The sequence below is a fragment of the Lissotriton vulgaris genome, unplaced genomic scaffold (assembly GCF_964263255.1).
Source record: "Lissotriton vulgaris unplaced genomic scaffold, aLisVul1.2 SCAFFOLD_1701, whole genome shotgun sequence".
NCBI lineage: Eukaryota > Metazoa > Chordata > Amphibia > Caudata > Salamandridae > Lissotriton > Lissotriton vulgaris.
The window spans coordinates 1-546415 of record NW_028254376.1 but is presented as its reverse complement, the minus strand read 5'-3'; the positions used below and the strand labels follow the sequence as shown (position 1 = coordinate 546415).

The 546415-nt window shown below is 45.3% G+C and overlaps 1 protein-coding gene and 1 pseudogene across 1 annotated transcript; one reads left to right on the top strand and one right to left on the bottom strand.

The window, feature by feature from the left end:
- Window positions 1–135173: 135173 nt before the first annotated feature.
- Window positions 135174–519612, top strand: LOC147659558 (E3 ubiquitin-protein ligase SH3RF3-like; the record flags this gene model as incomplete). Its single annotated transcript, XM_086951650.1, has 5 exons — window positions 135174–135227; window positions 140980–141075; window positions 302901–303254; window positions 426731–426840; window positions 519442–519612. Coding segments are annotated over exons 1-5 (785 nt in total), but the record flags the coding sequence as incomplete, so codon positions are not given.
- Window positions 305238–305554, bottom strand: LOC147659559 (large ribosomal subunit protein eL36 pseudogene; annotated as a pseudogene).
- Window positions 519613–546415: the final 26803 nt, after the last annotated feature.

Sequence of the window (546415 nt, the reverse complement as noted above, 5' to 3'; positions counted from 1 at the left end):
AGTCAGTCAGTCAGTGTGTCAGTGTCAGACAATCAGTGTCAGTCAGTGTCAGTCGGTCAGTGTCAGCCAATCAGTGTCAGTCAGTCAGTGAGTGTCAATCAATGTCAGTCAGGGTCAGTCAGTCAGTGTCAGCTAGAGCAGCTCTGCTGACCTGGTTCTCTGGCTCTAAAGCAACTCTGCTGACCTGGGTCGCTGGTTCTAAAGCAGCTCTGCTGACCTGGTTCTCTGGCTCTAAAGCAGCTCTGCTGCCCTGGTTCTCTCCCTCTAAAGCAGCTCTGCTGACCTGGTTTCTCTGGCTCTACAGCAGGTCTGCTGACCTGCTTGTCTGGCTCTAGAGCAGCTCTGCTGACCTAGTTCTTAGACTATAGAGCAGCTGTGCTGATCTGGTTCTCTGGCTCTACAACAGCTCTGCTGGCCTGGTTCTCTGGCTCTAAAGCACCTCTGCTAACTCGGTTCTATGGCTCTAAAGCAGTTCTGCTGACATGGTTCGCTGGCTCTAGAGCAGCTCTGCTGACCTGGTTCTCTCCTTCTAAAGAAGCTCTACTGACCTGGTTTCTCCGACTCTACAACAGCTCTGCTAACCTGGTTCTCTGGCTCTAGAGCAGCTCTGCTGACCTGGTTTTTAGGCTCTAGAGCAGTTCTGCTGACCTGGTTCTCTGGCTCTAAAGCAGCTCTGCTGACCTGGTTCTATGGCTCTAAAGCAGCTCTGCTGACTTGGTTCTCTGGCTCTACAGCAGCTCTGCCGACCTGGTTCTCTACCTCTAGAGCAGCTCTGCTGACCTAGTTCTTAGGCTCTAAAGCAGCTCTGCTGTCCTGGTTCTATGGCTCTAAAGCAGCTCTGCTGACTTGGTTCTCTGACTCTAGAACAGCCCTGTTGACCTGGTTCTCTGGCTCTAAAGCAGCTCTGCTGACCTGGTTCTCTCCCTCTAAAGAAGCTCTACTGACCTGGTTTCTCTGACTCTACAACAGCTCTGCTGACCTGGTTCTCTGGCTCTAGAGCAGCTCTGCTGACCTGGTTTTTAGGCTCTAGAGCAGCTCTGCTGGCCTGGTTCTCTGGCTTTAACACCTTGGCTGCTAGGTGTTTTCCCCCCCTGTGCTGGAAATTGCTCTGAGGCTGTATTCATGACGAGCTCAGCTCGTCATCAGCACAGCTCAACTGTGCATCATGACGAGCTGAGCTCGTCATCAGCATCGAAAGGGTTAAAGCAGCTCTACTGACCTGGTTCTCTCCCTCTAAAGCAGCTCTGCTGACCTGGTTTATCTGGCTCTACAGCAGCTCTGCCGACCTGGTTCTCTACCTGTAGAGCTGCTCTGCTGACCTAGTTCTTAGGCTCTAGAGCAGCTCTGCTAACCTGGTTCTCTGGTTCTTCAACAGCTCTGCTGACCTGGTTATCTGGCTCTAAAGCAACTCTGCTGACCCGGTTCTATGGCTCTGAAGCAGTTCTGCTCACCTGGTTCTCTGGCTCTAGAGCAACTCTGCTGACCTAGTCCCTTGGCTCAAAAGAAGCTCTGCTGACCTGGTTCTCTCCCTCTAAAGCAGCTCTGCTGACCTGGTTCTCTTGCTCTAAAGCAGCTCTACTGGCCTGGTTTCTCTGGCTCTACAGCAGCTCTGCTGACCAGGTTCTCTGGCTCTAGGGCAGCTCTGCTGACCTGGTTCTTAGGCTCTAGAGCAGCTCTGCTGATCTGGTTCTCTGGCTCCTCTAAAGCAGCTCTTCTGACTTGGTTCTATGGTTCTAAAGCAGCTCTGCTGACCTGGTTCTCTGGCTCTAGAGCAGCTCTGATGACCTGGTTCAATGGCTCCAAAGCAGCTCTGCTGACCAGGTTCTCTGGCTCTAGAGTAGCTCTGCTGTCCTGGTTCTCTCCCTCTAAAGCAGCTCTGCTGACTTGGTTCTCTCCCTCTACAGCAGCTCTGCTTACCTGATTCTCTGGCTCTAAAGCAGTTTTGCTGACCTGGTTCTCTCCCTCTAAAGCAGCTCTGCTAACCTGGTTTCTCTGGCTCTGGAGCAGCTCTGCTGACCTGGTTCTCGGCCTCTAGAGCAGCTTTGCTGACCTAGTTCTTAGGCTCTAGAGCAGCTCTGCTAACCTGGTTCTCTGGTTCTTCAACAGCTCTGCTGGCCTGGTTATCTGGCTCTAAAGCAACTCTGCTGATCCGGTTCTATGGCTCTGAAGCAGTTCTGCTGACCTGGTTCTCTGGCTCTAGAGCAACTCTGCTGACCTAGTCCCTTGGCTCAAAAGAAGCTCTGCTGACCTGGTTCTCTCCCTCTAAAGCAGCTCTGCTGACCTGGTTCTCTTGCTCTAAAGCAGCTCTACTGGCCTGGTTTCTCTGGCTCTACAGCAGCTCTGCTGACCAGGTTCTCTGGCTCTAGGGCAGCTCTGCTGACCTGGTTCTTAGGCTCTAGAGCAGCTCTGCTGATCTGATTCTCTGGCTCCTCTAAAGCAGCTCTGCTGACCTGGTTCTATGGTTCTAAAGCAGCTCTGCTGACCTGGTTCTCTGGCTGTAGAGCAGCTCCGATGACCTGGTTCAATGGCTCCAAAGCAGCTCTGCTGACCAGGTTCTCTGGCTCTACAGTAGCTCTGCTGTCCTGGTTCTCTCCCTCTAAAGCAGCTCTGCTGACCTGGTTCTCTCCCTCTACAGCAGCTCTGCTGACCTGGTTCTCTGGCTCTAAAGCAGTTTTGCGGACCTGGTTCTCTCCCTCTAAAGCAGCTCTGCTAACCTGGTTTCTCTGGCTCTGGAGCAGCTCTGCTGACCTGGTTCTCGGCCTCTAGAGCAGCTTTGCTGACCTGGGTCCCTGGCTCTAGAGCAGCTCCACTGACCTGGGTCTCTGGTTCTAGAGCAGCTCTGCTGACCTGCTTCTTAGGCTCTAGAGCAGCTCTGCTGACCTGGTTCTCTGGCTCTACAACAGCTCTGCTGACCTGGTTCTCTGGCTCTAAAGTAGCTCTGCTGACCTGGTTCTCTGGCTCTACAGCAGCTCTGCTGACCTGGGTCTCTGGCTCTACAACAGCTCTGCTGACCTGGTTTCTCTGGCTCTACAGCAGCTCTGCCGACCTGGTTCTCTACCTCTAGAGCTGCTCTGCTGACCTAGTTCTTAGGCTCTAGAGCAGCTCTGCTAACCTGGTTCTCTGGTTCTTCAACAGCTCTGCTGACCTGGTTATCTGGCTCTAAAGCAACTCTACTGACCCGGTTCTATGGCTCTGAAGCAGTTCTGCCGACCTGGTTCTCTGGCTCTAGAGCAAATATGCTGACCTAGTCCCTTGGCTCATAAGAAGCTCTGCTGACCTGGTTCTCTCCCTCTAAAGCAGCTCTGCTGACCTGGTTCTCTTGCTCTAAAGCAGCTCTACTGGCCTGGTTTCTCTGGCTCTACAGCAGCTCTGCTGACCAGGTTCTCTGGCTCTAGGGCATATCTGCTGACCTGGTTCTTAGGCTCTAGAGCAGCTCTGCTGATCTGGTTCTCTGGCTCCTCTAAAGCAGCTCTGCTGACCTGGTTCTATGGTTCTAAAGCAGCTCTGCTGACCTGGTTCTCGGGCTCTAGAGCAGCTCTGATGACCTGGTTCAATGGCTCCAAAGCAGCTCTGCTGACCAGGTTCTCTGGCTCTAGAGTAGCTCTGCTGTCCTGGTTCTCTCCCTCTAAAGCAGCTCTGCTGACCTGGTTCTCTCCCTCTACAGCAGCTCTGCTGACCTGGTTCTCTGGCTCTAAAGCAGTTTTGCTGACCTGGTTCTCTCCCTCTAAAGCAGCTCTGCTAACCTGGTTTCTCTGGCTCTGGAGCAGCTCTGCTGACCTGGTTCTCGGCCTCTAGAGCAGCTTTGCTGACCTAGTTCTTAGGCTCTAGAGCAGCTCTGCTAACCTGGTTCTCTGGTTCTTCAACAGCTCTGCTGACCTGGTTATCTGGCTCTAAAGCAACTCTGCTGACCCGGTTCTATGGCTCTGAAGCAGTTCTGCTGACCTGGTTCTCTGGCTCTAGAGCAACTCTTCTGACCTAGTCCCTTGGCTCAAAAGAAGCTCTGCTGTCCCGGTTCTCTCCCTCTAAAGCAGCTCTGCTGACCTGGTTCTCTTGCTCTAAAGCAGCTCTACTGGCCTGGTTTCTCTGGCTCTACAGCAGCTCTGCTGACCAGGTTCTCTGGCTCTAGGGCAGCTCTGCTGACCTGGTTCTTAGGCTCTAGAGCAGCTCTGCTGATCTGGTTCTCTGGCTCCTCTAAAGCAGCTCTGCTGACCTGGTTCTATGGTTCTAAAGCAGCTCTGCTGACCTGGTTCTCTGGCTCTAGAGCAGCTCTGATGACCTGGTTCAATGGCTCCAAAGCAGCTCTGCTGACCAGGTTCTCTGGCTCTAGAGTAGCTCTGCTGTCCTGGTTCTCTCCCTCTAAAGCAGCTCTGCTGACCTGGTTCTCTCCCTCTACAGCAGCTCTGCTGACCTGGTTCTCTGGCTCTAAAGCAGTTTTGCTGACCTGGTTCTCTCCCTCTAAAGCAGCTCTGCTAACCTGGTTTCTCTGGCTCTGGAGCAGCTCTGCTGACCTGGTTCTCGGCCTCTAGAGCAGCTTTGCTGACCTGGGTCCCTGGCTCTAGAGCAGCTCCACTGACCTGGGTCTCTGGTTCTAGAGCAGCTCTGCTGACCTGCTTCTTAGGCTCTAGAGCAGCTCTGCTGACCTGGTTCTCTGGCTCTACAACAGCTCTGCTGACCTGGTTCTCTGGCTCTAAAGTAGCTCTGCTGACCTGGTTTCTCTGGCTTTACAGCAGCTCTGCTGACCTGGTTCTCTGGCTCTAAAGCAGCTCTGCTGACCTGTTCTATGGCTCTAAAGCAGCTCTGTCCACTCCTACAGTCATCCTGACAGAAGCATGTCCTTATCTAATCACTCTGCTGAAACATAAGTGCTTATAAACATACCATGCTGTCAACTACTAGCACTCTAGGAACCCAGTCACTATCTATGCATGTGCAGAACGACTCAGGCGTTGAGACAAGCAGTGGTACAGTCAAATGTGCACAATATATGCGGCCCCTTAACCCCTTGCAGACTACTGAGTCAGTCCTGCAAAAGTCCAGTTAATAGTCATGCATGTGTGGAATCACACTGTGAGTCTGTGCCCACTCCTACAATCATCCTGACAGAAGTATGTCCTTATCTAATCCCTCTGCTGAAACATAAGTCCTTATAATCTTATCCTGCTGTCAACTACTAGCACTCTAGGAACCCAGTCACTGTCTATGTAAATGTGTTTGTATTTATATAGCACCTTCTACCCAGAGGTCTCATAGCGCTGTATTCATACTGCTGTGGAACCTTTCCTGGCTTTCCTGTGAGATGTCCACTCCTGGGCACCCCCAAGGTGAAGCCAGGCATTCAAGCGCTGCTGGGGCCATTGTGGAGATTAAGCAAGCTATTGCCCAGAGTCACAGAGTGGGACCCATGATTAGACTAGGCACCGAGGCGAGAATTATCAGGTCCAGGGGAGATTGAGTCCAAGAGCCGCCGAGGCGGGAATCGAACCCTGGTCCCGGGCCAGACCTCTGCATCAGGGTCTGCCGCTCTAACCATTGAGCCACGCTTCTCCACTATGCACTTGCAGAATGACTCAGGCATTGAGACAAGCAGTGGTACAGTCAAATGTACACAATATATGCGGTCCCTTAACCCCTTGCAGACTACTGAATCAGTCCTGCAAAAGTCCAGGTAATAGTCATGCTTGTCTGGAATCACATTGTGAGTCAGTTTGTGTGCTAGTGCAATGGGAGCACAGAATTGCGTCATATCTATGTAAATATGTCACATCCCTGTGCTTCAGAAGTGCCGCAGCGCGGTGCAGCTAAAGGGCTTGCAGTGTCACGCTGCAGCACTTCCTCATAGATCTGCCCCTATAAAATCACCATACAGAACTAATGCGTTCTTTCAGTCAATCAAGCTCTACACATACATTCAACCAAACTTTCAGATATTACCATGCAATTATAGTTCTTTTTTTAAACCTGAGAAGTTAGTTCTGAACTTTTCTTTTTCTTCTGTTTTTTGTTTTCTATTGTTTTGTGGTTTTTTAACAATGTTGTACTTTTTTTGATGTCTTTTAAAAATTGAACAAAAAAGGAACTAAGTTAACAGTTAGGTTTTGGAATTCAACATTATTCCAAAAACAAAAAAACAAAAAAAAATTGCATTTGTGGTTCCACTGAGCTGTGCAAATAGTGTCCACTGACTGTTCACCATAACAGATTATGGTTTTGCACTTACTGCAGTGCTGCTGCAGAAAAGCAAATTCTGGGTGAATGCCTGGTGGTGGATTTTTTGCTGCATGCCTCATTTCTTCTCGTGTCAGATTCTTCGGGTGAATGGTCCGCAGATGTTTATACATACTCGCTGTTCCACAGGAGTATTTCTTGTCACTGCCTCGCGACAGGACCCTGTCACACAGCAAGCATGTGACTTTTCTTGCATTGACCTATTTTTTTCCGGCAGGAAAGGTGAAAAATTTCCGTACCACTGATTCAGGCCTCTGCTTAGGTGGATCTTCCTCCAAGATATCTTCATCTGAAGAATGATGAGGAGCTTGCGAACCAGATGCCATTTCTCCAATGTAATTTTTTTTAAAACACCAAAAAGAATCCAAAACCAGCTCTGGAAGAAGAAGAGATGTCTCTCATCAACTGCTCCAAACAGAATAATTAAAATGGGTGGGGTCCTTCAATAGTTACAGTGGGAAATGTTATGAACCAATCAAATCTTTTTTTTTAGGTCACATGGGATCCCCGCGCCGTGTGCTCACGAAACGCGCACCGACTCGACTTTACGAAAATATATTTAAAAATAATATAAGTTTATTACAAGTAGAAATATATTATTTTTATGAATACCTTAGAAAATATTTTGCCCTAATATGTACATTAAAGAATCGTACATATCATTTTAGAACATAAAAAACTTCACGGGTTTCGCGCACCCAGCGCACCCCAGTACGTACATGACGTCACTTGGGGCCAGCCACCGCGCAGGCGTCGTGTACCGTAATACGCATGTGTCGCGAATGCGCGGGAGCTGGAGTCATGGACCGGTCGCATACCGGTCACGCACACCACGTAACATTGTACGTATATGACTTAGCTGAAAAAAAAAAAGCACTCGTCGCTCACCATGGGCAGATCCTTCACGACTTTTCCAAAATGACAGCTAGAATACGCGGACCCGCCGCAGTAGGGACGCTTTGGGTGTGCAACTCCCTAAAAAATTTGGAAAAAAATTTAAAAAGAAAATTATATAAATATATTAAAATACAAAAAAACAAAATAATTAAAAATATTTCAGTTTTAAATTTATTTTAATTTTTTGCAATTTTCAGAAAAATATATAATGTTGTTTAATAAATAAAATATTTATAAATAAACAGTTAAAAAAGTGTAGAAATTAAGTTAAAAAAATAGGTATAACTACTATTGCACTTAAAAATTAGCATTTAAAAAACCTTTGAAATTCACTGAAAAAACAATAGGTTTCAGAGACGTTATAGTTAGAAATGAGCATTTAAAAAACCTTTGAAATTCTCTGAAAAAAAACATACGTTTCAGAGACGTTATAGTTAGGAATTAGCATTTAAAAAACCTTTGAAATTCACTGAAAAACCATAGGTTTCATGAGTGTTATAGTTAGCTGGACATTTCACTCATACAAAACCATAGAAATTCCTCCTTTATAGTTAGTTGTCCTAACTATAACTCGCACGCCCGCAATGCACTGCTGATGATCTCACATATTACATCATTCATAACTTGGTCAGTAACATCACTGATGACATCAGTGATGATATCACTCATCAGTGATGTCATCAGATATGCACCTATATGTACATTGAAGGAACAGTTTTGACATCTCTGATATACATATGTATCTTGTATTGTAATACACATTTTTCCCTTTATATAAATGTATCTGCTTATAACAGGATGCATAGTTCAATATACAGTGGTACATGTATAACGCCTAAGCATGGGCGGAATTTGCAAATTCACGATACGCGAATTCGCTCGAATTCGTAAATGCGATTTGCAAAACTCCACCAAATTCCGCGAGCTTGCGATTTTTTTTGGCGAGTTTGTGAGATTTTTTACTAGTTTGGGAACGAGAACTTGCGCATGCGGTCGCAATGGTAGCGAACATGTTGTTTCCACTTAACCAGCCTGCTCGCGATGCCTTTTTCGTGTTTTGGGTCGCAATGACGTGTTCGCATTTACAATTTCCTGTTTCGGGTCGCAATGACGTGTTCACATTCACAATTTCCTGTTTTGGGTCACAATGACGTGTTCGCGAACGCGGCATCGCTCGGCCAGCTAGCAAAATCTGGCAGAGCATGCGAACAGGGAGGAAAACTCATTAGCGAACGCAGAATCATGGTAAGTCAATGCCGCCTGCGCAAGATTGTAATATTGAAGCGCAAACAAGAAAAAAAATTTGCCAACTCGTGAATTGCGGATTTTTGGGCAATTTCGTGTGAATCGCGGATTGCGAAATTGCCAAAAATTCGCAAATTCCACGAGCGGAACAAATTTTCCGTCCATACTTAATAACGCCATCCTCATCTCTGTACCGTAAGAAGCATAGTTTGTCCTGCCTGAGTATACTGTTCTGGTACATTGTTGTGCTGAAAGAATAGTTGTAATGTGGGGAAGAGCCAGCTTTTGACTAATCTTCTGAAACTGAATTGGTTGTCAGACGATCTTATGTTTGTGGGTAGCAAATTCCATAGTGAAAGATGTTCCAATCATGTTTTTTTTTCTTGTAGGCAGGAATTGTGAGGCAGGGATCCATTCTCAAGCATAGGTTCCTTTGTTGTACATATTTATTAATTCCTGATGAAGAGTGGTCCTTTGCCATGTATTGCTTTGTGTGTGATACAAAGAAGTTGAAGATGGATCTTCTGGCAGCTGGTAACCAGTGTAGTATTCTCAAGGCAGGAGAGATGTGTGCTTGTGGCTTTACATGTTGGATGAGTGTAGCAGCAGTGTTCTGAACTCTCTGTTAAGTTCTGATAGCAGAGCTGTGACATAGACCATTAGCGTAAACCAGTTTTGATAGAACGAGAGAGATGGTAGTTTGAACCTTGTGGGGGAATTCTAGTTGCGGTAAGATGCATCACATTGTTTTCATTGTGAGTAATCTTGCTTTGGCTCCCTTATCCACTTGTGCAATCTTTGACAGCTTGGCGTCAATGGTAATTCAGAAGTTTCTTACCTCCTTAGATATTTCTGGCAGTGGTCCTAGGTCGTCAGCCCAGGCACAGAGGTCTTAAGTTTTCTAGTCAACACAGGAGGGTGGCAGTTTTGGATAAGCCTGGGTAATGAACTCTGTTCTTTTAGTAGAGTTTGCAGAGTTTTCTGCACATCGTGCTCTGTGGAGCACACACTTTTTTTCCTCACTAACGCTCCCCAAAATCAAGTTGGTGAACATAAGTGAAGAAAATTCACCTTTTGGTGAGATTTTTCCTTGCTCGCGTTCCCGCAACAGCAAGTTTCTCAAGCATGAGCAAGAAAAATCTCCCGTCAAGATTTCTCAGTGTGGGCGGTCACATTTCTCAATGCAGCCGGTCAGGCAGTCGTGAACGCTCGCATTGAGAAACCTTCCGTTCGCTTTGAGAAAGTTGCTGCTTGAGTAGAAAATCTACTTGAGCGGCAGAAAAGAAGCAGTGGCCTCTTGCCCTGCGCATGGTGCCATTCGTGTTAATTTTCCAGCACAGGGTAAACGCCTAGTGCTGAAAATCAACACAAACAGGCATGACCAAGTGCACTCCGCCGCTTGCGGAATCCCACATATCGCAGTGGAGTTTTTTTGTCACTTCACGGAGGCCCAGGCTTAGTTTTGAAGGAATTCAATTTGAAGTGGCTCCATGGTATTCATTGGGCAATGGCACAGAGCAACTGAAGAATGTTGATGTTCCACTGTCAGAGCAACTGAAGAATTTTGATGTTCTAATGTCCTTTGGGCTTTCCAATTTCAGAAGTATCTGTATGCCATCTTCATAATTATAGCAGGTGAAGTCACAAGCATTGATCAGATCTGGAAATTATTTCATGGCGATGTTGAAAAGCATGGATGAGATGACTGAGCTTTGAGGCACTCCTGCTTTAATGCTGTATGGTTTAGAAGAGAATACCGGAGTATGTATGAATTTATTCTACTGCGTAGGTAGGATGTGATCCGAGCAAGAGCTGTGCCCTCTATTCCAGCTTTCTCAAGTCTTGGATTAGTGTGTCATGATCCACTGTATCAAGGGCTACTGAAAGGTCAAAGAGATGAAGGGCAGCAAACCTGTTTTGTCTACTGTATTTATAAGGTAATCCAAGATAGAGATTAGGGCCAATTCAGTGCCTTTTCCTGGACAGAATCCAGTTTGGAAGTTGGAAAGTATGGAATTGACTTCAATGAATTGTGACATTGGGGTAAACGCTGCTCTGTCTATACGTTTTCCCAGAAATGGAAAGTTTTCTATGGGTCTGTAGTTGTTAAGGTCTTGATTGCCCAGGTTAGGTTAGGTTTTTAATAATGGGAATATCTATAGCTTGTCTATGCCTTCCGGGAAAACTCCTGTTGTTAAGGAGTTGTCAATGAGTGTCCTGACTGGGATGGCCAGGGAAGTTGATAGTAGAATGTTTCTGAAGATTTGAAGTGGACAAGGGTCAGGGGTAACTGGCTGGCTTGCTCACTTTGACAAGATCCAGAAATTCAGTTGCTGCTAGCTCTTTGAAGGTGCCTAGAAGAAGCTGTGTTTGCGTTTCCCTTGAAAGTTTGTTGCAAAACAGTTTGGGACTGTTTTTTTTATTGTTTAAGTTAAGTATCCAACATGTTTGCTTCGGTTGTGTAATGATTTGAAAGTTTGTCACAAGATTCTTGAGGAAAGGGAGTGGTAGCTTCTGTGCATTTCGACTTACAGAATTCTATAAGTATTTGATCAAATTCTTTATTGGCACACTTTGGCACACTTTGCATTGTGGATTCATCTGGAATAGTATAGTTTGTTTGCTTTTTTGATTGTTGACTTGTATGTACTGTTGTGTCTGTGAAGGCATAGCTTGTCTTGAGGGTTGTTTGTTCTGAGCATGTTGCGTTTAAGCTTCACAATTTGTTTTTTTAGTTTTTTTAATTTTGCATTCCCGCAAGGGCAAATGTGTAGATGTTTATGAAGGAATTAAAAGATCAAAAGCTTTCTGGAGCCATTTATAGAGTGTAAATTGATAGTAATCTGATCTGTGTTGGAGATAAGCAGGTTTTCTAGTTCTTCCATATTCAGCTTGTTCCAAAGACAATATGTATTTGAGGGTAAGATGATTTTATTTGAGATGAGTTGTAGTGTCTTGTGGTGGAATGCAATGAAGTAGTAATCTATGCAATGCTAGATGGTAGTCTGTAGAGAAGAAGAAAGTAACAGGAAAAGTTTGGAATCGAGCTGCATCTGAAAAGGAGGGCCTCACAACCTTGAAAAGAAACATTCCCAGCTTTGGTGAGATTAGTTGTTTCTTTAAAATGATTGTTTTTGTGCAGGAAGGGACTCCCTCCCTTGTCATTGGTCAATGTAAGCCTGTACCTGAGAATTCTGGACAGGGTTGGCTAGGAAGGAAAGCATACGGAGCCACCAGATTCATGCTGACACCATTGTTTTTTTATGAGATTATTTCTTAAAACATGTTTATTTGAGTTTGCCACCTGCATAAAAGCTCCATCGGTGAGCGCAACGTCAGAAGGATTTTTCCTGAGGACAAGGAATGCAGAAAGTCGTTACGAGCTTTTTTGATTAGTTTTAAAATAAACTCTTTTGTTTGTCCCCTTCTAACCATCCAAGAGAGGGTAGCTGGTGACATCTTGAGATTGCATCGTATCTGGCGTCATCAAGTGCTGCCTTGGCAGAAGCAGTTGCGGCAAAAACTCTTTGACTCAGTCCTGACCAGCCTGGAGTTGTTGACACCCAGAAGCATTTCCTGCTGGGGTACCCACTGGAAACCCGGCTGTTTTTAACACCTACACAAAATAGAATGAATAAACATGTATTTTTATACTGATGTCATTGAACGAACCATAAGGTGATAGAATAGTGATGTTTGCACACCACTGAAATTAAATTGTTTTCTTTGGGTCTGAAAGTCCATTTTCACACTGTTTCAACATTCGCTGAGGGCGGGGGTGTAGTTTTCATTCGTGCAGCAGATGCAGTGGCACAGGGCCCAGGGGCGTGAGGGGGTCCCTGCACCCAGTTTCAGCTGTCTGCCACTAACCAGCAGAAGGCATGGTGGCCATTTTCCTTTCTTGCATTAGGCCCAGGGGGCACTTTTTACGTCACTGGATGACACGTCAGGACCTGTGGCCCATACCTGAGTCTGTCCTCCTTCACCCCCCCTCCCCCCTCACTCCCCCCCACCATGATATTCTCTGTTTCGAACACTGGTGAATGTAAAGTCCGCAGCTCATCATCAGGACAATAATAAACTAGAGGCCACCTGTGAGATAAAAACAATTATAAGGAAAGGCAATGAATCTAAGAAAAAGCACTGATGGCAGAATGGTGCCAGATGAACTGGTGTATGTTTGCAGGGAAAGTACAGTTGCGAAGTAGTGTAAGACAGGCAGCGGAGCAGCGAGGTGCAGGAACTTAAAACCTTGGGGCATATTATCAAGGGGGTTTATCTCCGCTTTTTTGGCTTTAAAAGCCAAGAAAGCGGAGATAAAATTATCTCCCTATTACCTAGCTGTTGCTAACACCAGTTAGCGACAGCTAGTAGGAGATAGTGACCATCTTGGGCCCCACTTTGCATGTCAGTGATATTTATCACTAATGACATGCAAAGTGGGCGTGCCAAGATGCTAGCGACTGAAAACAGTTGCTAACATCGCTATCTCCTATTACCAACTTTTGGAGGTATTCGCGCTAAGCGCGAATATCTCCAAAAGCTAACACCTGCCCTGAGCAGTTCCTAGCCATGTTATCCAATGGGAGGTGGATAACATGGCTAAGAGCATTAGCTCGGTAATGCATGAATATCGCTGACTTTTCAGCGATATTCATGCATTGCGGCCGATTTTTATCGCATTTGCGATAAACCTTGGTAATACCAAGGTTTATTTGCGATAAAAATCGCCGCAGCGCAGCGGTAAATTTTTGTCTCTAACCTAGCAATAGCGATAATTATCGCTATTGCTTGGTAATATGCCCCCTTGTTTGCTAAAGCGAAAGCGATTTACAAACTTTATTGTAGAAATTATATACTGTTTCATACCCCTGACAAGGAAACTCTGGGGCAGATTTACAAGAAAGTGACGCATCTGTAGAGATGCGTCACTTTCCCTGCACCAACCTGAGAAACACTTGCGCCACCATGGATGCGCCTTATTTACAATACGGCGCACCATGGCTCAGTGATTGACAGATGTGTCAGAAATTCTGATGCATCTGTTGGGGCAAAAGACATGCATTGCTGGAGTCATGTCATGTCGCAAGCACAACGCTACTCCAGCAATGCATTTTGATGTCTATTCTCACTAAACTGCGTCACTCCTTATGCCAGCTTCAAGCAGGCGTAAGTAGGGCCAGACTGGGAACTTAAAACAGTCCTGGGAAAAATTCTAACTCCAGCCCCCTTGTGCAGGCGTGCTATGATGTGCTAGAACCAGATCAACTTTTTAAAGTTGCTGCTGGAATCGTGTAAAGTGCACCACCACTCCTGGAGGCCGAAACCGGCCTCCAAGTGTCAAAACCAGCCTCCTGGGGATCCAGCCTCCCGGGGAATTTCCCGCTTGCCCGGCTGGTCAGTCCAGCCATGGGTGTAAGGTTTTGAAGCAGTGGCGTCCTAGAAGTGACGCAGTGAAATCTTGTAGATTTCACTGCTTCACTTTTGCAAGGCTTTCCTGCGTGGGAGTGCCGACCATGCATACATTATACCTTATGCAAGTATAATGAGACGCAGGGCTTTACAACGTGATGTATCTCCCTAGATGCCTCACGTTGTGTAAGTTGGTTGCATTTTTTACGCCACCGCTGCGTCACAAAAGTGACGCAACGGCGGTGCAAAAGTGTTGCAAGGGGCTTGTGAATCTGCCCAAAAGAACTCAAATTCATATTGGATTTATATCAAGCCTTACAGAGTGCGTAGTTGGTAGGGCTTTGGTTGCAGTTTAGCCTAAAAGGGGTGCTAGGTGGGATCCGTGTTAGGGCGTAGCTACAGGGAGGTGTTTGGGGTGTGACACCCCCTAATAAATGGACTCTGTTGTGTGTAGTTGGGTCCTGGAGCCTCCAGTAAGAGTAGCAGTATCTGTGGTCGGGGTTCTAGATGGATTAGCAGCCCTCATAGCACAGAGACACATCTCTACTAAACGTTTCAGAGTTTACATACAACCACCCCTTCTCTTCTCTCTCGCACAAAATAGACCAAGAAGACGCAAAGGACTAGTTGGCTCTTATCTAGTGCAGAGAAGCTTTTTAAATGTAAGGCTGTTGTCATCCATGTTGGTTGGGAAATCTCTGTTCCACCCCCCCCCCCCCCCCGCCCCCGAATCTAACAGACTTACATGCTGGATCCGTGAGGTTGATCTCAGTTGTTTGTCCTTCATGTACAGCTGTGGTCTCCTTATCAGATAGTGTCCTCCTGCTGTCCATCTCATATCATCCTATTCCAAAGCGAGCTTTGCCTCTTCTCTCAATGTGGATGCAGCTTCTCCAGCACAGCTGCAACCCAATTCCATTGCACAGCTTCTTAGTGACTGCGAACCTGGTCTTAGGACTCGACAAGGCAGGCTTCTCTTCCGGTGGATTCCATCCAGCAATACCTTTGCTCCGCTGGCAGCTCCTACTTTTAACATTCATCCAACAGCTCTCCTTCCACAGATCTTGCCCATGTTGTCCCCCCTAGTAATGAAGCTAGCAATCAAAGAACCTAGATCTGGCGCTGAAGCATCTCCCACCAATCCTACTGAGTGTACCCTGTCACTGGTCCTAAAGAATCCTAGCACACTGGCCTGGGTTTCAACCCAGAAGTTATCCTGGTTGACAGCAAAGTGGATTCCAGAGATCCATCCCTGAAACTGGTTCAGGCAGTACCTGACATTTTTATATATCATCTTGATTCTGATCAGGCTAAAGTTAAGCAGGAAGAGGGTAGTTTCCTGTCATTGAAACCCAAAACAAATGTGAAAGAGGCAGTGGACTTCCCACTCCGCCTCTACATAACACATTCTGAAGTTACACCTGTGTGGAAATAAAAATCAGAAAGGGACGGGAATGTCCCTGAAGTTCAAAGAAACATGTGAGTCCCTCCTTCCTTTCACCAGAGCCAGGTCCCTTTCCAAATATGTCAGGAATTTCTAAAATCTACATCCCTCTCTGGCAAGCTCCCTCCACACTCAATTTTATGCCCATCCCCACGCAGAGGATTCAAAATACATTCAAGTCGCCCTAGAGTGAAATGCAACACATACCAAGCCCACCATAATCCACACACACAACAAGTATAGTTCCCTGCAACCTACTGGAAGCCCATTACTCTGATAGCCCACAGATATCTGGTCTTACATTGAAAGGTGGGCTTACTGGCTGTAGCTCATATTCACAGTTTATAGTGTGTGAGACTCAATTCAAGAAAGGTTCAAACACCAGAGGTTAAAAAAGTAAAAAACCAGGAACTTTCAAGAGTTAGAACCCATTTTGCTAACAGCCTCTTTACAGAGATTCAACAAACTTGGGTAATGATTGTCAATATTTTTAGGTCTCACCTGGCATTAGCAGCGCGCATGTGCTGCTCTCTCCATGCGAGGGCCTCTAGCAATCAATAGGAATTCCGAAAGGGACTTGAAGCCCTGCCCCTTCTTTCCACTGGCTTGCATCATAGCTTATGCTAAAAGCAACCTTTCTATTGTGAAGGAGGCTTTTTAATCCCTTCTTTTTGCCGTTCTGTCTGCTTTTAGCCTCGTCCACCGGGACTGGATCTTTCACTTGCAGCGGTAGACAGTCTCTTTAAATTATTGGGTAAGCACTTTTTTTAACATTCGTGAGTGGCTGTTTAACATTGTGGTAGCTTCATTACTATGGCGTCCACTTTACAGGTAGCTAGCACATCGCTTTTAAGTACGCGGTGCTGTGCTTTGTTTCAGCACGGCACCCGCTTTCAAGTAACAAAAACACGTTCTATTTAAAAACGCCTGCCGGCAGACCTAAGATAGAGGAAATACTTTTTGCGCGCTTTAATTTATCACCCAGAACTTTAACCCTTCTCCATGTGTGGTGCCCTCCCTCACAACACCAAAAGCTACACTCCTTAACCCGCTTCCGGGTTAAGGAGACTGAACCTTCGCCATGGGCTGCCCAGGCTCAGCTTATCCAGGATTACCTCGAGAGCCACAGGGGCACGGTGATCAGCAACTGAGCCGAGCTCAGTACTGCCGGGCCACCGCCTCTACTCCCCTGCAACAGCTGATCTACTGTTATGTGAACCGCAGGAGAATCCGAGTGTACTCCTGATTGCGGACACGAGCAGCCACAATCAAACGCCATGATTGATTGCCCGTTCATCTTTCGAATCTCCTCCCCCGTTCATCTTTCGGGTGTCCTCCCCATTCATCTTTCGACTCTCCTCCCCCTTCATCTTTCGGCTCTCCTCCCCATTCATCTTTCGGCTCTCCTCCCTCGTTCCTCTTTCGGCTCTCCTCCCCGGTTCATCTTTTGGCTCTCCTGTTCCTGTTTCTCCTCGTCCCCGTTCAACCTCTCCCTCCATTCATCTTTCACCTCCCTGTTCCTCTTTCACCTCTCTCCCACATTCCTCTTTCACCTCTCTCCCGTTCCTCTTTCACCTCTCTCCCCGTTCTTCTTTCATCTCTCTCCCCTTCCTCTTTCACCTCTCCCCATTCTTTTTTCACCTCTCCCCGTTCCTCTTTCACCTCTCCCCGTTCCTGTTTCACCTCTCTCCATGTTCTTTTTCACCTCTCTCCCCGTTCCTCTTTCACCTCTCTCCCCGTTCCTCTTTCACCTCTCTCCCCTGCTCCTCTTTCACCTCTCTCCCCGTTCCTCTTTCACCTCTTTCCCAGTTCCTCTTTCACCTCTCTCCCCCACTTCTATTTCTCATCGCTACCCCACTTCTATTTCTCATTGCTTACCCCACTTCTATTTATCGCTTACCCCACTTCTCTTTCATCACTTACCCCGCTTCACTTTCATCGCTTACCCCAATTTTCTTTCATCGCTTACACCACTTCTCTTTCATCTCTTACCCCACTTCTCTTTCATCTCCCTCACTCCTCTTTTAAACCCTGCTCTAATTCCTCTCCTCCCTCCCATCTCTCCCTTGGGCGTGATTTTGTCATTAATGTTAGGGAGTATAGGCCTGAGATTTCCCGTATAGAGTGATGGTGATTCTAGCTACAAAACATAGGGGCATGCTGTGGCAGTGTGGTAGTACTAAGGGGGTGTTAAGGCGTTAGTGTTGAGTTATTTGGCACGTGAAGATATTCGTAATGTTATTCATTTATACATTAAGCCATAAGCAGTCACACAAGTTACCCTACTACTTAGACTTCTTTTAACTGTTAACAAAATGTGGTATACTATGTCATGGTGGTGCCAGGGGTCCTGTCTAAATAGTAATGTGTGAGAATAGCTTGATATGAATGCATCTTAGAGTAACAACTGCTAAGCCTGCTGGCAGCTTGTAGATATTTCTGTAATTGATGATACCAGGAGTGGGGTTTCAAGCGCGCTGTTGCTACAGGCTTTGTCCAAGAAGTTGGGTGTCGGAATGCCTTGTGACAGAGTAGCATAAAGAGAGAAAATTCAACATCATAAGTGCGTAGATGCAACATCAGGCATTTAGTTAGACTGAAGACATTAGCAAAGACTACGTAAAAATTCAATAGGTCTCGCCTTTCATTAAGTTAAAGCCATTTGCTTTACTATACAATACCATTAGCAAAGCAAATGACTTTAACTTAATCAAAGGCGAGACCTAATGCATTGTCAATGCTTGTTTTTCATTCTACTGTACTTCATAATATTTACATTGTGCCACAGCTAATTTCTCTAAGGAGTTTGTGTGTTGTCAGCTATACAGGGTTTATCTATAGACCCAGAACGTGGAACAACATCAGCGTATCCATCAGAACTGGTCCAACATGGCTCCATTTTAGGAAAGAGTTGAAGACTCGCCTCTTCAAAGGAAACTACTTCAGAATGCATTAACTCGCTTTAATCCAGCTCCATCTCCTCATGCTCATTGACTGTATGTTTGTCTTTGGCCATATCCACCACTCCGCTTCCTTCTGGCTAGCTTCACATTAAAGAGATGGCATATATATACATATATACCATGTTTAAGTTATCCTGTATGTTTTTTTCAATTCTGTAGCACCTACTTTGGCTGGGACTGTTTCTGTTGTTGTTTTGCATTTGATTAATCTAAAGCTGATTCTTCTGGTATTTCATCAATTTGTAGGTTTCTGTGCATAGAACAGAGTAAACACAGGGGCTGAGAAGGCTGTAATTATAGTCATATGTGCTAGTTTCTGTTTTACAACTCTGGTTTCCTGGCAACAAGCATTTTTATTGGTTGGATTTGGGATGTTCCATATTGTTATACCACATCTTTGTTTTCAATAATTATGGAAAGGCAAGGAGCCCAATTTCTTGCCTGTTAATGCAATCTGGTAATAATTACATAATTTGCAGTGGATGAAACAAGCTAATTTGTCATGTCTGCATGTGTAGACGTTTTCTGTCATAAGGTTCGAATCTCATTCTCGGTGCTTAAATCGACATCGTGTGACTCTGGGAAAATCACTTAATCTCCCTGTGCCTTAAAGTGTGAATAGCATTTTTTAAATGTCCCACTTGATGTATACGATCATGTAGCTAGTATCCAACTCCCTATCTAATGTACAGTGCTCCGTTGTTTCCTAGCTAGGTTTGTGCTATACAAATCCCAGTACATACATACAAAGATACATACATAAACATTTGACATCCTCACCCCGTATGTGGGACTTTTCCAATTCTGTATGTCAAAACTAGTGAATATGCTGTAAATTGTTGCCCAGGGCAGCTCCTCCGTAATGGCGAAGGCGCGTTGCCCAACCGCCCGCGTAAGCAGTGGATGAATAAAATGATAATAACACACTGTTATTATCATTTTATTTATGCTGTCTGAGTCCAGCAATAAGTATAGGATGAAACGGGATCTGACATGTCAGGGAGTTGGAGTAGTGTGCACTTATACATGTGCATGTGTGTGTCCAAGGCCGGCCAAACACACATGCACACTTATATTTCTCCAACCCAGCTGTGTTACAAGTGGATAAAAGCCACAGGCTCCAATGCACTGTCTGAACTCAGACCAATCCTGGCGCTGCTTTCATGCTATGAGAGCAACGTCTGGATTGGGTGTGGAGCCTGTGCCCTGAGGGCCCATCCCCTTCAGGCCTGACGAGAGTAGCAGTGAGGCGGCCGTCAGTGGGAGCTGAGCGGAGCGAAAGATAAGTCTTTTTTTTTACTTTTATATTATTTCTTCCCCCCCCTCACCGACCTTCCGTCCTCCCCCCGTGGCCACCCTACCACTTTAGACAGGCGGTGGCCTCCACTGCTGTTAATATTTATGTGTAATGACATTCTTGGCATCCTTTATTAGTCTTTCTTAAATCGGTTGTTCTCTGCTTGCCACTTGCTGGTCTATTCCTGGTCATCACGGTTTCCTTGCATATTCCACTGTACTGGTATAAATTCCATTTAAAATTAATTTTATATTCCTCCAATGTTTTGAGTAGTTGCTTTTCCTTTGTGGCTGCTTGTGTTCTCTGTTTTACATCTAGGATTGTAGGGCATGTAGGCATCAAAACACATAGTGTGTAATAGATTCTTTATTGTAGCACTTAATTACAGCATTATAGAACATCACAGTTAAAGAAAAGGGGGATAGCACCTCAAACAAGAAAGCATGAATGCAATTATGTGTGAGGATATGATATATTGCAGCTTAAATCTAAGCAAGGCCACTGTGCTGGCCCTTAGATACAGGAGAAGCAAAAATGTTAATCATGGTTTAAATAGAACTTCCAGCATAATTACCATTAAAAATTAGTAATATGAAGTTTGAGAGCAGTAAAATGTTATTGCCAGGCAAAAGGGCTGCATCAGACTTTTCCTTATTTTACGACACAAGATCATACTGCAAATCTTCTTATCAGATTAAAAATGGCTTGAATCACCCTAATTACAAAAACATTAATATCAGAAGTTGGAATTTAATACATCCTGTACAAGTAAAACGCCATTAGAATGGGCCTAGGAGTTATTTTACTAGAGAGCCCAGGGTACACAGGAGCAAGAGAACTATTTAACATCTTTAATTAGATTGATAACGCCCGCATGTGATTGAAAGGTTACTACAACTTATGAGATGCAAGTCAATTACTGTTTGGAAGATAGGTTATTCAAACGCTAAAAAGAGAATTTTAGGCATAAATGACTCTCAAAAGACAAAAGAAAGAAACATTTCCACGTTGAATGGAGTTGTAGTTCTAATGCCAATCTAATATCGGCAAGATAGAACCTAGAGTGGCTATGGTGGTAGGCCCCAAGTACATTGAATTTCAGAAAAATTGTTAGTCACCTCTTCTGATTGCACTAAAGAGGCCTTTTAAACTATGATTGCAGATTATTTAATATCTAAAGAGCAATCTGCGGAACAAAGTGCGTGCTGTGAATAGCTCATTTTTTATTTATTTATTTATTTATTTGAGTTTTATATAGTGCTGGCTAGACCCGGAGGTATCAGAGCGCTTGAAATAAGGCAACAGAGAGTAACAAGTTACAAAAATAATTACAATAATTACAGAAAGGCTACAAATTCAATGCAGGAGTTATTAGCGAACATGAAAAACAAGCTCAACAGAAAAGAAAAAAAAGAAAAAGGCCAGGGAGAGCAGGGATTCAGCAGCGGAGAAAGAGACGAGACATAAGTCTGAGGTCCGGCTGGGTAGGTGACAGCCAAAGCGGTGTGTCAGAGCCTGTCTCCCCTTTAGCTGTTGGAGCAGCTCCACCTAGTATCGGTCATACATTTCGGACTCCGCCGGATAAAAATGAGGATCAGGAAGGGACCAAAAGTCTAAAGTCCAGAGACAGGCTTGTGGAGCTAGCAAGGGTGGCAGTGTAGGAAGGGGAGTGTACCTTGGAAGCCATCTTAGAGTCCGGCAAATCTAGTCTGTTGATCTCCAAGACTCTGTAGGTGGTATTGTCTCTGGATTTTAGGAATTGTTTCCTCAGCTAAGCCCATTGTCATAGTGGAACATCTAGACCCCCTTGTCAGATGGGACATCTTCCCATACCTGTGAAGATACATTGGTGGGCGCCATTTTAGAGTCGGGTTCCGTCTAGAAAGTAAGTGCTGAGTTCAGAGGGGGTCCAAACTAGGCGCCAGCAGGATCCCAAAACCCAAGCTCAGGTTGAGGAGGGCTGCCCCACGCATCCCCACCTACCGCCTCAGGAGAGCGCCTGCTGAGAATCTCGGAGGACACCGCAGATAGAGTTCAAGTGCTCCTCCCTCTTCAGCTGCAGGCGTGCGATGTTGGCAGAGCAGGAACGCGAGATGGGTCAAAGTGGCAGGCAGTAGCCCCTTTGAGGTGAGAGTAGAGGGGTGGTTGGGCGGTAGATTGCTGGTTGGAGAGGTGGTCGATGTCATTACGGTGCACTTCATTCAGCCTCTGGTGCTTGTTCGCAGCTCCCCTTCAGGCAACAAATTAAATGCTTATACGCCCTATACTATAATATTTTTATTTTGCTCTTTATACTTACTTACCCAAGACTCCAAGGTACCTTGAGACCGTACTATTTTTTTTTATCTATAAGCGCACATTTTCCTGAAGGCGTTGTGGCACTAAGTGCTACAGCAAACACAAGAAATTTAAGTCAGATTACAAGGTGGAAAATAGGTTTTCAAAACTTTAGGAAATTGAAGTTGATTGGATTGCAAATTCAATTTAAAAGGAAGACTGTTCTAGGTAGAGTCCGCAAGTATAGATACAGCTCTTCTGTGGAAACAATACAACTGGAAACTGGATTAACTGGGCTTTACCCAGCTTTCTTATGACTTGATTCAAACTGTGTTTTTTTAAATTCACAAAACAGACCAAAACAGAGCAAAGACTTTGTGAAGAGGCTCAGAAGTGAATCCGTCTAGCATACATTATACGTTTTGAAATCTGTGACGTCTTTGCGCAGTAACCCCAGGACACATGCAATACATGCCAACATTTTAGAAGAGAAAATTGGGAGATTTTCCCCCCAAACAAATGGGAGAATGCATTTTGTACACTGACTTCTATTGTACCAGAGGTTATTTTATGCGGGAGACAGCAAAAATAAAGCCCATTTTTTGCTTCAAACATTATGAGTCTTCCATCTTTTTCGGATCTGTTGCCATGAATGATATCTGTACTTAAATATTTAAACATGTAAGGTTTTCAGCACCCTGGACAGTTTCGGAACTAACCGTGGTGCTGAATTATCTTATGTTAAGACTGGCCCAGTGTTTGTTATGAGTGGTGTTCTACTGAAACATACTGCAAAACAGTACATGAACTGGTCCACGAACTACAAGATTACAGGTCCTGGTTTAAATGTTTTTTGTTTTTTTTTACTTTGCAATAGTATCCTTGCCATGACTAAACTCGCCATTCCTTGGCCCTCTGACTCAAAAATAGATTATATTTTCCTCATTCTGCTAACTTTCTTGCTAGGTTATACTCTAATCCCTCTAGGTCTTTCAAGGGGAAACCAGACCGGAGACCAGAAGAAAAGGAAGAGTAATGTCCTACAACTATACTGCTGTTCCCTGTTCCATCTCCTTCACAAACCGAAACCACACAAGGATAGGAGATACCATGGCTGACAACATGATTGGCTTAATCATTGGGCTCATGTTTCCTTCTCTCTCCACCTTACTAACAGAACAATAGTTGACCTTTTTCTGCTTCGGCCAGGTGCCCTGCCACTGAGTAGCATGGGTAGGGCGGGTGTGGATAGAAAAATACATTTTAAAAGTTACTTACCTTGCTTCCGGAACGCCGCATTACGCCGTCCTCTTCTGTTCCTGCTTGACTTAGGATGCACAAACAGGCTCTCCTAGCCAATCACAATGCTGCAATGCAGCATTGTGATTGGTCTGAGCGCCATGGTTCGGCACTTAGACAGGCTGTGGGAGTCTGTGCATGTTCCCCACTAGGCTGCGTATTACAGCCTGGTGGGGAACATGCAAAGTGCGCATGACTGTTTGGCCGGCCAGCTTGGTCCGGCCAAACAGTCATGCGCACTTAAGCGCCCACCACTCCTCCCCTTGTTGGCTGTGACATAGCCAAGCCCCGCCCTGCGCCGTAAACCAGAAAAATAAAATGATGATAACATAATGTTATTATCATTTTATTTTTCCTTTATCCACTGCTCAAAATGCAGGGGGGCGACACTCCTCCGCCTTAGAGGAAGAGCCGCCACTGTCCATGCTCATGTTTCTCCCCACCACACAACTGTGCACTTGTATCCTTTCTCTTTCTGCTGTAGAAATATTTTTTCTTTCTCTGCCACAGTGATGTCTTTCTCATGCTGCTGTTGGCCGCTTCTTTCTGTTTTTGCTCCCCGGTAAAGGACAGGAGTTTCAGGACTCCCAGTCACTACTCCGTCGTTCAGACCCTTTATTCTGATCATGTTTTCTGGAGCAACTGCTCTGGTCTTCTTGTCTTGGTTGTGAGCTTCCTCCTGGACAGCAGTTTCACAGGGGAAAATAAGGAGGCACCCATTACAGTAATAATACAAACTGGTGGTAGTGTCCTCCCCTATTTATTTATTATTTTATTTAAAACATTTATATAGCGCGTCTGTCACCTGGCAGGTATCCTGGCGCTGAGAGATTACTCCTAAGATGGAAAGAGACAGGAGACTGGGGAGGGGTTGTGAGGGATTTAGGGGAAGAGCCAAGTTTTAATCCTATGAGGAGAAATGTCCGCACATAAAGTAACACAATTCCAAATCACAAAAGTATACGTGTAGTTAAAACTTAGATATTAGTCAGAGTTCTTAGGTGCTTCTACAGCCTGATGCACACCCACCACCACGAGTGTTAAATGGCACAAAAATGTACCTGACAAAATAGTTAAGGAACAGGCTGATATGAGGTATGGTCCAAGTCTAGAGGATGCAGACATCACAGTCCACACTGCTCGCTTTAAGTGTAGTTCCTGAAATTGACAAAATGGAGTCTCAGCTTGCTTCCTTAGTTTGTGTTAGTAGGGCCATCAACCTTTTGCCAGCCACATTAAAATAAGGTTTCAAACACTTTGCAGGAAGAATTCAGCTCAGGCTGACTGTATTTTGGCGGTGTCTTCCCACACCTGGAGAGGCCGGGTGTGTATATGGTCAAAGCCCAGACATCCAAAATGCAAGTATTCTATTGGCTGACAGGGGAGGTGTGCGCTACTTCTCAGTATGCTGTTCAAACTCGTAAAGGAGCATTTGCTGGGTGAGTTTCACCGATTCCCTTTCAGGGACATTGCTTGAATACCTCCCAGATGTGAGGAGGAAGAAGGAAGTGAGTGAGTGGAGCAGACCATGATGGCTGTGCTGACAATGTCACATCCCCTTTTAAAGGCACAAAGGCCCGCTCTAAAGGATACAGTATAACACACATCCACAGATTGCCACATGGTCTTATTCAGAGAGTGCTGCTGGACTTTACCCGGGGGCCAGCAGGCCTAACCTATGGAGTACCGTTTCAATGTACCTGCAAAAATTCAAAATCGTTGCCACCACCAGTATTTCAGTAAGCAGGGGCGGCTCTAGGCTCATGGTGGCCCTGGGCAGGGAGCGTAGGTAGGGGGCCCCAGAAGAGGGGGTCCGGGTGGGGCAGAGTGCGGAGGCCAGAGAAGAGGGGGGTCAGGGTGTTTCGAAGTGGAACAGAGCCGGAGGCCGACAAATCCCTGCCTGGGGCCGCCATGCAAATATGTATCCATTCTCAGAGGATTATTATATTAAGGATATATATTGGTGTGGTGGCCCCTGGAGTTTGGTGGCCCTGTGCAGGTGCTCAGCTTGCACATGCATAAGGCCGCCCCTGCAGTAAGGGATTAAAGGTGAAAGGGCCTCTCAGAAAATTAAAGCCCATTTTCCCAGCAACAGCCCAAGTCTGCTAGGGGCTCAAGTGAATACGCCAGAAAAACATTGGTACACTCTCGGGCACAACCAATCAGTGTGGATGGATGAGGCAGCTCGCACGGATAATATGTGCACTTTGTCCCAAAAGAATTTCAAAGGTGCATTACAACACCTTATCAACGTCTGACATATTCTTACTTTCTTATGAGTATTTCTACTGTTCTACCACTAGATACCACAGTTCTCATGGCAACACATCTCTGCCTGTCAAGAAGATGCTGCTTGGCACACAATAACGCTGAACACTTCTAGTGTCGCGAAACACGCACTTACCCTCGTCACATTTATTGGGATAGGCATCTTCCTTTCCTTTATTTTTAAGACCTGGGTAACCCTGTCCCTACCTAATCCTGTCTGACCTGGTATTCTATCACTCGAGAGAATCCTATATAGGGCGTGTATAGTTATTATCTTCTTTAGTCATTTCACCCTAGTTTTGATAACCACTTCTTGATTCAGAGCTACTTATGCCTGACTGATTTTCTCACCCAACTCTAAAATGTCCTGGCTCCTAAAATACCAACTCTGGATGAAATGCAGTCAGTATAACGTCCTTTTATAACAAGCATTGGCAAAGCCAATAGGTCTCACCTATGTGACCTATTGTATTGGGCAATGATTTTAGCCATCTGGTAGAGCAGCCTGCCTGCTGTGCGGCATGGCTGAAAATAATGTAAAAAAAAAGGGGATATGACAAGGTCGTCACCTCATTTTGTAGGCGAGAACCAACATGGATATGGGCGCATACAAAATGAGGCAAACATTTTTTTCTTTTTATTTACAAGATGGATTAGAAAAGAAAAGGTTGTGTGAAATGTGCTTTTTTGATATAGCGTTCTGCATTAAAAAAATGGGAAAGTGGGTTGGGTGTGGTCTGTAGGGCAGGGATGAGGGGGAGAGGGCTGGCGAGAACGATGCGGGTGGGTGAGAGTAGGACAAACTAGAGACAACAATGGGGAAGCACATGGACAGCGAAGGGCAGGGAATTGGGAAGTGCACAGAGGAAAATGGGCAGGCAGGCAGCAATGGGAAAGCACATGAACAATGGAGGTCTTGCGTGCAGAGATGTAGAAGTAAATGGACAAAGGAGGGTTCGCAGGGATTGGAAAGTACATGGACAACGGAGGATGGGAGGCAGAGGTGGGGAAGTACACAGACAACGGAGGAGTTGTGGGGAAGCAAAAACTGCAATCAAAGATGGGTGTATAGGATGGAACCAAATACTGCAACTCAGGGAAGGAGGCCGAGGCAAAGAGCACACAGGGGTGAATGAGGAACATGATGAAGAGAACTTGAAAACACATGATTTCTCGTAGAATGCTTAACCAAAAAGAAACAAGCATTTACAATGCAATGGTTTTGCCTTTGTTAAAGTTAGAGCTATTGGCATTGCTCTTGACATTATTTTTATTTGTTTTTTTTTTAACATAAATAAATGGCATTGTCATTTACAATAGCAAATTCAACCACTCATCTAAACACCCAGCCACTGATCCACCCGCTCATCTATCTACGCATGCACTTGCCAATCTCTTCATTCACCCACCCAGCTGCCCACTTGTCCATTCTGGTACCCACTCATCTATCAAATCAGGCGCCCGCCGACCTCATCATACATCCGCTCCCTCGTCCCTCCCTCCAGCTGCCCACCTACTCATCCATCCACTCATCCTTCCACCTATTCATCCATCCGCTCACACATCCATCCGCCCACTCATCAATCTGCTCATCCTTCCACCCGCTCATCCATCCTCTCACTCATCCGCCTGCTCATCCTTCCACCTACTCATACACCCACTCATCCTGCCACCTACTCATCCACCCACTCATCCTTCCACCTACTCATCCATCCATCCGCCCACTCATCCATCCGCACACTCATCCATCCGCCCACTCATCCATCCACCCACTCATCCATCCGCCCACTCATCCATCCGCCCACTCATCCATCCGCCCACTCATCCATCCGCCCACTCATCCTTCCGCCCACTCATCCTTCCGCCCACTCATCCTTCCACCCACTCATCCTTCCACCCACTCATCCTTCCACCCACTCATCCTTCCACCCACTCATCCTTTCACCCACTCATCCTTCCACCCACTCATCCTTTCACCCACTCATCCATCCGTTCATCCTTCCACCTACTCATCCTTCCACCCACTCATCCATCCGTTCTTCCTTCCACCCACTTATTCATCCGCTTATCCTCCCACCCGCTTATTCATCCGCTCATCCTCCCACCCACTCACCCATCCGCCCATTCTTCCCGCCACTCATCTATCAAATCATGCGCCGTTCATCCATCCATTCATCAGCTCACGTGTCCATCCCTCCATCCTTCCGCTGCCTGCCTGTGGGAAGAGTCCAAGCCCGCACGCATGTCCCCCTCCCCGTTCCATTGAGTGGGGGATTCAAATTTTCTGACACTCTTGCCGTTATAAAACTTTTAAATAAATTATATGACAAAAAGTGAGAGGCGTCCAAGGGGTAAGGGAGAGGAATGCGATTTGGTAGGAGTACTAGGAAAGAGAACACAATATTTTGAAAATAAAAAAAACATTTTTGAAGACTTTCAAAACTGGAGTGCCTATGCGTTTTTGTCTGTGGGTATGTAGAAATTCCTGCTGAAATCCAACTGGCATCTCATTCTCAACCTACCCGACTGAAAGCACCCCTACCATTCTATTAGGAGATACATATATTAGGGAGGGTGTAACCCCCCGCTTGCACATGCCTAAGGCCGCCCCTGAGCACACACACACAGGCGTCCCACTAATGTTCTCGACGCACAATGCCTGACCCTACTCCATATCATGCATTGTCTGGACAGGAGCCCATGGAATGCCACACATGAGCGCTCCCACAATCACAAATGAAAGATGTCAGGTTGGCGACCGCCCTCTCCCTCCTGCAGGCCTCACTCCGGCCAGCAGCACAGTGGTGTGTCACCTGACTCTACAGCACACTGCACGGTGTCTTATGCCCTCAGTTCAGTGCCAAGAATGGTGAACACAGGCGCACATTAAAGGTGTCATGTCTACCGCCCACCACAGCACCCGTGCCAGGCCTCCAACCACAGTGCACATCACACACAGCATCTGCTAATGCAGAGGATAATAAACACACGGGCTGTCAGTGTCCTGCCTAGCACCCTCGTGACGCCACTGCACCCCTATGCGCACACGTCTCCATACCACGCTGCACAGTGTCTGCAGCCGGCATCAGTGCCAATAAAGACCCTCGGCCGGATCCCAACCAAGTATGCAGGACAGTCAGCAGCCATCAAAGAAGCACAGATGTAGCTGCACACAGATGCACAGGCACACAACCTAAAACAGACACACGCCTCATGGATGGCATGTGAGACCCTCTTCCAATGCGAACTAACACCTGCTGTTGCAGTGCACTCATGTTCTTGGGCACAGATAAGTGCACACAAGAGCAGCGCGTGCCGAAGATGCAGTGTCAGCCCACCTCCCTGGCCTCCAGTGCAGCAGGTGGGGGGGATCTGTTGATGCACGCCGGTCAGAGATGCATCATTAAAGCAGGAGGGGGGGGCGCGGGGGCTCGCGCAAGCTGCAGGAGGCGTCAGTCATACACAGCAACAAGTGTCTTCCACCAGGCGGGCAGAGCAGCATGAGCCCATGCAACCTTCAGCACCACTGCCCTGCTCTCTGCCCACCCATTCTCACTTGCCCATAAATACGTCACAACATCACCTGCCCGTGCAAGCTTCAGTACCAATACCTGGCGCTGCCTGCCCTGCTCTCTGCCCACCCGTCTTCCTCACCCGCCCTGTCTATGAATGCATCACAGCAGCACAAGTCTGTGCAAGCTTCAGCAACACTGCCCTGATCTGCCCGCTCTATGCCCACCCGTGCTCTCCTGCCTTTGTATCTGTCACAGCAGCACGATCCCGTGCAAGCTTCAGCACCACTCCTGGATCTGTCTGCTCATCCATGCTCTCTTGCTCATGAGTGCGTCATGCAGCACGAGCGCGTGCAATCTTCAGCAACACTGCCCCGCTCTGCCTGCTCTGTGCTCACCGCGCTCTCCGGTCCGCCCCCCCGCCGCCGGGGGGCTCCTTGCGACGGCGGCAATCTGTTGACTTCTCCGGTCTCCCTCTTCAGCATGGGAGACCGGCAACGTCCTCCGCTTCTTCCGGGGCTCCCTCCAGGCAGGCCACGGGAGCCCCGCGTGGGCCGCCATACTTCTTCTGGGCCGCCGTCTTCCTTCTTCCCCCGGGCGGCGGGGGGGCGGGCACTTCCGGCCGGCCGCGCTAGGATTGGCCGGCCGGCTGAAGAAACCCCCGGGCGGGGATCGAGCAGGAAGGGAGGAAGGGAGGGAGGGAGGGGGAGGAAGGGAGGGAGGGGGAAGGTCACTCACCTCCAGACCTGGGCATAATAAGGAGACCCGTCCCGAGCAGCAAGGGAGGTGCCGGCAATGCCGGACCAGATTCGGGGGCGTTCCCGGCTTTCGGCTGACGTCGCGTGACGTCGGCAAAAGCCAAAGAATCTCGGGAACGCCCCCGAATCTGGTCCGGCATTGACGGACAGGCCCCTCGTCCAATGGCTAGGCTCCATTTATGGAGCCAGCCAATAAATGACGAGGGCCGACCCAAACCCACACTACAGTTCTCATTAGGTTTTCGCCAGGCAAAACCTAAAAAGTAGCACTAGAAAAAGGAGCAGTGGAATGACACAAGAAATGGGTCCATGCTCCAGGGGAGGGACGAGCATGAGAAGAGGAAGCTGACAAATAAGAAGCAAGCAAATAGGAGTGGCAATAAAGCCAACCAAGGGTATGCAGGAAGCGGGATCTAAGCTCACAGTAAGCTAACGTCTCACAACCAGACCTAAAAAGTACTATCCCTCTTGTGCCAACATATCACACTCTTGTCATTTTGGATTACTTCACTCTTTTATTTGTAAACAGACTCAATCATGGACTATTTCACCAAAAAGCCTTTTCAAACATCAAGAGAGATACGATTCCATACCAATGACCTCTAGGCTCCAACCAGTCTTCCTTTTAGCCTTATTCATTACCAAAATGTGTGTTGCAATGGACCAGGCTCATATTTTACAGGATGAAGAGTAGCCTGCTCCAATGCAACACACATTATGGTGCTGATTAAGGCTAAAAGAAACACTGTACCACATGCCTTGGTAATACCACTCGTGCCCTGAGTGAGATGAGTAAAATATAACTGAGACCAATACTTTAGAGAGCAAGATCCAGCAAGTCCAAAAGTTCTGTGCTTGAAAAACTCATCCAGCTTGTTCTGTTTGGATTTTGTTTTTTTTATTTATCTCTGCCCCATTATTGCTTTTCTTTGAAAAAAAATGCCAATATTATATTAGGAGATCATGGTATTTTGTGGAGTACAATCTTCATGGTCAGCCATAGTCGATTGTGTGTTGACCATGGCCTTGACGATGCTTTCATTCAGGGAAAATTTGTAGGGGAATTACTTTGTCGCCTTGAGCAAAGTGTTACCCCGGGCAACATGGTGGATCTGTTTTTTGGATTTATCTCCTTGTGCGAAATTTTTCCTCATATTGCCCAACATATGATTTCAGAGGTCAAAGAAGGAAGCTGAATTTAAGTACAAAGAATGTTCAGAGAGGCATGACTGGCTGGGGAAGACAATTGACGGGGCTTCCTGTAGATAACAGGTTTTTTTGTTGAAAAACGTACATATGAGCATAAGGCAAAGGAGGTAAAAAAAAATACTGACTTGACTAAATCCATGACAGGGCGCCATATTGATTTGGCTCAATTCTTTGGAAAACGAATCTCTAACAGTTAAAGCAGCATTTATCTTAAAAATAAACCTATGCCAGTAAATAGGTGGAGAAATAGCATGAAAAGTATATGTCTTTTTGTCTTGATTTCCCCATGGCCAGCGATGGGATAATGTACTCTTTCAGTTTCATACGAGTCGTTCATGTTTTTTATGCATCCTCCCTAAAAGAGCATTATGTTACAGCACCATGGGTCTAGATTTATAGAGAGCCGCCTGCTTTCCTCTGAGTAAGAGCTATTCTGCAGTTGCTGCCCATTATTCCGAGATTGTTTTCAATTATGTTCTCCATTATCTTTTACAAAGACATTGGTATGATTCATGCCGAAAACTGTACTTCTCGCTGTGGCTCGTTTGATTCCGGCAGGGTGATGAGCAAAAGTGCTCTTTCTGGCTACACTGATGCTGTAATGCGGAGGCATTTCCCAGACGACTATTTAGGTCTGGAATGACTGTGCAGATCTCTGCTAAACCTTATTTACCAATTCTTTAAATATACATTAGAGTGTATTTGGCTCCACCTAGATATTTATTCAACTCTTACAACATGTTTTTGGCTTTTTGATGCATCATTCTACCTTTTGTAAAGTACACTGAATCATCATAAATTCAATTCCTTATCTTATAGATGCATTCTCTACAGAATGCGATCTTTGTGTTTTTATTCAGGGAAGCAGGCTTTTAAAATACGATTTTAATCAGTATTTAAAATGTCAATCCAGACCTATTGACTTTGTCAATGCTTTTTTGATGTGCACCTAATATCCCAAAAGGGAAACAGCGTTTACAACGCTGCTGTTACCACGCAGGTATGTAACAATGTGGTTGTTACAACGACCTCGTTGTTACCACGCGTGGCTTTACATCGCTAGTCGTTTCTTCGACTTGTGCTAGGTGGCGTGCAACACCAGGGAATGTGTTGGATTTTAAGTCCAACACAGTTCCTGCTATTGCGCTAACTGGAGTAGGAATATTAATTTAGACTATTCCTAAGTCCAGAGCACCATCTAGCGCAATTCATAGAAACGACTTGAGATGAAAAGCCACACGTGGTAACAACGCGGTCGTTGTAACAACTGCGTTGTAACCTACCGCATGGTATTTGCTTGCATTGTAACGCCATAGATTCATCACAAAATGATGAGTTTTTAACCCCTTCGAAGCTCATGACGAGCTCAGCTCGTCATGAGTTACGCCTTACGTACGCTCATGACGAGCTGAGCTCGTCATGAACCGCAGGTTTTAGAAAAATGCAGCGCACAGCGGGAAAACCGCTAGCGCGCATGCGGTTAATGGAAACACCTCAGCTTGAACACACTCTTTAAATAGTTCTGCCTGCTTCACCAGCTCTTTTACATTTTCTTGTTGGTTCCCGCTCTTCCTTATTTAACTGTAGGAGGCACCAGGAAACACTGGCCACGTTGATTTCTTCTGGTCTATTTCAGATCTCTTTTGGTGTGCTATGTTTCTCTGCTGATAGCCGGGCACCTCGTGCCCTAGATGATTCTTGCTTTGACAACACTTCTCATAAATAAATAAATAGCTTAAATCTAGGCGCTTTCCTATTTTGGTATCTTATGCTATGTTGGGTGTATTTGTATAGCGTATTTAAACTGCTTGTAATGCATGGAAGCTCATTTGGAATCTGGGCACCATTTATGGATCAGTGATATTGGGTGACCAGAGTCAAAGTGGACTGTTATTGATGGAATACAATCCATAGCGTCCAGTTTGATCCTGTTGTCGAACTGTGTGGCATATTATGTGCCTAGATATCATGCCCCAGACGGCCCCTGGGTCCATTGTACCAATCTCTAACCCTGCATACCCCAGAAACAGGCAGGTTCCTGTCTGCGGCCACCATTCATCTCCTGGAGAGTCGGGGACCCATTGACGTAACGAGGTAGGACTCACACTCAGAGTATGCGGGTTGTTGGAGGCCAGTGCAGATACTAAGATGCCCCAGAAGGTGAAGCGAAACAGCAAGGTGTAAAAATGGCTGTTCCCAGCCTGCCCTAATCCTCACACCACAGCCTCAACTGCTTTACGGTAGGATGCCGAAAGCAGATTTCAGAGGCCTACTCAATGAGGATGCTCAATTACAGTGCGACTAGATTTGTTGCTGAAGAGCTGTTCTGACTTCTCCTGAAGACAGTGTGTACTTTGGTTATTTCATGTTTGATCTGCTTCCCAGAACTTTAGTTGTCTATTGAAATCCTTGGCTACAGGACCTACTTTAGCAATGGAAGTCTAAACCGAGAACATGGCTGGGCTTTTTTTCTTGAACCTTTGTTTGGCTGCAGGAAGCCCTTTTTGGATGTTGGAAACTTTTTGGCTTTTGGAGACTTGATCCTCAGGCTCTTGACTACACAAGCCAAAGCAAATAATGGCAACATGACACAATGTCAACTGGATTTATACCTAGAAAATATAAAAAGTGTAAAGTTGAAAAATATGATCCGTGTCAGATTTAATGTGGTAGAATTAAGTGAGCTACTTTTATGGGTAAATTATATGGCTCACTTTCTTAGAGATTAGAGCAGAAGAATGGTAGAAGGGGTTGGTGGGAGCCGATGAAACTGGTAATGAAGTTAGAGGATCAGATGGGGAGGGGCTGCAGCTACAGGTTATGACATAGAGTTTAGTCAAGCAAGGGTGACGTTAAAAGACTAGGGGTGGCAGGCCAGGAAAATCTGATGTTCAGTGAAGGGGAACCTGACATAGAGAGGTGGCTGAGGGGCAAAACGCCAAGGAGGGGAAGGTGGCAGAAACTGACATTTGAGTAGTGTCAGTTAGATTGACCAATATATGAGGTAGGAGCGAAAGGAAACTGGGATTGTTTCACTGGCTACTGTTAAGAGCCAAATGCAAATGCAGAAGAAAGGACAGTGGCGGCTGCAACAAAACTCCAGAGGGGTGGTAGGGTCCCTCCGGCGCTTCCGACGATCCTCCGACGTCGGAAGCGCCGGAGGGACGCGGCTTAAATTGGCTCGAGATTGGTCGAGCCGGTTGCGGACACGTGATCATTTGACACGAAGTCCAGACGCCTGCTGGTATGCAAAGACTTGGCAGGCTCAAGGTGCTTCAACTAAGTGAAGACTGAGAATAGTGACCCCATATTTTGCCCTGAAGAAATTGCTCACACAGGAGCAATGAAACATGTCGGTCCATTTCCAAATCGTGTATAATGGTAAACATTTAACCATTTTTAATGAGAAGTTTTGCAGCACGGAATAAAATGCATACAGCCAGTACAACTTCTCTGATTTTATATAATTTTATTTTTCATTTTTTGGTGGGGTTTTTTGGTGTATGTTTATACACTAATATACACCGGAGTACTTATTTATGTACACTGTTTGTTTTGTTTTTTCTATTCTCACTTATTGCACTGTCATACTTTGCTGTGTTTTGTTCTTCACATACAGAGAGAGTTGCCTATGATGATAAGTGGGTATACCGGCAATCACTAGTCGGGAACCCCCTCGGGTGTTACGTCCGTGAGGTTCTCTCTCTGTTTTCTCACACTTTTCATTTGTGTACTGTGTGGGGGTGACCTGTGCAACCTTTCTTTGGTTTAAACATCGTGACCTTGGGATAGAATGTGCAAATTGCAGTAAGGGTATTAATAAAGTTTAATAGAACCCTGATGTCCCATATAGTCAACCTATTGATGTTGGAGGACTAGGTGGGGCTTTTTTGTAACAGAGTATTGAGTGGGGGGCTGCCCTATCGTCCTATTCCCCCTATACCCCTTTAGAGTGTTGTAGGTGCAACAAACAAATATAATCATTGAAGCAATTTTTCACTTCGCGGCCAAGCTTGGTCACAGTGTAGTGTAGTTCCTAAATTCCCAATAGGCTCTGCGCATGGAAATAATATATCCTATAGATTTGACGTAGGTCTTAGGTCGACTAGGTCTCTATCGAATACATTAGACTTGATTGTGAGTGCCAGCTAGCTCAGAGGTCACTAGAAACTTTCTCGAATAAACAAGAAGGGATTAGTTTCTGAAAACCGCATAAACATGACAACTTTGTTTCCCCAAGAATAAAACTGATCTTCAGAGTCGTGGAAACAAAAGATAGATATTTTACTCAGTCAATCGTGCATGCTTCATTTCATCAGAGGTGCAGAGAAATAGAGAGACGGGCGTTTTCAATTAAAGGATTTATTGAACAGTCTTCTTTCTCATGCAAGTAAAGTGAACTGCTACAATCGTAATACTGGTTGTAAATTATAATGCGTACAGTAAGAAGAGTATTATAAAATAATACTGTAAAAGCATTGTATGGTTCCTAGACAATAGATAATACATATATAAATAACAAAGGCTAAAAGTACTCAAATGGTGCTTCTAAAATACGCCTACCCCAATGTACCTAACCTAAGTCTAGTACGAGGGAAGAAGTAAGTGAGGTGTAGCATAGGTTTTGTCTGTTTTTCCCAAGAATCTAACCAAGATTTCTCTTGGGGTCTAATCAGCTCCGTACCTTGGTTTTAGAATGAAGGAGGTCTGGTATCTCTGTCTCGGGACTCGATTTCTCAACACCCCGCGAGGGGAGCTTGGAAACACTGGAGCTGGATTCACGGCGAGAGAAAGGACAGCTTCTCTGTCAGTGCGCCAGCTGGAGGGTCGGCTTCCTTCAGCACTTGCTGTAGCGAGCTGCGTCGGGCAAGTAGATAGTCGAGCTGCTCCGAACCACCGTATGTTTGCTAGGGCAAGTGAAGGCATATTTATACCTTGAAGGTGCCTTGTTTGATGTAAAGTCAGACATAATAACGCCACCAAAGAATCCCAAGGGAATGGTAGTTCTTTGAAAACGCCATGATTTCAAGGACAAATCAATATTCAAGTAAGGGAATGTCCCTGACTGCTGAAGCTGAGTTTTCCAAGAAATCATTGTGAGTTTTTGGAACTAGTGGAAGTAGCCAAGCCTGTATTTGGACTGGATGGATTATGTCTAACTATGGGTATGATTTCTATGTCTATATATGGGCAATGTGAATTATACCTATATAAGGGCATGAATCGGTAAATTTTGCTCAGATCCTAAAACGCCATACAACAACAGACCAGTGAGGGAATTGAATTGATTACTTTATATAAAGCTAAGTGCTTCTCAATTGCAACATATGGGCTAGAGTGTGTGGGTCCAGTGATTGCTCTAGACTTCAAATGGCAGAGAACCGCGTCCTTCGAAGACTTTTGATGGTTCTGCAGGGAGTTCCAACCATCTCTTGTCATTTAGAAGTGAGACTACATTTTGCAAGTGACATCCTGGGGTTGGCACCATTAATATTATGGTTACACATTTGGCAAACACTGGAATTAGAATTTTCCAAATACATTCTCCAAGATTGTCTGACCCTGGATAATGCTGAATCCATACCTTGGCTTAGGTACGTTGAGGGTGCTTTTAGTAGGTTGGGAGCCATAGAGCTTTTCAACGACCCTGCTCGAATTTCCTGCTCTGCTAGCATCCAGATAAAGTTGGCCTTCTTTGAACAGATGCTTCTTAAGCGTAGTCAACTAGCCGTCCAACTTACCTCTCTGGCAAATTATCACGATATAGCACTTAGCCATCAGATTAAATTTGACCTTTCTTATACAGAAAACACCCAATATCGGTTTTATCTAATGAGGCTCCTTTTGGGGACACTGCATTTTCTTTTAGCCTTTCCATGTCAAGGGGAATGGTTTGAGCAACACCACTCCTGCCCTTGTGACGACCTTTCTAGACAAAGCTCATTGAACTTTTTTATTTTTTGTGCACTTTACAAATCAGTAGGATTGAGTTTTTTTACTTCCACCCCTGCATTAGCACAGTTTTAATTCACATCATGAAGGTTTTAGATTTTATTGAATCTTGATTCCCCAGAGATTTCCCATGCTGTTGTTAGTTTTATTATTTATTACCATCAGGAAGAGATACTGCTAATTGGGTTGGATTGCGGGACTGGCTTTGGGTATTTTAACTCTGTGGATGCACTTTTTTAATTAATTATTTTAGTTTGTTTATCGTATGAAATGAATTGCAAATGTTTGTGCTCTGTCTTTTTATGGCTTTTTAAGGTGAATAAAGTATTATGACTGACTACTAAATAGACAAATTGAAAAGACATAACAATTTCTCTGTGGGTTGAAACTGTCTACAGCAGGAGGTCTGTTGATCCTCTGTCTTCTGGCCAAGTGATAACAGTCAATGAACAGTATTTTGTTTCAGTGGTAGGGGGAATGATACCTCCTTTGCCTGCTCCACACCTTTTCTGTATTGAGAGCTACTTATGTTCAATGAAACGCATTGACAGCTACTAATATTGTTAGTGCTGTATCATTTCAGTTTTTTATATGTATAATAATTCAACCAAGCAAAAGCTTTCTAATTTAATTAGCTGGGCTGCACAAAGGTAAGCTATTCAGAGGTAGCTGGAGATCTACAGTAGCTCATGAGCTACTGTTTGGAGACCCCTTGGTTACTCAATAGGTGCTTATTGAATGATCACAGCACTCAAAGAGACGTCTTTTATATTTTGCCACCCGGAGATTGGAGTCCAAATTATTTATCAAATAAAGAGAGGTGTAGCAGGAAATAATTTTGTTTTAAAATGGTTTCTTTTAGCCACACAGCAACTTCAGTTTTGTCCCTCTTCTCTTTCTGGTGTCCTCAGCCAATGAGGTTTATGGAGAGGGCCAGGGCCCCATGATCCATGCTTATATGTTTGATCTCTAATTATGATTTTCAAGCCAACAAGCTATGTAGGTTTGCTTTGTTGGATCCACTGCTGAAACCAACTATAGCTTGTACTTCGTTCCCATTGTTTCCACATAGGTTAGTGCTCTCAGGATCAATGGGTGGTCTTTGGGTGAACTCAACCTTATGCAGACACTTAGAATGACCGTACCCTCCATGGGCACAATATGAGGACAAAGAGAGTCAAAAGTGTTGACCTGGTCACAAAGCAAAGCCAATTTTATAGCTTAGATGATATGCAAGAGTTGATTTATGAACATATCTACTGGAGAGCTAGGCCTGCTGAGATGGCCTCATAGTTATGGAGTAAGACAAGGCAGCACAATTTGCTTTTGTTGCATTACTCTGCACTCTGGAGGTGTTCCATGGGCATTGCAGTGGGGTCTCCCACGCAACATCCATGGATTTTGATGCTGCCTCAGATTTACAAGATCATGTAAACCTGGTGAATACCCAAATCCGTACTGCTCCAGAGGTGAGGCGTAAGGGGGTATCTTTAGCTCTCCTAGTTTTTTTCCTGTTTCTATTCTGCAGGACACATAGAAAGAGGAAAATGCCGCTTAGGGTTGTTTCTGTGCAGGGAGGTGCCCAGAAAAAATCCTGCCGACAATACGGGCACCCTTGCACCATGCTTTGGCACCAGGCTGCAGAAACAGCGCCAGTGCAGGGAGAAAGGACAGTAATGCACCGTATTACATAAATACAGTGCACTCCTGCCCTTTCACTTTGGCATTGGGTAGCGCAGGAAGGTGACTTGCTGCACTACCCTACACCAAATCTCTATAAATTAGGGCCTTACTGTTCAGGCTTGGATAAAGGTATATAAAACAAAACATTGTGCTTAGTGTTCAATAGAGTGTTAAGGACGTGCTTAGCAATGGTACACATGTTGCTCTTTGTTTTAAGTAGTTGTTGAATGAACCTTTAGGTGCAATGTAGGTTTCTATGCCATTGTGCTGAGGTCGGATCATAGAATTAGATGTATTGGGCTATATAGATTATTGAAGAAATCATTGTATAAACCACTATTTGCATCTGGCGAGGACATTCCATGAGGCCTGATGAGTACGCACCAGAAATATTTAGGTGTTGTCTAAAATGATTTTGTAAACCAAGAACAGACCTGTAAATAAATTTACAATGTCTGACCAGGAATCTTTATTTGTATAGAAATTGTAAATTAACTAGGGGTAGACTTGTAATGTGTTTACAATGTCAGAGCAGGAACCTTCAGTTTTATTGAAGTGATATATGAACTAGGGTAGGCTTGTGATTTGTTTACAATGTCTGACCGGGAATCTTTAGTTGTATCGAAGTGAAATGTGAACTAGGGGACAGGCCTGTGATTTGTTTACAATGACTGACCAGGAATCTTCAGTTGTATAGAAGTGATATGTGAACTAGGGGCAGGTTTGGAATTTGTTTACGATGTCTGCCCAGGAATCATTAGTTGTATAGAAGTGATATGTGAACTAGGGGCAGGCTTTTAATTTGTTTACAAAGTCAGATCAGGAATCTTCAGTTGTATAAAAGTGATAAGTGAACTAGGAGCAGGACTGTAATGTGTTTAAAATGTCAGACCAGGAATCTTCAGTTGTATAGAAATGATAGATGAACTAGGGGTAGGCCTGTAATTTGTTTACAATGTCTGACCTTGAAAATGTATTTTATGCAAATTATATCATAAACATTTATTTGCGATGTCTGATCAGGAACATTTAGGAAATGTTTAGAAGTGATATGATAAACCAGTAGCAGTCTTGTAATTTGTTTACGATGTCTGACATGGGATTTTAGGAGGTGTGTAGCAGTGAGATTATAAACTAACAGCTGGATTCTAATCCATTTACCATGCAAGACCAGGATTTTTTAGGAAGTGTGTAGAAGGGATGAGATAAGCTTGGAGCAGGCTAGTAATTCCTTCATGATGTAAGACCAGGAATCTTTAGGAGTTGTATAGAAGTGATATCATAAACTAGGAGCAGACTAGTAACTCATTTGTTTCTGTCTGACCAGGAAGAAGTAGGAGGTATATAGAAATGAACTCATAAAGAAGAAACAGTCTTACAATGTCTGACCAGGAGGCTGTAGGAAGTGTACGGACATGATAGTATAAACTACATACATGCCTATAGACCCAATTTTTTAAAACCCAAAAATGGTTTTATTTTGGCTGTCTCCCTCAAGAAATTGCCTTTGCTTCAATAGAAAATTGGAGAAATACATTCTCCTTCTTCTAAAATGTTGGCATGTATGAAACGAGGAGAAAACTTGTAATTGTGCTATGGTGTCTGATCAAGCTTTAGGAGTTGTACAGGAATGACATCATAAACCAGGTAGGAGCAGACTGACAATTCCTTTTAGGTGTCTAAAATGGCGGCTGCTGTAAGTGAAAGGAAATGGGAGGGCGTGATGGCTCTGCTTCTTTTCATGTATTGCTTAATGTGCATAATGCCAGCTTTACTGCTTTTTAATTGTTGAACTTGAGCTCTCCTTGGCTAAATACTAGAAAGAAATATGCAAAGTCGCGCTCCAGTGACTGTCTGAATTCCCCCGCGGTGGCCTGTGTGAGGAGTAAGTCCTTGCGAAAAATGAATTCGAGGCAACAAAGAAAGGAAGCAATAAATACTGCAGGATAAAGCTCGCCCTGCCCCTGGGGTTTACCTTGATCATATGAAAGCCCTTCCAGGCATGAAAATACACACATATATGAAATTTCGCTTCCGTCAATGCCTTGGGCTGTGGGATCTTGGGGGAAAGGCCGCCTTGCTTTTGCTGTGATGATTGTAATACTCCCCCTCTAGAAATCTCATTTGCCCATTGTAAAACTTTATCCGCATTGTTTCGTATAAACAGCTTCTTAACTGATAGCAGAGTTGTGAGCTGTGTTTTTCATCAGTTCTTAATTTGAGCCGGTGGTTTCCGGTGCTCGACACCGGCGCTTATGACAGTCTACCGCATGGTGGCACTATCTGTTTAATTTAGAGATGAGTGCAACAACATTTGTTTATTAATACAGTATACATTAAAAATGACAAATACCTACCGCCCAAGCCACCCTTCGAGCTTTGAGGACCTGAATAGTCACACTTCTGGGAGCCTGATGGTTAGTAGTTGTGTAAGTTCTGTCATTGGCAGAGATGTCAGGGGCAATGGGTGGAGGAAGCTGCAGTGGCCTCCTAACGAGGGCCCCGGCCCTTATTGTGTTACAAATTAAGCATGGGTTTTCATATTGTGTTGGCGCCTTGGGAAGATAATACAACCAGAGGAGTCCCTTTCAAGCCACTGGATTTCTCTATTCAGGGTAGAGTTCATTTTTTTATAATAGTGAAATGTTAACCACTTGCTTGTTTTGGTTTCGATCTTAGGGCCTCATTTATCGAAAGTGTTGCATCGCTGGGGTAAAACAGCGATGCAACACTTTTCACTACGCCCTCCTTGCGACTCCATGGAAGTGCCGTATTGACGGTATGGCACTCCATGTCGTAAGGAATGACAGATGCGCCAGGAATCCTGACATATCTGTTGGCGCAAAACTCACGCATTGCCGGAATTGTGTCATAAGCATGATGCAACTCTAGCAGTGCATGGGGAGACCTATACCCATTGCACTGCATCATCCTAATGACTGCTATGAGGCAGGCATAAGGTTTTGAAGCAGGGGTGTCCTAGAACTTGCTCAGTAAAATCTGAAGGATTTCACTACACCACTTCTATGAGGTTTTCTTGCGGAGGAATGCCCACCCTGCATACATTATGCCTGATGCAGGTATAATGTGGCGCATGGGGTTTACAAAGTGGCACGTCTGCTTAGATGCTTCACTTTGTAAATATGGTGCAACCTGGCGCATTCTTTTTTTTTTTTTGTAAAACATTGCCATTTTATATTATTACATACATCACATCTTTTTCATTGCCGACGGTTCCGGCATACGAGTGATCCCGCACGGGGACTTAGTACTGTGACAAACTAGCACATAGGTTGAAGGTTTTTGAACCCTGTCACTCAGTCTATTAATAGACTGAGTGACAGGTCTGTGTTCATATAAAGGTTGCCTTCCCATATGTTGCTCTCCGCGTCGCGCTGTGGATGTGAGGTGCATTGTCTCCCCGCACATGAGCTCGCAGGGGCTTTGAAATTTCAGCCTTATTCTAACCATGAATAAACTTGGGGTAGAAAAACTGGGGTGCACTGTGTCGTGTGCTGAGGTTACATGTGTGTTAACGCCTGAGAGCTACACTATTATGAGATATCGTGAAGTCATTGCGCCGAAGCAGATAGGAGGAGGGGGAGGGACATCGGTATGAGCTGTCTGCACAGGAGTGGGGTGATGGGTCGTTGGCAGCCATTATGTCTGACCCGTTAGGTGTTTGGGCTCTTTGCATACCCTCCCGAGCATTCTCTGGGGTCATTGGGGGCCTAGGGGAACCACCCCTCTGCGTTTCCGCCACTGTCGCCGCTTCATGTGTAAAAAGTGAAGTAGCTTGGCCCATGGCAAGGATATTGGCTGCTTGCGAATTCCCTGAGCTTCCTCCCCTCGCAGTATTCTCTCTTCCGCTGGCCCCCATTTCTTGACTGCACCCACGCAGGCCGCCAGAGGGGGACCGTCAGGTGCCTTCCAATGCATTGTTATGCACCGTTTGGCCAGGAGGATCACTAAGAAGGCAAAGCGCGTTTTGACTTTCATGTTCTTGTGACACTTACCGATACCAAGGGCACTCGCCTCCCACGTGCAGAGGTCCCGGAGTCCCGTGATCGCTCCAAGGGTAGCATGGACAGTCCACCAGTAGCTATGAAGGGGCAGGCAGTCCCACATCATATGGAAAAAGGAGGCAGCGGGCTCCTGACATCTAGGGCAGGCGAAGGTACCATTGGGGAAATACTTCTGGAGCTTTGCAGGAGTGAGATATGCCCGATGCAGGATATGCAATTGTATGTTTTTGAAGCGGTAGTTACGGGATACCTTCTTGGTGTATGCTAGTGCTTTGTCCCATTCCCTATCATGCAAAGGCTTGCGAAAGTCGGCTTCCCATTGTTCCCCCTAGAGATGCAAGTGTGGGTTACTTAAGAGCTAGTATGGCTTTATATATCCAAGTAACTAGGTGTCGCCCTGGGCCCATCTGTATGATTGCGTGGAGGACCGGCTGTGTAGGGGGTTCTTCCTCAATAATGCGCCATTGTTTATGACAGTCATTTCAGAGCTGCCTGTGTAGCAAGAACTGTCCCCTTGCTACAGTCATTCACGAGTGCCTCAAACGTCCGCAATTGTCCGTCTAAATACAACGGCCCAACCTCCGTCAGGGCGTGTTCCATCCATATGTGTAGCATTCTCTCCGTGTAGTGTATGCGGCCCTTGGGTAGCCCCACCAGTGGTCGGAGAGGGGAGTACAGGGGCACCGCACTATTCATTCTGTAGATGCGTGCGAGAAAGGCGCGCACCGCCATCAGTTGGAGTGGCTTGGTCGGGGGAGGCGCAGCTCCTGGTAGCAACATGCGATGGATGGCGGGGGTTTGAAGCTGTCCAGCCATGGTGGCCAGTTCTCTTTGCACCCGGCCCGCTGTCCAGCGGGATACCCATTGTAATTGGGCAGTCAGGAAAAAAGCCTCAAAGAATGGCGCAGCCAGTCCTCCTTGGTCGAGAGGTAACTGCAACTTTGCAATGGCGATACGCCTGCAGCCAGAGACCCAGACAAGGGTCCCCAGCAGGGCATCTAGCTCGCTGAAAATGAGCGAGGGGGAACCACTGGGAAATTGGAAAAGAGATATAGTAATCTTGGGACTAGGATCATTTTGGCGATCGCTATCTTGCCCGTGACTGCGAGTGATAGATCCTTCCAGAAGTGTATGGATGATCGAATGCCCGCCATCAGTTTTCAATAATTACCTTCGTAGATGTCCTGAGGCGTATGATACAGGCGAACTCCCAAGTAGAGTACCGCCTGGGGGCTCCACGAGAGGTCAACGTTACCCAGCCTCAGCTGGCATTAGGGCAACACCTGTACCAGAGGATACACTGTGGACTTGGAACTGTTAACTCGCAGTCCTGCCACTTCCTCAAAGTCCTCCAAAATGGGTAGTATAGGGGTGAGGTCTGCTGTAATATCACGGACATATATGAGAACGTAATTGGCATATAATGACACAGAATGGATGGAATTGGCAATAGGATTCCCCCACTCCTCCCCCCCGGCACGAAGACAGTCCGCCAAGGGCTCCATTGCCATGGCGAAAAGTATGGGAGAGAGCGGGCAACCCTGCCGGGTACCACGACGGACCGATAAGGAGGCGGAAATGAGGGGGCCTATTCTGACTCTGGAGGTGGGCGTGGTGTATATGAGCATAGAATATGCTTGGAGGCAAGGTCCTATTCCCATGTGCTGCAAGACCCGAAATAAGTATGCCCATGAGAGAGTATCAAAGGCTTTTTCCAGATCCAGGACCAGTTACGCCGCACGAGGGAAATGGTCACGGATCTGGTCCTGTACGTGGAACAGCCACCGGATATGGTAGGAAGTATTCCTGCCCGGCACAAATCCATTTTGATCCGGATGGATCAATTGCAGGAGGACAGTGGCATATCTATCCGCCAGGATTTTCCCATAGAGTTTATAGTCCGCAGGCAGTAGAGCTATGGGACGGTAAGAGTCCAGCTGCTGAGGGTCCCTATCCGATTTAAGAAGAGACACTATAACCGATTCACACATGGACTGGGGTAAAACACCCTCATCCAGGGCCGCTCGGAACTGCCTCTCTAGTTGTGGGACCAGTTGGGATGCGAAGGTACGGTAAAATTCTAGAGGAAAGCCATCCAATCCGTGGGCCTTGTGAGTAGCTAATGCCTTCATAGTGTGTCTGATTTCCGTCACTCGGATGGGGTCCTCCAGATCTCGATGGGTGTCACGATCTATCTGGGGCAGCTGGTGTCGAGCGAGGAATTGAAAGAGGACCTCCTCAGATATCGGAGTAGGGCTAGCGTACAATGATGCATAATGCTCTTGAAAGGCACTCAGGATTAAATCTTTGGAGTACAGTAGGATACCTCTAGCATTGCGAATGGCTGAGATGGGTCTGAGGGTCGAATCCTGCTTGGCAAGCCACGCCAGTAACTTACCCGCCCTATCACCCTCTTTGTGAGCACCTGCTGCATATGCCGCAAAATTATACCTGCGCAAGCTTACTAAGGCCTCTTCATATGCTGTTTTTGCGGTAGCAATTTGGGCCGTCGTGGCTTTGACTGGGTCAGTCTCCTTTGTTAGAACAGCCAAGGCTAGCTCTGCTCTTTTTTTGTCTCGCTCCAAGACCTGACGGACTTCTGCGACTTGTCGAATACATGTGCCCCGTATAACAACTTTAAAGGCGTCCCATTCCGTCGCACACGTGGTGGCAGTGCCAGTATTCTCTTGGAAGTACTGGCTAATATTGTCCGCCTACGTCTGCTTGAAAACCGGGTCATCAAGACATTCCCTGGGGAGACGCCATATAGGGACAGGGGGGTGCGGCGGTCGCCAGCGCAACGTGAGTGTGTGAGCGTCATGGTCTGATATGGTTCTGCCCTGATAGTCCGTGCCAGAAATGAGAGGCAAGATAGCTGGGGAACAGAGGAAACTGTCCCAGCGCACTCTGAGGTCATGTGGCACTGAGTGGAATGAGAAAAGTCTAGTAGTGGGGTTCCAAGCGCGCCAGGCATCCGCGAGGGACCAGTGATTCGCCAATGTCGCGAATCACTTTGCCTGCACCACTATGGAAGACGTCGGGTGGGGGGGTGGGACCTATCCAGTGTTATGTTTTGTATGCAGTTGTAGTCCCCCCCTAGGATCCAGAGGACCTGTGTGTGTGTGCTCAATGGGGTAGAAAGTGTGTCCCAGAATTTACTTTGGATAACATTAGGCCCATATATACTCCCCAATAGTACTGCTTGACCATCCATTCGTCCATGCAAGAGAATGTATCGGCCATCTGGGTCAATGGTATGGGACTTTTCCTCGAATGGAACGCCGGGGCGTACCCATATAAGGGTGCCTCGAGCAAAGGCCGAATACGTAGTTGCGCATATGATTCCACTCCAACGCCTACCCAGCTTTGTCACCTCCCCTGCCGTTAGGTGCGTCTCCTGCAGGAACGCTATTTGCGCATGATGGTGCTTGATGTAAGCATAGACTGCGTACCGTTTATGCGCGGTGTGAATCCCACTCACGTTCAGTGTAAGGATGGTGATTGTGCCAGTTTGTGCCATCGGTGTGTGTATATGGTACATAGGGCTGCAGTGACACCAGGACTCTCCTGAAGATCTCGAGCTCTAAGCTGTCCCTCCAATTTCCACGTCGTATGGCATCTGTGTTGCTACTCAGCGGCATGTTAACGGGGACATAGTACAGTGCGGGTGTGCTCAGTGGGGGGGGGGGGGGGAACTGGGGTGGGGAAAAACGGTGCCCCAATTCGAAGGACCCATCTACAAAAGCGATAAGTCGAAACTAGCTGTCTGCTGACGTGAGAGCATCAACATGTTAGGGGGGTGGCGGCTAGTGCCTGCGAGGTATCTCAGCTTGCGGGCTATGTACGCAAGTTAGTGGCTGCTCGCTGGTCTGCTTGAGTGGATGAACGGATAACCGTGCCTAAGGCAGCATGTGGGCACACGTGCAATGAGATTGCTTGCGCCGGGGCTGAAGAGGCATCCCCTCCCCCAAGCCCTTTTTTTCAGGTGACGAACGTTCATTTATATCAAGCCATCAGCGGATCTCGGGGTGACCATGGGCAGGGCCACTGAGTCTACTCCAGACTGCGTTTGTTTCCCTATCCCCTTCTTCCTTAGAGGTGAAGATGTGGGGGGCCCATTCAATGTACGTTGCAGGAAACGCGGGGCGGAGGCTCGCCACCGCCTTCAGGACTTTATGTTTTTCCTGAACTATTTGTTTCAGGTTTGGGGACCCCAAAGTGCGTGGGAGCGAGTTGGAGGTGCCCTGCCGGTTGCGTTGCCGCGAGCATTGTCTTCTGGGTCCTGGCGTTCCTGTGTGTTGCTCGTGGGTGCGCTCTATACAAGGACCTGCAGCATCGCAATGGTCCATCCAGTACTGCGACTCTTCCGGGGTCACGAAGAAGTGAGTGGTACCGTCATGCATGACTTTAAGGCGGGCGGGGAATAACAGGGAGTATTGCATCTTTTCAGTTCTCAGATGCCGCTTCACTTCCAGGAAGGACGACCTCTGGCGCTGGACCGCTCGGGAATAGTCAAGAAAGATCATGATGGTTCTGTTCTCCACCCGAAGCGGCCCTTAACACTGCATCACGATCTCTAAAGTGCAGGAATTTTGCCAGCATGGGGTGCGGCGGGGCCCCCGGCTGGGGGCCCGCGTGCCGGGACCCGATAGGCCCGCTCGATGGAGAAGAACACTGACCGCTCTGCATCTGGCATGAATGACTTAGTCCAGGTCTCCATGTACTCCACCGCATCCGCCTTTTCAAATCCTTCCGGCTGGCCAAGAACGCGTATATTGCATCATCTCGAACGCCCCTCCAAGTCGTCTATTTGTTCTTCCATGGTAGACATGCGGCCTATCAACTTTTGTATAGTGTCTTGGTGAGTCTGTATCATGGGCTGGATGGAAGTGACAGCTTTTTTATTATCCTGGACCTTGTCGGACAGTTTTCGGTGATCATCGCGGAGGAGGCTAATGTCGTCCGGGTGCCCAGTTGTTGCTTCATCAAGAGTCTGGATTGCTCTATTGCCAGTAAAACCCTGTCCAGTTTAGCCAAGAGTGAGACATCTGCTGTTGCGGCATCATCTTTAGGGGGCCCCGCGGAGTTATTGTTGGCAGCGTCTGAGGTAGCCCCTTGGGCTGTCGCATTTGCCCTTGGTTTGCCCATTCTTTCAGCTGGGATCGCGCAAGCACGTCGGGTGTTGGCGCCCTGGTGGAGCGCCGTGACCAGTCAGTGCCCCCTGCCAGCGGAAGTACTTCAGGAAGGTGACGGGATGCAGGTAAGTCTGCGGATGCCAGTAGGTAGCCAGAGCAGGTACTCAACAGTCTGCTATGGCGGACCTTCGTGGTAGGTAGTGTCACAGGATCTAACTCAACGCAACCGATTCTTCTGGGCGCCTCACATTGGACTACCACCGCCCTGACAGTTGAACAGTTCACAGCGCTCCCGCACAGTGCCCCTGCACCTGAGCGTCAACTTGGTAAGTGGCTTCTCCTGACGTCTGTGCCGGTGATGCAGTCCCTGGGGACAGGGACGCTCTGTGGCGCCCGCAAGGCCTCTGCCCCCACCGGGATGTGGTTGCAGCGTTTCCCCCGGCAACAGCAGGTAAGCAGGGAGGCTTCACCGCTTTTCAGGCGGGAACTGGGCAGGGACCGGGTGGTGGGCGGCGGGCACTCCGGACTCACAGTGTTGATGGATGGCGGGCGGGCGGCGCCCCTGCTCTCACCCAGCAGTCAATTCCCCCTCTTGTGATTGCTATTATGGTGCCCGAATTCCTCGTTGGGGCCACAGGATTACTACAGGCTCTCAGCTGCTCAGGCACCACTGCGGGGGTTAGCTGGGAGGACCGTCGCCATTTTGTGTTCTGCGCCGCTCCCCCGTCTCATAGTAGGAATCCATCGGCTACACTGCGTCATGGCCATCACAGGTGTTGTTCATGGATGCCTGGTGTGCTCCGGTGCTGCTGGACATCGTTGGCGACCAGCTGGGCTATTTGGTAGGGGGCGAGGTGGAAGCCCTCTCACAGATCCTCAGCTGCCCTCTCACAGATCCTCAGCTGAGCACGTCCGTCATGGTGGCCATTTTGGCCACAACCCCAACCTGGCACATTCTTTATGCCGCTGCTGCGTTACGAAAAGTGACACAACAATGGTGCAAAAGTGGCGCAAGGGCCTCAGAAATAAGCCCCTTAGTGTGGTAAATGTTTCTCTGAGAAAATATCTTCCCAGTCCATTAGTATTAGTATTAGGAAGGGATTTTTTCATAAACATAAAATCTGAACGTCTTATGAATGTTGAATAGGGATCTTCCGTCACAAGTTTCTGTTTTTGCATTGCATGCACCAGGTTTCTGCATCTTAGCAGTCTGGGTGGCATGCAGCTCTTCGCCAAAAAATATTGTCAATTTGCGCCAGATCCCTTGTTACCTGTCCTTCAATGTTACTTAAGTCACGTCATCTTATGTTTTGCTTTGGTATGACTTGCTACGACTATTGCTTATAGCGCATCTTCAACTTGCATGGCATCGTATTGCTCCCAGAATTCCGCTTTTCCCCTTGGTGCTGATGCTCTTTGTTGACCAGAGCTGTGTTCATCTGGCTTTTTCTAGGCCTGGGTGAAATTTTAATTACACTGGAGTAATTGGCGTAATTTTAGCAATTTCATGTAACAAAATATGCCTGAAATTACAGAGATTACACAATTACACCACATCACATAATTTCTGGGAGAAATTTAAAGTTGGCTGTACAGTTTGGGTAATTTTTCAATGCAAACAGCATTTCAGGTCGCTTTTTCGCTCGCTTAATTTTTGAGTGTGAATCTTCATATTTGAACGCAAACAAAAGTGTTTTGAACGTGAGCAGTAGTTCCTCTAGCATGGATAGTCCACAAACATTTCAGGTAGATTTCATATTTCAGCGGACTGCTCAGGAGATTTTCGAGCGCAAAACTACAACAAATCTGAAAGCGAGTGGCAGTGGTTTGAACACAAGCAACACAAAAACATCTCAAATCATTTTTGCAAGTTGAATTTCAACTGAACAAACTGTTCAGGTAATTTGTTGACTGTAAAAAGCATTTTACGTAATTAAGTGTAATTTCACATAATTGTGTGGTAATTTCGAGTAATTATGTGACACTAAATTATGCGAGTTAAGCCAATCCCTACATTTTTCATGCTTATTTATTTATAATTGATCTTTTATCCTTAAAGTGCTAACACGTCTTTATATTCTTAAGCGTGTAAAGGTGGGTCTCTGCCTCCCCAAATTTCTTGACCATGGCAGTCGTCCTGTGCCCTCCTGTCTCCTCTATAAATCTTATCTCTGTCAAAAGATGCATTATTTAATCCACCATCTTCCAGAATGCATTCTGATTTTCGTAAAGAATTACTAGTCTACCAACTTCCAAGGTATCCCCTTTTTTTTTTTTACATAGATCCTTCATGTTCCCTATCTCATTCCCCTCTCCAATTGTTCTCATATCCTCATAATTTGCCTCTTAAGACTTTTATTGCTTCCTCCTGGATGTCCCAGAGTCATACAGACTGGGCACTTTCCCAAATTGTGACTGGAGAATGCTGAGCACTTTAACCTGGTCCCAATTGAGTATTTGCCTTTTCATTGTAGTTAGTAAGTGACTGAGGTGGTGCATGTTTCTACCGATGAGATGAGAATAGATGAGATCTGCAAATAAGCGGGTGAGTGTCATCTCCAGTATGTTCACGTGCAGTGATGGGAAGCATTGCAGGCACTACCTCAAGGTCACATGCAATAAGCAGGGATTTTAATGACTGTGGGCTAAAGCACAGAAGGAATCAGTGACTCAGAAAGTTTGCCAATTCAGGATTATTTAGGAGTCTTACTGTTAGCTTCATCCTGAATTCCCACACTATTAAATTGTGATCTTTTTGTTTTTAATTTTAAACGCTATTCTAGAATAGTTAAAATAATTTAGCTTTCTTCTTACTTTTGCAAATTTGGCAACAAGCTGTTTAACTGATGACTCATAGGCAATGCCTTTTTAGGGCTCGCCTGTTGTGCGCAGCACAGCTGGCAAGCTATATAGGGGCTTATCCAGTCTTTATCCACACACCACTGGCTGGCGATTCCTTGCAGTGCATGAAGCGCGTGCACAATGCCACCAGCCGCCTGCCTGCCTGCCTCGCATTCCCACATCAAAGGCAGCCCTCCCAGCGCATTTCTCACCCCCTAATTATTCACGGCCGGAGGCCGTATCTACTTTTAAAACGTGCACACCCCTCACCCCCCAGTCACTTCATCCGCGCCCACTTCACACGTGCTCTGCAGGTCATAAACAGGACCATCTGCTCCACTCCCAGCACTGCATGACCATCTTCAAAGCAAGCTTGTAACACGAGCTGCCCTCAGACGTTCCAAGACACACACTTTTAATGCTTCTGAGGTCGATAACATGAGCCCCGTTGCATTGACACACACTGCCCTCACACACACAAGTTACTGTGACACACACACCCTCAACCCCTCACCCTCCCTCACCCTCACCCTCACTCACCCTCAACACCTCACCCTCACTCACCCTCAACCCCTCACTCACCCTCACTCTCACTCATCCTCACTCACCCTCAACCCCTCACCCTCACTCACCCTCAACCCCTCACCCTCACTCACCCTCAACCCCACACCCTCAACCCCTCACCCTCAACCCCTCACCCTCACTCACCCTCGACCCCTCCCCCTCGACCCCTCCCCCTCAACCCCTCACCCTCCCTCACTCACCCTCACTCACCCTCACCCCCTCACTCACCCTCAACCCCTCACCCTCACTCACCCTCAACCCCTCACCCTCAACCCCTCACCCTCAACCCCTCACCCTCACTCACCCTCACCCTCACTCACCCTCAACCCCTCACCCTCACTCACCCTCAACCCCTCACCCTCAACCCCTCACCCTCACCCTCACTCACCCTCACTCACCCTCACTCACCCTCAACCCCTCACCCTCACTCACCCTCAACCCCTCACCCTCAACCCCTCACCCTCAACCCCTCACCCTCAACCCCTCACTCACCCTCACTCTCTCTCACCCTCAACCCCTCACCCTCACTCACCCTCACCCCCTCACCCTCACTCACCCTCACTCACCCTCAACCCCTCACCCTCACTCACCCTCACCCCCTCACCCTCACTCACCCTCACTCACCCTCAACCCCTCACCCTCACTCACCCTCACTCACCCTCACCCCCTCACTCACCCTCACTCACCCTCACTCACCCTCAACCCCTCACCCTCACTCACCCTCAACCCCTCACCCTCACTCACCCTCACTCACCCTCAACCCCTCACCCTCACTCACCCTCAACCCCTTACCCTCACCCACCCTCAACCCCTCACCCTCACTCACCCTCAACCCCTCACCCTCACTCACCCTCAACCCTCACCCTCACTCACCCTCAACCCCTCACCCTCAACCCCTCACCCTCAACCCCTCTCCCTCACTCACCATCAACCACTCACCCTCAACCCCTCACCCTCACTCACCCTCACCCACCCTCACTCACTCACCTCAACCCCCCACCCTCACTCACCCTCACTCACCCTCACCCTCACTCACCTTAAACCCCTCACCCTCACTCACCCTCACCCTCACCCCCTCACCCTCACTCACCCTCACTCACCCTCAACCCCTCACCCTCACCCTCACTCACCCTCAACCCCTCACCCTCAACCCCTCACCCTCACCCTCACCCACCCTCACTCACCCTCAACCCCTCACCCTCACTCACCCTCAACCCCTCACCCTCAACCCCTCACCCTCACTCACCCTCAACCCCCCACCCTCACTCACCCTCACTCACCCTCACCCTCACTCACCTTAAACCCCTCACCCTCACTCACCCTCACCCTCACTCACCCTCACTCACCTTAAACCCCTCACTCACCCTCAACCCCTCACCCTCACTCACCCTCAACCCCTCACCCTCACCCTCACTCACCCTCAACCCCCCACCCTCACTCACCCTCACTCACCCTCACTCACCTTAAACCCCTCACCCTCACTCACCCTCACTCACCCTCACTCACCTTAAACCCCTCACTCACCCTCAACCCCTCACTCATCCTCACTCACCTTAAACCCCTCACCCTCACTCACCCTCAACCCCTCACTCACCCTCACTCACCCTCAACCCCTCACTCATCCTCACTCACCTTAAACCCCTCACCCTCACTCACCCTCAACCCCTCACTCATCCTCACTCACCCTCAACCCCTCACCCTCACTCACCCTCACCCACCCTCAACCCCTCACCCTCACTCACCCTCAAACCCTCACCCTCACTCACCCTCACTCACCCTCAACTCCTCACCCTCACTCACCCTCACTCACCCTCACCCACCCTCAACACCTCACCCTCCCTCACTCACCCTCACTCACCCTCACCCCCTCACTCACCCTCACTCACCCTCAACCCCTCACCCTCACCCTCACTCACCCTCAACCCCTCACCCTCAACCCCTCACCCTCAACCCCTCACCCTCACTCTCACTCACCCTCACCCTCACTCACCCTCAACCCCTCACCCTCAACCCCTCACCCTCACTCACCCTCACTCACCCTCACTCACCCTCACTCACCCTCACTCACCCTCAACCCCTCACCCTCACTCACCCTCAACCCCTCACCCTCAACCCCTCACCCTCAACCCCTCACTCACCCTCACTCTCTCTCACCCTCAACCCCTCACCCTCACTCACCCTCACCCCCTCACCCTCACTCACCCTCACTCACCCTCACCCTCACTCACCCTCACTCACCCTCACCCCCTCACTCACCCTCACTCACCCTCACCCTCACTCACCCTCAACCCCTCACCCTCACTCACCCTCAACCCCTCACCCTCACTCACCCTCAACCCCTCACCCTCACTCACCCTCAACCCCTTACCCTCACCCACCCTCAACCCCTCACCCTCACTCACCCTCAACCCCTCACCCTCACTCTCCCTCAACCCCTCACCCTCACTCATCCTCAACCCCTCACCCTCAACCCCTCTCCCTCACTCACCATCAACCACTCACCCTCACTCACCCTCACCCACCCTCACTCACCCTCAACCCCCCACCCTCACTCACCCTCACTCACCCTCACTCACCTTAAACCCCTCACCCTCACTCACCCTCACCCCCTCACTCACCCTCACTCACCCTCAACCCCTCACCCTCACCCTCACTCACCCTCACCCTCACTCACCCTCAACCCCTCACCCTCAACCCCTCACCCTCACTCTCACTCACCCTCACTCACCCTCAACCCCTCACCCTCACTCACCCTCAACCCCTCACCCTCACCCTCACTCACCCTCAACCCCCCACCCTCACTCACCCTCACCCTCACTCACCTTAAACCCCTCACCCTCACTCACCCTCACCCTCACTCACCCTCACTCACCCTCAACCCCTCACCCTCACTCACCCTCAACCCCTCACCCTCAACCCCTCACCCTCACTCACCCTCAACCCCCCACACTCACTCACCCTCACCCTCACTCACCTTAAACCCCTCACCCTCACTCACCCTCACCCTCACTCACCCTCACTCACCCTAAACCCCTCACTCACCCTCAACCCCTCACTCATCCTCACTCACCTTAAACCCCTCACCCTCACTCACCCTCAACCTCACTCACCCTCAACCCCTCACTCATCCTCACTCACCTTAAACCCCTCACCCTCACTCACCTCAACCCCTCACTCATCCTCACTCACCCTCAACCCCTCACCCTCACTCACCCTCACCCTCCCTCAACCCCTCACCCTCACTCACCCTCAAACCCTCACCCTCACTCACCCTCACTCACCCTCAACTCCTCACCCTCACTCACCCTCACTCACCCTCACCCACCCTCAACACCTCATCCTCACTCACCCTCACCCTCACACCCCCTCAACCACTCACCCTCACTCACCCTCACCGACCCTCAACACCTCATCCTCACTCACCCTCACTCCCCCTCAACCACTCACACTCACTCACCCTCACTCACCCTCAACCCCTCACCCTCAACCCCTCACCCTCAACCCCTCACCCTCAACCCCTCACCCTCAACCCCTCACTCATCCTCACTCACCCTCAACCCCTCACCCTCACTCACCCCCTCACCCTCACCCCCTCACCCACCCTCACCCCCTCACCCACCCTCACCCCCTCACCCTCCACCCTCACTCACCCTCAACACCTCACTCACCCTCTACACCTCACCCTCACTCACTCTCAACCCCTCACCCTCACCCTCCCTCACCCTCACTCACCCTCAACCCCTCACCCTCACTCACCCTCAACCCCTCACTCACCCTCAACCCCTCACCCTCACTCACCCTCAACCCCTCACCCTCAACCCCTCACCCTCACCCTCAACCCCTCACCCTCACTCACCCTCAACCCCTCACCCTCAACCCCTCACCCTCACTCACCCTCAACCCCTCACCCTCACTCACCCTCACTCACCCTCAACCCCTCACCCTCACTCACCCTCAACCCCTCACCCTCACTCACCCTCAACCCCTCACCCTCACTCACCCTCACTCACCCTCACCCTCACTCACCCTCAACCACTCACCCTCAACCACTCACCCTCAACCACTCACCCTCAACCACTCACCCTCAACCACTCACCCTCAACCACTCACCCTCAACCACTCACCCTCACCCTCACCCTCCCTCACCCTCCCTCACCCTCACCCTCCCTCACCCTCACTCACCCTCAACCCCTCACCCTCACTCACACTCAACCCCTCACCCTCACTCACACTCAACCCCTCACCCTCACTCACCCTCCCTCACCCTCAACCCCTCAACCCCTCACCCTCACTCACACTCAACCCCTCACCCTCACTCACACTCAACCCCTCACCCTCACTCACCCTCACTCACCCTCAACCCCTCACCCTCACACAGTGCAATAGGTCTCAGACCATTTCAGTTACAGCTTTAAGAAATGTTTATGGCTTTTTTTTATTTGTAATTCTTTAGCATTGGCTACAGGAAACAAAAATGCTAAACATTTACAAAAAAAACCCATAAACAATTCTAAAAGCACTAACTCTAATGGTGCGAGACCTATTGCATTTCCAATGCTTGTTGATGTCAGGTTTGCAGGCACAAAAAACCCTTGAATAAATTAATCAATACTCTGGGATCAATATACAAATATAAAATTGGTCACAAATATAAGTATCTGACTAAATTTACTATCTTTATGACCGCTCGTAATCCAAAAAGAGATCCTTGGCAGGAATAATCCCATTTACATGTCCAGAGATCTCCGCCACATTTGTGGGGTGCTGATTGGCCTTGGCGGTTTGTGAACGCCCACACACATGGATGTTTCAGAAACTACACAATTTCCCTTTCCACTGTGAAGTTGATGAGATTTTTACTCCAATAAGATGGAAAGAAATTGTCTCGAGGAATGAATCACCACTACATTTGGTGGGTGTGGTGGGGGAAGTGTTTCTCCACAAGAAAAAAAATTCTGCATGGAGAAAAAGAAAATGTGCATTTACACAGGGGATTCGAATCCCCTTGTGCCAAGTTCTCCATTATGGCGAAATCAGCACAGCAGGAATAGGATCCTGCTAGAAATGTCCTATGCCCTTCTCAATAAACGTATTGAAACCTGCGCCTGGTCCAGCTTTCCTTGCGGATTCCTGGGAATGTTTGTGAATCCCAGAAAGTAGTAAGGGCAGGCAGTGTGCTGGCCCATATTTACAAGCCCACGCAAAGCCACCCTAGGTGACTTTTTTATGGCGTGTAAATACAGCCCCTTTTCACTCATCACTTTGCTGAAAGGGGTGTGCTATGAGTGTTGGTATGAGTGTTCCCACGCAAAACCCATGGATTCTGCCACATTCGCAGATTCGTAAGGAGGCGCAACGAGGAAAAATACTTTTATTTATCCTGGTTTTCCCTCTATTTTTTAACATTCTGCAGCACACATAGAAAGAGGAAAACAACATCATTGATTGTTTTTGTGCAGGAAGATGTCCCTTCCTGCATGAAAACAATCATCCCCTTGCATCATTGCAATATGACGCAAGGGCGCCTGCGCTGGAGAGAACACAGGGATGCATCATATTGTTGTAAATATGACGCATCCCTTTGCTTTGGAAATCACACAGCTCGGCGCAGCAAAATGGCGGTGCCATGCGCCGTCATTTTGTTGTAAATGAGGCCCTGAAACTACACTCATATTTTAGTGCAAATCTGTGAGTATAGATAAACTGCTTTCTTTGTGAATAGGAAGCCAGCGTAATTGCTTTGTATGAAGGAAATGTTGAGAGTGTAGATCTAGATATAAATCAACGCATGGCTCTAGAATTAAAACCATGATGTAAACTGAGGGGAAGATGTAGGAATAGTAGCAGAACGCAAAAGCTAAAAGGTGGGCGGGATAGTTCAGTGCGGTGATAGGTTGATATGGAGTAATAGGTCTCCTGATCTGTACACACCACTGAGAGGTGATATAGCATAAATAATCATTTCTGCATATTCTAAGGGCCCGATTCACAGAGCTAACTTAAGACAAAATCCTACATTTACTACCATTTTGGTATTCACAGAAGGCACTTACTCATTTTGGATTTACAGAAGGCACTTACTCATTTTGGTATTCACAGAAGGCACTTACTCATTTCGCTATTCACAGAAGTTAGAAGTCCTAACTTTAGGACACCTAAATGCCTTCTGTGAATACTGAAAGTCTTAAAGTTAGGATTTTTCTCAGTTTAGGAGTAGTAAAGTTAAGACTTCTAACTTTAGGACTCCTAAATGCCTTCTGTGAATACCGAAAGTCTTAAAGTTAGGATTTTTCTCAATTTAGTAGTAGTAAAGTTAGGACTCCTAACTTTAGGACTCCTAAATGCCTTCTGTGAATACCAAAAGTCTTAAAATTAGGATTTTTCTCAATTTAGGAGTAGTAAAGTTAGGACTCCTTACTTTAGGAATCCTAAATGCCTACTATGAATACCGAAAGTCTCAAAGTAAGGATTTTTCACAGTTTAGGAGTAGTAAAGTTAGGACTCCTAACTTTAGGACTCCTAAACTGAGAAAATCCTAGCTTTAAGACTTTCGGTATTCACAGAATGCATTTAGAAGTCGTAAAGTTAAGACTCCTAACTTCAGTGAATAGCGAAATGAGTATGTGCCTTCTGTGAATACCAAAATGAGTAAGTGCCTTCTGTGAATACCAAAATGGTAGTAAGTTTAGGATGTTGTCTTAAGTTAGTTCTGTGAATCGGGCCCAATATCTTTTCATATGAGCCAGGATCTACGTGAGCAGAGCTGTAGCAGTCTTGAGAATTAGAGAAAACAGTTTATCCCGATAGAAAGAGTAAGATATTGCTGCTATTATATATTTGTTCCCCAATGTCGATCCTGTAGGGGCGGATCCATGCCAGATTTTTAGCATAATTATAGTTATCTTAAAATCTGTCATGGATCCGGCCCTCCAGGACCGATATTGGAGAACCCTGCACTAGAGCGACCATTAGCTGTCGACAGCATCCAGGACAATTCTGGCCCCGCGTAGTCCAAAAAAGGGTATCCTATGTAAATGCCACACATGCATCTCTGAAGGCACGTGAATCATATTGAAACTTTTCTTTAAAAAACAAGCAGTCTGTGATCAGAATTTATGCAAATTTTATACATCAGTGCTGCCATAAAAATAATCATATTCAGACTTTTGTGCCCTGTAAACTTAAATAGTAAATTCATGCTAATTCAATGAGTCTGTTTTCAAACATATGGACATCAGAGCTGCTGGGAAAGGGAAATCTGAGCAGCACAATGCAGACTTTAGCAGGTGGGACACCATTCAAACTTAACCTTAGAGGCAGTTGTGGCTCAGGGGCACATATAGTAGCACATATTATTTTTGTGCTGAATGTTGCCAATTGCGCCTCGATGTGCTTTCTGATTGAATTAATAAGGAAATATGCAGATTGCCCCAAGCTGGTTTATTAGGCATATGGTTAAGGAGAACAGTCACCAATCTGTTCTTTTGCAATTCAGATTTTTATATATTTGGTATCAATCCTGTGTCATATTTTTATCTAGAACTTATACAAAATTCAAACAGAGCAATCTGGTACCAGCTCTATTGAAAGTGCAACAGAATATTGATTTTAGGAGTTTTGAGGAGATCTGATTTATTTTCACTGTAGGACAATTGATTCAAATCTCTTTTCAATATGTTGGCTTACTTCCCAGTTGTTGTGTAGACAGTATAGACTATCCAGAATCATTGGGAGGTTGATACAAAGACAATGTGAGGCATGGACAAAGTAGGCAATTGCCCAGGGTCCCCTTTTTCCAAGGGGTCCCTGACGAGAAAGTGAAGTTTCTCTATCTCACCTCTATATCAATCTCTCTCCTCTCTGCCTACCTCTAACCCTGCCTCTCTTTGCCCAGTGTCTTCTTAAGGGTTTTTGGGATCCCCAGAAAGACATATGTCAACAGTTTTTGTGGGACCTCATTCCTGACTTCGTTTGGCATCATTTAGTCTTCAATTAACAGAAAATAAGTAATGAAATGCAAAGTTGTTACAAACAGGGGCCCCCAAAATATATCTTGCCCAGGGACCTGAAAAACCTCAATATTAATCTCTGGACTGTGATATTCCATACAGTACACTGTGAGTTTGCCTGTGTTTTACTGGCAGGTAGACTACTTTCTTGCAACTTTGAACATTATACATTGATGGGATGGGACAGTTGAATGGGTGGCTTGGCGTGTTTTGAATGTTTTTTATCGGCAGGTAGACTACTTTTTTGTACTGTTTAACATAACCCACATGCTGAACAATCACCCTTAACTCATACACCTTCCACCTTAAACAGAAGCAAACAAAATAAGCTACATGCCACTCTTCACAACTTCTCATTTCCATGTCTACTGCACAACAAAGCTACTCTACAAAAACAACACAGCTCACCAACTCACTCTCAAACACCAGATCCACTACCTCTAGACTCAGACCCATCAAAAGACGAGAAATACGATACAGAACAGCTACATTATTGCTATCCTCATACAGCTAATACCCCCACTACAAGCTCACAGAATACTGCTCTCTCGTCTACAAAGCAAAGTCACACTATCACCAAAGCACATTCTCTAGACTGCCTATTAATAAATGCTCAATCACTCTCTAAAAAGAAGCATCACATCTACAGTTTTCTCACTGACACACAACTTGACTTACTCTTCATAACTGAATCATGGTTGGGAGATGACGTCTCCAATGCTGCATAAAGCCATTTCTCTAGGCTATCAAACTATCACACAAAATGTTATAGGTAAAAGAGGAGGTTGCCTAGCTTGTGTATTCAAGCAACATTAAATATCACTAAAACGGACAATGTCTCCATACAAGATAGTGAGGCCCTCTTCACCAGATGCAACCATACACCATCTTCCCCCTGTTACTTCCTGCTCCTTTACATATCTCCACCTATCAATGCAGCATTCCCAGACACACTTCTAGACACTGTTTCAAACCATATAACACTACACTCCAACCTATGCATTCTGGGTGACCTAAACATTTGGTTTGACAAACCCAATGTGCCACATCCGAAAACAATCACCACTGGCCTAGACGAAATGAACCTACATCAGATCATCCACAAACCCACACACATCATTAGACACATCCTTGATGTCATTTTTTCAAATACAGAACTAGTTACCTTTCAAACAATGACTCGAGTCATATGGTCAAACCACCATTTTCTTGCTTTCCAACATAAAACAACACAAAGCAATACACCTAAAACCCCCTTACATGCATCCACCAATCGACCGTGGAACAAATTCAATTCTGAACACTCGGAAACACAACTAACATCCAGCACAGATCTAGGCACAATAAATTCCATTGAAAAACTATATGAGTGGCTACAGGAAGCTTTTGATATCCTAATACCACTAAGAACAACACAACAGAACAAAAGCATACAGGCACTGTAGAGAATTACAGAGATAAAATAGATAAAACAATAAATTAGAAAGCTGCAACGTACCTGGCTCAAAACAAACACCAATCAAGACACACTTCACCTACAGAAACGTAACAGATTATACAAATCAGCGATCAAAAAAGCTAAGAAAAAATGCTCTCCATACAGAATTCAACATGCTAAATGTACAAATAAAGAATTCTTTAAAATTCTCACTGAATTTCGTAAACCAAATTGCCGATAAGGAGCTCATCCCATTACTCAAGATTTCACAGACAAACTGGCAATTTATTACATGACCAAAGCAGACACGTTTGACTCTTATTTGAAACAAAGAAAAACCTGGACCCGCTTAACGCTGACAACTACAGACCAATTACAAATGGACTTTTCCTGAGCAAACTAATAGAAAGAGCTGCATTCGCCCAGATGTCACAATTCATTGAAGATGATTCCATACTTTCAGACTTCCAGACAGGATTCAGTCCAGGAAGAGGCACAGAATCTTCCCTTGTTGCCATCTAGGATGGACTTGAGAACACAGTGGACTGGAACGGGGTTGCTGCAATACTTCTCTTGGACCTCTTAGCTGCCTTTGAAATGGTTGGCCTGGCATGACGATCTGGTAACACAGCTTTAAGTATCTAAGGATGTAAGAAACCTCAGAAATACTGTGGACTCCAAGCTATCAACGAATGCCCAAGTGGGCAAGATCAAGCGTCATTACTATAAAAATTATGCAAAGCATCTTCCACCACCTGGGATTCCCACAAGGTCCAGGCTACTATCTCTCTTGTTCTGTCTAAACTCAATTACGCCAATGCCTCTACCACAGATCATCTTTGAGAACAATGAAAAGACTGTAATGGATTCAGAACTCTTCTGCCAAACTAGTCTTACATACAAAGCCACAAGCCCACATCTCCCCTGCGTTGAAGGCTCTACATTGGTTACCAGTTGCCAGAAGATCCACATTCAAGCTGTTTTGTATCACCCACAAAGCGATACTTGGAACAGGACCGCTAGTCATCAGGAAGAAAATCACCAAATACATTCAACAAAGGAACCTCCGCTCTGGATTGGCACCTTGCCTCAAACTACGGCCATACAAGAAAAAAGCTATAGGTGGCCCTCCTTCTCTGGTCAAGGAGCCAAACTATGCAACTCTTTACCCCCAAACATAACATCCACAGATAACTACCTTCTCTTCAGAAGATTACTCAAAGAGTTGGCTTTTCCCCACATAACTACCACACTCAAACAGATATATACAGCGTACCCCCCCTCTGTGTATAAACATTATTTTGGACTATAAATGTGTACCTACATATGTGTGTTGCTTTGTATAAACATGTCTAATAATTATGTTTATAAATATATACATATTTGTTAGTTCTGCTTAACAATTGTACATATTACTTATGGTTATATATATTTATATGCTTAACATGTATATAGGTGGCTGCATAATTAAGTAAATATTTTATCATAACTATTTATCGATAATTGCTTCACTATTGAATTACAATTTTTTGAAACAAATCAATTAAATTTAAATACAGTAATGCTTGAAAGCCTGAGTTTATGAAAGAGAACTTAAATCTACATATATTTCTTTCCTTATACACATATAGCTTTCGTGTACTTATGTATATTTATATTTATTACTTTACTTCCAATTCAGCATCTCCAATGCACTACCCTATATCTCATTCTATACCTCTCCCAATATATCCTCTACCTCCACTCTCCGACTCATCCAAACCTCATCATACTTCTCTCTCCAATGCACTACCCTATTTCTCACTCTATACCTCTCTCAATATATCCTATACCTCCACTCTCTCACTCATTCCAAACCCCATTCTACTATGATCCACAAAATAACCCTTTCTAGACTCTGCCCTTCTCTACCCCTCCTTGCATCATCTCATACCTCTTTTATTATTCAGATCTCTCAAACAAGCCTTACTAAACCTTTCCCTCTGAGAATCTTCCCCCTCCACCTCCCCTTTTACTCATCCCAAACCTCCTCCTACTGCTGTGAGCCCCCCCCCCCAAAAAAAATATAGACCTTTCCCTCCTCTATCACGCCACTATCCTTTTCAATCCAACTAAGAGACTACCATGGCCACTGCTAAAATTAATTTAATATTTCCCTATACTAATTCCCTACTAATACTTATTGGGTTCTGGAGTAGCATGCTACCTGTCGAAAAGCGCACTGGCACCTCATCAGGGGTAGCAAACACTACACAAATGCAAACCCTTCCCTTTTCTACCCCTCCACTATCCTTTTTTCAATCCAAATAACAAACTCACATGTCCACCACTGATATTAATTTAATATCTCCATTTACTAATTTACCACTAATCCTTTTTGGGTTCCGGAGTAGCATGCTACTCTCTGAAACAGTGCTTCAACGCCTCATAAAGGGTAGTAAGCGCTATACAAATGCAATTACAATTATACACGGATTGGACAGAACAGATGAATTAGTGGCTTCAGGTGTGTGCGTGTGTTGTAACTGGTAGATTATCTTGGACTGTGGAGCATTATAAGTGATAGGGTCAGGATTATCAAAGAGTGGCTTGGTGTGTTGTAGAAGTGTTGTACCTGCAGGCAGACTAACTTCTTGGCCTTTTGAACATTATGAACTGATAGGATGGGCTCTTCTTAGTGGATGGCCTGAAGTGTGTTCTATGTGGTGTAGCTGCAGGTAGACTCACTTCTCACTATTCTGAACTGATAGGGCAGAATGGATGAATGATTAGCTTGAAGTGTGCTGCATGTGCTGTATCTGCAGGCTGAATAACTTCTTTGACTGGCAAACATTACATAATATCAGGTCGGAGGCTACAGAATAGATGGCTTGAGGTATGGTGCAGGTATTGTATTTATAAGGGAAATAATTTCTTGGATTGATGAACATTATTAACTGACAGGGGAGTGTAGCGTCCAGCTACAATAAAGGACAGACACTTGGGATGGTTCTTCAATAGCTCTTTATTTACCGTGTCCTCTTGGTCCCCTGTCCCTACTCTAACTAACCATATCCTGCCTCTACCCCTCCTCTTCCTCTCGCCCCCTAGCTCCTCCCACTCCCAACTAGTGTGCTAACATCATAACATCTCCCCCTTTTGTAACAGAAACAAACAGAACATACTGACTTCTTAGTCCATCTCCGCAATCAGTCTCTTGGGTGGACGTATGTCCCGATGAGGTCGTGGCGACCTGGCTCTCAGATCATCAGTGTTCACAGCATCAGTGATTGGAGCAATGTTCTCTTGACCATTTGGTTGGGGCTCTCCAACTCGGGGATTGTTTATGTCACTCATCTTGGTCTTCGAGGTGTCTATTGGCAGTTTCTTGAAGTGCGAGATATTTCTTGTGACTCGCCGCTGCTCCGACTCCGCAGTTACCATAGTCCCTTTTCTTCGGGTGACCACTAGCGGTTCATCCTTGAATGGACAATCGGTCTTTCTCTGCGTCTCTTGCTTGACGATGACATTGTCCCCTTCACTTAGTGATAATGACCGGGCTCTCCTCCTGTTGTCGGCATAGGCCTTCATTTTCTTTTTGTTGCGCTCATCAGTGGCTCTCATCTCCCGCGAGTCCATCTCAGATAGTGATGCTTCCAGGGCTCCATCCCACGTGGGAATGCGATTCCTCATGGGACGTCCCAGCATGAGGGTTGCCGGGCATTGGCCAGTCGTGGCATGAGGAGTTGTACGATAAGCTCGAAGAACTTCATTGAGTGCTGTTTGTAAGTCTTTCCCTTCCACGGTGGCATGTTGGAAGGTCTTTTTGAGAGTGGCCATGAACCTCTCAATTGTCCCATTTGCCTGTGGCCAGAGAGGCGTGATCCTGCGGTGATGAAAGTCAAGGTGCTTCGCAAAAGCGGCAAAGTCGTTTCCATTGAAAGGGGGCCCGTTGTCTGATTTGACGACCTTGGGAACCCCCCATGCTGCGAAGACTTCGTCAAGAATTTTGAGAGTGTTAGCAGTGTTCGTGGACGACACAAAACAGGCAATGGGATACCTGGAATACTCATCAATGATGGCTAGTACATATTTGCCAGACGATAAAGGTCCGTAAAAGTCTATGGCGATTTCTTGCCATACGCCACCAGGCAAGTTGGTCATGTGTAGAGGAGCAGGAGGATCACCCTTGCTGGTGAGTTGGCAGAGATGACAATCTTTCAAGGTGGCTTCCACTAGTTGATCAAGGAACGGAAACCACACTCGTTCCCTCAGTGCTCGTTTGGTCGATACTATTCCTCGATGTCCTTCATGTGCAAGAGCGACCACTCCCTGTCTCAGTTGAGTGGGAATCACGACTCTCTGATCACGCAGCACTATGCCATCGGTCGTGACGGAGAGCTCACCACTCACATGTCTGAAGGCTTGTAGTTCACGTTGGGTCGATGAATCAGTTTCACCGTCCTGAGGATCATGTCTCCATCGATTGTTGCGGATCTTGTGAATGACTTTCTGCAACATGACGTCTTGAGCTGTAGTCTCCCGAATGGTCTCCATAGGGATAGCTGGAGGAAGAGCTTGATCTGTTACAAAGTGAATGTACTCTTCCGCAATGGAGGATCTTGAAGCTGAGGATGGGAGAGGATGCCGGGACATGTAATCCGCAGGATTTTCAGACTTCCCTGGTTTGTGAAGTATAGTGAAGGTATATTCCTGTAATCGTAAACCCCACCTTTCAATCCTTGGGGGCATTTTGGACCTTGGATTTCCGTAGATGGTGATGAGGGCTTGATGATCTGTGATTAAAGTGAAATGTTTCCCGTAGATAAAAACATGAAAATGTTCACATGCCCATACTACGGCTAAGCTTTCTTTTTCAGGTTGGGAGTAGGCTCATTCCGGCTCAGTCAGACTACGACTCGCGTAGGCAATGATGCGGCGCTGATCTGAGTCATTTTCATATTGGGCCAGGATCGCTCCCAGTCCCACCGGACTCGCATCGACAGTTATTTCAGTTTTCCGTTTCGGGTTGAAATATGACAAGTGATTTGCTGATTCAACCGCCTTCTTGATTTCTTTGAATGCCTGCTCACATTGGGGAGTCCATTCAAACAATTGCCCCTGCTTGGTTAGCATGCGGAGGGGGTGGCTGATGGTGGCGTAGTCCTTAATGTACCGAGCACAATAGCTGGCCATTCCCAGGAACGATCTGAGATCGCTGACATCTTGGGGACTCTTTGTGTTGTTTAGGGTTATGATTTTGTCAGGATCAGGTTTCATGCCAGCACCCGAGAAGATGTGACCGAAAAACTTTAGTGTAGCCTGGTGGAACTCGCATTTCTCTTTGTTTAGAGTCAAGTTAGCTGCTACTAAGGCATGGCAGACACGATTCAGTGCAATGTCGTGTTCTCTGACATCAGAACCATAGACAAGAATGTCGTCGCTATAATTAAGCGTGTTTGGAATATTTTGTATGACTTGCCGGATTATTTCCTGAAAGATCTCAGCAGCCGAGGACACACCGAAGCTCAGTCTTTTATATCTGAACAACCCCATGTGAGTTGCAAAAGTAGTGATATACCTAGACCCCACTTCCAATTCCAGTTGATGATAGCCTTTGTTCAAGTCCAATTTGGAGAACACAGTGGCTCCGTTCAGTGCTGCGATCATGTCGCTCAAATGTGGCCCCGGGTGCCGCTCTCGTTCTATCGCAGTGTTGGGCAACCGCATGTCCACACAGAGTCTGACTTTGTTAGCCGTGCCCTTTTTGGGAACAATGACGACCGGTGAAACCCATGGAGTCGGGCCATCAGTGCGTTCGATGATGTCCGCCGCTAATAGATCTTGGAGTTCTTCCTCCACGGCGGCCTGTAGGTGAAATGGTACTCGCCGAGGGTGTTGGGCGACAGGCCTGACTCGTTCGTTGATGTGTAGTCGTACTTGACAGTCTCTCAACTTGCCCAGACCTTGAAACAACCTGGGAAATAGGCGGGTCACGTCTCGGATGTCGCTGACTTTGAAGAGAATTTCCACTAAGTGGAGTCGTTCGGCAGTTGGTAGACTCAGAAGGCAGTCTGCTTCCGGGCCCTTGATGACATGGATGACTGCCGATATGGTTGTGCCGTCGTGTGTTAGTGTCGTAGAGAATTTTCCTAGACAAGGAAGGGGCTTCTTAGCCATCCACGTGTAGACTCTCACAGGTGCAAATGTCAAGGGGGGTCGTGGACTCATTCGTTCGTATTCAGTAACTGGAATGTAATTTAGGGAAGCACCAGAGTCTAGTACAAACTTTGAGTCGTGATTTCCGACTTTGATGTCCAGTCGAGGGTATCTCTTAAGTTGGTCCGGGTCTGCTGCTAAATTCAGGTATTCAATGGTGTAAACAGAGTCTCGGGACGAAGGTCTAGATTCTCTGGACGGCGACCTCCTCTCCCACCGAGATCGACGTGACTCTCTGCTGGAGTGTGACGATTCAGGGGACCGCTCCATCTGCTCTTGGACGGCTCGCGCATGATGTCTTCGGGTGTCAGACCGCGACACTCTTGGAGCTCTGCTTCGGGTGTCAGATCGTGTAGCACCTGAGTGGCCACTCCTTTGCTCTTTGTGGTACTCCCCGCACATCACCTCGAAATGGTTGGTGCGACCACACTTTCGACATCTCTGGCCCGAGGCCGGGCAGTTGCCCGCATGAGGGAAATCATACCCACATCGGTAGCACTTTCTCACTCTTTCCTGTCGTCTCTCCTTCTTCCATGGTTCTTGACGTTGATAGCCTGATTGCTCTTGACGTGAGGATGTGTGCGACCTCCATTGTTTGTCTTTGGAGTGTCTTCGACTGTCATTCCGGGCGTGTACACGTCGTGCCTGTTCATGACTCCCTTTGTTTTCCGTTTCCATGACAGCGGCATACTTCTCTGCCTGGTCATAAGCTCGTGTCATCTCCTCTATTTCGTCCAATCCATGTGGTTTCCTCAGTAGTCTCCTCCTAAGTTGATCCGAATGGCATCCATCTATTATTTGGGATTTGATAGCGTCGTCAGTGGAGAAGGAATCAAATTCACAGTACTTGGCTAGTCTCCGCAGACGCACCATGAAGGCACTCATGGGCTCATCCTTCCCTTGCCTGGCGGAGTGAAAGGTGTGTCGCTCATAGTCAACATTTCTTTTGTGAAGAAACTTTTTGTTCAGGACCTCACACGCTTTAGCATAGGTGTTTACGTCGGCCGCAGGCAGGTCTTTGAGTATCTTGACTACCTCTCGCCCTGCCAAATTGCGCAGGATAACCAGTTTCTTTGGCTCATCAGTGACGTCTGAACCTACAATATAGTCTTCAAACTCTTCCAGCCACTCTTGCCATTTGGGGCCCATGCTTCCCTCTGTAGTTACCTTGAGAGGGGCGGGAGCTCGCAAAAGCGATCCACTGGGTGGAAGTTGAGCATCTTCGTCTGCCATTCTGCAGCTATCTCACTTGTTGTTTTGCCAAAGCTGAGTTCCTGTGGTCGCTAATGCTTGTTTGCTTTATTGCTGCTTGGTTCTTGTAGTCGCCAATGCTTGATTGTTTGCCAAGGCTTGTTTCTTGTAGTCGCTAATAGCCAGTGTTTGTTTCTCGTAGTCGCTGGCGCTTGTTTGTATTTGCCAATGCTTGTCTCTTGTAGTCGCCAGTGCTTCTTTATTTGTCAAGGTTTGTCTCTTGTAGTCGCTAATGCTTGTTTGTTTTGCCAATGCTTGTTTCTTATAGTCGCCAGTGCTTGTTTGATTTGCCAATGCTTGTTTCTTGTAGTCGCCAGTGCTTGTTTGCTTTGCCAATGCTTGTTTCTTGTAGTCGCCAGTGCTTGTTTGTTTTGCCAATGCTTGTTTCGTGTAGTCGCCAATGCTTGTTTGCTTTGCCAATGCTTGTTTCTTGTAGTCGCTAGTGCTTGTTTGTTTTGCCAATGCTTGTTTCGGGTAGTCGCCAATGCTTGTTTTCTCACCAGCGCCTGACTTCAAAATGGCCGCCGTTGATTTTCACAGGGTTGTCCTTACTAGGCGCCTGACTTCAAGATGGCCGCCGTTCTTGCAGGCACACACGAGGTTGGCTCTCCGGACTCAATCACTCCAGGGCACACAGCACTCACCGGCGGTCGGCTTCTGGGGCAGCTCACGCTAGGATTCTTTCTTCCACCATCACCACGGACATCAGGTGAGATCGGGGTGGGCTCTCGACTTGCCTCAGCAGTTCCGCGTTTTTCCCGCCGATGGTCTCCTGAACTCGGCGACAGCGCGCCAAAGCTTCCCCTGTGCAGCGCTCTTCTCCAGGGCTATTCTCACCACGACAGGGCTCTAGGCAGAGTCGGAGTAGGCTCCTGACTTCTGTTCCTTCAGGGCACGCCGATTCCCACGCATTACGCGTGATGCGCGTTTTGGCGCCAACGAGCGCTTTACTTCTTAAGCGCTCCGGAGCTTGTTGCTTCGGTTTCTCTTGGGGCTTCGACAGTCTCCAGTAGATCCCCTTGCCGCTGGCCTCTCACTTCAGGCGGCAGCTTTACTCCTTGCAGCAGCACCTTTCTTTTCTTGCTGCTGCTCGGGACAGGACGCTCCTGCAGGCTTGCAGGATTCAGTGGGTGGCAGGCATACCAATCCCACCCTCGTCGCCAGTTGTAGCGTCCAGCTACAATAAAGGACAGACACTTGGGATGGTTCTTCAATAGCTCTTTATTTACCGTGTCCTCTTGGTCCCCTGTCCCTACTCTAACTAACCATATCCTGCCTCTACCCCTCCTCTTCCTCTCGCCCCCTAGCTCCTCCCACTCCCAACTAGTGTGCTAACATCATAACAGGGAGGGGCAGTTGAAAGGGTATCTTGAAATGTGCTGTATGTGTTGTTTTTGCAAGGAGACTAGTTTATTGGACTATTGAACATTGCAAACGTTAGGTGTCAACGATTCAATGGATAGCTTGAACTGTGTTACATGTATTGTACCTGAAGGTGGTCCTGAAGGTGGACTAAATTTTTGGACTGTTAAAAATTGCAAAGTGAGTGTGACAGGACAGGGGCTACATAATTGATAGACGTAGGTGTGTTGTATGTGTTGTACCTGCAGGCAGAACTATTTTTGGACTGTTGAACATTATGAGCTGATAGGACAGGGATGGCTAAATGGGTGGCTTTAGGTGTGATAAAGTAAATACTCATGCTCTATTTGATTCATTTTATTTATTTATTTATTTATTCTTTTAAAAGGTTTTATATAGCGCTGGCTGGACCCAGGAGTATCAGAGCGCTTTACAAGTTATATTGAAGATTCAGATTGAAATACAGCATAGGTACTTATGAGACAATAAGATAAACAATTTGCACATTTGGTGCATAAATTATATGGAGCAGAACGTGGAAGATCAAGGATTAAACAACAGATCAAAGAAGATAGAGTGGGATAGATAGGATGGGATAGAGCTGCATAAGGCAGAGTGACCAGTGACCAAGTACTTAAGAGCTCCAGTATTTGTTAAGAAGAAGCAGCTTGAGCTCTTTTTTGAAGCAGGGGTATGAGGGATTACAGCATAGTTCTTTAGGGAGAGCATTCCAGACAGAGGGTGCATTTGCAGAGAAAGATCAAGATTGTGTAGTTTTCTTTTTTAGTAGAGGAGGGACAAGGGTAAGAGCATTGGTGCTCCTGAGTGCTCTGGTGCATCCCGCTTTGTGGAGTTTTTCAGTGAGGTAAGATGGGGTATTTCGATGGTGGGCTTTGTAGGTGATGCAGGCAGTTTTATAGGCGGATCTGCCTTCAATCGGGAGCCATTTGAGGTCCTTGAGGACGGGGGAGATGTGGTCGAATAGTTTGCAGCAAGTGATCAGCCTGGCAGTAAGGGTAAGAATGGTATTAATAGGGGCAAGGTGGACTTTAGGAGTACCTGTGAGGGTGGCATTACCGTAGTCAATTCTTTGTAGGACCAGCGATTGCACAACCGATTTAAAGTCATCGGTTGGAATGAAGGGTTTGATTTTTTTGAGGTGCTGGAGTACGAAGAGAGCACCTTTGGCTGAGTTTTTTATGTGGGGGTGAGGCTGAGGTTCTGATCGATGCTGATGCTGAGGGATTTGACCGAGTTAGAGATGGAGAGAGAGCAGTTAAGGGCTTTGATGTCAGAGATCCAGTGATGAATGGGCAGAGGGTTGTTTTTGGGAGAGAATAGAATGATTTCAGTTTTTTTAGGGTTAAGTTTGAGGTGGTTTTTATGGAACTATTATTGGATCTTAGTCAAGGCATCATTGAGATGTAGGATGTCAGCATGTGATTTGATACTACAGTAAAGTTGGGTGTCGTCGGCATAGAGATGGTAACCAATTTTAGCTTGTTTGAGGATGAGGGTGAAGGGTTCCATTAAGAGGTTGAATAAGGTGGGAGAGAGAATGGAGCCCTGGGGGACGGCCATGGTGACAGGTAGAGGTTTGGAAAGGCAATTGCTGATTTTAATTTGTTGTGTTCTGTGTAGGAAAAAGGAAGTGAACCACTTTAGAACAGTTCCGTCAAAGTCAAAACTTTTTTTGAGTATGTTGAGTAGGGCAGCATGGTTAACAGTATCGAAGGCAGCGGAGAGGTCAAGAAGAATGAGCAGGGAGGCTTCACCTTTGTCTAGGGAGCGATGGATGTCGTCAGTGATGTAGAGCATGGCTGTTTCAGTGCTACAGCCCTTCCGAAAACCTGATTGGGAGGCGTCTAAGCGGTTGAAGGAGTTGATGTGATAGTCCAGCTGGCGCATGGCGCATTTTTAAAGGGCCTTACATAAGAACGGAAGGTTAGAGATAAGGCGCAGGTTATTTAAGTCAGTTGGGTCAGCTGTAGCGTTTTTCATGATGGGGGTAATTTGGCCTAGTTGGATGGATGCAGGAACCATACCGGAGGAGAGGGAGGAGTTGATGATGGAGGTTCAAAACGGGGCGATGATGTGTTTTAGATCTTGAACTAGATGGGCCGGGATGGGATCTCTGGTATGTGAGGATGGTTTCAACTTGGAGATGATGCTAAGGATATCCCTTTCTGAGATGGGACTAATGTTAATCCAGGAAGCATTGTTCTTTCGCTGGGGGACAGTGTAAATGTAAATGTATTTGAGCTTGTAAAGCGCACTGCTACCCGTAGGTTTCCTGGCGCTGTATAATGCTGGGAAACCCGTCCTGGCTTTCCCTGTGAGATGGTCCCTATTGGGCACCCCAAGGTGAAGCCAGGCATCCCCGTCGTTGATGGGGCCGTTTGTGGAGATTAAGCAAGCTATTGCCCAGAGTTGCTGAGTGGGACCCATGGTTAGAGTGGCACCAAAGGCGAGATTTATCGAGCCCGCTGACATTGGCCCAACACCGTGCCGCGTCAGGAATTGAACCCTGGTCCCGGGCTGACCTCTGCTTCTGGGTCTGCCGCCTCTAACCAGTGAGCCACACTACTCCACCAGTGTGGTGGGGTCCCACGTGGGTGACAATGTTGGAGAGTTGAGACGCGTCCGAGGGGGGGAGAGGAAAGGCAGGAGGTACGAGGAGAAAGTTAGGGAGGGGAGGTAGGTTCTGTGGGGGGGGGTGGAACGGCGAAAGATAGGTCAGTCTTTGTGATTTTGTCTAAGAAGAAGCTAGCGATTTCCTCACATCTTTCAACCGAAGCTGGAAAATTAGGGGGGGGCAGAAGAAGTTTGGTTTTTAATAATGTTAAATAGTTCTCTCGGTCGATTTTTTGCCCGGTCAAGTTGTGAACGGAAGAAGGATGCTTTTTCATTAAAAATATGTTTTTTATAGCTGGCCCTAGCGGCTTTGAGAAGGGTAAGATTAGAGGAGGAGGGCTGTTGCCTCCAAGTGCGTTCGGTTTGTCTAAGGGCTCATCTTTCATTGTTAAGGTTGGCATTGAACCAGGATTTAGAAGGTTTGCTTTTTTGTAGTTTGAGCTTGGCTGGGGCAATTCAGTCAAGGACCTCAGCGATGGATCTGTTGTAATGATCTGTAAGGTCATTAGTGCTGTGGGGGAGAGGAGTAGGCCGTAGGAGGGCTTTTATTTTAGTCTCCAGCTCGCCTGGGGGGTTAAGGTAAAGATCTCTGGTTAGTTTCATTTGTTTCGTTGTATTAGAGGAGGGGAGGGGCATGGAGCTGTTGATCGTGAAGAGGATAAAGTGGTGATCGGACCAGTCAATGGGTATAATGTTGGTGAGGATAGCCAGGTCTTTGCTGGTGAAAGAGTGGCACCTTTGTCGTGTATTGGAGAATTGCAAAGTTGCTTCAAGTTGCTGATATCAAGTAGGTCGTTAATAAGGTTGATCGAGGGGTCGCCAGTTTTATTCCAGTGGAGGTTGAAGTCCCCAAGGAAGAGATTACTAGAGTTGTTAACCGCTGATTGAATAAGAAGATCGGAAAATTCTTCGACAAAGGAGAGAGGGTCACCAGGAGGATGGTAAATATTATGTAAACAAATCGGGGGGAGCCCTGAACAGTGAGTTCAGCACTCAGATATTCAAAAGTAGTCAGGTCAGAGTGTGGGACGGGTGTGAGTAGAAGTTCATCTTTATAGATTATGGCGAGGCTCCCACCAATTTTGATAAGCCTGTCTTTTCTGAGGATGGTGTAACCTGGGGGTGGTCATTGAGCCATGTTTTCGTCAGAAAGGCGATGTCAATGCTTTCAATGAGAATGGTTCCAGTGATTTCCGTAGCATGGCAGGAAGCTGAACAGCAGTTGACCAACATGCAGTTGAGGGGTTTGGGGTTGGTCCTTTTAGTGGGGGATCAGGAGTGGATAGTGGTGAGTTGTTGTGGAGGTCTGGGCGATGAAGGGGAGAACGGGGTCCTACTTGTTCCTAGGATCACAGGGATAGAAGAATGAGGTGGGAGAGAGAATTTGTGGTTGGCGAGGAGGTGAGGTGGTTTAGATTGAAGCCAGGAAGAACAGTGGGGGGAGATGATTCGAAAGTGGGGTGGTAAGCTAGGGCATTTACTTCAGGGCGGCTCAGGTGAGTAGCTTTCGAAAGGGGGAGTAGTCCCTCGGATGCGGGGAGCAAGGTATGTAGGAAAGTTGTCCAGGGGATAGGTGTGACTGGAAGGATTCTTTGAGGCGAAGTCAGTTGCGTGGCAGGAAGCTGATCGACAGTTGACCAGCATGCAGTTGAGGGATTTGGGGTCAATCATTTTTGTGGGGGAACAGGAGTGGGCAGTGGTGAGTTGTGGAGGTCTGGGCAAAGCAGGGGAGGATGGGGTCCTACTAGTTCCAAGGATCACAGGGATAGATGAGTGAGGTGGGAGAGACGTTGTGGTCGGCGTGAAGGTGAGGTGGTTTAAATTGTGGATAGGTAGGGCGGGGGTGAGATAGTTCGAAATGAGGGGTGGTATGTTAGAGCATTTACTGCTGGGAGGATCAGGTGAGGTGGTTTCAAAAGGGGGGAGTAGCCCCTTGACAGTGGGGTCAAGGGTTTGTATTTAAGAGGTCCTGGGGGTATGTTTGACTGGAAAGATTCTTTGAGGCGAGGGAGAGAAAACCATTTTTGAGGGAGGAGAGTTCTAACACGATGGTTGAGAGGTGGAGTTCTATATTTAGGAGCGACTGAGTAAGAAGAGCGATGGGGAGGGAGGATGGGAGATCTAGTGGGGGGAGAATGGTCCCAATTGGTCAGCAGCATTGGATTGGGGCGTGAGATCGGTGGGAAACCAGGTGGAGGGAAGGGAGGGGAGTTAAGGTTGCAAGGAGGCAGTGGTGTAGGAGGGTGTGAGGTGGTCATCCCAGGAGTCAATTGGCATAAATGAGAGGAGAGGGGGGCATGAGGGGGTGCTGGGGGCTGTTAGCTGGGTAAAGGGTCGGATGTGTGGCAGGAGACAGGATTGGAGTAATTGATGGAGCTGTTGAGGAGTCAAAGGTGTGAGTTATATGCCGCTGGGGGAGTATTAAGGTGATTGGGGGAGAAGTAATAAGGCTGCTAGGAGAGAGGGTGAAGGGGGTAATTTGAGCAGTTGTTGGTGTCCCAAGGGGCAAGGGAGCCAGACGAGAGAGGGTTTGGGAGGCAGAGGGTGTTGCAGGAAGAACAAAAGGGGGGGAGGTTGTTGATGCAGTTGTGGGAAGATATGCTTGTGATACAGGAGTTTCAATGTCTATTAGTGAGTCCGGGACCAGCTGGGTTGGGGTCAAAGAGCGAGGGGGCAAGGGGGTCACTTGCGTTTGGGGGGGAGAAAGGTTAGAGGATGAAGTAGCTGAAGTGGTGTTCAAAAATGGTGAGGTGGTTTTCGGAAGCTTGGATGAGGATATTTCCTGATTTGAAAATAGAGATGTCAACTTCACCAGGGAATGTGGGGGAAGGAGGGAGTGGTGGAGAGTTTCAGACCGTAAGGGATTTTATGGGAATTCGTGATAGGAAGGTGGCGGAGAAAAATACTTTTCCACATAGAGGGGCGTTTAGTGAAGAAGATGTAGTTAGTTTTAATGATGGAGATAAGGCTAAGATAGTCGTCCACAAATAAGATTTCTTGATGGTGAATAAGAAGTTTGTGTTTGAAGTTTTTCTTGCCATTTTCGGAAAGGTTAGAGGGGTAAAGGATAGACCAAGAGTTGGGCCCATGCTTCGTGATATGTGAGTCTTGTAACAAGTGGGTAGTGTTGAGGGATGGCATGATGGGTCAATGTTAGTGGCTAGGGGGAGAGGGGAGGACTGAGGGCAGGTGGATAGGGGAAGACCACGATGTGGGCAGGGAATGTGAGAGATGGGGGAATTTGGGGGAAATGACGGTGTAGAGGTAGTATAATCAGGGGTGTGTTGTGAACTGTGGTATGTAAAGGGTCGAGAGGGAGGCGATGTGGGACAAACAGCTATCTGCATTTTCGATAACCTTTTTTAGGCACCACTGCTGCAAAAACTTCTGAACGGAATTACACCAATTTTGGCAAGAAACTAGATCTTGGATTACATATTAGGCTTTTTGTGATTTGGTGTAAATCTGTTCAGAAGTTTCTGAGAAATTAAGGTTCAAGTATATTTCTATATCTGGACGTTTGGGTTCGAGGAACTCTTGAGAGGAACTGAACCTTTTATCCATCTGTGCTACCGAAGAATATGAATATGCTCAATGATCATTGTATTATTGAATATTATATGTATTATATAACTAAAATCATCACAATTTGTTTTGCTATGTTGGTTAGTCTATATATGTATGTACCAAAATACTCTTGTTTGGTCTTGCTTCCCCAGGGACTCTCAAGACCTCTCTTCACCGTCTCTGTCCTCTTTAGTGTTTTTCAAATCCGGCTTCTTTACCCCTTCTAGTTTTCTGTTCACACCCTGCTCAGACTCATGTCTTCCAGAGGTCGCTTCTCGAACACTGCGTACCTCTTCCACTTCTCTGGAAGTGGCCCTCTCTCAATTATAGGTCAGCCTCTCCCGTGGTACACACCACTGATCGTGTTTACTACTCTCCCCTTTTTAGGTCTCAGCTACCGTAGGCTGCGCACATGCGCAGTCTTGCTGGTGAGATTTTATGTTTCTGAGTACGTTTCACTAGCAAGGTTAAGCCCCACCCCTCTTTTCCATTGGCTGGTGTCACCGTTCATGCTAAACGGTGGCCAGCCATTGGAAAAGAGGTCACAGTGACGTACTCTTTTCTCTTTTGAAGCCGTCCCACTTGGACTGGCTTCCTTGACTTACGTTTGTGGTAAAAGGTTTCTTATCTTCTTTATGGGGCCATCTGTTTCGCCCCATAAAGAAGATAAGAAACCTTTTACGCCAGCAAGGCAGTCCGTCCAAGTTGGATGGCTCTAAAACAGAAATTTCTTTCATTTTAGTATAATCACGGCACCCACACTTTACTTTTAAAATGTTACAAGTAAAGCGCGATTGACGTGAATATACCAAAATGAAAGAAATAGAAAAAACATCTATTTCTTTCATTGTGGTATAATCGAGGCAATCGCGCTTTATTTATAACATTTTAAAAGTAAAGCGCCGGTGTCGTGATTACCAAAATGAAAGAAATAGATGCTTTTTAAATTTCTTTCATTTTGGTATAATCACAGCACCCACGCTTTACTTTTAAAATGTTACAAGTAAGGCGCGGGTGCTGCGACTATACCAAAATGAAAGAAATAGAAAAAACATCTATTTCTTTCATTTGGGTATAATAGCAGCACCCGCGCTTTAATTATAACATTTTAAAAGTAAAGCGCGGGTGCCGCGATTATATCAAAATGAAAGAAATAGATTTTTTTTCTAATTCCTTCATTTTGGTTGAACGGGCGGATAGGCACAGAAAGGGGAGGCGGATCAGCTGATGTTCGGTTGCAGTCTTTCTTTTGTGTTAGTGATGACAGTTTTTCTGTATTTTGTTCTGAATATAACCGTACAACGACCCCTTCCTTAAGTCTGTCTTCTATTGTATGACAGTTAAAACCCTTGCCCATTATTCCCAGTATATGTAGTTCACCAGATTTGCCACAAGGGGGTGGGGGGCTCATTTCCTTGTCATTGGTTAGGTCTCCTGTTTGTCGGTGCTGAGAGGGCGGGAGGAATTTTCCAAAGGGTTAATGGGGCATGTGTAGGTTGTGCTGCACCACGGTGCAGAGGGACAAATTATTAAAGGGACTAAAAAAATCTAGCCGTGATTAATAAAGGGGAGTGGAGAATGTGCCGCAGCTGAAGGGAGAGCCCAGTACCCACGGAGGCAGCTGCTCGGTCATCCGGGAATGGGGAGAATATGAAGTGAGGTATTATTATTATCTTGAAAGGGCTGCAAAAAAGGAGGGGATTGAAGGCCAGCAGGGAGGACACACACAACATGCACAAAAGATCACAGTTTATTTCAGACTCAGAATGATAGCTCTGCTCTGTGTGGAGAGCCAATGTCTTTCTCCAGGAATGCCTTTGCTGGCTCTAGTAGCCCATCCACAGTCTATGCCAACCGGCTCCATGGGAACGTCTGCACTCCATGCACTTCTTGGGCGCTCATTCAACGGCTGATGCCCTTCCAGACTCTGTGAGGAGATCCCATGTCCTTCCCTGGGTATGTCATAGCTGGTTATCCACATTCTGTGCACCCGGCTTTATGGGCACATGTATAATCCCTGCGTTTCCTAAGCGCTCGTCCGTATGCCGCCCGACCGACAAGGCTCTGTTAACATAACCCTCTAGTCGCTTAAGAGAGCAGCGCAGCCCATCCCATGTCCCAAATCTGGGTAACTACATACAGAGCCCATGTACTCTCCCAGAAGCATTTACTTATCTAAAGTCTTTGCCTTCCAATGCCCCCCATACTCTCTGTGGCTCTATAGTCTGACCCCATCCTCAAGATGTGTGCAGTCTCTGTCCCAACTCCGGTAAGCTCTGGTGCGCACACTGCCTAGTAACACTCTATGTTCTCGACTTTATATGTACCCCCCCACATTTTTGTAATTTCTGCATATTTTATGCCAGCCCAAAGTGTATGTTCTGTGAAAGAGGAGTGCATAACCCAGTCTGTGCCTCCCCAGGCTCCCTGTGCACATCCATCCACCTATAATTGCCATCTGCGGGCTCAGTGAGAACAACCGCAGTTCATGTCCTCTAATAGGTTTGTGTTCACAACCACAGTCTCTGCATCTGATTGAAATGATTAGCAGCTTGTATAGCGCACGACTACCCATAGGCATCTCGGCGCTTGTACGAATACCGCCGAGGAACCCTTCCTGGCCTTTCCCTGTGAGGAGCCCGCTCCTGGGCACTCCCAAGGTGAAGTCAGGCATCCTCAGCGTTGTTGGGGCCTTTGTAGAGATTAAGCAAGATATTGCCCAGAGGTGCAGGGTGGGACTCATGATTAGAATAGGCACTGAAGCGCAAATTATCAGGTCCGAGGAAATTGAGCCCGAGACCCGCTGAGGCAGGAATTGAACCCTGGTCCCGGCCAGACTACTGCATCAGGGTCTGCCGCTCTAACCATTGAGCCACACTTCTCTACTATCTGCAGACTCCGTGTGCACACCCACAGCGCACAATCTCCTGTTGTTGCGTTCATATGCACAGTCCCTGTTCTCTATGCCCTACCCTGTTTATGCTGGCTCAGCAAATAACTCTATAGTCTCAGGGAGAATTGGATACACTTGCACAGCCACCCCCCTTCCTGGTCTAGTGTACTCATCCACAGCTGTGCTACTCCAAGCACAAATGACTTGCTCTACCCGTACATCCACTGCTAATATCCTTCTCAGGCTGTATCCGCAGACCATGCCCTCCCCATGCAAGATACACAACCATGTGCCCATGCACACACAGACTCACTTTTTGTGTGTTCAGATCGAGAGTCCATGCTATTTTCCCTTTTTCTGCTGTTGCCATCCAACCAACTTCATGAGGCAGGGCGGAAGATCATTTATCATATACCGGTTGCCATTCACTTAATACGCAGAGGTTGGCAGAATTTACAGCTGGTAAAACATGCATAGTTATGACCTGCAGAGGCTCGTGTGATTAGCATAGATGTGAGTGGCATCTCTCCTCATACCATATCTGAGCAATTTGGAACAGAAATTACATCGGAGATGGTGCTGCGCCACAGACAACCATGAACTGAACGAAGAAGGTAGTGGGTTCTCATGTCGCTATCTTATTACATTTTAACTCGGTCTGGTGAGATGGGCGGATATTGCTGGCAGAGAAAAAAACAAAGGGGCATATTTACAATAACTGGCGCATCCCTGCAAATCAGCAGGGATGCGCCAGTTATTGTGCGCCACAGGTCCGCCATCATGGATGCGCCGCATTTACAATGCGGCGCACCATGGGGCAAAAACGGCACAGATGCGTGACGCATCTGTGTCGTAAAAGTGACGCATTGCTGGAGTTGCGTTGCAAGCGCGACGCAGCTCCAGCAATGCTCTGGGGGCCCTATCTAGTTAATGCTGCGTCAATCCTCATGCCTGCTTCAGACAGGCGCAGGGTTTTTACGCAGCATGGGCCTAAAAGTGACTGAGTGAAATCTTGTAGATTTCACTCAGCCACTTTTAGGAGGCGTTCCTGCACCGGAACGCCCCCCCCCCCTGCACAAGAAAGCCTACATGTGGCGCAGGGCTTTACAACGTGACGCATCTCCCAGATGCGTCACGTTGTAAGTACCCCTGCACCATGGAGCTGGATTTGCGCCACCGCTGCATCACAAAAGCGACGTAACGGCGGCGTAAATGAGGCGCAAGAGGCTTGTAAATCTGCCCCATAGAGCCCTGGTACAAATTCCTATGCCCGTAAAAAAAAAATGTAAAAACACATTCACACATACTTTGGAACCTTCCTTCTATACGTGCAGTCGAAATAACCACATACTGACCATCACGAGTGTTGTAATATTCAAAAAACCTGTACCTACCGGTATATTAGCATCTCGAAATGAGGCTTTGTTAATCAGGCCAGTGGCGTAACGAAACTTGAGGGGGCCCCCCTGCAAAGCACATGGAGGGGGCCCCCCTCGCCCCCGGTGTGCCAGCCCACCACCTACCACTTTGTCCTACCACAGGTCAAAATTCAGGACAGGAGGTCAAAATTCAGGGTAACTTCGGGACAAAAGGTACGTTTTACAGATACATCAGAAGAGGTTGTGCAATAGTATATAAGTAAGCACATCCATATCCAAACATATTCAACCATTTGCAAACCTGTCCATCATGTATCCTTCCATCTATCATTTCATTCATCCATCCCTCTATCCACCCTTTCACTCATCCATTCATTATCCATCCATCCACCCTTTCACCCTATCCATCATTACACTCATCTACTCTTCCATCCATCCACTCATCCATCAAGCAATTTACCCTTTCACCCATCCAGCCACCCTTTCACTTAATCATATATCCTCCCAGTCCCTCATCCTTCCACCAGTTCAGCCTTTCAGTCATGCATCCATCCTCCCTTCCTCTCTCCATCGACCCTGTCACTTAGCCATCCTTCCTTCCACTCATCCACCCACCCATCCATCTACTCATCCACTCATGCATCCATCCATTGACCCTATCACTCGTCCATCCTTTCTCTCATCCCTTTATCCTTTCACTATTTCACTCATCTATCCATCCTTTTGCCCATCTACCCTCCCTTTACTTACTCATCCATCCTTACATCCACCCTTTCAATCATCCATCTATCCATTCACCCTTTCACATATCAAATCATCAATCCATCATTTCACTCATCCATCCACCCACTCGCTTATCATCCACCCTTTCACTCATCCATCCACCCTTTCACTCATCCATCCATCCTTTCACTCATCCATCCACCCTTTTATCCATCTATCTACCCTTCCACCCGTACATTCATCTATTTACCTTTTCGCTAATCCATCCTTCCACTCACTCACTCATCCATCCATCATCCTCTCTCATTATCCATCTATTCAACCTTTCATTTAACCATTCACCCTTTCTCAAATCCATCCAGCCATCCATCCATCCCTTCACCTACTCACGTGTCCAGTTTTTCATATTAATTATGAGCTGAGCCTTTGTCTGCAGAGTTGCAGACAGAAGAGGCCCATCAAGGACTTCACCATAGTTTCTAAAGCAAGGGGTGGGGTTCGGTGGGGGAGGGTTCACTATGCCTCTGCACATAGGCAATCTGGAAACTTGTCATGAGTCATGCATGATGCAAAGTGCCAGGCCATTAGGTGACTGTGACATGGTGTTGTTTCTGGTGCTTTAAGTGGGATGAAAGATATTGGGGGTCTCTCCAAAGTGTGTGTTAGATGTTTTTAGCCAGGTCCGTAATTACATCGAAGCTAAAAATCTGTGCTTAGTATAGTGTACCACCCACCTCCCCTGGTGCTCTGCAGCTAAATTGAGTGCTGGTCCGACATGTTCACTTCTTCCTCTGACAGCCTTCTTGAGCGTGAGATGTTTGAGGCCGGAATTTCTTCTCAAAATGTTGACCTCCTTCACCAAAGCAGGGGTAGGCTAAATTGGGACCTTTTAGGATAGTGCACATTCTGCTGAAGATTGTCAATCGTGATTGCTCTCCCACTTATTTCCTCACTCAGGAGGTTGTATCTGTAGAGTACTTGAAAGCATTCCTCCTCTTACAAAGATGGACAGATACTGCTTATGTCCCCAATTTCTTTTCTGACCCATGTGGCACAGTTTTACTGATTTGGAACCATCTCTCTGTTTACCCCTGTTTTTGTCTACACACACAAAGCACCTCACTGCTTCTCCCTGTAGGTTTATGCTGTGTAACTGCCTAAATATGTTAGTTTCCCTACCCCCCCCCCCCTGACTGGACTACACATGACTTTAATGTAGACCATGCAGGTAAAGCTCTACCTTTTCCCCCTGACACTTTCCACTTTCCACTTTCCTTCTCCCCACACTCTTCCCAGACTTACAAACCTTTATAGCAGCAGTGGCTGCTCCACAGGGGGCGCCAAGGTGTTGGCCCACCACTCTGGCACGGTTTGCTTAGAATGTACATATTTTACATGAAAACAAATGATCTCATGGATCGTTTATTTGAATGTAAAAGCTATAATATCACATTGCCAGCACCTGTGGCTCCACTGGCTGCATTGCGCATGTGTCAGGCGGGGGCTGATACAGTCCAGCCTCACACATTCACAATTCATATCTGACAGGCTGCACTGGCATAAGGCAATGAAGCAAGCCAGAGAACAGTTTTTCAGGGCTTGCCTATCATGCCCCTTCCTACCCTATCAGAAGTCGGAATAGAGGAATAAAGTGCACCTCGTTACCTGCTAAGAAGCTTTTGAGCCTGCCTCTGTAGTGCTGTTACTAGAAGCATCTGCAGGAGAGGCTTAAAAAACAAGCAGATGGAAAACAACTTTTAGCACAATGCATGCGATCAGCTCATTTGTCCTACGAATCTAAAACAGTGTTTTAAATGTAGTCAGTGTTCTCATCTCCCGGTTCGCTTTATCATACGCAGATTGTGTGTCAGCTTAAAACGTCATCAAACATGATGTTTTCCATGGTTTATAGTAACTATCAGAATATGCATCACCCAGAACATATCCCTCTATTAACGTAGCCAGAGATTATAACAGGTCTAAAACACCCTGTTTTCATGTTCCATAAACATTCACAGGGAAACATTGAAAATTGTACTAACTCCCAATTTATTAGAACGATCCAGCAAACCGTAAACCATGAAGATGGCATGAATTTGATTTCAGTTTCGCGTGTGGAAGTAAATGTCATACAAAACATGTTCTTGTATTAACATGAGCAGGACACACAACACACATACTCGTCGCTCCTCACCTCCTTAGGCCTGGGCTGTCCTGCAGCTTTGAAGGAGAGTGGGGCGGGCTGCGGGCAGCAGAAGACAGGGCGACACTGGGGCCTGGCTGGGCGAGGCTAGCCACCACGGCAGTGCCAGGCAGGGGCTAATACTCTTTGTACCCTTGTAGTAAAGTCACGCGCACTTTACAATGCGCATGACAAAATTGTAGCATTTGTCACCAGCCCCGCCCCACACTGAAGACCGCGGGACAGCGGCGCGCAGACTCATAGACAACAACTGCGCGCCGCCACGCCCACGGACCATTATGAAGACAAGAGAGCTGTACTGCGCAGTGCCCACCAAATATTTAATTAATGAAAAAAGGCTCAGGCAGGCTGGCAGGGCGTGAGCACAGCGCACGGCACCATAATTCATTTTTTTAATAGAGGCCCCTGTGCCGAGCCCGAGCAAGGTCACACCTTCCGTGGTGTGTGCTCACTGTTTATAGGCTTGCTTGCCTCTGCTTCTGCTGAGACTAGTGAGGGGGCCCCTGGAGCGTGGGGGCCCCTCCAGGGGCCTGTGTTAATAACCCCTAAAATTAAAGGTGAAATAGAGAAGCGTCACGTCACCGTCCGTGGTGTAGGCGCGCACAGATTATAGACTTGGCTCTGCCGAGAGTGAAGTGGGGGGCTGGAGCGTGGGGCCTCGTGAGGGGGCCCCTGGAGCGTGGGGGCCCCCATGGGGGCCTGTGTTATTATGCCCCTGTTATGTAATGTTTAAATAGAGGCTGTCGCCGTTCCCTGCCATGTGCGCACTGTTTAATTTAGACTTGCTGCCTTGCTTGCAGCAGTCTTCCTCTGCAGGGAGTGAGGGGGGCCCTAGAGCGGGGGGGCCCCCATGGAGTGTTGGCCCCCCCCGCACTGCAGGGGCTGCGTGGGCCTGTGTTACGCCCCTGCCCCCCCCCCCCCGCACTGCAGGGGCTGCGTGGGCCTGTGTTACGCCCCTGAATCAGGCTACAACTCTTCTAGTTAAGCATGACCACACAATGGATTTTTTGAGAATGCCGGACTCAACAATGCTTGATAAATGTCCACACTATGCTGGAAATGAATATGCAGCCGTCAGCCCCTCTTAGGGAAATCCTTCAAGATGTTCGTAGCTCAGTACTCCTTTGTTTTGCCTTAGAAGCTGTTTTTTTTATAAGACAACCTTTCATAAAGAAATAGAAATGTAATTTTGATTTTGGACGTCAGTTGTTTGTGGACATTTGTGATATATATTCTCCGTAAAATTCGACCTTAATAGTGGCAAGCTGTAAGTTCAGTAGGAATGTATGAGAAAACCATGGATTTCCAGAGAAGGCTCACATTGCAGAACATCAGACACTCCCACACATCTTACTTATGGGACAATCGGCAGGGCCCTGCCACATCATTCCATGCAGTTTGTTACTCAGACTTCCCCCTACTGACGGAATCTCACCTCGGGGTCCTTTTAGGCCCTGGCTAATCAATAAAACAGTACAAAAGGGGGTGGTGATGGACGGAGCATCTGAACCAATCAAACACTCACACCCAGCCAACAGATCTGGGTTTAATCCATCACCGTGCTTTAGCCCACTCTGCCACCCCAGTTCAGAACAGTTTCCATGAGGCACAGGGTCAGACTGATTTGCAAATAGCCATGTCTGAACTGGGTTGGCAGAGTGGGCTAAAGAACGGTGATGGATTAAACCCAGATCTGTTGACTGGGTGTGAGTGTTTGATTGGTTCAGATGCTCCGTCCATCACCACTCCCTTTTGTACTGCTTTTTTCACCATAAGTTGGCAGGGTATAATCAGACATGAGTCCCTTGATCACTTTGCCACTGATTCAAGCACGCCGGGCTAAAGATGGCTGGAATGCCAGAAACCGGTCCTAGGAAGCTTGTTTCCAGTCCAGGGAAGGTATGGTTTGGCAGTTCGGGCTGGACTGTTCCCATGAGGCGCAGGGTCAGACTGATTTGCATATGGCCATGTCTGAACTGGGGCGGCAGAGTGGGCTAAAGATTTCAGTTATTAAACAAGTCAAATAGGGTGTTCATTTATTTTCTATTTTGAAAGTGCCATTAAGAATTCCTTAGCAACCCCCATCATGTTAGCTAGGAAAGCTAGGGGTTTTGTTGTATTTATTGAGATCCGTTTTTATTCTTCGGGGAATCTGTGTACTAGTCTTAGTAATGTATCATTTGTGCTCGAGATTAAAAAAAGACAAAGCAAAACAATGGCCTTTATAGAATGATTATTTTGCAACACTCTATTTTTATTAATGGTAATGCAACCTTACAATACATGTCCAATATTGGAAATGTTAAACTAAAATGAATGTTTCCCGATTTCATTCTGTTTATGAACCTGTAGACTGTACCCAGTCCACCAGGTGCCATACTGACTTGGATGTTGAAGATTTGAGATTTGCCATGCAAGAGAATTTCAGTGATCCTCTGTAGACTTGTTCTCTGTTAGTTCAAAAAGCAGTCTTATAAAATAGCATCCTGTGTATCTTGTAATGGGACAACATGTTTGCATCAGTTCTATTTGAAAGCAGGTTCACCCTTTAATCATTATGCCCACATTTTGTATCTTTTGTGTATTTTGATTTCCTGGTATGGGAAAGTTTGTTTGCTTATGCTGTTTCTTTGCGTATAGTATTTAATTTGCTCTGGTGCATAATAATTTCAAGTGTCATTCAATAAATTAGCTTGTCATCGCCCGGAAGTGACCCAAAAAAAATCACAGATGCTTATGTGTAATGTCACATGTACTACCCTCTGGAGTTGGTATAGTGGTGACTGTAATAAGCCTATGGAGTTGGACACAAGTGAGTGTTCATGGTAAAAGAGCCCAAGATCATTTCGTTAAGTTCTTGTTGACAGTAAGCATCTTTATGTTGCATAAGTCTCTGGTTGCCAGCACCTTCAAGTATAATAACAGAATATAATGTGTACATTTTAAAAGGCAGCCAATCTAAAACAAATAATTTTGTCGCTTGTTACGTTATGACATTTTAAAAGCACATCATTTATAGTTATTTACAGTTTCAGATAGGTCGTGCACATAGCTGTAGTGAATCCAACAGAGTTATGATTGGATAATATGCTTTATTCTGGTAGAAATGCCCCAACGCGGAGCAATTCCAAATCGGCCTGTTCCCTCCAGCCGGTTCTCTCGTTCTCCTCAATTGATTCCTTCCATTACACCCTTCTCACTCCAAATATTCACTGAGGAAACAATAGAGGGACTATGCAAGGTTACACATAGATATTAATATATAAGTACCCGATTCGATTCAATATGCTTTATTCGATTTTTGTTTAAAATCATAAAAGCGTACAGTTAAAAAATACAATCATAGTTAAAAAGTACATACATGTGAGGCACAGATTATCTACAGGTTAAAAAAAAAACATTTGCTCACCCTGTGAATGTAACTTTCATGATAATAACATACTTTACAGGGTTCATGATAACAGTTCTTCCGTTTCATCAAAAGGGAAGGTGCAAGGGGTTGCAGTGGTTAAAACATTTTATACAGTATTTCAAATCTGTTTGGGGCGGGAATACTACAATAAAGCGGTAAGCAAACTCCTCTAACCAGCCTGGTACAATCCTCAGTCATTGGCCTGGAGGCAGGGATATATGATGTGCTTGGATAGAAGTCATGTAGATCCCAGAAGGATATGGGGCCATCGCCTTCTTTAGGTTGCCAAGTTCGGAGGTATGGAACAATGTTTCTACTCCTGAATCTTATTAATACCAAGTCACCAATAATGTCTTTCGGAAGGGGGCCTAGCCAACCCACTCTCCTCACGATCACAATCCCGCCGTCAAGATCATGGGGCAGGGGTCTATTTTTAGATAGCCAAAACTGGACCTTATTTAACAAGTCATGTTGTCTCTCTGGTTTTCCCTTTTTCAGTTGCGGGACTCCCGAGAGGACGCATACGAATGGAGCTGCCTCTGGAGGTAGATGAATTTGAGAAACCCTGTTGCGCTCTACTCTGGGGACAAAATGATGCGGTGTAGTGGGGTTAGGAGGGGCTTTAGGAATATTTGAGGGCAGAGTGGTGGGAACTGGTGCTCGAGTTTGGGCAACTTTGTTGTGAATGGCTGGTTTAGGCTTTTTTGGAGTAGCAATTGACAAGGGATGGGTAGATATAGAAGCGTGGGTAGAGGTTAACAAATTAAATTTGATTTTTTTCCTCAATCCCTGTCAGTCTATCCCCCAAGGTGTTGATTTTGTCAATTAGGGGGTGTATAATGGATTTGATCAGTTGTTCGATCATTGACAATAGGGCCATCTGGGAAGAGGGAGCTAGGTCGTGTAATTTTTCAGCCACCTCTACAGTTGGGGGGAAATTGGTAGGGGGCGGAGTTAAGATTGGGGATTCATTTTTTATTTTTTGTATTTTAAATTGGCTCTCATTATATTTATGACCGTCATGCTTCCTTTTGTTAGCTGTAGCCCGGACAGGCACTATACGTTGGGTGTTTTTGTAAATATAGAAAAGGGTTCCAGCACTCTCTCATTTGGAGTTAACGGATTAATGTTATTTGGTAGGGATGGTAATCCTGCAGGGGCATAGCTAGTCTTACACAGACTATTTAATTCCTCAAACAATGAGAATCTACAAGCTGTATTGTTTTTTTTTGAGGAGAGGAATGATTACAAGTTGGGCTGTCTATAGGCTGATGGGAATTATTTTTAACAGCGTCTCTACGCGAAGGTAACAGTGTGTTATTTATGTACTTATCTTGCATCCTCAAACAAGAATCCAACCGAAGCGCTAGTTTTGTGGCAACCCCTTTCTGGGTCATGATATGACTTGGATGAGAATGAAGTGATTGAGTTTATTAGGCAAATACTACTGTCCAGTACAAAATGTCAATTAGTAGCTTTACCTCCTCCTGGAAGACAAAGTGGTGTGGCCCATCCCGTCCTCCTCAGGCCTCTGAGGGCCACAGAGGGCCCGCCCTTCGCCCGGGCTTAGCCCGGCGCAGTACCGCGCGCGGTCCCGCGACGCGGGGGCTGACCTCCTTTTAATGCGCCTCCTGGCGCGCAGATAGCGGTGGATGCGGCTTCCGCTGTGGGGCGTCTTGGAAATGTAGTCCCTGGTGCCCTCTTAGCCCCCTCCTCTCTGCGGCCACTGGCGGAAAGTAGCAGCGGCGGGAGGGAGGCAGAGAGCTGCTTGCCGGGTGGAGAGATGCCAGCAGGTGAGGCTCCGAACATGCAAAGGTCCCCCCGCTCCACCGGGGCTGACCTCCTTTTAATGCGCCTCCTGGCGCGGCAGATAGCGGTGGGTGCGGCTTCCGCTGTGGGGCATCTGGGAAATGTAGTCCCTGGTGCCCTCTCAGCCCCCTCCTCTCTGCGGCCGCTGGCGGAAAGTAGCAGCGGCGGGAGGGAGGCAGAGAGCTGCTTGCCGGGTGGAGAGATGCCAGCAGGTGAGGCTCCGAACACGCAAAGGTCCCCCCGCTCCACCGGGGCTGAACCCCTTTTAATGCGCCTCCTGGCGCGGCAGATAGCGGTGGGTGCGGCTTAATGTGTGGGGAGTCTGGGAAATGTAGTCCCTGGTGCCCTCTCAGCCCCCTCCTCTCTGCGGCCGCTGGCGGAAAGTAGTGGCGGCGGGAGGGAGGCAGCGAGCTGCTTGCCGGGTGGAGAGATACCAGCAGGTGAGGCTCCAAACACGCAAAGGTCCCATTACAACAACAGCAACTTCCCTTTTAGTGCTGTGTTTCCTAAAGTGTCTGTACTGGTGTGCCGGCTTATACTCAGTGATGCTGACAACTGAGGGAAGTTGCGGAGGATTTGCTAAATCTGGTTTGAAATGTATTCCAACTGTCATGTTGCAGATGGTTTCGAATGAATCCAGTGCTGGCGCATTGTCTGATCCCTTGCACTACCATGGAATGGAAGGAGTGCGGTAAATGGCCATCGATTGGGACAATGCCCTACCTCCTCACGGTCAGAACAAACTTTGAAAAGAAGCATCGAAAATGCAATAGGCCTCGCCTTTTATTAAGTTAAAGCCATATGCTTTGCTATACAATACCATTAGCAAAGCAAATGGCTTTAACTTCATCAAAGGCGAGACCTATTGCATTTTCAATGCTTGTTTTATTAATGCCCTCTGCTCTCCGCTTATGGTTTAGTTTCATTACCGGACGTACACTCATCTACGCCGGATCTGTCCAGAAGACGTTGCCTCCCTCGCTTGAGGACGATTTGGACCACAGACGGCTCCAAACGCACGCCCAATCCTACTTTCCGAAAGGGTCAGTCCACCTTTTACTTAGTGCTATTACCCCTGACAGGTTGGGGACTCAGCTCCCCATCCATGCACTTGCAAGGCTAAGTTACACTGCCGGCAGCGCAATCGTTTTATAACACCACATTGTTGTCTGCTGCTAAATGGAGTCCAACAAAAGTTTCACTTCACCTCGGTTTAGTGCCTGCCACTACATGGCCCCCGAGTGCTTTTTCAGATTCACTCCCAAGTACACGTACTCCCATGCCCACTACTCCCCCTGTTACCTCCCTCATTTGTGCTTTTGAAGCCCTGTTTTCAGAATCCCCCCAACACATTAATTGGACTACTGCCTATTGCTCAGGATTCATTGCTCTCCCACTCTGGGCATATTACCTTGGCGGAACATTTCGATCACTTAGCCTACCACACTCCAGGTAATTTATCCTCTCTCCGTTCCTTTGAATACCCATGCCGGATCAAAATACTATTCATATTCTAACCCCTTTTATTTCTCCTTGTACAGCACCAAACAATTGTTGTAACCTTGTCCTGAAGATGCCCTGAATTGAACACAGGTCGAAACGCCGTTGACCATTCAGCGCAACTCCTTGCCTTGGCGCAATTATGGCTGTTTAATTCATTAATGACTTTGGAATTTCCAAAAGAAATTGCATTGCAAATTGCCAAAAAGCAGTGGTTGTTTAAGTGTCTGTATACCAATTATTTATTTGCGCTGTTTCATCACTGTTTCTCTTTACCACACTTGTCACTTGCGCCGTTCACACAATTGCACAAGCACTGCTGTACAAAGCTCTTATGGGTTACTTCTAATGTAAATAGTGCTGATATTATTTTTTGGTTCTTTGTCCCTTTTTTGCTTGAAAGACTGCTCCTTAAAACTTTCTAATAATCATTGACGTTTCCCTGTTTCTTTCCTTCTGCAATTGCCATGCATGCATAGAACTGTCTATGAATATTATCTGTTGAGACACTGTTTTGTGCTACGTTACATCACTCATGACATCTTCTATGACATGATTGATAATATCACTGCAACATTTGCAGTTAAACTATTGATGAGAAAACTGTCCCTGGCGGAGGTGCAAGTTTCACCTAAATATAATGTTACTATAACCTTTGGTTTTTATATATATATATATATATATATATATATATATATATATATATATATATATATATATATATATATATATATATATATATATATATATATATATATTTTTTTTTTATACTCATCTTGAGTAGTAGATGACTGAAATTCTGAACTTTAAGTGAGACTAGAATCCACTCTGTTTGCTAATCTTACTTATATCCCAACAAGTCCTGTGAATTCCCACAACTACAGACCACATTGATCGGACCCCAGTGGAGTGGTGTGGCTCACTGGTTAGAGGTGGCAGACCCGAGAGCAGAGAATGGTCCGGGACCAGGGTTCGATTCCCGACGCGGCAGGGTCTTGGACCAGGATCAGCGGACTCGATAATTCTCGCATCGGTGCCTACTCCAACCAGAGATCACAATCGGCAACTCTGGGCATTAGCTTGCCTCATCTCCACAACGGCCCCTCACAAACGCTGGGGATGCCTGGTTTCACCTTGGAGACTCCCAGGAGGGACTATCTCACAAGGAAAGCCAGGACGGGTTCCCCAGCGGTCTAAAGCGCTACGAGGCCTGCGGTGCGGGTAGCAGTGCGCTTTACAAGACACACACAATTTACAAGACACACACAATTACATGGAGGGTTGCACACATGCCCACTTACACAAGACCTTATTAGGGGAAATCAACAGACAATACTGTTCACACCCATGAAAGGTTAGGTGGAAGGTTGCAAGTTCCACCTACTATAGACAGGCTTCCCCACTTGGAAAAACCTCAACCCATACACTACCGCAATAATAATAACATTAAAAGAGAAAAAATGAACTTGTATTTCATCTGATTGTATGTCAGAAAATCGATAACAAAAATATCTTCAGACATAAATATTGTAGCATAAACATCATTTACATAAATATCACTCCTTAGGTATATTTCATGTTATTAACTCCAATGGGCTGATATTTTTGTAAACAATATTAATGGCGGTATATTTTTGTCAGACGAAATTTAGTCTGCAAAATTCTGGGACTATCCACTTGGATGCAAATAACAGAAAGACAGAGAGGATGGCAGGGGGGTGGCCATTACCCACAGAGAGACCTTACAATGGAAGACTTTTACTTTACATGGCCTAAAGGGAGCAGAAAATATGGGCCTCTGTTGTGCCATAAATGATTCCTCCTCCTTTTCTGGGGTTTTAATTTACCGCCCCCCCCAGGCAATAGTAATATTTGTTTGGATTCAATAGGGGAGTCGCTCAGCCAAGCACTGCTTAGATATTCAAATTTCGCACTGCTCGGAGACATTAACTTACATCTAGAATGCAGTAATAGCCTGGGGTCACTAATTTTTTGGAAACTGTTACCACGCTGGGCATTAACCAAGTTGTTCAGGGGCCAACACATAGAGCAGGACACACGTTGAATGCTGTTTTCACCAACCTTACCTCACTTCAGATAGAAGCCCCAATCCTGCAGGCCTGGTCAGACCACTGCTTTATTCCTCTGGCTATTCCAATACCCAATATGGACCATGCAGCTACGAATAGTAATATGGGGGCACCAAGGCTTACATGGCATCTATTAGCCACTAATCCCTCCCTACCTATAATTACCCAAGACATGGTTCCAACATTAACTGGCAAACCAGGTGAGGATTCTCACCGCTTTCGTAGCTGGATGATGTCCATAGGTGAGGAATTAGCTCCCTTAAGGTGTTCTGCCAGAAGAAGCAAAAGAAAATTTCATAACGATCCATGGTTTACGAAAGAGTTAGAGGGACTTTACTTACACTGTAAACAACTTAAACGTAGATGGAGAAGGGGATATGAAGTATCTAACTTACAGATCTTAAAACTTTTAGGAAGCAATATTATTCAGCCATTGAATTAGCCAAAAAAGAGTACTTTAATAATAGAATGACCATGGCAAAGCATACTAGAATGAAATCTGTGAAATTGTAATATCCTTCACAGATACAAAAGCCCTACATTCAGAAATTCTCCCCTCCCAAAAGCTTTGCAATTAGATCGCATTATATTTCAAAGATAAGATTAGGAACATCCAAAAAGATTTTGGGACCGATAGTCCAGTGGAACCTACGAATGAATATGAGCCAGATCATAGGATGGGCAGACCTGTCCTTCAAGCCTTCCAAACCGCCATGTTATCTCATAATCAGGAGGCCATACTGGCCTGTAAATCAGGCTCGCATTGGACGCTTGCCCCCCAATAATATTACATCATATTATTGACATAGCGAATCCTGTGATCAACAATATCGTGAATTTCTCTTTATCCACTGGCATGGTGCGGGATAAATGGAAATTCGCCATTGTGAAGGCACTTAAGAAAAAAACAAAAAGTAGATTCATCTAATGTCTCTAACTACAGGCCCATATCCCTGTTACCAATTCTAGGTAAGATTATAGAGAGAATGGTTTATATAGAACTTTCCAGTTTCTCGGAGTCAGCTCTGATCTTTCACCCCCTCCAATCTGGGTTTGCCCAAAAACATTCTACTGAATCGGCGTTATTGGAGATATTGGATACCCTGAAATTCATACAAGACAATGGCAAGAAGGCAGTTCTGATCCTTTTGGATCTGTCTGCTTCATTTGATCCCATCTCTCACAACATCTTGCTAGCTAGATTGAGAGCCTGTAGCATTTCCAATTCTGCCCTGGCATGGATCACATCCTTCCTGTCGAATAGGAAGCAAGTTTTCTCGCTGGGATCCTTGCTCTCATCAGAACGCACCGTCACCATGGGTGTCGCACAGAGGGCCTCCCTCAGTCCACTCCTCTTTAATATATATATGGCCCTACTTATCTTGCTTATTTCGGCTTTTGTGATCGAGACTACGTCTTACGCTGATGATACCCAGCTGATCCTGTCCTTGGAAAAGAACTCCACAGAAGCCTAGGAAAACTTCAAAGTCTGTCTTACGGCAGTCATCAAATGGATGAAGAATAACCATCTCCGCTGTAATACTGATAAGACCAAAATCTTACTGATTGGGAAAAATACTCCCTTCCAACCTAAGGACTGATGGCCAGAGGATACTGTAGCCCCCTCATCTACGGTGTAGGTGGATGCAAATCTGGGAGTGTGGTTTGATTCCTCCCTCTCTTTCAAACCACATGTTTTAAAGATAGCAGGGACATGTTTTGGCTTTATTAAAACTCTTGAAAAATTAATTGACTTGATTCCACTTGCCGCAAGGAAAACAGTAGCAGTGGCTCTAATACTCTCGCGGCTAGACTACCTTAATAGCCTTCTGGCAGAAACTAATATAGCAACCCTGAGGAGACTACAGGCATTACAGCATGCAGCAGCCAGACTGGTCCAAGGGCTCCCCCGTAGAACATCTGCCTCTGCCGCCCTGAAAACCCTTCACTGGCTCCCGGTTCATAAAATAATTTTGTGTAAACTATTGTTGACGACCTTCAGAGCAATTTGCCGGTTGGGTCCTGTATACCTTTTGTTAGACCCGTCTGCTTCTAGGAGTTCCCTCACCACTATGATTTCTTTTGTTCCCCTGTAACTCCCAAAATTTGTCGCTTTTCTTTGTCTACCAGGACCTTTTGTGTGCTGTTTCATGGGGCTAGATGTTCCTTGACGCCCAGTTGTTCACAAGGTTTTTGGCACCTATTTACAAGGACCCTGTGACATTATAGACTGGGATTGGCAACCTGTATGAATGACCTCAAAATGGTTGCCATCCATTTTCCTCATGTGAGTGACTCCCCTTGGAGCCTCCATGAACCTTGATCTTTCAAGGTTTTGGCGCTCTTTTACTTGGCGCGCATTCCTGACAGGAATTACTTTATTTCCCTCAGGTACACAAAATGGCTGCTCTAGAACCCCAGTATGGTGGCTGTTAGAGACCCAAATACCCCAGAAGTGCCATGTCATTGGCCTAGCCCAAAGAAGGTTCTAGAACATACTGGCACGAGCCAGCACCTCAGGGCACTGGCTATATAAGGTCCAGTCCCTGGCGGCCATTTTAGATGACCTGAAGACTAGATAGGATAATGATGTTCCAGATCTAGGTGAAGAAGGAGATTCCAGACTTGACACCAGATTGACACCTGCCCTGTTGACCCCCCTGAGGCAGCGGTAGCGCGGGCAGTAGAGCAAGCAAGAGTCACTGGTGTGGATCCTGCTTGGCGTTCCAGTCAGCCGTGTATGCGGTGACCTCGCGCCTACAGCGCCTGCCCAGCGAGTGCCTCGTCACCCCCAAAAGACTGTGGCCGTTTTCGCGTGCCTTCCCCCCCCCCGCCCCCACCCCCCCGGTGGTGAAATTCGACCGACTTGGGTCGCGAGGCGAGAGCAAGTTAGCCGCGACCGCGAGCGTCCTCTGTGCCCCTTGTGTGACCGACGCCTCCAGCGAGGAGCTCGGACGTCTCGGAGCTCCACAGGCGTAGAGTGCTTCCTGCGCAGATTGAGGTGAGGTGGTGCGCCGGGGCGGGGAAAGGCCGGCCTACGTTGGGCGGGACTACTGTCTCTGCCCCTCCTCAGTGAATCGGCGGCTGTAGCTGTGGGCGGGAACCATCCCTGTTTGAGGAAGTCGGAGGGAGGTCCGTGGAGCCCCTGAGAACCCGTCGCTGAGAGAGAAGTGCTGAACCCGACTGAATCGCTTTTCGATTGCAGCCGATGTGAGGTGGGCCCGTCTCTTCAGGTGGGAAGCGCTGTTAAAAAGGAACTGTGAACCGGCATTTACTTGACTGAGCGCAAAGATTGTGTGACCTCTTCGGCAGCCCCGTTCGTCAGTCTAAAGACTTTGAACTGGTACCGCCTGAGTGCTAGTGGTAACAAAGCCCCTAGGCGCGCTTAGACCCCACCGGCAAACAGAGAACACAACCCGGTGGCAGCCGAGTGTAAACGAAGTGCTCACTGTGTTTCCTTGCTTTGCAGATATATGCGCTTATCCCCCGAGTGATTCTCAAAGAGTCCCAACACCCTCTTGTGCCCAGAGAAGCCTGTATTCGTTAGCAGTGAAGTCTTCATAAACTGTAAGAGTAATCTATCTATCCTGAAACGTTTTGCAAGTCAATGTTCCTGACATATTTAATTGGTGGCAGCGATACCAGAATGAACATGTGTTTGTTTATTTAAATGAACCAGTATTAATTCTGCTGAACTAAAATGATATTTATTCTATTTATTGACAATATTTATTCCTGATATATTTATTCTATTTATTGATGATATTTATTCCTGATATATTTACTGTATTCAACCCGGAATCAAAACCCAGCAAATTGTGGCCAAAAGAAATATGTATGTACTTTCCTAACTGATCCCCATTCAAACAGAGAACTTTTTATATAAAGAAATCGTATTTTTCTACAACAGTGGTGTGGTGTCCTTCTTTTTGGTGGTTGTTCAAGGAGATATTATTGGGTCAAAGCCGGCTTAACACGACAACCTTCACTTGCCTTGACACTTGAGCCAAGCTACCCCCTTTGTGCTGGGCTTGCCCATCGCAGGTCCAACATAAAATTGGTGCTCAGCGGGTGGGATTACGAGCTGTGCTTGTTTTGGACCCCATAATGATTCTGTGTGCGCCACAGGTACACACCCGGAGTTTTCTCCCAGCGGCCCTCCAATTCAATATTTTGTTTTTTTCAAATTCTCTTCTGGAGGTGGGTGGAGGTGACCCTCAGAGTTCCTATCCTTGTAACCTACTTCGAGGTGGTTGTCCACACTTTTCACTGACAAGATGGAATTCGATATGTCAGAGCTGGAGACCTATACCGTGGCGCAGCTCAAAGAGTTCTGTCAGGAAAGGGGAGTGTTCGTTAGGCGAGGGGCCAAAAGAGAGGAGCTCCGCATTAGTCTGAGAGCCTGGGTGGAGGCGCATCCGGAGGGTATGGTAGAGGAGGAGGAGTCAGACAGGGGTACTGTTGTTGAGAGAGCTGCGGAATGTCCCCTGGGGGTGGGTGAGATGATAATCAGCCCCAAGGTAACCTCACGGGAGGGCAGCAGTGCATCAACAGGAGGGTTGTCAGAGACCGAGTTAGCTGATAAAAGAGAGGAAAGACAATTGAGGTGGGAGTTAGCTAAGCTGGAGATGGAGGGGAAGAGGATGGAATACAAGTTCAAGCTACGAGAACTTGACCTCAGAGCCAATAACATCACTCCGGAGGGTGTCGAGTCTAAGGAATTTGCCAGGGAGCTCAGGCCTCACTTACCCAAGGACGTGGTCGCTAGCTATACTGTTGGAGATGACATAGCTAAGTGGCTGGCAGCCTATGAGGTCTCCTTAAGAGCCCATGGGATCCATGAGAAGCATTGGGGTGGTGGATTATATCGCTACATGCCTCCAACAGGTAGGGATGCCCAATTGGCCCTAGACCGGGAGGATCAGGTAGACTACCCCGCCATGAAGGTGGCACTCATTAGAAAGTTTGGGTTGGCCCCCGAGAAATACCGGCAGAGGTTTAGGGGCAGCCATAAACTGAGGTCACAGTATTGGGTTGACTTCCTGGATTATGCCAAGAAAGCCCTGGATGGGTGGGTCCAAGATAGTGAGGTGGAAGACTATCGAGGGTTGTACAATCTCATACTCAAGGAACATCTACTCGAGAAATGTCTTCCCGAGCTGAGGCAGCACCTGGTAGACAGCAAACTTACTTGCCCCTGTAAGCTTGCTGAGGAGGCGGACATTTGGGTAAGTACCCGAGTGTCCACGAAGGGGACGGGAGGAGATTCTCAGAAGTCCGGACAGGGCGCTCCCCAGAAGAAAGAGGGGGAGATAATTAGAAACAGGAGTTCTCCAAAGGCCCCCAAAATAACTTTAAGGGGAAAAGTTTCTTCTCCAACTCTAAGGCTAGCCCGCAAAAGAACCCTAATCCTGGCCAGAGTCAGCAGCCAAGGGTTGTCCATTGCTTTGAGTGCGGTGGTATTGGACATTATAAGGGAGACGCGAAATGCCCAAAGAGACCACCCCCTCCCACTGGAGGAAAGGCCCCGGGAGTTGCTAGTGTAGCGCTCGGGGAGGAGATGCTCTTAGTTAAGGGGAGGGAGTGGGCGGGTGTCACCTTAGTGTCCCTGGGTGATCGGGAGATGGTTCCAAAGATCCAGGTGCCCCCAAATACTACTAAGTATGGGCAATGGGTCACCATCAATGGCCATAGAGGGGAAGCTCTGAGAGATACAGGAGCCAGTATGACTATAGTCAGGAGTCATCTGGTGTCCTCAGAGCAGGTGATTCCAGGCGTACTTCATCCAGCCGCGATGGCTGACGGCAGAATGAGCCACTATCCCGTGGCTGAGGTTCCCTTTGAGTGGGGAGGGGTTGCAGGTTCACTTCGAGTTGCCGTAAGCCTCGCCGTGCCAGTCGATTGTCTGCTGGGCAATGATATGGAGCACAATGCTTGGAAGGAGGTGGAATACCGGACTCATTCTGAGATGCTAGGTACACCTGATTGGGCCTGTGTGAGTACCAGGTCGGCGGCTGCTCGGGAGGAGAAGTCGCATGGGTTGAAGCCTGGAACAATGGCCCACCCAGCTGCCGATGAGGGAGCATCTCGAGGATAGGAAGAGCCTGCCTCGATGTCCGTGCCCCGTGAGACGGATAGGCCATCGGAGGAGATGGACCCTGAGTCCGCGGAGGAGGACATGGTTCCGTTGGAGGATCTGCCTATCTCCGCTGAGTGGCGAGTGGAGGGAGGACCATCCAGGGAGGTACTGAGCAAGGGACAGAGGGAATGTCCCACCCTCGAGGGTCTGAGGCAACAGGCTGAAGCCCAGGCAGCAGGTAACGAGTCTGGGAACTATTGTGTTTACTGGGAGGATGGTCTCCTCTACAGTGAGCCCAGGGCGCCAGTGCACGGACTGTCACGGGCCCTGGTAGTCCCACAGTGTTACCGAGCCTTCCTATTAGAGTTGGCTCACGAGATTCCCTTGGCAGGACACCTGGGACAGGACAAGACCTTTGCACCGCTTGTCCCCCACTTTTATTGGCCTCGAATGAGGGTGGCGTCCGATACATACTGTCGGTCGTGTGTGTCATGCCAAGCCAGTGGGAAAACAGGGATGAAGCTGAAGGCTCCCCTGGAACCACTTCCCGTCGTTGGCACCCCCTTTGAAAGGGTGGGCATCGACATTGCTGGGCCCTTAGATCCGCCGACAACCTCCGGTCACAGGTTCATCCTGGTACTGGTGGATCATGCCACAAAGTATCCGGAGGCAATACCTCTGAGAACCATTACTGCACCGGTAGTGGCGAAGGCCCTGATGGGGATCTTTACCCGAGTGGGATTCCCCAAGGAGTTGTGTCTGACAGGGGAACCAACTTCATGTCAGCGTACATGCGGGCAATGTGGAAGGAGTGTGGGGTGACCTACAGGTTTACCAATCCTTATCACCCACAGGCCAATGGCCTTGTGGAAAGGTTCAACAAAACCTTAAAGGGTATGATCAGAAGTCTACCCGAAAGCCTGCGGAGGAAATGGGACGTCCTCCTACCCTGTTTGCTCTTTTCTTACAGGGAAGTGCCGCAGAAGAGAGTGGGTTTCAGCCCCTTTGAGCTTTTGTACGGGCACCCTGTACGTGGACCTCTCAGCCTGGTGAGGGACTCCTGGGAAAGGTCTCCTCGGAAAGTTCCCCAGGACGTAGTGAGCTACATGCTGGCCTTTCGGAGCCAAATGGCTAAGTTGTGGAAGCAAGCTTCTGGAAACTTGGAAGCCAGCCAGTCTGTGATGAAAGCGTGGTATGACCACAATGCTCACCCAGTGGAGCTGGAGCCTGGTCAGAAGGTGTGGGTGATGGAGCCTGGAGAGCTGAGTGCCATCCAGGACCGTTAGACAGGCCCCTATGAGGTGTTGGAGAAGATGGGCAAGGCTACCTACTTGGTGGACGTGAAGACCCCTCGGCACCCACATCGGGTGTTACATGCCAACCGCCTCAAGCCCCACTACGAGAGGCCCCAAGTCATGTTGGTTATGGTGACTGATGGATCAGAGGAAGAGGACACAGAGCCTCTCCCTGACCTTTTTGCGTCTCAAGAAAAGGATGGGTCGGTGGAGGGAGTGAAACTCTCGCCATCCCTGACTCCTGAGTAGCAGGAGGAATGTCGCCAGGTCTTGGGGTCATTCGCTCCTCTGTTCTCCCTTGTCCCGGGTAAGACCCACCTGTGTACCCATGATGTGGACACAGGAGACAGCCCACCTGTGAAGTCCAAGTCTTACCAGCTGTCTGACAAGGTGAAGGCCAGCATTCGAAGTGAAGTAGCTAAGATGCTGGAGCTAGGGGTCATTGAACCTTCGAGTAGCCCTTGGTCTAGCCCGGTGGTTTTGGTGCCCAAAGCGGCTCCACCTGGCGCCACACCAGAATTACGATTCTGTGTGGATTACCGAGGACTAAATTCGGTAACCAAAACGGATGCTCATCCGATCCCACGGGCGGATGAACTGATTGACCGGTTGGGAGCTGCCCAATATCTCAGTACCATTGACCTCACTGCAGGGTACTGGCAGATTCCCATGACTGATGGAGCCAAGGAAAGGTCAGCCTTCTCTACACCTGATGGACACTACCAGTTCTGTGTCATGCCCTTCGGGCTCAAGAACGCTCCTGCCACTTTTCAGCGGTTGGTGAGCACGATCCTCACTGGGATGGAGTCCTACTCTGCTGCCTACTTAGATGACATTGCTGTCTTCAGTAGCAGATGGGAGGATCACTTGCAGCACTTGCATGCCGTTCTCCAGACCCTGGAAAGGGCTGGCTTGACGATCAAGGCCAGCAAATGTCAGATTGGACAGGGGTCGGTAGTGTACTTAGGTCACTTGGTGGGCAGGGGAAAGGTGCAGCCCCTTCAGGTGAAGATTGAGGCAATCATGGCCTGGAAACCTCCAAGCCCCAGACTGAGGTCCGAGCCTTCCTGGGCCTCACAGGCTACTACAGACGGTTTGTGAAGGGGTATGGCACTATCGTGGCACCCCTTACTGAACTCACGGCCAAGAAGCAACCCAGGAGAGTCATCTGGACGGAGGCTTGTCAGCGAGCCTTCGATACTCTGAAACAAGCATTGTGTAACGCTCCCATCTTGAAGGCTCCAGACTTCACAAAGGAATTCATTGTCCAGACAGATGCATCCGACATTGGCATTGGGGCGGTGTTATCGCAACTCAATGAGGAGGGTCTGGATCAACCCGTGGTCTTTCTGTCACGGAGACTGCTTCCCCGGGAACAGAGGTGGAGTACCATTGAGCGGGAAGCCTTTGCGGTGGTCTGGGCACTGAAGAAGCTGCAACCATACTTGTTTGGTTCGCACTTCCTTGTTCAGACAGACCACCGACCCCTTCGCTGGCTCATGCAGATGAAGGGGGAAAACCCCAAACTGTTGAGGTGGTCTATCTCCCTACAGGGGATGGACTTTCGGGTGGAGCACCGACCCGGAGTTGACCACGCCAATGCAGACGGTCTCTCCAGGTATTTCCGCCTTAGTGTTGAGAACTCCCAAGGGGTTGGGTAGCTCTCCCCACTTTCAGCTGGGGGGGACGCGTGTTAGACCCGTCTGCTTCTAGGAGTTCCCTCACCACTATGATTTCTTTTGTTCCCCTGTACCTCCCAAAATTTGTCGCTTTTCTTTGTCTACCAGGACCTTTTGTGTGCTGTTTCATGGGGCTAGATGTTCCTTGACGCCCAGTTGTTCACAAGGTTTTTGGCACCTATTTACAAGGACCCTGTGACATTATAGACTGGGATTGGCAACCTGTATGAATGACCTCAAAATGGTGGCCATCCATTTTCCTCATGTGAGTGACTCCCCTTGGAGCCTCCATGAACCTTGACCTTTCACGGTTTTGGCGCTCTTTTACTTGGCGCGCATTCCTGACAGGAATTACTTTATTTCCCTCAGGTACACAAAATGGCTGCTCTAGAACCCCAGTATGGTGGCTGATAGAGACCCAAATACCCCAGAAGTGCCATGTCATTGGCCTAGCCCAAAGAAGGTTCTAGAACATACTGGCACGAGCCAGCACCTCAGGGCACTGGCTATATAAGGGCCAGTCCCTGGCGGCCATTTTAGATGACCTGAAGACTAGATAGGATAATGATGTTCCAGATCTAGGTGAAGAAGGAGATTCCAGACTTGACACCAGATTGACACCTGCCCTGTTGACCCCCCTGAGGCAGCTGGTAGCGCGGGCAGTAGAGCAAGCAAGAGTCACTGGCTTGTATCCTGATTGGCGTTCCAGTCAGCCGTGTATGCGGTGACCTCGGGCCTACAGCGCCTGCCCAGCGAGTGCCTCGTCACCCCCAAAAGACTGTGGCCGTTTTCGTGTGCCTTCCCCGCCCCCCCCCCCCCGGTGGTGAAATTCGACCGACGAGGCGAGAGCAAGTTCGCCGCGACCGCGAGCGTCCTCTGTGCCCCTTGTGTGTGTAGGCGTAGAGTGCTTCCTGCGCAGATTGAGGTGAGGTGGTGCGCCGGGGCGGGGAAAGGCCGGCCTACGTTGGGCGGGACTACTGTCTCTGCCCCTCCTCAGTGAATCGGCGGCTGTAGCTGTGGGCGGGAACCATCCCTGTTTGAGGAAGTCGGAGGGAGGTGGGCCCGTCTCTTCAGGTGGGAAGCGCTGTTAAAAAGGAACTGTGAACCGGCATTTACTTGACTGAGCACAAAGATTGTGTGACCTCTACGGAAGCCCCGTTCGTCAGTCTAAAGACTTTGAACTGGCGCCGCCTGAGTGCTAGTGGTAACAAAGCCCCTAGGCGCGCTTAGACCCCACCGGCAAACAGAGAACTCAACCCGGTGGCAGCCGAGTGTAAACGAAGTGCTCACTGTGTTTCCTTGCTTTGTAGATATATGCGCTTATCCCCCGAGTGATTCTCAAAGAGTCCCAACACCCTCTTGTGCCCAGAGAAGCCTGTATTCGTTAGCAGTGAAGTCTTCATAAACTGTAAGAGTAATCTATCTATCCTGAAACGTTTTGCAAGTCAATGTTCCTGACATATTTAATTGGTGGCAGCGATATCAGAATGAACATGTGTTTGTTTATTTAAATGAACCAGTATTTATTCTGCTGAACAAAAGTGATATTTATTCTATTTATTGACAATATTTATTCCTGATATATTTATTCTATTTATTGATGATATTTATTCCTGATATATTTACTGTTTTCAACCCGGAATCAAAACCCAGCAAATTGTGGCCAAAAGAAATATGTATGTACTTTCCTAACTGATCCCCATTCAAACAGAGAACTTTTTATATAAAGGAATCGTATTTTTCTACAACAGTGGTGTGGTGTCCTTCTTTTTGGTGGTTGTTCAAGGAGATATTATTGGGTCAAAGCCGGCTTAACACGACAACCTTCACTTGCCTTGACACTTGAGCCAAGCTACCCCCTTTCTGCTGGGCTTGCCCATCGCAGGTCCAACACCTTTCGACACAATTTAAGTCACACACGACAATGAGGACACTTAGATCCAGCTCAGCAAAGCTGCTCTAATGGCCAGATTTCAAACTGAAAAGCAGAGGAGGGAAATCTGCCACGGTTTTAGAAGCAAAGGCTTAGAATTTCATGCCAAATAAACTCAGAGCAATGGAACATGAAGAGCAGTTCAGAAAAGCATTAAAGACGTGGATTTTTGGAACATCGGATGTCTCATGCCCTTATCCAGACTCTAATCTGTTACAGCTGATTTTCGTTATTGGATAGCGCCAGGACACTCCGGTGGGAGTGGCAGTTTGCGCTCTATAAGCAACACATTTCATTTCATTTTATTTCATTTAATTTCTTTGTCTGCTGCCCACCCATAACTTATTGAGTGGTTAATGGTCTGGTGGCATTTATCAAGGCATTTGTTGTCTCGTGGACGCAAACTGTGATAAAATGTCTACCCTTGAATAACTACAATAACCCAGCGGCGTAGTTAGGTGAGGCCGGGGGGGAGTCTGCCCAGTGCACTTTTTTGAGGGCGGCGGTAAGCCAAGGTAAGTTTTTACGTCTCGCTGAACCAATGCGCATGCGTTGTTCTGCGAGATTATAGTGGGCAAAACAGTTCTTGAAACCAGCAAGGATTTGCCACAATGCATGTGAGTTACTCAAGCGCGACGCTTCCCCAGCCCACGCTTGAGCTCACTTCTTAATCACACCCCATATGATGTTCCCTCCCACTCGCTCGCACATCAAAGGCTGCTGCTCCCGCGCCAATGCGCTCCCGCCCCGCCCCCCCCACAGCAATGCCAAGAGCTTGTTTTTTTTTATTGCCGTGCGGCGCCAATGCTTGTTTTTTATTCACGGTCAGCCTGCAGTTTCGTTTTTAATGCCCCATGTCCATCTCGTGAAGCACAGAAACTATTTAGGTTGAAGTGGGCATACAATACCAACCAGGCTGCTGCTCCCTCGCCAATGCGCTCCTGCCCCTTCCCCCCCCCCGCAGCACTGCCAGGAGCTTTTTTTTAATTTATTTTTTTATTGCCGCGCAGCGCCAATGCTTGTTTTTTATTCACGGTCAGCCTGTAGTTTCGTTTTCAACGCCCCATGTCCATCTCGTGAAGCACAGAAACTACTTAGATTGAAGTGGGCATACGATACCAACTAGCACAACAGATGTACTGAGCCGCGGCCACGTACAAACACACACACAAACTGTCAGAGCAGCACATTCCAGACTCATGTCTACAATGGCGATGAGAACAGGTTGGAGCAGCTTGAGCGTCGAAACCAGTTACCAAAGGTGCACTCTGCAAGGAGGCAAAGTAAGTAGGAGCAGGCATCTGCACAAAAGACAGTCTTTCACAAACGTGTCAAAAGCTACACACCCTGCTTAGCGCAGATTACTGACCAATATAACTTTATGCACAAGACAATAACAGACATCAAGTCTCCAACCGGGCGATGCCACCTACATAGACAAACAGACGAAATGCAGGAGCAGGGAAGAAGCTAAAAAGCTGACGTCATTTATATTTTTCTCCATTGTTGGGAGTCAATCACGCAACGGTCCCTTCTCTTTAGGGCGAGTGGTAGTGCCTCTTAAGAGTTCAGATGGTCACATGTCTTCAGAGACACCAGTCTGACTTCAATAGAAATCTGGAGGATTCAAGACCATCACATCAACTCGGGTCCCACATAGTTTAAAACAGATGACAAATGAAATCATTTGGCAAATCCGATCTCAATTTTAGTTGAACTAACTCCTTACAAAAGTAGGCATTACATTATGGTAAAAGCAGACCACCACATAACGATCTGTATTCGCATTAGACCTGCCACAGCAATGCCGAGAGGTTCACACTTCAAAGGAATGCTCTCCCCCGCCCCCATGCCTCTTCTCTCACCCTTTCGCTATCTCCCCTGCCCTCCCACCTTCAGCCTCTTCCTCTGCAGTCTCCGCTGAACCTGCCCTCCCTTGCCATTTGTATGCACAGCGCACTCTCTCCCCCCTCCCTCCTCCTCACAGCGCTACACGAAGGTTGGCACCCCGGCTTGTTGGAGAAGGGTGCTTTACACTGGCATCTCCAAACTTAAGTTAAGCGTCGCTAGACTGTAGTTCCCATGCTGCGGATGTTTATATTGATTTGTTTGTACTTTGTAAAGTAAGCACTTGTCTTTCTATATGTAAGAAAACCTCTTGAATACCAGGGACTTCTTCAATCTGCACCCGACCAAGAGTTTTGTAAGTTAATATTAAAAAAATAAACTCCAGAGTGTTGTAAGAGGAAGGAATTGCAGGCACAGCTAAACATTTTAAAATATTTAGCAGCACTTTATCAAACGAAGTTGGCTGTCGTGAAACATTTTGTAGTTGAACGCATAGTAAATGTGCTTCAGGACAAAAAAATTAAGGTGTTTTCATTATTAATTTTACATCTGAACGCCATCAAGGATTTATAGGGGTGGGGGCTGCAGCACCTCCTACTTTCAGTGCATCTGCTTTCAGACCCACAATCCCTTCATGGAATGTAGACATGCACACAATTTTTTTAAAAAAAAGTCTCTGACTCTTCGACAGCTGATAGCGACCTTTGATACAGCGCATTGCAGACTCCCACTCATCTCCAGGTGCGCCAAACAGGTGTCTGTGTTACCCGACTCAATGGTTCTCAATTCTTTGAAAGATGTGACACTAGTTTTAGTCTACAAGTCCCAGGCAAATGTCTTGGGTAATCGCTTTAGTCCACTCAGCTATCCTAGAATATATTTATCTCTCTCTCACGCTCTTTGTCACTCCCATATCATTCTCCTCTTGTATGCCCCCTTACTTAGTTTCACTTCCTTTCTAACAATACTATAAAATCTCCTCTCCTCTATCTCCTGACTCTCCCCTCCCCTCCCCTCAGTCCCTCCACTCTCCTCTCTCCCCTCCTTTCTCCTCTCTTCTCCTCTCTCCTTTCTCCCCTCTCCCCTGTCCTCACTCTCCCCACTCTCCCCTCTTTACTACTCTCCCCTCCCTCTCTCACCTCCCTCTCACTTCAATCTCCCCTCTCCTCACTATCCTCACTCTCCCCACTCTCTCCTCTCACACCACTCTCTCCTCTCTCTCGACTCTTCCTCTTTTTCTGTCTCACTCTCTCCTGCCCCTTCACTGTCTTGGCGTCTCCACTTTTCCTCTATTTCTGTCTCACTCTCTCCTGACCCTTCACTGTCTTGGCCTCTCCACTCTTCTTCTATTTCTGTCTCACTCTCTCCTGCCCCTTCACTGTCTTGGCCTCTCCACTCTTCCTCTGTTTCTCTCCTGCCCCTTCACTGTCTTGGGCTCCACTCTTCCTCAGTTTCCGTTTCACTCTCTCCTGCCCCTTCACTGTTCTGGCCTCTCCACTCTTCCTCTATTTCTGTCTCACTCTCTCCTGTCCCTTCACAGTCTTGGCCTCTCCACTCTTCCTCTATTTCTGTCTCACTCTCTCCTGCCCATTCACTGTCTTGGCCTCTCCACCCTTCCTCTATTTCCGTCTCACTCTCTCCTGCCCCTTCACTGTCTTGGCCTCGCCACTCTTCCTCTGTTTCCGTTTCACTCTCTCATGCCCCTTCACTGTCTTGGCCTCTCCACTATTCCTCAGTTTCTGTTTCACTCTCTCATGGCCCTCATCTGTCTTGGCCTCTCCAGTCTTCCTCTATTTCTGTCTCACTCGCTCCTGCCCCTTTACTGTCTTGGCCTCTCCACTCTTCCTCAGTTTCCGTTTCACTCTCTCCTCCCCCTTCACTCTCCTGGCCTCTCCACTCTTCCTCTATTTCTGTCTCACTCTCTCCTGCCCCTTCACTGTCTTGTCCTCTCCACTCTTCCTCAGTTTCCGTTTCACTCTCTCCTGCCCCTTCACTGTCTTGGCCTCTCCACTCTTCCTCTGTTTCTCTCCTGCCCCTTCACTGTCTTGGGCTCTCCACTCTTCCTCAGTTTCCGTTTCACTCTCTCCTGCCCCTTCACTGTCCTGGCCTCTCCACTCTTCCTCTATTTCTGTCTAACTCTCTCCTGCCCCTTCACTGTCTTGGCCTCTCCACTCTTCCTCTATTTCTGTCTCACTCTCTCCTGCCCCTTCACTGTCTTGGCCTCGCCACTCTTCCTCATTTTCCGCCTCACTATCTCCTGCCTCTTCACTGTCTTGGCCTCTCCACTCTTCCTCTATTTCTGTCTCACTCTCTCCTGCCCCTTCACTGTCTTGGCCTCTCCACCTTTCCTCAGTTTCCGTTTCACTCTCTCCTGCCCCTTCACTGTCTTGGCCTCTCCACTCTTCCTCTGTTTCTGTTTCACTCTCTCCTGCCCCTTCACTGTCTTGGCCTCTCCACTCTTCCTCAGTTCCACCTCACTCTCTCCTGCCCCTTCACTGTCTTGGCCTCTCCACTCTTCCTCAGTTTCCGCCTCACTCTCTCCTGCCCCTTCACTGTCTTGGCCTCTCCACTCTTCCTCAGTTTCCGTCTCACTCTCTCCTGCCCCTTCACTGTCTTGGCCTCTCCACTCTTCCTCTATTTCCGTCTCACTCTCTCCTGCCGCTTCACTGTCTTGGCCTCTCCACTCTTCCTCTATTTCTGTCTCACTCTCTCCTGACCCTTCACTGTCTTGCTTCTTTTTATTGTATTTGCACAAATCTAATATCTTGGTCTATTCCTTTTCAATAATCAGGCATTTTTGTTTATTAGGTGTTTATGTTTTTGATTGGTTTATTTATAGGCACTTTCTATCTATCTATCTATCGCCCTCACTCTATCAATCTATCGCCCTCACTCTATCTATCTATCGCCCTCACTCTATTTATCTTTCACACTCACTCTATCTATCGCCCTCACTCGATCTATCGCCCTCACTCTCTCTATCGCACTCATTCAGCACCACCACTCAGGGGCACCACAGCATCAATCTGTGCAACCATTCAACAACAACTGGTTCAAATATGTTCTCTCAATGTCTCAAACTTTATTACAAATGTCACAAAAAGATGTTAATATTTAACTTCTGTTCTTGGATTTTGGTCACAATAACATACACTTAACACAATCGTCACAAAAGTTATTTACAAAAGTTTAAGCTATTGCAGTAACTTTTATTTAAGTATTAATTATTTAAAAAATTTTAAAAACATTTTTATTTGTAATAGTAATACATTTAAGTCACGTAAATACAACACATATTGCATTACAAATGCTATAGGTGTCACATTTGCGAAAGTTATAACTATTGGCATTGTAAATGACAAAGCTATTAATTTAGCTATTTTCAAAACCAACACAGAAATAAAAAAATTGTCATTTACAAAACCAATAGCTCATGATTTCCTAAGGCGAGACCTATTGCATTGCAAATGCTTGTTTTTTTAATTCTCCCTCATCATTTTGTAGCCTCCTCCTTGCTCATCGACGTCTGTCTCCAGCAACACCACGCCTCCGCTCTTTGTCGTCTGTCGACAGTCCCTCCCCCGCCCTTACCTGCTTCCACCGTCAGTGGACGGCGAACTCAGGAATCGCCCCGGGCGGCAAATGCTCTAGCTATGCCACTGCAATAAAAATAATTCACTAAGAATTCAGACTTACAGCTTTTGAAGCATGCAGTTATGCTGCAAATCGATGAAATGCGAAATATGCAGATGCAGTTGCGTGGTCCACACCTCAAAGTGAGACCGGAAAGAGAAAAAAGACTTCTCTGCGAGGTACACACCCTACTGTCATTGATGCTGGGTGCTCTGAGGGCAGCCACAACACAAGTTTGGGATTTGAGCAGATGACTTATGCGTCTATTAAATTCAATAAAACCCCCCTTTTCACGCGGCATCAGATAAGTACCTACTTGCTGTACAGCATTTAGAAGAGACAGGAAAAGAGAATTGCATACTAAACCTGATATACAGGCCTATAAAAGCGGATGCTGTGCTTGCGCGCCCCGCCATCGCTCTGCAGAATTGCTATGTGTTGCAGGCAGACATTTTCCTGCGATACCAATAAGTAATGGTTGTTAGAAATGAGACATTGCTGTCTGCTGGGTAGTGCCTGCTGCCAGAAGTGGTTATAATCACTTCCACAAGATCCCCTCCACCGCAGAGACAGCTGAGTGATGTGCTGGGAGTGGCAGTGGGAAATCACCCTTTGTTAATTTACTTTTTATGTAGCTTCCTTTGGCGCAGCCTTTCATCTGCTTGTTGTTACAGCGCCAGTCCCTTCAGTTCTCTAGTTCTGCCACGTATAAATTGCATCAGCTTGACACCTTTCCCCTTAGTCCCAGGGCAATTATTTCCCAGGTGAACCTAGAGCCGCTCCCTCTGGGGCTTAATTAAGATATGGTTTAAAGGGACAGAATCACCAGCTCTAAAAAATTGTCATGCTTGTTGCGAGAAATAGGTCTGCTTGAGAAAATATTTTGGTTTTGCAGAAGTACTCTTCGGAAGGATGCATATGATTCATTCGCGATTGAATTGCAGCTGCTACATAGCACGCTTAGTAGCAATGCTTAATTTGAGCCAGTGGTTTCCGCTGATTTTCACAGGCATCAGTTAAGGACACATTTACATTCATTCATGGTAGACACAGGGTGATTAAGTGGTTTAACCAGAATCACAGGATGTAGAGTTGCACTGCTGCTAAAGCGGCAGCTCTGAGCATTACGCCACATTCTCTCCCCACTTTTATGGTAGTAGGTGGTTCTGTTTTAGGTGGAACTAACAGGAGAAATAGGCTGGTGCAAGCTGCCTCCTGATGAGAGCCCCAGCACTTTTATGTTTTTTTGTACAAATTAACCATTGGCCAGTAAAAATATGAAAAACAATGTTTGAATTAATCTCAGCCATGGTGGACCCAGGACCAACCGTGTGCAAATCAAATAATACCTGTCAATGGTGCAGTAGTGTAGTAGGTGCAGTGCATTGGGGCCCAGGGATGTAAAGAGTCCACTGGACTCCAGATGTAGCAGTTTTGTTTATTTAAAAATGGGTATTGGGTGCCATTTTGTCGCTTGCATTCGGGCATGAGGCACCGTTTGCTACACCACTGGTGCAAATCCTCCATATTTCTTGGTCCTGCTCTAATAGTAACAGTTCAGCCTGAGACTGGCCACCTTCCATCTGAATTGGAATACAATAAACCTAGACACGTTTCGGCATTGTTGAACCTCATTGGTGAGGTGTAACTTTATTTCTAAGGGACATGAAGCAGAAAATATCTGTTAGGCCATGCTCAATTGATTGCAATACAGCCTAACATAATTACCAGTGGCTGAGAATAATTCAAACATTCCACAAATCTTTATTATTTTTTTCCAAAATGTTCCTATCTTGGTTTTTGTGAAGAATAACAAAAGAGGGACTGAGAGGTACTCCCATGAAACATATAAACATGGCGGTATGCCAACAATACATTGAAGTTCCGACATCAGTGAGCGACCCAACGGGAGAGGATACATCAACAGGATCGTAATCATCACAAAATAATTGATTATCGTGAATTGGGCAATACAATTACAAAGAAGGCACTTCATCATCATCATTTTCATTAGTTAGTCCATGTTAGTGTATCCATCTCGCCCGTATTTTACACAATTTGGGTGGGCACCCCCTACCTTTATAAATTGCTCTTTCCGCAGCCATAAATAAATCCATACCCTTCCTCCATTCTGCAAGATTGGGCACCTCAGAAGCCCCACTGTACTTGGCTCATTCTCGTACGGCCACCACCAATCCCAAATTACACAACATCAATTTTATCCACGATATATCATCAACATTAGGACATATTTAGGATCTTCAAGGATTTGCACCTCCAGTATTGCGCTAAGTTCCGACAGTACTCTGCGCCAGTATGCTGTATGGCCGTGCATGACCATAGTGTTTGGATGAAGTCTCCCCGATTCCTCCCACAACGCTAACAGTCCACTGAGGCTGCTCTGCCTATTTTAGAAAGGTCAGCCCTTTCATAAGAAATCCAGTGCAAGATTTTAAATTGAATGAGGCGTAACCGGGCTCTGATTGCCACTTCTCATGAGAACATCAGTGCAGCTTCCCAGTCAATATCTTCAAATGTGCCAACATCGACTTCCCACACTATCCGCAACTTTAGGAGGGTATCAGGCCTATTATTGTTAATAGTTTTATAAGTGTAAGATACTGCCTTCTCTCGTAATGTGTCCATTAATAGCCTGCCCTCTAAGGGAAAGTATTCTGGGAGGTCCAGGGAGACATTTCAGCTTTCCCTGCATGCGCAAGTGGTAGATATTCATAAAAAACTAAGGATTTAGGCCCAGATCTCTGTACTGAGGTGAATGTATGACATTGTTCTGCATTCTGTCCATCAATTGTTCTTTTTGCATTTGTCACCCAGAGTGGGACGAGTATGCCCAGGAGTGGGTCCTGTGCTCTCCATGCCACTGGAGTCAAGCTATCCTGGCTGATGAGGGGTGAAACCCCGAAGCCGGTCCTAGGATGCTTGATTCCTGTCCAGGGAGGATCTGGCCTGGCAGATCGGGCTGAACTGTTCCATTTGGGCACAGGGTCAAGACTGATTTGCATATGGCTGGGTTCAAACTGGAAAGCATGGGGAGCAAAAAAACGATGGATTTAGGCCCTGATCTCTGAATTGGGGTGAATGTATGACATTGTTTTTCATTCTGTCCAGCAATTGTTATTTTTGCATTTGATATTTATAATACTGGCAGTTGTGGAGTTGGAATTCTCCTTGGAGAGAGGAAAAGAACATTAAAGTGCCGTCTTCTAGTAAGTCGCTGACCTTGGAAATGCCTATTCGATCCCAGGGTATAAACCATTCGAGTTGATTAATTTCCTTAAAGTTTCTGCCCATCAATAGTAGAGTTTCCCATGTGACTTTCTGTTTCCGTCCCATGGAGGAATTCACCCTATCCCATGCCTCTAAAGTTATGTGAGTAGCTAGTAAAAGGACACATATTCCCTTACCACCATAGAATAAATGTTGGTATAGGAGTGTCTGAAATTGGGTCCTTTCTAGGACGTATGTGGGATGGTCTCTGTCCATGTATCCCCTGTCATTGATGGCTATTAAATGGGATGGCCAGTAATTGTCCTGAAGGTCGGGTAGACCTACACCTCTATTGTAGAGGTTACATTGTAGTGTACAAAGTGCTATTATTGAATGGCCGTCATTCCACTTTAGTTTCCTGAGTTTGCCCTCAATTTGAGTGAAAATATCATTGGCGGCCTATAATATGTGTTCTGCAGAGAGTATATGAACTTTGGGAGGATGATTAATTTAAAACATGCCGCTCTTCCCTAGGGTGTTAAAGGAAATCTTCTTCCAGCGAGTTGCATCTCTTTAAAAGTCAACTGTAATTGTTTTAACATTTTGGTCGACACATTGCTCAGGGTCGGTCATGGCATAGATCTCTCAATATTGGAATCCCTCCCTAGTCATTTTAAGTTGTTGGGGGAGGTTGGTCGGGTCAAAGTAGCCACCAATGTGAAAAAGTACAGATTTTTACAAAGTTAATCGTCCTCCTGCTCCCAACTGAAAGTTATTACTTATTAAATGTAATAAAGTAATCCAATCTTATCTTATGGGAGAGGTAGGCCTTGCAGTAGTGAAAAACAAAGTGTTTTTCATTACCAGGACATGTAAAACTTACAGATACATGTCCAACCTTTTAAATACAACACACCCTGCCCTTTGGGCTGTCCAGGGCCTACACTAGGGGTGACTTATATGTATTAACAAGCATTTGCAATGCAATAGGTCTTGCATTTACGCAAGTTTAAGCTATTGGCATTGTAAATGACAGTGCCTTTTATTTATGTTTTGAAAACGAAAAAAAAATAATAGACATTGTCCTTTGTAATGTCAATAGCTCAAACTTGAGTAAATGCGACAACTATTGCATTGCAAATGCTTGTTTTTTGCTTAAAAAATAAATACAGACAGGAAATAGATTGTTTTCTGTCTGCATATATCTGTAAAAAATCAGTAAAATCAGACAACTGGAAGCCTTACCCATGGCATACCCATGCACGGAGGCACAAACAAGACTCACGGCACATGCATCACAACACTGGTCTGTTTAGAAGATACAACATTGGCAGCCCTATATGCGTCTTCACTTTGCGCTTTCATGCATTCAGAAACAAGGATTGGCAAAGCCCAGACATATCGGATTTGCCAGTGCTTGCACTTTTAAATCTTTCTTTTGGACTGCTGCATTCCGTTATGTTTTTAGTACTTTGGTGATTGTGGAAGGGTGAATAGTTTAGCTCTCTTTTCTGTTACCTGTTTCTCTTCATGGCTTTCATTGTTTTTCTCGCGTTTTAACGTTTATTAGTGATGCAAGCCATGCATTTATTTATTATTCTTTCTGTGCCTTTGGACCAGGGTCACACTTTATCAAATGGATAAAATCACATAAAAACATAAAATATTAGTTTGAAATGGGCAATGTGTCTGCTCACCGTCAATAGCAGGTCCCCAGGTTTAGACTTCTAGCCCATCTGTTTGCAGATAATGACGCTTGTGCCGGGTTGGAGTAGGATAATTAGTTTTTATTAGCCAAAGACCAAAAAACACATGTTGTAAGACTGGTCAGATTTAAAAGTCTTGCATTTACTTCGGTTCAGGTAAGTTAACGCACCTGAGCTTCGAGTCACCAGAGACGATAACCTTGACAGGAAAACGCAATCAGATAAATAAGTACAAGGCCTCTTGTCCGGAGAGAACAAACCTGATGGCGAACCCACGGAGAGTAACGGCCGGTGCATATTAAGAGCACAGCATGAAGCAGCAGTCCACATCCGACAGAAAGTGTTTTAGTTTTCTGATATTTGAGATTTGTTTTGGTGGCAGTATCATTTAGTAAAGGTAGTTTTGTATTTTGCACAGCTCCAGTACTGTCTGTTTACACCAATAATTGCAATTATTTATACAGGCGGATATGATTCATCCCAAGGGATGGCCACTTTTTATTTGCATAGTAAGTGTCGAGAATATCAACATGTGAATATGGTCTGAACTGCACAGTTTTTTGTAAGTAAGATCTCCATCAAGCCACTGTCGGGTAGCCCTCTGTAGTATACAATAGCCGGACTCAAGTAGTTGATAAAACTGCCTTTAAAAGGTATTGTTTTGCACAACTATGCTCGCCTCCCGCCAAAAGGCAGAGTTACCAGCTGAGAAGTATCGATCAGGGAAAAAGATTGCTTGCCTGTTCGATTGTAGACTAAAAATGGTGCCACTTTTGTTTGTAAGAAGCATTTGCTATTTCATCAACTAACACATGGTGCGCACACGCCACAGCGAGACATCTGGTTTCAATTATTGCACCCGTGTCTGGATGTGATAATTGAAACCACATGGCAGCCGTGCGGGTAACCAACACCAATAGGCCATGGGCGGAGCATCACTGCGCCCGCCTTTGGCCAGTTGCGTGCTGTCTTTGTTAAAAAGAGGCACACAAAGGCCATTAGAGCGGGCCAAAACAAAAAGCACACGCACAAGCGTGTGCGATTCTTAGGTTAGTTTTCGAAAGCCCCTACATGAAGTCTTCGTCAGAACAGCGCATGCGCGCTGATACAGTCTCGACCAAATAAAAAGGAGGGTTTGGGCTTGGCAAAATGTTTATTCTGCCAGGTGGAAATGGCAGTTTAAAACTGCACACAGAGGCTGTAATGGCTGGCCTGAGACATGTTTAGAGGGCTACTTACATGGGTGGTGCAATCAGTGCTGTAGGCCTACTAGTAGCATTCAATTTGCATGCCCTAGGTGCATGTAGTACCACTTTACCAGGGGTTTACAAGTAAATGAAATATGCCAATAGGGTAAAAGTCAAGTATACTATGTTTAGAAGAGAGCGCCAAGCACTTTAGCACTGGTTAGCAGTGTCTAAGTGCTCAAAAATGGGTTCAGAACACAGGAAGGTGAAAACAAAAAGTTAGGGTGTGACCCTGCAGAGAGGACCAAGATCACAATACACAGCACACATATTACTGTGTTGTTTACTTAATATTAATAAAGATTGGTTAATAATTAAATAATCTAGGGTATTAATCCAGCTAAGTGAACGTGTCAGCTATCTAACTAAGCCTTGCTGCTGGAAAAAACAGCTTTAGAATTGTATTTTTTCCCCCCTCTGTTCAGGCTTCTCACATTTACAAATATCTATTTTTCTCTTTATCTACTCGTCCCAAAAGCAAGATTGAACTGTTATGGGAAACAGATTTGCAACACACTTTCTCTATACACACTTGGGATTCCATCTGGGCTCGTATACACCACACTTCATGCAATGTCAGTACTACTCAAACATTTTTATCAGAGACTGTTTTTAACTTCTTTAGCTGTTTCCAAATTCAGTCCTACCCTATCCCCTAACTGTTGGTCTTGTAAAAATACTCCTGGTACATATCTTCATTCATTTTTTCTTTGCCCCAATATTTTAATTTTTTGGAAAAAAAAGTATGCAAGACTATTGTCTCTATTTGTTCAACCACTTTCCCTTTGATATCCCTTCTATATTTTTCGGTAGTTACTCCATGCACTGGTTGGGAGCTTGAAAACTAGGCTCATTTATAGATTTATCTATAGCATTGCCCTTCAGGTTATAACTTCGAATTCCCCGCCTGGTGGAATCTTCTATGTCATCATCACAGGCTAGATAGAGCCTTTGTAACCACTTCTCAACAGCTTATTCGTAAAGAGGCCTTTTGGTCTCCTCTCACTAATTACATTTCTTCCTCCGCACTACAGGCCAAGTACAGTAACTTTGTTTTTCAACTGCCATGATTGCTTTGTTTATCCCTTTATATAATGTACTTATTACAGGATTGTCTATTGATTATTGCGTTTTTATATTATAATGTCATTGGAAAGCTTTACCTGTTTATACCATATGTTTGTGGATATCTTTTTCTTGTTTATCTTCTTTCTTTCTTTCTTTTCTTTTCCTCTCTTTTCTTTTCTCTTTCCTTTTCTCGCTTCTTTCCCACTCTTTTTCTTTCTTCCGTCTTTCTTTTCTCACCTTTTTTCTGTCTTTCAATCTCAATAAGCAAAAATAAAAAGGCTAGTTTGATTATGGTACTCTATGACTTTGTTTTCGTCTTATATTGGTTTTATTCTTGCAATTTATGACGTATCAGATTTTTTTTACCAATGTTTTTTAATTTGTATTCTCTGTTACTCTTGGGATTTGTATTCCATTCTCTTTATTATATTTCTGTACCATGTTTTCTCTATCTATTTTAATAAAGCTTTCTATACTAAAAAAAGGAATAAAACGAATTGTCTTCTTCCCCAACCAGTAATATCTAGTTCTTTTCTAGTTCTTGCCTGTGTTTTGCCAAATTCTGAAAGTATCAAGGGGTCTAAAAAACGACTTTTTCCACTGGGTAGTCAAATATTTTTTAAGTCATTTCTGTGTAAAAAGATTTTTTAAACTGTGTAATCGTGAGTTTTTATTAGACTTTAAAATGGCTACCATATCGTTCAGCTTGATGCTGATGTTGAGGAGCCCTGCAATTTGCATTGATGTCTGGTTTTCCGCAGTCACATGCAGCACAGTCTCTCTATGCTCATTCTACTGTACACGTATACTACGCACCTGCAATAATGTCATCCATGTCCCACAAGAAGGGAGTGAAGAACCTGGTTGTACGAAACTGACAGGCCAATTTACAACAATTACCCCTTGCATGCGGGGGTAAATCCCCCGCTGTGCTGGGGGGCGGGGGGTGCGCACAGCTCGTCATGAGGCACAGTGCTCAGGTGCTCATGACAAGCTGAGCTCGTCACGGCCACGCCCGTTTCAATAGAACGTTCAGCACAGCAGGGGAATTATCCCCGCGTGTGAGCGTTCCACGGGCCATGACGAGCTCAGCTCGTCATGAGCACCTGAGCACTATGCCTCATGACGAGCTGAGCTCGTCATGAGCACCGAACGGGTCAAAAAGGCCACAGACATCTTTTCCCCACAGGTAACAGATAAAAAGCCAAGTAGTTACACTAGAATTTAGTCTTCTCCAGACTGGCGAGTTGAAGGTAGTCACACTCACAAAAAGAAGAATGCACTTAGTGCGCCCCTCCGGACCACAGAGTCCCACTGTTCGTTTTATTTTGTGTCACAAAATCTCTTAGCACATAAGCATGATTGTTGTGTGCTCCGAAGTGAAAATCAAAAAACATAGGAGCTCACTATGGGAAATACGAGCCAGAGTCACATGTCCTCCTGGGCCATGCATGAGACCTTTTACATTCCAACACACGCATGTGATACAGATGCTGCACAGAGAATACTCTAGAAAACCCATCTCCTTCTTTCTGGGTCTACATACTGCTACTTGCTGAAATTGGGAATAACAATCCAGAGGACGTTATCCCCACAGAAACAAATTAGCCAGGCAGCCAGGTTTACCAGCCATTGGTGGCCTTATCTCTGACTTTCTTTCCCTGTCTGCCCTGTGCAGACCATATAACATAAGCGCCTGTCGTGGTTGGCATGGCTCGCAGGTGGGGTGGAGAGCATGGGGGTCGCGCTGGGAGGTGGGTCACGGGTGAGGTTGCGCGGGGGTTACTTTAATAATAAAAAAAAAAACATTTAAACTTACCTTTCCGCCGGCCAGGTCCCACATCTTCTCTGCTCTTGCTCTCCTGCCTCCGGTAGGAACAGGAACCAGGCAGCCAGGCTGCCTCCCCTAAACCAGCTTTGTGAATGAACGGGACGGCACCTAGCCAGGCGTTTATGTAGAGGCCATGTTCTCCATGCAGTCTGCATTGCAGCTTGCATGGAGAAGGGCAGAGTGTGCATGACTGGTTTGGGCGGCCCCAGAGGACCGACCAAACAGTCTTTGCGTACTCAGTGCAGGAGTGGGCACACCACTCCTCCCCTGCTCGCAGAGCCGACCTGCCCACCGGCCTGCCCACAACCAAACATAAAATGGTAATAACTGAAACGCAGTTCCCTGGCGATGGTGCAGCGTGCAGGGACTATGCACTATCCAGATGGTGCTCCTGTGGCATTGCAATGCATATTATAAGTTTCAGGACAGTCAGCAGTTTCATGGAGGTCTTTCTTCCATGGAAGGCTGGTGGTGCTGTAACAAAGGGCCCCCTATGCCCCATCAGCCTGGAGGTGCATGCAGGGTGGCACAACATGTGCCCCGCTGTGTGCATGCACCCAGGTTCCTGCACAGCAAGGGCTTTCGACTTTATGCCATGCAGGAACACTGTATGTCTTTCAACCCGGCCGCCTTTGAAAGACGCACTTCAGCAGGACCACCACACCGCCCTCCCGCCAGAACCCAAACATGGTCCTAATTTGGCGGGTGGGCGACAGTGACCTTTGGCAGAACGCTGGTGCGGCGGTTAAAACCACATCACCACCTCTCTGCCAAAAGTCGTAAATAGGCCCATAGTGTCCTAGACAAAACCCTTATGACACATATGCTAAAACACATTAACAAAAGCAAATGCACTAAATGCCATATTTTACACATTTTCTCCAGTATGCACCATCATGAATGCTGTAAATTTAATAATTCTCATTCCATTTCAGCCCTCTCGTTATTTGTTACAACTCAGTGTTAAAAAAGCAGCTTCTGCTGTGGTAAGTATATATTTCACTTAACACAGCAACAATGTTTGAGTGAATGGTAAAGAAATATGTGAATTCAAATAGTGTTTCAATTTTACCTTCATTTAACCACTCTTCTCTTCTCAAGAACCAATGAAAAATATAAAAGAGATAAAAGCAAGGTGAAACTGTCTCAAGCTTCTCCTCAATCCCTAGATATGTCTGGCTTCAAAAAATGCAGAACATACATTAGATCAGACAGCTGTTCAGTACCAAGATACATAACTGGGTCTCTCATAATCGTCCGTTATCGTGTAGGGCTGGACTGGCCTTAGGGGGCATCAGTAGTTTCACCGGGAGGCTGGAAGGGTGGGGCCGGTTCTTACAGTGGCGCGCGCCGGTTTTGCAGCAGTCATGACATATCAGGCCCAGTAACAAAAGCAGCAGTGCTTCAAACTTGCAGATACTCCTCCAAGAGCTGGTCCGACACAATTGCCAGGGACACTTTTGATTCATAGTTCCGTTCTGGGAATGTGCACCCAAGATGCTGCTTTGCAGCATATATCTTCCACTTCATAAGTCAGACCTCGCCCAAAAAGAATCAGAACTAAAACTGTGAATGTACAGACGGTATTCCTCCTTTTTGACCTACTGTGCGAAGTTTTAAAGAGCAAACTTCCTGAAAGACCTTGCATCAAAAAGCCGGAGCAAATCAACATTTTTAGTAAGCTGAGATTGCCTCAACATTTACCACGGTCCCCTAAAATCAGGACAGTATCCTGGGGAGGCGCCTCCTCGGGAGCGGAGGAGTATCGGCCCGCCTGCTGTGAGCACAGCAGGCAAACACAAATAAATAACATGTCGGATTGGCCAGCCGTTTTGCAATGGCCAGTCCGACATGTGCACTGTAGATCCAGCTGGGGATTGCTGGCACAGGCCCCCAGCCTCAAAATGAACGCTGGGTGAGTCTTCTCCCACAAATCCTGCAGCTGCTTTCACTGTATGAAAGCAGCTCCATGTTTATGGTGAGGAGCGCTTTCGAACTCATACCATTTTTATTGGCGCTAGCCGCCACTGGACCAGTAACTTACTTCAATAGTGCCAGAAATCCATAATTTCCTCTTTACAGGCTTCATGTTTAATTTCTTTTTAATAGAAGTCCATATCATATCAGGTCTTTATTTCCAGTGTCAGTTCGGAAACTAGAGGAAGAGAATTGTAGCTTCCAAATCACTAAGCAATCGAAAGATTTACTGCAGCACAGATGCCCTTTTTTAGGTCGAGGTACTATCCGGTTCGTCAGAACTGGAAGTAGCGAGATCTTATGTTTCTTAGAGGGGCTCTTCATCCCGCCTCTAATTTTGGCTCTCTCCCATTGGCTGGCTTCCTAAATGGAGGCCAGCTACTGGAGGAGAGAGCCGTCACTCCAAATAGGCTCCGTCCTTTTCGGATTTGGAGGTGTGTTCGGTGTTCTTCTTTCCACTTTTTAGCCACGCCCACCGAACACGCCCCCAAATCCGAAAAATTTGGAACCTTCCGTCGGCCATTATTTGGTTTCTCTTCCTATGAGGATGGTCTCGCTGTTCGTGGCTCCCGCTGTCCCCCCTCCCGCCCCCTCCCGCTGTTCGTGGCTCCCGCTGTCCCCCCTCCCGCCCCCTCCCGCTGTTCGTGGCTCCCGCTGTCCTCCCTCTCGCCCGCTCCCGCTGTTCCCGCCCCCTCCCGCTGTTCGTGTCTGTCCGCTAGTAGGGTACATGGTGACGCTGCCGCCTTCCACCCACACTGGAGCCGCTTCCTCTGCTCTGACGCGGACACGGGCAGTCAGGTAACTTTTTTTTTTTAAATGTATTTTCTAACCCCCGCTCCAGTCCCGCCCCCCGCGCCAGTCCCATTCCCCCCCGCGCCAGTCCCGCCCGCGCCAGTCCCATCCCCCCGCGCCAGTCCCGTCCCCCCTGCGAGTTGTAAGGAGAGAGGATCCACCGGCGGAGACGCGTCCACCACGGCCGCTCCATCCAACGAGCGACCCCAGGCGACAAGATGCAGTGGGTCGCTCTCTGGCTGTGTCTCCTCTCGGGCTTCGTCCATGGCACGCCGCTGCTGGAACCCGGTAAGCAAAATAAAACACAGACAGTAACACTAACCTACACGCCTTCTGGTGAGATGGGGCAGGCGGGGGTAGTTTCTGTCGCTGCTCATCTACCGAGCTGCCCAGCAGTCTCCTTAGAGAGGCCGAGCACTTATGTGGAGTCATTTTTACAAGCGACCTTTTCCGTCAGCCCCTTTCCACACAACCGTGTATAGTACATTAATCATTAATTGTCAGAGTACTTTGGTACATAGGAGGCGCTTCAAGGTTTAAGACATCAAAGTGTACAAACAGATTGGAACTGGTTGAAAGAGCGCTTGCCCTCTTTCAATGCTTTAAAAACATTAGAGACACTCTTTTTTCATGGAAACTTTTGAAGCACAGGCAGCGTTTGAAGACAACTTTTGATCAGTTACCTAGAAATAAAAATGTTGGTGTTGAAAATTTCATGGTTTGGAGCATATCGGAGTTGCACTAGCGGTCCCGGTATGTATATATGCACGGGATCTACGCATTATCAAGGAGCTGGCTTAATTTGATCTGCTTAGGCGCAGCGCATGATATTGTTGCATGGCGCTCATTTGATCCTTATTTGTTTTATTTTAATATATGCACGGGCGCTGTACAAAAGCCACAACAATCTCATCTACTTGCCTGAATGTTCCCTGATTTAAGTCAGCCTGCCGGAAAATGACTACCACCAAACACCGCACTATTATCGACTGTAGGTTGGCATAATGCACTCTAATCCTCTGCTCAGTCTCTCCCACGTGCCAAAGCCAGTCTTCTCTACATGACATTCACCCTCTTCATCATAGCCACTCTCGAGACATGCCTCTTGCGAGGTACACTTCATACACCATGCCAACACTGTCAGTCTGCCGGACACCACCACCTTCACCTCCTCCCATTCTGCTCATAACTTACCCTACTTTATAGCCACTCAGCCAGACCCAACCTTAGTGTACTAAAAACAGCACCCAATCTGATCCAGCCTGGCTGCAAACATATACTTTGTTATATTTGCTGGGAAGCTGGTTAATAAACCTCTGAATGTTATGATTGCTATCTACTCCACAGGATGTCTTTCTATGGTGACACATGGAGCAAGATTAAGCTATTAAGCTATTGGCATTGTAAATGACAAAGCCATTTATTTAACGATTAAGGTATTGGCAATGCAAATGACAATGCTATTTATTTATGATATAAAAATAAGAAATAAAATAAATTGTCATAAGCAATGCCAATAGCTCTACCTTTAATAATGCCGAGACCATTGCATTGTAAATGCTTGTGTAACCTTCTACAGAAAATAGTACAACGAAAATGCACACACAATTAGATATTTAATTATACCAAAAATACTAGTTGTCAGATTTATAAGAGCGTAATTAGCTTAAGTTGAGAGCACCCTGTGGCCTGTGTCGGATCAGGAGATACTACCCCTGTTAAATAACTACCTGCTTGTGACCACCTCCTCAGATAATATTGTGGAAATGTGCTTTTAGAATGATTGCCTTGCTATAGAAGTGTCATAGGAGACTTGCTTTCTTTTCATCCAGTGTTACTGTGGAAACCGAATGAAACCCTGGTGTGTGCCTAATCACCAAAAACAATGCAGTATAATTATTCTTCTAATAACCTTCCACCTAAAATAGTACAAGGAAGTAAACACGGCTTCCAAAAACACTGTGAGTTGCAGCTAACAAGTTCAGAGTTTGATCCCCAATAGCGACATTATCCATGCTGGAGCAGACCTCTGAGTATTATTTATATTAGTATAAACTGAGCAACTGGGTTATGTTTTATGTTATGTATATTCCGATCAATAAAGGAGGCCCTTGTCCTTGTGTATTATTGCTTAAAAAGGATAGGTTGCTGATTGGCGCTTAATATCTCACATCAGGAAGTGTGAGAAGGGTTTAGCTGTGAAAATATGTCTGGAGTCACCTTGTTCTTAGCAAGAAGCAGAAGATGTGTTAAGGTGTAAGAGCAAAGAAGCAGAATTTCGAAATCTCATCATTAGAGATGTAAATGGTGGAATCTAAAAACAAAGGCGCAGAAGAGGGTGTCTGGTGGCTCCATTCACAATTGCCACATTACCTTTGTTCACTAATGTTTATATGTCAGAACTTCAAGAGTAAACATATCGAGCTGCAAAAGTAGTGTGGCCGAAACATCCACAGCCAGAATATTTTAAAGGGAAGTATACCTGGCAAGTATAGATTTACTATTCTATTTTATAATTCTTTGAATTGAATTTTTATTAAATATACCAAACAGAGGCAAGGCAGAGAGTTTTTCGACTTGTCTATATCGTCGGCACAATTTGACGAATCTTAATGAACTTTTCCCTAAAAAGTGCCCACCTGGTTCTAGTTCTTCATGGAAAGTTTTGGGGTGATCCGTCAAGTGAGGACAGAGAAAAAGGGGGTTTCCATGTTAATTTCTATAGGAATTTTACACACGACCACAACCCGAACCGGAACGGAATTACACCAAATTCGGCAGAAAGCTAGATCCTGATCCAGAAAGCAACCTGGTGATTTGGTGTAAATCCGTTCAGTAGTTTTTTTCAGATATTGAAGGGTAAACAAATTTGTATTTGTAGTGCTGCACAACCCTTTCCCCTTCAGAGCCCCATGGACCGCCACCTCCATGGAGCTTTATGAAAAATCTAGGGGGCTCCGCGTGAACCCCCCTCCTTTAGCCGGTAGGGCCCCAGGGACCAGTACCACAATGAACATTCAATAGGGAAGGGGGGCTGAGGCTGACACTTGAAAAAAGGAGTGGGGCCACGCTTCCCCTCTTCAGGAGCCATTAATGGCCCTGGGAATGGCCACTCTCCAGGGTCGGCTCCCTATGTCCCGAGGTGCCCACCCTCGGGACAAAGTAGTTTGTTGTCACTTAGGAGGAGCTTTGATATGTATGCAGGAGCAATGTCGGCCCCTAAAGGAGGCAGGGACCGACAGGGACCGCAGGGGAATTGGGGCTCCCCATGCAGTCCCCAACAGTGTACACTGGGTGCCCTCAGTGGGCTCCAGGGCACCCAGCATCAAGTGGCCAGGGGCCCCCGGGGCCAAAATTGCTGGCAGTGAATCACACTGGTTCAACAAGCATTGTTTATGTGATTCAGTGTCAACGCTAAAGCTGTAAAAATATAATACGTAGGCGGTTGGGGCTGTAGTCCTGTCTAAAATCTGTATTGGAATTAACATGGGAAACGCACATTTTTGGATTCATCAAATGGCGCCAAAGTTATAGACAAGTCAAAAAACGATTTCCCGATGTAAACTAGGTCTTACTGCTTAACAATACACACACACACACACACTCTCTCACACACACACACGCACACGCACGCACACACACACACAAACACACCCACACACACACACACACTCATATATGTTAAGTATACCGCCCTCACCTATACATACTGACCTTCACAATATTCTAGTTGTCAATGTTATGGCCACAATATTTATGGTAAGGTGATATCTTAATGTCACATTTGTAAATCTGATACGAAATTATCAGACTTTTCTTTAATATTAAGGTTTTTAAACATGAGAAAATGAACTGAGAGAGATGAGTGTCTGGACATTGCCCAGCTGCGAATGTTAGGGCAGTACACTTGCAAACGTGTAGGTTTGTGGGCATTCATGAAATCTTTGCAGGTAGTTTCTTACCCTGAAAACAATCTGAGATTTTTTCCTTCCAAGGGTAGGAGTAAATCCATATTCAGGCTCGTTATGGAGCAAGAGCACTCCAAAACTAAAGTGTGAATGGGGAGGAGAGTGGGGTGTTCTGCACTGCAGGTGAAAATGCACCAACTCAAGTTTCTGTTTGCATCAACAGAAGCACATGAAGCAAACTGCGAGAGTGAGAGTTGCAACTCTCTAGTAGTTGTCTTGACAGCCTTAAAAAATGCAATAGAAGCCAACAGTGTCCTCAAACTCTAGACACAGGGCTACCTGAGTAAATGTTCCATTTTCACTTGTTGTGACTTATGCCCAAGATGCTGCAACTGGTAGGGCGATGTGTTAGTTAGATGGGCATGGGTGTTTCTTTCTACTTTGGCTTGATTTGACTCTCTGTAAGTCAGCATTGTATTTGACTATGCTAAGATGCTCCAATGTCCTCCAGTGAACCCACTGCACTGGGCTGCGTGCTTTATAGCACCCTCCCTGAAAAATGCCCTATGACTGAGACATATGAATTGGAGAAAGCTAACATCTTGCAGTCATCTGACCCTGAGACAGCTGCCAACTCTGTACAGTGACAGCCAGGCAGCCGCCATGTATGCTCCAGCTATGCTGCATTCATTGGAAGAAAACCTACAACCATGTTACTTTTTTGGTTTTAACCAATGATCTCACAGAGTGCTTGAAATAATAAATAGAAAAGATAGAATCTGTAGTAAAATGTTGGTGCAAGTTACCAAATAAAGGGTTGATTTTAACCTATTGCCAGCAATCTGTATGTCAAGGTGACAGAGCAGCAAGGGAGTAGCCAGATTATCAAAATACCCCCCAGTTTGAACCAAAGCTCTTATGGTACCAAGCAAGCAAAGCAAGTCATTGTGACCCTCTCCAGAAGTGCTTTCTTGTCTCTTCCATCAGAGCATCTATCCATGCATCCTTTCATCCTTTATTCCACCTGCTTATATCCAACATTTCACCTACACATTCTGTCATCTGTTTAGTCCTGTCCCTTGCAAGCAACTCACCATCTTCCCAAATCTAGATTCTGTGTCTTTAACACTACTGACAAAACTGACAAATCGCACCAAATCGGGCTCCCCTGCAGACTCCTGCCCCATGAAGATTTTCCGAATGGCCCTCCCTGGGCTGGAAAGGCAGACGGCAGACCTTGGCTCTGCATAACAAACATTTGGAGACTGGCTACCTACTCTCCAACTTGAAGGAGGCCAGAGTCACCCCCATATTAAAGAAACCTGGAGCAGATGCCGCTAATCTTAAAAATTATAGGACAATCTCCCAGCTCCCCTTCCTGGTGAAAGTTATCGAACAACAGGTCCTTAAGACACTTTCGTCTTTCTTGGAGGAACACCAATTACTGCAAGCCAGACTGGCGGGTTTTAGAGCCCATCATAGTACTGAGCTAGTGATGCTGTCTGTACTTGATGAACTCAGAACTATGGCTGACAATAAAAAAACGAGCGCCCTGATTTTACTCGATTTATCAGAGGCATTCGAAACGGTCAGCCATACACAGCTGCCAGCCAGAACCACTGACCTTGGCATTCATGGGCAGGCACACCAGTGGCTAGAATCCTTCTCCTCAGGTTGATCCCAGAGGGTCCAATTGGGTGAGGAGGTATTTGACAGGGGCACCTTACCTGCAGCGTCCCCCAGGGCTCCGCGTTGTCTCCACTCCTCTTCAACATATACCTACAGCCTCTGGTGACGGCTCTAGCCTGTATGGACTGCTGAGTCTTCAACTACGCGGACGACATGCAGCTCGTCCTCCGGATTGATAATTCGGCCCAAGAGCTCACACAAAACATCCTCAGATTGACAATAAACTGACTGACGGCCAATGCACAAAAAATTACCCCTTAGAAAACAGAAGTCCTTGTCATCCCCACGAAAAACAATCCCTGGAGTGACCGCTTCTGGCCCCAAGAGCTGGATACTACCCCCACTCCAGTACCTGTTGTGAAAAGCCTGGACATAAAGATCGACTCTGAGCTCTCCATGGCCAATCAAATCACCACAGTGGTCGGAACATGTATAGGTTTCCTGAGACAGCTGCAGAAACTCATCCCCCTCCTTTCAACTGCCTCACGACAGATGATTGTATCAGCAACAATTGTGTCTAGATTAGGCTACGACAATGCCTTATACATCGGCCTCCCCCAGAAACGTACTAATTAATTACAGGTGGTACTGAACGACACAGCTAGATTTATCTTCAGGCAGCCCAGAAGGACCCACGCCACCCCTCTGCTGTGCAAGTAGCACTGGCTCCCCATCAAGCAAAGAGCAAAATTTAAGGGTCTCTGCATTGCCCATAAAGCTATCTACGGCCAAGCCCCAGTTTACATTAAAGAACGCCTGGAGAATTATGTACCCAGTTGCATACTGCGATCATCCGATGCCTGCTGCCTGGTCCTTCCACTGTATAATACTGCATTCAAAGGGGGCAGAGCATTCTCCATATTACTCCCACACCTATGGAACCAATTGCCTGATTACCTTTGCAAGGAACGTGCACTCCTTCCCATCAGGAAACAGCTCAAAACGGTCCTGTTTAGGGAGGCTTTGGACACAGTTTTAACCCCCTTGCCCTGTGATGTTGTGTAACCGTCGCTAATGACCTTTGGCCCTCTCTCTAAAAAGCGCTAAGAGACCTGTTGGTGATTACGCGATGTACAAAACTCAACTAACATAACATAGCTTAGTCTTTCATCCAACATTCAGTCTATCACCATTCTGTCCATTCATATCTGCCTGCCCATCCATATCCAAACCTATCCATCCATCTTCAAATATATCCATCAAACACATCCATCTATCCATCCTTTCACTCAGTCGTCCATTCTTTCACATATTCATCCCCCTTTCATCCATCCATCCATCCATCCATCCATCAATCCATCCATTCATCCATCCATCTTTTCAATCATCCATTCTTCCACTCATCCACCCACACTTTCACTCCTTCATCCATCCATCCATCCTTTCACTCCATCCATCCTCCCTTTCACTTATTCATTTATCCACCCTTTCATTCAGCTGTACATCTTTTCATTCACCAATCTGCTCATCAACCCACCCACCCACTTATCCATCCACCTAGTCACCCTTTCACTCACCCTCCGCCCTTTCATCCATCCATCCATCTGCCCTTCCTTTCACTCATCCATCTATGCTTTCACTCATCAATCCAGTCTTCCATTCATCCATCAATCCATCCATCCACCCTTTCACTCATTCCTCTTCCTTTCACTCCGTCCATATATCCACCATTTCACTCCATCATTTTATCTAGACTTTCACTTCATCCATCCATCCACTTATCGAGCCTTGCACTCATGTATCCATTCACCCTTTCACTCATCCATCCGTTCATCCATCTGTCCATCCAACCATCAGTCCATTTGTCGTCTATCCATCTGTTGTCCGTCCATCCGTCTGTCCATCCATCCATTCATCCATCCTCCCTTTCACGCATCCTTCCTTATATCCATCCTTTCACTCATTCATCCATGCATGTATCCTTCCACCCTTTGACTCACATTCAGTATTCCATTTCACTCACACATCTATCTATCCATCCATCCACCTACCCATTCACTGATCCATCCATCCTTTCACTCTTTCATTCATCCATCCATCCACTCTTTCATCCACCCACCCATCTACCCTCCCTTTCACTTATCCATCCATTCTTTCACTCATCCTTCTTTACATCCATCCTTTGACTCATCTATCTGTCCATAAATCCTTTCACTCATCCATCCATACTTTCACTCTGTCCATACAGACACCATTTCACTCCGTCCATCCATCCATCCATTAGCTGATCCATCCATCCACCCACCTTCCCTTTCACTGATCTACCCTTACACTCATTCACTCAAGCATCTATCCATCACCCTTTCACTCACCCATCCATCCACCATGTTACTCCCACAATCATCTATCCATCCATCCATCCATCCATCCACCCTTTCACTCATCCATCCATTCTTTCACATGCTCACTCACCCATTCATCCACCCAGTCATCTACCCTTTCAATCATCCATCCACCCATTCACCCTTTCACTCATCCATCAATCCACCCTTTCATCAAGCCATCCATCTACCCTCCATTTCGCTCATCTCTACATTCTTTCACTCATCCATCCGTACATCTATCCTTTCATTCACTCATCCATCCATTCATTCAGCCATCCATCCTTCCACTTATCCATTTTCAACCCATCCATCCACCCAGCTTTTCTCTTCATCCATCCACTCATCCATCCATGCATTTACCCTTTAATCATCATCCATCCTGTGACTCACTCATGTATAAATCCTTTCATCACCCACCCACCCTTTTGCTCGTCCATTTATCTTTTTTCTCATCTGTCCATCCATTCATCCATCCTTCCTCCCTTTCACTCATCCATCCTTACATCAATCCTTTCACTCATTCATCCATCCATCCTTCCACTGTAATTATGAGTCTTTGTTTGCGGAATTGCAGACAGACGAGACCCATCAAGAGCTCCGCCCCGGCTGTAGCGGCTAAAGTGGGGGTTGATGAAGCTCCTGCAGCGCTGACTACTCCCCCTCAAATTATGGGATCGCCGGTGGCCTTAAAGTGATCTTTGAGCCTTCAGAGGAGCCAATGTCACAGGGGCTCCTCAGAAGGCTTTGAAAGTTTGTTATGCAGTGGCCATCTTTTAAGCAGCCACTACCAAACTTTTGTTTTTCACAAATAAACTCCCAAAGTGAGAGTTTGTTTCTGGAAAAAAAAATAATGAATCACTCCCACACCCTGGGAGTCATTATTTGTTTATCTCTTTGATGGACAGAAAAAAACAACATCAAACCATCTGCCCTACATGGGGTGAACAATCTGCTATTCTTACTCTGACAGTCCCTACTGCGCCGGGCTATCAGAGTTAAGTTTTCCAACTGCAGAGCCAGAGGGGATGGGGGCACCACTTTCTGAAAACTGATGATCCTCTCGGCAGCCGCGGCCCGTGCAGGTAAGAGCGGTGGGGCCGGGTGGGGGGAATTGGATGGACTATGTCGTGGGAAAATTAAATAAATAACTAATTTCCCATCGTCATGGTCCGTCGAAAGCCCCGCCCCCACCCAGCCCCACCACGGCTCCGAATGTAGCAGTTGGGCTGAGGGATTTGTAGGCATTGTACTCTGTCCGCCAAACTCTACATCAGGCCCTAAGCCTTCACTGAACGTTTGCCCCAAGTATTTTTTCAGAGCCAGAAAGGGTTGCATGATGTTACAACGCGATCTTTTAGATCGCGGTACATCACAACACAGGTTTTACAACACAAGTCGTTACCATGACTTGCGCTGTAGGGTGCTGGACTTAGGAATAGTTAGATTTACTATTCCAACACCAGCCTACGTACAGTAGGGAAGGTGTTGGAATAGTAAATCTACTATTCCTTAGTCTAGAGCGCCCTCCAGCGCAAGTCGTGGTAACGCCTTGCGTTGTAAAAGATGCGTCGTAATGGCAGCGCAGTGTTTTGACCGCGTTGTCATGGATGTTCCCCCCAGAAAGACATCAGTTGAATCTTAGTACTAGAGGGCGATGCTGCTTGCACTGACCCTGTCTGCTCATCGGGCTTCACGTGTAAACTTGCCTCTGACACCAAGAATATGATATTGCCAAATATGACAGCCTTGTTCCGCTGATAAATAACAAATCTGCAACCATGAACTGTTGACTCAAGAAGCTGTCGGGGGAATTTGCTCCACTACTAGAGGATTAAATGGATTTTATACCTTTTGCTTTCGTTAAAAGTCTCTTTATATGGTTTTGTTTGGGGATATTACCTATAAGATCATTTACCCACAAATGGAATCATGCACAGCCAGTACTGACCTGCCCAATGTGTGTAATCACATTTGCTATTTTTCTGTCCGGAGTACTCCTCCCCTCGTAGAAGGTGGATTATTCCAATTTGTCGCAAACTGGGAATTGCACAGTATCAAATAGCACTAAGGATTCTAAAAACTGACCTCTCCCCTAGAACTGTTGTAGCTGTTAGCAAATTTTTAGAGGCAGTTTGGTACAGGCGCAATGCAATTTTAAAAATTAGACCAGTGTAAAGACCATGAGTTATCATGATCATGATCATGAGTTATCCATATCAATGAACTGTTTTTTCCTCTTGTATTGTTCTATTTGGTGTGATTTTATTGTACTGTTTGCAGCCTAATTTATATACAGTTTTAAAGCACCCAACACTTTACATCAGGGTCTTTTACTTATGAGAGTAGATATTATACATTGCTGCTATTATTGTATCTAATTCTGAAGCATTCTGCATTTTAAATATGGACATATTGCTGCTACTATTGTATACATATCTGTGTATTTTTAATGGGTATTTAATGTTTGGGCTGTCGGTTGAAACTTTGAAGGTTGTAATAACCGGTATATATATCTATATATGTATATTACCTACTGGCGGTCGCCAGTAGGTATATATAGTTAGGACCTAGTTACAATAGGAAATTCCGAACATTCTATTGGGAATAACCTTTAAATTGCCTCGCTGCGCTCCGCTCCTTCCCTGAAAGTTTCGGGGGGATTCGTCAAGCGGGGGCCAAGAAAAAAGGGGGGTCCCAAAACGTGTTTTCCCCATGTTAATTTCCATAGGGACATTCTGACAAGGCTACAGCTCGAACGGCTGAACGGAATTACACCAGATGTGGCAAAATGGTAGGGACTGGTATGCAGCAGTGCCTTTTGTATGTTTGGTGTAAATCCCTCCCGTAGTTCTTGAGAAAATTGAATTTGAAATTTTTCAAATGGCATTTTCTATGGGACCTTTAGACATGGCTACAGCCCGAACGGCTGAACGGAATTACACCAAACTTGGCAAAATGGTAGGGACAGGTATGCAGTAGTGACTTTTCTATATTTGGTGAAAATCCCTCCAGTAGTTGTTGAGAAAATTGATTTGAGCAAATTATATATCTATATGCACTTAACATTCTATTGGGAATAACTTTGGCGCTGATTGAGGAATCTGTGCGTAATTTTCCAGAATTTTGGCCAGCTCCGCTCCGCTCCTTCCCTGAAAGTTTTGGGGGGATTCGGTAAGCGGGGGCCGAAAGGGGGGTCCCAAAACGTGGTTTCCCCATGTTAATTTCCATAGGGACCTTTAGACACGGCTACAGCCCGAACGGCTGAATGGAATTACACCAAACTTGGCAAAATGGTAGGGGCTGGTATGCAGATGTGCCTTTGCTAGGTTTGGTAAAAATCCCTCCAATAGTTCTTGAGAAAATTTAATTTGAAATTTTTCAAATGGCATTTTCTATGGGACCTTTAGACACGGCTACAGCCCGAACGGCTGAACGGAATTACACCAAACTTGGCAAAATGGTAGGGACAGGTATGCAGCAGTGCCTTTTCTATATTTGGTGAAAATCCCTCCAGTAGTTGTTGAGAAAATTGAATTTGAGCAAATTATATATCTATATGCGCTCACCGTACGCGTACGGTATGCGTACCGTACGCGTACGTGCGCGTACCCTTACGTGCGCGAGTGAGTTTCGGATTGGCTGGCAGTCCTCTGTCAACATTCCAAACTGTCCAAACCAGGAAGCGTTGGCCACCATCTTGTTTTTCAGGAGAACTGAGGCACAAGAGAGCCCAAAACAATAGTGGAAAACACGAAAAAGGAGCAGGGTAGAGACCCCCCAACCCTCTAGCCCTTCTCAGGGGGTCCCAAAAGGACCCGCAAGGGCAAAAAAAAAAAATTATAATTAAAAAAAATTGCGCGGTACGCGCACCGTTCGCATACGGTACGCGTACCCCACGATTTAAAAAAAAAAATTTGCACTTGGTGGTCCTTCTGGGACCCCCAGAGAAGGGCTAGGGGGTCAGGGGGTCTCAACCCTGCCTCCTTTTCGCTTCTTCCACTCTTGTTTTGTGCTCTCTTGTGCCTCACTTCTCCTGAGAAACAAGATGGCTGCTCAGGTGGTCCCAGAAGGATAATAACATATATAAACATTATCCGCTAATAGAATTAGCATTTACAAAACCTTTGAAATTCATTGAAAAAATATAGGTTTCACGCCTGATATAGTTAGGAATTAGCATTTAAAAAACCTTGCAAATTCACTGAAAAAAACATAGGTTTCAGGCCTTATATAGTTAGGAATTAGCATTTAAAAAACCATTGAAATTGCTCCTATATAGTTAGTTGTACTAACTATATTTCGCGCACCCGCAATCCACTGCTGATGATGTCACATATTACATAATTTATGACATGGTCAGTGACATCACTGATGACATCTCTAATGACATCACTGATGACATCACTGATGACACCTCATTTGACATCACTGATCACATCACTGATGATATCATTCATGTGATAATACGATGCACCTCCTCACACTCTAATATAACCTTTGATACACCCAGTGTTAAATACAGACTACCCTTCTTGAAACCATTGACACACCAATACCAGTTACTACATACGCACTCACTGATTCCTAGGTCTACACACACATTCACTCATTCACCCATAGAATCACTCATACATGCAGTCACTCAACAATACAACACTATCATATGCACTCATACACCTACACAGACACTCACACACTGCCACTCATCCTTGGAGTTACTCACACACCTAGTCAGTCATGCAAAGAATCAATCACACTTCAATTTCCTCAACTATACATTTATACACATAACATCTTACTTATTCAAACATATACTAACACATACTTACTCTCTTATACAATCACTGATACAAGTACAGAATGATCCTTACAGCCACTCGCACATTCACTGGCTCTCATGTATAGTCATTTATATATGCCAACTCTCACATGCAATGTGTTTTACATATGTACTTACTTGGACATGTAGCACTGTGATATCCATTCACTCACCAACACACTCATGCACACAGTCAACCGCCCATATAGCTGTTTCCACATGCACTCTTGAACTCATATACCTAGTGAATCAACTGCTCACACATCTATGCACAGAGTCACACACCTCCCAGCCACCCACACACACACTCAGTCTCCCATTCAAATACTTGGGCAACCAATCAATAACCTATATAGCAACTCGTATAGCTACTGATCAACACATGCAGCAGCTTACACAACAACAGACATACTGATGCACACATTCAGACAGTTTAGGGCCAGATGTAGGTAATTCATATTTACCGACTCTTAAATACCGAGTTTTACCGATTCGGTATTTAAGAGTCGGTAAATATGAAGGGGGGAGATGTAGGTCATTCCAAATTGAGAATTACCGAATCGGTAGGATTCAGTAGTTACCAATTCGGTAAATACCGAATCGGTATTGCCCATTGATTCCTATGGGATTCATGGCCCATAGGAATCAATGGGCAATACCGATTCGGTATTTACCGAATCGGTAAATACCGAATCCTGCAAGGGTGCAGGGGGTGTCACTTTGACACCCTCTAGCACCCCAATTCCGGACTTGTGTGCCATGTGGCACACAGACATGCCCTAAGGGCATGTCTGTGTGTCACATTGCACAGGTGTGCATGCACACATGTGCATGCACACCAGGATTCGGTATTTCACCACCCAATTGGATTGGGTGGTAAAATACCGAATCTGAAAGGCCTTTGGGACTCAGAAGAGTCCCACCTACATCTGGGTTTTACCGTATCGGTAAAATTACCGATTCGGTATTTTACAAAATCGGTAAATTTACCGAATCTGTAAAATGATGTCCCTACATCCCAATCACCAAATATCGGTCGGTAACAGCCGAATTCGGCCGTTACCGACCGGTATTTGGGCTCCTACATCTGGCCCTTAGTCACTAACCCATGCATTTAGTAAGACACATTTAATCACTCACTCATACAGTCAGTCACGCACCTACTAAATCCTTCATCCAGACACTTATACATCCACTCATTCTTCAATATGTAAAACATATTTAAACTTTACAGAAACACACAGTCACTGGATGATGTCATCAGTCATGTCATCAGTGATGTCAAATGAGATGTCATCAGTGATTTCATTTGAGATGTCATCAGTGATGTCATCAGTGATGTCACTGACCATGTCATGAATAATGTAATATGTGACATCATCAGCAGTGGATTGCAGGTGTGCGAAATATATTTAGTACAACTAACTATATAGGAGCAATTTCAATGGTTTTTTAAATGCTAATTCCTAACTATACATGGCCTGAAACCTATGGTTTTTTAAGTGAATATATATATATATATATGAATGATAAATAATGTAATGTGGAAGAGTGATGATTGTTAGAGATGTAAAATATTCTCTCATCATTTAAATGGGAGTTTTTCATGGACGCCGAATGGTGCATCAAATAGCCAATAGCATGAGGTGAGTAATAGTCCTCTGAGTGGAGAAAAATCCCACTCTATATATATTTTTAAGAGTTTTTAACAGTATGTCAAGCAGACAGCTGCTCAGTTTAGCCAGATCTAAAACGTGTATAGGCTACAAACCTTCTCCTTTCATTTATGCTTTCCATGGTGGATGTATTCTATGGGCCCGATCCACAGAACTAACTTAAGACAAAATCCTAAACTTACTACCATTTTGGTATTCAAAGAATGCACTTACTCATTTTGGTATTCACAGAAGGCACTTACTCATTTCGGTATTCACAGAAGTTAGGAGTCCTAACTTTAGGACTCCTAAATGCCTTCTGTGAATACCGAAAGTCTTAAAGTTAGGATTTTTCTCAGTTTAGGTGTCCTAACTTTACTACTCCTAAACTGAGAAAATCCTAACTTTAAGACTTTCGGTATTCACAGAAGGCATTTAGGAGTCCTAAAGTTAGGACTCCTAACTTCTGTGAATAGCAAAATGAGTAAGTGTCTTCTGTGAATACCAAAATGGTAGTAAGTTTAGGATTTTGTCTTAAGTTAGTTCTGTGAATCGGGCCCTATGAGTCTGACAAGGAATACAAGACCATGTCCCTGCCTCCCTTTTTAGGTCGCAGCATAGCTTTCTGGCTAAAGACATCTTGTGGACATTCATAAAGTTGACAAAGGAATGCATTCTGCCTGTTGCTTACCATTGACTTTGTTACTCACATTTTCTGGCATTCTATTTGCTGACTTTCTTTGCTTTAGGCTGTCCAGCTCGAGTTCACCCTTCCCGTTGCCCAAACCTTGTTTCTGCATTCTTCCACAAACTTGCTTTCAGTAAACATGCCTTTAAATCTTGTTCTTATCTTATCATATTTGCTGTGCATTCCAAGACATATATTAAAATGTCTGTAAATTAACTGTGCTGACAATCCAATCAATACATTGGATGATGAAATGTCCATACATTATCGTTTGTGCGCTGAACACTTTTATCTGTAAACATGTTTGAAAATGTAATGGTCAATCGAATTGAAGATGTGTTGACTGTAATGGCAGTATGCTACCATACCATGCATACTCAACGTTACCCCACTGCACTCCACTCTGCACCACTCCACACTACTCCTCTTCACTCCATCGCTGCACTCTTTTCTGCACCATTCCACTCTACGCCACTGTACTCTAAGCCAATGCACTCTTGCCCACACTACTCTAATACTCACCACTGCACTCTTCGCCACTGCACTCAACACCAATCGGCGCCATTCCATTCTATGCCACTCCACTGTCCAACACTGCACTATATGCCACTATACTCTACTCTGTGCCACTGCACTCTATGACAATGTACTCCACTCTGCACCATTCTACTGCACCCCAGTGAACTCTATGCCAATCCCCTCCATGCCACTCTAATCTACTCTGCACCACTGCAATCTACTCTGAAACAATCTACTCTACACCACTGCACTTGACACGACTGCATTCAGCACCACTCCACTCTACTCTGCACTACACTATGCCACTGCACTCTTTGCCAATGCACTCTACATCACTGCACTCAAAACCAATGTACTCTATGGCAATCTACTCTGCACCACTGCACCCTCTGCTACTATACTCTATGCCACTGCACTCTATGTCATAGTACTCTTTCACTGCACTCTACACCATTCTATTCTACTCTAAGTCACTCCACTATATGCCACTCTATTGTACTGTGCATGCCACTCTACTCTGAGCCACTGCACTCTACAGCACTCTACTATGCGCCACTGCACCCCACACCAATGTACTCCACGCCACTCTACTATACACCACTGCATTCTACGGTAGTATACTCTCAACACTACACTCTACTTTATGCCCCTCTACTCCACTGCACTCTACGCCAATGCACTCTAAGCCACTCTAATTTACTCTGAACCACTGCACTCTACGACACTCTATACTACTGCACTCTAGGCCACTCTATTCTACGCTGCACTTCTCCACTCTACTCTATGCCTCTGCACTCTATACCACTTTACTCTATGCCACTGCACTCTATGCCTCTTCTCTCTGCGCTAATGCACTCTACATCACTTTACTCAAAACGAATCCACGCTACACCACTGCACTGTATGTCCAACTACTCTGCACCACTGCACTGTATGCCACTAAACTCTACTCTATGCCACTGCACTCTACGTCACTTTACACTATTGCACTTTAGGTCACTTTACTCTGCACCACTGTACGCCACTGCACTCTACACCACTCTACTTTACACCACTACCCTCTACGACACTCTACTCTGCAGCACTGTACTGTCTACCACTGAACTCTATGCCACTCTACTCTGCACCACTTTATTCTGCACCACTTTACTCTACGCTACTCTACTCCACTCTACTCTGTGCCACTCTACTCTGCAGTACTGCACTCTACTCTGTACCACTCTACACCAACTCTACTGCACTCTACGCCAATAGATTATATGCCACTCTAATCTACTGTGCACCACTGCACTCTGACACTGCACTCTACACCACTTCACTCTATGCCTCTCCACTCTGCACCACTCTATTCTATGCCAGTGCAAACTACCCTATTCTACTATGCACCACAGCACTCTTGGCCAGTGTACTCTACACCACTTTACTCAAAACCAATGTACCCTACGCCACTACCCTGCACCACTGCACTCTATTCTATGACATACTCCTCCACTGTACTCCACCCCACTCTGTGCCACTTCCCTCTATGATAATCCACTCCATTCTATACCACTTTTCTCTACAACACTCTACTCCACTGTACGCAACACCCTCTATGCCTCTCCACTCCACTCTGTCCTATACCACTCCACGATATTCTATGCCACTCCACTCTATGACACTCTACTCAACTCTGCAACTGTAGTTCACTCTACGCCACACAACTGTAAGCCCCTCCACTCTACGGCACTCCACTCCCTCCATGCTACTCCAGTTCACTCCTCTCCAAGCCACTCACTTCTACAGTACGCCACTTCATACCACACTACGCCACTTAGTAACACTCCTCTCTACTACACTCAATGACACTCTACTCCATGTCAATCTCCTTTACTCCACTAACTTTTAGCCATTCTGAACAGCACCCACTCTGATGTACAACATTGCTAAAAAAAATTGGCAAAGCGAATAGCTCTTCGATAGGCGCGAAGTATTGACTTTGCCAATGCTTTCTAGATTGAAGCCTACCAGACAGCGCAGCTGTCTGGTTTGCTAACAACTTCTTGGGGACATTTGGAAAGCTTCCCTGGGAATGCGTTCTACCACTGCTTACCATCTGCTGTGCGGTTTGTAATTCACATTTGCTCGCTTTCTATTTGCTGGCTTTATTTGTTATAGGCTGTCCAGATTGAGTATGTCCCTTCCCTTAACCAAACCCTATTTACTATATTCTTCCACCAGTATAGAATTTCTGTAAATAGGCCATTTTAATCTTCTTCTTATCTTGTCACATTTTCTGTGCATTCAAAGACAGAGTTCAAATGTCCGGCTCTGTCTTCCAGGGAGCTTGGTGTTTACTTTTCTTTCACTGACTACAAAGAGAGAGGATTTATGTGACAATCATGGTTGCTACTTTGAGTGTGATGTATGATTTTTTTTTTCAAGCACAATACAAAAATGTTATGTCTGTAAATTAACTGTGCAGATATTTCAAAATATTTAAAGCACTAATGAAGCACTTTTTTTGTTAATTTTGAAGTGTGGTGGAAACAAATATTTTAACATGATCAAAGCAAATCAATAACCTGGGTGATGAAATTTCCAAACGGCTTTGGTGCTGTAAACCTTATTAGTAAAACTGTATGTCTGGGCAAATGTTTAAATTGAAGATATGTTATCTGTAATAGCAGTGCACTGCCACACCATGTATACTCCACTTTACCCCACTCCACGTTACTCTGCACCACTGCACTCTAGTCTGCACCTCTGCACACTATATCACACCACGCCACTCCACACTGCATCACTGCGCTCTACTCTGCACCACTCCACTCTACGCCACTTCACGTGACACCTCTCTACTCTACACCACTCTACTCTATGCCAATGAACTCTACCCCACACTACTCTATTATGCACCACTGCACTCTTCGCCACTGCACTCTGCTCCAATCCATTCTAATCTAATCTGCAACACTGCACTCTACTCTATGCCACTGCACTCTATGCCACTCTATTCCACTCTGTGCCATTCCACTCTATGACACTACAATCTACCCTGCACCACTGCACACCACTCTACCCCACTGCGCTCTACACCAGTCTATTAAACTACACTGCACTCTAAGCTTCTGTACTCTATGCCACTGCACTCTATGCCAATGCACTCTACACCACTTAACTGAAAGCAAATACACTCTATGCCACTGCACTCTATGTCAATCTATTCTGCACCGCTGCACTATATGCCACTGTACTCTACTCTGCAAGACTCTACTCTACGCTATTCCACTTCATTGCACTCTGTGTCACTTTACTCTGCACCGTTCTACACCACTGCACTCTACACTTATGAAATCTACGCCACTCTATTGTTTGCCACTGCACTCTCTGTCATTGAAATCTATGCCACTCTACTCTGCTGCACTGTACTCTGTACCATTGCACTCTACTCTGCACCACTCTATACCACTCTACACCTTTCTATCCCACTCTACTGCACTGTATGCCAATGCACTCTAAGCCAGTACACGCTATGGCAATCTACTCTTCTTTGCACCACTGCATTCTATGGCATTTCACTCTATGCCTCTCTACTCTGCTCTATTCCACAGATCTAATTATTTGGGAGTAATCATGGGTGGCAGCTGCACCCTCTAGCTTGCTCCCTGCTACTCCTGGCACTTAATTTGTGACCCCTGGCCTCAGATGTAGCAAAACCGTTATCTCTTCTGAGGCCAGGTGTCTCAAAGTAAGTTCTAGGAGTAGCAGGGAGCAGTCTACAGGTCACAGCTGCGACCCCTGACTACTCCCAAATGATGTCCATGCTCTACTCTGCACCACTCTACTCTATGTCCACTCTAATCTGCACCACTCTACTCTACGCCAGTGCACTCTATGCCCCTACACTCTATGGCACTCTACTCTGCACTAGTGCACTCTGTGCCACTCCACTCACTTCAATGCCTTTCTACAGCACTCCATGCGAATGCACTGTACGCCACTCTACCCTGCATCACTCCACTCTGCGCCCCTCAAATCTATTCTGCACCACTGTACTCCATGCTACTGACTCTAGACCACTCTACTCTGTCCCACCACACTCTGCACCCCTCTACACCTCTGCACTTTACCCTGCAACTCACCACTCTAACCTGCACCACTCCACTATATGCCACTTCACTCCACCCAAACGATCTTCTCTATACTACTTCACTCTAAGCCACTCAACTTCACTATGTCCCACTCCACTCCTCTATGCCACTGCAATCTACTCTAAACCTCTCTACTCTACATCACTGCACTCTACGTCAATGGACTTTACACCACCTTACTCAAAACCAATGTACTCTACACCAATCTACTCTGCACCATTGTACTTTACACCACTTCATTCTAGTCCACTCTACTCTTCTCCACGACACTCCACTCTATGAAACTGCACTCTACGACACTACACTTCACTCATGATACTACACTCTATGAGTCTCTGCTTCATTAAACTCTACTCCACTCTATGCCACTACAATCTACAACACTTTATGACACTCTACGCAACTCTCTCTATGCCGTCCATGCAACTTTAATCCACTGTATTCTACTACACACTACTCAACTCTATTGCTCCAGTCTACTCCACCCTATGCCACTCCACTCTACAACACTCTACACTACTCTATCCCATTCCACTCTCCTACCCTACTCCACTCTATGCCACTCCAGCCTATGGCAATCTGCTCTGCGTTACTCTACTCTGTAACACTTTACTCCACCCTGACAATCTACACAGCTGAACTCGACTCCACTCTATGCACTTCCACTCTACTCCCTCCATGACACTCCACAACACTCTACGCCACTCCACTCTATACCACTCAATGACACTCCACTTTACTCCATGCCACTAAACTCTACTCACCACCAGTGTACGACTCTACGCCACTCCATGAATCTCCACTCTACTCCTCTTTACAACACTCACCTCACCTCACAAACTTCTAGCCATGCTGAACAGCAGCCACGCTGGTGTACAACCAGTTACAACGTATTTACAAAGCCAATAGTTCTTTCATAGGCGAGAACTATTGGATTTGCAGTGCTTGTTTATTAACCATGGGACTCACACAGAGTGAATGCCCACAGAATCCCCCAACTTCACTTCGATTTCTTTTGACTATGTTGTACCACCACCTTACTTACCAGGAAGGAGAAGCGTTCCAGATCTCCCCTCAAAATGGAGTTAACTCAGAATGTAAGATGGCTGCTGATCCCACCACTCCAAAATGGCAATTGCTGCTTGCATTATGAAAGTAGTTCGTTTTTGTATAGATTCTCCTTACCTACAACTCATGCTGCTTTTATGAATGCGTAAAGCTTGCACACAGTTTGCACAATTAGAAGAAATGATTCAGATATTTTAGGCCGCATGCTAACTCTTGTCCAAAATAATACACAATAATATATTTCTGTATTAGTTAAGACATATAGTAATAGGTAGCTCTGGTGTTAGTTGTAAATGAACCTTTTAGCTGGGAGATATGCATAGTCTGGTGTGAAAAACATAACATTTTAATTTTAATACTAAATATGTTTTCTTTGTTTAATACAGGATGATATCCTGACTGTGATCCGACGAGTGGATGACAACTGGGCCGAAGGAATGTTGGGCGAGAAGATAGGGATTTTCCCCATTCTTTACGTTGAGGTAAGATTCATGCTTATAGTTCCAAAAGAAAAGCAGATACTAAGCGCTTGTCTTTAGTAGTGTGGTAGCGTTAGTCGTGAAACGGGATCCTTTTGTCCACGTAACAAATAAATTGAATGGTATTCAACAGACCCAGGTGTTTGTAGCCGGTCAAATGTAGACCTCCTTTGCTCTTAAAAGGTAACACAAATCAGTATTGTTTGTACTGGTTACTCATGTGTCGCATCCAAAAGTATATGTCAAGAGTGCTGCCCAACAAAAAACACTACACCCAACCCTCCGGTGTTCCTTAGCCCCTGTATGGACTTAGGGAGTACAGCACTTCATCGCCATGCTCACCTCACACCACATCAAAATGACTTAAGTGAATTTTAAGGTCTGCCATAGGCCAAGACTTTTTGATTTCACTAAATTTGCATGTATAATATACTTATAAGGGCTTTAACCTAACCCTCTTCAACCATAGGTCTGTTGTCATTCACATTTTCTCCTGGCCACTACCTCATTAATACTGCATGTGGCAGTGGGTCAGCAGACGTCCCCATTGGCTAACTTCACTGTGAGTGACAACATTCTGCCAATTCAGAAGGAGCACATCCACACACAAAGCAGTTCCCTTCAGTGCCAGGAACGACTTAAGAAATAGGTGCTTTAGAGACAAAATACGTTTGCTTTTAGGCTTTTTTTATATATTTATCTGGACGAGGGCCTGTCATCTTTCCCAAAAATAAACTTTTGGAAAAACCATGACGAAATAAAACAATCATTGACAAAGATACAAGGCTGGAATCTAACACCAGACCTATTGACTTTAACCATGCTTGGGTAAAACTAGAACTGCCTGTCAGATCAACCCACAGGAGTGTGGCCAATTTTCTACTATCACTTTGCGAGATACCATTAGCACGTGGAGCAACTGGAAGGTGCTTTTTGAAGGGGGAATATGAGTCACAGAGAGCACTTTTAGGGATAAACTCTGTATGAACCTCCTCCATATCAGATCCTCAGCCTCTTTGAAAGGTCTAGATCTGCTTGAGTGTATCAGTGTGTTTATGGTGTTGCACTGAATCTGAGCTGCAATCCCTCTACCATTTCCAGGGGTAAACCTTGAATTCTCACTACCACTACTCTTGGAGAGTCAAATGTACACAAGGAAGAAACTTGGAATTCAGTAGTACTTAAACCGTGTGACAGCAATGGTAAACAACAGTATGGATCATGGATACAGGCCAGTAACCACCCCGACGAAATAGCATATTTTAAAACACCTTTGAAGAAAAACTTGCATTTTAAAAGGTTCCACAGGAATAGCCGAAGACTTCCCTTTATATCTCAATGTTTCTGAGAGTCATTATTCTTGAACACCAGGAAATACGCGTACACAATCAAAGCAGACATTTATGTGAGCAAAACCAGTGATATTACTCAGATAAATCAAATATAGTATGTTTAAATTGGCCGTCATAAACACAAGTTGTGAGGCTGTAGAAGATGTGCTTCTTAGTGAATTGTGCCCTAAAGAACAATATCTGCCGCACTGCCTACTTCCGGTTTACCATGTACACTCTCAACTTTTTGTTTGTCCTCTTTCTCTTCATGAGGTAATGGAGCATGAGGTGATGTGAAAGAGGAGAAAGTGCAGGGGCGTAGTCACAAAGGCATTTAAAATAGTAGCCTTGCAGTACTTTTTGGCATACTCTTAGATGCCTTTGCGACTTGTCCCCAACATATCTAAAATGAGTGCAAAATGGGAATAATCAGGGAAAATATTTGTATACAGTTACCACAAATTGAATCGAGGTGGCCTTTGTGCACTTTTGCTTATAAGTAATAGGGGACCAGAAGTACTAAGCATTTTTGCTATGAAAAAGCCCAGAATTGGATATTTGCCACGGCAAAAATGCCTTTTCAAATGTACAAAATATGGATTCTGTAACTTGGTACCGAAACGCAATTTAGCATTTGCGATTCGGTATTTGGAAGGGGCGTGTTTTGGGCATTCCTTCCAAATAATCAATCAGTATGGTATGTAGTACTGTTTTGTGACCGAATTCTGGTTGAAAAACAATAATACTTTGCCACCAGTTTAAAAGTGGTGGTAACACATTTGTAAAGGGAAAGGGGTCACCTGGGGACCCTTCCAATTTGAGAATGTTGAAAACATATATTTTTAAGAGCAGGCAGGGGTCCTGTAGACCACTGCTCGCTCTTTAAAAAAGAAGCATTTGCAATGGAATAGGTCTCACATTTGCTCGACCTAAAGCTATTGCTTTTTTTATACATAAAACCGGGCACCGTGCTAAGACATAAAGCGTGGAGCCCGTGCACAGTATTTAGAAAATAATGATGAACGTGGGTGCCTTGCTAAAAGATAATGCACCGCACTCATGCATATATAACTTATGTGCATGTGCATGGCGGCCGGTGTAGCGGGCACTATGGTCATAAAAAATGTACTCCCTGCTTGGCTCCGTGGTGTCAGAATAACAGTAGCACAAAATAAAAAAAGTAGTCCATAAACACAACACATGAACACTCACAGCTTAATAAAACTGTAATTGGTCGGTACTTCTTCCGATAAAACAGAAGTGATGTATTGGGAGCACCAACCAATAACGATCCAGGAAAGAAGACCAACGCAGGAGTTCACCAATGGCAAGCAGCAGGCGGGATTACGCTCGTAATAATGCTTACAACAGGTCTTGCAGACAACACATGTGGCTCGACCTAATTAAACTCCAACTTTCCTTTTTTCTTTATAAGCGCATCCTGTTTTCCTTTGAAGAAAACTGGCTGCATTAAAAAAAAGATTGCTTTATTAAAAAGCAATCACAGACATGGTGGTCTGCTGACTTCAACATGCCACCATACTGGTGATGGCTGCGATTGCTAATGGGTCTCAAATTCTGAACTACCCCAATAATATTCATGCGGTAGGACGATTTTCAATCTACTAGGAATCACTATTTGGAAATAAAAGTACTTCATACATTAGGAATACCGTTTTCCTAATTATAATCCAGAGATAATCGCAATTAAGAAACCAGGAACACGGCAACCGGCAACGCGCATCCCTGCATTAACTCTACCACTTCGGATTCCCCTAACAGGGGCTTCAACACTTCAGGAGTTGACTCGCTCCCCGAACTATTTCCACTGACCTTCTGTCCTGCGGGACCGCGGGTCCTCTTTTACAGACCAAACGGTCCATCAGACATCTGTGCCACGCGGAATACGAGCTAAGCCAGTATCACCTTTAACTCATATCCGAGTTTTCCTTTCCGTAAGTTCGATTTTAAGACGTGTGTCCTGCAACTGGGGCCACAACATCTACCAGGTCCAGAGCCCAGCCGGGTCGGAATTATCACCTGCTTAGCAACCTTACAGGGGGCCCAGAATATATATAAGCACTGAGGAGTCGCGGAAATTACATCCCTTTGCGACGAAACACGTGTCGGCTGGCCACTAAGAATATTAAACGAAGATTTACTTTAGAGACATTGTCATTTTCTCTAGCAACTGTGACTGTAATTGCTCTGGTGTCCACAAGGACACACCTTGTGCTATACTATATCTTAGAGTGCAGTGGGCATTTTGTTTTCTTATTGGTTATACTTCTGGCCCTGTATGTTTCAAGACGATTCAAAAAGACATGTTTAAGGATACTCCTATAGTACTTCTTCCTGTACTGCATAAACACTTTTATTGGTTATATAGAAAATGTCAGCATCAGGAGATCAGTGTTTTAATCGTAGCTATTTGTCCAGGGCTTTAAGTGGGTTGGGTCACTTCGGGTCTCAGACCTGGTAGTTGTTAAAAACCTATATTGAAATGGGTCCCTATCGGTAACCATATTCATATCCTTAACCTTACTGGCTAAAATGCTGGTCGAGTTCTGAACAATCAATGTAAAAAAATTACGATAATCCATGTCACCGATTTAGTTCCTGTTTATATTTTATGCTCTACTTAATCTTAAATTCCCTAATCAGTATTAGCTATTTCCAGGATGTTGTGTTTCTGAATTTTTTCGTATAGTATATTACTTATGTATTGTACATACTTCAAACTGAGTCGCCTTCAGGTGTTTATAACAGGCCTGGATTGAGAGCTCTGGGGTTGAGGCTGAAGGCAATGCAAATCTCTCACAGTGCCTATCAGTGGGTCAAAAAGGTGTTAAAATACATGGTCATCCATTCCTTGGCCCTTCTGCAGAGTGGAGAAAGCAACTGTCACACATTCCATTTGTAATTGTGATTCTGTGCAAATGTGCATCCAGGAGGTACACAATTGTCAAAATATATACAAGGCGAAAGTAAAAGGAAATGTAGGGCCTACAGGTGAGTAGGGCAAAAACAACAATTGATGAACAGAATGCAAAACAATTTCATACATTCACGCCAGTCCAGATATCTGGGCCTAAATACATCGTTTTTTGCTAACCACACCACCCCAGTTCAGACATGGCCATATGCAAATCAGCCTTGGCCCTGTGCCTCATGGGAACAGTCCAGCCCAAACTGCCAAGCCATATTTTCCCTGGACCGGAATTAAGCATCCTAGGACCGGTTTCTGGCTATCTTCCGCCTGTGGCGTGGAGAGCACAGGACTCACGGCAGAGCATACCCGTCCCACTCGGGGTGACAAATGCAAAAAACAACAGTTGATGGACAGAATGCAGCATACATTCACCCCAGTACAGAGATCTGGGCCTAAATCCATTGGTTTTTTGCTCACCACACCACCCCAGTTCAGACATGGCCATATGCAAATCAGCCTTGACCTTATGCCTCATGGGAACAGTCCAGCCCGAACTGCCAAGCCATGTCTTCCCTGGACCGGAATCAAGCATCCTCGGACTAGTTTCTGGCTATCAGCCGTCTTCAGCCAGGATAGCTTGACTCCAGTGGCGTGGAGAGCACGGGACTCACGTCTGTTCATACCCGTCCCACTTGGGATGACAAATGCAAAAACAACAGCAAAATAACAATGGATTTAACCCAGATCTGTGACTGGGGGTGAATGTTTTGCCATTGTGCAACATTCCGTCCATCAGTTGTTGTTTTTGCATTTGTCACCCCGAGTGTGACAGGTATGCTCAGACGTGAGTCCCGTGCTCTCCATGCCACTGGAATCAAGCTATCCTGGCTGATGACGGCTGATAGCCAGAAACCTGTCCTAGGATGCTTGATTCCCGTCCAGGGAAGACATGACTTGGCAGTTTGGGCTGGCTGGTCCCATGAGGCACAGGGTCAAGACTGTTTTGCATATGGCCATGTCTGAACTTGGGTGGTGTGGTGAGCAAAAAAATGATGGATTTAACCCAGATCTGTGACTGGGGGTGAATGTTTTTGCCATTGTGCAACATTCTGTCCATCAATTGTTGTTTTCACAGGTGAGTAGGTGCATAGTGTGTTTGGGGGTGGTAAAGTGAAGAAGATGAGAGGAAGTAAATTCAGGAGAAAGTGAAAAGAGGATGCTGAAGATGAAAGAGATGAGTTTTGGGATATGCAGATGGACAAGATGTTGAGAGAAAAAGGGTACACATGTCTAACATGGAGTGAACATAACAGAAGTTATTGAGACTATTTGAAGACCAGTAACCCTTCCACTGCCCTTAGTAGTGTTTAATTCACAGTCTCACAATTTTAGAATTTCGAACATTTTCAGTATTTTTACAAAATCATTGTTGTTATTCTTTTATCTTAAACAGCTAACAACCATTGGCAAAACCAAAATTCCTGACTGGTTTTATGTGTGTCAGTTTTTGTGATATATATGTGGATGCAATAACCGAATGTTCAGAGAGGAACAAAAATGCCAGACGGGAGGCACACTATGGGAATCACAGAAATTTAGATTGCATGTGTATGCTCTTAATTAAATAGACCACACTTGTTTTAGAGACCCTCAATTTTTTCAGATCACCTAAAGCCCCGGCGTTGCCTCCTTGCAACTGAGTTACTCGGGTGAATAAACTTATAGCCGAAGAGAAGGCACAAGAACATGTTCAAGAAGGACGCCCTTACAACACATTAGTGAATGGCTCAAATTATCTTGCTACATTACCGGTCTTGTCTTGACAGTGCTACTGTGTTAACTTGAGTGGATTATTTTCAGAGTATATGAGGGTGGCAGCGAGAATGAAAATATCAATGGTTTTGTAGTTTTAAAATTTAATAATCCAGAGCCTAATTAGGATGTCAGGCGGAAAGCCGCACAAGCTTCCATTGACAAATGGAGGTTTGCGACCGCCCTGTGGGAGGTCGCATCATAATTCTGCGTCGGAACCGCCGACCTAAGTTCGGGCAGTTCCTTTCTACAACAGTTACGTCTGCCCGACGTTGTAATTACGCAAACAAATGATGGACGGAATGATGAATAAATCATACATTCACTCCCAGTCAAGAGATCTGGGTTAGATCCATTGTTCTTTTGCTCACCATGCCACCCAGTTTAGACCCAGCCATATGCAAATCAGTCTTGACCCTGTGCCTCATTTGAACTGTCCAGACCGAACTGCCAAGCCAGCTCCTCCCTGGACCGGAAACAAGCTTCCTGGGACCGATTTCTGGGTATTACCCTTCATCAGCCAGGCTAGCTTGAATCCAGTGGCACAGTGAGCAAGGGACCCACGTCTGGGCATACCCATCCCACTTAGGGTGAAAAGTGCTACGCAAACAAATGATGGACGGAATGATGAATAAATCATACATTCACCCCCCCAGTCATCGTTATTAAGCCCATAGTGCATCACTGGCCACTAGTGAGCTCAAAGTGGCTCATACTTGGTTGAGAATATGGGGACATGACTTTATTGCTCTGCCTCATTAGTTGCTGTTGGTGTATTTGTCCGCAAATAAAGTTCATGTTCCCACAGAGGGTAAGGGTGCAAATTCATGTACTAACCGATTAAAGAATTAACTGGCGTTCCATGGTTTTACATCTAAATGCTGCATTTAGGCTGCATTTCCTGCCGATTTATCCGATAATAAATGTTTGGCACATATCAAAGATCTTTGCCTCCTCGTTGCTTATTTCAGTCTGCATGCTGCCAGTTACATTATGTGTTCAGTCTACAACAGCCTGAGAGGGCCACTGACAAATGATAAATAGTGTGAAATCCTGTCATGTCTCCAGTATTGGGAGCTCTTTCAGAGACACCATTCAGTTGGAGACAAGAAACTGAAATCTGAGACTGTTTCTGACAAACAGGGACTAATGGTGGCAGGCATAGACAGTCACTCACTTTGCGCAAAAGATCTTCGTTCAGTTATCCATTTTGAGAATGGCAATAATTGTTTCCATTCCTGTACAGACACTGTGGACTCTCTCTCTCTCTCTCTCTCTCTCTCTCTCTCTCTCTCTCTCTGTCTCCCTTTTTTGATCTCTCTCACTATACCTCAGTCTTTATCTTTCTCTCTCTCTCTCTTCTTGTGCTTTTTTATTGTAGGTCATAGTGCTGTCCAGCTGTACCTTTATATTTTCTGCAAGTAACATATATAGTTCTGTGTGTTTAGATGTATGTAGAACTGTGTTGTCTGACTGTTCTTGGGTGCCTGTGTGTGTAGGGTTTCCTGAAGACCCATGGGGTCTCTGGGCACCTGTGTGGATGGGTGCCAGTATATGTGATGGTCTTTAATTATGAGTTATTATAAGTCTGCGTGCAGGTGTGACTCTATGTATTTTGATTTGTGTGCATGGCCAACCGGTTCGTGTGCATGGGTATCTATATGCGATTAATCTGAGACAGATTTGTGTCTAAATATAAGAGGGTTTGTATTCATTGGCACTTGTATTTATATTGGGCTCTGCGCACTAGGGCCTTTATGTCTCTGGGTCTATTTGCATTGGAAGCTGTTTGACTTTTCGTACCTGTGCTTTGGTGCCTGTATGTTTGTTGGTATGTCCACCTGTGTGCATGGCTGACCATATGTCTTTTAGTTTGTGTAAATGACAAGTGCATGTCTGTTTGTGTATGTGGGAAAGTGCCTGTATGTTGCTATATATGTATTTCTTCCTGTAGATGTATTTCTTTGTGTGTGCATCAATGCCTGGAAGTGTGTTATCTCTCTGCCCATCCGTCCCCATGCCACTCTGCTCATCCATGTGCGCCTACTTTTATGTTGTCTGACTGTGTGAATAGTGTGTGATAGTATATGGGAGTAAATTAATGTGTGTGTGTATGTTGTTGGTGCTTGGGTCTGGTGTGCTCCATGCACAGGGAACAGCAGGAATGCTGGTCTATGTGCACAGATTTCTGTACACCGGTTAATGTGTGTGTGTGTGTGTGCGTGTGTGCATCGATGCCTATCCGTACTCATGCTACTCTGCTCTTCCATGTGTGATTACTTTTATTAAGTCTCTGCCTGCGATGGCTGCGCAGACATGCGCAGTCGAGCTGGCAAGATTTAATGACTTAGAGTACGTTTCAATAGCGAGGTTAAGCCCCGCCCCTCTTTTCCATTGGCTGGCGTCACCGTTCATGCTAAACGGTGGCCAGCCATTGGAAAAGAGGTACCAGTGCCGTACTTCTTTCTCTTTTAGCCCCGTCCCTTTCAGACTGGCTTCCTTGACTTTCTGCTGTGGTAAAAGGTTTCTTATCTTCTTTATGGGGCGAAACAGATGGCCCCATAAAGAAGAGGATAAACCTTTTACCACAGCAGTAAGTCAGGCTGAGGCCATCCGAACGGGACTGATACTGAAGGGCTTCTCGGCCATGTAAATTCTACATTGTACCATTTAAATTTTCGGGTGTTTTAAAATTCAAGCGCTTTTATTACTTGCTTCTTTTTTTGATTTAGTGCGCATTGTTGAATATCAGTGCTTTTTAAGCGATCCCATTTCCCCACATAACTGACGGTGCATAAAATACTCTAAAGTGGGTAACTGCAACTATTCTCAGTTTGATCCACAACACTCCTGTGAACCTTGTAGCCGTGAAGCATGTCCCCGGGAATCTAGTGTCTGCTGGCGGTGTCTGCCCGGCAGCCTGCAGTGCCTGACCCCGGCAGCGGCTGTGTGCGGCTGCCGCCCTCTAGCGGCCATTGCATGCAGAGCAGCGGCTGCTGCAGAGACCCGAGTCGCGCATGGAGGGAGCCAGGTGTATTTTACAGTTTCATTTGAAAGTGGCGATGTTCTTAATAGCACTTTAGAACGGTCAGGTCCTTAAGAACGCCTTTAGTTTATAGCGGATAAAGGCCTAAGGGACAAAGAGAAAAGTGATTTGCCCAAGATCACACAGTACTGTCTTGTGTTGAATCTGGAAATATAATACTCGTTTTGTCGGAGCAGCGCTGACACTAAATAGAAAGGGCGCAGAGACAGCATGCGATCACCCCAAAAAGCACGAGACTCATTTGTCGTACTTAGATGACGGCTGCGATGAGTTGTTGGTGGGGAAACCTCGAAAGTTATTTACTGCTCTGTAACACAATATGTTAATTATCTTGGAGGCGGAGCAGCACATATCCCGGCTGCCACCGACCTCCCTAGGAGCAGCTGCGAACATTTTCCCTGGCGCTGAGAGGCTATGCTCCCGGGCAGAGCTGGCTCGGGGTGGGGCCTTATTTACACACACCCGCCTGACTGAAGGAGTGCAGAGCTCCTGTGCCCTGGTCTCCCCACGCACGCTAACCTCGTGAGCTTTGAGCTTCTTTTGTGTGAGGGCTTGTCCATCCCATTTGTGGTTCTTTTTTACGTGTGCTGTGTGCGTGTGTGTGCAGCTTGTGGAGATTACATTCCTGTTTCGGGTGTATCTTTTGTCGGTGCGTGGCAGTATTTATTACAGTGTACTTTATGTGCAGCATTTTATTTTAAAAGGATTCCATACATGCCCTCCTGCGTGGACTCTCCCCCACCCTCGCCGATGTCCAGCGACTCAATGCCCTCTCTCTTACTGCGGCTTTCTTGGGAGAACTTGGCGAGGCCTCAGCGAGCAACATCCCGACTTTGCCCTCTTCCCTACCGGGCAGACTCTACTCTACCTGCAGCTCACATGACCCGAGCATTTTTTTTTAAAGGGTTCCAAACATGCCCTTCTACGTGGACTCTTCCCCATGCCCTCTCTCTTACGAGTATGTGCGATTTCCCACACCCCTGCCCTTCACTCTTGCGTCTCGCATTCGAGGAGAGGTGTTGGGTGGGGGCTTGTATTCATGTCTGGGCTGCGGCCCCCAGTTGCTCGCACCGAGGGCTGCCTGGCGGTGCTGCGGGGGAGGGAGGGGGGCTGGCAGTGAAGGAAGGCGGAGCAGGCTGGCACCGGGCAGCAAGAGATCTGGGGAGGAGGCAAGGTTGGAGACTGGGCAAGGTAGCAACAGAAGGTATAAGGGGGTGGGGGACAAGAGCGGAGAGTCGTGTGTGAGACACTGTGTGTGTGTGTGTGTCAGACACTGTGTGTGTGTGAGGCACTGTGTGTGAGACACTGTGTGTGAGACACTGACACACTGTGTGTGAGACAATGTGTGTGGGAGACACTGTGTGTGTGTGTGTGTGAGATTCTCTACTCACTCTCTACTACTCACTAATACTCACTCTCTACTACTAACTCTATACTACTCACTCTCTACTCTCACTCTTTACTACTCTACTCTCTACTACTCCACTCTCGACTCATTCTCTACTACTCTCTACTACTCATTCTCTACTACTCACTCTCTACTACTCTCTACTCTTTCTCTACTACTCACTCTCTACTAATCACTTACTACTCACTCTCTACTCACTCTACCAACCCTCTACTACTCACTTTCTACTACTCACTCTACTACTCTCTACCTACTACTCATTCGATTACTCACTCTCTAATACTCTCTCTCTACTACTCACTCTCTACTACTCACTCTCTACTACTCACTTACTACTCACTCTCTACTCACTCTACTCCTCTCTACTACTCACTCTACTACTCACTCTCTACTACTCACTCTCTACTCACTCTCTACTACTCACTCTCCTACTCACTCTCTACTACTCGCCCTCTATTACTCATTCTACTACTCACTCTACTACTCTCTACAACACTTTCTACTCACTCTCTACTACTCTCTACTACTCTACTCTCTACTCACTCTCTACTACTTATAATCCACACACACTCAATGCCCTCCCTCTCATTGATTCTAAAATACTTTCAGAACTCCTCTCCCGTGTCAAATCCTGGTCACCTAACGATAGATGCCCACCACACATTTTGAAGGAGGTCTGCTCAGCTCTCCCACTCAACATCCTTCCATTCCTAAATGATTCACTCTCACAAGACAAGGTTCCCTGTACCTTCAAAAATGCCACGGTGGTCCCACTCGTGAAGAAACCCGAAGCAGACCCATTGGACCCGGCCAATTATAGGCCCATCTCTCTTCTCCCTTTCTTGTCTAAACTACTCGAGGCTCACATGTCTAGATGCCTGTCTAACTTTATCGAAAACTCTGATTATCTAGAGCCGAACCAAGCAGGTTTCCGCCCATCTCACTCAACAGAAACTGTGATTCTGGCAGTTCAGGATACTTTGAGATCTAACATGGACAAGGGCATTCACCAGGCCCTGGTGCTTCTTGATTTGTCGGCCGCGTTCGACAAGGTTGATTATAACATACTGTTGAATCGTGTCGAGCAGGCCGGCCTCAGGGGCCCCGCCCTAAGTTGGATAACTTCCTTTATCACAAACCGTACACAGTCAGTGAGATTAGGGACATTCACAGCCCCTAGGACACCCTCTACCTGTGGGGTACCCCAAGGTTCGTCACTTTCACCTCTATTATTCAACCTGTACCTCCGCCCGTTGTTACACTCCTTAAAAAAACGCAAAATCACTATTTTTAACTATGCTGACGACCTTCAGTTAATCATCCCCCTAAACTCCCCGGACTCTGTTGTCGAATTCCAGGCAACCATGTCACACATACAGAGATGGATGAACCATAACCATCTCAAACTCAACCCAGGCAAGACAGAACTCGTCCTGCCTGGGAAGAGCGAGTTGTGCTGGGGTCGACATTTCTGGCCACTCGACATGGGACCTCCTCCCACTGCGTCCCACTCGGTTACAAGCTTAGAAGTTACTCTCAGCGCGGATGGATCACTTAAAGGACAGGTGGGTGCTGTCGTATCTTCTAGCTTTTTCCAACTTAGAAAAATTAGGAAAATAGCACACCTACTGATCCACTCAGCACTCGTACAAGTAGTTATAGCCCTTGTACTCTCCCGTTTGGACTTTTCGAATGGCCTTTATCTGGGCCTTCCAGTAGGTCTCCTAAAACGTCTCCAGATGGTCCAGAACCAAGCGGCCAGACTTATTTGGAAACAACCCAAATGGCAATCAGTTAGGTCTGGTCTGGAAAAACTCCACTGGTTGCCAGTGGCCTTAAAGAATCGCCTTTAAAACGGGATGCACTACTTTTAAAGCATTGCACTGCAATGGCCCCAAATGTATCAGAAACCTGATCACCAACTACAAACCACCGCGCAATCTACGCTCTGCTCACCTCGGCCTAGTAACCATTCCCTTGTTGAAAAAGAAAAGACACCGAGGAAGCTGTTTCTACTATCTGGCGGCCACCTTTTGGAACTCGCTTCCTCCACCACTCAGGCACTGCAATAACCTCCTGGCATTTAGGAAGTCCCTGAAAACGTGGCTATTGAAGCAGTCCTACGCTTAGGATTTGTACTTCGTTCCCCTCACAAATAGTGCCATGAAACCCACGGGTGTATGAGCACTCTATAAATAGTTATTAACATAACAAAACATAACATACTACTCACTCTATATTACTCTCTACTACTAATCACTCTCTACTACTCACTCTCTACTACTCACTCTCTACTACTCTACCATTCACTCTCTACTATTCTCTACCTACTACTCTCCACTACTCTCTACCTACTACTCTCCACTACTCTCTACCTACTACTCTACTACTCTAGTCTCTACTCACTCTCTACTAATCACTCTCTACTACTCACACTAAAAAAACAGCGTGACCTTACTCCAACCCTTTACTCTTTGCCTAAAGGCGCTAGTGAAAAAACATTCAAAATGCAACAGGTCTCATCTTTATTACACTTAAAGCAATTCTGTTTGTAATCAGGTGGCTTTTTAGCTTTACTTTTATTAGTGTTTGTAAAACGTTTGTGTACATAACATGCATATATATGCATATATATATATATGCATATGTATAAATATATATATATATATATACATACACACATACAGATATAAACATCTTCATATCTATATAAATACCAGTATTAATGCAGCCATACATATACATACATATGCATGGTATGTACATAAACGTTTAAAAAAACACTAATAAAAGCAAAGCTAAAAGCTACCTTATTACAAACAGAATTGCTTAAGCTTAACTAGAGCCGAGACCGTTGCATTGCAAATGCTTGTGCTGTCTGACTGTGGGAATAGTGTATGGTAGTGTATGTGAATGTGGGAATGTGTGCCTGTGTGTGTGTTGGTGCTTGTGTCTTGTTTGCTCCATGCATAGGGACCAGCAGGCATGCTGGTCTATGTGCACACATTTCTGTATGTCAGTTATCTCCTGTGTGTATGTGCCTGTAGCTATCGTGCTCTGTGTGTGCATTCATGTTTGCAGTTGTGGTGGTCTAAATTCATGCATAGGTCAACAATGCATGACGGTGTGCTTCTGTGTTGTGTGTCTCCGAGTGCATGCACTTAAGTTGTCTATTTACTTTGCAGATGGGTAACATCTTGAAGGTACATTCCCCCATCAGTCACTCTTTAGCAAGATAAAGGTTGTTTTCTTGAATTATCCCACCAACAGCTCACATTTTACTTTCTATCTCCCCAAGAATCTATTTGTGTCTCCAGAGTGAATCCACTGATTAAGCGTAACCCCTCTAAAAGATTCAGATTATTGCACATAATTCACACTTGTGCAACACAATTCCCACAAACATTTGTACCCAATGACTGTACAAACACAATAATTTCTGTGAATGACCAATGCAAGAATAATGTTTTTGCCTGAGTGGAAAGGTGCAAAGTTGGTTTGGACCACGCGATGTAATTTGGCAGGACCTTTGATCGCCATGAAGAATTTACCTTGTTCAATCTTCTTCTCAATATCTTTTGTATAATTTTTCTCCAAGTATTATGGTGCTGTACTTTATCCCTAACAGGCACATGCATCAACGGTTAATTGCGATTTCATTTAAGGAATCGCAATTTGCGATTCCTTAAATGCAATGCATGTACCCCTTAGAAATAGTGAATTCGCTATTTGGGGCCGCAAAATACAGAGAAATTACTCAGGCCTGTATTTTGCATAAACCTTGAAAAATGCACTAAAGTGCATTTTTCAAGGTTTCAGGTTACACACACATACAAGCCTTTGGGGCATGTGTGTGCGCAACATGGGTGCACGTCACAATTTCAGGGGTGCAACAGGGTGTCATTTTGACACCTTTGCACCCTTGAAATTGCATGCTCAATTTGCGAGTACCTATTGGTACTCTCAAAAAATGCGCAGGCAATTTCCCATTCATTCCTATGGGCCTGTAGGCCCATAGGAATGAATGGGAAGCCATTCCTTAATTGCGACTCGCAATTTGTGAGTCGCAATTAAGTAATGTTTAGAAATCGCTATTTTAATAGCGATTTCTACATGCATAGGCTTTTCAGAGTCCATAATTCCGATTACTTAATAATCGCAATTAAGGACTCGAAAAAGCATTTCTTGATGCATGGACCCCTGCGTGTTTTCTCTGTGATAGATATGCTCTTTCATCTAGGACAGCTGGCATCAGGTTAGTGTCCCTCTTTTGTATCTCTAAGCCTCTAGGTCATTCATCTTCTCCTGTCAAGGAGTTTCCCTTCCTGAACTCCAACATGACATTCAGTATCCTTCCACAAATTCCACCGCTCTTTACTATATATTTTTCACTTCCTCTTGTCTTCATCCATCCCAGTTCCACCCACAGTACTCTTCTCACTTGTATGGCATTTTCATGGTCCAACTTTAGACTGTACTAGTTCTGCTAGTTCTCCATCAGAAGTTAAGTCAATGCCACTGGGCTGGCGTGTCCACATGGTCAACGTTAGGGACCATCTTTCTCCTCATTGTTGAGAACTTAACTCTTGACTCAGTGAGAAAACTGCATTAAATCCTTCTTCTTTTATTTTTGTCGGTGGGCAACTCGGTGAGTAGGCCATTAGGTTGACGATGCTTGGCACTGATTCTTTGCTTGGCTTCATCCTGTCCCTCTCTGGTCCAGGGTTTCAAAACTTGTCTCACTCTACAAACTGACAATGATTTAACTATAATGTTGAGAACTGTCTAGGAGGTCTCCCATAGATTTCAGTATAACGCTTGTAGTGACTTAGGGCCTGATTTTGATCTCTGTGAATGGGTTACTCCGTCTCAGTGGAGACGGATATCCCGTCTTCCGAAATATAAATCCCATAGGATATAATGGGATTTATATTTCGCCGGATGGGATATTCATTACCGTTGTGATGGAGTAACCCGTCCGCCAAGATCTAAATCAGGCCTTTAGTCAATAAAGCTAACTGCACATTGACTGATTGATGAACCTCGCCGCTCACTCTAGCCGAAAGGTGTCCTAGTGGAGCCTTTCTCACTAATGGGTCATTCAATGACAGTGCACCTGAAAGGTGTGGTACCAGAATATCATAGTCAGATTATCTTCTTTGAAAATATAACCCTATTGGGCGTAATAATAGAAAAACTCTGACCAATGGGAATATATATCTTTAACCGCTTCGCTGCTGATGACGAGCTCAGCATCAGCCACGGTAGTCGTGTGCGGATGACGAGCTGAGCTCGTCATCTAACGCGGCTTTTCGCAAATTGCCGCACACAGCGGGAAAAGCCGCCGCAGCGATGCGGATAAGCTATGTTTAGGAGGCGATATTGATGTCAGACTGTGTTTCTATTTAAGAAATTGTGGCAAACAACCACTTAAAAACACAGCAGCCCCAGTTCTAACAAAGAGCCTCATACCAAGTTCTAACATAGAAAAAATAATTTACAACATTATGTTTCTGTTTCACCTATTATCTGAACAGTAATTGTTCATTAAGATGCCCGAAAACTGGTTGCTCAGTTAAGTATGAATAATGACTTCCTAAAAAATGTAATGTGATTTTATCAACCTCAGAAGAATGAGGGTGGAATCTGTCCTGCCAAGGTTTACATCTGTGACCTTTAAATTACACACAGATCTCAACAGCTGGCAGGCAACTTACCGAATTAGTGTAACATCTAATGCAATTCCGTATTCTGAGTGAAGCAGAAGGGTGCCATACTTCTCGAATATGTAGCAGCTGTGGTCTCAGGACATTCAATTTGGAATTAAGACCCTTTTAAAGAGACACCCACACCACGGAACAATAAACACAGCGGAACCATATGTACAAATGATATGTTAGAATTGTGACAGTCCATTGGGTATTATAATGGTTTAGTCCAACTGATTGATTTTTAGTGACCCCCGTGCAAAACTTATTGTTTGTATGTGGGTCAGGTGATCTTCACACTAATAGAGTGGGAATTGTAAAAATAAAATTAGCTGTAGTGTAACTACCGGGCTCTGTATCCTCATCCCTGCTGCAGCAGGCACATGAAAAACAACTGTCTATTTAAAAACGTTATTGGAAGTGACCCTAGTGCCTCCATATGATCACCGACTTCCTTGGAGGCTCCCAATATCCTTATGGTATACAACTAGGGCTACATTATTCCATATGTATATTGGCACCTGCGTTTGTTTTATAGGGTGTTCATTATATTCATAAAACAAGGAAGAAAATGAGACATTCTTCAAGTGTATACATCCTTCTAATCATCAAAAACATTGAAAGTGCCTCTTAAAGGGCTGTTTTTCCACTAGTATGCGATTTGTGTTCTAACACATGTTTTTATGGATTTTTAGTGGAGTGAGTTTGGATTTTACACATTCTTTCTGTCTTTTTTCAATCAATACTATCTAATATAGCTTGCATTACACATTCAACATCATATCACAAACAAAATAACCCTTTATAAAACTGGTGGTGTTTTATCCATCTGAAAGATACTCGTTTTATGAAACTCGGACGTTGACAAATTATGAGTCATGTTTTGAAGTGCCCTACATGTTACAAAGTAATTTCTAGTACAGGCACTCAGCCGACTGAGCTTTCTTACCAGCTCTCATGAGGATATAAAGAACAAAGGAAGCACCCAATGTCAGCTAAAGAGTCACTTTTGTACAGTATTTTAAAAGATCAAATGCTATCTATGAAGCGAATGTTGCCCACCGAGGTTACTTTATGGTTATACAGTTTAGTGCAATGCATATACGTAAATTGTAGCACTTAATTTTTTTAGTTGAAGGTATGTTTACATACATTGGCCTGCTTGAAGACCATACCAAGATGGCTGCTATGTGAATACATGCATGTGAATCCATTGCAGCACATGCGTATTGACATAAAATGGCTGATTATGATGTCGGTCGGAGTTGCCTCTGACCGACATCATCGTGGAACCTCCGGTTGGCAGTCCCAACTGCCTAATTACGATGCGACCGCGCATTGGGCGGTCGTATACTCACATTTCCCGATGGGAGCTTGTGCTATGGCCGTAAACTGGCCGTAGCACAAGCTCCTACAGGGAAATGGGAGGTTGTGTTCATCCCTGTACCGATTGGCAGGCACCTCAGGGTGCCTGCCACACAGTGCAGGAGTCAACATGAGGCACCATAGGTGCCTCCGCGGCCACCAACCGAGACCTCAGGGAGAAGGGGGCCCTGTTAGGTGCCCCCAAGATCGCTTTCCAACAGGCATTCCATGTTGGAAAGCCCGGCATGGAAAGCCTGTCAGAAACCGCGTATCGCAATCCCAACGGCGGAGACGCAGTCCATTGGGATTATGGGCTGGCCTCCTACTAGTCGGAATCCAGCCGGAATGACCGTCCAGTTTCAATTCCGACCGCCTTGGTTGTAATTAGGCAGTCGGAATTGAAAGGCTTTCCGACCGAGATCGTAATAGCCCCCTATATGCCATAATGACATAAAGCAAACGGCCTAATGGCAGTTACCAAGCCATGTATAGTAAATCATTTTAAAAAACATGCTTTTGAGAGGACGTTTGTTCGAGGGGACATCAGAAGCATCACTGAGGGGTTGTATGTCAAACCTTTGCAAAAATAGAACACTTTTCAAAATAGAAATGATTTAATACTGCTGTTCTCTAGATAAAAGCACCCTCCAGCCTTAGGCAGTACTCTTCAGCACTGATACTGCTGACGTGAAAAAACATAAAAGGGAGGTGGGGTAAAGTAATAATCAGACCGGCCCTTGCCTGCAGTTTCATTACAATTATTATAATTCATGTTCTTTTACTGTCTGGGTTATTTATGCCTCACCTTTAATGAAAGTGCTTCAGAAGCAGGTGACACACTGAGATTTCCTTCACCAGGCGGTGATGAAAAGCTGCGTTGACCTTATTGTATTTATGGCACCCCGAAGGGGGTTCAAAAGTAATGAGCTATAAAAAATCTGGAAAATGTGACTGGGAAACAGAAAAAAATAAATAAAGTCCCAAGGACACACAGAAAGAATGAAGTAGGCAAGTCCAGCCAAAAACAAAGACATCAGGAGCCTTGGTAGTGGCAGGAGTTCAAGCCCTGCAGGAGTGGGGCCTTCTCTCAGGGTCCACGTTTCTCCTTTTTACATGAATTCACAAAGGATCCTGGGAGGGCATCTGAAAAAATATCGAAAAATTCTGCATGTTGCACTTTTACGAAAACACGCATTTTCACTATGCATACATGGCTATCCTCGACTCAGGGGAGAACATCCAGATATTTGAAACAAAGATTGGCTTCATTTTAACTGTCTACCGCCTGAAATTGCCTCTGCGTCAATGGGGAAAACACATTCCACCGATTTATTTCAAAATCTCCCACTTTCCTGTACTAAAATGTTGGCATCTATGGCAGTTACCTTATTTGTTGTTTATCCACTAAGAAAATACTTTTTTCCCACTAAAGAACTCTTACTCTGGACCTCAATTACATTTGAAGGTCTATCCTTCCCATTCCCCAAATTAGGAGCACAATTACTCCTGCTCTTGAAGGAGTAAATCACCTATATTTGTGGGTAGACCAAACTAGTGGCGGCTGGCACAGGTAAGCTCATTGGGGTGGTGCAGAGCAGGGCGCGGCGGGGAGGAAGCCGACATGCGAGGGAATAGATATTATTTATTTATTTAATTATACCAATTCCGTCGTCAGTCAACTTCCCCCCTCCCGCCCCGCTCCTCCCCGCCCTGCCTCACCGCGGTGACCTGTGCCGGCCGCCAACCAGAAACTCCCAAGCATACCCCAAAGCCTACTTTTGCGATTGTGGAAAATTTCACTATACCACCAGAACTTTTCTTACACAAATGGCATTTGCAAGGACAAAACAAAAGTCCTGATTCAGTGAATAAAAATGTAATCAGGATTGGCAACTTATCCTCAGAAACTGAATTTTTGTACCTCGGAGTCAGGTGCACAAAAGGTTAATGAAGAGGGACAGAATTGTTGAGGCACCAGGATGTAATGACACAGCAAAGACACAGTGATGAGTTAGGCTTCCGACACAGCATTGCTTCAAGTTAGGTCAACTGATTTCCAAATTTTGTAAAATATGGGAAGAGTACTTGAGGCTAACCATGACCACCTCCAAAGGTCAAAATACTTGACCATTGTTAAGGCTTCAAGCAAGAATGTAATGTGGTTATTGAGGGCCTTGTCAAGCATTCGTCTATTGAAATCATGCGATACGAATTAAGATCTTTTGAATGAGTTGTGTAACAATGTGCGAAAATAAAATGTTTCCTTCTATCGAGTTTAGTATCATGCTCAAGAAAGGGGTTAGGTGTCTTGTGCATGGTTGGTAGCCAATTTTGAACTATTTAACCATTTACTATTTGGCTGTGGGGAGTCAACTGAGTTACGGCACCTGGGATCGGATGGTGCCAATTTACATCAAGGTGCTGTATATATTTTGTAAGCACATGCTATTTTGCCACCGCAATCAATGCTCAGATTTCTTTTACGTACAAAATGTGAACATTGTTTTTGCTGTTTAATTTCAGAACTGGTTGTGCCACCTTTCGAGCAAAATACAACATCCTTAAATCATATAATAGGGTGCTAAGTAGCGCCTTGCTGCTTATTGGTACCAGCATGGACATAACATTATCGCAGCCAGATATGTGATTTCAGTGGTGTTGTATTATGGTGCAGGGGAGCGACTAATATTGCTGCTGCTGTTCATGCAGGCATAGAACTGTTGGTTTTCACCAATGAAAACCCCTTGGCTTGTTGGTCATCAGAGGTTGCCAGTGACCTTTGTGGTTCTTCTTGCTTCTTTAGGACAACCTTCTGGATTTTGCAGTTTGGCATACATTGACTTAACATGATGTTTTTTGCCACAGAAACATGTATAATGAGGCCCAATGGAACAATGGGTGCTTGATTCACAAAGACTTGGAGGTGACTAACTCTTGTAGTACTCCTGGATTCCTCCTGTAAATCACTATTGAGTCAAACGCACTCTAGGAGTAAGCCGCACCTACTCATAGCAACATATTTATGAACTTAGGGGAGAGGATGTGGCCTAACGACTAGAGCGGTTGACCTCGAAGCTGGGGAACCGGGTTTGAGTCTCAACAGGGACGCTCAACATCCTGTGATTCTAGGCAAAACACTTAATCTTTCCGTGCCTTACAAAATGAATGTGTCCGTCTGTGACGCAACTGTTGCTCATGTAAAGTGCTCTGATACCTTCGGGTTGAGTTTACGCTATTTAAAACAAAAACACACAAAAAGAAAACTAGGCCCTATGTGTGTCTTTGTCAAGATCCGCGTACACTTAGCAACAAATGTTCATGCATGCACAGATGCAGTAAAACGCTGTCTCTGCTCCACCTTTTTCTGCGACAGCAGCTCTGTGATTTGCCCAGTCCACCTGACTGACTGCATGAGATGGATTTGCAAACTCATATTTTTTTATTTTTAAGAACTTATTTGTAGGTATCAAATGAGGATTGCAACAATAGCAATATAAATGAAGTTTTGCAGTGGCGTTAAGTCTCACAATCCTTTGGCCTCTCCGACTCAACATGTTCACATCAGCATTGACAGTTGTAATACTTTAATAATTCTAATAACAACTCACCAGCTAGGGATTAACACTTCCCATTGCAATGACTCCATGCACTTTTTTCAGTTGGCTTTCGTCAATCACTGCATCAGGCATTATGCCCATGAAAGGAGACTATTCCATAGTTATACACTTTTTAACATAGGTATTGGTGTAAAACCTTTAGAAGGAGGGTCACTGTTGTGTTGTTAAGGTTATTATTAAACATAAACTGGGTATATATACAAGAGGAGTCAGTATATGATTGTATTCAACAATGAATAGGACAAAAATGGTGTGGGTTAAATTACACAATTATTGCATTTAAGCAGAATGGAACAGCATAGGTGTAGTTAGCAAAGTAGAAAGACTAGACTTTTCAGTGAAAATGTGAGTACCTGTGTGCACAATGTATATCGATGTAAGGATGAAAGTCCACAAAACACTGTTCAGCTGTGCCATCCTCTCAATTTGTTCTTAATTCCTGAAGTTCCTCCAAAATCTTTGTTTTCTGGCAAATCTTTAAGAGGCCACTTATCTACAGGGACTTCCTAAACTGCAGTCTAGGGTTCTTCAGGATCATAACCTTATTGAAACTCAAATGAGAGACCTTCTATTGAACTTCCCATCCTTAGTGGTATGGGCATTGCCCCCTTCACACCTTACAACTGAGACCTGATTTGTCACAGTTGATTACTGTTAGGATATTCTGTTTTAGGTTTAACCAAATAATAACTGATGAAACCTCACTGAAAGGAGAACAGCCCTCATCGGTGTAAACATATAAACTCTGATGAACACCTGCACAACCACAAACTAAAATACCATTCAAGTAAAGGAAAGTGAGAGAGAATTAATAATTTGTATTTCTTCTTTAGTGGCCAAAACAATGTAATTTAGTTATGCAAGGTAGCAACTCGGAAGACTGGTCTAAGATTATTCTGCCTCATTTTTGTTCTTTAGGGAGGTCACTAAAATATGGTTTCTTCTTCCTTTTGTTTCCTTAACCCGTTCGGTGCGTCGCACGGCCCCGGCCGTCCAATGTCACAGTGGGCGTGTGCGGAGGACGGCCGGGGGCTGTCCGAAACACGCCCACTCCATAAATCACCCGCTGCGGAATTAGCTCAGCGGTCAAAGGGTTAAGTCTTGTGTGCTGAATTAAAAGTGCATCTTTTAGAAACATGTTTTAAAACTGGTCTAATTATTTTATACACTGTAGAGAATCAGGGTATATTAAAATCATATTTGACCTTTTGGCCATGTTTAAGTATTGCACTGATTAATAAAATGGCTGGCTCATAAGAATCTTGCCCAATATGTATTATGACATTCACCCACAGACACTGAATTGATAAAATCCTTTAATGCAGCAGCCCACTTTTCTAACGAGTCAGTATTGATAGCAAGCCAACTGCCAAACACCCTAAGCTTTAAACATTCAATGCAAGGTGTAGTTACATGTACCTGTGAAAAGAGTGTTGTCACCATGCACATGGGATAAAGGTAGAAATATGACACAAGACTTTTCACATACCAATAAACTTCAGAGCTGCAAGGTGTCCCATTGTTATGTGTGATACCGTCGGCTAAACCTGGGTTTTTACCCAACTGCACATTACTTCCGGGTTTTTAGCCCACTGTTACAATGTTGTCAGCAACATTTCAAGTCCCAGAACATAATGTGATCCTGTTAAAAGGTCAGTACTGACTTAAAGTGAGACATTAGCCATGGGGATTCTTCGCATCTATGAATGTCCACACAACCGCGGCACCACCTTTAGTTGGGCTAAGACTGCAGAAAAGCACGGTGAGCATGCTTAAAGCATTACGTTTCAGGTGCCTTAGACTGCAGGGCCACTAATTAATCTGGTATAATTCAAAATGTTCAAGATTTCACTAGGTATTATGTTGTTGGCAGAGGTGACACCCCCTACGATGTCATAATGTTCTGTAAGGAGTAGGTGAATGACCCCCAAAGGTGCCCAGGAATTTGTTTGTTAAAATATTTGACTCTTGCTTTTTTAGTCCATTAATAAGCCCTGTAAACTAGACAGAGGGATTGTGAGAGGTAATTGGATGGGAGAGAGGGCAATTATGGTATTTAAGCAGGAGAGTGTAAATGAGAGTGCACTGCACAGACTTTCTCTGCTTAAAACACTCCAATATAAGACTATTTGGGTACATGTTAAGACACTGCATAACCTGCATTACTTTTTCTTTCAATTTAAATATGTGCTTTATAGCAATCACTGCAAGTAATAGTTTTTGTAAACACTGTACAAACAAAGTTGTTATCTTTTTCAGGGGTTAGGCTGCTGATAAACACAGGTAAGCACTGATCTCAAAAGGTTTGTAAAACAGAGAGGAAACAGCACTGAAATCCACAAAAAATAAAGACTCAAAACAGACAGCCTAATTATAGTTTTTTTTGGGGGGGAGGGGGGGGGGGCAGACATTGAGGTCCAAAGACACTGGCCAACATGAACGCCATTGGATTTTTTTTCAATAAATGTAATGTTTGCGGACTATGCATTTCATTACATGCAGACATTACTGGTATAACCATTTCTGAACATTGGGGTGTGTAGAGAATGATAAGACTGCACAAACCTTACAAACACACCTATGTTAAGGCTCCCTGTAAATGTTCGCAAACATGTATCTTTCTCGAAGAATGGAGATTAAGTGCTGCCCACAAGGCACAGTTCTGCCCCTCACTTTTTCTCCCCGCAGCGACCTTTGTTAGACGACTGTATGTAGTGAACCCACACAGTCTCATACCAGAGCATCTCCTAACAGGAGGCACCTGAGCTACTGCTCAAAGGCAGAAACTCTGCCTTCCCAGAATCCTCAAAGAGGAGGGAAGACCAACACAGTCGGGTTGGCTGTATCTTTGAAATTGCAAGATTCATTGGATTTTGACTGGCAGTGGGCATCAGGCCAACTGCTCAGCTTTGTGCAGTCAACTTGGAGCTGACCCACAGCTCACTGAACATTGTTTGGATGGATAACCTCCAGAGCGCATGTAGACTGTGCAGCTGGCCCACTTCCTCTTTGCTAGCAGTAAGCTTGATAGAACTGCTTGAGCCCTGCTGCTGCTCTTGATCTTGTTTCTCATGAAAGCTCTTCAGACACCCCAAGCAAACTTGAGATAGAGGAGAGTGCCTGAGCCTGCTCTACTCCTCACCACCTGACAGAGATTTTTGGCCAGATATACAAAGCATTTCACTGGTCGCAAACGGCCCATCGGCATGTACCAACCCTGTTTTGCGAGTCGTAACCTATTGTCGACTTGCAAAATAGGGTTTATGAGTTGCTATTAGAACGGGTGTGTTAAGGGCATCCCTGCCTCCTAGTGTGTCTCACTGGTATGTAGGAATGTTTTGTGACCAGGAATACGGTCGCAAAACATGCGCAGTTACCACAAACTTCAAAGACGTGGTAAGCCATTAGCAAATAGGGAAGTGGTCCCCAAGGGACCCCTCCCCCTTGGTGAATGGGGGAGCCAGCATTTTTTCAGCACAGGTAGTTATCCCACAGACCACTATCTGCCCTTGAAAATGATGAGACTAACTTTTCATTTTTTTCTTATAAATGCATCATGCTTTCCTTTAAGGAAAACGGGTTGCATTTGAAAACAAAAGTTGCTTTATTTAAAAAGCAAACACAGACATGGTGGTCTGCTATCCCCAGCAGGCCAACATCCGTGTGTTTTTGCATATTCCCAATGGTTTGCAAATTGCGAGCTGCCTCCTGAATATTGATGAGGCAGGTCCCTTGCGACCCATTTGGGAATCGATAATGTGTCTGAGACACATTAGTACATTTCATTTTGCTTGTTTCTAATTGCGAGTCGGAAAAAAAATCGCTATTAGAGACTCGCAAAATGGAAAGTTCGTACATCTGTTCCGAACTGCTGAAACTTTGACCTTGATGACTGCTGTAAGTGAACATCTGCCGAGCCCCTCAAACCCTGCCCCGTCGACAGAGGTGACCCCCTTCAGGGAGCGACTGCTTCATATGCAGGTGAGATGGTGGTGACTCTGGCTAGGGAGCACATACCTGATCGCCCCAACCTTTATTTTTTAAATTAATTTCTTTTCACTGCATTCTGCACCCGGTTGGCTAGCTAGCTGGATCCAGAGACCTGTGGGGCTATTGTGAGCCACATAGTCGGTGTGGTAGTATACTTCACCATACACGTACGTGCATTCATGAATTTTGAGATTACGCCTTTTCTGCCAGGTAGTATTGACACTATACTTGTCATCGTGTTTTACTTTGGTTGGCATTATCGTTGACGTTTTCTAACATCTAATTGTGAAAGTTAAGTAATGTCATATCCTTTGGGTTCTTGTTCGCGCTATATAAAACTTTATAAATAAATAAATAAATAACTCATTTTGGGAGGAAGGTTCTGATCCTCTGTTTTTGTTACAGTAGTAGTAGTAACTGAGCTTATAAAGCGCCTGGTTACACTAGCCAGTGTGTCCCCGCGCTGTACCAGTTACATAAAGTTTTGCGAGCAAGAATTCTTTGCTAATCTTATGTTTGCTTATCCGTTGTGCATTGGATCTTGTTCTGAGCCATTCCATTCCAGTTTTCCTGAAAATGAAACCTTTAAAATATTACAGAGCGCCCTTAGTCAGAGGCGTTGGCTTCATTGCTGCATAATGTGTTTTACCATCTGCTTTAACTGCTTGCTTGTACTCATAACATTATGTTTCTCATTAGAGATTAGCAGTTCATTGCATCAAAACTGAGCTACCCTGGTGTTTCATGTTTTGTATTATGTTTAGCATTTGCCATTAATTAGATTATTGTTTAAAATGCAAATATATGTTAAATATATATGAGATGTTACGAACAGGGGTTTGGACACACACAATGTTGTCTGGGCATTCCTACTTTTTGATCCTTGCGATAGTCGTGTTACACTTTGCCCAGACTTCCTTCTGACACCTTCAGGCACCAAACAGGCCTTGGCAAAGCCCATCCTCTCCCCCTGCGTAGAGGCCAATGAGCCCTGCTATCTCTGGAATACGTCGGCATGTGTTTGGGCCTTGAGCATACAATTTGAGAAATAGACCTTCACCAGTAGAAACATTTGAAGTGTAAATTAACGAAAATAATGGCTAAGGTGAGTTAACGAAGTGTAGTTTGCTGCCTATGTCTTCTTTCTGTAACTTTGGATGGAGCACATGCCCTCAATTGCTTCTCTGTGGTAGTGTTAACAAAGGAAGAGCGTCTTCTCATTTTGTGGCATATTTTCAAAAAAATGGAGCGTGGAGCTGCACCATAATCAGCAGCGTCGCTCTCCGACATTTTTGAAACGCAAGGATACGCAGTCTTCACAAGAATATGGCGCACTCCTGTGTTTCCCATAATGCTGGCGCAAAAAACGCAGCCTAGTGCCAATGCAGGCACCCTGCCGCCATGTTGACAGGGTGCCAGGGCTGCAGGGGCAATTGTTTATGTGCAGGAAGGGCCCCCTCCCGCACATAAACAATCATTCATGGCGATTTGCTCTTTCTATGTGTGCTGCAGAAGGCAGCAAACATGGAAATAGCAAAATATAAGGAGAAATTAATGATTTCTCCTTGTATCGCCATTCTAATGCCTGGTAATCCATGGCGATAGAATGGCCATGTTTTTGGCGCTGCCGCATCCTTGTGAATCTGGGGCAGCGCCAAAAAGCAATGGGTGTTGCGGTGGAACACCCACAGCAACACCCATTGCATGCCCTTTTGCCACAAAGGACTGCGACGGAAAGGGACATATTGACAAGGTGGCGTCACCTTGTAAATATGGAAAATGGTGGTATGCCACCCAAGTGTAAGAAAATGGATGCTCCGGTGGCGTTTGGGGCTTGTAAATATGCCCGACTGTCTCTTTTGTCTCAAGGATCCATTTATTTTTAATATTATTTGTCATATCCCTAATAGGTCTCAACATTCAGTAGTTGGTAGAATTAGATACATTAACGCCTAATTATTTACTATGTGTGTTTTGATTACCGTAACCCAAAGAAAATTGCATTTTTTGTTATCAAAAATATCTCTAAGAATACCATTTTCAGTGACAAACACAAACCTTTGTTGTTGTTGTTCCAGATTTGAAAAAAACAATAAGTCAGTATAATAAGGTACCACCAAATTTTTCATGAGTCTGCTCAATGTTAGCAAGTATACTTAGTGCCATCAACTTCCACTGAAGACATACATTTATAAAATCATATAGTATATTCAATTATGAAAAGCAGAGCTCTGAAATGTAATTTTGAGTCCAACCACTTGAATGGCACACAAGCTGTTGGTTATCTTCCAGCATATTTAACTTTCAGCTGTAAATTGACACCAACGTAATGCTGCGATAAAGCAATCACGTAGCCAGCTGTGCCTATGGATAATATAGCACTTTTGCTAAGTACAAATTTCCATAATGCACTGATTCAAGCATTACGTCTTTCTGTAATCAACCGCTGCTCAGCACAGCACCTGTGAGTGCATAAGAAATACTAGGAGCAGAGGGCGCAGAACAAAGAGGTCGAAGTAAAGTCAATTCCAACATACATTGTGCAGCTTAGCTTTTGCCAGTGGTTACAGATGATAGGCACTGACAATCTTTTTTCAGACTGGCACTTATATTCGTTTATAAGACTATGACGAAGAACAAGAGACAACATAGGTGGAAAAGGGACAAAGTAGAAGGAAAGAAAAAGGGAGAGATATATAAGAGTAAAGTGACAAAGGGAGAAAGCAGGGCTGCAATAGAAGCGGCAAGAGTGAGATGGAGAGGCCAGAAGTGTATGGTGATGGAAGAAAAAGGCATTAAGCAGTGTCGGCTCCTCTGCTTAGGCGGAGTAGCATCGCCCCACTGCTCGTTGAGCAGTGGAAAATAAAAATAAAAGATAATAACAAGAAGTTATTATCTTTATATTTTCTTTGTAATTTCTGGAGGGGTGGGACAGGCCTGGCTGACGCAGAGGGAGCAGGAGTGGTTTGCACTACTCATTGATTGTCTGTGTATCAGGTACACATCAGATACTTGTTGCGTATTGTTGCTAAACCCCTACTAGATCCCATAGTACTCAGAGGCACACAGAACACTTCCATTGGACAACAGGTCTTTTGGCCTGCAAAAACGGGACATCCGATAATTTTTGCACTCCCTCCCTACATGCGTAAGACGCTTTGACCGGCCCTCTAGGGACGGCCTAACAGGCATGCGTAGTTGGCATGTTCTCCATTGGGCTATGTTGCACAGCCTTATGGAGAACATGCCCAGTCTCCTGAGGCACTACCTGAGCAGCCAAACCAATCACGATGCTGCTGCTGCAGCGTCGTAATTGGCTGGCAGAGTCGGAAGCCTGGGTTCTTCTGGTGCAGGCTGCAAGCAGAAGCCGGAAAGAAGAAAAGAAGACGTAAAGAGACGTGCAGCGGAAGCGACGGCAAAGCAGGTATGTTTATTTTTATTTCTTTTCATCATCTGCTCTGAGACAGAAAGCTTAACTCCGGAGAAGGCCTAAATGAAGAGACAACATGAGAACAACATCAAACCTCAAACTGAACATTCACTCAAACAACGGAAAGTGAAAACAAGACAAGTCAGGTCCAACTCGTAGGCAGTCTGGCATAGACACGCAGAGAGACAACAGCCAAGAAAAAAACATATTCAGGACTAGGGTAAGCTCAACCTGATGTCCAAAGAGGGAAGAACTATCCCACGATAGACACCACTATAACACCCAACATAGTTGAAGGGTTCCAACTAAGCAAGACAGCAACACCAGTGCATCAATATGAAAATGTTACCAAATTTCCAAATAAAACTACATTATTTTCAGTAGAACACACATGGATAGACCAAGACATGGTGATTTCACAAGAACACAGAGGTAAGAAACCCTAAACTGCACCAAAGCTGAGCCAGAAGACCCCTCAGCAAAGCACAGAATGAACCTTCCAAATTAGTGGTATCAACCTGATGCCCAGTAAAGCAAGAAGAATACAAAGGGAACATCAGTATCAATTAACCCATCACTGTGCCCTCCATCCACCCAAAAAAGAGAAGGCCAGCCTCAAGGTAAGAGAAAAAGATGGGACAGGAAGTCTCCATCTACACCTTCCAAGTCTCCATCTACCACCTCTCTCAGTCCATCTCTAAAGATGAGGATGAACAAAAGAGAAACTCAACAAGTGCAAGGAATAGCATAAAATGGAGCACTGAACTATTCAAGCCCACAACTGATAGAAAGCCCCATGGCCACGACTACAAGCCCCAGGGCTGCAGGGAAAAACCGGCAACAGCATAAACACAAGACCCCTCTTTCCAAACTAAACCAATGGAAGGAGAAGGCCAGAGAAGCTAGGACAATAGAGATAACACACAGACAGAAGCTGAAGCACAAACTGTTGGGAGAAAGACACAGAAGGTTGCCTAAACCAAAACCTAATGTATTCAAAATCTAGAAAGTTAAAGCCGGGACCTAACACCCAAACCCCAAGACCTGCAGGGAGCAAAACGGATCCTGAATATTCAGGGTCACCACATCCCTGCAAGCCTAGCATGGGCACTCAGGGAAGTCAGAGTGGCAATGCCCTAACACAGCAAGAAGACATACCACCACTTGCTTCCAAGCTGAGCAGAGAGCACAAGAGGAAGCAGAGTGGCCAGGGACAAAGATCATAAGCTCCAGTCCCTTCAGGGAACAAAAGGGAAAGCCAGAGTAATCAAAATCTAACCTCACAAACTCTGAAACAAGCTGGGTGCACCAGAGGAAGCCAGAGTAACTATGACATATCATCTCATCTTCTATGTTCATCAAGTTCATGGCAACACCCCCACATAGGACCCAGGCTAAGGCAAATCCAAGCCACTGCTGAAGGTAACCAAGGCTCCATAATTGACCATGATCCACAGCAGAAAACACTAAGAAAATGAGAGGACCCTATCCCTGATCCCAACACTCCCTTGGTGACAAAAAACAACTCAGCAGCAGCTCAGGTTCCATGGCCTAAGCCTAGGCCATGGAACCTGGTGGGAAAAAATGAGGAAAAAAGAAGACAGAGCTGCACTTAACACACCACAGTGACAACTAAAAAGGCACTTAATTGGCCAGAAGAGAGCCAGGGGCAAGAGATAGATAGCCGACTGAAGAGCCACAAGTTCCCATACCCAAGACCAGGATGGCCCATGTAAGAAGATCGAAGGTAAAAAGATACGGAAGGTGAAAGACTTGGCCCTAAGCTTGGCGGTAATTTAGGTATGGCTCAGAAAAAATACACGAACAACTGGAAGGTAGAGAAAAAGATTTGGGGGCACATGCATCAACATAAGGAATTGCGATTCCTTAATAGCAATTTTTTAGAAATCGCTATTTAGGAATCGCAATTCCTCATGCATGTAGAAACTGCAAAAAAAAATGTGATTCCTACATATTCCTTTATTGCGAACTGCAAATTGTGATTCACAATTAAGAAATAGCTTCTCATTCATTCCCATGGGCCCAGAGGCCCATTGGAATGGATGGGAATTGCATGCGCAAATTGCGAGTACCAAATAGGCACTCGCAAATTGCACATGCAATTTCAAGGGGGCAAGGGTGCCAAAAGGACACCATGATACACCCCTGAAATTGCCATGTGACCACATGTTGTGCATAACATTGAACTTTGAAAAATGCACTGTAGTGCAAGTTGTCGCAAATTACCATCAGCTTTAAATTGATGGTAATTTGCGATCCCTAACTGCGAAATCGCAATCTAAAATCGCAATTTTGATTCCCTCAATGCATTCGCAATTTAAGTAATCGCAATTTTTGCGATTACTTAATTTACGAATTTGCATTTGGGTTGATGCATCCCAAATGCAAAAATATCAGTCGAAAAGGGGCAGATTCGCAGAATCTGCCTCTTTGCGACCAGTATTTAGAATGATGCATGTGCCTCATAGAGTAGAAGACATCCCGTGCACCCAAAAGAAGGGGATGTGGTCTTAAGTGACCAGGCATCAACAACACTGTACCCACTGTGGAAAAATAGCCACAAGAGAGGAGGGTATTCCAAAATAACCTGTATCATCTCCAAAATCCCATAGGGATACCAAAGTATGTGAGGGCTCACACAAAGACTACAACAAGCAGCCTACAGGGAGCCTGCAAGGCCAACCTCAGGAATAATAGGACCAAAGGGAAATGCAAAGAAAAAACACAGACATCCCCACCTGATGTTTGTAAGGACCACAACCCCATCACCCAACACGTGTTCACTAACTTAATTGAGAAAGAGAATCTGTTGAGAAGATCAGAAGCATCAAGGTAAAAGAAGGTGCTGCCTAGGCCATTCAACCACAAGTTAGTCATCCTCAATCTAACCTGCTCTGAAATATTCCATGAAAGAAACGAAGATATGTCAAACAAGATGTGGCTGACATAAAAGAGAAAGCTGATGGCTGCCTCAAGCTCAGGAAAAAATATTCTTGGAGTAAGTGCCCCATTTCCCGGTGTGTGACTACAGAGAAAGGCAGAATATAAGTGTTCATAGAACTCCCAATTGCCACAGGGGGCGTGACTTTGCCGAGCAAGATGGTGGGCACATGAACGGGGAGCTCCTGGCCCACCGCAATAATCCTGCTTGACAATCGTTGCCCATGATAGCCATTGGCAACTGTAAGTGGGTGCCCATATCATGCTCATAGCAAAAAGCATTTCAGAGGTGTACCCGGGAGGAATGGCCCAGAGCTGGCAGCGGCCACCGGTGGGGCCTATGAAAAATTGTGAAGCCCGGGTGCAGGGTGGGAGCTATGCAGCTCGCTTCTACAGCAGTGGAACTTTTAGCTTGCCGCTGATTACCCCACTCCTGGTGCCTGGCGGGTAGCCGCCAGCCACCTCCCGCTCGCCCATCCAGGCCCCAGAAGAAACACACGGAGTGAGGCCTTCTGGCCTGTGGATGTCCAAACACATGCCGGCTTCTGACTATGGTGGCCCCTGGAGCCTTGCTCCCCATGGTGGGAGACTGTTTTGTGAGAGGGTGAAGGATGCCCCTTCTACACTGACATCACTCCCCAGAGCATCCATCCCCTGGGCGAGGCCTATAAAACAAGAGGCTCTCATGGTCATAAAAACGAGAAGAGCCAGAGAGGATTGCACCCCATTCATCCCACATGGCCGCTTGTACTCTCGAGGACTGGGAGCATAGTGGCTAGGTGGTCGCTGGAGCCGAAGGATAAACAAGAAAGCATATGGATCCTCTCGGTGTGCACCCCAGAGGAAAGTAAATGAGATGCACGAGGTAGAGGAGACCCGGGCAGTAGTGAAGTGGCTGCCAATTGGTGTTGTGACTGGGTGGAGGTGGCTGTGAACCTCCCTCGAGGTGCAACCATAAACACCCCAACAGCAATGGCAAAGCAACACAAAAGACTACACGCACCACAGGGAGACACAGTGACTGGGACATCCAAATTCCAACTATTTGCTATTTCTCAACACTCTGTCCCCTCACCTCACCAGAACCATTGATATATATATAAGATATGAGGCGCTGACTAAAAACTAGTAATGGACTGCGTTCTGGATCGTTCCTTACTACCCCTACAGTCAGCCAGTACTGTATTGATGACTCATGGCTTTGGGCAGTGGATAGCAATTTTGAGACTGGCAGAACTCTGGCGAGAAACCCACCCTGTGACTTGAGAATGCTCTTACTATTGGGGGGTGGGGGGCGCTAGAGAGCCCAACGCAAGATGGCCACAGATTAGTGCTGCTCTGCGGACAGCGGAGCTATATCCGACCATAATCCTTACTACCGGCACAAGCAATCGCCAAGAATCAGTGCCACTGATGTGGAGAACCGGAGGAGCTGGGTGGCGAGGTTTAGCTACAGCAATTTAGAGGTGCACTGTTGCAGGGCTTACGGGCCTCCGGGCCGGAACATTGTCACAAAATGGCAGCCGCCATCAGCTCTGCACGGTAACTTGGAAAATGTAACGGTGCCATTGCCCTGGACTCCTGGCGGACCATGCCTTGCTGGCCCCTGCCACTGAGACCGCAGAGTGAGGTGCGTGTTGGACCCCGCAGGCTGCTTGATGGGAGCTGGAGGCACGACGCGGCACAAACTCGCTGCGGAGTTGGGCGTGAGGTGTGTTGGGAGCCATGGGCCAGCCGTGATGCCAGGAACCATCCTGTCATTGGGCGCACCGAACCAGGCATGAAGATCTAGCCTGTGATGTGACTGCCACGTATTCCCCATGGGTAGTGCGAGGATGCTAATTGCGCAGCTTAGTAAGTGGACTCCGGCAGCCGGCCGGTGGAGCTGGAGGGCCCACCCTCCCGGTCGCTGTGATTAAGACCAAGACTGGCTGATTTGAGCCACGGGGTCGGATGACCTGGCCTCGCTGGAGCCTGCTTTTATAATAATAAGCCCCTTGTGACAGCCCGGCTAGGGCAGGGACAGCGGGGGCAGGTCTAGCCCCAGAGAACACATGCAGAACTGCCCCAGCATGTGCAGCTCCATGAAGAACCGGTGAGTGCCTTGCAGCCTAAGTGGCCATTCTCCCTACAGCAAGTACATTGGTACACCCATACAAATGAGCTGCGCATTCACAGGAATCATCAGTCTATACCAGCAAGGCACGGGCAAAATCGACAAACAGCAGTCCCGTCTCACTTTTGAGGCCAAGAGAGCGGCCAAACCCAGCAGAGATGCGATGTCAGTCTCAGAATAAGATGCTCAGGTCCATGGCTCTACGTGAGAGGAGAGCGTTCCTAATGGGGGACCCCCAGGAAAACCAAGATGATCTAGTCCTGCCTGTTCAGAGTCAAAGTCCACATAGAAGGGAAAGACGGAAATCAGAAAGGGTAACATTTACACAAATGAGAAAACGGTCCTCAGATAGTTCACAAAGGACGAGGAGTCCAACTCCCTCTACTCATAAAGAAACAGCAGTCAAAAACTGCCACAGCGGAGTCCGGATATGCCAACCGAGATGCGTCACAAGGATGCAGGAGGCCATGAGGCCCAGCAGCCTCAGTTACACCTAAATCCAGGATAGAGGCTGAGACATCAGTATTGTCACCTGAATGTCCTAGACTTTCCATTCAGGTGGATAGGCCTGAAATGTGTCCAGAACAGCTCTGAAGAAAGGGATCCTTAGAGAGGTGTAATTTTGGCATGTTGATAGTGAACACCAGCGAATGCAGAGGGTGTGCCATAGTCTGGAGCACGACTTGGGCGAGTCTGCCTTCAACAGCCACCCATCAAGCTAGGGGAAGACTGGCACTCTGATTTCTGCAGGTAAGCTGCAACCACCGCCATCACCTTGGTAAACACCCATGGGGCGCTGGTGAGGCCAAAGATGGGCACAGCAAACTAAAAGTGCGTGTGGCCCACCATGACCCACAGGTAACGCTTGTAGGCAGGCAGGATGGGAATGTGGAAATATTTGTCCTGCAAGTCCAGCACTACCATCCAGTCTCCTGGGTCCAGTGTAGACATGACCTGAGCAAGAGTGAGCATTTTGAGCTTCTCCTCCTTGAGGTGGTTGAGGAAAGGATGAAGGCCTCCATTCTTCTTGGGGACCAGAAAGTAGCAGGAATAGAAACCACAATCCACTTCTGGCATCTTCACTCTCTCTATGGCTTCTTTGGCCAAAAGGGTCATCACTTATTGGCGAAGAAGGGATAGGTGGTCCTCCGTCAGCCTCTCATAAGTAGGTGGCATGGAGGCAGGGGCAGTCTTGAAAGGGAAGGAGTAGCCCCTTTGGTCAATCTGCAAAACTCACCTGTCCGAAGTTATGGACTGCCCATGAGGCAGGTGATGGTGAGTCCTGCCACCCACTGGGTCCCCATGATGGTAAGCAGGCAGATTAGGAGTGTTTGGAGGCTGCAGCTGCCAAGGGGTGGTGGGCTGATACAACCGCTGGCTAGCTGATCCACAGGGCCGGTAGCTACTGCATCCTTGGCCACCCAGAGGATGGGAAGCTTGCACACCGTGGGGGCTGGGCGGGTAAAGATGCGGCTGAAAGCTCTTTCTGTGGCAAAGGAGTGAAAGGCAGATTGAGGGTAAAAAGGGGCCATGGAAAGACCTAAGGACCTGGCCATTGCGCAGCTATCCTTAAAGCGCTCCAGTTCCAAATCTGCCTTGTCTCCGAAGAATCTGCCTTGTCTTCGAAGAGACAGGCGCCATCAAAGACCATGTCCATAAGTAAAGGAGGTGACTTGCTGCACCCAGCACGCCAGATTCGGACCTTTGCGCCGAGAGCGCCAACAGTCAGTGAATCAGTGAACTGTCGGGTTAGAAACAGAGTCTTTCCTCAAGAGGTCTCTTACTTGTATAGAGCTTCTTGCCTCGCCCGTTTCGAGCTCTCCATGTAAACAGCTTTTTTGGGAGCTGACAGGCTTTGTAAATAATTCCCAGCATCCCGGTAGCTGAGGAATTAGAACTTCACTCGCTTGGCAGGACCAAGTTTGAGATATACCTGTGCTCCTTCTTTCATTATGTCATGATCAGACCTATAATCTAAAGGCAGAAACTCGCCGACACCCCATCTCTGAAGTCTCTGGAAGGCCTTGACTGTCTAAATGTATTAAATACACTGTGTGTTTCATTAAGATCTATGAGTCTTTCTCTATTAATGCACACAGACCCCAGAGACTATCGCTTAGATGATTGTACATGAAATTTATTCACAGCCTTCCACAAATAGGTATGTGGAAGATAGGAGTTTTCTTTGTAATGAGTTTTGTAATGTTTTGTCATAATTTATGTATATAGTGAAACTATGTTTTATGTATCACGATTTGTAGCTACTTTACTTCAGTTTGGATATAATATGAATACTGGAGAAATTCAATAAAAGAAAGATCTCAAAATGTTCGATCTGTGTCTATGAATAATTAATGTAATCATCAGAATGAATAATAACTGTATTTTTTCCTGCTTCTCAATTTGTTCCTACTTTTCAGTACATAAGTAAAGTATGGACATTCCTAGAAAAGCCAGTATTCCTAAACCAAGCATGGCGCCACAGGGTCACTGTCGACAAAACCGCTCTGCTTAGTGAGTCATTTGTGGTCAGTCCACATCTAATTCTGAACTTAGCTACATCCCTCCCATCTCCAACAGCCTGGGAGATCACGGCCCAGACCTCCTCTGGAAGCATTAGCAGCACCTGTGCAACTGTATCCCACAGAGCATGGGACTAGTAGCCCAAAAGGCATGCAGTGTTCACAAGCAAAATGCCAGGCTGGTGGACGAAAACATTTTCTTGCCTACGTTGTCCAGCCTCTTCAATTATTGATCCGGTGGTGCGGTTGGGAATGCACCAAGATTTACGTGGAAAGTGGAGGCTCAGACCACCAAGCTATCTGGGGTAGGGTTTCTGTGAGGGATTTGGGACCCCTGGAGCGGGCGGGGTGGCGGATAATTGTTCTGTTCACAGAAGCCCCTGTGTTGGGCTTGGACCAAGTCCCAAGCTGGACATCCGTGAGTGCTGATAAGCGTGGCTCAAATCCACCCGAGTGACTTACCGCACTCACCTATAGTAATTCTGTAAGAAGTCAGCCGGACAGTGGAGAAGAATGAACAATATATTTTATTAGGCCACAAACTCCCATATGAGAGGGCCCTGTCCGACCATCACCCCAAAGAGTGCGTCGAGAGGACTGACTCTCTTCATCACAGCAGTACATTATAATGCAACACAGTTCATTAGGGTACGCCCCTTCTGGAAAATTACTGAAACCCAGACAGTGGAACAATGTCCTCATACAGTAGGCATCTGCACCTGCAAGGGATACATCGCTATCTTTACTCAAGGCCGCGGAGCTAGGCTTCAGCGTCTCTGGGGCATGGGAGTATTACTGATAAAGAGACTTGTTAGTTTCGGCCACAGTAAGCTGAGAAACGAAAACTGCTGTCTTAGTGAAATTCTCTATTCCTACGGGAGGGGCAGATGAGCGAGTGCGACTCGCAGGCACAGTGAGATACACAAAATGGAGGCACACAAGCTAAGCTAAGAAACTAATATTGTCACACATATATTTGAATAATAAAGTAATAAGCAGGGAAAATGCAAAACGTGTATATATACGTACTCCATCAGTTAGTCATATGATGCTAACTCACATATGAAAATAGGGATGATTGGGGCATTGAAAAGTGAATTCTATCAGACCCTCCTTTTAGCATCATTGGCTAACTGCAGCCATACATTTATTTGCCAAAAGGTAGCGCCTATACATCCATTCTAAGGGCAGGGCATCATTTTTATTCAAAAACATCATCTGCAATAAACATCATCCAATTTGCATCAGGAGTATCAGTAATGATAGAGGCAATATATTGACCTGATACCTTCTTTCGTGGTCGTAAATTCGAAGCACACATTGAGCAACATGGGGGAAGGCAGTATACAAAAAGGCAACATGTCAATATTACGCTCACCACACCAGCTAAACCCATCAATATTTTCCAACCCCAAGAGGAGAAAGCGCCCCAGAGCCACCCTTGTAAGGACCATGTTCCATTATCCTGATGGAGTTCAGTCGCTAATCTATGAAGTTTCTGCACTGCCAATTTAACCGTCGGAGCTGAATCTGGAATATATACACAACAAGACGTCCCGATGACGCGACAGGCCCCGCCCCTATCTGCCAGGATGACGTCAAGCACCATTCTATTCGGTATCGTGCATAATCTCATAGCCTGAATCTCAACGGACATGTTAGTCGCAATGTCAGCTTCAGTAAGGACTACCTTTTCCATCACCCTGGACAGTCGTCGAATGGCCCTACTATTAAATATCGGACCCCAGAAAGGCAGAAGGCCCTTAGAAAAATCTGTCCATTGCTGTAGAGAGGTGTCCGTCTGGTCAACGTCATCTACCTGGAGTTCCCTCCTTTTACGCTGCCCTTGTGGACTGGGAAACCTGCGATGAGTCTTGTGATAGTCGGAGGGTGCCACATATACAGGAGGAATCATATAGGCCAAGTAACATACCCCACCCCAACCTTCAGGCAACCATAAGTATCCATTATCTCCACACACAAAATAGATACTGGGGGGAGTAACCAAAGAGGGGCTAAGAGGCAAACGTATTAATGCTGTCACGTTACAAGAACTATTCCCAACCTTAATGGGGCCCCTACCCTCTATACAAAAGAATGGTGTCGGACCCACGACAGCTAGGGGTATCAGAGACTTAACACTGTCATTTCCCTTTGGTGGGTGTCTGTAAGACAAGGAGGAATTCAGTTGTAGAAAACTTTCCCTAACTTTGTCAGTGTCATTTGGAATTAAAAACCGGCCCACCTTTTTCTCACACGTCTCTATAAATGTCTGATCAAAACGTCCGTCAGTATATATCCGTCAAAGGGAAGAGGGAGGCAGAGGACGTACTCGCATTGTCATTGTCGATCCCCTATTCTGCAGTCGAGGAGTCAGAAAATCTGGCTGCTGAAAATATTTGACAAGACCAATGAGCGTATACCACCCTACACAACTATTCACAGGTGTCAAAGGAAACGCTAGAAATCTATCCTTTTTGTAGGCAGCAGAAGGTAGGAGTCCACACACCCAACAATCCGTAATGTTGGTGGTGGCATGAGCATGGTGCAAAGTCTTTATAAAAACATTTTCTTTGTAACCTCTTCTAAGCATTCGTTCACCATAATCTACAGTAAGCATGTTATGTTCAGGAACAGCAGTAGGTGTTGGTGCAAACACATGAACGGGATAGGCTTTATCCAAGAAAAACAATATACCAAGAGTCACTAGAAAGGCAATAAGTACTATAATAAGGAGTACTATTTTCCTTTTCGGGAAAGGGCCAACCAGGGGGAAGCAGGCAAGGGTCTTCGAGGAGCCGCGAAGGGCTGCTCCTCATCAGGGATGGGGCGACCAAAAGGGTACATATTTGAATTTGCAAAAATATATCAAAAAATGAAAAAAACACTTCTAAAAAATAGTCCCAGACTATCCGCCGAAACCGGCCAGAGGGGTTCTTCAACCCTAAAAAGGGATCTTCTCCCTGTGTCCTTCAAAGCCTCACAGGCAGGCTTTTACCGTCCATACCTTAATTCCCACGTCGCTTGATGCACAGCAATTGAAACAGAGGAGCACGTAATCTGGGCCCCTCACCACTCTATAGTCTCATAGAACACAATCTTCGGCTAAACACCAGGGCTCTTACAAGTCCATCCCTAACACTAAATCTTCTTTGTATCAGAATGTCCACTAAGCCCTTCTTCCAGTGTTTAGTCCAGTACACTGTCACTTTTTCCAGGGCCTCAAATTATAGCGAGTTCTCCCTCGCACTTCGGGGTCAGTAAACAAAACAGGTGTATCTATGGCAGGTACTGAACTCTCTGACGCCTTTTCACTAGTAGCAAGAGGAGTAACAGAGCTCTTTGAAGCACTTTGTTCTGCACGTGACTTTGAATTTTCCTTGTCACTATTCTCCTCTCCCCTCAGTGAAGCATCCGAGAAGGGAACATATCTGGGTATTTGCTCATGTTCCTCATCAGCAATGCCTTCTCTCACCCATTGATCATCGGGTAATGGCAGCGGAACTTTCTTAACATGCGATGCGTGCGTCCACGCCTTCCTGCCTTCCACTCGAAGTGCTGTACGTGTGGTGAGGAGTACCTGTCGAGGCTCCGACCACCTGGGCTCCAAACAGGATTTTCGTTGATATTTTCGTACGACGACCCAGTCCCCTGGGTGGATGGAATGTCCAGGCCCCTCCGGCAACGGCTTCAGGGTGTCTGCTACCTGCTGATGAATAGAACGAAGATCTTTAGTCAAAGCATACAAGTAGTCTATCAACAGAGGGTACTGTATTTCAGAGAAACATTTAGGCCTGGGTACTCCCCAAACGTTGGCCGGACGGCCAAATATCACCTCATGGGGAGAGATGCCCGTTTTGGAGTTAACAGTTACTCTCGTAGAAAGCAAGGCTAAAGGAAGGGCATCTGGCCAACGGAGTCCTGTACTCTCCTGTATTTTGGCCATCTTTAATTTTAGCGTTCCGTTAAATCGTTCCACCAGTCCTGCAGCCTGAGGGTATTGGGCAGCGTGGAACTTCTGGGAAATCTGTAAGCCCTTACATATCTGCTTCATCAATTCAGCATTAAAGGACGTGCCATTATCACTCCAGATCACCCTGGGCAATCCGTAGTGAGAAAAGTACTCCTTAATCAACATTTTTGCAGTAGAAATGGCTGTACAATCTTTTGTTGGAAATGCCTCCACCCATCTGCTGAAAGCGCATACAACCACCAAGACGTATTTGAGATTGTTGACCCTTTCCATCTCAATATAATCCATCTGAATCACTTCAAAAGGGAAAGAGGGAGGTGCAAAATTCCCCACTGGGACAGGAGTACCCTTTCCTGGATCGGACCAAATGAGTCGCCACTTTAGAGATATTTTTATTACTCCACACTGGGTCCAACAGCTTGCATATACCTTTGGCGCTAATATGTGCAGGCCCATGAGCCATCGTCACCACTGGAAGGACATATGTGTTCGGAAGTAACCATCGTCTCTTATCGGTCACATCCGTCCAACATTCATCAGCATCCAATCGCCCCCCACCATCCTTCCATGTTCTCAATTCGTCTTCAGTCACTTTCTCTTGTATATTTTTCACACTCTGTACACTATCTGCAAACATGTTAACATCTGGCACCCATCTAGCTGGGCCTGCCACGAACATCCGTGGTAATTTCGTCCGAGCAGTCTCTTTTGCCGTTTCGTCTGCGAAGGCATTGCCTCGTCCCACATCATCCACTATTGTCTTGTGTGCGCTACACTTTATCACAGCCAGTCGCTTGGGTAACGTCAATGCTGCTAACAGTCGTAATATCAGCGGACCATGTTGTATGCGTTGTCCATGTGAAGTCAGAAATCCCCGTTCTGCCCACAGTCGCCCATAATTATGAGCCACGCCAAAGGCGTATTGGCTGTCAGTATAAATGTTCACGTCCAGTCCCTCACTCAATTCACATGCTCTCAGTAAAGCTATAATTTCTGCCGCTTGGGCCGAATTGTAAGGTATCCTAGATGTCTCCACTACCATCTGTAATGTCGTTATTGCATATGATGCTGTCGATGTACCATCTGCAAGCTTGAAACAAGACCCATCCACATACAACTCCCCATCCGGTTCGTCTAAGGGCTTGTCCGTCAGATCCACCCTCCCCTTTGTCTCCTCTTCGGTCCGAAACAAACAGTCATGTATGTCATCGTCCTTTGTATCCGTGGGGATAGGTAACAATGTGGCAGGATTCAGTGTAGCACACCTTTTTATCGTCACATGGGGTGCAAAGAGGGTCATCTCATAACCGGTAAGACGAGCACTCGTTAAATGCTGCGTCTGCGTTCTGTTTAGTAAAATGTCCACAGCATGCGGTACCATTACTGTGAGGTCTGAACCCAATACGAGCCCTGCCGACTGTCTTATAGAGACCGCAGCAGCCGCCGTGGCTCTCAGACAACTCTGCAGCGCTCTTGCCACATTGTCGAGCATCGCAGAAAAGTAAGCGCAGGGTCTCTGTTTCCCTCCGAAACATTGTGTTAAGACAGACAACGCGCAACCTTCCGCCTCGTGTACATAAAGAACAAAAGGCTTCTGGTAATCAGGTGTTCCCAGAACGGGCGCAGAACATAAAGCAGTTTTTAGTGACTCGAACGCTTCCTGACATGCAGGGGTCCAGGGTAGGGGTTCGCGCACTTCTTTGGTAGTCAGATACAATAGGGGTTTTGTTAGTAACGCATAATTAGGTATCCACTGGCGACAATACGATGTTATGCCCAAGAATGCGCACACCTCTCGCTGCGTGTTAGGTACCTTCATGCTAGTTATCGCTTTTATGCGCTCTGGCGTCAATCTCCTCCCCACTTTCGAAAGGAGGTGACCTAGGTAGGTAACCTCCGTTCGACAATATTGAAACTTTGGAAGGGACACCTTATGTCCCCTTTTTGCCAAATGATGCAGTAATTTAATTGTAGCATCCCGACAACCCTTCTCGTCGTCCGATGCAATCAGGATATCATCCACATACTGCAACATAACGTTGCCAGGTGGAAGTTCCAGTTCATCCAATTGTGCCTTCAGTGCTTGACTATATATGCTCGGACTTTCTGTGTAACCTTGGGGAATTCTCTTAAACCTGAAGCTTCGGCCAGCCAATGAGAATCCGAAGAGATAACGGCTGTTTTCATGTACTGGGATACTGAAGAAAGCATTCTTCAGATCCAGAACAGAAAAATATTTAGCAGATGGGGGAATCATCGTCAATATCGTAGTGATGTCCGAGACCACTGGGTATTGTGGCTCCACTACTCTATTCACATGGCGTAAATCAATCACAAACCTATAGACATCAGGAGTATTATCTGCAGCATCAGGCGACCGTCTTTTAAGGATCGGCAATATGGGGCTGTTACATATATTCGAATCCGTCTCTTCCACTACACCTGACCGAATCAAGTCTTGTATTATTTGCAACAGGGCTTTCTCTCCCTCCCTAGGAATTCTGTACTGTGGTACCCTGGGTAGTTTCGCTCCCACCTTTACCCTTATTGTCACCGGGGCAATATCCATTTTACCCACATCTGTATCATTGACAGCCCACAAACTGTCGGGTATCCCTTCAAATTCAGGTGGCAATGGGTCATCTTTAGAAAAGCATTGTAGTGGGCGAGCAACAGTCGGGCCTAACGTGATGTACACGCCGTCCGGGGAACAGTAAATGGTGGCGTGCAACCTCTTCAACAAGTCTAAGCCCAGTAAATTTTCTCCACAATTCGATGTCAATGAAAACGGTGAATCAACAGTGAAAGGACCAATCGTTAATGTAAGGGGTTTAGAAATGGGGCTAATCACCGGGGTACCTGAAAAACCCACAGAGATATTTTTCTTGCCAGACAGAGCCGCCCCTGGGACCCGAGAATGAGCCACTGAACTTTTCGTTGCACCCGTATCCACTAGAAATTTCTGCTGAGACCCCAATAAGTCTGCCTCGACATAGGGTCCCCTTTGATCAACTTCCACAGGCACTGGTCCCTCGCTCTGTCCTACGCTGTCCTAGTCATGGGAGAACCCAGTCAGATCGTCCACGGAGTAATCATCATTATAGTACTGACCATCGCCCCTTTGCAACTGTTGCCTGTCTGCCCCATTGTCGAAGTAATTACCTCCTGGCCTCCCGCCTCCATCTGACCGCATTTTTTTTCTCCCGGAGTCACCACTACCTCTTCCTCGTCCTTGACCGGCATTCGACTGAAACTGAGGGCAATCCCTCCACCAATGCCCCTCTTGCTTACACTTCGCACACTGATTCGGACCCAGTCTTTCCCTACTGTCACCCCTGCCATAGCCGCCACCTCCACGCCCTGGCGACGCACCTCTTCCTCGACCCCTCGACACTTGCTGTAACAAAACTCTAGTCTTCAGATCCTTAGCCTTCTTTTCCTGCTTGTCCTTACTCTCATTTTCTCTATGTTCATAATACTGAGCCATGCTAAGAATACCAGAGGGAGAGGGCGTCGTCCACGTGCTCTCCGACGCTTGCAATCTTGCTGAAATCTCAGGCAACAAGTTCATGACAAACCTATTAACAAAAAGTCACAACCCTCCATCCTGTGACACATCCTGCCCACTAAAATCCATGAACGTCTTTTCAAACCTCGTAAAGAAGTCAGAGACTGCCTCATCCTTTTTCTGCTTACAGGCCGTCAACTTGTCCCAGTCTACCTTCTTCGGGGGAATGAGAGCGTGCATGTATTTTATTATGCGCCCCGGCAACGCCAAAATCTCGGCTTTCGGCTTTTCTCCTGGCTTACGTTCCTTATCCCAATCCTGCAACTCCTGCCACGTACCACCTAGTTCTTCCGAATGATCTGTACCCTTTACCTGGCTCCAGACGTCGACCGGGACCAGAAGTCCAAAAAACAGTTCAACATCAGCTAAAGTCATTACAGTGGAAGACGCAGCTTCCGTCAATTCTTTATAGTATGCAGTCGGATTCTTTCTGGAATCCGGCAACTGGGCCTTTAAAGCTAATACCTCACTTCTCTTCCATGGTGTATACACCCACTGCTCCTGGAAATGTGCATCTATTCTATTCCTGGTGACAGCCTTCGTGACTGGGTCTACCATCTCGGGAATCTCGGGGTGAAAGATGGGGTGCACTTCACGCATTGGATGTATACCTGGAAAATGGGGCGTACCTGCAGAGGGCAATTCATTTCTATACTGCAATAAGGCACGTAAACTGCGCATCACCTCCTTCACCCCAGTATTCGTTCTATAGGCTCCGTTCTGTATATCTCGTAAAGTCGCCGGAGCCACACCTCCATACCCCTGCTCTCATAACGTTATTAATACATTCGACATGTGCCACAAAGCGTGCTGTTGCATCAAAGGCTCAAAATCTTTCATTGTAGACCAAATGTCTTCAAACGAATAAATGTTATTCCTAGCCCACTGGCACGCCTGGTTGGCCACTATACTTTTCTCATCCAAACCAACCGTAGAACGCGTAAGCAACTTCCGTACCTGTGAGAGCAGTCCACTACCTGCGCCTCGACTCGGCGTTGACATCTCCTGACTAGGGGTGGTGCTAGCTGAAACAGTGGGGAGTGCTAAAGAGAATTGGGAGGGAGCGGGTGAAGTGGTCTGGAGCAAAGAAACGAGCGGTGTTGAGGGCGGGGAAACAGAAATCGCTGCGCCATGTTGGTGCGGGGCACTTGCCAATGGATCCAGAACCCCGCTAGTAGAGGCGGGAGCTGGCAGAGAGGGATACAATGACTGCGGAGCATAAGGGGGAGGGGGCCGGGTACTCAAAATATCTTCCATCTCATCCTGTTCATCCTCTCGTACTACATAACTTTTATTTTCTTTCAACCTGCAAAGCCTATCTGCGCGCTCCAACCGCTGCTCATTCTCATTCTTGGTATGTTCTCTCGCTTTCTGCGCCATTGTCTGCGCGGACTTTTTAAAAGCCTCTTTCTCCTCTCTCAACTTACGTTTCCTGGCTTCCTTTTGCCACACTCTTAAAGAATCAAACATGCTTTGACGGCTACGCCTAGCAAACAATTTGTCCTGCAAGTAATCCAATTTAGCTTCTTCAAAAGAGCCCGTCAAGGGCCACTGCAAATCCACATTGTCAGCGGTGTATCGATGCCATAGAGTGCCAAATAAAATTGGGGGCAATCCATGCTTGATATACATATCAAAGCTTGGAGTGCCCTCAGGGGGTGCGGGCTGGCTCTCAGCCAACCTGGTATCTGAGGGGCGACAACAACATCCAAAACATCGTAACTTACTAAAACACGGCATCTCTGCTTTGGTGTAAAATAAAAACGCTTCTCCTCAAATTCGTCACCTTGAATCACTAGCTCGAGCTCATTTACACACACATAATATGCATTAGGACACACATACACATATAAAATTCTTCCGAACACGTGTTACCAATGGGACAAGGCCCGTCGACCAAGTCCTGGGGAACCTGGACCCTACCGCAGACCGAACAGTACACTAATTGTTCTGAGGATGGAGAACACATCCGCTCCCCGTGCGGCACTATGGATCGCTGCACACTTTACCACAGGAGACCCAGGGCTCACCTCCACTGAACCACCACTCTAGGAGTTCAGGGTGAGTTCCGGAGTCCACCCATAGTGAGCCACGCCTTCACCACAGTACCACCCGGTCGGATGACTACAAACAATATATCCAAATATTCTCCCAACCTCGTCAAGTCTGTCAGAGCGCCTGCTCGCACTCTGAGTTCCCCGGAGCACACTAGCCCCAGGAGCACACCGGCTCCTCAAACCACCGGAGACACCCTAGTCTCCCGGAACACTCCAGTTCCTTAAACAATCACAGGTGGACCACTCACCTTCCGTAGGCGGTACCGACCTCTACCGTTCTCCACCTCCGGCTGCCAGGACCAACACGGTCAGCTTCGAGTTCCGCCTTCTGGACCCGGGCGTAAGATCCGAACCGGGACCTCTCCCGATCAGCAGGGTGGGGCAGCGCTGCGAGAACCAAGCTCGGCATCAGATGGGTACCCGAGCCCACCGTGCCGACCAGCGGGTCCCCGGTCTTCTGCTACCCACCTACGGGTGAGAAAGATCTTTATCGCGGGGTTCCTATTCGGGCACCATCTGATAAGCGTGGCTCAAATCCACCCGAGTGACTTACCGCACTCACCTATAGTAATTCTGTAAGAAGTCAGCCGGACAGTGGAGAAGAATGAACAATATATTTTATTAGGCCACAAACTCCCATATGAGAGGGCCCTGTCCGACCATCACCCCAAAGAGTGCTTCGAGAGGACTGACTCTCTTCATCACAGCAGTACATTATAATTAGGCTGTTCGGAATTCGGTTAAAACCGACTCTACTCGAAAGTACACTACTGGATGAAAATCAGCTGACCCGGTTTAAACCGAGTGTCACTGATTTTCATAGTTGCCGGGGGAGAGGAACTGTTGTGGTCTGCTGTCTGTCTCACTGCGGCCGCACCGAGTACTTCACAGGTCTTCAAAAAAGACCATTTACATAACGAGGCTTTGTTGTTCTTTCACCCATCTCAGAGCCCCTGGGGGCAGGGCTGAGCGCAGAAACAGTCTTCGTTGCTTGCTGTTTTGGCACGTCTGGCAGCCGACTCTGCACCAGGGAGCTGTTAATTTTCCCCGTCCATAACTTGTATGTACACAGGTGCCGGCTTCGTTTTAGCAAGGCACTCACTTTAATGTTTCTTTGCGTACACGTTAAAGGTAGCATAGGCGTTGCGCTTTATATTTAGCAGAGTACCCCTTTTTATTTTTAATTACCATGGCGCCACCCACATACATTTTAAGTACCCCGCTTTGTTTCAGCACGCCATCCGCCTATTGTATTTTGCGTGTATTATTTCCCTAGTCAGAGGCTGTGCACGGTAAAACACCGCCCCTGACCTCTGACCTAGGAACAGCAAGAGTACACGAGGCTGGCCTGCATTGTGTCGAATGACTTCTAACTCTCACCTCGGACCCCGCCGGTTGCTGCTCTTCTAAACGGACTCATTTCTGCTGTGGTGCTGGTACTGCTAGTGCTGCATGAAAAGAGGAACCGTGGGTAACGAGACGCTGTGTGCGCGGGGCAGCTTGGCAGGATATGTTTGCCCAAGGTGCCCCCACCTCCGGGCCACTCTGGACCCCCCTCCCCCCTCCGCTGCTCACTCTGGAAATTCGGGACCCAGGACAGGCTTCAGTGACGCCCTGACCTAGGAGAGACACCCGAGTCCGGGCTCAGAGTCAGGTGAGCGCTTCAAACAGCCATGAACATCACCGGGGCCTCTGGGTTGCTCCTCATAAAATATTATTCATAATCGGTTTTACTGTTTCTATTAAATGCTGTCGTTGGTAATTCGCTTCCTATTGGGCCCCGGCAAGATGACTTGCATTATCTGTTTACTTCTCACATTCCAATCACATTGTGCGCAGAAAAAACATAGCGCTGCGGTGGGTGATTGTCAATGTCTCACTTAAGGCCACGTGTGAATGGGGGTACAGGCAGTTGTGCTCAACTCTGAACCCCAATCCCAACTACTAGCCTGTTTCATATTCGAGGGGCACCTTTGTGCATGTGACGTCACTCGTGGTGTGTCCTGTTATTAGCACTAGGAGAAACCGCACTTGTGAACGGCTCACCAGGGCACATGGTGTGCACAGCTGTTTAACAACACTCCGGATGCAGGGTTATTTTTATTTAATATTTGGCTTCTCTGCTCCCAATGACGGGGTTATATAGCGGATTTACCCTTTTAGTTTCACTGCTAGTTTAACAAATTAATCATTTCCTGCTTGCGCATCCAAGGCTGCCTGGCTGCATTCACCAAAGTGCCCAGTGCGAAGCTTAACTTGTAGCGCTGAGCTGCTCTCTGGGGCACCTTGCAGCGCTAGGCTGCTGCAGAGCCTCTCTTTCAAACTCTGTCACACTTGACCCTGTCTGGCTGGAAGGACAGTAGGTTACTGACCTTTCATTTTAGGAGTTCTGACACATTTAAAAATCTTTATAGAGCTTTTCATTGCTCAAAAGGTAGTCTGTTTCCAGTTACTTCATAGCTTGGTTTTACTTGGGAGAAAGTGTCACTATAAGTGTCACTCATTTGATTGTTGAATGTCACTCATTTGTACACAGAAATCATGGGAGTGTCACACAAGTCATCAAAATTCAAACAGAATCTGTGCAATCTAAAAACTTGACACCTCTGCTTTAGCCGTGCCTTTTCTCTTCCCTAGTGCAGGCTGCTCGAGTCCAGCAGAGAAGTTCGTCAAAGGACTAACTTTGTGCTGCCCATGACAAACCGAATGCCTATGTGTGCTGTTCTCCCACTAGCGCATGGCTTTCATAGTGCATGAGCTCGGAGTTCAAAAGTATCAGCTGAGCTCAGTTAATTAATGCCCTTTCATTGTGTGCAGGACACCAGTTCGGGTCAACGAAGTCGAGGTGGGTGATCTACAGTTTGTTATTTCATTTTGCTGTTCCTTTATTTTAGCCGTTTTTCCTATGACTAGAGTTGTGATTCTTGCACCAAACCTAAATCTGCTATGCTTTATCACTGCTGCATATCAGTTTGTTTTACCTGTTTTTTCTTTTCTGGATACTTGCACACGGACAGTAATGGTGCTTCAGCACAGGAGCTACTAAAAGTGCTTTACCGTTCGTAATTTAAATAAAAGTGCTGTCCTATATAGATTTTTTAGGTCTCGGCTAGAAGCGAGCGAAGCTCGCTCTCGCCAGAGACCTTATTGTTAGCGGCTCAGCTTCCCAGGATGACAGCACTGGCCGCGCGCAAGGCGATTTGCGCCGGCCACGCGCACGCGAACGCGCTGTCCTCCTCGGAAGCTGAGACGCTAGCAATACCTCCCGCTGCTTGCGCATGCGCCGTGCCCAATGGAAGGTTTCGGGCTTACCCATGCGCCGTGCCCATTATTTTTGTTTGTGAACGTTTCAAACCTTTAAATTGAACTACTGTTATTATTATTTTGATGTACTGTAAATGATATTTTGATAGAAGGGTAATTCAATCTTGTACTCTTATTGTATTCGATTTCAAGTTATCTAAACAATAAAATTAAATACGACGACTACTATTACGATGGTGGTTGAACTCAGACTGCCACAACCAAAGCTTCCAGTCGAAGACGAGCCAGATATGTGACTGACTTTTTACCAGCCATCCATGTTTTTGACCACACCATGACACATGGCTGGCTGCCACGGCCCTGACATACAACGACTAACACTGAACTGTTCACCGGAAAACAGGCCACTGAGTCTATCGACGTCATTCGGGACTTACTTTCACCGTGAAGCCTGCACGCGTGACTGACCTCTCTCCTCACGGCTTTCAGAACGTGACGTGACTAATTACTAGGACATTCGGTGACCGCTCTACAGGTACTTAACTACTACTGTGCTGCGTGCCCGCAGACCCGAGAGAGAGCGACATGTCTCCAAAGTTACCCTGCTATTCCTACTAATATTGCCCGTGCCCCGCCAGTCACTGGCGACTCAGACACGACACTGCGTCTGCCCGAGGCTCCTCGGCCTCTTGAGACGTCTCCAGATTTCCGCAGCAACCAGCCCACCCCTGGCAGGTAGGAACCCCTAGTCACATCAGTCAGGCCCACGCTGCCCTCTTCCATCCTGGGGCGGAGGCGGAAACTCGACAGGTGCGTCATAAAGTCAAACCTTACACAACCAAAGAAAACTGCAGCATTCCACCCAGAAACCTTCGAGTCACCCTGCAGGGGGCGGTACGCGCTAGGCTCAGGTGAGCAGGACGCGCACACGAGCACTATAAAAGAAAGAAAACCGCGCGCGCTGCACGTGCTCCCCAGCAGGACAAGGAGCAGGAATGTGCGGAATGAAGCCCGAACCGGGTCTGCCTAATACCAGGAGGCAAGACAAGATTCCTGACATTACCCAGCGCCGGGCGGACAGACATTTGTAAGATTCCAAGATTGCAGTCTGAAAAGTAATCCAATATGCTTTCCAAGGATTTACATACTGGCAGATTGCGCAATGAAGAAAAGAGAGAGTACGTGATTAGCCCAAGACCACACCATTTTCTAGAGCGGCGAAGGGCAGATTCTAACTTGAGGCAGACCGTTTATCAGCAGCAGACGTGAATTGACTAGGACAGTGACTAGGTAAACTCGACAGGGCTGATAAGGCACCGCGCCCCAGCTGTATCAGCCTTCCGAGGGACCAGACAGTGAACAAAACTTTCACTTTTGAAAAAGGCCAATTTACCGCTGCTCACACCTCTGCCCACCGTCTCTTTTTTTTCGACGGCATACTGCCCTACATCCACGGGCACAGCAGGACCACAGGGTTCAGGGATTTTAAAAAACGAGGCGCTGTGGAAATCGCTTCAGTTGGACTAGAAGCCGAAGCCTTGTACAGGACCATGCCCTACACTTGAAAACTAGGGGCCTAAATAAAAGAATGATTGTTCAGTGACAACTTTCCATTAATGCAAAAAAATTACGTTTGGTGGATCCGGGATTAGGATAGGCAAAGATCAGACGCAATCACATGCACCTTTGTTTACCTGCGTAAACACCCCACGCCCCCAACTGCCCCATACAAAGCCGAAGATCGAGCATCTCCACCCATCGCAGACGGACACTTCCCTTGTAGTGCCTGCACTTATCTCCGGAATCCTGCCCCCCCTCATCCACCAGCGACCCAAGATGGCTGTCCCTCCTTCTGTACACTGCATATACCAGGAGCTGGCCACTACCTCAACACCGCAGGCGTGATTCTATAGTATACAGCAGTGAGCCGTCATGCCATCACGTCCATCTGTTGTTGCCTCGAGGCGGGCACGCCCCAGGGCATGGGCAGCGCCGGGAAAGCTGACCTCCACAGATTTCCTGTTCGGATTCTGTCTGGCTCTGCCAGTTACTCTAGTGGAAAGTTCTCACAGTCGGACCCTGGCGAGCAGGAAGGGATGGGCAGGCCGACCAGCGGTGCCCGCCACTAGCCCAGACCAAAAGCATCGGAAAATATTTAAAAATAAATATACCAACAGGGAATCAGCGACTGTGACTACAAATTACAAGGGATGCCACCTGTGAAAAATGCTGGCTGGTTAAGGGGCCAGTATGTGGACATCTCCTTGGCAAGCAATGGTGTATTTGATCAGTGTTATGTCTCGGCTAGACAGAGCATGCATCCACCTGTGGGCTTACAGGACACCCATCTCCTAACATTGGTAACATTTAGCGTCACTCATTTTGTTGATGCCATTTGTCATGACATGCAGGTGTCATGCCCTCTTCTTGTGTTTGCCTTCTCTTAGCGCATGTCCCAAGTACATGTCACCCTACACTGCTCCCAGTTTGTGGGGTTATTTTTTCTTTGTTTTCAAGCACTCCATATGAGTACTTGAGTTTTCAGGCCATCTCCCTTGTGCACATACACACAGACCACAAAAATGCAAATGCATGTACATATATGCACTTCTTAAATAAATGTAATACACGACCACCACTTTTTTTGGGGGCACGATCCAATGGTATTGGAGCACATCTTCCGTCCACCATCTTGCCATAGTGCTAACACCAGCCGATGGTATTGAAGCGCTTTAAGTGCTCACCAGTTACATTACACAATGATACGTTTCCTTGTCGCAAGCAGGGGGCAGCATAAGTGATTTGCCCAGAATCACAAATTGTTCTGTCGACCCAGAGATTCGAGCCTGGTTTCCCACTTCCCCTGTCGGCAGCACTGGCTGTTAGGCCACATCCTCGCTTCACTCAAAGCTCAACTTTTCTCACTGTCATTTCCACATTTGTTCAGCAAGACCCAGTCAACACAGAGTAGTGAGTAGTGAGTGCAGAGTAGTGAGTAGTGAGTGCAGAGTAGTGAGTGCAGGGTAGTGAGTAGTGAGTGCAGAGTAGTGAGTAGTGAGTGCAGAGTAGTGAGTGCAGAGTGCAGAGTAGTGAGTGCAGAATGCAGAGTAGTGAGTGCAGAGTAGTGAGTGCAGAGTAGTGAGTGCAGAGTAGTGAGTAGAGAGTGCAGAGTAGTGAGTGCAGAGTAGTGAGTAGTGAGTGCAGAGTAGTGAGTAGTGAGTGCAGAGTGCAGAGTAGTGAGTGCAGAGTGAGTGTGCAGAATGCAGAGTAGTGAGTGCAGAGTAGTGAGTGCAGAGTAGTGAGTGCAGAGTAGTGAGTGCAGAGCAGTGAGTGCAGGTGCAGAGTGGTGTGTATTGGCAATGTAAATGACAATGCCATTTATTTATGATTTAAAGAAAAAAAAAGAAATGTCATGAGCAATGCCAATAGCTCTACCTTTAATGATGCCGAGACCATTGCATTGCAAATGCTTGTTTTCTGTTGCAAGGTTATATGTTGCTTTCAATATGTGTATGTCGTAGACAACATTGGCCCTTGTGACGTGCACTAATCTGGCTTCATTCCCTTTTTTTCCACACAGTCTCCAAGTAGTGGTGTTATTCCCATTTGACTCCTCCCTACATGAGTGGCAATGAGCTGTCCCCATGGTTGTCTTTACGGTCCCCTAACATTCTTTTACAAGTATCTGGCATGTCTCCTACACACTCTGGAGTTGGATTGTATATGATATGCGGAGCCGAAAACTCCGTGTCTGTGTCACAATAAGTGGCAAGGCAACAGAAACCCCATGACCTGGATGCCGGTAAACCCCAAAGAGAAGCAAACTTTGTTTGTTTAGAAAGTTAAAAGAAACCCATAAAACTTCACCTAGTTGAAAAGAGTTGCATTTTATACACAGGCAAAGGAAAAGAAAACAATTCCTCTTTGAAACGAAAAGACTGTCTGCGATAGATTTACTAGACTAAAATGACCGTGACATTTCATTAAGAAATAAGACAACATATTTTCTCCCTCTCCCGTCATTTTCTTTTGACCACAGACGCCTCTCCAAATAAAGAACCCAGAGCCAATATTAGCCAATTAAAAGTCCCTACACGAAAATGTCCGCTTAACTGTTAATAACATACTCAGCCAAATCCAAATGCTATAGTATCTTTGTCACCAACTGTATTATTAAAATGATTGTGGTTCTGGGTAAATCACATAATCTACCCGTCACTAACAAAAATGAATGTGCCCTTGTGTAACGCAACAGGTGCACATGTGAAGCGCTTCAATACCTTCAGGTCGAGTTAGCATTATATAAATCTCAGAGGGGAAAAAAAACAGCAGTGAAAACCAGCCTAGCTTTACACATAGCCGTGCCATCATGCTACGTGATTTGTGAGAGGTGCCCAAAACCATGAACATGTCACCCAGCTCTCACTTTCTTCAAATGACAACACGTTGATTCTAAATGAACTATGCGAGCTGCCTGCCTTGCCTACAACGCCCAACACCCCCAGAAATCTCTCATTTTCCAAAAGTTATCTCTGTACCACGAGGTTCAAGAGGTGTGCCTTGCACAGTCACCCTTTTCAGGCAAATTTCAGAAAGTGCTGACTTAACCTTCGATTTGTAAAAATGTATTCGGACCTCATATACACTGTACGTACACGGTCTATATACCATGCATCAATGAAGAAATGACGCAATAATAAAAGCAAAGCGTTCCATAAACACCGGTAAAACATCGTTTCAGTTGTTTATTATTGCGCGAAAATGAGTAACCACCTAAAAGCACTGTTTTTTTGAGGTATTGAAATCACTGGAAACCACTGAAAAAACACCACCAGAATTCACCAAAAATAGAAACTGCAAACAGGAAAGCCTAATTATAATGCAACACAGTTCATTAGGGTACGCCCCTTCTGGAAAATTACTGAAACCCAGACAGTGGAACAATGTCCTCATACAGTAGGCATCTGCACCTGCAAGGGATACATCGCTATCTTTACTCAAGGCCGCGGAGCTAGGCTTCAGCGTCTCTGGGGCATGGGAGTATTACTGATAAAGAGACTTGTTAGTTTCGGCCACAGTAAGCTGAGAAACGAAAACTGCTGTCTTAGTGAAATTCTCTATTCCTACGGGAGGGGCAGATGAGCGAGTGCGACTCGCAGGCACAGTGAGATACACAAAATGGAGGCACACAAGCTAAGCTAAGAAACTAATATCGTCACACATATATTTGAATAATAAAGTAATAAGCAGGGAAAATGCAAAACGTGTATATATACGTACTCCATCAGTTAGTCATATGATGCTAACTCACATATGAAAATAGGGATGATTGGGGCATTGAAAAGTGAATTCTATCAGTGCTTCGTTAAATGGGAGTAGTAGTTGTGAAGGGGACACTCCTGGCTGAAGCACTTCTGTCAAGACATTAGTCTTGACTTTCACCAGGGGCAAGTTAAGGACCAGGACCTCAGCTTCTCTCAACACCACCATTGCAAATGAAGCTCCCTCCTCCATAGTCACGTTGGAAAGAAAGAGCATGCCAGTATCTGGAGAGGTGTGCAGTCCGCTGACATCCGCCAAATCCTCACACCAGGCCATATTGGTATGATTAGGCTGTTATTCTTCAGGGTCCAGAAACCCCTCCCATTCCTCCCCGAGTCCTAGCCCATAAGAATCAGCCTCTGGCTCAGGCCTGGAAGGCATGGCTCCAGTCAACGCCGGGGTCAGCATCAGGTAGTGCCCCTCCAGCTCTCTGTTGGAGTCAGGGATGTAAATGGGGAAGGTGCCGCCAGCAGCTTCGAGAGCGTTGGCCTCAGGACCGGCATTGGAGAAGGATGACATAGTATGACCGGTGGCGATCCAAATTCATCTGTGGATCCCTGGAGTACAACTAGTGCTGGAACCACCAGCGTGGATCCAGTCAGGCCCCTCCCAAACCCATGGGGCACGAAGGCGCACCAGAGGGAACGGGCCACCCAAATATGAGGTGCATAGCCTCATAAAATTCTCTCAATTGAGCGGGGTCACTCTGACTCCTGGAAACATGGGGAGGTGTGGAGTTGGCCAAGGCGCTGGTTCAACCGCAGAGCCCGGGCTTAAGTGACGCTCCCTTGTCTCGTCAGCCAACGGATGAGGTGAAATCGGAGCACACTTTGACTTCTTCTTGCGGTAGGACTTCCAGAATGGCCTGATGACTTTAAATGCGGCGAGCATCTCAGAAACCACGACTGCTCCTGCGACGCTCCTCTCACACGACAAGCCGCTAGGAGCTTGAGGAATTGCTCCTTCAAGGTCTTCGGGTGTATGGCATGGCAATGATAGCGGGCCTTTTGAGTTGTGGTCTCGCTTGAGGCACCAGTGGCATCCAAGGTGCTGATCCGTCACTGACCTTGAGCGGTGACCGGCACTGCAGGGCTTGAAGCCAGCCTTTTTAGATGACATACTTGCCACACTAGGAGAAAAAACCTCAAAACACTATGTCAAAAAAAGTTAGTAAAACATTGACTAGTGGTAGCTCTTTCCGAATGAGTGCCGACTGCCATGGAAAGAATATAAGTAACATCAGCCTGCTGGGGTGGCACCTATATAGGAACTGCACTCGTCACTTCCGGCGCGGATGGTGCCACGTGGAGCCAAGCGATGGCACCTACCAACTAGCAGGAGTACTCCTCAAGAAAAGCTCTGGATCCCTTCTGATGCCTGGGATAGTTCTAAGGTAGGGAATGTGCGGCTGGAAGTCTCTATTAGATAAGAAATTTGATACAAGAAGAACATTTAAAAAACACTAAGAGGACCCACCCCAGCCAGGTCCACACACAAATGTCAGTGAGGGGAGACATATAAAACAGAAACTACTGCCGAAGTCCACTCTTTATGGACCCACACTAGAGAAGAAGCCTAACTGTGGAGAGGAAGTGGAAGAAGGGATTTTTTTTTAGAGAACTTGTGTGGATTCTGGGGGAGGTGGAAACATGTCAAACAGTAAGGCCCGGTATGAGGAAGCGCTAAGGATGTAACAAACAAGTTGTGTTTTTGTCCACTCAGCCGCCAGCGATGAGTGCTGTGGTGCAAAACCTGCATACTTACCACAAGTACTCCATTTTTTCAAAATGTGATATGTTATGGGGGATAGGTAGTGTACATCCATTTTGGATGGGTTTTTATAGATAATTGTAAATCTCAACAGCAGAGGTTTTCAACATTTCCAGACTTCCATCTCTCTACTCAAGAAGGACGCATATAATTGGGTCACCGGCTTCTCATTTATAACCGAGCCAAAGGCATTGTATGACGTGCCTATGATTTAATTGCAGTCCTACAGCCACTTATAATGAAAAAGTGGTCGTTTTGCTTTGACTGAAGAGCTGCCCTAAGGGCATTGCTCAAGGAATAATATGAAGAATGCATGAGGAACACAGCAACGGGAGCAGAATGGAAAGCTAGTGGGCAAGGTCAAGTCTATTTAAGCCAGTGCATCTTTCTGCTCAGCCTCTGCTTTACCAATGAGTGGTCATGATAGTTTTTTTGCTGAAGTAAAATGGAAGGTAGACAATGGCCAAATTCAGTTATGGTGGTAACCTCTCCACGTATTTAATTTAAGCATCTGGTGGTTAGGGGTGTCTACATCACATGGTATCCATCCCACCTTGTTTAGTCTCCCAAAATTAACTACATCATACGTATATTCCCAAGAGTAAATATTAGCTAAATCTGTATTATTTACTGCTATGAGAAAGTGGGTTATAAGTGGCGAAGGATGTGGGCCTTTCTAGAGTAATAAGTCTGCAACCTTCCATCTACTGGGAAACAAGTACCACGTTGTAGCCCTTGGCTTTCTCGGGTAAATGAGGAGTGCAGTCCAAGGCATACTCAGGAAAGGTTGTTTGGGCTAGTACGCCAGTCTTCGGGCATGCAATCAACAACCCCATGTAAATCATTGTCCAGTTAGTGCTTTTACTTGTAAGTAAAAGTACTTCTTTTAACATAATCAGTACTCAATGCCACGCATAAATGTACAAATATGAATAAAATGGCAGGTGAAAATATCTATGGTGACACACGCCTAACAGGTCACAGCCAGAGGGAACCCTCAACCCTAAAACCACTATACCCCCCACATGTACTATACACCATTTAATGGGCAGTGGGGTAGCGAAAAATTATGTCCCCGCTCCGCAGATTGTGATAATGGGCCCCCAAGTCTCCAATATCTTGCAAATCTTCAAAGGCTTTGGGCTGAATGGTTCCCCCTGAAGGGGTGGTGGCCCCTGGGGTGTTGGGACCCCCCTGCGCCACAGGGTCTGCCGGGGCCTGTGTTATGCCTCTGATAATGGGGTGTAATTAGCACAAGGCAAGCCTACTTGCTTTGTCAGGGTGTCACCACATTAATAAAGAAGAAATATGTCAGAATCACCCAATACAACACCAATAAAATCACTAAGGATGGTACCATCTTACAAAGACTTTCATCAACATTTATAAGACTCACTGTTTACTTTGTGATTGCCAATAAAACATTCAAGGTGAATAAACGCAGAGCACAGGCCTTTCTTTTACTTTCAACATTTTGTAAGCACAGTCTTAGGACCCACCGACATGAGTCCCCACATTCCAAAACCTAATCCACTGCACTAGTAGTGATTATAACAAACAAAAACCTCTCCGGGGTCATCAATCAATCTCTGAGGAGACATGGAGTGCTGCCTTGAATTTGTAGGATTCAAAGGGAGGGTCTCACTGCTGCTCTTGGGTGGCCCCCCAACAGCACCACATTTGTGTTGTGGGGCCCCTGCTCTTTTGGGTACTGCACATCTATTTTGCAAAGTAGGCGGCCAAATGCCTTCTGGGGTGTACCTTTACCATCCATTTCTAAACAAAGGGTTCATGCCACAACACAGCCATTCCTTTTTATCAGGTGGTTCCATGCCACAACTTTTACTTTTGTAAGGGGAACAGGGTGCCCTTGCTCCTCCACTGAGCATCTGGGTCATGGAAGGCACTTGGCCATGGGGAGAGATCAAGACTGCTTGGTCTAGCTAGCTCCCTGCCTGACCGTGACTGTTGTGAGCTGGCGCAGGACTGGTGTCTCTTCATTTCCCACTCGTGTCTCAGTAGGGCAGGGTGGTGCTGGCGTTATGCTTTCTGCTCCCCCAGACATTGGGTCAAGGGGAGACATGCAGTTGGGTTCCCAGGGCCTTGCCTCCTCCGGTAACAGATGTGGATGGGGTGCAGCAGCCCTATTATGGTTTTCTTTGTCTTTGGAGAGATTGGGTGTCCTTAGGACAATGCCTCTGAGTGCGATGTTGCTTGTTATTTGGCTGTGTCAGTCCCTGGGAAGAAGGGGACCCCAATGGACTTAAAATAAGAAAATGAGGATCCTGCGTGCCTCCTCCCTGAAGAGAGTTTCTTCCGTAACCCTCTCCAGAGAGTCTTTAAGGAGTCTGGTCTGGTTCTGAGCAAACTCTTTTTCTGATGTTTTTACTGTTTCAGATATGTTTTGTGTCATTTTACTCCTAGTGGCCAGCTATGGCCAGTGGGACATTTAGATTTTGGCCTCTTGGCTGCTGAATTTCTTATTTTCTTTAAAGTGCTAGACTATTCACTGTTCTGCCTTAGAGGGAGAACTCAGGCCTACCCTCCTGCCCTGTAGCTCTTTTCCTGGGACCCATCTCCTCTCTGGGCACCTGGCCCCTCTCCCGGCTGGGGGCCTTACTCAGTAGCATCCCCGGGCCTCTATGGCAGGGTGCCTTCCTTGTGTGCATTCCTTGGTCCTACTGTGTTGGCAAGAGTCAGGGTCCTCCTCCATCTATATGTAGCACGCCTGCAGAACCATTCTCAGATGATCCAAGGGATCCCTGTAGGGTTCCCCAGCAGATGCACCCCTTTACTGTCCTCCAGAGGGTGTAGGGGGGGGCAGCGCCACTGGTCCTGTAGAAACCAACACTAGTCCCTGGGTGACAACTGAAGTCAAATGTCCTTGAATTCAACTTTGCAGTAGGAATCTGCCTCTCCCAGCTCCAGAATATTCTCCAAAGTCTCTCCCTTGTGCAAGGATTGTAATTGGGGGTGGAAAGTTCCAGAAGTTAGGCACATATGCCCAATCATAGGGTGACACATCATCACTCCACCTCTGCCCCATCCCAGCTGCACAGAGATTTGAGAATTTCAAAGATGGCATCACAAAGTGGCCTATTGGAAGACCTTCTCTGGAACTCTAACCCCTGCCCCTCCTTGCCCTCACAGCTAAATTGTCCCTTAATCGCAAAACTTTAAAGGGAAACCCTTCCTGTGGCTGGCTCCCGAGGCCTGCCTATCGTCATTTGTTTCTATGGGATTGGGTTTTCCCAGGTCAGGTGCAGTGTGATAAGTAATTAGCACATGCAGATTGTGTCCCATCCTCTTCTCTCCTCTGATCAGGCCTAATAACTGGCTAATGGCCCTGTTTTGTGGGGAGGCCTTTGTCCCTCCATCTGGCCAGCAGAGTAATTAACTTGGAGCAGCTGGGTGATCCAAAAGCCCAAATCTACTCAGGAGCTGAGTTAGAGTCAAATGATAAATCCTGAAGTGCCCCGGGGAGCGCAGATATGCCACATTAATGTCCAATCTGCATTCGGGATGGTGATTTATTATAATAATGGTGCCTCAGCTGAGCATCTAGGCCTACTAAGGCAATACTGTAGTTGGGTGTAGATTTTGCCCACAGTATTTATTACAGTGAGGCACAAAGACTTTTCAATAATCACTAATGTACATAATAATACTATTAATGCCCACTCATATCATGAGGCTCGCCCAGTTCAGCGCCAATCCCTTCAGGGTCCCTTCTGCGACAGGCTACCTGTGCGCAGATACCAGGCTGATCCAGACAGTACTCTCAATACTCTCACAAGTACTCCCACAATTTCTGCTCACACGTGTGTACACACATGTGAATATGTGTTCTAATGAAACCAGACGGCAGTTATATCACAGTGCTTAGTGATTGAGACTCACTCATTGCAAAAGTCCATAAAACCAGTTAGTTTAAAAATCTAAAAATCCAGGGTGATTAAATGAGCAAAACCTTCTTCTTACAACTACCTTGTGATTTGACCTACGTGTATATTTCATGCAGCCAAGGACTTTTTTAAACTGTTGTAGTATAATAAACCCTCTTTGAGCTGCCTGTGCTGACTTTTCTTTTAAACATGACCAGGTATTAACGTGCAACATATCAAAACCTTTGCCATATTACCAAGGTGAAGTTTCGCTGCTTTTTCGGCGAATTGTGCTGAGAAAGCGGCGATACTTCTAGCGCCCTATTAACAAGGGCATGCTAACGCCTGCCTCAAGCCCACTTTGCATGTCAGCGAGAAACATCTCTAATGACATGCAAAGTGGGCGTTCCCACGTCCAACCACATGTAAAATGTGGTTGGAGGTGGTAACACCCTATTACCAAGGCAGGCGTTGGGAGAAGGAGACCTGCGATAAACTCGTTTATCGCAGGTCTCCCAACGCCTGCTCTGATCAGGTGTTAGGCATTGATAACATGGGGGTGTGGATCATAAAGCTGAATCCACCCCCCCATATTATCAAGGCACACATTAGCGCGTGACAACAACGCTTGTTTTCACGTGCTAATGTTCCCTATCGCCACCTATTCCCGGATTTAATTTTGCCTACGTGCTGCGCGTTGATAATGATGCGCTAACACAGCGATAAAATCCGGCGATAGCCGCCGATAGGGAAATGTGCGATGTGATTTTTTAACGCACATCTTGGTAATATGGCTCCTAGAGTTTTGTAAAAAAAGATGATCAAAGATGATCAAATCAAAACCTACTGTAAATTTCAGTTATGGGAACCCATTCAATAAACCATTATCAATTACCACTTTTTAGCATCTTTCCTAACATACACAGGAACATTTTTATCTTGCAGTTTTCCAAAATGTTATAGGACTGTAGTTAGAATAGTAAATGTGTCCACCGCAGCCAGTACTGCCATGACAGGGCAACTCAAGTCCCTTGCGTCACCCGGGGTAAAACCCTATGAAGCCCTAAAAAAGTGGCATGAGACAGGAAAGCACACAACCTCTGGAATGACAGTCCTGCAGTCTTAAAGGGATGTATGTCGTTACAACGCATACTTTTACAACATATACCTTTACAACGCATTTTTTACACCGCAACATCCATTACAACGCATTCCATTACAACGCATACCATTACATTGCATGTATGGTAAGTATTGGATAGTGTAGGGGTAAAAATTACTATTCTAACTCCAGGGGGTGCAACAGTAGGGTAAGTATTGGATAGTGTAGGGGTAAAAATTACTATTCTAACTCCAGAGGGTGCAACAGTAGGGTAAGTGTTGGATAGTGTAGGTATGCGTTGTAATGGTATACGTTGTAATGACTGCGTTGTAATGACATGCGTTGTAGTGGTATGCGTTGTAGTGACATGCGTTGTAATGGTTGCGTTGTAATGGCATGCTTTGTAATGGATGTTGCGTTGTAAAAGTTTTGTTGTAAAGGTAGTGCGTTGTAAAAGTTGCGTTGTAAGTGTTGTTTCCCGTCTTAAAGCCAGCTTTAACTGTCGCCGCTATGGATGCTCGGGTCATTCGAACAAAGGAATCCAAATCTCACTCCACTGGTTCACAATTTGATTTATTTAAACACACAGCAAATGGTTAGTTACTGTCTTTAAAGACAAACACAAGTTAGTTTAAATCAATGTCAATGAAGATACAGTGGTTCAGATTGTTTCAAACTTTTCCATCTATCACTTTTGAGCTAAGTGACCCATTGCAGTTATGCATATCATATTTTTAGTGTGCTTATTTTAACCATTTGGTTTTGTGTGCTGGTTGGGCGATCTTACTTCTGTTCTGTATTGACCGCATTTTGTGTTCTTTCTTGTAGTGATTGTAGTTTTTATTTTTTGCCTCGCTGTGTCAGTGCTGAATTAAGTCACCCTGTTGTGTCTTTCCACACTAATTGTGAGCCACTGGTGGAGGAGAAACCAACTTAGTTTCCAAAGGGTGCTACAGAGAGAGAGAGAGTGTACTGTATTGTGTTATAACATACATGCTTACTACTCGAATGTGGGGTGCTGAAGTGTTTACTTACATGGATACCATTTTACATTGTGTAGGGTGCATGGGTGGAAGGGTGTTTGTCTTTACTTTGTGAGAAGTGTTTCCATGTCATGCATGATGTCCTTGAGGTGCAGTTATCATGTTATGGAAGCAGTCCGATGGATGAAGAAGTGTAGGAAACAGTCATGTAGTTTGTGGTTTTCTGTAAGCTGGCCTGGCAGCTTGGAAAAGCTCTGCAAGTCCCTTTATGGTATTTCTTTTGACATAGTTCACCAAGCTCTTTACCACACAAGTTTGACGATTCAGAGATTTTTATTTATGTTAATGGTTCTGAGGGGACTTAGGAGCAAATTTACTAGGAAATGTCGGAACGTGGAGCGGTGGCAACATTTGCAGCGCCGCACTCCGCCATTTCCAAAATGCAGGGATGAGCCTTATTTACAACAATATGGTGCACTCCTGCGTTTTCCCTAGCACTGGCGCTAAAAATAGCTGCCTACCACTAATGCAAGCACAAGGCACCCTTGCAGCATCGGCAAGGGTGCCTGCGTGGCAGGGAATGATTGTTTATATGCTGGAGGGTGTCCCTTCCTGCACATAAACAATCAATAATGACGGCACACATAGAAGTAATAAATCGTCATTATTTAACGATTGTTTATGTGCAGGAAGGGACACCTGCAGCACACATAGATAAAGCAAAAACGAGGAGAAATAAACGTTTTTCTCCTCACTGCACCATTCTAATGCTTGCTATTGCATGGCATTTGTTTGTGGTGCTGCCTAAGATTTACACATCCTTATAAATCTGGGGCAGCGTCAAAAACAATGGTTGTTGAGGTGGTATGCCCACAGCAACACCCATTGCATGTCACTTTCACACAGAAAACTGTGTGAAAGGGTGCCATCATTTCAAAGCAGCTTTAAGCCACAAAAAGTGGCTTAACACCACTTTGTAAATATGGAGCAGGACATTGCGCTGTGAGAACATCTATAAAAGTGAAGTTTCTGTGGCGCAAACCTCTTGTAAATATGCCTCTTAGTTTGGATTGAGAGATGGTCAGGAAATGTGCCAGGATGGAGTTCATGACAATCATCCCCTATATAATTGCAAATGTCAAGAATCGCTAATAACGAGTAGTTAGTTGGGACCTGCAGTGGTACCTGCAGTGGTAAAATCAATTAGTGTCCTCCAGTGGCCAGCAGAATGTGTCAGATCTCTTCAGTTATTCCATGCCCATTCCAATGATGATGGGTGGTTTGCGTCTGTGGACTGGTACAGTACTGAGTGAGAGACATCACCTCTAGAGGTTCTGCCTCGTGTGAATGTAGAGGATGTAGCCTTACAGCTAGGACAGTCGACCTCGAAGCTGGGGAACTGGATTCGAGTCTCGGCAGGGACGTTCAACACCCTGTAAATCTGGGCAAATCACTTAATCTCCCCGTGCCTAACAAAAATGAATGTGTCCATCTGTAACGAAACTGGTGCTTGGGTAAAGCACTCAGATACCTGATATCTTCGGGTCGAGTTTGCGCTATATAAAACTCTAAGAAAAAAAAAATGAGGGAATTATTACCTGCCTGTTCGAATCATCTTCACAAGTGCTGAGTGGCAGTGTGTTAGTACTACTGAGGGTTAGGAGGGTTGTGTAAGAATTTACATGACTATATAACTCCCAGGCTACCTACTCTAAAAACTCAAACCTAGCTATAAAGCAATAGAACCTACACTATAGAAGGCTGTGTAACATATCATCGTCTGACATGTGCATACAGGCAGTGCTTATGACACCATGATTACCACTGCACCGGGTAATCAGTCTGTGGACATCTTTCGTCCAGGAGATACTACCACTAAACATCTCCATCTAGTGTTGCCTCAACACTAGTAGCTTACTGCCCGGGCAGATAATTTCATAACTAAACACATAGTAGAACATTTGAATGTCGGGAGCTCCGTTATAGACAATGGAGTTCTGCGGCTACTACTGGCTGGTAGAAGCCAGGAAAGCAACATTCCAGTGTTCTTTTGTTTTCACAGCTGTTGCTGTGAACAAAGGCCTCTCAGAGCCCGAGGGGAAATAAACCCCCTCCCGCTCTGAGAGGCCTTTGTTTTACAAATTAGTACATTCTGCCCTCTAGGGGCAGAATGTTCTAATAGCCTTAGAGCCCTCCGTAGTGGGCTCTACTGGCCATTAAAGTCCAGCTCCCTTCTTAAAGGCTCTTACGGAGCGGGCCTGTAATGGCTGTTAGAGCCCGCTACCTCAGGCTCTAGGGCTATATTAGAAAATTAGAATATTGTGAGCTCCATTGAAAACAATGGAGTGCGCCAGGCTTCTAATGGCCAGTAGAAGCCCGGAGCTCCAACATTCCAATGTTTGCTCACAGCTGTTGCTGTGAACAAAAGGCCTCACGGAGCCCGAGGGGATTTCACCCAGAAAACATCTCTCCCTAATAGGCCTACACATGTACGCACTGAGGAAAAACAGTTCCAAAGGTATAAGGGTGTTTATAATAAACCAGGGAGTGAATTGATAGGAAATGACATACTCCACCTGCCCCTGGAAGCAACACCTTATACGATAGGTCTAGCCAATGTCCTCAAATTGCCCCCGGGAGCGTCGGAACATTGGTCTAGTCTGAAAAATAAATCCTTATATGAGTTAAACATGAGGACAAGGATAAGAAACCCGCTTTATTCAAAATTTTAAATGGTGAGACGGTTGGCTGGGTGGGGAATTCGAATAAGTCTTGATAAGGTGACTGCATAGTAATTTCCTTCGGATCACCCGACTTAGTTCATGCAATATTAGAAAGGGCAGGCAAGTGGTCAATGGCACAAACGGGGATTAGCATCCTACCTCTTAGACACTTTTATAAACATCACCGTATGACACAGGTACCATTTGGGGTATTTGTAACAGGGGCAGAGGCAGGCCAGATATCCTATCCCAGTCAACAACCAGTTTGATGTTTTTAACCCTTTAGATAAAAATGATTGACTGACCCTGTTGATCCCACTGGACGGAGGAAGATCCGAGAATACAGTCCTGGTAAGGGGTAGCTTGCCCTAAGTTCAATCTAATACCTGTGGGGAAGATATGGGACCTCCGATTCTAGAGAGACGGCAAGGGATTTATTTGTGAAACCTATTGCTGGTATCCCACATATGGAGTTAAGGCATATTTTGAACATACACACTAATGTATCTTCCATAGATTCTCTGAGCCTTGATAGTGTTCCAACCCACGAGCCTCAAGACTCTAATCTTTTTATTGAACCGGTAGTCTGGAATTTTCCAACTGTAGCTATTGAGGAGATAATTGATAATATAACTGACGGAGCTGCATCTTTATAGCAGGCACAGCGTCCACTTGCCCAAACTAATGATAATACTCTACAAAATAGTACAGATGTTTTTGGGGGTGTCCCTGTCGACAGACACACTGTAAATAACAGCTTAACTTTAATATCCTGGAACTAAGCAGGGATACACTCTAAACTCCTAGATCCTGAATGGTGTACTGCTATAGGAAATGCTGATATTTGTGCATTCCAAGAAACCGGGGCCGTAGATAAGGTGTATATTAATGGCTACACCTCATATTGTGTGGATGCTCTTCCTTCAAAAGCGACAGGTAGGGCCAATGGAGGATTGTTAATATTGGTTAAAACCACCGTAGCCTGTAGGTACAAGCAACTATTAATAAATTCACTTGACATTATGGGCATTCAGCTTACATTTCCGTCTGGCCTAATCCTGACCTTGCTAAATGTTTATGCTAAGTCAGAACCTTTTAGCAGCGAATCTGTGGTACTTTCACTATTGGACGATTTAGTGGGAGGTTATCAAGTGAATTCTAAAATTATAGTTGCATGGGATTTTAACGCTGCCTTTGAACCCTCCGCTCTATTAAGTGCTTCACTTGAAGAGGACGTCGAGATATGGGGAATCCCAAATTTGGTTGCTGGTAAACACGGCCAACGTCATTCAAACTTTTCATTACAGATTGCTTCCGCTGGTAGGAGTCTGAGGGCTTGTAACTGGAGAACTCCTTCAGATATAGGAAGACAGGCCACTTTCAAGAGGGGTACTTATTCAAGTATCATAGATTATATTTTTGCTGATGTTAGAATATGGTTATTAGTGGAAGATATGATCATTGAACCAAGGACAGACAGCGATCATAACTCTTTGCTTTTAAAACTGAAGGGTAAGGATCTGGACAGGGATGCTCATTGCCATATTTCCAAATTAATAGAGCTGTGCCCAACCAACAATTGCAGAAGAGTCACATGCCCTAAAATTCAAGCTGACCAGGACCTTTACGCTAGAATATATAAGTTCTTAGTGGCCTCCTTAACCAATCTGGATAGCCATAAGGACAGTGCTGATTTGTCGGATGTTTTGTATGTTATTGCGGCACATAAAGAGCTTTTCAAAGCTCTACAGACTTCTCAAAACAGTCTTGCTGGAAGGCCTGCAAGTGTAAGGGATCGTAACTGGTTTAATGATGACTGCAAGAGGGCTAAGAAGGCATTACAAATAGCACTTAGAGAGCGCTCTAGATCAGACATAATTTATCCTCGTAACATTTATAGTGTAGCACTTAGTAAAGCCAAGCGCGAATACGCTGACACAAATTGGAAGGATCTGGTTTTAGCAGCCCAAGCTAGAGATAACTGCATTTTTTGGCTTATTGTAGCTAAGGACAGCGAGGAGAATTTTACTTCTAATAACCATCATATCCAGCCGGAGGTTTTGGTGGACCATTTTGTGAGCTTATATTCTGATGATGTGGTTATCGTAGGCCCACACACCGGCCAGGATGCCCCAACCTTACATATTACTGTTCCCGATGTGACCACAAATAACACATCGCTAGTCTTTAGCTTAGAGGATAATGTGTCAGCAATCAGTAAACTGAAAGCAGGTAAAGCACCCGGACCCGATTTGATACCGTGGGCTCTATATAAATCAGAACGCAAAATATGGGCACCATATAAACCTTCTGTCTAATTGCATACTGGCTGGTGGGAATATTTCGGAAACATGGAGGGGAGCAGAGGTAATAACTATCTTCAAAAAGGGCGATCCTGCTATCCCCTCCAATTATAGACCTATCAGTCTAATAGACAATTTACAGAAGGTTTTAGCCAGGCAAGTTTTAGATAAACTCCAAGCATGGATGAATGATAATATGGTATTGTCTCCAGCCCAGGTGGGTTTTCGTGCTAAAATTAGCACGTGCAACCAAGTTTTCAGATTTTCCCTGCTAGCATGGAAGTACGTGCTACTTAGGAAACAGTGGCTCTATGTAGCTTTCATGGCCCTGCGAGCTGCATTTGATTTGGTTCCGCGCAATTTGTTGTGGAAGACCATGCTTGACCAAGGTGCCCCAGAAGACTTGGTGACCGTGATTGCCAAACTGCATAAGGATAATTATGCCCAGGTCAGGTGTGGAAAAAACGGGGAATTGACAGAGAGGATTTCGATTCAACGTTGGGTGCGTCAAGGGTGCATTCTTGCCCCCACATTGCTTTCCCTGTTCATTAACGATCTGGTGAGCTGTTTAATGGGCTGTAAGAATGATGCCAAAGTCCCAATCTCGCTCTTTGCAGACTATTCTTTATTAATATTCACAACCCCTATGGGCTTGCAGGCCCAATTGGATACATTTCTGAGCTTCTGTAAGGAGAGGAAATTGGAACTGAACACCTCAAAAACAAAATGTATAGTATTCGGCTAAATATGGGATGGCATACAGGAGATTACGATCTTACATGGACCTATAGAACGGGTAAAAAGTTTTGATTACTTAGGTATAGGCTTGAATGAGACACTTAGTTGGGAATATCAACTGAGGAAGAGCTTCCTAACACTATGCCAAAGATCCAAATCAGTACTAAGATTTTTTAAGCAATCTCATACCCAACCCCTCTCTCCGGCCCTTGAAATTTATCGTGCAAAAGCCCAAAATGGAGCTCTGTACGGAGCAGAGATATGGGAATTTACTCCTGTAAATAAACAAACGATTTGTGAGAATAGTTTTGCTAGGGCTCTCATCTCGCTACCAGTTACAACACCACTAACCCCACTTTTTTGTGATCTTGGGATAAAGAGAATTGGCGATTTGACTGCCCTGAGGCCCCTAACTTATTGGTTGCATTTATGGACTTCTTCCCAATTAATTGACTATCGTAATTCCCTACGGGAGGTCCTGGCGATCAATGGCGCAAAACTTCTTCCTTGGTTTAAACATATTACTAAATGGTTTAAACTACTGAACTTGATGGGGTTATGGGAGTACCCAGAAAGGGCCACTAGACGTGACATCTTAACCCTTAAAGCTATATATTGGAAGGTAGTAGGGGAGAATCACACTAATAATCAAACAAGCAGCCAGTTAACATCCAACTTTTTAAATATAAAATCATGCTCCTTATTTGAACCTTTTCTTGACCTGATTTCACCCCCCTTGCTAAAAGTCTGTATATTAGGTTTAGATATGGTAACTTGCTATTGAAATTCCCGGGGAAAGAGGCGGTTGGCCTAGTTCTAGACACTTTTCCTGCCTGCTGTGAAGTTGATGAAACTGTAGAACACATTTTGTGTTTTTGACCCAAATATCGGCAGTTACGTAGGAGATGGATTAGACCAATATGCCTCAACTTGGGTGTTAAGCAGTATCAGATTGCGTTCAGAATTTTAAAAACAGATACTACTGGGCCAATAATTTTTGCTCTTGGCTGTTTTTTATTCTCTTTTTGGCTAATTCGCAAAATATTCTTATTATAGTTGTGTTGCCATATTTAACCCCTTTTCTTTTTATGCACACGTATTTTAAATATTAAGCTTGGTAGATACGGTTTTGTATCCCTTATGCTTGGTGGTTGTGTAGTACTTGTTTTTAAGCATGACTAGGTCGATTGTATTTATGTATGTTGTACCTATGTCTGCTTAACCTGATTCGGGATTGTCATTTGTACTTGTGTTTGTATAGGTTTAATACTATTTCAATTGTTAATATGTACTTATGTTTTATTTTTGAATACTTTGATGGCTTTTTGTACAAATGACCAAATAAAGATCTATATGATGATGATGATTTCAGTCCCCTTGAGCTCCGTGAGGCCTTTGTTTTACAAATTAGAACATTCTGCTCTGTAGGGGTGGAATGTTCAAAATATCCTTAGAGCCCTCCACAGCGGGCTTCATCAGCCCACTCCCTTATGAAACGCCCTTGCAGAGCGGGCCTTTAATGGCCAGTAGAGCCCACAATCGCGGGCTCTAAGGCTATAATAAGAATACTTTAAAATGGATCCCTAACACTCCACCAGAGATGTTTGATTTAAAGAGTCATAAAAAAATCCCATCTGAAATAAGCATTATTCAGTGCAGTTTTTTCTAGTTGATTGCTTTAGCTAGAATGAGGCAATTAGAACTGCTGAAACCCTATTATTATCTTAAGCAGCTAGCTACAGCCTTTTTTGTAATGCTACTATTGTATTCAGAAATGCAATCAGAAGGCATGGTGGGGGCGAGACAACAACCAGCAAATACGGAATGTTCTCCCAAGCTTCTGCGAAGTTGCTGGAAATTAAAAGAACCATTATATCACTTCCGCTTAATACCACAACAGTAAATGCTTGAATCAGAAATGATTCTGGAATCGAAGGCGGTAAACAATAAGACAATGGCAGCTAATGAAGGGATGGAAATAAATTAAAATAAAATATAGAAACATGGATATTATTGCGTTCTGCAGCACCAGACCCACAGAGATGAGTTCCACAAAGTGAAAGATGAGTCAAGCAGCAGAACAAATGAAATGATCGAAATTGTAAAAAAATGTCTGAAACACCTTTTTATGGTGAGTCAAGCTCAATCCATGAGTAGGGCATGGACCTCGATGTACCAAAGTACCTTGGCTAGGGAAGGGGGCAACAATGCCTCCTCATCTGCCTTGATCTTGGTGCACACATAACTTTAATCCTCACAATGTACGGTTACTGCGTCTCATCAAGTTGTTAAAGGGCAGCACTATCCAGAACCTGCCTCCAGCTCATAATAAGAAACAAAGGTAGAGTAAAACTTCCACGGAACATCAGCAGATGTCCTGCAAAGTGGCACCCTTAGCTTCCACCCAGGAGGCAGGTATTGTCTTAGTGGACTGACCCAGAATGGCCATGGGATCAGTGTGGACAGATGGGACATAGGCCATGAAGATGACAAACTGGATCCAGCAATTGAAAGTGGCCATGAACAACATGAAAACATTCCAAGGCGACCTGAAATTTAGAAACAGTTTATCGCTCTTATGAATGGTGGCGGTGTGGTCCAAGTAGAGGACATCAGCCCAGTGAACATAAGGGTATGTAGACACACTTCCTCAGGAGAAGAGGCATTAGGAAAAAACACAGGCAGGACAATCTCCTACAAGCTACGGAAGGAGTATCAAATTCAGGGTGCGAGCCACAGACCATGGCAGAGACATCAGGGCTCCCAGCTCCTCTAACTGGAAAGTTGAGGTGTTCGCCCCCTCACCTTAAAGGACGAGAGATGGAGGGAACACATTTCCACACACTCAAAAAGGAGTCTGCAGGGCGGACACCATAGGGGTCAGGCCCCGCACAGGTGCTGGAGGCTTACGTGGATACCATGATCAGGAGTACCCATTCAGGAGATGCACATCCAGGGTCCAAACCCACCCAAGGTTCACAAATGGTGTGAATGGAAGCAAACTGCACAGAAACTGAAAATAGTCAGCGGGCGCCGTCTCAAGCACAAATGCAGTGCTAGACTCATTAACCAGTAAACAAAGGCCATGATGGTCATAAGATTCAAGGAGGCAGTATGTCAGTCACAGCTCCACCTGGAGACAAGATCTTAGACAATCACAAGCAGGGAGCACTGTCCTACATAGAAGGAGCTGGTGATGAGTGTACAACTTGTTCGCAGAAACTTGACCAGACACAAAGCACTGAAGCCCAGAAATCTGTCCAGAACTTTGCATCTATGTACTGAATATTCTCTGAGGGGTTTAGGTAGGATTTGATGAAATTGGTGAGTAATCTGGATTGCCTCAGCTGAAAGCATATGCTCAATGTAGCAGTCTGAACCAGACAGGCAGACCCCATATGAATCATCCAGTCACTCAGACATTGCCTCAACATGGACCATCCCCACCAAAGGTCCTAACACCTTGTAAAGACCAGGGGTGCACACTTCAAGCCAAAAGAAAGGATGTGAAACTGAAATCAAGATCCCCCACAACAAGCTGGAGGTACTGAAACTGATCGAGATGGATGGACACATTGAGGTAGGCCTGCTAAAGACCCAGTGAAGCCATCAACTTCCTGATGGGATGAGGCACTGTGAGGCACTCATTCTGAAATTGATTGCAGAAACTCAAATCCTTTCATGACTCATGCTGGTGTGCCTCGTCCATATTTATAGATTTTATTACATTGCCTTCACCTCTGCCTGAGATTGCAGTTTGTAATAGTGATGTATCCTAAGGGATATGTCTATTATTTGTACATTTAACATTTGTGAAACTAGAGCTTTAGCATTGCTGACTGATTTACTAGTTCAGTTTTGAAAAGCGGCAAAGAAGACAACCGTAATTGCGCTTTTTCAAAGCATAGCCGAAAATATGTCTCCTCCTAAATAAACGTAGGATGATGTTTTGAACGGATTAATGGAAATTGGTTTTGCCCATCGCCACAGAAGAAATAATTAAAAGTAGCCCATGAATGTGATGAGCTCTGGAATACACACCCATCAACCACGATTTATATCAGTTAGGATTTATAAAGCGCAGCCAATCACCGATAGGGTATCCGGGTGCTTGCAGGGCCCGCAGGCTATTTGATCAGCCAGGTCTTGAGGGCCATTAGGAATTCCGGAAGTGAGGTGATGGTCTGGAGGTGCGCGAGGAGAGTCGGTGGGCCAGTCCCTATTAATTTGCTCAATGTATACCAAACAGAATCAAATTTGGAGGTAAATCATTAAAATACATAGGTTCGCCTCTGGAATATCCTGTGACCTGCAGTAAAAAGCCAAGAGAACTGTTCTCAGATCTTTCAACCCATCTTGTGAGTGCAAGACCAGTGTTTAACCCCTTCCACGCTCATGACGAGCTGGGCTTGTCATGGCGTAGCCTCCTCGCACGCTGATGACGAGCCCAGCTCGTCACGTAAAGTGCGGTTTTAAAAAACTCAGCACAGGAGCGGAATTGGTGCAGCAGTGATGGTGTTAATGACTCTCTTGATCAGTGGCGGAGAAGCGCCGACCCACTACATTTTTTGCAGTGGAAAAAGTAAAAATAAAATGATAATAACACTACTATATTATCATTGTATTTTCCCTTTGTAATGCAGCTATACGGGGCGGGGCAGTGGAGGGCTTGGCTGTCGTCACAGCCAGCAAGGGAAGAGATGGTTGGCACTTAAGTGAGCATGACTGTTTGGTTCAGCGCTCTTGGGTCGGCCAAACAGTCCTGTGGACTTTGCATGTACCTCACCAGGCTGCATTACGTAGCCTGGTGAGGAACATGTACAGGCTCCCATTCCCTGTCTTAGAGCCGATCCGAGGGCGCTCAGACCAATCACAATGCTGCATTGGGGGGAGCTTGTACATCCTGCTTCAGAGGACGATGGGACTCGAGGTGAGGCAGCGGTCTGCAGCAAGGTAAGTTTATTCTAATTTATTTTTCTATCTCCCCCCTCCCCCGCTCCACCTGTGTTACTCAGTGGCAGCCACCACTGCTCCCGATCTTCTTCTTTTTTTGAGCTATGTAGCATTCTCTTCCCCCTTAAACTTAATCCTCCCTGCCATCTACCTTCATTTCTCCTTGTTTGCACTCTTTTAGTGATGTGAACTGGCCAATGTGACAACACCTAAGGGCTTCACAAAACTCCCTAAATTAAATAAAATCACTGTGTAAATCATCATAACAATTTTCTCTAGTATATGACAGCCTATCTTACATTCCTATTTTAACTAACTTGATTTTTTGGCCTTCAGGTTCTGCACTTCTTAAATATACTTTGGTATGGTCATCTGTTGCACACATGCCACACAATTTCTATGTAGATGCCTGGTTGCTTAGTCTGGGTTACCAAGGATCAACCTGTGTATTTCCTGCAAAAGGGAGTTTAGCTGTTGGGGTTGGGTTGCTAAGTTTGTTGGGAGTTTAGCCACAGCTCACATAAAGACTGCCCCTCATAGCGCAGTTTAACATTCAGGTCCTCTAACATTTATGTTCCTGCCTTCGCAATATTAAGTAGATTCTTAATCATATTACAAGAGTGAGAATCAACGTCGAAGGGGTAGATGGGTAGCTAGAAGGAGGTGGATGGTAGACATATACACCCCATCAATGGTAGCAAGCGCTATATAAATGCACCCTTTTTCCCTCTTCTGTCCCTTCACTATCCTTCCCAATCCAAATTACTGACTAATCTATCCACCACTCAAATAACTTTCATATGTCACTATACTAATGCAACACTAATCCTTTATGTCTTCTGGAGTAGTGCGCTACTCGCCGAAAAAGTGATATGACGCCTCTTCAGGGGTAGTAAGCGCTATATAAATGCAATACACTAAAGAAAGGAGCTACATAGATTTTGAAAAGTGATAGGATGCCATATGCCTACCCATATTACTAGAAATGCTTAAAAAACCTAAGGCTTTCAAGACAATTTTAGCAAAATTTTATTTTGCCCATATTTTTTCTAAAGTTTTCTTTGGTGGAGGACGAGCCTCGCAAACATCCGGGGGATGATCTGGCTTGCTAAAACACATCAGAGAACGGAAAGTACTCTTTCATAACTGCCTGTAACACCAACCTTTGTACTATATTATTTGGTAAAAAAAATAATAAGAATTATTCCCTAGGGGCTATCTTAGAGAAACTCTCTTGAAGAGGTGGGGGAGCTTTTCTCGCTTGGACAGTGCAATTGGTGCAGTATTTCACTGAGGTACTGGTGGCGTCCTCTGGTGGACGGGATGGAACTGCATTTTCTTTGCCACCATTAGAGCCCACGGCAAGACTGATTCCCCACTGACATTCTTTACTGTACTTTTATCATTTTCAATTTGGTTGGAATTCATTCACATTGAACTCACCACTGCACTGAACTCCTCAAGTGAGCTGGAGAGATCACAGAATCGTATGTACCTACAAAAATGATAAGGGTGCCATATATGTTGGCAATACCACATCAGACCATACAATAGGAATTTAAATCATTCGACACATGGGTGAAGATTTACAAAGATTGCGTGTCATGTTTGCCTTTTTAAGACAGACCTGATACAAACTCCAGGTTCGCATTTAGATAATTAACTTGAGATTTGCGTTGGCTTATGACTAAAAGTAACACTAGGCAGTGCAATGCTTACATTACTTGGCATCAAGGGGGCATTCCAAAAATAAATGCCAGCAACATTTATAAGCGATGCAAAAGGGGGTGGTGATGGACTCAGATACTCCGTCCATTACCACCCCTTTTTGTACCGCTTTTGGCCGCCATAAGTGTGGCAGGGTATACTCAGATGTGAGTCCCTTGCTCACTTTGCCAGTGGATTTAAGCAAGCCGGGCTGAAGAGGGCTGGAATGCCAGAAACCGGTCCTCTGAAGCTTGTTTCCGGTCCAGGGAAGACATGGCTTGACAGTTCGGGCTGGATTGTTCCCATGAGGCACAGGGTCAGACTGATTTGCATATAGCCATGTCTGAACTGGGGTGGCAGAGTGGGCTAAAGAACGGTGATGGATTAAACCCATATCTTTTGACTGGGTGTGAGTGTTTGATTGATTCAGATACTCCGTCCATTACCACCCCCTTTTGTACAGCAACATTTATAAAGCACATGAGGATAGGTGAAAACATTCAATTGTAAATATACCAAATAGAAACCTGAATTTTCTGTCATATTCATTACTTTAATATTCAATTATCTGGATCGTTATTATTCTGGGAACATAGGTATAGATAGATAGACAGACAGACGGACGGACGGACGACGGAGGGAGGGAGGGAGAGACGGATGGACCTACAGATAGATAGATACTTATGAAAATGCTATGACATAAACCACAAAGGTGGATGCACAGAATGCAATATGTTATTTATTACCATTTGTTATTACGTTAATAAATAATGTTACACCCTACGCATCTGTGGCAAATTATACGGCAAATGGGATAAATCCATAATTTTGTGGTAAATTCTGCAGCCTCACATATCCTGTACTTCGGTACATGGTTCCACTGCCATTTGGGGAAAAGATTGCATTTCATAAAAACCACCAATGTAATAAAAAAAGCCATCATATATTCGAGCAATTGTTAGGGATGCTCTTGTTCGCGGATATATTTCGCGCGTGCGTTGAGGTAAGTCAGTTGTGAGTAGGTATTTTCAAAACCCTCCAAACAAAGCGAATAAATATTGAGCGATCTCCTTCTGTCATGCCACAGGGTGTAAAAACGTAACTGTAATCAAAACAACACGCTATGCTCTGATGACATTTCCAAATTCACACCTGCACCTGAATGACAGTAATTAAGATCGCACATAAACTTGAGAGAGTGAAATAAAGTGAAATCAAGCTGACCTCTTGAAATGAAATATGATGTACTGTGGCTCCTCATTAATGAAAAGTGTCAGATGAAATGCCGCGGCATTCAGAGAATAATGCCAAGTCTATCACAATATTGCAGGAAACCTTAAGGGAGCCAGTGGCGTAGCAAGGTCAGGTGGTACCCGGTGCAGAAAATGTAGTCTCACCCCCGGCTTGACAAAATGCAGAAAATATGTGATTAAAATACATATTTTTACAATTTTGTCACCCCCCTCAGTGATGACACTTGTCACCCCTGGCTTGACAAAATGGCAAAAAAAATTCTTTAAAACACATATTTTTGCCATTTTGTCACCCCCACTCAGTGATGATACCCAGGGTGGCCCGCACCCACCGCACCCCTCTTCCTACGCCACTGAAGGGAGCTCGAGGCTGAACTGATACTGCCCTGCCTTCTATTAGCTATACATATTAGGTAACAACGAGTAAGGCTACAAAATGTGCCTTTTAATCATACTTTGGTACTACACCCCCCTATAGTTGGTTTAAAAAAATCAGGAAAAAAAATACAGCTGTCTGCCTGCCCAAATGTTGGCTTAAAAGCAATGTGGTCAGGACACTGAACTTTTGCCGTTTTTTTTATAAAGCTCGAACTCGACCCGAAGGTATTGTAGCGCTTTACATGAGCACCAGTTACATTACAAATTCATTTTTTGGTAGGCACGTGGAGCTCAAGGCGCCGATTATAATGTTGGTTGAATAGGCCCCGACCACTAGTTGGAAGCTTTCCGACTGCGTTCAGAGGCTTTCCAAATGACACGGTCAGTTTGCGGTCCAACCGCCGAATTACGATGTCGGCGGTCGGAGCTTGAACCAGTTGGTCATTCCGACGCTATTCTGACCGTCTCTCAGAGTCTTCTGGCCGGTTGGAACCGCACCGAAATCCCCTATGGACGGCGTTTTTGCCATCGGGATTACGATGTCCATTTTCCAGAGCCTTTCCGTGCCAGCCTTTCTGACATGGAAAGGCTGTCGGAGAGCAACTTTGGGGGCCCCTAGCAGGGCCCCCTACACCCTGCAGCCTATGGTTGGTGGCCAAGGGGGTACCCAGGGTGCCCCCCTGTAAATCCATGCACTGTGTGGCAGGCACCGTGGGGTTGGCTGCCACAGAGTGCAGGTTTTTAGCACCCCCCATTTGTTTATGGGAGCCTGTATTAAGGCCAGTTTACGGCCGTGGCACAGGATCCCATAGGGAAATGTGAGTATCTGACCAAACAGTTTTTGTCGCATCATAATCAGACGGTCGGAATCGCCAACCGGAGGTCGGTTCCGAGACCAAGACGATGTCGTTCGGAGGCAACTCCGACCGACATCGTAATAAGCCCCTAAGTGATTTGCCCAGAATCATAGAATGTTGAGCCGACACCAAGACTCAAAACTGGTTCTCCAGTTACAAAGTCCAAGACTCAAACCTGGTTCTCCAGCTCCAATGTCCGAGACTTGAATTTCGTTCCCCAGCTCCAAAGTCAGCATCTCTGGCCGCTAGGCCAAATCCAGCCTGGTTTTCAAATGGCCAGCAAATATGCAAATAATCTAGACTGACATTCAGCATAAGTAATCCTTTCTCATACATATCCATTGGAGATAATCTGAAAACTTGACTCAATGTTCCTGTTAGGTGGTGGTTGGATGGGCCCAGCTCTACACTTAAACTCATCTACTGAGCAAATACTTTGAAAGGGTTGAGAGATTTATTTACAACATTTTGAAAGAAATACTAATATAGCGCTGAACATTGGTAACAGTGTTACTTCTCCTCCGTAAAGGCAAATTGTATAGAGTGGGTATCCTCTGCACTTTTGACAACTTGAGTAGTTGAAAGAGTTCTTGTCCTCATTGTTCCTAATAATGACAAGGTCCAGTATGTCACAGTCTCTTGTTCCTTCGAGGACTTGTCTGCTAATATTGATAGGTCACACAGATTTTTTTTTGTTTTGTTTTCATTTTCTAATTTATTTGGACACAGATGAAAATGCCCGTTGGTAGAGATATTACCTACACCGGAGCGGCCCGTGAAGGTAATAGTGGTGGGGTGGTGAGGCCAGGTGTAGAGGAGGGGATTTCAACAGACCACAAAAAGGGAAAATTAATTATTTTTTACATTGTCACTCGTGGTCATCTGTAAAATCCCTCCCCCCCCCCAAAATCGGCCCCCCGCTCTTACCTACACGGGCCGCTCCTGAACCTACACTTAGACAGCGTCAATGAAATGAACGTCATTGTGCTAGTAGTTAGACATCTCTGGTTCTCACGAGGAGGCAAGTTTTGGTGTATATTGTAGTTGTACCATTTTGCGCGGGCTCTCTTACACTACCTTGTGAATCCAGCACATCAAATAATACTACCCATTTTCCTTTCACCCGAAACTTCGTCCCCAAATGCAGAAACTATGTTTTTTCCAGAATCCTTTCATTGATTGATACCCACCCATTAAGTTGTAATATTTGATATATCCATAGCTTTTTCATCTCTGTTTCCCAACGGATACCAAATGCACCTCATAAAACAAGCTCAAAACTATCTGCGTTCACGGGATCCAGATTATTGCAGTTTCATTGGATTAGCTCAGGATGATTGAAACAACATGAAATTCCTGTTAGGCACCTCAATCAATCCTCAGAACTGGATTGATTAAATTGGATCTTTCCAGCAGAAGTAATCTTCGCATAGTAACATCTGACAGTGTAGCCAACTTTCCCAAACATTTTCAATGGAATCTTACGGTGTGGTATGGGTACTGCTATTGGCGCATCAGCAGGATATGATAATAGATCACAATGGACAAGCTGTACGGCCGTTTCCTGTACAACCTATTAGCGACTCACAAAATATGGTTAGCGACTCACTATTAGGAAGGGCCGTGCCATTGGCGTTCCTTCCTAATAGCAAGTGCAATTGCCATGTACCACTGTTTGGTCGCAAAACAGTCGCAGTTTACCACCCTTGTCAAAAGGGTGGTAAGACACTCGCAAATGGGAAGAGATCCCCAGGGGACCCCTTTTCCCTTTGTAAATGGGTTTGCAAATATTTTTTAAGAGCAGGCATTGGTCCCAAGGACCATTGCCTGCCCTTAAAAAATGAAACTGAAAAGTTTCATTTTTATTTTTTAAATGCATCCCGTTTTCCTTTAAGGAAAATGAGCAAAAATCTGCTTTATTTAAAAAGCAAAAACAAGCCTGGCTGAAGACGGCTGGAATGCCAGAAACCGGTCCTAGGAAGCTTGTTTCTGGTCCAGGGAAGGCATGGCTTGGAAGTTCGGGCTGAACTGTTCCCATGAGGCACAGGGTCAGACTGATTTGCATATGGCCATGTCTGAACTGGAGTGGCAGAGTGGGCTAAAGAACGGTGATGGATTAAACCCAGATCTGTTGACTGGGTGTGAGTGTTTGATTGGTTCAGATGCTCCGTCCATCACCACCCCCTTTTGTACCGCTTTGTTCGCCATAAATTGGCAGGGTATGCTCAGACGTGAGTCCCTTGCTCACTTTGCCACTGGATTCAAGCAAGCCGGCTGAAGACGGCTGGAATGCCAGAAACCGGTCCTAGGAAGGTTGTTTCCGGTCCAGGGAAGGCATGGCTTGGCAGTTCGGGCTGGACTGTTCCCATGAGGCACAGGGTCAGACTGATTTGCATATGGCCATGTCTGAACTGGGATGGCGGAGTGGGCTAAAGAACTGTGATGGATTAAACCCAGATCTGTTGACTGGGTGTGAGTGTTTGATTGGTTCAGATGCTCCATCCATCACCACCCCATTTTGTACCGCTTCATTTAAAAAGCAGTCACAGACACGGTGGCCTGCTATCCCCAGCAGGCCACCATCCCTGGGAGTGCTAACCATTTCCAATGGGGTCGCAAACTGCAGCAGCCTCATTAATTTTCATGGGGCATGCAATTTGCGACCCCATTGGGAATCACAAACAGTTTTTGAGACTTTGTTGTACATTAAATTTAGCGAGTCGCAATTTTGTGCAATTTACGACTCGCTAAACTTAATGGCCGTACATCTGGCCCAATATTCCATATCCTTGTCACACAACATCTTTTTGCCAAACACCCAACCTGAGGTAATTCCAAATCATCATGGTCTCTGGAGAGCATCTATCTGACTCCTGATTAGTGTCATGGTGCTGTTGTTTCTGTGTCTGTGTGTTAGATGCTGGTTTATTTTTCATGTGCATTAAATACTCCCAGAATTTGATAACCACAAAGATATTTCTTATTTGAGACTTTCTTTTGATGCTTCACACATTTAGTTCTGGGTATTGGTTATACAAAAAAGCAACTAGAAATTCACAAGTTAAAATTCAGCTATTGTTGTTGAAAAAATTATTGATTTGCAAAAAAACAACTTACAGCTAGGCTAGAAAGCAGAGAGACCAAGATTACATAATTAGCTTTTTCTACAATCTGTCTGCAAGGCTAAAACGATCAAAAAGAGAACTGGGGCATAACATATCTCATTAATTCTTCCTTTAATGGGTCCAAAGAGCGAAAACGTCTGCGCTGTAAAAGTATCAGAGAGAGAATTTCCACTGATGCAGAAACAGATTAGATTTTTAAGGGACGTGCGCGGCTTATAAAATATAAGAATTATGTGTATGATCTGTAGGCAGATTTTATTTAAGGAAATTGACCAGAAAATTCCAACATATCTCTATTGCCTACACAGGCATACTTATTTAGGACAGTGAGTAGGATGGCATCAGAATACTGGAATACAAGTGATTGTGATAGAGAGACTTCCATTCACGCCCTCATGACAAGCGTCTCATTATTTCTGATTGGAGGTAGGAGGAGTTTTCAGGACCATCTGAGTGTTATGTTGAATTATTTGAGATAGAGATAGAATTCTGGGTTAAACACCAGGGAAATTACGTCTAATGGCGGAAATGACCAATGTCTGCATGTTATCGCATATAATCTTGCACTCCCCTACTATTTCATTGGCCCTGGATTTACCCAGACCCCAGTAACGTTACTTCCGGGGAGAGGGAATTTATGAGGCTAACTCCGCCCACTCGCAATGAGGGTGTTAGACTGTGGGAGAGCTGAGCTAACAAGGGCTGGATGGAAGAGCACAAGATATTGCTGTTGTAACACAATCACAGATAACCCAACGATATTATACAATTAAAATATAGCAGTGGCCCATGCAGGTAAGAGCGGAGGGGGCCGGGTTGGGGGGGATTTCAACAGATGACAGCGAGGGCAAATTAATTGTTTATTTAATTTTCTCTCATGGACGTCTGTCGAGGGGCGTGGCTTGGGCGCCGATGGCGATGGTCGCCTGAGAGCTCGGCTCCGGGACTGAGCCCGTGATTTTCCTGTGAATCGGAGGCTGCGGGGCACCCCAGACCCCGCACTCTGCTGAACGGACCGACGAAGACCTGCCAGGGCCCTTGGCGTGGCTCGGACGAGTGGTGATCCGGCGTAAAACCGAAGTTTGCGGAGTTGCGGGGTGCGACCCAACATGGCGCCCGGACTCCATTGTCCCCCTGGCCGGATCCATTGAATTGGAGGGGCATCGCAGGCAGCGTCTCGCCCCCGGCTTTGCCATCCCCTGCTGATCTGTGTACTAGATATCGGTCAGATCGGACTTTCTACAACGAGAATGCACTCGGTTGGGTGATTGGGCGGATGTCCACGTTATAGTGGATCCCGTGAGCGGACGTCTGGTGAACCAGGCGGTGGCCCCACTCACGACACCGCACCTAGCTACATTTTCCTGGCCAGTCCACTTCCATGGGAGGCGCGACACTCTGGCGCCACAACTCGTCCGGTGGAGTTGGTGACCCTCACCCCGGGACTTTAGCGGCTGAGCGGGCCTGCCCGACCTGGCGGCGGTTGTCTCCGCCCCCTCATCGGTGCCCTCGGACGCCGTGGTGGTGGCGCGAGCCGAAGCGGAGAGGTTCCCACAGGCCCTGGAGAAGGAGGTCTCCGACACTCGATTTGAGGTCCAGTAACCGGGAGGGTCGTGGTCGGAATCTGCACCCGGAGACGCCTGCTCCTGGACCGTCACGGAGTGCCCCCGGCGACATGGGGAAACCTAGAGGAGCCAAGGGGACTACCCCAGCCGCCTCAGACTCGGAGACCCAGGACAAAGAGGAACATGGGGACCCGGAGAGTTCTGGTGGTGCATCGATGCAACAGCAGTTCGACCGCGTCCTAGAGGCGATAGCGACCACGCGATCGGCCCTCCAACAGGACATTGCCCAGGTGGCGACGAGCCTAGGTCTCCTTAGAGCGGACCACGGCAAACTTTCGGACCGGGTCAAGGAAGTGGAGAGCTCGATGAAAACCTTGGAGCCGGCGCAGCGAACCTTGGCTGCGACTATGAAGGATGCCTTATCCCGGATTGCGACCCTGGAGCAGAGAGCGGAGGATGCGGAAGGCCGCAACAGGAGGAACAACATCCGTGTGGTGGGCCTTCCGGAAAAGATCGAGGATGGCGACATGGTGGCATACTTGGAGGCCTGGCTCCGTGACACGGTGGCCCCGGAGGGGCTATCCTCCTTCTACACCTTGGAGCGTGCCCACAGAGTCCCGGCGCGGCCACCGCAGCAGGGACGTGCCCCGAGACCAGTGGTGGCGCGGTTATTGCACTTTCGGGACAGAGACTCAATCCTCAATGCCGCCAGACATAATGGTCCATTCAAAGTGGCGAACAGTCAGGTGAACATCTTCCCGGATTACACCTACGAAACTCAACACAGGCGGTTCTCCTTCCTGGCGGTCAAGCGCGAGCTCAGGAGCGAGGGCATCCAGTACTCGCTCCTCTATCCTGCAAGGCTCCGCATCATTGTCGATGACAAGACTCAATTCTTCGACACCCCGGAGGATGTCTGTGCCTGGCTTGAGCTTTACAGAGCAGGGAAAGATGGCTTCGGCTCCTCATCCCAACAGGCGGAGGAGCCGGAACAGAGACGGCGATCCAGGAGGATTAGGAATCGCCGCGGCCGCTCGGGGGGGCCCTCAACTGCAGAGACGTCGACGGAGCGGAGGGGAGTGCTGGAGGTGTTATCTGAGTTGTCTGGCGCACGAGACGATGCCATTGAAGAGGAAGCAGACCCGGGTGACGAGGGGGCACCTTCGGACTCCGAGGACTCAGTGACTGATAGCGCCCATACACCGGTGATCACACCGAAATCGGTGGAAGACCTTCTGGATGGACAGGGGTAACGGGGTGAGCTACCTCATTTTGGGAGGGGGCCCGGCAGGGGGGAGGCGGTTGTCGTCAATTGATGCTGACAACGAGGGCGGGGAGGGTGGGGTGCCCCTGTTTTTGCCCCGAGGGTCTTCGGCACTGTTTTGGGCTTGTTTTAGTCCTGGTAGCCTGAGCGTCGAGGGCCCACTGCCTCCGCCCGGCCCGCACCTGGCCCTTAAGGCCTTCCTACGGTGGCGACCGCAGGATTAGTAGGGGTTATTGGGTTGTTGGAGGGCATGGTTTGGATGGGATCTGGATGGTGCTGTTTGGGTCCTGTTCTGGGGAGGGTGGGTGGGGGTCTGGTTCGTTCTTGGGTTGTTTGGTTTTGGTTGGGGAAAATGGCCGCCATCAGTGCTGGGAGGAATGATGTCCCTTTTTTGTGGGGACCCGGATGGGGAGACTGTACGAGAACAATATGGGACAATGGCTGATTTTGCTAACTTGAAATGTGTTACTTGGAACGTGAGGGGGCTTCATACTATGTCCAGGCGCCACAAAGTCCACGCTTATTTAGTGCGTAGGGGAGTGCAAATGGCGCTGCTGCAGGAAACTCATCTGAACAGGGCGGAAGGGGCGGCGCTACAGCGTAGATGGAGGGGGCAGGTCTTTTACACATCGTACTCCGCGTATGCCAGAGGGGCGCTAATATGGGTTAGAGCTGGGGTCCCCTTCCAGGTCACGAAAACAGTGATAGATCCAGAGGGGCGTTACGTGGCCATTTCGGGCACTTTAGGAGGGAGGGACTTGAACGTTTGTTGTGTGTACGCTCCTAATATAGACCAGACTGCCTTCCTTTCCAGGTTATCGGGCTCGTTGGCCCACTTCTTCTCCGGGCCCCTTTTGCTCGGGGGAGATTTCAACTCAGTAGTGGACGTGGACACTGACCGCTCGCATCCACCCCTTCCCGATTCTCCGGTTCGTCGCATGGCTAAGGGTCATAAGGACTGGCAGACCCACTGGGGTCTGACGGATATCTGGAGGGCGCACCACCCCACATCTAGGGACTATTCATACTTCTCGAGTCTCCATGAGTTGCATGTCAGACTGGATGGATTTCTTGGCTCGCCCGAACTGGTTTCGGCAGCGGTCCGATCTGAGTACTTGTCCAGAACTATTTCAGACCATAACCCCCTCCTGCTGGACCTTCGCTGGTTCCCCGGGGCGCCGGCGGTGCCCACCTGGAAGTTGCGGCCCGAGATTCTTGAGGGCAGTGTTTTCAGGGCGGACCTGGGTGATAAGGTATCGGAATATTTTGCGTCCAACGGCGGCACCGCGAGCACAAGAGCGTTAGAGTGGGACGCTTTTAAGGTAGTGGTGAGGGGTTACTGCATTTCTAAAAAGGTGGGCATGAGGCGAGTTATCCTAGCTGACCTAGATGCAGCGGACCGGAAACTCCGCGAGCTGGAAATTCGCCGCCCCGGGCGCCCGGAATTACAGGTACGCACGGCGGAGGCGAGGGAGAAGGTGGCGGCGGAGGTCGAATGGCTTCGCTGTTTTGACTACAAGGCCTATACGGTCCGGTCCATCGCGGAGGGGGACAGATCGAGCGCGTTGCTGGCATGGCTGGCCAACCCTACGCGTCAGTCCTCATTGACGACAAGTATGCGTAAGGCAGACGGAACCGAGGTATACACTCAACCGGAGATTCTCAGCTGCTTCCGGCATTATTACGAACGTTTGTACCGCAGTCGCTCCGCCCGAGACCCTGACCGGCTCGATAATTATTTACGCCCACTGGAGCTCCGAACAGTGGAGCAAGAAGTGGCGAAAGCCCTGGGGTCCGACATAGAATTGGGGGAGATCCGCGGTGCCATTAAACGGATGGCGAGGAATAAGACCCCGGGCCTGGACGGCCTGCCCGTGGAGTTTTATGCAGCTTATGCTGACCTCCTGGCCCCTAGGTTACTGGTGGTCTACAGAGAGGCGAAGAGGCTGGGGCGGCTCCCGAGCTTGATGTGTGAGGCGTTGGTGGTTCCTCTCCTCAAACCAGGAAGGGACTCGTCCGACCCGGGATCTTACCGTCCCTTATCGATGCTGACGGTGGACTATAAAATACTGAGCAGTATCTTGGCCTCGAGGCTGCTGGGACACATGAGTTCCCTGGTGCATGAGGACCAAGCAGGTTTTATCCCAAGGCGTAACACGACTATGAACATTCGCAGGTTGTTCCGTTTGCTAGGGGAACCGTTTGTGGATGCCCCGTCCCCGGTTGTTTTATCGGTGGACCTAGAGAAGGCTTTTGATAGCCTGGAGTGGGACTACCTTTGCACGGTGCTGCGGAGATTCGGCCTCGGTGAGGGCTTCATCAGATGGACCGCGGTTCTCTATGCCTCTGCATCGGCCAGGGTCCGGGCGGGACCACTGATTTCCTCACAATATCCGGTAGAACGAGGCACGAGGCAGGGGTGTTCGTTGTCCCCACTTCTCTTTGCGCTGGCGGTGGAACCACTCGCGCTGCATCTTCGATCGGGAGCCCACTATATGGGCCTGTGGACGCCTTCGGGCCCGCACTACGTTTCGCTGTATGCAGACGACCTGTTGCTCTTCCTAGAGGACCCGCTCGACGCTTTACATGGAGCGGCGACGGCGCTCACGGAGTTTGGGGAGGTTTCGGGCCTCCGGGTGAATTGGTCCAAGACCTGTCTTTTCCCGGTTCGCAAGGGTGCCCCCGCCCCTACTCTAAGTAGGGAGATTAGATGGGAACCCGACTGCTTTAAGTACCTGGGGGTATTCGTCTATCACGACCCATCCGACCTCCTGGATGGGAACATTGCCCGCAGCACTCGAGCACTTCGAGGCTGCATGGACTTCTGGGCCACGCTGCCGCTCTCGGTGGCGGGACGGATCCCTCTGCTTAAAATGGTGGCGCTTCCCCGGCTGTTATATTATTTCCGGACACTACCGATCTGGGTCCCACCGGCCACGTTTCGACTATTACGATCTATGATGCTCGGATTCCTCTGGGGCTCGGGCCGCCGTCGGGTGGCCCTCAAGACCCTGATGAGGCCGAAAGATGAGGGGGGGCTTGCGGTGCCGGACTTTGAAAAGTACTATCTGGCGGCGCAGCTCCAGACCTTCACCCAGGAGATCGCCCGGGAATTCCGGGGCCCGGAAGACAGAAGGGGGACGGGCATGGCCAGGCATGTTCTCTCCTTCATAGCGCTGCGACAACGTTTGGCCCTGCGGGATTTGTCGCTGGAGGAGCGGACCGTCCGCCTGTGTTGGAATCGGGCTCACGCCCGAGGCCATCTGAGAACACCGTATGCGCCCGAAATACCTTTGGGGATGCTGACGGCCCTCCCCCATGGAGGCGATTGGTCACGATTGGCGGCCTGGGAAGACGCCGGCTTACAGCTAGTTGGGGATCTGTATGAGGACGGGGCGCTCTTGCCCTTCCAGGATCTTACTGACCGCTTCGAGATCCCCCGTGGTGACTTTTTGTTGCACTCGGCCATTGTCCGAGCGATCCAAGCACACTGGAAGAGCGGGCAGGAGGAACCCGCCTTATCTCCGGTGTGCCAATACGTGATGATGTCTGCGGGCACGGTGAAGGCGGTCACTTGCCTTTACGGTAGATTGATCAACGAAGGGTTGGCTCCTCTCACTACTTTGAGAAATCGCTGGGAGGAGGACATTGGCAGGGAGATCCCGGAGACGACCTGGTCCCAGTTGGTGCGGCGAGCCTGGAAGGGCACACGCCACGCCCGTTTTCAGCTGGTCCACTATTACGTTCTCCATAGAGCATATCTGACCCCAGTGAAAATTAAGCGATATTTTGCCACGAATTCGGCGGATTGCCCTAGGTGCCCAGCTCAGGAGGCGGACCTCCTCCACATGCTATGGGCCTGCCCGGGATTATCATCCTACTGGGTGGAAGTGGGGAAGACCCTGGAGGAGGTGACGGGGAGATCCTTATCATTCGATGCGGCGGTGGGACTCCTACACTGGTTCCCTCATACCCCCAAGAATAAAATTTCCAGCAAATTTATCGACCTAGGGCTCCTCCTTGCTAAGCGAGAGGTGACCAGGAACTGGAAGGCACGAGTTGGTCCGACAGGAAGCCGATGGCACAGCGAGCTCTTGAAGTGGGCGGCGGGGGAGAGCACACTGAGATACCAACTGGCTTGGAGGCAGCGTAATGAGAAGGCGCAGGAGGCAGCGTTGGAGTGGGAAATGTTAGTGCAGGCCCTCAGGGATTATTGCGCCCCCAGCGACTCTGAAGGTGAAGAAGCGACTCGCCCCGAGTCCCGATAAACATTTGCACTATTAGTCCTGTTGCTTTCCCCGTGGGTCCCATAGCAGATCCTGTTGCGGTGGTTCCCTGGCGCTGATGGCGGGGTTGGGTGGGGTTTACTTTGGTTAGTAGTATTTTGAGGGTGGGGGTTTTTCTTTTGGGTTTATAGGCTTGTTTGGAAAAGCAGATGACGGACAGTGGATCATCCGGACCAGCTCTGACATCCTTTTGAGCCCCCATTGAATTTCGCCGCCCGACCCCAGGGTTGTGGGCCGGATGGCTGTGTACGGAACTTACGGTGCGGGGACAGAGGGTTGTATTTCGCTGATATTGCTTGTGATATAATGCTGGTCGATTTTGTAACGATTTACTAATTCCTGCAATAAAAATATATTTAAAAAAAAAAAAAATGGACGTCTGTCGAATTCCCCCCACCCAACTCGGCCCCACCCCCCAGCCACTGTTACCTGCACAGGCCCTGGCTGATAAGATGCCAAACGGATCCTCCATCCCCACCACAATAATAGCAGAGGGCAAAGATAGGCCCAGGTGCATTAGGGCAAACACACACACTCCATGACACTGCTATACAGAGCACAAAAGGGGACCTGCAACCTAGGAGCCAAAACTGCAGAAGATCCTGTAAGAAGGTAGCCAATCAAGGAACCAAGTGATGGTGACATCAGCACAACGTGTACCACTCAACGCCGCGTTCTCACCCAGGCTGGCGATAAATCACTACCCCAACTGGCCTGTGAGTCTTCTATGATGAAAACTATTACTAAAACCTAGAATTTAGGGGCGGAGATCACATAGAAAATGACAATGACGGCACACAAGTAGCATAAAGCGGCAAGCAAAAGACGCAAGAAATACAGCTGCCTAATAGGGGAAACGTCTAATGGGATTAGGCACAACAATTGAACTGTCAGTACGAAGACATGGGTTGTGGCTGAGGGTTCCAATACGATGTATGTTAAATGAGCACGCTCCAGTTGGGTCAAACCTTCTTGAGTGTTGTACACACCAAACAGCATATTAGAGCTCTTGAAAATAGTGAGCCTTGCTTTATAGAAAAATGTCATAGCATAAAATATGTTTTAAGTTAATATCCATAATCTAATTCTAAGGGGTTATTTAGCGTTTGGTGGAAGTGGAATGTACGCCAAAAAATGGCGGATGTCTGCCCATCCCATTTAATGTTTGAGTACGGCTTGTGGGACATGCACAATTTTTAGCCGATGTTCAGCATCCGCCAAAATAAATAGCTCCACTAATCTCTACACTAAAATAGTTTGCACACAAAGTGTTGTCAGATTAAGAAATGTTTTTCTTCTTAACAAGAAGCTTGGAAGATGTCAAGCAGCTTGTTTCCTAGTTCTAAGCCTAAGCAAAGTGCCGTCTAAAATATTGGCATTTTTCCTTGTGAAATTAGGGGGATTTTACGGCCAAGCATAGCAGCCTAAATATCTCTTAAAAATACAAAGGGCTGAAATGATGACAGAGAGGGGAGCCGAAGAAGATGCGTGAGGAGGAAAAGAAGGGGTCTGAAAGGTGCAGAGGCAGCAAAGCCAGAAAAGGCGGGATAGACAGCATAGCGCTTTTACTATTGAAATAACTCATCTCTCGTTGGGTAAGGCGGGGAAGGATATCCTTTTATCCTCCAGGAGTTTAAATCAGTAACATTGATTCAGGCAATAGTAATAGCCATGTCAGTGTCAAGAGGTAATCATGTTTCCAACAAATTGAAATCTGTGACCTGTCTTTACCCATAAATCTCTGCAGTGGGTGCTTATAATACTAGGCTATTCAAACCGTATTATTTTGCCTGAGGAAATTACACTCCTCACATATAGTTTGATTTCTTGCTTCTTGCAACAGTTCTATTCCAAGTTAATCTGAAGCTGAAATATATTTTTACTATGAATAGCTCCAGGCAGAATCTCTTCTGACCAATGCCAGTGTGGTTTACTCAAGTGTTCACTTAGTCTGAGTTCATCGAATTCCATAAAAGTCCTAATGCAGGCAAGTACAGCCACTTTGCCTGTCATCCGGGATCTTCTAAATACCTCTATATCCGCATCAGCGCTTGGACGCTTTCGGGCAGCAACGCGCTCTACAAGTATTTTTACAATTTTTTTTTACAATAATCCAAATCTTCTTAAAAGTTTGAGGATGTTGACAAACTCAGAAAAGCATTAAAATACAGATAATTTTGCATAATTTCACATTATCACTGCAAGGTACCTTGCGTACACTCCAATAATATGGCTGCTACAGGAATAAGAAATATGGATGATTTTGAAAAGGTTTATTGTTTCTATTGGGACAGGAATGCCCCCTGGTTGGTAAACTGTTGGACACTCCTGCCCTGAGTAACCTGATTGAATGTTAAACTGATATCCTCATTTTTTTGTCTCCCACATACATGAAATCCTGTGTACATGCTGCGACCACATTCTGAAATTGACTAATAGAACCAGGGCCTAGCAATTATGGAAATCCGTGTGTAATAGTGGGACCCAAACTCTTCCACTTTATTCCAGTTCCAAGCTTAAGCCCTGACTCTGGACAGGGATCTTTACGGGTACTTGAAGCCAGTGGCGGCTGCCACAATACTGAAGTGGGGGGCGGGGCGCGGGAATAATAAAAATAATTTAAACGTAACTGAGTATGTGGGCCTTGGTACTCTTCTCCGGCTCTTCTTGAGTCCCAGCAAGCACTGGGGCACAGGCTCCCCACCCAATCCAGACGCTGCTCTCATGCTATGAGAGCAGTGCCAGGATGATTGAGCGGTGTAGTTTGCCGCTCAGACAACGCCTAAGCTCCTGTGACATTTCTCCAAGACAGCTGGGTAGGAGAAACCTAAGTGCACATTTCTGTTTGGCCAGCCTGAGACAGCAAGCCAAACAGGCATGTGTACTTGCAGTGCACCTACCACGCCTCCCTGCTATGCCCGCCCATGCCCCTCTCTACACTGCTGGCATCAGCTCAATCAGTCAGCGGTCATTTTATTTTTTGCTAGACCGCTGACCGCCTGACCAGTGGGGCATTGCTCCTCCGCCATCATGGAGGAGCACCTCTGCTTGAAGAGATGCTGCAATCCACGACTGGTGTCACTGATGGCCAGTCTCCTGGAGGTGTAGGGACGTCACTTCAAGTTTAAACATCAGACAAAAGAGCTGTGGGTCTGCCTGAGACCGGGAGAGCCTGACTGCCTGATCAGAGGAGAGAAGGAGTGTCTATTCCAGCAGGAGCTGTCTGCCCAAACAGGAGCCCAGCTGTAAAGTCCAGAGAAAGGAGCGAGGAAATGGACTACTGTGGCAGTGTGCCTATAGTTGACCCATATGTGCCCCTTGGTCTCCCAGTCTCCCTGCATGCCCAAAATAAGCCAACATGAACCTGGGGCTTGCCAGTGGGCCTGCTCCAGGAACCCCGACAGAAAAGAGATGACTCTGCTTTTGCTGCACCCCTAGGACTGTGTCCCTGTGCCCCGAAAGAAAGGAAGCAACCCCCAGCTGTTAGTGCCCCTGATATTTCAGAGGGGGATATTTACAACAAAGGGGGATATTTACAACAAAATGTCGGAGCGCAGTATTACAGCAAAATCGTTAATGCTGTGGTCTGACATTTTTACAACGCAGGGATGTGCCTGATTTACAAAAATACGGGGCACCCCTGTGTTTCCCCTACCGCTAAAAAAGCTGCCTAGCACCAGCATAGGCTCCTTTGCGCGATGTTGCAAGGAGCAATTGTTTATGTGCAGAAAGGAACACCTTCCTGCACATAAAAAATCTTGAAAGGCGATTTGCTGTTTCTATGTGTGCTGTAGAATGCATCACACATGGAAAGAGAAAACAACGAGGAGAAATCAATGCTTTCTCCACGTATCACCAGTCTAAGACCAGGTTTTCTCTGGTCTTAGTTTTTGCCGCTGCCCCAGTCTCTTAAATATGGGGCAGCATCCAAAAGCAATGGTTGTTGCGGTGGACGCTCACAGCAAAACGCATTGCCCGCCCCTTTCACACTAAGTGAAGCATGAAAAGGGGCCGTATTTCCAAGGAGGCGTTAACCGACATTAAGAGGTGTAACACCACCACTTTGTAAATAAGATGGAGATATTGTCAACAGAATGTCGCTAAAAGTGACATTCTGGTGGCGATATCCCCTTGTGAATATGCCCCAGAGTGCCTTGACCTGTGCTGCTGCAGACTCCCTTTGCTTGACATGGAGGAAAGGAGGCAAGCTAACAAAACGAGCACTTGCAACCACAAGCACGATTGCTCACACCATGCAGTTGTACATTACACACCTGTGTTTGGAGATCAGGAGTGCAATTCATCTCAGAAAATGCTGAGGCCTGAAAAGAACATTGACTAAGAGCCTGACTAACAGACTTTGCTGGGACTTTGTTGAGATTATTGTAACTCTCTTGAGAGAATTGCCTAGTCAAAGCATATGGTCTGACCTTCAGGCCTCAGGGAAGCTGCTCCATTTCACCATAGTCAGCCTGCACCTGTGCTTATGTGTAAAGATTTTGTGTGCCTTTTTGGCAACCTGCACAGCATCAGTAGAATATCTCCCCACTCCTGCTGCATATTCTTAATCTCTAGCATTGGGCTGTGGTGTGATTAAAGTACTTTCCTTTTGCTTAAAAGAAAAGATCTGGGCTAGATATTCACTAATTGTGCCTTTTGGTTGTTTGGTTGTGGTATGAGTCTCTACCACCCCCTCTTTCTTCCCTAAGACACCCCTATGATCCACATAGGAAACCCAAACCCAACGGTGCCTCTGGATTTAAGGCATCCCTGGAGGCACCATGAAATTCGGAGTGCTCATGCAAGTGCACATACGCCCTAGGGGCATATGTGTGCTCAGGGTCGGACTGGGAACAGAAACCGGCCCTGGCAAACTGCTCACCTGCCCCCCCCCCTTCCTTGGGTTGAGGGGGAGTGCAGCTGAGCAGTTTGCGACGGCCGGTTTCAGCCTATTTTGTTACAGGGGGCCGATATTGCTGACCCCCGGTAACAAAAACGGCCCTCAGGGGGCCCATAACAAGCCCCCACCCTAGCGGACTACCGGGGAAACTCCAGGTGCCTGCTATGACCAGTCCGGCCCTGTGTGCGCTTTATGTCACATTAAAAAAATTGTTTTTATGTGCATTTTTTAATTTTGCTCATGGTTACTATTGACTTTGAGACAATGGTAATATCATTTCCAAAATCCCCAATTTGCAATTAGTAAATGCTTTTTACATGAGCTTTAGGAATCCCAAATAGGTAATCCCTATTTGCGTTTCCAAAATCACTGTCGCAATTTGCAATTGTAATTTGCAATTTGGTCACGTACGCAGACGACACACAACTTGTCGTCTCACTTAAACAGGCAGACCAATCCCCAGGAAACCTATGCCCCTGCCTCAAAGAAATCTCCAGCTGGATGAGCAAGTCCCTCCTCAAACTTAACGGAGACAAATCCGAAATCCTAGTGCTAGGCAGTCAACCCAAACTCACCCCCAAACTGATGTGGCCAACCTGCATGGGACAAGCCCCCTCTCTGAAGAAATAAATAAAAAGTCTAGGTATTTGGACCTCACTTTCCAAACTCAAGCCAGAAAAACCGCTGGAATCTGCTTTGGCCTCCTTCGCACCACATGCAAAATCCTTTCTCTCTTTCCCTCACAATCCAAAAAACTATTAATCCAGGGCCTTATCCTCTCCAGACTAGATTACGGGAACGCCCTCTATCTTGGCGCCCCGAAATCAGTCATAAACAAACTCCAACTTGTCCAGAACTCTGCAGATAGACTGCTAACAGGCACAAAAAGCAGAAGCTCGGCCAAGCCTGCCCTAAACTCACTACACTGGCTTCCGATCCAAGAGAGAATTAATTTCAAATCTCTCTGCATAACACATAAAATTCTCCAGGATAAGAGCCCCCGATTCTGAAAACCCTGATTAAACCTCACAAAGCGAACAGGAATCTAAGATCTGACCACCTCCTCTTGGCCCACGTCCCTAGAATCAAGAAGGCGCAATCAGAAGGACACCTCTTCTCCTATAACGCCTCTAAGCTGTGGAACTCGCTCCCCCTGAACATTCGGAGGGAATCCAACCTGTCAAAATTCCGGAAGCCCTTGAAAACCTGGCTCTTCCCCTAGGTTACCTACGTTTCCTAGCTACACCCTTCGAGTTCAGCGCTAGGACGCAGTTGGGTAACCACGCGCTCTACAAATCCTATTCCAATTCCAATTCCAATTTCTACCAGGTAGATATCGCAAATTGCAAACGTTTTTTGGTCTTTGTACACGGGCCGAAATTGCGATTTGGCCCACTAAAAAATTCACAAAAGCTTTCTGCATCTGGCCGTATCACTAGTCTCACTACCCTGAGAGTTGTGTGTGAAAAGGGTGCACTGGCCCTGTTTGCAGCTCCAAAGTAGGAAGGGCCAGAGGCAAAAGACCCGAAACCACACAACTGTGGAACAATAGCCCATGCCTGACCTTTGCCCCTGCCACTTTCTCAACCGGGTCTGACAGCTGTATAACGACATCAGGTAGAGTTTTGATTGAGAGATGCCATCTTGAAATATGAACATTTCCGCATTAACAGAGGGCTAATTTGGAAAACATCTGCACATTTTTACTTACAGGATTTAAAAATCTCAAGTGGCATGTTTGGAAACCTATGAAAATCATAGGTTTGTCTGTGACTGCTCCTGGTGCACACAATCTAACGGTTAGGGTTGGGGTTAAGTTCTATATTAAGTTTTTTTGCTTAATGAGGAAAACAGTTTAGGGGCACTTTCCACTCAAAATTAATACTTACGCCAGCCCTTTTAGGAGTCATTTATTTGTGTATTTAATGTTAAAAAAAAATGACTTTACTTATTTATTCCTAAGTGCGTTGTGCAGCCCTTCTGTCATTTCTGAGCACTGTAAATGCGTACATGAAAGATGCAATTATTACCTAATGAAATGTTACTCTCTTTACCAAACTTGGAAGGGTGAATGGCTGAGTCAGCTTTGTCAGGAGTCAAACCTGTGACTAGCAGTAGACCTCATCAGTGAGCATTTAACTCACAGATCCATCTAATTTTGTCAACACTTTGGGCCCTTTACGATGTCGATCAGATAGCGTTGTACAGACATCGTAGCGGGAATGGAACTGCCCGACTATTAGTTGTGGGTTCCACCCACAGTATTAGGATGCGACCTCCCCATGGACGGATGGAAATATCAATTTTCTATTGCCGCTTGTGTGGGGGCCGGAAAAGGGTCGCAGCACAAGCTGCAATAGAAAACAAGCATTTACAATGCAATGGTCTCGGCACTGTTAAAGTTAGAGCTATTGGCATTGCTCATTACATTATTTTTATTTATGTTTTTGTTTTTAAAACATAAATAAATGCCATTGTCATTTACAATGCCAAAAGCTTAATCGCTCGCAAATGCCAAACCTATTGCATTTGCACCCACACAGAGCCGCCCACACAAAGCCACCCACACACACATACAGAGCCACCTACACAGAGTCATTCACATAGAGCCACCTACACACACACAGTGCCACCCACAGAGAGCCACCCACAAACACACAAAGCCACCCACACAGAGCCACCTACACACACACAAAGCCACCCATACACGCACAGAGCCACCCACCCAGAGCCACCTACACACACACAGAGCCAACCACACACACAGAGCTAACCACACAGAGCCACACACACAGAGAGCCACACACACACACCTTCAGTGCCATCACAAGGAAAACCCCTGTGCAGCAGGGATGTTGATTATCCAAAGTAGATTCACCTAAATGCCAGAAATACAGCAAGTGACGTTACTGTACCTTTTACCTTCAGTGCCATCACAAGGAAAACTCCTCTGTAGCCCCCTTTGCTACTCATCAGCCTCCAGTTTGTTCTGTTCCTGCAGTTGCCTTAATTACACATGACACCAAGGTAACAAGGGCAGTGCTAGAGAATAGATACCATAGACCAAGCCAAGGTTAGACACTCATACCTCTCAGTTGGCGCCACACTGTGCAGATGGAGGTGGATGTGTGCATGTGTGCCGAACAAGGTCGTAGTAACCGTTTTGGGACTGCTGTGTTCCTGATTAGAGTCTTGGTCAAATAATTACAGCTGGGCTGATTCTACTGAACCAAGTCTGATTCGCATGACTGATCTCTGCTTGGAGTAGCACAGTAGGCAAAAAAGAAAAACCCGGTATGCAGTGCTGCGTAATTATAAATAGTGGACATTAATTCAAACATTCTACCCATCACTTTTCTGTGTTTCAAGGACCGCATGCAAAGTTCCGGGTAACAGGAGAGGTATCATTAACCACCCTTTGGGTCTGAATGACATCACAAAGATGACCCCTTTCCCCATCTTTAATCCCCCAAGGGCCTCCTATTCCCTAAAGATTGCCTTTGAGAATGGCAGGGATTGGAATCTAGTGAACAGGGTTCTTCCATTCCTGCTTTCTTCCCATCCGAGGGTTACCCTAATGAAACAAAGACTGTAGATAGCAACACAGTACCAGAGATATCAAAGAGCAAAGCAGTGCTAGCAGTTGCTTACCCTGGCTCCATTTCTTGACGACCACAGACTCTCCTGCTATAATATCCTGCATCCCACTGCTTAATTACATTAAGATTGCATAGATAGCCATGCCGTGGTCCTATTTCCTATGCTGCGCCAGAGAAAATGGGATCTGTGCATTTCTTTTTTGGCATCTTGAGCGCATACATTAACTGAAGACTATCTGAATTAATGCATGTTTTGCTGAGATCAGAGCTTGGGAAAACAAAGAAGCAATTATTGCCCTGTGTCTCTGAGCTTTGTTGTTACAAAAACATTCATTAACTCCGAGATATCTCAAGTTAATATATGCACAAGACCCCAGGAAGAAACACCCAGAAAACTCGGGCAGGAGGTCTTCTCACCAGGTGAAGAAAAATCGCTCTTTTGGAATACAAACACGGAAAGATATTGTGGAACTTTGCATTCACTCTCTCGCCATGCTGAGACTTGGAACGCAGAGTTAAACCACTGTTAGAAATACACCAGCCTTGAAATACGGCTGTGATGTTTGGTCGGCGACAAATAGAGCGTCCATCTTTAAAGTTCCTAAATCTCGCTCTTTACTGCAATAACTTCATCATACACTACAAAAAAAAAAATTCTTACAAAATTACAAAAACAAGTGTTACCCAGAAACAAATTCTATTATATGAGTACACAAATAAAAGAATTGATCTCTACATTTAATCTCATATATGTATTTTATTAGTTGATACGATGGGGTAAATATCTGGTACTTCGGATCAGTTTCCGAATAGTAACATTCTATAAATTCCATTGTTGAAAGGGTTGTTTGTCATGCTAATTGTGCAGAAAGATAGGGGAAAAGCAATTCAGGAAAGCTGTTATTATGGAGTACATCACGGAGGCGTGATCTTTAGCCTGATCTTACTATGGCCAGCGCCGGGACACTGCTTTGCCCATGCGTATTGTAGATTAAGGAAATGTTTCTGTGTGGCGCTTCCACGAATACGACCATAGAGAACTGAGACAGTTCTGTTCCATCCCTTCCCTCCCCTCTATCGTTTCGAAGTTCTGACGTCACGCAGTCAGGCAGCGCTCCGGTCTGTCCCAGCCCGGTAGAGACTCCTTCCGAGTTGTAACATCACGCAGGGACACCAACCTTAGGTGGTTGGCTGGCAGGAGGGAGAACATGGCGGAGGTGGTTGCAGCGGCTGGGGTGTCAGTGTCTCAGCACCGATTTTTCTGTCATTGTTGCAAGGGAGAGGTCAGCCCGAAGCTGCCGGTAAGAATAAGGGATACTTGTATGATATTTTTAGAATGCTCTACGTTTAGAGATACTCACTCATCGGCTTTAGAACCATTCATGCTCAATCTATTCAGAACCTACGGTTTACCAAATTAATAGTTTCTCATCCAAAATTCCCTACTCTTATAGTCCTTCACCCCCATTTAGCAATTTACATGGTCAGTCGTTAGTTCACAAAGACTTAGTTGCACTATGACCTTATCCAAGAGATACTTGGCCGCCTATCTACTTCCGTCGATGGCATTCGTTCATTGTACTCCTTACTTGTTCTTCTTACTCTTTGGGGGGAGAGGAGGCGATGTGTCTGCTCACGCTGCCTGCATGCCCAAGTCGGCCCTCTGATTGGTTAATAAGTAACATCAATCAGAGAGCTGACTTGGGCGTGCAGGCAGCGTGATGGGGGGCTGCTCTCTCCCGATGAAGGAAGCCAGCCAATGGAGAAGAGGGGCGGGTTCAAGCCCCACTCTTGGAAAAACATAAAATCTCGGCTGCGCTACACTGCTGCGTAGTGTACGCTAGGCCGAGACCTAAAAATTATGTTTTCAAACATCCCTGCACCGTGTGGCATGCACCACGCATTGCCTGCCACACAGTGCAGGGATGTTAAGGGGTGCCCCCCATAGCGGAGTACTTAGGAGGAAGGGGGCCCTTCTAGGGACCCCCAAAGTCACTTTCCGCCTGCCTTTTCATGGTGGGGAGACAGCAATGAAAGGGCAAGCGGAAAGGGACATCGTAATCCCGAAGGCGTAGTCGAGGCTGGCTTCGCTGTTGTTTATGATTATAATTCCACCTGCCGCCCGATGGGCTCCGTGCTGATCTGAAGCGGAGTGGAATTCCCCCATGGGGTTCCCATCTGACCCCCAGTATCATAATACGGCAGTCGGACGGAAACCTATGATGTCGGGCGGAAAGCCATGATGTCGGGCGGAAAGCCTCCGACGTGCTGTCGAATCGCTATCCATCTGACATCATAATAAGAGCCTTTATATCTATGTAAGTATGGATAAATGGAAAGTACCACCCTAGCTACAAATAAATAAAATGGTGTATATGAATAGAGATACATTTACAGAGGGAGGGGGAGGGGCTCTTCAGTTACTGATCAACATTCAGTGTTGTTAGTGCTTCTTATATGAGTGATTCGTTCCTTCAAGAAGTGCAGGCGAGAGGGAGAATGCTGCACCCGCGCTGGAATGATATTTCATGTCCTTTGTTTATATCACAAGAAGGCCCGTCATCTTGTCTTCTTCTTGGTCTCACAGGAACTCCCTGTTTCCCAAGTTTTATCATACTTACAGTACAAAATCCATCCATCTGGTGGATTTTTCCACACTTTGCCATCTTTCCAGTAAATACTCACAGATTGGCATCCGTAGGCACAGATGTCACTTATGTCACTTAATTGCGCAATCAAGTCCTGAGGTTTTGGGTCACTGACCAATGCAAAATTCACCAGTGACTTTGGGCCCCATTTCCTTATAAATCATGACATTTGCAGCATTGTGTCTCAAGTACTTACTACCAGTGGATCCTTGAAAACATGGGACTTCAAGCCAGATTTAAGATTGACTGCATTATTTATGCTGGGCAGAGAATTCAGACAAAAAATAGAGATAGGCGGAGGGTCTGAATTAGTCTCAGCCACTGGTAATTGCTCAGAGCTGCATTCCGATCCATCGTTTTTTTTTAAGACCATGCCCCTTTGGACAGGAACAGGTCCCATGGGCACAGTCCACCTCGAACTGCCACGGCAAGGCAGAGAATTTAGCTATACAAAAGCAAATTCAATATAGGACGGTACCTAAAAAAATAGTTAATTTGTAAGGCAATCAGGGATATCAAATTGGCCAATAGGAAGCAAGTCTGCAGGAGGGTGTGGGAGTTGGGAAGAGATGATGTGACGTGCCTATTTGGAGTTTCCCATACTTCAGGGAGCTTACAGAATAGTTATTCAGCTTTGCTAGACTTCTGCTCTGGAACGTAATCTTCCTAAGAGCAGCTGTCTTTTTCTGTTACGCCCTATTACCGTAAGTAAGGCTCTGCTTCGCCCACAGATTGTTTTGATTGGATTGGAATGTTCCAGAAAGGAAGCTGCTGTAAAACCTCAGTTGTTCTTAGGTTTATGACATACGCACCTCGTGCATTAGCGGTATCAGCAGGGGAATATTAAATAGCGATCATTCCTTCCCTTCAGGCCCCAGCATTGTATCAGTTGTCGCAATATATGAGATGCTGGTTTAATAGCGCACGCGCTGATTTAGTCATCGTCTCATCTGACAGACAACATCTGCTGACAGATATTAAATAGCACAATGGCCCCCGCCCTCCCCACCACTAGAGTCAGTGACAGACAGGGCAGACAGGACCCCCCAGGGTGGTGATGTTTTAATCAGCAGTGCTGACAGCGCTCGTGGTGTGCAGGGGTAAAGTCAAAAAGTGTTAAAAACACAGAGATGTGTGCTGCAAAGAGTCTTAGGAGAAAGGGGTCCATTTCAAACTGGTGTGTGGGGGCCCTGCCTCTACCTGGCACTGCCAATACCTTACAATAGCAAATTTCAAGCAAATACAGCCAGCAAATGACATGATAAATGAACCCATTATTACAAGCACAGTGTGAGCGCCTGGGCAGTGAGCACAGTGTAGATTGAATGCTGTCGGCTACAGCAGCAGACTACAACTATAACAACCGTGTGGGAGGGGGGGGGCACAGGAGCAGGGCCCCAGATTTTGGGGAAGTGATATAATGCCCAAACTCCAGCCCCAGCCTTGTTCACTGCTGTACTTATTGTTAAGAATTTAGTATTTGCTTTCTCAACCCCCTTGGGCACCCCTATGGAGTGAGCAGAGTGGAGTGATTGGCTTAACTGAATCAGTTGTAAGTTGTCAGCTCTCCAGAAGTCTACAGCCATCAAACCTGGACCAAGCCTCTATGCAACCAATCAGATGCAAGGGATTTAGAAACCGATCTCTACAAACATCTGATCCTTATTTCACCTTACCTTTTGAACTAATGCCTGAAAATGGCTTCCTCAAATTTAGAAGGAACTGCAAAACACACCTAATCATTGGGGCTCAGAGCAGAACTGCTCTCTTATATTCTGGGTCGCGAGGCGTTTGCTGATTGACTCATGTATCCTGCTGGCTACTTGCCTAAGGGTCACATTCCAACATATGTTCCATGGCAAGCACTAGGAATTTGTGAATTTATCATCCAATTTCAGCTCTTTCATGCTTTCTTTGGCCAGGTCACTCACAATGCACAAGCAGATTGTCAAAATTATAAAAGTGTTTACATCTAATACTCAGGGATAGTGAGATGGATTTTCAATTTTATAATATAGCAGCAGCTAACTAATATTAATTGCAAATAATATTTGTGACCACTTCCATTTCTCATATGTGGGATGCTTTTTTGATCTAAAAGATTTTGTGATAGATATTGCATGGTGTTGAAACACATAAGCATTTCTATGTGCACAATATCTGCAATAGACTCCGCTACATCACCCACATTAAAATATATTAAAGTAAAACCGCATTCAAACCAATCTGTTTAACAATTGCTCAATGTCATTAGGGCAAGACTCACTGCAGAACAGGGCTGGCTCTATCTATGGCCCCCCCTGAAAGGCTGGGGCCCTCGGCCACAGCCCACTTTGCCCATGCCTTAAAACGTCTCTGATTCCTATTACGACCAAATTCCATCACTGTATAGTTCTGACATCTTCCTTGTGTATGTAACGCAATTCACACATTAAGACTCTCAGGCACTGACGCCTCATGAAACCCCTATCCAATTATCACAAAGCGTTCAAAGGTAACATGTTTCTTTGAAATAACCAACTTTATTGGAAGTTTTACTGCAAAGACAGTTGTTATTGCATACATATGGAACTGTGCATAGAATAAAGGTAACATGTTTCAAGGTATGTGGTTATCTCATCACTGAGATTCCACTGCCAGTGAACACCTTCTCTCCTACTATGCCACAAAGATAGCATTAGAGGCTAGGTGGAATATTAGGGATCCCCAAAGTTTTGATCTATTGCACTGTCAATCAAATTTGAATGAGATTGCTCCAGAATATCAATACGTATAGATAACATTCCACTAATTCCGTTAAAGCTCAAGTTGATTTTCCCTTCTACTAGATTTCACTTGAGTATCTGAATTTAATATAAACCTCAATCTACAAATAGATTCCTGTGTATTTACTTGTGTGTATTTTATATACAACTTTCCGCAATAGGTGAGCACAAACTCATTGATGTGTGTGTTTGCCCCATTTACTTCAAGCCCTATGCATTTTGATTGCCATGCCTTTCGTTTGGTGCCAACATTTTGAAAAAATCATGTAAAATAGAACACAAAGAAACTATTTGAAACTCTTAGAATATCATTATCTAGAAATCAATCTCTAACACAGGAAACATTAAAAATTTCAGAACCAAATCAAATACTCAGTACTTTCTTAAAGCACCCACATCAGTTTGCTCCCTGTTCAAACAGTGCATGTTCAATGAACTGTCGCCATGTTTCACAGCACCCTTAAGTTCCACATCCACTATGGAAGACACCATCAAATTAAAATTCACGATGAAAGCCAATCTTTTCTGTTCGTCGTCTTTCTGCTTGTCTTCCATCTAACATACTGGCGCCAATCCAAGAAACGTAGTACATGCAGACTACTGTAAAACTGTTTACATAAAACAAAAATACATTTCTGCACATTAGTTTCACTCAACATTATAAAAGTATGATAAAGGAAGCATGCAAATTCTACACATTCGTTAAGCCCAGTTGGTGCTACCCATCCCAAGAAAGCAATCCACCAAATCTCGTGTTGCTGTATCACATTATCCACATTGCCACTAATTCATTGATCCATCACTGTCTCAAGTAAATGAAAAAGTAATTGATTTACTTGACGTTCTGCATCTTTAAAATATCCTTAAGTCTTGCTAGAATGGGCGTTTCGCTCTCTGTCCTCAAGGTACTTTTATGCTCAATTATTCTACTTTTCGCCATTCTGTTCATCTTACCTAGATAAAATCCACATGGACATTTAATTGTATCAATGCACAGTTCGTGCACATTTGTTTAAATGTAATATTTTGAAGTTGAAAGGTAGCTCTCAAACTTTGACATGATCGCATTGTGACAGTGTGCATAACTTAACAATTGACATGTTCCTTTTTTGCACGTAATATTGTTTATTTCCGTCCTTTATTTGCTGACAAATACTTTTATGTAATTTGTACTTTGAGGTCCAAAAGCATCACTTACTGCCCTACACACTGCGATGCCCTTTAACCAGCAAGATTAGGGACCCCCTTGAGGGATTTCTCCAAATTACAGTGGCATAAAATGAAATAAGACCATATGTTCTTTCTATGCTGCCTTTTTTATATTGCTAAACCAGAAATTGTCCATTATAATCACGTTTACGCCCTGTTTCCAGTGGCTACTTTGCTGTTTTATGGATTTCTAGCTGCTCGCTTGTTTTCAATAACCACATTGAGTTTTTTATGCCCCTTAAAGCTGATTTATGTGCCTCCCATCACATAACAATGAATGTATATATTTTTCTTTATCAATGGTGAAAAAGACTAATTTCCCTATGTCAATGCAGTTTATTTACCTTATTCCCCTCTAAACCTAACAACATTTCCATCTCCTGTTGCTTGCTTGCTGACCTCTTTCCAATATTGTGTGTAACAATGAAAGATTGAACACTGACCTTGCCTGATATTCTGGAGAATTGATTTTGGAGGCTGATGCATCAGCAGTGAAATATCATTAATATGTGTCAACATGCTTAGAGATGCAGGACAATCCTTACAGACTGGAGCCTGGGACTTTAAGATGTCAGCTAAATTTAATCTTGTATCTTTGCTTTTGTGAAAGTAATCCTTTACCATCTGATAATTTGGTTGAATGATCTTGCTAGTAATAGGTCATAAGCGCTCTCTAGTTTTCAGCACCCTATAGACGTTTATTAAGGTGGGGGAAATTGCAGGTTTGTTTTTTTATTAAAAAAATAAGAGTAATATTTGTAAAAAAAATCACAAAATTATGCATAGGACATGAACTGTATTTCTGCTATATCTCATTTGTTAACTGAACACATACCTCCAGTGCTTAATTTGAGACGGTGGTTGTTGGTGCTGAGCACCGGCACTTAATCATCAACACAGGTGTTTTTTACGAGCACCAGTTAAGGACACATTAATTTACAGGCAGATTAAGTGATTTGCCCAGAATCATCAGATGTTGAGCTGACACCAAGATTCGAACCTGGTTCCCCAGCTCTGAAATAAGCAGCTCTAGCCATTATAGCACATCCTCTTTCCACTTTCATGGTTAGTAGACTGATTTAGGTGGCGCTAACAGGAGAAATATCTCTCAGTTGTGGCAGGCATCCTTTTAACAAAGCCAGCAAGACATTACCTGTTCGGACAGTTTCTCCTGGGTGGAAATTTCTGAAAATAGTGCTACTTTTAAATGGAAAAAACAAATAAACGTATGACTCGGAAATGTGTGAATTTCGCAAGGTTTTGCCTACATAATTTGCAAAAGTCTAGTATTTATGTTAACTTGTGGCTATTGTAAACCACAGTAAAATTGATTTTTTTTCCTGCAACATTCTAGAGGTCTATTGAAAACGAAGCACATCTGTATAGTATTTAAAGTTGAAGACTTTAGGAAAATAGCATGCAAATAAAGAATTTTGGGCCATATGTATCAAGCCTTTTTTGAATCGCAAAGGCCGAAATTCGCAGAATTTCGGCCTTTGCGACTCGCAAACGGCCGTTTTGCACGTTTTGGAATGTATGAAACATTCCCAAAATAAGAATTGCAAACTTGTGCGATTCCTTATTTTTCCATAGCATTTACGGAATTGCAAATTTGCGATTTCTTAAATGCTATGTATGTAGCAATTTTAGCTTGCGAATTTTGTTTAAGAATTCGCAAATTACCACCAACTTTCAGTTGATGGTAACTTGCGAATTCTTCCAGAAATGCACAAATTGGCATTTTTAAAGGTGGCATATGATGCACACACATGCCCATAGGGCATGTATGTGCGCCATATGCACACACATGTTCTTTTCAGGGGTGCAGCAGGGTGTCTTTGAGACACCCCTGCACCCTTGCAATAATTCTCAAATTGCGATTAGCAAATTGCGAATTCGCAATTTAAGAATTATTTTGCATTCATTCCTATGGGCCTCCTGGCCCATAGGAATGCATTAGAAATTATTCCCTAATTGCGAATTCGCAAAATGCGAATTCGCAAATAAGGAAGCTTAAGGAATCGCAAATAAAAAGCTATTTTGTTCATACATACCATTTTGCATTTCCTAAATAGCGATTCCTTAAAATTCGCTATTTAGGAAATGCAAAATAGTTTAATGATACATATGGCCCTAGGTAACATTTTATTTGCATTGTGAACCTTACATTTATGTCTGTTATGCTGGGACAGGCTATAGGAACCTTGTATTTTCAATGGGCATCATTAATCTTACGCTTTGCGAATGTTTTGGCAGATACGTTAATTATCAAACCTTCTGCGTTCACCTTCTTCACTGTCTTTGCTTTCATCATCTCTTGAACAACATCTCTCAGTTTGCTGGGATTTGTCCATAGTGTTGCGTGACTCAAAATCTTGTCCATTAAATCCTTTAAAGTAAGAGAGACTAGAAGTTTTCCTGCCAAGAGTTTTGTTCTGGTGCCATTCATTTGGCTAGACGACCTGTGGAACTTGTTTCCCATGAATCAAAGCTCAAGGGTCTTCCGGGAAATGAGATTGACACTAGGGAAAGAAACTACACACGTGGATTCTTTGTTCTGAAGATCTTATTGGTGTTTTAGTACAACCAAGTTTCCCTGTAGCCTTCTTCACCTGATGTTTCTCAGCGCACCTCAACCACTGCCTCAACTTCTACCAATCCACCAGATACTTTCGATCTGTTTCCCAGGCAAGAGAACACCACCCTCGCATCGAGAAGACCGGAAGCGGAGGACGCTCCTTCTCATACCTCACAGCCAAGACCTGAAACGACCTCCCAAAACACTTCAGAACCTCCCCTTACCTCATGAACTTTTGAAGGAACCTCAAGACAAGGCTCTTCCAGATGAAACAGGCATGGTCTCCTCCTCAGGCCTGCCGTACTCAGGGCCTGAATACCCTCACAGGTGATTCGCCGCGCTCCACAAATGTTCATAACAACGCAAATTCGATGTTTGGCAGTCTTGGGATCATATGCCTGTTCTGTGACTATTCGCTAATTGTGACTGATATGTGCATCTCATATCTGAATCAGTAATTAGAAACCACAAGTAAGGAAAGAGTATTTCAGTTCCAAATTGGTATAGATTCGGTTCGCTGTGCATGCCTTTCCCGCTTTCTTACATTGCCATGCAACTGATTACCAATCGCAAACCGTACAGATGTAAGGCTCAACCTTTTTGCTGCCCATCATATGATTACGTCCACGCATTTTCATTGACATCCCATAGCTCTGGTACAGTTTTATCAATCATCATTGCTGTTCCAGTCATCTAAACATCATCCATGTTTTATCTTTCGTCATGCATCAATTCATTAAAAAAATCTGTTTTTCACAGAAGACAGAAGGGGAGTGCACTTGTCTTAGATGGAAATGAGAAGATAGACAAATCCATATAAGCACACCTCCAGAACACATTCTCCAAATAATCACCTACTGTATAACCAATCTTTGACCTTTGGAGCCCGAAAAGGTGACTGGTGTTCTGTTCATATGTATGATGTTATTTGTGAAGGTGGCTTATACTACAACAGCCCTAATGACTTTTGTCTCCTCATCAAGAGTGGTTGTTTGCCCATGTTTGCACCAAGACCAGTGCTTAGTCTGAGCCTGTGGTTTCTTAATCATCAACATCGGTGCTTCTCATGAGCACCAGTTAAGGACACATTCATTTACGGGGCGATTACGTCATTTGCCCAGAATCACAGGATGTTGAGCCGACGCCGAGACTCCAACCTGGATCCCCTGCTCTGCAGTCGGGAGCTCTGGCCATTCAGCCATGTCCTCTCCCCACTTTTGTGGTTATCAGTCGCTTCTGTCTTAGGCGGCGCCAACAGGAGAAATGGGCTGGTGAAAGTTGCCTCCTGACGAGATCCCCGGCACTTATTTTTTTACAAATCAACCATTGACCCAGACATTAGAATATTGACGTGCAGATTGGAACGGGTGGGACTAAGATGTAATCTGTCACATCCAAAAAGCATCCTCAGTGTCTGAAGACAGCCCTGTACCCTGTGGATGGGGATAAATAAAGTAATTTATCATTATGGTATCACCGCCTCTCTGAGCATCTTCTCCATGCGCGGCGAGCTATCCAGGAGACCAGAATGGCACCGAAAGACAGGAGACATTTAACAAAATATATTTTCAATGGTTTCCTTGGAAAATTTGCAATACTGAATATCCCTTTAAAGATCGCACAACCTCAGCTAGAAAGAATTGAATGGTATACTTCTCATCAACCATGCAGAAGAGACTTTATTAAATATTTGATTCATGTTCCTCTTAGTGCACATGGCATTCAGATTTAATTAACATTTCACTAAACCGTCATAACCTTAAGTAAGAATTACTATTAATTTAACAGCCCAGCCGAATGAGCCTGTCCTCTGTGGAAGGCATTAACATTTTCCTTTATCCGCCCTCCTTCCTCATTTATCATATTCACCCTCGTGGCTGTCGGCAATGTGACGTAAAGGTGGATTATTTGTGGCCAGCTGTTTAAGTTTTTATTTTTTATTTTGTTGTTTTCCATAACGCAGACTTGGCACAAGGGCATCATAGCATTTTACATGAGCACCGGATCACATTGCCCAAATTTAGGCCTGGGTGAATTAAGTGATTTGCCCAGAATCACAGGGTGTTGAGCCAAGCCCGGGGTCTCGAATCTGGTACCCAGTTCCAAAGTGGGCTGCTCTGGCCAGCAAGACGCATTTTCCCTGCAGTTGGGACCAGGACTGGACAGGGATCGCAAACCAGGCCTGGCAATTACGTCTGACCGGCCCCCAGGGTGTGGGGGGTGTTGGGTCAGTCAGGCGTAATTGCCAGCGGGGCTGGAACACTACTGCTGCACTGCTGCTGCGCTTTTGTTACAAGGGGCTGGTTTTCCTGCACCCTTCCAGCCCACCGGGGAATCCCCCGGTGCCCGCTACGGCCAGTCCGGCCCTAGTAGGGACTGTGCTAGCCTCATACTCCAGATAGTCTGACTCTTAAAGGGTGTAACGCAACTTGTCTTTGAACTCAGTCATCCTGATTCAGAAACAATTTGTTGTGACCTTCTCAAGGAACAAAATCTAGTAGTACACTTGTAGTACTACTGCTTTGCTCTTTGAAGCCAGGAGTAAGCAATATGTACTACTGGAACTCAGTAGTAAATCAGGGGGACTACGAGAGTAGGTTACAGGAAAACTCTTGAGAATCGCTTCCAAAGTGTCTGGTGGTGCACACACAACTAGGAGCTAATGCTGCATTTCCACTAGACAGCTATAAAACAACACAATCATAGAAGAAATCCAACCTGCAGGCCTCAGACCACAACAAGCTAGTAACAAAAAACATTAGATTTGCTCTATCATGTGTTGTATGTACTGTGTCTTATTTTTCAATGTAATCCTTAGTAAAGATCTTTCTAAAGCAGCCATTGGGCTTCCCACTGTTCTTCGGCAGTCATGTCTGTCCCTCTGATAATTCCATTGGTGACTAAAAATATAAATGAATGCAAGGTTTGCACTTAGTATTTTCTTCATTAGATATTACTAAGCTGTTCCATTGCAGTTGCATAGGAACCAGAGTGAATAAATGAATGTTTGAGGGTGACACTTGGTTCCATGTTGTAAGGACTCTATGGGCGCGATGTAGGTGGCTCATTACCGTTCGGTAAACCCAAAATTCAGTAAATTTCAGGCTTACCGACCGGTATTGAGCCATTTCCAATGTAGGTGATGATTCGGTAAATACAGAATCGGTATTTACCGAATCATTATTTACCGAATCGGTAGATGGTACGTAGGAAGCACATTTAAGAGTGCTTATTTGCTTTAAGGATTCGTTATTTACCACCAACTACAAGTTGGTGGTAAATATCGAAAACCAAACAAAAACATTTTTTAACTGTGCCATGTGGCAGACATACATACCCTTAGGGCATGTATGTGTGCCTTATGTGCACACATGCACAATTCAGGGGTGCAACAGGGTGTCAGTGTGACACCCTGCCACCCTTGAATATGTTCCCCCTATTACCGAATCGGTATTTACTGATTCGGTAATTCCAATTCATTCCTATGGGCCTCCAGGCCCATAGGAATGAATGGAAATTACCGAATCAGTAAATACCGATTCTAAAACACCAAATATTACCGATTCGGTAATAATTACAGAATTTTTTGCTACATACCATTTACCGATTCTGAAATACCGAATCGGTAAAATTCGGTATTTTATAATCGGTAAATGGAAATTACCTACATATGGCCCTATGTTTCCAGTCTTTGGCTTTCATTTGCCAAACTACCATTACATTGGAGTTATAGCCAGTTGTTGATTTCACTGAACTACCTTGGTTAGGACACCTGATAAGAATGACTTGCAAAATACTGGATTTGAAACAGAGGGCCTCATATAGAGGTTAGCAAAGTGGGATATTTGCCAAAGGGTTGCAGCTTCCCATCCTGCTATAATTGCTGTGCCATTGGCATCAATACGCTGGTAATGCAGCAGGCGGGATGTTTGCCCCTTTTTGGTAAATGTTCTGCATCCACCCAACTATAAATAACTAACCCCTAGATGTCCTCCCAACATAAGGCTATGTGGCAACCCTACTTTTTACCAATATATTTAAGAAACAGTTGCATGTATGTTTTTCAGAACAACAAAATTACTGAGTTAAAAGTTTCTCATTGCATCCAGTGGGCCTATTGTCATTACACAAGCTTCCCTTTGGACCTGCAGTAGCATCTGTGGTATAGGCCTTCATCAACATACTTGGGCAAGGAAAGCATGCCTACCAGTGTGAAGCTATCATAGGTGCAGCAAGTGCAGTAGCACCGGGTCCCAGGAACGCGAGTTGCCGAATGTTTACCAATCATGGCTTTTTTGCCACCAAGCCATGGAGCAGTTCACCAATTTCTCTTTTTAACTTTAGGGCCCATTACACCCTTGGTACGTCACTGATTCAAACCTGGTAGGCCTTATCCACAGAGGTAAATTTGGTCGCAAATGTAGGTTTACAAGCAAATAGAACTTTTTATGCCTGTCAAAAATTCACAAGTGGACTCCTAGTGGACATAAATAACTTTTCCACCATGTGTGCCGAGAAATCTGCAGTAGTAAGTGCCACTTAAAAAGTGGGAAATTGGAGGAGCAAGGTGTTGGTGCCTTGGAAGTGTGGAAATGCTCACAAATGTGTACATTTGTGGGCATTCTCTAATGCCTCTCCCACTCCATTCCACCCGGAAAATGTTGGGAAGCTCAACCCAACGCTCTCCTTCAACGAAGGAAAGTGGAACGAGTCACCACCAAACTTACCTGGGTGTTGGGGAAGGGCTTTTTCCACAGGACAAATATTTTTCCTACAGAAGATTTGCACTGGAGGCTAATTTCAAGGACAGTTTTTCACAATGGAGGACTACGCAGAGGGTTAATAGGAGCCTTAAGAAAAAGTCCATGATACTCCCTGGTGCAGCTTTCCATGCGTACCTGTTCTGGGAATGCTTGTGAATTCCAAAATAAGGTAAAAGTGCATTAGACGAAGATCTAGATCTCTGCCCATATGTTTATGTTTTTTTGTGAATAGGGTCCTCTTTGATTTATTATGCTATCCTTCAATGCTAAAGGAAAACCGAACAAATAATGCAGTAAGTTGTTAACAATGTAAAAGTAGTTAGAACATTTAAGTTATGTAAAACAGGCATGGCGGTGGGTGGGAGGGGTTTATATGACCTTTGACTTTTGGTTTTGTATCGTTTTGATTGGCTGGCTGGAGGCAGGACTGGGGCGAGGAGGACCCATGAGGGGGTAATGATGGTTTCGAACTATCCCAAGGAGTGATTCACTGGCTCTCTTTAATAGATTCCTTGCAGCTTCTGTGCGATTTTAAGGCATAGAATTCAAATTCCCAAGAATTTTCTATACATACATTTATTTCTGTGTCAATTCCTGTGTATTTGACACATAGGACAAAGGGTCCTCAAGAGTTAGATGTAAAATTTGAAAGAAAGTCAAGTGTCCCAAAGAAACCAGATGTAAAAACGCATCTGTAAATGCTATTAACAATGCATAATTTGTAAAAAAAAAAAAAAGTGCTAGGGTCCTTGTCAGGAAACCACTGCAGCTTGCTACACCCATTGCCCCTGCCAGTGTTGCCAATGACAGTGCCAACACCTCTACTACTAATCACAGTCTTACTAAAGTGACAATTCATACTATTCCAGGCATCCATTGCGAAAATAGTGGCTTGGACGGCAGGTATTAGTCATTTTTAATGTGTATTAAATTAATAAATGTTATCGGACTCGTCTCTGTATTAGACAAAAGTTGGCAGAATGTCATAAGTGTGGTTGTTGACCAGCACTTGAAACCACCTGCTCAAATTAACCAGTTCCGGGCTCGTGGCGCACTGTGCTAATGACGAAGTGGTTCTGTCACTCCTTGGCTGCTGATCCCACGCTGCATCAATTCCGCGCCTGTGCGGCTGAATTAATGAGCGGGCGGGGCCGTGACAGAAACACTCCGTCATGAGCACCGCGCGCCCGTGGCTCGTGACGGAGTGGTTCCGTCACAAGCATGGCGGCACCGCGCTCCCCCCCTCTTCCCCCCAATCCCCAGCGGAATTACCGCCGCGGCCAAGGGGTTAAGCACTGTGCTTATTTACAAGCCCGTTACGCTGCCGGTGTGTTACTTTTTCCCATAGTAAAAGTGAGGCACTGCCATCGCAAGGGGCTTGTAAATAAGCCCCATGTATTTATTTTTGTGTGAAGTACTTTTCCGATCGTCTTTTGCATACTTGTTTCTCTGGTAAAACTGAGGTCTGACTTTCCCAAGAGACAAGACATCGCCCTCCACGATGTCATCAACACAGATCCTGTGTTCTGGCCCAGCAGCGGCTTCTAGTTTCTTCCTCGGCTTGTCTCGAGGCAGCGTTGTTGTTTGCGTGCATGTCATTACCGCGTGCGCGTGACAGGTTTGATTTATGGCGCGCAAACAGCCCCTCTTCGCTGTAATTCCAAAGGCATGTGTGTTTACCCTGCTCCTGCGGTGGATAATAATATCCATGACGGATAAATACAGATACTTTCCCAATTTACCATTGTTAGGGTAATGTTTACTCTTTCTGCACGCCTCGTTTATTTTCAGTCAGCAGGATCACAGCGCCCTCGCCACCTCTTTCTCCCAGAGACATTTATATCTTCAGCCCCTCGGTACTAAAAACATGTTCTCTGTTATGAAAAATAAATTACAAAATCTGTTGTATAACAGATAACTTTTAGATTCCTCTCAGCGATCTTTTCTTTTGTGTTCATAGGAAATAAACTGAACATCAACATTTATTGGTGAAAATACAGCGGCAGAGAAAAGAGGCGAGCTCAACATGCTGCAGAATTATGGGGTGGGATAGAAGCAGGGTCGGACTGGGAACCAAAACCGGCCCTGGCAAAGTGCTCGGCCGGTCCCCCCCTCCACACTGGGGGGAGGGGTTGGTTGGTTGGAGGTGTCGCCGAGCGCTTTGCTAGGGCCGGTTTTCGGCCGATTTTGTTGCAGGGCCGATTTTGCAGCTATGCTGCAAAAACTGCCCTGTAACAAAATCGCCCCCCAGGGGCTCAAAACCGGCCCCCACCCTTGCGGCGCACCGGGGGATTGCCCGGTGCCCGCTATGGCCAGTCCGAGCCTGGATAGAAGCATGTCGAATGGTGGACAATTCTGAAAGATTTGTGGAAGTAAAGTGTGACACATTTTGAGTTACTTTAGTTCAACTTAGGTGTGCAAACAAGTCACCCCTGGGTGACAATGGAAGATCCCACAGGGTCACCCACTATTAGAAAGGTAGTGATTACCCACAAAGTTGTAACTTTGTGGATAATCATATCACTTCTATAAGACAGTTTAGAAACAGGAATCCAGAATCTTCCCAGGAAATGCTGTCACTGATATCCAGAACAAAAAAAGACTTAAAACGGGACATCAGGGGATCCAAGAAACTGTACAATAAACACACCTGGGCGAAACTCCTCCACAGTAGCAAACAAAGAGATTCAAAACTCTTCTGGGAAACCATCAACCAACTAATAAATGGAAGGCACCGACATCACAACTCGGATGTAATGGAGGACACTTGGAGAGCCCACATCGAACACTTATATAATGAAACTCCATCCCCAGGCATTCCAACTCAAGGAATACTAACAGGGGATATGAATGATGATCAGTTATTGACACCCCAAGTCTAAACACATCTGACCTCTCGCCACAGATATCACAAGAGCAAGTCTTTAAAACCATCAACAAGTTGAGAACGGCGGGAGCACCAGGACCTAATGGCTTGCCAAATGCCTTGTTTCGTCACGACCCTTAATTTTGGTCCAGTCTCCTAAACCCTCTCTTCACCCATGCCCTGGTGTGCGGTACGCTTCCCAACTCCTGGCGAGGTAGTATCCTAAATCCAATCCACAAGTCGGGCGCTCGCTCAGACCCAACCAACTACAGGCTTATAGCATTAATCGATGTGGAGTCAAAAATGTACGCTTCAAACCTGTTGATAGACCTAGAGGAATGGGTTCGCCAGTCAAACCTTATTCCTACCACTCAAACTGGATTCAGGGCAGGGATGGGCACCCTCACAAACATCTCTGCAGTCATGCTCTTGGCTAATAAAGCCATATCAAATTCAATACCTTGTACGCTTGCTTCATAGACCTCAAAGCTGCGTTCGATAAGATATCGAGAGACAAATTATGGGCTAAGATGCAAAGCTGGGGGGTACCAACTAAGCTTTTGGTGGCCATCATCAACCTGTACTCGGACACATGGGTCCAAATAAGGAAAGGAGATGGGTGCAGCGTAACTAGTAAGATTGCAACATCCAACAAGCTAAAACAGGGGTGTGTACTGGCCCCCTGCCTATTCAACATTTATACCGCAGACCTAGATAAACACCTCCAACTTGTTGAATCTGACCCCCCAAGATTGGGCACAATTCCAACTCTAAGTCTTCACTACGCGGACAATATAGTCCTATTAGCGCAAACCCCACTAGGTCTGCAGCAACTAATCTACAAACTTGGAGCCTACCTCCCTTCAGTTGAACTCACTATCAACCATAAAAATAACGAAGGTGATGTGCTTCTCCAAACACCATTCCACAAGGAAAAACTACATTTATCTGGATATTAGGTGAGAAACCATTGATCAGGGTGTCTTCGTATAAATACTTAGGCTTCCAATTGGAATGCCACCTCAACTACACACAACGTCTGGACCAAGGCCGCTCGAAAGCAAACCAACTGCTCTTTGCATTTAAAAGTCTACATCAAAAGCTTTCAGGTTGTTCAACAGGGCACTGGCTCAAAGTAATCACTGCTAAATTTCTACCCTCCATCGCATACGGCTCAGAAATATTGAATACCAAAGACGCCACAACACTAAACAGAGCACAATCCACTCTTTTCAAACGATCAAAAAAACATCCCTACTAACCAATAAAACTGCTATCGCAAAAAAAAAAACATGCTTGGGCAGTGATACAATTGTACCAGATTCTTAAACATCAACAGTACCTGTCTGCACATTTCTCATATTACAAAAAGCATTATTTGACATTGTTGAGGCTGGGGTATACCCTACGAAGGACCTAACCCCCAAATAGAAGCACATATGGCCAACTAAAGCATGCCGGTTATGTGGACAGGGGGACAAATCTTTGTTGCACCTTCTTTGTATCTGCCCTGCACTACTAGCATTCAGGATATCTGTTTTGCGAGAGGCACTAAGAAACGCACAAATAAGGACATGCAGAGCGGCAGTTATAAAATGCCTCGGAGGCACGTCTATTCAATTATCCTGTAGAGCCATAAACTTTTGGAAAATGGCGGCAAAAGAATTGGACAAAAGTAGCAATTTAACATAAGCAGCGTGAAAATAATTGTACACAGCTATTTATTTGCTCTGATCATATACTTTTTTAATGTATTACCAGCTGTTTTCACCCTCCTACAACTCTTGTCTCTATTTAACTTCCAGATTTAAAATATGGATTTTTGTTTTATGAAACCTGGTGGTACTTCCACCCTTTTATGATTTTAATGAAATCAAAAAAAAGTAATTTTTTTTGATTGACATCACTTCTTGGTCATCTTTTTGACACCATTTGCACAACTAAATTTTCTCCCAAAATGGTTAGTGCAAGCGTGCAAAAGTGTTAGTCAGGTTTCCCCTTATCCCTAAAATTTCAATATGATGATGTAGGTGAACATTTTCTCCACAAGAAGAAATATTTTCATATTTTCACTGTGGAGAAACACGATTAAATGTGATAATAGATATTTCTGCTACACATACTATTGTGGGCTGCCTGTTCTGCTGACAACTGATTAACTATAGTTCAGGATGAGTACACATGGACAGCGTGGACATGTGTATGAAGTGTGGACATGTGTATGAAGGCGATTATGCTCAGATGGTATTTGGCAGTTCTCGGAAGAGCAGGCCGGGTGTGGGGGAGTCAAAGTTGTACATTTGAGGAAAGGTTGAGGAAGGCACATATTTGGGGGTTAGGATTAGTTGGCCATCTGGGAGGCAGCCTTGTATGAATGTTAGCACTAGAGAAAATATCAACCGCAGTGTTACTGGTGTCCACAAATGTAAACCAATGGTAATCTGAGGGCTGTAAGTAGGCAGGCCATTGGTTCTTGATATGGGAGAACAAAAGAACTAGTTCAGCATCGGTGTGAGTGATGGCCGCAGATATGGTGTCTGGTCAAGTGGCATTAGGTCACACTTAGAGATTTAGTTAGTGATAGTGAGGTTACAACAACAGTGCTGTGTGAGGTTTATGGAGTACGTGTATAACAATTGTACTATCAATTTGACCCACATTATCAGAGTGACAACCTGTGTGACTAATTAATTGGGTGGTTGAGTAGCCATCTGGGTACATTTTTAATTCAGTGGAGAAATGCTGCCAGACATAGAAATTATCCCTTTTTCAAACATCCATTACAAATGTATACTGTATTTGGAAGTTGTCTAGGAGTGAGTTATGAATACAAAATCAAAATAGATCATATTTTCTGCAGGTATTACGTGGACATGATGCATGATGAGTTCGGAGGTTGCTTTTACTGTTTGGTGTTTGGGGTTGGCATTGTGAATTCAGCTCCTGTCTAGAAGCATGCTGAGGAGAGGCGAGAGTGAAGGCATCTCTTTCTTTGCTGATGCTTGGTTCATCTCTTGGGTAACTCAGGCCATAGGACTTCTTTAGGCTACTGATCGCACTTGGTTCAGAAATCAACCCTTTTTAACTTTTGGCTTAACCGCACATTCTAAAAAACATAACTGTTGATCTAACAATAAATCATAAACCCCTCCCCCACTATTATCCCGAAACCTGCCTCTTGTTCTCTTACACTTTCTACAATAACCTTTGTAAAACATCAACACATATAACCATAAAGAATTTGTTCACTTTTTGTCCTTGCTTCACCACCTCTTCATCTTCTCCTGTCCACACAAGGCCCAGGCGGCCATACCGTCTGATTCCTATGTTCCATTCCTATACTCTTCCCTACTTAAACTTACCATCTGTTCCCCCTGCCTTCTACTGCACTCTTTGCTCGTCATCAGATACAAAACTCTCTTGAGGTGTTCTCTCTGTCCCTCCCTACTCTCTTTCCCTACTCCCCCCCCCCCCACACACTCCTCCAGGACCTCCTTCATCTTCATCTGGTAGGTCCTGTTGCCAAGAAAGAGAGGGGAACCACATTGTGCCAAAATAACATGGGCAACTTGCAGGCTTTGTCCATGTGACTGACAACTCCTATGCCCTTGGCCCTACAGAAATCTGTGGCTTCCCTATTTACAGCCTCCAGGGCTTTCTCAATGGCCAACAGCTTCTCAGACACCCTCTAAACTCTTTGTGGCAATAACTGCATCCACATTACTTCTGCTTCTTCACATCTGTCCTTCACCACCAACAAATCCTTATTAATCATCTTCAAGTTCAAGACCCAACAATTGCACCAAATACTTTCCCACTAGGCACAAGTAAGTGAGGTTCTTTAATTATGACTCGATCTTACATTTGTCATCAATGTGTGTTGCCTTTACACAGACTGCTCTATTCAAGAAGTGTTTCTGCCCTTTGGACTGCAACGTGTAGAAAACCCCCCTCTGTCCTTGCTTTGAAAGCAATCTCAGACACTAGCTGGCCTAACTGCATACAGACATGTTCTGCCATTACTGATTGACCTATAAGTGCTGTAATTGATTGACTTATGGGTAGGGCAGAAACACGACGTAAGGGGGACATTCTGGTTACATGATGTTTTTCTATTGGATAATATTTTGCAGATCTTGTATGTCCATATTAGGTATTTTGTATGCTTGCAGAAGCTAGGACTGCCCCTTTCTTTGAGGCTGAGTTTGTAACTCTAAGCATATAAAAGGCCTCTGTGTTTTGTACTCTTTAGACTGCCTCATTCGGTTGCTGCGGCTTCTGTGTGACGTAGCCTCACTTATGAAGTTTAATAAAGATGTCGTTTCATATTTCAGCTTCTGTGCCAAGTTCTTTTGTATTAGGGAGACACCTGAGAATGAAGATATCAGTTCTTCATAAGTCAGGTCGTGTCCAACTTTCTCCCAATCCCCCTAGCATCAGCAACAGTAGTCCCCATCTCATGGTCCCTGGACCATGTCATGACACCACCATTTTGTCATTGTCCCATCCATTATCTCCTTGCATGGTTCCTTGCCCACTTTACAATGGAGTTACCACAGATCCAATCTGCCTCCCCAGGGCCAGCTGCATTCCTGCAGGAAAGGCGAAAATGTTTGCCATTGCTCCTTTCTATTATCAGTAGGTCTCAGATACCTCAAATCTCTCTCTATTTCCATCCCTCCAGTCTCTTCAATTTCTTCTCCCGCCATCCAGCCAAAGGCTGCAATTACCTCTCCCATCTGAAATCAATGAATCCCAAATCAGGAGTCCAGCCGACCACTCAGTCTCAGGAACTTTCACAGAATGCCTAACACCTGCTTATCCAACACAGCCCCACCACCTTCATGAAGGAACAAGCCTCCCAGTTCCTTTCCTCTTAACTCACATAATCTTGACAAGCAATACATATGACTTCCCTGCCTGATCTGCCCGGGCATATCCAAGCCCCCTTCCCCTTCTGAGCGTCCTGCTCCTACACAATCTAATGTGTAACCGCCACCCATCCGCATCTAATCTATTACCCGTCTAGTTTCCACCACCTCCGACACTCAGAATGCCCCAAGAAAATCATATAATATATTGCAAAGAAAAAGTGCACCTTCCAGGTGGCCGCACACACACTATACTTGCTTTTCATCTATCCCATCTCTTACCCATCCCTCTAAAATGCAATGTACAAAATCCCCACCCAATGATGTTTATCCCCAGAAGCATTTCCCATAAAAGGCTTCACCAGCCAATTTTCCTGCAACCGTCACTTGTGTTTGTCCTTTCTCTATTAAGGACAACACAAATTGTACCACATCGTCCGTTCTCTATCTAATTTCCTTTCTATCACTTCCTCTTTTCCTTTCAATCACCACTCCTCGCAAATTTCATCCATGCCTCCCTATATGCGGTTCTCAATACTAGCAATGAAAGTTCTCTACTGGAATTAAGACAAAGCCTCCGCCAGTTCACTTTCTCCCCCGGGTATGTGCATGACCCGAAACAATACACTCAGCTGCCGACACCTCAACACCATTTCCCTCAGCACCCACCAGTCAGCTGGAAATTGTTTCTGTTAATTACATTCATCACTACTTCATTGTTGATCATGAAAATGACTTGGCTGCTGCTTAGCTGAGGTCCCCACAGCTCTATTACCAGCTAAATTGGATGGAATTGCAGAAATGTAATGCTGCAGTTCTGACTCTTCTAGTCTTCAGGCCAACTCTCAGCGCAACACCTTCCAACCCATTAATGAAGAGTGCATGCACTCCAGATGCGTCTGAGTATATGCACGCATACAACTCATAAGTGTCTGGTGTCGTCCTCATTGTCACTCCATTATAGTGTTCCCAAAACATCTAATAAAGTTTTATATCTTGCTGAACTCCTGGAGTTATCCTCACCTTGTGGTGAGACTTCATGTGCCTTTCAGCACCAATGCCAAGGGCCTGCAGAATGCCCTTCCTGGAGCAATTAACCCGCAGATGTAGTTTAAGTGGCCAAAGACATGTTGCCTCTCTCTCAACTCACACTTCGTCCTGTCCCTCATCTTCTCCAACAAATTCTTCAAGGTCTTTTATTTGCCTTTCCAGAGCTTAGACACCATCACTACAGAGTCCAGTTCATCTCCAAGGAATACAAGTATGGTGGATGGGCCCTCCAGTTCTTTCTCCTGCAAGCAGGACTTCCAAACCCTCACCTACCCGCTGAATCGTCATCCTTGCACCATCTCCCTGTCCCCCTGCCCTATCTACAATCAGACAGTTGTCCAAATATTAGATGAGCAGTTCTAATCCAACTACTGTGCTCACCACCCACATGAGGAATGTGCTGAAGCATTCACATGGCACACAGGTCAAAGATTACCCCATGGACATTGCTTTGGCAACGTAGAACCTCCTTTTAAACTGGATCCCTAATAGCGGGAAATTGGCTGGTTGCATTGGCACCCCAGCCACAGCGCCTGACCGTTGTCACCGCCTTGTCAAGTTTGGTATAAGTCAGTGAATGGTACTCAGTGGCGGCCGGTGCAGTTAATGCAAGGCGGGGTGAGGGGGAACGGGGGTGAGTGACAGACAATGTAATAGGTCAAATAAAATAAATGAAGAAATATAACCACTAACCTTGCTCTCTCCCTATTGCCGAGTCACCCCACCGCGCTTACCTGCATCAGCTGCTACTGACTGTACTCCTTCACAATATAGTTGTTAACAAACTCCCCTTCTGGCCGTGACAGATGAAGTATATTTCCACATTCTTCTGTACTCTGCCCAAATGTGAGATAATCAAATTCGGCTTCAGATGCCTTAAAGTGGGTCTGCCATGCTGCCTGCCTTTATTTCCTGACTTAACTTCGGTCTGACTAGTTCCTCCATTCCTTGAATTGACTTCAAGTTGTCAGCCCAGGTTTTCTTGCGTAGCCCTTTTGTATGGTATTAAAACAATCACCAGTGAAATACTCTCCCAGTGCAGCCACTGCCTCCTAACTGGAGTTTCTCTACATCTATGAAGCCATTCTCCTTATTTTAAAGGGAGAATTGGTTCTTCCTCAAATCCCTTTCTGAACCTCCCCATTCCTTGTTGTCCTGTGCTAGGAAAATATTGCCCAAAGTAGTGCCTTTTCCCTCAACCGTAGCACTCAGGCCAGATATTGCATGGTTACCTGTAACAGGCCTATAACCATGGACGTCATTTAGGGGTTGCCAGAGTTCACAGCTGCGACTCCTAGCTTGCCCTTTGTGACCCCTGGCACTGCCTTTGCGACCCCTGGCCCAGAGGTGGCAAAATCAGCGCCAGCAATACAGTAACAGCTCGTCCTTATGGACGTTGGTTCTGGAGCCATTCACTTTGTTTTCAGTCATTTTGAATTACACTAATAGTGAATAATATTATGTTAGTCACTATTAGTGTAATAAAACCTGGAGCACAATTAGGTGGAGCATGACCTTCCCTGAGAGCTGAGGTGAGCACAAAATGTTCTAAAATATCTATTGCGTGTGTGCTGGCGGGCGAGAGTGTGTTTACGTGAAAAAGAGTGTACGTAATTGTGAGTTGTGAGTGAAAGTGAAGGTCAAAGGGCGTGTAATATTACTTCTGTTACCCCTGGCATTTTAGTGAATTGACATCCATAAAGAACTATTGATGGACAGAATGCAGAACAATATCATACATTCACCCCAGTACAGAGATCTGGGCCTAAATCCATCGTTTTTTGGCTCACCATGCCATTCCAGTTTGGACCCAGCCATATGCAAATCAGTTTTGACCCTGTGCCCAATGGGAACAGTCCAGCCCGAACTGCCAGGCCAGGTCCTCCCTGGACTGGAAACAAGCATCCTAGGACCGGTTTCGGGGTTTCACCCCTCTTCAGCCAGGATAGCTTGATTCCAGTGTCATGGAGAGCACGGGACTCACGTCTGAGCATACCCATCCCACTCGGTTGCTTTGTTCGCCCTAAGTTGGCAGGGTATGCCTAGACGTGGGGTCCATTGCTCACTTTGCCACTGGATTCAAGCAAGCCTGGCTGATGACGACTGATTAGCCAGAAACCGGTCCCAGGATGCTTGTTTCCGGTCCAGGGAAGACATGGCATGGCAGTTCGGGCTGGACTGTACCCATGAGGCACAGGGTCAGACTGATTTGCATATGGCCATGTCTGAACTGGGGTGGTGGAGTGAGCTAAAGAATGATGATGGATTAAACCCAGATCAGTTGACTGGGGGTGAGTGCTTGCATTGTTCAACACTTCGTCCATCATCCCGTTTAGTTTTTCTTTGTTCGCCCTAAGTTGGCAGGGTATGCTCAGACGTGGGTCCCTTGATCACTTTGCCACTGGATTCAAGCTAGCCTGGCTGATGACGGCTGATTAGCCAGTTACTGGTCCCAGGATGCATGTTTCCGGTCCAAGGAAGACATGGCTTGGCAGTTCGGGCTGGACTGTTCCCATGAGGCACAGGGTTAGACTGGTTTGCATATGGTCATGTCTGAACTGGGGTGGCGGAGGGAGCTAAATAATGATGATGGATTAAACCCACATCAGTTGACTGGGGGTGAGTTCTTGCATTGTTCAACACTTCGTCCATCATCCCATTTGGTTTTGCTCTGAATTGACATCCATACCTATAACAGACCCCTTTATTGTAGTTCCAGCATGCACCCCATCCTCTCGTCATGCCCTGGCCCCCACCGCTCCTGTGTGGGTTTCACCTGAAAGGATTGGTGTGAGAATGGGAGTGACAGACCACTGGCTGTATGCCGAGTCAGCATTGGACTGGTCCGTGTCATGTATTGGGGCCAAAGCTCATTTTCCACCTCCCCTCGTGCTTCAAGATGACATCCATGTATTTAAACAAGGCTACACTGTGCTCTGACTTTTTTTCACACCAAATGCTGGCATAAATGGTGACTGCTGCCATTGACATATGAAAATGGGTGTTGAACACGGGTCTTTTTGACAACTCTCTCTCTTTCACCTCAGATGTTTCCTTTCTCTATGTTTCCCTGTGTTGAAGGTTAAATAAATCTACATAGTCACTGGCCCATATATTTTGTTGGTCGTGAGCAGTAAGTGATTGCCCAAGGGGCAACACCCTTTGTTGTTTGTCCTGTGGGTAGTACACTATCTTCTGTCCTGGGTCCAACACTTTGGTCTGATATCTGCCCTTCCGAAACTGGGATCTTTGTCCACCTGCTGGTGCTCACTCGCCTTGAGGTGCATTTGCCGCCTGCACTGCTGTCATCAATCAATCAAGAATTTGTAGAGCGCACTACTTACCCGTGAGGGTCTCAAGGCGCTGGGGGAAAAAAAAGAGGGGGGGCGCTACTGGTCGAACAGCCAGGTCTTGAGTAGCCTCCTGAAGGTCAGTAGGTCTTGGGTCTGTCGTAGGCTCAGTGGGAGGGTGTTCCAGGTCTTGGTGGCGAGGTGGGAGAAGGATCTGCCGCCGGTGGTTCTTCGGATGCGAGGGACGGTGGCAAGGGCGAGGTCGGCGGAACGGAGCTGGCGGTTGGGGATGTAGAAGAGTCGTCGGTTGAGGTAGGCTGGGCCGGTCTTGTGGAGTGCCTTGTGTGCGTGGATGAGGAACTTGAAGGAAATCCTCCTGTTGACGGGGAGCCAGTGCAGGTTTCTCAGGTGAGGGGTGATGTGGCTGTGGCGTGGTATGTCGAGGATCAGGCGTGCAGAGGCGTTTTGAATGCGTTGCTGTCGTTTGATGAGCTCGGCCGGGGCTCCTGCGTAGAGAGCGTTTCCATAGTCGAGTCTGCTACTGACGAGGGCCTGAGTGACTGTTCTTCTTGTATCCGTCGGGACCCACCTGTAGATCTTGCGGAGCATGCGGAGGGTGTTGAAGCAGGAGGAGGAGACTGCGTTGACTTGCTTGGTCATGGAGAGTGTTGAGTCAAGGATGACTCCAAAGTTGCGTGCATGGTCGGTGGGTGTCGGGGCTGCTCCCAGTGCCGTAGGCCACCAGGAGTCGTCCCAGGCTGAAGGGTTGGAGTCGAGGATGAGGACCTCCGTCTTGTCAGTGTTCATCTTCAGTCGGCTGATCTTCATCCAGTCGGCGACGGCCTTTATTCCTTCGTGGAGGTTGGATTTGGCGGTGAGGGGGTCCTTAGTGAGGGAGAGGATCAGTTGAGTGTCCTCGGCGTAGGAGATTATGTTGAGGTCGTGCTGTCGGCGACTTGTGCGAGCGGGGTCATCTGCTGGGGTCCCCAACTGCCTGCTGCTTGGTTTATTCTCTTCGCTTGCTGATGCCCGTTGCTGGAGTCTCCACTCCCCTCCTCTTTTTCAGGGGCCTCCACAGTCCTGCCTTCAAGTGCTGGTATTCATGGCCCCATTGATTGGAAGCAGTGCTTAATTTGAGCCAGTGGTTTTCGGTGCTCGGCACCAGAACTTAATTGTCAAAACCAGCAATAATGACAGTCTGCACTGTTTATCTAAATTAGAGATTAACACAACAACAGTTGTTTATTAGTTCAATAAACATAAACAATTGACGAATATCTGCTGCCCAAGCAATTATTGTAGCTTTAGGGTCTGGAATAGTCTGAAATGCCATACTTGTAGGGTGTGTTGATTAGTAGTTGTGTTGCTTCTGTCGCTGGCAGCATGCATAGAGGTAATGAGAAGTGCAAGCTGCAGTTCCCTCTTGACGATAGCCCGACACTTATTTTTTTTTACAAATGAAGCATTGCTTGGTGGGCTGGCCCACTGGTGGACCCTATGCTCTTTCTCTCAGGGTCCCTAGGGGCCTATGCATCCCAGCCCAACCGCTTTGAGTTCCTTCTACCGTTCTGGGGCCCCATTGGTGCCCCCCTGCTCTATCCCCTCCTATGTGGGGTCATGCAGGCCATTATGATGGCAGGTACCCCCACTGATGACGCCCTCCTGGCCCTCCTGTACTGTCCCTGCATTGAGTCTTGTTAGACGGGGACCCTGAGGGTCGGCCGAGCAAGGGGGAGAGGCCCCCTGGGCCCTCTCCATAGATCGTACGGACGAGCAACTACCCCCCAACAGATAGATGCCACACAAAGATAGGTTCTGCACACTTTTATCGGTATTCTTAAGCAGGTTATACTGGACGATACAGTAGGACCAGGATACGGTGATTCCTTCAATTCTAGTCTCTGGGGGGAAAAGGGGTAGCGGGACAGTCTCGGTACCGGTCCGGTACAGGCGTATAGCTCTCAATCCTCGAGCTGGAGGGTTCTCAAGTAGGGGCCGCGGCAGCGCCAGCAGGCCTTCAAGGATAGTTCACGAGGATGAGCCGCGGCAGCGCCAGCAGGCCTTCAAGGATAGTTCACGAGGATGAGCCGCGGCAGCGCCAGCAGGCCTTCAAGGATAGTTCACGAGGATGAGCCGCGGCAGCGCCAGCAGGCCTTCAAGGATGGTTCACGACGAGGATGAGCCGCGGCAGCGCCAGCAGGCTTTCAAGGATAGTTCACGAGGATGAGCCGCGGCAGCGCCAGCAGGCCTTCAAGGATGGTTCACGACGAGGATGAGCCGCGGCAGCGCCAGCAGGCCTTCAAGGATGGTTCACGAAGAGGATGAGCCGCGGCAGCGCCAGCAGGCCTTCAAGGATGGTTCACGAAGAGGATGAGCCGCGGCAGCGCCAGCAGGCCTTCAAGGATGAGTTCGTCTAGGGTCTCTCGACTCCAGGATACAACTGCCTTCCTGTTCTGGAGCTACCCCAGTTATAGGTCTGGCGCCCTTTGATGTCCGGACCCTCGCACTTGGAGGTCGGGGGGTCCGGGATGAGGGAGTCCAGACACCCAGCAGGGGGGTGGAGCCAGCACCCAGGGAGGCTGGGGGCGATCGAAACCAGGCGGAGGGGAGCCATCGACACTCCTTCTCCCATTGACTCGCCAAGTGGTCTCGTTACCCCCTAGGTGGATGGTGGTGCCTCGATGTCGGGGCCTGGCTGGGCCTGAGGTGGAGGTCGACCCGAGGCCACGAGGCCTGGCCGTGGAGGGTCCAAAATGGCGTCTGGGCCGGGGACGGTGGTTCGGCAAAGGGCCCGGGCCAGCCGAGAAGGTTGTGGTTACGGGTCCGGGTTCCGTCTGGGAAGAGCTGGGGGGTGACCTGGAGGGCTGCAGGTGTGGCTCTCGTCCAGGGAACAGAGGTAGCAGTAGTCTGGGACCCGCCATGCGGGAGGGGTCGGACCACGGCACGAGGCCGGTCCAACAAGTCTCTACTACCGCTGTGCCACGCGGTTCTACTGCCGTAATGATTGTCTTGGTTGCCTAAACATGCGCCTCTGTCAGAGCGAATATTGCGTGTGCCTCCATCCTGGACTGAACATATGGAGGAAAGTAAAATTTCCTCTGTGCACAGGCAGTTGCCCCTGACACAGGGATGTGGCTGACACCCATTTCACCCGCAATCAGTTCACATCATGCTGCAATCCTAAATCCGGCAGGTGGAGAGTAAGTTTCCCTCCAATCTACAACTGACCCACCTTTTGCAGCTCAGAAATTGTTAACTCAGTTTTCAGAAGGTCATGAAAACTTAGAAAGTACTCCAGGTGTGGTTGTCGAGAGAACAGGTGTGTGCACTTGTGGGAATGTTGCCAGGAGTCCTGAGGCAAGCTGGGGTTACTGGACTTAGTTTATGAGAATCATATCCACGCATCACTGGGATTGGGGGCTCAACCCTACGGTTAGGATCAAAGCTGATCAGCAAATTGTTGTAACTTAATGCATCCTCCCCAGCGTTCCAAGTCCCTGCTGCTTAGCCAGTGTGTGAGGTCACATAGAATGTTGAGATTGTTTGAGGGCCACTGGAAGGTATGGGCTGAGCAGCAATGATACTGCTCCCGGTGGGGCATAACTATCTACAGGGCTTTAAGTGGGATGAAAAAACTGGGGGGGGTCTCTCATAGGGGCATGGCCGACGTAATTAAGGGCGAGACTTAAACCACTTTAGCTAAAAATCTGTACTTAGTATAGTGTGCCGCCGGACTGGTATTTTGCTGCTTCTGTCACTGCATCCAGATATATAACACAAAAGTCGTATTACACTTACAACAAGCCAGGACTATTGGCTTTGTCAATGTTTGTACATTGCGTAAGATAAATCAGCCACAACTATGACTTCGTTGTATATAATTTTGAAAATGCTTCCCATCTTGTTCTGGTGATTTCCCCACACCTACAGGAAATCCTAGCCCTCTTAACTACAAAGGAGGCCATGTTCCTCATGCACTCAACACCGAAACGCAAGAAGCAGGGATCCCCTCGACTCAAGGTGGGGGTTCATATTTTTCATCTTCTTATCACCTCAGATTCAGGGGTTCCAAAAATCAAATCTTCCCTTTTCAGGCCCCAGGCCATTTTTCTTCTTACAATGCCTGACTCACGTCTGTTGACTACAGAATAGGGGCTTTCGGGCTGTAAATGGCCGCGCCAAATCAGACCAGGAAGCAAACTTTACATTCGATAACGGGTTGCGAAAAAGCCGTATTGATTATATCCTATTAAAAGTAGGAGACTGGCCTCTTATGATGGACATGGTAGTTTTCCCCCGCCCAGAAAGCGACCATAACCCCTTGTCTTTAAAATTAAAGTTACCAGGTTTAGTGAGATCTGAGAACCCTGGTACTGCACAGACTGGGGATGCCTTCCTAACCAACGATAGGAAGAGATTAAAATGGTCTAAAATAGTGGAGGATGTTACATTAAGGGATGAGGTAAACATAAAAGTTAGCAACACATATAGCGAAATGCTGGCATATGACCATCTGGGGGACAATCACGAAATGGCCAACCATATTGTTAACCTCCATAATCGTTGTTTCGCTGACCTCAAATCCCTGCTTTCAAGTCCACGGTCTAAGGCAAACCCCAAAATACCGATCTGTCCCAAGAAATGGTATAATACAAAATGTAGGGAAGCCCATACCAAACTTATAGGGGCAGTCAAGTCCAGAGTTATGATCTCAGTGAAAGAAGCTAGATCAAACTATAAGAAAACGCAGTGGGAAGCTAAGCGGGTGTGGGAGGATAAGCACTGGTCGGATTTATTGGAGGCTACCACTTCAAATAATCCCATTAAGTTCTGGGAAATAGTTAAGTGGGGGAAAGATCCCGATGCATGCATCCCTGTAAATCATGTGTCCCCTGTGGAATGGGTAATGTTTTATTCGACCCAGTTTTGTGCTGAATACTCTAATCCCCCCAGTATTATGGCGGTGGTATCCAAGCCACCCTTGCAAACTAGGACTATTACCTTTTCGGAAAAAGAGGTCGAACTGGCTATAGGTCTTACAATGCGAGGGAAAGCGCCGGGCATGGATCTTATACCAGCCGACCTGTTTAAAACCGACCCCGCCTTATGGATACCCTACCTTACTAAAGTGGCTAATTCAATAGCCGCTGGTGCAAGTATACCAAAATCCTGGAAGGGGGCTGAGATATTACCCATCTACAAAAAGGGCAGTAGGTCAATTCCGGGTAACTACCGCCCAATTAGCCTCATAGATACAACCCAGAAACTTATTGCACGTATGATTTTAGGTAGGGTCCAAGGATGGATCGAACTAGAGGACATTTTATCCCCAATGCAGGCGGGCTTCAGATCGGGAACGAGCACCATTGACCAGGTGTTCAGATTTTGTCTGATCTACTGGAAGGTGGTTCAGCTTGGCGGTGGCACAATCTACGCGGCGTTTCTTGATCTGAAGTCCGCGTTCGATCTTGTCCCTAGGGATAAATTGTGGGGAGTTTTGAGGAGCTTGGGAATGCCTGAGGAGCTATTAGTTTTAATAGTTAAATTGCATGAAGACAATTTCGCGAGGGTGAGATGGGGTGGCCAGGGGCAGGTGACGGAACACTTCCCAGTAACCAGGGGTGTCCGCCAGGGGTGTGTTTTGGCACCTGCCCTTTTTTTATTGTTTATTGACCAAGTGGTCAAATTTTTTAAGGATACCCCAACAGACGCCCCGATGCTTGCAGGTCAGCGTTTCCCGATGCTCATCTTCGCTGATGACACCCTTCTCCTTTCCCGGACACGCTCTGGTCTTCAGCGGGCATTGGATCGGTTTGGGGAGTTTTGTGCCATCAGCGACCTCAAGGTGAATGTCGGGAAAACCAAGTTTATGTTATTAACAAGGAATCGCCCTGTCCAGTGTACAGTTAATATGGGTGGTGTCAAACTGTGCCAAGTGGAGAATATGGTGTATCTAGGGGTTACCCTAGACAGTCGTCTGGGATGGAAAGCACAAGTCGAAGCCCAACAACTAAAGCTTGCCCGCCTTACCGGCTGCCTATTAAGTGAACAAAAAAGATCTATCACTAAGCGGGTTTGTCCGGCCCTCAAGATCTATGATGCTAAAATCAACCCAGCAATTTTATTTGGTGCAGATTTGTGGGGTTATATGGATCTTATGGGTTTGTTCAAAATACAATGCAAATTCTTGCGTAACCTAGTGGGTTTGCCACAGTCAACCCCCTCTATCCCTCTCTGCTTGGATATGGGTTGCCCCCCGATTAATGAAATGGCCAAATTTAGATTGGTTGCTTTTTGGAGGCGTTTGTGGACAACCCCTGAACTTACCCAATTTGCTAATGAGGTAGCCGAAGTTAGGTCACTCGGGGGTTCAGGTAAAATTAAATGGTTTAAAATGGTAAAATCTATCCTGACGGATATGGGGCTAGAGCAACTTTGGACATCCCCTTCTACCAGCACCTTTCCATCTAAATTAGCTTTTAAGGAACTGTACTGGGCCACGCTCCGTCAGAATAGAGTCAATGCCTCAAGCTCTACCAATCTTACGGGCAGGTTCCTGTCATTTAAGTTGGACTTGTCCCGTGAACTGTATTGGGACTCAATCTCCAAAACACTGGACAGGAAACTCTACCATCAGTTTCGGGTGGGTGCATTACCATTGAATATTTTCACTAATAGTTGGAAAAAGAGTACTGTGGACCATTGCAGATGGTGCCCAGGCCACAAGGAAACAATAGGACATTTCTTGTTTGCTTGCCCTAGATACCTAGCACCCAGAGCCAAATGGTTAAAGCCATTGTTTCAGCGTATGCCCATAAGAAAATCTGAAGAGGCTATTCATGTATTAACAACCAACACCTCTGAGTTCATTTCAGTGTGCCTGGCTAAATATCTGGGGTGGGCCTGGATACTGAGGTTGAAACCGTAATATAACTACTGCACTGACCATGATAATGCTCCCCTATGATGTACTGAGCTCTATCAAAACAGGCTGCTCATTTCTGCTTATGTTATCGAAAATTGTTTGGAATTTAATTGTAAACTTTTGTGCCTTTATTCCCGAGCTTAATCTTAGTAAGTTCTCCCAGGTTTGTCTTTTTTGTTATTTAATACTAGTTTTATGAATCTAAAGATTATGTATTTTTTAAAAATAAGCTATGTATGTCAAATGTTTGTCAAATGTCTGTCTTTTATGATTTTTTTATGAATCGAAATAAAGACTTTAAAACCTGAAAACCTGACTACAGAGTTTCCTTTAGCTTGTTGACCTTACCATTAAAATTCTTTAGTAGGCTCAAAAGCCACTCGATGGAATTATCCTCTTCTGTAGAGGTACTTGTCAGGTTGGAAATATTTTTGAGTGTCTTAAAAGGTTCCTATAAGGAGCTTCCAGCTGCTTGACTTTTGTCAAAGATGTCAAAGAAGAATTTCTTTTTCATGGTTGGTTCATATTCCTTTCTCAACTCTTTCTTGTCCAGGGATAGTTTCCACTTTTCTGTCTGCAAATGGGTGTTATGGGTTTCATGATAATCAGCTTTCAGCACCTGGAGGTCAGCATGACAAAGAGGCTTAGGAAGGAGTGTGTTGATGCTCAGCAAAGGTCTCAGGTGCAACCGGCCAGAAAGGAAAGGCGGGCTTCCTGATTAAGGGTAGGTTGTCCGAGCTACTAGAAACTTGAACTGCTCGCACTGTACTTGTTCTGTGAGGAAATCAAGCTTGCGCAGCTGCAGCTGCGGCACAATAGGTACTTTTTCTGTGAGGGAGGCCATGTTGCAGAGCTGCTGCCTTGTGGTATCCTTCCTGAGAGAACGTGAATTTTACACTGTGGCTGCTCACTCTGTATCTGTTTAGTGAACATGGGAAGCTTGCAGTGCTCCTGACTGAGCTGTGCCTTCTGTAAGAATGGGAAGCTTGCACATCCACTGCCAAAGTACTACCTGTCCTGTGAGGGAAGGAAGCTTGCAGTACATTTGCCATGCTGTACTTTGAGAGAGGCGAGTGGGCACTGCAGCTGCCATGCTGTAGCCAGTGGCGTCTTCACTGCTAAGGCAGAGGAGCGCCGCCTCACTGCTCTCAGAGCAGTTGAAAAAGGAAAAAAAATGATAATAAGGCAGTGTTATTATCATTTCAATGTTCCTACTGCAGTGGCTCAGTTGGAGCGGAACGTCATGCGCACTTAGCATTTTCTACACAGCCCCTGTCTGAGCACCAAACCACGGCACTCAAACCAATCACAACGCTACATTGCATTGTTCTGATTGGTTGTGGGAGGCCTGTGAACCCAGGTGCCTCCTGCTGCTGGACTGGAGGAAGACGAAGAGGACTGGTTAGAGGCAGTGGCCGGCGCCATTTCAGATGAGCCTGTGGTTTTAAAAAATATATATCTTTTTTAGCAGCGTTAAGTAAATTAGTAAATTATGTGGTAAGAAAAGGTAAAACCAGCTCAATACACAAATCATCAACTAATAGATGTCCAGTTAATCTTGGCAAAGAGTCTGTCACTCCACATCACCAGGAGTGGCTCTGATTTGGTAACGTTTGAGGCGGAAACATTATAATTAAACATCTGCAAACTATACCGCAGATTCTAGATGATGTGGCAGGTGTGATAGACCCATAATTATGTGGAAAATGTCAAGGCCACAGAATTGTTTCATTGCTATTGCTCGATTTCTATATCTCAGTCCTGCAACCGCGAGTGTCTCAATGTATTTGCCAATTGTCCCATTTTCACACTTGTTTCATGATATCATTCTGTAACGCCTTAACCGCAGCGGTTTGTTCACCGCGGTGCGGGCGTTCTAAAGGGTAGGCGGGGCTGCGTCGGCCGTCCGACGGGAGCACAGAAGGGGTTAAGACATGGTTCAGCCAACTTGTATGGCTGTGTTTATTATCTGTCTTTCCTAGTGAAATCCATGTATTTTATGATTCTTTGATTGTGGCCCCAGGAGACATTTCCCACGGGTGCTCATCGCTTCACAAGGGTTGCTGTGCCTTTGAAATGTAATGCCAGGGCTGTACTTGCCGCTGGCTTCTCATCTCTTAGATGTTTAATTTCATTAATTCCTGATCATTGACAGTTGGGCTCTGGAGCAAATCATTCACTCTTTATTCTTTTTTGCTTTCGTCTGGTTTCATGTGTCAGTCTCTTTTATTGCATCATGCACCATTTGATGGTAAAACGTATCCTCTTTTAGACACCCTCTTTCAGATGTCATCCATGAAGCCATGGTTTTTCCTACAGCTGTAACCCACCTGTGAGCCCTCATGGGTGTGCTCTGGTCTCTGCGTGGTACCCACCATGGTACTTGGGTGCATGGATTCTGTTCTAGTGCAGTAGACAGACCGTTGAGCTCCTCAGCCTACCTTAGGAGGGTATGAGGAGTGAAGAGTTCCACTAATGGGGGTAGCAGCCCTAACTTTAACAGTCTGACGAAGCTGCAGGTATGATGATATTCTGTTCTTTGAGGAGAGACACAGCTGTAGAGTAGGGCGGTCCCCTGAAGGGCCCCTGAAGACCCCTCTTTAAGGCCACACTTTCATGGGTATCATAAAAAGTGTATGTGCTATGTTCTGTTTTAAATGCAAGTTTCCACTAAATATCACATCCTTTTTAAAGGAGTGGGGATGGTTGTTGGGCTCAGGCAGGGGGGAAGGGGTGGGGGGGATTGGAAAGAGGGTGGTTTTAGGGCTCAGGGCAAGGGGAGTGGTTGGGGTACTTTTAGGGACAGCTCCTGGGGGGGCGAGGGGCAGGGTGGGATATGGTAAGGGGTATGATTTTAGGCCTCAGGGAAGGGGGAGGGTAAGGGTAGTTTTAAGGGCAGGGCCGGTTTAGGCCTCAGGATGGGGGGTAACATAGGGGGTTGAAATTTTAGGGTGGGGAAGGGGTGGTTGGAGTAGTGGTGAACTTTTACCACACATACTCCCTCACCATTCATGTCTTTACAACTAAAATGGGTGGTAAAGGCATGCGTGGTAGAGGCATGCGTGGTTTAGCCATGCATGCCTCTGTCATATAACCGCTCCTTGGGCTAGATGTATAAATATCCAAAATGAATACAGAGGTAGGTATTAAATGATTTAACTGTCTCGGATATGTGAGCATGCTTGACAAAGGTTTGGAAGAAGACAGTGCTTAGAACATTTATCAAGGCGTTCAATGGAAAAGTATTTTCAGAAAATTTTCAGAAAAACTGTTTTGTGTCGGTGATCCTCTCGCTATTTGATGCTTCTTTTGAGGTGAGGTGTCTGCCACAACCATCCCTACAGAATAGCTCACAAAGTTCGTAACTTAAATACACAGGGCCTCATTTATGAGGTTTTACCGTAGGGCAGTGCCGCAGGCCTCCCTGCTGCACTGCCCCACTGTAAAAGAAAAGGGCAGGAATGCGCTGTATCTATGAGATATGGCGCATTCTTGTCCTTTTCCCCTGAGGCCGCGCACTATAGGGCAGATTTATGATGTCACTTTATTTGACGCAACTGTGGCGCAAACAATGCGCCCTATTTACAATATTTCAGAAAAGGGGGTGGTGATGGACAGAGTATCTGAATTAAACAGAACACTCGTACCCAGTCAACAGATCAGGGCTTGATCCATCACCGTTTTTTAGCTCACTGCACCATCCCAGCTCAGAACCTGGCTACATGTAAATGAGTCTGTCCCTGGCCCAGTGCATCATGGGAACAGGGCAGACCAAACTACCAAGCCAATTCTCTTACTGCAAAGGAAACAAGCTTCCGGGGACCGGTTTCTGGCAGTACAGCCGTCTTCGGCCCGGCTTGCTTGAATCCTGATGGTACAGTGAGCAAGGGACTCATGTCTGAGCATACCCTTCCACGCTTATGGTGGACAAAACGATTCAGAAAAGGGGGTGGTGATGGACAGAGTATCTGAATTAAACAGAACACTCGTACCCAGTCAACAGATCAGGGCTTGATCCATCACCGTTTTTTAGCTCACTGCACCATCCCAGCTCAGAACCTGGCTACATGTAAATTAGTCTGTCCCTGGCCCAGTGCATCATGGGAACAGGGCAGACCAAACTACCAAGCCAATTCTCTTACTGCAAAGGAAACAAGCTTCCGGGGACCGGTTTCTGGCATTACAGCCGTCTTCGGCCCGGCTTGCTTGAATCCTGATGGTACCGCGAGCAAGGGACTCATGTCTGAGCATACCCTTTCACGCTTATGGTGGACAAAACGATTCAGAAAAGGGGGTGGTGATGGACAGAGTATCTGAATTAAACAGAACTGTGTTGGATCTAACCCTGATCTCTTGACTGGGTGAGAGTATTCTGCTTAATTCAGAAACTCTGTCCATCACCACCCCTTGTTGTTAAATATTTTGTCCACCCTAAGCGTGGAAGGGTATACTCAGATGTGAGTCCCTTGCTCATTGCACCATCAGGATTCAAGCAAGCCGGGCCGACGACGGCTGAAATGCCAGAAACCGGTCCCCGGAAGCTTGTTTCCTTCCCAGCGTAAGAATTGGCTTGGTAGTTTGGTTTGCCCTGTTCCCATCATGCAATGGGACAGGAACAGACTAATTTGCATATAGCCAGGTTCTGAGCTGGGATGGTGCAGTGAGCTAAAAAACTGTGTTGGATTTAACCCTGATCTCTTGACTGGGTGAGAGTATTCTGCTTAATTCAGAAACTCTGTCCATCACCACCCCTTGTTGTTAAATATTTTGTCCACCCTAAGCGTGGAAGGGTATACTCAGATGTGAGTCCCTTGCTCATTGCACCATCAGGATTCAAGCAAGCCGGGCCGACGACGGCTGAAATGCCAGAAACCGGTCCCCGGAAGCTTGTTTCCTTCCCAGCGTAAGAATTGGCTTGGTAGTTTGGTTTGCCCTGTTCCCATCATGCACTGGGACAGGAACAGACTAATTTGCATATAGCCAGGTTCTGAGCTGGGATGGTGCAGTGAGCTAAAAAACTGTGTTGGCAATTGCAAAAACAAGTGATGGACCGAATGTGGATCAATGTCACACATTCCCCCAGTCAAAAGATCTGGGCCCAAATCCCTCGGTTTTTTGCACTCCACACCACCCTGGGTTAGACAATGGCGATATGCAAATCAGCTCTGACCCTGTGCCCCATGGGAACAGTCCAGTCCGAACTACAAAGGCCATGTCCTTCCCAGAACGGAATCAAACATCCGAGGACCGGACCGGTTTCGAGATAACACCTCTCATCAGCCCGGCTAGCTTGACTCCAGTGGTGTGGAGTGCCTGGGACCCACGTCTGAGCATCCCCAGCGCACTTATGGCGGCAATTGCAAACAAAACAGGTGATGGACAGAATGTGGATCAATGTCACACATTCACCCCAGTCCAAAGATCTGGGCCCAAATCCATCGTTTTTTTTTTTGTTTTTGTTTTTTTTTTGTAGTTCGGACTGGACTGTTCCCATGGGGCAACAGGGTCAGAGCTGATTTGCCTATCGCCATTGTCTAACCCAGGGTGGTGTGGAGTGCAAAAAAAACGATGGATTTGGGCCCAGATCTTTTGACTGGGGGAATGTGTGACATTGATCCACATTCGGTCCATCACTTGCTGTTTTTGCAATTGCCGCCCTAAGTGCGCTGGGGATGCCCAGACGTGGGTCCCAGGCACTCCACACCACTTGGAATCAAGCTAGCCGGGCTGATGAGAGGTGTTACCTCGAAACCGGTCCGGTCCTCGGATGCTTGATTCCGTTCTGGGAAGGACATGGCTTTTGTAGTTCGGACTGGACTGTTCCCATGCGGCAACAGGGTCAGAGCTGATTTGCATATCGCCATTGTCTAACCCAGGGTGGTGTGGAGTGCAAAAAAAACGATGGATTTGGGCCCAGATCTTTTGACTGGGGGAATGTGTGACATTGAACCACATTCGGTCCATCACTTGTTGTTTTTGCAATTGCCGCCCTAAGTGCGCTGGGGATGCCCAGACGTGGGTCCCAGGCACTCCACACCACTTGGAGTCAAGCTAGCCGGGCTGATGAGAGGTGTTACCTCGACACCAGTCCGGTCCTCGGATGCTTGATTCCGTTCTGGGAAGGACATGGCCTTTGTAGTTCGGACTGGACTGTTCCCATGGGGCAACAGGGTCAGAGCTGATTTGCATATCGCCATTGTCTAACCCAGGGTGGTGTGGAGTGCAAAAAAACCGATGGATTTGGGCCCAGATCTTTTGACTGGGGGAATGTGTGACATTGATCCACATTCGGTCCATCACTTGTTGTTTTTGCAATTGCCGCCCTAAGTGCGCTGGGGATGCCCAGACGTGGGTCCCAGGCACTCCACACCACTTGGAGTCAAGCTAGCCGGGCTGATGAGAGGTGTTACCTCGAAACCGGTCCGGTCCTCGGATGCTTGATTCCGTTCTGGGAAGGACATGGCTTTTGTAGTTCGGACTGGACTGTTCCCATGGGTCAACAGGGTCAGAGCTGATTTGCATATCTCCATTTTCTAACCCAGGGTGGTGTGGAGTGCAAAAAAAAACAAAAAAAAAAAAACGATGGATTTGGGCCCAGATCTTTTGACTGGGGGAATGTGTGACATTGATCCACATTCGGTCCATCACTTGTTGTTTTTGCAATTGCCGCCCTAAGTGCGCTGGGGATGCCCAGACGTGGGTCCCAGGCACTCCACACCACTTGGAGTCAAGCTAGCCGGGCTGATGAGAGGTGTTACCTCGAAACCGGTCCGGTCCTCGAATGCTTGATTCCGTTCTGGGAAGGACATGGCTTTTGTAGTTCGGACTGGACTGTTCCCATGGGGCAACAGGGTCAGAGCTGATTTGCATATCGCCATTGTCTAACCCAGGGTGGTGTGGAGTGCAAAAAAAACGATGGATTTGGGCCCAGATCTTTTGACTGGGGGAATGGGTGACATTGATCCACATTCGGTCCATCACTTGTTGTTTTTGCAATTGCCGCCCTAAGTGCGCTGGGGATGCCCAGACGTGGGTCCCAGGCACTCCACATCACTTGGAGTCAAGCTAGCCGGGCTGATGAGAGGTGTTACCTCGAAACCGGTCCGGTCCTCGGATGCTTGATTCCGTTCTGGGAAGGACATGGCTTTTGTAGTTCGGACTGGACTGTTCCCATGGGGCAACAGGGTCAGAGCTGATTTGCATATCGCCATTGTCTAACCCAGGGTGGTGTGGAGTGCAAAAAAAACCGATGGATTTGGGCCCAGATCTTTTGACTGGGGGAATGTGTGACATTGATCCACATTCGGTCCATCACTTGTTGTTTTTGCAATTGCCGCCCTAAGTGTGCTGGGGATGCCCAGACGTGGGTCCCAGGCACTCCACACCACTTGGAGTCAAGCTAGCCGGGCTGATGAGAGGTGTTACCTCGAAACCGGTCCGGTCCTCGGATGCTTGATTCCGTTCTGGGAAGGACATGGCTTTTGTAGTTCGGACTGGACTGTTCCCATGGGGCAACAGGGTCAGAGCTGATTTGCATATCGCCATTGTCTAACCCAGGGTGGTGTGGAGTGCAAAAAAACCGATGGATTTGGGCCCAGATCTTTTGACTGGGGGAATGTGTGACATTGATCCACATTCGGTCCATCACTTGTTGTTTTTGCAATTGCCGCCCTAAGTGCGCTGGGGATGCCCAGACGTGGGTCCCAGGCACTCCACACCACTTGGAGTCAAGCTAGCCGGGCTGATGAGAGGTGTTACCTCGAAACCGGTCCGGTCCTCGGATGCTTGATTCCGTTCTGGGAAGGACATGGCTTTTGTAGTTCGGACTGGACTGTTCCCATGGGGCAACAGGGTCAGAGCTGATTTGCATATCGCCATTGTCTAACCCAGAGTGGTGTGGAGGGCAAAAAAAACGATGGATTTGGGCCCAGATCTTTTGACTGGGGGAATGTGTGACATTGATCCACATTCGGTCCATCACTTGTTGTTTTTGCAATTGCCGCCCTAAGTGCGCTGGGGATGCCCAGACGTGGGTCCCAGGCACTCCACACCACTTGGAGTCAAGCTAGCCGGGCTGATGAGAGGTGTTACCTCGAAACCGGTCCGGTCCACGGATGCTTGATTCCGTTCTGGGAAGGACATGGCTTTTGTAGTTCGGACTAGAGTGTTCCCATGGGGCAACAGGGTCAGAGCTGATTTGCATATCGCCATTGTCTAACCCAGGGTGGTGTGGAGTGCAAAAAAAACGATGGATTTGGGCCCAGATGTTTTGACTGGGGGAATGTGTGACATTGATCCACATTCGGTCCATCACTTGTTGTTTTTGCATTATAAATGCGGCGCACCATGGGTGGCGGAGCTGTGGTGCACTGTGGTGGACATTAACTGGCGCATCCCTGGGATGGCAACTTTGCACCATGGTGCAAGGGTGCCTGCGATGAAGGGATGGGGAACCTTCCTTCACAAAAACCGTCACAAGAATATTTTCCTTTTTCTATGTGTGCTAATGCAGCACACATAGAAAAAGGAAAACAGAGGAGAAATAAATATATTTCTCCTTGTTGTGCCTCCCTTACGCCTCTCCTGATGGGGTGTACATTTTTGGCACTGCTGCAGATTTACGATTTCTCGTAAATCTGGGGCATTGTCAAAATGCCATGGATGTTGCTGGGAATGCCGCCAGCTACACCCCCATTGCACGTTCCTTTAACGCAGAAAACTGTGTTAAAGGGGACGCAATTTTCGAGGCAGCATTAAACCAAAAAAAAGTGGCTTAGTGCTGACTCGTAAATATGGAGCAGGCTCCTGCGCCACGGAACGTCACAAAAAGTGACGTTCCGACGGCGCAAGGGATGAGGCCCTCTGTGCTTTTTTACGAATAATATTATTCTCAAGGTTACTGTGCTTTTCTCATGCATGGATTCTTAGGGTGTCACCGGAAAAAACGTACTGGAACTGTGTGTACACGTAGATTGCGTTAGAGCCTAGAGTATTTGGGCTGCTGTATCACATTCTCTGCTAACAAGCGCTGAGTGCAGAGGGTATCAATGAAGCATTGTTAGAGGGGTCTGGCCGGCAGATCAGAGAAAGAATGAATGTAATGGGCATTACAGGCTCACTCGTACAGCTGACGGGAGCAGCTGGAGTGCATCCCTGGATCCGCCAGGGACGGGCCCGGTGGAGCTGGCGTCATAAGTGCGCCACAAACACCCGGGTCAATTAATTACGGGGCAGGCAAGGCCAGCTGGAATCCAACAGCAAACGTAGTTTATTTTTCTGTATTGCGTGTCACCGTTCCCCATTCATCTCCAGTTTCCTTTCAGTGTCCCCACTCGTTGACCGAGAGACAGTGTATGCGCGAGCTATTTAGCACATCCTTGAATTAACATAACCATCTGTACTCCTTGCGCCTCCGAGTCCGCTGGCAGGCCCTAGGCCGAGCTGGTTTAGTGCGTGATGAAGTAGTGGGAAATCACGTGCATTGATGAGGGCTGAGAGGGGGGAGCGGAGCTCAGCTGCTTGCCGCGGAGCTGGCAGGTGCAGCGCGCGCTGTTCTGGCTCGCGAGCGCGCCCGTGCTGTAGGGGGCAGCTGCCGAAAGCGCATTCTAATTGAGTGGTGTCATTGGCGCGCGCTGTCGCTATTAACCAGCTCGGCTTGCGGACGACTGATTGCAGCGCGTGGCATGTATTGAGTTCCCCACCCTCCTATTGTGTCAGCGAATACAAAGACTTTGAGTGACTAAATAGAAAAGTGCGTGCATGTTTATGGGTGATGAAGCTGTGAACAAGTGATGTGATTGATTGAGAGTTGCAAAGGGCTTGGATTGCCGTACACTTGAATGTGAAAGCACCTGAGGCGTAGGGGTGTGTGGATCTTATATATTCCCAACAATCACGCTGGCATCAGGGCACAAGTCATAAAAAAATAGAAGTGGGGGGATTAACCTAATTAATCAGTATGCAAGTGGCATTACGGCGCGTGACATCACAGCGTGTGACATCACAGGAAATGGCATCAGAAGAAGTGACATCAGATCTTAAGCCCTCATACAATGTTGCCTTTTGTCAGCGTAAAGCTTCCTCTACCCATAGTGCTTTAAAGAAAAAGCTTGTGATATTTAAATTATTTCAACGGCTCCTCAGGGATAGTAAGCGCTATATAAATGCTATTTATTTTGTGCAAATACTAGGAAAGATCAACACATCTAACATTCTTAGAGTGAATGCATATATCCTAAACAGAGCATGAACAAAGTGAAAAGCTGCCTCTCTTAAGTATGTGTGAAGTGCTAACAAGGTGTGAGCCTGTTTCCCCTCTGCTGCATCTGCTTCTAGGTATGAGACGCCTGACTGATACCAGCCAAGAGAAGAGACTCTAACAAAACAAGCACACGCAATGAGGGGGGGGGGGGGGGGGGGAGGGACAGCAAGCACGAGCAATGAGGGCGGCGGGGGGCAGGACAGTAAGCACAAGCAACAAGGGGGGCAGGACAGCAAGCACGAGCAACGAGGGGGGGGCAGGATAGCAAGCACAAGCAAAGGGGGGGGGCAGGGAAGCAAGCACAAGCAACGAGGGGCGTAGGGGAGCAAGCACAAGCAACAAGGGGGGGCAGGAGAGCAAGCACAAACAACGGGGGCAGGACAGCCAGCAAAAGCAACGAGGGGGGGCAGGATATCAAGCACAAGCAACGGGGAGCAGGGGAGCAAGCCCAAGCAACGAGGGGGGGACAGCAAGCACGAGCAACAAGGGGGCAGGACAGCGAGCACAAGCAACGGGGGCAGGGGAGAAAGCACAAGCAACAAGGGGGGAGGACAGCAAGCACGAGCAACGATGGGGGGCAGTACAGCAAGCACGAGCAACAGGGGAGGCAGGGGAGCAAGCACAAGCAATGAGGGGGCAGGACAGCAAGCACAAGCAGCGAGGGGGGGGCAGGACAACTTTACATCAATCTACTACTAACCAGTCACACATTTTGAAAGTGTGCAGTTTGTAGTAAAATCGGTAACCAGTAAAAACGAAAGGATTACGGTCTAGCTTGCAATTAGAACCAACTTTCCAACGTAAGACATCATTACTCCTTCCTCGAAAAAGGTGGTCAATTGAAATGCCAGCGTTTGGTCAACCCTAGGCAGTTAACCATAAAATATAGTAAAGAGGTTGCCACAGCCTCCTGCAGGCACAGTCCTTCTCATCAAATTCAACCAATTCAAGTGACATGGCTGAAGTCTAAACGCAGAGAGCAAAAGCCATCGCCACTAGCCAAAATACAGGGGGCCAGCCACAAATAAAAGACAGAGAGCCGACACAATCCAACGTCATCCTTAGCTGTCCGAGCATAGCTCGAGACCAACTGCCAGCCCAGAGCGATCTTCCCGAATACCAGGGAACACACACCAACTATCATTTCAGGGGATTTTTTAAGCCGAAGTTGCAGTTTCAACTTAGGAATTCCACTTGGAAATGTGAATTGCCACCTTGCACAGCGCCACTGAAGGGAAACGCCTTTTAACACTTTTGCAGTCCAGCAAAGCTGAGACTCCTGGCCTGGCTTATGAAAACATCCCAGCTGCTCACGCAGCCAGCAGCACAGAGCCATCCACAATTATTTGTACTGTTTATAAGAATGCTGCAGTGCCTATGTGCACACACATCGGTCTCCAGAGGTTTTATATGCCTAATGCATTTTAGTGCAGTGATGCAGCCGCCAGAACTAAAATGCGGTAATCTAAGCCCTGATGCGTGGTCTTGGCCGGGCAGTAAAAAAAAGTTAATCTTCCATTTCATGGGTTTTGGAGCAGTTGCAAAATATGTGTCGAATTTCTCATTGCACAAAAGGCTGTAATTTCAGACATTTTTGCATTCCACTGCTTTGTTTTAATCGCTAGAAGGTTTCACTCTTAGTGTTGAATATCACTCTTAAGTACATTGAAACCATGGTATCGTCACACATAGCATAGGAAATCCAGTCCTGCACTGTGATCCTTCAGTCCCTGCGGCTCTTCGTTACGACTTCAACATTAATTCGATGCCATTATCTGGAGAGTAAACCGCTGCCACCCGGAACCGCCGCCAGTCCCCATCACAACAACAATCATGGGTAGCAAGAATTTTCCGTGCCGTGGCCATCCAATCAATCACCTCTCGGGTCAAATGTTACACCTTAACCCATGCCTCACTCGCTTTATTTCACCCACCACAAAACTCCAACCGCACCAAAACTGCGTAGCGTCACGCGTGGCACACAAGAACGTGCGCAAAAAGCCTGTAACAGTGTTTATATACAGCAGAGCTGCATGGGGACTACACGGCCAATGAGCACCACAAAATATCGAGAAAGGCACTAGGATTGGCTAGGATGCCGACAATGCTCCAATCCCAGGTCCACTTGCCCCTTACGGTTTCCTTCCACTACAGTGAAGACTATAAGAATATGTTCAGCCGTCCGACTGGCTGTCATGCGACCCGGAAGTACTGAAAATACAACACATTTTCTTAAACAAGCCCTGCCAGTCAAGTACGGCGTGGGGGGGAGGGCAGGACAGCAAGCACGAACAAGGGGGGGAGGGGGGGCAGCACAGCAAGCACCAACAACAAGGGGGGGCAGGACAGCAAGCACTCACCTCAGGATGACTTCTTCCGGCGGCGGTCGGGGGAAATGGCAAAACAAAAGCACCGCCCCCCCCAAAAAAAGTAAACGCCCACCTCCGAATGACAAACGAAAAGGGGGGGGGCTTAAAAAAAAGCAAGAATCGCCCACAAATCTGCTCCAGCCCCGAGTGACACTCATCTCTTCCAATGGCTAGCCTCCATTTACCAAGCTAGCCAATGGAAGAGAGAGGCGGGTTAAAGCCCCACTGTAGAAGTCATAAAATCTTCGGCTCCGCCCACTGCTTCGCAGTGCGACGGTAGCCTCGACCTAAACAGGCTGATGACCCCTCAGATTCGGCTTTTGTAATGAGGGATAACTTTCAGGCACTGCTGAAAGTGTCCTGGTGTTTGGAAATTACACCGGGACTAATTCAGTATCTTTTTCAGTGGGGCCCAACTTCTTGGCAGGGTGGACGGCGTCCACCCTATGAAAAAGGTGGGTGGACACCATCCACCCGCCTGTACCCCTGACTCGTACCCTGGCTGGCATGTAATGTTTTAATACATTATAGGACATATAGCACAAGGAGGGCTTAAGGAGCAGAGGAAAGGGAGAGGAATGCAGATTCGTAGGCGTACTAAGTGAGAGAAAGCAAAGTATTTTGTTAAATAACCAACATTTATGAAGTCTTTCCAAACAGAAAGAGAGTGGGTGTGGGTTTTTTTGTCTAAAAATACCTGGTGAAATCTGACAGATGCCTCGCCATACCCGAATGAAAGCACCTGCACCCAATTATTTATCACACATTTTTTTATTGGGGTGTGTGTAACACCCCCTCTTTCCTCCGAAGTAACGCCTCTAGAAAGCACATTGTGCAGTGGTGCAAGCTCTCGCAATGTTTATTATTACTTGTTTGCTCCCTCCACAAGTGTGTTTTAGTTTAGTGAACTACATTAAAATATGCTGCATTTGTTTATCTACCACTGAACATCATCACCTTTTTCTCTAGACTGGGTTTTTACTTGCACATCAAACTTTAATGAGGGCCAGTGGCGTAACGCAGAATGATGGCCTCCCACCCCTGCAGTATGTGAAGAGGGCCCCCTAAGTCTTCCCTATGTTAAATATATTCAATGGTCTTGGGATGAACCAGTTGTTGCCCTCTGAAGGGTTGGTGGGTCCCCATAGGGTTCAAGCCTCCCCCAGAGGCTGCAGGGGCTTGCGTTACGCCCCTGTTGTGGGCTCGGATATCTACTTGACAAATACAGCTGTGGTCTGCCGCAACTCACCTTTGAGTGATTTACTCAAACTCGGTTAAAGCAGTAAGTTTAAAGACATATGAAAGAAAAGTCCCATGTCAAAGCAGTGTGCCTACTATCATTCTGTATTAGATAAACCTGGAACATTGTTGTGTATGCTGGAAAGATGTCTGAGTTGGTGTGTGAATGTGTTGCTGAACTCAGTGTGCAGCCTGGTACTGATAGGTTCAACCTGTTAGGCAGATTCACTCTGCAACCATTTGAGGTCAAGAAAATGTGCACCACTACAACTGTTATTACAGTTTTCCTGGTGTGGAATAATGAATGGATCAATGGAGTGATGAATGAATCACTGGGCAACACCAAACACACTGAAAGCTATCAGTGATGGTGTCCGCGTCTGGAAGAATGCTTGTAGATATTGCCCCTCCCGCTCTTGCTGGAGCCTACATAGGCAATACTTACCCAGCATTCCACCTGAACTACCAAGCCCTCCATATGAAGGTTGGCAATTTGGGAAGGAGGGAGGGGCATAATGAATGAGACGAGGACAGCACAACCAGCAGGTCTCAGGCCAAGCTCTTCTCATGCTGCTGTATCACTCTTGCTCCTGTTTTCTTCTTGCTTTCCCCCTCATTTTCAATGCTTTCTCCGTGCTTTTCCCTTGTTGTTTGAGTGCTTTCTCTTTGCCTTTCCACAGTTTTGGAGGGATTTCTTCTTAATTTTTCTTCGTCTTTTACTGGTTTCTCTGTGTTCTTTCCCTTGTTGTCACTCCTGACTGATGCTCATTTTTACTGCCTCCCTTCTAGCCCCGCCTACTGCCTTCCAGCACCCCTCCTTCCACCCAGGACCTACTTAATGAAGGTTGCAGCAGGCACTCCCAGGGGCGCGTGCAGCAGGCATGGGGCTGGTGCACCGAAGCCAAGCCTGCTTGCACGCTTCTGCGCGTGTAACATGCCAAGGGCCAGGACCCATGGTCTCTGACTCACCCGCAGATACGACCCCACTGTCCTCCATGCCCTGAATGGTGAACGACCCAGAAACGCTGCTGCCATGCCACACTGCACTCTAAAATAGGACCATTCTCCTGCACCAGTTGCACCTTCTCTTGCAACAGCATGACCACCATCATGCCACAAAACACCAGTCCAGAAATGACACACCAAATCCGTTGCTTACTCAACGCACCATCAATGTGTAAACATTCCATCAAATTATGGAACCTTATCGCCACCCTCGCGCTCGACATCTTCTTCCTCACAAGACCTGACTCAACTACACATCTGCCAGAGACATTGCCATGGCGATGCCAGACAGATATAAAATCTCTCACCAGGACAGCACCTTCAAGCCAGGAGGAGGAACAGCCATCATCCACAAAGAGAACATACAGTACACCAGCAACAACACCACCACTCCTATGGAACACCTCAACTTCAAGCTGCACACTAACAACAAGACAACCATTAGAGGCACCCTTGCATACCGACCCCCCTGGACCTGCACTCTGCAATAACATTGCAGACTTCATTGTGTCCCTAGCCTTAAACTCCAAAGACTCCAACTCACCAACCAGCAACTCATGATATACCTGGAGCAGAACCAGCTACTCAACGCCTCCCAATCCCACTTGCACAGCAATCACAGCACAGAGACTGCCCTGATTGAAGCCTCTGATTACATCCGAGCCCTCCTCGAATGAGGAGAAACAGCAGCTCTTATCCTCCTCGACCTCTCGGCAGCTTTCAACACCATATCCCACCACATGCTGATCACTGCAGTGTCTCTCAGGGCTCATTCTCACACTCTTAGGCGCATATTTGACCCCGCTGGCCAACACCATCAGATCCCACAGTCTCAGCATAATTTCCTATGCAGACGACACCCAGCTCAATCTCTCACTGACTGGCAACCCCACCCACCACCACCAGGACCAACTTTCACAGATGCATGACAAGCATCGCCGACTGGTTGAAGAGAAACTGCTTGCAGCTGAACACAGACAAGACGGAACTACTGAACTTTGGCAATAACAGCAACACTTGGAACAACTCCTGGTGGCCATCAGACAAAGGACCCTAACAATTACCTCCGACCACACCAGGAACCTCAGACTTATCATCGACAAAAAGCTCACCATGAAATCACAGATCAACGCCATCTCCTCTGCCTGATTCCTCACACTGCGTATGCCATGCAAGATCTTCAAGTGGCTACCCCTTCACACTAGAAACACCGTGACACAAGCCCTCTTCACCATCCAACTAGACTATGGCAATGCTCTCTATGTAGGTATCGCCGCATACCTCCTACCAGTGGCGGCTGGTGACATTTGAAAGTAGTGCGCATAAAAGTTGCAGATGTGTGTTGCGTTGCGAGTGAGCGGAGCAAGCGCGAATGTCCTATTCTCCCCCTGAGAACATTTGGGGAAAAAAGTGCGCAAATGGTGCATTTGAAAGAAAATTTGACAAAGCTACCTGGTTTAAAACCAATTGTGAAAGTGCAGTCATACATACCATAGTTAAAATGACCTGACACGGCAAAGGCCAATTGCTAAAACCGTAGTTATACACCATAACATGACATTTACATGGCATTACGGCAGTCAGTCAGTCAGTCAAAATCTTTATTCGATTTTCATTATTCGAGGAAAATCATAAAAGTACAAACTTAGCATATTTACACTTAAAAGTTCCAAGTCCCATTTGTCTCAATATCGGGACAATCCATCGTCTGCGTGGAGCCTCATAAAACTTGCAGAACAAGGAAGTATGGATTGAGGATTGCGGGGAAGTACAATCACATGGACATGGTGGTAAATTCTTAGTCCAGTCGTTCTGCTTTGGAAACGAAATCAGCCTATGGAAAGTATTTAGTCTAAATCGAATAAGCAAACATTTTTCAAATTGATTTAGGTTATACTTCAGATATGGCTGGATCGAAAAGGTGGTTTGAATAGTCAGCAGATGTTGCACTGAGCTTTTTCCTATTTCTTGGATTAGTCGAAGATCGCCCAGGTGAAGGAGAGAGATCCTTTTTAGCTCTCTTCTGGGTATTTCGGAGATAGTATATGGGTGTATAAAATATCTCTGAAGGCCTAAATCATTAAAAAAGGATTTTACGTAAGCTAACCATCTAATCTTTTGCGTGTTGTCTAGTAGCATACATTCCTTTATTAGGGAACGGGTTAACTCACACTGTTCAGTGGTCCAGATACGCCGCCACAGCATTATTGGCTGGATCTTTCAAATATCTGATATATGATCCAGTCCTAATTCTAGGTGGCAGCCGTATGTCGTTGTACTTTGGGGGACTGACAAAAGATATCGAAGGAAGGAGTTCTCTACTCTCTGTAATGCTTCCGTGTTTAAATACCCCCATAAACCTGAACCATAACTAGCAACACTGGTGCATTTTGACTGATAGATCTTTAGCATTTCTTCAGGCGATCTCTTGCAGCAAATGCCACCAGTGCTTTCGTAGTCCTTAAAAAGGCTAGCTTCCTAGCTTGAATAGCCTTTACCCAATTTAGCTTGTTGTCTATTAGAATCCCTAAATAAGGGTATGATGTTGTGGACTCTAAGCTAAAATTGTTGACGAATATGTCTTTAGTTTTTGTTTTTTTTATTCTTGAGCCAATATGCATGGTAAATGTCTTTTTTATGTTAATTTTAAGATTCAGGGAGCTCATAAAGTTGCAATAGCTGGTTAATGAGCGTTGGAGCTGTACCGGGTTTCTTGCCAGGATGACGGCGTCGTCGGCATATAAAAGTGCCGGTATAGGTCGACGCCGTATTGCTGGTAGGTCTTGGCTCTCTTTAACCATCTCAGACTCCAAACCATTTGTATACAGTGTGAATAGGAAGGGGGCCAGAACACACCCCTGTCTGACCCCCCTCTCTATCCTGAATGGCTCGGTCAGTTCTCCCTCTACCCCATATCTTACCCTAGCCAATGCATCTGAATAGAGCTCTCTTAACCCCTTCGATGCTCATGACGGAACAGTTCCGTCATGAGCATCGGTTGAGCTGTGCTCATGACGGAACTGTTCCGTCATGAGCCCGTTGGCTCATTAGAACCTTCAGCACAGCACGAGAATTCGCGCCGCGCTGAAGGTGTTAAGAAATTCACCAGCGGGGGATCTCCCCCCATATCTAAAATTATCGCCCACATTTTTGAATGACTAACGCAGTCGAAAGCTGCTGTCAGGTCTACATAGACCATGTGCAGGGCTCCTCCCTTCGCTGAACCGTACTTCCTTATTAAAAGGGCAAGATTCAAAGCTTGATCGACCGTGCCCAGGCCTTCTCGAAAGCCATATTGTAAGTCTGATAGTATACTATTATCAGAGGCCCAGACCTGAAGCCGGACTAACAGAATTTGTCCAGCGGTTTTACCGAGGGAATCCAAAAGCGAAATGGGCCGATAACAGGCCGGGATGTGACGATCGCCTTTTTAAATAATTGGTACCAGGATTGACATGGACCACGACTCGACTAATCCTATACTGATAGCTGCTTCCAAGACTCTCGTTAAAATAGGAGACCACAAGTCTAAATTGTATTTAAAAAGGTCCACTGGGACCCCATCGTGTGCAAATTTTAACTGTAAAGGGTAATTAATTTGCTTCATACACACCGGTGAACATAATAGACTCTCATCTTCTTTTCTGAATATGTTTGAAAAATGTTCGACCCAGGCGGTGGCATCTACCGCCACCTCCAGCTTCGGAGGATCATTCCGGCAGTCACCCTAGAACTCATTATTTTTTAAGGTGAACTAAGGATTCGATATTTATAAATGTTTTATTCACCATCTCGGATTACTGCATTTTGGCCTGGGTAGGCAACATAAATACACACATGCAGACAGAAAGACCACTTATTAGTGCCACAGGTCAGGGCCAAGTGAGGAAGATGCTAGCAAGCTCCAGTCTCTGATTAATTAAAAGCTGGACATACTAGGACAGAAACATTGCCAGGCATTCATTCTTTGCAAGGGAACTAATATTTTTGGACAACAAGGAGACTGAGAAAAATGTAAACCTCTTTGTGTGGCCACAGTGTTTAACCTTTGATTTCTTGTTTGTGCCAGCCAGGCTACCATTATTTTGTAACTCGTGTGAGGCAATAAGCAATATGACAGGTGTACATTTGGTTTCTAAAGGGTATCCGAAATACTTCAGGGATCATGTCACACAATCTAACATAGCTCACATAAATGTATTGCCATTTCATTTTTTTGCTAATAAAGCTCTGAAGCTTCAGTATCAGAGAAGCAAAACTAGCAGAAAGCTCAATGCAAATCAATTCTAGCAATTAAACCATGGCTGGTGAGTGCAGGTGATCATCCAACTTGCTTATCACTGAAAGGCAGACTAGATACGTATATGATATGGAGTGTGCATACACACAACAACAGAGATTAGTCACTATTCTGTTGCAAATTGTGCAGTGAGTTATCACCATCTCTTTTGACTATTGCACTTCCATTGAGTAAGGTTACGACGCCAAGTTGCCAGCATCAGCATCATGAATGGTACAGGGAGTATGATCTGCCAGAAATTATGGGTCGGATTTATAAGGAAAGTGACTCAATGAGTGCCGCAAGCCATTTGGCTGAGCCACACTGAGTCACTTTGAAAGTACAGGGATGCAACATATTTACAACAATATTTCACATCTCTGTGCTTCCCCCTTTGCTGGTGCACTAACTGCTTCAATGTGCCAGTACGGGCACCCTTGCACTATGATGCAAGATGCCTGCGTCATGGGGAGATTGTTTATGTGCAGGAAGGTTTCCCCTTCCTGCATATAAACAATCTGAAATGGCGTTTTCAACTTCTATGTGTGCTGCATTACACACACAGAACTTACAAAACGTCATTGTTTTACTGATTCTTTACGTGCATGAAAGGACACCCTCCTGTACATGAACAATCACCAGAGGTGAGATCCTCTTTCTATGTGTGTTGCAGAATACAGCATGCAAAGAAAGAGTAAAAAAAGAGGAGAAATTAATAAAATTCTCCTTGTTGCGACTCCCTATGACTCCCCTGGGGAGGCATAGCATTCAGATGCATTTCTAGATTCACGATTTCTCGTAAATCTGGAAATGTGTCTGGTTCCATGGGTGTTGCATGGAAACACCCACAGCTACACCCTAAGAATGCCCCTTTCAAGCAAAGTGCCGTGGGTAAAGGGGCCATATTTACAAGAACAGGAAAAGTCACGCAGGGTGGCATTTCCTGTGCTTGTAAATATGGCGCACTAAAATGCGACAGCGGTGCATCACAAAAAGTGACACACCGGTGGCGCAAGGGTCCTGTGAATCTGCCCCGATGAGAATTGTCTAAGTATAAAGTAAGCTTTTGTCACTATAAACAAATTAGTTCTCTAAAACCCAGCCTCCTTCCACGTCTCTGACTGAAGAGAAAGAGATTAAAATCCAGAATTACTTTTGGGACCTGGAAGCAGTTCAGGACTGAGGCAAATGTTGCACTGTATGGACTGGACTAGGTGGAAGTAGAGTCAGTAACACGACGTAGCAAGTGATACACAGCAGATACCAGGAAGTGATGTTAACAGTCAGCTTTACATGGATCTCCTAGGGGAAGTCTCTGATGTTTCCTTTTCTCTGGTGCAAAATGTGCTGTGCCTCAAATAAAGATTTCTCTTGAATGCCATGGTACAAATATGTATGAACAGTCCGAGATGTTTTCTTTTTACAAGTCAGGACTTTGCAAGCGATTTAGGAATTTAAAGCAAGGCCAGATGAAATTACCTTCCTCTGGACTAGCAGACTGGTATATTTATTATCTATAGGATTGTCTCTTGTTGTGCTGAGTAAACGTTTTTGTGGGCCCTCAGTTCTGACTATGGCAGTTAAGACCGTAATCAAATTGCTTTATTCGATTTTTTGTTTAAAACCATAAAAGCATACAATTTAAAAATACAATCATAATTTAACAAGCAACATACATTTAAAAAGCAACATATTATCTACAAGTTAATAGGATTTGCTAACCCTGCGATTATGATTATCTAAATAGATTACATGGTATTCACAAGCCTAATATTAACAGTTCTTATATAACGTCAAAGGGTTAAATTGATAAAGGTTGCTATACTTAAAACTGCTTTGCGGTAAAACAAATCGATTAAAAGCAGGGATGCTATTCTCATTTGGTAAGCAAATTCTATGACCCAACTCAGTGTTATATTCGACGATTTGTTTCCGGAGGGGGATATATGAGTTGCTTGGATAAAAATCGTGTAGATCCCAGGTTGCTATGGGGCCATCACCTTCTTGGGGCTGCCAAGACTGGAGATAGGGAACAACTTGTCTGCTCCTAAATCTAATTAGAACCAAGTCGCCACTAATGTCTTTTCGAAGGGGACCCAGCCAGCCCACTCTCCTTGCGCTGATTATCCTGCCATCAAGGTCATGGGGTAAGGGTCTATTTTTCGATAGCCAAAACTTGACTTTGTTTAGCAGGTCGGTGGTTCTCTCAGATTTTCCATGTTTCAGTGGAGGGACCCCCGAGAGGATGGACACAAATGGAGCGGCCTCTGGGGGAAGATTAATACGAAGAATCTTAATACATTCTAATTTGGGATCAACATTGCGATCTATGACAGGTATAGGTGGTGCCTTAGGGACATATGGAGGCACAGTAGTAGGGACTGATACTTGAGTTGGGGGAGCTTTGTTTTGCATGGTTTGTTTGGGCGTATTGAGAAGAGCAGCATGGAGCGAACAGTTAGATGTTACAGTATGGGAAGATTGTGCCAGATTGGATTTAACAGTTTCCTCAATCCCCGTCAGTCTATCCCCCAAGGTGTTAATTTTATCAATCAGGGGATGCATAATAGTTTTGATTAGTTGTTCGATCATGGCCAGTAAAGCCAATTGGGAAGAGGATGCTGGATCGTCTAGTTTTTTACCCACCTCTGGAGTTGACAGAGCAGTAATAACGGGCAAGTTTATATTTGGAGACGCATTCTGTAATTTTGATGTTTTGGTTTGGGACCCACTTTCTCCAACCCGTCGTGTTTCCTTTTAGCAGATGTGACCTGAACGGGAATTGTACTTTGGGCATTGGCTTTTATGAGTGTAGGTAGAGGCCCCTATATACTTGCGCTGCGGGCTAGCGGACTAGTTTTTGTTGCCTGGTGGGGTGATGTCGCAAAGGTATACCTGATATTACACATACTATTTAATTCGTCTAGCCAGCGGAGATTAGACGCTGTAATGATTGTTTTTGGAGGGGGTTCCATGCTAGTTGGGGTGTCTATGAGCTGAGCTGTAGTAATTATATCAACTGTACTATACATTCATTAGTACCGAAATGTCAATTGCGTGCCCGTCTTATGTCCTAAGGCATGGGTCCTGCCGAAAGGGTATATTTGTAACCACTCCCTTAGGGGTCTAGGTAACAGTTTCTAGGCGGATGTGATAGTCAATGGAATAGTCAATCAGTGGCTTTACCTCCTCTTTGAAGGCCAAGGGGGGTGGCCCGTCCCGTCCTCCTATGGCCTCCGAGGGCCACAGAGGGCCTGCCCTTTGCCCGGGCTTAGCCCACACGCGGTCCCGCGACGCGGGGGTTATGACCCTTTTTGTGCGCCTCCTGGCGTGGAAATTACGTGCTGCGGCTTCCGGTGCCGCTAGGGCGTCTGGGAGTTGTGGTCCGTGATTGCACCCCCCCTCCGCACTGCAGCCGCTGGTGGCTGTGGGCTGCGGCGGCGGGAGGGAGGAAGACAGGAGCAAGTTCGGCGGTGACTGGTGCAAAAAGATATTGGACAGAGTTTGCCCCCAAGCTGCAGGTGAGTCCCCCACTCCACGGAGGTTGTGACCCTTTTTGTGCGACTCCTGGCGCGGAAATTACGTGCTGCGGCTTCCGGTGCCGCTAGGGCGTCTAGGAGTTGTGGTCCGTGATTGCCCCCCCCTCCGCACTGCGGCCGCTGGTGGCTGTGGGCTGCGGTGGCGGGAGGGAGGAAGACAGGAGCAAGTTCGGAGGTGGCTGGTGCAAAAAGATATTGGACAGAGTTTGCCCCCAAGCTGCAGGTGAGTCCCCCACTCCACGGAGGTTGTGACCCTTTTTGTGCGCCTCCTGGCGCGGAAATTACGTGCTGCGGCTTCCGGTGCCGCTAGGGCGTCTGGGAGTTGTGGTCCGTGATTGCACCCCCACTCCGCACTGCGGCCGCTGGTGGCTGTGGGCTGCGGCGGCGGGAGGGAGGAAGACAGGAGCAAGTTCGGCGGTGGCTGGTGCAAAAAGATATTGGACAGAGTCTGCCCCCAAGCTGCAGGTGAGTCCCCCACTCCACGGAGGTTGTGACCCTTTTTGTGCGCCTCCTGGCGCGGAAATTACGTGCTGCGGCTTCCGGTGCCGCTAGGGCGTCTGGGAGTTGTGGTCCGTGATTGCCCCCCCCCCCCTCCGCACTGCGGCCGCTGGTGGCTGTGGGCTGCAGCGGCAGGAGGGAGGAAGACAGGAGCAAGTTCGGCGGTGGCTGGTGCAAAAAGATATTGGACAGAGTTTGCCCCCAAGCTGCAGGTGAGTCCCCTGCACTAGGACTGGATTATTTTATTGTAGCAAAAACCAAACAGTGTTTATCTTAAGTCACCTTAAGCATGGCGACCACGGAAGACTCTAGGTTGAAGATAATCATAATCTTCCTCTTCATCATTATAATAATCAATAATAACAAAGGGGCATATTATCAAGAACGGCAATAAAATGATCGCCGCTTTAGCGGCAGGAAACTGCAGCTAAAACGGCAATAATGGGCTTGATAATATGCCCTTGTGAATTCCCATAGCAGCCCACGTTACACCAGAACTTGGGCTTCTATGGCAGTTCACAAGGACATATTATCAAGCCCATTATCGCCGTTTTAGCGGCAGTTTTCTGCCGCTAAAGCGGTGATAATTTTATCGCCGTTCTTGATAATATGCCCCACAGTGCGGAATCACATAATTTGGAAACCTGGTACCCACAATTCAGCCTCACTTCTATTTGAATGGCCACCCTCTAACATGAGGTATGTTTTGAAGGAAGCTGTCTTTGCAGAAAATATCCATGTAAGTGTGTGTGTATATTTTAGTATTTCTTTAGCTCAAACCTAGCTGGCAAGCAACAGAGCACTGTAGAGCCAGCAGGTCCCCGCGGAGGACACCGATGGGGTAGGTAGGGTGAATGGTATCAGTGATATATTAAAGGTAGTGGTCCTTGAAAAGGTGGGTTTCAGCCTTTTCCTGAATTGTATGAGAATTGTTGAGCATATTTTATTATGTTATAGTTTTGCATTCTCCGATGCCTTACTGGAGCACTTTGACTTTCTCTTGATGCGGGTTGGCATGTGTTAACATAGTGAAAACCAAAACTTGTTAAAATGTATTGACTCAGCTATGGAGATGTCGAATTGTGTTTTTTAATCCCTTTGTTAAACGTGACATTTGTGCAATCCTGTATGCGCCTCCTAATCATTGAGTGGTTCTAAAGACGCACTAAGTTACTTTTTGACGCTGAAAGTGTGTGCTCTATTTGACCCGAGTGTTGAATTAGTCAAGATGAGTGGCCAAGAATTTGATTTATATTGACTTATGTCAACAAAGCTCAAGGTTACTTAACAGGGTCAACCCCTTGTCTGTCATATTTCAGAGGAGGGAGTCGACTAAAGGGACTCTGGCTGCTTCAGTGCTGCCTAGTCAAACATTAGCTTCTGTTGAGATATTTATTCTGTAAACGAAGTACATATATTTAATAGCCAAAATGTAATTGCCACATTTAAAATGTATTCTTCCACCAATTTCGCTACGATGGCCGCCTCTTTTCTTGTGTCTTTTACCCGGTCTAAGAAAACTCACTCCCTCGTAATCAGAGTGAGTGTCCAGTTCTAAGGGGCATATAATAATTATCGCTGGCCGCGCTTAGCGATTGATTTCTTATCGAAGGCTATCGCAACAAATTATCGCCATTCTAGCGCTGTATCAACAACGCACAGCGCAATGGCGATAATTATTTCTGAAATAGCGGTGCTTTCCATGGATCATCGTTGGTTTTCCAGCGATGTTCCATGGAAAACAGTGATAATTTGGTGATAGGACCTGTGGTCTTAGCCACACAATCTACCCCCAATGTTAGGTATGCCTTAGTCAGGAATTTAACAGATGTTAAATTCCTGCGTTAAGGCATACTTAACGCGATTTCAAATATCGCTAACCCTCGTTGCCAATATGACGAAGCTGGGTTAGCGATATTTTCCCATGGTGTATAGTCAGACACTCCTTCTTTGCATCTCATTAGCAATGCGATGGGAGGCGTGCCGACAAGGGGCGCTAATGCACGGAAACACGCGCTAGCATGTACTTGCTGTTAATCCGATAATATTATTACCACTTTTTGCCCAAAAACGGGCTCTAAAGCGGCGATAATATTATCGCCGCCCCTTGTTGATATGCCCCTAAATAACTTCCCCAAATGTACGAATATTTAGAGCAATTTACTGATTTAGCTTCTGATCTGTCTCCTTTCTGCCCACCACTTAAAAATGTATGCATTTATTTGTAAACAGAAACTTACATAGTAGCAACGTAATACATTAGATCACATAAGGACTATTATTCGCATCTTGTATCAAAATTTCCCAATAATAACAACTAATCCTGAACTGTAGTGAAACCTACCCTCAGTAAGCACTGATGGGAAATTTCACTTGCAAATTAAATTGCTCAGTTTCCACCAACGCTCACGGTAGTTGAGCCTTAATAGGGGCTGACCAACTGAAAAATAATTGCACCTGGCCATCTGATCTATCAAATGTTTGTAACTGTACAATTAACACTCAGCTACAATAAAACGCTTCCTGTGTAGTAACTCTATTTGCATATCCTTCATGCCTTGTGTAGAAATCAAGGGTTAATTGAGGACCGGTTTAATAAAATGCTCAATTATTGAGCTTTCAGCTCGTTTTAGCATTTTACTGGTGTTCACCATGATCTTTAATAAGCTGTGAATAAATGGTTAACGAGAGTTAATCTAACATTTTTCTAAGGTATAGATCAGTGGTGGGACATCGCCATGACAGTACACTACTTATCAAGCTTCGTCCTTACTTTTTTAACATCAAACATATTTTCACTTTCTTGCAAAGAGAGAGAGACAAAGGCATTTTTGTATAATTAGACAATGTTTTTGGTCCATACCCAAGTCTCCTGGTTCCAAGATCAGAAAGGTAGTTAGTGCTTGTTAGAAATCGGGTTCAGAAGATGCCAGGGCATTCAAAAGTAACTGTCAAAATTGTGTGAACTGAGATAGTTTGTTTCTGGAGTCCTGTTGTCCCTGTACCATGCACCTTCAAATTGAGAGCCAAGAATCCTTTCTAGACACTCAGATTTCAGCAATTGAGCAAATAACATTCAATAAATCAATAGCCAGTCGTTGGCTTTTATTATATAAAAAAAAGTACTTTAATTCGCACAAAACAAAATGCTGCACACCAAATTACAAATATCTGCAAAATGGCAGGTGTAAAAACCAATGGGAATGCCCACTACAGCACTAAAGGAAGGTCAAAGTGGTCAGCTAACACCCTAAATGCACAGTAGACACAAAAGGTTTGAGGCATCTTTCACTGGATGTGCGCCCCTAAAACCAGAGTACCTCATCTAGACCATAAGTAATTCATGGCAGGTGTCCAATTATACAAAGTCTGCCTTACTGACTTTGTCAAAAGCGTGTTCATTATTTAAAGCCATTTCCAGCCTAAGATTCCACATGGACAGACTGAAATTAAGTCAAAGATATGAGCAACTGAGCCAGGAGCTATCCATTTACAAGTACAGCTGGAGGCAGCAAAGATGGCCGGTCAATGGCAAAATGCATGGATGCCTTCCCCAAGAGGAGAGTGATGGCTGGACCAACAGTTCACTAGGCTATGTGTTCCAGTATCAAAGAACAGCCCTCAGGCCTGGAGTATCTGGAATGTCAATCAAGTTTTTTTTTTAACCCACACAATTATAAGCTGATTTGGGAATTATGATAAGTTCTGGATACTTTGTAGGTAATACTATCTTCAGAAGGGGACCGCCCTTGTGGGAACACACCCAAGACTCATGGGGTCATGGTCAAAAGAACAAAAAAGAGACTGCATTCGCACTGGCATTCCAAGCCGACATCTCATGTACGTCAACGCTTCCAATGTGGAGCTGCACTAATCCTAGATCTGATTCAGAGATGGGCCCATTCAATAATACAGATCCCCCACTAGTCCTCTATTCAGTAGAATAAATGACACCCTTGAGTAGTGTTGATTTGTGTTCATTTAGAGGGTATTACTAGAGCATCAATGCTGCTTTAAAGTGCTGATAACTATTCTTAACTTGAGGTATGTGAGTGATCCACTTTTATTAATGAATTGCTTTCTAACCTCTATAATCAGATACGGAATGCAGGCACATTCTGTAAGAGTATAGCTCTTGCCCACAGTAAGGTAAGGTCTCTTGGGCAAGCCTAACATGTCTCATCTGTGTTTGGCAGGCTGGGGGCATGCTGTTCCGAATTCTAGTCTGAACTGTGCCTCAGTATGTTTCAGTTTAGCAGCATTTTAGCCTCAGGAAAGTTGAAGCATCCATTGTGTCTAATACTGTGAATTGTTAAATGGATTTGTGCACCCACAAAATTTGGAAGCAGGTGTTTCAGCTGTCACAGTTTATATACCCGGCATGTAGACATTTCATGGGCAGAAATCCTCTGACCTGCAACCCCACAACAGCTAGCAGTCAGCACACTACAAGCAGAAAAAGACGTTGTATCGATCAAGATGATGGGCGCCCCTGTATCGAAAGAGATGTATGTGTGTGTGTTATACTCCAGGCAACCAACCCGTCCACCAGCTTTTTAGGTTCAAGAAAGCTTTTTTTCACCCTTTATGTGTTCCATTACTCAGCTTACCTGCAAATGACACAGACAGAGATTTTTCCTTCAATCGAATTTCCTTTTAGAGATTATTATGTATTCGGTCATTATTCATCGCAAAAGGATTAGGGGAATTATGGAGTGTTTGCTTATGCGCATTTTACTGGGATATACAAGAATAAGACTGTTCTTCATAAACAATCTATTATTTTCTCACAAAGCTGGCTCAGCCCTCAATTTAAGTGGAAGAACATTTTGCAGCCTTGTTTTCTGGGCCTCATGCTGAGGTGATTGAATGGTAGCGGCAACACTGACGCTTGTATGGTTTACGCAGGAGGTAGCCACCCTGCTGATCATCTTGATAGCACTTGCATTGTTTGATCAGACTTCTCAAAGGCTTGCTAAATTACCATCTCTGGGCCTCGGTTTGACCCATGATGCTGGCTACAATGGATAACTATCCCAGAAGACAGTTTAACTCGCTAGGCAGCAATAGATCTGTTGTGACTTCCATGAAATTTACGCTGTGTGAATTTGTGCCTGTGTGTAACATCATTCCCGCGAATGAAATTGTGCAGGAACTATGGGCCAGATGTACTAGACACTGGTCGCAAAATACTAGTTGCAATTTGAGACTAGTTTATTGTGACCATTGCGGTATTTTGCAAACTAAAATGTTTGCTAATAGGTTGGTTAGAAAAATACTGTATTGTAGTAGGGGCCAATTCGACCTACCAAATGGACAGCAATCACAGGGATTAGGATTTGTTGTGGTCAATATCTGCGACTGCTTTATTGCTTTTAAAAAAGCTATAATGTATTTAAATGCATCCATTATCCCTTACAGAAAAACGAGATGCATTTTAAAATTTAAGAAAAGTTTAACACTGCCTTCTCTAAAAAATGTTTTTGTCAACATTCACAAAGGTGAAGTGCTCCATTGGGGACCCTTTCTAATTTCAAAAGGGTTACCATTACTTTTGTGTAGTTGGTAATATATTAATGTTTTTCGACTGGAGTTCAGTCGCAAAACATTAATACATCTCATTTTGAATTGATTTTTTGGAAGGGACATCCTAATCACGCCCCTTTCAAATACTGATTTGGTATGTAATCGCAAACCGAAGTTGCAAATGGGTAACGTATTACTGAATCACAATTTGTGGTTGCTACATAGCAAAAGATCTTTATGCAATCGTAAACAGCTTGATTTTGCAAATTGAACCCTTTGTCTGAGTGCAAAAACTGTAGAACATCTGGCCCAATAATCTCAATTTAGGCAAAATTGACTGCAGCACCTCAAAAACAGAGTAATCGCCTGGCTTATTTCCATCATCAATTACTAGATTGTTGATTCTCTTAAAAAGGCATGAGGCTTGTTGCAGGACTGAGATAGCCACCATCTGTGAATTGGACTCGGAGGCAAGCCCAAAACTAGAAGAGAAGCCACGAGGAGCAAAATGACTAAAGGCAGTAGTATCCTGGCACCCGTGTGGCCCATCATTGCAAAGGACAATTCTTCCATTTAGCTCTGTGTTTTTGACAGTACTACTGTCAAAAGGACCTATGTCTAAAAAATATATATAGAGTGGGCATTGATCCCACACCTTTCAGAGTTTAGCTTTCTTCCATCAGCGTCTTGCAGTCACTGGCTCAGCCCAATGGAGTAGTCTTCTTTCACATAATGCTATTGGGTTTTAGGGTGTATCCTTCTGCCTTCACACCTGTGCTTTCACTGAACTGCATAATGGACTACTTTATATATGCCAGCCCTCAGTTCTGGTGTCTGTTTTTGTCTGTTTTGCTTTAATGTGCTAATGCTGCATGTGTTAGCACATTAAAGCCAGAACTATTGAGGCAGTGGTTAATTTGTAAAAAAATACGTGCCAGTTTGCACCAGCCCATTTTTCCTGTTAGCGCCGCCTAAAACAGAACCAACTACTAATCATGAAAGTGGGGAGAGGATGTGGCGTAATGGCCAGAGCTGTCGACTTCAGAGCTGGGGAACCAGGTTCGAGTCTCGGCATCAGCTCAACGTCCTGTGATTCTGGGCAAATCACTTAATCTCCCATAAATTAATATGTCATTGACTGGTGCTCATGAAAAGCGCCGGTGTTGATGATGAGTGCTGGTGCTGAGCACCAGAATCCACCAGCTCAAATTAAGCACTGTATTGAGGTTGCCTAAGCTTGTTTTAAGCTCTTTTTGTCCAGCCTTGCACTAGTGTCAGGCACAGGTGTGTTGAGCAGACCGCTGAGCTGCGCTCACCCAGTAGAACCTCAGGCCCCATAAACTGCATCTCTGTACTTTTACGACAATCAGCAGGGCCTTTACAAGTGTTTTTTCCAGGAGATGTTTAAGCGACTACCATAGAGAGATTTAAAGATTGCAGGAAGAGCTAATGTCTATTTTCATACCCCTCCAACCCACGCCCAGCCAGGCACTCAGGAGTAAAACAGAGGCAGCTCTAATCACAGGGCAATTTAAAGACAGATTTATGAAAGAAACTCGATTTTTAGGCTCACAGAGAAGTCGTTACCGTTCTTAAAGAAAGGTGAACAAAAGCGTGTGTAATAATTGCTGTATCTTAATGACATTCTTTTCCAGCTCTGATGTCATTCGAGATGTGGTACCATAAAATACTAAATTAGAACTAAACAAAGAGACCAAAATGATCTACAAGTTGTTGGATCGTGCACATAGCAAGTAATGTCAATCAGAACTTAATTGCCGCTGGTTTTTGCTGGTGATGCTCATGGGCACTCATTTTTAGGGGCCGGAACAGAGACCAAAATTATTTGCAAAATGTGGGATCCTGTACATGACAATGGCTTCTTATTCGATGTCTTACTTTCCTCTTATTTTGTTTTTCCTTCTCCTGGAGCATTTCCTCTTTACGATCCTTTTGATTGGCTGACTTGTATCTTTCCACTGCTCACATTTAAGGAACTACTTTTTCTTTTTCATTCAGTACTCCATGAGAGCGCATGTGTTTTGTAGCGTTATATTGATCCCCAACCCTCGCCACCTGTAGCTGAAGAGCAGACTTTAACGCCTTAACCGTGGCGGTTTTTCTGCCGCGGTGCGGGCGTTCTAGAGGGTGGGCGGGGCTCTGTCGGCTGTTGGCCGACGGCAGCACTAGGGAGGTAGGCCGACGGGAGCACGCAAGGGGTTAAGGGATGTTTTTGTATTAGCTCCTGCATTCTACAGCTTCGGCGCACAAAGACTTTTATGGTGCTCCGGAAAGAACCATCTGCTGCACTCCCTCGGCTGGCGTCTGAGGCAGTAGGTTTACTTAGGATCTCTTTTCTCCTGAAGGATATAAATCTGCTCCCTATTCTAGTTCACAGGAGAAAATGGCTGAATCCTGTGGAAAGTAAATTGGGATGTGGAGAGCATTTCCCTTTACTGTCTAACACTTCCTTATTCTTTTTTAATTCTGTTCAGAATTTCCTGAGTGAAAAGAATTTGAAAATGTTGTTGCAACATCATATGTTTGCTTTTCCTCAAGTATTTTAAAATAGTTTTTCAGTTACGTTTTTTAACAATGCTTTACAGACACATGTGTGGCAAAACAGCAGCTCGACAACTGTTGAGGCATATTGGCTTTGTCAAAGCTTGTTATTCCATGGTATGAGGAAGTTAATTCTGATGAAATTCTGTTAAGTTCACTTCTATGAACCACAGAAAAGAGAAAGGCCAACAATTGAGAACAGTCACATATGGGAAACTTGTGTGGGTCTCCCTTGTGAAATGAGATAAAGAGCAACTAACCAAAGAATTTGCCCACTTTGTGAGTAGTGAGGTGGTTCTCCCTAGACCTTGCTTGACCACGGTGAAACATACAAAATGCATGAGCTGCGCTATCTGCTCATTTCTCAGGTTTGACGGTTGGGAAACTCTGCCTGGTTTTTGGAGCCCAATTTCGCTCCGCCTGGGAATTAAGAAAGAAAATGGGTGGAATTTGCCTGTTTTGCCATTTTTGCCCTGTCCGCACCTAATTATTATGAAACCAAAATACTCAATCAAAGCAGATCATTTAAGAGCATCCAACATGGCAGATCTCCAAACACAAACCGGCCTCCCGGTGGTTTTTCCTGACTATCCAAGACATTGAATTGTGGAACAGAGACTGCTCGTAGCACCTTCAGGCAGAGGACATCCTTCATTTGAGAGTGCCCCTGGTTCTTCCACTCGCGCACTCGAGCTCTGAGGAGAATGAAGATGGCTTCCACCACTCTGTCCTTGAAGGTGAAAATTGGGGGAGCTCTGGCCTCCAGCACACCTTTGGGTGTTTCAGCTCATTGGGCTCTATTTGAAATGTATCCTCTATTATACATTGTATCTATCCCCTTTCGTCCAGTTCAGCACAGTGTCAAAATTTAGCTGATCATGTTAAATAAAAACATAACTTCCATGCTCTTAATCTCAACTGAAAGTGCCATGATCCAGAGCAAGAAAGTGTTTATTTTTAATGCTTGTTCCCTTACTTGTTCAAGCCACCCTGGGCAACATATAGACTCCAATATTGTGGCTCCCTGCACTTAAACTCATCTCCTGAAGAACTCAAAGCAAATGTCTTTCTCCACATCTTCAAGACTGACCTGAAACCAATCCTCCTTTTTACAAAGAACCTTAGTAGCAGAATACTCCTCTTCTTGCCCGAAAAGTACAACTATCGCCCATGCGGAACAATCACTACTTAAAAAAAAAAAAACACATCAAGTTTTTGTAAAACACATCAAATGCACTTCGTCCATAATATCTCTGTTTAATGCATATATTTCTGTCATTCACCGTTTAGTATCTACACTACCCCTAATGTAACCACCCAAATGACACAGGTGCCTTGTGCCTTATCTTGTAACTATGTCCAAAATCTCTAGTAGTTATGCTCCCACTTGTTTCAACACACTGTTAGGTCCACAAATGAAGCAGACACCTGCTAAGAGTCCTGGGCAGTGAAGCTGTAAACAGGCCCGGATGTTACACTTAACTTTAAAGGGTAAGGGAGATGATCATCTTGGCTCGCTGGCTAATTAATATGAAGACAACACGCGGAGTCAACGAACCATGCAGAAACACATTAGAGGTAAGTAACGTTTTCTCATGTCAGGTCTTCAGGATGTAGTAGTGACGCACACAGTAGACCATGAAATTGCTTTTGTAGGAGCATAGTAAACACGGACTGTATGCTGCTTGTTTGTTTCATATGAGTTAAACTGATGCTGCGCAAGGAGTCCAGACCTAATCCGCGCTTGTCTTTTCGCTCCCATCTTCTCTGTAGCTCAACGACGCGGCAAAGCAACTGATTGAGACAGACAAGGCCCGCACAGCGGCTGCCTCAGGCTGTGACGCCCCATTACCACCCGACACCAGTGTGACGGTCAACGTAGCCCAGTGTTCCACATTGAATAGCGCAGGAGCAGTGAGTGCCTTCCAGCGGCGTATCGATAGCAAGAAGAATGCCAAGAAGCGCCATTCCTTCACCGCCCTGAGCATGACTCACAAAGCCTCTCAGGCCATGAACATCCGGCACTCCATGGAAATTAGCGCGCCCGTCTTGATCAGTTCCAGCGATCCCCGAGCTGCTGCCAGAATTGGAGAATTGACGCATCTTTCCTCCAGTGCTCCAGCCCAGGTAATTATGAAGACATTTTTGAGTTATGTTTGGTCAATTGGTTGTATGAAGTTGGTAACATCTGAGAGTCTTGGTTGTCAACTTCCCTTCACAAGCCAGCAACGATCTATGTAGAGCACTATAGGACTGGTTGGCAGGACATGTTTGTGTATAATCGGAGAGAGGCGAAAGATCATTATAAGATGCTGGCCAGAGAAAATATAGTGGTTGGAGAATGGTTCTGGTGAGACAGAGGTGTGTGCACCATCAGAGGACAGCTTTGTGTTTGACACCCAGCATGGATGAATCTGTGAAAGTTGGTGTGAAATGACAAAGGGAGCTGACCTCACTGAAAACCATGTCTCTAGGGACAATTCTGTTTTGATGCATGCGCTGATAGTTGTATGCAATAAAAGAAACCATAATCCGACAAATCAGTTCCACAATGAGACTCATATCTCACAGTGTGAAATATGGAAATTGCAAGAAAGCTATGAAAATGAAAAAAACTGAAGTAAATAATGTATGAAAATATATTTTTTAAAACCCTGGATAATGTGTTCCAGACAATTCAGAAATACTCCATATCAGTTGAGAGGAGATGGACGAAAAAGAGACAGAGTACATGAACTGTCTGAGAAGAGACAGAAGGAACAGCAGGCAGAAGAGGATATGAAGGAACTAGCATGGTTCGTGGTAGGGCCTCAGCAAAGGCTGAAAAGGCTGTCAAGTTTGCAAAACCTTTGCCTGCTAGGGACCGTTTCTGCTACAAAGGTTTGCCCACAAGATTTTCTGCAAGGCAATTCTTCTTTTTTGTTGGTATTTTGTTCCACAAAACCTATTATTTATAAGATGCTTTCTGTATTTTTTTCTATACCTGTAAACTTTGTGAAGTTTGTGAAGCTTCTGCAACTTTGCACATCCTTAGCATGCTTGCGTTGGATGAAAATGGAACCTTACTTTAAGATCAAAATTTAAGGAATGGGTGTTGTAAGGAGGCACATGTAGATATGTTTCGGCTTACAGTGGAGAGGGCGGGGGAAGGTGCACAGCTAAGAATCAAGTGGAGTCTTAGGGCTTGTGATTGAGGGTTACTGACAGTTGAAAGAGGGTACCAGAATAAGTAGTGGAAGTAGTGGAAGAATTGCAGATGTAGCAGGGTCCGATTATTATGTTTAGGATTGAGGGCATTAACCACTGTAAGAGGGGTCCGGAATGACGTTTTGCTAGAGTTTGGTGTTGAGGGCGATTGTCAAAGCTATGAGAAGATCAAGTATTGGGTGTGCTAGAGTGAAACACCTAGGGCCCGATTCACAAAGGTAAAATGAGACGAAAGTATAACTATACAACTTTCGGTATTCACAAAGGGCATTTACTATTCGTAAATCCCCTTTTTGAATACCAAAAGTCCTAAAGTTCAACATTTGGTATTCACAAAGGGCATATGTGAGTAGTAAATGCCCTTTGTGAATACCAAAAGTCGTAAAGTTCAACATTTGGTATTCACAAAGGGCATTTGTGAGTAGTAAATGCCCTTTGTGAATTACAAAAGTCGTAAAGTTAAACTTTCGTCTTAGTTTACTTTTGTGAATGGGCCCCCTAGTTTATATCAAATTGGTGAATTAATCAAGCTGATGTAATGTAGCAAGTGTAAACCTGCAGCTAAATCTGTCCAATCAAAAAGCCTAGATGGATAGACCAACAAAGTTGGGTGGCCACAAAATACCCTCTCTCGCTGGCATCACACATCTTGGCTTAACCCTTCAAAGGTTATTGTGCAAGCAATGTTTATACTGGCTTGTCAAGATCTGTTTATTTTCTCAGCATTTCCTAAATCTTGCAAATCATGTCTTTCCTGTGGTTATTCAGAAAGTATTGTGTCAATAGTATTTCAACTACGCTTCTGCAAACAGAGAACTCACATCTGGAGTGATGTCAGAGCAACTATTTTTTTGTGTGTTTTTAAAAAAAAACAACGTTTTATTGTTTAGAATTTTGTACAGCTTAACCCTTCTTGGCAGCAGCCTTTCTCATTGCCGACAGGACGCTGCTGAGCTCTTCCCTCTTTCACTTGGCACGAATGTGAGTGCCAACCCCTTTCTTGATCACTTTAAGAGCACGCTTGTCCTTGGATACTTTAAGCAAATCCATGGCACGCCTCTCATAGAGAGTGAAGCCACACACTTCATAAATCATGTCTCTGCCAATTTGTTGTGTTTGGTCAAACGTCCTTTCCTGCCACACTAGCTGGGTTGAGACACATTCTTGGTAATTTGGTGGCCTTTGTTAAGGCCAACGGCCATAGGATAGCGGCTTGCCATAGCTGCACTCCGTTATGGCGGACACACCGGAAGGGCGTCAGAGGAACTACTTTGTCTCTAGTATTGCAGCTGGGCCACAGCAACTTGAGTATTTCACAATTTTCACTAAAGTCTCCTTTCTAGGCTTGACCTAGGAACTGAGCTATTCTCTGGGGTACTTATAAATTGCAGCTGAGTTGTCCTTATTGGGGCTATTGTATCACTAAAACTGAATGAATGATGTCTTCTCCAACCATCCTGGGGATTAGCAAGTTAATCAGGACTCGCCAACCACTTTTGTATTGGGCTTTTCTTTCAATCTGACTCCAGGTGTAGCCCATATCCTTGAAGTCAGCCTCAAGACCTCAGCACCAGGTATTTCCTGGCCCTCTGCTTTTCCTTTTCCCATGAGAGTTCCAGGTTAGGGCTTTCCTAGTTGTATGTGACGCAGGTTTTCGGAGGATGTGACCTTTCCAGCCCCATCATCTTTTCATGATTTCTTCATGGACATGGAGTTGGAAAGTCTACTGCCATGAATCATTGTTGCTGAATGGTTTTGCCATTGGATTTGGAGGAGTTTCCTCAGACAGATGTTGATGAAGATCTGGACTCTGTTGGTGGTGGTCATTGTTGCCCTTCAAGTTTCTGCTCCATACAAAAAGACCGATGTTATATCAGTTTTAAGAAGCCTGATCTTGGGGGCCATGGCCTACCTTGTGATGGAGTGAGACATGCCTATCTGGGGTCCCAGCTCCCCACTTAACATCTTAGTTTCATTTCATCACCAGAGATGAGGAGAAACGGCACTATCAGGGGCCCTGGCCCGCGACATCCCCAGACACCGGGGAGGTGAGCCCAAGCACGCTAACAAGCCCTGAGGCGACCCTGGCAGCACACGGCTGGAGAGACATGCGGTCCAACTGCCATCTTGTGGAATGGCGACCTTGGGACAGGTGGGCGAGCGAGGGTCTTAAAACCTCGCTGGCATTGCTGCAAGCTTCCAGGGCAACCTGAGAGACTGCCCTCCTCCCGGTCAACTCCACTGGGCCTGCAGCACCCGTGGACCCGCTTGACCTCACCTCCAGCCTCAGGTCAGGTTAGAGCTGCCATATTGCAGTGGTCTGTGCGGCAGCCTATGTGCTGTGTTGCCATAAAGACTGTGTTGTGGCTCCCCCGGCTATTCCAACCCCCCATCTAGCCACTGCATGCCAACTACACAATGAGTGGACTGAATTTCTCAACATGCCCTGGAACGAACCTGACGTTCCTTGGGCGGAGCAACTCCAGCCACCTCCTTGAAAACCGGCGATCCCAGGGTGGGTGGGCAGGACTGAGGCCCTACAGCATCGCTGCTTTGTCATGGACTACACCACACTCTGGTGAGCGCTCCCTGCCCCTGCCCCCTCTGGACTGACAGCACCCATGAACCTGCTTTGACTTGTAAGCCTACCCAGGGCTGCCACCATTTTGAACCGGCCCATGCTGCAGCCTGGGTGCTGCATGGTCGTGGCACAGGATACTTCTAACTAGACACAGCGGTGTGATATGGGCCCCCCAGTCCTCCTGGAGCATTGCCTTGCCACTACCTGTCAACTACATAGCGGGTGAAGTGAAACTTAAGGACCTGCCTCTCCCTACCGCTGGAGGCATCCCCACTAGTGTTGCCCCTGGCACCCTGTTGCGCTCTTCGTGAGTGCTCTGCACTAGCGCTTGAACTCGGAGGCCGTCTGGGACCTCTGGCTCCGGATTTGCAGTGCAAACCTAGCGTTCTGCCCTATGGCCCCTTAAGCCTGTTGAGTCCCTCTACTTTGTCTTGGGGCCAGCGGATGCATTCACCTGAAAGGCTTGTTGACAGCAGATTGAATAGCAGATGCATTCACCTGAAAGGCTTGTTGAGGGCAGATTGAAAAAAGTGGTGATGGACATGGACATGGACACTCTGCAGCGGGCCCCTAGGCTCTGTCAGCTAACCTGCTATGGACCTGTGCAATCTACTGCCTTCACTGCTTCTGGGGTCCTGTGTAGAACAGTCCTCCTAGCCTGGTTCTAGACTAAAGCATCATTGTGAGGGCACATCCCTGTGAACCCCCTTTCTCTGGCTGAGGCGGCGACCTAGTGAGCTGGGTCCTATGTACTCTGTGTAAGCTCTGGGGCATTAAAGTCTTTACATCGCCACAGCCAGTCCTGTGCCATACATCATCCTGTGCTCTGCCTGTCATTGCCTCCATTGGGGGTAGGGCGCCAGGCGGTGACCTCCTGCCATGGCCCTGGGAATCACCTCAGCTCCGCCACCGGACTTTTGTACCTCTTCGGGGGACTGGCTCCTTCTTCTGCTTCATGCACTGTGTGGGAAGTTGGGCGCTGCTACTTAGATCTGCGGAATTTATCCATTTACAGGGCCCTTCCGTAAAGGCCACAACCCCCCAGGCTCCAGCACATACTGGGGAATCTTGCGTCTATCTGTCATACCACGGGACAGATCCGCGAAGCACACCTCAGACTCAAAGACAATCCAGTCACCACCTTGCGGCAGAAGTTATATTCTGCAAGCATGGACCCTTGTGGCACCACTCCATCTCTGTAGATGCTTCCACAGTGCCTATCACACAAGCTTATATGGACAAGTTTCTCCAGGAAATCAGACCTGAAATAGGTTGTCTCAATCGGATGTCAAGACCTGCATGCATGAGCTCAAATGAGAGGTTAACAAAATCGGTGGGCGCTTGGATAACCTAAACCTTTCTGTCCGCTCAGAAGAACAGGAAGCACTATAGCACAGGGTCATGACCTTGGAGGAGCAGCAAATCAAATTGCAATTGAAATAGGGTGACTTAGAAAATATCAGCAGGAGGAACAACATCCACATCAGAGGGATTCTGAGAGAGGTGGAAGCCTCAGAGCTGTAAGACCTGCTGTAAGGGTGACTTATATATGACTCTGGCAGCGCTGGTAGGCCTGACACAAAGGGATGTGTGCCAGGTCGACTCTTCAATTTTAGTTGCACCAAAACACGCAGGTTGCAGTGGCAGTGTGCAAGTGTTTGGTGAGGGGTCTCTTAGGGTGATGTAATACATGCTGCAGCCCTTAGAGACTCTCTCTGGTCACAATGCCCTTGGTACCACTGGTACCTTTTACAAGGGGCTTACATGTGGGCCAGACGTGTGCCAATTGTGGAAATAAAAGTACAGTTTTGGGAAATAACACAGGCCCTGGGAACCTGATTAGGAGGGACCCAGTGCACATTCAGACAAAGCTGCATTCAGAGTCAGGCAAAAAGTGGGATGTAATCATGCTAAAAGGAGCTCTTTCTTGCAGATTTCCTGTTGAAATTGTTAACATTTTAATTCCCACCAGAAGTTCTAGAAAAAGAAATTCAATATTTTTCGGAAAAAATAAGACCTCCTGGGTCTGTCCCCCATGAATAAGTGTGAGGGCTTGAAAGGTGAGAAGTTCAAGACATAGCTGTCAAATGGTCCTTTACTTTTTAACTGACATCTCCAGCCAGTATTGGCTTTTTTAAAGACCATTTGTCGATCATAGCAAAACAAAAGAAAAGTGATTTTAACACTCCTACTTTATTCTGCTAATAATGAAATGTCACAAAATTGTCACTTATAATGAATTTTAATGTCACTGATAATGGCTGGCTGCAGCTGAAATACTAGCAGCTGCGTGAATTTTACTGAGGGAATGAGTGATTCCTTTCTTTAGCCACTGTACCAACTGGTGGTGCAGTAAACAGCAGATGGCACATGTCCAAAGAAAGAAACCACTACTCACAAGGGCAAAAAGCAGAAGCAAAAATACCCCAATGTCGCCTGCAGGAAACCAATCGACAACAACAAAGGGCCCAAACTCAGGAAAAATAATAAGGAAGTGAACATCAAAAAACACCTCTAGGACTTTGCAGGAGCGTTGGCGCAAACCAACCCCCGGACTCCACTTAAATAGTTTTACTTGACCTAGAAGGGAAGAAACTCAAACAGGAACTAATTCCTCCATATTGGATTGGAAAAATACCTACCTCAGAATGAGGGACACCATCTTGGACTAAATACGAAGCCCAATCCAAAATGGTGCCCATACTTGTTTTGAGACGCCGACACAGCATTCCCCGAAGCTTCCCCTCATGCAGGGGAAAAAAGGCGTGCTGCCGACCAAAGGTTCCACAATCTCCGGGAACCATGTGGATATTGGTCACTAAGCTTAACACTAGCCACAGTGCTCAGAAGACCCTCATTTATGTCATGTAATTTGATTATTATGAAGTCTCGGTCAATGCATGCGATCATTTCTTCTGATTTCAAGTCAAGTAATAATTATGCTAACTTAGGGCTTTGAAACCTACAAAATCTTGTCTCCTTTTGACAGGGCTTTAAGTGGAATAAAAAAACTTGGGGGTCTCTCAAAGGGGCGTGTCCAATGTAATTAAGGGTGACACAGCAGGAACAAAGGGTTTATTACATACTTATCAAAAACCACATCTTACTCACCTCAGCTACCATCATCAACCATAACAAAGAGTTTGGCGCATAAAAACTTTACAGCATCAATGTATATAACATCACAAATCAGTCAAGGTCCTTCGATGGATCTTTGAATCAACCTAACAGGGACTAGGATAACTTAGAGATGAATGTCCACTCTTTCATGAGGACCAGAAATAAAGAAGTACCTAGCTGTCAAACATAAAATATCCAAAGACTATACACTAAGAAACGACAAACGCATAAGGGTAATAATCAACAAATCTTTATCTAACTCCAAATTTCAAATGGTCACAACACAAAAAATACATTTAGAATCATTTATTATCGATTATTGTTTTAGTACAGGCACGATCACAACACATCACAGTTCAGAGTCAAATACATTTCAATTCAAATACCTGGTGAGAATGAGAGAGAGAGAGAGAGAGAGAGAGAGAGAGAGAATATAAAACGATATCAGATTACAGATTATGAATCATACAAACCAAAGATCAGTTGCAGGTTGTCAGGAATACGTAGCACCACTTCACCAGCTGGTGAAGTGCAGGAATTCAGGAAAGTTCAGTTCAGAGAAAATCAAATTTCAGTCAGATAGCATGCCAGGCATATAGGAAATTTCAAGAATAGCCAGCCCACCGTTCTGTTCCCACAGGGCAGTTAAATTTCTGATTATGCATAGTACCTTCCCACAAAAGTATCCTTTTCCATTGGTCAAAGTCTATGGCCTGTCCATGTGCTGATCGTTATATTACCAAATTGATCCGAAAATGAGCCCTAATACCATTGTCTGATGTTTCATCCTTTTATAAAAAGTTACATTTAATTCCTCCCGGAACTAGGAATTTCATGTCCGTTCCCAAGTGCTCTCTGAGCTTGTACAAAGTCGACACCGTTTTGTATGAGCAGAGAGAGTGTCCTTTATTGAAAACTAGCAAAAGAAACTTTAGCAAGAAATCCCACAACTGGTAGTTAAGTCATGCCAGCTCATTCTAGTCTTTTTTGAATTACAAAATAAAAAATGTATTAATTTACTGAAAAGGTATTAATCTTTCAAACATTTTATTGAATACAGAGGAAGCTGTTTCATTTGTGATTAATATTTCTTCATAAAATTATTAATCAAACACCATTTTGTATCCCCTTAAGCTTTAACTCATTTGCGAAATCATTTATAAGTGAACAAACACATTTTCGCTCGACATTTTGAAATTGAAGGTTTTCATGATAGTATTGCTTAATGAACACAAGTAATTTTCTCGTTTTCATTTTTAACAACTAATGTTAATCGACTTTAGTTACTAAATGAGTACTTTTCTAACTTTTTATAATCATTTAGTTAAAACATACATCATTACGTCACACATTTTAGCATTTATAGGATTTCATAGCACATATGCTTTGTGAACTCATTAACATTATACATTTTTCTTCTTCTCTCTCGTGAACAATTTTCATCTCAAACTGGTTTGCCATCATACTGCATGCTTTTTGATGCAGATTAAATTTCATGTGTTGTCCGATTCAAACTGTCAGTCATGTCTTTTTTTAAAGTATGTATTAGTATCATATTATTCAATGAGTATGAATTGACTGAGACAAATCATACCAAGATGATGACGCTCCATCAAGGGCGTGGCTTAAATATGCGCAAGGTAAAAATCTGTGCTTAGCATAGTGTGCCGCCCGGTATTTTGCTGCTTCTGTCATAGCATACAGATATATAATACAATAAGAAACATTACACCTACAACCAGGGCCAGCTTTAGGGCAGTGCGATTGGTATGGCTGCTCTGAGCACTGACCTGTGCAGGAGGTCAGCCCGGGACCAGGGTTCAATTCCCGGCACGGCGGGGTCTTGAGTCCTAAAATGTCCATGGACTCGACAATTCTCGCTCCGGTGCCTACTTGATTCACGGGTTCACACTCTGCGACTCTGGGCAATAGCTTGCTTAATCTCCACAACGGCCCCTCGCAGCAGGATACCCTGCTGGGGTTATCTCACAGGGGAATACCAGGACGGGTTCCCTAAGCAAGCACTTAGAGACCGGTTGGTGATTTGCGCTATATAAATTCCTGTACATTTACAGGAGGTGCTGACCTCGATTGGGGGGGGGACACGCTGTGTTTAGCAATAACTTATGATTGGAGAGATGAGGGGCACTTTTGCCAGTGGCCATGAGGGAATCCGAGGAGGAGGTTCTGGGAGGGCGCCAAAAATTATTGTCGCACTGGGCACCACCAGCGCTAAAGCCGGCCCTTCCTACAACAAGTCAGGGCTGTTGGCTTTATCAATGGTTGTTAGTTGTGTAAGATAAATAAACAGCAACTCTGCCCATGGCCTGGAGCAAAGAACGCTTAAGCGATCCCGGCGTGCAGAGCACCAGCACCCAACAGTCACACATAAGCACACTAAAACCTGGAAATGTCACACATTAACTGACTGGAATCTTGGCAGCTTTGCTGCAAGTTTATTATGCATCTGTATTTGGTAAAATCGAAAGATCTTGAAATATTACGGACTTAAAACACTCCTGAAATCCAGCAGTGTCTTCTTATAAACCATGTAATATCCTATTCCTACACCCCATGAAACTGTGGCAACAGTAATTAATAGGTAGCATTGCCTATAACAAGAACCACTGGTGGCTTTGAAATGAAACGCCGCTGCCTGGAAACACACTGCTTCGCACAAACCTTTCATGGGAATTTGCACGCGCCACCCTGGATGGTGGGCATGCTGAGTGAGATCTGCCCATTAAAACAGGAGACCTCCTTTCCGTTAATGGCTGTCTTTTGTCCATCAAGAAGAGCATTTCAATAGCTTTCACAATGGATTACACCTAACAAGCTTTTGGTGAAGTGCAGCAAGCCTCGTAGTCGAGCTCCCCGAGGCAGGGCCAAGAAATCCCGATGACGCTCATGGAGCTCAGTCCTAAAATTGCCATGCTAATCTCTGTTCTAATTTTCTACTGATTATTTTCTTCCACCAACTTGAATAGGTCATGGTGAGCAGGAGCGGCCCATGCAGGTAAGAGCAGTGGGGCGGTGGGGCAGGGTGGAAGGAGACGCAACAAATATTTAATTTTCCCTCGTCGTCGTCTGTCGAGTCCCCCCCCCCCACTCCACCGCTCTTCCCTGCACACGCCGCCCCTAATGGTGAGATTGGTTGGATGACGTTACAACGCAGGCTTTTACCCCGCATGCCATTACAACTCGGCGATTACAACGAAAGTCGTTACAACAACTTTCGCTGGAGGGCGCTGGATAGTGGAATAGTTCAATTTTCTATTCCAACTCCAGCCCACATTGACAGTAGGGAAGGTGTTCGATAGAAAATTAAACTATTCCCTATCCAACAGCGCCCTTCAGCGAAAGTCGTTGTAACAACTTTCGTTGTAATCCCTGCATTGTAATGGCATTGCGGGGGTAATCCCCGCGTTGTCATGGCTGTATACCGTGAGATTAAATGCAACCCGAAATCAACATCTGTCAGAAAATACATTTTGTTCCCAGTATGTCAGCGGGTGTCTCTTGAGATTATAGTAATCCTGCCTTACTCGTGAATTTCAGTAGTAAGCTAGGAGAACTCCAAGTTTACTCTTGGATCTGAAGAGTAAGTCATGAGTAAGTCACAGCAAAATCTTTGTGAATCCGTCAAGTATGACTAATGTCTAAAAGCAGAATGAATGGCATTGCCTCATCTTACTAGAATACTTACATTTTGTAAGTAAATAAGAGAGCTGGCAGCGGCAACCCTAGGGGGCACTGGGGCCATACCTTTGATTGCGTCTATCAAATGTTTCTGATTACAATTTTAATTAATAAATCCTCAATTCTCTTTGAAAACAACTCACATCACAATAAGGTCAATCAGGACAAACGTGGGCTTCTTCTATACAGCCACAAGGCCACGACAATGAGTGCTCTAGTTGTATTGCATATCCTTTCAATGTATAACCAAAAAACGCCTCACTGTCACTGTACTTGGAGAACAAAATACATACCAGCGTTTTGTGATTAATAGGCAGGGCTTTAAGTGGGCCGGGTCCTGTCAGTGCTCAGCAATGGCGGTTCTAAAAAGCAAGTGCTGAGACGTATATCTATCAGGCTCTCCATTTTTGCCCTCAGGGTGAAAAAATAAATCTCAACTCTGCAGCAGTACCACCCTCCACTGCCTTTGATATATCTTCAAAGGGATTCGTTATAGTTCTTTGACAGTCTCATCATTTCAGAACTGAAGCATTTTTAATATTCTATACAACCAAGCCATAGTTGTTGCTTATCTTACACAACTAACAACCATTGGAAAAGCCAATAGCTCTGACTTGTTGTAGGTGTAAGCTCTCACTTGTTGTATTATATATCTGTATGCTATGACAGAAGCAGCAAAATACCAGTCCGGCGGCACACTATACTAAGCACAGATTTTTACCTTGCACATTTTAAGCCACGCTCTTAATTACATCGCCAATCAGACACTATTTTGTAGGTTTAAAAGCCATCAGTTAGCATATTTATTTCTTTACTTGAAATCAGTAGAAATGACTGCATGGCATTTGACAAGACTTCATGAGAATCAAATGACATGACATAAACGAGGGCCTTTTGAGCACGGCCGGTAGTGTTAACCTCAGAGATAAATACCTACATCAGCTAAAATACCTAGGAAATGGAGATGTATAACTAACTCAAGTAGCTATTCCTAGTTGAACATTTCAAGATACTCTGCAGCTCTCAAAAGGCGACTGGTACTTGTCTTCCTTCTCAGTGAGCTGGGCTTCTCCACCTAAGAAGTCCAGTTCGCAGTTTTGGAAAGGATAAATAGGCATGCTTCATTGGGAAACAGGGTGGAGTATTCATGTGCTCCATCGGCCTCTTAGACCATACAGACTTATAGCCCCCTCAAGTAAAACAAATACATTAAAAACTATAAGTCCTCCCTCCCTCTACACAAATAAACCCAATGCTTTTTGCCTCCAATGGCTCCACCACTGTCCCTCTTATCCAGACTATTTCATTTGTGCCCTTTAACAGTATGTGCTGCCACCATCAGTAGTTGAGGGAGCTGTCTACTTCAACCACAAGTCAGTATCCAGCTCCCTCCTCACCAGTGACTAATCAACACTTAAGCTGGACTGAAATTCTTCATTATAAGACACTCATATTACTACCCCAAGGCTATTCTTTGCTGTCCCAATGAAGTATATAAATATATTTCAATTATGATGTGCTGAGATCTGGAAACATGTCATAATATTGTTGTATCCTTATATAATGTATTATTCTTTGCTTGTTTCATGTTTCTTTATGGAATGTGTGGTACGTGGATTCTTAGTGTCATTCTGACATTCCAGCTGGAGGTTCTGTGGGGTCAGTTGGTGATCGTAGCTGGTCTGTGAGGATGTGCGGATGAGTCTTCCCCTTGTACTCGATAGGTTATACGTGAAATAAGAAGCCATAACCTAAGCTGGTCTTTTGCAACTAATTACAAATATGCAGTGGTACAAATCAAGAAGCCCTGGTTTGTGTGCCAGGGGCCCTAGATCATTCTTTGCAAAGCATCTTCCTGTGCAATACCTTAAAACATCCATAAACTCACCCGCCCATGTTCTCTTTGGTACTTTTCATCATGTGTACTCCCAGTAATTATGTTATACTGAGGTAAGGCAATTACTTATCCCTACCCCCCAGTTATGGCACTTGCACTTAATTGCTTAAACCTTTACTACCTCATCAGGCAGGACCATCTCATTCTCCACTGTATGTTGGTCATTCTGGGACCTATTATTTTCTTTACAGTCCTCCCACTGGTCCCAGCCTTCCCCGATGCTGGCCTACCCCCATCTCCCCCTCTGAAATCACCTTACTTGTATCACATGTCCCTCTTCTTCTCCCTCAGTTCTGTGTATTTATCGCAAGGACTCTGCGATGCCTTCTCATACTTTTCACACACTCAATGTGTTCCTTTTTGTAGCCAGTTCCGAGCTTCCCCAACTGAAGGTGTCCATGTCACTCCCCACATCTCCCAATTCCCTTGTCACTCCTCAAGTCATCTGGTCCTCACCAGATGTGGACCGTCCATCCTCTTGCTGGTTCTCTGCTCATTTTCTCATGTGTCCTTTTACAGTTTACCACCATCACCACTATGCCCAGAGTACTATCTCTTCTCCTTATCATGTCATCGCTGGCTATATGTTCTTGTGCCTGCACCCACTGACTGAGACCCACTCCAATATTGTGTCCCCCCCATGCCTTATCACTTCTCTCTTATTCCCACACCTTCAAAATTGACCACTTTCCCTTCACCCCAACCCTGTGTTACAGCCTCCCTACTCCTCCAAGCACTTTAACATGCTCCAACATCTCCTCCACAGCCTCCTCAGCATTACAAATATTTCCCTTCCTTTTGCCTTGACCAAAGCACCGTTCTCCTAATACACCCAAGCGAATGCCCTCATCATCACTTTGAATTTACCAGTCATCTTGGAAACTCTCTCTTGCTCAGAACAAGCCCTTTTCACCTTAAATACAGTGTCTCTGAACAGGTAATTTCCAGATTCATCCTAGGATGGCGACACACCAGTCATTTCCATCATATCTTCTTCTCCCAACAAACATCCCTCTGCTGGTTGCCTTCATCTTTGGTGATGCTGCGACATCCTTTTCGTCAATCCCCTTCCACATTGACCCTACCACCCTTTGCCATTACCTTTCTTTTCTTCTACACAGTAGGCATGCTGAAATTGACATCATATTCTCCCCCGGGGCAGCCACCTCTAACTCCTCTCTACAAACACCATTCTTCTTAATGGGGATGGTTCTCTGGCATCCCCTCCCCTTCCAAATCCTGGTTGCCCATTTTTAGTGAGACTCAAATTCCTCCTCCTCCACACTTGTTATGTTTCCATCTCTGCTGCCCCTTTCCACTAGGAACTCTTTGTTTGTCTTTTGTATGTGCTCTTTGCTATCACTGTAGCCCAGTACTGTAATTCATCAGTTCATTTTTTCTTTCTTTCTCCCCCTGTTTTTTATCTTAGGTGGTTTATGTACCATTATACTATTTGATCCCATTTTGATATATGATATGAATAATGCAATTCAGGTGTTTAATGTATTATTGTATCATTTAGTTTTGTTTCAGGCATATGATTGATTGTCCTGATGAACACGGGATCGAAACGCTGTCGACACACATTCTGACCTGCTAGACTATGTATAAAACTTTCATTTGGGTGCAGAAGTGAACTTGTTTCCTAAATAAGTGACCCTACTAATGTACATGTTCACTAGTCACACTCTGTCTTGGCTGTATGTTTTCTATTTTGTTTGTTTTGTTTTGGGTTTTAACATCTGTTTGGGATTTACTCCAGCAGGGGTATAGTCCTTATTTGTTTTTTTGTTGTTTATTCTGGAAATAAATTAAAAAACCCTTTTAGTCATTGCAACAATACATGGAAATCATTGCTTTTTCACGAGTATTGCTTACTAAAACTTAATGCTTAGGGACCATTTATCCTTTAATCATCGCTGTAGCCCAAGCATTGTTTATAGGCCCCTCTGATAGGCAGCTTCCATATCCCTCCTTAGGGACACCTATCCTCCTGCCAATCTCACACCAGCCCTCATGGACCTTGTGGCCCACTTGACTGTCCTGTCATTACTACCATCTCCTTCCTGTCGCCTATTCCCTCTCTCCAATCTTATATCCTCAAGTCTCCAAGTGAACTTCAGGGGCCAATAGGCCTCCTTAAAGGTGCTTTATCTATGAGCCCCTCTACCAAATGGCTTAATCTTTGCATCACAAATGGGAATATAAACGTATCCAACGCATTCTCCGGCAATCACCTCCTACACATCGATTAACACCAATAACATTATACCACCATCATATTAAGGCAATTCAATGAATGTTAAATCCTTATCCCACATTAAACAACGACTTGCCTTAATGTTGGGGAAGACAACTCTCACAGAAGGTGGACTACGTATTTTCTTTCCGAGGGTATTGTTTAATGATGGTGGTTACGTGTATTGCACTTTCAGATTTGTTACTTTCAGCAAATTGAAAAGGGTAGAATTCCATTTTAGGCTGATAGACCACAGTTAAGCTTCTCAAAATATCTCTTTAAGAAACAATGGGAGTGTTTATGGGAATTCAGGCTAGTTTCAGCAGTGTTTGTGGCAGCAACTTGGATGTGTGTATTTGTGCTTTTGTGAACTATGACATTTTTTCCATTAATTCTCAAACTATTATTTAAAAGTAAGTTCTTTTTTACTACAAATGTACCTTTTTAACATTATTTCAATCTTTGTTTAATAGTTGGTAGATGGAGCAATAGAGAATAATTGCTTATCTGTTTAATGTTCAATTGAATTATTTTTAGAAGATGACTGTAATTAAAATTCTGTAAAAAAGAACAAAATGTAATATGGAAAAAGAACACTGTTGCTAATGCTAATGGAGTGAATAACTCTGTTAAATAGAAACATTATTCAGCTGTTAAGGACAAACACCCATATATAGCCCAGCGAAATGAGATACACTAAGAATAAATACGAACGCTAGCCGCATTAAGAATGGAAAAGGAAGCCATATTAAGAGGAGATTGAGTTGACAAACTTGCGCTTAGTAGCCACAATAAGAGGCGAAACTCTGTGTGGCAAATCTTATATATTCTCCTTGTTCTCCCTCTTTGTGAATGGTGTGGTGGACCATTTGAGGGAGGACCCGGCCAACGCCCCAGCCCTGGCGGGGGAAAAAACACCAACCCTCCTCTTCCCAGATGATACCCTCTTGATATCTAAAACCCTTATGGGCCTCCAGAAACTCCTGGACAGGTTTAGCTTGTTTTGTAAAGAGCGAGGACCTACCATCAATACCTCCAAAACAAAGCTGATGGCTCTGTCTTCATCTAAAAAACCAAAAAGGCTTAATGTTTCCCTTAATGGGACTCCCTTGGAAGTAGTCGAGGCTTTCGATTACCTGGGAATAAGGGTCAATAACAAACTGTCCTGGAACTCCCATGTATCGAAAATGCTTCTAAATCACAAGAGAGCTTCAGGAGCCATTCTTAGAGACCAGCGAGGCTCCATTAGAAGCCCATAGCCCCGGCCCTCGCAGTATACTAAGGGAAGGCATTGGCCCCAGCTGTTTACGGCTCGGAACTGTGGGGGTTCGAGGATACCTCAGATCTGGTCAAAGCGGAGAACAAGTTTTTCAGAGATTAATCTCCCTCCCAGCCTCAACCCCTTTAAAGCCCCTCTTTCTTGATATGGGTAGGCGCTCAATCAAGGACATAGTTCGCCTTCGTCCACTACTGTTCTGGGTCCGCCTAAGAAGGTCACCAGAATTGGGTAACTATGCTGTGGTGCTTTACGAACTCATCAACTTGAACGGCTGCAGCAAGATCCGGTGGCTGAGAAAGTTGAAGGAGTTGGTCATACGCATAGGTCTGGGTGAATTATGGTGGTCCCAATCCCCCCCACCGAAACAGATTCTGAAGAAAATGTATTGGGATTGGGTTGAGAAGGAGGAATTTGTGGGGCAAAAGTGGGGGCCCTAACTGATCAATTTCAGGTTCATAAGTCTGCCAGAAAGCTCGAACCATTTCTGGATTTTGTCCAATCCCCCAGCGATAGAACTCTTTTCATAACATTTAGGCATGGAACACTACCATTAAACTCATTTACTGCGAATTGGAAAACCTCACAGGAGGATCAAAAGACATGCCCATGTTGTCCATGCCCCAAAGAGTCTCTATCCCATTTTTTGTTTGCTTGTAAAGCATATAGGGGGGCCAGAAGTCGGTGGCTAAAGCCGATATGCAGGGATTTGGGCGTTAGACAACATTGCATGGCCCTGCGTATCCTTACAACAGATATAACATCTTTGACCATTGTATGTGGGGTTGCAAAATGTTTGGGAAAAGTCTGGCAGATACGTACAAATCAGATAAAAAAGAATTTGAGAGAAATAATCAAAATATAATTTCGTTGATTTGTTACTGATTGTACAGTCATTTTATCTTCACGTCCCGTGGAGCACCCTGACGCCCTTTTTCCTTCCCCTTTTTAAATTGTATATAAGTCCTTTTAAAGGTTTTTATTGATCTGTATTTTTTTATAACTATGAATTTTATTGGTTGTATGTACTTGGAATATGTTTCTACTTTTATGATAATTTTTTATCGAATAAAGTACTACAACAACATCAACAAATATTATATACACTAAGTAAAACTTGAAATTACCAAATTCCAATTCAAATAACTAGTCCTGTGATCACAATATTCCCCAGATGAGTTACTGGGATTTCTATATTTATGAACAGAGCTCGACCAGAGGTATAATCATTGTTGATGGCCTTTTTCCATTTAGAACCTAACTTAAGGTAGTTTGTTAGATAGATCAGGACGACCAGTTTTTGGACAATGTAGGTTATGGCATGTATCAATACTGAGAATCAGCTCATATAACCCTGGCAAACCCTTTACCTGGACCAGAAAATTATTCAGGTGTACCATGTTACTTCTTATGTGCATAATTAATATCAGTGAATAGATGTGTGGTACATTCTGCAGCTACTTTATTCTGGCAGATTCTGTTCAGTGGACTTTCCCTCAGGAACTGCAGCACCAGCCTCTGCACTCACAGTCAGGTTAAAGGAGAGGCAGTGGTGCTGAAATTATGAGGGCCAATGGTTGCAGGTGATGGAACAGAAGGAAGGATACAGACCCCCACTATAAAAAAGTGATTGTTGGAATTAAGGGAAAATAAAAAGGATAGGTGGACTTGGGCAGTTGGAGAGAGGGGAAAAGAAATAGCGGGGGAGATGTACTGGCCTGGGTTACGCAACACAAAAAATTAAGAATAGAAAGAGAAGCACATCAGGGAGATGAACCATACCAGGAAAAAGAAACTGGGAGCAGATCCATAATACAGGAAAGGGCTGCACAGTAATGACACCAGACAAGGAGTGGGAAACAGACAAAGAAACTAAAATGTGTCCACCCAGCAATTTGAGGAGGGTTCTGAGTACTTAGTCTAATACTTCAACTGCCTGGAGAAAAACAGTAATGTCGGGATAGTCAGGGTAGTCAATCAATCAATCAATCAATCAATAGATCAGGAGTTTGTATAGCAAGGATACTCACCCGTGAGGGTCTCAAGACACTTGGGGGGAACTGTTGATCTGTCTGGGTGTGGAGGTTCAGTCGAAGAACCAGATCTTGAGGCCCTTCCTGAATTGGAGGTCAATGACGCGGATTGCCTGAGGTAGAGGGGCAGGGTGTTCCAGGTCTTGGTGGTGAGGTAGGAGAAGGATCTTCCTCCGGTTCTGCTCCAGTGGATCTGTAGGACGGAGGCCAGGGCGAGTTCTGCGGAGCGTAGTTGTCTGTCAGGTGTGTGGAATGCGAGGCGGTGTTTCAGATATTTTGGTCCTTCGTCAAGGAGAGCTTTTTAGACATGTATGAGGAGCTTGAAAGTGATTGCCTTGTTTATTGGGAGCCAGTGGAGTTGTCAGAAGTGTTGTGTTATGTGGCTGCAGTGGGGGATGTTGAGGGCGAGTATGGCTGTGGAATTTTGGATGTTCAGTAGTTTCCTGAGATGTTTCTTGGTGATGCTGGCATGGAGTGCGTTGCCATAGTCAAGTCTGCTGGTGATGAGTGTGTGGGTGACCGTCTTTCTGGATTCTGTGGGGATCCATCTGAATGTCTTTCAAATCAGGCGGAGCGTGTGGAAGCAGGATGAGGATAATGCGTTGATTTAGCTATTCATTATGAGCGGGAAGTCCAGTATGATTCCGAGATTGCGTTCATGGGCCGTAGGGGTGGCAGGGATTCCTAGTGCGGTGGGCCACCTGGAGTCGTACCAGGCTGAGGGGACGGGTCCCAGGATGAATACGTCTGTCTTGTCCGAGTTGAGCTTGAGGCAACTGTCTTTCATCCAGGTAACCACTGCCTTCATTGTGCTGTGAAAGTTGATTCTGGTGGCTGTGGGTTCATTGGTGAGGGAGGGAATCAGCTGGGTGTCGTTGGTGTAGGAGACGATGTTGAGTCTGTGGCTTCTGACGATGGCTGTGAGGGGGCCCATGTAGATGTTGAAGAGGGTGGGGCTCAGGAAGGAGCCGTGGTGCACTCCACATATGATCTCTGTAGGTTCTGAGAGGAACAAGGGTAGTCTGACTCACAGTGTTCGGCCAGTAAGGAAGTCCAGTGCCTTGTCGCAGATGCCTCAAGAGTCTCATGATTAGGGTAAGGTGGGAGATGGTGTTGAAGGTGGCTGAGAGGTCCTTTAGAATGAGGGCTGCGGTTTTGCCCCGGTCGAAGAGGGAGCGGTTGTCGTTGATGTCGCCAAGTAGTATGGTCTTGGTGGTCTGTTGTTGATTCGGAAGCTGGATTGGGAGGTGTTCTTTGATAAACTTGAAGAGTTGGCTGTTGATGGCCTTCTCGATGACCTTGGCTGGGAAGGGGAGGAGATGGGTCTCAAGTTCTTGAGGACTTTCGGGTCAGCAGACAGCTTCTTCAGCAGGGGCTTAATCTCTGCGTGTTTCCAGTCGTCAGGAAGGTGGCAGTTTTGATGAAGCAGTTGATGGTGCGGCGAAGCTGAGGGGCGATGAAGGCAGCTGCTCTATGGAAGATGTGGTGCGGGCAAGGATCTGATGGAGCTTCTGAGTGGATGCTCTTCATGGTCTTGAGTGTGTTGTCTGTGGTGAGTAGAGCCCAGCTGAGCATGATCTGTTGGGGTGCTGCGTTGTTGCGTGTGGTGGTGGCGGGCGTAGTGGCAGGGTCTTGGGTTTCCAAGCTGTGGTAGATCTGCCTGATCTTGTGGTGGAATAAGGCGCCAAGTTTTTTGCAGAGCTATTGGGAGGGTGGGACGTCTATGGTCTCGCTGTTGGGCCTGGCAAACTTCTTGCTGATGGCAAAGAGTTGCCTGCTCTTTGCGTAAGTTGGCGTTGATTCTGTTTTGGAAGGCCATTTACTTTGTGGTTTTGAGGAGAAGGTGGTGTGAGTTGACGGCAGATTTGAAGAAAATGGTCTAGTAAATTCCTAGTGTATACATTGATTAGTTGAAATGAAAATGCTACATTCATCTAGAGCCAGAACAAATACAACAAAACTTCCCATTCCAAAGGTTAACATATGTGGATATTCTCAAGAAATATTTGGAGCAGAACGTTGGCTCCATTGAAACTTATGGTATTTTATGAGCATCTACCAAAGCATAAATTAGGGAAGACCTGATACAAGAAACCTCAATAATGGGCAAAAATATCAGGAAATATTTCAAAAAGTCATCATAAGAACACTTACTCTGCAGTTTTTACAGACTTCCACAACGGGAATACTGAAATGACAAGAGAAAAATAGTCTAAATAGTATTTTTGCCACATGTACGGTGGTCTACTTCTAAAAATAAAGCACCATGAACAAGTGAAACTTGCTAGACATTTCAAATAAAAAAAATGCGTGAAAGGGTAATACTGTTCCTAAGAGCACATCAGAAAATACTAATACAAGTTCCTCTGACAAGTTAAAAGAATTCCCTAACTTTAAATTACTGTATATGATAGTGAAAGACAAACATGCTAAAGGAGATGAGGCATTTACGATTTTAAGAATCCCTAGTCCTGAATTCTATATGGGAATTACAGTAGTTAATCTGTAGCTCGCCAGAAAATCCAGAAATTGCTCAAATAAATAGTAACAGGAAAGTTCTTTGAAATGCCTCATGCCACTTAGAACTATATAAAATCAGCGTCAGGCAACCAGCCCTACTCCTTAACCCCTTCGCTGCTAGGCCTTTTCCCCTCCTGTGCTAAGCCCTTTTTTGGCGATTTGGGGTAGTGCGCGCTTAGGCCCTTGTAACTTTTTGACCACATAAGGTATCCACGCCACATTTGCGTCCTTTTCTTCCAACATCATGTGGATTCTAAAGGCGCCCAGGGTTTGTGGATTCCCTTGGAGGGGTCCCGGAAATTAATCAAAATATAGTGTTTTTTTTGTTTTTTTCAGAAAAATGGGGAAAACAGGCTGCAAATGAAAGCCTCTGGATTTTTCCCTGAAAATCTTATCAAAAAAGGGTTTGTGGGGTTGAAATCTCCATTTTCTCAGCTTTTAGGACATGACAGTCTTTTGTCAGAGAACCGACATTTTTCACACAGTTTTGGCATTTTTCTGGGACATAGCCTATTTTTGCTATTTTTAGAGCTTTCCACCTCCTTCCAGTTAATGGTAGAAATGAGTTTGAAAGCAATAATGGATCCTAGAAAGCTGTACATTTTCGAAAAGTAGACAAAATTCTGAATTCAGAAAGGGGTCATTTGTCTAAATCCATGAAGGTTTCTTTATAGAAACTAACAGTTAAATATTGGAATAATTGAAAATTTGTTGAAAAAAATAGCCTTTTGTCTCAACGTTTACCAAGAACCCGACGAACCCAGATCCAAAAACTGAGCAGCAACTTGCAATGGTATTTTTTCATTTACTGGGTTATAGAGCACTTTGTCTTGGAAAATGTATACATGAAAAAATCTGTATGAAAGACACCTATGTATTTCTGAATTGAGTACAAATTATAGAGTTCAGAAACAGTATATAATTGCTAATTTTCAAAATTGGGAATACTCATACTAGCATGAGAATTATTGGTCATTTTTCAAAATTGTTTTTTTTTTACACAATGTCTTTCATTGAAAGGGAGAAATGCGCGAAAGCTCAATTGGTAATAACAGTTGATTTACAAATCTGAATTACCCCAAGTCTCCCAATAAAAACGGTACCTCACTTGTGTGGGTCGGCCTTGTGCCTGCGACAGGACATGGCGCAAAATGCAACGTGGTGACACCTAAATTTTGCAGTTACAAATTGACCCTTTTTTAGCAAAGTGCCTACCTGTAGTTTTTGCACCCTAGCTCTGCCGGCACCTAGGGAAACCTAGCAAACCTATACATTTTTGAAAAGTAGACACCCAGGAGAATTCAGGATGGGGTGACTCGACTGCCTACCACCAGGTCTTGTTACCCAGAATCCCTTGCAAAGCTAAGAATTTGACAAAATAAACACATTTTCCTCACATTTCTGTGGAGGAAAGTTCTGGAATCTGCGTGGATCAACAAATTTCCACCCACCCAGTGTTTCCCCAGGTCTCCCAAAAAAAATGGTACCTCACTTGCCTGGGTAGGCATAGTGGCTGCGACACGAAACAGCGCAAAACGCAACGTGGTTGCACCTCAATTTCCCAGTGAAATCTTGCGCTCTTTGGACAAAGAGACTACCTTTTGTTTTTGTGCCCTACTTCTGCCAGCACCTAGAGAAACCTAGCAAACCTATACATTGTTGAAAACTAGACACACAGAGGAATTCAGGATGGGGTGACTCGTCTGCCTACCCCCAGGTTTTATTACCCAGAATCCCTTGCAAAGCTAAGATTTTGACAAAAAAAACACATTTTCCTCACATTTCTGTGGAGGAAAGTTCTGGAATCTGCGTGGATCAACAAATTTCCGCCCACCCAGTGTTTCCCCAGGTCTCCCGAAAAAAATGGTACCTCACTTGCCTGGGTAGGCATAGTGGCTGCGACACGAAACAGCGCAAAACGCAACGTGGTTGCACCTCAATTTCCCAGTGAAATCTTGCGCTCTTTGGACAAAGAGACTACCTTTTGTTTTTGCGCCCTACCTCTGCCAGCACCTAGGGAAACCTAGCAAACCTATACATTTTTGAAAACGAGACACACAGGGGAATTCAGGATGGCGTGACTCGTCTGCCTACCCCCAGGTTTTGTTACCCAGAATCCCTTGCAAAGCTAAGATTTTGACAAAAAAAAACATTTTCCTAACATTTCTGTGGTGGAAAGTTCTGGAATCTGCGTGGATCAACAAATTTCCACCCACCCAGCGTTCCCCCAGGTCTCTCGAAAAAAATGGTACCTCACTTGCGTGGGTAGGCCTAGTGGCTGCGACATGAAACAGCGCAAAACGCAACATGGTTGCACCTCAATTTCCCAGTAAAATTTTGCACTTTTTGGACAAAAAGACTACCTTTTGTTTTTGCACCCTAGCTCTGCCAGCACCTAAGGAAACCTAGCAAACCTATACGTTTTTGAAAAGTAGACACCCAGGGGAATTCAGGATGGGGTGACTCCTCTGCCTACCCTCAGGTTTTGTTACCCAGAATCCCTTGCAAAGCTAAGATTTTGACAAAAAAACACATTTCCCTAACATTTCTGTGGTGGAAAGTTCTGGAATCTGCGTGGATCAACAAATTTCCACCCACCCAGCGTTCCCCCAGGTCTCCCGGAAAAAATGGTACCTCACTTGCGTGGGTAGGCATAGTGGCTGCGAAATGAAACAGCGCAAAACGCAACATGGTCGCACCTCAATTTCCCAGTAAAATCTTGCACTTTTTGGACAAAAAGACTACCTTTTGTTTTTGCGCTCTAGCTCTGCCAGCACCTAAGGAAACCTAGCAAACCTATACCTTTTTGAAAAGTAGACACCCAGGGGAATTCAGGATGGGGTGACTCCTCTGCCTACCCTCAGGTTTTGTTACCCAGAATCCCTTGCAAAGCTAAGATTTTGACAAAAAAACACATTTCCCTAACATTTCTGTGGTGGAAAGTTCTGGAATCTGCGTGGATCAACAAATTTCCACCCACCCAGCGTTCCCCCAGGTCTCCCGGAAAAAATGGTACCTCACTTGCCTGGGTAGGCATAGTGGCTGCGACATGAAACAGCGCAAAACACAACATGGTCGCACCTCAATTTCCCAGTAAAATTTTGCACTTTTTGGACAAAAAGACTACCTTTTGTTTTTGCGCACTAGCTCTGCCAGCACCTAAGGAAACCTAGCAAACCTATACCTTTTTGAAAAGTAGACACCCAGGGGAATTCAGGATGGGGTGACTCCTCTGCCTACCCTCAGGTTTTGTTACCCAGAATCCCTTGCAAAACTAAGATTTTGACAAAAAAAACACATTTTCCTAACATTTCTGTGGTGGAAAGTTCTGGAATCTGCGTGGATCAACAAATTTCCACCCACCCAGCGTTCCCCCAGGTCTCCCGGAAAAAATGGTACCTCACTTGCATGGGTAGGCATAGTGGCTGCAACAGGAAACAGTTCAAATTGTACGGTGGTGAATTTACAATACCCAAATGCAAAACAACCTTGATTTTTGGGGGGGGCCACCTGAGTCTTTGGCCCGGGGCTCGGTGGTATTCTTTGGAAACTACAGAACCCAAACAATTCTGAAAAGTAGACACCCGGGGGAGTCCAGGGAGGTATGGCATGCGTAGGTCCCCCAATGTTTTCCTACCCAGAACTCCTTGCAAACCTTAAAATTAGGTAAAAATATCACTTTTCCAAACTTTTTTGCGTGGGATCTCCGTGCCGGCAAAAATGTCCTACCACCCAGCGTTCCCCTTGTTCTCCCGAGTAAAAGGATACCTCACTTGTGTGGGTGCCCCAAAGCAGAACAGTCCGAAAATGAATTTTGAAAAAGTAGTATTTGAGCTTTACAAATTAAGCCCCCTGCCTTAGACACAGGCCTTTGGCCCACCCACACAAGTGAGGTATCCTTTTACTCGGGAGTGATGATTCAGTACATACAATTGTATTCGCAAGTAATTTCCAAAAAATGAAATACACTGTGTATAATTGAAAGTATGATAAACTGAACCACTGACTCACAGCTCGTGAGCTGTAAAGCCACGTCAAGGCACCAACCTCTTTACAGGCCATTCATACACCTTTCGTACGTGTGACACATACAAAACATTCACACCGCCAGCCGCGGACCCATCACATTTCAACACTCACACCAGCAGACAGCGCCATTCAAGGGCCCATCACTTTCAAACGCCCACATTTCTGACATTGCAACAACACAAAATGATGGACTGCGTGGAGTGTCACTCACCTAGCAGTGTGTGTAGCGACCAACAGAAAGTAACTACTCACACACCGCCAGCCGAGCGCCAGTCCACCGACACCACCATCCAAGCACCAGACCATGCACACCACTAGCCAAAAACACCACTCAGCGCACACCGACAGCCAAGTACCACTCCACACACACCACCAGCCAAGCAACACTCCACGCACACTGCAAGCCAAGCGGCACTCCACACACAACGCCAGCCAAGCACCACTCCGTGCACAGACAGCCAAGTACCACTCCACACACACCGCCAGCCAAGCGCCACTCCACGCGCACCACCATCCAAGCACCAGACCATGCACACTACTAGCCAAAAACACCACTCAGCGCACACCGACAGCCAAGTACCACTCCACACACACCACCAGCCAAGCAACACTCCACGCACACTGCAAGCCAAGCGGCACTCCACACACAATGCCAGCCAAGCACCACTCCGTGCACAGACAGCCAAGTACCACTCCACACACACCGCCAGCCAAGCGCCACTCCACGCGCACCACCATCCAAGCACCAGACCATGCACACTACTAGCCAAAAACACCACTCAGCGCACACCGACAGCCAAGTACCACTCCACACACACCACCAGCCAAGCAACACTCCACGCACACTGCAAGCCAAGCGGCACTCCACACACAACGCCAGCCAAGCACCACTCCGTGCACAGACAGCCAAGTACCACTCCACACACACCGCCAGCCAAGCGCCACTCCACGCGCACCACCATCCAAGCACCGGACCGTGCACACCGCCAGCCAAACACCACTCAGCGCACACCGACAGGCAAGTACCACTCCACACACACCACCAGCCAAGCACCACTCCACGCACACCCCAAGCCAAGTGCCACTCCACAAACACCGCCAGGCAAGCACCACTCCGTGCACAGACAGCCAAGTAGCACTCCACGCACACCAGCAGCCAAGCGCCACTCCACACACACCACCAGCCAAGCGCCACTCCACACACACCACCAGCCAAGCGCAACTCCACACACACCGCCAGCCAAGCACCACTTCGTGCACAGACAGCCAAGTATCACTCCACGCACACCACCAGCCAAGCGCCACTCCACGCACACCACCAGCCAAGGACAAATCCAAACACAACACCAGGCAAGCGCAAGAGCACGCACACGGCCAACAAAACACCAGACCACGCACACCGCCAGCCAAGCACCAGTCCACAGACACCGCCAGACAAGCACCAGTCCACAGACACCAGCAGCCAAGAGCCAAACCATGCACACCGTCAGACAATGGACACTACACGCAAACCAACATCATACTTTCGTTTTTTTTTAAAAATAAAACAAAAACAAAAACAAATTGCAAATTGATACAAATCTACTAACTCAACAACTACACTAAAAAGACTACACAAATGCAAACTTTGAAACTGAACAATAAGACCAACCAGTTCACTTTACCACTCATTGATACTCCCAAAAATTCTTTTGCGTGTGGTACAATCTAAAACAAGCAGGTACACACAGCCCGGGGTTTGAAGGGCAGTCAGGGCAGTACAAACGAACCTCCTTCCGCAAACCTCTTCGCCAACAGACTCTACATCTCCGACTGGGAAAGTCTTTTGAGGTTGTAGGAGGAATTTGACCAGGAAAGTGGCGATCTTTCAATCTGGCAATATCCTCCACCACTCCAACTCTAGGAACACTTGCCTGTTGCACTAAAACAAGGCTGCCTATTACAGACTCCTGAAACTTTTCAAAAGACAACTTTGACTGGGGACAAGATTTCTGGAACACAACAAAAGCATTAAAGGTTGCCAAGTGGAAAAGATGGATAGCCAACTTCTTGTACCAAATGTAAGACTTACGAAGAGCAGCATACGGTTCCAACCTCTGATCTACTCTGTCAACACCAGCCATGTACTTATTGTAGTGCATTATGCACACAGGTTTGCGCACTTCTGCAACCTGACCCCAAACAGTCACCGGTTCAGTGCTTTCATCATGTATTGTAGTCAACATGTAGACATCTCTCCTGTCTGAAAACTTCACAGCTAGAAGCTCCTCACAACGCAATGCACTACACTGTCCCCGAGCAAGCTTCTGACACACAAGTTCTTTTGGGAAACCTTTACGGTTTGAGCGGATTGTGCCACAAGCAACAGTGTCCACTTTGCCCAATTCCCTGAACAACCGCACACCAGTGTAGAAGTTATCGACATACAAATGATGGCCTTTGTAAAAAAATCCACGACCAAGTTCCCACACAATTTTCTCAGTCACTCCAAAAGTCGACGGACAACCAGGGGGGTTAATCCTGGATTCCTTACCAGTGTACACCCTGAAATTAGAGACATATCCAGTCTTACTGTCACACAGCATATACAGTTTGATTCCATAGCGTGCCCTCTTACTAGGAAAGTATTGCGAAATACCAAGCGGCCTTTGAACAACAGCAAAGACTCGTCCACTGCAATTTCTTTCCCAGGATAAAAGATCTCAGAAAATCGATCAACGAAATGATCAATGACAGGCCGAATCTTGAAAAGACGGTCACAATCAGGGTGATCTCATGGCAAAGCAAGACTATTGTCAACAAAATGCATCATCCGAAGCAGAAGCAAATACCGATCACGACTCATGACTGCCGGAAATATAGCTGTTGCCATCAAGGGACTAGTAGACCAATATGAAGCCATTGATGGTTTCCTAAGCAAGCCCATCAAAAAAGTTAAACCCAAAAACTTTTTCATCTCCTCCAAATTTGTGGGAGTCCACCGGGTAGCTCTAGCGTGGGGCTTAAGGCTGGCACTGTTCACCCTCAAAAAAATGTCAGCATACAAATTAGTCTGCTCTACAATCTCTGCCACAAACACATCATCCATAAACAACTTGAAAAAATCAATAGGCAAAAAGTTTTCAGTGTTCACCCTACACCCTGGAACACCAGTAAATTCAGGCAATGCCGGCTGCACCGTGCCTGGTGCAACCCAGAGGTCAGAACTTTCAACATCAAGTCTTGCAGCCGCAGGCTGCCGCCCAGCTGCCTCTCGTCTCACTGCACCAACTGGAAGACTAGCAACCCCAGGCTGCAGCCCAGATGTCTCTTGCCGCACTATTGGCACAGGAATGTCCTCCGCAACCACAGGCACAACAATGTCCTCTGCAACCACAGGCGCAGCAATGTCCTCCGCAACCACAGGCACATCATCCACACCAAAAGTAGCTTCATCAGCACTCAGAGTGTCTTCATCATCAGATGAAGCCATGTGTAGAGAAAACTCACTACCTGAATCTTCACCTCCCATCTCTGGATTAGAATCAGAGTCAGACTCTGGACCATGGTCAGAGGAAGAATCAAAAAGCAATCCAACAACTTGCTGAGCAGTAATCCGGCGGCTAGCCATTATCCTTACAAATAAAGGAGTCTGCACAAACAACTCAACAACCCAAACACTGCGCAAAGTAAGATAAAAAATGTAAGCCTTTTTAAAAACAAACTAATTTAGAAAATATATACAATTCACTTACAAGACACAACTACACTCACCAGCACCTACTCTGCAAAGACACAGCAAAGAGGCAACGATATCCCACTAGAAAGAAGAAGAAAAAAAACTTGCATCTACAGAAGGACACATCAAAAACAAATGCAAAGCATGTTTTACAATCACAACAAACAGAAACCAAACATACTCGTATTTTACTACACACTTTGCAAAAAAATACAATTACAGTACAATTGAACAAAAAAGAGGTCTCTTACCAAACACATACAACTACAGAAACAGCAGAACAACAGAACCACCAGTAACGGAACCGCACACTGCAACACTCTAAAGAGAAAAAAAAAATACACATTAGAAGAAACAAAAACAACACACATTACAACAGGCTATGTCACAAATGGGGGGTCTGTCCCCAAGGGGGGAAGATTATAAATCATTATAAACGTGGGCCCCCTGGAAGCAACCCTACGGAGGGCAGAGAGCCCAAATACAGACACGGCAGAACATACTTTTGAAATGGGCACAAGGAAGCAACCCTTGGCCAAGGGGTCGCTCCCTATAAAAAAAAAAACCCTGAAGTCTAGTGGGCTTTTCTATCCCCCCCTGGGTCCAGAAACGGTAAAAAACAGTCGAGGGGGGGCAGAACAGTCTACAATATTTATAAAGCCCCCTGGAAGCGACCCTTCCCCAAGGGGTCACTTTCTTTTCAAAATACAAACAAATCCCTGGTGACTAGTGGGCTTTTCTGCCCCACCCCCACCCCCCTGGGTGCAGATCGGCCAAAAAACGGCCAATCTGCCCCAGGGGGGGGGGGGGGGCAGAAAAGTCTGAAAAAATATGTTATCCCCTAAGGAAGCGACCCTTGCCCAAGGGGTCGCTTCCTTTATAAATATAACCCAATCCATGGTGTCTAGTGGGCTTTTCTGCCCCCCCCCTGGGTCCAGATGCAGCCCAGAAAACGGCCAATCTGCCCCCAGGGGGGGCAGAAAAGTCTAAAAAAATATTAGGGCCACTAGGAAGCGACCCTTCCCCAAGGGGTCGCTTCCTTTTCAAATCAAAACAAATCCCGGGTGACTAGTGGGCTTTTCTGCTCCCCCTGGGTGCAGATCGGCCGAAAAAACGGCCGATCTGCCCCAGGGGGGGGCAGAAAAGTCTGAAAATTATTGAATGACCCTAAGGAAGCGACCCTTGCCCAAGGGGTCGCTTCCTTTATAAATAAAAATCAATCCCTGGTGTCTAGTGGGCTTTTCTGCCCCCCCCCCCCCCTGGGTCCAGATGCGGCCCAAAAAACGGCCGATCTGCCCCAGGGGGGGGCAGAAAAGTCTGAAACATTATTTGCCTCCAAAAGGAAGCGACCCTTGCCCAAGGGGTCGCTTCCGATTTCAAACAAAAAATAATCCCTGGCTCTAGTGGGCTTTTCTGCCCACCCTGGGTGTAGATCGGCCAAAAAAACGGCCGATCTGCCCCAGGGGGGGCAGAAAAGTCTAAAACATAATTAGGCTCCCAAAGGAAGCGACCCTTGCCCAAGGGGTCGCTTCCTGCACATACATAAACACACACACACAATCCCTGGTGTCTAGTGGGGCATTCCTGGTGCACGATCGCGACGCTGTGCGCGATCGTGCACCAGGAATGCCCTGCATTGGGACATCAGGGGAGAGGAAACACAGTTTCCTCCCCCCTAATGCCTCAAGGCACCGAAAACCGGCCCCCCCACCCCACCGGAGCACCAAACATGCACCTTGCTCCTGGACGCGCTGGAAACAAATGGCTTCCAGCGCGTCCAGCGCTTCCTGATGACGTCGGCGCGCGCTGTGCGCGCTGACGTCACCAGGAAGCGTGGGGGGACCAGGGGGTGGCAGCGGAAAGTCTTCCGCTGCCACCCCTGCTAAAGGGACCACGATCGATGCCCCAGGGGGGGAGCGCCAGCGCTCCCCCCCAGGGCTGTACTGATGACGGAACGGTTCCGTCATCAGCACAGCTCACCCATAGCTGATGACGGAACCGCTCCGTCATCAGCATGCAAGGGGTTAATAAGGGATACAAACGAGCTCAAAGCACAATCCCAATGCTTGACAAATCTAACAATACTTTAATTTCAGTTACAAATAAAGTAGAGACTTAATTGAATACATAAGACCAATGTTGGTACAATGGTTGACCATAAAGTCTATAGCCATATCAGACTTTCAAGATGTGAGGTCAATACATCTCAGTCTGTATCATTTAAGTATTCCATGGTTATCCGGAAAATACAGAATGGCTCAGGCTCCCTGGGGCCAACGTTTGACACCCCTGAAGTAGAACAGTGCTAGTTAAATAAGATGATATAATTTCGGCAAAATATAACTTGAATATATTTGAAATGCATGTGACCCTTTCGATAAACAATTCCCAAGTGGTAATTGTCCTGTTAGGTATGCATGGGACTGAACATGTGAAAGGCTTTTTTGGTGGGGTGTACCATATTCCATCAGTAATGTTGAATTGTTGCATCCTCTTCATAAGACTAATTGATACCCAATGAGATTCTAAGCAAAGGGGCCCACTAACAAGTTTTTTTTCAAATAGTGTTTAAACAATTGTACCTGGGAATTGGAACACCCAAATATAGTCAATCAGTAAAACTGTGTGATAATCTAAGATCACTCTACACACTGATGGCATCACGTTGGCCATGAGAATCCCTGCACACTCAGTAAACAACCAACCATACCAGTAAACTGTTAGCTGGCTTAGGGCCTGATATAGATCTGGGGGGATGGGTTACTCCATCAATTCGGTGACGGATATACCGTCTGCCAAAATATAATTCACATTATATCCTATGGGATGTATATTTCAGTGGACGGGATATCCGTCACAGTTGTGACAGAGTAACCCGTCGCCCAGATCAAAATCAACCCTTACTCTGGTTTGAAAAATGAGGTCCTACACCTAACTAAATGTACATCCTTACATAGCTTATCACCATATCAGTTCCATGGAGCAACTAGTGCTATGACAATTGTCTAATCAAATAGAACAGCGGCTTCGGTTTTCTATGGTGGTAGCTCTCCTTCTATTATGCTTACACCGCCCACGCCGGGCTCCACTCTCAGTTGCTAGACAAATCGTACCTGCACACTACAGTATTTTACCTAGGTTGCTGACTGTCGTTCACTTCACAGCGGTCACCCTTGGTCCAGTACCTAACATACCAGTAATGAATTGTTCGGTTGGTATGAATTCTTGCATGCTACCAAGTATTTTCACTAAATGTATTCATGTCACATTTGGTCTCCTAAACATGCCTGGCCTTGTAATCACATTGTCAACCCCTTTTTTCCCCTCATTTTCCCTCCAATGTTGTTTACATGTAGTATGAAAGGCAACTGTTAATAATTCCAAGACAAACATGATTTATATACTTGTCATAAAGATGATGCCATGTATCTAAGTTTTCGGCATCGAAACGTCGTCGACACAACAGTATCATATGTACTTAAAATGCTTATGTATGCTTTGTACAATGATACCCTAAAACATAATCAAGTCTGTTCACTGATAACAAGTATACAGACCACCTTGTTCGTACTTGCCTGAATCTGTTGTTTTGTCTTGTTCACTGTAGGTCACGGGTTGTGCCCTCTTGACATTACTCTGACAATTACTTTCAATTGTGTGCATCGTTTAAATAAATTCCTGTCCAGCTGGACAAAGGGCATAATCACTATTCAGTTTAAGTCTATTCTTAAATTTAGTATGGCTTCTTACTGGAAGCCAGTGCAACTGCCGAATTTCTTTGGCCACCGAGTTGAACTTAGAGGCCACTGAAAGAAGCCTGGCAGGCATCATTCTGCTCCATCTTAAGCTTGTTGAGGTTTTTTCTAAATGTTAACATTAGGGCTGTTGCAGTAATCCAGTTTTGAAAGGACTAATGCCATGGTTACTGTCTTTCTAGCCTGAGCTGGGATGAAATTGAATATTTTTAAAATTATTCTGAACAGGTAGAAGCAGGAGGAGATCAGAGAATTGATTTGCAGTTTGAAATTTAGCTTTTCATCTATTAACACATCTAGATGTTTTTACTTTGTTGCAGGGATGGGGGGAGATCCAAATTCTTCTGGCCACCAACTAGAGGAACAGACAGGAGAGAGATTACTGAACAGAACCACCTTGGTTTTATTTGAGTTAAGTTTAAGGCAGTGTCTGGGCATCCATAAGCTAATTGCCAGCATGCCAGCATGAAAAGTGGTGTAACGTCAGTACCATTTTGGAAGACGAAAGTGCAGCAAGCAATCTGGGAAAAATATTTGCAGCTGCATTAGCCATGTTAAAGGAATGCCACCTCACCACACAACCAAATAGTGTTCCCACATAATCTACTCTTACTAGGCAGAAGAACCACACCTGTGTTTGCAGCCACTCCTTAATATGGGAGAATAAAGCTCTATAGAACGAAGACAGAGAAGTTCTTGGGCTTAACTTTCTTCTGATTTCCAGTACTCGTGCAATTATAATATTTTATGATGGCTGTCCTTGATAAATCAGTAGATATCATGATCAAACTAATTTCTGATCCATCCCTTCATAATGGGTCTTGCAAAACAGAATATCCAACAATAAAATGGTCCTTTCTAGGACTTAAGCGTCTGGTCTCTGGCTATTATTAAAACACATATTCTGTAAATGTACGATATTGGTCTAGTAACAATACCATATTGTGTCTTAATTCTGGTAAAATTCTTCAGTATGAATAAATAAAACAAAATACAGTTTTCGCTACAAATATCAGTGGTCGCCCAGCAATCTGTGTTCATGTAAGAAGTATTTTCAATTCTTAGTAAGACATTTTTTATAATTACTTCCCTCAAATTGCTAAATGTAAAGCTATGTAATAGCTAGACTAGCCCTGGAAAATCATTTGTTGATCAAAAGACTGGCATGTGCATCCCAGCCAATTCTGTATATTCTTGATTTAGGTGATAAACAAATAAGGACTATGGGAGGCTCAACAAGTGTTTGCTACTGATATTGCATCTGGTCTGTACACGTTGAAGTTCAGTTACTTATTTTTTTATTTTGTTAACATACTTCTAAAGCGCACACCTATCCACAAGAAGAGCAGAGCATTTTACAGATAAAAAATTGGTTTGAGACATTCCTTAAAGAACAAGATTGTATAAGAAAGGGGTTTCAGATGGGGAGCATAGTCAGGGAGGTAAAGAGTGAAGCAGTGTGTTTTTATGTGCTTACAGAAAGCAAGGAGTTCCAGATTTTGCCTGATGTAGCCTGGGATAGCACTCCATAATCTTGGAGCTGCAGAGTAAAATCCCTGTTTTGCCGTTTAGGTGTTTCTGGTTTTGTGAATTTCTTGAATAAGGCGATTTCTGACCCTCAGTTTCCATTGTCCACTTGTGAATTCAAGTTTGTTTTTCAAATATGGAGTAAGGGAAGTGTGATTTGCTTTAAGCGTAATGTAAGCTAGCTTGAAATCAATTATTACTTCAAGCAGCAACCAATGAAGATGTTTGAGGATGGGGAAATATGTTCAAATTTCTTTGCTCCTGTGGTTAGCCAGGAAGCCAGGTGTGGTATAGCTCTCAAATATGCTGTACTAGATTTTGGAAGACCTGCCAGAATAGCATTCCCGCCATCTAGATGAGGGAGAACAAGTGCCTAGAGTCCCAAGATGAAGTCTGTATGAGGGATGGTGGGTTTAGATTCCATTTAGGGGGAGGTTTTAGTCTATGATGAATCCAAGTCACTTTGAACATGGGACAAGGGATGAGCAGCTGCCAAGAGGATGTAGTGCTCAGCCACCTTTGAACTGGCAGTGGGCAATCGGAGGAGAATAGGAGTGGAATTTTTGTCTTTAACAAGTTGAGTTTCAGGAAGAATGATTGTATCAAATTTCCTAGATTATCACAAAAAGATTTAAAATACATTATAATGGACAGGCCATGTATTCAAAGGTAAATCAGAGTGCCATCAGCATACTGATGAATGTAGATAAGCATTTTATGGAAAGATTGTGGCTAGAGGCTCCTTGTATAGTTTGAATATGTGAGGTGAAAGGATGGTGCATTGTGGCACAGTGTTTTGCTGGAAGTGGGGCTAACTTTAAGTAATTACAATCTTGAAGAGAGGAATGATTTAAATCACATCTATACGTATATTCTTGTCTTCAGGATCTGAAGAGTTAATTGATAGTCTAATGTATAGAATGCTGCCGAGAGATTTAAAAGGGCCTTCAAGCATATGTCTCCATCATCCATGACTTTTAGGGTCATCAAGACTCTGAATGATGATGGTTTCTGTACTAACTTTAGAGCAAAATTCAGATTGGATGAGTTTAATAAGGTGGCATTTGCTAAATGATTTAGAGGGTGTGATGTTGCAGCACTTTCAATTAGTTTGTCAAGGAATGGGAGTTTTGATACTAGTCTACAATTGTGAAAGTTATATGGATCCAATTTATGTTTTTTTTAAAGTGCTGTAATGTGATCATATTTCGGAGTTGATGGGAAAATAGCTTCTCTCAGAGAAGTGTTGACAATTTTGAGTAGATGTTGTGAGATATCCTGCATGCATTTTTTAGCCGAAAAACAGGAATAGAGTCCTTGGAGTGTGGAGACCAATTTGTGCCAGAGATAATTTGTATAGTTTTGAATATTTTACAAAGTTCAGAGTGGCTGATATTAATTTTCCCGGCTATGAAATTAGGTGTGTTGTTAATGAAGGTTTGGGAGTTTGGAATTTTCAAATGGGAGCTGGTGTCAAACAGTGTTTTATGGTGTGGAAACAATATCTTGGGCAATGTATTACTTTTTATTTTGAAGTCGTTCCATTTAGCAGACGTAATGAGAGCTTCGTGACTTCTTTTTTGTTTTTGATGGGCTTTAATGATAAAATTACATAAAGGCACATAATATTACCAGCTTTGCAATTAGTAAGCACTGTCGTCTGTTTCTAATAAGGCCATCCTGAGCCTGCTTATAACTTTTGGTTACATCTGTTATAATACATGGGAATCTACAACCCCATATGAAAACTTGTCTCTAACCATTTCTTTATAATCGGTGACTTGTGACACATTCAGTCGCTGATTATAAAGAAAAGACATCAGAACTTAACTGTAATGTATTACAGCTGAGTTCTGATGTCAAAAGGCCTGCAGCCACAGCCAACAGCCAGGGGAAAGGAAGGTCATGGAGCATAATTGAAGCAACTGTTTAAGGAACAAAATGAAAGTGGCATTTCTTTCTTTCTGCTGTTTTCTAGCTCTACAGTGACAACCAGAAAGGAAACATTTATGGCAACATATTTATTTTTTGCACACCTTAGGAAATTATAGAAAAGTTAGACTCTTTCTGTATGTTTCTAAACATTCCAAGCTACTGCGCCATTAAAAAAAACTGAGTTCTATTAAACTGATTCAAATATCTTCTTACAACAACTATCTCGTAGCTTTTTTGATATATTTAACATTGGACTAGAGATTCTATTAGCATTGTTCATGTTTGCAAATAGGATCTCCCTTTTATATGAAATAGCTACATACTAAGGATTTAAGTTGTTTGAAAGAAAGGTGATGGTGTGACCAAGTATTATAAGGGATAAAGTAATCCCTGCCGTACATGCTAAGAATATTGCAAGTCGCCTCAGAATTTCATAACTTGATAAACGAACTTGGCCTTCACCTCGTTCCTCTATATGCTTATGAAATGCCTTAGTAACTTGCAATGTACTTATAATGTATGCCAGGAGGTACTTTATCCGATATATATGATATAATAGCTCAAACTGTATCTAATGCTGCCACATCAAGGATCAATAATGTTCTCGGTCTTTAGGAAGGAAAAGGATGTTGAATTATTCCTTCTTTTGTAGGTGGTGTGGTAAACCAGGCTTCCCACCATTGCTGTAATTGCTTGTGTAAGAGGTCCGAAAATGTTCATAAACATTTTATGGAAGCAGACAACATACTCCTAATTTGAAGACCAAAATAGCTAACTATACAAATACACAATACACAAATGTATTCTTGGCAATCATAAAGGGTTTTTCTATTATGTAATTCAATTCCATTTAGCCCGCTCTAGGGATGGTGAGTGGGTGGATCACGGTGTGGTATGCCATGCAAGTCTTTGAATGCCCACAAATTTCTGACTTTGTCGACATTCATTAACTCCAATGTGACCCTTTCCCACCCTTGAAGCAGTCTGAGTTTTACTCCAGTAAAACACTGGAGTAACCTCCCTTCAATGTTGAGCAGAGGAGTGGATCATTCCCAAACTTAGTGGTGGTATAGCAGAATGGGCTTCTCCATGAGGACAAATGTTTTGCTACCAGATAAAAACAAACTGTATTTTCTTATAGGAGTGCCTTTCATCTATATACAATTACACATTGAAGGAAATAGCACCTTTTTAATAAATAATGCTCTCAGTAGTACACCTGTAAAGCTGCAACTGTGTCATCTTTCTAAACATATTACTGCAAAGTTTTATTTAATTAGGAAAAATTGTAAATCAGCAAACACGAGTAATCATACTACGAGTGAAGATTTACAGTTTCATTTGTGGAGGGAGTGATGTGCCGGGGTCACTTTAACATCTTCAGTTGTTTTATGGAATTCTGATATAGAAACATTGTCATAATCGCCACTAAATCATTCTATTGTGTACTTTGGGTTTGTTAAAGGTCTCGCTTTTTTTATTTGAATAGACTGCCCTATCCTGCTTCTGGGTCTTATGGCTGCAAACAGGAAATCCATTCACCTTCTCTGGCCAATCACAATACTTTGTTGAAGAAACCATATTTTGTTCTCAACGTCCTGTATAACACAGGTCATTAACTTCCTCTATAACTCAGGGCTTCATTTGTTATAGGTGTTTTGGAATCTCCACAGAGTATGTCCAGTAAGAAACTCAAATTGCTCCACCTTCCATTTCAAATGTAATAATTAAGGACACAGTTACCTTTCCTCACTATTAACTTATTTCACAATTCCACGCCTGGTAATTGTGGATTCAATCATTTCTTACCTCTAATTTGTATATTAGTCTTATTTAGGATCTCAATATATTTGCAAATGGCCTTGGACATTACTTCACCCAAAATTCTATCAGTCAACAACAAGTCATTAAATAACCACCTCCTATTCTTCCTTCTTTTGGACCACTCCTTCAAATCTGCTTAACCCAGCGCATACATTTATATATTTATTAGGTGCACAAATCATCCCCGAGGGGATCTCTAGGCGCCTTGGCAGCAGGGATATTACACTGTACAATGGTAAGATTATAGGTTGAATAACCAAGTTTTCAAGAGTTTTTTTGAATAGAGGGAGTTCAGAACAGGCACGAATAGACAGGGGCCACTGATTCCAGTGATGAGGGGCCAGGAACGAGAAGGTGCGGCTCCCAAACGTGGTCATTCTAATATGCCTGGGGCATAATAGTAATAAATCATTGCATCTGAGCTGACGGACGGGAATGTATGGCTGTAATTTGTTTTTAAGATAACACGGGCTGTTTCCATGAAGAGTTTTAGAGACTAAGCAAAGGAGTTTAAAAAGGGAAGTTTTTTGATCGGTAGCCAATGGAGGGAGCGTACTATGGTTCTGATGGAGAACAAGGAGGGAGGTTCAGAACAAGGCGTGCAGCTGTATTCTGCACCACCTGGAAGCCTACAAGGAGGCTTTCATTTATTCCCACCAATACGGCAATCCCATAGTCTATCTTACTTATTATCAGGGCTTAGACTAGAGTTTTCCTGGCCTGTAGTGGGATCCACTGAAATACTTTCTTGAGCATTCGCATGAGGCCAAAACAGGTTCCCGAGATGTTTTTGACGTATTCAGTCATGGAGAGATTATCATCTATGAGAACTCCTAGGTTCTTTACATATTTTTTAGGGGTAGGTGATGGACCCAACTCCAATTTCCACCATTCTGCCGACCAGACTGAATGGGTTTTTCCGATAAAAGGATCTCCATTTTATTCATAATGAGCTGCAAAAAGTTTTTGGGAAAATCAATAACTGGATAAATAAACTTATAGCCCACAATAAGTACTATAGTTCAACTTCCTGACCCATCCGGGCAAGGAACGTTTTAATTCAAAAATAGAGAAAGTTGGTTGACCTTAAGAGGGTCATATACAAACATTTAGATAGGGCACAATCATGTACCTATCCCAAGGGTTAGAAAGAGCGTAAAGTAGAGAAAGGTGAGTGAATCAAGAGGAAAATTTCTTACAGGCAAAAGAAAGTTTTTTGGAGCCAACTGTCGTTTGCAAATTAATAATCAATCTAAGCAAATATCGACATACAGTGTATACAGATTAATGTACAACTTAATATCATGCAACACTGTTTTAAGCGCCAACGTTTCGATCCCCTGGCTCCTAGTGAACCGGGATCATCATCAGGACTGTATTAATCCTTGCCTGTTTCCATTATAGACACCTGTCTGGTCTCTATGTCGGTCTTGGACAGACGTGGATGGATATTCACAGTTTTACAAGGTATCCAGGGAAGGGATTGCCTTTTGTGAACAAGTTAAGTCCAAGGGTCGTAGTATCACGGGTCGTCCTTGGTGTGGGGACTCAGAAATTAGAGTCCGTTGCTCCTTGCTCATTCGGGGTAGAAGCCGCTTGATTGGGTGGTTTCGATCGCTTGATCGGCGAATTTCTCGTGGGTGGGTGGGAGGAGACACAATGATCTCTCTCCTCCTCTTCTGCCACTACACACCCATTTACATCACACCTCTGTCAATGCATCATTTATTTCAACATAATCTATCTCTTGCTTCTTATTGGGGTCTCTCTTTTTTCCTGTTAACCTAGCCCTAACTGGTCTTTAGTCGGATAAAGGCTCACACATTGACCGAACTTTAAGAACCGAAATACCTTGCTCCTTCTTTGCAGTATGCTAATATGGTAATTACTATGAAGACCTCAGCTGCTCAGTAATGGATGAATCAATTGGTTTATCTTAATGCGTTTTATAGAACAAAATCCTGTCGTAAAGTTATAGAGAGAAGCATAAAGAAGGTCATTACAGGACTCAACACTTTCTGTATTTTTTCTGAAATAGTACTTCCAGAAATGAGTTTTATTAAGTCAGATATGCAGAATGTGACGGAGGGGCCAAGGAGCATTGCGCAGAAGAAATTAAATTGAGTACTTGGCCAGATAAGATGGAAATATAAGGATGAAAAGATTCGGAGTTTTAATGGGAGCAATCACGCCCAATTAGCTTTTTATTATTTGAAAGAGAAAGATTTACTAACCTGTTTTGCCACGTTTCATTAAAGGCTCCATTTCTTGAGCGCGTTTCTGCATTTTTAACAGGACTTAGAAAGAGCCAAGGGAAAGCTGAGGCAATGCAGGACCGGATTTTGCATCCAGGCCGTGGCAGCAGAAAGGATCATTGTAGTTAGACTTTATTCACATGTTATGGGATTAGCATCTAGTGATACAGCATAACCCGCGACATTGTAATCTATCTACAATACATTTGAATACACAAAGGTGTTGATGTAAAATGGAATCCGATGTAGTAGAAAATACAGAGTTTGTAAGAAACAAAAAAACACATTTGCAGGTACTTTTCAAAATGAGTTTTTTAATCAGCATTGAATGGTTCTTCCTTGCTTAGATGAGAAAAGACAATGGGTCATATTTCTTAAGGTAGAATTCACAAAAAGTGGCCGCAATTTGCGCACTGACCTTTTAGGAATATTATGGTATTTTGCAAAACAAATAGGTTGGTTCCCAAAATACCCAACTGAGGTGGGTCGCAGTTTGATCTACCCCAATAATATTGATAAATTAGGTCCTGAAGTGCAACCCAACATGATTCGCTTCTGTGGCACGGATAGTGGCCTTCTGGGCTCACCAGATCATCATGTCTCTGATTGCTTATAAATAAAGGGATTTTTTAAATGCAACCTGTTTTGCTTAAAGAAAAACAGGATGTGTTTACAGAAACAGGAACGTTTTTAAAGTTATTGTTTAACACCATGCGCGTTTTCCCGCTGTGCGCTGACTTTTGCGAAAACCCGCGGTTCATGACGAGCTCAGCTCGTCATGAGCATACTACAGGCGTAACTCATGACGAGCTGAGCTCGTCATGAGCGTCGAAGGGGTTAAGAGTAGGCAGTGAAGAACCGACCGCTGCCTACCCCAAAAACTGTTTTTTTGCCCACTCACAAAGGGAAGGGACCCTTGGGGTTCCCTACTTTTTTGTGAGCGGGTTGCGACTATCTTTCAGTAGGCCGTAAAAATATTAATGTTTTGAGACTGCATTTCAGTTGCCAACCATTAACACATATGATAAAGAATTTGGAAGGGACACATTAAATATATCTCTTCCAAATAGCGATTCCTAATGGTTTCTTAAACCCATTTAACGGCTTGAAAATGTGTTACTGAAACACTAAATGGGTTAAGAACAGTGGCGGCCGGCACGGATCAAGGCGGGAAGGAGTGGAGGGGAGGATGTAAGAGGGTTTAAAAAAACAATTAAAAATATGTATCTGATGCTGCATCTCTCCTCCGTGTCTCTGTCACCGTCTCTCTCCTGGGGCCGGAAAAGGAAGCACCCATGCTCAACTGAGCCAATCATAGCGCTGCAATGCAGCGTTATAATTGGTAAGCACCCTGGCTCCTCTGAGCCAATCACAATGCTGCAATGCAGCGTTGTAATTGGTCTGAGCGCTGTGTTTCAGCGCTCAGCCAGGGAATGAAAGCCTGGCCATGTTCTCCATGCAGGGTGTAATTCAGCCTGCGTGGAGAACATGCAAAGGGCTTATGAATGTTTGGCAGGCCCAAAAGGGTGGGCCAAACATTAATGCGCACTTGGAGTGGGCAAAACACTCCTCCTCCTGCTCCTTTGTCAGCCTCGCCTGAAAATCTGCAGCAGCAGGAAAACATAAAATGATAATAACCTCGAGTTAATATCATGTTATGTTTCCTTTCTTTTACTGCTTCAAAGCAGTGGGGCAATGCTCCTCTGCCTTTGCGGAGGAGCCGCCACTGGTTAAGTACATTTGAAAAAGACTTTTTTTTAGACAAAACCTGCAATTTAACGAACTGCAGGGTCTACCACCCTAGAATGCATTTGTACATCTGGTCCAATGTTCCCTCAACTTTCTTTAAAAAAAATGGTGTCAAGCAGCAATTCTAATGAAGAATCTGTAGTTCAAAGAGCACAAAAACCTATCAACAAGAGCCAGATGAGTGCTAGATTTCATAAACATTTGTTGCAAATTGTACAATAGTCAAAAGAAGATGGCATACTTACAAAGTGCATCAACACAGTGATGGGAATGCAAAAATGAATGGCTGTAGTAATAAACGAATTATAAAAAACAGCCACCATAAATCAAAGCAGAAAATTACAGTTGTATTTTTATCTCACTAACTATACGTAGTGAGTGTAGTATAGTTACTACAATACGAGAATGCAATTATTGTTGTTGCTGCTGAAAGTCAGGCGTTACACAGGGTTGAATTGAGAGGGAAAGGAAGCAACTAACAGCTCGGAAATGGGGAGATGCACTAGCATTCGAGCACCACTGTGAGAATGATGAGAACCCCCGTGAAGACCAGACATTTTAAAAACCAAAACAGGTCGCCTGTTAGACTATATGAGATCTGTATCACACAAACTAATGGCCAAAACTTGATGTTCGCTTAAAGGTCACACTGAGAAACGTGAATCACCAGGATGGAGGGCAGCAGAGGCTACAACATTTTAATACGAGAAGGCTTTCGCCTATCGAAATTGGGTTTGAAATTTGTGGGAATATTATGTTATCATTTTGGTTTGAGGATTCTATACATGTGAAGCTGGAGATGGAGTCTATATGGATAAGTAAACAAAAACAAAAAAGACCTGCACTGTATTAACACTACTGCAGAAGCATGGAATAGTCCTGCATTCCTTTATAGAAATGTTGAAATACCTTAAGTCCTTAAAGTGCTATTTATTAGTGGTTGAACTCTTTAGCAAATTGCAAAAATCATAATTCTCAGGGTGGTCTTCCCCCAAACTGTTTGCCTCTAATTTTGCTGATCTGTGTTTGTTGCTTTTGGACTCTGGGGACTTTACCACTGCTAACCAGTGCTAAAGTGCATGTGCTCTCTCCCTAAACATGGCTTGATTGACTCATCCACAATTGCTATATTTAATGTACTTATAAGTCCCTAGTAAAGTGTGCTGTATGTGCCCAGGGTCTGTAAGTTAAATGCTACTAGTGGGCCTGCAGCAGTGATTGCGCAACCCACATAAGTAGTCCTTTGAAATCTTGCCTCAGGCCTGTGTGTGTAGTTTACACTACCATGTTGACTTAGCATTTAAAACCCCTTGCCAAGCTATAAACTCCCCTTTTATTACATATAACCCACCTTAAGGTAGGCCCTAGATAGCCGATTGGGCAGAATGCCATGTAATTAAACAGTAGAACATGCACTTCTGATTTTTACGTGTCCTAGTAGTGAAAAACTCCAAAATTAATTTTCTATGTGCACTTCAAAGCCTCTCTTTAAAGTCTCCCACACTTCAAAGGCACCACTAGATATAAGAACTGGACTTCTGACCTGACCACACTTCTGGACCTGTGGATACTCCGCCAAGAAGAAGGACTGCTGTGCTACTGAAGAACTGCCTTTGCTGGACTCCTCCTCAAGAAGAACTCCTTTTCTGCAGTGCTGACCTGCCTGCTGCCCTGCTTGCCTGGGCGAGAAGGACTGGGCCCACATCACATGAATCCAGAATCGGAGTGACTCCAAAGGCTTGCTGGCTTGCCACCTGATTGAGGTCTTAGGGACATAAAACCCTTCCAGCTCACCTGCTATAGTACCTGTGGTGCCAATCCAGCGAAGGGCCCTTGAATGTGGGTACACAGTACAGCTCCAGCTAAAATCCATGCATCAGAGTCGTTGTGCTTCTCGGAGCCAGCGCATCTCCTCGATGCTGATGCATTGCCTCTGCTGCGAGGACATTGCATTGCTGACAGCACAGTGCATCATGTCCATTCCCAACACATCTAAGACTTTGCACAGCTCACAGGTGATGCATCACTTCCTCTGCTCCTCGCATCTCATCCTCTACGCAACTGCAAACCCAGGCACTGTTTCAGTGGGACATGGCTGGTCCCTGTATCCGACCAGAGCTCCCATCACGGTCAGCCTGAATTTTTGGATTTGACCCTTTCTATCGTGGCTAGATAGCCTTGGTTGGAGCCTAATGCTTTTAAGCAGTATAATTCAAGATATTCTTTAAAAATTCATAACTACCGTTTACTTATTGGGTGTTTTTAAGTTAGGTCTTGTTTTATTCAATAGATTAAGCTCTATTTTTCTAACTAGGTGAGGAATCTCTTTGTGTGGTGTTTTCACTGTTTTACTGTTTGAAGTGTTGCACAAATACTTTGCACATTGCCTCTTAAATTAAGCCTGACTGCTCTATGCTAATCTACCATGGATGGCCACAGGTTAATTAAGGGTGTGTTTGTGACCTTCCCGGACTAGGATTGTAGTTCCTGCTTGGACAGAGTGCATACCTCTTCCAACCAGAAACCCTATTTCTAACAATATTCATGACTAATAGTGAAATAGGATGGACAGATAAGGTTGGACAGGAAAGACAATGTGGGAAAATGGAAGCCAAGGAAAGTGAACACTATGTTATGTCTTATTGTATAATATTAGCAATAAAGTGTTATTTAAAAAAAATGTTCATGCATAAATACCACAAAATCTCCAGCGATAAGTCTGGAGTTAACTCTGTAAACCATGTATGATATAGGTGAGGAGGAATAGCATGCCTGACTAGTGTATAATGTATTACTGCAATAAAAATAAAATACAAACTTTATATATGGGATAGCAATCGAATGGATCTTTCAGGTATCACTGCAAGCCATACAACAAATTAGCGGTGTGCAAATCTTGCTGCCGGTGAACAAATCAGTATGCCCTAAAAAAACATGCCATACTGATCAATATAATATAAAAATCAAGAACATTAATCACTGGATGAATAAAGCATCCCAAAAAAACTGATTAGTAATATCATATAGGGTACAAATGATGTATAATTCTTATGTGGATACAAAGATTGCAAGAGTACACACACAATTCTAAAACTTGCAGGAATATGAACCAGGAATACATCTATCCGAATAAAAGTATCACAAAATGTGGCAGAGAGGGCAAATGTTCATCATTCGAATCAGTAGCTACGAGTAGAATGGATCTGTAATGATTGTGCATGTAAGATTAACCAGAGGAAGTGTACTGTTTGAGGAATTGTGTGCACAAGGTGGCAGAAGCAGTTTTAATCTAGGATGTGGCGACTTAAAGCACACGCGTTCTCAGAGGGTACACCAAGTAGAGGTGGGCAAGCTTACAAATTAACAAGGAGAGCCGAGCCTGAGCCGAGCTAAGGGTCGCGATCGGATCTTAGAGCCCGTTCACAAGCCTAACCCTGAAAATGTTTACTATGTAAATCATTAAACAAACATCACTTGACATATGGAAACACCTCTTCAAAATTTCAAAAAGGGTTTTGAGATGTGGATGCTTTGACATTAATATTTGCAAAAACAACAGGTGATGGACCGAATGAGGATCAATGTCAGACATTCAAACCAGTCAAAAGATCTGGGTCCTAATCCATCGTTTTTTTTTTTTTTTTTTGCACTCCACACCACCCTGGGTTAGACAATGGCGATATGCAAATCAGCTCTGACCCTGTGCCCCATGGGAACAGTCCAGTCCGAACTACAAAAGCCATGTCCTTCCCAGAACGGAATCAAGCATCCGAGGACCGGACCGGTTTCGAGGTAACACCTCTCATCAGCCCGGCTAGCTTGACTCCAGTGGTGTGGAGTGCCTGGGACCCACGTCTGGGCATCCCCCGTACACTTATAGCGAGTTTGCAAAAACAACAGGTGATGGACCGAATGAGGATCAATGTCACACATTCAACCCAGTCAAAAAATCTGGGTCCTAATCCATCGTTTTTTTGCACTCCACACCACCCTGGGTTAGACAATGGCGATATGCAAATCAGCTCTGACCCTGTGCCCCATGGGAACAGTCCAGTCCGAACTACAAAAGCCATGTCCTTCCCAGAACGGAATCAAGCATCCGAGGACCGGACCGGTTTCGAGGTAACACCTCTCATCAGCCCGGCTAGCTTGACTCCAGTGGTGTGGAGTGCCTGGGACCCACGTCTGGGCATCCCCAGTACACTTATAGCGAGTTTGCAAAAACAACAGGTGATGGACCGAATGAGGATCAATGTCACACATTCAACCCAGTCAAAAGATCTGGGTCCTAATCTATCGTTTTTTTGCACTCCACACCACCCTGGGTTAGACAATGGCGATATGCAAATCAGCTCTGACCCTGTGCCCCATGGGAACAGTCCAGTCCGAACTACAAAAGCCATGTCCTTCCCAGAACGGAATCAAGCATCCGAGGACCGGACCGGTTTCGAGGTAACACCTCTCATCAGCCCGGCTAGCTTGACTCCAGTGGTGTGGAGTGCCTGGGACCCACGTCTGGGCATCCCCAGTACACTTATAGCGAGTTTGCAAAAACAACAGGTGATGGACCGAATGAGGATCAATGTCACACATTCAACCCAGTCAAAAGATCTGGGTCCTAATCCATCGTTTTTTTGTACTCCACACCACCCTGGGTTAGACAATGGCGATATGCAAATCAGCTCTGACCCTGTGCCCCATGGGAACAGTCCAGTCCGAACTACAAAAGCCATGTCCTTCCCAGAACGGAATCAAGCATCCGAGGACCGGACCGGTTTCGAGGTAACACCTCTCATCAGCCCGGCTAGCTTGACTCCAGTGGTGTGGAGTGCCTGGGACCCCCGTCTGGGCATCCCCAGTACACTTATAGCGAGTTTGCAAAAACAACAGGTGATGGACCGAATGAGGATCAATGTCACACATTCAACCCAGTCAAAAGATCTGGGTCCTAATCCATCGTTTTTTTGCACTCCACACCACCCTGGGTTAGACAATGGCGATATGCAAATCAGCTCTGACTCTGTGCCCCATGGGAACAGTCCAGTCCGAACTACAAAAGCCATGTCCTTCCCAGAACGGAATCAAGCATCCGAGGACCGGACCGGTTTCGAGGTAACACCTCTCATCAGCCCGGCTAGCTTGACTCCAGTGGTGTGGAGTGCCTGGGACCCACGTCTGGGCATCCCCAGTACACTTATAGCGAGTTTGCAAAAACAACAGGTGATGGACCGAATGAGGATCAATGTCACACATTCAACCCAGTCAAAAGATCTGGGTCCTAATCCATCGTTTTTTTGCACTCCACACCACCCTGGGTTAGACAATGGCGATATGCAAATCAGCTCTGACCCTGTGCCCCATGGGAACAGTCCAGTCCGAACTACAAAAGCCATGTCCTTCCCAGAACGGAATCAAGCATCCGAGGACCGGACCGGTTTCGAGGTAACACCTCTCATCAGCCCGGCTAGCTTGACTCCAGTGGTGTGGAGTGCCTGGGACCCACGTCTGGGCATCCCCAGTACACTTATAGCGAGTTTGCAAAAACAACAGGTGATGGACCGAATGAGGATCAATGTCACACATTCAACCCAGTCAAAAGATCTGGGTCCTAATCCATCGTTTTTTTGCACTCCACACCACCCTGGGTTAGACAATGGCGATATGCAAATCAGCTCTGACCCTGTGCCCCATGGGAACAGTCCAGTCCGAACTACAAAAGCCATGTCCTTCCCAGAACGGAATCAAGCATCCGAGGACCGGACCGGTTTCGAGGTAACACCTCTCATCAGCCCGGCTAGCTTGACTCCAGTGGTGTGGAGTGCCTGGGACCCACGTCTGGGCATCCCCAGTACACTTATAGCGAGTTTGCAAAAACAACAGGTGATGGACCGAATGAGGATCAATGTCACACATTCAACCCAGTCAAAAGATCTGGGTCCTAATCCATCGTTTTTTTGCACTCCACACCACCCTGGGTTAGACAATGGCGATATGCAAATCAGCTCTGACCCTGTGCCCCATGGGAACAGTCCAGTCCGAACTACAAAAGCCATGTCCTTCCCAGAACAGAATCAAGCATCCGACTCCACACCACTTGGAGTCAAGCTAGCCGGGCTGATGAGAGGTGTTACCTCGAAACCGGTCCGGTCCTCGGATGCTTGATTCCGTTCTGGGAAGTACATGGCTTTTGTAGTTCGGACTGGACTGTTCCCATGGGGCAACAGGGTCAGAGCTGATTTGCATATCGCCATTGTCTAACCCAGGGTGGTGTGGAGTGCAAAAAAACGATGGATTTGGGCCCAGATCTTTTGACTGGGGGAATGTGTGACATTGATCCACATTCGGTCCATCACTTGTTGTTTTTGCAATTGCCGCCCTAAGTGCGCTGGGGATGCCCAGACGTGGGTCCCAGGCACTCCACACCACTTGGAGTCAAGCTAGCCGGGCTGATGAGAGGTGTTACCTCGAAACCGGTCCGGTCCTCGGATGCTTGATTCCGTTCTGGGAAGGACATGGCTTTTGTAGTTCGGACTGGACTGTTCCCATGGGGCAACAGGGTCAGAGCTGATTTGCATATTGCCATTGTCTAACCCAGGGTGGTGTGGAGTGCAAAAAAACGATGGATTTGGGCCCAGATCTTTTGACTGGGGGAATGTGTGACATTGATCCACATTCGGTCCATCACTTGTTGTTTTTGCAATTGCCGCCCTAAGTGCGCTGGGGATGCCCAGACGTGGGTCCCAGGCACTCCACACCACTTGGAGTCAAGCTAGCCGGGCTGATGAGAGGTGTTACCTCGAAACCGGTCCGGTCCTCGGATGCTTGATTCCGTTCTGGGAAGGACATGGCTTTTGTAGTTCGGACTGGACTGTTCCCATGGGGCAACAGGGTCAGAGCTGATTTGCATATCGCCATTGTCTAACCCAGGGTGGTGTGGAGTGCAAAAAAACGATGGATTTGGGCCCAGATCTTTTGACTGGGGGAATGTGTGACATTGATCCACATTCGGTCCATCACTTGTTGTTTTTGCAATTGCCGCCCTAAGTGCGCTGGGGATGCCCAGACGTGGGTCCCAGGCACTCCACAACACTTGGAGTCAAGCTAGCCGGGCTGATGAGAGGTGTTACCTCGAAACCGGTCCGGTCCTCGGATGCTTGCTTCCGTTCTGGGAAGGACATGGCTTTTGTAGTTCGGACTGGACTGTTCCCATGGGGCAACAGGGTCAGAGCTGATTTGCATATCGCCATTGTCTAACCCAGGGTGGTGTGGAGTGCAAAAAAACGATGGATTTGGGCCCAGATCTTTTGACTGGGGGAATGTGTGACATTGATCCACATTCGGTCCATCACTTGTTGTTTTTGCAATTGCCACCCTAAGTGCGCTGGGGATGCCCAGACGTGGGTCCCAGGCACTCCACACCACTTGGAGTCAAGCTAGCCGGGCTGATGAGAGGTGTTACCTCGAAACCGGTCCGGTCCTCGGATGCTTGATTCCGTTCTGGGAAGGACATGGCTTTTGTAGTTCGGACTGGACTGTTCCCATGGGGCAACAGGGTCAGAGCTGATTTGCATATCGCCATTGTCTAACCCAGGGTGGTGTGGAGTGCAAAAAAACGATGGATTTGGGCCCAGATCTTTTTGACTGGGGGAATGTGTGACATTGATCCACATTCGGTCCATCACTTGTTGTTTTTGCAATTGCCGCCCTAAGTGCGCTGGGGATGCCCAGACGTGGGTCCCAGGCACTCCACACCACTTGGAGTCAAGCTAGCCGGGCTGATGAGAGGTGTTACCTCGAAACCGGTCCGGTCCTCGGATGCTTGATTCCGTTCTGGGAAGGACATGGCTTTTGTAGTTCGGACTGGACTGTTCCCATGGGGCAACAGGGTCAGAGCTGATTTGCATATCGCCATTGTCTAACCCAGGGTGGTGTGGAGTGCAAAAAAACGATGGATTTGGGCCCAGATCTTTTGACTGGGGGAATGTGTGACATTGATCCACATTCGGTCCATCACTTGTTGTTTTTGCAATTGCCGCCCTAAGTGCGCTGGGGATGCCCAGACGTGGGTCCCAGGCACTCCACACCACTTGGAGTCAAGCTAGCCGGGCTGATGAGAGGTGTTACCTCGAAACCGGTCCGGTCCTCGGATGCTTGATTCCGTTCTGGGAAGGACATGGCTTTTGTAGTTCGGACTGGACTTTTCCCATGGGGCAACAGGGTCAGAGCTGATTTGCATATCGCCATTGTCTAACCCAGGGTGGTGTGGAGTGCAAAAAAACGATGGATTTGGGCCCAGATCTTTTGACTGGGGGAATGTGTGACATTGATCCACATTCGGTCCATCACTTGTTGTTTTTGCAATTGACATTAATATGTCACATTATAGCACTGCACTGAGAGTACCAGTTACATTACACCAGATCACATTCATTTTATAAAGGCACTAGAAGATGAAGTGATTTCCCCAGAATCCCAGTATGCTGAGCGGACGCCGAGACTCGAAATTCGCTCCCTCAGTTCGAAAGCCGGCAGCTCTGGCTGTAATGTCACATTCTGGGTACAGATGGAGTGGCATGAAGAAGCCACTTGTAGGTTTGGCTCTTTATGGGCTCGAGGTCCCAAAAGGACCTTAATCTGAGTCAGAGCTAGTCTTTAGGCTGGAGCCCGGCTTCGGCTTTCAGTGAATCGCCCACCTCTAACACCAACGTTAATTAGCCTGCAAGGCCCTTAGAAAAGGACGAAGATGGAAGCTTCAGATGCATTTGAGAGATGCAGTAGAGAAGTGTGGCTCAATGGTTAGAGCGGCAGACCCTGATGCAGTAGTCTGGCCGAGACCAGAGTTCAATTCCCGCCTTGGCGGGTCTCAGACTCAATTTCCTCAGACCTGATAATTCTCGCCTTCGTTCCACATTCTGATCATGAGCCCCACTCTGCACCTCTGGGCAATAGCTTGCTTAATCTCTACAACGGCCCCAGCAACGCTGAGGATGCCTGACTTCACCTTGGGGGTGCACAGGAGTGGGTTCCTCACAGGGAAAGGCCAGGAATGGTTCCTCGGTGGTATTCATACAAGCGCAGAGATGGCTCCGGGTAGTCGTGTGCTATGTAAGGGCGTAATTATCCTTTTATCTTTTATTTGCAGTGACTTTGATAAAGCATTAGGTAAAATAAGAAATATGTAGTAGTAATATCTGTGTAAAGGAGCATACAACTAAATTCATCCAGCAGCTTCTCCTAAGACATATACACGTATTGCTAAATTGGAAATTATGTTATGAATGAGCATGAAAATATTTTATATTGTATGGTACATTAACTACAAGTGAATTGGCAGCTCCAATGATATAGTATATAACTTTAGCGACCCATACATGTGTTGTAATGATATTACGTATCCAGGACCATTGAGTAACATATGCAGTAATTATAGTATGATAAAGGGAGGTGACAGTTAATGTTAATTTAAAATGGATGATTGCCTAATGGCGTGTCAGTGTGAAGGTTGCCAAAATAGTCTATTTGAGAGATATGTAGTAATATCTGCTTGACAATTAAAACACAATTTGAAGCTTCTGTGGACACATTTGTAATATCAAGGTAGTAAATTTCTGCTAGATTGAGAGATGGAGACGTGTCACTATTTCATGCCTTGCATAACGAACCCTGACGTACGTGTGATTTTCATGTTAAATTTGACAATAGTTAATATATGTCTTAGATTGAGTAACTCATTTTAAAAGGAAATATTGTATTTGCTGTGCATTTTGCCTTTCTCTCATTTCAGAAGCTAAGCTGCAGTAGTTTACATTAATTAGAATGTTACAAATATTTTGGTTTCTGTAAGAATGTTTTATCTGTATGCTTTCCATAGAGAGTGACTAGTGAATTTTCACATTTTTGCCTGCAACATGCTGACTGCGAATTAGCATCCTGCTATCAGATATCATTCGAAGGTCAAGCAGCAAAGACTTTCATTGCTCAATGGCTGGAAATGAGGCAAAACTGCTTTATCATGCATGCTCAATCCTGATTGGTCTCCTCTCCCCGGGAACCGTGGGAAGTGTTGCATATTGTCGCGAAATGTGTTTTAATTGAGCGTGGCTGAGCTAGTTAGATTCAGATGCCCATTTCAAATCTCTTGAGATTAGACACTATCCTTTACTCCTGCTGAAAGAGTTAAGACTCCTGAGCCAATATGTCTTTTACTCGATTTAGACCTAGGTTTATTAAGGACTTGTGTTGCGCATCATGACAGGTGACGTAAGGCCATGCAAGACCTTAAGTCAGATTTTCTGAGCCATGCCTAGCCACCTTGCGTGGTTTAGCAAATCTGGAGTATGCAAGGCAGCACTCTGTGGTGGGAAGGTGTTCCATGGGTGAGGGGGAACAGCGTTTACAATGCAACTTTTACCACGCACTACCTTTACCACGCAACTTTTACAACGCAAGTCGTTACAACGACTTGCACTGGGGGGCGATGTAGGATAGGGAATGGTTTAATTTACTATCCAAAACCTTCCCTACTATCCACGGGGACTGGAGTTGGAATAGTAAATTAAACTATTCACTATCCAGCGCTCCCCAACGCAAGTCATTGTAACGACTTGCGTTGTAAAAGTTGCGTGGTAAAGGCATGCGTTGTAAAAGCGTGCGTAGTAACGACATACATCCATGGGTGACGCATGAGTGTTCCTACACATCCACCCATTGTTATTTTCTCACATTTCCAGATTTACTTAGATTAGTAAAACTAGGGATGTGTCAAAATGGTACGCCATCAAAACAGAGGTGTAACAAGGAGGAATATCTTTATTTTGCATTCTGCACCACACATAGAGAGATCATTTTTTAAGTGCAGGAAGTAGTCCCTACCTGCACAAAAACAATCCTGCCTGTAATGAAGGCACCCATGCACCATGCCAAATTTAGTACGCCAACGCAGAGAGCAGGAATATGCCAAATGCTACTAAATATGGCGCATTCCTGCTCTCTCCATTTGAGGCAGCCCAGCAACTTGTCTTACTGTGTTGTGTTGCGCCAAATCTTAGTAATTCTGGGCCTAAATATTCATTGATTCTGCCTTTAGAAGCTTTTCTTTCTGATATGTTCTGTCCGACTTCTCCACATTTCATTTGGCTTCTTAGCTCAGCATGTTAGGGTACTTCCCTTCAGGTGAAACTGAATTCACTCGATTTGATTATGACAACTTTAAAAAGTATGTCTTTGTTTTTGCTATTATGAATCACCTTGAATTATACTGATCAGTGCATTTATTTAGTGATCATTTATTTATGACTAATTTGAATGATTTGGGCATGTACATTTACTAATCTGTTAATAAACCTTTATGATTTGCAGATCTGCTACTCTCTGCCATAGTTGTGACTCGCTTGGGACCTGATGTGCTTCACTGAAATCCATATCAATTGATTTGTTGTGTCGAGCCTCAGTCAGGGACTTGTGGCCAGATGTACAACCCGCCAATTAGCGAGTCACAAATTGTGTCGCATTTGCGACTCGCTAATTGGAATGCACAACAGTGTCTGAGACACTGTTTGCGATTCCCAATGGGGTCGCAAATTGCATGCCTCTTGCATATTAATGAGGCTGTCGCAATTTGCGACCCCATTAGGAATGGCTGGCACTCCCAGGGATAGTGGTCTGCTCCATGTCTGGGACTGTTTTTAAATAAAGCATTTTTTTAAATGCAGACCGTTTCCTTAAAAGAAAACAGGATGCATTTAAAAAATAAAAATTAAACTTTCAGTTTCATTTTTTAAGAGCAGGCAGTGGGACCAGTGCCTCCCCTTAAAAAATATTTGTGCATGCATTCACAAAGGGGAAGGGGTCGCCTGGAGACCCTTTCCTGTATGCGAGTGTCTTACCACCCTACTGAAAAGGGTGGTAAACTGCGGTCGCAAAACATTCTTACATAGCTTAAGGAGTCACTATTAGGAATGGACGCTCTTGGAATGCCCCTTCCTGATAGTGAGTCGCTAATCCTATTTTGCGAGTCATAAATTGATTTGCGACTCGCAAAATAGGATTAGTACATGGGCCACTGATTTTTTGCAGGCACAAACAGGTCTAAAACCACACTTGCGCCCACAAAAAACCTTTGTACATCTGGCCCTAAAGATCCATCTGCTCAAGTGCAGTTTGTACTTGAGTGTGCACCATCAATCTGCATGGTGCAAATTAGCTGCAACACAGGCATAATAACGTAGTATATTATATGAAAGGTCCTTGCATACAATTATTGTCTGTTGCAATGAGCAATTAGAGACTAAGCAGGAGTGTGGACCCACAAGCACTGATTCCTTATGAATTGTAAGTAGTTATAGTTGTCAATGACTGCCATCTGAAAATTGAATTAAGTCCATTTTTGACTGAATCAAGTCTGAAGATCCATATAGATTCCCTGAGCAGCATTAGGTTACGGATATTGCGACATCTTCCTGGTAACAGGACTTCTTTAACGGCATCTGGAGTGTGTGCTTTTTTCTGGAAGTACTCTATTAGGGGAGCATTCTCAGGGAAACACGGGTTCCACAACTTTTTTTCAACAATGGATTCTGTCTCTCACATTAAGGTTTGTGTAAAATATGTACAATGTTGCACATGCATGACTTAAAGCTAAACGTACATACTTCTTAATAAGATATGGGTCTAATTTAATCTGTGTATCACAGTTACTGCAGGTTTAAAACCCTGCCTAATGGAGCTCAGTGGCAGGGTGGCTCTGTGTTAATACGGCACTGCTTCAAGAAACAATATTTTTCAAAAATATGCATCCCTGCAGAACAGTATTGTACATTACATGTTCATTAAGTAAGTGTCTCATCAGTAGGCACTTTAGGATTCATGAAAAGAGACCTTGTGTGGCGTAACGGACATAGCTGTCGACTTTGGAGCTGGGGAATCAGGTTCAAGCCTCAACATTGGCTCGACATCCTGTGATTCTGGACAAATCACTTAACCTCCCTGTGACTATAAACCAAAATGAATGCGTCCTTGGGTAATGTAACTGGTGTTCATGTAAAGCGCTCCTATACCTTCGAGTCGGGTTCTATATAAGTACTATATAAACCTTCAAAAAAAAAGAAATGCTTAATGCTTGTGAGTCTTCTAAATTCTCAGTGTCTTCTCGGAATGCCTGCTGATTAGAAAGCACCACAATGTAAAAATGAATCTGCATTAATAGTGAAAAAAAACATTCTTATTATAAAAAAATCTATTTTCCCCAACATGTTTAAGATTTATAAATATGTAATGTTTTTGTTTCCTGTTTTATTCAAAAGGTAAAGCCTATTAGGGAAGTTAACTCCAATGGGTTGAACCTACCAAAAGTTGGCAAATTGACTTTTTCAAAATGCCATTATGTGCATTGCATTGCATATGCAGCACTCCTAGTAACTTTTGACACTTCTGACCTAGAAAGAAATGGCGCAAATACAAAATAATGCTGAAAGCACAGTGGAAACACATAATTCCATTAACCCTGGCCATAGTACAGACATAATATTGTGTTTTTATTTTCAAAGTATAAAAACATCAAGTTGGAAATATCGAATTGACAGAATATCAACATCAAGAATATCGGTGAACAGAATATCGACATGACGGTAAGAAATATCGTTTTTGTTAATATCGAAGTCAGTAATATAGTTTATAAAAATATCGTTGTTAATAATATTGATGTTTTTATTAGTGTTATGTATTTTAGTATGTATTTTAAATGTATGTGTTCTACATTTTTGGATAAGTATTGTATTTTTTTAATATATGTATTACATTTTTAGAAGTTATTAATTTTCTTTTAAGTAAATTTTGCATTTTAGTTCACGTAGCGGGTTGTGGGTTCATAGGGGAATAGGGTGGGAAATAATTAAATTATAGTAAATTTAATAGTAATTTTTAGAAATTATTAATGATTTTTTATTACATTTTGCGTTTTTATTCTGTAGCTGGTTGTCGGTTTTTTAGGGGAATAGGGTGGGAAGTAATTTTATTATAACTAATTAATTAATATTTGTATTAGTTTATATTTATATATTTAATATTTTATATTGTTAATTGTGGTAATGAATTTATTATCAATTCGCTATTAATTGGTTGTTAATTATTATTAATTCTTTTTTAAATATCTTAATTTTTTTATTCTTTTAGGAGTGGGTTGTGGGTTTATAGGGAAATAGGGAAATAGGGTGGGAAGTAATTTATTGATAATTAACGAATTAATAATTTCTAGTATTTAATAATTAGGTAGTTATTATTTAATATTGTTAATTGTGAAAAATAATGTATACATTAGTTAGTAATTGTTTGGTAAGTAATAATAATTAACTGGCAACTATGTAAATTGTGTTATTTATTTAGGAGCATGTTGTGGGTTTATAGGGGAGTAGGGTGGGAAGTAATTTATTAATAATTAATGTATTTATATTTTTATTTATTCAATATTTATGTATTTAAAATTTATATTGTAAATTGTGGTAAATAATACATTGTTAGTTATGTATTATTTGGTTATTATTAATTATTAATTATTAATTATTTTATTTGTATGAATTTTTTAGAGCGGTTGTGTGTTGATATGTGAGTAGTCTGGGAAGTAATTTAATTTCTATTTTTTTATTATAAAATGTATTTTACATTGATTTATAATGTTAAGTGCGTGAATTTAATTATTATTCATTGTTTTTAAATTGTTTTCTAATTTTAATTGATTAATTAATCATGAATCAATTATGTTAATAGTGTTATGGTTTACACCATTGGTGGTGCCATTTATAGGTGAATATGTTGGGAGGTAAAAATAAATAATTAAATAATTGTTTGTTCATTATTTTTCATTATTTTACTGGAGTGGGAATAGTAAATTATTCCTTTCCTCTATCCAACACTTTCCCTACTGTTGCACTCACTGGAGTGAGAATAGTAATTTTTACCCCTACGCTATCCAACACTTTCCCTTCTGTTGCACTCTCTGGAGTGGGAATAGTAATGTTAACCCCTACGCTGTCCAACACTTTCCCTACTGTTGCACTCACTGGAGTGGGAATAGTAATTTTTACCCCTACGCTATCCAACATTTTCCCTACTGTTGCACTCTCTGGAGAGGGAATAGTAATTTTTACCCCTCCGCTATCCAATACTTTCCCTACTGTTGCATTCACTGGCGTGGGAATAGTAATTTTTACCCCTCCCCTATTCAACACTTTCCCTACTGTTGCACTCTCTGAAGTGGGAATAGTATTTTGTACCTCTACACTATACAACACTTTCCCTATTGTTGCACTCACTGGAGTTAGAATCGTAATGTTTAACCCTATGCTATCCAATACTTTCCCTACTCTTGCACTCACTGGAGTGGGAATAGCAATTTTTACCTCTCCGCTATCTAATACTTTCTCTAGTGTTTCAGTTAATGTAGTGTAAAATGTATGTTAAAAAGATTAAACATATTTTAATATTTAAATTTATTATATATATATATATCAATTTAATGTTTATGTTATTGACTTGTGTGTATATATATATATATTTTTTTTCTTTAATATATTTCTAACTATTTATAACGTAATAAAATAATTATTTATTAATATTATTAAGTAAATATATATTATATTTTATATATATGTATGTTTCTTTTTTTACATTATATGTAACAATTATCATTTTAAATAGTTTCTAATAATTCCAACAGTTTTTTAAATCATTTGTATTATTTCAGATTATTTTTTTAAACATTCAAAAAACAATATTTTTAAAAACGATATTTTAGACAACAATCTTTGTTTTCTCGATATTTTTGTACTTACCATTATGTAGATAGGACTTCATTATTCTGGACAACGATATTTTTGCATCAATATGTTTTTACTTCAAAATTTTTGATCTCCATATTCTGTCAGTGATCCATTAATGGTGTAGTATACTGTAGCCAATTTGAGAGTGCCCATCTTTGACCATATTTCTTGATGAACTGTGAATCAAATGTGTTGAGTGAGCGGTGGCCTATTATATTGTGTTGACTGTTGAAGTAGCCTTGGCAAGGTAAGCATGAGTGTGAGTGTGTTTAAGTGAGTGTACCCTGGATTTGTGATGTATTCTAAAAAGGTTGGGAAGAGTATCATTTTTGTGGTATAAATGTGCCCTTGTGGCAATACCATTTACATGTTTTGGAAGTGCTAAGACGGGACGAGCAACGGTTGACTGGACACGATGCCGGGTTGTAGGCCCAACATTCTGTTCAGGCTGTAACATACAAAAACAGAAGCTGGCACAGGGAGTTGTCCTTTATTAATTAGCTCTTCCTGGAGACACCCTTGAAGTCTTCCTCATGTAGGGAACTGTGAGGGGGTTTAGGCACATGACCGATTCTGAAAATAATTATTGACCAGGCACAAGATAAAGATTCACAAAGATGGTCACTTTGGACAAAAAGGAAGCAGTGCTGGTATACAGTACCCTCAACAGACCATATAAACTAGGAGCAAACATAAAGCATTCTAAGTCACCAGCGCAGAACAAATATGAACCATCCCCAAGTTAACTGAAGCAGAAAAGAACACTTATGAACCCAGTGCTAATTATCTTGCATATAATTTGTTTTATAATAGTTCTAGAAAAATATTCACACACTCAGATCAATACCTGAATTCTATGTTATTCAAAATAGTTCTAAAACAAGATAAAGGTAAGAAAAATGGCAAAAGAATGGAAGTCAAAGAGGGAAGAACACACAAAACAGAGCAAAGAGTTTCTCTACACACTGAAAGAGCTTTTTAAAGAAGATCAAACAATTGACAATTACATAGTCATCGTTGTTCGAGGAATGATGCAGACTATTTGCTCTGTTTATTTGTGACACCATATATTTTGAACTAAAGTAAATTTTAACCTAAGGGGGATTTAACTGTGGCCTGTCACACTTATTCTTCATATATTAAATAGAGTGTTTAATCCTCAACATGTTTGTAATAAATTCCCAAATGATGCGAGATAGAAATATTTCATCAGTGAGATATTAGTAGAATATATAAAGAACAGTTCCTTTGATATATATCTTGGTTGTATAGTTTTATGATCCTCTCTTCAGTGATCAAACTTAATTGGATCATAAAACTATACAACCAAGATATAAACCAAAGAATGTAATGTGGAACTATTCTATATATGTCGGAGAAGATAATGAAATGCTAAAGTATTTACATGAAGGTTTATTGAGGATCTTTGTAAAGGTGAAAAAAGAAAAATAAACCCCTTCAACTAATATCTCACTGATTAATTATGTATTCCTTGCATCATTTGAGAATTGATTACAAATATATTAGGGATAACACACTATATTTAATACAGTTTAACTACAAGTTAACAGTTGTAGTACCCTCAATGAGTGTAAAAGTCCCCCAATAAAATGACACAATGTGGATATGAAATTAGAGGGTCCCCCCGGGCCTAGGGGAGGGGTGCCTTTAGTGGCATTTCATGCGTGAGGCAGAGGCTGGGCCAGTGTACCACTGGTTAAGGGGAGTGGGAGGGGTCGCAAGGAAATATGAGGAGGCAGGGCAGGCTGGTAGTGCGTCACTTAGGTGCGCAGGCAACACAATCCCTCCCCTCCAGGGAAGGTGATAAGAGCACCAGACATGAGGGTCCTTTGTCCTCTCGTCTCGGGCCCCCAGCGGGTTGCAGCCAGAAGCAAGTTGGCAAGTTGCGGCGGGCACCGGGGTGAGGGGGCCTCACAGCGTAGTAATGAGAAGTGTGCCGAAGAGGCTTGTCACATGGAGCTCCGGGCTGGCGGGATAGGGGGCAGTCCTGCTGGTGCTCCTGGACTCTCCGGCCCTGCCCGAGATGCCAGTGCTTGGAGGAAGCAACTTTGTGAGAGCTGGTGCGCTGTAAAAGGCGCAAAGCAGTGCCCTGGTGGCTGCGACTAGGGGGTAGACAACGGGTAGTTACCTCAAATGAAAGCAATGAAGGTGGGTTGTGGCCTGCTGGTACAACCCGCATCCCGTGGCTCTGGAGATCCTGGATTGTAAATACAATTGTAACCTGCGGTTCAAATGAATATTGCTTAACAAAATGTTTATCAATGTGTGTGGTTTTGGTAATAAAAGTTGGTTGAATGTTGACAGTGCATCAACAGATAAAGATGACTTTATGAGAATTAATAAAGACTACGCGGTGAAGACCAACCACTGGTATGGTGCCTTTTGAGTTGGGAAAGGGGGGCCAAGTTTTCTGTGGTGAATCGCACCTGATATGCCTACTATAATAGGGGTATTAGGAAACAAGGTTTATAGTAGATCTGCCTTTTATTATGGAACTGTACACTTATTGTTTATGGATTACAATTTATAGTGGTAGCTAGTGTATTCTACACTCCTCTAACTCAGTCAATGTATACAAATACTTTACTAAAGAATGGTGATGGATTAAACCCAGATCAGTTGACTGGGGGTGAGTGTTTGATTTGCTCAAACGCTCCGTCCATCATCCCCCTTTTGTATCGCTTTGTTCGCCCTAAGTTGGCAGGGTATGCTCAGACATGAGTCCCTTGCTCACTTGGCCACTGGATTCAAAATAGCCTGGCTGATGAGGATTATGAATCCGAAATCGGTCCCAGGATGCTTGTTTCGGGTCCAGGGAAGACATGGCTTGGCAGTTCGGGCTGGACTGTTCCCATGAGGCACAGGGTCAGACTGATTTGCATATGGCCATGTCTGAACTGGGGTGGCTGAGTGAGCTAAAGAATGGTGATGGATTAAACCCTGATCAGTTGACTGGGGGTGAGTGTTTGATTTGCTCAAACCCTCCATCCATCATCCCCTTTTGTATCGCTTTGTTCGCCCTAAGTTGGCAGGGTATGCTCAGACGTGAGTCCCTTGCTCACTTAGCCACTGGATTCAAGATAGCCTGGCTGATGAGGATTATGAATCCGAAACCGGTCTCAGGTTGCTTGTTTCCGGTCCAGGGAAGACATGGCTTGGCAGTTCGGGCTGGACTGTTCCCATCAGGCACAGGGTCAGACTGATTTGCATATGGCCATGTCTGAACTGGGGTGGCTGAGTGAGCTAAAGAATGGTGATGGATTAAACCCAGATCAGTTGACTGGGGGTGAGTGTTTGATTTGCTCAAACGCTCCGTCCATCATCCCCTTTTGTATCTCTTTGTTCGCCCTAAATTGGCATGGTATGCTCAGACGTGAGTCCCTTGCTCACTTAGCCACTGGATTCAAGATAGCCTGGCTGATGAGGATTATGAACCCGAAACCGGTCTCAGGATGCTTGTTTCCGGTCCAGGGAAGACATGGCTTGGCAGTTCGGGCTGGACTATTCCCATGAGGCACAAGGTCAGACTGATTTGCATATGGCCATGTCTGAACTGGGGTGGCTGAGTGAGCTAAAGAATGGTGATGGATTAAACCCAGATCAGTTGACTGGGGTTGAGGGTTTGATTTGCTCAAACGCTCCGTCCATCATCCCCTTTTGTATCGCTACAAATACTTTACAGACATTTCCCCATCGTGAACACAGTATGTTCATCTACCTTGATACAATACTTATACAATTGGTCCCTTTTGGAGCCTTGAGGATTATACTGGGTGAAACACATGTTGGCAAGGAACCTATTAACAAGAAAGCAATTTGGGGAAGGGAAGCCCACAGCTGTGGTGGGAAAGGATTGCCCTATTCAGAAGGAAGACCTTTTTTCTTTCAATGTTTTCATGAACTGGCATGAACTGTGGCATTTGTGGGTTTTGCTGTAAGAAAACAGTATTGTGGTTTGGATATGATATAAAGTGGTTGTGTGCTCACTATTGAATGTATGTTGTGGTTGTGCAGCCTAAATCTTTGTGAACATTTACTTATTGGATTATGTTCAGTTGTGATGAAAGTGTAAAATGGATTTTGCAGTTACCTAGACTAAATCGCTTACATCAACTTAACCGTGTTTAACAGTGTTTGGAGTATTACTGTTCTCAACTATACATAGCACGTTATGTACGTTCATACCCACTGCATCACAACCTAAGCTAATAGTACTTTTTGCTTTTTTAAACAAAAGACTATATTCTATTCATCTTTTTGATTATACTTTTCTATAAACCGAACATATGCTATGGGGTATTTTGAATGATTTCCTGTCCTTTTTATGCATATTTACCAGGCAGCAAGTGGATTCAAGTTAATTCGACAAATGTTAATATTCCGAAATGTATTGCTTATATTAACACATTGCAAAATCAACTTTACTACAAAGATGGCTTACTACAAACAAAATTCTTCATCTTGACATAGAACCTAAAAAATGGTTACCATGTCCCGAACAATCTGGCCCGTGTCTATCCTTACAACATATGCCCACAATGAACCTAACAAGTACCATATTTTAGTCCCAAATATCAAGGTTCTACCAGAACTCATAAAAGTGCAAATATGTAGTCATCAGCCCATTGCATGCATCACACATATTCCCAGCTTTCAAACCCTATCTATACATTTTTGTTGTAGACCAGTATGCTTGACACCGAAAGTAATGTTGAAGAAAGGTTGATCCTTGTTCTGTTGTTGCACAAGAAATTTACTACTGACATATCAGTCTAATATTCCTCTAATTTGAAAGGTCTTGCATGTATTAGGATTTGGGAAGCAGAATATACCAAAAACTTAAATAATACTTTGCAGTTTTTAGACGTTACAATATTCTACATTTTCAGTAGGAAAGAAACATTTTGATTGAGAGATATTGTGTCACGTTCATATAGAATTGAGCCCAAGGAAAATGCTGGTTAACTTGACATATTTATCTCTCTGGCTTCTTCAGCTTCTAATTGGTCTTGAAAAAGGCAAACATCTAGCATTGAGAAATATACTGAAACATGTCCAACTGTATGACTATTATTCCTAATCTAGGTTGACGAAGCAATTTGTTTTTTGATGTTTGAATTACAGATTGTTCCACAAAGAATAGGTCACATGGGGAAACATCCTTTACCCCTCATGTGTTACTTCGCATGCCACTACCCCCCATTTTTTACACAGCAAAATATTTTACAACGCAGGGCTTTACACCGCAGACTATTACAACGCAATCCCCACAGTAACGTCCCGTGGAGTTAGAATAGTAAATTGCGTTGTAATGGGGAATGCGTTGTAAAGCCCTGCGTTGTAAATGATGTTGCTGTGTAAAAACTGCGGGGCAATGGCACGCAGAGTAAAAGTGTGTGGGGTAAAGTGTCCTATTCGGCCACATGAATATTAAAATGCTGACTCAAAATGGGAAGAGTATCCTTGTATGGCATTAAAATGCTAGTGGTGGCTTGTGCCAGTCCCTACTTTCCCAATGTTTTGTCTGCAAAAATGCAATATTATTGTCTAGGGGTTGTAATTCGAACAATTGCATTCATCATCCATCAAGACTCTATCTTATTCTGGATTTCCTGGATGCCGCACCACTACTTGAAGCGTCACTTTTTTCACATGCTCTTAAAAAAATATGGCAATGTTTTTTTTTTTTTTTTAAATATGAAGCTGACATAAGTCATTGCCTCATATTTCGCACACTCTTCGTTCAAGGTCAGAAAAGAAGCCACTGGTTAGGGACACACTTGGGAACCATTGTAGTAGACATGTTTAAATGGAATGCCATTTTATTTTCTCATGCGATGGGCACTTGCTGTTGGTTTCAGCTTATTTTCTAAAACACTGACTTGCTCAGTACTGCATGCTTGAGCAAGTACTGGCAGCCTATTTCTAGGAACATTAAGCCCACAATTGATGGCGCTTGCATCTTGACTGAATGGTCTTTGGACTAGTGAAGCCTGACTCTCAGAGGTCGTTTGTGCTTTTTACCCAGATCGCATACTCCCAGCCCTTCGCCTAAAAATCTGTGGCAAATCAATACGTTTTTTTTCTCTCTTATCGTAGGAAAGACACCAAGTGAGAAAAATAACGAAAGAAAACAGGGTGTAAATACGCGTTTAAAGTATTAAAATCCATTTTCTTTGAATTAATGAAGGCGGCAATGCCCTGCAGTGAAAATGTCCCGTCTTTTCTTTGAACTGCCAATGGATGTTTCTGGTGGCTGATTTTTATTGATGATAAGAACATTTGGCTGATAGCTATGGCAATTATTTTTAGTGCGAAGGAAACTTGAAATGCTGCTGCGTAGCCCGTTTGCCAGTTTTATCACTCTTCTGCATAGTGGCGTTGCAGATTTGAGGCAGACGAGACTAATGGGCCAGCGAGCGCGAGGGGATTTGTCTCCCTGCCTCGCGCTTGTCCGCAGAAAACTGCTGCACCGACTTCCGGCTGCGACACTGTTGGCTGCGCAGTTTGAATAATAAATGAAGGCCGGATGCGTCTATTGTAGCGCCCCCTCTGTGTTAATGGCCCAGTCTATCTGCGTCTGACAGGCATGTGGAGGGATGAATGATGTGCCGACAGAGTCGTTTTAGTGGCATGACTCGTGCTGTGCTCTTCACAACTCTGCCCTGTCACCGTGATTGTTATTTGTGTCCTGTAAGGCGTCTTGAGAACTGTCTTTTTTAGGGATTGAGATACCAACTTGCTTCGGGCAAGATGGCCGCTCGAGATGACGTGCTCTTCTCAGTCAGCATTGGTCGCCCATTCCATGGTTCTTTCCACACAAGATTCCACTCCATAGTTGTTCAGAGCGCTTGGTCCTCTGGGCGGAGTGATGAAGGTAAATTCAGTAAATACGCAGGAGTTACATAAAATGGACGCAAGAAAGCATTGGTACATGGAGAACAACGATAAACCAGATTAGGAGGCTTCACTACATCACATGCTTTTTATTGCATGACAAAAATATTGCATCCACTATATAATTTACCCGTATATCAAGTAGATATGGAGTTAAAAATAGTACATTTATACACAGCTACCGTGACCATATAGTGGTAGGCAATGTACAGGATACACTAATTTTGTAGGTTAATATTGTCAATCTCGAAATAGTGACATACAACCCCAGGCAACATCCTGTATGTTTGGAGTAGGCACGTCTATGGGGAGTCTAGATCGGTCTGGGTGTCTGTATTGGCTGTCATTTTCAACCTTGTTTGTGAAGAATTGATTACAGTCAATTGCATGAGTCTTCTTGTTTACCCGGCCAAATTGAAAAAAAAGAGATTTCACGTGCATAGTAGATTTGTGTTGAGTAAAGAGAAAGCCATGGGGCATTCCTCCTTTTGTTTCCTCTGCTGTGATTCGCCAGTTAGACGAAATACGCCAAGAAACCAAGAAAGGTGAGAAGTATTGAGAAGCAATCTAGCTCTACGAAAGTTCCTTCTTTCTCCTCATGGTACTGTTTAGCTTCCCATTGTTCGGAAAAACTGGTAAAACTACATAGAGAAAATAAAAGATAAATTGGCATGTGCTTCAACACAGGGTGTGCGGTCCAGTAGAACCGTGGTTCCTGCTGTCTTTTGCTTAACTATGTCTGCTTTTACCCCTGCAGCAGACATTACTATTGTTCAAAAACAGAAATATCTCCGGCTCTTCTAATGACAACCTCTGAGCCACAAAATATTAAATAAATCACATTAGTTTGGATAGCTTTACATCAATAGACCCGTTAAACCAGCTCTTTCCTTCACAAAGGTGAAGGAAACCCCTCATTCTTTAAAGTATACACAACTAATGCCACACTAGAAGAAGTCAGTAGCCGACAAGGAAGACCTAAGCAACTAGTGCCCCATAGTGAATATTCCATACTAGTTTAAGTTTCTAAAACAAAAGGTAGCGGGAACGCAAATAAGAGAGCTTATTAAACTCCACGACCCCCTAGATCCAATGCAGGCAGAGCTCAGACTATGTCGAGAGAAAGTGTTTGTTTCAGCAGTTGGCCTGGATGATCTGCGAACACATGTAGATGTGGACAGAGTTGGGGCTCTGGCACTGTTTTGACTTGCCTATAATTTGTCATATTGTCCACCATGACCTCTTACTAAAGGGCTTCAAAAAGATTCTGGGCCTGTCCATGTGGGGTCATGTCCTTTTTGCCAAACTATCCTCAGATCATCTCACTTCTAGACTGAATCCCACCATTATTTTCATGTGGGATCCAACAAGATTCAGCATTCTCACTACTGTTTATTGATATTTATCCAAGCACAGGAATCATCCTAATACGGTTATTCAACATAGCAAAATGAAAGTACATGGATGATGCTGAAATTATCCTGCACTTGACCCCTGCAACCATCAGTGAAGACATACTTTTCCCAGCTATAATCTGGCGGCCCAAAATTGCATGAATTAATCAAAATTGAAGCTCACTCTGTCCGGGACAGAAATGTAGTTGATGGCCAAGTGTCAAGATTAGAAAGGAACAACATGAAATGAGAACACATGATCTGGTACATTCTGACTGGTATCCAGAGTTTAAAGCTCCATATAAACTCAGAAAAGGCTAGGCAAGGAGACTGTAGAAGACAGAAACATTGAAACTAGCAGATAGATAGAGTAGTTAGGGGAAGAACTTTCAGGGCATTGTGGGCAGAGTTAGTCTCTAACCCCATCACGGGCATTGAGTTTATTCCTCACAACATCTTCAGTTGTCTTGGCTTCTTTCTCTCAAACCAGTTTGTAACACGGCATTGCAACCCAACACTTTCTTTTTTTCTCCTTACCCGTTTCATGTTACCTTAACTTCTTTTGACAATTTGGCTCCTTTCTTGCTACAATGGACTCCCTCTCCTTAGAACTTTATACCTTTTGCCTCTCCTCACCTGTTCATTGTTTCTTCAGCTGTTATTCATCCAATGGTGTCACACATTCACACGATCTCCTCAGCAATGCCCTCCTCTCCCAGATGCCTTTTAGCTCTGGGCCTGTATTCTTGTAGAACCTACAATCCTCCTGACTCGGACAGTAGATTTCCAAAGCCCCAAACACTGCATGTACCTCATCCATACCTGGATGTCCACAACTTACCTGGAGCTCATACCTACCAAAATAGAATTTGTGTGATTAACTAAGAACAACAAACACCGTAGAAAACATGCTCAAAAACATGAGCCTTGACTAATTCAAACCCCAGCTTTCTCCCAAAACCAGATCACTTGGATTCACTCTGGACATTGACTTCACCCTCAAGAAACACGTACGAAGAAAACTAAGACAGCCTAGTACCAGCTCTAGGTACTAGCAAAAGTGAAACCAGAAGGCAAATTCAGACATCAGAACTACCAGTCAAGCTCTTATAATCTTGAATCTGAATGTCTCTTCCAACCTTTTCCACGGTCTCACAAACACCACAGAGGCCCCATCTGAAGTACATTCTACATGCCACAATAATCTTCATTTAGCGCCTGAAGAAAAATGACAACGTCCCTTAAACCGTGATGGAACTCTACCATGCCAGCCTACGCCACCTCCAAAACCAGCTGCATCATTTACTAAGCCATTACAACCAGCAGGCAGTTCCTACTATCTGACTGAGAAATCCACCACCTTGCTCTTGGCACACTTGCAGCCAGGTCACCATCAGACAGGAGCTGAATAAGTGCAAAAAAGAAGATAAAAACAGGCAGCAGGTGTTTTTCATGTTGGCCCCACTAAAGATATTGATCAAGCCTACCTGGGTAGGATGGCAGTCAGGACAAAGTTTAGAGAGGACCCATGCATTTCAAAGGTAGGCTTTTAAACTGATCTCATCTTCAAAGGCCATTGTGGGTATAACTACTGGGACTCTGCCCTCAGCAGTTAGAGACACGCGTGGGATTGAAACCATAATACTCTGGTTTGATGCTGGGACATCAACAAGAAGAACTATTGGGGCAGGAGGTATTGCAACTGGATTATCCACAAACTTGTGGTGATCTGGGACTTGTCGCGCTCTAGGAAGGAGACTATCACTTGGCAGATTTTGCCTGGATGTTGCTGGCCAGCAGCTAATTGCCAACTGTCACGGCCCTGGTCCCTAAGCACTCTCCAAGGGTCGGTTGGTTGGCCTCCTGTCCACCAAATCCCAGGGACAGACAGGAGCTCCCTGTTTCTGTTTCCTTGATATCGTTAGGACCACGCAGGGTGCTGTGGAAACAGGTGGAAGTGATTGTCGGTTGGGACAAAGACCATCCCAACATGTGCAGTAATCACACTGTGCCGAGGAGTGTGCTTGTAACGATCAGCGGCCTACCTGGGGGTGCCACAGCATGAGTAGGTCGGGGAATTCAAGGGAGTTTGCTGAGTCTGAGGGAGCCTACAACCGGAAACCTGTGCTAGCTCACTCTCCGTAGCGTGTGGTGTCCAAGGGGTGGTGGGTGAAGTTTGCTGAGTCTGTAGGACCAGAGCTGGCAGCCTAGACTGTCTCCGACCTCCAGATCAGGGGACAACAGTGCCTGGCATCGTCGCCTCAGTCCGTAGTCTCCAGCTCCAGCTCCCTCTCCCTGGACCCGCACCACAAGGTACTCTTTTGTTGAGAATATTGTTATTGGATCCGAGGGGTCTCATGCCTTTTGGGCACCCATGGCTGGCTTCCAGGAGCAGCTGCAGCTCTCACCTCCTCTGGAGGGGAAACAATTCTCAAAATTGGAAGACCGCCAGCTTTTGGTGCCACAGTGTTTTATTACCTAAGGAGGGATAGTGATCTCGCACTCACAAAGGTGCCGCAGGGTGTCAGAGGACCTAATCTGGATGGACGAGAACACATAACTTTTTCCTTACACTTTAGGTGGTCCCGCCAATCTAATCAAACTGTTGCCAGTGGGTGCAACGTGTTTCGTTGGCTGGTGTAGTTTGAGTGGCTGGATCATAAGGCATAGTCAACACCTGTGATATCTTGACCATTACAACTGTAAGGTGGAAATGCAATATTGGGAACGTTGTGCGTTATGCTAGTGTATTAGCAGGAAAGGGGGATACCTCAGAACAGGCTGCATATATGTTTTGGTCACTTTTGATGTTGGAGGGATTGCTTGGATCGTTAACACTTCGGGGAAGAATGCACAAGGGTTTATGTTGCTTCCGAGGCTAACAGGGCAAGTGAATGCCTATAACTAGTACATATATTTTCATGTCATTTTGCTGCTAATGGAAGAGTTTGACAATGGCATGTAACTGTCAAGTATTTATCCAATGTGTAAGTCATTTTGAATTCAATGTGTGTGTTATACAAAGACCAGTGTTTTATACACTTTTTGCTAATACTTTACACTTGGGTTGTGCTAATACTTTACACTTTGATTCAAAGGATAAGCCTGACTGCTCTGTGCAAAGCTACACAAAGGTGAGTACAGGTTATCGGACAAGTGTATCATACTAATCCTATCTAAGATGGTGGATTCTGCCTTGCTTCGATGCGTCCCAGCTAGCCAGAAACTGCTGAGTCTAACAATTACCATGCATTTTCCACAGTTCCAAAAATAGAAAAATAAAGAATTGCTATTTAGAGATTCCAACCAAAGAACACATTTCTCCCCAGTTTCACAAAATGGAAGTGGATGTACACATGGATAACATATGAGAGAGTTTCACAACTTTGAATCTGCCATGATAGATAATTCTGTACAGTTTGATGGTAGACAGCATTGAAAGTGGTGCATACAGCAAGAAAATTAAGTATGACTGGTTAGTATTGATCCTTGGATTTAAGGAGTTCCTTTGAGCTAGACCAGGTCTTCAAACTAGGAGGCTGGGGGTGGGGCACCAGGCTCTGGCCAATAGAGACATTTAATATGAACCCAGAGAGCAGAGCAAAACATCATGCCTAAAAGAGTACTTGGTTTTTGGTGAAAGAAACAGAGTGCCAGTTAACTACTCTGCAAAGTGCCATCAATAATTTCTTTTGTCACTCATAGCCTGCTGGAAGTAGGCGTGAAAGTTGTGGGGAGGAGAAATGCAGAGGTTCAAATAATCTTCTAAGTTCCTCTCCTTATTTCTGATATAGGATCACACTGTGGATCAGAGGTTAGGCACGGATTGACCAGCGGACATAAGTGCTAGGCAGAGACCAATAGCTACTGGGGCAAGGTATCTCCCCCAGCTGGGGAGGTGAGATGTGTGGTGTAGAATGTGTTAGAAAGGTAGCATTGTATGATCACCTAGACAGAGGGAAAAGAGCTTGGCCTGGGGGAGGAGATTGCATTATTTGAATGGTTAGGGCCTGCATACTTCAGGCTGGACAACCCACATCCAACCCTTCAAATAGCAAGTACCCGAATTGGTAAACATCTTTCACTACACACCAACTAAACTTGAAAATGCCCTCACACTACTTACGATACTTCTTAACCAAACAAATGGCTCTTTATAACGCATGTGGCAGTGCTGTTGTTTAAAGTCGTTAAAATATGATTTATAAATTGCATGTAGGTCACCTTGTCCTTGACGTCTTGTGTGCTCTAGTAGAGTGAAGTGATACTTTGTCACTAGTTTGTTGCATATGTATTTAGTGTGAGGCGCTGGCTAGCTTTTGTTGACTAAGAGCATTATCTGCTCAATTGTAGACCTGCCACACTTAACACATGATCCATCATTTGCTGCATAATCTAACGATTGTAACAAAACAGTTTATTTCTAGAACAACATATCAAAATGTACTAAAAATGCTGCCAGGTGATGCTGTGTAGAAGCAGGCCCTTTGCAAAGGTTTACTGGCCGCATTTCAGTTGATGTAGTTATATATTAAACTGACACTAATACCGTCAACCCTTTTCCCAGACAGTACTGTGATGTAGAAATGGCAAAATACTGAAGTAATACTGCCAACAAATCTGATGTATTATGCTGCATAATTTGCTTTTCCTTTCTGCATAATTTAGTCAATGGTGACATATAATTTGGCCATCCTCTGCCACATTATTCTAGTTTTCCCTATTAAGAGTCAGTTCGTATTAAATGTGACCGTTTTATGTCTGTGTTTGACTCATAAATGGGGTTTGAGAAAGACTTATTGCAGACGGTGTCCTCTGGGGACAGGAAGAATTATTAATCGAGGTGAGACTTTAATGAGGTGTTTTCCATACAGTAGGTTTCCTACGGTTGGTTATGAGAGTGCAGTGTTTTTTTAATGTTATGTAGATTTACTGATACAGGCAGGGCTTTAAGTGGGATAAAAAACTGGGGGGTCTCAAAGGGGCGTGGTCAATATAATTAAGGGCGTGGCTTAAAAGACGTAAGCTAACAATCTGTGCTTAGCATAGTGTGCCACCCGACTTGTATTTTGGTGTTTCTGTCTTTGTATCCAGATATATGATGCAACAAGTAACATTGTAACTACAACAAATCGGGACTATTGGCTTTGTTAATGGTTGTTATTTGCATATGATAAATAAGCAGCAACTTTGGCTTGTATATAATATTGAAAAAGCTTCCACTTAAAGCCCTGGTGACACCACAACAATGTTGCTGCTCCTGAGTTTCAAAAAGAGAAGGGAAATCCAGAGAGAAAAGGACTCTCTTTAAAGGATTTCCCTTCCGTGGCCTACAGCGCTTACCTGATTCAGAAAAGGGGGTGGTGATGAACAGAGTGTCTGAATTAAGCAGACCACTCTTACCCAGTCCAAAGATCAGGGCTTGATCCATCACCGTTTTTCAGCTCACTGCACCATCCCAGCTCAGAACTTGGCTATATGCAAATTAGTCTGACCCTGGCCCAGTGCATCATGGGAACAGGGCAGACCAAACTACCAAGCCAATTCTTATACTGGGAAGGAAACAAGCTACCAGGGACCGGTTTCTGGCATTTCAGCCGTCTTCGGCCCGGCTTGCTTGAATCCTGATGGTGCAATGAGCTAGGGACTCACATCTGAGTATACCCTTCCACGAGATAAATAACGGTGATGGATCAAGCCCTGATCTTTGGACTGGGTAAGAGTGGTCTGCTTAATTCAGACACTCCGTTCATCACCACCCCCTTTTCTGAATCGTTTTTGGCCACTATAGGTGTGGCAGGGTATACTCAGACATGAGTCCCTTTCTCACTGCACCATCAGGATTCAAGCAAGCCGGGCCGAAGAAGGCTGAAATGCCAGAAACCGGTCCCCGGTAGCTTGTCTCCTTTCTGGTGAAGAATTGGCTTGGTAGTTTAGTCTGCCCTGTTCCCATGATGCACTGGGCCAGGGACAGACTGATTTGCATATAGCCAGGTTCTGAGCTGGGATGGTGCAGTGAGATAAATAACGGTGATGGATCAAGCCCTGATCTTTGGACTGGGTAAGAGTGGTCTGCTTAATGCAGACACTCCGTTCATCACCACCCCCTTTTCTGAATCGTTTTTGGCCACTATAGGTGTGGCAGGGTATACTCAGACATGAGTCCCTTTCTCACTGCACCATCAGGATTCAAGCAAGCCGGGCCGAAGAAGGCTGAAATGCCAGAAACCGGTCCCCGGTAGCTTGTCTCCTTTCTGGTGAAGAATTGGCTTGGTAGTTTAGTCTGCCCTGTTCCCATGATGCACTGGGCCAGGGACAGACTGATATGCATATAGCCAGGTTCTGAGCTGGGATGGTGCAGTGAGATAAATAACGGTGATGGATCAAGCCCTGATCTTTGGACTGGGTAAGAGTGGTCTGCTTAATTCAGACACTCCGTTCATCACCACCCCCTTTTCTAAATCGTTTTTGGCCACTATAGGTGTGGCAGGGTATACTCAGACATGAGTCCCTTTCTCACTGCACCATCAGGATTCAAGCAAGCCGGGCCGAAGAAGGCTGAAATGCCAGAAACCGGTCCCTGGTAGCTTGTCTCCTTTCTGGTGAAGAATTGGCGTTGTAGTTTAGTCTGCCCTGTTCCCATGATGCACTGGGCCAGGGACAGACTGATTTGCATATAGCCAGGTTCTGAGCTGGGATGGTGCAGTGAGATAAATAACGGTGATGGATCAAGCCCTGATCTTTGGACTGGGTAAGAGTGGTCTGCTTAATTCAGACACTCCGTTCATCACCACCCCCTTTTCTACAGCGCTTACCTGGCATGACATCATGCCGTAACTTTTCCACTATTGAGAAGTGAGCAGTGTGAGCACGCACATCCATGTACCTTCTGTCACTGCAGTCCAGAAAAAAACAGACCGCCTGTGCCAGGGCACAAAACCGATCCCGTTAGAGACCCGTTTTGAGGCCCCCTTTAAAAAGCTGCTGGTGCTCAGCACCGGTGAGACCCGGCCCACTTAAAGCCCAGAATACAGATGATTTATCATGTTGGTGCTGCTTGGAATGTGTGGATGATAAATTGTGGGAAAAGGTAGGAATATGTGTGGATTTCTGCATACTGCACTGAATGAATGATGCCAGTGGTGGGTGGGGAGAGAGAAAAGGCAATTGGGTTCAGCGTTGGGAGGCGATATGTGTGTCTTCAGAAGAGTGTTGGTGTAAATGGCTGTGTATGAGTTGTGCTCTGAGTAGTGATCGATGGGTTGTGGCATGCGTGACTGTCAGTGGGTGGTGGTATCAGCTGCTGTCAGCAGTAGGTGAGAATGACTATGGACTAGTGGAGGTATGGGTGGGGCCGGCTTCAGGGCAGTGCGACTGGTGCAGCCGCACCGGGCACTGACCTGTGGAGGAGACAATGACCTCAGGGGAGGTGCTGTGTTTAGCAATAACTTATTATTGGAGATGAGGGGCACATTTGTCCTGTAGTAGTGAGTGAATCCATGGAGGCTGTCATTGGGTGTGAGGGCACCAAAAATGATTGTTGCACCAGGCGCCACCAGTGCTAAAGCTGGCCATGGGTATGGGAAACATGGATTTTGGAGATAATGGCTCTGGATCTATGATTTTGTCTCTCCTCATACAACAGACACGGATCAATTTGTAGAGATAGACAATTGTGTCTGTTTTGTGTCTCTCCCTGTTCTTGTGTTAATTGTGTTTTTATTTTATGTATTAAATTATTTTGCGCCGTACTGTGAGCCTTACATGTTTTAAATATTTGTGAAAATATATTTTTTGAATAACAGTCTTAATTACCCGAATGAGATACTTATTGTAATGATTATTACAAAGTTGGGGGATATACATATTATAATGTCCTGCAGGAGAAATACAATTTAAACTAGGAAGGAAGGAAGGAAGGAAGGAAGGAAGGAAGGAAGGAAGGAAGGAAGGAAGGAAGGAAGGAAGGAAGGAAGGAAGGAAGGAAGGAAGGAAGGAAGGAAGGAAGGAAGGAAGGAAGGAAGGAAGGAAGGAAGGAAGGAAGGAAGGAAGGAAGGAAGGAAGGAAAAGGGAACAAAGAAAGAAAAAAGAAAGAAAGAAAAAGAGAGAGATAGAGTAAGAGAGAGAGAAAGACAGAGAGAGAAAGCAAAGGGGAAAAGTTCAGGACTCCCAAAGCATTCCTCCATGAATGCTTGTACTAGGCCCTCAGCCCTGCCTTGCATAGTAGTTTGCAATATAAAAACAAAAACAAAAGTAGTCTCATACTATCTGTATTTTCAAGATTCATGAATAATAAAATGAAATGTGTTCATCAGAAATGTATGTAAATAGATTCTCCGTTTCAACATACAAAAAAAATCTAATAAAAAAAATCCAGCAAGCTAGTTTCCCATGTTGTTCCACATCACCACAAAGAGACCTCTCAGAAAACCACCCAGACAAAAACATAATCTGAGGCCAGAGCTGGCATTGTAAAAACCGTGCACTTAGCAAGCAACAAGGTGTGACCCTCACTATGAAGGGTTAATACCATGGAGATAAAAGGTTTTGAACCATCTGAAGGGTCTCTTTCTTCCTCGTGTCCTTCAGATATATATGATCTCATTATTGTGGCATGCCAGGCGGGATCTCCTTAGGATCAAAAAGTACCATGAGAAGAATTTCCATAAAAATTCTTAAGAACTGCAGGGGAAGGGGGTGGGCTGCAGGGGTAAAGCCATACATTTACCATGCTCTGACTTCGAAGTTATAATGAGCAGATGTCGTTCCTGGGCCATGATAATTCTACCAGGCCAGACATTCAATACTGCAGACCATGGGGGATTTCAAGATCGCATGGCAACTTTAAACACTGGTTGTGATCCAGCCATCATAATTATTTTTGGCTGACATATATTTTCAAATTAAAGAATATTTTCTCTTTTTTCATTGGTTTGAGTATAGAAGTTCAAGATCACATTTATAATTTTAGAGGAAAATCTTCTTGAATAACCTCCATACCCAGTAAACAAATTCAGTGTGGGTAGCAAGCTCTTTGGTCTTTTCTGATTCTAATTCTCAAATAGCGATTTTTAAGAAATCGCTATTTGTGAATCGCAAATGGGTATGTATGTACAAAATCGCATTTTTTTTGCGATTCCTTAGAATTCCTTAATTGCCATTTGCAAATTGCGAATCGCAATTAAGGAATACTTTCCCATTCATTTATATGGGCCAGGAGGCCCATAGGAATGAATTCGAAGTTATTCTCAATTTGCAATTCGCAATTTGCTAATCGCAAATTGAGAATAATTTCAAGGGTGCAGGGGTGTCCAAAGGACACCCTGTTGCACCCCTGCAATATATGCATGAGTGCACAAGTGGCGCACATACATGCCCTAAGGGCATGTATGTGCGTCACATGGCACTTTGAAAAATGCAAAAATTTGCATTTTTCAAAGAATTCGCAACTTACCACCAACTAGAAGTTGGTGGTAATTTGCGATTCCTTAAGGGCATTTTGCTAAATTTTTTTGCTACATACATTGCATTCAAGGAATCACAAAATTTGCAATTCCTTAACTGCAATTGCAAAATAAGGAATCACAAATTTTGCGATTCCTTATTTTGCACCAGTTTTGCTTCATACATTCCATTTGGCAAATTCGCATTCGCAAAGGCCGAAATTCTGCGAATTTCGGCCTTTGAAATTGCGAATTTGCATGATACATATGGCCCTAAGACTTTCTGCCCTTTTCAGGATACCTCCTATTTGCTTTAGGAAAAAGGGGTTACGCGTATTTGGTAGGCCCAGGAAAAATGTGTATTATGTGAGCGTAATGCTTGTCTAAGTGCGTTTTTTGTTGCGTTAGGCATATTTGCCATATTTTTTCTTCTCTGGAAACTGGTTCGAAAAGAAAATCTCTTGTAGACAGTTTGTGCTTGAATTATTAGCTCACCATCATTGTGTGGCTTTAGTGTGCAAGATACTGCCATGTGTTTGTACTATTTCTCCACACAACCTATGAATTGCATTTTTCATAATACATGGAATTTGGTGAGAAAAAACGTACATTTCGCATTGACAATTATTTTTATTTCACCCATCCCTAATCTTGAGCCATGCACAGAAGGCATTTAGTAGTAGTAAAGTTAAGACTCCTAACTTTACTACGAATAAACTTAGACAAAATCCTAACTTTACAACTTTCAGTATTCACAAAAGGCTACTAGTTTACTACTACTAAATGCCTTCTGTGAATACCAAAAGTAGTAAGTTTAGGATTTTATCTCGGTTAAGTAGTAGTAAAGTTAGAAGTCCTAACTTTACTACTACTAAATACCTTCTATGAATACCAAGAGTTGTAAATTTAGGATTTTATCTCGGATTAGTTCTGTGAATCGGCCCCCTCAAGATGGAAGGAGAGGCGCACACATACTGTAGCAGCACTCAGGACCGTGGTATAGGTTTAATTACATGCTGCACACCTTGTTCTCAATGCCCCGGCCCGGACTCCTTCAAAACCCCTTCTCAAAAAACTCCACTGGCTCACGGTAAAACAAAGAGTGATGTTTAAAACTTGTTGCATCATCCACAAGTGCCTTTCCGGTAGAGGCCCGGATTATTTAACTAAGAAATTCATCCCATACATCCCGGCAAGATCCCTGAGATCTGGAGACCGTGAATTACTATGCGTCCCCAGATTCTGGAAGACACGACAAGGTGGAAGAGCTTTATCAGTGGCGGGCCCGAAGCTTTGGAATGAACTTCCATTTGAAGTCAGAGCATGTAGGGAACACTTTCCCTTCAGGAAAAAACTAAAAACTTTCCTGTTTAACTATTAATTCTGGTTGAACATTTAACAACACATGACAGGGCTATTTGCTTTCTGATGACGCCAAAGGCGCGGAGATACTCCCCAGGGAGTCGATTCCCAGCGCGGTACAAGTGTGCAAATAAATAAATAAATAAATGTTAGTTCTTTCATTGTTTATTTTCTCCTTCTTTCTAAATCCCATGTTTTAGTTTTCCACAGTGAGAACAGCAATTGGCAGAGATTCTATGATGTATGATTGAAATAAGTGCTCTTTGTACTACATTCATGAGCAAAGGAGCACCTGAAATACTACAAGCTGCTAAAATGTAAATTGAGCAATAACAGGAGTATATAAATAGGTGCTGTCTTGTTTCTTTAATATGTTCTTAATCTAGACCCAATTATATGATGCTTTAATTGTTAGTGTTTAGTATTGGAGCTCTGCTAAAGACATTACAGTTGTGTCAGTCTGACTAAAAACAAAGGAGTATTAAACTGAAACAATTATAAGGATTACATTAGCATACAGAGTAATCAAAACTGTACTAAAACTAGGGATATTCATCTGATTATTCCTAATTAACAGTAGATTACTATTAAATTATGAGATACATAAGCACAGGCTTAGTGTGAGCAGTTGATGATGTCCTGAACGTGAACAATCCAAGCCAGTGGGACATCAGAAAGGCATAGCAGAGTGCACTGGGGGCAAGCAAGAAAAGTATCCGATAAGCGGTGATTTGGCTTGGGTAATGAGAGTAGCACAGTGATATAATGAAGCTGAACATGCCCGTGAACAATGAGGTAGGTGGGCATGGATTAGCAGAATAAAATAGCTGGGTGTACCACAGAAAGCAGAAAGAAGAGGTTTATACAGAAGCAGAAAGATGGGTCTCAATGGACATATTGAGTAGGTACTTGAAGGCAGAGAAATAGGGGGTGTTCCAGGTATGTGCCAGAAGAGGTTTCTAAATTAAAGGAGCATTTCTCAATAATGATAAGTTAATATAGCCTCCTCCCTCTGTCAGATAGATCAGAGCAGCTGTTGAGCACCCTTTTTCCCTTTCCCAGGAACTGTAACAATTGTGAATCCACAACACATTTTCACGAAAATTGAGTATGATCATAACTAATGTAAGATATCTCTTTCTGCTGATAAATAATTCTGCACAGAAGAGCTCTATTGATATGATTGTCACACCATTCCATGGGGCAGATGTGAAAAGATGTCACACAACTCAGCACAGAGACCAGATATTTGCTTCCGTATGTGGCGTGAGATGGAGAGAGTAGGAAAGTGCCATTTCTATTAAGATATGACACTCTCCTGCTCTCCCCTAAGCCCTGGGGCACAATCAGGCTACCTAGCGCCATTTGCACCACATTGCTAAGATGTCTGTGCCATATCTTGCTTAGCTTTTGTACTGGAAGGGTGCCATTCCAGTACAACATATCATGCTTAGCCAAGCTTTAAAACTTTTCCCTGGTGGATGTGTGCTGCACAGAGCAGCACATACGTAAAGTCAGAAACGTTCTGAGAAATACAATTATTTCTCCAAGTTAACTCCAATCTCAAAGAGATGTTCTTTTTTGGTGCAATGTCCTGTCTGCTGTTGTTAGTAGATAGGCCTTACCGTAAAAAACCATGGGTGGTTGCCTGGGAATGCCCGTGTAACCACCCGCTGGACATACCCCTGGCCCACGCAAAGTAATCTCTTCTATCAACAATTGTATTCTAGGACTTTATTCTACATGGGATGGATAAGCCATGCAACTCTTAAATCCAATGTGTGATTAAAAAAGAGTAAAGGCATAAAAGATGGCGCCTCTGATCGCATGGCGTTTTCTGGCAGTTTTACATTGAAGACCGCAGTCAGGAGTACAAGCTCTTTTACACAACGCTGGTTTTGCCACATTTGACTTATCTTTGATAGAGACTGAGCCTTTCCTAGACTTAGCAAGGATTGATTTGTTGTGCCAGACTTGGGACTGGATGCTTCGGAGACTCTGTTCCGTGTTTTCGCACTGATCGTGTGGGCACGTGAGGAGGACGCATGAGGGACGCCGGCTGCTCCCAGTGATTCCGGACTTGAGCTCCCACTCCCAGCTTGTGGCCCCCCTGTTCTTTCATGCACAGCGGGGGCACTTCATTGACCCATCAACTTGTGGAGAAGCGAGACGGGAGTGCGGCTGAGGACCGAGCGTCAGCCTCGAGTCTTAGCCCCCCGCACGGAGGCCCTGCACAGTGTGCGGATTCTGACCCTTCTTCGACCCACAGAGGACGCTGTGGCGCATTAAAACAGCTGCAGCAGCGGCAGCTTTGGTGGGATCAGGGTAGCCCCAGGGCCGCTGCCGCCAGGAGCGACCCTTGCAACAGGCAACAGGCAGGCACCATCATGGCAGCAATCTAGTGGCAAGTGGGAAGTGGGAAGCCGCAGCAAGTGTGAACGGCCTGACTAAGACCAGGTGCGCCTGGTGACCGGCGTGCCTCCCGCTCTCCCTGCTTGCCCCCCCCCTCCCAAAACTGCCCTTTAGCTGCTCCCCTGCTATGCTGTCGGAAAGAGGAAAGTAGGAAAAAAGAAAAAAACTAACTCCAGGCATCCAGGAGAAATTTTATAACCGTGCTTTTCCCCTTAAGGCTTTTTCTAGCAAAAAAAGAACTACTTAAAGACCCTTACTGTACAACCATCTTCAAGCTAACTTTGCCTGACGCGTAGATACACAAGTGCCTAGTGCTCAGTTTCCCGGCTCAGACCTAGTGATCCGCTAGGTCATCACTTCAGGTCTTCAGGTTGTAGGCAGCCACAGAGCCCTCACTCGCGCCAGGAGGTGACGTCATTTTCACGCGCCTGGAGGTGCTAAAAGGCCGTCGAGGTTTCCCCTCTAACCTTGTTCCCTCAAGCGGACCAGCAGGTTTGTCTGTTTGTCATTCATCCTTTTATTCCCCCTGGGTTACTCATTTTATGGGCCTTGTCAGTTTGGTTTAATGAATCCAGTTTGAGATGAATACCCGCGAAGGAAAGTCCAGACTTGCACCAACGGAAGGAAGAGTCGCAGGGACCCTGGACCCGTTTTTAATTAGGGCCTGCTCTGTCCTTGCACATGAGATCGCTCTGACCGAGCGCCGACTATCCCTAGATGCCCTACAATCCAAACGTTCATCACTGGGTGGACTGTTCTCAGCGCGTACGCCGGAACGCTGTGTGGCCACAGGTGCTGACTCTGGTGGCTTATCTGAGGGTGTCAGTCAGCGATCCTCTCTGGACTTACCGGCGATTGAGGAGGTTCCAAATATTGCACCTATTGATGATCGGAAAAAAGAAAAAAACATCTGCAAAAACCTCGAGCGCAAATGGCGCATAAAATATGATCTGTGTTCCAAGCAAACTTATAAAGCTGCCTTAACTAAATATCATTCACTGTGCAAAACTGCAAAAGTTGAACATGTCAACTTAACTATTCTTGAGGCACAAAATCGTCCTAAGGCACTTTTTAAGGCAGTACAAAAGCTTTCGGGCACATTGTGTCAGCCCAAACCACCTTGTCTAGATACTGCACAGTGCAACTCTCTGGCTGAATTTTTTATCGCCAAGATTGACACCATTTATTCTGATTTTGCAAAACCTTCCCCTCCTCCTTCTCTTCTCCATCCATCTGCTCCAGTCACATTTTGTGATCGAGTGACTTTAGAGGATAGGTTCCCATATCCCTGCACAACAGACCCCTCCCACAGCATCTAACCCTACGATCTCCTGTGAATCTGGGGTCCCACGGGATACCAGTCCTCCTTCTTCACAGTTGATCGGCACATGGGATCCTCTTAATATCAATACTCTTTCTGATATTATCAGTAAAATCAAATCTGGCTCCTCATTGGATCCGCTTCCCCCTCAAATATTAAAAATGCTGGACAATTCTTCCCTTGAACTCATTGTGGATCTTCTTGACTCCTCCCTTAGAGAAGCTACAGTACCCTCTGCATGGAAACATGCAATGATAGTGCCTCTGCTAAAAAAGGCTAACGCTGACCCTAGCATTCCATCTATCTTCCGCCCAATTTCACTTCTCCGGGTTTTTTCAAAAATTTTGGAAAAGCATATCAACTCTCAACTCTCTTTCCATGTTGAATCTAGGGGAATTTTACATCCATCCCAATCCGGTTTTAGATCCGGTTTCTCGACGGAATCTACTCTGTTGGGGTCTCTGAAAACATCCGATGCCGAGTGGATAGGGGGGAAAACCGTGGCACTCATTTTGCTTGATTTGAGTGCCGCATTTGATACGGTTTCCCACCCCATTCTTATTAATGCCCTTAGATCATCTGGCATCACCGGCTCAGCCCTCAACTGGTTTGCTATTTTTCTTTCAGACTGTACCTTCCAAGTCTTCTCTTCCTCATCAGCTTCCCAAACCTATAAATCGGCGTACGGTGTTCCGCAAGGTTCCATCTTGAGCCCCTTGCTTTTTAATCTGTATGTCAGACCTTTGGCTACTATTGCGGAGCAAGCTGGGCTCACTATTTACTTGTACGCCGATGATACCCAGATCATCTATTCTCTCTCTACGGGTTCTCACTCCTCTTCCTCTTCCCTCTGCGCATGTCTCAGTAACATCGCAACTTGGATGTATGATAACAAACTGAAATTGAACGGGGGAAAACAGAGCTTCTTCTGTTTGGCCATAACACCACCCTATGGGGACCCCAACATTGGCCCTCACAAATGGGCACTCTACCCATTCCATCTAAAACCGCACGCAACCTCTGCCTCATTTTTGACGACCAGCTATCTATGAAGAACCATGTGGTTAAAACTTCCTCCACTTGTATTACCATCACTAAGTGGTTGCGTAAGATCATCTGGATGCTCCCCCAGGATACTCAGAAAACTGTGGTCCAGGCTTTAATCACCTCTAGACTGGACTACGGGAACATTCTTCTCCTGGGAGCCTGCAAAGAGGTAATTCGTAAATTACAGACAGTCCAGAATATGGCGGTGCGACTGCTCTGTAAACTCCCCAATTCATCCTCTACCTCCAATTCCCTATGTACTTTGCACTGGCTCCGCATTGAAAGCCGCACAGAATGTAAGGCTCTCTGCTTAATGCACAGAATAAATGCTGGTCTGGCCCCACCCTATCTTAACTCTTTGGTTCAGCACTATTGTCCCCCCCGCACTCTTCGATCATCTAATCAGCACTTGTTCTCGATTCCTAGAATCAAAAGATCCAGAATGGGTGTCCGCTCCTTCTCCTGGCTGGCCCCCTCACTTTGGAATTCCCTTCCCCTTTTGTTGCGTACTGAACCCTGCTACCTTAAGTTTCGCAGACAGGTAAAAACTTGGTTATTTAACCTGTAATTGCCTTCCTTTTGACTCTCCCTCTCTCATTTGGTTTTAGCGCCGGGAAACCTACGGGTAGCTGCGCGCTTTATAAACTTAAATATAATCGGGTGAGTGAGGGAGTATCTACTGGTGCCAAAACACGTGCGGCCACTAGGTTTGTGCCTAAACCCAAAGCTCAATCCAAGTAATCTACAGTAACCAGGCCGGAGTAATCTACAAAGAGGAAGAGAGGTGGGGGCAGCAAAGGCAGAATAGCGCAAAAATGCAGAAGACCAACAAGAATGGCAGGTCACTAACTATGATTCCTCATTTAATCAATGATCCCAAGCCTATGACTCCTAGTAATAGCAATGTGAACTTTGACCCGCTGGGTGTTTCCTCTGAAGCTTTTGTGGCCTTATGTGTGAAAATGGGGGACATAATACAGTCAGCGCTTTCACCCATAACTTGATAGGTTAGGTTGTATTGAAAAAAGACTGGCTAATTTTGAATTGCAGGTTGTGCCTAATGTACATACTATTGAGGGCTCTTTGTCAACTACCGACTACCTCATCACCTAATTTAAGGTTACCAATTGTAAGTAGATCTGACAGAGAAGGTGTAACTTCTATTGCGGGGTTGGATGTTTTAGGTAGACAGGTTGCTGAGGAAGGGAACATTTCTAGTGAGTTTGCCCAGTTAATCCAGTGTACTCCAAGGGAGTTGGGCAATAGACCCCGGGGTAGTTTAGTAGGTGATACTACACAAAACCGCTCTATTCGTGGCATAGGCACTCAGCGCTATCCAATGGACAGCCTGGCGTAATCTCGGTCCTATGCATAATGGTTTGGCTCATAGTTCTGAGAAGGAATGCCCCAGGGTATTACATCTCCCACCAGCCGCAGCCCCTCTGGTAGTGGTTCTGAAAAATGTACTGACCTTGCTAAATGGTCAGATGGAATCATCTGACCAGCTAATGGCCAAGACTATGCATTGGCCTACTTTACAATTGAAGTTTGCCAGGGTTGGGGGGTGGGACATTTGCAACCAATTAATAATGGCAAGATGGGCACTGTGGGTAGGACACTCTATGAATGATGGGGGGTGATTGTGTAATTGCCAATTTTAATAATGAGCAGGTTGTTCAACATTTACATGGCCCCAATTGCACACGTCGCCCGACAGCACAACCTCAACTGCTCCTCTCATATTCTACGCCGATAACACTCAACTGATCCTCTCCCTCACCAAGGACCCCATCACCGCCAAAGCCAACCTCCATGAAGGAATGAAGGCCGTCGCCGACTGGATGAAGATCAGCCGTCTGAAGCTGAACTAGGACAAGATGGAGGTCCTCATCATCTGCTCCAACCTGTCAGCCTGGGACGACTCCTGGTGGCTAACAGCACTGGGGACAGCCCCGACCCCCAACGACCACGCACGCAACCTGGGAATCATCCTTGACTCAACGCTCTCAATCACCAAGCAAGTCAACGCCGACTCCTCCTCCTGCTTCAACACCCTCTGCATGCTCCGCAAGATCTACAGATGGATCCCGACAGATACAAGAAAGACAGTCAACCAGGCCCTCGTCAGCAGCTGACTCGACTACGGAAACGCCCTCTACGCGGGAGCTCTGACCAAGCTCATCAATCGACTACAACACATCCAAAATGCCTCGGCACGGCTGATCCTCGAGGTACCACGACATGGCCACATCACCCTCCACCTGAGAAACCTGCACTGACTCCCCGTCAACAAGAGGATATCATTCAAGCTCCTCATCCTCGCACACACGGGCCTCCACAATACCGGCCCAGCCTACCTCAACAGACGGCTCTCCTTCTACGCCCCCAACCGCCAGCTACGCTCCGCTGACCTCTCACTCACTCGCCACCGTCCAGCTCATCCGATGAACAACCACCGGTGTGAGATCCTTCTCCCACCTCGCCGCCAAGACATAGAACACCCTCCCACTGAGCCTACGACAGACCCAAGTCCTGCTGACCTTCAGGAGGACAGTAAAGACCTGGCTGTTCGATCAGTAGCGGCGCCGATATCCCTCATTGACTCCTCCGTGAAAATTTTAGGAAAGGTAATTTTATCTAAAATCACAGATTGGGTAAATGAGAGGGGGATCTTGTCTAATATGCAATAGGAATTTAGATGTGGGAGGAGTACTATGGACCAGTGTTTAAATTTGCATCTTTTATTAGGCAAATACACTATGGCCAAGGAGGGTTGTCTATCAATGGCTTTTATGGATTTATCCAGTGCATTTGACCTGGTCAATAGGTCAAAGCTCTGGAATATTTTATTGGAAAAGGGACTTGATCCCTGTCTAGTTTATTTTTTAGCTAACCTCCACCAAGACCTCACAACGTTTGTTGGGATATCCCAGGCTGGCGATTGTACCAGATCTTTTAACTCGGGCAGGGGCGTACGGCAGGGATACATTTTGGCGCCCCTGCTTTTTACTCTTTATGTGAATGATCTAGACAAATCGCTTGTAGAGGCTGTGTTGGATATTCCGCGAGTGGGAGAGTTTCCAATCCCTGTTCTCCTCTACACGAACGACGCAGTTCTTTTAGCCCGTACTGCAGTAGGATTACAGCAGCTTTTAGATGCTTTCGAGGTGTTCATGCACTCACTGGACCTGATTGTGAATAATGGAAAGTCTCACACCATGACAGTAGGTCATAGACCTACAAAGACTTTTTACTGTAATGCTATAGAGGTTTTCTCTGTGACTTCCTTCACTTATTTGGGAGTCCTTTTTGATGACAGGTCATCCTGGGTTCAACAACAAAAAGTCAAAAAGAACGCAGTTGTACAAGCTTCCTCATCTCTTTTAGGATTTGCACAGTGTCTGGGGGCCAGACCGATAGAGGTTATCCTAAAGGTCTACAAGGTCAAGTATTTGGCTATTGCCGTCTATCGATCCTCTATATGAGGTTATAAAGATCAGGCTGGCATACAGATAGCTGAAATTTTTTTTAAGAAGTCTTTTGTCTGTCCCACAATCAACTCCATCATATGCTATACATCAGGAGTTAGGGCTAGGTTATGTCACTGACATTTTTAGTACAGCCCCGTTGCTTTTCTGGCTCAAAACTTGGCTGAAGACCGAATTAACCCTGAATCACATGATTTTACGAGATTGTATAGCGCTTGATAAGGCTGTAAAAATCAAATGGTTGGCATACGTTAAAAGTATGTTATCAAAACTAGAACGGCCAGAGCTTTATGAGGAACTGGATAAGATTCGAAAGGAGGACGTGTTGTGGGTAAAACTGAATTTCAGGAACTTCCTGTTGCTGGGGCGAGAAGAACAGGAGCTATGCAAACCCTTGGTTAGGGCCCATTACTTGCTAAAACATCTATTAACATCGAACCTTACCTGTTAATTTTTAACAAGCCATGTCATCGCTGACTCCTAACTAGGCTCCGTTTTAACCTGATTCATCTAACATTGGGAGATTAACAAGGAGGGTGTAATCCTGATGATGCAGAACCTTGCCAATGTGATCATTTCTCGCCCCAGGACACGTTACATTTTATGATGTTCTGTGACTTTTACTCCAATATTCGTATGAGATTTTTGTCACCTATCCTGAGAGAAAGGGTTTTTTCCCAGGTTAGACCAGCGTTAGTTTTTCTACAATCTTTGTGCAACCCTGGTGTTATTTTTAAAATTGCATCCTTTTTAGTAGCAGCAGTGAGGATTAAGAATAAGAGAAATCTGAGGATGAGCTCAATTTAAGTCATCGCTTGAGGTCTACTGCTATTTTCAGGTTAATGGGTCTGATTAGGTTATAGTGTTTTATAATGAATTGAAATATTGTCTATGTATTCTAATTGTTATGTCCAAAGATTTGTAATCTTGTTTTATGTCTGTGTTCTGTTTTTGTACTTTTATGATTTTAAGTAATCGAATAAAGTGGATTGACTGACTGACTGAGACTGAGCTGGACAGCACTACAGCTTTCGGCAGAGAGGAGGTAGATGATTAAAGAAGTGGGCTGTTGAATAGTCTAAAGATAGCATGTAGTAATGCATAATAAAATGCGGGTTTCCAACTCCAAAGCTCTCTACCCATGGTATGCTCATTAACTAGGTTTTAGAAATCGCATTTTAAAATTCTGCTTTTCTCATTTGCTGTGTGTGTTTGGTTCCACATGCTGCTTGATGAAGTTACACCCATAGATGCCTCAGAACCTTAATTAGGGCCGCTGGAATTAAGCAGCTGAGGAAGACCAAGTTACATAGCAGTAATGGCTAAATTAAGTTGCAAGAAAATAAAAATTATGATGCATTATGCGGTGCATTTTGGACTGTATCTTATCACAATTTTAGAATACATCCATTCAAAAGAAATGTAAACAATATGCAAAGTACAAAAGATGCTCAATAATGAAAATTATAGATATCCACTAGATACAGTTGCAAATGTTATTCGTCAACAAATAATGATTTTGTGCAGCACTGACACACTGGGACACCATTTTGTTATCCCTTATAACTTATACAGCAAAATCGCTTGAAAAAAAACATACAATGTTGCACTCGTAAGAAAGCAAGCCTTCTTATGTAAGTTTCATGTAATAAAATGTATGAATCTTTTATTTTCCATATCAGAATTATATTTTAGAAATCGTCTTCGGTTAGTTTTACTCTACTTCCACACTATGAGTTTCTAGAGCAATCTCTTTCCATTAAGAAACAGACTTCCAGAATAGTATTTTGCAATCGATAAGTATAATGCAAATGTTTCTCTAGGGGGCATTGTTAGATTTAAGAAATTAGACATTAAAGAGAAAAGTAACGTTTTAAGTACCTGTTGTTTTGAGAATGATGAATTAGCATGAATAACAAAGTAAAACATTTGTGTGACAAAGAAGGGATCATTGGTCCCACCCTGTTTGAATGGCATTTAAGTATGTCAGGGAGTCTCCATTCTGCAGACAAAAGCCCACCTCCTTGAGCTAGAAACACATTACGTTTTGTTCACAAATTGTGTTACATAGGATGAGCTATATGTCAATTACAGCAAATTCATTGTTATGTAGAAAACTCTGAGGTTTAACAATTGTGTCCATGTTACTATGGCTATGATTTGTTCATGTATCTGTGTTGGTCCAAAAGGGTCAGTGATGTCAGCAACGACCAGACTCTTCTAGATCTTTTCAAAGCGTCTTTGTGTGTGCATCCGTTATGTGTGAAGATGGTCTGGTTAATCTGCTTTGAAGATGCATTTGGCCTTCGGCATAAATTTGGATGATATAATTTATGCAAATGGACCATGAGTCTATTTCAAGGTTGTTCATTCCTGATCAACATAGGTTAGAAATACACAAGAGCTTCTAGATATTCAAAAGAGAAACACATATGTACAGTGAATTTAAAAGACCAAATACCATGGTAAGGTCCATAGAGGGACAGTATGGTGTCACTAACCTATGAGTCAAAGTGCTTCATGAGTCACCTATGTGTTGTAGACTGCCTTATGTAAAGGTAGTCTAGGAGAAATGAAATTTCATTACAACATTTACCAAGTCAACTGTGTGTGGCAATAAGTCTTTAGCTAAGAATTTAGTTATTTCCAGGAGAAGGGGGTCATTGTTGCATAAAGAATACTTCTAAAGAAAGGCATAAGTAATGAATTCTAGCATCAAGTGAAGGTGAACCGAGACACGCTGAGGGCTCCACACATGACGAGTGACTGTTTCAGCATCTTGGCAGGGAGATAGGGGCTTCTACTTGAAATGATGAATTGAGCAGTATCCTAGAGCAAAGAATAAATAAATAAGACTTGCAGGTGCTTGATCATCTGGGTTTCACCCTACATTCCCGTTGAGTTTAAATGGTAAAGCGGCTTAAAATATTCCTACATGTTTCAGGGTATAGATAAAGAGTACAGGCCAAAGTGTTTCTGAAGTGAAATTCTTTAATCCATACTTGGTTCACATTGACCTTTTGACAAACTATTTAGTTTGCCCATGATTTTGTTAAGTATGGTCTAAAATCAATGTCCAGTAGATTGATAAATTCAATAAGTAATGCTTTACCGTCCGATAGAATATGAGATTCAGATGACAAATGTTTTGCTTGGGTCAGATAATTCTATGAGCTTTCTAAAGGCTTCATATATGGTCACACAAAGCATATATTACTATCACATAGTTAGATCCATTCACTGGAGGGGGCAATATGTTGGGTTGGGTACATTGTGGTGTCAGTCCCCAGGTTTATAGTTTTTCAGTGAGCCCATGTGTTATTCTGGACACATTTTGTTTTATGTACCATGGTCTCTTTGCGATGAACAATAGAGATGTATTTACAGTGTAAGCATAACGAGGTAATCCAGAAAAAGGTTCTAGCCATTTAATGGCCTTTCTAGAAATAACATTAGCATAGCCAGGAAAAACATTTGTCTCAATTAGACTCATTGAACAGGTAGTGTGTATCTCACAACACCTATTGACCAGTCACCAAAAAGTGACAATATATTTTTTCACTTGAAGCATAAATTCCCAATTGCTGATAGGTAGCTTCTTGCTTTGCTTTCAACCACATTTTAAAAGGAAGTTTACTTTCCCCACTCATTGTTTCCTTATATCTCTAGCCCACTCAACACCTTTGCACACTCATCTAAGACAACACAGGATCTGTTGCCTCTTTTTTCATGCCTCCAGGTCAAACCAATGAGGTGAATGGAGTCTCCACAAAGACATCTGATAAGCATTCCATCATCTGGACACCATCTATGTCAGTTTGTCAGCTGTTTTTTCATAATCCTTAATAAAATTCTTATTTTCCAAAATTAAAGATGTGATTTCACTGACAGGCATAGATAGAAGTGGAGATACCTGGAGGCTGGCATTAAGGATTCCAGGCTGTATCTCCACACCTAACTATACATATTGAAAATTGATTCTGTGGAATGAGGAACCACTGCAGGTCCAGTTTTGCCTGTGGAATTCTGCCCAGAATTCCTGGATCAGTGGCGAGGGATGTTCGCATTAGCCATGGTAGATCTGAGGGGAGGGCCTATGCTTTGCAGTGGGTAAGGCGGTCGTCGAATTGCAGGGGCATGTGGCGAGGATGTGACCTACCAGTTGGAAATATTGCATGCTATCCCATGCCTAAGAGAGGACCATACAAGACCCTGGTGACAGGAATGGACCGCACTTGCACTGCAAGCATAAAGTAGCTTGCTTGCCAGATTTCCCAGCCGTTAAATTTGGGTCTGGTGTTTATGCACCCTGGAAATCCATGTGCGGGAAGACTGAGCCAGCTATAATAGCATGGAGTGGTAAATCATTCTGCTTCTGTTCAGCTTATAATCAGTAGCTTTAGAAAGCTTTTTCCATTGGCCAATCCAGTAAAGCACAATGAAATCAAACTGCACAAAAAATCTTGATCTAATCCTCTATAGTATACTATCCTGATATTTTACAGTGCAGCGTTTTTGCCATTTCCCATTTGCATGAGGGATATACTATCCGGATGTGCCCTGGAATAGAGTGAGAGTTTTCTATCCAGATTAGGCACCAAAATAGGATTGGATCAGGGCAGTCATCTTCTTGCTGTCTCTTGAATCTATATTTTCAATATGCATGCATGCCACATTTGCAGCTTCTATAGCAACACCAGCAACAAAAATATTCAGATAACACTCAGATCCATTTCCTGCTGGTGGACAGCCAAGGGAACCTTGTCAGCATCATCTCCTGCATGGGCATGAGTTTCACAGGAGGAATACTGCTTTCTTTGCATGAAAGAAGCCATGGTGGAGGGTCTGGTGCAGGGAAGACCATAGCCTGGTGCTGTCTTTTAACTCACTTCTAAACCTAGCGATGAATAAACTTGCCTCATCAAATTAGGAACTTTGAAGGAATAGCTGACTCTCAGCAATGCACTGGGTTATCAAAGAAACTCGTTGACAACAGTTTGCAAAGAGTACAATATCCTGCCAGAATGTGCTATAACCATTCAAAGGCACAGACACAAACAACCCCCCGCCCCATAGTACTCAAATGGATCTTTGTAGAAACATGGATCAAGTCCAAGGTCCTCTCACCATGCATTAAGTCTACTGAGGAAAGTTTGCAGCATAAATCCAAACATGGCATCCAATGACGCATCACAAAATAAATATGCGATAAACCGCCCACACCTGAACAACAAACAGGCCTTCAGGCAGCTGAAACCGTAATTCAGATACTTGTGACTCCAGGGCTAAGGCAAGCTCCGAACCCAACCTGATGGCAAATCGAAGCTACAAGTATTCAAACTTGCCATTTAATAAAATCAATGCAGGAGAGGATCTGTGGTTGAAAAATACCAAACTAGGGCTTCAACTCCACCCAAATTGACTTTAGCATTCCCCATGATTTTGTTTTCTCATATACCCCACATTGCTCTGAATTGACCTAAATGTGACCCAGAACACATTATAAAGCCACTGTGTAAATTAACTACTAGGTTAATAAATATATGAAAGAACAAAATGAAAAATGGGTTTATTTTTAATCACGTGGATCAGTAAACCATAGTACAGTGTGGCCATCAGACTAGCAGTCAGTGTCTTCGGTGGAGTGCATTGGGAAGGTTTTCGCTCAGAGGCATTTACCCGGCAGACACTCTAGTGAAGGAGTTACTGGGGTCACTCTTGCTTTTTTTGCAGCAACTGTCCTCTGATGCCATGGTTATGTTGCATGGAGCCAGGGAGGTGTGTAGGCGGGCACCAAGAGGAAGACCACCTGTGGCTTCCATTTAAAGCGGGCTCTCTTATCTCTGCAACCAGATTCGTAATTAGAAACCGGTTTCCAATAATGGCCCCTGTGTTTGGGCCCTCACTGGTAGTGCCCTCTCCCGTGCCCAATAATGTCCAATCATTGCATTGTAAAGTGCAGTATATTTACCTCCTAAAATATATTTTGAATACACCGCTTAGTGCTACAGCCACATCCCACATGTATGCAACTTCGTAGCAGGGCCGGACTTGGAACCGAAACCGGGCCTGGCAAACTGCTCGGCCGCCACCCCAGGGGGGAGGGTGAGAATGCGGCCAAGCTAATTGCCAGAGCCGATTGTATTACAGGAGCCCGATATTGCTGGCCCCGGTAACAAAAACGGACCCCTAGAGGCCCAGAACCGACTCCCACCCTGGCAGTCCACCGGGGAAACGCCTGGTACCCGCTACGGCCAGTCCGGCCCTGCTTTGTAGCACTGTAAATAACCTCAGCAGGAGGAAAGTTAATAATCCAGAAAAAATGCAAGTTTTAGTCACCCCCTACGACTCTACCCTGTGATCTTCAGACTGATGTCATGATCAGGTACAATAACCTACCGGGCAGACTTATAGAAACTAAGGTCCAGTTGTGCAAATCTATTTCACAGCCACAAACACTCAGTTTTGTAGTTTGTGACAGAAAATTATGTTTTTCTATGTAACAATCACATTTTAGGAGTCAGTAAACATTTACTGACTTCTAAAATGGAATTGCGGCCAATAGAGATTTACTATTTGGAATGGGTGTGCTTTAAGAATCCCTTCCAAATACTGAATGGGTACGAGACGTATCAATGTTTGTGATCAAAATCCCATGGCAAAACAATGGGCAATTATCGATTCCCAATAATAATAGGAAGCCACTCGCAAAAGTGTAAGGAACCCCTTCTGGCAGATTATCCCTGTGGTATCGTAGCCTTTCTCTGAACATAGCGCATTATAGCGCCAAACCTCGCATTACGATCTCTGTTCACTTTGAAGCGCAACTTGGGCTTAATTGATTCTGCTGCCGCCTTTTACATTGTGCATTCTGTGCTGCTTTAAACGCTGTTTGGTTGAAGCTACCGCCGCCTCTAGCATATTTCTTCGTGCTGCTTTGTATGCTTGTGGTGTTTTGCATCCTCCTCAGCCCCAGTTTCACTTTCCTAGGAGCCATTTTCTCGTGTTTGTTTTGCCTTCCTTTGGCCCGCCTACCCTCCCCGCTACCGCCTCCCAGCTGACCCGCCCACCCACGAGCATCAAGCGCTACCCCTCCTCCCTGCAGCTGTGACCGTCTGGACCTCGGTGAAAGCGGTTGCTCCCACCACGCTCCCTGGCCCCAAGAGCTGGCAGATTATCCCTGTGGTATCGTAGCCTTTCTCTGAACATAGCGCATTATAGCGCCAAACCTCGCATTACGATCTCTGTTCACTTTGAAGCGCAACTTGGGCTTAATTGATTCTGCTGCCGCCTTTTACATTGTGCATTGTGTGCTGCTTTAAACGCTGTTTGGTTGAAGCTACCGCCGCCTCTAGCATATTTCTTCGTGCTGCTTTGTATGCTTGTGGTGTTTTGCATCCTCCTCAGCCCCAGTTTCACTTTCCTAGGAGCCATTTTCTCGTGTTTGTTTTGCCTTCCTTTGGCCCGCCTACCCTCCCCGCTACCGCCTCCCAGCTGACCCGCCCACCCACGAGCATCAAGCGCTACCCCTCCTCCCTGCAGCTGTGACCGTCTGGACCTCGGTGAAAGCGGTTGCTCCCACCACGCTCCCTGGCCCCAAGAGCTGGCAGATTATCCCTGTGGTATCGTAGCCTTTCTCTGAACATAGCGCATTATAGCGCCAAACCTCGCATTACGATCTCTGTTCACTTTGAAGCGCAACTTGGGCTTAATTGATTCTGCTGCCGCCTTTTACATTGTGCATTGTGTGCTGCTTTAAACGCTGTTTGGTTGAAGCTACCGCCGCCTCTAGCATATTTCTTCGTGCTGCTTTGTATGCTTGTGGTGTTTTGCATCCTCCTCAGCCCCAGTTTCACTTTCCTAGGAGCCATTTTCTCGTGTTTGTTTTGCCTTCCTTTGGCCCGCCTACCCTCCCCGCTACCGCCTCCCAGCTGACCCGCCCACCCACGAGCATCAAGCGCTACCCCTCCTCCCTGCAGCTGTGACCGTCTGGACCTCGGTGAAAGCGGTTGCTCCCACCACGCTCCCTGGCCCCAAGAGCTGGCAGATTATCCCTGTGGTATCGTAGCCTTTCTCTGAACATAGCGCATTATAGCGCCAAACCTCGCATTACGATCTCTGTTCACTTTGAAGCGCAACTTGGGCTTAATTGATTCTGCTGCCGCCTTTTACATTGTGCATTGTGTGCTGCTTTAAACGCTGTTTGGTTGAAGCTACCGCCGCCTCTAGCATATTTCTTCGTGCTGCTTTTTATGCTTGTGGTGTTTTGCATCCTCCTCAGCCCCAGTTTCACTTTCCTAGGAGCCATTGTCTCGTGTTTGTTTTGCCTTCCTTTGGCCCGCCTACCCTCCCCGCTACCGCCTCCCAGCTGACCCGCCCACCCACGAGCATCAAGCGCTACCCCTCCTCCCTGCAGCTGTGACCGTCTGGACCTCGGTGAAAGCGGTTGCTCCCACCACGCTCCCTGGCCCCAAGACCTGGCAGATTATCCCTGTGGTATCGTAGCCTTTCTCTGAACATAGCGCATTATAGCGCCAAACCTCGCATTACGATCTCTGTTCACTTTGAAGCGCAACTTGGGCTTAATTGATTCTGCTGCCGCCTTTTACATTGTGCATTGTGTGCTGCTTTAAACGCTGTTTGGTTGAAGCTACCGCCGCCTCTAGCATATTTCTTCGTGCTGCTTTGTATGCTTGTGGTGTTTTGCATCCTCCTCAGCCCCAGTTTCACTTTCCTAGGAGCCATTTTCTCGTGTTTGTTTTGCCTTCCTTTGGCCCGCCTACCCTCCCCACTACCACCTCCCAGCTGACCCGCCCACGCTGCGCCCCCCCTCCACTCTCCATTTATGTCAGATGTCCCCACGCGCAGCGTCCACGCGCTTCGGACACGCCGAAGGTGCGCCAAAGGTAAGCCCGTCTACGCCCGTCCGCGCCTGGACCGCGCCCAGCGCCAGACCCCCTGCCCCTCGCGCTGCCCAGCCCCCCCGCGTTACCTACGATGCCGCCACCCTCCTAGCCCTTAACCCCGGTCGCGCCCCCAACTGCGTCCAAGCCGCTCCTGGACGCACCCATGGACCGTTCTCCTGCTTCTCCTGCAAATTTAGCGGCACCGACAACATCTCCGCTACAACCACACCACAGATTCCCGACCCCAACCACCTAGAATGCATCCTTCTCAACACCCGCTCGGTCCACAGGCACGCCATTGACCTTTGGAACCTACTAGACACCATCTCTCCTGACGTCGCCTTCCTAACGGAAACATGGATGAACGCTTCCTCCGCCCCTGACATCGCCATTGCTATCCCTGATGAATATAAGATCACACGCAAGGACCGCACCGACCATACAGGAGGTGGAATCGCTATCGTCCATAAGAAAACAATCCGCATCTCAACCAGCTCTGATGCCAACCTCGCCAACTCCGAACACCTTCACTTCCAGATCCACATCGGCCCCAAGACCACACTCAGAGGCACCCTCCTTTACAGACCACCAGGACCACGCGCAAAATTCAGTGAAGACATCACGGACTTCATCACCCCACACGCGCTCCCCTCCAAAGACTACATCCTTCTGGGAGACCTCAACTTCCACCTTGAAAAGAACAACGACCGCAACACCGCCACCCTCTTGGACAACCTCGCCAACCTCGGACTTAAACAACTGGTCACTTCCCCCACCCACATCGCAGGTCACACTCTCGACCCCATCTTCACCTCCAGCAACCATGTCTCCTTCAGCCACACTACGGATCTCCTCTGGACTGACCACAGCTGCGTTCACTTCACCTACAACAAGCCGAAACCCATCATCCACCTCTAACCAACTCTACAAAGAAACTGGAACAAAACCACCACAGAGCAGATCTCCACATCGCTCCTTCAAACCTCCCCAGCCCTCTCTTCTAACGCCAACGAAGCCGCCTCCAACCTCACCCTTTGGTTATCCAACACCGCCGACACCTTAGCACCACTGAAAAAACGTCAACACAAACTTGGCTTCAAGAAGGCCTCATGGTTCAACGACGACCTCAAGAAGTCCAAGAAACTGTGCCGCTCCCTTGAAAAGGCCTGGAAAAAAGACCCATCCACCAGCAACAAGGACGCCTTCAAAAGCGCCATCCGTACTCACCACCAACTGATCCGAAAAGCCAAGAAAACAGCATTCAAAGATCGACTTGACAACAACGCCCACAACATCAAGGAACTTTTCAACATCGTCAAGGAATTTTCCAACCCCTCGGCCAACTCCAACGACATCACCCCCTCTCAAACCCTCTGCGATTCCCTAGCCTCTTTTTTCCACAACAAGATTGCTGACATCCACAACAGCTTTGACAACCAACCCGGAAGCCAACCCACCCTACCATCAGCTGACCATCTTCCCCCCGTCAACACCCTTAACGCCTGGAACCCAATCTCCACTGAGGACACCATCCGCCTGATGAATTCCATCCACTCTGGATCCCCCACAGACCCATGCCCTCACCACATCTTCAACAAAGCAGACTCCGTCATAGCTCCGCACCTCCGAGACGTCATCAACTGCTCCTTCAACTCCGCTACCTTCCCAGAAGACTGGAAACACGCTGAACTCACCGCCCTTCTGAAAAAACCAACGGCAGACCCCACCGAACTCAAAAACTACCGCCCCATCTCGCTTCTTCCATTCCCGGCCAAAGTCATCGAGAAAGCTGTCAACAACCAGCTCGCCGCCTTCCTCGAAGCCAACAAATCACTCGACCCCTCACAATCTGGCTTCCGAGCCAAACACAGCACTGAGACCGCCCTCATCGCAGCAACAGACGACATTCGAACTCTACTGGACAATGGAGACACAGTCGCCCTCATCCTCCTCGACCTCTCTGCAGCATTCGACACAGTCTGCCACAGCACCCTTTTACAACGCCTCAGAAACATCGGAATCCAAGGAAAGGCACTGGAATGGATCACCTCGTTCCTCACCGGAAGAACCCAGAGAGTCCGCCTCCCACCATTCAAGTCCGAGGCCTCTGAAATCATCTGCGGCGTACCACAAGGATCCTCACTCAGTCCCACCCTCTTCAACGTATACATGAGCCCCCTCGCGGCCATAGCCCGCCAACACAACCTCAACATCATCTCTTACGCGGATGACACTCAACTGATCCTATCTCTCACCAAGGACCCCAGCACCGCCAAAACTAACCTACACGAAGGAATGAAAGAAGTCGCCGAATGGATGAAACAAAGCCGTCTGAAACTGAACTCAGACAAAACAGAAGTCCTCATCTTAGGTAAATCCCCCTCTGCATGGGACGACTCTTGGTGGCCGGAAGCCCTCGGAAAAGCACCCATCCCGACAGACCACGCACGGAACCTAGGCGTCATCCTGGATTCTTCACTCTCAATGAACAGACAAGTTAACGCCGTATCCTCTTCCTGCTTCAACATTCTTCGCATGCTCAGAAAAACATTTCGCTGGATCCCCTCCGAAACAAGGAAAACATCCACCCACGCTCTAGGCACGAGCCGACTGGACTACGGAAACACCCTCTACGCAGGTACCACCGCTAAACTCCAGAAAAAACTACAACGAATCCAAAACGCCTCAGCCAGGCTCATATTAGACATCCCACGCAACGAACACATCTCCGGTCACCTTAAAGACCTCCATTGGCTACCCGTCAATAAGAGGATTACTTTCCGACTGCTTACCCACGCACACAAATCACTCTACGACATCGGACCAGACTGCCTCAACTCTCGACTGTCCTTCTACACCCCCTCCCGCCAACTTCGCTCTTCCAGCCAAGCCTTCGCCACTGTACCTCGCATCAACAAGACCACCATGGGAGGCAGATCCTTCTCATACCTGGCTGCCAAAACATGGAACTCACTCCCCGCTTACCTTCGCCTCACCCAGAATCACCTAGCGTTCAGAAAGCAGCAGCTTAAAACGTGGATATTTGACAAATAATCCTCCTCCCCTTCCTAAGCGCCTTGAAACCCTCTGGGTATGTAGTGCGCTATATAAATATTATGACTTGACTTGACTTGACTTCAGGTGACCACTGACAAGACAACCCTTAAAGAAACTTTTCAAAAAAATAAAGCTATTTTTTTAAACACAACCACGTTCCCTTTAAGGAAAATTGGCTGCATTAAAAATAAAACAAGTAGAAAAAGTAGACTTTATTTAAAGGCGATCACATACATTTTGGTCTGCTGACCCTAGGCGGTAGCCTTCATTGTGATGGCCACCAATTGAAGTGAGTCGCAATCTGTAAACAACCTGGTTACTATTCATACAATAGGTCAGATTATAACCTACTACGAATCAGAATTTTACGAACAGGTCTATCCATATATAGGACTATTGTAAAATTCTTTACTGATTGTAAAAATACTGATTGTAAACTGCGACCACATTTTTGCAATGCATATTTCGTACATCTGGTCCAAATTCCCTGACCATGGTCACCTATACCTACATGTGCAAATTAATTTAATATTGGCACTCTCAGTCATATGATGTTGTACACTGTGTACCATGTAGTACACTGTGTACCTGTTTTCCGTTTGCAGGTAGCTAGAGAACAGCCAAAAATGATCCAGCACTGATGAAAATACATTTTCAAAATTTGCTTTCCTAGCTGGTGTGTTGGTAACTTGTGAGTTTCCTTGGAAATACTCAAATGCTTTTTCTGAAGGCCACAAACTTAGACACAAACATTCATTAAGCTTTTCTACTGTTTAAAAAGCTTTATTTGAATAATAATAACAGAGAATACAAAAAGCCAGCATTTCAGAGAATAACACAGAAAAAATTAATACAAAGCAATAAAATTGAATAGCAAGAGAAAATAAATGAAAGCTGTTTAAATTTTATATGAAAGGAAGGCGGGGGAGAGGAGGGAGAGGGACAACGGAAGGGGGGAAAGAGGAGGAAGGGGAAATATCTTACAACATGGTAAAAATAATAGTGCATATTTAAAGAGGAATGTGAACAAGAATTATGATATGATTGATAAAAAAACAATAAGCCAACAAAGGTTAGAAGAAAAATACAGAGAAAATCAATGTTTAAGGAGGCTTAAAATTTTCCGCATTTAATCGAGAATCAGTGGCTAATGCTAGTTTGTTTAAATAAGAGGAGGCAAAGGCAATATCAAGTCGGTGAAAATAGCAGAGGCTATTCCACCAATGTTGAATTGAGAGCTTTGTAAGAGTTTTACAATTAAGCCAAAGCTAACATAGGATCAAAAAAACCACGTTGATTAGTTGGAAGGTCTAGGGAGTCTGACAAACTCCCAGAGAAAAGAAGAGGAATAGAATAGGGAATGAGGATGTTAAACAAGCAAGAAATATAGGTCCAGACTTTCCCCCAGAAATGAGATGCTGAAGGGCAAAGAAAGAGAAGGTGTATGAGATCAGCGTTAGGAGAGCCACAGGTCCAGCAGTTTGCATCAGTAGAGTGGGTAAATATAGCTATAGAAATAAGAGTGAAGTAAAGTCTATGGTAAAGGAAAAACAGAGATTCATTAGGAGAAGCATAACGAGAGAATTTGAGAAAGCGGGACCAGAATTTTTCTCAAAAACTGATAGTCCATTCACATCCCAGGTCAGATTCCCATGAACGTTCCAATTTGGTTTTAGTCAGGATTAGGAGCTAAGGAGAGTTTATAAATGAGAGAAGCTTTGGGTAGAGAAAGGAGAATCTTAGTAAAGGGTTTTGGTCAGAGAGAGAAGGAAGAGAGGGAAGGGAGTAGAAGGTATCAAGGATAACTGTCAATAGGGTAGAGAATTTCTAGAGGAAGGAGCAAGGACATTGGAAAGTAGCTTGAAATTGGGGGAATGGGCATGGAGATAAACCATAAAATAGGTTCTTAACCCAAACTATCCCCCTGGAACTCCAAGACTTCCAAAATGTGGGTCTATTTTTGATAGTAATAAGGGAATTGTGCCAAATTGGGGATTCTAAAAAGGATTCTCCAGAAACATGTTTAGGTTGGGTCAAAGGTTTCAGCAGGGAGCAAGTGTGTTTAAACAAGGGGAGGAAGGTAAGGGGTTTTTTAGTAGAGAAGGCTAGAACTTCCTGCAAAGAAAAAAGGTAATAGTAAGGTTTGTTCAATGGACAACTACAAGGGGGGTAAAAGGGGATGGGTCGTAAAGTAGCCATTCCGAAGCTTGACGGAGGCAAAAGGATTTATGATAAATACGAAAATCAGGGAAATTCACACCACCATTAGATTTTGACTTGCGAAAATGGGATAAGGAAATCCTGGCTGTTTAGTTTTTCCAAAGAAACTTAGAAAGGCGAGAATCAATTTTTTTTTAAATAACAGGCAGGTATATGGACTGGGAGCATGGAAAGAGCATAAATCAATATAGGGGTGATCATCATCCTAATGGAATCAACCCGGCCCCACCATGAAAGCAAGAGGGGGTTCCAAGAGGGAAATAGTTTGTCAATTCAAGATAGGACCGCAGTCATATTTAATTTAACAGAAGCGAGAATGGAATTGGAGAACCACATACCTAAATATTTGATTTTGGTACTATTCCATGCAAAACCGGTGAAAGAGAAGGAATATGGAAGACAAAATTTGGTAAGAGGGAAAACTTCAGTTTTATCTGAATTGATTTTATATTCTGAAACAAGGGAGAAGGAAGTAAATTCATGTAATAAAGGAGGGATAGATTTTTCAGGATCGGAAAAGAAAAGAAGGATGTCATCTGCATAAGCGGATATTTTTAGATGTTTTTTCTCCATAAGAAAACCCAGATATAGAATCATTATTACGAATTGGGGATAAAAATGGTTTTAGAGCTAAAATAAAAAGAAGGTGGGTGAGAGGGCAACCCTGGCGAACACTACAACGAAGGGGAAAATATGAAGAAAGACAACCATTAACTAGTACTGAGGCCCTGGGAGCAGAATATAATAAAGAAATATGTGAAATCAACTTGGGATCTAAACCATGCCATTTCAACTATGCAAATAAAAAGGACCAATCAACCCTTTCAAATGCTTTTTCAGCATTGACAGAAATGGCGGCCAAGGCTGTGGAAAGGGAAGGGATTTTGTTCAAAACATTAAGAAAAAGACGAGAATTATCCAAAGTCAGTCTGCTCTTGACAAAGCCACATTGCTCTTTACCCACCAAATGAGGCATAAGAGGATCAAGTCACAAAGAAAGTACTTTTGCGAACAATTTGTAGTCTACATTGACCAGGGAAATCGGGCGATAATTTTCACAAAACATAGGATCTCGGCCTTCCTTATGTAAAAGGCAAATCGTGGCCTCCTGAAAAGTGCCTTCTGTCTTACCAGAGAAAAAAAATGAATGAAATAGTTTTAAAAGTTTAGGGAGTAATAAGTTAGAAAGGTTAAATAAAATTCAACTGAAAAATCATCTGGACCGGGGGTTTTCCCTTTCTTTAGAACGGATAAAGCAGTAGATAATTCATTAAGGGATAAATCTATTTCAAGATCAGAAAGATTAAGGTGATCGTTGAGGGGGTTGGGAGTTTGTTGAGATAGGACTCAATGAGGGGAGTAGAAGGAGGAGATTCTGGTGTGTAGAGATCTTTGTAGAACAGCATAAATTCATTAAGAATATCCTGATCTTTATGAATGGGGGTACCCTCTGAGGTATAGATAGTACCGATGAGAGTGCGGTCCTTTTTATTACCCCCACCGTAGTATCTAGCACTGATACGGAGAAGGATGGAAGAAGTGTTGTCAGTCGAAGATTTGTTAAAGGCTAATTTGGCACGGACAAGAGCTGGTAAACCTGAATCCGCCGAAGAGGTATAGAATTTGTGTTCCAGGGCTTTAATGTGTGCAAGGGTAGCTTTTTGTTGTTGGAGAAGGCGTTTCTTTTTTTTGAGACAAAGTCTATAATAAAGCCTCTCACTGTGGCTTTAAAGGAATCCCATAATATATGGGAAGGGGAGGCGGGATCACTGTTTAGGTCAAACAATTCTTTAGTAAAAAGTAGGAAAGAAGAAGAGAAAAGTGGGTCAAGAAGAAGAGAATTATTAAAGTGCCAATGGGAGGACCTGGGATGTATTGTATGTATTATATTGTATTGTATTTGACATTTGTAGAGCGCATGGCTTCCCGCAGGCATCCCAGCACTGAGCGAGTACGAAAGGAAGAAAAGAGGAGGGATCTATATGAGCAGACAGGCCTTCAATTGTTTACGGAATTTCAGATGATTACCGTCACTCCGTTGGTGTAGTGGGAGGGCATTCCATAATTTAGAGACGCTGAGTGAGAAGAGTCTGCCTCCGCTTCTGGCCTTTTTAATCGTGGGAATCGTTGCAAGGTGGAGTTCATTTGAACGAAGTGACCTGTTTGCTCTAAATGGGCGAATCATGGCTCTGTTGATTAGTGGTCTGTGATTGTTTAGGGATTTGTGTGCTATGCAAATGGCTTTGAAGTTTACTCTCTGCTGTACTGGGAGCCAATGAAGAGAGTTCAGAGCTGGTCTTGCTGAGCAGCGAGCTGGGGTATCAGTGAGTAACCTTGCAGCACAGTTCTGTATGACCTGTAGCTTAGAGATTACCTCTTTAGGGGCACCTAAATAGAGGGCATTGCCATAGTCCATTCTAGACAAGATAAGGGCCTGAGTTACTAATCTTTTTGCAAGAGGGGGTAGAAGGGGAAGGACTTTCCGAATAATTCTGAGCAAGCCATAGCAAGAGGCAGCTGTCTTTCTTGCTTGGGTTTTAAAGATGAGGTTCTTGTCTAGCCATATTCCTAGGCTTTTTATTTCTGTTTTGGGAGTGGGCAGTGATCCCATTGAGGGTGACCAAAGCGTATTTAGATCGGGGCTCAGATGGTAGCCCAGTATCATGAGTTCGGTCTTCTCGCCATTGAGTTTCAGGCGGGAGAGACTTATCCACTTTACTACTTCCTCCAGGAATGGTAGAAGCCCCTTAGCTTGTTGGCAGGGGTGGCTCAGTGCTACAACTAGTTGAGTGTCATCAGCATAGGTCACCAGGTGGATTCCGAATGGAGACACTATTTCTGTCAGAGGGGCCATATATACATTAAAAAGGGTGGGGCTAAGCCAAGAGCCCTGTGGTACTCCGCACCCTAATGGCAAGGTTTGTGAGGTATGGTTGTCTTGGAAGACCTGGAAAGATCTACCTTCAAGGAAGGACTGTAGCCATGTTACGCTTTTCCCGACACTCCTGCCCTCCGAAGGCAGTGGACCAGGAAAAGGTGGTTAACCGTGTCGAATGCTGCGCTGAGGTCGAGGAGGATGATTGCAGCTGTACCTCCTGCATCCAAAATTTTCCTTGTTTCCTCCACCACTGACAGTATGGCGGTTTCCGTCCCCTGTCCAGGCCGGAAACCTGCTTGAGAGGGGTGGAGGGTGCCATAAGTTTCGAGGAAGGCCAAAAGGGCGCGGTTAGTGTGTTTCTCTGCTATTTGCTGCTAATGCCCGGCAGGAGTGAGATGGGTCGGGAGTTGCCCAAATCTGTGGGGTCTAAGTTAGATTTTTTTAACAGGGCGTGGACCATTGCCCTTTTCCACTCGGTGGGTACGGTTCCAGGTGGCCATCGGGGCAATGAAGGGTCCAACCAGTGACAGAAAATTGGGGGTGCGGGGTCTGCAGGGGAGCCAATTTTTAATGATGATAGTAATTCAAGGAAGGAATCCTGAGTTAGAGGCAGGAAATACCTAATTCCGGTTTGTCTCGTTGTGGGCCCTCATTTGTGTGTATGTTAGAGTTAGTCGGGTCTTCTTGAGGAAGGTGTTTTAGGATGTTCTGGATTTTAGAGAGGAAGAAATTCGCCAGTTCAGTACAACAGTGATTAGAGGAGTCTGAGGGTGCCGAAGGGCCAGGATTCTTCATTAATTTAGTGGCAATGTGGAAAATTTCTCGGGGAGAATTACTTGCTGCTAGGATCTTTCCCTCGTAGAAGGAGGCCTGTGCAGCTTTAACCTCTGATTTGTAGTGATGTATGGTCAACCTATATTCTAGCTTTTTTGTAGGAGAGAAGTCTCTCCTCCATCTTCTCTCTTCTTTTTTGCAGTGCTGCCTTTAGGTACGTAATTTGGGGGTATACCATTGTGAGCGTTTGGGGCCCGTTTTTTCTTTGGGTCGGGACTTTAGGGAGCACCAGGTTGAGAGACCCCTCAATCCAGTTGTGAACATTTTTATTGTTTATCTTGAGGTCTCTAGCAGGGCTGGGTTGTGATCTATTCAATTCTAATATCCATTTCTCCACGGGAAGTTTGGACCAAGGTCGGATTAATGAACGTGGCGAAGGGAGGCAGGGGGCATTATGAGGGTGAGTCCAAAGAAGGGGAACCCGGAAATGGTCGGACCATGGAAGGGGGGTGGGCTTGTATCCTACCAAATTTCCTAGATTAGAGAAAATGGGGTCCAAAAGGTGACCTTTTGCATGAGTGGGAAGTGAGACCTTTTGAAAAAGTTGGTAGGTTGCCAAGTCCTGGGCGAGTTCTGTGGCGAGTGGGGCTGTGGGGTCATTGAAATGAAGGTTAAAATCCCCTAAGAGGGTAAAGTTAGCCGTACGACTAGCAAGAATCCCTACTGTTTCTAGCAATGACTTTGCAAACTGTCCTGGTGTTCCAGGAGGGCGATAGACAAGAATACCAGAGGAGGGAGTAGATCAAGATATGTTACAATTGTGGCACGATCAGAAATACCAATAGGCTTGATAGAGGGAGATGATAGACTTTGAGATAGAGATTGAGAAAGAAAGATATAGTCTAAACGGGAGAGAGAATTTTGTGGAGGGGAGAAGAAAAGCCAAGAGTATCAGGGTGAGAGATTCTCCAAGCATCTACTAGGTGTGTTTGGGTCTCGAGAAATTGTTTGTGCGATTTATTAGGAACAAAGCGTACTTGAGACCAAGAAAGGGCACAACTACTTGGTTGCAGTCGCCTCCTAGTATAAAGAAATCATCTCTAAGCTGAATAAATTTCTGTGCAATTAGAGGCCAAAAGGAAGAGACAGGTTGGGCAGGACCATAAAGATAAATATAGTCAAAGAAATGTTATTAATTAACAACTTCGCTAACAACCATCTTCCTTCTGTATCGGTCTCTTGTGATACAACTTTACAGTTCAGCTTCTTGTGGCATTAAATAATAACACAATTGTTTCTTATTTGAAGTAGGGGAGCCTAAAACTGAACCCACCCAACCTTTTTTCAATTTTAATGCTTCGGTTTCTGTAAGATGGGTTTCTTGTAAGAGAACCAAATCAGGATTATAAGATGCAAGATGGGATAGTATTCTCTGTCTCTTAATTGGGCTAATGAAACCTTTCACATTCCAGGAAATAACTCTGAATGGAACATCATCAAAAATACATAAAGAATAATATATGCAACAGTAAAATTATGAAGTAAGAGATAGGGAAAGAAAAAAAAGGGAAATAAGGAGAAGTCATCCGAGAAAGAAAACATAAAGGAAGAGATATGCAAGTCAGTCAAGAAAGAAGAGAGGAAAAATACGAGCAAGTGGAAAGAAGGGAAGGGGAGAGAAAATAGGAACGAGGAGAGAAGTACATGTCAAGTGACAACTGTAATACGTACCTTACAGGGAACAAAAGGGAAGGATGAGAGGCGGCATCGGACAACGGAAACAGCACACCCAACAAGGGGCAACACACCACACCAGGACATCAAATAGACAACAACAGGAGCGGGAACATGGATAAGAATACAGTGAACCTTCAAAGAGCCTGTAAAGGGAGATAAAGAATAATGCATGAAGAGCACAAGGAATTTGGAAGACTTAATAGTGTAAACCATAACAGTGGATTCAACTCAGCAATATAACAAAAGGAGTATTACAGTCAAGAACCAGAAGAAGAAGGAGTCGTCTCCATTGAGGCAGTAGTTTGAGAGTGAATACATTTTCTGAGGTCAGCAGGATCTTCAAAAGTGGAAGTCTTATTGAGAATGGTGACCTTAAATTGGCATGGATGGAACAGCCCATACCTTGCACCTAAGGAATGAAGAGCCGGACACAGATCCAGAAATGTTTTACGTCGCTTCGCAGTTATAGAAGAGACATCCTGGGAAATAAACACTTTTGTACAATGCCAGAGGAGCTGCTTTTTGTATTTGGCAGTATTCAATACCAGCAACAGGTCAGTGAATTGTAGGAATAAAATAATTACTTCACAAGTCTTAGATGGAGCAGCGGAAGAAGAGAGATGTGGGCCTAGTCTATGCACTCTTTATGTATTCAGTTTGGTTGTAGGAGGTAGACCCAAAAACTGTGGCAAGAAGGAAGTAAAGTTCGCAACAGGGTCTTCACCTTCAAGGCCCTCAGGAAGACCATAAATATGTAAGTTATTACGATGATTTTTATTTTCCAAGTCTTCAGATGCTCTTCTCAATTGTAAAACTTCCTTTCCAGAAGAAATCCTAGAAGAAGAGTCTTGTACCTCGTTGAGTTGTTGTTCCACCACAGTGAGGCGAGACTCAATCGATGACCATTTATTGTCTAAAGCTTGTAGACAAGAGTTAGTTTCCTCAATAAAGGGTCGCAGAGCACGGATTTCCTCCAAAATTATGTCTATAGAGACCGGAGAGGCAGATTTATAAGAAGAGGGAGGATCTTGTTTAAGTCTCTTGCCAGTAACTGCAGGAATTTGAGGTTTGGATGCCATGGTTGCAGTATTACTTGTGTTAGTAGAACAAACCCTGTGCATTGATACTTCAGGTAAGTATAAGGAGTTGCAGGGGAAATTTCCTTTATATCACAAGCAGCAGGAGCGTTTGATTTCAATCTTTTAGTGTGATGGAGTAGGCGTTTGCTCCTACCAATAAAGTGGGGTATAAAAAACCCAGGGACAGGCTGGCATCAGATAGGCGGATAAGTAAAAGTTACATCAGAAAACACAATAATATAGGCAAGTAGCATTGTCCTCCAATATTGAAAGAAGCTTCTTCAAAGAAAATATGTGTGACACACAGGAAACATCGAAAAACGTAGGTTGCAGGGCGCCATGTGAGGAAATATGAAGAAAACCACAGGAAGAAAAAACTAAATGGCGGTTGCTAAGCAGCAAAGAACAGTCACCTGTTAAATAACATCACTTTTCCATGAAAGTGAAGGAGGAAAAAGGCATCACCCCGAAGAGTCACCATTCCGATTTAGGAATATGCCGACATAGTAGGGAGAAAGGCGCTGTAACCACTCTTAAAGAAACAGCGAAGTCCGGCGCGATGTGGAGCTTTGTTGTCAGGCAACCATCTTGGGTCGTGGTGCGCGCGACTCCCCCTCATTACGTTTTACTAATCCCTTCCCTCTGAATCTCCCCCTATTCATCCCAAACTTGCTCCTGCTGCTATTATCTACAAATAAACATCTAGACCCTTCCCTCTTCTAGTCCCCCACAATCCTTTTCAATCCAGCTAACAGACTCACATGTACACCGCTCAAATTAATTTCATAATACCCTATACTAATTCACCACTAATCCTGTTTAGGTTCCGGAGTAGCGCGCTAGTTAGTTAGTTAGTTTGTTCGTTTTTAAATTTATAGTGGGCAACAGATACCCAAAAAGGGTTTCCCGGCGCATAGGACGGGTCAGGGATGGGAGCCATGAAGTAATACAGTCGTTATTTGTCAAATAACCACGTTTTCAAAGATTTGCAATACTGTATGTAATTAGTTTAGTTTCGGAGGGTCGTGGGTAAAGAATTCCAAGTGAAGGGACCAAGGTAGGCAAAAGACCTACTGCCCATCCAGGCAAGTTTGAATTTGGGAACAACAAACCTTCCTTGAGTAGCGGAAATAGGGGCTGACTAAGGATTGAAGATAGCCAGGGGCACAGCCTGATTTAATTTGGTGCATAAGACTCAAGGCCTTTAATTTAATTCTGTTTTCTATTTTGAGCCAAAGCAGTTTGCGTCTAGTTCGAGACGGGGGAGAACTTTGGGGCTCCTCATAGAAGTCTGACAGCGTCATTTTGAACAATTTGTAATGTGGACTACAGTTTTTTTTACCTCCCAGGTAAAGAACGTTTCCGTAGTCAAGTCTTGATTTTATTAAGGCATTGACTTCGGTTTTCCTGGTAAATTCAGGTAGCATCCAGCAGATTTTCCTTAGCCATCTGAGGATGGTGAAACAGGTTGCCTACTCCTTGAAAAGCGCTTTGATGCATCATCAGGTGTACCAAGCGCTATGTTAATGCAAGCCCATCCGTCTTCTATCCCTCTACTACCCTTTTCAACCCAAATAACACACTCGCATGACCACCCCTCAAATAAATTTGATTTTTCCCTATACTAACTCACCACTAATCCTTTTTGGGTTTCTGAGTAGCGTGCTACTCACCGAAAAGCACTTTGACTCCTTGTCTGGAGTAGTAAGAACTATATAAATACAATTACAATTAATCTGAACGGGGCAGGATGATTTGTATTGAGAATCCTATTCCCTGCCATAGCCATGTGTCCAGAAGTGTGAAATGTGTTAGACTCATGCATGCGTGTACCCAATGGCACCTGCAGCAGGATAACATGTCCAGGTATTGACCAAGCCAACACTTCAAGCTTGCACGTTATGAGGACCTCTGTGCAGAGTAATGGAGAGAGAGGCACAGCGAGTGGGAGGGTCACTGAGCGAGTGCTGCTAGTGGGGCTGTGAGCCTTTGGTGTGAAGCCACTGACGTGACTGGGGAAGCTGCTTCTACTGTTGATACATCTAAAGCCGGTATATGTGCCACAAGAAGAACTTCTTGCCACATCACCAATGGCATGGTGTAAATTGAATGGCACAGTGTGATCATCCGCGAAATGCTTAATGCCTGTATTGATCACATAAGCAAACATAACAGAGAGCCTGTGAGTCAGTCGCTAAATAATATTTACCGCACTTTAAATAGTGCCTCCAGTGCTGCTGGCAAGGAGCTCCTGGCATTCTTTCACACTGTAAGCTTTCAAGGCCATAAATCAAATATTCAGCTAAACGTGTACCGGCTGACTGCATATCATTGGACCCTAATGGGTGTAAAATGAAGTTACTGACAGAGTTGGGATCCATGATGCACCTACACCTCTGTACTGCACTGGACCTGATTTCTTTCAACTGTTAGGTGTTCTTATATGTGTTCCGTGCATTCGTGGTGACCCACAGGTATGTGTTATCCCAACAAGGGCCTTGTGACTGGCTTGTGGAGAGAGGTTAGATGGTCTGTGACGATAGACAAAACACCCTCACTACTGCCTTTTTTAATCTTCTACTGCCTTTCCTTTACACCACCATCTCTTCTTTTAGTCTTTGCCTTCGCAACCATCTCCCTTTCCCCAGATCCTCATGGTCTGACAGCGCTCTGAAGTGTGTGGAGTACATATTGGAGCTACACAAATCACCATTCTTCTTTTCCTGATGTCTGCATCTTTCCTTCTTCGCCTGCCCATTTCTCAGTCTCTCCACATGCCCCCTTCTTCCACAACGTCCATTGACTCCAAGCATTTTGAAGTGGATTAATGATGACCAATGACATGTTGGCTTTATAGAAAGCTCAAGATAAACTGGAAATCATCCTCACCTAACCAGCCTTGTTCTCTCCATTTTAACTTCCATCGTTGTCCCCTCTTGCCCTCTGAAGCTTTTGTTTAAACTCTCTTTATTAAAGGCAGAAAAAAGACATTACAGAAAGGAAAAATAAAGCTCAGGTGTGCACATTATATTCCAACACATGAGGCATTGCGGCAAAGTACAACATCGATTACTCCAACATTTAATGTAGGGAGTTTGGAGAGTCCTGTGCCTCTGGCACAAGTATTGGCGTAGTTGTTTCACAAATTCCCCCTTTGTTCCATATCTTGCCCCACTTCCTTGGGCAGCCCCTGGCCACATAAACGGCTCTTTCTCTAATCACGCACCAGTCAAGGTCCTCCGCCCATTTGGTGACTCGGGCGGCTGACTGGCTCCCCAGTGCTGCGCTATATTTCATTTAGCCACCATATATGCCAGGGTCACCCATTGTTTCTGGTATGCATTCAAATCTGTAGGCTCCCACACATTCAACAGACACCTCCGGGCCTCCGGCCACAGTTCCGCCCCCAAGGCTCCCCACAAGCTCATCATGGACCTTTATCCAATACAATTGTATCTCGACACAGTGCCGGAGAATATGCATGAGGGTGCCGACCTCCCCGCATTTCCTCCTACGTTCTCCGCTTACTGCTCTTCCCATTCGTACCAAATGGGGTCCAGTTATATAGGATCTGTGAATTATTTTCAGTTGTACCAGTCGAAGCCGCATCTGGATGGCAACCACCCTGGGGGAAGAGACCGGTACCGCCCAATCCTCATCATCTAGTTCTAACCCATCCACACTCCATTGCGTTCTGAGCAGCACCAGTGGGTTCTCCATGTTATTAATCAGTTTCCTGTATATCAGGGAAATTGTTTTTTGAGGAAGAAGCCCATCCAGTACTCGGTCCTCCAGGGACGATGACTTCAGGAGCACTGCACCCCAGGGAACGTGAGGGGTCAGGGCATGTCTCACTTGTCTATATCGGTAATATTCATTATCGTGCAAGCTATATTGTCTTTTGAGGAACTCAAAGGTAAGCACTGTATCTTTCCCCCATACATCCTTTATTTGAGGTATTCCAATAAGGTCCCATCTATTGAACCCCTTCGACTTCCACAGGCTATCCAGCTTCTCAGAGTTCAGGAGGAGAGTGGCTAGCGTCAATTTGCCTTCCCGCCCCAGACCTCTATTAGCTGCGTGTCAGACCTGAATCGCATGCGCAGTTGGGCCAGTCAATGGGAACCTCCCAGGCCTGGAATACAGAACTCTCTCTATCACCCCCCCCCCCCCCCCCCCCCCGGGCTTGATCCCGATCCATGGCATAGCCTGGATCTCCAGGGAGTCCATAAACAATATGGTTCACTGCGGCCAATTGCGAGGCTTAATAGTACTTTTTCAGATCTGGGATCTCGATTCCGCCGTCGCACCACGCGAGTGTCAATTTACTGAACGCTATGCGCGCCCTACCATCCCACAGGAGTTGTCTCTGGAGAGTCTCTATCTCTCGGAAATACGCCGCCGGGACTGGGTCCATCGAATTCTGTAAAACATACAAAAACCGAAGCAAAGCCATCATCTTGAAGAGCGTAGGTCTCCCAAGTAAGGAGAGCGGAAGGGTCTTCCAGCGCTCCATGTCCCACTTACACCTATTCAATGTGGAAGCTAAGTTTTTAACATATCGTAACTGCGGATCGAGCGAGATAAAGATACCTAAGTATTTGAATCCAACTGTCTCAACATGAACAGGGCACGTCTCCGGCACTCTCGGGGGTCGCCCACCAAAACATATAACACCGACTTTGCCCATTTTATTGCCAGACCAGAGTATCTGCCATAAATGGGAAGCACGTCTAAAAAATTACTAAAGGAGTCTCTAGGGTTCGTGACATACAGCAAGACATCATCCGCATAAAGTGAAATCTTGTCCTCCCAGCCAGGCGACCATCGTAAGCCCCAAATCGATCTGTCCCATCTGACCCAGGCTGCCAGGGGCTCCATCGCAAGTGCAAAAAGCAGAGGAGACAACGGACATCCCTGCCTTGTACCTCTGCCTAAAGAAAAGTCTGCAGACTTGCAGTTATTGACCACCATCCTAGCAAGGGGCTTACCATATAATAAGCGAACCCAATCAATATATTCTTTACCAAAGCCCAACTTTGCCAACACCGCAAACAAGTATTGCCACTCCACTCTATCGAAGGCCATCGTGGCGTCTAAAGATACCAACACTGCTGGCTCGTCGATCCTCGAGGCGCCGTCAAGGACGCCATGCAGCCAACGCAAGTTCAACGCAGTGTTGCGACGAGGCATGAAACTGGACTGATCCGGGTGTATAAGGGATGAGATCAACTTAACCAGTCTAGTGGATAGGATTTTCGCTAGGAATTTGGGCTCTGCGTTAAGGAGCGATATAGGTCTGTAAGATGGGCATTGTGTCTTGGGTTTACCAGTCTTATGGATGATCACAATGTTGACCACACGTTGGTCATATAGGAGCTCACCCTTCTCCTTGCTTTCCAAAAACATGGCCTTGACGTGTGGGGCCAGTGTAGCAGCATTCAGTTTGTACAACTCTATCGGTATCCCGTTTGGGCCTGTCGCTTTACCGGACTTTAACTGTCGGATCGCTTGTGCAACTTCGTAGTCAGAAAACGAGGAGTCAAGATAGCTCCTGTCTTCCTCTGACAAACTCAGCATTACAATATCCCTGATCATCTCGCTGTTGTCAGCCTCCGTAAATCCATTCCCGGTCATGTAGACTTTCTTATAGTATTCCGAGAACTCATCCGCCACCGCCTGGGGTTCTATGATCTTACTTAACTCCCGCCCTTCCAGTTCGGGCACTAGTCTGGACACCCTCTCTCCATGTTCAAGCCATGCAATCAGTTTACCGACTTTGCCCCGGGGTTCATAGATACGACACTGGACGGCATTGTTATGGGCCACCGCTCTATCCCTCACAAGATCTTTATACTCTTCCTGTCGGAGTTTTAGCAAATGGAGCTCCTCAGGGGTGGGCGTCCCCGCCACCCTCCCCTCCAAAAGTATGACCTCTGTCTCCTTCTGGGCCGCAGCTGCTTGCCATTTCTTCTTCTTGCCTGACACTAAGGACAAGACCTCACCTCTCGTCACCGTTCTGTATGCCTCCCAGAGGGATTGTGCCGAGTCGACAGATCCCGCATTTTCTTGGAAATAACGGTCCGACATCTGCAGCACCCTTTTTATAATGGCCGGGTCTTTCAGTTGCCAAGCGCTAATGGGAGCTATCCTCCCAACTTCTGGAAGGTCTAAAGCTAGCCGCATCCATAGCAGGGAGTGGTCAGAAATGCCCCTCCCAAGAAACTTTACCTCCTGGATCATGGTCGCCAGCGCCGCAGGTAATAAGATATGATCTATCCTAGATAAACTACTGTGTGCTGCAGACACGTGGGTGTCGTTTGCCAGAGTGGGGTTGCGTAGTCGCTAACTATCAATCAGTCCCAGCATGTCTAGAAACTCTGGAAGCCACCTCTGTGTCGGTCTGAGCACACGCAGGGGGCAACGGTCCATCTCCCCGTCCAGAACCGCATTGACGTCACCACCTAATACTATCCCCCCAGGGGCAACGTGAAAAAGACAGCCGTCAAATCTCAAAAGGTCTCGGTCTGAAGGCCCGGTGGCACATAGATATATAAAAAGGTGACAGTCTTACCCCCAATCAGCCCTGTGACTCCCCCGTATCTGCCCCTTTGATCCCCCCAGGTGGCCTGCACCGACAGAGGGAAGGAGTTTTTAATCAGGACCCTGACTCCACGGGAGCCGGTGGTGAACCCCGCATGCACCACAAACTTGTATCTCCCTCTATGGAGGGCCATGCATCCATTGCCAACTAGGTGCGTCTCTTGCAGCAATACCACATCTGAGGAATGTCACTTGATAAGCTGACTGACCATCCCCCTCTTGATCTTGTCTCCCAGACCATTCACATTGTAGCTCAGAACTCTCATCCCTGAATCTCTACTACTATGCCCCATTCAACCCACGTGCTAAACGTCTCGCTATATTGATGGCACCTGAGACAATAAGAAAAGAAATAAAACCCCCAAATGAAAAACAAATAAATAAACCACAATCGCACCCCAACAAATACAACAATACTCCAATCCCCCTACCCCCCTCCCTGCACCCCATCTCACGGCATTCGCCATTCCCCAACTCGCAGTGTGCCTGTAGCCCCATACTCTAACTAACCGACTATCTAAATGTAGATCTGAGCAGGAATTCAACGCTCCCTATCCCCATCCCGCCACCCAGGATATAAACACCGGCATTGAATCTCCATCTACGAAATCGTATCCGCCCCCCCTGGTAAGAGCCTACACCACCAACCGTAATATTGTTCATCATTCCTGCTCTGGAGGGCCCCCTCCATCCTTGTTGCTCCGTCTCCGAGGCTCTTCCAGGGAAGGAAGGCCATCAACCCAGTCCGAGGCAATTTCAGGATTGTCGAAGAACCAGACCTTTCTCTGAGTCTCAACTCACAGCTTAGCAGGGAACATCATGGCATACTTATATCCTTTATCTCTGAGCCGCTGCTTGACTCCAAGGAAGCTTTGCCACTGTTTCTGAACTTTCTGGGTGAAGTCTGGAAAGAAATTGAGAGTGGAGTTTTCATATTTCAAAGGACCCCCCGATCTAGAGGTCTGCAGGATAGCGTCTCTGTCCCTGAAGTTGAGGACCCTTGCGATCACTGGTCGAGGAGGGGCACCCGGGCGCGGCCTTCCTCCCGGTATTCTGTTTGCCCGTTCTATCGGAAATAAGTTTCCCAGCCCCTTAGGTTTCAGATGATTGAGTATAATGTCCTCCACAAACAGGCCAGGGGCCTGACCCTCAACCTTCTCCGGGACACCAGTAATACGTTCGGGCCCTCCCTTCATACTCGTCCAGCTGGCGGCTCGCCATTTCACTAGAGGCTCTAAGGTCTCGAATCTCCCGCTGCAACTGCGCCACATCATCCGTTAAGCTCGCCATCTTAATAATTAGTGACTTCACCTTCTCACTCGTTTTGGTGAGGTCAACTCGGATCAAATTGACTTCTATGGTCACTGTGTCCAGCTTGTGGTCCAGCGACTCCATATTTTGTCCGAGAGATGTTTTAACCCCATCTATGATGGTCATCACGTCTTGTAGCGTGGGCTCAGATGCAGGACAGGAGGCCTCCGAAGCCCCGTCCTGTGTACACCCAGACCCAGTAGGCGAGCCCCTGGGCTGAGCTCACCGATCCAACTGGTTGGCTTGTACATACCGGGTGTCCGGGACCCCCTGGTGGATTTGGATAGCTGCTTCTCCGCCTCAGGTTTAGCCGCCATCTTGATTCTAGGCTCAGGGCCGGTACCCGGTCTCTCAAACTTGCCACAGCGGCAACGGAGGGTGACTCAGAGTGCCGGCAACATTCTCAGACCCTATCCAGGCCAGCCGATAACATCCGCCACCAATAATGTAGCCAGATGACTGGGAGGCCAGCCAGACCAATGCAAGTGTTTTCGCCCATCTACCTACACTCCGACAGCCCCTCCGCCCGACAGTCGGCTCTCAGAACAGTTTGCAGCCTCCACCTCTCGGATTGCAGTCGTTATCCAACGCAGTCATTCGGGCCCATCTAGACGATACCTCAATCCGCCCAATCTCCCTGTGCTATTAAAGGTCGTCAACACGTGGGAATGCGCTATGATCTTTGATCCAAGACAACGACAACGTCTTCTGAGTCCACTTCTGGCTCTTGGTCACCTTCCCCATAGGCTATTCTCTTCCAACCGTCTCCCAGTCCTGATGCAGCAAACGAATCACTGACAGATTATCGATTTCTAAAAAATCGACCTACTATAACATCGAGTCTCTAATATCGATATCACTAATATCGACACCCTATACTTAACATGAAAACTACAATAATATCGAGCAATCTATATCGATGCACAAAAATATCGTCTACAGAAATATCGTTAGCATTATTTTCGAATACCATAATATCGACACTCAATACTACATATACCACACTACAATAATATCGAATACAAAAATTTCGATAGCACTATTTTCGTCAATATCAAAATATCGATAGCTAAATTATACTCTTTTTTTTATATATAACACCAATAAATCTATTGTCTAATTAATACACACATTTCTAATTACTTCACTAATGTTTTTAGAAATTATTAAGTCACATTTAGTGTACAATATTGTGTTTTCGCAAACTAACGAAATTTGTATATAAACTCTTTGTAAACATACTTATTTAATACTTAGTACTCATTTTACATAATCTTTATTTATTACAAGACTTTTATTTTACATAAATATATCATTTCAATTCCTCAACATAAACTATTTAAGAAGATATATCTTCAATGTTTTACTTAAAAAAAATTCAAACTAACCAATTGTAACTCGTCTTTACATATCTGACCAATCAGATGGCAAACTTAATTACACATAGACTATATAAACCAATCACAAACAGCCATACAAGTTGCAGGAAATATTCTTCGTGACCACATACTGCCAATTTTGGGAGCACCATCTATATTCTTCTCTTCAAGAAAATTCGTCCTAAAACTACAAGTAAGTAATCATATAGCCCTGTTAATAAACTCTATTTTTTTTGTCTATTAATTATAGACGAAGATTTGTAACCTAATTTTTTGTTTCTTTATGTACTTTACCTTTAAACAGACTCTACAAACAAATCAAGTTATACTTCAACTTCAAGATACAGGACACTTTAAATTTAAAAAAGGTATCTACATATGTTTAACATTTACTTAACGTTCTTTGCCAATTATTGGCCTAATTTAAAACTCTATACTTTCTTTCTTAGCCTGTAAATCTTAATACATAGTGTGAAGCCTAAATTTTTTTAAGGAATAAACGTTACAATGCTGTGTAAAAAATATATTCTTCCTGTTCTTAAATATGTTTTAATGTGCTTTTACTCATAATACATGTGTCATCCTCGGTTCTTTTTAGCAATTAAGTAACAATGCTTTATAAGAAATGTATTTTTTTATATAACATATAAACGCATTAGTAATTTTCATCAACTTTCTCTCTAAACAGAACTCAAAGGTACAGAAAAGACATAATTCACATCAAAGAACAAACATTCTGCTACTACTATAATTCTCTTGGTAAGATCATAAATAAAACATAACTAGCCTTTATAACCTCTATGAAAAGTAATAAAAATAAAATGCCTCTTGTTATGCATCTGTTACTATAATCTTCCTGTTCTTAAATATGTTTTTTAGTGCTTTTACTCATAATACATGTATCATCCCCGGTTCTTTTTAGCAATTAAGTAACAATGCTTTATAACAAATGTGTATTATTTACATTACATATAAACGCATTAGTAATTTTCATCAACTTTCTCTCTACACAGAACTCAAAGGTACAGAAAACAGATAATTCACATCAAAGAACACACATTATGCTACTACTATAATACTCTTGGTAAGATCATAAATAAAACATAACTAGTCTTTATAAACTCTATAGAATGTACTAGAAATGAAAATGACTCTTTTTATGCATCTGTTAGTATAATATTGGAAATGTCTCTTTTTAAATTCAAATAAACAAAACAATTTTTAGAGACGTTATAACGTAAAACAAAAGTTACCAAGAAAAAAATTGTAACTTTTCCTATAACATACTTAATTATTTCTCAACAGACCGTGGCAATAGAAGAACAACATCTAACTGAACAAGCATCTACTTTCGATAAATAGAACATTAGTGGTGGTAAGTAAATTACTAGAAGAATACTAGCTGTATTTAAAATCTATTATACATGTCAGATTATATTAATATTTGTATATTAACTTTTCTAGATACCAGAAATCAAGAATGACTGATAATGCAAGACTTATTACATCTCAGAAAGGCAAATTTTTGTTATGCTATATGGGCTACATTTATACTCAGGAGAAACAAAAAGACCTTAAAGTGAATTGGAAGTGTACAAAATATTACTCCAATAAATGCTATGGCCGTGCTACAACAAGGGAAACTAGTGTTATAAATACCACTGAACATAATCACCCACCAAACATCTCGGAAATAGAAGTGAGATCCACTCTTGAAAATATCAAGGAATTAAGTACCAGATCAGAACTACCTACCAACGTAATTCTGAAAGAATTACTACCTAAAGTTCCCAAAGAAGCAAGAGGTCAGCTACCATCTATTGCTACCATTAAAAGAACAATAGCAAGAACAAAAAAAGCAAGTAGACCCAATATACCAACGCCTAAAACTTTTGAAGAAGTCATAATACCGCCAGAGCTTGTAATTACTCATAATGACGAGCCATTTATATTTTATGATAATCATAGCAAGGACAAAAGAATAATAATGTTTGCAACTAATAACAATATTAAAAAATTAACAGAAAGTACTACTTGGATGATGGATGGTACTTTTTCTATATGCCCAAAACCTTTCTACCAGTTATACACAATTCATGGGCAATATCATAATACCTGTATCCCCTTCATATATTGTTTATTACCAAACAAACAAGCCACTACTTACTCAGAAATCTTACAAAAAATAAAGGAACAAAGTTCTGACTACTTCCCAATGAAAATCATCATAGACTTCGAGCAAGCTATGATTAATTCTATTTTGAAAACTTACCCACACACATCCATTCAAGGATGTTATTTTCATTTCAATCAATGTCTCTGGAGACATTTACAAAAATCTGCCCTTAGTGTTGAGTATGCAACAAATATAACTTTTGCATACCAAATTAAACATCTCATTGCCCTGGCATATGTACCAGTAACTGATGTGGCCGAACATTACAATTTGTTAATTGAAAGTCCTTTCTACACCCAAAATGAGCAAAGACTCGCCCCACTTTTAGATTACTTTGAGGACAACTGGGTAGGAAGACTACATAGGTCAGGCCACAGACTCCAGCCAAAATTTGCAATTCCCTGGTGGAATGTCTATCTACCAACACTCAACCAAGAAGCAAAAACGAACAATGCTGTTGAAGGTTGGCACAATGCCTTCCTCTCTTCTACTGGACGTACAACACCCACATTACACAAGCTAGTCTCAGCTATACAAAAAGAGCAAAGCTTTCAGGAACTACGTATGCAGCAATCAGTCATACAACTGAAACCAAAACTCTCTAGACAAACTGCTCAAATGTATATATATCTTCAACAGCAAGTCCAACTATATCCTACAACAAGAGGACTGGAATATTTAAAAATGATAGCCAAAACATTGAACTAATTGCTATAACTAAATTAATTGATAGAGATCAAACAATATCCTTAATGTAAAAAAACACATATTTTAATATAATAAAAAAATATATATTTAGTCTAATTTATTTTTAACACTATTCTAAAAAGACTAAATAAATATATTATTATATCACAATATTTGTTTTTAAAAACTGCTTCCATCCAAATAAAATAAAAAAAATTCTAACTTACCTTTAAATAGAACATCATAAAAATAATCCTTTACCGACAATACAATGTGTAAATATCAAAGACTTAATCCAACAAATCATTAATTATGTTTTCTTTAACTCTGCAAACACTATCCATCATCCAAAGTAAACGACTATGTAAATGCCATTTAAAATAACGACTGTTATCTTAAAGTGTGATAAATATTTCACAGAACTCAAAATATAAAGGAAGAATGTAAATCATCTCCGTTCTAACAACTGAAACACACTTCCTTTCCCTTAAAAAAAAAATATCGGAAACGGAAATAGCTGTTTCAAAATATGAGAAAAAAAAACAGCTAAACAATCCCACCGACATAACACTAACGAGTATTCCAGAATATATAAACATAACATTCCTATTTATTTATAATTTAATTACATTATATCACATACTCATTAACTCCAACGATTTTAAATGGCTCAAAAATTCGTGACCGAAAATACGTATTAATTCTACTCCATTATATGTAAATAGTCATACTTTAATTTCCAACCCCAAAATAACAAAATATAACCTTTAATTATAATTTACAATACTTTAACAATATAAAAGTAGATTGGTACCTACTCAAAAGTGAATCTGCTTCCAACCGCGACTTTCCCTTTACCAAAATAACGCAAAAAGACAAAGAGTGGTTACAAAATTAACGATCCAAATTATATGTAACTGTGAAAAGTACTACTATAAATGTCGATTATTGTTATATATATGGCTCGAAATTATGTGTAATGTTACAAAAATTGTATATTATATTGTGAATAGAAATTGTTTTTGCCTGTATATTAATTATATATTACATACTTTTAATATTTATTACATTAAGTATGAAAATATAAAAATATTTAATGTAATATTTATTAAAATTATTATATAACGAAATGTGTAATATTGTATTTGTTTATCAGATTTAATTGTTTACAATATGACTAATATGTGGAAATTGTTATTATTAAAACATATTTATTAATAATAATCATCATACATGACAATATTGTAATGTTAAAAGAATCATTGATGATGATGTACATGTTCTAATTAGGATATTTATATTATATTATAATTTTAAAAGTGTTCATATGTTAATATCATCATCAGTATATCACTATATGTATTAAAAATTTGTGAATTATGTTTTTCATTACACATTTTGATGTTTTATTAAGAAACAATAATAGTATAATGTATGTATAATATCATACATTGCATTATGTGAACTAACCATTTTTTCTCTACAAATTAAAAGTACTTGTCACGAAATTTCTTGTAAAATGTGATTATAAAAAGGACATTATCATCCATTTGTGTTTATATGTATACCAAAGATAGCGTAATAAAATGTATATCTGTTCGTATATTTCAAGTGTTGAATAAAAAAATTAACATGAAATAAAACTGGTGTGATTATTTTGTATTACCTATAACAAAATCATGTTTATGTATTTTTGCAAATGTATTATAACTGTAATGTTCTATCTATTTCTATATACCACATGTAAATAAATAACATACTATACACTGAAGTTATAAAAATTATTATTCATACACCCATATACATATAATATCAATATTTGAAAAACACATAAAGAATTTTTTAAATATTCCGACTCCAATAACCATTTACTTTAGGTAATTGCTTCTCAAAAACCGTGATTAATTTACAAATCGAAATGCAATCACCATTTAATTAGAGTAAGTGCAGTACACAGAACATATTAAATTTACTCTTCCAACTCCAATTAACAATTAATTTAAATAACTGCAGGACATAAAATAATAATAAATTACTATAAAAAATCAAATGTCAAAAAATGAATAATGTAATATCATTAAATTTAATTTATTATAATAATTGTAATGTAAATAGAATCTTAATTTATGTTTTCCCTGTACCCCTATAATAAAAAACTAACCCTGAAACCTAAAAATACCCCTTAACCCACAAACTGAAAACTGACTCTGAAACCTCACAAAACTCCTTTACCCACAAACTAAAAACTGACCCTGAAACCTGACAAAACCCCTTCACCAACAAACTAAAAACTGACCCAGAAACCTAAAAATACCCCTTTACCCACAAACTAAAAACTGACCCTGAAACCTTACAAAACACCTTTACCCACAAACTAAAAACTGACCCTGAAACCTAAAAATACCCCTTTACCGACAAACTAAAAACTGACCCTGAAACCTAACAAAACACCTTTACCGACAAACTAAAAACTGACCCTGAAACCTGACAAAACCCCTTCACCAACAAACTAAAAACTGACCCTGAAACCTGACAAAACCCCTTCACCAACAAACTAAAAACTGACCCAGAAACCTAAAAATACCCCTTTACTCACAAACTGAAAACTGACTCTGAAACCTCACAAAACTCCTTTACCCACAAACTAAAAACTGACCCAGAAACCTACAAATACCCCTTTACCCACAAACTGAAAACTGACTCTGAAACCTCACAAAACTCCTTTACCCACAAACTAAAAACTGACCCTGAAACCTGACAAAACCCCTTCACCAACAAACTAAAAACTGACCCAGAAACCTAAAAATACCCCTTTACCCACAAACTAAAAACTGACCCTGAAACCTTACAAAACACCTTTACCCACAAACTAAAAACTGACCCTGAAACCTAAAAATACCCCTTTACCGACAAACTAAAAACTGACCCTGAAACCTAACAAAACACCTTTACCCACAAACTAAAAACTGACCCTGAAACCTAAAAATACCCCTTTACCCACAAACTAAAAACTGACCCTGAAACCTGACAAAACCCCTTCACCAACAAACTAAAAACTGACCCAGAAACCTAAAAATACCCCTTTACTCACAAACTGAAAACTGACTCTGAAACCTCACAAAACTCCTTTACCCACAGACTAAAAACTGACCCAGAAACCTACAAATACCCCTTTACCCACAAACTGAAAACTGACTCTAAAAAATCACAAAACACCTTTACCCACAAACGAAAAACTGACCCTGAACGCACAAAATGTACCTTTGATAAAACTACCCACCCTGATCTACTATAAACTCTACATCCCACTCCTAAAAATATGATACATTATTTTATTTAATATCTACTACATTATATATTTGTGAATCATTTTACTACATACACAAAATACCTCAATGTATAACAACAACCTAATATTGTTCATAATTTCGTATTTTAATAATATTTATCTAAAATTTGGGTTAAAAAATAAAATGAAATAAAAGGCGAAATTTGTACTTGTATGATTAGAGTATACTTTGTTTATACACTACCCACCCTTATCCCCTTGAAAATATACATCCCACTCATATCATAAATAGTCAAAGATGTTTTGAAATTATATGAAAATAGTATAATTACAAATATATTTTAGTACATTAACAACTGCAAACTTAAAAAATAAGTACTATATTCGAATAAATCGATATCATTTCGCTAAAATCGAAATATTAATTTTAATTTTATAAATTTCGCAAATTTTTATTAAATTGCGAAAATTTAATTTTTATAATTACCCTATAAAATTTTGAAACACTACCCACCCTTATCCCCTATAAACTCTACATCCCGCTCCTAAATTTATAGTACAAATATTATAAAAATGTAATTTAATATTTTAATATTTATAATATTTTTTTGTACATACAAAAAATGTAATCTTAATGTTTAATGTACTCCCTAAATTTCAATCTAATTTCGACTACTCCCTAAAAAAATTTTTACAGTTCGAAATTTTGAAATCTGAAGGAAATGCGAAATTTAAAATTTTAGAATTTCAATATACTTTTTTAAAACACTACCCACCCTTATCCCCTATAAACTCTACATCCCGCTCCTAACATTAATATACAATAATTTATTTAAAATATTATTATTTTGATATATTGACACAATTTAATAATAATTATCCAAAATCAAAGAACTAATCATTTAACAATAATCAATAATTTTATATAAAATTTCGCATTTATAAATTTTTGGATTAAAATTTCGCTAATTTATAAATTTACTTCAAATGCGAAATTTATTATTCCATATTTGCACTATACTTTTTTAATACACTACCCACCCTTATCCCCTATAAACTCTACATCCCGCTCCTAGACTTCTAACTAAAAATAATAAAATTTAATATAAAAATTATCTTATATATAAACAACATTTAAATAAATAATTACTTAACATACTTTAAAACATCACTTTTACATATCGATATTTTTGACAATCGATATTTTCAGCATCGATATTACTGATTTCGAAATTCATGTCTTCGATATTTTTGACACACACATAAATCGATATTTTCAACGACGATATTTTTGTTTTCGAAATTTCTTACCATCGATATTTTGGACTCGATATTATGTCACATCGACATTAACAACTCGATATTTTGACTGTCTACCGCAGCAAACTGCTAGCAATTCCCAGCCAGTATATTTTCCCAAGTGTCTTTTGTGGGATTTATACGCTATCCCCGGCCCTGGCTGCATGCACCCAAAAGAATTCCCTTGGACCACTCCTGGTCCAAATCAGCGAGTTTCTGTGTGTCTTCAGGGCCCGGCTGCTCCGCCCATCGAGCCGATGCGCCACATCCGAGGTTGTAGACAGGGGGGAAGCCCTTCGTACTGGGCCACTTACAAGAACACTCGGGTCTCTCTCCCAGCCATCCAGAACAGGGGACTCACGCCGCGGCCGGCTGCACCCCCACCCTGCCGGGTGCGCCGAACTTGCCAGGCCGCCGCTGGGCAAAGACGTCTGATGTGGGCCAAACAGGGCTCCCTCCTCATCAGGCGGGTGGTAGGTAAGTGGGGGGGTGCCCCCAACACAAAGGGCAGAAGCAACTTTTGGTAGATGTGGGGCCAGACCGGCAACTTCCAGTTACTGGCCCCGCTGTTGATCAACTCTGGCCGGGGTCACAGCCAACTCGAAACTCCGGCCTCCACAAGCCGCAGGCTCCAAACTCGCCGGTGTTCTATCTCGGCGTCCCAGCGGCGGAATCAGCCGCGGGTTGCAGCAGTCAACACTGCTTCCCTCCCGCCACAAATTACAGTGGTCCAGTGAGAGGATCTGATGCAGGATATCACTGGTGGCGGCGGGGGTCTCGGGAGCCCCGGGCTCACGCGGCCATCTTAGGCTCGCCCAAACCTCCTCCTCCCCTCCCTCCGCAGCTTTACTTCTGCACCACCTTTACCCCTCCACCACCTTTCTTGTATCCTCCAATTTTCTGTACAACTTTACTTCTTTAGGGTGGATGAGGGGGTGATACAATTCTGACTTGTAATTGTGCATCATAAGGTTTGTGAAGTACCATCTAATGCTTTTGAAATGGAGCACATGGTACTTTGGCTTTGGTTGTACACTGTGTGGACAGAAATAACAATGGATTGTAGATTCTGTAATAACGGATAAGATATTCAAAAGTGTGGTATACACCTACTCTTTTGTGTAGTGATTGTTTAACATTATTTTGAAAAGGTGTAACTTTAAACGATGAAATTATTTTGCTCATTAACCCTTATTTCTAAACTCACCCCACACATCGTTCCATTGTTGTTTTGTCTAACTCCCCACGCCCTCGCAGAGTGTCATAAATCGCTTTGGAATGGTTAAAAGTCGCCATATTACTACTTTACAAAACAATAATTCACTCTATAATTGATTCCTACCTCACATGGACTTCTCCCACTCAGCCTAACTTTGCTTTCAATCCTTCTCTCTCCATTCCTAGTTGTATGTTACTGCTCTGCCCTGTTCTAATCACTGCAAAATATGTGTTTGTTTGTATCTACATTTTGTAGGGTATTTGTGGAGCAACTGGAACTCTAACTAAGGTTCAATGAGCGACAAATAAATGCAAAACACTAAAATACGTAACCAAGCAGGAAACGTCTAGTCACTAACTTGATTTTGGTTGAGACTTTACCAGTCAACAAACATGTCCCTTAATCCATTGTTTCATGTTTTTCCCCAGGATTCCTCCTCGTTTGGGTCTGCTCCAGTGGCCGGGGCCTCCTGCCCCAGAGCAAGTGTAATAATTGCAGATCAAGGAACACCTGCGAAGGTCCAGTTGCCCCTCAACATGTAAGTTGTATTTAAGGTTGTTTGTTGTTGTGATGTTTCTCATTTGAGTGACTATTGCCCCTAGTCAGTGTTAGTAGCCTCTGTGACATGTGTCCTCCTGTTTCTTAATCCTCTGAGACCAATTTAGAAGACAAAATGTTGGAATTGCACAAATAGGAAATTTACAAAGGTACCTGTGGGTGATATGCACTCACAATGGTGGTGGGTTGCATACCTTTAAGATCAACACAAACACAGTTGGGAGCTGTGTGTTTGGTTAGTCTGTTGGGCAACACGTCCCTGGTTCACACACCGGTCTGTGCACCCACAAGGCAGAGGACATTTGTTTTGACCTGTCTCAATTCTGGTTTGGCGGAGGTAAAAGGCCACTGTCTCCCAGTAGAACACTGAGGTCCAGCACAGAACACGAGGTTCAGATGCCAATATTCAAGCAAGTAAAATCGGGTGGTAAATGTAAATGTGGGTGTACTTGTAAAGCACAATGCTTCTCCATCGGAGTGTCCTGGCGCTGAAGACCGCTGGGGAACCCGTCCTGGTTTTCCCTGTGAGATGGTCCCTTTCTGGGTATCTCCAAGGTGAAATCAGGCATCCCCTGCCTCTGTGGGGGGCCGTTGTAGAGATGAGGCAAGCTTAATGCCCAGAGTTGCCGAGTGTGTTTCCTGGTTAGAGTAGGCACCGAGGCGAGAATTATCGAGTCCGTTGACCCTGGTCCACGACCCTGCCGCGTCGGGAATTGAACGCTGGTCCTAGGCTGTTCTCTGCTTACGGGTCTGCCGCCTCTAACCAGTGAGCCACACCACTCCACTGAACGCTGAGAGTTCAAGGCGAAATGTTATGGAATGCCCTCCCTCTGTCCCTCCGCTCCCAACAAAATTTGCAGCTGTTTATAAAGCAGGTGAAGACCTGGCTGTTCCCACCGGCCCTCCCTTAATGCTGGATGTTTAACCGCCCTGGTTACAGCTCTGCCATTGCCTATTTGGTCAGCAGAGCGCTAAGACACCCTTGGGTATTGCGCGCTTTACAAAAAGCAATTAATGTATTCATTCACTGTGGCCAATGGTCTTTTTGCTTTGATTCTAAGTAATAGCCCACCTGTACTTAATTTGTGCTGGTGTTTACTGGTGATGGGCGTGTGTGCTCATTTTAGTTCACTGGGCCTTATTTTTCATCACCAAACTTTACTTAGACAAGAGAGAGAAAACCAGAAAATGAAGAAAGAAGGAGAAGGGGGAAGATAGGAAGACAAAAACAAAGGTAAAAGACAGGGATGAAAAAGAGAACCTGCAGAGTGGGATGAACAGACAGGAGGTATATGGCGGTGAAAGAAAGAGGCATGATGTAGAATCAAAACTAGACAGCCTTGTTATTTGACAACCCAGGTTTTCGTCAGGGCCCATGACATGCTCCTAGGAGAAACTTTAGGCCACTGTGCTTATTTATTTGTTTATAATTTAAACCCTGGTGCACAGCTGCAGAACAAATATATGGTAATTATAAATAGCTAGCAATGGGGTAAAATACATATTCCCGCCTTCATTACCTGTCTACTTCCACAGCTCCTTCCCCCTCCCCTGAATCTTTCCCCCTGCCTGCTTTTTCCCTTCGTATTTGTGCTTATTGTACTTACAAGTAACTATGTTGCCATGCTCTAATGACTGTGTAATCTTTGTAACGATGTAACCTGTAACTAGGATCTGATGCTCATGTAAAGCGCTCTGATATCTCCGGGTCTAGCCAGCGCTATATAAAACCTTTAAAATAAAATAAAAATGAGATCTTTCAAAAACTCTGAGCACGGCCCCTTTAAGATAATTCGCAATTTGACAATTTCAGTTTAAAACTGAAGGAGGCGGACATCCGTCTGAATCTGAGAACATTTTTCACCAGTAGTACAGAAACGCATTAATAATATACAGATATCTATGTGTCCAGAAAAACTAGCAAACACAGAAGGAGAAAACCGCCTGCAGCCTCTTTACTTCCACCAAGCAGGTCTTATTTTGCCTCCGGAATATTGTCTTGCTAGTGCGTGAATTATGTCATGGTAATTGGAAGTCGCCCCTGGCTGGAAAGATCACGGCGCTCCCCAAGGATTTACCTTGCTGCTGTGCAACTATTTTCCAGTGCCAATAAAAACAGTCTCAGTGAATCCACATATTGTTTCCAAAAACCGATATATCAGACTCGTTTAATTTTTGTTTAGTGCACATGTCCTTTTAAACCTTTCTAAAAATTCTACTGTACCCAAACATTGGACGGAAAGTTTCACTCAAAAATGCACTTATCTTGACCTCTGTTGACATCTTGTATAGTATAAGGTAGGAGCAAGCATCTTCGATGGCAGTATTCCTGAATTAAGCCCATTCTTGTTAAGCAATGGACAGAAGCTTGTGCATGTGCCATAACACACTTTTGAGGCAACTTTAAGGCGAAAATGGTGACGTCAATTAAAAGTAAGGAGTGTTTTAGAAGATTAACATTTCTCTGAGGCCACAGAAAAATGCAGAACTTTAATGAGACAAATGGGAGTTGGTCCAGGGACTTTAGGGCGAGTTGCCAATCTTCTATTGCATTTTTTGGAAAATGCCCATTTAAGCCACAGTCGACTCCACTTTGTGTTCGTCGTTTGGGTGTGCACAGATTTGTTGTTGTTCAGGGTAAACAGAGGTTTTGCTTAACTGTTCTTCTGGAAATCCCTTGCATCGATTCAGCTGCCAAAAGTGGCGAGGAAAGAGACATAAACATAGTGGTACAGAGGAACTTTGTACTGGGTTCCTCTCCCTAGGTTTGGATGAGTAAAAGAATAAGTTCCTCACTACCAAAGATTGCATCCCCACAGAAACATGGACTAGGCCTGGCCATAAGAATAACCAGATACCCACAAGGGAAAACAACATTTGAAACAGTACACAGTTGTAAAATAAACCAACTAAATAGGGCGGGTAGGACAACTGGGGAAAGCAAGTCTTGAAATATATAAACTAACAGGGTTAATTGTTTGTAAAGATTAGTGCAAAAGGACAGTAAACTGAAGATAATTTCCAATTTCCCCACTGCGTCACAGATGATTTTATTTGCCCCCGGACCCTCAGAAGTGCATTCACTTTACCTGGGCTTTGCCACACTGATGCGCACACTTGTGGATGTGGTAGGCAGTTATAGAGAGACATGAGATGCCTCTGAGGTTGGCTGCACTGCCCGGGGACATCAGGAGAGGCTGGATCCATGGACAACTGTGTATGGTCAGAGAAGGACTCTTGCTCAAGCACCTGGAAAGAAGGAGCAGCCAGACCAATGGGGGGACTAGAGATGTTGCAAATGGTACACAAGGCAAGCTTCAAGGAAGGAATGAGAAGTGGTCCATGGTGTGGGCCCTGGAACCTGAAGAGGGAACGAGAAAGTTGAGAAGCAAAGGAGACTTCTTATGTCGGCAGAGAAAACATAGAACATATTTACATGTCCAGTAGGTCTCTGTGGTAGGTCTCTTTTGAGACAATTCAGGGTCAACAAGAATGCTATAGAAAATGGTTGAGAATCAGTGTCTCTTTTAATCAGCACTGAGGGTACCGTTGTGTTAAGAAATGCGCTCCTTAGACGGGTATGACCCGCTAGGGCTGTAAGAGAGAGTCTTTGGTCAGTTTCTGAGGCATCAACAGTTTGTCCAGCGTCCCAACTTGTCTAGGCTATGACAAACATTCACGTTGAAGTTGCCGACGGGTTTGGCACCTCTTGTCTCGGGGAACATCCAGACTGCAGAGCAAATTCAGACTCCAAATCCATGTATTTGTTTGTGTGGATCAAGGTTGTGCTCTTGTTGACGACCCTTCCTCTGGCTTCCTGTGGATTTACAGTGTGCTGGATGCTGAATAGAACAACTGCCCCACAAGCAGTGGACGATTCCTAAGTAGCACCTTAGCAATCTCAGTTCCACGCATCCTGCAAAGCTTGTCCACTTGGATGTCTCAAAACCTCTTAGCTATATGCTAGGGGTCATGAATCTCACATGTCCCCAATCTTTTCCTGGATCAGGATGCAGTGTCCTGGCCAGAGATCCTTTTCCTTCACCACCTTGTTATGATAGGTCTTGCAGCAACTTTAATAACCAGTTCTTTTGCCTCATACAGTTGCTTCGTGAGGTCCTATAAGTACTATTTGTACTTCTCTGAATCACTATTATCACTGGTGATGCCATCAATTTGTAAACCTGTATTTCCCACAAATATAAGGTAGGAGGGAGCAATATGTGTAGAGTTGTTATGGTGCAGTTGCTGGAGTTTAGTAAAGAAGCTACATGTTGACTCTATTTAGGAATCTTGTGTGGCTTCACAGTGCTCAACAAATCATGTAGTGTCCAGCTCTAGTGCTTCACCTGTACATTCTCTTGACATGGGTTGGTCATGGTCTTCTTCATCAATTTCTAGCCTAGATCCATTGAGGCAACTCTTCAACTACTGATCCTGGTCTGAATCCAGTCTGATTGGCCATCTAGAGTGAAGGAAAATCTTCTGCCAGTGGACTTTGGCCAGAGTTGATGCCTTTCGGTCCTAGCAAGGGAAAGTTAACCTGTCTTCAGATCAGGTTTAACCCCTTCGACGCTGATGACGAGCTCAGCTCGTCATGAAGTACACCTCTCGTACGCTCATGACGAGCTGAGCTCGTCATGAACCGCAGGATTTTTAAAAGTTCAGCGCACAGCGGGAAAATGCGCAGCGCCGATAGTGTTAAGTTGATGATAAATCTGAACCGATCATTATTGTCATTGGTGAACTTCAGCACCATCACTTTGAGTATCTGAGAATGGCCAAGGCCATGGAAATAGTGGAACCGTTGGATCTGTCTCTAATAGGACAGGATAGCTCCTTGGACGATCATTCAGATCCTTGTTCGGAGGATGATTTGGGTCTCTGGATTCGTGCAGTTGAGAGACGATATTGGACACCCCGCCATCTATTGTCTTCTCAGTGACTTAGACCAGTGAAGTTTCAAATCTACATTACAATAGTCATGGAAGGACATATCTACTAGCTCCCAAAATCTATAAAGTTCTTAGGTGGATACTTCGTGGGCAGGCTATATGTCCCCTTTTCTGTAGAAGCCTGCACTGTTGCAGCAGACAGTTCCTCACAATCCAGTTTACACTCTTCACAATTCAAGTATCTAGACAGGACCTATGCATCCTTAGTTTCTTTCTAGGCCCGGCCCGGGAGCTGAGGTAGTATGTATATTGCTTAGCAAGCCATCATTAACCTATGGTGCCCACTTCATTCAAGTGAAAGGAAGAATATTGACCCTTGGAGGTATTCAAAACATTTTTGTGACAACCCACTTCAAGTCAGGGAATTTGAGCTTGTGGACTGAATAGTTCCTTTAAAACCCTGTGAGACTGTGACTGACGTGTGCTACTGTTCTCCCCACCTACAAGACTGCATGTAAACACTTGAATCTGGCATCTACACAGATCAAGCAGGGCTTGGTAGGTTCTGCAAAGATTAGACAATCTGTCAGTCAGTGCTATGAATGCAAGGTCACAATCAGGGTTCTTCCTGGGTCCAGTGGGCTCTCGGGCTTTGTGATAAGACTGTTAAGAAGGACCACTGTTCTATTTGCATTACTAATTTAGGTTTGGAGTATATCATGTCACAGTTCAGCTTCAAAGGGTCACTGAATCCATCACTCAATCTGTCCCTCTTTTAACACCACCAGCTCTGCGGACCACTTTGGCGAATTCACAAATTTGTATGCCATTTCTCAAAGACTCTAACTTGACATCCAACCATCGTATGGGAAATTTAAAATTGTTCTTATTTTTTATTAACCGAACAAGCACCTGCCTCAAAAGTCATTACAGTATACATAGTATGAAGAGTAGCACACACAGTTGCAAGCAAGTAGAAGAGTTCAAACCCCCCAACTAGGTAGGCAGAGAATACAGCCATTCGACATGTGAGTTTTTACATTATGAGTCATGTTTCTCTTCTTAAAGATGAGATTTTCTTAAAACCTTATTTATATTTTCATTATATTTTTGGGACAGTGCTTCCTTTTTCTTTACTGTGTTCAGCTGTGTTGTTTATTTAGGTGTACCCCTTCACACCTTTTAATTTGTTGGCGGTGATGTTCTGAGAAAGAGTGACACCATTATACATTTGTCCCATATCTGGGGCACTCAAACAAAGGTGGCCTAAATAGGCAAAAAGTAAAAAAATGAGCTGTGGCAGATTGCACAAGCATTCTTGGAGGGCCTTTAGTTTTACAATGCTGTATATTTTTATTACTTTTTGATTTAACTAAAATTATGTGTATAATACACTTACTTATTGGGTTATTCAGCCAGCCTTCTTCGTCCATTGGTATGTGCACACATGCACTGTCAGCAAAATCCATTGTTAATTTAAAATAAGCTCAAAAAGGGCTTAGAGCCTGCTAATTACTGACCAATACTCATCATTGGTTGGCTTCCACATTACTCTTGTTTCATTATTGTTATTATTATTAGGGGGATTTATACAGGTCAACTGCTACTTCAAGAGTGTCCCAGCGCTAGCAGTAACAGTCTAACCCAATGTGTAAAAAACTAGTAGGCAGACTCATAGTGTCTTAAGAGAAGCTTTTTTTTTAAAGCAGAATGTCCCTTGTGGCCTGAAGTTGTAGTGGAAGAGCATTCCATTCCTTAGCAGCTAAATAGGAATAAGAGCTACCACTCCATTATTTCCTTCTGAATTGAGGGTTGAACACCAGCCGGGAATTGGAGGACTGAAGTGTCCCAATTGGTTGCTACGGGGTAAATCTGGTAGACACATACTGAGGTCCTTTGCAATGGAAAGCTCTATGCGAGAATACTAGGCCTTTGAACCTAACTAGTTCTTTCACAGGCAGCCAGTGTAGATGTTTTAAAGCTAGCTGAATGTGAGCTCTCCTGATGAGATACATCAGAGTTGTTCTGCAGCATTCTGCACTTGCTGAAATCTCCTCAGAAGGTAGGCAGACACTCCCCAGTAGAGTGAGTTGCCATAATGCAACCTAGAAGTGACCAAATCCTTGATGACTGTTTTTGCTGCATGAGGGAAAGCAGGTAAAAATATTTTTTAGCATATATAGTAGGCCAAACAGGTACCAACTACCGCTGCCACCTGGGGCGCAAAAGACACTGTGTTGTCAAATTTCACCCCCAGATTGCCCACTACCATAGCAGGGGGAGTGGAGGGAAACATATAATGGACAAAGGCCATTATCTCAGGTGGAGAGGGGGAAACACCCAAAGAGCAAGACTTCTGTCTTGCTGGTGTTACATTGGAGGCTGCTGTCACGCATCCATTGAAACACGGCGGTCAGACATGAATTAAAATTACTCAAAGTGCTGCAGGAACAAATGATGGAAGAAATGCTGCATAAATCAAGCATTCTCCCCCAGTGAAGAGATCTGGGTTAAATGTGCGGGGGAGGGATTTTGATCTCTATCTTATCACTCTAGATCTAAACCCCGTTCTGGTCGACTGAATCTTTATTGCCTGTCATTGAGGAAAGAAAGTGCATCTCTTACCAGGTTAGTTCAATCAATAATGGGCTTGACTCTGAAAAACCACAGACTACTTCTAAGTTTTAGAGGTTTATTACAGAGTCAATGATAACTGCAAGTACAGACATCTCAAAATGAGATTCAAAAGATATACGGGCACCACTACATACATGTGCTCTCTAAAAGACCTCAGGCGAGCAAAGAACACTACTAGGACTAGTTCCAAAATCAAAAGGGCTGCAAGCATTGACACGAATTGTGATCTCTCCGTCATTTACAGCAGGAAGGAAGGTTTCAGGTTAGGCTGTCCCTACCCTGCTCTGGATGGTATCCCTACTTAACAGAATCTCAACCTATCAAAGGTGTCAGCTGTGAATGACTTCCTAAGAAGATCACCCACTCTTAGTCTCTAGGTGAAAACCTATGATCTCCAGCCATGACCCCTCTCTGCCTACCCATCCGCTCTCTGAAGGGTCCTCAGGCATCTGCTCTAACTCCACCCAGGGGTGCTGTCCCTAATACAAAAACACAATAATCATTTGAGACGCCCCTCGAGAGACGCCCCTCACGTGGTGTCGATTCTGGCTTTTTCCATGATGATCTTCCTCTGGGCATCGTGCTTCGCGTTGACCTTGCTTCTCAGGCTCTTCTCCGGCCCGCTGATACCCCCTAAACATTCCTGAATCCTCCTCCATGTCTGTACCAGTCTACTCGAACAAAGCTCTATTCATCAAACTTTTAATCAAAACCCCCTCGCACCTGCAGACAGACATCCGCATCTAGGATCCCAATTCTCATAAACTTCTAACAGAAGTTTGCAACTTATTTCTCGACACAGCTCGGCCTGTACCAGTACGTGCAAATCAGAAACCTTTTGATCACTTCAGGCCTACAACATTTCTCGCAGAGGTTTATTCTCTTCAAATTCTTTCGTAAATCAAAATAGCATGCTAATACTTTGTTCTATGATTATATAAAACACATCTATAGAATATAAACCTATCGAAAACAGAATTACTAAATAACATTAGTGCAATCCATGTTATGCAAATGAATACCTTTCCCAACCCTTTCAGCTCTGGCCATGGGGCCTATTCCGTTCTGTGCTTTGCAGCATGACGTTCTTCCATTAGCAGCTACATAACATGGATCAGGATTAATCACGTCTAATAAGGTTATACATTTTCCACACATTTCTGCATTAGTTCCACTTCTATATGAAATCTCTAGATTAACCACACAATTCTAAGTATAGGTGAATATATTTTCAGCACTTATAGTATTTCTATTATGGTTTGTGCATACTACTGGCACTTATGATGCACTCATACATTTTGTTCAGTTTGCGCTCTCTCAGTTCCCCCCTTTGATGACCTCTCGGGGTCATCACTAAGGTTTAAACTGAACTAATTGCGATCGCCCCTCGCTTCTGCGTTTCTAGAGCCCTCAGGCTCCTGTACTGATTGTCCTGTATTGCAGCTAATCTCTGTAGCTGTTCTCTCCTGGATCTCTCTAACCTATTTGATCTGTACCATTGGTATGACCTCACCAATCCCCACAACATGATCACACAGATCACTATTATGATGATAGGTTTCAGCACATACCATACAAAGCTCCTCCCTAAGTTGGCGAACCAACCTCCAACTTCGCCCATTCCATGGCCCACTTTTTCCCAAACATTTACTTTAGTCAGGTCTTCGATCTCTTTGTGAATGTTAGTTATGTTCGTGATAACTTTCTCAAGAGGTTTTGAATTGTCTGGAATGTAAGTGCAACATTCCTGGACCTTCAAAGCCTTACAGACTCCGCCCTCTTTTGCTAGCAGGACGTCTAATGCAAGACGGTTCTGAAGCACCATGGCCCTTATCGATTGCATCTCTCCTTCCACCAGCATTAAGGATCTCGCAGTGCTGGCAGACAACCTGTCTACGACTGTTGCCAGTCTCCTAATTTTGACATCATTGAGGATCAGTCCTAAAAGAGGAAATGCAGCTCCAAAAACATCTCCAACTATTTCTGCATCTCCTAGGTCTCTTCTCCCTCTTGCTGCGGCCTTGCCCTCTATGATCTCTAAGTCTTGGGCATGGTATATTTTGGGGAAGACAATTGCCAAGTAACATGATCCATACCAGTTGTCAGGTAGTCTCACGTAGGCATTTCTTCCACATACAAAATATACGTTTGGAATCACTTGCATTCCTTTCAAGAAATCCTTATTGTAATATTCTAATCTAAAAGCATGTTCACAACTGACTTCCCCTACGAATACATTTTCGTAGTACGTTTTGCTTCTGTGAAGGCATAACTTCCCTCTCTGTGTGCGATCCAAAGCTATTGGACCACTACTACCCTTCCTCTTGTGTGCCTTCTCTTCCTCGGTCCAATCTGTTTTCCACTGTCCTGATTTTTTCAAAATCTTTTGCCTTCTCTATCATTCATCTACTTGCCCTATAAACTTCTTCTCGACTTCTGACACCTTGCATGTCAGGTTATTTCTGCGGGCATGTGAAGTATCTAAAGTATCCCAAGGAATGAAGAACTTTGCCAATCTGTCTTCACTCTTCCAATAGTCCCACTTATTCATTTGCTTATAATTTGGGACTTCTGGTAACACTGAGTCGTAGTTAGAGAAGTAATACTCAAAACTATCTCTTCCATAAAATATGCTAAGCAATAAGCTACATGTAATGCCATAAGTCAACGGGAGGTGATGATATCTAATGCCTTCATCTACAGACGCTGGCAGTTGCATGCACACATAGCAATCCTTGACCTCCATGGCATCCACGTATTCATACAAAAGTTTGGCATAAGCATTTGACCTATAGTCGCCTTGGGACTCATCCATGTGTAACCTACGGGCTTCTGCTGCTAATAACGCTTTCTCCTGTATGGTTTCCCCCTTCTTACCAGCAACAGTGGGTTTTGGTGTCACTACAGATTTTTCGTCTGGTACCCTTGCCTCACTCTCATGTCCCATTACATATGATACAGTAACTACTAAAGCTATAAGAAGTATCACTCCTACTATTAGTGTGCCTATTATACATTTGGCTCTACGGTTCGGACTACCGGCCTCCATTTCTTCAGACAGTATGATTCTTTTCCTTCTATTTCAACTCAAAGTTCTTTTCTCTTGGTTCTTTTACAGTCTCTCTTGATCCTTCAGTCTTTAGAACCACACAATCGGAAGCTGGCAATCTCCTTTAGCAAAGTCTTTTTGAGCTTTAACACAGACAACCCTAGCCCTTCTCCGTCAACTTATAGGAAAGGTCCCTAAGTTTCTCTGCTTCCTAGGCGCTAGGTAATCTTCTTTTTCTCGTTTATTTACAAAGTCTTTAAGCATCTACAATGAGGCTTGGGCCTGCGGCTTGGATAGCATAGTTCAATAGCTCCAAACGAAGAATGTATTCTTCATGACTTGTTATCGTCGTTCCAAAGTCGGGGAATTGCAATTCGGTGAAGAACATGTGCTTTAACTTGCTCAGGTAGGGAGGGTTGGGGACTTTGAACGTTAGTGACCCTTCTGTTTCGACTCCAGGCACCAACAGTTGTACTTCTACTGTGATGATGGGTTCAACCTCAATCACTAGCACCGCCCTTATTCTCCCTGTCGTTTGTTCCCAAGACATCTGTCACCAGATATGTCCACTCAGGAGTGGCGTATCTTCTGCTAGGCACACGTACTCTTCTTGACCTTCTTAGATCTGGTGCTTCAGAGCCCTGGGCACCTTCTTCCGGGTCTGAGTCTTCAGATATTGGAGCAAGGGTTCTCTCTGGAGTTGACCTCAGGCTTGAACTCCTTCTTTGCGGCCAGCTGGCTTCTCCACGCCTTACCCTTCTGCTCCTTGTCCTTCTGCTTTGCTCTCGCTCTCTTTCAGCTTGGTCAGTGTCTGATTCGTACTCCCAGCTACTTCCTCCTTCTGTAGCGTCGTCCGTTTCGCTGTTGTACTGACCGTCCTCAGCTTGGCCAGACACGTTCCCCGCTTCTTCTTGCACCTCTACAGCTTGGCTGGCCCTCTCTGTGGCTTCTCTGTCCGCAGCTGGACTTACATCCGAGAGAGGAGCTGTTTCTTCCAGAGGTGCTGGAACTCTCCGCGTATGAGACGCGTGGATCCAATTGGGCAGGCCTCCCACTTTCACAGCAGTGTTCGTGATCAGGATGATCTGGTAGGGCCCACGCCAACGGACATCTAGGCAGCTTCTTCTTACGTGCTTCTTGACAAGCACTCAATCACCAGGACACAGGTCATGACACAAGTCCTGGCACGACGGGACCTCTGCAGCCTGCACCTGAAGGGACACAGAATGAATGGCATCAGACAGACCCTTACAATAGTCCAGGATCATATCATCGGTGATATTCAACAGTGCAGCAGTTGGTACTTATGGCAATCTCATTGCCCTCCCCATTAACACATCGTGTGGTGATAGTCCCGTTCTTCTGTCTGGGGTACTACGGATGCTCATAAGGACCAATGGCAGAGCATCAGGCCAACTCAGAGACGTTGATGAACACATTTTGGCAATTCGGGATTTGATGGTGCTGTTTATCTGCTCTACAATTCCCGAAGCTTCTTGTCGGTAACTACAATGCAATTTCTGGTCTATGTTCAGGGCCGCACAAATCATCTTCACAAGCTCGCTGTTGAAATGTGTTCCCCTATCTGATTCCAAAGAGGCCGGTACCCCGAAGCGCGGAATGAGTTCCCTAAGCAATAACTTGGCTACTGTGAGGGTGTCACACCTGCGTGTAGGGTATGCCTCGACCCATCTGGAAAATATGCAAACAACCACCAGGACATAACGAAGGCGGTTGCATCTTGGCATTTTGATGAAATCAATTTGCATTCTATTGAATGGACCTCCGGACCTCCCTATGTGACTCAATGCAACTGGTGTTCTTTTTCCTATGTTCAGCTGCTGACAGGTCACACAACGCTGGCACACTGCTTCTGCTGCTACTCTGAACTTAGGGTTGTACCAGGTTTGTCTGAATACTCTCAGCATAGCGTCTCTCCCTAGGTGTACTGGACCATGGATTTGTCTAGCCATTGGGCTCACCATCTCATTTGGTAACACAGCCCTTCCATCTGCTGAAACCCAGAAATGCGCCTCGCCTATCACACATCCTGCAGTTTCCCATGTTTGCTTTTCGCAATCGGGTGCATTTTCTTGCATGCATTTTAACTCGTCCCAAGTGTCTACAGTTTCCAATATCATAGCTAATTCAGTCCTGACATTTATTCCACCCACTTCCACCTCGGTGAAAGAGTACCCTTGTTCTGCACAGTATCTTGCGACTTCGTCGGCATATCTATTGCCTTGTGACACGAAGTCCATGTTCCTTGTGTGGGCGGTACATTTTACAACGGCAATAGCTGCCGGACATTGCAAAGCTTCTAACAGTAGACGTACAAACTCTCCATTACGAATGGGTGAACCTGAAGAAGTCATGTAACCTCTTTGAGACCATAATTGCCCGTAATCATGAACTACCCCGTAACCGTATTGGCTGTCGGTGTATATGGTGACTCGAATTTGGTTGCTTGCCAGGCAGGCACGCGTCAATGCAATAATTTCAGCTACCTGAGCGGAGTGTACTCCTTCCAGGCATGCGGCTTCCACGACTCCAGTAATTGTACAAACAGCGTAAGCTGCTCTCAACTGCCCAACTTCATCTCTTACACATGAGCCATCGACAAAGAAAACTTCATCGGAGTCAGTCAGTGGCTCATCCACGATGTCGGGTCTCGGTTTGGTGCATAGTTCAGTCACATCAAGGCAATCATGATCTGTACATACATCATCATCAATGTCACCCGGGAGTGGCATCAAGGTAGCAGGGTTCAAAACAGAGCATCTCTTGAGGGTCACGTTCTCTGCAGCAAGAATGACTTGCTCATAGCGCGTGAGCCTGCTATTGGTCAGATGCTGTGTTTTGGTCCTGGTCATTAACAGTTCAACAGAATGTGGCACATATACCTCTAACTGGTGCCCCATAACTATATTTTCACAACGTTCGATGCTGACACCCGTTGCAGCAACGGATTTGAGACATCCGGGCAACGCTGCGGCTACTGGGTCTAAGGTAGCCGAAAAGTAGGCGACTGGTCTACGGGCATTTCCATGGATTTGGACCAAGACAGACAAAGCACAACCCTCTCTTTCACAACAGTAAAGCAAGAATATTTTATCGTAATCTGGCATTCCCAGAGCAGGAGCACGACACAGGTCCTCTCTCAGCTGCAGGAACGCCATCAAACAGTCTTTGTCCCATGGTACCGGATCACTCACCTCCTTGTGCGTCAGTTTTTGCAAGGGTTTTGCTTTCAGTGAAAAGTTCGCTATCCACTGTCGGCAATAACCCACCATCCCTAGGAACATCCTGACCTCTCTCTGTGTTTTGGGCGCATTCATCTTCATGATCGCCTCTATTCTGTCTGGTGACACCTTCCGTTTCCCTTTTTCAATTCTGTGCCCCAAGTACTGTACTTCTGTCAGGCAGTACTGCAATTTGCCCGGGGACACCTTGTGCCCATTTGCAGCTAAGTGATTAAGCAAAGCAATGGAGTCCTCCCTGCAAGCTTCCTCAGTTTCTGACGCCACAAGTAGGTCGTCTATGTACTGGACCAGAACTGACTTCTGGGGCAGCACTAGACTTTCAAGATTTTTCTTCAGCAGCTGATTAAAGATCGATGGGCTCTCTGTATACCCTTGTGGGATACGACACCATGTTAATACGCGACCTTCCAGTCTAAATGCGAAAAGAAAATGGCTCTCCTCGTCCAAAGGGATCGAAAAGAAAGCCTGGCAAAGGTCTATCACAGTGAACCATTCAGCTTGGAACGGTATCTGAAACAATATCACTGATGGATTCGGTACCACTGGACAACATGAGACAACTATGTTATTAATTTTTCGAAGGTCCTGCACTATTCTGAATTTCCCATTTGGTTTCTGCAAACCCATAATCGGGGAGTTACATGGACTACCCACGATTTCTTTCAGTATTCCCTGCTTAATCATGGACTCTATCACGGGTCTTATACCTGCAATCGTTTCTGGAGTCAATTTATATTGGGGTGTTCTTGGAAACTCAGCATGCGGTTTCACAATGATTTTCACTGGGTCCACTCCCTTGACTAGTCCAATCTCTTCCCCAGTGAAATCCCACACTTCCGGTGCCACGGTCTCTCTTAGATCCCATGGGAGCTCATCCACTGTCAAAGTGGGATACAGCTCCACACATATTCTCGAGTTTGCGACTTTGAAGTCAGCGTCATCATCATTAGTCAATACCTCCACTCCCTGCGGGGTGCAGTATATTGTACAATTTAACTTGCACAAAAGGTCTCTTCCCAATAGACATACAGGACTAGAATCGCAAACCACAAACTGATGCTCATCGCTGTATTTCCCTATTTTCACTTGCACTGGTTCTGTCAATGGGCTGGTTATTCTCCTGTTTGCGACCCCCACCACTTGAATTGTCTCCCCTGACATTGGCAGGCCTGGAACTGCAGCTGATCTTATCGTGGATCGAGTGGCTCCTGTGTCTACTCGGAATGTCGTGGGACACCCTGCCACTTCGGCCTCAACGTAGGGTCCCCTTTGATCTACATCTAAGGCTGCCCCGAGGGTACAGTCTTCTCTCTCCACTCTCTGTCCTGTTAGGGGATCAACATAGTAACACTCCTCTCCTCCTACAAAAAGAGGCATCTGTCTATAGGTTTTTCCCGTTGTCCCTATTCTGGGTGGTTGAGGGAACTGGGCTCGTGGAGCTGGGGTCCCCCCTTTGACCACCTTTCCTTGGTATGGCGTTACCCCTCTTCCTGGAGTGCTTTGAACCTCTTCCTCCTCTACCTCTTGTTCTCCAATTTCCACGTTGTAGGGACACTCGCGTTTCCAATGCCCCACCTCGTTACACTGGTGGCACCGGGTCGTCTTTTTCAATGCTGCTATGTCTACCCTAGGTCTAAAGTTGGAGTTCTCCTCATTGCCCTTGTTCTGGTTATTCTGTTTCCTGCCCCCGGTCCCTGTTCCCTGTTGCTGTTGCTGTTGTCCACCCTTACCGGCTGACTGCATCTGCACCACCATCAGTTTTTCTTTTAGCTTCTTTGCCTTTGAGTCTATCTCATCACAGCAGTACCTAGCATATCTCAGAATTTCATCCAAAGGTTTATTTTGCCAACAAATCAAGTGTTGCTGAATCATTAAACTAATATCCGGTCTTAAGCCCAAAACAAATTTAGACACAAACTGCCCTATGTCTTTAGGATCCATTACATCCAACCCGCTATACTGTTTAAATGCCTTCAGCAATCTCTCATAATATTCATGAACTGTCTCTTTGGGTTCCTGTCTAGTTCGATCTATTTTGACCCAATCTATGTCCTGCATTGGCACCTTTTCTTTCAGCCAAGTCATCACTCTCTCATATTATGCCATTACTGTCTCGGACGGTCCATTAGTCCGTGCATCTCTCTCGGGTTCTGATGTGGGCCACTCAGCACTAACCTTACATGCTGTCCACAAGTCTCCTGGTACCACAATGTCAAACAGAGTGTTCAGGTCTATCCATAGTACTTTGGATATTTTTACAAACCTCTCCACCTGCTTGTACCATTCTACTGGATTCTCCCTCAATTTAGGGAAGGAGTTGGTAAAGGCTGCTAAGTCCCCCCTACTCCATGGCACATGTACAATAGTTCCCGTTTGCAACCTCACGCAAAGGGTATGCCTCTATTCTCTGCAGTCCTCCCTCTGGGGACATCCCAAGCATGCTTCTCCTAACGGTCCCTTTCTTGGACCACCTTTCTTCCCATTTATCCAACGTCCTCCATGTCCTTATTCCAGTGATCAGTTCCCTTATGTGTGTTTTCAATCCTATTGTTCTTCTCTCATCTAGGTCCTGGTCTGAATAATGTAGCCTATGGTTACCCTGTAATGCTTTGGTCCTCGACAGGTCTACCATATATTTTCCCGCCAGTTCGACTAATCTCTCATGTGCTGCTCTCGCCTTTCGAGTGATGTCCTTTGCCATGAACAGTATTTCATCCTGCTCGTACATGTCCATTCTCTCTAGAGGCAAGGTACCATCTACCATGTCATCCAGATCTGATTTTAAGCTGGCGACATCAAGTCTCTTGGCTTTTATCTCGGCTCGCAGTATGTCTTTCTTAGGGTGTTCACTGGTCTCTCTCCCGTCCCAGCTCCGAGTCCTACGCTTAGGCTCAGGGGAGTTAAGGAGAGTCCTCCCTTGTTCCCATCTCTCTAAGTCCCATGCTCGGCCATCCTGCCTTGGAAGGTGATGAAACACGGGCCTGTTTCCCCCAATCTCATTTTGTCCATTCTCTCTGTCCTCCCTCGCTCCATGGTAGGATTCCCTGCTGTTCTCCCTCCTGTCGCTATTCTCTCGTTGTCTAGTGTCACTCAGTATTCGGTAAGTTCCTTCTCGGCTCTTCATCTCCCCAGAACTGCGTTCTTGTCCGTAATCACAGGGGTTATGGCGAGACCTCTCGCAACTCTCGTTCTGTCCACTATTGCCAGACTCATAGTGGGTGCACTTAAAACTGTTTCTGTACTCTTGCGTTCTCCTATCCCCTTCGCTGTGAATTGGGCGGGACACCCCCCCACACTCAGGGCTCCTGTTTTCCAGGTCTGCTCTACCTCCACTCCTGGTATGGCGAGTGTCTCCGCTGCCGTCCTGACCCTTCCCGTCCCACTCCGGACTGCTTTCATCAGCCCCGCAGTGAGTCCGGGTCCTGCTATCCTGGCTTTCCCTTCCAGCTTCCGCTGCTATGATGCTCTTGTGAGCCTCCACTGCCTCATCCCATTTCTTCATGTACTCGGTTAACTCCTGGAAGGATTTCCGTCCTGATCCCCTCAGATCCATCGGCCATCTAGGGCCTCCCGGATCTCCTGTTGGATCTACTGCTGTATGTACTGGGGTGCTCCAATCTCTTGGTCTTGGCAGCTGACTTGGGGAATTGATTGTATCATTCCTCCTTGCCATTTCTGCTCTCTCTCTGTCCATCCGTACCTGTTCCTCCCCTCGGGCTCTCTCTGGGTCATAAATCGATACTATAGGGCCTATAGTAACAGGTACTTGCAGGGCATCTGGCAGTGCGTAGGAGGTGGCACGCTCCGTTTCTGGCGCCCTTTGTACCACAAACCTTCCGACTACCTGCTGCACCGGACTAGGTTGAGACAATTCTTTGCTTGCAGTGGGATCCCAATCTGTAATGGGAAGCGGTCCATACTCCCCTATGCCAGGCCCCCCTTCTCTGCTGGGCTCAACATTTCCTGTCTCTTTGTTGTACGGGGGTGGCCTATCTGTCAGTAACCTATTTATCAGGCTGTCCTCTGTCTCGCTCTCCTCATCTTCTTCTAATGGGCTTTTGTTTCCTGCCACCTCTATTACTGGGTACAGTTTGTTTACTTCAAGGTTATGCACTCTCCATCTTTTAGCATCCGCATCCCATTTGGCATCCTGCACTGCTCTTACCGATCGTTTCACCCTTTCTTGACGCCTATGCTGGTTCCTATCGTGCGCCGCCCTAATCCATGCATTGAGAGCTTCAAACTGGGTCGGTCTAGGCATGGGTCTCATTGAGGTCATAACTGCTTTTATTCGGTGTAGCACCTCTAATCTGAACGTCCCGTACTTTGGAAACGTCAGTTCCTCATTTCCTTCTGTAATCTTACTCCACTCTGAAATCCACAATATAGTGTGCAACCCAACATTTGTCCCCATATAATTAGCCGGCGTACCCTCCGGCGGGGCTTCTTCCCCATCGAAAGATCTCCGCCTCTCTCTCTTAAACGCCGCTCTTAACCATTTAAAACATTTCATGATTAAACGTACAATTTCCAGCCTCGCTATTCTGTTTACTTCCTGATGACGATCCGCCAATCCCAGCGCGGCTTTGCTAGCTGGCCTATCACAGCGCGGTCTCTCTCCGGCCGGCCAATCCCAGCGCGGCACTTTCTGACGTCACTCGTCTCCCCTTCGCAGCAGCTCCCCTCCTTTCTCAGCTCGTCTCCCGGTCACACATGCGTCCCATTCATACACCGAAAAATGACTACTTCCAACCAAGCGGTCACTTCTCTCGACTGTACGTCCACAGTCTATCTGTAATTGTCACCACAACTGACGAAATGTCTATCGTCTCTCTGATAGGTTGCTTACACACACAGTAACTTCCGACCAGCGTCCGTTACTCACGCACTCACTCTTACGTTCCCCCTATCTCGGTCCTGCGGGCGATCAATGGTACCTCATGACCCCCTTCACACTGGTTGACAATTACTCTGGATGTTCGATACACCCGAACCACTTAAGCTCTCTTTGAACTTAAGATTTGCACCGGTTGCGCGCGCTCACAACCTGTTCCACAGTCACTCTACAGGCATTCAACTCCGCCAGACATTACAACATAGATACAACACAAAAACACCGCAATCTAACACGCATGACCCTTTATACTCACTCTCGACCGATACTGCTGCTTTTCTGTCTCACGTCATCCGGACCCTCTTCGGCGGGTGGTTCTTCCGATCATCGATCTCTAGGGGCCTTGGGGTAATCTAACCTGGCCTAGATCACCTTCCTCAAGAAGGCAACCATCCTCTATAGCTACCAACTGCGGGGGCGGGATTTTGATCTCTATCTTATCACTCTAGATCTAAACCCCGTTCTGGTCGACTGAATCTTTATTGCCTGTCATTGAGGAAAGAAAGTGCATCTCTTACCAGGTTAGTTCAATCAATAATGGGCTCGACTCTGAAAAACCACAGACTACTTCTAAGTTTTAGAGGTTTATTACAGAGTCAATGATAACTGCAAGTACAGACATCTCAAAATGGGATTCAAAAGATATACGGGCACCACTACATACATGTGCTCTCTAAAAGCCCTCAGGCGAGCAAAGAACACTACTAGGACTAGTTCCAAAATCAAAAGGGCTGCAAGCATTGACACGAATTGTGATCTCTCCGTCATTTACAGCAGGAAGGAAGGTTTCAGGTTAGGCTGTCCCTACCCTGCTCTGGATGGTATCCCTACTTAACAGAATCCCAACCTATCAAAGGTGTCAGCTGTGAATGACTTCCTAAGAAGATCACCCACTCTTAGTCTCTAGGTGAAAACCTATGATCTCCAGCCATGACCCCTCTCTGCCTACCCATCCGCTCTCTGAAGGGTCCTCAGGCATCTGCTCTAACTCCACCCAGGGGTGCTGTCCCTAATACAAAAACACAATAATCATTTGAGACGCCCCTCGAGAGACGCCCCTCACGTGGTGTCGATTCTGGCTTTTTCCATGATGATCTTCCTCTGGGCCTCCTACTTCGCGTTGACCTTGCTTCTCAGGCTCTTCTCCGGCCCGCTGATACCCCCTAAACATTCCTGAATCCTCCTCCATGTCTGTACCAGTCTACTCGAACAAAGCTCTATTCATCAAACTTTTAATCAAAACCCCCTCGCACCTGCAGACAGACATCCGCATCTAGGATCCCAATTCTCATAAACTTCTAACAGAAGTTTGCAACTTATTTCTCGACACAGCTCGGCCTGTACCAGTACGTGCAAATCAGAAACCTTTTGATCACTTCAGGCCTACAACATTTCTCGCAGAGGTTTATTCTCTTCAAATTCTTTCGTAAATCAAAATAGCATGCTAATACTTTGTTCTATGATTATATAAAACACATCTATAGAATATAAACCTATCGAAAACAGAATTACTAAATAACATTAGTGCAATCCATGTTATGCAAATGAATACCTTTCCCAACCCTTTCAGCTCTGGCCATGGGGCCTATTCCGTTCTGTGCTTTGCAGCATGACGTTCTTCCATTAGCAGCTACATAACATGGATCAGGATTAATCACGTCTAATAAGGTTATACATTTTCCACACATTTCTGCATTAGTTCCACTTCTATATGAAATCTCTAGATTAACCACACAATTCTAAGTATAGGTGAATATATTTTCAGCACTTATAGTATTTCTATTATGGTTTGTGCATACTACTGGCACTTATGATGCACTCATACATTTTGTTCAGTTTGCGCTCTCTCAGTTGCATTGTTCTTCTGCTCACTACGCCACTCCAGTTTGGACCCAGCCATATGCAAATGAGTCTTGACCCTGCTCCTCATGGGATCAGTCCAGCCCGAACCGCCAAACCAGGTCCTCCCTGGAATAGAAACAAGCATCCTGGGGCCCATTTCGGTTATATCACCCTCTCCATCATAGCTTGAATCCAGTGGCGCAGCCTGGGACCCACATCTGGGCATACCCCTCCCACTCTTAGGGGAAAAAAGTGCTGTGGCAACAAATGTTGCAGCAGCACTTAAAATTACTCAAAGCATTGGGGGTTTTATGATCTAAAGTGAGAAGAAGATGCGTATCATCAGAGTATGAAACAATTTTATACGCCTAACGATTCAAACAGAGTTGCTAAGGGAGTCAATACACATTGAACAGTGTGGGACCCAATGCAGACCCCTGCGGAACTCCAAAACCCACTGCCTAGGGTCAGACGCGAAAGGGGCCATCCAAACTGATTGAGATCTCTCTGCCAAGAAAAACATAGCCACGCCACGCCTTGATTCTCAATAGTCATACCTCCTGCTTCTTCCCAGCCGCTTGCCTCCTCCTGCTTTCTTCTCGGGGCTTCTGTCCCTGCCGTGGATCATGGACCTATCAGAGCTTCCTGTCTAACTTCACTGTGAGTGATGGCATTCGGCCCCTTCATATGGAGGGCATCCATTCAAAAATTAATTCCCTTCAGGGCCAAGGCCTCTTACGGCAATGTGTGTTTTCTAAGATGAAAAAAATACTTTTGATATTAGACATTTTTTTTTAGACTGAGACGAGGTCGGTAAATTCCCCAACAATAAAGTTTTGCAAACAATTTTTTGTGAGCTCACAGCCCACCCCTTGCTTGCAATTAGTTGGCTTTATTGTTACTCTCATATGCTTTTTTCTTATTCAATGGCTTACCTGCCTTTTTATTGGCTGACTATCCTTCTTTGCTCACATTTAGAGAACTGCTTTTTTTTCATTAGCACTCCATAAGAGTGCATGTGTTTTCTAGCTCTCTCCCTTGTGCGCTGCTTGCCTCCCTTAAATACCTGTCAGCTCCTGTGCTTTGTTGCCTCCCCCCTCCTCCCAGCTTGTGTCTAAAAGCACAGAAACAGGGACATTATTTGCTGTGGTACGGCTGATGAGCAGACTTTAACAGTTGTCTTTTTTTAGGACTCGCCTAGCGACGCAGCGCATGCGCTGATCGCCTTAATGAGATCTATTGTTGTCGGTTTTGTTGCCGAAGGGGGCAGGAGATGTGCACGTGCCGGGACAGGCGATGTGCACAGGAGATGGGCATGCGCCGGGACAGGTGATGTGCACGTGTACTGCTCGGCTGTGGTATACTCTGATCTCCAGTCTCGCGCCCCTTGCTTTCCTCTATGCCCTTCGCCTCGCTCATGGAGTGCAGCCAGTCACGCGCACAGCGTCTCTGTAATACTATGTGTGAGGCACAACGGGCGCATGGTGCGCTTTCACTTTTTTTTCTGTGGTATTTACTCATCCACAGGCTCGCGCCCCTTGCTTTCCGCTATGCCTTTCCCCTCGCTCATGTGGTGCCTTAAGACACAGATTCTTTTTGCTGCTACTGAAGAAACACTGACACACCATCCCCTCTTTCAGATGTGGAACCCGTTCCCCACTCGCTCACTCCTTCCCTCCCCTCGTCTGGCCTCTCCTCCCTCCATTGTGTGCCGGTGCTGGTACGATCCCACTTCACTCTTCCCTTTGCCTGATCGCCTTGCCTTTGTGTTATCTCTCTTTCTCCAGGTACCCTTTCGCTTCCTTTCTTCTCACCTCTCCTTCCTAACAGGTTCCTTATCTGTTTGCCCAGCTCCCTTACCCCTCTCGTATCTTTGCTGCTGCTCATTCCTTTCTTGCTGTCCCCTCTCACACGCTTCCCTCTCATTGAATACAGAACACAAGGGCTTCAAAAGGTATCCTGCCCTCGAGGCAGACAACGGCTGGTGACGACGACCTCTGCGCACTGACAGGGTGTTTGGTTGAAGCACTGTTCAGTGACCCGTCTTCAGGGGTTGTTAGGGACAGATGTGATCCAATATGGTTGAATACTAATCGAGTGGGCAGTAGCCTCTTGTTTTTTGATTTTTTACCATGCTGAGCTGTTGTACGTAGAAAGAGTGGTGCAGCAGGGTCTTTTAGGTGACGAATTTGTGGATATGTCTATGTCCATAAGAAAACTCAGTGTTATCTGGCATTTTTTGTAAATATTTTTTAGGCTAATGCAAAGTTTGTTGCCAGTGGTTTCTCGGCTTAATTCATACGGCCAATTATCAAATGAGCCACCTGGACTGTGTCACTAGATCAGTGAGGTAACTAGTAAGGGTGACACTGGTTAAATGTCTCGCCTACCACCTGTTTAGTAATAAAATACTGCCATACTTCGAGGGAAGTTGGGCCTTACTCTGCTAGGCCAAAGTGCTGCTGCACCATTGATAGCTACGCTCATGCCATAAATATATACGGGTGTCTCAGTCGCAATTCTTTTTGTGGTCCTAATTTAAAATTACCCAAAAAGTAGGATTTTTGGGTCTGCGCTTCCAAATTCAGTTTCACGGATTCAATGTTTCATTAATTTTCGCTTCCTAAATCCCAACCAGGACTACAGAATTGGAATCAGTATACCTCAGGAACACTTACATTGTGGGGTGTAGTGGGATGGCATTTCAGAGGGAGCGAGTCATGATGAGCAGTGTCATAAGGGATGAGATGGGTGACAGTATATATATATATATATATATATATATATATATATATATATATATATATATTTTTTTTTTTTTGTTATTGTGCCACAGGGAAAATTGCAACAAGGACAAGTGTGATAGTAAAGATACACTGTAGCTTATTAAATGGTCATAACCAAACTTGTAGTTGAAAATGTCCTGTGTTGTATACCCTTTTCTTCTACCACTGCGTCAGTGCCCAGTTTGTTATCGTGTGTTTCAAGAGTTGGGGGATTGGGAATAGGAATGTGGAAAATACCTGCTCACTAATAATTAAGGTATCCACAGATATCACACCAAATTTATACACATAGCTTTAGTGACAAAAGTTGCTCATCTTAGGGGTCAATTCCGATTCAGGAAAAAATGCCTTCCTAATGCTATTCGGAGGTTTACTAGACGACCAAATCGTATCCGGAGCTTTTTTATCCTAACGTGCAAGTACGATGCAAATTTCAGTCAAATTCCGACCGAATCGTTGGGTCCCATTCGTGCTCTATGTCAGTACCTAACAGGCTCAGGAAACACGGAGTACGCGTTGTACAGAGGCTCCTTTCAACACATTTCCCGAAACGCAAGTACGATGAGTATTGAAAACGCGTCGTACAGGGCTCAGCTTCCCGCAAGTCTCAGCATTTGGACGAGGCGTATTGATGCTCCGAATCGCACCAGAACACAACAAGCTGGCAGGAGACAGTGCAGCGTACGCGTCTAACGTGCTGTTTTAATACTGGACTAAATGGCATAGTTCGTGGACGAGTCTGTCGTGTCTGTTGCCTCAGGTTGTCACTTGGCTATCTCGATGCTTCCAGCTACGAGTCTGACACGACTGGCTCCTTTCCTACCGAATCGTACGTAGAGTTTATTACCTGACCAAATCGTTAGGAACTTTTACTCTTTGCATTGTACTTGCACATTCGGAAGGAGTGTGTACGATTCGGTCGGAAAAAATAACGGGTCTGTGTCGGGTAAAACAATTTCCTTCCTGAATCAGAATCGACCTCTAAGTGTGCAAACTAAGGGCCCGATTCACAGAACTAACTTTAGGACTCTTAAATGCCTTCTCTGAATACCGCAAGTCTTAAAGTTAGGACTCCTAACTTCTGTGAATACTGAAACGAGTAAGTGCCTTCTGTGAATACCAAAATGAGTAAGTGTCTTCTGTGAATACCAAAATGGTAGTAAGTGTAGGATTTTGTCTTAAGTTAGTTCTGTAAATTGGGCCCTAGGTGTCAAAGTGCACCCTCATTTTCCAGTCATGCCAAGCAATGCATTTCTTGATGTACCAAAAGAAGCAGGGCCGGACTGGGAACCACAACCGGCCCTGGCAAAGTGCTCGGCCGCACCACTCGGGGGGGGTTGGAGGTGCCGCCGTGCTCTTTGCCGGGGCAGGTTTTCGGCCGATTTTGGTACAGGGCCGATTTTGCAGCTATGCCGCAAAAACGGCCCTGTAACAAAAACGGACCCCAGTGGCCCAAAACCAGCCCCAACCCGTGCGGCGCACCGGGGGATTGCCCGGTGCCCGCTATGGCCAGTCCGGCCCTGAAAAGAAGAATTAAGGTGCATTTTCAGCTTACCCCTATCCCAAAATCAACCAATATCAGCATAAAATCTACTGGTTCAGATGCACATATGGAAATCAATGATTCTTTTTAGATTTACCTGAGCTAAGAGAGTTTTTTTAGGAATCCGGAAAATGAATAGCTTTTGAACAATCATAGGCATAAGCTTATGGTCCAAAAGTTTTTTTTTTAAAACATGACTTTATTGAAGTGGTACATCATAATCCAGCCAGTGTAGCATGCAGGCTTACATTCTAAACAATAATAGAGCATATGCCAAAAGGCGGTCTAGGAACTAATGTAAAAAAGGGTGGGGTAACCTCACACAGTGGGAGTTAACTAATTGATACATAAGACTCGCCTCATCAGGCACATAATCATACATTCTCAAGGTAGCCTCCAGCTAGCAGCTGCTAGTCCAGAACAATATTCCACCTAAACAACATAAAAAAGCATTTGCAATGCAATAGGTCTCACATTTAGGCGCAATAGCTTAAGCTTGCGTAAATGTGAGACCTATTGCATTGCAAATGCTTGTTATTCCCGACATTCAACATATTGCATGAATGCACAAGCTTTGGCACACAACGGTTTTTATACAGGGCTGGACTGAATGGATCGAACACCAGGCGTTTTCTCGGTGGGCCGGAAGGGTGGGGGCTGTTTTTTGAGTGGTGGGGACAGTTTTTAGGTCGAGCCTTTACCATTCCGCAGGAATGGGAAATGGGGAGAATTCAAGTCGGCTATTTTCTCTTCAAACCAAAGGGCTTTCAGCCCGCGGTTTTCATGCAGTGCCCGTCAACATGCACGCGCATCGCATGCAAGCCCAGCCCAGTCCTCCCTCATTCACGCCCACCCACCAGGCTCTCCCGCCCCCATCAGGCTTCTCTCCCAATCCGCATGCAAGCCCAGCCCAGTCCTCCCCTCATTCACGCCCACCCACCAGGCTCTCCCGCCCCCATCAGGCTTCTCTCCCAATCCGCATGCAAGCCCAGCCCAGTCCTCCCCTCATTCACGCCCACCCACCAGGCTCTCCCGCCCCCATCAGGCTTCTCTCCCAATCCGCCTGCCTCCCCTCGCGCATTCACGCCTCCCACCAGGCTTTCCCGCCCCCATCCGGCGTTTCATTTTTTTTTTGTTTGTTTCTGGTGCACGTCGCGTTTCTCCTGTCCGAGTGCTCGTTTTGGCTTCCCAGGTCCCAGTTTATTGATCGCCTGTTTTTCCGTTTATCCTGCCCCCTTATCAGTTATTGTGCAGTGCAGCGTCCTGGGAGCTTGTTTGTCTGATCCCCGCTGCGTGCGCGCTGCCCCCCCCCCCCCCACCCCGGGGACCGGCTCGCCAATGGTTAAGGTCGGCCGTGGCTCCACGTCACGTGTATGAATCGCCATATATGTGCAACTATGCAATACCTTCTCCCATGCTATGCAGTGTGTTTGTCAAATTCACACTATACAATGATGGCAAACTATTTTTTTGGGGGGCGATTTTTACTGTACACAGAATAAAACCACCTTTCTTTTTTCCCTTGTGGGACTAAATCCTGGTGGATACATGTTCCGTTATGTGATATTTGCCATCCCCACCTCCCTCACGCCCTGATTTGCAATGCTGCCTCGTCTTGCAGCAGTTTCACTGCATGCAGTGTTCGCCCCGCTTCCACCGCCTGGCTGGCTGCTCGCTGGCTCCCTCTCCCTCCATTCATGGTTTTTCATGCATGGCAAAAATCAATCGTGTTTATCAACATCGTGAAAGGCGTCTGCTTTCGTTTTGCACGCGCGCCCTTTTCTCGCGTGCACCTGGGTCAGAAAAGGACGCCATGCTTCTTCTGTCGATTGCTTTGGAGGGGTGGGCTGTGCGCTGCAGCCCCCCACCCCCTTGTTTTGCAGCGCACATGCCGCCATTTGCAGCAAATGGTTCGGGTTGGCCCGACAGATGGTCGTGTCCGTTGTGGTGGTGGTTCAGTCCCCATGTTCTGTTTTCTACTCCCATGTTGGGATCTATAGACGAGCATTTTCTGTACGCATCTGCAGAATACGCGACTGAGGTCCACGAAAATGCTAGGAAGTGCCACGCTGTATCTCAGCGCTCAGCGTTGGTATCTCCTTTTCAAAAGGAACAAGGCAACGCGGGCAGAATATTCAAGTAGAATTTCAGCCTCTCGTTAGTTGTGCTTTTATCGTTTGGCTCTCTGTGGCCGCTTCTTAGTCGTCTGGAGCAGAAATGCCAGTCTGTGTCCCAATTAGGTCCTGGGTTTAAATGGTATTGTATCATTGTGGTGTTTTTTTTAGAGGGGAGGCTCACCCTCACTCACCCTCAACCCCTCCCCCTCACCCACTCACCCTCACTCACCCTCACTCACCCTCAACCCCTCACTCACCCTCACTCACCCTCACTCACCCTCACTCGCCCTCACTCACCCTCACTCACCCTACTCACCCTCACTCATCCTCACTCATCCTCACTCACCCTCAACCCCTCACCCTCACCCACCCTCAACCCCTCACCCTAACTCACACTCACTCCTCACTCACCCTCACTCATCCTCACTCACCCTCAACGCCTCACCCTCACCCACCCTCAACACCTCACCCAAACTCACACTCACCCTCACTCACCCTCACGCTCACTCACTCTCACTCACCCTCAACCCCTCAATCACCCTCAACACCTCACTCACCCTCAACACCTCACTCACCCTCAACACCTCACTCACCCTCAACTCCACAGTCACCCTCACACGCACTCACCCTCAACTCCTCACCCTCACACTCACACACTCACACCCCCTCACTCACACACACTCAATGACAATAACTCACACTCAGACTCACACACCCTCACGCTCACACACCCTCACCATCACCCCCCATCACCCTCACACCCCCTCACTCACACTCACTCACACTCAATGACAATACCTCACACTCACCCTCACTCACCCTCAACGCCTCCACCTCAACTCCTCACCCGCACTCACCCTCAACACCTCACCCTCAACACCTCACTCACCCTCAACACCTCACTCACCCTCAACACCTCACTCACCCTCAACTCCACAGTCACCCTCACACGCACTCACCCTCAACTCCTCACCCTCACACTCACACACTCACACCCCCTCACTCACACACACTCAATGACAATAACTCACACTCAGACTCACACACCCTCACGCTCACACACCCTCACCATCACCCCCATCACCCTCACACCCCCTCACTCACTCACACTCAATGACAATACCTCACACTCACCCTCACTCACCCTCAACGCCTCCACCTCAACTCCTCACCCGCACTCACCCTCAACACCTCAATCACCCTCAACACCTCACCCTCAACACCTCACCATCACTCACCCTCAACACCTCACTCACCCTCAACTCCTCACTCACCCTCACTCTCACTCATCCTTACTCACCCTCAACACCTCACCCTCATCTACGCAACGCCACTCATCTACTAAAAGACACTCAACTACGCAACGCCACTCAACTACGCAATGCCACTCAACTATGCAACGCCACTCAACTATGCAACGCCACTCAACTACGCAACGACACTCAACTACGCAACGCCACTCACACATGCAACACCACTCACACATGCAACGCCACTAAACAACGCAACGACACTCAACTACGCAACGACACTCAACTACGCAACGACACTCAACTACGCAACGACACTCAACTACGCAACGACACTCACACATGCAACGCCACTCACACATGCAACACCACTCACACATGCAACGCCACTAAACAACGCAACACCACTCAACTACGCAACGCCACTCAACTACGCACACATGCAACGCCACTGCCACATGCAACGCCACTCACACTGCCAACGCCACTCACACTGCCAACGCCACTCACACTGCCAACGCCACTCACACAGGCAACGCCACTCACACAGGCAACACAAATCACACAGCCAACGCCTCACACACACGCAACACCTCTCACACACGCAATGCCACTCACACACGCAATGCCACTCACACACGCAATGCCACTCACACACGCAACGCCACTCACACACGCAACGCCACTCACACACGCAACGCCACTCACACACGCAACGCCACTCACACACACAACGCCACTCACACACACAACGCCACTCACACACGAACAACACTCACGTTGCCAATAGATCGCGCAGTACGACAGGTGGAACTATTACAATGGCAAATAACAATGCCTTTCACTGTTGTTATCATTTAGAATACATAAAGGGCTTTGTCATTTACACAACCAATAGCTCAAACTTTCCTACTGCGAGACCTATTGGCAACGCCAGTGCTTGTTGTTAATGGGGGCTGCAATAACGGCCGCCTAAAAGCAGCAGCAGTGCTCCTTACAAACACCCCCTCTCCCCCCCCCCACCCTTTCCCGGTGCTGGTCCGACTGACTTGCCAAGGCTAGTTTGTGTTCCTAGTCCACCCCTCTTTTATAGTGCCAGAATAAGGGACATAGGCCGCGTTCACTCAGCTGGCGTCTCAGGCAGAAGGTGAACTTTTCATGACACATCTCCTTAAACCTGCTCCCTGGGCAATTATAGGCGACCAAGTGACTGAATCCTGCGGAAAGTAAATTAGGGTTTGGCAAACATTTCCCTTCACATTCTGACAATTCCATATACTTATAAAATTCTGTTCAGAGTTTCCTGAGTGAAAAGTATCTAAAAAGGAAACCACGCCCTTTATAAAGTTTAAAAGCACTCAATTCAACTTAGTTTTGACATACCATGAGATATACTTTTTCTCCAGCAATTTGATTTTTTTTTGTTATACTTTTTATTAAACAATACTTTACGGGCAAACGTTGCTAAAATTAGCAGCTTGGCACTTGCATGGTAATGTTGAGTTCTATTCGCTTTGGAAATCCTTTTTTGGTGTGTTTTTTTTGCACCCGGTGGGGTTGCGATGGCCTCTTATTGCAGTGTGCCCCCTTTTCCCATAGGAAATTCTACAGAGGAGAGCAGGCCTATGCAAAGCAAAACTTCTTGTTTTTTTTTTTAAACATACAACTCACCTGCATCTCCTGTGGCGTTGCAGATGAATTCTCTCAAGCCCCCTTCTAGCCTGCAGTCTCTTTCCTACGAGCACAGAAAATTTACTTTCAGAACAAGGGTAGAAAGAGACAAGCACATGCATCAGTTCATCGTAGGCATGTAAATAGTTTTCCATTGATATTCTTTAAATTTCTATTTTGAATAAACTTGCCAGATGGTGCCAGTCTGCTCCTCTTTACAGCCTATTGTGCCAGTCTGTTTCCTTTGTTCATGTTATCATAAACATAGGAAACAGACTGGCCGGGGTGGCTAACAGTGCATGCTGTTGCCACCTGTGTGGTCGATTCAAGTTCCTTGATCATGGAAAAATGTCGAGTGAGAGCCAAGCCTCGAGTGACCTCAAAATGCTGGCAATTCGAATGTAATGAGGTTCCGTTAGGGGCAGGGAGCCGTTCGTGCGTTTAAAAGTGCAGTTCCATCATGCTTTGGCACTGGTTAATGCTGAAAAATTCAATTCCTTATTAGTCATTTTCTTCCAACACAGTGGAATATGAATCTACAGGAAATGGTTAGTAATGCCTGTCTCACAGAGATGCCAGTTTGAAAAAAAAAAAAATTCAGTAAAAAGTCCCTTCCACCACATACTTTGATTTTTTTTTCTTTTTAAGACTGGCATATGGTGCTTTTTGGGGAACATGAACAGCCTCGTTTTGAATATCAATATTGTACTTCAAAACTCTGTGATTGTACAGGTTTATCAGAGCCAGCGGTGTGAAGATAGATCGCAGCCGATGTGATTAGGGTCAACGAGGCTAAGCATGTCCCCCCCCAGAAATGTAGTGTCTCCTACGCCCCTGGTTTTGAGTTCTGCGTTGAAGTCTTATGCGACGGGGAAATACCGATCGCACGTGGTATGGGCCAAAGTTTGCACATGATTCCACCCTTTGTGTGCAGTGGGGAATGGAAATGCATCCATTTTTTCCACCCGATAACCTTTTTGGTACACTGTTATGCACACATATGGGGCATATTTACAAGCATATTTACAAGACCCTAATGCTACCAGAGGGTCACTTATTTTTTAATGCTACGGTGGCATAGCGCCATTTTACATATTTACAGGGTGGCGTTGAGCCACTTAACGTGACTTAACTCCACCTTGTAAATACACCCCTTTCCGCCGCAGTCCTCTGCAGCAAAAGGGCCTGCAATGGGTGTTGCAGTGGGTGTTTCACAGCAACACCCATTGCTTTTTGACGCTGCCCCAGATTTACAAGGCGGAGACAGCGCCAAATACGAAGGCCAGGTAAAAATAATTTCTCCTTGTATTTTACTCTTTCTAAGTGTGCTGCATTCTGCTACACGCATAGAAAGAGCAAATCGCTTTTAATCCCTTCACTGCGGCGGCTATTCCGCCGCAGTGCTAAGGGGGCGGGCGGAAATGCGGCGGGCGCATGCTGGTGACGGAACAGCTCCATCACCAGCGTCGGTTGCGCTGTGCTTATGACGGAGCAGTTCCGTCATGGCCCCGCCCGCTCAATAGAACACTCAGCGCAGGCGCGGAATCCGCGCCGCGCAGGAGCGTCGGGCGGGCCATGACGGAACCGCTCCGTCATCAGCACAGCGCCACCGCGGCTGATGACGGAGCGGTTCCGTCATCATCAGGGGAGGGGTTAAAGATTGTTCAAGATGGTTCTCCTTTCTGCACATAAACAGCGCAGGCACCCTTGCAAGCAACATGGTGCAAGGGTGCCCCCGCTAGACAGCTTTTTTAGTGCTAACACTAGGGGAAACGCAGGGGTGTGCCGCAGTTTTGTAAATACGGCGCATTCCTGCATTTTGAAAATGTCGGAGCACGACATTGCCAAATTTGGTGTTACACCGCACGCCAAGATTTTCTTGCACACACCCCCACTCACTGTATGCTAACTCTAAGATATTGCGCATGCAAACAGCCTAGCGCCGATCTAATTTGCGTTCAACCCTTTGTTCCACAAGAGGATGCAAAACAATTTCAATCAATTTCACTTTACCGCGGAAGTCAGAATGAGGCGGATTTCTGCTCCAGAAAAAGAAGCATGGTTTTCTGAGCTTTTACCATATTTCTTTCTAAAAACGGCCTGTTGCCGTGGTCTGGCTGACCTAATGGAAGACAGCCAAGGATCTGAAGAGAGGAATACATTTTCTGCCTGGTGACTTTTTCAATCAGCTGCTGGCTTTTCAGAGGTGCCGGGCACGTGGTGTTACGCGTCTCTGCATCAATTGACATCGCAAATCAATGCGCGGTTCCGTCCATGTGCCTTTTTTTTCGGGCTTTTTCTCCTAACGCCCCTCAAGACTTAAAATCAAATGAAAAGGCTTTTCCTGAGCAAGGAGGAAGCCAGACATATTTACATTCCAGTGGTTGAGAGTGTGCGAGTTTCAAACCACAGTGGAATGTTCACTGTCTGAGACCTTCCTACAGCTGAACAAGGAAAACAGAAGTGAAAATAACGAAATGTTCTGGCCTGGGAGGAGGGGAGAAACAAGGTCAATGGAAAACTGTCAACAAGCAGATGAGTGGGATTTGTAGGCGCTTCATTGGTGTTTTTTAGATAAACATAAGGTCGCCTGACTGGGGCTAAAAGAGTTTCTTTAATTTTTAAAAATGCTTTTTTATTAATTTGTGGCTTTTTATATAGCGCGAACTTTACCCAAAGGCGGCAGAGCGCTTTACGCTAACCAGAGTATGACTTCAGAGTACATAATTTACATAAAAGATACAGAAAGATAAACTCTAAATTCACATAAGTATGGTAGTAAGCACATAAGACTACTACAATACTAGTGGTTAGAGTTACACATAGACAAGTTGCAAATTTTCTCAAGGTTACATTTTAAGAAAAGTTGAAGCGATTAGGGTTGGACACATAGGGCCCGATTTACAGAATGAACTTAAGACTCAATCCTAAATTTACTACTATTTTGGTATTCACAGAATGCACTTACTACTTTTGATATTCAAAGAAGTTAGGATTTTGTTTTAAATTTGTCTTAAGACACAAACCACAGTAGAATGTTCACTGTCTGAGACCTTCCTACAGCTGAACAAGGAAAACAGAAGTGAAAATAACAAAATGTTCTGGCCTGGGAGGAAGGGAGAAACAAGGTCAATGGAAAACTGTCAACAAGCAGATGAGTGGGATTTGTAGGCGTTTCATTGGTGTTTTTTAGATAAACATAAGGTCGCCTGACTGGGGCTAAAAGAGTTTCTTTCATTTTTAAAAATGCTTTTTTATTAATTTGTGGCTTTTTATATAGCGCAAACTTTACCCAAAGGCGGCAGAGCGCTTTACGCTAACCAGAGTATGACTTCAGAGTACATAATTTACATAAAAGATACAGAAAGATAAACTCTAAATTCACATAAGTATGGTAGTAAGCACATAAGACTACTACAATACTAGTGGTTAGAGTTACACATAGACAAGTTGCAAATTTTTTCAAGGTTACATTTTAAGAAAAGTTGAGGCGATTAGGGTTGGACACATAGGGCCCTATTTACAGAATGAACTTAAGACTCAATCCTAAATTTACTACTATTTTGGTATTCACAGAATGCACTTACTACTTTTAATATTCACAGAAGTTAGGATTTTGTTTTAAATTTGTCTTAAGACAAACTTAAGACAGATTTAAGACAGACTTAAGACAAACTTAAGACAGACTTAAGACAAAATCCTAACTTAAGTCTATCTTAAGTTTGTCTTAAGTTTGTCTTAAGACAAACTTAAGACAAAATCCTAATTTCTGTGACTACCAAAAGTAATAAGTTCATTCTGTGAATGCCAAAAGTAATAAGTGTATTCTGTGAATATCAAAATGGTAGTAAGTTTAAGATTGAGTCTTAAGTTCATTCTGTGAATCGGGCCCCTTTATATTACATATTTACACAGGTGGCCAGGTAGTGGAGACATGCTTGGGGGCTTCTCCAGGGATCTACACCGCAAGGCGATCCCTAGCCAGGGAGCTCCCCGGCATGAGCTCATATGCGGCGGCCATCTTGGATGTTATGCACATCTTTTGTCCCAATAAGAGTAAAAAAAACATTGGCAAAGCCAATCATTTTCACCTATTTGAGAGCTATTAGCTTTGCCAATGTCTTTAGCATAGAATGGAGAAGAGCACAGTGAAGTGGCATAACATAGAGTGGTGTAGAGTGGAGTGGCATACAGTGGCATACAATGAGTGAGTGGAGTGGCATAAAAGAGTGGAAGAGACTGGCGTAGAGTAGAGTGGTGCAGAGGAGAGGATAGTGGTGTAGAGTGCACATGCGTAGGGTGGAGTGGCATAGAGTTGAGTAGAGTAGAGAGGCATTGGGTGGAATGGGGTAGACGAGAGTGGCGAAAGTGAAGTGGCATAGAGGTGAGTGAAACAGAGTGAAGTGGAGTGACGTGGCGTAGAGTGGTGTGGAGCTGCATAGAATGGAGTGGAACAGAGTGGCATATAGTGGAGTAGTGTAGAGTAAAGCGGCATGGAGTGGAGTGGAGTAGAGTGGCTTGAAGTGGTGTAGAGTAGAGTGGAGGGGTAGAGTGAGGTGGCGTAGAGTAGAGAGGCATAGAGTAAAGTGGCATTGTGTGGAGTGGAGTGGGGTAAAGTGGCGTAGAGTGGGACTTTGTGGCATGGCGTGACATGGTGTAGCCTAGAGTGGTGGACAGGGGAGTGAAGTGGGATAGAGTAGAGTGGATTGGTGTAGAGTAGAGTGGACTGGGATAGAGTACAGTGGCATGAAGCAGAGTGGTGCAGAGTAGAGTAGAGTGGCGTAGATCACAGTGGTGCTGAGTGCAAAGGCATAGACTAGAGTGGAGTAGAGTGCAGTGGCACAGAGAAAAGTGATGCAAGGTAGAGTAGAGTGGCATAGAGTAAAGTGGCTTAGAGTAGGGTGGAGTAAAGTGCAGTGGTGTAGTAGAATGACATAGAGTATTGTACAGTTGAGTAGCATAGGGTGCAGTAGCATAAAGTAGAGTGGTGCAGCGTAGAGTTGCATAAAGTGCAGTGGCGTAGAGTGCATTGTGCAGAATGGAGAAGAGTGGCGTATAGTGAAGCGGCATAAAGTAGAGTGGTGCAGAGTAGGATGCAGTGTCATAGAGTGCAGTGACATAGAATAGAGGGACTTAGAGTGCAGTGGCTTAGAGTAGAGCGGTGCAGAGTAGAATGGTGTAGCGTGCAGTGATGCAGAGTGGTGCAGAGGAGAGTGCATTGGCATAGAGTAGAGTGACATAGAGCAGGGGCGTTGTGAACCCCAGGCTTTACCAGCTACAGCAGGGGTAGGTGTTTGTTATAGGCCTCTTCTGTCATTAACCAAAGTAAGATGGGTTAATAGGAAAGGGAAAGACGGATGAAGGGTTAACATGAAGGATGAGTGAAAGGCTTCATGGGTGGGTAGGTGAAAGGATGTGTGGGTGGGTGAAAGAATGCATGGGTGGGGGAAAGGATGGGTGAGAGAAAGAATGGGTGAAATATTGCATGTGTGGGCAAAAGCATGGGTGAAAGGTCGGATGGGTGAAAGGGAGCATGGTTAAGTGAAAGGATGGTTGAAAGAATGGATAGATGAAAGGATGTGTGGGTAAGTGAAAGGATAGGTGAAAGAGTGGATGTGTGAAAGGATTTGTTGGTGTGTGAAAGGATGGATGATGTGGTGGGTGGATGAAAGAATGCATGGGTAGGTAAAAGGATTGGTGAAATGATGGATGGGTGAAAGGATGCGTGGGTGGGAGAAAGGATGGGTGGAAGAAAGCATGGGTTAAGGGATGCATCTGTGGGTGAAAGCTTGGGTGAACGAGTGGATGGGTGAGAGGATGTGTGGGGTGAGTGAAAGGTTGGGTGAAAGGATGGATGGGTGCAGGGGTAGGTGGGTGAAAGGATGTATGGGTGAGTGTAAGAAAGGGTGAAAGGATGCATGGCTGAGTGAAAGGTTGGGTGAAAGGGTAGATGGGTGAAATAATAGGTTAAAGGGTGGATGGGTGGAGGAATGGGTGACAGGCAGATGAGTGAAAGAATGAATGGGTGAATGAAAAGATGGGTGGATAGGTGAAAAGATGGGTAACAGGGTGGATAGATTAAGGGATGAGTGGATGAGTGAAACAATGGGTGAAAGGGTTGATGAGTGAAAGGATATGTGGGTGAAAGGATATCTATGTGGATGTAATGATGCTTGGGTGGGTGAATGGGTGAAAGGATGCGTGGGTGAAAGGGTAGATGGGTGAAAGGATGTGTGGGGTGAGTGAAAGGATAGGTGAACGGGTGGATGAGTGAATGGGTAGATGGGTGAAAGGATGTATGGGTGAGTGTAAAGAAGTTGTGAAAGGATGCATGGGTGAGTGAAAGGTTGTGTGAAAGGGTAGATGGGTGAAAGAATAGGTGAAAGGGTGGATGGGTGGAAGGATGGGTCACAGGCAGATGAGTGAAAGAATGAATGGGTGAATGAAAAGATGGGTAAAAGGGTGGAAAGGTTAAGGGATAAGTGGATGAAGGAAAGGATGAGTCAAAGGGTTGATGGGTGAAAGGATATGTGGATGTAATGATGCTTGGGTGGGTGAATGGATGAAAGAATGAGTGGGTGAAAGAATGAGTAAAAGAATGGATGGGTGACAGGATAGGTTAAAGGACTGACAAAAGAGTGGATGGGTGAAAGGGTGAATAGATGGAATGGTGATAGACTGAATGATGGATAAAAGATTGAATGGATGACAGAACGTGAAGGTGAAATGGTTGGTACATGGTGGCTAGATGTTTGGATTGATGTGAGAAGGGAGCTCTTACAGGAAGGTTCTCGCTTGCTTGTTTTGCTTTCCAGGTTCAACCAGAGTTTTGTTTAGAACTGGGGTTATTTTCATTTTATAGCTGCTTCCTTGACAAATAGTGCAGTGGCGCAGAATAGAGTGGCACAGAGTGCAGTAGCAAAGAGCAGAGTGGTGCAGAGTAAAGTGCAGGAAACGCCTTACCTGTGAACTGCTGACCAGGGAGCTCACTGCCTAATCCCTGCAACGTGCCTGCTACCAAGCTGTCCTTTGTCCACGCTGCACCTCGCGGTACCCGCTGCGCGGGTCCCGCATCGACCGTCTTGCTGGTGTCCAACCGAGGAGGAGAAGGACCATCGCTGGAGACACCTTGCACCGGAGGGCGGGAGAGGAACACTCCTTCAGGGCTGCGAGCGCCAGGTGAGGGACAGGGACTCCATTTCCCAGGAGTCCCTGTTTTGCCATCACCTGCACCTGGACGCTCTCCCTGCTTGCCCCGCCCCCGACCGCCGACCTAAAAGCGCCGCCTGCACAGGTCACTTTGGGAAACGCCTTACCTGTGAACTGCTGACCAGGGAGCTCACTGCCTAATCCCTGCAACGTGCCTGCTACCAAGCTGTCCTTTGTCCACGCTGCACCTCGCGGTACCCGCTGCGCGGGTCCCGCATCGACCGTCTTGCTGGTGTCCAACCGAGGAGGAGAAGGACCATCGCTGGAGACACCTTGCACCGGAGGGCGGGAGAGGAACACTCCTTCAGGGCTGCGAGCGCCAGGTGAGGGACAGGGACTCCATTTCCCAGGAGTCCCTGTTTTGCCATCACCTGCACCTGGACGCTCTCCCTGCTTGCCCCGCCCCCAACCACCTCATCACTACATAAGAAACGGCTGACCCCCGCTACGCGGGACGCGTGCGGGACGCCCGGGGCTAAGCCCGGGCAAAGGGCGGGCCCTCTGTGGCCCTCAGAGGCACGAGAAGGCGAGGCGAAGCCACCCCCCTGAGGGTCACTGTTTGGGAATAATAAGGTACAGAATATTAATAATCCTCATTACCCCCAGGCCATCTGCCATTTGCCTGTCGATCCTGACACATACTCTGATCATTTGGTTCGGTCGTCTCAAGTGGTAGGCACTATGGTAAGGAAAAAGCCCGCACCTGCCCCGACGGAGCCCCTCAATACAATGTACTCATATGTGGTTCAAAAAGTTAGTAAGATCAACAATGAGAGGAGGCAATCGCTAGGCTTGAGCCAATCTCCAGTATTGCCGTTAGAAAGTCCGCCCTCAAGGGCAACAGCTCCAGAGTTGCTGACCACACCGCCAGAGTTTCCCCAGTCAAATAGCCTAGTTCATATCTCACAAGACTTGGCCAGTGATGTAGAAGATCTCCATGTTTTGGTTAATTCGTCGGCCAATTACGGCAATGCCTCAGAGCAAAATCACCAGTCATTTTCCATCGAGGAAGCACCATCACCGGGGCAGTCCGTTCCACGGCCAGTGAGAACCTGCAGAAAATCTCATTTAAAGAGAGGGGGGAAACAACAAGGCAGGAGAAAGGCTGCTACACCACCCCTAAGACGTGAAGGGCAACAAATTGACTTCGATGCCGAAGCAGAATCCAAACGCATCATAGACGATGAACTTTTTAACCGGATTTAAGATATGATTGATATAAAAATTAGGACAATCATCAAGCCCTTGATTGGGAAACTGGACAAATTAACTTCGGAGGTTAAGAAGGCGGGGGGAGCACAAAGTAATCTGGTGGTAGAGGTGGCCAATTTATCTACCCTTGTCGCAAAATTGTCATCGGGAGCCGTAGAGGCTCCACCAAATGAGAGTGCCCCACAGCCCACACTGCCAGAGGGGCCCCTAGCAGTAGCTTCAACTTCATTAACGGCTCCTAGTCAGGACTTAGCAGGCGGAGCAGCGCCGACATCAACATCGGGTGACATAATTGGGGCAACACATGAGGATGTATCAGCCCAATTCATTTTGGAAGCCTCCCCAGTTGTGCTAGTACTAGCAAATGTCCCAGTTTTAGTACAAAATAAAATAGAATCGAAACAGGACTTGAAGGATAAAGCACTTCATTGGCTTACCACTAACATGACCATGGCCCCCCAAGGGATGGATAGCTTAGCAAGGGATATTGTTATGACCAGGAGGGTACCTTGGATTGGGTCTAAACCTAAAAAATTTAAGGGGGACTGTGTGATTATAAATTTTGCTAACACAGAAGTCCTCCCAAAAATTCTGAACAACATCTTCCCACCCCAAAGGCGGAGTGGCTCTATAATCCCGCTCACCGTAAAATTCTTCTTTAGTGAGGCTCAGCTCCCTACTTTTTCTAACTCCCCTAGAGTTAGGAGAGCGCATAATGCCCCAAATTGGGAAGGTGGTTTTAGACATAGATTCCCCAACGAGCGCCCTGGGCCTATATTTAACTTTGAGTACGGAAGACCTAACCATGCGCATGAGTCAAATTTTTGGCCTCTCATGCCACCAGACCCTGCCGCCATTGGTTGGGGCCCGGGTTGGATGGGCCAAGATCCCATTGGGCGAATCAATAGGTTTATACCACGGGTGAGAAACGACCACTTTCCGACACACCCAAATACCCCTTTACCTATGTGGAACATCGCAGCTATGGGTCAAGGCCAGGTAGCTACCCCTTTTGATTGGGGGGGCGGAATGGGGAATAGGTACGCCCCCTTATCGGATCTAAACAACTGCGATTGACTTAAACCTTACAATGTCCGAGCAAGTGAGTCCATATTTATACCCCAAATAAATCGTAGCCAGTGTTTCACTGATGATGATCTCCGCCTGCCTACATTTTATGAAACACCTGAGAGTTACGTCCCGTTGGACAACCCTGGGCTATCATACCAGGGGGAGGGGTGCATAGTGTCAACCCTGAATACCGTTCCAACACAGAGCGCCCCGGAGGTAGTTCAGAACGAGGCGGTCAGATCCTCAAGCTTAGCTAAGGGGTGTCTGTTGGGGGAAAAAGAGTTGAGGCTACCTACCAACGCCTGTAAAATTATAACTTGGAACATCGCTGGCTCAAATGCAAAACGACAGGACAAAGCATGTGTGAGCTTTATTTCTAAGCAACATATAATTGCCCTGCAAGAAACGTGGGACACATCGGCTAACTTCTGGTGGGATGGATTCACTTGTTTCTCTATTCCTGCCGTTCCTAGCCGCATGGGCAGAGCCAAAGGTGGTTTGGCCATTATGTTTTCCCTAGACCTGAAGGGCACTTATAGGCAGATAAATACCGATTCTGTAAACATCCTAATGGTTGAAAGGAAGACTAGTAACAACTGCAGGACGTTATATATCAACTTCTACAACTCTAGGAACAGCGAACACAGTGGGAATAATGTCGCCAACCTAGATAGCATTTTAAATAAAGTGTCTCAGAATATCTATTTAGTTTATGAGTTTATCCTATTAGGAGATTTTAACATTCATTTATGTAACTTGGGTTGTTTGGGAAGAGGTGACAATGTAACTGAGGTGGGCGAGGAGGCCCCTCGGGGTCCCCACTTTGAACACTCTACAGAGGGGCTCGAGTTAGAAGAATTATTAGCAAACCATGACTTATATGAACCCGATAAGGGCGTTAGGGCGCCAACCTTCACTGGCAGTCACTATGGCTCAGTGATAGACTATATCTTTGTCTCACAAGGTATCTTAAATTGGTCTATGGTTTATTGTACAGTCATAACACCCTACAGTGACCACAACCCTGTATTACTTGAAGTGGCCTGGGGTGGCCAGATGGGAGCACCGCCAAGAGCACTTAAACCAGCACACCCCCTGAAACCCTGCGACCAAGACAGACGACTGAAATGGGCTAAAGTGATCCCGGATAATTTCTATGAAATAAATTTCCCAAAAATAAAGGACAAAGTGGCCATCTGTCAAAAACCGGGTGCGCAAGGTAATGAAATAATAGAGGCTTTCGAGGAAATTTGTGGCCAGGTGGCCAAGGACCTTTTAGTCAAACCAAAAAAAGGATTTTCTGGAACAAAACGTTGGTTTGATTCTGCTTGTTCAAAAGCCCACAGAGCATTGTTGACAGCGTTAAAAACCTCTCCCAGGGCCGGGGACGACATTGTTAGATTAAGGAAATGCTATAAGGTTGCCCTTAAGAATCGCAAAGAATCCCTTAAACGCGAAGCATGGGAAAATCTCCTCTCAGCTGCAGTACTGAAGGACAGTAGGAGATTCTGGGAGACTATCTGACAACCTTTATTCTCTGATGACAATAATGCTCCTATGGACTGTGTGATCACCGACGACAAATGGCTAAACCACTTCAAAAATGTATATGAGGGTGGGTCCAAAGGATCTGCAGATGCCTCAGTACCTGCTTTAGTGGCACATCCGATGATCTTTAACCCCGAAGAAGTAGAAAAAGCCTTGATGGCCACAACAAGACATAAAGCTCCCGGACCTGACGTCGTTCCCGCTGATTTCTTTATGTACTCTCCTAAATTGTGGTCGGTGGTTTTGTCGAAAGTGTTTAATGCAGCCAATAACCATGCACCTAGCTCTTGGTCCACATCCACCATAGTCCCTATCTATAAAAATAAAGGCCAGCGAGAGGATCCCGCCTCCTATAGGCCCATATCTCTTTTGGACTCAACGGTAAAAATACTAGGCAGAGTCCTTCTAACTAGACTTAATGACAACGTTGAGAGCCGTGGAGGACTGTCTGAATTACAATACGGATTCAGAGAAAGAAAGGGGACAATCGAACAATGTATAAACTTACATCTACTAATTTCTAAATATACAGTGGCAAAGGAGGGTTCCATGTTTCTTGCATTTATGGACCTCTCCTCTGCCTTTGATCTGGTGAATAGGTCGAAATTGTGGCAGTTACTCTTGGAGATGGGCATTGATGAGTCTTTGGTTGTGTTTATGGCTAAACTGCACCAGGAGCTTTTTGCAGCTGTCCGAGTCACAAATGATGGTAGACGCACCCCCCTGTTTAAATCCCTAAAGGGGGTGCGGCAAGGCTGTATTTTAGCCCCTGTATTATTCACCATCTACATCAACGGGTTGGGCAGTCACCTGCGGGGACAGGCAGCCGACGTTCCGCATGCAGGAGACGTTAAAATCCCAGCACTCCTGTATGCGGACGATGCAGTGCTGATAGCCCGCACTGGGGTAGGCCTACAGCATCTCCTGGACGCTTTTGGTAGCTTCATGGAGACGCTGGACCTCAAGGTCAACGCCTCCAAATCACACACGATGGTAATGGGGCGTGAATGTAACAAAAAAAGACACAAAAAATTTTTTTGCAGGGGAGTCCCTGTCACCAACGTGTCCACATTTCCATATCTGGGGGTAATATTTGACCAGAAAGGAACTTGGGGCCCTCAGATAAGAGCAAAAAGATTGGCGGTAATAAGATCTTCCTCAGCGGTATTGGGCTTTGCTGGGAAGCTAGGGGCTAGGCCCATGCAAGCTCTCTTGAAAATCTACAAGAGCAGACCAGTGGCAATAGCGGCTTATGGTTCCCAACTGTGGGGATACGTAAATCTTGATCTAATTCAGAGAGCAGAAAACAGATTCATTAGATCTCTGCTCTCAGTCCCGCAATCCACCCCAACATATTCTATCCATAAGGAGGTGGGTTTGCCTTATCTGTCTGATACCCTGAGCCTTGCTCCGTTAACTTTGTGGCTGAAATTGTGGACAAATGATGACCTACCTCTGAACCACAAGATTTTGCACGATGTCTTATCCTTGGATAAACACACCAGTATCCCATGGTTGGCATACGTAGCGAAAACCCTTGCAGATCTGGGTCGCCCAGATCTTTTTTCATCTCCGGAAAATATTAGGAGACAGGATATAGTAAACATCAAAAAGTTATTTAGGGATAGGCAGTAAGCACGGAGTGAGGACCTCGAATTGCTGAAACCTGCAGTTAGGGCACATAACCTCCTGGTTTGTACATCCTCACTCGCCCCCTTCCTGAACTTTGTCACATTCCCATATCACAGGTTTTTATTAACAAAGTTTCGATTTAATTTGATACATTTTTATCTAGGTTCATTTAAGACTTGGCAGAAGCCTGAGCAGGCCCCACCGTGCTGCTGTGACAACTTTTCGGTGCAGGATACTTTGCACTTTGTTATGTTTTGTAGTATATACCACGAGCAGAGAAAGAAATATTTGTTGCCTATTTTGAAAAAAGCTGGTTTTGTCCAAGTAAGACCAGCCCTGCTCTTTCTACAACTCCTACCTAACATACATATTACTTTTTGCATGGCAAACTTTTTGGTAGCCGCTATGCGGGCGAAATCTGTCAGCCAAAGCCTATCTTAAATCTTTTTTAGTCGTTTTAGGATGTTTATGTGCTAGATCTGTATAGAAATATTTTATCTATGTTTAAAATTTTCTTTCTGTTTATTAGGATCTTCTTTTTGGGAAATGTAAATAGATGTACAGTATGTATTGCATTGTAAAGTAATTGTTTTTCTTTTATGTTCTTTGTATGACTTGTAATAAGTCGAATAAAGATATTCTGACTGACTGAGTAAAGTGCAGTGGCATAGAGTGCAGTCACGTAGAGTTGAGAGGTGCAGAGTAGAGTGGCATAGAATGCAGAGCTGCAGAGTAGAGTGGCATAGAGTACAGTGGTGTAGAATAGAGTGGCACAGAGTGCAGTAGCAAAGAACAGAGCGGTGCAGCGTAAAGTGCAGTGGCATAGAGTGCAGTGCCGTAGAGTGCAGTGGTGCAGAGTAGAGTAGCGTAAAGTGCAGTACTGCAGAGTAGAGTAGAGTGGCATAGAGTGCAGTGATGTAGAGTAGAGTGGCGTAGAGAGCAGGGGTGCAGTGTAGAGTTGAGTGGCGTAGAGTGCAGTGGGGCGGAGTAGAGTAGAGTGGCGCAGAGTGCAGTGGCGCAGTGCCTTAATTTTTTCAATGTTTTTCAACGCAGTTTCAATACTTAAAACCATCCAACTGCGTGAGCATTTATTAGACACAAAGCTGAAGTTAGTCTTAAATTCTTCCTCATCCACATAGATAATAGATATATTATGAACCTGAAGGCCAACTGGAATGATATTTGCTTTTATACAATCAGTGAGAAAATTTGCATGCAATTTAGCTCGACAAGTTTTTTATGTAATCGCTCTAAATTAGCCAATATAGGGTCTTTTTTTGGGTTTGAAGAAAGATTTATTTTATAATATAATCATCAGTATATAATAATGTTTCTTTTTCTGACATCAGGGAATGAATAAGACATAGTCTTGTCATTGATAAAATGAAGGCCGAAATTTCAGTCACAAATAACAACATTTAAACAGACCAACATTTTAAGAAAATTGCAGAAAGACATAAAAATATATAATAAAGAATGCACTTACCCTTATTTGAGGAAATATTTGCTACCATCTGGGCACTAGTAATCTCACTGGACCCAAGAAAGGGAAGACGTATGTTTACCTTCTCTGCATCTACAGTTGATTCAGCCGGTGACTACACCAACCAAGATGGTAGGAGAGGATGGTACATTAATTAATATGCGCCGGTGTACCGGCAAACTAGGAACCAGTATTACGCATGGCAGACCAGCAAAATAATTATTCTGAAATTGCGCCCATCTTCAATTTATCATCACATATGTTAAGCTCCAGTAAATTAGAGGTCCTTAGTGCAGGTAAGTCTTTTATACTATTTTTCGATTTTCACAAGTACTTTCACATCAGATACTACGGAACCAGTGGTGTAGCTAGGCCATAGGGCGCCACGGGGTGCCGCTGTGTTTGCCGCCCGTGGCGTCTGAATCTAAGAGCGGGGGGGTGGTTGGCATTGACCGCCGCCCCCAAAATTCGTGCCGCCTGCGGAGGACTGGCACCTCTGCCCCCCCCGCTACGCCACTGAACGGATCTACATTGCCCACCCACGTTTTACCCGCCATCATATATGATATCCAAAGAAATAAAAACATTTCAAAAAAAATTGATATTATCTGAAATTAATCTGCTATTAAAATAAAGTAAATATGTCAGTTACAATCTCACAATACTGCATTACAAAACCTATCTTCCCAAAGGGATATTGTAATTAAACCTGCTGACAAGGGTGGCGGTATCGTGGTAAAGAATAAAACAGGTAATAAAATTGAAATATTGCAACAGTAGAACAACACAAAACACTACAAAAACAGTCTAAGAACCCTACTGTACCAATAAGGAAAGAAATCCTTACACTAACCAAGATGGGTCTAAATGAATCCTGACTGAGTGCTACATATTTTAATTATCTGAATAGGAAGGATTACACCCTTACAGCATTTTATACATTTCCCCAAATTCATAAAAACAACACTGAACCACGCGGGCAACCAATTGTGGCTGAACGTCAATCAATTCTCTAACCATTAGCAACATATATAGAATTCTTTATCAAATCTTTTGTTCCTTTGACTAAATCCTATACTATGGATAGTCTACCAGTGATCATACAAATGAATGGTGAATTATTTTATGACAGACAGGAAATTCTTGTCACAATGGACGTAGAGAGTCTCTCTACTAGTATTCCTCAATTTGAAGCCCTTAAAATGGTTTACTCTGTTGTAGAGACTGCTACTAGATCACAGAGAATACCTACAAGTTTAACCATTGAGTGCGCCTAAATAGCACTAGAACGTAACTACCTCATTTTCATTGGATATTTTTGTTTGTTCAAATCCAACGTCTTGCTATAGGAGCATTATTCACTCCAGATAGAGCTAAACTCTATGTTGCTGCCTTTGAGGACATTCCCATTTATTATGCATCAAAACCTTACACTAACTACATCAGGAAATGCCTTTGATACACTGACAATGTTCTTGCTTGGAGGGGTCCTGTAACTGAGTTAATGGACTTTCATAAATGGTGGAATAATCAGAACAGTTATTTACAGTTCACTTTAGAATTCAATAATAATTTTGATAAATCTTTAGGATCTCACTATTAAAAATGAGTCAGGTATTTTTACACATATCTGTACACCAAGCAGACAGCAAGGAATAAACAGCTAAGGAATAACAGCCACCACACCAGAAACCTCAAAGACAGTTTACCTTTTGAGCAATTTCTACACATTATGGGTAATTGCACTGAAAAGGAGTATTATTTTAAAGAAGCCAAAACGTTCTCATCTAAAGGTGGTTGGTAAGGTATATCCCTATCATCTTGTAAAATTATCCCTCAAAAGACTCATAAGCATGGTATTGTTGTAGGGGTAGGGATTCACTTTTAACAGTTAAAGAATGATGTCTGTCTGGGATGTGCAACTGCGTTTGGTATAGAATCCAATAAGATAAACAAGCATTTGCAATGCAATAGGTCTCGCATTAGGAAGTTTGAGCTATTGGTATTGTAAATTACAAATATTTTATTTATGTGTTGGTTTTAAAAATAGCGAAATTAATAGCTTTGGTATTTACAATGCCAATATTTTTAACTTTCGCAAATGTGACACCTATAGCATTTGTAATGCAATATGTGTTGTATTAGGGCAGGCAGAGCGAGCATCAAGTGATGTAAGATTATTGTACTAGGGCTAGAGGTGAGTAAGTGGATTGCCAAACCATATCACTAACTATACACAGTAAGCTCATAAAACATTTTACATGTGTAAAAGTGATTTTAATACAGAAAGCATAATTCTTTAATTCCTTTAAAAATAGAGGAAACTGACTTCACACTGCTTGCTGCTTACGAACGAAATATGGAACAAACTTGGCAGTCCCTCAAATTGAGAAGCATCTTTCATATTTGAAAAAATTACAACATGTATTATCTGTCTTTCCAAACATGTACAAACAACAAAAAAGCGAAACATTATTTTGGTCTATGTTTGCCCTAGTTCAACTCTCCACCTTACATTTGCCGAAGAAAAGGTTAAAATGAATTTGCCTTTTTGCTGCAGCAGTGCATTTTCTTTTTTAATGTGGATGTAAGAGTTCCGGGTACCCAACTCCACCAAGAGCTTAAGTGCCGCATCATCAAGGATAGTACATGTTTGCAGTATAATAACCCTGCTAGACGAACAATTATTTTCTTTTCAGTAACGTGATAATGTTGTTGCTTTGCTGAACTTTGGGTTTTCCAAAGAGGCGAGCCGAGCCGGTTCTGATTATGAGGCCTCATTGACTTCGAGCCCCCCTGTCCCTGGCCCACACGCTGCGGAGTGTTGGAGCATCGCAGGTAGCTGACCCTGGAGACTGACGCTGAAAGGCTGGCAGCTGAAGGCAGCCCAGGCGCAGCTGGAGCAGGGCGACACATCCACAAGTAGTCGCGGATTAAATGAGGTATGAATTCTGGGCACGGAGGCCCTGCCTGTGGCATGCCGAACAGGTCACCCTGAGTAGAACAAGTCAGATCAATAGGACATCCTTTCGATGTAGCATTACAACCTTTTTTAAAACATTAACAATTCTATTATATGCTCGAATCACAGTTATCGAACAAAAACGGTTAGTTTAAAAAAACTGACAATTATATGCGATAATCAAATATAAGAAAAAAACAAATGTAAAGCTAATTAAACTGCATACTAATTCTATAGAAAAGAATTATGATAGTTCGCGTTAGTGCTTAAATCCGGACTTTAAACTATACCAGCTGAGAGGAGAGGCGGCCAGCTGTGACCGCGGCGGCTGGGACAGTGCACGCACAGCTAGTAGCCAGAAGGAGGCGTGCTCACGACAGGCTGGGGAGCGCGCGCACACGTTCCAGGCAGCCACAGAGGCCTGGCGCGCACCGCCTTCTTGTGCCGTGTTGCGCGTCGTGGGTCTCGTCCCCTTTTCCTCTTCCGTTTCGAAGACTCAGCTCCTGGTAGTGCCCCCCGCCCAGTATGTGCACCGCGAGGCCTGTTTCCTACGCTGGGGGCCTGCAACCGCCGCTCCCTGCGATGTTAGATGGCCGAGTACGAGGAGGTAGAGGCGGAGGTTCCGCTGACCGCTCCGGCGCCTAACCAGTAAGTACCGATTCGGGGGTATGGCAGATCTCCTGGTGCATGGGGCGGGGGGGTGTGTGTGTGCAGGGGGGGTAGGGGGCGGCGGCGTGTGTATGCGTGCGTGTCTGTGCGTGTCTGTATGTGTGTGTGTGCAGACGGGGGTGGGGGGGCGGCAGCGTGTGTATGTGTGCGCACGCCTGTGTGTGTGTGTGCAGGGGGGGTGGGGGCTGGCTGTGTGTGTGTGTGTGCGCCGTTAGTGCATGCGAGCCAAGCGAAAGCAGGGGCTGTGTGTGCGTATGCGTCTCAGAAGCGCACTCCCGCAGTGAAATCTGAGAATGGAAAAGCGCGCGTCTGACTCGTGTCTTCATTCCCAGATACGGGTAACATTAGTTGTCGAGCAGACAGCAATCAATGCTTAGCATTGAATGCAGGTCGAGCTCGACCTAAAAAGATCCTTTCAAAAAATAGCATCTTTTGCCATGAGAAAAACTCATGTTTTCCTTTAAGAGTGCCAGAAACCTAAGAAATAGATTAGTAAACGCATAAATAAAGCCCCAAATTACTACATTGAGCCAATTATGAGGACTTGGACCTGGTATTGGACACCATCCATGTGGAAATTGTACAGCATGTGCTACTACCAGTATTGTTAAAACATATCATTTGAATGGAATAATATGGCAACTCAGACATTTTTCTAACTGTGCAGAGGCATAGAATGCAGTGGCATAGAGTGAAGCGGTGTAAAGTAGACTGGTGAAGAGTAGAGTCCTGTGGCATACAGTGCAGTGGCATTGTAGAGTGGTGGAAAGTTACATAGAGTGGCATACAGTGCAGGGCATAGAGTTGAGAGGTGTCTAGTGCAGTGGTGTAGCATGCAGTGGTGTTGAGTGCAATGGCATAGAATGGTGCAGAGCAGAGTGCAGTGGCATAGAGTAGTGTGCAGTAGAGTGGTGCAGAGTAGTGTGCAGTGACATAGAGTGCAGTGGTGTAGAGTAGAGTTGTTCGGAGTAGAGTGCAGTGGCATAGAGTAGAGTGGTGTAGAGTAACATAGACTGGGGTGGCATATAGTGAAGCAGAATAGCGCATAGTGGCATAGAATGCAATGATGTAGGAGTAGAGTGATGCAGAGTACAGTGACATAGAGTGCAGTGGACCAGAAAAGAGCGGTGCAGTGTGTAGAGTAAAGTGCATTGACATAGAGTGCAGTGGCATAGAGTCGTGCAGAGCAGAGTGGAGTAGAGTGCAGTGGCATAGAGCACAGTGGCATAGAGTGCAATGAGGTTGAGTAGAGTGGTGCAGAGTAGAGTGGTATAGAGTTCAGTGGCCTAGAGTAGAGTGCAGTGGCATAGAGTGCAGTGAGGTTGAGTAGAGTGGTGCAGAGTAGAGTGGTGTAAATTACAGTGGCATAGAGTAAAGTTGAGTAGAATGCAGTGTCATATAGTGGTGCAGAGTACAGTGTAGTGGCACAGAGTGCAGTAGGGTGGAGTAGAGTAGTGAGGAGTACAGTGGCATAAGTGCAGTGGTGCAGAGTACAGTGGTGTAGAGTGCAGTGGTATAGAGTAGAGTGGTGCAGAGTAAAGTGCAGTGACATAGAGTACAGTGGCATAGAGTGGTGCAGAGTAAAGTGCAGTGGCATAGAGTACAGTGGCATAGAGTGGTGTAGAGTAGAGAAGAGTAGAGTGCACTGATGTAGAGTGCAATGGGTTGAGTACAGCGCTGCAGAGTAGAGTGGCATAGAGTACAGTGGCCTAGAGCAGAGTGGCATATAGTGCAGTGGCTTAGAGTGAAGTGAGGTTGAATAGAGTGATGCAGAGTAGAATGATGTAGAGGACAGTGGCATAGAGTAGAGTTGCATAGACTGCAGTGCCATATAGTGGTGCAGAGTAGTGTGTAGTGGCATAGTGCAGAAGCGTAGAGTAGAGTGATGCAGAGCCCAGTGGCATAGAGTGCAGTGGTAAAGAGTAGAGTGGTGTAGAGTAGAGTGGCTTAGAGTACAGTGACATAGAGTAGAGCGGCATGGAATGAAGTGGCATAGAGTAGAGCAGTGTAGATAGAATAGAGTGGCAGATAGTGCAGTGGTGCAGAGTAAAGTGACAGGGAGTGATGTGGCACAGAGCAGAGTGGTGTAGAGTAGAGTGGTGAAGAGTGCAGTGGTGTAGAGTGCAGTGGTGTAGAGTGCAGTGACATACAGTAGAATGGTTCAGAGTAGAGTGGTGCAGAGTTCAGTGACGTAAAGTGCAGTGGTGTAGAGTAGAGTTTTGCAGAGTAGAGTGTCATAGAGTGAAGTGACATACAGTGCAGTGGTGTATAGTGCACTGGCATACAGTGCACTGGCGTAGAGTGCAGTTGTGCAGAGTACAGTGGTAGAGAGTACAGTGGAGTATAGTGCAGTGCTGTAGAGTAGAGGGTTTCAGAGTAGAGTGGCTTAAAGTGCAGTGGTGTAGAGTGGTGCAGAGTAGAGTGGTGTAGCGTGCAGTGGCATAGAATGCAGTGGCACAGAGTAGAGTGGTGCAGAGTAGAGTACAGTGGCATAGAGTGCATTGGCACAGAGTAGAGTGGTACAGAGTAGAGCACAGTGGCATTGAGTGCAGTGGCATAGCGTAATGCGGTGCGGAGTAGAGTAGAGTGGCAAAGAATGCAGTGCCATAGAGTGAAAAGTCGTAGACTAAAAGGATGCAGAGCAGAGTTTAGCAGAGTGGTGCAGAGTAGAGTGGCATAGAGTGCAGTGGCGTAGAGTAGAGTAGTGCAGGTTAGAGTGCAGTGGCATCAACTGTAGTGGTGTAGAATACAGTGGTGCAGAGTAGAGTGCAGTAGCGTGGACTGTAGCGGCATAAAGTAGAGTGGTGCAGAGTAGAGTGGTGTAGAGTTTAGTAGTAGAGTGAAGTGGCATAGAGTAGAGTGTAGTGGCATTGAGTAGAATGAGAGTACAGGGTTAGGGGGTGGGAGGGAAAAGAAGCAATATCAAAGTGGTGCTGGTGGGAGGGAATAGACGCCACATGGATGGGGATATGGAAGAAGGGCTGAAAACTGAAACACACATATGAAGTGCATGAACACATAAAAAAGTATCCCCAAAAACAAGAGCAATGGATGAACACAAGTACTTGGTCCATGCTCCAGGGGAGGTTCAAACACAAGAAGATGACATGATGCCCACATGGCGTGACAAACAGGAACAAAGCAAATGAGAGCAATGCTGAAGCTAACAAATGGTAAGCTATGAGTGGACTATAAGTCCACTGTATGTAAACAAAAGTCTTGCAGAGACTGCTCATGTGCTCTTTAGGCAGTAACCTAATATGCACATGCAAACATCAGAACTCAGCTAGACCCCTACAAAGGGGATACTTGCCAACGAAAATCTGATATGCATGATGAGGCAGCAGGTATTAGTGAGTGTCATGACCAAGTTTGGATTAAACCCCACCCCCACCAAGCCATTTAATTGTCACAACCTTTGGCAGGACCCTTCCAAAGAAGGGTTGCTAGAGCTCTTTCCAGTAGGCCCTGTGTATTCCACTTTCCTGTTACAATATGCTGACAGGGTCATTCTAGATGCAACTACTGTGGCAGCACCGCTAAGTGGCACCAAAGCCGCAGCTTTTTTCGCTTATTTAAAGATTCGGCACATTTGCCGCTAATCCAGCATCTACTGCATATTCTACAGATTTTGAAAAAAAAAACGTTTCTAGCTTGAACAGAACAAGTTCCTAAAAACGTAGCAATATGTGTTCACGCTTGTTAGACTACTCTAAGCGAAGGTAACTGATCATCTGTCTGTTAAATTGGTGCTAATGAGGTGAAATCTTTGCCCAGATAGTTTTACTATGTGTAAAAATGACAAAATAATTAAGTAATGCTATCAAAACATGGGCCACATTATGCCGCATAATTTGGGGTTTTCTTGCCATATAATTTTGTCTACCCTGACGCATAATTTGGTGCTCCCTTTTCGCATAATTCCCTGTGGCCCTGAGTATATTTCTCCTTACTTAAGAACTGTTCCTGGGATATGCAATGAAAGAGAAGCCTCACAAAAGTTTGGAGCCCTGGTTCCACAAAAGATTCTATCCTACCTGGTCATTGACATTAAATGCCCTCGATTCAGCGGGGGCCGGCTTAGTAAACGCGGTGGGGCAGGGTGGAAGGGTAGGGGAGTCGACAGATGACAGAATAGGTATAATTTTCTTTTTAACTTTATTTACCATTTTTAATGACAAACATCATATCCAACAGAAGTGCTCACTGCATGACCAATTCCACACAGGTCCAATCAATAATGGCTTAAATGAAAATCATGACCACAAATCACAAAAATATGCAGATTAGAACATTTGAATACAGTCCCGTGGCCCATTCGTCCCTCTGAACGAAAAACCCCATCTTAACCTCACCACCCTCTACCATTGGCAAACTAAACATTTACAGAGCTCCTAGGCCCATCCTTCCTATAAAATCACAACAACGTGATCAGATACACTACTGAAGTGGCAGTACCAAAACATTCAGACAATCAACCTATCCCAGAGGGGACTATGCCCAATTCAAGTTGGGAGCTTGAGGAACAGCGCTCAGTCACCACATAGTTTTTGAACGGTCCCTAAATGTCCTTGGGATGGGAAGAGCGAGGTAACGTGTTGGAGTGGAGTTCACTGTTGGTGTTGCAATTGGCTAAACTATTGAGCCAGCTTTGTAATGTGGGGGTTGTCTTACGACCCCAGTGAATAGCGATTTCTCTTTTGGCAAGTAGCAAACTAATGGCCACAAATCTACGAACACTTTTGGGAACATTAACCACATAACCCAATAATCCAATTTCGGGTGTAAGGACCAGGGTCAACTCCGTCATGTCTCCCAATGTTTTATGTACCGCTTCCCAATATGTTTGTATTTTGTGGCAGGACCAAGTAAGATGTGCAAAGTCCACTTGTGGGGCATTGCATTTCCTGCAGAAGTGTGGTCTGGACTTGTCAAGTCTGTGTGATTTCTCAGGAGTAATGTGTAATCTGCGCAGGAACTTAAAATGGAGTAGTTTATGTCTGCTATTTAGAGAGACCTCTTTCGTCACCACGCAGCACCTCTCCCATTGCCCGTCCAGGAAGGGTCGTCCCAGATCCTCCTCCCAGTTGAATAGGTATGATTAAATAAATAAATAAGACCTATTCCGTTGTCTGTCGGCTTCCCCCCTGCCGCGCTTACCCTGCCGTTTCACGCTTACATGTGCCGGCCGCCGCTAACTCTATTACAGCAAAGGCTGCATTGTGACATTCAGCCTTTTTGTGGAGGAGGAGTGGGGGAGCCTGGAGGTGGCTTGGAAACGCTGCCATAAAAAGTGTCACCCAGCAGAAACCCCTGGGAGCCCACGGGATAGGACATTGCTGCACTGACATGCAGGCACGACCTCAAGGCACGTTGCTGAGCCATAAAACTCCATGGTGACCCTTAGGATTACGTTACCGCCATTACCACCAAGGCTTTTGTCAAACCGGCCAGACACTACACCCACTGTGGCCGTTATTACCAGTGGCCTGTACATTCTGATGTGCCCAATAACTGAAATGACTGCGCCCACCATAATTATTAATTTAGTTTTTTTCATATGGAGAATTCGGGTGGTCAAAGCGGCCACATTCTCAGTGTGAAACTCAAGGGAAAACATGTGGTAATCGGTCAGAAAGCACTGATTCCTGCATGTTTCCCCCACACATGTGTAATCCTCTTAATTTCCCTACCCAGTGCATTACTGGAAAGCTCCCAATAAAGGTAATTCCATGGCGGGCAAATAATGGGGGTTTTAAAGGGCCACTCATTATGTGAGAATTTGTGGCGAAGGAGTGGGTGGTTCCAGTTGGTGACACGAATAGGTTTTGGGGTGTGCTGCCATGACTAGAGGTGGAATGCCTTACAAAGGAGTGTAGTACTTCCCAGCAGTATTATTAAAATGCACTCTAATTTCATCTCAAATTGGAGCCATTAGAGCTGCTACTGCTGTGTTTAATTTACTCTCTTTGAATGCATTTTGGCTGTGCATGTCAATGAAAAGTTCGAGAAAGTTTTATTAATTGAAGCCAAAAATGTGTGAGGTCACATTTTTAAGTTTTGGCAGGAACCTATTGTTTAAAATGCGCACCAGAACCTCTTTCACACGAATGACCACTTAATTTATAATCTTTAACAATGTGAGAACCTGAATACGTTATTACACATTGTTAAATACTGAATAATTGGAACTTGTATTAGCGGGGGAGAGTTTAAGAAGCAATACTCTCAGAGTGACTTGAGGGTATTAGTCTAGGGGACAACACGTAATTTTCTTCTTCCCCCTCTTTCGTACACATGCTCCCAATGTTCTTTACAGTTCTCTGCCTCTTAGGAGGTGTACTCGCGGGAAACATGATGACGAGCTCAGCTCGTCATCACCCACGGGTGTCGTGTGCTGATGACGAGCTGAGCTCGTCATGGTGCCACTAAAATGGCATTTTCCAGCACAGGGGGGGGAAAACGCCCAGCAGCCATGTGGTTAACAACGGAACCATTACAACGCGGTACCGTTACAACGCAGGATTTACAACGAAAGTTGTTACAACAACTTTCGCTGGAGGGCGCTCTAGGATAGAGGATAGTTTAATTTACTATCCAACACCTTCCCTACTATCCACGGAGACTGGAGTTGCAATAGTAAATTAAACTATTCACTATCCAGCGCCGCCCAACGCAAGTCGTTGTAACGACTTGCGTTGTTAAACCTGCGTCGTAAAGGTACGCGTTGTAACGGTACGCGTTGTACCATCATACATCCGTACTCGCCGCCCCTTGGATTCATTTGCCCGTAACCATGGTATGCATAGTTCTTCTTTGGTTTCTCTTTTTAAACTGTGTAGCCTCACATTGACATTCCATTGTCCCTAAAGGCTGGCACGTCTGATCAAAAAAGTGAGGGGCATATTCTAAAGGACTTAGCGCAGAGTTAGCGGCACTTTATCGCAGCCAAAGTGGCGATAAATTTATCGCCATATTCACAAGCTGGTGCTAACATCTGATATCACCAGTTTCCCTGCGATAGCAGCCTAAAAGAACATCGCCACAGATGACACCGGCAACTAACGCTAATGATATACAGAGTAGGCGTTCCAGTGCAAAAAGCCACAACAACACCACTGCGCAACATTCTCAACGACCAGCCAGATCGGCGATAAGATCCCGAAACAGGCGATAAGGCACGTTAGCAGCAGGCATTTAACACCTGCTCTTACCTGGGGTAAAGTCAGACGCAACCTGCACCATAAAAAGGAGCCCAGTCCAGAGCCACACCTGAAGAACAACAGATACCATGTAGCTACTGATCATGCAGCTCGGACACCCAAAAGGGCCACAACACCGCTCCCCCCTCCCTCCCCGGACCCCCCCCCCCCCGGACAAAGATATTTGTATCAACTTTACGAAATCATGGACAAAACAATTCGTCTAATGTCGCACAATTACAACAATTAAAATTCATGTGTGGTCAGAAAAAGGAGAATCATTCATTCATCTTTGAATTTCTAAAAAAATCATTTTATTCAAGTTAAACTCAAAACAACTATTTGGAAGAGTCATGGCGGGTCTTCTCTGGACAAACTAAATCACAGCCTGCAAGACAAAATTCAAGATAAGAAGGTGTGTCATGGGCTCATCAAAGGACAGAGAGAGAGAGAGAGAAAGAAAGGCAGTGAGAGTGAAAGGAAGAGAGGGAGAAGGAGAGAGAGAGAGAGACTGCCGACACTGAGGACCCAGGCCTCACTGCTCACCTGCCACCACCGGTGTGTCTCCAACCACTTGCCGGTATAAACTGCAGTCCACCAGGTCCCTTATCTGAAACAGAATCCAGATTTATGAATGGCAGAGTTCATATAATTGCCCTTGCCATCATCGCTTGCCCACCCCTGTGCACACAGGTTGCTGCACCCCAGCCCCTCCCGCCGCCCTGCGGTGATTGCCCGCCCCTGGGCACCCAGGCCACACTGCTCACCTTCCTCCACCGGTGTATCTGCAAGAGGGCCCACCACGTGCCGGTGCAAGCTCCAAGCCCGGGGCCCACAACCATGTCAGCCTCCACATTATGCAGTCCCGCACCGCGGGCCACCAGGTCACACACGTGATTCTGGGTCTTGATTTTGCAATGGCAGAGATCATATCAGTGTACACAGCATCATCGCAGGCTGCACACCCGCTCAGCTCTTTAGGTGCCACTAACTCTGTGAACCGAGAGGCAACGCTATGTGGGAGTAGCCCCACGCTGCCCGCTGGCTCAGGCCTACACTGCAGTCCAGGAGGGCTCACACAAATCCTTACCAGTCTTGATCGACAGGATGGTGCATCATCACAGGCTGCACACCCACTCAGCATTTAAGGTCCCCCTACCTCAGTGCACCGTCCCGTTGCGGTAGGCCTGTGCCGGCCACAGTGTATCCGGTGCCACCAACTCTGTGCAACGCAAGTCATGGACTCTTTATGATTGAGTATTGTGATGCGGATGCCATCATGTCACCTCCTGCAGTGGGGAATGTGATTTGGTAGGGCCCTAGGACCTAATGTATAAATAATAACCACACGGGTGCACCAAGATAGAGAGTGGAAATGGCGTAGAGCACGTGTGCCCGGCCCATTTTATTGGCAGGGTCACATGTTCTGTGATACGTGTGCTGGATGGGTGTAGTGTGGGTGTAAACCAGCCATGAGGCAGTGGCTGTGGCATGCTAACAACTAGACCTGTGATCAGCAGATCACTACAGGGAAGACCTGGGACATGTAACGTTGTCACCCCCTCCCCCCCCTGTAAGCTTAAGCAGAGTGGGCCGGCCTGGCGTGTGCTTCCTTCTTACCAGTAAGGCAGATTCATCCACATCTTGTCCTCTGCTGTTTCATGTGCCTCACATGTGGGTGGTGGTGTTCTGTCTCCAGCACTGTGTGGCAGTGACACCTCAGGGGCCGGAGGTGGAATGTCTGCTGCAATGTGTGGCACTGACACTTCAGGGGGCAGAGATGTGGATGGAGTGGTAGCAACAGCATTCATCCGTGCCAGGTCTTGTGGCAGCAATGCCATGAGGAGGGTCTGCAGTGCATTGAGGAACCCAGCTACCTCTCGCTTGTGTGCAGCTGTGGCAGCCACTCTTTCCACCTGCGACCACTCCATGTTGTCCATGATCCTCCGCATGTGTCCCAAATCCCGGGTGACATCACTGGAGCCTCTCTGACTAGACAGTTGGTTTTGTCTCCGAGTCAGGACTCCAGCGATGTCAGCCATTGATCACTGGATAGCACGGAGTGGACTGTGGGTGTCAGTTAGGGACTGTGAGTGGTTCCTGATGGGGCGTAAACACCCACGTATGGCATATAGTTTGGATGCCATGAGGTCAAACTCCACCGCACCTGTTCAGCCATCTTCTCCTGGGACCCCAACACACGGCCTTGGAAGGCCATGTGTTGTTCTTCGTGGGGGTCCTGGGGGCAGCCGTGGTGGTGGATGCTGCCTGCTGTGTGGTCTGTTCAGGGAGTGGGGTCTCCTCGATGCAGCTGGGCTGCCCTGCTCCTGGAGGTGGGTTGACGTAGCTGTCAATGAACTCTTGAAGGGCGTCTATGTCGAAGGTGTGGAGGTCCTCTTCGTCATCAGTGAAGAGAGGTTCGGTCTGCTCTGCAGGAGGTGTTGGTTTTCTGTCTGCAATGTGAAGGGGAGGTGCAGTTTAACATTATGTTCACATGTATGTTGAAGCATTGTACATGTTTACATACAGACTGCATGACATGGTACATTGTGACTGTTTGGGGGGAGCTGTCTATTTGATGCGGGACAGCGGACATTTCGACAACATCACGGATGTGTGTTTGTACTTGTACATTATCAACTCACATTTCCCAACTGTACCAAATGTGATTGGCCAGTTTCTACACACAAGCGGCACCAGTTGTGTCCTCTGTTCTGTTGCAAACGTGTTGCGGTTTGTATCACATTGTTGTCTCTGTTGATGTGCTCTGCATGTTATGTGTGTGTGAGGCATTTTGGGAGAGTCGCCTCAGCACCTCTGATTTTGCTGCCCCTTATCCCTTTCATGCGGTGTGCCTTTGACTTCTGTGCTTATACAGTGCTGAGATGTTGCAGATTTGGGTGCATTGGGCTCTTGGTGGGAGTTGGGAGTCTGGGACATGGTTTGTCCGCAGATGTCTTGTTGACGTCAGCGGTTGTTTGTGCACGTGGATGTGTCAGAGTATGACCTGCTCCTTTACGGATGTGGTCCACACTCAGCCACCTCAGTGTTGTGGCGTGCAACATTTCATGATATATTGACTGCAGCAATGCTATTGGTCATGCAGTGTCACTTGCATTGTCAGTGTTGCTCACAGACACGCTGCTTTGCTGGGTTTAACACATGTTTAACACATGTGCACAGGTTGGTTGGTAGATTATTGGTGTGTGGGAAGGGCCCCCTCTTGGCACATAGTCAACGGGGGCCTACTTGCTGTTTCTAGGTGTGCTGCAGTGTGCCAAGGCGATCAGAGACATGCTCCAGAGTCATTGTGGTTGTACACTGTGCTATATTTAATTGTGCATGTGTGCCATTGTGCCCATCTCTCCCCATCCCCCCAGTCCCTGGTCGTTACTCACCCTGTTGCTGTTGTGTCAGGTCATGTTGAGCAGTGTCCGTTCCCCCAAGCCCTGCCACCGTTTCCACACTGATGACTGTGGACACCATTTCCTCCATCCCATCCAGCTCCTCCTGTGGCGCTGGACTCCCACCTCCTTCTGGTCGTTGGCGAGTTTCTGCTTGGTTTTGTGCTTCACATCATTCCAGCGCCTCTTGAACTCTTCCATTGTTCTCTTCAGCACTCTGACTGCATTCACCTTGTCCAGGATAGACTGCCATATTCCATATTTTGTTGCCAATGACACAGTGGAGGTGACGAAAAGTAGTTGATGGTGTTCTATCACCTCCGTTATCAGGATCCTGTTTTCCTGCGGACGGAACCGCGTCTTATCCAGTATTTGGGTGTCTTTCATAGATTCACATGCCTGAATCATTCCCCGTCGTCGAGACGGGAGCCTCCGGTATATATAAAAAAGTAATGTCCTAAGACATACATAAAAAGATTAGGTCTAAGGGTCTCGCCTTAGTAACCTATCTAGGTCCTTATGCAGGAAGGACCAAATAGAGTAGGCTCCAGGGTCCCACCTTGGTAGCCTATCTGAGTCCTTTTGTAAAAAAGGACCAAAGTAAGAGAAACAACCAATCAGCAACTACCTCCCTCTAGAACCTTCCTGTGAGGAGCCTCAGTCTCTCAGATTTTCTACCGCACGTTGTGCTAGGGAGTCTCCACCTGAGTTCTCCTCAGGAATATCGAATTTTCTCCAAACTTCACAGCTTTTTCGACTTTCTACCATGGCTGACGTCAAGAAAAGAGCACTTTTCCGTCCCTGTGCCTCCTGTGGTAAACTAAGGCTCCACGTGGACGACGAACATGAGGAATGCCTGTATTGCCTCTACCCTCACCACAAGACCATAGACTGCAAGATTTGCCGTAAGTTCTCCGTCAAAACCCAGAAAGACCGGGAAGGGAGACTTCTTATCTGGCTGAACAGGCTCAAAGACAAACCGACCGACCTCATTTCCGAGGGTGGGAGCATGTCGGTCGCCTCACAACTTTCCCTGAAGAGGCCTAGGGCTTCCTCGCCTGGTCACTCAGCGACCCCTCCTAAGAAGTCTAAAAAGTCTTCAGAGGGCAAGCCTGCCGTACCTAGCAAGGACCTTCCTGTCCCCAGGAAGCAACCACTGCTTACGGTGACGACGGCGCAATCGGCGACCACCTCATCGCCTAAAACCGTCTCAACATCGACGACGACAGTATCGACGACGATGGCATCGTCGGCGTCCACCTCATCGACGACTCTAACTTACTCGTCGTCAGCAGGACGACCGATTTCATCCTCCGCACCGTCGACGACAAGACCGTCGACGAGGACATCGACGACGGCACCGTCGACGAGGGCGTCGACGACAGCACCGTCGACGAAGACGTCGACGACGACACCGTCGACGAAAGTCACACCGTCGACGAAGCCGTCGACGAGGGACACTCCGTCGACGAAGGGCGCTCCGTCGACGGCGGCGCCGACGACGAAGCAGTCGACGAAGGAAACGCTGCATAAGGCGTCGTCGACGAGAGGGTCGTCGACGGATGCACCGTCGACGAAGACTATACCGACGGCTGCTGGTACCTGGAAAGAATCCGAGCTCCTGTCACACGCAATGGACGCTCAGACTTCCCACGTCTCCATCAGGATCACCAAAAGACAGATCACTCCGGAGATGACCTCGCCTAGCAAGGTCCAACAGCTGACGCCATCCTGCTTCTTACAGGACCAGGAGCCGGAGGAGGAGGAGGAGTTTACCCAAGCCACTAGTCCTTCAGACCTAATTGTCAAGTGCCAGAGTACGGACGAAGAGCAGGAGGTTGAAGAATCGACTCCTCCAGTAGTGCCTACCCAAGTCCACACCCAGGTGACCCCAATGGTGTGCTTGCCGGCCTCATTGGTTGCGGACTTGAGCTTTCTCGTTCAAGACTACAAACTGCGGTTTCCGCAGAAAGCCACCCCTACTGTCCCACAGACCCCGCAGCCAGCTGTGATCGTTCCTGCGCAAGGGACAAGACCCAGGCCCCCTCCACTGGTCCTTCCTAGGACACAGGACCCTGCTCAAGACCCTATCTCGTCCGAGGAAGAGGACAGAGAACATGAAGAAGGGGAAGTCCGAGATGATGATACGGACGTGGATGCAGACCAGGACTATGTCACTCACTCTCCAGCCTCTCCGGAGCCGCAATCCTCTGAGTCTCCACCTGCTGATATTGGAGGTTTCCATAACCTCATGGAAAGGGCTGCCAAAAGGTTCCATATGTCAATGGAATCTCAGGAAACTGAATGTTTCCTCTATGACTTTAAAGAACCAACTAAGAAAACTACTAGATCGATTCCGATCATTGATTATCTACTCAAACAGGGCAAGCAGCTCATGCAATCTCCAGCTTCCCTACAGGTAATCGTACCCAAACTGGATAAAAAGTACAGAGCTACGTCGTCAGCTCCAGCATGCCTCACGGGTCATCCCAAGGCGGACTCTGTGGTCACCCAGGCGGCACAGAAGAACTCGCGTAACCCTGCATCACCTTTATCGACACCACCAGATAAAGAAGGCAGGAAGTTAGATGCAGTTGGGAAACGCTTTTCCACTACCTCTGCGACAACGGTGAAAATTGCCAATTCCATCGCCCTTCTTGGGCGTTACAACCGCCAACTCTGGGCGGATATCGCGCCCTACATTGCCGACCTGCCAGAAGATGCTAAAGCGGAGGCACACTCGCTCCTCCTGGAGGGCCAAACATCGGCCTCAGAACTGATAGACTGCGCCATCGACGTGGCCATGACTGGATTCAGACAGCTGGCGGGAGCCGCTGTTCTACGACGCCAAGGCTGGCTTAAGGCCACCTCCTTCAGACAGGAGGTCCAGACCAAAATCTTAGATATGCCCTATGATGGCGATCATCTATTCGGCGAGAAGATTGATGAAGCCCTCACTGCAATTAAAAAGGACACTGACACGGCCAGAGCCCTGGGCACTCTGCAATCTCGCACTCAGTCCTTTCGTGCCAACAGGGGGAGGGGACAATCCTCCTATAGAGGATCTTATCAAAACAAGTCCTCTTACTCTTACTCTCAGGGTAAGACGCAATTTCAACAGCGCCAAAACCAGTCGGGACGTCAGTCCTCCTTCAATAAATCGTCCTACAGAGGAAAAGGACAGAAGAGACCAGCAGGCAATCGCCAATGACTTTTCCAATTGGCCAGCCCTTCCACCATCGCTTCCCTTGCGACTTGGAGGGAAGCTTTCCTTTTACCTTCAAAACTGGCGGCAAATAACGACAGACCGGTGGGTCCTACAACTCCTTCAATTCGGCCACTCTCTAGAATTCCTCTCAAACCCTCCTCAGACACCACCTGTCAAGCGTCCTCACAGACACCTACGGCTGCTTCGGCAAGAACTAACATCCATGCTCCAGAAAGGCGCAATAGAAAAAGTTCCACACGCCCAGATGGGGGAGGGCTTCTATTCCCACTTCTTCCTCATCCACAAGAAGGGGAAGAAATGGCGTCCAATTCTCGACTTAAGAGCCCTCAACGTGTTTCTAAAGAAGCAGTCGTTTCGAATGGTCACGCTACAGGAGATCCTGGGACTCCTGGAAAAAGGCGACTACATGACATCACTCGACCTACAGGACGCCTATTATCACATCCCTATCCTCAAGGGACACAGAAAGTTCCTAAGGTTTGCAGTCGCAGGGATACACTACCAATTCCGCGTACTCCCCTTCGGCCTCAAATCTGCTCCAAGGATCTTTACGAAATGCCTTTCTCCCGTCGCAGCCTATCTCCGCCAGCAGGGACACCAGGTCTTCCCTTACCTGGACGACTGGCTGGTAAAAGCTCCGTCGAGAGCAGCCGCAGCTGCATCTTCCAGCGCCTGTCTGCATCTTTTCCGCCGCCTCGGCCTGACCCTCAACAGGGAAAAGTCATCCCTGACACCAGCCCGAGTCATCACCTTCCTAGGAGCGACCCTGGACACGGATTGCACGAAGGCCTTTCCATCACAGGAGAGAAAGTCGAAACTCATCTCCTTAGCCAAGTCAGTGGCATCCAAGAAGACTCTGACCGTCCGCCTCTTCAAATCGCTCCTTGGCATGATGTCGTCATGTATCCTACTCATCCCTCACTGCCGCCTAAAGATGCGCCCCCTTCAGGAAGAACTGTCAAAACAGTGGACACAAGCGAAGGGATCCTTCGAGGACCGCTTACGAGTCACTCAACCTCTAATCAACAGTCTACAATGGTGGACATCAGACAAACACCTGTCGCAAGGACTACCGTTCCTGCTTCCGGCGCAACCACATATCATCACCACGGATGCATCCTTGGAGGGCTGGGGTGCAGTCCTACAAGAACTGCAGACCAACGGAAAATGGTCGCCACAGGAGTCCAAGCTCCACATCAACATTCTAGAGCTACGGGCGGTCTTCCTGGCGCTCCAATCGTTCCTCCCGCGCATCAGAAACTCCCCAGTGCTAGTCAGGACGGACAACACCACGACTATGCACTACCTGAACAAACAGGGTGGGACGCGCTCGCTATCTCTCTCTCGAGAATCTCAGAGGGTTTGGAACTGGCTTCTACAACATGGCATCACCCTCAAAGCCGAATACGTTCCACGCAAGGACAACATCCTGGCGGACGCCCTCAGCAGAGAACAGTCCCTATCCCACGAATGGGAGTTAGACGAGAGTGCATTGAACCACATCTTCACGAAGTGGGGGTCACCACAGATAGACCTCTTCGCCACCAGGGAGAACGCCAGATGCCCAAGCTTCGCAAGCAGGCTTCCCCAACCAGGAACTCTAGGGAATGCATTTTCAATAGCTTGGCAGAACGTGTTTGCTTACGCCTTTCCGCCATTCCCACTGATACCCAGGGTAATCAGGAAAATGAAATCGGAGCCCTGCACTCTAATCCTCATCGCCCCATCCTGGCCGAGGCAGCACTGGTACACGGAGCTCCACCGTCTATCCGTCCACCCACCTCTCCGTCTTCACAGTCACCCAACCCTACTCACGATGTCTCACGGGCAGGTTCTCCACCCGAACCTGGGCCCTCTGAAATTGTCAGCCTGGCTCCTGACTACCGTGAATTCAGCCATCTAAACATCCCACAAGAGTGCAAAGATGTCCTGTCAAACGCCAGAGCTAACAGCACAAAAAAGACTTATACTCTCAAGTGGAAACGCTTCTGCATCTGGTGCGAAAAGGAGGGTCTACACCCCTTCCGGGTCACTCCCCAACAACTCCTGCCATACCTTCTACACCTGGCGCACTCAGGCCTGGCCCATGCGTCCATCAAGGTCCACTTGGCAGCGATTTCTAGGTTCACTCGAACTTCTAGGGGCCCCTCTCTGTGGGCGGACAGACTCATTAAGCAATTTCTGAAAGGCCTCTTTAGGTCCTTCCCTAGACCAAAACCTGTCCCTCCAACGTGGCAGCTCAACATAGTTCTTCACCAGCTGATGAAACATCCCTTCGAGCCTATCCACAAGTCTGACATAAAATTCCTATCGTGGAAGACAGCCCTCCTACTCGCTCTGACCTCGGCCAGAAGAGTAGGCGAGCTACAGGCCCTTTCCATCCAGGACCCATTCCTTCAATTCAAGGAGGACAGAGTCATCCTGCGTACCAACCCACGATTCATACCCAAAGTCCCTTCGGACTTCCATCTTAATGAGCCCGTGGTTCTTAAATCATTCTTTCCGAACCCATCTACCCCGGCTGAGAGATCACTGCACTCTTTAGACCTTCAAAGATGCCTAAAATTCTATCTTGATAGAACGAGACAATTCAGGAAGTCATCCCAACTCTTTGTCGCATTCAGCAGGCCTAGGAAAGGCATGCCCTTAACTAAACAGAGCATATCAAGATGGATCTCCTCAGCCATAACTCTCTGCCACGAGAAGGCAGGACGACCTCTGGACTCACGGGCCAAAGCCCACTCCACCAGAGCCATGTCTACGTCTGCGGCACTATTTGCTGGAGTGCCACTCCTAGACATCTGTAGAGCGGCGACCTGGAAGTCCCCGCATACCTTCACCAGGCACTACTGCTTGGACGCTGAGCTGACGAAAGACGCAGCAGTGGGCAGAGCAGTGCTTCGCCATCTGTTCCAGTGAGGTGAGCCCTCCTGCTTCCCACCATCCTTGACTGGTATGCACATTTCTTTGTTTCTAGATTCTGCATGACATTGTATGCTGTTGTTTTTTGCCTACAGTCACAAATGTTCATTTCTTGCAGTTGTATACTTTCTGTATCCCCACAGAATGTGCATATTGTATTGCTTGCTACTCTGATTCAGGCATGTGAATCTATGAAAGACACCCAAATACTGGATAAGAAATGCGTTACTTACCTGTAACTGCAGTTATCCAGTATTAGTGTCTTTCATAGATTCACATGCACCCTCCCGCCTCCCCTGGCAGGACTCACCTCTCTCTAACAGGTTTACACCTACCAACTTGGTGCGTACGAAAATCTGAGAGACTGAGGCTCCTCACAGGAAGGTTCTAGAGGGAGGTAGTTGCTGATTGGTTGTTTCTCTTACTTTGGTCCTTTTTTACAAAAGGACTCAGATAGGCTACCAAGGTGGGACCCTGGAGCCTACTCTATTTGGTCCTTCCTGCATAAGGACCTAGATAGGTTACTAAGGCGAGACCCTTAGACCTAATCTTTTTATGTATGTCTTAGGACATTACTTTTTTATATATACCGGAGGCTCCCGTCTCGACGACGGGGAATGATTCAGGCATGTGAATCTATGAAAGACACTAATACTGGATAACTGCAGTTACAGGTAAGTAACGCATTTCTTCCTCTTATTCTTGTCCTTGCCCTTCCCTGACCCTGAGGTCCCAAGCTGTTCCTCCGTGGGGCTTCTGGGGTTCTGGTTGTCCTCTGTACTTGCTCCGGCTACCTCCATTGTACTTGGCAGTTGTTTTGCTTTTGTTTGTATTTTTTTTCTACTTTTATAGTGATTTTTCCTATCTGACATCTGTGAATTGCAGGCCTGGCAAAGATTATCGCAGATATTTTTATCGCGGTTGGGCCCATCACAACTTTTTTCACGTTCGGGTTTACATTTTTATCGCAATCCCAGTGACTTTATCGAGTTACTTTCCCACGATAGACGGCGATATGAAACATTGCGTTAACAGATTTTGGCGATGATTATCGCACGTTCTTGAGAATATCCCCTTAAGTATTTTTTGTTTTACCCTTTTACTTTTTTCCTTCTTCCCAAAAACACATGTACGATAGGGTATACATGGTGGAAGGAAAGGGTGGTTGTTATGTAGGAGCTAAAAAACAAGCATTGCAAATGCAATAGGTCTCGCATTTGTTGAAGCTGGATGTGTTGACATTCCAAATCTCAATTTCTTTTACCGAGCCATGTTGCAGGTTGCAGTACCATACATTGCAAAAAGGGCCCTCTTTTGGCCTCATATGCTACTGCAACATGGCTAGTTAAAAAAACATTCCAACTCTAACAAATAATAGACTTATTGAATGGACTTTGGCAAGCTTCTTCCATGAAAAGAAAGGCGCAGCTCACCAAAGTGTATTTTTTTTTCAATATTGTAAGCTTTTGGTAAGCAGCGCAGCACATTGCCTGACCCGTGCTACTTATTAAAAGTATATAATATTTGAGTGACTCTGATCCATAGACGGGAGGCAGTGGGGGACTATAGAAATGTACCAACAAAAAAAAAATTTAAGTATGGCAATTTAATATCTTGCACAATGTACTACTAATGTTTCTAATAATGAACTGCAATGGCAAATGTATGCACCGTTTACCTGACAGATGCTCTGTTAATGTTATCAATAAAAAAAAATTTTTTAAAGTATATAATATATAAAAAATAGACTTTGGCTAGCTGTGCCGAAGAAAAAAAAGGTGTGGCTTGTCAAAGTCTAGTTTTTCAATATCTTAAGCTTTTGGTAAGCAGTGCAGCACACTGCCTGTGCTGTGCTGCTTACTAAAAGCTTACCCTAAGTTAGAAGGGTATGCCCAAATGTGGGTCCCGTGCTCACTGCACCACTGGATACAAGCTAGCCCGGCTGATATGGGGTGATGCCCCGAAACAAGGCCCAGGTTGCTTGTTTCTGGTCCAGGGAGGACCTGGCTTGGCATTTCTGGCAGGACTGTTCCCATGAGGCACAAGGTCAAGACTGATTTGCATATGGCTGGGTTCAAACTGGAGTGGCATGGTGAGCAAAAGAACTATGGAGATCCTTGTGATTGGGGTGAATGTTTGCATTGTTCAGCACTCCGCCCATTATTTGTTCCTTTTGCCTGCATCTGAACTTACCACTCCCATGTAAGAGCTTGATTCCCTAGCCACAGCAAACACGTGTTCCACTTTTCACCATGCCGCTCCTCAAGAGGGATCAGGACTCCCTAGACACAGCAAGCATGAGTTCCCTGTCTGAACACATCTCACTCACATAGGGAGAATGCATCCCTATGCACGGCAAGTATGTGCTTCACCTCTGAACATGCCTCTCCCACAGTGGGAGTATGACTCCCTACAGCAAGCATATGCTCCATGCCCGACCACGCCTCTCCCACAGAGTGAGCGGGACTTCCTAGGCACCGCAAGTATGTACTCCACATCTGAACCTGCCACTCTAATATAAGAGCTTTATTCCCTGATCGTAGCAAATGTGCGCTCCACTTATAAACACGTCTCTCTCAAATAGGGAAAATGCCTCCCTAGGCACAACAAGCATGTGCTCCACACCATAACACATCTCTCTCCCGGGGAGAATGACTCCTGAGGCAACGCAAGCAGTTGCGTCAAATCAGAATATGCCTCTCCTACATGAGGAGAAATGCCAATTACTAAATATGTGATAGAAATGCTCACTCTTCTAAACAATCGGGTTAACACCCCTGAGTAGCACTTCTGTTGAAGCTGGTGGTGGACCTCTCCTTAATAATGATTCATGACACACACTGACATAAGATATAACTTTATTCACCTGGTATGTCTGGGGTAGAAAATTAGAAGGATCTAACCAGATCCCAGATCCAGCAGTTATTATTGAACCGGATCCAGGATACTAGCCAGCCCTAGTGAAATATGCAGAATTTGTCCCGGGAGTGATTTGCCTGCAATGGGACACATCCAGCACCTTGTCTTGTTTTCTGTCCTCAGCAGCACCCTGCAGGGAGTAAGAGGACTTTCTTATTTTTGCTTCCAGCTGGGCCCAAAAACAAAGGCTTAATTTAAAGGTCCAACTGCTGGCCCTATCTGGACCAAAGATCTAGAATACCTTACAATGGAGGGGAAACAAAGGCACACAGCACACAATGTCATCAAATCTTTTCAGCCTCTCCTTTTCGTCCTAACCCGGACTTCATCAGGGCTTGTTCAATTCTTGTTGGACCTTTATATATATCTCAAGTCAAACGTGCATCTTTTTTAAGCGCTCCCATGAATAACCTCTTTATTTCATGTAACCAATTTATTATACATTCTTCACGATCAATCCGTAATCAACGTCCTGATTTTCACTATATCTCATTCACGAATACTGTGTTCTTGTTTCACATCAACAGTTTTTGCTAAGTCCTCACGATCTTCCTTATTCCATATTCGGTAGTCCTCTCTTTCACAATCACAAGTGCCTCATTCTTCTCTACTTTTGTAAGTCATTCCCATGAGCAGCCGGTCCGATAAATCCCGCTGTCCGTGATTGTTTGCACGTTTGACTTGTGATATGAATAAAGGTCCAACAAGAATTGAACAAGCTCTGATGAAGTCCGGGTTACGACGCAATCAGAAGGCTGAAAAGATTTGATGAAATTGTCTGAAAATATTTGATGAAATTGAATGAATGACATTATATGATGCTCTTTCTTTAATAAATTTGGAACAAAAATTCTTTGGAACTGAAAAATGGCCTGTGGACTGGACTTTCTTTGAGAAATTCCAAATAATTGATTGATAAAATTGAAAGAAGGGGATACTGGAACAGAACTTTCTGCTATTGATCAGGGTCTCCCTCTTGGATTCAGCTCAGGTTGATCATTGGGCATCTGCACGGATCTGCTTACGCCAAATTTGGACCATGCCTTACCTTCCAAATTTAGCAATGATGGTCTTTTATTTGCCTGCTGAAAGTTGTCGAGGGCAAGAAATAATTCAAGATTATACTCACAATCTAGTCATGCTTTAAAGACCACAGTGTCAGAATTCAATTTTATTATAAGGCCAAAAATAATTGGATATATATGCAACAGAGAATTAGTGAGTATAGGTACAGGAAAATCAATACAGATCCAGATCTATACATATAATCGATATGGCATAGAAGACACACAATAATAAACTCCAAAATTAGTACATAACCCAAGATGGAGGCGGAATCCAAGTCCTTTTTCACTCCCTATCTCATTTTCCAAAGGTGTCAGCACGTGTCGACTTCCTAAGAAGTACTCATGTCAAATGGGTCAAAATAGCTTAGGACTAGGGAGCTCGCTCTTAGGATGCTCCTTCTCCTCTGAAAATCTAGAAGTCTGATTTTTCTGTCCATGTGCATAATACAAAAAGACAAACTCAGCCCCCCCTCCTAAATGTATCACATGACAAATTATTTCACTCTCCAAGGTTGTGGTAATTTTCCATAACTTCTCTAATTAAATCTTCTTTTCTTCCAGTGGCCTTGGAATGTAGATAGGCCAGGCACAGAAGATATCCTCCCTCCCCGCTTCTCAGGCTCTTGAAAGACATTCCAGTTATCTCCTTAAACTAAAGTAACAATGTTGAAATCTTTATACCTGCAATGGGATGAGAGCATACTGTTCCTGTTCACAAAAACTATTCATTTAATTATTTCTTTTAGCTGCCAAGAGTAGCGAAACTATCAACAACCTACAGCTCTGGGCCTACTGTGCAGGCAATTTAAACAACACACCGTTACATTGATATGAATATAATGTCATTCTGCACGTTATAAATACAGAACTGATAGTATCTCTAATGCATACAAATCCTACTTAAAGATATACATTATGATTCTATGTTTACGATGTTGAATAAATGCATTTGATAAACGTAATACACTGCACACAATAAAAATAGAGATAAATGCGTTTATACCATGAGTATAATGCACCGCTACATTTTAGAGTGCTGAGTGCGCTCTATCACATCCATACACATAGCTGGCACACGTTTCTCATGAGTTCGGCGGGAACAGGATGTATTTAGAAATTAAAGAATATTGTATAATATAATCTTGAACAAAACGAATAAATTAGGGAAGGCCGGCAGTTGATGATGAGGGAAGGAGTACTTTCAATGTATCAAGTGCAACTATGAGCAACGTTTGCCTCTTACAGTTCTGGAATGAAGTCCCCCCGAGTAACATAAGCTTTCATTTTCTCTACTCCATCCTTACAAGTTTTCACTTCCCCATGGTTATTACAGTACAAACTCCCCAGCAGAGGGGACTTCAAAGATAGGCACCGAGCACAAAGTTGGGGGAAGAGAGCCCAGTGAAAAGATGAGAATGAACTAATGTTCTGTCTAGAGCAACAGATGAGCAGCTGCTAGATGCCAAGTGCCCGCATAGGAGACATGGATGGGTCTCACAGGTGACATCATGTAGCCCTGTAAAACAGTGTGATAGCTAAGCATAAGGGATGGACGTGTAGCCTACAGTCAACTATCATAGTATGTACATGCTGAAGGTCATCTTAGCATTACACAACCAGCAGAGAAAGTTTAAAATCTTTCCTAGGGGAAGCGGTTGTCAGTACAGCCAAGGGCAAGGTGCATAGGCTTTTGGAGCAGTGGAGGAGGGCTGCCTCCACCCCCAACTAAAGATAGTGCAACAACAGCACAAGAGGGGTCCATAGCACATGCATTAACAAAGGACCAGCTTTAGCTACAATCAGAGCATGCAACATAGAGCATATTCAGAAAATGAACTAGTTACAATGACTGCATTATGGCCACACCAAGATCACAAAAAACAGACAGCAAACTCAAACACCATTGGAATGACCAACGCAGGCCAGGGTATGTCGCAGAGGGGGAAGACCATCATTGCAAATGGTCTGCACGAGTGGCACATAGATAGTTCAGTCATGCAAGAGGTGTCCAATCTAAGCACCAGGGACTAACATTGAATTTTACATGGACCCAACATATCATGTCCATTCGCGAAGGTCGCTATGCCTTCAGAGGGCAAGTATGGAAAGTGGAAATAGGCTAGTATATGACCACAAGATTTGTTGAGCGAAAGTGGGTTATTACGACAGCCATGGACGCAGTGCACTCAAGTCAGAGGCAATGGGATGGTTCTTCCCCTTAAAAGTCCAAACGTGCAACAGCGACAAAAGAGAGTGCTCCATAACAGAACCAATATTGGTAAATCACCCACTTCATCAAACCGGAAGGTGGTACAAAAGGGGGTGGTGATGGACGGAGCATCTGAATCAATCAAACACTCACACCCACTCAAAAGATCTGGGTTTAATCCATCACCGTTCTTTAGCCCACTCTGCCACCCCAGTTCAGACATGGCTATATGCAAATCAGTCTGACCCTGTGCCTCATGGGAACAGTCCAGCCCGAACTGCCAAGCCATGTCTTCCCAAACCGGAAGGTGGCCTACAGTGCATTCAGAGATATAAACTTGAAGTAAGAAAAGGATAAGTGGTTCCAAGTGGGTTAATAGAACAAAAAAAACAAAAAACAAAAAAAGGAGCAAGTCAGATGACTAGGTCTCCTTGCCAAAGAGCAGACAAAATAGACCTTATGCGATACTGTGGTGTAAGATGGCATTAATTAAATGACATGAGCACAAGACAAGGCGATACGAGTCTAGGCTTCAAGACCACAGCTCAACTATGGGCAACAAGGCATGCAAAGGAACTCCAACTGACATGGTATAGGTACAGAGTGTCAACTATACCATAAGTGGGCAGACAGTAACATATACAGAAAGTCCGCAATAGCAGAAGGCTAACAGCTCACACAGACAGGGAGACGTTCAACTCCCAGGTTGTGCTTTGGGATCTGCTCGACACAAGGATGGCAGCACTTCAGAAGCCCAAAGCGGTAGCCGTCCATAGGCAGAGATTTAAAAACAAAAGACAAAAAAAAAGACGGGTGGTAGAGGAGAATGCAAACTATGATGGAAGGGCTGACAGTACCAAAGGGGCAAAGGCCAGCCTCATCAGTACCTACCTATTTGACAGTCAGTTAATGGTCACAAAGAACCCTAGAGCTACAGGTGGGGGACTCAGGGTCGCGGTAAGCCACACTGAGCCTTGGAGGGTTTTACGGGTGATCTTTATGCAAAAAAGGCGAGCAATACCCCATTAGAGGGGCAAGATGCCCCCAATATAAAATGAGATCCTCATGCCATAAGGGGGCCATGAGAAGAACCCAACAGCGACCCCTTCATCCCGTAAGGGACGATTGGTGTCCAGACAGCTGGGGGTTGGCCTTACCGCGCCCCATGGTGGCACGGGTGCAGAAAACACTTAAAAAAGCAGTGAGCCGCAGCCCCAATACGTAAGGTACAGCACTGGTTAAAGAATGAGATGGCAGCAGAATGCCCAGGTGGCCGGAGATTGTTTCAGGAGGGGTGTCAGCGGTTAGTCCTTCACAGCTCTGCACTCTGATGATCACCAGTAAGATAGCCCTACCTGTGTATATGCATAACAAGAATGCAAATAAACTTGCAACAGTTTTCCCACAAGAAAAGATGTTGGTGTGTTTTGTTATTTATAATGCAACTGTATAACTGTTTTTGTTACAAGTTAGGCTCCCTATAACGATATGTGAGATAACAGGCACCACTATCTCCTTCTGCATTTATTTCCTCGTCTGCAAAGCCTGGTAGCACGTATAACAGGCTCAATTTAACAGGCTCAGGCTGTTCCCTAGAGTAGGTAAACACCATAACCCACACCACTCGCTGTGGTCCAGTAGATTCATTATGAACATGAAAGTAGTAGACGTGGATCTAATCTTGGCTTTACTACACCACCAATAAATGCTGCACTAAAAATCTGAGTAAGGGGCAGAGACAGCGGCCTTTTCCTTGAAGGGCGGATCCTGGGCCTTGTTATCAGAAACACACCCGCCCTGTTTGTGTTCTAGTGTTCAAGTTGGAAAATGGCGCCTCGAAGCTCTGTTTTCAATGCAGTCCGCAGTTTGTGGCCAAACTGTGCCATTGGGAAATTACTTCTTGAACTTTTCCCTCTGCTCAACCTGTCTCTGGCAGAAGCGGTCGCTCCACCCTGCGTCCTGGTATCGTAGCGCTGCTGGCAAAATGATTCTGTGCCTCAATAATCTATTTGTGCCTTGCCTGCGACCATTGATTGTGCCTGTGCATTGCCTTGTTATTGATTGTGCCGGTATTATAATTACAGCGCTCCACCGCTCGCATTGCCCCCTGAGATTAATTGTGCCTGTTTGTGCCCTTAAGCATTAGTTGCAGCGTGCCCCAATCTCGTCCTGTCTGCCTTTTGTTGTTGTCGCTGCCATTTGGTTGCGCCTCCAGCCCGTCCCTCCCCCCACTCTCCCGCCTCCCAGCTGCCCCTCCCACCCACTAGCTACCAGGAACGTCCCGTCCGGCGAAGCGCTGTGACCAGCCTGTCTCCGGCAGAAGCAGTCGCTCCACCCCGCGTCCTGGTATCGTAGCGCTGCTGGCAAAACGATTCGGTGCCTCAATAATCTATTTGTGCCTTGCCTGCGACCATTGATTGTGCCTGTGCATTGCCTTGTTATTGATAGTGCCGGTATTATAATTACAGCGCTCCACCGCTCGCATTGCCCCCTGAGATTAATTGTGCCTGTTTGTGCCCTTAAGCATTAGTTGCAGCGTGCCCCAATCTCGTCCTGTTTGCCTTTTGTTGTTGTTGCTGCCATTTGGTTGCGCCTCCAGCCCGTCCCTCCCCCCACGCTCCCGCCTCCCAGCTGCCCCTCCCACGCTCCGCCCCCTCCACTGACCATTTATGACAGATGCATTTTCGTGCAGCGTTCACGCGCAGCGAACGCGCCCCATGTGCGCCGAAGGTGCGCCAAAGGTAAGCCCGTCTATGCCCGTCCGCGCCTGGACCGCGCACAGCGCAAGACCCACTGGTCCTCGCATTACCCACTCCACTCACTTAACGTATGACGCCGCTACTCTCCTTGCCCTTAACCCCGGACGCACCCCTCAATGCTGTGTAGCTTCCCCAGGACACACCCACGGACCATTCGCCTGCCACTCCTGCAAGTTCACCTGCATCAGGACCCATGCCAAACCCTCCCCCTCCATACACAACTCCGACTCTAACCACCTGAAGTGTATCCTGCTGAACACCCGATCGATCCACAAACATGCCACTGAACTCTGGGACCTACTCGACACTACATCACCGGACGTCGCCTTCCTTACAGAAACCTGGATGAACGCCTCATCAGCACCCGACGTCGCCATAGCCATCCCGGACACCTACAAGATCATCCGAAAAGACCGCACCAACCAAACAGGAGGAGGCATCGCCCATAAGAACACCATCCGGATCACGACCAGCTCCGACGATAACCTCGTGACCGCCGAACACCTTCACTTCCAGATCCACACCGACCCCAGGACCACACTTAGAGGCACCCTCATCTACAGACCACCAGGAACCCGCACACAATTCAACGAAGACATCACTGACTTCATCAGCCCACATGCCCTCATCTCCGAGAACTACATTCTACTGGGAGACCTCAACTTCCACATGGAAAAGAAAAACAACAGCAACAGCACCACCCTTCTGGACAACCTGGCAAATCTCGGACTCAAACAACTTGTTGACAACCCCACCCACCTTGCCGGACACACGCTCGACCCCATCTTCACCTCCAGCAAACACATCTCCTTCGATCACACCACAGATCTCCACTGGACGGACCACAGCTGCGTTCACTTCAGCTACAAAAAGACCACAACTCACATCCCACCACAACCTATTCCTCGAAGAAACTGGAACAAAATCACCACCCACCAACTCTTCACATCGCTTAACCAAAACCCCCCCGCCATAGCATCGGACCCACACCAAGCTGCAACCAAACTCACACAATGGATCACTCACAGCGCTGACGAATTAGCACCCTTGAAAAACCACCAGATCAAACCAGGTAGCAAAAAGGCCCCCTGGTTCAACGATGACCTTAAGAAATGCAAGAAGCTATGTCGTACCCTCGAGAAAACCTGGAGAAAAAACCCAACTACCAACAACCTGACCACCTTCAAGGACGCCATCCGCAAACACCACCAAATGATCCGATCTACCAAGAAATCAGCATTCAAGGATCGACTCGACAAAAATGCCCAAAACAGCAAAGAACTATTCAACATCGTCAAAGAATTTACCAACCCCACCGCCGGCACCAACAACATCACTCCCTCCCAAGACCTCTGCGACTCTCTTTCATCTTTCTTCCACAACAAAATCGCCGACATTCACAACAGCTTTTAAAACATGTCCGATGAACAACCCACTCCACCCACCTCCGAACCAAAACAGCATTCTCACAACATTTGCGCCTGGAACCCAATCACTACTGAAGACACCATCCGTCTGATGAACTCCATCCACTCAGGTTCACCAACTGACCCATGCCCCCACCACATCTTCAACAAAGCAGACTCCATCATCGCACCCCACCTCCGCGATGTAATTAACTGCTCCATCAACCCCGCTACCTTCCTAGAAAGCTGGAAACATGCCGAACTCAGCGCCCTTCTTAAGAAACCCACAGCGGACCCCTCTGAACTTAAGAACTACTGCCCCATCTCACTCCTCCCCTTCCCGGCCAAAGTCATCGAGAAAGCCGTCAATAGCCAGCTCGCCGCCTTCCTTGAATCCAACAATTCACTCGACCCATCACAGTCCGGCTTTCGAGCCAAACACAGCACTGAAACCGCCCTCATCGCTGCTACGGACGACATCCGAACGCTACTGGACAACGGAGAAACAGTTGCCCTCATCCTACTTGACCTCTCCGCCGCCTTCGACACAGTCTGTCATAACACCCTCATACAACGCCTCAGCAACGTCGGAATACAAGGAAAAGCGTTGGACTGGATCATCTCATTCCTCGCCGGAAGAACACAGAGAGTCCGCCTCCCCCCATTCAAATCAGAGGCCACCGAAGTCATCTGCGGCGTACCACAAGGATCATCACTCAGTCCCACCCTCTTCAACGTGTACATGAGTCCCCTCGTAACCATCGCGCGACAACACGACCTCAACATCATCTCCTACGCTGACGACACCCAACTAATCCTTTCCCTCACCAAAGACCCCAACACAGCCAAAACCAATCTACACGAAGGAATGAAAGAAGTAGCCGAATGGATGAAGAACACCCGTTTAAAACTAAACTCGGATAAAATGGAAGTCCTCATCCTAGGATCGTCCTCCTCTGCATGGGACGACTCATGGTGGCCACAGGCTCTGGGCACAGCACCCATACCTACAGATCACGCACGGAACCTGGGCTTCATCCGAGACTCCTCCCTCTCGATGACCAGACAAGTCAACGCCGTTTCATCATCATGCTTCAACATCCTACGCATGCTCCAAAAAATCTTCAGTTGGATCCCCACCGATACAAGAAAAACAGTCACCCACGCACTAGTTACTAGCCGACTAGATTATGGAAACACCCTTTACGCCGGAACCACAGCCAAACTACAGAAAAAACTCCAACGCATCCAAAACGCCTCAGCCAGACTCATACTGGACATCCCCCGTCAAGCCCACATTTCCGGTCACCTGAAAGATCTCCACTGGCTTCCCGTCAACAAGAGAGTAACGTTCCGTCTCCTCACCCACGCACACAACGCCCTCTACGACCTAAGACCCGAATGCCTCAACAAACGACTGTCCTTCTACACACCCACCCGCCAACTACGTTCATCCAATCAAACCCTCGCCGCAATTCCCCGCATCAATAAATCCACCATGGGAGGAAGATCTTTCTCCTACTTAGCGGCCAAAACCTAGAATTCTCTCCCCACTCACCTCCGCCTTACACAGAACCACCTCTCATTTAGAAAGCAACTAAAAACCTGGCTATTCGATAAGTAATGTACCCACCCTCCCCCAAGCGCCTTGAGACCCTCTGGGTGAGTAGTGCGCTCTACAAATTACTGAACTTGAACTTGAACTTTTCTGGCAGGATGGGTATATGATATCAACACAAGACTGAACGTTGAACCATGATCAGAACCGGGATCAGTACAGGAAATTGGCAGTATGTTCCCAGATCACGCTCACCAGCAGATGTTTCATTCAGATACGATTTTATAACGTATTTATGACTTCAGGGATGTAGTGGACATGTAATGACCATTAAGCGCTTCAACGCTTTGTCATGAGTAGTAATGCTGTATAAATGCAATTTAAATGCCATACAATACAGTTTACTCGATGATCACTGTAAAAAAAGGACTAAACCTCACCAGTTTCTCTCAAATAATGTCTTTGCTCTTATATTAAGTTTTAATACAGCTATACCAAACAATTAAAACATCTACCGAATCCCAGAGCAGCAGTGGAAAGTAAATTGCAAAAATTCCAGAAGCCACAAATTTATATTTTCATTATGTTCATACAGCGAAATTGCAGAAGCTAATTATTTTGCTTCACAAGGGGTCTCAAAGTCTGGCTAATGTGGAATGAAGATTTTGAGGCCCATCCCCTCTTTATTGAGGGCCCGTGCGCTGGAGTTGTTCACAGCCCTAATTTAGCATCTCTAGAACTGAACATGTTTCTAAATCTGTGTTTCGCAAGGTTCCTGTTGTGCTCAGCCCTTCCCTCCCAATCAGTTTATAACAAACACTGACACCCTCATAGTCACCTGGGAATACCTCATGTTATGTGCGAGGGACATCTCGCTCGATCACGAGTGGTGTCTTAAACTGCCCTTGTGTGCATGGCCGGACTGGCCGTAGCAGGCACCACCAGGTGTTTCCCCAGTGGCCTGGAAGGGTTAGGCGCCGTTTTTGGACCAGTCAGGGCCGATTTTATTACTGGGGGCAGGTTTTGCCCCTTGTTACAAAAGCGCAGTAGCATTGTTCCCACCAGACTCCCTCGCCAGGCCGGTCGGACGTAATTGTAAGGGCTGGTTTGCGATCCCAGTTTGACCCTGCTTGTGTGTGTTTCATGTCCTCATAACGGAAAATACAGGTCTTTTGGTATCCCTCTACAGGAGGCAGACAGCCCAGCAACGGGACAATCTTGTAAAAAAAACGGTGCGGTTGACATCCACATCTTTAACGGAGAAATGTGGCTACAAGACTCCGTCATCTCATATATTCAGGGTCACTGGAATTATGCAATTCTATGGCCAAGGCCGTTTTCACACAATTTAGGATTTTCCACATATGCCACATAATTATCATTTCATTTCAAAGTGCTTTATTTCGAGTATTACTCATAAAAGCAGACAAACATACATATAATAAAAAACAATTAAATTTACAACGTCATATTAGACTTGAGCACACACTTGATATTTAGAAAGACACAATACATGAAAGAATATCATAAGCAGGATAAATATGAAAAAGTGCCAAAAATAGTGATCATAAATAAGCAATTTTTAAAAAAGACAATATATCATAAAATTTCTAGCCGATGATACATTAAAATTGAATATGTTATAAAGGGTAAAAGATGAATACAAGTCTAGCAGTCTCTGACCAAATAATCATTTTTCCCAGAGAATAGACTAAAGCCTAGCAGTCTCTGAGTATATCATAACTTGTTACAGAGAATAGACGTGTACTAATAATCTTGTAAACAACAGATTGAGTTATTGCCCTCTAATCGTTCTCTGTCTTAAAACCCAAGCCCACCCCAGGTACTTCGCAATGGCAGTAATAATCCAATTAGCAGATGTAGTTCTTAAAATCCGCAGTGCTACCATGCTATTTCTTGTTCCTAGGCTCCTACACATTGGGGCCAACCAAACTCTCCTAGGAATAGAGTACCTTGAACATGAGAACAGAAAGTGACCAAGGGTCTCATTGCCTACCCCACAGGCAGGACAGGTAGTCACGCCCCCTGCTTTCCATTTAGATGTTAAGTTGGATAAAGGCAAGGAACCAACCCTCAATTGAAAAAGCAGTTTCCTGTCCATGGGCTTTAATATGTAATCCCAATACATTTCATAATTTGGGTACAGCTTGGTCTCTAAGTAGCTAGTGGTCATGGACCCACTGTTTAAACTAAGCATACTTTTATTAACAACATGTTCCCAGTAGATACTTTTTATAGTAGACTTAGAAGGGAATAGGGCCCCGGCTGGGTCAACCCAAAGAGCATTAAGTCCTATATCGAACAAGGCAGTCTTCAATGATTTAAACCATTTAATTTTGTTGTAGCAATCTCTAGTGACAACATCTTTAAACCCATTCGCATAGTGAGAGAGCTCTGGCGTGGTCCAAAGCCTACGCCAATATAAAATCGGGCGTAGTTTGGCCTTGTCAGAAATTGCTCTCCTGCCTAATTCATATCTTAGAGGCAATTGCGGGCTGCTCTGGGGGACGCCTATCAGATTCCTATAAAATTTATTTTCTGAGGTTTGGAGCTCCTGAAGGTTTTCATACCCCCATAGTTCCGCACCATACAGGGCAGACCCTATTACTTTTGCCTCATAGATTATCAGAGGTGGTTTGATGGGCTTAGTAAACGATTTCCTTTGCTCTTTAATGATTGTGCCAGCTATTTGCTTGTGTCTTAATATAGAAATATTAAGGTGAGACTGCCACCTGTTATCGTTGGAAATATGTATCCCTAGGTAGGTGAAGGATTTAACAACCTCCAGGGTACGACCACTCAACGAAATATTAGATTTAAAATTTCTGTGAGGGTTGAAGGCCATTAGTTTTGTCTTGGACCCATTTACCTCCAGTCCATGAGCTACACAGAAATCATCAAATATTGCTAGTGCTTTTTGCAACCCTGCTGGTGTTTTTGATAAAATTAAAGTATCGTCGGCGAACATTAAAATTGGAACTTTTTCACCTGCAAGGGAAGGAGCATCAACTGCCTGGGACTGCATGGAGGAAACCACACCGTTAATAAAAAGAGTGAACAGGGTAGGCGCCATTGAACAACCCTGCCTAACCCCACGCTCAACTGGAAATTCGACGGTGTCATTACCATACCCACCCCAGCGAATTTTGGCATAATTGCCCTCATGCAGCCGCATGATTAGGGACAACAATTCCCCGGGGACCCCAAGTGTCACAAGAACTTCCCACAGTTTTGACCTTGGTACCAGGTCGAAGGCAGCCCGCAGATCAACAAATGCTGCGTACAGGCTGCCTCCGCCTAGCACCACGGTCCTCCACTGAATCAGCTGGAGGCGGAAGACTTGGTCGACAGTGCTGGTTGCCCTGCGAAAGCCAGCCTGGAAGGGGGATAAGATGTTGTTATCCTCAGCCCAATCAAGCAGCCTATTTACAATTACTCGACCGACTATCTTTTGGACAGTATCGATCAGACTGATCGGACGGTAATTACTAGGCAGAGCACGATCCCCTTTCTTGTATATTGGGATGATGACGGCACCCCTCCATGTCACAGGGATATCTGCACCTCTAGCGATGTGGTTGATTAGCAGATGGATGTATTTAGACCACCTTGCAGTGTCGTTTAAAAAAACGTCTGCAGGTACACCGTCGATGCCAGGAGCACGACCTTGATGGACAGATTTAAGTGCCATCATTATTTCATGCTGCGTAAAGGTGTCAGCTTCCATCGTTTCATGGGGTACACAAACGCTATCCGTAGCCAGGTTGCTCGATGCGTATTGTTCACTAAAAAATTTTACCCAAGCATCCTGGGGGACATTATTTGTGGAGGCATCTTCAATCCTGTCATGGCCCCATTTAACTATATGCCAAAATAACCTAGAGTTATTTTGGTCACTGGCACTCTGTAACATATTCCAATGAGCTTCATCCCAAACTTTTTTAGCCTTAATTATTGAAGATTTATATTGTACCCTAGCCATCCTAATGGCCTCCTTGTTTTTATCTTTAATCGCGGCCCATAAATGGGCCCTGGCCCCCTTGCAGTCTTGGTTATACCATTTGGCTGGCCTAAGTTTCCCTGGCTTTTTGTTATTAGTCGATTTTAAAAAATGGCGTTGTATTTCTTTGAAAAGGTAATTGTGGACCTGAGTTACTATGTTCTGGGTAGAAGGTAACCCGACCACACCCTCAAGGGCCACAATGGCCCTATCAGTTGCCATATTTATTTTTCCCAAAGCCAGCAGGTCAGATTTAACACTGGTCCACCTCAGCCTGCGCATATCATTAGTGGGTATAATCGAAGACGGGAGGGGTTCAGCACAGGTATTTAAAACGGCATCGGGCTTCCACCAATTATGAAGGACACATAAAGGGTCGTGATCGCTCTCTAACCTTTCCAACACAGCCATATCAATGACCTTTGGCCATAGAGACATACTACATATTACGTAGTCAATACGGCTCTTGTTTCTTCCATTGTTAAAGGTCATGGCTGGTGTTCTGTCAGACTTTGTTCGGCCATTCAGGGCCCTTAACCCATGTTCAAAACACATAGCGTTTAGGCCAAGAATGTCCTCAGTCCAACGAGTTATTGGGACTGCATTGAGAGCGGGGATATCCCATAGGGTGTCTTCTTCCAATCCCAATTGTACATCGCCAGTGTCTAAAGGCTCAAAAGTGCGATTTAGGTCGCCGGCTATTAATATGTTATTCCCTGATGAATGAGTTTCTAATAGATTGTACAGAGACAAAAGGACCTCAGATTTCCTTGCATTTCCCCCCCTGGCATATACATTGTAGATATCCATGGAAGTAGATGAGCTACCCTTTAATCGAATGAGCTGAATGTCTTTTAGATGGAGCTCAATGTTTCTCACATCAACCATGAGAGCCTGGCGCACCCATATCGTAAGTCCCCCCATCGGTCGCCCTTTAGGACCCTTCGTAGCTGGGATGTAGAAATTCAGATAACCAAGTGCAAATACAGGATCTACAGCCCAAGTTTCTTGGAAAATGCAGACATCATATTGGCTGACAAAACCAGACCATTCACCACAATCCATTTTAGAACAAAGGCCCGCAATATTCCAAGACAATAAATTCCCAGTTGTGTTTGCTGTTATAGAACGAGTGCAATAATCCAACCCTGATGACAACAGATCAACATTGCCAGTTTCATTAGGATTTGCAATAACTACACCAGCTCTAGATACAGTCGTGTCTATCACATCCTGTACAGATTGAGGACAACTCGAAACCACTGTATAGTTAGCAGCCATAGGAACTTGCAGCACGGTGGTAGGGGTGCATGGTAGTCAATCACAAGCGTCTAGGTTGGAGAGTGCAGCAAATCTATTTTCCACTCCTAGACCCCACTCAGCAAGATCAGAGTTCTTGCTGCCCCTCTTAGTTACAACGTTCCATTTTGTTCTAAGAGTGCTGCAATTAGGACCTCTGCCTTTTCTAGGATAAAAGAAATCTAAAGTCAGAGGAACAATAGGGGTAAATCTTTTCTGGGGCGGGTGGAGGTTTGGTAAAATGTTAGGCAGGACCTCGGGGTCAGTAAAGTTAAGTACAACGCAATCCCCCTTGAATTTTTTTGCCCTGTTCCCAATCCACTCGACCCTTCGTGCATTCACCAGTTCTTCCGCAAGTTGCTCCTTACCCCAGGGTGTTATGGCCATGTTGTTAGTTAGCCATGACAATGATTTGTTGAGTAATGACGCAGTCGACTCAACGTCGCCGGGGGCTAATTTGGGTACATTAGCAAGAACGAGAACTAATGGTGAGGCTTCAACGACGAGCTCTGATGCTCCATTCGTGGTATTTAATTCCCCATAAGGTAAAGCAGATGAAACATCCCCGGGAGGCCTGTCAGATAAGTTTGTCAATAAGGGCAACGGGGGATTTTGTGTAACAACAGAAGACGCACCATCAGAGTGGGTAGATTTAATTTCTGACAACAGAGGCTGGACACATGTTGAAATGGCTTCTGGTAGTTTTCTCACCTCTCCCAAGGTTTTACCCAATAGACCTTCCAGTTTGCTAACCTCAGCAGTTAATTTGTCGATTTTACTGATTAAGGGTTTTACCATCCCTTTAATTTTTGGATCCATCAGACAACAAAGTTTTTGCAATAAATCGTCGGAAAGAGTCACATAAGTTTCCCCAGTCAAGTCCTCCTCCTCATCGTCGGTAGATTTCCTTGGTGGCGACGCAACTTTGTTTTTAGATGACCTTAAGCCTCCTCTCTTTTGTATGGCTTTCCTTTTACCCCCTGAAACCCTAGGTGCGGGGATGGGGGGAGCGGTAGAAATAGCAGACTCGCTATTAACGGAAAGCACAGTTGGTGCATCTATGTCACTATTTTCTTCTCTATTAGCAACAATGCCGCTAGGCTGAATACAATTTGAATCCTGGAGGGAGGCATGTGCCCCACCGAGGAGGCTATTGTTTAACAAGGCAAATGAGTCCTCGTTCTCTATATCTACTAATGGTGATTGTAGTGGTGATTCCAGACCCAGTGAAGCCCTTCTATCAGTGTTGATTTTTGTCACAACCTGTACGAGATAGTTCTCCATTGTGTTAGAAGGTGTGGGTTGCTTTTTTGCAGGCATTTGCCAACAGAAATCCACTTGGGACTAAAACAAGTACTACAAATAGTAAGGTTACTAATTACCTGGAGCTTCGTGAGCCTTGACAGCCTTGTGCGCTTATGGATGGAGTGAATAGAGCAAAGTCCCTGGCCCAACCCAACCGTGGCCAACCTCGGACGGCCTCAGACGGCCCGCCCTTTGTCCGGGCTTCGTCCGGGCGTCCCGCGAAGCGGGTGTCAGCGCCGCTTTTGTGCGCCTCCTGGCGCCCTCGCGTCACTGTGAAGCGCGCCGCCGCGTAGGCTGCCGGGAATTGAAGTCCCGGAGCGGCGACGCGTGCAGTCTGTGCAAAGGATGACTCTCGGCGGTGGCGGCTTGTCTCCGGTGCCCCTGCAGCCTGGAAAGAAGGGTCCGGTCTGTGGCAGCGTCAGCAGGTAAGTGGATGGCTCCCCCTGCTCCGCCGGTGTCAGCGCCGCTTTTGTGCGCCTCCTGGCGCCCTCGCGTCACTGTGAAGCGCGCCGCCGCGTAGGCTGCCGGGAATTGAAGTCCCGGAGCGGCGACGCGTGCAGTCTGTGCAAAGGATGACTCTCGGCGGTGGCGGCTTGTCTCCGGTGCCCCTGCAGCCTGGAAAGAAGGGTCCGGTCTGTGGCAGCGTCAGCAGGTAAGTCATCTGCTGCATAATCTCCAGGTTTTAACAAAAAAACAGTTTTTCTTGCTCAAATGGATCAAAAGTTATTAAAAATGTGGCAACGTGTTTGTGCGCAGCGGAAGGTCCTTTTGAAAGGTTAACTGGTCATCTTTCAGTTGCTTATTTCTGTATTTGATTGTTAAACTGGTACTAATGAGGTGGAATCTTTGCCCAGACATTATTATCATGTGTAAAAATGTCAAAATAATGCAGTAATGCTATCAACACATGTGTTGCACTATGCTGCATAATTTTCCTTTTCTTCCAGCATAATTTAGACAAACCTTATGCATAACTCAGTGCTCCCCAACACATAATTCCAGTGGCCCTGCATATATTCTATTTTACTGGGCAGTTACATCACAAGTCAGGTAGACAAAACATGCGACAGGGATGACAGGACACAGCAATGTTAGCAAGTGTACGTTGACACAGACATCATGAAAGACCAATATTCAGGGCTACTAGAACTGCACAATTCTGCGGCCACAGCGTTCTTCATATTTAAGGATTTGCCACACTTGCATAATCCATTATTTCCTGCATAATTTGCAGATACTAACAAAAAATCGTTACATCCCTCAAGCAGATCAAAGGTTCCTAAAAACGCTGTCAGACGTGTTGCTGCGTATAAGGACTTTTGTTGCACGGAGGCAGGTCATTGTTCAGTTGCTGATAGCTCTATGTAGGTATTACATGGATATTAATGAGGTGCATCCATTGGCCTTACACTGTTTACATATGTAAAAATGACAAAATAGTGAAGTATTACTGCTTCAAAATGTGCTGCATTACGCCACCAAATTTGCTTTCTTCCTGCTGCATACTTTAGTGCACCCTGCCACATAACTTGGTCCTCCCTGCCACATAATTCCAGTGGCCCTGTCTATTAATATGCAGATGAGTCCAACTCCCTCCCAAAAGATGCAGTGCAGCCAGATGAAATCGTTCTGTGATAAGATATTAAAAGAAGGTATTCCATCTTGTTGTAACCCATCTTCAACAAGTGAAGTATTAATAAATAATGTGCTTAGAAACACGGGGGGATATTTACAATAAAATGTCGGAGAGCGGTCCTGCTCCAATATTGGTATATGCTCCGTCCACCACCACCCCCTTTTGTACTGCTTTGGGCCGCCATAAGTGTGGCAGGGTATGCTCAGACGTGAGTCCCTTGCTCACTTTGCCACTGGATTCAAGCAAGCCGGGCTGAAGGCGGCTGGAATGCCAGAAACCGGTCCTCGGAAGCTTGTTTCCGGTCCAGGGAAGACATGGCTTGGCAGTTCGGGCTGGACTGTTCCCATGAGGCACAGAGTCAGACTGATTTGCATATAGCCATGTCTGAACTGGGGTGGCAGAGTGGGCTAAAGAATGGTGATGGATTAAACCCAGATCTTTTGACTGGGTGTGAGTGTTTGATTGATTCCGATGCTCCGTCCATCACCACCCCCTTTTTGTACTCCAATTTTGGTAACGCCGCGCTCCGACATATTTTAAATGCAGGGATGGACCATATTTACAAAAATATGGCATACCCCTGCGCTTCTCCTAGCGCTCGTGCTAAAAAAGCTGCCTAGAGCAGACACCCTTGCTGCATGTTGCACTGGTGCCTGTGCTGCAGGAGAGATAGTTTATGTGCAGGAATGGACACCTTCCTGCACATAAACAATCTTTAAAGGCAATTTGCTGTTTCTATGTGTGCTGCAGAATAGCCAAATATGAGGGTAAATGAATAATTTTCCTCATATCGCCATCCAAAGACCCTTACCTGGCCTTCGTTTTTGGCACTGGCCCATGCTTGTAAATATGAGGCAGCGTCAATAAGCAATGGGTGTTGCGGCAGAACGCCGACAGCAATTCCCATTGCATGACCCTGTCACACTAAGTGAAGCGTGAAAACGGGTTTTACTTGCAAGGCGGTGTTAAGCCACATTAAGTGGCTTAACGCCGCTTTGCAAACAAGGAGCAGGGGATATCGCCACCAGAGCATCACTAAAAGTGACGTTCTGGTGGCGATATTCCCTTGTAAATATGCCCCACGATCTCTTCATGTGTTTGGAACTCACCCGTTTCGTGATGATTATGCGACAAATGTTTCCCAGCAGACCTGCAGCGAGCCGCCGTGTACCTGCCATCTGGTTGTGCAGGGGACCTGCTGGATGTCTCCTTCCGCCTGCTAACTAATGAAATAAAACTGCATGTGTAGATCTTTGTACCACATGATGCCAAGTGTGTCAGCCTAAGTGTGCCCAAGGGAGTGGTAACCAAATGTTCCACATTCTGCCCACCACTACTGTTTATTTACTGACTGCAAAGAAGGAACAGAATCTGCTGAATTGAGCCAATAAACAAAGGAGCAGCCTAGCACTTTTATCATCTGAGTACAGTTTCTAGATGGCCACAGATCACAGCAGCAAGAGTTCTACAAACTGATTTTCATTATTTTAGCATTATTTGTTTGCATAATACAGAAACAACACAACAAAGATGTGCTCATCTGATTGTGGGATGCTTATGGAAAGTACAAATTATGCACTGGTCACATCCGCTCACACTGCATGGCACTCACTCGTAGCCACATTGGTACTTGCTTGAAGTTAATAATGTAACATCCCCCAATTATGGAGAAGACCATAAGAAACCCTGTCATGTATTTCATCAGCGTGCAGAGGCTTGTGTAGCATTCTACTTTGAGGAAAACAATCTGCTTTGCAGAGAGCAGTTTGAAGAATGGTTTCAAGGTTCAATGTCATCCCCTAGTGGGCACGGAGGTGGCAGTTGCTGCGTGCTGCCTCGGTGGAGTGCTCAGAAAGTGCTGTGATTTAATCAACTTCATCTGTGGTGCTTTATATTTTGTTTGATTCGACTATGGAATGCTCAGAAAGTGCTGTTATGTAATCAACTTAATATGTGATGCTTTATATTTTGGTTGTTTCTACTATGTAGTTCCCAGAAAGTGCTGCTGTTTAATCAATGTTATCTGTGATGCTTTACACTTTGGTTGTTTCTACTGTGGAGTGATCAGAAAGTGATGTTATTTTATCAATATAATCTGTGATTATTTACATTTAAGAATCCCTTACGCTGTTGTTAGTTATAGAAGCTAGTGGTATGTTTCTCTTTGTTACCAGCCGTACTAATCTTTTGCTCCCTCTGCTTTTCAATGAAGACTGCTTTACAATGATAAAATGGGCTCAAATGTCATGTGATGTCACTTCCGCTACCCTACGATTTTGCAGAAATTATGACATGGGGGAGTGGCTTGTTTATTTTGTCAGATAGTTTTCCTTTTATAGAGGGCAACTCTTACCCAGGTAGGTAACCAGCACGCTTACAACTAACACATTGTTAGATCAGAGATTACTACACAACCAAGTGGCATGGTACACAGAAATTAGAATAACAAGCATTAGAAATGCAATAGGTCTCGCAGCATTAGAGTTAGTGCTTTTAGAATTGTTTATGGGTTTTTTTGTAAATCTTTAGCATGAGGTTGAGGGTGAGTGAGGGTGAGTGAGGGTGAGGGGTTGAGGGTGAGTGAGGGTGAGGCTGAGGTGTTGAGGGTGAGTGAGGGTGAGTGTGGGTGAGTGTGGGTGAGGGTGAGGGGTTGAGGGTGAGTGAGGGTGAGGGGTTGAGGGTGAGTGAGGGTGAGGGGTTGAGGGTGAGTGAGGGTGAGTTAGGGTGAGGGGTTGAGGGTGGGTGAGGGTGAGTGAGGGTGAGGGGTTGAGGGTGGGTGAGGGTGAGTGAGGATGAGCGAGAGTGAGGGTGAGTGAGGGTGAGGGGTTGAGGGTGAGTGAGGGTGAGGGGTTGAGGGTGGGTGAGGGTGAGTGAGGATGAGTGAGAGTGAGGGTGAGTGAGGGTGAGGGTGAGTGAGGGTGAGGGTGAGTGAGGGTGAGTGAGGGTGAGGGTGAGTGAGGGTGAGGGTGAGTGAGGGTGAGGGTGAGTGAGGGTGAGTGAGGGTGAGTGAGGGTGAGTGAGGGTGAGGGTGAGTGCGGGTGAGTGGGGGTGAGGGGTTGAGGGTGAGTGAGGGTGAGGGTGAGGGTGAGTGAGGGTGAGTGAGGGTGAGGGTGAGTGAGGGTGGGTGAGTGAGTGTGAGTGAGGGTGAGGAGTTGAGGGTGAGGGTGAGGGGTTGAGGGTGAGTGAGGGTGAGTGAGGGTGAGGCTGAGGTGTTGAGGGTGAGTGAGGGTGAGTGAGAGGTTGAGGGCGAAGGGTTGAGGGTGAGTTAGGGTGGAGGGTGAGGGGTTGAGGGTGAGTGAGGGTGGAGGGTGAGTGAGGGTGAGTGTGAGTTAGGGTGAGGGGTTGAGGGTGGGTGAGGGTGAGGGGTTGAGGGTGAGTGAGGATGAGTGAGGGTGAGTGAGGGTGAGTGAGGGTGAGTGAGGGTGAGTGAGGGTGAGTGTGAGGGGTTGAGGGTGAGTGAGGGTGAGGGGTTGAGAGTGAGGGGTTGAGAGTGAGGGTGAGTGAGGGTGAGTGAGGGTGAGGGTGAGTGAGGGTGAGTGAGAGTAAGGGTTTGAGGTTGAGGGTGAGGTGTTGAGGGTGAGTGAGGGTGAGGGCGAGTGAAGTGACGCATGGCTTCTCCTGGTGATTAAGTATGCAGCAAAGCAGAGTGAATCTGATTCTAACAAATGGTAAGCAATGGGCAGGTTGCAAGCCCTTTACTGTATACAACAAAGTATCGCTAGCAAGAGTGTATATTCATGAGCTGTTGCAGGTTGACCCTAAAAAGTAGCACCTGAGAACACAGCAGTGGAAGGACACAAGGAAGGGGTCCTTTCTCCAGGGGAGGGGCAAATGGTAAAACTTGAACTTGTTTTGAGCAACACCCTTAATTACACCTGCAATGCCTCTTAGAAAGGATGTATGTTCTTTTTTGGCCACATCACGTTTTGTTTTATCCCAACTTAAAGCAGTGTATTGTACAAAACCATTGTTAGCCGAGTAAAAGGTTTTCTTAATGAAACACGTCTTTTAATACGTTAAGGTAACAGGCACTTCAAGTCATGTGCAATGAACGCCACAGGGTGGTTCTAGGAGATAACACTTGTAACTATCACCAAAAGAGTTGCACTGATATACTAGGACGCAGCATGTTCTATGGAAAAGAAAAGCCAATACATTTTCTACTGTGAACGGACCAACGTGCTTCTAAAAATATGGTTTTTCCGTTCTTCCCACAAGAAATAAGACATCGATGAACATATGTTTGCAGACGAGAAACGGTGGGCACTTATTTTTTACACATTTACTCTCACACAGTGAGAAGCCCCGCTTCGGAGCATCAACTAGCTGGAAGCCTGTGGGTTATGATTAGAGTATTTGCCGTATAAACCATACCAGAACAAGGGCCAGAGAAGCACAGTGCTATGAAGGAGCACCTTAGCAGGGACCAAAAGCGCTAGTTTAGATGGCAATAAGAAAATAAGCTGCAGGAGATGTGTCACTACTCACTGCAAGGTGCGTGAGGCAGGCGGACCCCACTGGGTCTCGCAAGACTTAGGTTGGGCTGCAAGGCCATAGCTCTAGTTACTGTTCCCAGCACGACTGCTCTGGGAGGACTGGGAGCTAGACAAAGAAGACAGACTACCCATTGCTCCTTGGTCGCTGTTTCTGTGCATATAAGGACCATACCTTTGCTTGCGTGCAACCGTTTTTGGGCCCCCTTCAGATCGCCCTTCCAAAATGCTAAATATTTCCACAGAATTAGTGTGCCACTCTCCAAAGTAGATACTCAAAAGCGAAGAGTCGCCCTCATATAAAAGCACTCATGGACTGCCATGATCGCCATCTTAGGTGAGAGCGGCTGCAGAACCGGAAACAGTAGTCCAATGAATGTCTTTGCCCAGATTGAGTAAATTAATGTCCCCCATTAGACCTGGCTACCGCATAAGGTGCGCATGTGCTGCCGTAAACTTTACATGCTAAACGAATGTTGCTCTCCAGTGGCATTTCAGTGTATAGCACCAGCGCATGCTTGCTATTTAGCGAAAACACATGCACAAAAGGTATGGCTCGGGCGTATGCTGAGAGGCGAATGCGCCTCTAATAAACAAACGGCGTCTAAATAAATTTTGAGGAAAGAAATTAAGGGAATTGAAAATTAGAAAAAAAACAAGACGGACGGAGGAGAGGGGAGGGGGGAGGAGAAATGCGACACGGTGGGAAGGGGAGGGGGCGGAGCGGGTTAAATTAAACTAAGACGGACGGGGGAGGGGGAGGAGAAATGCGACACGGCGGGAAGGGGAGGGGGCGGAGCGGGTTAAATTAAACTAAGACGGACGGACGTGCATAGCTTTTGGGGGCTGTTGCGCTCACAGCGTTTTACCTCCGAGCCAGATCTGCGACGCTTCTTTAGTGCCACGCGCTGACAAGGTTGAGCAGGCGAAACACATTGAATGAAAAGGGACGGGCTTCGACTTCCTCTGTTGTGGTACCAATGATTGCAGTGTCTCAACCCGAATGTGGGATGTTAAGAAAGACAACAAGAGACAGATACCGCTTATCAGGATGTACAAAGGAGACACAACAATGAGCGCATCCGCAAAGCCTCTATCAGCCCGCGCCTGCATGAAATATTCATGCATTAATGAACCGATCTTGGCAGATTTACAACGAATATATTTCTCGGACAAGTACGTTCAAATGACAAGTCGACTGCTCTGGCTCGGAACAAAACACGCTCGATTAAAAACAAGGCTAGCGGCAGGCAGGCAAGGGAGGAGAGGAGGAGGGGGGAGGAGAGTAGGGGAGGCACGGCCTAGCGGCCGTGCAATCAAGTAGTGAGGGGGCGGAGCTGGGGGAGGCTGTGGAAGAGAGTAGGCAAGGCGACACGGCGGGAGGGGGCGGAGCGGGTAAACAAAGACGGACATGCACGCGCCCGTGACTTTTAAGGTCAATGCGCATGCGCATAAGCTTAATGCGCATGCGCATTGACCTTAAAAGTCACGGGCACTGCAAGGAATCGCCACGATTCCTTGCAGTGTAGATAAAGAGTGGATAACTCGCAATACTCTCGCCTTGCTCGATGCGCATGCGCATCGACAGGCGAGACCTAAAAATGGGGGATGGGAGAAGGTACAAGCTAATAAGCAATATTAGAACATTGAAATGTTGAGCCCTCCATTGAAGACAATGGAGTACCTGGGCTTTTAATGCCTGATAGAAGCCCGAAGCATCAACATTCCAATGTTTGTTCACAGCAGTTGCTGTGAACAAAAGGTCTCATGGAGCCCGAAGGGATTTCAACCCCCTCGGGGTCCGTGAGGCCTTCGTTTTACAAATTAGAACACCATGCCCTCTAGGGGTTGAATGGTCTAATAGCCTTAGAGCCTTCCATAGTGGGCTCTACTGGCCATTAAAGGCCCGCTCCCTTGTTAAAGTCCTTCGCCTTTGGCTCGGGCCTTTAACTCTGGACCGGGCCTTTAATGGCCGGTAGAGCCCGCTACATGAGGCTTGAAGGCTGCATTAATTTAGCCTTATAGCCCGCTGCGCAGGTCTATACCGGTTCTTAAAGGCCCTGAACCCTTGCAAGGGCCAGTAGCGAGGGTGAGGGCCTTTAACAACAAGTATAGACTGAGTCATAAGGGCTATACGCTTCTTACATCATTCCACCCACTCAGGATAGAATGTTTAAAATGAAAAAGTTAGAAACATGAATACAAACATTGGAACATTAGAGATCCTGGCTTATACCAGGCATTATAAGCCCCGAGCTACTCCATTGTCTTCAGTGAAGCTCTCAACATTCCAATTTTCTAAATACCAATATAAACTTTGCCTTTGTGAGGGATAATTTAATATGAAACAACTTGGGAAAAGGCAGAGGTAGGAATAATTTATGAATGAGGGAAGAATGTGGGACAGCAATGTTTTTAAATGTTCACAAACTGTTGAAAGGCTTCCACCGTTTCTTTGTCAGTGAGAGTTGCATAATAAAAGTGTAGGTCCAGTGAAGGATATCAGGACATTTTTGTCTCCAAATATAATGTCTTTTTGCTTCTGAGGTTCTTTCTGACAGTGGATCTGTTTAGGGAAGAGTGGCGATAAGCAGGTTGGCAGGTTCTGGAGGTCAGGAGGTGAGGTTGAACATGTTGCTGTTTAAATTTCTTGGAGTCAGAAATGGGTAATGTAGATGAGTGGAGCACTGCCTTCAAATGAGCCAGATAAGGTTTAGGTGATAAAGCGAATAAGGCATTAGAGAAGGCCTGGAGACTACAAAACCGTGGATGGTTGGTATGAAATCTGATTGCTTAAAAGGGACTTTTGAGTGAGAATAGTGCAACCCACTAGATCAACAGCTTCATGTATGTGGGAATTCATGGATTAGTGGCAACCATTTTAGAAACAAAGGAAATTAACCATTTTGGCTCGCGAGCGATCGAAACAGTTGATGTCCAGTTCCGTTAACCAAGATCAGTTGTAATTGGAATGAAGTTGGTGTGAGCTCAGAAGTCATACATTTTTTACTGAAACGCAGCCAGTTATGATGAGTCTGTAGGGAGGACATAAGTGTGAGAATATCATCAAAGTTTGAGTTTTTTAACCCCTTCCACGCTGATGACGAGCTGGGCTCGTCATGGCGTAGCCTCCTTGCAAGCTGATGACGAGCCCAGCTCGTCACGTAACATGCGCTTTTAAAAATCTCAGCCTACGAGCGGAATTCCGCTAGTGCGCATGAGGTTAATGTAGATTTGGGTGCCAGTGGCATGCTAGTGAAAAATTGTTATTTCTCTGCGTGATCCTCATTTTTGAAACATGGGTGTTATGGCTGTCAGTTGATAGTGCCTCTTTCTAGATTACAGCTTGTGTCGTACATCCCTTTTAAGGCCCAGCCCTAACTTGGTTTCTTTGTTTGATCCCAATGTTCTCTCTCCAGATATTTAGCGCTCTATGCGTATAAGCCTCAAAAGAATGACGAGCTGGAGCTGCGCAAAGGGGAAATGTACAGAGTCATTGAGAAGTGCCAGGATGGTTGGTTCAAGGGGACGTCCCTGAGAACTGGAATGTCTGGGGTCTTTCCTGGCAACTATGTGACGCCGGTTTCCAGGTAAGAAAACGTCCATGCATGAGTTCAACTAAAGTCTTCCAAAAGCTACGGGATTGTCCATTTCTACATACCATGTTGTACCACAAGACTGAGAAGAAAGGGTTTGACTAAAATTTCATGACGGTTCATCGAAAGGCCCCTTAAATATTTTCACTTCTTAGACATGCACATTTATAAATATGAGGCAATGGCAGAAATGTAGTTTCCTGATGGTTTTGAGTAATGCAGCACTGCTGTATTAAAACCTGGATACTACCACAAGAAAAAAAGCTGATGGTAATTAAATGAATATTAAATGATGAAAATATATTTACCTACAACAAACTTCAAAAATGCAAAAAAATAAAAAGGTAGAAGGGGATCTAGTTTGTTGTGAGAGTGAGGAGATTTGGTGAAAAGCAGGGAGAAGGTCGAATGTGTCACCAAGTCACCAAGAGAGTGGACCACCCCCAAAATTTAAATGGCACCCACAGTTCTTAAGCAACACTTTTGATTGGTCTCTGGGACCAGGGCTTCCCCTCACTTATTTTTCTCTCTCAGTAAGAGGGATAAAAGCCCTCCTTGGATGCTCTCCCCTTGGTCGGAAAAACTGCCCCCTCTAGTCTCTTCTAGCAGAGATGCGGAGAAAGAAAAGGTTGAGAGTCCAGGGCAGCATGTTTCAGAGAATATGAGTGTTTATGGAATCAAGGGGTCTCTAGTATCCTGGCTGGAGCGAAGAACAGCGCCAGCCTGGCATTTCACTGAAGTCAAATACCTTTAAGGCGTCTGACTGCAGCTTGCGTGCGGCTCGAGCTCTAAAGAAGATGAACCGAGCAAAGAAGCCCCTTCTGAGGAAATCCTTCAAGACTGAGCATGAATACTGGTCCCATGGTTACTTTTTGTGCCTCTCCCACTCACAAAATAATTGGGTAGACACCCAGTCGTTAAAGGAGATGGACAGCTTGACCACTAGTAGCTCCTCAGTTGGTGTCCTCTCCTCGCTTGAATGGATCATGTAGGTATGGTCGCCTGAAAGGGAGCCAATCAGGGTCTAACACATGTTTCCTTTAGCTTCTTCACCTGTGAAAGGAAGAGGTCAATCCTGATCTGGTCATCCCCAGTTCAGGGTATGTGTTGCTCTATGCATGTCCTGGAAGCTACCCTGGAAGATGCTGGGTGCCTTACACTTCCAGTGGAAGCTGAATGGAAAGTTAGTAGAGGTTTGATGGAGGTCATGCTGCATGTTAGTACACTGGACCATGAGGCTGACAGCATCATTTGGTCCCTTGCACCTGCTCACTCTCATTGGGTCACTGGCCCTTGCTCACTCTGACCACCTGGCAGCAGTCCTGGTGATCTGCTGAGTGAAGATAAACTGTGGCAGAGACCGCCCTTCACCTCATGCATGTCTGGGACCAGTGCAGCGCCTTATTGTAGGAACAAAAACAAGGAAAAATTACCCCTCTCCAAAAAAATGGAACAAGCATTGGCAACGGCAATTTGTCAGTCTGATCTAGGCAAGTCTTCCTTTTTATTTTTTTATTTTGAAAACATGCAATAAGAATTAAAAGTGTAAAAGTAATAAATGTGTTTTGTTTTGAAACAAATGCGCTCTAAAGGTAGCATGCATATGTGAGTACAAGAAATAAACAAAATAAGCAAACAATTATCCAACTTAAAGCAAAATCGAAAAAAAGTGTCATGAAACAGAAATAGAACCAACGATTGTCCTTTCAGCACTGGAACAGAAGTTGACTACTTTTAAGACGGATGTGTTCAAGTGCACTAGAAAAATTCTATCACTCACAATGAAGAGAGCCAATGGCTGAAATGGGCTGACTCATTGCCACTTGTTTTTTTGGTCTCAGCCTGTGAAAGACTGCGCACATGCGCAGTCGAGCTGGTGAGATTTAATGAGGTAGGGTATTGTTCACTAGCGAGGTTAAGCCCCACCCCTCTTTTCCATTGGCTGGCGCCACCGTTCATGCTAAATGGTGGCCAGCCATTCAAGAAGAGGTCCTAGTGAAGTTCTTCTTTCTCTGTAAGCCCCGTCCTTTTCAGACTGGCTTACTTGACTTACTGGTGGTGTCAAAGGGTTCTTATCTTCCGTATAGGTCCAGATGGCCCCATAAAGAAGATAAGGAACCTTTTATGCCAGCAGGAAGTCAGGCGCTTGTTTTTATTTCCTTTTCGTATAATCCTGGCACCCTCGCTTTACTCTTAATAATAAAAATAAAGTGCGGGTGCCGCGATTATATCAAAAGTAAAGAAATAGAAACAAACATCTATTTCTTTACTTTTGGTATAATCGCGGGCACCTGCGCTTTAGTACTAACATTAAGAGTAAAGCACGGGTGCCGCGATGATACCAAAAGTAAAGAAATAGATGTTTGTTTTTATTTCTTTACTTTTGGTATCATTGTGGCACCCGCGCTTTACTTTTAAAATTAAAAGTAAAGCGTCGGTGCCGCAATAATACCAAAAGTAAAGAAATAGAAACAAACATCTATTTCTTTACTTTTGGTATCATCGCGGCTTCACTGCAACCCCTGGCATTGCAAATGCTTGTTTGTGCCACCATGCCCCAGCAAGAGTGCTTTCCTCCTCTTTGGACAACCTATATTTTTCCCTAAGCCATACAATTGCTTTCTTGGCCAGGTGCTCGACAAAACAATAACATTAAACGCGAAGTCATCTTTCCACTTATAAATTGTTCTAAAATTTCAAGCATTTGGAGCATGGAGTTCATGGCCGGAAGTTGTGCAGAGGGCGGGGAAGATCCGGGACGCTGCCGCTTTTGTGATTTTCCAAAGAGAGGTCCAGCTGCTAATGAGGGTCGGCCGTGTTCGACGAGTAGCGGGCCCGGCGCGAGGGGCAGCCAGCCATGCGTCTAAATGCCACAAGCCCGTCTGTGACATATACCGGAGACAAAGGAAGCAAGCTGCGCGTGCCGGGCCAAACAAAAGTACAGGAGCGCACGCCGCACGCCGCAGCACCAACACTGCAATTATCGACATGCATGTAAAGAGATCGTTTGCCTTGTCATTTCCTCTCATTTCTGCCGCAGGCTTTTAAAATGTCTTTCACTGTGTCTATCAGTCTATGAGCTTTAGCAAGAATATTTGATCTCAGCAGACGATTACGATGTTTTAAATCATACACAGCACATTTTTGCAGCACATTAGAGTGATTGGGCTATTTGCGTGTGTAAACACGAAATATACACAGCACACATCTGACTTTTGTTAACTGATGCATATATGCATGTAAAAAATAGGAAACCTCAAAGCCTGGATTTATTTACAATTGACACAGCGTACCTGCACTGCATGCCGTCAAAGGGAGTGAGGAGGATACATCATATCTGTTAAGATATGGAGATATTTCTCTCTCCTCCTGCGCTGCTGCACTTTAGACAGCCTTGCCCCAACGCTGGCACCATACTGCAAAGTTGTGTGCTTGATATCTAGCACAGGTTTAGTACCTGTTCAGTACAAAATACTATTCGCAGACCTGCATTAAATTCAGTGGTGTAGCATAAGGCGGTCTGCCCTGGGCGGCAGTAGTTTTGCGGGCGGCGGCTTCCTACCGCTCCTACCTTCAGTCTCGGGGCGGGCACTCCCCCCCGCTCTGCAGTCGGCTGCCGCGGGGCGGCAAACGTAATGGGGATCTCGCCATCACCCCCTCACCACTCTTTACTCCGGCCGCCGGCGGGTGGCAAACTTAGTGACCGCCAAGGGTTCGCGGAGCCCCCGCCCGCCGTGCCCAATGCCGGCGTTGCGATTACCAGGCCACTGCCTAGTGTTGATTCCACCTTGCGCGACCTCACACTATACCTTCATATTTCACTTTTGTGTGTTCTTTTTCACCCCTTCTATCTTCTTGTGTCACTGCTTCCCTGCCTTTCCCTTTTCTGCTTCTCTCTATCTCTTGCTGTGGGTCATAGTGTGGTGATGAACAAGTCACAGGCTCCACAGTGAGTGCGGACGCCCACCATCTGCAAACAAGATGCACAAGTTTCCTAGATCGCGTGCACTCGTTCTTCAGCAGTGTTTTGGGGCCCCTGTGCGGTGCTAACAGGGAACTCGTGGTTTAGATGTGTTAGGAGTATCCCTTCTGCTACAACACGCGCTCCGCTGCCACCTAAGAGCTCATCCTGGTACTCGAGGCGGTGGTGGTGCCTGGACCAGTTAGGAGTGGCTTTGCCTCCAAGTTGCAGATACCGGAGGTATCGACTTGCAGGCCTCCGACACGTCCGCATAGCCGCTTTATCCGCGGAGCAGCCCGTGTGATAGATGCGTTGGGATGTAGTATGTCCGTTTGTCCATCACTGCCTCCCACCAGTTTCTCTGTGCGTGTCATGTGTGTGGCCAGCACGATGCTGTCCATCTGCCTCTGCACCAGATGTCTCTCCCTGTCAAGTCTCTGGCCATCCAGTATGTATGGGTGCCAATACCGCACTGCCCCCTTCTGTACAGATCCCTGAACTGTGCATGTCACGCGCCCGTGTATATTCTTCCCACGCGCTGCACCCGCCGTGTCTGTGTCCCCGCTGCTGGATTCGGGGTCTCTGCGCCCACTCTGCTCGGTGTGTCCTTGCTTGTCTATCCTCGCCCCCTTTGGCTGCATGTGAGATGCGTCTGTGTATGGTGCGTCTGATCCCTCTACCTGTCTGCGTACGTGGTGCACCTGTCTGAGGGTAGCCCGGGCTTCCGTCCCCTACCCATTTAAGTGTGTGGGGTGAGGTGTGTGCACCGCATGTATACTGTGGGCCAGGGGCGCAACTAGGTCTTAATTTCGGGGGGGGCTAACATGGCAGATGAAGGGGCGTGGCTAATGTAAATCAATGGGGCGGAGCTAAAATGGCAAATAATCAGGATCTGTTAATGCTCAGGTCAAGCTGAGAAAAAAATGTGGTGAATTCTGCATTTGAAACTGGACAACAATTAAAGCACACATTTTTGTTAGTTTGATGCATTGCCCCCCAAAACACATACTCACCCTGAATCGTAAAATGACCCCTGGCACACCAAAACACATACCCACGCTGAACCCTAAAATTAACCCCCTCACACCCTAAAACCCATACCCGCCCTGAAATCTATAATTACCCCTGGCACCCCAAAACCCATACCCATCCTATCCCTAAAATTATCCCTCCCCGGCACCCCAAAACCCATACCCACCCCACACCCTAAAATTACCCCCTGGCACCCCAAAACCCAATACCACCCTGAACCCTAAAATCACCCCCCTGGAGCCCCAAAACCCATACCCGCCCTGAACCTTAAATTACCCCTGGCACCCCAGAAACCATACCCATGCTGAACCATAAATTCCCCCTTGCCCCCCAAAACCCAAACCCACCCTGAACCTTAAAATTACCCCAGGCACCCCAAAACCCATACCCATGCTGAACCATACATTCCCATCTGGCACCCCATAACCCATACCCACCCTGAACCCTAAACTTGCCCCTGACACCCCAAAACCCACACCTGCCCTGAAACCTAAAATTACCCCTGGCACACCAAAACACATACCCACGCTGAACCCTAAAATTAATCCCATGGCACCCCAAAACCCACACCCACCCTGTACCTTAAAATTACCCCTGGCACCCCAAACCCCAAACCCATGCTGAACCATAAATTCCCCCCCCCCGCACCTCATAACCCATACCCACCCTGAACCATAAATTCCCCGCTGGCACCTCATAACCCATACCCACCCTGAACCCTAAAATTGCCCCTGACACCCCAAAACCCACACCTGCCCTGAAACCTAAAATTACCCCTGGCACACCAAAACACATACCCACGCTGAACCCTAAAATGTCCCCTGGCACCCCATACCCACCCTGAACCCTAAAATAGCCCCCTGACATCCGAAAACCCACACCTGCCCTAAACCCTAAAATTGCCCCTGGCACCCCAAAACCCATACTTATGCTGAACCATAAATTCCCCCGGCACCCCATAACCCATACCCACCCTGAACCATAAATTCCCCCCTGGCACCCCATAACCCATACCCACCCTGAACTCTAAAATTTCCCACTAGCACCCCAAAAAAAAAAAAATGAACACTACAAACTTACACTACATTTGCATATTTGGAGGGGACTGTCCTCTTTGACGTTTCTATGTATGTAAGTCAAGAACAACATTCACAGTAACCTTGATATGCAGGCAGTAGGTAATGCTGTGCTGAAAAATGCATTAAAGTTACTGGAACTTGCACAAAAAACTGCTGCCTGCTCTTCTGATACTATACGGTGGAGTCTGGCTGATTAGCAGCACTGTGTCCTGGCATCCCGCCCCTCCCGAAGGTCTCACTGTGTAGATCAATGTGGGTCAAATGCACAGACAGCAGGGGGAAAGGGATGGCCAGTGCAGGTGAAGCTTTTCCTTTGTAAATTAATTCCTGCTGGCGTCATAGCCAAGGGTTTGCTGTCTGTGCAATTGTATGGAATACACATCTATACAAGTGCACAGACAACACACCCTGGGCTAAGATGCCAGCAGAAATTCCTTTACAAAGGAAAAGCATCACCTTAACTGGCCATGCCTTCCCCCTGCTGTGCACATCTTCACACCCCATGCTCACACCCCATCAAGTGCTTAGGTGAAATCCCTGCCTTCAGGCAAGGATTTCACCTCTGCGCCACTCTAAAGGAAACACAAGAGGTGGGGGCAGGGGGGTCGGTTCACTCGCTGAAACTTTTCAGAGGCTCGCTGTCTGGCTCGGGCTGCTGGGCCTCCCAGAAATCATTAAAACAATCACATTCTCGGATCGGATGCGCAGCCTTCTTGCACCATTTCAGTGCGTGTGATCTTAGCCCGGGCAGAGGAGGCGACGGGGGGGGGGGCTGAAGCCCGGTGAGCCCAATGGGTGTTGCGCGCCTGCTGTGGGCTCATTTCCATGTACTGTATAGCCGTCATGCCAGCCTCTAGTACACATCACTGCCTCGTGCCCTTTACCATCAGTGATGGAACTATATCAGTTGCACAAAGTTTATATTATACCAGGGATTACCTTTATGGCTGCCCGTGTACCACCTATAGATGCCTGTAGACCTTCACACGTGTGTGTAAAACACGCCCGATCTCTCCCTAGCAGTGTACGTGTAGGGCGCGCGCAGGACATTCTGTGGCGTTGCCTATCCGGGATGCGTGGGTCTCGAGATGTATCATGTGTGTACACCTGCTTGTTTGGGAGATTGAGCGCAGGATGCTCTTGCACCTGTCCGTGTCAGCATCCAGCATTCAGTCCAAGTCACACCTCCGTCTGTGGTTCACTCCTGGCGCCTCCCATCTCCTGGCTCACCCTGTCGCCCTTCCATGTCTGCTGCTGTTAGACCCGGGTAGCCCCAGGTGGGCGATGGCCGTACCCGGCTGGCTCTGCTGACAGGCCTGTATGCCTGAGTTTTGCATATCTGGGAGCCTCCAATGCAATATTTCTCACTTCCCACATACATACATACATACATATACATACATATGCATAGTATGTACATAAAAGTTTTAAAAAACACTAATAAAAGCAAAGCTAAAAGCGACCTAATTACAAACAGAATTACTTAAGCTTAACTAAAGCCGAGCCCGTTGCATTGCAAATGCTTGTTTACTGTGTTGGATAGAAGCAAACGTGAATGTTTTCTGGAAAAAAAACAAAGGATGACACGGCTGACCAAAAGCTCCTATGTGTATCTATACATGCATACATTTTAATATATATTGTTTGGAAAACATGAGGCCTAAACGACAGTTAAAGCTGTCTCTAGGCCAGGCCTAAAACACAATACGTACAATAATGCTCTTCTAGATTAAAATTACCCATAGAATTAGTTTGGTACTGTGTAAAACTGAATACATTCATAAGTAGTCGAAGTAGCCCTTCATTTAGTGATTCTATGAGGGTTGACGAGGTATTCTTTGCTGCGCCACCACCTCACTGCTTCCTTCTTCTGTCACAGATCTTCGCAGAGGCCTTGCTGGAGATAGACGTGAGCTGCTTTGCAGGTTGTATTTCACCAGAAAAACAAACAGCAGGCCTGAGCCATCCTTTCCAAGTGCCTTTTACTGCAGGTCACATTTCAGTAACACCCTTTAGCATATTATGGCTTCATTACCCATGAATTTACAGAGCAATATAGAGTCTTTTACTATGAACTGGAAACTCGCTCAGAGTAGATTTCAATGATTAGGGGAAGTCGACCTTATAAAAAGAAATGAAAAGAAAACAACTTTGTGCCTGACTCATCTTACGAGCTCCCTTTCCTCTGCTCCATCTGGACTTGAGATTTAAAGATGTCTGCCTTATGTTTTTGGCTTGAGTTACAGTCTTCTTATTTTGAAGCACATCCCCAGGTTGTAGCACACTATCCCTTTGCTTTTTAGTTCCTACGAGAACCTTTCAATCCGCTGAATATTTCAGATTAAACAGTTCTTGTTGGTTGTCTGGTAGAAGCTCCCTCTGAGGCCATGGGTGCCTTCCACAGCAGTGACTCAGCCAGTCAGCCTTGTCGCTTGTAATTTAAATGGAATGGGTTTATTTGTAAAGAACTCTATTAAAGAAAATGCCATTAACTGATTCAGAAAGAGCAGATTAACAAAAGAGGTCACCAAAGGTTTGAAACATCACCCCAGGCCTGAAAAAATGCCATATAATTCACCTTCTGCTGCAGACCCGCCATCTAAAAAAACAAGCATTTGCAATGCAATAGGTCTCGCATTTACTAGATTTTGAGCTATTGGGATTGTAAATGGCAATACCTTTTATTTATGTGTTGTTTTTAAAACAGATAAATAAAATACATTGTGATTTACAATGCCAATACCTTAAACTCTCACAAATGCAAGACCTATTGCATTGCAAATAAATCCGGCGCCCGTGCTATAAAGATTTTTTTTTAAGCATTAGGAGAGAGAATTTCCTGCCTGTTACTGGCAGGACAAAGCTATGTGAGAAAATAGTGTTCAGATGCTCTAATTAAAGCCTAGCAAGTAATAACACACGTAACGGGGGTGTCCTGAATGAATGAATGAATGAAATGGCATTTGTAATGCGCACTATGCCCATTGGGCGTCAAGGCGCCTAACTCAAATAACTAGCTGTCAGCAATCAGAATCAGAGCTTACTGGTATGCTTTAATGAAAAGCCAAGTTTTCAACGATTTCCTAAAAAGGTCAAGTGAAGGCAGTGACTTGATCTCAATGGGAAGTGCATTCCACATCTGGGGTGCCAGAATGGAAAAGGCTTTACTCCCCCAACTAGCCTTCTTGGCACGAGGGATTACCAGTTGGTTCAGCTCACTGGAGCGTAAGCATCTGTTCGGGACGTACCTAGTAAGTAGGGAACCAAGGGCATCAGCCGGACCTGCAATTAGGGCACTGTATGTAAGACAGAGAAGTTTGAACATGATCCTTGAAGGAATAGGAAGCCAATGGAGATTCTTCCTCGCCAAGGTCATAGATGACAGCCAAGGCAGGGCAAGGGAAAAACGCGCTGCCGCATTTTGTATAACCTGCAGGCGCTGCAGAAGGCCCTTGTTGGCCCCGGCGTAAAGTGAATTACAATAATCGAGCCTCGAGCCAACAAGAGCGATCACAACCTGCTTCCGTGCCTGTGGGGAAAGATAGTGGACGATTCTTTTCAGGGTCCTGATGACTCCCCAACAGGTGGCCACCGTTCTATTGACCTGGAGCTCCATAGAAAGCCGGGTGTCAAAAATGACACCAAGGTTCCTGGCAGATTGTGTAGGTGTGGGGCAGATGCCTAAAGATGGAGGCCACCACTCACCTGACCACATGCCCTGGTCTTTGCCGAAGACCAGGACCTCTGTCTTGTCCCCGTTCAACTTTAGGGAGTTGGAAATCATCCACTCTGCAACAAGTTGCATGCAGGACCTAAAGTTTAACGCGGCGACATTCACAGAGTGGGTCAGGGATACCATAATCTGCGTGTCATCGGCATACGACACTACCTCCATCCCCTGAGATCTTACTAGTCTTGCAAGGGGGGCCACGTAGATGTTAAACAGGGTCGGACTCAATGCCGACCCCTGTGGCACCCCACATTGCAAAGACTTAGCAGGGGAGAGGTACTCTCCTAGCATAACACGCTGCTCTCGTTGATGTAAGAAGGAGCTCAGAAGACTGAGGGCCGGTCCTTCTACCCCTGCCTCCCTTAACCTGGATGTTAAAGTAAGGGGAGACAGGGTGTCGAATGCTGCTGTGAGGTCCAGCAGTACCAGCACGGTGGTTTGACCCAGATCAACTTTCCTGCGGATGTTATCCATGACTTTAGTCAAAGCAGACTCCGTGCTATGCAGCTTTCTAAAGCCATGTTGGGACCCATCCAAGAAGCCTGAAGCATCGAGGAAGTTAGAAAGATGCGAGTTCAAATGAACCTCCAACATCTTAGCAGGGGCCGGCAGAAGAGATATGGGTCTGAAGTTCTTCAGTATGCCGGGGTCCAAGGTGGACTTTTTCAGAAGAGGCTTTACAATAGCTTTCTTCCAGACTAATGGAAAAGTACCCTGTTCCATAGCTCCATTCATTACTTCCAGCATCGGAGGAAGAATGATATCCCTACAGTCCTTTAGTAATTTCAAAGGAACTGGGTCCAGAGGGGAAGACGATTTCGTTTTGTCCAAAAGGAGATTGAGTCCCTCCAAAGAGAGAGCAGGGAAATGATTGAGGGACTGGGGGGCGTCTGTATTCCAAGATTCCAGAAGTTTAATTCGAGAGAAGTCCTCATCGCTCAAAGAGTTCCTCTGTGATTGTAGAGCTATATAGATATCATCTATTTTTTTATAGAAGAAGTCTGATATGTTATTACATAGCTCCTGTGAGACAACCACAGGATCTGGTACCTGGAGAGAGCATAGCGAGTCCACAATTTTAAAGAGCTCTTTAGAAGATGTTAGAGAACAGGTTAAGTTGGTAAAGTAATCCTGCTTTTCCTTGATCACTCTATTTTTGTATTCTCGTAACAGGCTCTTGTAGACTTCTCGATCTTTAGGATCCCAGGATTTGCGCCAACCTCGTTCCTTCTGTCTGCATTCATGGGAGGTTACAAAATAAGACAAGTCGGTAATAAGGAGTGACTACAAAGCCTATTGACCAATTAAAAACCCCAGTTTACAGTGGACAATGACACAAGCCAATGAAAAATATAAGCGGAGAGTGGGTGGAGCTTCAACTTGAATACAGCATGCCTCACAGAGCAGCACATGCGCTGCCCAGGCTCGACCTAATAAAATCACCACGCGAGGAGGGAGGGGGGCCTTGGAGGGATGAGACCTCTTGCTGAGAATTACCTATGATGCACGATTACTACCTCACACCTCCAAACCCACTTTTGCCCATTCCCTCACCAAAAAACAAAAAAACAAAGGCTTGCTGACTCTGGTGTGGATGCCCTGGAGTGTTTTCAGAGATACCTTACAGGACATCGCCTGGTCAAAGCCTCAAAAGACAAGGTGTAAATCCACTCTTTGCAGCAGTTTCCAGCTCGCATTACCAGCTCCTAATCAGTGACTGAGTGAAGGGATCCAATATTGTGTGACACACAGTGGCACCGTGTGAGTTGGCAGGTCTGCGGTTGCATAAATTGCAAAGTTACAGAAAGCATTTTGCTCTTGGGTCGAACGGATCACAATTTCTAAGAGCACTACATTAGGGGTGCTGAAGTGCTCCTGACACTTTGTAAATATTAACTGGCCACATTTCAGCTGCTGTTTGCTGTGTTTAGGTAAGAAGTGCATTTTGTACTGATGGTGTTAATCTTTCGAATGGATGGGTTGGGGGGGATGGTTTTGTCCACGTCAGAGAACAAGCAGCCTAGATATTTAAATGGGAATAAAAAGAATGAATTTTGCTCGCACCCCATTTCTGGGAATGCATGTCCTGCCCCCTTGCAGATGTTAAGAAAGATTTTTATTTTTCATGAATACATTTTATTTCACAGAAAGTGCCGATTCAAGTTTACAACCCAGGGTTTTAGAAGCAGTAGTTATTTCAAGAGGATGATCAAAATTTAGAAATCCTAGACTTTTTGGTTTGATTTTCAAGGTCTTATTTTTTAAATACTGATGAGCCTTAGAGGGAAACCCTTCAAAAGTACCTATTGACTGTTTACTTCAGTTCTGCCAGGCTATTTTTTGTTGAAAAAAGTTACCCATAAAAACTTGTGTGAGAAGTTTGGGCACTCCTTTGGGGTGCTAGAATCAGCCGCAACCCCCCATGTGGGATAAGTGCTCAAATCCTCCTTCCGACAACTAAAATAACCCTTCTGTTTATTCATAAAGCTCATCACGTCTCTCTGGTTGGCACTTTGGTTACCGTGTGTGTAGACTACTGCAACTTTCTGTACCAAGGTCTAACTGCCTAACCAAAACAACCGAGTGCAGCACAGGACACTATAGTCCGCCTTGTGCATGGCCTACGTCATACGCAGCACACCACTCGATATTGCTGAAACCTCCACTGGCTCCAAGTGACAGAATCACCTCAGGTATCCTTTGCCTTGCCTTCAAATGTCTACATGGTTCTACACTCCCCTGTCCACAACACAAAATAAGGGTGTGCAATCTCACCATGCTCCTGTGGCCATCTGACATCAACCTTCTCCACACGCCAAACTTCCAAGTGCAAATTTAGAGGTGACTGGCGCTTCTCAGTTGCTGAATCCCACATCTGGAACTGCCTCCCCTCCCAACTTCAACTTGCCAACAACCTCCACGCCTTCAGAAACAGTAAAAACCTTCCTTTTCTGTTCGCCTTACATCTCTCTTCCAGGGGCGCAACTAGACCTGAACTTTGGGTGGGGCTAAGAATCCCAGCTAGGGCCGGCTTGAGCACTGGTGCGGGCCATTATGGCAGTCTTTTTTGGTGCTCTCCTCCCCCCATCCTCCTTCTCCATGAATTACATCACTACCACTCTCCAAGAGTTTACCTCCATCTCTCCATTACCTTTCTCTAATGTGCATTTCTCTTTTTTATAGTGCTACTCGCAGTTCACTCACACTCAGTTCTGTGATCAGCATGGTACACGTTCTTTCCAGAAGGCACATTAACCCTCTGTGCTACTTAATGATGAGCCAAAACTGCAACTAGACAAAATTCTGAACTCTCACTAGTAGGAGCGTTAATCACCAGAGTTATCTTGATATGTTTATTGTTGCCTGAAAACTACATGATGCACAAGGAAGATCAGTTGCTTTTAAACCAAAACTTATTTTTAAATACAGCGCCCACCACACTCAACACCAGGTGTGGCTGCACCATTCTCGCAGCCCTAAAATCAGTCCTGCAAGGGGGCAGGACATGCATTCCCAGAAATGGTGTGCGAGCTAACCTTGTATCCATTACATGAGGGAAAAGATCTTTGTAAGTGGTAGGATTTGATACTTCCCTCAAATTCCAGCAAGCAAAACAAGTTAAGAGATTTCTTGTAGATGATTTAAGGGAAAATCGACTTCTCCCCTCAGAATTTGGAAAACTTTTGGGCATCCAATTTGCTATTATGCTGCCCACCCTTATGGACATCCATGAAATATTGGCCTTTCCTAGGATTAGATCTCATTTCAAATGTCTTAAGTCAGAAATTACTTCCACCATACCAAGGCCATAATTTTTTCATGGGTGAGCCCCTTATTTGAAGGAGTACATTCAATATGACAGTGCCAGAAATGTACCCTGGATACTTCAGCCACAGCCATGGGTACCTCTATAAAGTCCCTCCGGTATGCAGAGGTCAGTATTTTGCTATTGATGCCCCCTATACAATGAGTACAGGAAATCTTATGACAAGAGTTACCACAAATATCATTTCCAAGATTTTGCAATGGATCTACCCAATATGCTAAGAATTAGGTGCAACATGTCAGGGCTTTCCGCTAGGTGGTGTGGCACATGTTTTGTGTCCCTGCCTCTGGGTATGACTGGGCTAGCAGCTTTCTCAGTTAGACAGTTCGAGTCCCCGCAGCCAATAATGGTGTCTTAATAGGGGAGAGGATGTAGCTTTACAGCTAGAGCGGTCGACCTCAAAGCTGGGGAACCGGGTTCGAGTCTCGGCAACGACGCTAAACATCCTGTGATTCTGGTCAAATCACGTAATCTCCCCCTGCCTAACAAAAATGAATGTGTCCTTCTGTAACGAAACTGGTGCTATGTAAAGCGCTCTAATACCCGATGTCTCTGGTCTAGTTTGCGCTATATAAAACTAAAAAAAAAAAGCAGTCAGGGCCTGCATGTCAGGGCCTTGACATAGGTAACACCTCCCTTCCATATTCTATTAGTGCCCTTGTCCATAAGGCAGAATAGCCTCCAGTATGCCAGACCAGCTGCACACTTGCACCCATAGCCCATGTACAATGACACACACATTCTCACTATGGGGCTGATTACAATGTTGGTCAGATCGCAACCTACGGCCTGTCAGTTGTGATCCGACCGACATCTGCCCTTGCGTTCCACTTGCAACATTATGATGCAGCAGTCGGAGGCAGCATGCAAAGGAACCGACCATTGTCGTTCCGACAGGCTCAAGAAGCCCATCGGCCCAGTGGTCGGAATATAATCCCTACAAAAAGTGCAGTGCCTTCTCAGGCACCGTCGTAGGGATTACACTGTCCCTTTCGTTTTGCCTTTCTATGGCAAACAAATTTTCAGACTCCTGATTAGAGTTTCCAGCTGATCGGATTTATACTGGCACACCGGTATTTTGATGTCCCAGCCAAGTACAAAAATAAGCGAAATCACCTAATGTCAGTATTTTTAGTACTTATATGTGCATACTTCAAAGAACAAATATATAAATAGCACTTTTAAAAATGTTCTAGGGCTGCATTAATGATCCATGACTAATAATTAAAGGAAAGAAAGACAATAACGTCATGATACAAATGAATAAATACCATTTTATTACAGCCCTATTTAGTGACAAGACAAGGCCTTTGCAGACTCTTTAAACAACCACAAATGGCCTGTGTTTTTCTCATGGAAAGATGGCATCCTCCCACTGTGGCAGTAAAAATAAAATACAAATGCAAGAAATAGGCAGAGTGCGGTCTCCGGGGGTACTGGAACCAGTGAAAAAAAAACACAAAGCCTCATTAACCAGTTCACAAAGGCATGACAATATGTAAATGCTGTTTTAAAAACCTGTGAAACACAGGGGGGGGCGGGCTGAAGCCCTTTTAGCCCTATGGGCGTTGTGCGCCTGCTCTCCTCTCTCCTTGCAGTCACTGCAGTCTCTAAAGTGCCTAGAAGACATTGTGCTCTGCAGTGTGCTCGATATAAATGTGCTTACATTAATAAGGAAACAGTGGAATGAAAAACTACAGCAAGTACATTAAAAAAGATCTTATATAGAAGCAATGGAAAAGTAGTACTAAGAAACTCTGAGGATCTCAAAGGTCTATTGCAAAGAGTAGATTAATTATGCAAACTGTCCTGATCTGATATAAACTTTCACTAACTGTTGGAGACCTTGTAGCAGGTGTGTGTCAAGAGCAGGGAGGGGAATGGCCTGAGTGGAAAAAAGCTGGTGCTATTAAAGGCATGTCAGATCCAAAGCTTCCATGCTTCCAGGGTGATTATGCAGGAGAAAATTATCATCCCCTTCATCTAAAATGGGAGTGATTTGCATATCCTTCAATTAGTCTCGCATCTTGTCTGTCTTTTGTGCTTTTCATTTTTCAAGATCATAAGCGAATTAATTAGAAAACCGGGAAAGACAATGAACATTTCTACATTTCTCTACTTAGAAGAAATATCAATTTAATCCACTCTGCATATGCCTATGCTAATGTTTACATCCTGCTATAGAGCTGCATTAGATTATTTTACCATTCTTGATTCCCCACATGTAGATTTTAATGTATTCACGATAAAACTTTTAAGGTAAGATTGCAGTTACCCTGTTAATTATTTTAACTCAGTCTTTAAATATGCTTCAGAGGAGATTACCGGGATATTTATCTTTGATGCATGATAATTCTTCCTTTGCTAAGAGCCATTCTGCCTTCAGTATGTGGTGTCTGTAACATTCTCATTTGTCTGGTCGTGGCAAATTTCAAGAAATTTAGCTCATGTCCCCGTTTTTAGAGAGGGTCGACCGAAAACTGTGGGAGGTGTTTTTTAGGTTTTACAAAGCAGGGATTGTTAGCAGTTGCTTCAAGAAAGCAATTTAATTAACAGGCACGCTACTGGGCTTAAAAATTGCATTTTATGTATGTTCTTACTGCCTGTTCTGTAATTCTCTGCTGAGGAGTGCTCTCATCACTTGAAGTAAAATTGTAGTCCTTCTTCTATTTTTGTGAAATGTCCCGGTTTTTGGCTTTAAAATTCTGGTCACCTTAGGTCTAAAGGAACCTTGGGGCATATTATCAAGGGGGTTTAGCTCTGCTTTTTTGGCTTTAAAAGCCAAGAAAACGGAGATAAAATTATCTACCTATTACCTAGCTGTCGCTAACACCAGTTAGCGACAGCTAGTAGGAGATAGCGACCATCTTGGGCCCCGCTTTGCATGTCATTGATATTTATCACTAATGACATGCAAAGTGGGTGTGCCAAGATGTTAGCGACTGGAAACAGTCGCTAACATCACTATCTCCTTTTACCAACCTTTGGAAATATTCGCGCTAAGCGCGAATATCTCCAAAAGCTAACACCTGCCCCTGAGCAGTTCTTAGCCATGTTATCCAATGGTAGGTGGATAACATGGCTAAGAGCATTAGCTCGGTAATGCATGAATATCGCGGACTTTTCAGCGATATTCATGCATTTCGGCCGATTTTTATCGCTTAGGAGATAAACCTTGATAATAGCAAGGTTCCTAAGCGATAAAAATCGCCGCAGCTCGGCGATAAAAATATTGCCGCTAAGCAAACATAGCGATAATTATCGCTAGTTGTTGATAATATGCCCCCTTGGTTCTGTTATGTTTCACCACAGCCAAAATCTATAGGGGGGCAAACCCCTTGGCAAAATGATGAACTACCAGGGGAATCGGACCCTGAATTAATTATCCCCCTTGAAATTCCATTTATGAGGAGACCCTCATGCTCCCACCTGTAATTCGCAGGTAACATAAATTCCAGATTTGTAAAGCGCGTTTTATACCTCCTAAGGGCATCCAGGCGCTGAGGGGCCACCAGGGAGATTAAGTGAGCTATTGCCCAGAGTCGAGTCACATGATGCTGAGCTGCTGCCGGCACCGGGGATCGAACCATGAGCACTGCGCTCTGACGTCAGCCGCTCTGGCTGCTGCTCCACACCTCTCCCGTTAACCACATAGCTACCAGTACTTATGGCTGTAGAGTTACCAAGAGAATTACAAGGTCACTCTTACAAGGGGTGCTATGTGTTTTTTTTATTGCTATTTCATTTATTTCAGGCTCTCAGTTGAATTCCGCATTTAGTGACTTTTCTATTTTCATAATTCCATTCCTGTTGAGCCCTTCTCCACTCTCCTCGCTGCAATTTTTTGCTCTATAAATTAGTTTTAAAATACCAGATCTACTTTCATGCAATTACCTCTCCTTGTACGCTTTTACATCCACAGGTTCCATGTTTATCGAGGCCAATAATTGTATTATTAGATGTTGCAATTATAGCTTGTCTGGGTGTGGGATGGTGGTACTAAGTTAGGCTTAGCCTGTACTATGGGCTTGATTAAAGAGTTTAGTGGATGGGTTAATTAGTCACAAACATGACAGACATCCTGTTCGCCCTATTACAAGTGTGCTCTATCCTAGGGAACCTGTTATAATGCGGACGGTATATCCATTACATTGCTGGCTATGAGACATGGAGTGATGAGTCTTAGTCGTAAGAGACAAACATCCATTTTACAATCAAATCAAGACACATTCGCACACCGGACACAACACACCGCTTCCAGTGCCAGTGTGGGCAAAGCTGAATACCTGAGGGAGGAAGGAGCAGCTGAAAGGCCATGTCTGAACTGGGGTGGCTGAGTGAGCTAAAGAATGGTGATGGATTAAACCCAGATCAGTTGACTGGGTGTGAGTGTTTGATTTGCTCAAACACTCCGTCCATCATCCCCTTTTGTATCGCTTTGTTCGCCCTAAGATGGCAGGGTATGCTCAGACGTGAGTCCCTTGCTCACTTGGCCACTGGATTCAAGATAGCCTGGCTGATGAGGATTATGAATCCGAAACCGGTCCCAGGATGCTTGTTTCCGGTCCAGGGAAGACATGGCTTGGCAGTTCGGGCTGGACTGTTCCCATGAGGCACAGGGTCAGACTGATTTGCATATGGCCATGTCTGAACTGGGGTGGCTGAGTGAGCAAAAAAAATGGTGATGGATTAAACCCAGAGCAGTTGACTGGGGGTGAGTGTTTGATTTGCTCAAACGCTCCGTCCATCATCCCCTTTTGTATCGGACTGACCACTCAGAATGCAGTCTGAGAATCTATGCGCCTCAGTTAGAGGTGGGCAATAGCCGGGTATCAGCCAAAACTGCAAGATGTCCAGTCACCCAACTCTGAGTACCCTCAGCTCATTAAGAGGCAATGGAACTGCTGTACTTCAGATGGCAGAGCGTGTTGAGGAAACAGCCTCACTCCAGTGCACTGGCACAAACAGCATTGGAGAGCCCATCCTGTATAAGACTTGCCCTCTGCCGTCATTCCCTTCAGCTTTTTTCATGCCCTGAACTGCCATGCAGGTCATATAAGTCCTAGACTAAGAGGGTGTGGCTTAACAGCTAGAGCGGCTGACCTTGCAGCTGGGGAGCTAGGTTCGAGTCCGGCGGGAGACTCAAACATCTTGTGATTCTGGGCAAATCACTTAATCTCCCCATGCCTAAAACAAAAATGAATGTGTCCTTGTGTAATGCAGCTGGTGCTAATGTAAAGTGCTCTGATACCTTCAAGTCAAGATTGTGCTATATAAAACTGTATAAAAAAATGCACAAGTTGGGGTACGCCCTAGGGATGCTGTATTTTTGTTTCTTCAAAGACAACCTGCCCCCACCCTCCGTGCATTGTTTTTTTTTTAATAAAACAAATTGCCCTTGTGCTCCCTTGACATGGCAATCTGGCTGTACTTTGTTTTGTTGCAGAACGTTTTTTCACCGTGTTGGCAGATGCACTTTTGCCAAAGTGCCCCACAAAACATGGGGAGAGCTCCACATTAGGCAGGAAAGCCAACCAACCATGAATGTGATCTTAAGTCTAACCATGGAGATCATAAAACCAATGTACCCGGCGTCATGAGAAACATTAATGAAGGAGATATATTAAGAAACTGACTATGAGCCTCTCTTTCCATTCATAGGTTACACATGATACCTTATTTACATCTATAGGATTTTTAAATCTCCTTTCATAAAGATGATTGGTCGTGACCCATTATTAAACTTTTCTGGCCATTGTTACATGTGAGGAACCAAGGAAAATACGACCTCATTATCGACTTTGCTACAGGTGCAGCATATAATTCACCACGAAAATCATATACTCCTTTGAATTGTAAATACATTGTTTTTAAAAAAACAACTGTATGTACCCTGCTGACACTAGTCTGCTGTCAGAGATCTGCTGATGAAACTGTCTGCTACAACCACCCTGCTAAGCACAATCTGACTCTTTCGACTGTATGTAGGGCACGCGGAGAAGGAAGCCGCCACCCGGAGGCAAGTAGTCCAAGAGGACCTGACCTGATTCTTAGTGCTGTGGCAAGCATTCACTTGCTTCTGTGGATGAAAGCTTTTCAGTATAGAGCAGAAATAGACAGATTAATAGGGGAATGTAAGACAGTGTGGACACCTGATGCCTGGAAAGCAGCCCAGTTAAATGTAAATATATAGGTTTGTAAGAGCCGGTCTCCTAGGGGTGATTCGAAGAGCCTCATCTGCTGTGAGGAGAAGACCCATGAGCAGACCAGTGGGCCGAGTCCATCACATGCGAGAGGGCCAACAAAAGGGAGCCCTGTGTTGATCCGAACAGAAACAAAAAGGACAAATACTACACTCCACGCACAAACTCAGTGCTCCACATAGGCATAATTATACATAATACATAGGCACTCCATAGGGTTGGTCCTTACTCACTCCAACTCGGCCCCCACAATGCATCTGGCATGAACATGTAAGGACCGTGTTGAATGACCCTACCAACAAAGTACCTCTACAACTAAGGACAGAGAGCAAGCGAGAGTCAGCAGCACTGCCATTGTCTAGCCAGCCCCAACCACCCGAGAAGCTGTGAAAGCACAGAGTCATTTCACAGTTACCTTTTTGTACTTGTGCAGGACTGATGGATTTTCAAGCCCAATTCTCTCCAAGAAATCCACTTGTACCCTTGGAATTTAATTATTTATTTTATTTATTTAGTGTTTTCTATAGCGTGAACAAGACCCAATCCTGGGTGTCAGAGTGCTTTACAATTCAACAGCAATCAGTTTCCTTTGATGTTTACAAATCTCCAAAAATATACATATTAAGTCTTACTAGGCGTCAACTCAGGTTACAGCAGTACATGTCATGGTATACTTGTATTAAAATGTAACACCATTCCCAAAGACAACGAGGAGTCAGCAACTGGATACGCAGTTCCAAATCTAATCCAATATCCATGTGGATTGATGGAGGTACCGATGATCTGGTTCCTTAAGTCTGTATGACCAGAGCCATATTTTTGGGCAGGTCTCCCTTACATGAGAGCCTACAGACAAGTCACTGACTCCACACACTAAACTAACCTCTTCTCAGCATCTCTGTATCTCTTCAGGGAGGAATCCCCAGACAATGCCTTAGGACACTTTCAAGGCAATGCTTAAACATGCTAAGGTATTTAATCTAAACATAAATGTGTATTTTAAATGATTGCGGCATTTTTGTACTCAAACTAGCAGAGAAATATTCCAATGTGCAGTGCTTAATTTGTAAACAGAGAAGTGCCAGGGTCCAAGGTATCTCACAGGAAGCACTGCAGCCTGAACAAATCACCTCCCCAGAGAGCGTTCCCAAATGCAAGTGGCATTGATACTTACTGACCATCCTACTCCAACAAATGTCAACATTTTGCAGAGGCTGCTACAAAGGCCTGGATGACCAGATGCTTGCCTCTGTGTTTTTAACAGCATCCCCCTCCATACTTTTCCTGTGCCAAAATCTTGGACTGGTAAATGAAGAAAAAGGTTTAAAAAAGTACTTTAACATGGTTGCCTTGAGTCCGCACACATGCACCAAGCACTGGCGGCTATCTTGAAATTAACTTACTTATAATTTGATAAAAGAACATTTTAAGGTTGCTGGCATTGCTTGCACATGCATACTTTTGTAAGGCAGTGATCCAGCGGGATACTAACCTGCGGAAATCTAATACTTTAGAATCTGTTATTCTAGACTCTTCAGCTGCACAACCTTCAGCACTTTCAACTGCTGGTATCAGCTGTGGAGTTTCTTCCTCAGGAGCTGGTACTTTCTTAGTATGACTGATGTGTATCCAGTTAGGCAAACCTGCAAATTTCACTGCTGTTGTAACCAGTATGACCTGTTTTGGTGTATCCCTCCTTGGTGCTATGCACGTCTCTCTGGTGTGATTCTTCACCACCACCCAGTCTCCAGGATTGCGAGCATGTCCTTGATACAGCTGCCTGGCAACTGCGTCTTCTCCAACCTTATGAGAGACAGAACGCACCAGGTCAGCCAATCATTTACAATAGTCTAAAACCAGATCCTCAGTTGTACTTAACAATTTATGTCCTGGTATAAAGGCTAATCTCATTGTTCTTCCCATGAGTATTTCATGGGGACTCAATCCTGTGGTTCTGTCAGGATTGTTTCTGAGTCCCATCAGAACAAGAGGTAGTGCATCTGGCCAACTCAGTGATGTAGATGCGTACACCTTTGCCAGTCTTGATTTTATTGTGCCATTCAATTGTTCTACAACCCCAGAAGCCTCTGGACGGTAAGCACAGTGCAATTTTTGTTGATTCTCTTAACACACATTCGGATTAAGGGTGGGCGTAGTTCGCGAAGTAGCGCTACGCGAAGCTACGCGAAGTGCACTTCGCACTACGCGAACTTCACGTAGCAGTATGCGAGCTGCGTAGTAGCATGTTCGCACTGTGCAAGATGCATTTTCAATGATTGCACAGTGCGGACAAGCATCCGGCACTGTGCAATCATTGAAAACGGCATCTTGCACAGTGCGAGCTGTAGTTTTCTACTGCTCGAGCAGATTATTCCTCGAGCGGCAGCTTTCTCAACGCAAACTGGTAGTTTCTCATTGACAGCGGTCGCGAGCATGCGCAACCACTCACAATGAGAAACCTTACCTCCCCGCGTTGAGAATCTCGCTGGGATGTCATTTTGCTTGCTCGCGGTCGCGAACATGACGTTCAGGACCGCGAACAAGCAAAAAATGAGCGCTGCACTACGCGTGTTCGCACTGTGCTACGTGCAGCCCGCGTAGTGCGAAGTTGCGCAAACTTCGCATACTCCTCGAGCGTAGCGTAGTGCTTCGCCCAGGCCTAATTCGGATGTGGTGCTATTTGCTGTGCTTAGTCCTTTTTCTTTGCCCACCTTGTTTTCCACATGTCTAATTCTCCCCATTTCTGCAAAATTGTCATTAATACTTTAATCTGTAGTTTTCTTCCGGACATATTCATATTTTCCAAGTCTTTGTCAGTAAAATCTGCTCTGTATGGTTTCTGCAATACCTTCGATCTCCCTATTTCAATTCCCATCTCAGAAGCAAGCTCCGTCAATTTTTCATGGAATTATTTTACGTGTCTAGTTATGCTTCTGCATAGGAACAACAATTCTTCTTCACTATAAGTATTTAGCCTGTCTATCCCTACATTTCCAGCTATCATTTCTTCCAATTCTACCTTTAATTTAAATATGCCTAAATTCTTCGGTTGTTGATTCCGTTTGTCCATTCCCTATGCCCACCTTTCTAATTCTTCTGGCAACAGTATTGTGGCACTTTTAGTTCCTGTAGACGTTTCTAATCGTATTTCTTTTGAACAACTGGGAACAACTCTTCTCGGAGTTTCATTTCTTTTTCTCTTATCGGCAAATCCATTAGAGATATTACCGATTCACATTCACTGGCTTGATCTTCAATTCTTATGTTCTCCTTTCTAGGTTCAATTATAGGAGTAGCCATAACTGGTGGTTTTGGACAACTTCCTTTATCCCCATACAATGGAACAACAGGACATATAATCACTGGTATAGTCAGCGCTTCAGGGTGTGCACTCAATTGTGTTATTTTCTGTATTCATTCTTCTCTATTTTTGTTTATTGCTTCTCTTTCTTTTTCCTGAAGTATTCTTCCATTTATTGAGTCATGCATAATCTGAGGAACCACTAGTGTTTCTAAAGCAGGGGCACTTGGGGTAGTTCTAGTAGGTTCCTCCTGGTATCGTAGAGAATTCTTTGTTAGAATATTTTCCATAAACTCATTTTCTGATTCCCCGCAACCTGTCATTCTTAAATGCTTAGTATTCCCGGTACACTTCCCTCCCAATTGTTCCTCTAACATTAATACAGTATACAGTCCTTCTGTGACCATTGCTTGTTTCCATTGTTTCATCTGATCTTCACGTGATTCACTCACACTTTTAGGATAGAGCCCTCCATAACTCCTAGTACTTCTAGATCTGTCTCGTTCAAATGCCTCTGTTTCCCATTCTTCTAGAGCTTCATACTGTGTTAGCCTAGGTCTCGGTTCGAATTCATTCATTCTTGTCCTTAAATTTTGGAGAATTCTCCCGTTGAACGCACCATTTTCTGGGAAACCTAATATTCCAGCACTTTTAGTATACGCAATCCAATTTTCTAACCACAGACAGGTATGGTAGCCTCTTTCCATCATCATAAATGAGGCAGGAGTTTTAGGAGGTGGGTTAAGAATTCCCTCCCTAGTTTTAATGGGTTTATCTTTCGTGAAATAATTTTGGATTCTCTGCATGAGTGACATTTTTCTTTTCTCTCCGTACATTTTAGGAGAAAATTCTCTTATATACTGTTCTTTTGCAAAACCTAAATATCTTCTATCTGGGCGATTCCCTATTAAGGTTGGACCGTATTTCCACATACAAACTCCACTGTCTAGTACTATTGCTGCTTCTATTTGTTAACCGATTATTCCTTCTGTTTACTTTTGGTTTTCTCCAATCCTGTTGCAGCTTTTATTCTTTAATCCAATCAAGCTTAATTTCACAAAATTTGCTAAGCCAATACTAGCGCGACTCTATTGTGAGGTCAGTATCTCTCCTCGCTTCTGACCCCTCCTTTACAAACCTCTGTAAATCACACCCCGCTGTTTCAATGAATCCCAGCGCTGCACTCTGTTACGTCAGCCCAACTCCAGCAGCTGACCCTCCCTTCAGAAGGTAAAATGAAAACTTATTTTCCTTTAACCCTTCATCAACATTTTCATTAATAACATAAAAACATTTGCTACTCTGTCTGTTTCATTAAACCAAGGAATGGTTGATTTCTTTTATTACGAGTAAAACCTTCCGCTTACTCTTCATACACTGCGAGTAAAACCTTTCCGCTTACTCTTCACCCAAGCTTAAAAGAACCTGCTACTCCTCTAGTGTTACCCTTTCTAGGTGATATAACTCCAAAGTTTCACCAACAAACTCTTTGCTACCAATCACTCTCACTTATTCACAAAACTATTTAAAAAACCAGTCGAGTAACCTCTGTGGCTTCCATTCACCAACCACTACACACTTCCTGGGAATTTCCAGGCAACATGAAACAATATACAAATGGGTTTGTTAAAACATAAATCTTTAAGCAATAATCACCAAACTAATCAATAAAAAGCATCCTCTGCTACCAGCAAACGGATCCATCGGGTTACCAACCTGCGAAAATCTAATACCATATATTCATCTGGAATCACTGACAGAATATCGACGTCGAAAATATCAACATCAAAAATATCGGAGGCGGAATATCGATGTCAAGAATATTGAAGTTCTATCTACATTAAGATAAATACAAAAATATCGAAGAAAAATATCATTGTAAAAAATATCGTTGTGAAAAGTATCTTTTTTAATGTTTAAAAATAATATAAAATTAAATAAATAATACATATAATTAAAATGAACAGTTAAAAATATATTTAAAATTATAAGTAATATATATAATGTAAAAAAATTACATATACATATAAAATATAATATATATACTTACTTCATAATATTTGCAATTAACACTCTAATAACTTACAAATTGTTAAAATACATTTTAAAAATTATAAATACATACATACACATACAACAATAATGTAAAAAGAAATATCAAAACTATAGATAACAAATTTTAATTTAAAAATAAATAAATTAGACACTACATTAAATAAAACAGTAAATATTGGATAGCTCAGAGGTAAAAATTACTATTCCAACTCCAGAGAGTGCAACAGTAGAGAAAGTGTTGGATAGCGAATGGGTTAAAATTACTATTCCAACTCCAACGAGTGCAACAGTAGGGAAAGTGTTGGATAGCATAGGGGTCAAAATAACTTAGCAATAATTAAAATTCATTTGTTTTGTAAAAAATTATAATTTAATTACTAAATTACAACAATTTAATTAACAATACCAATAAATAATTATTTAAAAATAATTACCAATTAATAATTAATTAACAATTAAAATAAATACAATTAAATTATAATTATGAAAAATGTATTAACAAATAATAATACAATAAAAAATAAAAAATATTTCAATACAAAAAACAATAATTATTAAATAAAACTGTTAGCAATGAATAATTAATTAACAATACATTATATTATTGATAAATACCAATACATTATAAAAAATCAAATTTAATTACCAATCAATAAATAATTAACAATTATTTAAATAAACATGTTTTTAAATGTATTACCAATTAATAGTTGATTAACAATAATTTAATTATCAACACTCAACAGAAAAAAATGTAGTTAATTACAATTAAATTACTTCCCATCCTATTACCCTATACCCTCACATCACACTTCAATAATAAATTAATGCACTTAATACAATTACTAATTAATCTGTTAATAAAACGTAATTACCAATTAAGACAAATTATTACCAATTAATAATTAATTAACATACAAATATTTATCAATACCAATAAATAAAAATTATATATTTACTTAATTACAATTAAATGACTTCCCACCCTATTTCCCTATAAACCCACAACCCGCTGCAGAACTAAAATGCAAAATGTATTTAAAAATATTTAATAATTCCTAATTTTTTTTTAATTAATTTACTATAATTAAATTACTTCCCACCCTATTCCCCTATAAGCCCACAACCTGCTACGGTACTAAACCCCATAATTTATTTAAATAAATGATTACTAACTTCTAAAAATGTAATACATATATTTTAAAACTAGTACAATAATTAACAAAAATTATGAAAACAAACATATAAACTACATAATAAAATACATAACACTAATATTAAAATCGATATTAGTAACGTTGATTTTTTTGTTATCGATATTGCTAACTTTGACATGAACAAAAACGATATTTCTTACCTTCAGGTCGATATCTGGTCGTCGATATTCTTGATTTCGATATTCTGTTCCTCTGAAATTTGAACTCGATATTATTGTCTGTCGAAATAAAAAAGTTGATATTTAGACTGTTTCCCATTCATCTGGGCCCCTAAACACACTCATTCATATAGGCTAGTCAACACCGCTGGGGGTAAATTTCTGTAAGGGCTTAAATTGTATGTTCATTTGCTTATTAATTCTCTATTATATTACTGAACAGAAGCCCTTAGCC